At 41.6% G+C, this 576,716-nt stretch overlaps 3 protein-coding genes and 1 long non-coding RNA gene across 7 annotated transcripts; 2 read left to right on the forward strand and 2 right to left on the reverse strand.

The window, feature by feature from the left end:
• Nucleotides 1-7,452: 7,452 nt before the first annotated feature.
• LOC120930320 lies at nucleotides 7,453-19,889 on the reverse strand. Its single transcript, XR_005747702.1, has 2 exons — nucleotides 19,813-19,889; nucleotides 7,453-7,660 (listed from the first exon to the last, which is right to left on the reverse strand). It is a non-coding gene; the product is annotated as an uncharacterized LOC120930320 (long non-coding RNA).
• An 8,490-nt stretch (nucleotides 19,890-28,379) lies between these two features.
• On the forward strand, nucleotides 28,380-284,290 carry TSPAN12 (tetraspanin 12). Of its 3 annotated transcripts, none has more exons than XM_040343747.1 (8): nucleotides 28,380-28,552; nucleotides 54,318-54,458; nucleotides 93,772-93,854; nucleotides 101,907-102,042; nucleotides 151,934-152,008; nucleotides 200,911-201,018; nucleotides 233,693-233,836; nucleotides 283,290-284,290. In XM_040343747.1, the coding sequence occupies exons 2-8, from the start codon at nucleotides 54,393-54,395 to the stop codon at nucleotides 283,590-283,592; spliced, it is 915 nt and encodes a 304-aa protein (XP_040199681.1). In that variant the 5' UTR covers nucleotides 28,380-28,552; nucleotides 54,318-54,392; the 3' UTR covers nucleotides 283,593-284,290. The 3 variants fall into 3 exon arrangements, with proteins under 3 accessions (XP_040199681.1, XP_040199680.1, XP_040199679.1); XM_040343745.1 differs by lacking the exon at nucleotides 28,380-28,552 and adding an exon at nucleotides 45,633-45,731; XM_040343746.1 differs by lacking the exons at nucleotides 28,380-28,552; nucleotides 151,934-152,008 and adding an exon at nucleotides 45,631-45,731.
• A 5,084-nt stretch (nucleotides 284,291-289,374) lies between these two features.
• On the forward strand, nucleotides 289,375-292,167 carry LOC120930392 (putative nuclease HARBI1). The gene is made up of 3 exons (XM_040341583.1): nucleotides 289,375-289,470; nucleotides 289,609-289,833; nucleotides 291,359-292,167. The coding sequence occupies exons 1-3, from the start codon at nucleotides 289,375-289,377 to the stop codon at nucleotides 292,121-292,123; spliced, it is 1,086 nt and encodes a 361-aa protein (XP_040197517.1). The 3' UTR covers nucleotides 292,124-292,167.
• Nucleotides 292,168-344,378: 52,211 nt separating this feature from the next.
• Nucleotides 344,379-425,352, reverse strand: LOC120931856 (potassium voltage-gated channel subfamily D member 2-like). 2 transcript variants are annotated; one of them, XM_040343748.1, is made up of 6 exons: nucleotides 425,171-425,352; nucleotides 416,028-416,114; nucleotides 396,542-396,625; nucleotides 394,599-394,658; nucleotides 351,456-351,706; nucleotides 344,379-345,870 (listed from the first exon to the last, which is right to left on the reverse strand). In XM_040343748.1, exons 1-6 carry the CDS (start codon nucleotides 425,321-425,323, stop codon nucleotides 345,693-345,695), a joined length of 813 nt encoding a protein of 270 aa, XP_040199682.1. In that variant the 5' UTR covers nucleotides 425,324-425,352; the 3' UTR covers nucleotides 344,379-345,692. The 2 variants fall into 2 exon arrangements, with proteins under 2 accessions (XP_040199682.1, XP_040199683.1); XM_040343749.1 differs by lacking the exon at nucleotides 394,599-394,658 and having other exon boundaries at nucleotides 425,171-425,351.
• Nucleotides 425,353-576,716: the final 151,364 nt, after the last annotated feature.

The raw sequence follows: 576,716 nt of genomic DNA on the forward strand, positions 1-576,716 counted from the left end.
GCCTGTCTATCTTCCCTACCATATCCCTAGTTCTTTATGTTTAGTCCATAGACTGTTCCAATGCATTTGCAGGATCTGCTATCCAACTAGACCAAAACTATTTTTTTGATTTCCTCTGTTACAATATGTATTTTTATATAGAGGTAAATTACAATTTACTAGACACTGATACTAATTTAAAAATTGTAAAAAAAAAATCCTGGCCAAAATATACTGACCCTGACCCTTGACACTTATCTGCCCCACATACTGGCACTGACTTAGATCAAACCTTTTCTTTATTTTTCTTATCTTTACTCCACATTCACAGAGAGAAACACAGAGGCTGGCTTCACAGTGACTGATCAGTGGTCGCCAATCAGAGGCTACCACAGCAATCAGGTGACCCGTAATTAAAAGTTCCAGGCATCAATTGTTAGTATGGGACCTTTGGCTGTCAGTGAGACCCAGGAATCTGTGCTTTGAGTGCTCCCAGCGCAAAGACAGATACGCATATAGGCGGCCCCACCACAAAAAGCCCAGTCCATCGAGGCTGCATATATGCGTTATGTCGACCTGAAGGGGTTAAATTGAGAAATACAAGTTGAAGTGGTTTGGGCAACTTATATGGATATAGGGTGAACAAGACACAGATAAAAGACTGATAGACAGGAGGCTACATTGTATTATAGCTTAACGCATAGCCCTCTGTTTAGTGCCATGAAGCCATACAACAAAATAGAGAAACACAGCTAAAATCTAACCCTCAGTCAAAGCTGTCCCCACTAGTAATTCCTTGTCGACATTAGATTTTTCCAACCTTCTGGTTTGAATGGTGACCACCAGTGCCAACACACATGTCCCTGTCATCAGGTCACCTAGGTTCACAGTGCTACTGCACTAAGCAGCACTCATACATGCAATGGTATTGAGTGGCGTTCAATGTATCAGTAGGGGTTCACCCACTTCTGCATCAGGAGAAGAAGACGAAGCCTAGACTGTGTCATTACTAGTGTTGCTCACGCATATTCGCATCGCGAATATTCGACTCGAATATAGCATATTCGAGAAATCGCGCTATATTTCGAATTTCGCGGTGAATATTCGCAATTCCGAATATTCGCATTTTTTCAATTTGATTTTTAAAACAGATTACATCCTATCGACGTCTAAAAGCATTGCTGGTATGATTAGAGACCCTGGGCCGAGTAGCTAAGCTGAGGCGATCCTTTTATGTTGCCAAATTGAAAAAAAAAAAATTGCGATTTTTCGCTATTGCGAATGCGAAAATGATTGCGAATTTTCGATAACTGTGGTAGGAGAACTCTGATTGTCTCTGATGCAAAAGGGGGGGGCTTTGTGTATGTTTCTGTTATGAATATTTGTATGTTTGATATTATTTTTTTTTGTAAGAAGGAAAAAATTGCGCATACCTTAAAAAAAGGGGAGAATACAGCAGCAACTCAAAAATGTTATACAACATAATTTAATACAAGACAGAAAATGGAGTCGCTCTACAAGAATAAAAAATATGTCTAGTGACAAGACATGTGGGCAAATTATAAAATAAGCAAGCGCAAATAACTTGTGAAATACACAGTGAAAAAAATATATAAAGAAATATAGTCCCAATAATAGAAAAATAATCTTTCATAAAAATGTCTTTGATATGTGAAGTGAAAAAAAGTCCAAAGCATGCAGCATGAACGTGTTCAATCTTCAAGGTGTTTGATTGACAAACGGCTGTGACAGATGGATAGAGTAAAGAATCACCACCAATGCAAAACACTTTTTATTTTCTATTGTAAAATATCAAGAATATTCTGAGCCAATCAGAGTGCTCCTTCTGCATTTGCCGAATATTCGCAATTATTTTGTATTGTAAAATATCAAGAATATTCTGAGCCAATCAGAGTGCTCCTTCCGCATTTGCCGAATATTCGCAATTATTTTGTATTGTAAAATATCACGAATATTCTGAGCCAATCAGAGTGCTCCTACAGCATTTGTCGAAATTGCGCAGTAAATATCGCATTCGCATGTTGCGATATTTCGATAAAATATCACGAATATTCTGAGCCAATCAGAGCGCTCCTCCAGCATTTCTCGAAATTGCGCAATAAATATCGCATTCGCATGTTGCGATATTTCGATAAAATATCACGAATATTCTGAGCCAATCAGAGTGCTCCTACCGCAGTTATCAAAAAATCGCAATTATTTTCGCATTCGCAATAGCGAAAAATCGCAATCATTTAATTTCGATAAAATATCACGAATATTCGAATTTAGCGAATATATCTCGAATATTCGAATATATATTCGAGATATATCGCGAAATCGAATATGGCGTATTCTGCTCAACACTAGTCATTACTTGCCAAAAGACCCTTAGAAATAGGAATCTAAAGTTTGTATATTTTTTTCCTGCTTTTTTCTGCTTCTCTCACTTTTTGTTCTGCTGTCAATGGGAAGTAGCAATGTGAAATCTTCTTAATGGGGATTTTCAAAAGGCAATTTGTCTTACACAAATAAAACAATTTTGATTAAGAAGTTGATTTTAACATAAAGGTGTAGCGTAGCCAAACATTCAAAAAAAAAAAACCTTTGTTACATCAAAGCAAGTGCCATACTGTGCCATGACAAACCTTTTTAGTTTTACATGGAGATTCCGAGAGCATTTTTGCTAATTAAAATTTTTCCAAATGTATCAGGAAAAAATTATGTTATTTTGTATTTCTTTGCAGGGGCATTTGTAGGATAATAAAAGCCCTAAGCCACCATTGGGCATTCAAAGGAAAGGAGTTGTGAGCAGAACAGTGGGTGTGACCAAATTTACAGTTAACAGTGGCAGGTGCTTAAAAGAGCATGACTAAATAAAACCCAAGCCTACTCATTGTATGCATGGAACACATACATCACTTTTATTACATATGCTTTTTCTGCACAATTAAAATACGCCGATTGATTTCTGTGCAGAGCTGCACCAGATTTTGCACTCTCCAGTTTTAGTACATCAAGCCCATCATGTTGCAGTGCTAAACACACAGAACACAAGGTCAGGAGTACATGTTAAGCAGAAAAATGGGTGGGAAAACTCTGCCATTGGATTTTTCCAAAGTTCCTGCAATATGTATAGCTAACCTTGAAAGAGTTTTTTTTTTTTTCATAGCAAAAGTGGAGTTACACTTAAAGCCAGTGGATTAATTCAGGACATGCAACAAAGTACAAGACCAAGGTCAATCCAGAAGTCAGATTCATGCTAATTAACACTCAGGAGCTAAAGGAAAAAAGACCCTGTAGGTCAGATCATTTTGGCTGACTAAGCGGCCTTTAAAAGCATAAAAGGTCAGTTCAGTAAAGCAAAATCCAAACAGCATTTTCATTACATTAATTTAATGATCAAAACATTTTTGTCAATTCACCAAAGAGTTTAATAACTGCTTGCCAACCACATCACTTAGATGTACGGCAGCAAAGATGGTCTTCTGTGCCAGATCACCTACCTAGTACGTGATCTGTCACTTCCATAAGGGGGCGCACACGCACCACCCGCTGCGCTGTGCTTAGACACAGCACAAGCCAATCAGTGGGTGTCGACCAGGTAGGGGGCACGCACGCGCCACCCAGCTGTGCTGTGCTTAGACACAGCACAAGCTGATCAGTGAGTGCCGGCCAGTGCCCGCTGGCACCTGCTGATCGGCGAGGACAGAAACAGGACAGAGCTCTGCCAATGTAAACAGGGCAGAGCTCTGTCCTGTAAGTGGGGAAGTGATGGATTTTATTCCCTGAAAAGCAGGGAACAAAATGTATCACTTTCCTTAGTAAAAGCACCACACAGCACACACACATGTTCCAACAAAACCACACGAAGAGTTGAGTTTGCAGTGACATGAACTCTCTAATGGTATTATGCAGCTGGTGTCAGACAGCAAGCACCCAATTCACTTTCAATCCAAATGGGGTTTGAGTGTCAATGCAAAATCAAATATATGAGTTAAAGGGAAGGTTTCACTGGAACAAATCACAAAATTGCATTATGGGTGAAAATGTAAAATAAACAGTATTCAGTGCAGACTGATAAACTGTAGGGGGACTGACTGGGGGAGGTGACCGATCTGTGTCCCTATGTACAAGAGATACAGATCGGTCTCCTCTCTCCCTTTCTTCTCCAAACGTACCTTTGCTCATTCCGGCCAAAAAGTTATATTTTAACCTCATCGGTCCACAGAACTTGTTTCCAAAATGCATCAGGCTTGTCTATATGTTCATTTGCAAAGTTCAAACGCTGATTTTTGTGGTGAGGACGTAAAAGAGGATTTCTTCTGATGACTCTTCCATGAAGACCATATTTGTACAAGTATCTCTTTATAGTGGAATAGCGTACCACAACTCCAGTGTCTGCCAGATCTTTCTGGAGGGATCGTGCAGTCAAATGTGGGTTTTGAATTGCTTTTCTCACAATCCTGCAAGCTGTTCTGTCTGATATTTTTCTTGGTCTTTCAGATCTTGCTTTAAAGCGGAGTTCCGGCCACAATTTCACTTTTTAAATATAAATACCCCTGTAATACACAAGCTTAATGTATTCTAGTAAAGTTAGTCTGTAAACTAAGGTCCGTTTTGTTAGGTTGTTACAGCATTTAGACACTTTATAAAATAGAAATTGACTGGGGCCATCTTAAGTGTGGGCATCATGAAGCCAGACTGTATGACTTCCTGGATTTCAGCCTTGCAGATCTCGCACAAGCAGTGTCAGATCAGGTTTCAGCACCTGTGCTGTCCAAGTCACATGATTCTTTGAGACTGGGGAGTGCACAGACTCCTGGAAAGTTACACCCACTACATTCCCAGGAGTCTGTGCGGTGTAGGTTAGGAAGCATTAAGCACCTAGGTGCAGGAAGTGGGAAGATTACCTATTCTGCCTAGCAACAACACTTTGAAGGCATCTAAAAAAAAATAATAATTTCGTAAAGGACTAATGACATTTTTTTAAAACTACTGATGTAATGTTATATTTATGGGTGGAACTCCACTTTAACTTCCACTGATCCTGATGACTGCCATTTCTTAATTACATTCCGAACAGAAGATATTGACATCTGAAAACGCTTTGCTATCTTCTTATAGCCTTCTCCAGCTTTGAGAGCGTCAACTATTTTCAGTTTCAGTTTTCTAGACAACTGCTTAGAAGAACCCATGGTGCTGATTGTTGGGGCAAGGTCAGATGAGTATGGGTATTTAAAAACTTTGAGATTGACATCACCTGGTCTTCCCAGACGATGATTGAGAACAATCCATGACACTGGCAGGTCTCAGCTTTGCAAAGGGGGAAGAGCATGCTATAAATTCTGCAGGGTGCCCAAACTTTTGCAGACGTCATTTTTTTGTTTTCTGTAATTTTGAAAGTGTAAATGATGGAAATAAAATCTAACTTTTTTTGACATATTATAAGAATGTCTAATCTGTAATTTGATGCCTTTTGGAGATTTTTCCATCTTTCCTTGGCTTCGTTCTGCACATTAATACAAATGTTTACCTGGGGTGCCCAAACTTTCGATCCCCACTGTATCTAGCATGAATGGGCCCTCCTAAATCCTAGAGGTCTTCTGTGCAGATCCACCGTCTGCATAAATGGTACCTACAAACTTCATTTTAAAGGGGTTGTAAAGGTAAATGTTTTTTTCACCTTAATGCATCCTATGCATTAAGGTGAAAAAACATCCGACGGTAGGGCCCCCCCCCCCCCCGAACCCCCGTTTTACTTACCTCACCCCCTGGCCGTTGATTGGCTAGGCTGGACGGATTGATAGCAGCGCAGCCATTGGCTGGCGCTGCTGTCAATCACATCCGATGATGCGGCGCACCGGGGGCGGGTCCGAGTGACACAGTCGGCGGCTATGCCCGCCACTGTATCACAGGAGCGCGCCCGCAAAAGCTTTCCACCATGTGAGCTAGCTCGCATGAAGGTGGAAAGCTCTTGCGAGGGGGAGCCGAGACAGCCGCCGAGGGACCCCAGAAGACAGGGTTCGGGAAACTCTGTGCAAAACGAGCTGCACAGTGGAGGTAAGTATAACATGTTTGTTATTTTACAAAAAAAAAAAAAATTCCTTTAGTGTTCCTTTAAATAACAAAAGAAGTTTAAGGTTTGTACATATTTTAACAAGTATCGGGATGATGATCTGAACACAAATTAAATGTACTTACTGTATGATTAAAAGTACTTCAGGTTGGGTGAAATGTACAATAGCAATTTAAGTGACTACCAACATGTGTCTGTGAAAAATTAATATTGGATACTTAAAAGAGAAGTGCAGATTTTCAAAAAAACAATCACTTAGGTGGCTGCAGCATTGGTCCGATGCTGCATGTGTCCCACTCTGCCTCTAATCAAAGACCACTGATTGCTCAGTTCTCAGGCTTCAGGGAACAGTGAGGCCTCGTACACACGACCGAGGAACTCGACGGGCGAAACACATCGTTTTCCTCGTTGAGTTCCTTGTTAGGCTGTCGAGGAACTCGACAAGGCAAGTTTCTCCATTCCCGTAGAGGAAAAAGAAGACATGCTCTCTTTTTGGCTCGACGGGATCCTCGACAGTTTCCTCGTCGAAAAATGTACACACGACCGGTTTCCTTGGCAAAAAAAAATCCCAGCAAGTTTCTTGCTGGTTTTTGCCGAGAAACTCGGTCGTGTGTACGAGGCCTGACAGTCACCTCCAATGCTTACTGAAGCACTGGGGTGTGGAGGAAGTGGGAGTGGCTGAATCACACCGTCTGGAATCTGGGCGGATTCCAACATTACTGTGATGTCAGCCAACAGCAGACTTTAGCCCTCTGAAGGCTAAATCTGGGTCACAGGAATGCAGAACTAAGTGCACTCCTGTGACCCACAGGAGAAGTATGGCCAAAGAGTTTTGGCCATACTTCTCCTTTAACCTGTTACCTTTATTGAATACAAAGCATTTTTCCAATAATGTATGCCTGCAGCCTCCAGACTTTGAGCATATCCTTCTGAGCTAAAAAAAAAAAAAATCTACTCCTGGGAAATAACCTACTCATTGTGCTTAAAGCCTTGTAGGTCTCCATACTCCCAACAGAACCCTCAAGTGATAGGAATAACCTATTTGTTAGAAGGATGGATGCTAACAATTGTCCAGATAACACTACTGTAAACACAATTTATCTTTAGGAAAGGAAGCCCCTAATGCTGGAATTGTATCATAGGCTACTTGGACAAGTGCAAATGCATGATGTTTAATAAACCATGAAGCCCTCCTTCCTATACCCCACTTGTAAGCATTATTTCTGTTATTTTGTGGGATAGGATAAGAAATTGCTGACATGAATGGACTACAAAATCAGGTTATAGTGTTGTTGTTGGTAAATATGTGTATTGCAGTCATGACCAGAAACATTACTAATTACCTTCTTTTGTATAATCGTTCATATTATCTCCATTAGCTATTAAAAGCTATGTTTTTCAAATTTTGCCAAGGAGGACCAGTTTATTCAGAATCATCGGTCACAGGCACACTTCTATAAAACCTAATAGTTTTCTTTAGGATGTAATGCAATCTGCTTGGCTTTTCCTCAAGAAACTACTGTGCTCTCAAATGTGGCAAACATATATTTGATTCTCATCTTCTCTCTCTGGATGACATATGGCGGGGCAGCTGTAAGAAGACTGGAAGCAATAGTATATAATTAAGCATCATTGAAATACTTGAGCAAATTACTGTTGATATTTTTTCTGCCTAGTGCTACTATTGCACATATCATGTGACACAATTTGACAAGTTGCAGGATAATGCCAACAAGAACATTTCAGAACTCACATTTTATTTTAACAATATATATATATTTTTTAAATCAGGCTGAGTTATGCAGCAGACGTTTCAGATTTGAAGCAATTCATGAAGATTAAGTGCATTTCCTGGTGCAATAAAAATAAAACATTCTTTCTATAATGCCGCGTACACACGATCATTTTTCAGCATGAAAAAAAAAACGTTTTTCAGCATGTCCAAAAATCGAAGTTTTCCCAACTTCATTATTAAAACGACGTTGCCTACACACCAATGTTTTAAAAAAATGATCTAGCAAAGCGCGGTGAAGTACAACATGAACGACGGCACTATAAAGGGGAAGTTCCATTCGCCTTTGGGCTGCTTTAGCTGATTCCGTGTAAGTAAAAGACGATTCGCACTTTTCAGTCTGTTACAGCGTGATGAATGTGCTTACTCCATTATGAACGGTAGTTTTACCAGAACGAGCGCTCCCGTCTCATAACTTGCTTCTGAGAATGCACAGGTTTTTTACGTAATTTTAGCCCACACATGATCATTTTTTAGAACCCGAAAAACTAAATCGTTTAAAACGACATTAAAAAATGCAGCTTGTTTGAATTTTTTTTTTTGTCGTTTTTCAGAACCTGAAAAATGACGTGTAGCCCACACACGATCATTTTAAATGACGTTTTTGAAAAACAACGTTTTTTTCATGCTGAAAAATGATCGTGTGTACGCGGCATAAGGTATTGTGCAAATAATTTTTATCAAGATGTGGAAATAGTAGTCCAGGAGAAAAGAAAAAAAGAGACATCTGATCCTTTTTAAAATGTTTTTTTTTTTTTGGCTTAATGTTTTAGGAGAATTTCAGTTGCAATAAAATAATTTGAATGAACCCTTTGACTGCCAAGAATGTGTCTTCAATGTCATGGCAGTCAAAGGGTTATAACAAGCTCAAGGTTTAAAATTATCTGCAGGCTGTTCACTTTTTTGTAGAAGCCATCTGGGTAACTGTATATCTGCTCAATTACTTCTACAAACTTCCAATGTGTGTCGCCACCCACCCAGGATTCCTGCACCTGTCTCTTCTGGGGTCCCTTGACCAGAGAAATTTATTTTAAGATGGAAATCGGGGGGATGGGGGGGGGGGGGATGTGGGACCTAAGGGGTTAATGTGTGTCGCCACTCACCCAGGATTCCTGCACCTGTCTCTTCTGGGATCCCTTGACCAGAGAAATTTATTTTAGGATGGAAATTGGGGGGATGGGGGGGGGGATGTGGAACCTAAGGGGTTAATATGTGTCGCCACTCACCCAGCATTCCTGCAACTGTCGCTTCTGGGATCCCTTGACCAGAGAAATTTATTTTAGGATGGAAATCGGGGGATGGGGGATGTTCTCCTGATCTCCTCTGTGTACAGTGAACTTTGAAGTGCTCAACTCTGCGCACTTCCAGGTTAGTGGCTAACACATTCGGGCTGGTATTGGCTGGATAAGGAGCTGATCATGGACTTTCTTTCCTTGTCATTGCACAATACTATTACGAGTTTCAAAAATAATAATACAATAAAAAATAATAATAAAAATTAACTGGTACACATACAGTATATGCGCAACGACATTATTTGACATTTACTCTATAGATCCTCTGCTTTGAGAGAGAAACATGAAAAAGATGGTATGGCAGTGAAAAGGTTAAATTTATGTAATGCAAGGTTGTTATTATTGATCATGTTATTGATTTAGGTTGCCCATCACTTTTCATACTGACGGGAGACAATAATAACTTATATATGGCATAAAATGTTTCATTTAGAAACGACCCAGTGTGTTTTGAACATATGTCTTCTTCAGGATTGCCTGTGGTACATTATCTGAAACATAGTACAGTATATACAGCATATACATTTATGAGAACAACAGTAATGTAATACTCAAGACTATAAAATCTCTTTGGTATGGTTACAATACTGATAATGTCGTCTGAGCAAAACTGACAGACCAGAGACCTCTGCTGGTGATATACAGACTTTTACTACAGAACACAGAGCAACAGTGCCCCAGCTGGAAAAGCTTAGAATGTCAGGTTGATTTTACACTATATAGGTAGAGAGTTGTATAAAAGCATGAGGCCAAATGAGTGTAAACCTAGTTATGGCAAATCATTTTAATTTAAAACACATTAAATAACTTTCCTAATAAGTTTATTTTCCGTAACCAATATTTTATTATCCCTTTTCAAACACAGATTCAGTAAAATGTACTAAATGGTGCCATATTTCTTATGAGCGCCCCATGGGTTCTGCTCTTAATTTTTTTTATTCAGATGCTCTGCATCACATAATGAAGTACAGATTGGTAGGGGCATTTGCCTCACTAAAGTTGGGGTTCTGGATAAGCATTGCTAATCCTCTGGCTCCTTGAGGTTACTTGTAGGCAATAATCCTTCTTTAGCTGATGTTAGATGTGTATGCAGTCTGCATTGGTAGGCTCTCTAGTGAAGACTTTTACTACCCATTCTTAAAGTGATAATAAAGCCTAAACATTTTTACCTTAACCTCCCTGGCAGTATGATTATTTCAGATTTTAGGTGCTGAAAGCGGTACAATTATTTTGCAAGGAAATTTGGCGTTTTATACTGTAGGCCTGTAATTCTTAGGAATAACTCACTTAAATCTGACCAAACAAGAGTCTAGTAGGCATCCCAGATATGAAATAAAAAAAAAATATATAAATTATAATATAATAAATAATTTTAACAAATAATAATATAATTATAATAAAAATTATTCAATAATGTAATCAACTCAAAATCAGTGAAATTTGCTCAGTTGCAGAATTGTCGCTGTCATTACTTTTATTTTTTTATGACGAATTTCCCCACAAATCGCTATCGCTCAATTCTGCAAGTGATTATAATTTATTATCGCTGTTTTCTAGCTGTCTAAAATCACTTTTGACATAAAGGGACACTTTTGGTTGCTATGGACAATCTACAGTTTGCAGGCAGAAAGAAAGGTTTTTATTATATAAAAGTACATGTAGGACACTGGACAGACCACTAGGGACAAGGGGGGGTGTGTTTTTTTTACATACAGTACTGTAATCTATAAGATTACAGTATACTGTATGTAATGTGTTTGTTTACTTTTTTGAATTTGGCGCCGTTCTCCTCCCCCCCGTGCGTTGTAACGTCGCAGGGAACGGAGATCAGCGGCACAGGGGGACACTGTGTGAATCGAGCGAGGACGCCGCTCGCTCACACAGCGGAGAGGCATTGCTGGATCCAGGGACAAGGTAAGTAAACCATGCCTGTGGATGCTGCGAGGCGAGCCCGAGTCTGGCTCGGGGTTACCGATCGCAGCACAAAAATTTAACCCAGAGTCAGACTCGGGAACACCGCCAGGAGGGTTAATCAGTGCTGGATTTACATAGGGGCTATTGGAGCTGCAGCTCCAGGCCCCTTACTCAAGATAGGCCCATTTGCCCAATAAAAAAAAAAAAAAGATAGACTTCAAGGGTTGTAGCTTGCAGAATAGCGAACAATTTGGGGTGTTCGCGGAAAATTCGAAAGCCGCGGAACACCCTTTAAAAGTCTATGGGGGAAATCAAAAGTGCTAATTTTAAAGCATGTGCCCGCCGTGTCACGTGGTGCCGATGCGCATGCCTGGCGGCCGCTATGTCCGCCAGGTGCTCGCGATCGGCAGTTACAGAGGCACGACGCGGAGCTCTGTGTGAAAAAACAGAGCTTCACGTCCTGTCAGGGAGAGAGGAGACCGATGCTGTGTCTCTTGTACATAGGGACACAGATCAGTCACCTCCCCCAGTCAGCCCCCTCCCCCCACAGTAAGAATCACTCCCAGGGTACACATTTAACCCCTTGATCGCACCCTAGTGTTAACCCCTTCCCTGCCAGTCACATTTATACAGTAATCAGTGCATATTTATAGCACTGTTCGCTATATAAATGAGAATGGTTCCAAAATAGTGTCAAAAGTGTCCGATATGTCCGCCGCAATATCGCAGGCCTGACAAAAATCGCAGATCGCCGCCATTACTAGTAATTTTTTTTTTTTATAAAAATGTCATAAATCTATCCCCTATTTTGTAGGCGCTATAACTTTTGCACAAACAAATTAATATACGCTTATTGCGATGTTTTTTACCAAAAATATGTAGAAGAATACATATCGTCCTAAACTGAGAATTTTTTTTTTTTTTAATTTGGGATATTATTATAGAAAAAAGTAAAAAAAATATTGGCCCAGATTCTCGTAGATGGGCGTAAAACTCGGGTGTAACGTATCTCATTTACGTTACGCCGCCGCAAGTTTTTTCACAAAGAACTTGCCTGTAAAGGCAAGCATAAATCACCCGGCGCAAGCCCGCCTAATTCAAATTAGCCAGGTAGGGGGCGTGGAGCATTTAAATTAAGCGCGTTCCTGCGCCGGACGTACTGGGCATGCGCCGTCCGAAAAAAAAAAAACCCAGGGTGCATTGCTCCAAATGACGTCGCAAGGACGTCATTGGTTTCGACGTGAACGTAAATGGCGCCCAGCCCCATTCACGGACGACTTACGCAAACAACGTAAATTTACAAATTTCGACGCGGGAACGACGGCCATACTTAACATTGATTGCGCCTCATATACCCAGGGGCAACTTTACGTCGGGACAAGCCTAACGTAAACGTCGTAACTTTACTTCGGCGGCCGCGCGTACGTTCGGGAATTCGCGTATCTAGCTAATTTGCATACTCAACGGGGAAAACGACGGAGGCGACACCTAGCGGCCGAAAAAAAAATTACATTTAAAATCCGACAGCGTAAGAGCCTTACGCCTGTTGGATCTAATGGATATCTATGCGTAACTGATTCTAAGAATCAGTCGCATAGATACGACGGCCCAGATTAGGACTTACGACGGCGTACATGGCGTTGCGCCGTCGTAAGCCCTTTGAGAATCTGGGCCATATTGTTTTTTTCAAAATTTTCTTTATTTTTTCGTTTATAGCGCAAAAAATAAAAACTGCAGAGGTGATCAAATACTACCAAAAGAAAGCTCTATTTGTGGGAAAAAAATGATAAAAATATCATTTAGGTACAGTGTTGTATGACCGTGCAATTGTCATTCAAAGTGCGTCAGCGCTGAAAGCTGAAAATTGGTCTGGGCACGAAGGGGGTTTAAGTGCCCAGTAAGGAAGTGGTTAAATCTATCAAACATAGAAAACATTAAGAAGTGACTCTCTGTCATTTTGTAAAAAATAAATAAAAATATTTAGTAATATTTACAGTTTACAGCAATTATTCCCAAAATGCAGCAACATGGGGCACCCGCATGAGGCACACTTTGGCAGTCTGCAGAAAAGTGGTAAAATGCCTTTAAAAAGCATGTATTCTTTCCTGTTGCCCCCCAACAAGAAATCAGGGGTTGGAGGACAAGGAACCCGAAAAGCATTAACCTCCTGGGCGGTATTCCCGAGTCTGACTCGGGGTGAGATTTTTGGGCTAGGATCGGTAACCCCGAGTCAGACTCAGGCTCGCCTCGCTGGATGTACAGGGAGTTTTACTTACCTTGTCCCTGGATCCAGCGATGCCACCGCGCTGTGTGAGCGAGCGGGACCTCGCTCGATTCACACAGCGTCCTCCTGTGCCGCCGATCTCCGTTCCCTGCGACGTTACGACGCACGGGGACGGAGAACGGCGCCAAATTTAAAAAGGTAAACAAACGCATTACATACAGTATACTGTAATCTTATAGATTACAGTACTGTATGTAAAAAATACACACACCCCTTGTCCCTAGTGGTCTGTCCAGTGCCCTACATGTCATTTTATATAATAAAAACCTTTTTTTCTCCCTGCAAACTGTAGATTGTCCATAGCAACCAAAAGTGTCCCTTTATGTCAAAAATAGTTTTAGATCAGCTAGAAAACAGCGATAATAAATTATAATCACTTGCAGAATTGTGCGATAGCGATTTGTGGGGAAATTTGTCATAAAAAAAAAAAGTAATGACAGCGACAATTCTGCAACTGAGCAAATTTCAGTGATTTTGATTTGATTACATTATTGAATAATTTTTATTATAATTATATTATTATTTGTTATAATTATTTATAGTTATTTATTATATTATAATTTATAATTTTGTTTTTAAAAAAATGTCATACCCGGGATGCCTATTAGAATCTTGTTTGGTCAGATTTAAGTGAGTTATTTCTAAAAATTACAGGCCTACAGTATAAAACGCCAAATTTCCTTGCAAATAATGGTACCGCTTTCAGCATGTTTTTTCTGAAAGAATCATACCGCCAGGGAGGTTAACACATCACATACATTATCACTCATGCTGTGAAGAATAATGGAATCAAAAGAATTCACCAACAGGTACTTCCTGAGACCGAAGGCCCATGATGCCTCATGGCTGGTACAATCCTGTTTATTGTGACACTACAAGCACTAAATCAGAATGTTAGCTCTTGCTCACTAGCCGCAGAGTCCGTACAATATAACTGTCAGCATGTATCGTCTGCACAGGCAGCCTAGGTGTCTAGGTTGACATGAATAGTTGTGCACTGCTGTAAACACAAATAGAGTGTATGGGAGAATGCTAAAAATGGAAAGCTTTCTATTTTTTGCATAGGCCCTTACTCTAGACTTGTGTTTACAATAGCACTGTTGTGTATATGGATACAGCAGCGCACAGTCAATGGGAGGATGTATACTGCACCTGGGCTTGCCTCGGCAGAGGGAAAATGCCAATAATTACATTGAACCTTTGCCAATGAGGGCTCTATACAAATAAAATATAACAATAGATAAACCACCAATAAGGACACCACATCCCATGTATGCATATTATAATAGAAACAATCACCAATTTAACTGTGCTCTTAAAGCGGACCTTCAGTCATTTATTTTCTGCCCGTAAATACCTTATACAGCCTACTTCCTATTTCTTGTCTGGTAAAAAGCCTAGGCATTTGACATCATGCACAGCTCTCTCACTCTAATGAGAGTTTGCCAGGAAGGGAGGGGGGAAGGGAGGGGGGTGAGTTATAAGAGGGCCAATGAGAGCTGCAGAGCTGAAGGTGTGTGTCTGTGCAGGGGCGGACTGACCATTGAGGCTCTCGGGCACTGCCCGAGGGCCCCATGCCACTAGGGGGCCCCACCAGGGTTGCCAGGCTCAGTAAAACCAGGGACAGTATGTAAAAACCTGTGTTTTTTTTTACATCTGTACCTGATATGTACGAATCCGACATGCTTTTGATGTGAAAATCCCGAGATTTTAGCTGCCCCACCACTACACTATCTCCTGGCATGGTGGCCATCTGTAAGCTCAGGGGCCCCATCATTTTCAATTGCCCGGGGGCCCCATGAGTTGTCAGTCCACCCCTGTGTCTGTGTGAATCCAGGAAGTGAACAGGCAGCAGCTTCAGCTGCCCACAGTTAAAATGGTTGCAGCCAGATGCCGTGGAAGGAAATTTCTGCAGCATATTTGGAAAGAATCACAGTATATATAAAAGAATATGCAAAGTTTTTGGAGGGGAGCTTCAGAATAGCAAAGATGTTTTTATTAGAAATGATGTGAGCAGACTGCAGTTCCTTTTTAAAGTAAAGATTTCATTAATCTATTCCTTCTGTTTCCGTAGCCTGTTATCTAATACCTCAGATGTACTGCACTGTAAGATGTTTGCCTTATACCTTCCTGAGAACAGAAATGAGGAGATAAAGAAGGGTGCTGAAGACACAAAGACTGACACAAATAGCTCAGCATTAATACTGTCACTTCAAGGGACATTTCCCTTTTTAAAGTGGTTGTAAACCCTTCCATATAACCAGTGACGTGACTGGCCTCAAGTGATACACAAAGATGAAACAAATCCTCCTACATAAGTTCTACTTGTTTATCTGCAGTTTTTGCTTCTCTCAAAGTGCAGGATTTATAAAACTTGTCTGAGTTGTCAGAAAAAAAAGGGCTGATGAGGCGGCACTGATGGGCACTGATAGGCTGCACTGGTGAGCACTGATAGGCACAGATAAGGCAGCACTGATAGGCACAGATGGGTACAGATGGGGCGGCACTGATAGACACAGATAAGGCAGCACTGATGGGTGGCACTGATATGTGTTACTGATGGGCACAGATAGATGGCACTGATAGGTGGCACTGATGGGCACTGACGGCACTGGTAGGTCACAATGACGACATTGGTAGGTGACAATGATGGGCACTGGTAGGTGACAATGATGGGCAGCACTGTTTGAGATTTTGCACTGATAGGCAGCGCTGGTGCGCACTGGTAGGTGGCACTGATAGGTGGCACACATTGGCACAGGTGAGCTGTCTGCAGCTCTCCCTGATCGGATCCGATGTCCCGCTGTCTTCTGCCGGTGTTCGGCTTTTTTTCATGCTATCTGCATGAGGAGAAAAAAATAGTCAAGTTTTCTAGCTAGTTCAAAGACACATTGCAAGTTAATTAACCGCTTCCCAAACAGCCACCACAGTTATACTGCGGCAGGATGGCTCCCCTGGGCAAAATCCTGTACATATATGGCTTTGCCTAGGAGAGCCACCAGAGGGTGCGCGAGCGCCACTGGAGGCACGTGCCTGCGCCTGCTGCACAGCGGGGGAACCCGATGCGTGTGGCCCAGTGGGCGTGATTGCCGCCAGCCATGCGCGTTCGTGTGCATGAGAGGTAGCACAAGGATGTGTGTGTGTGAACACACACATCCCTGTGCTGTCAGACGAGAGGAGACAGATCGTCGTAGAAACAGTGATATGTCATCTCTCCTAGTTAGTCACATCCCCACACAGTTAGAACACAGTTAACCTTTGATCGACCCCTAGTGTTAACCCCTTCCCTGACAGTGACATTTATACAGTAACAGTGCATATTTATAGCACCGATCGCTTTATAAATGTCAATGGTCTCAAAAATGTGTCAAAAAAGTCCCCGGAGTCGGCTACCCGCGATCATGACAGAGCGAGAATCAGGATCTGTGTGTTTAAACACACAAATCCCGGTTCTGTCAGGGGAGAGGACAGGGGTCAAGTCCTGGGGAAAAAAGTGTGGGAACTCCCACCCAAGATCCACTCCCCCACCAAAAAAAAAAAAAATGATACGCTCATATGCATAATTACTAAACCGTATGTTTTTTTTTTTCCATCCACTGCACCTTAGTAATCCTTTATGTTACTGGCCGCTTCCTGTATATGGATTCATCGGGTAGTGTGCGGTATTCTGTCACTTCCTTGATGCCGCAATGTCTCCTGGGAGCTTTTGTCATTGCTCCCAGGAGACATTGCGGAGGTCTGCCGCGAGTTATCGTGGGATTTAGAAAGAACTTTAGTGACTCGAGCTGTGCATCGCCGCTTAGTGAAGGATTGGCTCGGGCGGCTCGGCTGCTCTTGGCTGCTCTAGTCCTGCAAAGGGAACTGCGTTCCAGCTGTGAAAAAAGTGCAGGGACTCCGTTCCCACGCGTTCCAGCAGGATTTGAGCCCTGGGAGAGGAGACTAAGTAGGAACAACGATCTGTCTCTTCCTCTAGTCAGCCACCCCCCCCCCCCCCACAGTTGAAACACATAGTCCCTCCCCCCTAGTGTTAACCCCTTTTCTGCCAGTGACATTTTTACAGTAATCAGTGGCTATTTTTAGCTGTATAAATGTCAATGGTCCCAAAAAGTATCAAAAGTGTCCGATATGTCCGCCGCAGTTACGATGAAGATCACCGCCATTACTATTAAAAAAATAAAATAATAAAAATGCCATTAATCTATCCCCTATTTTGTAGACGCTATACGTTTTGCGCAAACCAATCATTATACGCTTATTGCATTTTTTTGTACCAAAAATATATAGAAGAATACTAGGGCTGTGGAAATTAACTATTAATTCATCAATTAATCTTACATTTTTTTGATCGATCAAGATTTTTTTGATCAATCAAAATTTTTTTGATCGATCAAAATTTTTTTGATTGCTACTCGCCTCTCCGCCGGCTTTCCGGGCCTTCAGGGAGTTCCGTCGGAGATCCGGTGAAGTCACGGACACCGGCGGGGCTTGCCGTGTCCATCTGAAGGGCTCCTTTGCTGTGCCTTCATATCTGCATGCTGGCGGGACCTTACTATCTGCCACATGCAAGGGCTGTTAGGCCCTGTACACACGATCAGTCCAAACTGAGGAAAACGGACTGAAGTTCAGTTTCATCGGTTCACCAGTGCCTACACACCATCAGTTCAAAAACCGATCGAGTCCAACGCGGTGACCTAAAACACAACGACGTGCTGAAAAAAATGAAGTTCAATGCTTCCAAGCATGCCTCGACTTGATTCTGAGCATGCCCAGGTTTGGACCGATGCTTTTGCGTACTAACCATCGGTTTTGACCTATCGGTCAGGCGTCCATCGGTCCAATTTTAAAGCAAGTTCTGTTTCTGGACTGAAGGACTACAGACTGATGGGACGTACACACGGTCGGTTTGGACCGATGAAACTGAACTTCAGTCCGTTTTCATCGGTTTGGACTGATCGTGTGTACGAGGCCTAACACTTCCCTCTATCAACCTGGGATTCTACAACTATCCACTGGGAGTTGTGATAGTTCCCTTCACGTGACATGCCAACGGACTGAGGTTAACCTCTCCTCATCTGGATTCAGCAGTGGTATCGTTGTACACATTTTTATACCAGTATCATACTTAGCTACATGTTTTTATGACTGCTTTTGCTACCATTTGGTATTACTCGCACCATTTTTACAGTTTATATAGCTACATCGATTTTATCTCCAGTGCAATATTTATTTTGTTACCTACTTAAAGACTATAAAAGTTTTAATGCTATACCCATCGAGTGCTGCCTTTGTGTGTTTTTTGTATCCTGCTATCCATGTTTCCAGTGGTTGGTGGCTGCACTGGGAATCAGCCTGCAAGGAGATCAGCTAAAAGTAGTTGGATCTGTATGTGCATTATAATTAATCGAAATTAGTCGATTAATCGATTAAAAAAAAAATTGATTAATTGAACACAAAAATTTTGATCAGTAACAGCCCTAAAGAATACATATCGGGCTAAACTGAGGAAGAAATTAGTTTTTTTATTTGGGGGATATTTATTATAACAAAAAGTAAAAAATATATTTTTTTTAAAAAAAAATGTATGCTCTTTTTTTGTTTAGAGCAAAAAAAAATTCAATCGTAGGAGGTGATAAAATACCACCAAAAGAAAGCTCTATTTGTTGAAAAAAAGGACGTCAATTTTGTTTTTGTCCATACGCAGTGCCATATTGCAAAAAATGGCATGGTCATTAGGGGCCAAATCTTTTGGAGCTGAAGTGTTCAATGGAAATAAAAAACAATGCAAGCGATCATTAAAAATACTTTTCCATGCTTTACTTGCATTTTTTTTTTTAAATCTGCTTCCAATGCAAAGTACATCTGAGATTAAGCATTTTCATTGTCCTAAAAAGCCATGTAGATGAAGAGCTTACTGGGGTGGATACATGCTCAATTGTTTTGTTACTACACCCAATATATTTTTAACCGAATATCTGATGACTCTGTCAAAATATTGACTTGAGTTTCCTAAAGTCATTCTGCATAAATCTGAAGGAAATGAATTTCGCCGTCTGCAGAAAAATATCCATATTGTGAAAACCTGTTACAGGATGAGGCTATACAGGAAACACAGTTTAATTCCATGTATCACAATGGATATAAATAGAAAATATGTAACCTAAAATGTAGATAAGCAAGAATCTTCATTTCCTAATATGTCCTCTCCAGATACACGGGTTATGCATACAATATAAAAAAAAAATCAATGAAGTATAGAGAACTGATGATTTTTAAATAACCATTTTATTTTCACAGTTATTATTTTTTATGCATATTTTATAGATAGGAATGATAACCAGTAATGTATTATCAAGAAAAAAAATACATATATTGAAAATATTCAGTGCACCTGTCCTATACAATACCCAAAGCACCCAAAACAACACCATTTACAGTGTCCCTATTTTATGAAATACTCATTTATACTTACTATTGATTTTTTGAATGGTGCCAGCAGCAGGGACAGCATTCCATCACTAGAACCTGTAGGCACACAATCCTTGCCCTAAGCAGACAAGATCCTGGATTAGTAAACCATGAAAATCGAGGACAATTGTAAATAAGCGAATTAAAAATGTTTGTTTCTTGCTCATACATCACGGAACACAGAGCCTTAATTACTTAATGGGTTATGTAGTCACCACAGGTGATTGGACACTGATAAACCATATTAAAATTTGATTCCCCCCCTATATAACCCCTGACAAATGGAGAGAGTACCTCAGTTTTTTCGCCAGTGTTTAAGGTGGTTGGTCACGTTCAACATGTGCTAAGAAGAAAGTGCTCTTTTGATGGTCTTTCTGCGGAGCTATAACCAGATTCATACCTCGGGCCGATATCAAAAGCCTAAGATGGGTGGTACCCAGGTCTCATGTAAAGAAGAAATTAGGTTTACCTGTAATGTCTCTCTGCGGAGGTCTGGGCTCTGGGATCCAGACTTTGGTGTACTAATGCAACTGTGGCACGAAAAGTTACTGGCAGAGTCTTCTACAGGTCCAGGTATGAGGTTTCTCTAATGCAGTAATTCTCAACCTTTTTAGTGCCGTAACCCCTAAATAAAGTTTCCCAAGTTGTGGGGACCCCTAAGGCCCCTTTCACACGGCGTGGATCAGTAATGATCCGCCCCATGCACCTCTGCTTGCTCAGCGGGGATCGCTCCGTTGATCCCCGATGAGCCGGCAGATGACAGGGCGGTCCCCGCACACTGTGCAGGGACCGCCCTGTCTTATCTCCGTTCCCCCCAATGGGGGGATCGGATGAACACGGACCGTATGTCCGTGTTCACCCGATTCGATCTGCCAGAAGGATGGAAAAGTAGGGTTTTCCTCCGTCACACTTTGGCGGATCGGATGTCAGCGGGCATGTCACCGCTGACATCCGTGGCTCCATAGAGGAGCACGGAGCGCCCGTACAGGTCCGCAAAAAAAACTGACAGGCGGACCTGTACGGGCGCTCCATGTGAAAGAGCCCTAACACTAAAATTATTTTCTTGGCGTGGGTTGTCAGCACCCAAGGCAAGATAAGTAATTTGCGCCCCGAACCCACGGATATTTAGTGCTCCCTGAGTCCTTCCACTCGTACAGTATTAAAAACCCTTATGGTACATTTTAGGATGTACCACTCTTTCTCTTTGTTCTCCTTTCTCTCTCTATCCTAATTTCTTGTTTTTTTTTTTCCCCATTCCTCTCTCTAACCAGGTTGTAGTGAGGACGTTTAATGGCAACTATAATCACAGGTATTCTTACTCACTGTGTCTGCGACTTTGGGTTGTCTCGTAGCAGTGACCCCTGTGCTGAAATCAGGAGATAGGGTCTCCTCCAGGCCCTCCCACTTCACATTCCTCACCAGTCAGCTAACCTCTAGTCTCTGCCTCCCACCCATGCAGTGAACTGAAGGGGCAGCTGCAAAAAGGCTGAGTGGGCAGCCGCGGGATCCAGGTACAGCTCTGCTGGGCGGCCACAAAAAGGCTGGGAGAGCGGTGCGGGATTCAGGAACAGCCCAGGATTTGGTGACCCCTGACAAATCATCATTTGACCCCCTCGGGGGTCCCAGCCCCCAGGTTGAGAACCACTGCTCTAATGGAACCCTTTATAAACCTGAAGGGGGGTGGGAGCTCTGTGTCCCGTGATGTATTCCCAAGAAAAGGATTTTACAGGTAAGCTGTATAAAAAAATCCTATTTTCTTGCTCATACATCATGGGACACAGAGCCTTAATTACCTAATGGGATGTCCCATAGCAATGCTAAAATTGAGGGGAGGGACACACAGATCAGAATAAGACCGCCATCAGGCCAGAGGATCTATACTGCTGCCTGCAGCACTACGCACTACGAAAAGGAGGGATCTTCTTTTCTAAACCATAGGCCTGAATAATGACTTGGGTCTCTGCTAAATAAAATATTATATATATATATATATATAGTATTAAACAATACTAATTTAAACTTATAAACAAAAAGTTCCAGAAAAGGCCTGGTCAGCAAGTGGTTAAAACAAACCACTTGTAATTTATCTACTCACTGTGTATAATGTACATAAATAAAACTGTACACATTAAAAATATATTTTCATCAAAATATCACCAATACACATACATAAAGTAATCCTCCACCTTGTTTGTGCAAAAAACTGCCAACAAACTAAAAATTGTTCCATCTTGCTGAAAAACCATATATAGTATACAGTTCATATGAAAGTATGAAATCTTCACACACGTAACTTCTTATGATTCCCAGTGATTTACTGCAATCCAACTCAGTGCTCCACCGTGTGATCGCACTCCTGTAGCTGTGCCCTCGCCTGTATAGCTGCCTGTGCCCTCATCTGTATAGCTGTGCCCTTTAAGACACTTCTTCATTTGTACATTAGGGATGTGCCTCGATACAATCAAAGAGTGTGATCGCGCGATGGAACACTGAGTTGGATTGCATTGAATCACTGGGAATTATGGTGTACATTTATTAAGCAGCAGTAATTCACAACTGAAGAGATCACCACCATTCACATAGGAAAAAAGTTATCCTATGAGTGCCAGTTTATAAAACATTGTACATCACTTCTTCTTAGGTTTGTCACCTGTCCAGAATTCACCCGGACAGTCCGTGTTTTGAATCATGTGTCGGGGTTTCACATTATTCAGACTGGGCTGTGGCTCCCCAAGTAACTGAGATAGTCATACACAAATCTGTTGCCGTCCAGGAGCTTGGGGCAGCTGTCTGTGGGCAGGTTTGGTATCACTGAATGATGACGTGATTATGTCAGCAAGAGCAATTTGGCCACAGCCACTGTTTGCCATGGCACCCCACACGCCTGCATGCCTGCTCGCCACATTAATACTCTTTTTGGGGCACCCAAATGTGCCCCAGGTCTTTCATAAACCTACAGTGTTTACTGCAAAAAAAAATACTTTACCCTGTGCCGCAAAATGTTTGGGTTTGGCTTGAAGAAAAAGTGGCTACCCTACTTCTCCTAGTGAGAAGAGAAGCAATCTACAAATGCAGTGAACACAGGAGAATGCAGGCTGTAATCTTGCGAGACATCGGTGCCCCTTTTTTGGAAAATATCTCCTTAATGTGTAGGTTAACCTCCCTGGCAGTATTCCCGAGTGTGGCTCGGGGTTAAATTTCAGTACGATTAGCGGTAACCCCGAGCCACACTCGGGATTGCATTGCAGGATCCTGGTGCAGTATACTCAACTTGTCCCCAGGATCCTGCGATGTCCCCTCACTATGTCTGTGGGCTGTGTCCTCCGCCCGATGCCTATGTGTCAGGCGCCGTTCCCTGCGAGTGTCGTGACGCACAGGGGCGGAGCCTGGTGGCAAATTCAAAAATGACAAAATTCACAATACATACAGTACACTGTAATCTTACAGATTACATTACTGTATGAAATAATTTCATATCCCCTTTGTCTCTAGTGTTTTCTCCAGTGCCCTGCATGCAGTTTTATTTTATATATACTGTTCTTTCTGCCTGGAAACTAGAGATTGTCCATGGCAACCAAAAAGTGTCCCTTTATGTCAAAAGTGGTTTGAGACCAGCTAGAAAACAGCAATAGTAAATAAGAACACATGCAGAATTGAGCGATAGTGAATAGTGGGGAAAATAATTTTATTATAATTATTACATTATTCTTTTTTTTATAATTATTTATAGTTATATTATAATTTATGATTTTGTGTTTCAAACTTTATCATACCCGGGATGTCTACTAGACTCTTGTTTGGACAGACTTAAAAGGGTTGTAAAGGTATTTTTTCCCCCCCCTAAATAGCTTCCTTAGTGCAGTCCTCTTTCACTTACCTCATTCTTTGATTTTGCTTTTAAATGTCCTTATTTCTTCTGAGAAATCCTCACGTCCTGTTCTTCTGTCTGTAACTACACACAGTGATGCAAGGCTTTCTCCCTGATGTGGAGAAAGCCTCTTGAGGGGGCGAGCAGGAGTGTCAGGACGCCCACTAACACACAGCTCCTTTCTCTATCTGCAAAGTAGAGAGTGTCCTGACACTCCTGCTCGCCCCCTCCTCCCTCAAGAGGCTTTCTCCACACCAGGAAGAAAGCCTTGCATTACAGTGTGTAGTTACAGACAGAAGAACAGGAAGTGAGGATTTCTCAGAAGAAATAAGGACAACTGCACTAAGGTAAAGGAAGCTATTTAGGGGGAAAAAAATTACCTTTAAACCCCCTTTAAAGCGGGAGTTCACCCGAAATTTTTTTTTTTAACCTTAGATTGATGCTCATTTTGTCAAGGGGAATCGGGTATTTTTTTAAAAATTTAAGCCGTACTTACCGTTTTAGAGAGCGATCTTCTTCGCCGCTTCCGGGTATGGTCTTCGGGACTGGGCGTTCCTATTTGATTGACAGGCTTCCGACGGTCGCATACATCGTGTCACGACTAGCCGAAAGAAGCCGAACGTCGGTGCAGCTCTATACGGCGCCTGCGCACCGACGTTCGGCTACTTTCGGAAAATCGTGACGCGATAGATGCAACCGTCGGAAGCCTGTTGGAAGCCTGTCAATCAAATAGGAACGCCCAGTCCCGAAGACCATACCCGGAAGCGGCGGAGAAGATCGCTCTCTAAAACGGTAAGTACGGCTTCGATTTTAAAAAAACTACCCGATTCCCCTTGACAAAATGAGCATCAATCTAATGTTAAAAATGTACTTTTCGGGTGAACCTCCACTTTAAGTGAGTTATTCCTAAGAATTACAGGCCTACAATATAAAACGCCAAATTTCTATGCAAAACAATTGTACCGCTTTGAGACCCAAAAATCTGACATAATCATACCGCCAGGGAGGTTAAGGAGATATTTATTGGACCTACAGGTAAGCCTTAATCTAGGCTTACCTGTAGGCTAACCCCCCTGGCGGTATTCCCGAGTCTGGCTCGGGGTGGAATTTCAGTACCATTAGCGATAACCCCCAAGCCAGACTCGGGATCGCATCGTAGTATCCAGGCATAATTACTTACCTTGTCCCCTGGATCCTGCGATGTGTCTCTGCTGTGTGAGCGAGCTGTCTCCTCGCTCGATTCACACAGTGCCCCGAGTGCCTCTGAACTCCGTTCCCTGCGACGTTACGACACACGGGGGGCGGAGATCGGTGCCAAATTCAAAAAAGTAAAAACACTCAATACACATGTAGCACTACCCCCGAAGGAGCTGCTGGTTTGTTTTGAGCGGCATGTTACCTCTATTCCCTCGCTGTCTAGGGTATCAGATAAGAGTTGAGAAAAAGTTCAATGTCCACACTTTAGACTTCTTTTTCTTTGCTTTATTTGTCGAACTTGGTAAAAGATTAAAAGAAGTAGTTGAAGAGGTGAAAGGGTAACAGGTAGTAGGTTCAGGTGCACAACTTCTGTCCGGAAAAACTCCTGTTTCCAGTAACACAGCTTTCATCGCCACTCTAGCCAGATGAGTATTGTGCACCCGGATAGGCCTCTCTCACTAGCCTAGCAGCCGGGATTACAGATTACAGTACTGTATAAAATAAATACACACCCCCTTTGTCCCTAGTGGTCTGCCCAGTGCCCTGCATGCACTTTTTTTTATAATAAAGACTGTTCTTTCTGCCTGGAAACTGGAGATTGTGCAAAGCAACCAAAAAGTGTCCCTTTGTGTCAAAAGTGGTTTGAGACCAGCTAGAAAACAGCGATAGTAAATAAAAACACATGCAGAATTGAGCGATAGTGAATAGTGGGGAAATTTATTTTATTATAATTATTATATTATTATTTGTTACAATTATTTATAGTAATTTATTATATTATAATTTATGATTTTGTGTTTCAAACTTTATCATACCCAGATGTCTACTAGACTCTTGTTTGGTCAGATTTAAGTGAATTATTTCTAAGAATTACAGGCCTACAATATAAAACACCAAATTTCCATGCAAAATAATTGTACCGCTTTCAGCATAAAAAATCTGACATAATCATACCACCAGGGAGGTTAAAGTGGTCTGTAAGGGTTTACAACCACTTTAAACACTCCCTAGCATTTCTGGCTGTGGCCATCTTGAGTACGGACAGATGATTTGTGTAGCATTTACTTCCTGGAATCCATATGCCATCAGGGGGGTACAAGCAGTACACCTGTAAGGGGCCCGGATGGCAACCCCCCTTTTTAAAAAAAAAAATATATTTTTTATTTCTTTTATATTAAAGGTCCCAGAGGTTCCCAGGGCCCCAGATGGAACCCCCCCCCTTTTTTTATAAATATTTTATATATATATATATATATATATATATATATATATATATATATATATATATGTTTTTTGTTATCATTATTAAAAGGCCCAGAGGTCCCCAGGGCCCCGGATGGCTACCCCCCTTTTTTCTTATATATATTAAAAAAATATATATTTCTTTTTTCTTTTTATTAAAGTGCCCAGAGGCTACCCACCCCCCCCCCCCCTTTTTTTATAATTTTTGTAATATTGTTTTTTTATTTTTTTGTAAGGGGCCCCAGGGCAACCCCCCTTTTTTTTGTTAGTCAGCACCCAAACCCCCGCTTTTCAATTCGTGGCACCCCCTTGCTTTTCAATTCACGGCCCCCACCGCTTCTCAATTCGCGGCAGACCCCCCCCCCCCCGGTTCTCTGCTCCAGGGGGGCCCGTACGCACGTTACGTCCGGGGATGTATGACATCATTTGGTTAGGTTGGGAAACCAGAAAGTAACTGAAAAATTGTAAAGAAAAAGTTTAAAACAAGTAAATATGATAAACGCCCCTATCTATTTAGGAATTCTAGCAGCATAAGGATTAAAATAGTCAATGTTAACTGAGAGAGTAAAGTTCTGCTTTAAAGGATATCTAAAGTTTTTTTTTTTTTTTTAATAAACATGTCATACTTACCTCCTCTGTGCAGTTGGCTTTGCACAGAGTGGCCCCGATCCTCCTCTTCTGTGATCCCTCAGCGCGGTGCTCTGGGCTCCTCCTCTTCTCGAGTGCCCCATTGGAGAGCCACTCTCTCTCTGGGCACTTGTGCGGGCGCGCTTCCATGTCCTGCTGCTGCGTCTTTTGACACAGACAGCAGGACTCGGCCCCGCCCTCCGCCCCCACATCATTGTATTTGATTGACAGCAGCGGGAGCCAATGGCTGCACTTTTATAAATCTATCCAATCAGAACCCGAAACACCAGCTTGAGCTGCTGTGCTCATCCCTATCGCTGGAAAGATCGGGTTCAGGTAAGTAAAAAGGGGGCTCTGGGGAGCAGCTTCACCACAGGAGGTTTTATCACCTTGATGTATAGAATGGATTAAGGTGAAAAACCTTGAGGGTTTACAACCCCATAACCCCCTTCCCACTGCCACCCCCTGGCCCTTTAAGAGGTTCTATATGGCCAGAGGCAGAGGCTGGCATTCCGATCATGTGACCAACTGGCAGTCACGGTTGGTCATATGATTGTAACGCTGCGGATCACAATTTTGCATCAGGAGCTTTCTGGTATCTGCCGATATTACTGTAGAGAGTGCATGCCGGGAGCGCACTCTCAGCACGGTAATGCGTTTACATAGGACTGCATAAATGTGGTCTCTCAGCGCTAAAGCCCATTTGCCGAGAGGCTGCATATATGTGTATGCATGGAGTGGGATTAGAACTCCTGCCAGTTTTTTTGCTGTCTGTGCCCCTGTTAGGGATCTTCATTCTCTCTGTTTTTCCAACCGCTATAATAAAAAGTGACAGTGGAAAATCACTCATTTTGGGTTGTCACTGGAACAGGAACAAAGGAGGACATTTCCAATGGGGACACTATTTTTGGTGATACTCATTGAGGGATTTCCTGTGACTTTCTGCTTTGTCTATGGGACATGATAGATTGATAGGGAGGATATTGGGTTCCCAAGGGTCATTATTTACCCCACCCTGCCCCTGTTTGTCAGCACTGGGGTCCCTTTAGGTGAATGAGGGAGAATAGAAATGCTGGAATACTAGTCAGTATGTACGAAGGTGTATGTGCTTTGTAAGAATAAGGCTCCATTCACACTTTCCAATGTGACTTTGATCCGACTTCACATTCTCTGGACCTAAGTCGCATCAAAGTGGTTCAGGCACCTTTTTAAAACCGCTGCGACTTTTAATTGCATTGACGTGAATGGATATCACTGAAATGAATGGGCTGCGACTTGTCGCACAAGTGTGACTGTAAATGACCTGTACTGTTATCTCCTACAATATATGTATAAAGCTATTTGTTTAGTTTTTACATTGTACAATGTGGTGCCTTGGCTAGGAAAGTCGAAGACTCCTTATATTGGGAGTTCCTCTAGTCTATAAGATATAAATACATGTTTGACTTTCCACAACCAATATAGAAATCCGTTGCTGGAAGGCCAGTCTCAGCATTGTCAGGCATGCCATTGAACACAGTGTTGTGTTTGGAGAAGTCCTGGGAGAAGCCGGAATTGTGGGGTGAGTTATTCCTAGCAGTGCGCTCCTGGTTATCAAATATCTTGGAGGAACCAACAATAAGCGGGCAGGCGTAGTGCGCATGCGCCCGGCGGTCCTTTCCCAGCTCGGACTGTCTGGGCAGCTGAGATCTCTGCAAAACACAAGAGGCTCCGCGAGTCCAGGAAGAGCAGTGCGGGGCCCTCCACTCCTCATGTCACCAATGTGGCCCCTCGTACTCCTCCCAGGGGCCACACAACACTGCGACCTCAAGTAAGTGGACTTGTCGGCAAGTTTGTGGAGTTGTGTGGAGCTGTCATAGCGGAGGGAGGAATGCGGAGTGTGTTGTGTGCTGTGCAATGAATGAGTGTTCGGTGACACACAGCTGCATGGACACAAATGGCTGCAGGTCACACAGCCCCACACTCTACACTGACAGCACTGACACTACAACACTGACAACAGAGCACTGAAAGCATAGCACGGAGAGCACAGCATTGAAAGTATAGCACTGAAAGTATAGCACTGAGAGCACAGCATTGAAAGCATAGCACTGAAAGTATAGCACTGAGAGCACAGCATTGAAAGCATAGCACAGAGAGCACAGCATTGAAAGCATAGCACTGAAAGTATAGCACTGAGGGTACAGCATTGAAAGTATAGCACTGAGAGCACAGCATTGAAAGCACATCACTGAAAGTATAGCACTGAGAGCACAGCATTGAAAGCATAGCACTGAAAGTATAGCACTGAGAGCACAGCATTGAAAGCATAGCACTGAAAGTATAGCACTGAGAGCACCGCATTGAAAGCATAGCACAGAGAGCACAGCATTGAAAGCATAGCACTGAAAGTATAGCACTGAGGGTACAGCATTGAAAGTATAGCACAGCATTGAAAGCACATCACTGAAAGTATAGCACTGAGAGCACAGCATTGAAAGCATAGCACTGAAAGTATAGCACTGAGAGCACATCACTGAAAGCATAGCACTGAGAGCACAGCATTGAAAGCATAGCACTGAAAGTATAGCACTGAGAGCACATCACTGAAAGCATAGCACTGAAAGTATAGCACTGAGAGCACATCACTGACAGCAAACAGTAGCACTGAGAGCACATCACTGAAAGTATAGCACTGAGAGCACATCATTGAAAGCTTAGTACTGAGAGCACATCACTGACAGCAAACAGTAGCACTGAGAGTACATAACTGAAAGCATAGCACTGAAAGTATAGCACTGAGAGCACAGCATTGAAAGCATAGCACTGAAAGTATAGCACTGAGAGCACAGCATTGAAAGCATAGCACTGAAAGTATAGTACTGAGAGCACATCACTGAAAGCATAGCACTGGAAGTATAGCACTGAGAGCACAGCATTGAAAGCATGGCACTAAAGTATAGCACTGAGAGCACATCACTGACAGCAAACAGTAGCACTGAAAGTACAGCACTGAAAGCACATCACTGAAAGTATAGCACTGAGAGCACAGCATTGAAAGTATAGCACTGAGAGCACATCATTGAAAGCATAGCACTGAAAGTATAGCACTGAGAGCACATCACTGACAGCAAACAGTAGCACTGAGAGTACAGCACTGAGAGCACATTACTGAAAGTATAGCACTGAGAGCACAGCATTGAAAGCTTAGTACTGAGAGCAAATCACTGACAGCAAACAGTAGCACTTAGAGTACATAATTGAAAGCATAGCACTGAGAGCACATCACTGAAAGTATATCACTGAGAGCACATCACTAAAAGTATATCACTGAGAGCACATCACTAAAAGTATAGCACTAAGAGCACATCACTAAAGGTATAGCACTGAGAGCACAGCACTGAAAGCTTAGCACTGAGAGCACATCACTGAAAGCTTAGCACTGAGAGCACATCACTGAAAATACAGCACTGATAGCACATCACTAAAAGTATAGCACTGAGAGCACAGCACTGAAAGCTTAGCACTGAGAGCACATTACTGAAAGTATAGCATAGCGAGCACAGCACTGAAAGCACGTCCCTGATAGCATATAGTAGCACTGAGAGCACAACACTGAAAGTATAGGACATCACTGGGGGCGCTCACTGTCTGTGGGAACTGCAGTGTGTGTCAGTCCTGCTTCTGCACTTGGTACTCCTATGATTTCTGTCACATTGTATCAGCAGGCTGCCCTGCTATTGGATACATTGTTCCTTATCTAGACAAAACTACATCTAATCTCAGCTGGAACTACTTGCTGTCTGAGGGCAATTTTGAACATTTTCACATACAGTACATGTAAAAGCAGACCTTTTTTTGGCTAGAAAATTACTTAGAACCCCCAAACGCAATCTATTATCTGGCAGGAGCGACCCTGGAGAATAAAATGGTGGCTGCTGCAATTTTTTATGTCACACAATCTTTGCACAGTCATTTATCAAATGCAAATTTTGAGGAAAAAATACCAAAAGCATTTTAGTGCACAACCAACCCAATATAACCGCCACTTCTGTAAACTATAAAAGATGGAGGTCAATTCACTAAGCCTCCATTCACACCTTGGCGTTCCGGAATCGTGTGCGCGATGGCATTATTTTCCTAATGGCGCCCCAAACGCGGGGCGATTTTGCTGCGATTGTCGAGCGGCAAATCGCCCTACAATTGTGGCGAATATCGCATATACGAACTCTTCTGGCTCTGTGCCAAGATTTGGTACATGAGCTTCTTTTGGAGTGTTTTTGGAGTGGAGGGAAGCCCGTTCCAATGAATGGCGCCGCTCCAAAAATGTGTAACATAAAAAAATGAAATAAAAGCTACGAAAAAAAAAAAAAACGTCTGCAGATCGCCCAAGTGTGAAAGGTTACCACATAGTTATTTAACATCAAATTCTTAGTGAATTGCACATTTCAGAATGATTTACTGCATGCGTTATTTTACAGCATTTTTCAGCTGTTATTCCATTATTAGTGAATTGACTCCATGATGTGCCGAGTAAATAGATACCATATTTATCGGGGTATTGCGCGCTCCGGCGTATAGCGTGCACCCCTAAAGTGGACCCGACATTCCTGTAAAAAAACATTTTAGTACTTACAGTTTTGGTGTCTTGTGCGTCTGCGGCTTCGGGTGTCCTCTTCGTCGGGTGCGGTGTCATTCTGCAGGGTCCTCCCCGCTCGATCCCTGCTTTCCCGCGCCGAGTTTGAATACTGCGCCGGCATATACCGAGCGCAGTACACTCGTGTATTGTCGGGGCAGGCTCGGCTACTCTCGCGCTCACGTCCTGTACGTCCAGGACGTTAGCGCGAGAGGAGCCGAGCCTGCCCGACTATACACGAGTGTACTGCGCTCGGTATATGCCGGCGCAGAATTCAAACTCGGCGCGGGAAAGCGGGTATCGGCGTATATCGCGCACCCACGATTTTGCCCTGATTTTCAGGGCAAAAAAAGGCGCGGTATACGCCGATAAATAAAACATGTCCAGATTTGGCGTGAAATGGTGACTAACTACGGTACCTAAATATCTCCATAGACAACGCTTTACAGGGTTAAATGTGAGGTCTGATGCTAGAATTATTATTCTCACTCTGATATTTGCAGTGATACTTCATATGTGTGGCACATTTGCATTTGCACAGGGGGATGGGGGTGCTTTAATGAAAAATAAAATAAAAATAATGTTTTTTCTTTTACACTTTAAAAAAAAAATGTTTATATTAAAAAGAGGAGGGTGGGATTTAAAAAAAAACAAAAAACAAGCATACTTTCTCACCTCTATCGTCGTAGCATCACTGTGAAACAGCAGCGGTTCCTCGCCAGCCCTAAGACAAGGGACTGAGCGATCACATGGCAGCTGATTGTTTAGTTCTCGGTCTGCTCTGAGCAGAGAGTGTCTTCCCCTCCAGCGCTCACTGGAGGACTGGGCTGTGGAGGGATCCGGAGGGGCTGGCTCAGGCTCTCAGCTGAGAGAGCCTTGTGGCTGCATTTTTTTTCCCATCCAGTCCAGATCCGTCCAGTAACACCCTGTCTTAGTTCTCATTCACACCGGTGCAATTTCAGGTGTGACATGCCATTTCCAAATCACACCTGAAATCACACCTAATGTATTTCTATGGCTCTGTCTTAATAGGTGCAACTTGGTGTGTTTTGAAAGTAGTTCATGTAGTAATTTTTTCTGATTTATCTCTTAGGCCCCTTTCACAGTGAGGAGTTTTTCAGGCGGTATAGCGCTAAAAATAGCGCCTAAATACCGCCTGAAAAACCCCTGCCCAGCCTTCTCAATGTGAAAGCCTGAGGGCTTTCACACTGAGGCGATGCACTGGCAGGAGAGAAAAAAATCTGCAAGCAGCATCTTTGGAGCGGTGAGAGGAGCGGTGTGTATACCGCTCCTTTACCGCTCCTTCCCATTTAAAACAATGGTAAACCGCGATATTAACCCTTTATCGGCCGCTAGCGGGGGTTAATACCACACCGCTAGCGCCCGAATCCTGCAGCAATTCCAACGTTATAGCGCCGCTATTTTTAGTGGCGCTATACCGCCACCGGGTCTCCCGCCCCAGTGTGAAAGGGGCCTTATAGATTCTAATGTAAATCGCCCTGAAGTTGCACCTGTGTTCATATCAGCGTGACTTTGATACATTTTTCACTTTTTTTTAACCCTTTTCCTACTGGTAATTTTTTTCACAAAACAAAAGCAACATGTTCCCCGCTGACAGCTGAATGTAAACAAAATTGCAGACAAATTTAAAATTGAGGAAAAAAAAACTGTGTGGGGCCCTTTGGGTCTGGCATTGATTTTAAGGGGACCCCCACACTAACATTTAAAACTGAGGAAAACAATTGTGTGCCCCCCCAAAATCCAAACTAGACCCATAGGCCGCTCACTCACCCCCCCCTTTTCCTGCATGCTCCTCGGGGGGACCCCCACACAGTTTTTATTTTTCTTATTTTTTAATGACCAGCAAATGTGTTAAAAGGGTAACTAATTATGTCACACACTGTACTTTTTGATTGGACATAGCAAAGTTCCAGTACATTGCCAGAAATCGCACTAAAGTTGCATTAAGCACCACTTTGAAGTCACACCCAGTGATGGACTGGCCATTGGGACTACCAGGAGTTTCCCGGTGGGCCGATGGCTCAGTGGGCCAGCTTCAGTGACAGTGGACCGCCGCCCCCCTCTGCTCCTCTCCCTCCCTGCAGCGCTCACCTCCTCTCCCTTCTTGCGGTGCTCACCTGGGGGGAACAGAGAAGCAGGGGGAACCAGAAGGAGCACGGGGGAGGGGGACAGACAGCTGACTCAACAGCTATGGCCTGGGAGTTTCTCACTTCTGCCTAATCTTGTCCCATGGGGGGGGGGGGGGCACTGAACTGATTCTTTGCCCTGGGTGAAAGGATGAGAGGGGGCTTGGGTGGCTGGGGGGGGGGCGGGAGTTGTCCGGCCGCCCTAGGAGAGACCTGTCAAAGTGGGCCAGTCTGGATGAAGTCCAGGGCCAAATTTTTGTCCCAGTCACACCCGGTGTAAACGGGGGCATAAAGTGTCTCTACTCCATGAGGGGAGCAAGGGAGACACCTTTGGACAGCAGCACTATCAATATGAGGAGATGGTAGTGTTAGGATGCATTCGCAGAGGCGGCTACACCAGAGGTGTTCGCTGTCTGTCTGAACAGGCTTGAATAGTTGTGGTCTCCAGCCTGTCATTGCAGTGCACAGGCTCAGCAGTCACAGCTATTCGCTCGCACCTAAAACCTTGCACAAGGAGATCAGTAGATTTCTGCTGCTGGGGTTTACTCCATAGAAATATGGAGCCTTATGGTGGCCATATACACCATTAAATGATCAATGTCTTTTCGATCTCTTCTGATACGAATAAACTATCAGCAGTCAGCAACAATCCATCTATTTGACACGCACAGGGAAGTGGAGTTGGATTGACAGTTGGAAGTTTCAGTCGCCTCTTTTTCCACCATGCAACCACATATCCTGAGTGATTGGAATACCTTCCAGTTTATGATCAAATTATTTCAGTGCTGCTGAGTGATTCAAAACGATTAGGTAATCATTTTTCTGCCCTGGTGGCTTGAATTCGTTTGATTGGATCTAAATAGGCCCAAAGAGATGTTATTTCTAATCGATGTGTTCTAAATCAGTTGTTTTGATCAAATGGCACATCAATCTGATAATAAACTTTAAAGTGGATGTAAACCCAATTATTATTTTTTTTTTTTATGTCACAATGTAGAGTATAAGATTTCCTATCATCTGTGCCCAGTCTTGCCACACAGAGTTAATCCAGCTCTGAGCAATCCTCTTTTATTGTTCAGTGAAAATGAACAGACTTCCAGATAAAGCCCTGTCTATATAAAAAGTCCTTTCCTCTCTCCTTGCTTTGAGTGACAGGTTATTTACATATCTAGCTTGGACATGTTTATCATATGTTATGTTTATCATAATATGAGGTGATTCACAGTTCATTGTATATTACCAGGATGTGTTATGTGGGGGAGGGGTGGATTTCTCACTTTTTATACTGTGGATCACCTCATATTATGATAAACATAACATAACATATGATAAACATGTCCAAGCTAGATATGTAAATAACCTGTCACTCAAAGCAAGGAGAAAGGAAATGACTTTTTATTTAGACAGGGTTTTATCTGGAAGTCTGTTAATTTTCACTGAACAATAAAAGAGGATTGCTCAGAGCTGGATTAACTCTGTGTGGCAAGACTGGGCACAGGTGATAGGAAATCTTATACTCTACATTGTGACATCAAAAAAAAAAAAAAAAAAAAAAATGTTGGGTTTACATCCACTTTAGGTGTACATGGCCACCATTACATTGCCCCCAACAGATTTTATCTGCCCATACACTAGTAGAGTTTTGTTTGAAAACTTTAGTTTTAACAACGATCGTTCAATTTTCTAATGGTTATTGGCTTTTAAATGTTTATTTTCACCAACAGTAACAAGGAGTAGGATGGAAAATATTTCTCGAACAAACAAATTACTAACTCTGAATGTGGTTATCGTTCAGAAAGTCCATTTGTTTCAAAACTGAATGAATATTTTTTGAAGAGTAACTTGGTTTGAGAGCGTTTTGATATACAAGCGATGTCTTGATATACAAATAGCGTCATATCACAACTGCGTAGAAAAAAAGAAGAGAGGTGCCTCTAAGTGTAGCACTATGATTACATTTAATGAAGGTACAACATTTAGCAAAATATTGCTACACTTAGAGGCGTCTCTCTTCTTTTTTATACTCTGTAGCTCCTGCTGGATTTTTCTTCTAATCCTCTTGTGGAGGCTTCCATTTGTGTATGGACGTTTTATGGTAACACAACCTATCACATTGCTATAATCTTTTTATATGAATTATAAACTGAACCTATGATTAAATCAGGGATCGACAAATCCCGGGTGCCAGGTCGCCATGGCGACTAGAAATAGTGTCCTGGCGACTTGGCTTGGAAGGTAGGCAAATAAAAAAAAATTTTTTTTTTTTTTTGTGAGCTGGCGCCATCTGGTGGTGAGCCGTTGATATTACAAGTTATTACCAACAGATGTGAGCTGGCGCCATCTGGTGGTGGCCGTTGGTATTACAAGTTAAGCATTACAAGTTAAACAGCAATTCTAATGTAATTTTTCACTATTTTCACTGCCATCTTCTTCCCTCTAATTAGAACCCCCAAACATTATATATATTTTTTATCCTAACACCCTAGAGAATAAAATGGCGATCGTTGCAATACTTTCTGTCACGCTGTATTTGCGCAGCGGTCTTACAAGCGCACTTTTTGGGGAAAAAATTACACTTTTTTTAATTAAAAAATAAGACAACAGTAAAGTTATCCCCATTTTTTTTAATATTATGAAAGATAATGTTACGCCGAGTAAATTCATACCCAACATGTCACGCTTCAAAATTGCGTCTGCTCGTGGAATGCCGACAAACTTTTACCCTTTAAAATCTTCATAGGCAAAGTTTAAAAAAATCTACAGGTTGCATGTTTTGAGTTACAGAGGAGGTCTAGGGCTAGAATTATTGCTCTCGCTCTACCAATTGCAGCGATATCTCACATGTGTGGTTTGAACACCGTTTATATATGCGGGCGCTGCTCACATATGTGTTCGCTTCTGCGCGCAAGCTCGTCGGGACGGGGTGCGTTTTCTGGCTCCTAACTTTTTTAGCTGGCTCCTAGATTCCAAGCAAATTTGTCGTTGTAGAACGATTAATTTGAGTTTTCATTATTTCTTATGGGAAAATTTGCTTTGATATACAAGTGCTTTGGATTACAAGCATATTTCTGGAACGAATTATACGAATCAAGAATTATACGAATTGGAGCGAATTATACTCGCAATCCAAGGTTTTACTGTACTTTCAAATGTCATTGGTCATGTAATAGAATTCATTGAATTTACATGTTATTGAATTCACTAAAAATTATTTTTGGATGTTTGTTCAAAAATCTGCTAGTGTATGGCCAGCTTTGCATTGGCTTGAAAAACAAATAGAAGCTGAACTCCAGCTAACACTTCAGCAGATCTTCATAGCATCTGAACACCACCAACCAAAAACACTATTTAATTAATTGTTAATATTCAAAGCAAACTCTCTCATCCAGCCATTAGTCTACATTATTTATTTTGCTATGAAATCACTCTGAAAAACACCCTGTAGAGTTCTAGCCGTGGCCATCTTGAGTAAGGGAAGATGATTCATGTGGCATTTACGTCCTGCAATCCATCTGCCCTTAGCTCAGGCATGCAGGCAGGAGGGTGTGACAAATTGAGAAAACCCCTCCTCCTCTCCTGAAGACTCTTGGGGTTTATGACATCATTTGTCTAGACCTGGAAACCAGGAAGTAACTGAAGAAATGAAACAAAAAAGTTCAAAACAAGTAAGTATACAATATTTTCCTATCTATTTACTAATACTGCTAGCATGAGGATTCAAAATAGTCTTTGTTGATTGAGAGAGTGAAGTTCTGCTTTAAAGCGGTGGTTCACCCTAATAAAACATTTTTTTTTAATAGCATTAAATTAGGCATAGTAGCGCGAGCTACAGTATGCCTGTATTGATTTTTTTAGCCCCGTACTCACTGTGCAATGCTATATAGAAGATTCCGACTCCCCGCGGGGAATGGGCGTTCCTATCAGGAGGGAGGATGATTGACGACCGGCTATGGCACGTATGAAGACATACTCTCTTTTTGGCTTGAGGGGATCCTCGACAGTTTCCTCGTCGAAAAATGTACACACGACCGGTTTCCTCGGCAAAAAGAAATCCCAGCAAGTTTCTTGCTGGTTTTTGCCGAGAAACTCGGTCGTGTGTACGAGGCTTTAGGCCTCATTTGCTCTCACTTTGCTCTTTGAAGACCCATACCGCATTGAGATTGTTTCCCAGAGAGCATATGACGGGCAGCAATGAGGTGTTATATCGCCTCGTTACCGCCTGTTTAAACCCTTTAAATGCTGGATACAGAACACTGCAGCCGCGTGCGTTGTGCGTGCTTGCGGAGCAGTTGCAGCGCAGCCCCATGGCTTGAATGGGTTATGTTATGTTCTCCAAGACAGGAGATAAATGAGCTGCTCCACAACCACAGCAGTTAAAAAAGGAGCTGTTGAGGGACGGTAAAACCTTGAGGTTTTAATATCCCCACCACAAGTATAAAGGAGCCCAAAAAAAAGAAAACAATACAGCCACCACATCTAAGAATGGTGACCTGCTATTTAATACATGAATACAGTAGCTCTGAACCCCTGGCTGGGTGACAGTTTACTAAATCACTATGTATTTATGAAGAAGAGAATGCGACGTTTATAAACATTCACTGTCGTTTAAAACAAATGGAGCTGGATGGGTTCTCTAGCACTCAATGTTTGTGAATGTCACATTCTCTGCTTTATAAATAAACTTGTATGTCATAAACAACTGTCAAGCTTTATTGTCATGTGTTATTGTCAATGCTAACTGTCATTTCATTTTTTTGCATCTTAGGCTGTATTTACACCTGGGCATGAGCGTTTCCAGGTGATTTTGGATCATTTTTGCACGTCTAGTTACTAGGAGGAGGAGATGGTTCTTTAGGCTTGAAAAACACTAATTTTCAGCATGTTTCATTCTCATCCAAGGAAGTCTATGGGACCAAAAACATCCCTTTCTGCTTCAAAAGTATCTCATGTACCTTTTTGAGCTTCAGGCATTGATATACAGCAGCCTGAGCTCTCAAATGTGAACAAGCACAATTTAAAAGTGTGGGTTGTTGAATGTGGTGGAGCTTTGAGGTTCAAGGGCTAAGTGATCCTGATTTCCTCTAGCTTGTTTTAGCTACTTTCAATCTAATTGTACTCATTCCAGATTCACCTCTTGGTCTGATCTGGCTTCCTTATAGTAACAATGTTGTAGCTTGCCTGTTTTATTTGTCAGAGGCGTAACTAGAGCCTTCAGGGCCCCGGCGCAAGAAACTATGGAGTGGCCCCCGACTGGGGCCTTTACTCCCATTGTGTTACCCTTATAATATGGTCCCTGCAGTGGGCTACCCTTTTGCCATCTTGGGGTCCCCCAACAGCATTGGAATGCCAGAGCCGAGTCGCAAGTGTGACCTTTGCGACCCTAGTAGTTCCACCACCAGTATTTTATTTTTTTACGATTTTATCCTATATCATTTTTTTTTTATTATTTTTTTTTTGTTTATAATTTTTACATTGTTTTTAAGACCCCCATTGGGGGGCTTTGGTGGAATATAACGGGTCTAAACAGTCTTTTGAGACAGAGAAAGGGATTAAGGCCACTTTCTCTGCAGCCTCAGCTTTACAGAATGAATGAACAGGAAAGAGCTTCCTGTTTATTTACAAAATGAGGCATAGTAAACACAGTTTACTATACCCCACCTATGAATGAATGCTCTCTATCCTGACAGATCACCCGGGGGGGAGGGGGGGGGGGGCGCAGGGAAGCACACAGGGACCCAGGGCAGCAGGACAGGGATAGGGAGGCGACGGGGGCAGCATGTGGATGACCTAGGAAACAAAAATGCTGGATAGCCGCAATCCAAATGTTCACCTTTTATTTCATAAAAACAGAATCCAAATAAATCCCCAGATAAGTACAGACCAATATACACCGATGACGCGTTTCACAATCACAATCACAATGCTTACTCATATGAGAAATGCATTAGCGGTGTATGTTGGTCTGTACTTACCTACTTATCCGGGGATATATTTGGATTCTGTTTTTATGAAATAAAAGGTGAACAGTTGGAGTGTGGCTATCCAGCGTTTTTGTTTCCATGTTCCTGTTGCAACCAGAGCCGTCACCCAGCCCTTTGTGGAGACAGCTGATACTGGGAGAGGTGATTATCTTAGAGCGGTGAACTTTTATCACTTAAATTATGTGGAGGACCTAATACCCTCCATTTCCCTCCAGCAGTCGCTGAATGTCTGCGGGAGAGAGAGGAAGAGAAGCGGGCATTCAGCGGCTACATTGAGGGATGAGTTCCTCTAGATGCTGCGGCCCCCCTATACAGGCAAACAGGGGGGCCACGCGAGCACACGGCCAGGTGGCAATGGCGACCCCTGTATGTAGGCCCCTGTTATGTGTGTCTTCACAGCCGCTTGTAGTCTCCACCAGGAGCTCATGTGACAGGGTGACAACATCAGTAACGTTGGGAGATAGTAGTCAGGAAAAATGCCTAAACGAGGGCTTTCTGGCAGGATTCCCAGGTATTATTTTAGTGAAAGCTTGAAAGCAACTTTTGAGATTACAATAACATGTTAAAATTAGAGGTGCACAATTAATTATTAAAAAAAAATAAGATTTTGATTCCACCCCCCCTCCGGATCCTAATCAGCCATTTCTGCAATGTAAACTGCTCAGAGCCGAGCTGTCAAAAAACAAACAAAAAGAAAAACAACAAATGTTTATCAAAATTCCTTAGTGCTGAGAGATAGAGAAGAGATACAAATGAACTTTTAGTTCATTCAAAGATCAAACGGATTAACTTCTGTCTGTAGATGAGGGCAGTTTAACCACTTAAAGACTAAGGGCCAGATCCTCAAAAGGGATACGCCGGCGTATCTACTGATACGCCGTCGTATCCCTGTTTCTATCTTTGTAACTGATCCACAGAATCAGTTTCCCAAAGATAGGCAGAAGATCCGGCATGTGTAAGGGACTTACACTGCCGGATCTTAGGATGCAGTACCGCATCCGCCGCTGGGGGCATTTTGAGTCGAAATGCCGCTTCGCGTATGTAAATGAGCACTTACGGAGATCCACGAAGCGGTTTAGCTTCGTGAAATCTCCGTAAATACTTACATTGCAATCGTAAAATTAGGGCTGCTTTTACAAAGTGTAAACTGTTTACACCTTGTAAAAGTAGACCCTTCTTTGCAGCGACGCTGATTTTTTTTTTCTTCCCGCCGTATCTTTTTTTTTTTCCTGACGCAACTTTTTTTACCCGGCGCGATTCACAAAACACGGCGTAACGTAATTTCGCGCTATGCCCGTCGGGAAAATGACGTCACGAGCATACGCAGTACGTTCGGCGCGGGAGCGCGCCTAATTTAAACGGGACTCGCCCCATTTGAATTGGGAACGCCTTGCGCCGGCTGGATTTAAGTTACACAGCCGAAAATTTCTAGGTAAGTGCTTTGTGGATCGGGCACTTAGGTAGAAATTTTGCGGCAGTGTAACTTAAATCAGAATAGTTAAGTTACGGCGCCTCTTTGTGGATCTGGCCCTAAACCTTTTTCTGACACTTGTTGCTTACAAGTTAAAATCAGCATTTTTTGCTAAAAAATTACTTAGAACCCCCAAACTTTACTTGTATATAATATATATATATATATATATATATATATATATATATATGTTTTAACAGAGATCGTAGAGAATAAAATGGCGATTGTTGCAATATTTTATGTCACACAGTATTTGCGCAGCAGTCTGTCAAACGCAATTTTTTGGGAAAAATACACTTCAATTAATAAAATATAAACAATAAAGTTAGCCCAATTTTTAGTATAATGTGAAAGATGATGTTACGCCGCAGGAATCGTGATCTTTATTCTAGGCAAAAAAATTGTGATTCTCATTTTATACAGAATCGTGTAGTTAAAACTTATAAGGCCCGATTCACGCTACTGGGAGACAAGACATTGCATGTGATTCGCACCGCATTGCTGTGCAGATCACATGTGTGTGGTGCGATTTCAGCCATACAAACTGTATGGCTGAAATTGCATCGCATTCGCACCAAATTTGTGCAGGACCCTTTTTTTAGTTTGCGCTGGAATCTGATCACCTATGCGATCCAATTTCTGTACTGCGATCTGCAAACCCCAGCAGTTCACAGCTCTCAGTGTGAACTACTGTGCGATTCAGGTGCGATGCAGGAACCTGCAGTGGATTCGCAGGATTCCCACATTGCACCAGTGTGAACCGAGCCTCAAAGATTTTAGTGTTTTGGGTCCAGATTGTATTAAAGAGAAAGTACACCCTGATAGGTTTTACTTCCTCTTTGTTTTCCTGCAAAGGTAAAGCATAATGGGCTACTTTGCATCTCATAGTAGCCCATTATGTGTCACTTACCTGAAATCGAAGCCTGCAATGTCCCCGATTTCCTCATTGGCTGGAGGTGTCCATTCTTCACCCATCTTCCTTCTGAGGCCGCAAACTACAGCTCTGTGTCACGGCATGACCCCAGCTTGAAACGGCACAGCGTGCCCTTTCTAGAGTGCCCATTATGTGTCACTTACCTGAAACAGAAGCCTATGATGTCCCCGATTTTCTTGCTGGCTGGAAGCGTCCATTCTTCACCCATCTTCCTTCCGGGCCGCAAACTTCAGCTCTGTGACTGGCCGGAGTTGCGTGACGCCAATCATGGCATGACCCCCAGCTTGAAACGGCACAGCGTGCCCTTTCTAGAGTGTGCATGCGCCGAATACACCAGCGCATGCGCATTAGACATCACCATACAGGGAATTGTAAATATCTCCTAAACCGTTTAAGTTTAGGAGATATTTCCAGCACCCATTAGGTAATTTAAGCCTTAATGTAGGCTTACCAGTAGATGAAAGTGGTCTGTAAGGGTTTATAACCACTTTAATATATCAACAGTGTAACCAATAGTTTCCGTGAAAGGAATGGTGTATTTTCTGTTACCTGTACTTCATGCATAACTAAATTAACCAAGCTGGATTGCAGAGTAGTTATTGCAAGATCATAAATATTGCAGGATTCTGACAAGCCTATTGACTTGCCTTGATAGTGGTGTTTATCTGGAGTTGTGTTATCTACATGGTTTCCTATTTCCTCTACAATTATTTCATAAGTGAGGACTTGGAGACGTGCCGCCGGGCAGGGATTGTTGTAGCGAGGAATAAAGCTGGCCATACACTAGTAGAATGTTGTTCCAAATGTTTTAAGATCGTTTGTTCAATTTCCAAATTAGTATTAGGATCCAGTCAGCGTTCATTTATGACTGTTGTGAAGGAGAAAAATGAAAAATTTCTAACTCCTCATGCACACTTGATGTTTTACAGCTGCTCCTAGGGGCGTTTGACATTTTTTGTCAACTGCCACTAAATGCCCCTGCATGTTGGCCTGTGTAACCATGCACACATAGGCGTTTAGAGGCAAAAAAAAAAAAAGAGAGAGTTACCGGTACTTAATTTCAATGGGCAGAATAAATTATTATTCTAGCCAATTAAATGAATTAATGCCCAAGCGCTTGACAAGCCTAAACGCATTACACAAGTTTACAGGCATCAAGTGTTTTTTTTTTTGCCAAAACTGCTGCCAGGAGGAAAGGAGTTGCCTAACAGTACATGAGGTTTTTGTTTGTTAACCACTTCGACTATATACGTCGGAACTTTGAAGAGGGGTATCTCGGTTATGGCAGCAGCTGCTGCCAAACCCCGGTATCCATCTCTTCCGGCGGTGGTCCGGTTTACAATAATGGTGGTCTCTGCAGCGAATTTGCCTCAAGATCAGCGTTTTCGGCAGCGGGAGAGGGGCCCCCCTCCTGCACCCTCTGCCGCTTACCGGAGTCGTCGGTAGCGGCGGAGGCGATCTGGTTCTTCTCGTTGCTTGGTATGGATACGAGTGAGGGCAAGATGGCCCCACCTGTCTCCATACCATACCATAGCAGGGCAGAAGCGACGTCAAAACATCACTTCCGCCCATAGCTCCTAAAGGGCAATTTTTTTTGTCTTTTTTTTTTCAAATGACAAAATTCACCTTAATGCATTCTATGCATTAAGGTGAAAAAAACATCTGTGTATTACCGCCGATCGCCACCATTACTAGTAAAAAAAAAAAATTTAATGCTATAAATCTATCCCCTATTTTGTAGCCGCTATAACTTTTGCACAAACCAATCAATATGTACGCTTTTTGCGATTTTTGTCGAAGAATACGTATCGGCTAAAATGGAGGACTTTTTCCATCGGAAATTCCGACCGTGTGTATGCCCCATTGGAGTAATTCGGAGTTTAGATAGAGAGCATGTTCTCTTTTTACTCCGATGTGATTTTGGTCAGACAAAGGTCCGATCGTGTGTACGGGGCTTTAGGTGTGGTATGTAAAAATTTGATACACATTATATACCTGTAAGGTTCAACTGTAACTTGTGTAAAGCATACTGCACAGTCTGTGAACCAGGATGAATAAGAGAGCCTATTGTCTGCTTTTATAGTAATATGCTCGTTTGTCATTTGTTGTCTGTATTTTACATCATTTGGCATATTTCACACCTCACAAACTCTAGTAGCAACTTTTTAAAACTGTTCTGAATTTCCCGAACCTAAAGCCAGACTCGAGAAAAAAATTAAATATAGTACATTGTGCATAAATAACCTTACTTCTAATGCCGCGTACACACGATTGGAAATTCCGACAACAAAACTGTGGATTCTTTTCCGACGGAATGTTGGCTCAAACTTGTCTTGCATACACACGGTCACACAAATGTTGTCTGAAATTCCGAACGTCAAGAACGCGGTGACATACAACACTATGACAAGCCGAGAAAAATTAAGTTCGATGATTCCAAGCATGCGTCAAATTGATTCTGAGCATTTGTAGGATTTTTGTGCATCGGAATTGCATACAGGCGATCGGAATTACAAGAACTTTTGTTGTCGGAAAATTTGAGAACCAGCTCTCATATTCCGACAGCAAATGTCCGATGGAGCCTACACACGGTCGGAATTTCCGACCAAAAGCTCACATGGAACATTTTTTGTCAGACTTTCCGACCGAGTGTAGGTGGCATTAGTCTTGATTCTAATCACCTCTATTTAAGCCATCAAAATCACAGTCTCCACTATGAGCCAAGCTAATATTCTGACCTTGGGTCTAGACATTTTTCCTGCTCTTTATTTTCTTGGGCACTGGTCCTCGTATCACCTCCATAAGTTCTCTTGCCTCTGGAACCTATGAGAGAAGAGTGGGCTCCTGGAAGTGTCACTTCCACCAATAGGAGGTGTCCAAGTCAGGCAAGAAATGTAAACACAGGAAATCCAAAGGATTGGGATAGGTTTCTTTTTTTTCATACCAGCAATCGGGAGTTGGCTACAAAGGGGACCGTTACTTCAGAATACCCCTTTGCCCCATTGTATTATTCCTTTTTCTTCTCTAACACAAACTCTCACTCACTTGTACTACTTAATTTCATCTTCTTCCCCCCTTCCAACAAATTAAATGTTTTTTTTTGTTTTGTTTTTTAGGAGGGGTACCTTTTTTGCAGAAAACAGCTTATGCTTAAACCTTTCTTGTCTAGGCTAGAATGATATTCTCACTGCTCAAAACCTCTTGGGATGCTGACATCACTCACTCCAGGAGGTTCTAGGCCAGTCATGGCAAACCTTGGCACCCTAGATGTTTTGGAACTACATTTCCCATGATACTCAACCTCATTGCCGAGTGCATGAGCATCATGGGAAATTTAGTTCCAAAACATCTGGGGTGCCAAGGTTCACCATCACTGTTCTAGGCTATGGAGAACACCCTGCACATGTGCAGTGGAGCATCATCAGGTGACCCAGAAGAGGCACCTCGCTCTCTGATGATGTCAGAGTGGAAGAACTGGGCATGCAGCAGCTTTTGGTGGATCACAGTAGGACAGTGCTGGATTTGCTGGGCGGGAGAGTATTGTAAATCAACAACTTTTGTCATATTTAATGGTCCAGCCTGCCCATGCCTCCTTTTTCTCCTAAGTCAGCTCGCTCTTGCCGCCTGCAGGGATTCTGCATAAGATATAACAGGTGGCATCAGCGGGGGAATACAGCTCTGAAGGAGGAAAGACCCAGTAACACGTCATTAGGGGTGCTGGCTGCAGAAACCCTTCAGTCACAGCCAGCTTCTGTTGACGTCAGAGAAGAGGAAGGTGGCAGGGCACCTAGTATGCAGCATGCAACGGCAGATCACAACAGATCAACACTGGATTTGCCAGGTGTGTGAGTATATTTATTAAGGATTACCCAGCATAAAAGGTAAAATGGGATTGAATAAAAAAAGAAATGGGGGCAAAGTTCCTTTTTAAAAATAATAACTCATAAGGTCAGAACATGTACAGCATAATTGTAGACAATGTGATAATCAGAGGCTGCTAAGTATGCAATCATTATACTGATTACTTTGGAAATGAGCCTATTAAACATGTACGCTCATTATTTCATATTCTTCAAGCATCTATTACTAGGTAATTTTTTCTAATCCACACTAACATTAGGAGCATATGGTGGATGTGTTATGTTTTAAGCAATTATCTTGGTTTTTTTTTTTATTAATTTTTTAGCTGTCACCTGTTGCGTAAAATGAATCACTAACTAAATACAATCCCATTTTTCTGCTGAGTTGGTGGATACCAGGATTAATGTTATAATATTATATTAGTGTCACTCCGGGTGCAGACGCGTGTTGAATAATTGTCTGCAGGATCCTGGCGCAGAGCAGAGTGGTCTGATATAAGGTGGGCTCTATGCTGTACTCTACAAAAATGTTAAGTGTTTGAATGAAAAACTTCCCGAAATGCTGATATTCCATTGCTGATTACTTGGCAATAGCAGCATGTATAATAACAGTAAAAGCAGTTTCTGCTGCATTCCTGATTCACTTTAAGTGCATTGGCTGAACCACCTGCCGTAGCCTCTTGCATGTATTAGTTTCTAACAGAGCCAACAAAATTCCAAAATTGATATCATCTACCTCATACCAAATTAGGCCGGTGTTAAAGCTAAACTCCTGGATAAACAAATAGGGCTAGATTCACATAGATCAGCGGATCTTTAGATCTGCGTGATCTATGTGATTTAAGATCCGCTGCCGCAAGTTTGAGAGGCAAGTGGGTAATTCACAAACCACTTACCTCCAAACTTGCGGCGGCGGATCGTAAATCCCCCGGCGGAATTCAAATTCCGCGGCTAGGGGGAGTGTACTATTTAAATCAGGCGCGTCCCCGCGCCGATTTAAATGCACATGCGCTGTCCGCGAAATTTCCTAGCCTGCATTGCTCCCACTGACGTCGCTAGGACGTCAGTGGTTTTGGCGTGAGCGTAACTTGCGACGATCGGGTTTGAGAATCGGCGTACGCAAACGACGTAAAAAAAAAAAATCGACGCGGGAACGACGGCTATACTTAACATTGGCTGCGCCTCATAGAAGCAGGGGTAAGTATACGCTGGGAAAACCGCTACGTAAACGTTGTAACAACACTGCGTCGGGCCCGCGTACGTTCGTGAATTGGCGTATCTCGATGATTTACATATTATTCAGCGAGAACGCCCCCCGCGGCCATTTTTAAATTGCAGTTAAGATCCGACGGTGTAACACAGTAACACCTGTCGGATCTTAGGCATATCTATGCGCAACTTCTATGAATCAGGCGCATAGATACGACCGGCCGAACTCAGAGATACGACGGTGTATCAGGAGATACACCGTCGTATCTCTCTGTGAATCTAGCCCATAGTGTCTAAATGCAAGAGGCATACGTATTTCTATGTGAATCTAAGCCTAGGTGCACACTAATGCTGCCGCGTAATCATGTGTTTTTCAGTGCAAATTTTTTACATGCATTTTTTTATTGTTTTTATGCTTCATGCCGTTTTTGAAGGAGGAGGAGATTGGTTGTACAAAATCTTGCCTAAAAAAGCACCAAGAACATGCCTAAACATCATATACATGGATTTTTCTTGTTTTTCCATTGAAGTCTATTGGGCCAAAAATGCTGCACCAGAAAGAAGCACTTACACCTTTATGAAAAGTCACACTGCACCATACAAACAGGCACCATAGAGAATAATACAGTATGTTATGAATTGCAGTGCAAAGGCAGATGCACCAGAACTCACACTATTGTGAACAGGGCTTAAAGTAGAACTATAGGCAACAGGTTTTGGATTGAGAAAGGGTGGGCTATAACCCCTGTCAGATTTTTTGCTATCTTTGACCTATTGGGGAGATTTGCTGTCACTTATTGTCCCTTAGCCAAAAGAGGAAGTGAGAGGAAATCCCTGCAAGTTAAAGCAGCATTAAACCCAAAAGCAAACATTCATTATCTATCTACTACTCCTCTGCCCTCAAAAGCACCTGATCAAACCAAGATTGGTTTGATCAGATGCTTTATAAGCTATTAATGGCTTGTAAACAACAACACAAATTTGAAAGTGATGAAATCGTCTTCTAGCAAGCGGACAGAGTGGTTGCAGCGGTCCTGGGCTCCCCGATAGCACTGGAGAGTGTGAGAATGGTGGCGGGAGAGGCCTCGTTCCGTGCCCTGTCGAAGTGATCGGGCGGCTGGGCCAAGCATGTCTCCAGACCTAAACCCTATTAAGCATCTGTGGGGCATCCTCAAACAGAAGGTGGAGGAGCGCAAGGTCTCTAACATCCACCAGCTCCACAATGTCGTCATCCACGAAAAGTGGAAGAGTGTCAACCTTTGAAGCTCTGCTGAACTCCATGCCCAAGAGGGTTAAGGCAGTGCTGGAAAATAATGGTGGCCACACAACATTTTGACACTTTGGGCCCAATTTGGACATTTTCACTTAGGGGTGTACTCACTTTTGTTGCCAGCGATTTAGACATTAATGGCTGTGTGTTGAGTTATTTTGAGGAGACAGAAAATTTACACTGTTATACAAGCTGTACACTCACTACTTTATATTGTAGCAAAGTGTAATTTCTTCAGTGTTGTCACATGAAAAGACAGTGGCGGCCCGTCCAAGCTTTTGACAAAAAAGCTTTTGACAAAAAATAAAATAAAACATAAAATAAAATAAAAAGTCACTTTAGGAGCGTCTGGGCGCCAGACACACGGCAGTCTATGGGAAGCTTCCCAGCTTGCAATCAGCTGATTGCAAGCTGAGAAGCTGATTTGCCCGTGTTTAGGGCGTGTGCAGGGCGCAAGCTGTGTGCCCGCACACACTCCCACTCGCCACTGATTTGTCCCTGGCTCCTGCCCTGTCTTTTTTATTGCCCGGACCGGAGGGTGATTGGGCGGTGCTTTTTCGGCACTGCCGCGTCACTTTCAGTTTCCCGGCAGGCTCACTGACACTGTGACTTGTGGAGTGCGGACTCGGGAGAGTAACGGCAACTATCCGGGATGGGACCCTTTGATGTAAGGTGAGGAGCTGATCACAGTGGCAGTGGATAGATGGACACAGAGTTGGCAGTGTACGAGAGAGCACCAGGTGAGTGCGGGGATCGGAGAGGATTCCTGACCTTCCCTATTTGCTTTTGGCGACATGGCATGTCTTTCTCTCTCTCTCTCTCAGCACCATCATGCTTCTGGGCAGCTTCCCCCCTCCTCGGTCTCCTCTGCAGAGCAGCAAACCGAGTGTGACTGTTCCACCCAGTGAGCTGAGTACTGTGTCCTGCCGTGATCCCGGCCCCCCTCCCCCACCTCTGATCACTTTTCTCAGCTGCTGCAGAGTTTCATGGAGGGGGGGGGGGGGCTGCTGAGTGTTGTGGTTCGTGGCAGTGACTGGCAACTGTGGGGTTTCTCCACCCTAAACACCCCCCTCCCTGCATCTCCACCCTAAACACCCCCTCCCTGCATCTCAGCCCTAAACACCCCCTCCCTGCATCTCCACCCTAAACACCCCCCCCTGCATCTCCACCCTAAACACCCCCCTGCATCTCCACCCTAAACACCCCCCTCCCTGCATATCCACCCTAAACACCCCCCTCCCTGCATATCCACCCTAAACACCCCCTCCCTGCATCTCCACCCTAAACACCCCCCTCCCTGCATCTCCACCCTAAACACCCCCCTGCATCTCCACCCTAAACACCCCCCCTGCATCTCCAGGGGGGATTGGTTTTGTTTAACATGCCCCTTAAGCCCCTTCCACTGCCAACAGTCTGGCCACACCCACTTTTTGGTGTGACATGCCGCATGTTTACAGTTGGGAGGTATGTACTCTGTCCTGTGATGCTGAGCTGTATACTCTGTCCTGTGATGCTGAGTTGTATACTCTGTCCCGTGATGCTGGGGTTGTATACTCTGTCCCGTGATGCTGGGGTTGTATACTCTGTCCTGTGATGCTGAGTTGTATACTCTGTCCTGTGTTGCTGGGGTTGTATACTCTGTCGCGTGTTGCTGGTGTTGTATACTCTGTCCCGTGATGCTGGTGTTGTATACTCTGTCCCGTGATGCTGGTGTTGATAACTCTGTCCCGTGATGCTGGGGTTGTATACTCTGTCATGTGATGCTGGGGTTGTATACTCTGTCCTGTGATGCTGAGCTGTATACTTTGTCCTGTGATGCTGGGGCTGCATACTTTGTCCTGTGATGCTGGGGCTGTATACTTTGTCCTGTGATGCTGGGGCTGTATACTCTGTCCTGTGATGCTGAGCTGTATACTTTGTCCTGTGATGCTGGCACTGTATACTTTGTCCTGTGATGCTGGGGCTGTATACTTTGTCCTGTGATGCTGAGCTGTATACTCTGTCCTGTGATGCTGAGTTGTATACTCCTGACACTATGGGTGGAAGTTAATGGAATAGAGGGGACGGAGTGGGTGGATTATATAAGGGGTGGGGCTTATGAGAAGTGGGATGGGTCAAAAGGTAGGGGCGGTGTCTGGCACCCCCCCATCCTAAAACTTCACCAGCCGCCACTGTGAAAAGATATAATAAAATCTTTACAAAAATGTGAGGAGTGTACTCACTTTTGTGAGATACTGTATGCATAATTGATTATAAAAAAATAGTGTTCAAAATCAATCAAATATAAAGTGCTAGTGCAAATAACAATAAATACTGTATATATACAATATATATGGAAATATATATAAAAAAGTCCCAATTTATATATCCTTATACTAGTGAATCCTTGCAGTACTCAATGAAAAGTGCTTAGTGTCTATTTTTCTTTAAATCTTCAACTCGTATGACACACAAAATAGAGTGCTCAGTTCTGTATTTTAATTTTTAAACATGCTCTATGCCATGCATACCCTCTTTTCACCTCACTCACCAGAACTAAATGGCCTCTTATTCTTATAAGCAGGTCATAAGCACTTTTGGATGAATTCCCATCCACTCTGGGGACACAATGTTTGCCCCTTTAGGATTTCTCTATGAATGGTTGTTCTTCATATGCGTGCATATACGCGAATAGACGACTCTAATAGTGTAATTCAGTTTTTTTTTTAAAAGTTAAAAGCAGTTAAAAATATACTTTCAAAGTAAATGAATATGCATCGCTTTGTTTAATCTCCTTAATACTCATCTGCATTCCATAGACTGGATACTAAGAGAGCGGAAGTGACTCCAAAACCATTTCCAACGCGTTTCGTCACACTGCCACTCCTGATGATGCCAGGCATCCACTCTTGGATGTTTGCTGTTTTCTTTGGACTGTATGTACATGGATTCTCAACTCTGGGTTCCGCCTCTGTTTCTAAAGGGGTGTCCCTGTTTTTCCCCTGAAATACTTCATCATATATGTTTTGTTGCGTGCTGCTGAACTGGAGCCAGTGTGGTCAGTGATAATTTCAGTGATCCATTGAAAATCTGTATCAAGCACCCAGTTTGATCTAAGGCTACCATGCCCACAGAGTGAGAGCGCTGCTATGCTATTTCACTGCAGAGCGAACAACATTTTCACACTGTTAAAAGCAGCAGAAAATGAACAGATCTACTGGCAGAATCAATGGGTTATCAAACTATGGCGTTGATTTGCAAAGAGTGCAATATCTGGTGCAGCTGTGCATAGTGTCCAATCAGCTCCTGATTTCAGCTTGTTCAACTAATGCTGGCCATACACTCCACGAAAAATCGTCCGAACGAACTTTCGAAAAACGAAAGTTCTTTCGTGAGTGCAAACGATAGTGCCATCATGTAATGGGCGATAAATCGTTCAGTGGACTTAAAAAAAAAATGGTTCGTTTTTTTTACATATACCTAGTGCAGAAAGTTCGGACGGGAAACACGTTAACCTTCCGATTTATCGTTCGTTCGGCAGAAAATTTCCAAAATTGTCCTTCGTTTTTTCGGCTCAAAAACATCCAAACGATTTTCAATTTTGTGCCCATTAAGTGGCCGAAAAACGAAAGATCTTTCTTTACGACCGATTTTCGGCTGAATTTTCGTATAGTGTATGGCCAGCATTAGTTTTGACAATAAAACCTGCAAGCTGATTGATTTCTATGCACAGCTTCACCAGATTTTACACTCTCCAGTTTTTGTAAACCCCCCCCCCCATGTGTTTTAGGGGGCATGTACAAAAACATATGTGTTGTTGGTGGTGAAATACTTCATCATATACAGTCAAACCTTGGATTGCGAGCATAATTCGTTCCAGAAACATGCTTGTAATCCAAAGCACTTGTATATCAAAACAAATTTCCCCATAAGAAATAATGGAAACTCAAAAAATTTGTTCCACAACCATTTATTCATAAGTCCTTTAGTTTATAGTCCATATCAAAATATTATAGAAATGGGATAGGTTGTGCCCATCCACAAATGAGAAAAAAAGAGAAGAGAGGCGCCTCTAAGTGTAGCAACATGTTGCTAAATGTTGTACCTTCATTAAATGTAACTATATTACTTTACATATGCCGTGTACACACGATCGATTTTCCCAAACTGATCGTGTGTGGGACTTTTTTCCATCGGTGTAAAAAAATTAGAGGTCGACCGATATATCGGTCGGCCGATATATCGGCCGATATTTCGCGTTTTTAAAGATATCGGCATCGGCCGATTATTGGGTAAATTTAGGCCGATTGTCTAGGATCTGTGCTGGGTGGAATTCTTCCGCCTGCCTGCCCGCCCGCTCGTCGCCCGCTCGCTGCTATCTGCTGACTTTATATTTTTTTCCGTTTAGGAAGTCTGCAGCCAACCAGCGGGCCGGTAACAGCCAATCGGCGGCCGCCGCTGCAGACTTCCTCCACTGTAAAAAAAATGTCCCCTGACGTGCTGCGCGCCCTGCCTCTGCCTACAAATTCCAGAATGCAGCACGGGCCGGTAACAACCAATCGGCGGCCGCCGCTGCCGTCATTCTCCACTCTGGAAAAAAACGTCCCCTGACGTGCTGCGCGCCCTGCCTCTGCCTACAAATTCCAGAATGCAGCACGGGCCGGTAACTGTCAGCCCGCGCTGCATTCTGGGGCTTGTAGGCAGAGCGTGCAGCACGTCAGGGGACATTTTTTCCAGAGTGGAGAATGACGGCAGCGGCGGCCGCCGATTGCGCTCCGCTGGTGGGCATTGATGAGGTGGCAGTGAATGACATTGGGCTGTACTGGTGGGCACTGATGTGGTGATGCACTGGTGGGCACTGATGTGGTGATGCACTGGTGGGCACTGATGTGGTAATGCACTGGTGGTCACTGATGTGGTGGACACTGGTGATATGCGCTGGTGGGCAATGATGGGGTGCATTGGTGGGCATTGATGAGGTGGCACTGATGGGCTGTACTGGTGGGCACTTTCGTGGAACTTCTGGACACTGATAGGCTCCACTGGTGGGTACTGATGAGGTTGCACTGGTGGGCACTAATGGATACTGATAGGCTGCACTGATGGACTGCACCAGTGGTCACTGACAGGCTGCACCCCACCTCTCCACCCTAAACAATTATCTCCTCCCCACCTCTCCACCCTAGGTTTTTTGAGATGAAGGAAAAAAAAAAGAAAAAAGAAAGAAAAATCGGCCTAAAATATCGGCCTAAAATATCGGCCACACATATCGGCCATCGGCCACCCCGATTTCCAAATATCGGCATCGGCATCGGCCAGAGAAAAACACATATCGGTCGACCTCTAAAAAAAATAGAACATATTTTTCATTTTTGATAGTAAATTCCGATCATCTGTGTGGAACTCCATCTGAGAAAAATCCATGCATGCTCAGAATCAAGCCGACGCATGCTCAGAAGCACTGAACTTCATTTTTTTCGGCACGGTCGGAATTTAGTCTGATTGTCTGTATGCAAGACTGATGAAAGTCAGCTTAATCGGAATTCCGACAAAAAATTCCATCGGATTTTCTTCCATCAGAAAACCGATCGTGTGTAGGCGGCATTAGAGGCGCCTCTCTTCTCTTTTATACTCAGTTGTGACATGACACTACTTGTATATCAAGTCAAAATTGATTAAAACATTTTGCTTGTCTTGCTCTCAAACCGAGTTACTCTCAAACCAAGGCTTCACTTGTATGTTATATTTCATTTTGCCCATAGTTACACTTGAATACTTTGTTTTAAATCCGAGACAAGAACATAATGCATTTTGTGGCACATTTATTATGTCTGTATTTGAAGATTATGTAGTGAATCTTTGAGATGAGCTTTGTTTTGGATAAAACACTTGAATACAATGAATACATTTAAATAAATGTTTTTTAATAATCAGCAATAAAGACATTGAATATGAGACTGAGATGCTGACATAGGTATGGCATATCTCCATCGGAACAAATGCACTTGTCTTTCATGTATTATAAGACCTAGTTGTAGCCTTTACTAGGATTTGCTTTTACTAAAACTATTTGCAAGTTGATCCCTTTCCTCCTCTTTCCCTTTTGAAGTGCTGCAAATCTACAGTAGTCCCTGGAGAGGATGAAGTGGTGAAAGGATGGGGCTTTCTCCTGCAAGATTGCACAATGGCCAGAGAGGACTCTGTGAAGTGCCTACGCTGTCTACTCTACGCCCTCAATTTACTTTTCTGGGTGAGTCAAGAGGGCCAAGCAGTTCCAGTCTGTCAAGCAGGTGGCAATGCCTCGACTCAGGTTACAGCTGGCCCAGAGAGAAAGCACCAAAGGGCACAGCTAAGCATGAATTCATTTACCGGGATTACTATGTATTTTCCAAAGATCTAAGGGTTGTCTTCTATTAGTTCCTTTGATCAACATACACTGCTGCCGCATGTGCCAGTTCTAGTGCCAGCTTTTTTCTCCTTTATCAAAGGGAGAAGGTGATAAATAACTGTCCCGGTATTAAAGAAGCAGTGTGTTTCTTTCATCGTGCTCCTAAATGGACGCGGTCACATGCTTTATAGTCATAGCTAGAATTATTCATTACTTTCTTAAGTGTGAAATGAATATGCAAGCCCTGCCCAGCCTTCTGGGTAGCAGACACTTGAAAGCGATTAACAGTATGTCTAGAAGTATTTCAAAAGGGGAACTTCAAATAGTCAAGGTCGGCATCCACTGCCGGGCAGAAATTGTTGGTGTATGTTTATGTTTTTATTTTCTCTGCATTGCAATAGTCAGATTAACACAATGAAAACAATCCAGGATTTTAGACCAGGAGTACATTAGAACACTTGGATTTAACATAACAATACACTCATACAAGAGTCTCTTTACTCTGCTGGACCTGGCTCAGCTATGACTTTATGTTGAGGCCCATTTTCTCTGCAGTGGTTTGCTTGAACAGCAATGAAAAATATGTGCCATTGTACTTAATGGCACAGTTGCCATCTGTACTTACGTGATGGTTTTTGTTTAGCGAAAGGCATCCTGCAACTTTTTCTGTCCAGTTTATAGAAGATACATGCTTATTGTTTTTAATGGCACAGCATGCAAGCTGGAAGCAAAACCTATGCAGCCTGGAAGCAAAATGCATGTGCAATTTAGACCCCAGTGGCCATTCAACCAAAAAGAAATCCCAAGAAAATGTCTGTTCTAATGTATTCAAATGTAGGCTCCGCATTTATGCATTGACTGCACTTCCCCAAATTACAGCCTCTAGCTTTTTTTCATCCAGTTTCTTTTTTTTCAGACGCATACTCATTGGGGGTGATTTACTAAAGTCAACAAGGCTGTTCACTTTGCATGGGAATTTTCTCTTAGTGAATGAGGTGAAAATGTATTTTGCAGAAAATATGCAATGACATGTGAGGGGAAAAAAAATGGTATTTTTGCACAAGATTGAATGATGGAAGATAGAAAATTCTCTTGCAAAGTGAAAATTCCTTAAAAACTAAAAAGCCTATTTGCCTTTTGGAAATTAACCCCATTGTTTTTAATGGCTCAGTATACAACCTAAAGCTAACTGGAAGAAAAATTCATGCAAACCTAAAGCATTAATAAGATGTGGTGGCTGCATTGGATTTCTTTTTTGGGGGCCTTTCTACCCTTTATTTTCACCTGACGATACTTTCGATAACACACTTCCTGTCCCTGGTTGGCTGCACTCACTAATCCACTTTATCCAATAAGGAGCCAATGGGCTGCTTTTTTTTAATCCCAATTACATGGAGAATTCATGTGACTAGAAATCCACGGCAAGAAAGATAAGGTTCTGTTTGCTTTTGTTTTCTTTTAAGCTGATAGAAAGTAACAAGGGCACTGCATTTTTGATAAGATAAAAAGTTATTTTCTGTACTTCCTGCAAACTTGCATTGCATTGTACTTAATGGCACCAAAAAGAAATCCCAAGAAAATGTCTGTACTAATGTATTCAAATGTAGGCTCCACATTTATGCATTGACTGCACTTCCCCAAATTACAGCCTGTAGCTTTTTTTCATCCAGTTTCTTTTTTTTCAGAGGCATACTCATTGGGTTTGATTTGTCATGTATTTTGAAAGTCATGCCAATCCACATATACAATACAGGTATACCCCACTTTTAAGTACACAATTGGGTTTATTTACTAAACCTGGAAAGTGTAAAATCAGGCTCACTTCTGCATAGAAACCAATGATCTTCCAGGTTTTATTACCAGGCTTAATTGAACAAGCTGGGGTTAGAAGCTCATTGGTTTATATGCAGACGTGAGCCTGATTTTGCACTCTCCAGCTTTAGTAAATACACCCTATTGTGTACTTAAAAGTGGGGTATGCCTGCATAAACAATATAAACAAATGCACCTGCCCTTCAGCCCACCACGGTACACAGGTGTAAATGCACTGTGCATTGCAGTATGCTATGTTGGCCAAAAATAATACACTGTTGTTTTTTGCGTGTTAAGTCCCCTAATTTCCTATTCAGAGTTAATGGTCTGTCTTAATGCAACAGACCATTGCCTGGATAAAGGCAAAGTGACGTACTGGTACAGCGATACCTGTATCCAGAGTGATTGCACACAGTGGGAGTCTGTCAGCAAGTGAATCATTGGCTGGGAGTTGCTGATCGGCTTTGTCCAATCACAGCCCAGAGCCCTGTGTTGACAATTAACACAGGGCTTTGAACAGAGGGAGTGATCCCTCTGTAAAGCAGAGATAAGAAACAAAGAGATCTGTTAGTAAAAGCAGCACATAATACACACATTTCACATTGTTAAGCACACATTTAGCCCCTTGATCGCCCTAGATGTTAACCCATTCCTAGTCAGTGTCATAAGTACAGTGACAGTGTATAGTATTATCACTGATCACTGTATTAGCATCACTAGTGATGTCAGTGGCAGTTAGTTAGTCCCCCTCCCCAACGTCAGTTAGTGTGAGATTGCCCACGCACTTCCATTATAGGTTGTTCATATCCACCATTAGTAGTATATAAAAAAAAACTCCAATACCATAGTTTGTAGATGCTATACCAAAGACGTAGTAGAATAAATTTTGTCCAAAATGTATGAATAAATTCGATTTTTTTTATTGGATATGTTTTATAGTAGACAGTAAAAAATATTGTGTTTTTTTTTTATGTTTGGTATTTTTTCGCTTATATCACAAAAAATAAAAACACTAGTAGCAAATACCACCAAAGAAAGCTCTGTTTGTGGGCAACAATTATATAAATTTTAATTGGGTACAGTGTTGCATGACCACACAATAACTGTTAAAGTAGTGCAGTGCTAAATAGTAAAAAAACGGCCTGGTCGTCAAGGGGGTATAACCTGCCGGAGCTGAGACTGCTAAATAAATGCAAGTTAGCATGCATAGGTGTGAATGGGCCCTGAAACTGCCTCCCATTTATGCATTAACACAGTTGTCACAGTTATGCATTAACACAGTTGTCACAGTAGGCTATGCAGAATTGCCGTTGCAGGGTTGTGATAACTTAAACCTGAACTTTAAAAACAAGAACTTTCATTTAAATGTATTCTTCAGTAGTCACAAAGGATATGAATCCAATTTTTGTGCTACAAATGCCTTTGCAAACCTGCTTGATAATACTTCCTCAGTTCATCTTGAATTCAGCGTGGTGGTCCAGTACAGGTCATATGTTATTATACATATTTAAAGTGGATCTTTTATTAAATTGCACAGATCACAGTAGGTCTTGTTTCAATACTACTACATCACCTTGGTATTTTACACATAAATTCCTTTCCCTTGTCTTGACTAAACACCTTTCGCAAGCTGTGATTTAAAGCCTTGGCAAAAAACAACCCATGGTCTCTGGCTACCTAACCCTTTCGTGACCAGACATTTTTAAAGCTTAGATGTCCAGACTAATGCCGCCTACACGCAATCGGAAATTCCAACTAGAAAACCGTGAATTTTTTTCTGGCGGGATGTTGGCTCAAACTTGTGTTGCATACACACGGTCACAAAAAATTCCGACCACCAAGAATGCGTTGACGTACAACACTACAACGAGCCGAGGAAAATGAAGTTAAATGATTCCGAGCATGCGTCGAGCATGCATCGAATTGATTGCGAGCATGTGTTTTTTTACACGTCGGAATTGCAATTGCATTGGAAAACTTGAGAACCACCTTCTTGTCGGAAATTCCGACCGTGTGTTAGCGGCATAAGTTAAGCAGAATCAGCATATGTCAGTTAACTTGACAACTACTATTTTTTAGTTTGACATCAGGCCTAAAAGCTGGGAACACACACAGGGGCTCATTTACTAAAACTGGAGAGTGCAAAATCTGGTGCAGCTGTGCATAGAAACCAATCAGCTTCAGGTGTTTTTGTCAAAGCTTAACCTCCTTAGCAGGGTGAATTTTTACTACCAAATGCGGTAACCCCGAGCCACACTCTGGATCGCATTGCAGGATCCATGTACAGGTTACTTACCTTGTCCCCTGGATCCTGCGATGTCTCCCTGCTGTGTGTGCGAGCTGTCTCCTTCTCCGCTCGATCACACAGTGCCCAAGTGCCGAGCTCCGTTCCCTGCGAGCGTTGCGATGCATGGGGACGGAGTTCGGAGCCAAATTCAAAGAAATTTAAAACACAGTATACATACAGTACTCTGTAATCTTACAGATTACTGTATAACATTATTTCACATCCCTTTTGTCCCTAGTGGCTTGTCCAGTGCCCTGCATGCAGTTTTATATTATAAATAACGTTTTTTCTGCCTGGAAACGAGATTATCCATAACAACCAAAAAGTGTTCCTTTATGTCAAAAGTGGTTTTAGACCAGCTAGAAAACAGCAATAATAAATTAGAATCACTTGCAGAATTGAGCGATAGCGATTTGTGGGGAAATTCATCATCAAACACTGAAAGTAATGACAGCGACAATTCTGCAACTGAGCAAATTTCAGTGTTTTTGATTTAGTTACATTATTGAATATTTTTTTATTATTATTATATTATTATTTGTTATAATTATTTATAGTTATTTATTATATTACAATTTATGATTTTGTGTTTCAAACTTTATCATACCCGGGATGTCTACTAGACTCTTGTTTGGACAGATTTAAGTGAGTTATTCCTAAGAATTATATATAAAATTTATATATAAAACGCCAAATTTCTATGCAAAACAATTGTACCGCTTTGAGCATCAAAATGCTGAAAGAATCATACCGCCAGGGAGGTTAAAGTGGAAGTCCATGCAAAAATTAAAATCCCTGCATCTATAGCCACCAACATTCTAATGCTGGACATACACTATACGTATGTTATCGGTAATCGGTTGGGATGTTTTTGAGCTGAAAAATGGAGGACAAGTTTGGAAATTTTGTGCTGAACTAACGATAAATTGAAAGGTTAATGTGTTTCCCATCCAAACTGTTTGCACTAGGTATATTTGAAAAAAAGAACATAAACTGATTCATTTATGTCCATTGAACGATTTATCGGTCATTACATGATGGCACTATCATTTGCTCTCACGGACGAATGTTCTTTTTTTTTCGAAAATGGTTTTGAATGATTTTTCATATAGTGTACGGCCAGCATTACACTAACCTATCTAGCCCTGATAAGAAAAAAGGGCTAGAGAGGTTAGTGTTAGAATGTTGGTGGCTATAGATACAGAGATTTTGTTTTTTTTGCATGGACTTCCACTATAACTGAACAAGCTAAAGTTAGAAGCTGATTGGCTACCATGGATTTTGCACTCTCCAGTTTTAATAAATCGGCCATTGCTCTTTCCTAACTCTCTATTATAAGGTTATTCATTTTTTAATAGCGATGGGCATTTTACATTTGGACTTAAAAAGTAATTTTATGGGCATGAAGAGTATAAGCATTTTGCAGCAGGGCACAACCAGGAAGCAGCACTTGTTTACATATGAAAGTGTTAGTACAGGCTAACCATAATTTTTTTTTAAAACGTTCCTTTCCCCTCTTCCTACCTATTCTGCATAGGAAACATAGGAGAAACCAGAAGAGGCCTTCCAGTGACTTTGGACTCCCCCAGTCTTTAGAAGGCAGTGAGGTGTGCATTGTCTACATACATAAACACGCCAAACAAGATTTTATTATTACATTGGGGCTTACTATACAGCGCGGGAGAGTGAACCTGTTGACTTATTCTGCATAGCCTGTGTAAAAAAAAGATCTGCACACCTACCCTTATTGAATTTGATCACCTCCGGTCACACTATATGGCTCTGGCTCCCCTATGTAAAGCTATCCACAAATTAGGTGGATGGAAGGACAGTAAACAGCTGCAGCCACTGGTTAACAAATGTTTTCCAACATACCTGTTTGACAGAAGTTGGTCTAATAGTTGACCTCTGTTGAGCAGGGATGGCCACACATGGACCAAGATTCGGTCAGTTCTCACTGAAATGGCTGAATTTTGCTCCATCTGTGACCAGATTTATCGGCTATGATTTATCTGTATTTTTACACGTATATTAGCGTCAAGATTACAATCTCACCTTCAGCATATCATCCACCCTGATCAGGCCGGATTTGTACCAACAAAGGAGGCAAAGGATAACACTACTAGAACCTTAAATATCATTCACTTAGCTCATCTGCATAAAATACCATTGTGTTTGTTATCCTCCGATGCAGAAAAGGCCTTTGACAGGGTGGATTGGACATTCCTGAAGGAGACGCTAATCCATATCGGGGTGGGGGAGGGGTTTAGTAAATGGATAGAGGCTATCCACTCGGCTCAATCTGCAGATGTTAGAATCAATGAGGTAACCTCCTCATAATTCAATTTGAGGAATGGTACAAGACAAGGGTGTCCGCTATCTCCGTTGATTTTTATATTAACTTTAGAACCATTTCTGCGATACATCCGAGGAAGCACGGATATTCAGGGATTTTCAATAGGCAAGACAGTTCATAAAGCTGCGGCTTTTGCAGATGATATACTGTTTTTTATTGCATCCACAGAAACCACGTTGTCAAGCTTATTAACCACTTGACCACCGCCCCATGTCAAAAAGACGTCCTGTTTTTAAAGTTGAATATCTCGATAACGGCAGCAGCTGCTGCCACAACCGAGATATTCATCTTTTCAGGGGGCGGTGGTGTACACGATAACGGCGGTCTCCGCGGCGGATTCGCCGCAAGATCGCCGTTATCGGTGGCGGGAGAGGGGCCCCCCCCTCCCGCCGCTCTCCCGCGCCCTCCGCTGCTTACCGGAGCCGTCGGTAGCGGCGGAGGGGATCGGATGTGTCCGGCAGCTGAGCGGGGACGGGACTGAAGGAGAAATCTCCTTCACCCGTCCTCATAGCCCTGCTGGGCGGAAGTGACGTCAAAACGTCAGTCCCGCCCAGCCTCTTAAAGAAACATTTTTTTTTTTTGTCATTTTAAAAAATGACATTTTTATTTTTTTTTTATTTTTTTTGCATTTAAGTCTAAATATGAGATCTGAGGTCTTTTTGACCCCAGATCTCATATTTAAGAGGACCTGTCATGCTTTTTCCTATTACAAGGGATGTTTACATTCCTTGTAATAGGAATAAAAGTGATCAATTTTTTTTTTTTATTTCAGTGTAAAAAATTATAAAACTAAATAAAAATAAATAACAAAACAAAAACATTTTTTTTTAAAGCGCCCCATCCCGACGAGCTCGCGCGCAGAAGCAAACGCATACGCGAGTAGCGCCCGCATATGAAAACGGTATTCAAACCACACAAGTGAGGTATCGCCGCGATCGTTAGAGTGAGAGCAATAATTCTAGCCCTAGACCTACTCTGCAACTCAAAAAATGCAACCTGTAGAATTTTTTAAACGTCGCCTATCGAGATTTTTAAGGGTAAAAGTTTGACGCCATGCCACGAGCGGGCGCAATTTTTAAGCGTGACATGTTGGGTATCATTTTACTCGGCGTAACATTATCTTTCACAATATATAAAAAAATTGGGCAAAATGTATTGTTGTCTTATTTTTTAATTCAAAAAAGTGATTTTTATCCAAAAAAAGTGTGCTTGTAAGACCGCTGCGCAAATACGGTGTGACAAAAAGTATTGCAATGACTGCCATTTTATTCCCTAGGATGAAAAAAAAATATATAATGTTTGGGGGTTCTGATTAATTTTCTAGCAAAAAAATTGTGATTTTCACATGAAGGAGAGAAGTGCCAGAATAGGCCTGGTGGTCAAGTGGAAGAGTTTAATCGATACTCTGCCCTGTAAAATTTCAAAATGAATATTCAAAAATCGGAACTGCTCAATATTACGCTGTCTCCTGCGCGTGTTAAAGCTCTTCAAGCTTCATTCTCTTTTCCCTGGGCTTCATCTTTTTTGACATGTCTAGGGGTCAAATTGACTCCCTCAGTAGACAAAATATTCGCAGCTAATTTTACACCGATAATGCGGGATTTGACGGCTGACCTGGAGAGATGGAATAAGGAGTCCTATACATGGATGGGTAGAAATGCGATTCTTCAAATGAACATTTTGCATAGGTTATTGTATCTGTTTCAGACTTTACCGATAGCTATTCCAGGGCCATTTCTGAAATCACTGCGTAGTATTTTTATCAGATTTATCTGGGCAAAAAAGCACCCACGTCTATCCTACAATCTCCTGGCCAGGCCTAAAACCCAGGGTGGTATGGCATTCCCAGACCCAAACCGATACTATCAGGCAGTACACCTTGCCAGGGTTATGGCGTGGTGCAGAGATGGGGGATATAAAACATGGATAGCAATTGAACAATCATGCACAAAGATTCCACTTCAATGTTTGCCTTGGTTAAGGCCAAATGTACTTGACATACTGAGGAACCATCCTTTGATAGGGGCAACTCTGCGAGTAGTACAACAAAGCCATTTTTTCTCCAAGGAAAAAGGAAAATATCTCAGATGTATCCAATATTGGGAAACCCGGCATTTTCCCCTGGATATACAGATGGCCGTTTCAGACAAATGGTGAGACAGGGTAAATTTTGTCTAGGTGATTATCTTGAAGAGTATAGGCTGAAGACTAGGGCAGAAATACAATTGATGTTTAATTCTCAGTTCCTTCTTCGTAAGGAGTGGTCAGATCGTCCAGTGGAAAATTTATGCTTGGTAAAAGCTCCTTCAACATATGGGATATCTGAGATGTATAAACTGTTAGTACAATCGTCAGAGGGTTATGCCCCGGGATTCCTTCAGAAATGGGAAAGAGACATTACATTGTCTGAGGAGCAGCGGAGATATTTTCTACACTTTACTCATCACTCCTCAATGGCTCCTCAATGGCTAGTAAGTACCAAGAGCTGTGTTATAAAATTCTCACACGTTGGTATAGAGTCCCATCACTGCATAAAATTTATCCGGAAAGGACGAATATGTGCTGGCGGTGTGGTGTGGCAGAGGGCAATATGCACCATATTTTTTGGTTGTGTCAGAAACTGCAGGTATTCTGGGCTAAGGTCCGAGATATGATAAGACAGTTGACAGATCAGGACCTGGGTTCTGAACCAGTTAGATACTTGCTCCATCTCTCAGAGCTTTCTAGGCGTAAATATAGTAATTCGATGACCGCTCACCTTCTGAATGCAGCCAAGTCATGTGTATCAGCTCTCTGGAAGCAGGAATCATCTCCCTCCGTCTCGCAGTGGCTTAAAAAATTTGCTGAAATATATACTATGGAAAGAGGTAGTGCTATTATTCGAGGCAGAGAAGAGAAGTTTAATAAAAAATGGTCAAAATGGTAAGCGCATGTCTGCTCTAGAGAATATGGCTGTACACTGGCGGAGGCGGAATAGAGAAGTATTTTTTTTTGTATTGATTTGATTTGTTTTTGGTTTGTTTGTTTCTGTTTTTGTTTTGTTTTTGCTGTGCTGGCTTGATAAATAGGAAGGACGATGAAGATTAACTACACCGTCAGTATATTTAGAACATTTTGGAACTGAAATGTTCTGTAAATTCCTTTATTGTAGAATCGATTTTTGATATGTTATATATGTGATACTTATGTAATTGAAGTATGTTTGTTTGTATAAAATTGATTAAAAAACAAAAAAATCTAGAATAAAAAATAAATAAATACTGTTATCGGCTGTGGTGCCACCCATAGGCTCCCAAAGCCCAGTAGTTGACAGTGCTCTTCTCTCCCCTGCAGCGGCCGTTATTTGACACAGGGAAGGCGGGGATACTGGATCATCTGACCAGATCAGATTAGATCCAAATCTGTTAATATACAGGTCTTGTTTATACAGGGTATGCAGGATAGATAGGAGGTGTGGGTGGGAACGTTTTAAGAATTGTTATGTTAGCCTTAGCTACCACTTTTAGTAAAAATGGCCTAAATCTTGTAAAATTATAATTGCAAACTATGGGCCAGATCCACAAAGAAGTTACGCTAGCGTATCTATTGATACGTCGCGTAACTTCTAGGATGCTCCGGCGTATCTTTTTTCTGTATTCAGAAAACAAGATACGCCAGAATTTTTCTAAGATACGACCAGCGTAAGTCGCCTACACCGTCGGATCTTAACTGCATATTTACGCTGGCCGCTAGGGGCGTGTACGCTGATTTATGCCTAGAATATGTAAATCAGCTAGATGCGCCAATTCACGAACGTACGCCCGGCCGTCGCAGTACAGATACACCGTTTACGTTAGGCTTTTTCCGGCGTAAAGTTACCCCTGCTATATGAGGCGCAGCCAATGTTAAGTATGGACGTCGGGCCAGCGTCAAATTTTCCATCGATTACGTCGTTTGCGTAAGTCGTTCGCGAATAGGGCTGTGCATCATTTCCGTTCACGTCGAAAGCATTGGCTTTTTGCGGGTTAATTTGGAGCATGCGCACTGGGATACTTTCACGGATGGCGCATGCGCCGTTCGTAAAAAGCGTCATTTACGTGGGGTCACAATACATTAACATAAAACACTCCCACATGTTCCATATTTGAATTAGGCGGGCTTACGCCGGCCTATTTACGCTACGCCGCCGCAACTTTGCTTTGAGAATACTGCACTTGCCTGTCAAAGTAGCGGTGGCGTAGCGTAACTACAATACGCTACGCCTGCTTAAAATTACGCCATTCTACGTGGATCTGGCCCTATATATCTAACTGCTGTATGTTAATGTTTTAAAAACCTTGTTTCTGAAATTAGGTTAATAAACCATTAACATTGAGTAATAACGATGCAGTATGCTCATTTCTGTCTCTCGAATAGCTAAAATAAATGAAAAAGACTATAGCTCCCCTTTGATGTATATGTAGCTCAAATTATATGCATGTTCTACTTGCAGATATCAGACTTTCAGTCCTTCCAGATTGTGCATTTTCTCTTATCTCTATTACACTTGTTTAACCCTGAACTTTGAGAAAATGAAACATTGAAAGCAGCAATAATTTACCTTTAGAGATCTAGCAGTATTGTCAGGTTACTAGGTAAGATATTATCATTTCTGCACTATTATTTATGGGCAGTTTGGAATAGCGTATTTATCTGTTTCACAAAATATTGTTATTGCTTTGTAATATTCAGTTCATCTCCTTTTATTTTGACAGCTGTGTGTACATGTGTTATCCCAGCTGAAGGGAGTAAGGGCCGGTACATATGATTATTATGTAAATCTTTATCTCCAGTGGTAGGTTTGTGTTTGGGCAAAGGCAGTATTTAACAGAGAGATAACAGATCTCCGTGGAGAGACATCAATACACAGTGCCTGCAGTACACAGACAGCGGATCACACAATAGGCAGGTAAAAAAGTAAATATATTCCCTGATCTTTAGTGTTAACTGATTTATTTTATCTGGCTTCCAAAAAGGATGGTTATATATTTTTACACTGGACAGTGATTAGGGGCTACATTTGGTTCCAATAAAATTTCACCCAAATACCCCACTTATTACATCAAAATGATCATTTGATACTGCTTGTTTAATACAAATACCAGTATAACCTTAAAGGAGAAGTACAGCCAAAGCTTGTTTGGCTGTACTTCTCCTATGGAGCACAGGAGTGCAGTTTGTTCTGCACTCCTGTGACCTGTTTTCAGCAGACAGCGGGCTGACGTCACAAGAAAGATAGTATGGTTCCGCCCACAACCCTGGAATGACACCTCGCTCAGCCTCTCAACAAGCCGCTGAGAGCTTGAGCAAGCTGCTCTTCCCCCTCCACAGCCCAGTACTCCTGTGAGCTTGGGGGGGGGGGGGGGGCAGAGCGATCGGCTGTGTTTGATCGGTTTTCAACTTTAGAGCCTGTGGGGGACATCCACATAGGTATGTATGATTCTTGCAAAAAAAAAATCTGAATTTCTCTTTTAACTTTAGCTTTACCCCTAACCTAAAGTAGTTGTAAACCCTACCAGAATATAGGGCTAGTTTACTAAAATAATTGTCTATTATTTTTTCCTTTCTTTATGTCCCAGTAAAAAGGTACATAAAGTGGTTGGAGACTCAGACAGCATTAACATTGTATAATGCTTTCCAGTTATCGAAAAATAGTGAAGGATTTTTTTTTGTGTGGGGCTTTACTTTATTTATTACCCTCCTGTATGCCTAACCCTTAAAGTAGTTGTAAAGACAGAAGTTTTTTTTTTTTTTTTTTACTTAAAGGGTTTGTAAAGGTTAGTTTTTTATTTTCTAAATAGGTTCCTTTAAGCTAGTGCATTGTTGGTTCACTTACCTTTTCCTTCTAAATGTTTTTTTTTCTTTGTCTGAATTTCTCACTTCCAGTTTTTCCTCAGTAAACTTGCCACAATCATCCGAGCGGTGGTTAGTCAGCCAGAACAGCTTACTGAACAGCTTACTGAGGAGGAACAGGAAGTGAGAAATTCAGACAAAGAAAACTAAGAAAAAAAAACATTTAGAAGGGAAATCTAAGGAAAAGGTAAGTGAACCAACAATGCACCAGCTCAAAGGAATTTATTTAGAAAATAAAAAACAAACCTTTACAACCCCTTTAATGCATTCTCTGCGTTAAAGGGGTTGTAAAGGTAAAAGTTTTTTCACCTTAATGCATTCTATGCATTAAGGTGAAAAAACATCTGCGGATTAGCAGCCCCCCCCCCCCGTTTACTTACTTGACCCCTTGAAAGTCCCGCGCTGTGAACGCGCTTGCTTCTCGGGCAGGCTTCTTGGCAAATTCATTGGTCGATTAAAAGCAGCGCAGCAATTGGCTCATGCTGCTGTCAATCACATCCAATGACGCGGTGCGCCGGGGGGCGGGGCCAAGTGATACAGTGAGTGGCTATGGCCGCTGGCTGTATCACAGGAGCGTGCTCGCAAGAACTCATCACCATGCTCGCTCGCTCGCATGAAGGTGATGAGTTCTTGCAAGGAAGAGCCGAGACAGCCGCAGAGGGACCTCAGAAGACCAGGTTCGGGGCCACTCTGTGTGAAACGAGCTGCACAGTGCAGGTAAGTATAACATGTTTGTTATTTAAAAAATAAATATAAAATTACCTTTACATACCCAAGACAAGACCTGTAAGTGCTACTGAATTGCAACAGAATAAAATGAGGTCTTCTCTCCTGTCTGACAGGATTGTGCTGTGTGGCAGAACTCTGTAATTATCAGAAATGGATGGACAATAAAAACAAATCCTTTAGCAGGTAAAATAGCTTGCATTCAAGTGTTTTATCTGTGTATTTAGCTGTTTACCTGGAGTTCAGCTGTATGCAGAATTTCTGTGGCTGGCCATACACAGAGGGATACTCTGTAGAATTCCAAGATTTTTCTGTCCTTGAAATAAATTCTGAGCACACGAGCCATTGTGAGAAACAATATTTGTTGGAATTATGTGCTGTATAAATATTGTTCCTCTTTGTTCCAAGATCATGGATTAATGGAAATAAGGCGGCTGTAGATTTTGTGCACATATTGTTTTTTTAGTAACCGAAGAAGTGTGTGTCCAAAAATAAGAATGTGTGATTAGATTATTTTAGAGTTTTGTGACTTTTCAAAACAGTGGAAACATTTTAAAATCATGATTACTTGTTCTATATTTTTTTCCTAAGAAGCTTGTGTAATATAGAAAGTTTATGACTCGATGATGTTTATACTGTCAGTTGGATATCACAGAGGTACAGTGTTTTTATGATGCAGGACATTATTTGTGACATGACACACCTTTTATTGCTAGGAATGTAACACAAGCTAGTGAACTTACAGGAAAAGAGATCCTATACAAATCGGTGTTAATTTACTTCATTCAGGGGCCGCGCTTTAATAACAGATATACAGTATATTATGTTACCGTTTTTTAATTATCCTTACGCTATAGAATAGGCTTTCCTTTGTTAGATCTTAAATGGTGATTAACAATTATAGCAAGAAGAACTAACTGGCACAGATTTTGAAGATTTTTAATGTATGTTTATTTTTACAGATTTTTTGCATTGAAATTACCTTGTCAAATTCAAAGTGGTTTTAAGGCTGAATGTTTTTTTACCTTTATGCATTCTATGCATGAAAGTAAAAACCTTCAGTATACAGCTCCCCCTGCACCCTAATACTTACCTGAGCCCGATCACGATCCAGCGATATGCACAGGAGCAGATGCTTTGTTGCTTTCCCTTGCAAAGTACAACTTTTGTTGCAGAGAGAACAGTCTATTTGCTTTATGTAAATCAACCCCAGTACATCAGCACAGCTTATGTGTAGAGTGCCCTGAAATACGCAAATTTTTACTGTGTTCAGACCTCTGTGCCCATGTCAATAAAACTTTAAACATCTTCACCTGCATGAAACTTCCAAGTCCCTATTGGTTATATTTCATTATTCATTCATTGCAGGAGATGGACTGTGGGTTCTGAAAGATTCCCATAGTTTGGTTTCTGCCTGCAGACACCAGTAACTAACTCTATCTACTAATTCAAATAATAGAGAGAGAGAGAACCCCCCCCCCTCTTCACACAGGAACAGAGCTGAGGCAGGTCTTCTGGAGTTTTTTGGGGATAATTACCTGTGGTCAATCAAGACAATTAATGGGTGGAGCCTGTGATCTTTAGAGCTACTATTTATTTCAAAGTTTCATGTCTGTAATGTTATTATGACTAAGGCCTTATAGGCTGAAACGCGTCAACTGTTCTCATTTGCGTTTGTTTACTGTGGCTTGTCAATAAAAACTAAGATTTTTTAAAGAGCAACGACCGAAGCGTGGATAATTTTTTCCTCATTACTCTACTCGGCCAGCGACTGTGGATCAAGCACCCGGAAACTCTGCTATATATGTGGTGTATGGTTAGTAGTATTGACTTTTCTGTTTATACTTCTTTTTTTAGACAGTGTCATTCACGGTGCTGCACTGCATCACATCCAATTCTTTTTTTCTCTTCTTTCTTTTTCTTCCCTTAACTCAGGGAAACTTATTGAGAAGAAACAAAGTAAAATACATAACATAAAAACGGAACATAGAAAAGGAAAAAATAAAACTTACACAGCAGGGAAAACAAAAAGGGAAAGGTTTCACAGCTCCTATACAGGCCACACCTGTAGACATTCTACGCCATCTGCATTGCAAGAGGAATACAGTGGCAGTACTGCTAATACCTGTCACCACTCATAAAACAAGGAATCAGGTCCGCTGTCACGGAGGAATAGTCATTGCAGAAGCCCACACCACTATAAGTCACGTATACCACAAGAAGGTCACCCACTCCGCTCACCCATTGTTTACTTCACTCACCCACCCTCTACCTCAACAGTCGATCCATCACCAGATCAACCGGAGACAAGCCGGGGGTATCTAGCCAAGGTGCCCACAGTCTGTCAAACTTCCTCGACCGACCCCTATGCTTATATATAAATTTCTCCATTTGGGTAATCCATTCCCTCACCGTTGGTGGCTCAGTAGCCTTCCAATGCCTAAGAATAAGTTTGCGGGCCTGAAACAGGGCCCTAGTTATGGCCTGTTTTGAATTATCGTCCATGGGGATGTCATCCAAAATTCCTAATATGCATGGTTTCGGGTCTGTAGGTATGGTAACACTCCGTTAACTGTGGCTAAAACCCCTGTCCAGTATAGGTGTAGCTTGGGGCACCTCCACAACAGATGGATTAGGTCCCCATGAACTCTCACACATCTGAGACAATTAGAATCCGCTCTGACCCCCATTTTACACAACCTGTCGGGCGTATAATGTACTCTAAGAACAATGTAGAGTTGTGAGAGCCGCTGGGCCACATTTAAGGAACACAGTTGTACCACCTGGATCGCCTCCTCCCACTGCTCATCCTCAAACACTCCTACATCTCTCTCCCGCCTACTTGAGGCCGCAAGGGGGAATCCTTCCAGGTATATATTAAGAATCATGGAATAAGCTCCAGAGGTGAATCCCCGAAACTGGGACACTTCAGCCATATATTTAAATATTGGTGTTTGTGAGATAATCCAAGGGTCCCCCCCTGACTGCTGTTTATACTTCTGAAGGTTCCTCTCACCATTTTTTCCTCTTGGTGTCAGGTAATCGTGTAAGAAGTGATTCATGCAGATAGCAGAGGAACAAAGCAGCAGAGAGAAATTAAATTTTGGCCCCTTTTCCACTGACAGGTCCACCTTTCAGTTTTTTCAGGCGGACCCGATTGTATCATCCATTGCTCTCTATGGAGCGGTGGATGTCATTGGACATGTGTCTGCTTAGCGGTGGATGTCATTGGACATGTGTCTGCTTACACCTGCCGACATCTGATCCTGTCTGTTAAAACCAGACAAATCTTGATCTATTCCCCATTCATCCCGCGGATTGGATAGGATGACAGTCAGCTAGAAATGGACAGGCGGTGTATTTCCATCCAACAGCTCATAGAGAACAGCTAGCTGTGTCTGTGTCTGCTGTGCATCAGCGGAGTGGAAACGGACCTGCTCAGCGGGGATCAGTGTGAAAGGGGCCTTGGTGCTCTTAAGTGAGACAAGTACACACTATACAAAGATGTGCTTTGTTCATATTTCATGTCCGAGGTTTAAAACCACTTTAAATATTTGTGGAATTTTGTACTTGATACATGCTTTAAAAATGTTCAGATGGCAAACATAACTCCTTATTACAGCATACACATTATAGTAGAACCATGTTGGGAATCCATGATGGAGCTCCTCTGACCTCAAATATGTAAAAAAATCAAATAAATAGAAGTCTTTTTCCATTTACCTTTGTCCCTGCTTCTCGTAACAATTGCGACTGATGGCTAAAATGTTTATCTCATTACATAATAGCTTTTTTCAAATTAGGAGGAATATTTTCCTCCTGAGACACTGGAATCTGCTTCTGCCTATGTCTCTCTTAATAGTTGTATACATTTTTCTTCAGGTCTGGCCCTGCTTAGTGTCTCATCCCTGGCATATCACTTTTAAGACTGTTTGCATGTGATTTGTGGTGGTATTACTTCACGTCTGGCTTGTCTCATATGGGAAAGGATATGTCTAGTTTGTCCTACTTACTTCAGTCTATGCAGAGCTTTGTGTACACTGGAGACAATGTACCCAGCCACAGATTAATCCATTTTCTCCAGGATGGTTTCTCTACCTTACAATACAGTGATTCCAAACCGAACAATAGGACAAGAAAACTGTGATTTTATAGACTCACCTTCAATTTGTTTGTCTTTTCATGAAAGGTGTTCATTTCACCTGAATTCAGAGATGTATAGACAGTTATAAGTCTAAAATGTTGTTTTACTTGTAAGGAAAATCTTGTGACTACTGTGTAATCAGCAGGGCAGCAAAAAAAAATTCTAAGCAAAAAATAAATGAGAAATGTAGGCTTATTTTTTTTTTTTTAAATGGGAAAATCAAACTGTTTAAGGAACAATTACATGAATATACATTTGTTGCCAGACTGACTACTTAATAAAAAGCAGACTTTTAAGTTGCTTCAGAGATGTCAAGTTTTTATATACCGGTAATATACAGCGGGTAAAATAAGTATTGAACACATCACGATTTTTCTAGGTAAATATATTTCTAATTTTCACCACATGTTGGTAATAACCCATGCAATCCAAAAAAAAATAAAAAATAAAAGTTATATGTAATAAAATGGAATGACACAGGGAAAAATTATTGAACATGTTAACCCTCCTGGCGGTATCCCCGAGCGTGACTCGGGGTTGATTTTTTCTACCAAAATCGGTAACCCCGAGTCACGCTCGGGGAAAGCTATGCAGAGCCTGCAGCGTGCGCTGGCTTACCTTCTCCTGGATCCATCGATGTCACTACTCTGTGTGAGCGAGCGGGACCTCGCTCGATTCACACAGCGTCCTCCTGTGCCGGGAGCGGAGATCGGCGCCAAATTCAAAAAAGTAAACAAACACTATACATACAGTATACTGTAATCTTATAGATTACGGTACTGTATGTAAAAAAAACACACCCCCCTTGTCCCTAGTGGTCTGCCCAGTGTCCTACATGTCATTTTATATAATAAAAACTTTTCTTTCTGCCTGAAAACTGTAGATTGTCCATAGCAACCAAAAGTGTCTTTTTATGTCAAAAATGGTTTTAGATCAGCTAGAAAACAGCAATAGTAAATTATAATCACTTGCAGAATTGTGCGATAGCGATTTGCGGGGAAATTCGTCATAAAAAAAAAAATAATGACAGCAACAATTCTGCAACTGAGCAAATTTCAGTGATTTTGAGTTGATTACATTATTGAATAATTTTTATTTTAATTATATTATTACTTGCTATAATTATTTATAATTATTTATTATATTATAATTTAAAATTTTGCTTTTAAAAAAATGTCATACCCGGGATGCCTATTAGATTCTTGTTTGGTCAGATTTAAGTGAGTTATTCCTAAAAATTACAGGCCTACAGTATAAAACACCAAATTTCCTTGCAAATAATTGCAAAGAATCATACCGCCAGGGAGGTTAATTTAAATGTATTTAATACTTCGTACAACATCCTTTGTTGGCAGTGACAGCTTCAAGACACCTCCTGTATGGAGAAACTGCATTGCATTGCTCAGGTGTGATTTTGGCCCATTCTTCCACACAGTCTTCAAATCTTGACGGTTCTGCAGGCCTCTTGTATGAACTCTGATCTTTAGTTCTTTCCATAGATTTTCTATTGGATTCAAGTCAGGTGATTGGCTGGGCCATTGTAGCATTTTTATTTTCTTTTTTTGACCCAGTTGAGAGCTTCCTTGGCTTTGTGTTTGGGATCATTGTCTTGCTGAAATCTCCACCCTTATTTCATCTTCATCATCCTGGTAGATGGCAGCAGATTTTTATCAAGATGTTTATCAAAAACTCAATGGTCCCAAGGAGTCTAAGGTGGGAAATTGGTACTTAGAAGGGTGATCCCGAGTTGGAGGAGTGGTATAACTATTTCAATAAGGCAGGAGTTTCATTTTCTCAGTTTAAACTTAAACTTAGCCCTATTTAAAACAAGTGAAGAATATAGGGAGAGATCTCAAAGTCTCCTAAAGATGCTTGAAAAAGAGGATAAGGATAAATAAAAATAAAAAATATAATAGATATCTAAGATTACCAGGGGCAATTTTTTTTGGAGGAGCAGTCCAATCAAAACAACATTGAAATGGATACTTCCTCACAAAGTGTTGGAGGAGCTATTGGTGTTGGGCAGCGTTCCAGCCTTTTTACCTAATTCTTCAAAAAGAGGCTTCCCTAGTGGTAAACCACAGAGAGGTGGAGGGCATAAACTCCACCAATCCCCTCAGAGGACCTATGGAGCCATTTGAGGAGCCCCTTTTCTACATAGACATTAACAGTCCTTTGGTCCCCCCAGACCTAACCAAGTTAAAGGTCATGGGGCTTATTGCTCTGTTCCTCCACCATGGAGTAGAGGTCCTCCCCCTGGCAGCCAATAATCAGGGGCAAGGTCACAATACAGCTTACTCTGACTGGTGGAGACAGGGTTCTAGTGGGGAATTTGGTCAGGAATCTCCCTACTATCAAGGCCCTCAAGGTGAGGGACTAGAGTGGGAATTCAGTGTTCCTGTACATAATAACTTCTTTCCCCTCAGAGTTAAGAGTGGACCTTAGGGCGATTATAACCATGGTGGTCCCCAGTATCATCAGCAAATGGAGGGTGCTAACCCTACCTCATCATACCAACCCTTCAATGGTAATACACCCAACCAAGGATGCCCGGCTCCCAGTGGGCAGGGTAGTTGGGTTTTTTCCAAACCAAACCAGGGCATCAAAAGGCCGATAGAAAAAGGCGAGGAGTTAGAAGGGGGAGGCGCTTACGAACAACAAAATAGATCCAAAATGTAGCAGGTAGGGGGATATTCAATCTTGGCACTAAAGTAGTAACAGACCCTGAAAAAGTTGTTTTGGATAAGGGCCTCAAATTTGTGCCACCCAGGAGTTTGGATAAATTCCAGACCTATATGGATGGGCACAAATTTGTAAGAAATTAAATATTAAAATATATCTGACCAGTAACTCCATTAAAGATAATAGATTTGAGTTTCTTCACTCCGGGTTGTCCAATGCTTCCTTGTTTAACCCTCTTGGTGCTTTGGCAGTATCCATTAAAAGTATTTAGGTATGTTATATTGATTTTATTTGCAACCTTTGGTTCGTAAAATGCCCTCATACATCAAGGATTCACGGCATGTTATTAACTTGCTCTCTGGGGTTACTTTAAAATCAAGTGTATGGTTGGTGACCGCAGATGTCACCTCCTTATACACTGTAATCCCCCATGATTTAGGGTTTGAAGCAGTGAAAGTGTTTTTGGATATGAATCCTTGCCTTTCCGGTGAGATAGGTGTCCTATATAATGGACCTATTAGAATATGCAGCCTCCCACAACTACTTCTGGTTTGGCAACCAGTTTTTTCGTCAAGACAGAGGGGTTGCAATGAGGGCTAAATATGCCAATCAGAGATATATTTTTTGGATCTGAAAATCTCTGTTAAAGGGCATAGATTCTCTATGTCAATTTTCTTTAAGTCCATTGACAGGAACTCTTAGGCCCCGTACTCACGACCAAACATGTCTGCTGAAACTGGTCCGCAGACCAGTTTCAGCAGACATGTTTGGCCGTGTGTAGGCCCGAGCGGACCATTTTCGGGCGGATCGGACAGGTTTCCAGCGGACAACTGTTTCCTGGACTTGCTTTAAAACAGTCCGCTGGAAACCTGTCCCCCTGACATGTACGGTCGTCTCTACAGACCTACCGTACATGTCCGGCCGCCCGCCATCCCTTGCATGCGTCGATTGACTTCGACGCATGCGTGGAAGCATTTTAAAGGCAGGCCGCCCACGTCGCCGCGTCATTGTCGCGGCGACACCGCATCATCGACGCGGCGACACCGCGGACACGCCCCGCGTATTGTTTACGCGCGGACCTCTGTTCGATGGTGTGTACAGCCATCGAACAGAAGTCCCCGGGCAGACATGTCCGATGAAAACGGTCTGCGGACCAGTTTCATCGGACATGTCTACTCGTGAGTACTTGGCCTTATATACCTGTGGATAGGTGCCACTATGGTCCCTGGCTTAAGTCGGTTGCAAAGAGCCAATATATAAGGCTCAAAAGGAACTGCTTGGATCCGGATGAATTTCTTTGCACAGGCTGAGATCTTAACATGTAGGTTTTTGGAAAAGGATTACACCACTGAGTCTCTGACTACTGCATTGGAGTCTGTGAAAGCTATGAATAGGGAAGATTTGCTCCTCTTTTTCCTCAGAGGTTCCTTTTGTGACCACCTATTCTTTGCAACATAGGAGTATTAAGCAAATAATTTCTAAGCATTGGCATATTGTGAACGACTTGCTTCTGAAGCGCGTTCCCATTGGCTCTCACGCCCCTCTATTTTCTCACGGCGAACGGACTGACGGCCCCTCTCTACATTCCCACTGGAGATGCATACTTTGGATGATAAAATGGGGGATGTGGTGGCGCTTGCAACTAAAATCACTAAAATAATGTATAAAATAAATTATATAAGAGATACAACAAAATAGACTCCGCCTCCTGGCAATGATTAAAAGTGTATCACTCTAAACCGGAATACCATCCAACAAAAATATCCATAAAGTGGAGGATATTGAGAGTGAAGAGATAATGAAATAAGTGTGACCAATGTGCCACTGACAGCACAATAGTCTAAATTGAATAGCAAACTTCAATCTGTGCATACAACATTTCCTTCAAATATAATTATGATAGTCTAAACAGTGCTTCATCCACAAATCGTGCAATGTGCAACTATGCAAATAAATAAATAAATAAATATCCAGTGACCGACTGTCCACAAAATATTGCAAATAAATAAATGTGAATTAATCCGATGATAAAAAACAATCCAAAAAGTGCTAAAAGTGAAAAAAATATATATATAAGGTCCACACAGGGATCCCTAGAAACAGTGTAAAAAAAGGTCCCAATAAAACTATAAAATTAGAAATCAATGTCCAGTGCAAAAATCGTGCAAAAGTGAAAAATAAAAATCCAGTGGCTAATAAATATAATGAGTTTCTAAAGTGCATCTGTGCTCAGGTTGCTGTAACATGCAGAGTAATGTGATTGCAGTCAGCCCGATTCTCCACGGTGACCAGGGATATAAGTGCTAGCCCCTTACCTCAGGGAGGCTAATAAATAGCCTATAGGGATAATTCCCAATGATATCTCCCACAATCAACCGATCGATCCACTCCAATGTATTCACAGGCTCAGCGCGATGATTCTCAAAATAAAGCACAGGAATGCCTCCATAGTGTATGATTACAAACAATATTTTAATGAAAAAAGTAGTAACTTACAAGCAGTGCTGTAAGAACAGCATGTACAACGCCGTGTGTGTAATCCTGTGTCTCCCGCTCTGCGGCCGCAAGCGGGTGACGTCACCAACAGCCCTCCAACGTCCTTGGAGGGTCGTTGGAGGGCTGTTGGTGACGTCACCCGCTTGCGGCCGCAGAGCGGGAGACACAGGATTACACACACGCCGTTGTACATGCTGTTCTTACAGCACTGCTTGTAAGTTACTACTTTTTTCATTAAAATATTGTTTGTAATCATACACTATGGAGGCATTCCTGTGCTTTATTTTGAGAATCATCGCGCTGAGCCTGTGAATACATTGGAGTGGATCGATCGGTTGATTGTGGGAGTTATCATTGGGAATTATCCCTATAGGCTATTTATTAGCCTCCCTGAGGTAAGGGGCTAGCACTTATATCCCTGGTCACCGTGGAGAAAAGGGCTGACTGCAATCACATTACTCTGCATGTTACAGCAACCTGAGCACAGATGCACTTTAGAAACTCATTATATTTATTAGCCACTGGATTTTTATTTTTCACTTTTGCACGATTTTTGCACTGGACATTGATTTCTAATTTTATAGTTTTATTGGGACCTTTTTTTACACTGTTTCTAGGGATCCCTGTGTGGACCTTATATATATATTTTTTTCACTTTTAGCACTTTTTGGATTGTTTTTTATCATCGGATTAATTCACATTTATTTATTTGCAATATTTTGTGGACAGTCGGTCACTGGATATTTATTTATTTATTTGCATAGTTGCACATTGCACGATTTGTGGATGAAGCACTGTTTAGACTATCATAATTATATTTGAAGGAAATGTTGTATGCACAGATTGAAGTTTGCTATTCAATTTAGACTATTGTGCTGTCAGTGGCACATTGGTCACACTTATTTCATTATCTCTTCACTCTCAATATCCTCCACTTTATGGATATTTTTGTTGGATGGTATTCCGGTTTAGAGTGATACACTTTTAATCATTGCCAGGAGGCGGAGTCTATTTTGTTGTATCTCTTATATAATTTATTTTATACATTATTTTAGTGATTTTAGTTGCAAGCGCCACCACATCCCCCATTTTATCATTTACTGTCAGTGTGTGAGCACTATTAGTGGTGGCTGCTGCATATTTATTTATTTTATATTTATTCTGTTCTAGATTAGGTTGGTTTGCGCATTAGTTCCCCCCTTATTTCATACTTTGGATGGATATCCGAACACCGCACAAACCATTCCAGCTATACAGGGCAGCTCCCTCTGGACGGATCTAAGACTAATCTCGCTCCCTCTATACAGCTTGCCTTCTTCCTATAACTGATAAAGACCATAGCTCCCGATTCACACTCTGACTTTCTATCCACTGCGAACTGTCATCATCCCCCACCACACCCACTTGTGAGTGTCCTCTGGATTATGACCCCAACAGTGCTTACTGGAACATTCAGAAGTTTAGAAATCCTTCTGTAATCAGTACCATCAGTATGTTTTGCAACAATGAGGTTGTTAAGGTCTTGAGAGACGTCTTTGCTTTTACCCATCATGAGATGTTTCTTGCGTGACACCTTGGTGATGAGAACGGGTCCCATTCAACCCCACCCCCCCCCCCCCCCAGACAACTCAAGCTCGCCCTTAATCATTTTCCACTCACATAATGCGAGCAGGAGAGTGGAAATTTTGAGGGCTGTATATATTATTAATATTATTGTTATACAGGATTTATATAGTGCCGACAGTTTACACAGCGCTTTACAGCTTAAGGGTAGACAGTACAAATACAATACACTTTAAAACAGTAGAAATTAGGGAGCCCTGCTTATTAGAGCTTATATATCATTTTATTTGGGAGCCCAGTGGTTACAAATGTAAGGAACATTCTTATCCATGAACATCACACTAATGTTGCATGAGCTGTAGATATAGTACTTATTAGCAGGTGTTCCCTGAGACCAGAAAGCTATTTCAAGGGTTCTTCCATGTTGAAAAGTTTTAGAAAGGCTGCTCTACAACCTTGAGTATGCTGATAAATGGCCTTATGAAGCTTGTCAATTTACAGTTATCTCACTTGAGGCATGAATACTAAATGTATTCCACCTAAACTAACGAATGGCCATCATGGATGTACTGTTTAAAGTTCAATTTTACATACTGTATACTAGTAAGGATGTTTGTAAAGAGCAAAGTTCAGCATAGAGGTGGCAGAGGACAGAGACAGCAGAGAGGACAGTCATTGAGCAGAGCTGATTGACTGAACAAAGAGGAAGACATATGAGAGTTGGGAATGGGGCTTCCATCATTGTCTTGATTGCACACCCAGGGCCCCCTGCCCTCCATCTCTCTCCTCCCAGTATGTCCAAGATCGGCATCTGACATTCCTGATGGCACATTTGCAGTGTGCACCACGTACTTAGGCATCTTCCTGCAAACAACTTGATGAAGCAAAGAGACATTCATTGAGGCTGAAAGCAGAGAGCTCCAAATATATGAGAGGTGGAAGGTACCATTGAAAAACAGCATACACTTAAAACATGGCTGTATTTGCAGTGTAGGTTGTGTTTCTGTCAGTGTTTCTGATATCTTCTTATTCCTTTTATTCTATCAGGTTAAAATTGTGCACTTGCTTCAAGGTGCAGTGATTCTGGTTTACAGTATAGCATTCTAAACCCCCCCCAGGTAATAGAAGAATCATTTGGAAATCAATCTAAATTGGTTCAAAAAATAGTCATGCATCCCTTCACTACAGCAAAACAATCATTAAAGCATTGAAGGCCCCCACCCTCTGCTTTCAGGAAACCAAATGTAGGATTTATGGCACCTAATTGATTAAAATCTCACAGTGATTCCCCTGGGTAAACATAATTCCTGAATGTGTGGATAACTTGGCTAGATTTTTTATAGTCAAGTGAAGAAAAATGGTGATTTATTCTCTCTTTAAATTGGTCCTGTCATATACTGTATATTAACCACTTAAGACCCGGACCATTATGCAGGTAAAGCGATTCGGCACTGCGTTGCTTTAACCACTTAACCCCCGGACCATATTGCTGCCCAAAGACCAGAGCACTTTTTGCGATTCGGGACTGCGCGCTTTAACTGACAATTGCGTGGTCGTTCGACGTGGCTCACAAACAAAATTGGCGTCCTTTTTTTCCCCACAAATAGAGCTTTCTTTTGGTGGTATTTGATCACCTCTGCGGGACATACATGTACTCCCTTGTGCCCAGCCGTGCCATTTTGTCGACGTATATCGTTGTGCGGCAGGTCCTTTAGTGGTTAAAACTTGCCAAGGCACTTTGTGAATCCCACCCCCAATTTCTCTTTTCCTTTTTCCTGTTTTCCCCCTTCTTACAGATTTTTTTTTTACTTCAGTGCCATTGTATTGCTTTGTCAGCCACCCAGACAGTCCCACCTCCTAATACCACATATTGTACTTGATTTTGGCCAGTGTAATGAGACTAGAGATGGGGCACAGTGACTAGAGAAGGGAGAAATTTCTGGGCGGCTAAGGCAACTTGGGCTGAATTATTCCATCTGTGCAGTACACTCCTACCAGGGGGTAGGTGCTTTCCCAAAAAGTGGGTAGAAAGAGGTGTTAAGGCAACAAGAGAGTGAAACTAGTGGCAATAGGGCAAGAAAAGGGAAACCTAGAGAACTTTAGCTGGAGGGTGAAAGTATCACAGTAAGAATAAGGTGGACCAGCAGGTGACCCCACAATAGGGATAAAACTTTTCAGTGGAAGGGAGTTTAAAACGGAGTTCCACCCAAAAATGGAACTTCCGCAATAAGTGCAGGTGACCCACTGACATGCCACAGTTGGTATGTAATTTTTTGGAAGGGGGGGCAGATACCCTCTTTTTAGAGACATCCAGCGCCCACTTCCTCCCGCGGCTCCGTGGCATTGGACGGAAGTTCACCTCTCCCCCCTCCCTTCCTGCAATCTTCTGGGACACGTCACAGGTCCCAGAAGATTGCCCGACCATTCACAGCACGAATCGCGGCTCGCCCAGCTGTAAAGCCACAGTCAGGCGCCCACAGTAAGAATTCTGGTGCCATGGAGAGGAGCAGAGCTTCGTACGCCCGCATCACTGGACCGTGGGACAGGTGAGTGTCTGATTATTAAAAGTTAGCGGCTACACTTTTTGTTAATTCACATGCAGCCTGTAAAAGAGGATGAATAATATTTTCCTTTTCAGAGCTAGGTAACTCCAGTCTTTTGGGTGTCTCAGATTTTATGTCCCCTGTTGCACATTGTGGTTCAACTTGCCAGGAACAATATTATTACATGACACAATATTGGAGTAACAACCTTTGTGTGAAATTTTTTAAATGGGGCTTAGGGTATTTAAGTTAATTGTGTTTATTTATTCAAATGAGCCATACCCCCACCCCCTTTTTTATTAACCCAGACTACTTTTCACAGGGACACACTATGAGTGCCACTCTCTGGTAAGCCCCTACTTAGGTTGACATCTTTGGAAATGGAAAAGCTTGGTTAAAAAAAAATAATAATAAAATACTGCTGAGGCAGGAATAAAATATGTGAAAAAAAGACTGAAAATAAAAATTTGAATGTCTTAATGAACATACTAAGAAATATTTGGGTATGTGCACAGTGACCTGTTTTTCAAAGGGACATAAAGAAACCCTAGGAAACAAGCTACATGATAAACAGTAATATGTTTACAATGAAAGCTACTGATGGGCAAACCTGGCTGATTAAAATTAGTTTGGGGTTCTGTGAATCCCTTTTAAAATTTGGAGAACCACAACATAGCAGCGAATCACATTAACCCTCCGCATTGGTGACAGTTTACCTAGTGATAACGCCTAGCATTAGTGCCAGTTTCCACAGTAGTAACCCCCACCACACATTGGGGCCAGTTTACAGAATAATAACCCCCAGCTTTGGTACCAGTTTATACAGTAATAACCCACAGCATTCAACTTTCCAAAGTGGTGACCCTATGCATTGGTGCCACTTTACAAAGTAATAACCTCCAGAATTGGTGTCAGTAATCGCAATAATAATAATTCCCAACATTGGTGCCAGTTTACGCAATAATAACCCCCAGCATTGGTTCCAGTGACTGCAGTAATAACAACAACATTGTTGGTCAGTGGTATTATGTTATTTAAACCCCCCTTCACTGTTTTTTTAACCTTTCTGCATTGATGGTCAGTAGAAGTGGTATTGAAAAAATTCCACCCCATTGGCGGTCAGTGGCAGGTTCAATTAACCCCTTCATAGTGCAGGGTGCAATTTACTTGCCACTGGCCATTAACACAACATGAAGGGGTTAATAAACACTGCCACTGGATAAAAAGGCAACTTTATACAGATAAATGGTAAACTCCTTGATGGTTTAACATTTCTACTTGCCAATAATGCAAGGGGTTAAACACTGTTACTGACCACTAATACAGCAGTGGCAGTGTTAGTGAACGACTTGCATTACTGGCCAGTGCCAATGTTAATTAACCCTTTCACTCACCCATAGGGTTAACCATTTGGCTTCAATCACACGGTCATTAGTCCTGCACACAGGATCCTGCTTGCAGAAAAAATTGTATTCATTTAGACGTGTTTAGATGGGTTTCCATCCATCACATTTAAACATGTTTAGACAAGTGTACACATATTTACATGCATCTAAACGTGTATTGAGTCTGTAATGTATGCATCTACTGGACTACACACACTTTTAGATGCATTTACATGCATGAGTGTGTTAAAAATTAAGGATTTTCACAGGTAGGGATGCAACTCCAAACGCAGTAGCCACAAATGCATTGGTCTTAATAGTCATATTAATTTGTATAGTGTTGCATACAGATGCGTGCAGAACAAGCATCTGAATGCTGAGTTTTTAACGGACGTGTGAATGGACTCTTACTCTGTACAGAACTGCATACCAGTAAATGTGCCTGACTGCTTTGAATTAAATGACTATCCTCCACCTGCTCTCAGGTCTGTTTAACTATCTACCTCCACACGACATGGCTCCTGGGAATGATGGCATGTCAGAACAGCAGAACGAGATCACTCCTGAGGCCCCGTACACACGAGAGGATCGATCCGCTGGAATTGATCCGCGGACCGGTTTCAGCGGATAGATCCCCTGGTGTGTACGATCCAGCGGATCTTTTTCCGCAGATTTTTGTCCCCGGGGATGGATTTCCAGTGGATCAAAATTTCTTAACATGCTAAGAAATCGATCCGCTGGAATCCAGTCCAACAGATTGATCCGCTGGTCTGTACAGACTCACCAGATCAATCCGTCCGAATCCATCCCCCACATGCGTCGTAATGATTCGACGCATGCGTGGAAGTCCTTATATCACAGCGTCGCGCACGTCGCCGCGTCATAATCGCGGCGACGGCGCGACACGTCACCGCGGACGGAATTCCGCAGGGATTTTGATCTCATGGTTAGTACAACCATGAGATCAAAATCCGCCAGAGGATTTATCCGCGGAAATGGACCTCCGGACCGTTTCCGCGGATAAATCCTCTCGTGTGTATTAGGCCTGACAGTAGTGCAGTTTCTTCTACTGCCGGGTGCAGGAGCACGGATAGTACTCTGCTGCCACTCTGCAAGGTGGTGCCCTGCTAAATTGTGCCCTGATTATGTATTAGGCTGTAGGGCAGACTTTGGCAGCAGTTTAATATTTGCAACACCACTTTATCACACCGCTCCCTGATGGTCACACTGCGTCCCCTTTCCTCATTCAACTGTGGGACCTGGGGCTCCTACCCTTCTAGCAACACCCTGCATCTTATATGTACGTTTTGAGTTTGCCAATGGCTCCACTTTAAGTTTAACAGTGTTTCCTCATGCATTAAGGTAAATATTAGAAATAAAAATCTTTAAAAAGCTTTGCATAACCACTAAAAATAATAAGACTCGAAAGAAACAGAGTTTGGATCTGTACAGTTGATCCCTTTCACCCTGCAGAGCGGAGACCTTTTAATAAACCACAAAAATCACTATCCCACTGATGAGGACTGTCAAGTCTAGATCCTTAGTAGACACTAAGCTTCAGTAGAGCACAGTTGATCACACTGTTCACAATGTATTATTTCTGAATGTGAACTAATTTGAAAGAAAACACAAGGAAATGGGCCCAATGCACCTAATTATATTATTTCCAGCATGGAAATAAGAAAACCTAATGTCCTATCTCAAGTGTTTTGTTTTAAGGTACTTGGAAATAGTTTGCAAAACATGTTGACAGTGTTTTCTATTTGCTTAAAATCAGTCGACCCAGAAACGTCACTATTTTCTCTGTGCGCTAAATATTCTTTTTGGAATAGAATACTGTTAAAGCTCAAACTAAACATGGGTGAGGCTAGTTAGTATTTTTTGCCACAGGTACTCATAGACATTATATACGGTAATCATTTCCTAAGATAACCAGTATGTGTGTTTACAGCTTTCTTCCAGACATGCAGTGACAGTTCCCCGATTTTTGCCATTTTTAGCGGATTGCCCCTGGTGATCTCATATCTGTAGAATGCAGTTGACCAACCACTGTGGGAGCAGTTAATCATCAACTTAACAAAACGACTGTAATACATATCCCGCCCCCCACCCCTTGCCAAGATAATCATCTCTTTACTGCCATCTCTCCATAGCATGAACACGATGCTTGGCTGAGTTGAGCTCTCATATTTGTGAACCCAGAAGCGAATACTGAAGGCTGCCAGACAAGTATACATGATTCATCTATCCTAACACTGCGCTGATTTCTCAACAAAAGACCTTGAAAGTGTCTTGGCTCTAAGATTGTTTCTAAATGTACTCTACCAATTAATCTGAAATGTCATTTGCCCAATTCTACCAATCAGTGAATTTCTGTTCATGGCAGGCTACCAACCTGTCTGAGGGAACAATTAATCAGACATGGCTGAAAATGTGCCTCAGTCGATATTGTTTCCTCCTTAAGTTATCTTGCGCTGGTTCCATCTCCATTACATCCTTTTTCCTCTCCATTGACTTTAGCAGAACCATTTGGCCAAGCAGCACTCTCTAAGGCCCCATACACACAAGAGGATTTATCCGCGGATACGGTCCAGCGGACCGTATCCGCGGATAAATCCTCTCGAGGATTTGCACGGATTTCCATGCGATGGAGTGTACTCACCATCGAATCGAAATCCGCGCCGAAATCCTTTGGCGATGACGTGTCGCGCCGTCACCGCGATTATGACGCGGCGACGTGCGCGACGCTGTCATATAAGGAATTCCACGCATGCGTAGAATCATTACGACGCATGCGGGGATCCCTTCGGACGGATGGATCCGGTGAGTCTGTACAGACCAGCGGATCCATCCGTTGGGATGGATTCCAGCGGATAGATTTGATAGCATGTCATCAAATATTTATCCGCTGGAAATCCATCCCAGGGGATAAATATCCGCGGAAACAGATCCGCTGGAGTGTACACACCATAGGATCTATCCGCTGAAACCCATTCGCTGGGATTTTTCAGCGGATGGATTCTATCGTGTGTATGGGGCCTTATAGATCTATAGGTGGACTACATACGGCAGACATGATACGATCTTCAGAATCTTTTTATTTTCTCTTCTTGGACTTCTTGGACTGATGTTGACATGTGATGGGAGTATGGGTGCAGCCAGACATATCAAGTTTTGCATTCTTTTAAAACGCCAATATCTTTTTTTTTTTTTTAATCAGAAACAAGTTTATTAAAGAACAAATGTTTTACATACATGTCATGACTTCCAGTTCCACAAAAACATAATGCCCATCACAGCCAATCATCCCCCATCCCGCCTCCCCATGCATGGTAATTGCAACTCAAGGTTATAAAGATCGCTCATACACCCACAGAAATTGCTTCACCCATCCCCTCTAATGGCAAAATCTAGAATTATACCTGGGTCAATAGTCTCAAAGCAGTAACCTATCCAGCACGAGGTCCACTGGGGACAATCCTGGGGTGCTCATCCAGGGTAAAACGACAATATCTAATACAGCTGATTAGTGTGTTTTCTGAGATTGCTTACCCTTGTTTTTTAATTATCAGCTGCCAGAACCTCTACTGCCCATCATTTTGACATTTGTATGAGAGAAAGCCAAGATTAGTGCCAAGCGGGCAGGGCTTTCTAACTTTTTGAAAGTTGCAAAACTATAAGGTATCATGTTCAGTTTAGTCCTAAGACCTAAGATTCCCCATAGGGTCACAATCTGATCTAAAACTTATCTGAAAACTAGGCCCCTTTCACACATACTAGGCCTCTTTTTCATCCATCTGTCGACGGATGAAAAATGGACATCAATCCATGTCCATATGTAAAAACGGTGACAATGGATGATCATCTATTTTCATCCGTTTTCATCAACTTTTGTTTTTTTTTAACAGATGAAAGGCCTATTTTTCATCCGTCAAAAAACTGATAGGATAAAAAACGGATTTAAACTGACAAATGTTCAGTTTTTCAGCTGCTTTTGGATTGGTAGTTAGGGACAGCAGTCACTATGTGTGTGTGAGGGTTTGGGGCAAAGAAAGGCAGGAGAGGTGAAGAATCGTGCAGCTGTAATGTAAACCAAAAATTTGACTCAAGTGGTTAAGTGGATGTAAAAACTGATACAAAACTGATGTTAACTGATCCGTTTTAACCTAGGTCACATTTGCTCTACTTTGGAAACATACTGTATGACATTACATTGAAACATATGTTTCAACTGTAAACATATTCTTATTTACATGCACATTCTTTACTGATTTATTTATTCTCTCTTTTTTTTTTTTTGAGTGGTAGCAAATTTTTTATCCTTTTTCAAGGGTTACAAGTGTTATGTATTTTTTCATATTGTTGAATTTAATTGAAATAATAACTGTTTTACTTGAGCAGTGCGACTGAATTTTTTTAGGGGACTGTGCTGGTTTCATAGTATGTAGCAGATCTGAGATAGCCGAATTGTTTTAAACATTATAGCCTTCATCTGGCTAATGCACAGCTTTCAGCTACCTTGGCCTCTGTTTGAGTCAACCATTTGTGATGCCCTGTTAAGCAGCTGTGCTAATTTCACTGAAGCAGCTGATTAACACTAAAATAGCCTGCTGTTTGGATATCCCTGGCATCCCCTAGGCGTATAAACCTTGCCTCCTAGATTTAGGTTTAATTTTTTTTTAAAGTGGGGACGGTTTAAAACTTCTGTAGGGTTTGTGTTTTCCTGCCCCATTGACACCCTTCCTCCTAAATAAAAATCTGGTATTACCCTAGGTACACACATTTGCATTTGTTTGTGCATTTTGCAGTTTTCAGAAACTCACTACAATCCATTTAACATGGATACACATTCACATCTATGCGTTTTGCAGCCGGGGGAATTTTTGGAAAGAGTCAGGAACTTTTTACCATGTATTTTGCGTGTAATAGACTTCCATGGAATCGCACCAGAAATGCAAGTGTCGTGTTTGTAATGCGAGTTTTGCATTTTGCGTTTTTTATTTTCCGTTTTAACACTATATATAACTGGTTTCTAAGGAGTGGGCCAAGAAGCCGACCGCCACGTCCTTAACAACTGATAAGTCATCAGCTGTCAGCAGGGTTCTCCCTTAGTCATCTAAATGTAGAAAAAAGATTGCCGGGCAAAAACAAAACTTGTGAAAAAAAACCCTCCCCAGGTCCATGATTCGGAGGGAACCCCCCCCCCCCCCCCGACGCCAATTATAATTTTTTTAATGGCATGGGGTCCCCCCAAATCAATACCAGACCCTTATCTGAGCATGCAGCCTAACAGGTCAGGAAAAGGAGGAGACGAGTGAGCCCCCCCCCAAACCATACCAGCCTGCATGCCCTCAACATAGGGAGATGGGTGCTTTGGGGCAGGGGGCTCTGCCTCCGCCCCAAAGCACCTTGTTCCTGTGTTGATGGGACAAGGACCTCTTCCACACAACCCTGGACGGTGGTTGTGGGGGTCTGCAGGCAAAGGAATTATCGAAATCTGCTGTCTTCTCCTTGTGTTGTCTTCTTCCTCGCTGCTGCTTACCCACTAAAAACAGCAAAAACCAATCTTCTAATGCTGTATTCCTCCGTTGTGCTGTTTCCCAATGTCTGGCATTTATTATATAGCCATGCGGTGTGGTCAATTTGATGACGTCACCCGGAGAACCCGCCCATGTGACAATACGCGTCATCAAAAGGGGCGGTTCTCAAGATGATGTCATCAAATGGCCACGCCCCATGGCTATATAAGAAAAGGCACATATGAGACAACACAAACGAGGAACACAGCGCTAGAAGTAAGTGGAGAGGAAGAAGACAGCTCCAGAAGAAGACATCACCGGAGGGAGAAGAAACTACCGGAAGAAGAAGACATCGGTACCGGAGAAAGAAGACACGTTGGAGCTATGACGGTGGACTTGTCAAAAACAGTCTGTTGTTTTTTTTAACACTTCACTGCTTTTTGGGGTGAATGGGTAGGGCTAAAATGTACCCCATACTTATTCACATGGGGGGCAGGATAAGTGATATAGATTTTGAGCGTGGGGCGGTCCCCTTTGAATTCATACTAGATCCAAAGGGCCTGGTATGGACCGAGAGGGACCCTACGCATTTTTTTTCACAATTTTGTTGCCAGCTATTTTTTTTTAACATTCAGCTGTCACCAGGGGACCCCGCTGAAAGCTGATGACTCATCGGTTGTTTAGGATGCCGCGGCCGGCTTCCTGGTCCCCTCCCTAGCAACCAGAAATGTACAGTGTGTTTACAGTGCGTTGAAAGAAAAAAAACGCAAAATGAATGAAAACTGCATGCAAAAACGCATAAAAAACAGAGGTTTAAAAACGCGAAACACTGCAAAACGTGCCTGAAAACCGCATCAAGTGAAGCTGCATAGATGTGAACCTAGACTAACAGAGACAGAAGAGTTGATTTACTATGGGCAAATAGAATGTATACTTTGCAAGGGAATTTTGCCCAGAACTTAGCGAATGAGGTGAAGCTCTGTAAAAAAAAAAAAAAATGCAGTTTTTTAATTATTTAATTCATTTATTCATTTAATAATTTATTTATTTATTTTCCATTGGGTATTCTTTGCAAAGTGAAAGTGGTTGTAAAGGCAAAATGTTTTTATTTTTTTAGGTAAAACAATTTTCTACATGCAGCTTTCCCCGCAGCATTGGGCCCAATCTCCATCCGTATCTCATTGGCTGAGATACAGCAGCTGGAGCCATGGGTGTCAATCAGAGCCAGTGGAGAGGAAGTTGAGGGTGGGGCAGGGCCCCATTCTGTGTATCTAATGGACACACAGAACTGGGCTTGGGAGCTAAAAGGCACAAATGGCTTGCTATGGGGGCACTTAATGGGGGGGGGGTGGAGCCAGAATACCAGCGGAGGACCCCCAGAAGGAGGATCGGGCCTGCTCTGTGTACAACCACTGCACAGAGCAGGTACGTATAACATGTTTGTTATTTTAATTGAAAACAAAATTACAATAGCTTCATGTCACCACATTCACATTCAAATTTTACAAAGTGCAGAGACTATTTGCCTTTACTAAATCAACCCCAAAGTGTACATGTAAATCTCCCATTGAGGTCAACTTAGGCTTTAAAAACTAATTTGTAACAGGGCCATACACAATCAAATGACATAGACATGATAGATAGAAAACTAATATGTAAATCCCTGTTATCTCACTCCATCCTTTTCTTCTACAGTTGGCTGAAGCAGTTTCTCTAAACCTTCACACAACAATGTAAAAGCTAAATTCCTGTTTTATAATAAATCCTATGGCCTTCTTGCTACTAAATCTGCTGAAACTTTGACATGATTCCCCACCTTCATCTATTGCAAACTATTGTGTATTCTCAAGCAAGTCGTAAAGCTGATTTATGGATAATATATTTCAACATTTGTAGGAAAGACGATAGTTTATATGGCATACACTGTCAACAATTTGCAGACTTTCACCAGTCCTAATCTTTAACTGAAAATGTAAATTTGTTTAAAATACTACTTGCCTGTGTATTGAAATATGTGTTCTAATACACCATAATGTTTCAAGGTTTTATTTTGCCATGGCATAACTAAACATAGATTTAAAAAGCAACCTTGTTTAGGGCTATACAAATATTTAATATTTAGTAGTAAAACTTTCCTTCAGATTTGAGGCCATTGTCAACTGCTTTATTTAAAGAGTTTCACTAAAGGAATTTTTTTTTTAGCTGAAATGACTGTTTACAGGGTATAGAGACATAATAGTTAACTGATTCCTTTTAAAAATGATTAAAAATAGATAAAAATCAATCATATAATGTGCCTGCAGATTAGTTTCGTTTTTGCTGTTGTTTCCTGGTTCTCTGATGTACAGAGCCACTAGAGGGCAGTCAGCCAATAGAGGGCAGTGATACTTTGTCTAAAACTCCTCAGCACCAATCCAGTTTCGTTTTACACACAGTAATCACACCTCCTTGATTAGTCACCACAGTGAGAAATCTCCCAGTACTGTGGTGATCAGGAAACAGACAACCAGGAAGTGTCCAGAACAGAGAGGATTTACAGCAACATCAGAGCAAAAACGAACAATGAGGACATGAAACCAGGACTGCAGTAAGGTAAAGGAAGCTATTTAGTTAAAAAAAATAATTCCTTTAGTGACCCTTTAACTAGTTGCCGACCGTGCACTGTCATTATACGGCGGCAGGTCCGCTCTCCTGGGCGAGAGCCCGTAGCTATACGTCGGCTCTCTTTGCACCCCCCGCTCGTCCGTGACTCCCGTGCTGGTGCCCGGCGGGCGCGATCGCCGCCGGGCACCCGCGATTGCTCGTTACAGAGCGGGGACCGGGAGCTGTGTGTGTAAACACACAGCTCCCGATCCTGTCAGGGAGAGAAAAGCTGATCTTCTGTTCATACAATGTATGAACAGAAGATCAGTGTTTCCCCTAGTGAGGCCACCCCCCCCACAGTAAGAACACACCCAGGGACATACTTAACCCCTTCCCCGCCCCCTAGTGTTAACCCCTTCACTGCCAGTGGCATTTTTATAGTAATCCAATGCATTTTTATAGCACTGATCGCTATAAAAATGCCAATGGTCCCAAAAATGTGTCCGAAGTGTCCGCCATAATGTCGCAGTACTAGTAAAAAAAAAATATTAATAACAATGCCACAAAAATACCCCCTATTTTGTAAACGCTATAACTTTTGCGCAAATCAATCAATAAACCCTTATTGCGATTTTTTTTTACGAAAAATATGTAGAAGAATACGTATCGGCCTAAAATCAGGAAAACATTTTTTTTTATATATATTTTTGGGGGATATTTATTATAGCAAAAAGTAAAAAAATATTAATTGTTTTCAAAATTGTCGCTCTATTTTTGTTTATAGCGCAAAAAATAAAAACCGCAGAGGTGATCAAATACCACCAAAAGAAAGCTCTATTTGTGGGAAAAAAAGGATGCCAATTTTGTTTGGGAGCCACGTTGCACGACCGCGCAATTGTCAGTTAAAGCGACGCAGTCCCGAATCCCAAAAAATGGTCTGGTCTTTGGGCAGCAATATGGTTCCGGGGGTTAAGTGGTTAATACCAACCTCATATTTAAAGAGGAACCATCAAGCAACAATTTAAGCAAAGTGCTCATACTCTACAGAAAACCTATAGCTGTCCTGTGGGCTACTATTAATGACCCACCTAAAAATACTGGTTCCCTGATATTCATGCTAATTCTTTGGCTTCCATACTTCTTGAGTCATTAATTTGCAACATGGATAGAGATAAGGAGTTCTGACAGTTTTTGGATTTTCATTTGCTTAACAATTGTATTAAGTCTGTGATTCAGATGTATTAAAGGTTATAACTAGACAGGCTGACTCTTTTGATTTTCAGAAGGAGGTCAGCAATGGCAGCCCATATATAAAGCTGAAGTCGAGGCAAAAGTTATGTATTCAGTCAAAATGATTTATTTGCTACACAATCTTTCTGTCTTAGAAGTACAGAGAGAAATGATTAGGCCTAAGAACACACAAGCTTTCATGTGCTGGGTTCAGATTTAGGCTCCTGCCCGCATTTCAAAATAGTGGCAAATCGCAGGGGGCGCCCGTGCATTCCCTGTCACTTTCAATAGCACCCCAAATGCTGCGCGATTTTGTTATTATTACACATTCGCGGTAAAACTGCGCAAACAGAATTGTGGGACGCCTGTCGCCCAAAAGAAGTTAAAGAGCTTCTTTTGGGCGACAGGCATTCCTTGATTCTGTTTGCACAATTTCACTGCGATTGTCGGCAGATGCGCTAAGATGTGGACGGAGTTTTATGCCTTGTACAGACGATCTGATTTTCCGTTGGGATAAACTCAGACGTATTTTTCCGACGGAATTCTGTTCAAGCTGTCTTGCATTAACACTGTCACACCAAATTCCGACCGTCAAAAAAACAGTGAGTTACAACACTACGACGAGCCTAGAAAAATGAAGTTCAATGCTTCCGAGCATGCGTCGACTTGACTCGGAGCATGCAGTTTTTTTTTTCCGTTCCCTACAGACGAACGGAATTTCATGTTCTCTTTCTAAATTCAGATGGAAAAAAGTCCGGTGGGGCACACACACAGTCGGAATATCCGATGAAAAAATTCCGTCTGACTTTTTCCATCGGAAATACTGATCGTGTGAATAATGCATAAGTGTTTGATAAGTGCAAAAGATACTTCTTGAGCCAGAAATCCAATGAGCGTGGAAAATGTTTCTTGTAATATGTTATCTCTGTCTTTGTTTCATTGAAATACCAAGAAGTTATCAGCCCTGCCTGTTTCTTCACTGTAGACTACATATGTGTGTTATTAAGATTGGGGGGGGGGGGTTCCTATTCAGAAGTGGGGAGCCTGTGTGGTAATACTGCAACTCCTCCAGAGATACAGTACAGCGAGTGAGCATTGCCACCAGGGAGTGTGTTGCTAGTAGGATCACCAGGTAAAAATAAAGATTTTTTTTTGAAATTGTGAATGAAGCTATTATAGCTAATAAACTAATGAGCTGCAATAATTAGAATTTTTGTTATTGGGTTTAGATATGCTTTAGGTAAAGGTGGGTGTGAATAAAGTGAATACACACTGCTCCTTTATTCATAAACCTTGTAATGCTTTATTTAGCTGTATTTAAAAGATATCAGATCTATGTTATTAAATTCTTTATATCATACTCATAGAAACTTTAGAGAGACGTTAGGTAGATCGACAGGAGTCAGAGCAGATGACAAGTGTTTTGTACCATACTTTGTACACAACATTGCAGGTGCTTTGCAGTACATTATGTAGGTACATAAAGGTCATATTCCAAATGAATGGCATTGCAGTGAATTGTATTGTGCTTGATACATTAGTGCATTGAGGTAACATATGTATTGCAACAATGCACTAGTGTGTATAGGCTTCAAGTGAAATTAAATGCAAAATTCTCATGTATAAATAGAGTGTCTTTGCAAACTGAACTCCACACTGATTTTAAACTTGTTGTTGTTGACAGCTTGTCTACCTGAGGCATAAGCGCTAAGAAGATTGAGAATATACGAGCTTCAGTTATTTCTGTTTGCACTGTAATAGAAAAGGCATAGGTTGTAATAGACCCTGTGTAAGCAAAACAGAAGGGTAACCCTAAGCGGCACTGCAAGTAGAATAGTTTGTCATTTGGCACTGTCTACAAATGACAAGTATGTACTTACCCAGTGGGAATATATCCGGTGGAGGAAACTGCTGCTCAGAATTGTTTGTCTTTATACGTCACTATATATGTTAATGATAATTTCTCTGTTTGTTTTAGCTGATGTCAATATGTGTTTTGGGGGTTTCTGCATGGATGAGAGACTACATAAATAACGTACTTACTCTGACAGCGGAAACAAGGTAAGCACTGAAGCATCAAAATAAGAAAAAATAAAATGCCATGATAATCTGTATGCTAAGAGTAGCTTTTGTGTTTTCTTTTATTTAACATATTGAATAGTTTAGTTCAGGCAAATTCTGCTTTAGATTTTTCATGCTTCGCTTAAGCTGGCTTTGTACAGTAGTTAGAAGTTGCACGGAGATGGTCTGCTTCCTTTGATCATCTCCTGTCGTCCGTGTCGCTGAAAATTGTTTTCTGTTTACTTTTCCGACATTTCTAAGGTGCAGACTAATTGACTGTATCTAATTGCCGTTTCTGAGACATATATTTAACCTCAAGTCAATCCATTTACTGGATCAAGAAAAAAACAATTGCGCATAGTAGCTTTGTATTTGCATGTGTAATAAATATGGTTAATAATTAAATGCACACATAAAAATAACTAATTTGTCAAACAAGTAGCATGCTTTGCAGTTTAAAAATATGGAAATTTATTTTGCCTGCTATATTTGCAGCTAAACATTCTTTATACTTTTACTGGTAAAAATACATGGATGCAAAAAAACTGAATTTTCCATCTAGAATTGTGAGAAAAACTTCAGAAATGACCTGGATTTCTACAAGAATTGCCCTTGCAGCATGATCTATATCATAAGGGAGTCGTATTAAAGCCCAACTCCAGGCATGGGTTAAATGCTCATTTGACTAGGAGGGGGAAAGAAATAGGTACAAATACTTTGTCTCAACCCTCACTCCCACAGGTTTCCTCCTCTTCGTGTGACCGTTCCCCCAAAGCTGCTTCACTTCTCTGCCCGTTTTGTCACAGTTCCTCACATACAATGCATGGCCAACAGTCCAGCATTGTATGGGGGGGTGACAAGGACCCATCCACATTTTAACGTGCCAGACAGCAGGAAGTGTGCCGGCTGCCTTGGAGCGAGGAGTAAGGTAAGTATTCATACTTCTTTCTTTCCTATCTAGACAAATCAACATTTACCCCTGCAGTGTGTGGAACAGAACCCTCTAACAAATGTGGGCCTCGGATAATATTTTGAAAAATCTGAATTCGACTTTGACACTGCATCAGGCAGGTGTTTCAGTTTGTACAAAACACGAACAAAAGAGGGCGCACCAGCCTAGTGCACTATTCCACAACATTTGTTGAAAATCAATTGTTGAAAATTATACTCACAAACAAGTGAATTAAAATTGCTCATAAAGCTACTCATTTGTAGCCCTGTACTCCACGACGAAGTTCACTCCAAAGTCCAGGGGGACCTCAGCAGGGTCCTTGGTGGTTTCGAGGGATACACCTTCTTCCTCTGAGCTCCAGAGTGTTTCAGTTAGTTCAGGAGTAGGTTTGAACTTCCCTAGGCTATACATACATTTTAGTTACCCATTCTTCACGACAGAATTCTCCTCAAATGCAATACGGCCCAACCAAGAAATTACAGAGGCTCTTAGAAGGAGAGTAATTTAAGACCTCAATACTAAGATTACAAAACAAATCTTTAAAAGTTGTTGCTTTTATCAGTCTACATTGATGCAAACATTTTCTACTGCTACTCTTCTCAAGAATAAGAAAAATATACTGCGCTCGTTTGAAAATCAAAAGTGGAAAAAAGCTGCAATCAAAAAGTGTTATACTACACCAAACAATTTGTAAACAGAGAAAAAGTCGCGCTAATAAAGCATAATAGGTGCTGTGTGCTGAAAAACAGCTGACCCCAACAATTTAATAGAACAAATGAAGATAACTTATATGTGAATATACTAGTTGGTAATTATATCAAAAATTGATACATTAATACAAAAAATGATATGTGACAATCAGTGAACAGTGGCAAATGAATCGTCATCCAATATAGAGTCCACCATAAAGGAAAGAAAGTCTATAATAAATAGTTTCCCAAGTGAAAAGGTCAACGAAGCATCCCAGGAAAAAGGTGATGAGAAAGGCATTTCCACCAAGATCACACACTGCCTCTTACCAAATTTAAATGATCTCTAAATTATAGGAGATCAGATACAGCATAAAATGATGATATCCTGGAAAGGATTATCCAGCTCGGGATGATCAGAAGATGGATGGTCTCAATCGATAAGCCAACACGGGATGTATATGGAAAGGGAGAGGGGACTCACATAGTGTAAAATCCTCAAGTTTAATATATAGTAAAAGGAATTGCACTTACATCAGGTCAATAAATAAAAGGCATCCAGTAAAATAAGCCGGCCAGCTCTCAAACAAACAGCCCATATCTTCCGGGTCAGATCACAATGCGCGGTGACGTCAGAACGTCGCCTACCTACGTTTCGTCTCGAAGGGGACGTGGTCACGGGATACAGGCGGCATTCTGAATCACCGCATTTATACATAGGTCATGTGGTACAGCCTCGATGTGAGTCACACCCAGCCGCACCTCCGCCATCTTAGCTGATGGAAAACATACTGTATGCAGAGAAATTAGACTATAATTCACCTGCTACAAGTTAGATGGGAAAGAGATAAATCTCCCAGCACTTATATTCATAATCCCACAGCAACATCACACATATTTATGCATGATATCTGCCAAATGTATCATAAAGCAAAGCAGATTATTAAGCAAAGGTGCTGGCAATTACGCCTATATGTGTATCCTAAAACTTAAACAACCAACTAAAAAAATGTATAATACAAATTCTGCCATCCAACATTATAAGCGTCAGCCCCGATCCAGAGGAGCCAACAGCCATAAAGTTAGTCATCACTAAACAATTGTGTAATTGGATGGAGACATAGCACAGGAAACCCCAGATGTCAAATGCAACAAAAGGGCGCCGATGCTCAGCTATACACATCCAAAAAATGCAAACATCATATTGGTTGAGTCATCTTAGTGGTACTCAACCTAACAAAAAGCAAAAATTATTTTTTATAAAGTTATAAAAAATTAACATAAAAAACAGCTGGATGGAACCCACATCGAGTTTGCAACAAATCATACAATTATAACATAAATTCACTTCTCAGCCTATGGGTGGCATCAAAAAACCTGATAAAGGGGAAATCTATGGAAATAACGAATACTCTTGTAAAAAAACTAAAAATAATTAGCATAATATGACATTTAGGAATTTGCAATAAAACAGTTGATGTTGACATCTATATTCAGGCCAAAAGGGGTATAACATTTTAATTTATACACTTGCTTTTTGTTAGGTTGAGTACCTCTAAGATGACTCGGCCAATATGATGTTTGCGTTTTTTGGATGTGTATAGCTGAGCATCGGCACCCTTTTGTTGCATTTGACATCTGGGGTTTCCTTTGCTATAGCTCCATCCAATTACACAATTGTTTAGTGATGACTAACTTTATGGCTGTTGGCTTCGCTGGATCGGGGCTGACGCTTATAATGTTGGATGGCAGAATTTGTATTATACATTTTTTTAGTTGATTGTTTAAGTTTTAGGATACACATATAGGCGTAATTGCCTGCACCTTTGCTTAATAATCTGCTTTGCTTTATGATACATTTGGCAGATATCAAGCATAAATATGTGCGATTTTGCTGTGGGATTATGATTACAAGTGCTGGGAGATTTATCTCTTTCCCATCTAACTTGTAGCAGGTGAATTATAGTCTAATTTCTCTGCATACAGTATGTTTTCCATCAGCTAAGATGGCGGAGGTACGGCTGGGTGTGACTCACATCGAGGCTGTACCACATGACCTATGTATAAATGCGGTGATTCAGAACGCCGCCTGTATCCCGTTACCACGTCCCATTTGAGACGAAACGTTGGGAGGCGACGTTCTGACATCACCGCGCATTGTGATCTGACCCGGAAGATACGAGCTGTTTGTTTGAGATCTGGCCGGCTTATTTTACTGGATGCTTTTTATTCATTGACCTGATGTAAGTGCAATTCCTTTTACTATATATTAAACTTGAGGATTTTACACTATGTGAGTCCCCTCTTTCTTTTCATATACATGCCGTGTTGGCATATCGATTGAGACCATCCATCTTCTGATCATCCCAAGCTGTATGATCCTTTCCAGGATATCATCGTTTTATGCTGTATCCGATCTCCTATAATTTAGAGATAATTTAAATTCGCTAAGAGGCAGTGTGTGATCTTGGTGGAAGTGCCTTTCTCTTCACCTTTTTCCTGGGATGCTTCGTTGACCTTTTCACTTGGGAAACTATTTATTATGGACTTTCTTTCCTTTATGGTGGACTCTATATTGGATGACGATTTATTTGCCACTGTTCACTGATTTTCACATATCATTTTTTGTATTAATGTATCACTTTTTGATATAATTACCACCTAGTATATTCACATATAAGTTATCTTCATTTGTTCTATTTAATTGTTGGGGTTAGCTGTTTTTCAGCACACAGCACCTAATATGCTTTATTAGCACAACTTTTTCTCTGTTTACTTTTCTCAAGAGTTGCGACAGTCCCAAGTCACGGCCATGCCAAATAACTTTCAAACAAGTTGCAAAGAGCCCTAAGGTGATACTTAAAGCAGACCTAAAGCCACCTATACGTGCCTACCATCCAGCAATGCAATGTCTGCAAACAAATTTGCTGGCGCCGGCAAATTCCACAATTCTTCCAGGGTTCGCATCTTCCGACAATTCTAACCACCTTTGGCCAGCACCTGAGTTAAAGTGGTAATAAACCGCTGGGTGAGGTTTTTTTTTCTCTGACCTGAAAGGTAATATCATAATGTGCTAGTATGCATTGCATACTAGTACTGTTTGTGAAACTAAGCCCTCCAGCAAAGTGCTGTCACTACAGGAGGCCGCTTCCATCTTCACCCGTCTTCCTTCCGGGTCCGCGGACTCCAGCTGTGTGACTGGCCGGAACCACCGTTTACAGCACAAGGCTCTGAAGGAACGGCCCGGGTGGCCGTTCCTTCAGAGCGTATGCGCTGATGACGCTATCGCTGCATTAACAGTAAATATCTCCTAAATGGTGTACGTTTAGGAGATATTTACAGTACCTATAGGTAAGGCTTACCTGTGGGTACAAGTCAAACTGAGGTTTGCTGAGAATTTACACTGAATTGCACATGTACAGGTCAGTACATTCTAAAAAAGGTATGCAAGTAGGAAGCCAGGATGACTGCATTGCAGGAAAGATATAGTAAAAGCCTGCTTGCTCACATTTATTTTTTTATTTTTTTCTGTAGTTCAGCAATATTTAACTGTAGGTATCTCTTGTACTTGATAACATCTGTGTTTGTAAACCTACCATACTACAGGAGAGACCCAAAGTACTGACATAAATTAAACAATATGTTACCCAACATTTGTTACAAATGTTTGCCTTTCATTTCTGTTTAAAACTGAATGGGTTGTTTTACAAGGTAAGGGTTCACATATACTGTAACCACCAGTTGACTCATCAGAAGGACTTCCATATACAGGCAGTACCCAGAGTTTTGAGCACAATAAGGACTGTAGGTTTGTTCGCAAGTGGAATTTGTTCGTAAGTCGGAACACTGCATTTGTAAGTGTAACATTTGGTCAGAACATTTGTAAGTTTAACTTCTGCCTGTGCATGGATGTGGGATGTTCCGGGCGCTTGTAATATTATCTGGCTCTTCTGGCCATGCAGTACATATAGTACTGCAGTGTGGGATGTGTCCGCAGGTGCTTGGAGGTATCCAGGATGACCGTGGAGCACAAATGACCGGCATTTGAGGCCGTTCGTAAGTAGGAGTCGTTCGTAACTCGGGTGTTCATAACTCGGGGACTGCCTGTATTATTATGGTCAAGTCATAGTCCTAATGTTAGTCCCATTGAAATTTTCTGGTGTGATCTGAAGCAGGATGTTCCAACAAAGTGGATGATAGCGCAAAAAGCATTGTGGCTAAAAAAAAACACTGCGTGTAAACAAAAAAACACTGTATATATAATGTATATACATAATGGCCCTAGTATGAAAATAAGGGTAAAAAAGCTAAGTCTTCCAAACCATGAAACCTGACAATTTTACATTCAGTTTTTAACTCACAGATCTTACAATATGATTTTATTTGTTACTAAATATAAGGGATCACTTACTTTTCTTTCATTGACTGTAACTGTAGTCATTTTTTGTTCTGTAAAGACATGGCAATGTAAATTGTTTTGTGTGTTTGGGTGTGTTGCTTGTTGAATAAGTTTGCTTTAATTGTTTTAAAGACATCCAAGCACATTTTATTAACCATAACTACAGAGATCCAAAAAAACTCCTACCGACCTTTCACACCAAGGCGATCCGTCTTTGTTTGAATGAGCTACCAATGCATCACAATGGACTAAAAATCAGAACGGCGCCATTTTTGTAACAGCAATCACAATACACTGTTGTATGTTACCACACGTTATGGTGCACCTAATGGAGGGGTGTTCCCTTAGCGCATGTGTGATACGTTACTGCAATGCATAGAAAGTGTCAATAGACACATAAGGGTTTAGAATCGTTTTATTTTTTTAACTTTAGGCAATGTAGCATAATTGTATTCTGAAAGTGAATGAACTTTGTGCAGTATCTGTTTATTACATGTAATCACTTCTTGCTTTAATGTGTGAAATGCCATGTACTTTATGCCTATTTTGACTTAGTGTATAAACTGTACATATGGAGCCATTCAGTACCCTTGAAAGATAGTATCACCAATTTTATTGTAGACACTGAGGAGTTGATTTACTAAAACGGGAGAGTGCAACATCTGGTGCAGCTGTGCATGGTAGCCAATAAGCTTCTAACTTTAGCTTGTCCAGTTAAAGTGAAGCTCCACTCAAAAGTGGAACTTCCACTTATCCGTCTCCCCCCCTCCGGTACCTTTCACCTTTCAGGGGGGAAGTGGGGACGGGCACCTGTTTTTGACAGGTACCCTTCCCCACTTCCGGAGACGGCGTCGCGGCATCGTCTCTTGGAAGTTCAGCCCCCTTCCTCCTTCCATCTGCTGCCCGGCCAATTAGAAAGCACAGTGCGCTTCATGCATGCGCAGTGGGGAACCATCTGTGAAGCCAAAAGGCTTCACTGCCGGGTTCCCTTACCAGGGCTCCCTGGACAGATAAGTCACCATATATTAAAAGTCAGCAGCTACAGTATTTGAAACTGCTGACTTTGAATTATTTTTGTGGGGGGGCTGGACCTCCTCTTTAAGCTTTGACAATAAAATGTAGAAGCTGATTTTGCTCTCTGCAGTTTTAGTTAATCAACCCCATTGCCACAGACCAAATGCCAACGTTTTGGAGCCTTTCAGGGTCCCTTCTTCAAGGCTGGCTGCATCTGCAACTATGTCTGTCTGTAAAAGGCACATGATGGTTTAGCTGGCTGCCAGCTTGTCATGAGATCGAAGTTGATTGGTTCCTAATCCAAAAGCAATCACTGTCAGAAACCACACTGTCACAGCTCTGATATTGGATGTTTATTAATGCAAAGACCATGTGTGCTAGCCATCGCAACCAATCGATTACCCTTTTCATGCATTTTCATATACTGTATAAAGAAGAATTTGCTTGCCACATAACATGTACAAATTATTCATCAGAGGTAGTGGCGAATTCATGTATTTGCTTAGGGTTATTAAAGCAGAACTCCAGGCAAAATCAACAAAAAAATCATGAATAGCCCATTGAATTATAACATAAAAACAGCTTTTGCTGCAATATTATCTTCAATCTAAAGATGTCCTATATAATACTGATAACCAGCCTTATTCAAGTTACTGGCTCTGAGCCCATGTCATCCTGGACTCTTCCTAGCTTGCGACTGGACAGTAAAAGGAGAAGCAGCACAATGATGAGATCATCCATGTCACTCTGTTTGTGCCCCTATCATCATCCTTCTTGCCAGCACATACACTGAATGGCTCCTTGTGCTGCTGCTACCCTCACATTCCAGCCCTGCTTTGTAAGAACTACAGGTCAAATTCAGGTACTTACAGTGCTTACATGTAAACATTGCATCTAATTATGTATTAATGACTACAGAGCTGCAGTAATATGTGTCTTTTATATCTGCCTAGAGTTCAGCTTTAACTAATGCAAAACTGAACCTTGCATGTGTCTAGGGTGGAAGAAGCTGTACACCTCATTTACTTCCCTGTGTTCCATCCAGTGATGGTCGCTGTCTGTTGTTTCCTCATCATTGTGGGCATGCTGGGTTACTGTGGAGCTGTGAAGAGCAACTTGATTCTTCTTGCCTGGGTAAGCTGACATTTGTTCTTTCATCTACATTTTCAAAATGATAGGGTTTCATCTTAGTAATAACCATTCTAACATCAAATGGCATTTCTAAATCAGTGTTTGTATCTGTTTGAATCTATTTGTATCCAGAAATAGAATATGTTTTCTGTGTTTTTAGGCTACACCATTTTTGCACTATTTTATTAAAGCATAAGTTCCCCTTTTAACACAAAATAATAAATACAGTATTTTTTGCAGGTAAAAAGATGTGCATTTATTGTTTTTTGTTTCTGGAGCCTCGAAAATACTGTATTTGCTGGTGTATAAGACTACCTTTTACACTTAAAAAAACTGGCCAAAAATCAGGGGTCGTCTTATACGCCGGGTCAGCTGCTTGGATGCCTGCTGGATGTGCGGTAATACTGTATGTAGCTTCGGCAGCATACAGTATATACCGCTTAGCCTTTCCTGGTGAGCGATGTATTCAAATCAATACAGAGCCTGCTCGGATTGAAATAACAACCTCTGCCAATATACAATATACAGTAGCCTGCTCGGATTGGCTTTGAGAGTCAGAGAGTCATGGGCTGATGATGTTACAGCCTCTGCCAATCCAATTTGTATTCATTAATAGAATACATTGCTTGCCGTGATTGGCTCCAGCTCCAGCAAGAAGGAAGAAGAATAATATGGCTCCAGAAGGAAGAAATATGAAGCGTTGGAAGCCTCGGAAGGGGGGTCATCTTATACGGTGAGTACAGGCAAAAAAATCTTAAAAAAATGTAAAATTAGAGGGTCGTCTTATACGCCCGGTCGCCTTATACACCGGCAAATACGGTAGGTATTTTTCAGATATGTCAGTGTATGTGTGTGCCCGAATATCCTGTATGGGCAAGCAGATACAATCTAAGAGGAAGTGAAAATGAACTACCACAGTACTCCACAGCGTCATGGTAGTTCATTAAAAACTACAAGGCGACTGCTGTAAAGGCTGCCAGGCCTTGTTGTTTCCCATTCACAGAACTTGTTTCTTTTAATTGTGACAGCTAGTGGAGGGGGGGGGGGGGTGTTGCACTAGCTGTTAGATCAGGAAAATAGGGGGGGGGGGGTGGTCTGTTCGTAACATGTTACACCCTGAATATGGGTGTAACATGTAACATGTTATGAAAGGTGAACTTATCCTTTTCCTTTTAATTTTATTGTAAACATTTTGGTGCAATATGAACATTACAGTTCTTTTGCACATTTTCATACATAAGGCTGAAGATCAGAGGTGATGAAGAGCCAATGAAACCAGCAAATCTTGCCACTCTGAAACACTTTGTAAACTTTTTAAATATTTCCAGCTCGAGTCCTACGAATGTAGTAGACTTTCCTCTTCCCTGATCTTTTTACACTTTTCACTCTCACATTCTCAGACCTCCCTTACCTTCAGGTGATGCCCCGTCTAGTAAGCAGGCACAATTTGGGGAGAATTTGGATACTGTGAAATGGAATAAGATGACATAGACAACAGGCTCCGCATTTATATTTTTCAGAGCATTTTTGGAACTTTATTATGAGTTTCAAGCTTTTTGGTTGAAGGTGGTGTGTGGCCTGCGGTGCCTGCTACTGAGGGAGGTCCAGCATTTAAGAACATTATTGTTGACATTTATTACATAAGGATGCAGGGTTCACAAAGAGCTTCTGCTGCAAACACCATATGATTGTCATCACAAACATAATAGAACACGTAATGGACATAATATTAACATTGCAGCATTTGTATACTTATGTTACATGAGTTACAATAAATTGTCTACAGTTGTTTGGAATGTCTGCAGAAAGGCCGTCTGAGAACAGTGCTGCCTGGGTATTTTCTGTGTATTTCTGAGAGATTATCTGGAGTTTGGAGTTGGCAAATGTCATCCTGCAGAACAGAGATTAGGCAGCTGTGTTAAGCTTCCTTCTCTGGGCTTTAGTGACCTTTGCCCAGACTCATCATTACATTAATTTATTGTGTGCAGATAAGAACTAATTTATATTTTGCGTTATCTGGCTTCCTTTTTCCTGAGAAGTAGCAGGCAGCCCTCCTCATTGTTAGGAGTACTGATGTACAGGCCTAAATGTGTTGTACATGTTTATTGATGAACTTGATTCAGTCGAACACAGTTTTTTAATACATGTCTTATAACACTCTATGATGTGATGTACTTTGTAAAATACTGCAGTATGAACTGTATTTTAATATTGAAACACCACTGTACCAGATGTACAATAGTCACTTGGATATGACTCAGAATGTTTACAGCTGTGACCAGCTCAGAGACAAAAGAGTACTATAGTGTGACCTATTGCTGTTAATTATTCCGTTCCTTCACTGTGCCCCCTATCAAAACAGAAACATATAAGAAGCCAGCGCTATAGTTACTTTATGGCTGCTAGCACCTCTAACCATAAAAATATACACTGAAAGTTTTTACTTAGCAATACTTTAAACTGCTATAAATGACTCTTTGGCCGTGGATGCGTGAAGCAATGACTGAAACATTTGTTCCCTGTAAGCTGTTAGTGTGTGAAAATGGAGAGCTTGCTGATATTCAGGGAATAAGAGAATAGTTGTGACTGGATTTATATTTTTCCCCTTCCCCACTTTTCAGGCCAACTGTCCCCCCCAACTTTCTTTTTCCTTTCACTATCTTTATATCTTCTCCAGTTAATGCTTCAAAAAATCCAAGGCGGTTATTTACAAAAGGCAAATTCACTTTGAACTACAAGTGCAAAGTGCAGTTGATATTGCACTGAAAGTGCACTTGGAGGTGCAGTCACTGTAAATCTGAGGGGTAGATCTGAAATGAGGGGAAGCTCTGCTGATTTTATTATCCAATCACGTGCAAGCTAAAATGCTGTTTTTTATTTTCTTTGCATGTCCCCCTCGGATCTACAGCGACTGCACTTCCAAGTGCACTTTCAGTGCAATTTCAAGTGCACTTTGCACTTGTAGTGCAAAGTGGATTTGCCTTTCGTAAATAACCCCCCAAGTGTACCCTAAACACAAGAGAGAATGTGGATGTGCAGACCTCTGATTTTGGTTTTGCGGATTAGAAAGAGATTCTGGATACACTGTTATATACTGTATGTGTTCCACTATCTTTGCTTGTTGGTTCATTAACAAATGATTGGTGATGCCAACAAGGCTGTGTTTCAAGAAAGTTACAAAATTATAATATGCGCTTGTTTATTCATGCATGATACAAATACATAATGACAGTATTAAAGAAAAACAGTGATATTAATTTAAACAATGATAGGTATTACTTATACATATAAGAATTCACATGCATATGGTTGTATTGTATATTGAAAAAAAAAAAAAAAAACAGTTTTCCTTCCATGAAGCGGTCTTTTTTTCTTACCAAATGTAAAGAATCTTGAATGATGTCTATAAAATAAAAACATAAAAAAAAATACATATTGTCTTCTGATGTACATGCTCTACAAGGGTAGTATATTTGTCAGTGTCCTAAAAATGACCAAATACAGAACTCCCAACCGGTCAAAACCTTGCTCTTTTTGGTGAAAGTAAGGAACATTATTTTGTGAACATTTCAGGCCCCGTACACACGACCAGTTTCCTCGGCAGAATTCAGCTTCCGACCGAGTTTCTGGCTGAATTCTGCCGAGAAACCCGGCCGTGTATACAATTTCGCCGAGGAAGCCGACGAGGACCTCGGCGAGGAAATAGAGAAAATGTTCTCTATTTCCTCGTTGTTCTATGGGAGCTCTCGGCCCGCCGAGCTCCTCGGCGGCTTCAGGGCTGAACTGGCCGAGGAACTCGATGTGTTTGGCACGTCGAGTTCCTCGGCCGTGTGTACGGGGCCTTAAAGTTTGCAAACCCTCTTGGATGTACAGATTTGCCAACATGTGTGGTTACACCTTCACTGAAGCTGGTGCTACCTCTGGTGTGTGACCAATCCAACCACATCCCATCAAATTTTTGGGTGCAACCCTGTTGCTATTATGTACAGTGCTCAGCATAAATTATTACACCCACTTTTAAAAGTAATATTTTAATCAATATCTCAACAAATACAAAAACAATTTCCAAAATGTTTACAAAACAGAGTTTTACGGAACATTTGTTTAGCTCATTACATGAAAGTAATGTTAATAATATAACGTAGATTACAAAATCTTCAGCTTTACTAAAATTAGTTGATGCAAACATGAATACACCCCACAACATACATACAGTACTACATCTAGTATTTTGTATGACCTCCATTATTTGTAAGGCGAGCACCAAGTCTTCTAGACATGGAATGAACAAGTTGGCGACATTTAGCAAAATCGATCTTTTTCAATTCTTCAAGAACAGCCTCTTTTAGAGCCTGGATGCTGGATGAAAAGTGATGCTCAACTTGTCTCTTCAGAATTCTCCATAGGTGTATGATTGGGTTCAGATCAGGAGACATATTTGGCCAATGAATCATGTTCACCCTGTTCTTCTTCAACAGATGTGTTTTGGTTCATTGTCATGTTGGAAAAGTGATGGTAGCACCTTCTCATTCAATATAGAGCAGTACATCTGTGAATTCATGATACCATCAATAAAATGCATCTCCCCGACACCAGCAGCATTCATGCAGCCCTAAAGGAGGACACTGCCACCACCATGTTTCACTGTAGGCGCCATGCACTTTTCTTTGTACTTCTCACCTTTGCAATGCCATTCAGTTTTGAAACCATCAGTTCCAAAAACCATTATCTTGGTCTCATCACTCCAGAGTACAGAGTCCCAGTAGTCTTGTTTGTTTTCAGCATGGGCCCCAGCAAATTCTAAGCAGGCTTTTTTGTTCATTAACTTTAGGAGAGGCTTCCTTTATGGACTACACCCATGCATACCTTTCCTCTGAAGTGTACGCTGTATTGTGTCACAGGAAACAATCACCCCAGTTTGGCTTTCTACTGCTAACTGCAGTGAACTTGCATGATGACTTTCTTCACCCCTTCTCATCAAAAGTCGCTCCTGTCGAGGTGTTAACTTCTGTGGACGGCCTGGACGTCTCTGTGAGATGGTTGCAGTTCCAGATTTGTTAATTTTTTGTATCACTTATGCTACAGTATTCTGACTGATAAGTAAAGCTTTGCTCATCTTATTATAGCTGTCACCTTTCTTGTGTAAATAAATTATTTTCTTTGGTCGACCATGACGAGGCCTGTTTTGAGTGGAACCTGTCCTGTTAAATATATGGTCTTGGCCACTGTGCTGCAGCTTAGTTTCAGGGTCTTGGCAATCTTCTTATAGCCTAGACCAGTGGTTCTCAACCTGGGGGTCGGGACCCCCTCGGGGGTCAAATTATGATTTGCCAGGGGTCACTAAATCCTGGGCTGATCCTGAAGCCCGCACTATTCCAGGAAGGGAGATGATAAAAGGGGGAGGAACAAAGAAAAAGGGAGAGAAAGGGAAAAAAAGAGAGAGCAAGAAAGATAGTTAGAGAGAGGGATGGGGGGGGGGGGGAACAAGGGATTAGGATAGAGATGAAAGGGAAAGAAAGGAGAGCCAAGAGAAAGAGTGGTACACCCTAAAATGTACCATAAGGGGTTTTAATACTGTACGAGTGGAAGGCACTCAGGGAGCGCTAAATGTCTGTGGGTTAGAGGAGCAAATTACCTGTCTTGCCTTGGGTGCTTTCAACCCACGCTATGAAAATAATTTTACTGTTGGGGGTCCCCACAACTCGGGAAATTTTATCAAGGGGTCATGGCACTAGAAGGTTGAGAACCACTGGCCTAGACCATCTTAACCACTTCCATACCGGGCACTTACGCCCCTTCCTGCCCAAGCCAATTTTCAGCTTTCAGCACTGTCGCACTTTGAATGACAATTGCGCGGTCGTGCTACACTGTACCCAAACAATTTTTTTATCATTTTGTTCCCACAAATAGAGCTTTCTTTTGGTGGTATTTGATCACCTCTGCGGTTTTTATTTTTTGCGCTATAAACAAAAGAAGAGTGACAATTTAAAAAAAAAAACACTATTTTTTACTTTTTTATTTAATAAATATCACAATTTTTAAAAAAAAAAACGTTTTTTTTCCTCAGTTTAGGCCGATATGTATTCTTCTACATATTTTTGGTAAAAAAAATCGCAATGATCATATATTGATTGGTTTGCGCAAAAGTTATAGCGTTTACAAAATAGCTGATAGATTTATGGCATTTTTATTTTATTAATTTTTTTACTAGTATTGGCGGCGATTTGCGATTTTTTTACTGTCACCGTGACATTGCGGCGAACACATCGGACACTTTTGACACGTTTTTGGCGCCATTCACATTTATACAGCGATTAATGCGATAAATATGCACTAATTACTGTATAAATGTGACTGGCATTCAAGGGGTTAACACTAGGGGGCGAGGGAGGGGTTAATATGTATACCTAAATTGTGTTCTAACTGTGGGGGAAGGGGGGTGACTGGGGGAGGTGACCGATCTATGTCCCTATGTACAAGGGACACAGATCGGTCTCCTCTCTCCCCTGACAGGACGTGGAGCTCTGTGTTTACACACAGAGCTCCACGTCTTGTCCCTATAGCCGCCGATTCCGAGTGCCTGGCGGACATCGCGACCGCCAGGCACGCGCATCGGCATCTCGGGGACGCGCCGGGCGCGCGCGCGCCGCCGCCGGCGCGCTCGCGCGCCCCCCAGTGGCCGCAAGAATACAGGACGTCAATTGACGTCCTGTTGAATTTTCAGAGTCACCGTGGAGCCGTCATTTGACGATGGCCCGGTACTCTAGTGGTTAATGTAGAGCAACAGTCTTTTTTTTCCCATGGGGTGCCATGTTGAACTTCCAGTGAAGAGTGAGAGAGTGAGAGCGATTACATCAAATTTAACACACCTGATCCCCATTCACACCTGGGACCTTGTAACACTAACCAGTCACATGACAGCTGGGAGGAAACATGGCTAATTGGGCCCAAATTTGACATTTCCACTTAGGGGTGTACTCACTTTTGTTGCCAGCGGTTTAGACATTAATGGCTGTGCGTTGAGTTATTTTGAGGAGACAGCAAATTTACACTGTTATACAAGCTGTACACTCACTACTTTACATTGTAACAAAGTGTAATTTCTTCAGTGTTGTAACATGAAAAGATAGAATTCAATATTTACAAAAATGTGAGGGGTGTACTCATTGTTGTGAGATATTGGGGTTCATTTACAAAAGGCAAATCCCCTGTGCACTACAAGTGCAAAGTACAAGTGCAAAGTGCAGTTGAAATTGCACTGAAAGTGCACTTGGAAGTGCAGTCGCTGTAGATCTGAAGGGGACATGCAATGACAATTAAAAAAAACAGCTTATAAAATAAGAACAGCTTCCCCTCATTTTAGATCTACCCCTCAGATTTACAGCGACTGCACTTCCAAGTGCACTTTCAGTGCAATTTCAAGTGCAGTTTGCACTTGTAGTTTGCACTTGTAGTGCAAAGTGGATTTGCCTTTAGTAAATAACCCCCATTGTATTAATACATGGTAAAGTGACTCCTTTTTACAGCATTATTGCATGGAGTGCAGCACTAGCCCTGATGGTCTGCCTACCCTATGCTTATGAGACCTACTCATTTGGCTGTGGTTGAGAATGATGAGCATAATTATGCCTAATGATTTTAGTTTTGCTCAAACATTTGTGTGTTTTACAATTTCGTTGTGTTATTACATCCAATATGATATTATTATTATTATCATGTTCATCTTTCCATTTAGATTTTTTCCATTTCCATACTTACCAACATACCTCCCGAATATAATGTTAATACATATATCAAGTGTTGTTTTGTAATTGTTGATGATTGTATAGTTGACTTTTGGCTTTACTTTATGTTAAATATATTATACAATAGATAGGCATACAAATCAACTTTTGTTTAGTTTACATTTAGTAAGCACAGACTGAGGACACTGTTTTTTACTTAGATTGGATGTGAGAGCCACGGATGTCAGAAGCCACCAACCCCCATTTTCCATAGAATAAAAAAATATGTTTTGGAGCATATCATTCATGGTGCACAGCCTGTAAACCCGAATAAAGATAAACCGGCTTCGCAAGCTTTCCACTGTCCTAATCAGCGTATTATAATAAGCTGTGGATATAATGAAATGAAACCTGTCTCCCTGGGAAATAGGATCTGTATATTGAAGCAAGCACAACACCTGCCTACTTCAAATGTTGTTATCCCAGCCTTCCATTCAAATGAAAGAAAACTAGAAGGGACAAACACAATTGCTTCTGGAAATACAAAATACGCCAGTGATCAAATTTAAATAAGCATCGGTTCATAGAACAATATTGGTCACCAGTATAAAAGAACTAACAACTTCCAGTATTTACAGCTGTGTATTTTATTTTAAGGTTCTGACATGTATTCACCCCATGCTGCTGCTTATTAAGATCGTTTTCCCATGTAGATTACACAATTTTTCAAATTAACTTTGGGCAAAATGTATTTTTCAGCATTGCACTGTAACTTTAATCAGCTGTTCTATCTTATAAAACATATCACCCTAGCAACTCTTCCGAATGCTGCACAGTTTTTCTTTGAAGAGAAAAAATCTTTGTGGTGTACTGTTAGTAAATTCAAAGCCCACCCCTCATTTATGTAAAAGGCAACAGGCTTGTCTAAGGCCACAATTTCATGTGTTATTCCAAGAATACTTTGCTATGTTGAGGCGGTAATACACTATAAAAACAAGGTCATTTGTGTACTGGCTGAAAAACATGTTTTAAATAGTTATTATAGGTGTATTAGCTAAACAAAGATATCAAAAATGTCTTCAAAATTATGGATGGTCCAGGTTTTAAAAGCACATATTCTGTCTTTCCATACACTCCTGGTTAACCTATTTTACCAGAGGGGAGAGCTAGCAAAACTGGTCATGTAGCGCTTCTTCTAGCACTTGTCAAACATAGACCATCAGCACACCGTGGATCTTCAAGATAGTGTCCAAATATGTAATACAGTGATCACATCACAGCACAAAATTGTGATGTGGGGCTATGCAGGACCACTTTACCAGGCATGAGATCCTGCATGGCTCATAAACATCACAATTCACTGCTGTGATGTGATCATTTTTAATACATTTTTTAAAGATATTTTGAAGACCTGTGGTGTGCTGGAGACTGTGCTGGTCCTGCTGGGAGTTGCTCGTGGACCTGTGGGTCCTGCTGGTCGCTGACCTTTGGGTCCTTCTGGCAATGGCCTGTGGGTCCTGCTGGTCACTGGCCTGTAGGTTCTGCTGGCCACTGGCCTGTGGGTCCTGCTGGCCATGGCCATCTCCCAGCAGGATCAAAAGGCCATGGCCAGCTCCCAGCAGGACCCACATTGTTGAGGGCTATTTTGAGGTTACTGGGTGGGGACTGGTCTGGGGCAGGGTAAAAAGGATGTATTGGGGGAGTAGATGGGATGTGAGGTTCAGCTGTGGGTGTCAGGGTCTCTCACCTCAGCAATGGCAGCTGCCCATGCCAGCTCAGCAGGTCCTGGGGGAGTGATGCCCCCGTCCTAGGGCAAGTACACTTGCAGCCCGAGCCAATCATGTGTGTCCTGACTCCCTGGCGCACCCTGCTGCCTCTGCCTGCCTCCAAGATCTGTGAGTTGTAGTTTCCTGGCTGCTCTCATTTCTCCACCCACCAGGAGCTTGAGCGCACATGGACTACAATTCCTAGAATGCCACAGCGTGCGACCACGGCCGTGCCCCTGGCCCGAAGAGAAAATAAAAATTATCAGCAGGCAGCGTGCGGCTGCCGGCCATTTTGCAAATAAGTTGGGATGGCCTGGGGGAAATCTTCACCTTGCCCCCTGGCCCAGCCCACCCCTGGAGATATGCACAACAATTTGGTTTCTTGCACCATAATTATCACGGTATGATATGCTAACATTTGATACCACTACATGTGACTGGCCCATTTTTGCAAAGAAAGTGATATTTTAGCCACTTATCCCAAAAGGTATGGACCTGAGTGAATATTAAAGAGTGATTAAATGTGTCTAACAATACTCACAGGGAGGGGATACAAAAACTGCACTTTTCATGCTAATATTCTGTTGCTTGGATACAGCACATTGGATGCAAAATAGTTTGATTTCAAGCCACTCAGGATTAAACTGGGTGAATGTACACAGAATACTTCATATAATAGTCTATGTAGAGTTGAATATTATGGATGTATGTTGTAAGACGCATTTATAGGGCAGAAAAAAAAACTTCTACACTAAAACAAAATTGAATAGGAAGCATCCATACAGACTGTTTTTTACTTGTAGCATACCATACAACTAGGAATACTATGACTTGTTATATTTAGTAACAGTGTTTACAAAAAGCTTCTGCGTATTCTTGTTTTATCGCTTTTCAACAGGCATACATTGTTGCACAGTGTTTGCTCACACAATTATTGTCTCCTTATTATGGATGAGCTTCGTATTCGAGTCAAACTCACGTTCGACTCGAACATCGTATGTTCGATCGTTGGTCGACTTACGAACGCTTTGGGCCGTTCGCGCCAAATTCCAATGGCGTGTCTCGGCCCATAATTCACTGTGGCATCGCAGTGCATTGCTGGCTGATGATTGGCCAAGCATGCACTATGACCCGCATGCTTGGCCAATCCCAGCGCGCAAAATTATGGCTCAGGGGGTTTAGTACACGCCCCACACTATATAATGCTGCCTGGAAGTCGGCCTTCACAATGCCCACAAGCAAAATGACAACGGTGTGGACATAGTTTTATAAGCTATCTTTCTTGAATAACTATGCGGAGCGGATTGTAAAATAGTACTCGCACAGTATTTGCGCAATCATTTTTCAAACACCTTTTTTGGGGAAAAAAACGGTTTCATGAATTAAAAAATAACAAAACAGTAAAGTTAGCCCAATTTTTTTATATAATGTGAAAGATGATGTTACGCCGAGTAAATAAATACCTAACATGTCACACTTTAAAATTGCGCACACTCATGGAATGGCGCCAAACTTCGGTACTTAAAAATCTCCATAGGTTACTATTTTCGAGTTACAGAGGAGGTCTAGTGCTAGAATTGTTGCACACGCTCTAACGCACGCCACGATACCTCATATGTGGGGTTTGAACAGCGTTTACATATGTGGGGGGGACTTGCATGCGTGTTAGCTTCTGAGCGCGACTTACCGGGACAGGGGCGTTTTAAAAATAAAATACATTTTTTTTTTTTATTTTGATTTTACTTTTTTTTTTTTTTTTTACACTTTCTTTTAACATTTTTTTGTTGATCACTTTTATTCCTATTTTATTCCTATTACAAGGAATGTAAACATCCCTTGTAATAGGAATCACTGTGACAGGTCCTCTTTATGGAGAGATGTGGGGTCAATAAGACCCCTCATCTGTGCTCCAGGCTTGAAAGCATGAGATAGTGAAAAAAAATTCACAGATCTCATGCCGACAGCCGTGATTGTGGCTTTGTTACTCCTGGGTACCCGGACGTGACTTCATAACATCAAGCCCGAGCCTCCGACGGTCATAGAGATGACTGGTGACCATCTGGTCATCTCTATGCTTCCCAGCCTGCGCCGGCCGATTCGTTCTCCGGGCCCCCAATGGCACAGGAGAGCCCGGAGAAGCACCGGATGGTGGCGGGAGGCTTCCCCTCCCGCTGCCTATAAGAACGATCAAGCCAGGAAACTGCCGCTTTGATCATTCTTATTGTGCACAGAGTTGCCGGCTGAAGACCGTGATATCTGAATGATGCCTGTAGCTGCAGGCATCATTCAAATATTACTACACAAATTCGAGAACGTCCTCGGTTGTTAAGTGGTTAAAGGAACTGAAGCAGTTTTGCAAGGAGGAATGGGCAAAAATCCCAGTGGTAAGATGTGGCAAGCTCATAAAGACTTATGCAAAGCAAACTGGAACTGTGATAGCAGCAAAAGGTGGCTCTACATAGTATTGACTTTAGCGGGGTGAATAGCTATGCACATTGACCTTTTCTGTTATTTTGTCCTATTTGTTGTGTGCTTCACAATAAAAAAAACATCTTCAAAGGTGTGGGTACAGTATTTTCTGTAAATTTAATTATGTAAATCAGGGGTGCCCAACCTTTTGAAGAGCAAGGGCCACTTTTAGCGACTTGGTAACCGATCGCGGGCCACAATGAGAGGAACGCGTGAATGATAGCCCACTCGGCTCTATAGAGCCCACTCTATTTTCAGCACATCAAACTCGCAGGTAATAGAAGTCTATGGCTCAGTGCAGGTAACCCGCAGGTGCACTTCTCTGCACCTGTGGATCAGTTTAAAAGCAGCCTTGTAACCACTGCATAACAGATATGCCTATATATACACTGTGATATTAGTAATAAACTTACCTTTAATAACAGTATTCTATTCTGTTTTATTCCATCCCAGGGCAGAGCGGTCACGGGCCACATGAGAGGGCTCCACGGGCCACTGGTTGGGCACCCCTGATGTAAATCCTCAAACGATCAATGTTAATTCCAGGTTCTGAGGCAACAAAACACAAAAAATGCCAAGGGGGGTGAATACATTTGCAAGGCACTGTATATAAATAAACATAGATGCCATTTATGCGAATGGTTTGGTTTGGTACTTTAATCCTGATAAAGAAGGCTCTAAAATGTTGCATCATAAATGAGTGGTTCTTGTGGCATGACAGTACCAGCAAAGGCTGCATATTCATTAAAGGTCTGATGTTTAAAGGTTGGATGTGAGCAAACACTTTATGCTCGTATGGGTTTGCTGTATTTTAACAGCAGAATAATTCAGGAATGTGTAATTAGCAGAATGGATCAAGGAAGAATGTCACTAAATGCTTTGTATATCTTAAATGACAATGTAACCCTTTGACTTTACAGAAACCAGTTGGCATTCAAACATGCATAGATTCAAATTTTCGTCTCCTTCTGAACTATTAACTCCCATTATACATTAGAAATTACCCTATTCTGTTCTAAGCTGTGCCATCAGCCAGTACTATATTGTTAAACAAGGAGTATTAGATGCACAGTTTTAAATAATTTACTATAATATGGCTTGTTTAGTGTTTTCTTTTTTAGACTTTTATATAAAACAAATCAGTAGTCTGCATTTATCCATCTTCACTTTTCATTTGCTGTGTTACAACCTTACCTCTCCATGCAATATCCCTGTAGGTGTGTGTGCCTTTTCCTTTTTCCCTTCAGAAGAGTGCCATGTCTATCTGTATTAAGACCAAACAGGAGCCTAAGCAAGGTTGCAACATTGAATCCACTTATTTTGATCACAGTGTTACAACTCAAATAACATCCTACCCTTGGAAAGAAAGCACTTTGAAAGTACCTTAAAGGGTCACTAAAGGATTTTTTTTTTAGCTAAATAGCTTCCTTTACTTTACTGCAGTCCTGGTTTCATGTCCTCATTGTTCGTTTTTGCTTTGATGTTGCTGTAATTCCTCTCTGTTCTGGACACTTCCTGGTTGTCTGTTTCCTGATCACCACAGTACTGGGAGATTTCTCACTGTGGTCACTAATCAAAGAGGTGTGATTACTGTATGTCAGCACCAATCCAGTTTTGTTTTACAAAGCATCACTGCCCTCTATTGGCTCTTTGTCTCTGTACATCAGAGAACCAGGAAACAACAGCAAAAACTAAACTAAACTGTAGGTACATTATATGATTGTTTTTTATCTATTTGTAATCAGTTTTAAAGGGAATCAGTTAACTATTATGTCTCTATACCCTGTAAACAGTCATTTCAGCTAAAAAAAAAATGTTTCCTTTAGTGACCCTTTAAGAGTGCCTTGGCTGCTGGAGTGCCTTGGAGCCCTGAGACCCAGGTTGTTTAGTAATTAAAATTTCACTTTCAATATAGACTATCAGGCTGCCCAGCTCAGTTGACTGCTAGCAGAATGGGAAGTACTTGGGGAAGAAAGGAGGCAGAGTAGATTGGAGCCGTAAAGGCTGGTTATGCAGAAGAATGAAGGTGCAGGTGGTGGACGAGAGCAGCGTTATGTAGAGCCTTGGGGGAAATGGGAAGATTAGAGAAAAGGTAGTAGGCCAGCTGCAAACAACAAAAGCACTATGGGTAGTGTGCCGGAGCTGGACAAGGAGGGCATTATGGTGAGGAAGCCGTAGGGGGTGTACAAGGGGAGTAGAGCAGAGTGGTTGGAGGAGAAGGGGGAGAATAAAAGGGGAAGGGTCTGGGTAGATATGACAAGAGCATTATGGGAGGGATACTGGAGGTGAACAAAAGTAGCGAGAGAGAGTTTAATACATTTAAAAAAGTATTTGCAATACTAGTAGTTCAATGACATAATAAACCTTACCTTTAATCAACAGACATCAGAACATCAAGTGAAAAGCATGGCCATGTTCAGTTACCACTAGCCTCTCAGGTGTGAACCATGTTGTGCAGCACGCCTGCTGATTTGAGGTCTGCTGATTCGAGATCTGTTGATGAGAATACAATTGCTGGGGCTCCTTGGAGCAGAAGTAAAGTCTGCAAAGACCTGTATTTGAGTCCTTACTTGAGTCCTTTTTGATGTAGGTCTTTCTATCCCTGCTGTTGCTGAAGCTGGTAACATCTTTTCTGTGTCCTGCTGTTGAGCTCACCCCTTCTTTCAACCTCCATAGACTACATCAAAAATCCTGCGCATGCACAGACCAAGAAGAGCCAAGCCTTACTTATTCATAATATACAAATCAATATATCAGGGAATAGGAAAGGAGGTGGCTCATTAGGAAAATCACCTGTCACATTGCTAGATATATGGGGTTTCAGGAAGTAAACAAAATTTCTAGAGTGAGTTCCTAAGTCGGGTGATAGTTAATAGTGATAGTGCATAGGTGTTCTTCACATCTCTTCTCAGCCAGGATGCCGGGAATGTATGATGAACTAACTGGCTAAAAGACAGTATTCAGAGAATAGTGGTTAATTATTTTTACTCTGAATGGTCTAAGGTTATCAGTGGTGTACCCCAAGGTTCAGTGTTGGGACCCTTACTTTTTAATATGTTTATAAATGATATTGGGTCTGGGATCAAAAGTACATTTTCTGTCTTAGCAGATGACACTAAGCTATGCAGTGGAATAACAATTTACAATTTACAAGCCGACCTCAATGCTCTGTCTAATTGGGTGACTATGTGGCAGATGAGGTTTAATGTTGATAAATGTAAAGTTATGCACTTGGGGGCTAAGAATATGCATGCATCATACATACTAGGGGGAGTACAACTGGAGGGATCCGTAATAGAGAAGCATCTGGGGGTTTTGGTAGATCATAAGCTCAATAATGGCATGCAATGCCAAGCTGCGGTTTCCAAAGGGAGCAAAGTCCTTTCTTGTATTAAGAGAGGTATGGACTCCAGAGAGAGAGATATAATTTTTCCCCTGTACAAATAATTAGTAAGACCTCATCTGGAATATGCAGTTCAGTTTTGAGCACCAGTTCTCAAAAAGGATATTGGGGAACTGGAAAAAGTGCAGAGAAACACCAAACTGATAAGAGGCATGGAGGAGCTCAGCTATGAGGAAAGATTAGAAGAACTGAATTTATTCACTCCTGAGAAGAGGAGAATAAGGGGGGATATGATAAACATGTACAAATATATAAGGGGTCCATATAGTGAACTTAGTGTTGAGTTATTCGTTTTATGGTCAACACAGAGGACATGGAAAATCTAGATTTCATCTCCAAATATGGAAAGGTTTCTTCACAGCTCTTAGAGCTGTGAAGAAATTTTTGTGAAAATGTGGAACAGACTCCCTCCAGAGGTGGTTCTGGCCAGCTCAGTAGATTGCTATAAGAAAGGCCTGGATACTTTTCTAAATGTACAGAATATAACTGGGTACTATCCTTTTTAGGTAAAGTTGATCCAGGAAAAATCTGATTGCCTCTCGGGGGATCAGGAAGGAATTTGTTCCCCTGCTGTAGCAAATTAGAGCATGCTCTGCTGGGATTTTGTGCCTTCCTCTTGATCAACTGTGGGTATAGAATTGGGTATATTGGATTGTACGATTTTTTTTTTCTTTTTTTTATGGTTGAACTAGATGGACTTTTTTCAACCTGACTAACTATTTAACTACTTAATATCTCAGCATGGAAAGGCTTGCAGATGTGTATACCAGTGTTTCTCAACTCCAGTCCTCGAGGCGCACCAACAGGTCATGTTTTCAGGATTTCCCTCAGATGAAATGGCTGTGGTAATTACCAAGGCAGTGAAACTGATCAAATCACCTGTGCAAAATAATGGAAAGCCTGAAAACATGACCTGTTGGGGCGCCTTGAGGACTGGAGTTGAGAAACACTGGTGTATACTAACAACAAGAAATACAGTATGTATATTTTGCTATTAGATGAGGGCAGGTTGTAATGTTGACCTATTATATGCATCTTGCTGATACCAGAAGCTGACAATACTTACCCTGTTGATACCACACACTCTCTCAGGAGCTAGAAACTGATAATGCACATCCCACCAGTACCAGAGAGAGAGAGACTTGTAAAGCGCAACACATGCAAACTGAATCGCCTCTGGGCGCTGTATCCATTTCATGGGTAAGGAACCCCTTGACCTCAGAAGAGATGGGTTTTAGTACCAGAGGCGGAAAATACACATACCCCCAAACCAGAGACCGACAATACACATCCTGTTTGGTAACTAATCAGATAAGGTAGGGAGGAGGGATTGCCCACCTATACAGCAAAAGCTTACTAATGTTTTACAAACTGTGTAGTTACTCTGTTAGGCCCCTTTTACACAGGGCAGCGGAAGTGTGGTGGCGGTATAGCGGTGCGATTTTTACCCCTGCTATACCGTCGTATTTACCATGATGTTCGGCCGATATCGGTGCGGTTTTAACCCCCGCTAGCAGCCGAAAAAGGGTTAATACCGCCGGCAATGCGCCTCTGCGGAGGCGCATTGCCAGCGGTCTTACCGCAGTTTCCCATTGATATCAATGGGAAGGAGCGGTATAGGAGCGGTAAACACCCCGCTCCTATACCACTCCAAAGATGCGACTAGCAGGACTTTTTGGAGGGGTCCTGCTAGCGCACTGCTTCAGTGTGAAAGCCTTCGGGCTTTCACATTGAAGACTGCATGGCACGATTTTTTCAGGCAGTATAGCAGCACTATTTTTTTCCGCTAAACCGCCTGAAAAACGTGTCAGTGTGAAAGGGGCCTTAGGGATAGAATATATGCATACTTGCATAGAATACTTGGATAGAATATGTATACTTCTGCCAAAGGTACTGTCTGTGCCTTAGTTGCTGTGTGTGTTTTCTTTGCTGCACAAGCTCACAGGGACGCTTTAGTTTTTTTTTTTTTTATATATTTTTATATTATTAAATTGTGTTTAAAAAAATGTATCACTTTTATTGCTGTCACAATAAATGTAAACATCCTTTGTGACAGTAATAGGTGGTGGCAGGTACTCTTTAACCTCTTGACCACTGGGCACTTAAACCCCCTTCCTGACCAGACCAATTTTCAGCTTTCGGTGCTCTCACAATTTGAATGACAATTACTCCGTCATACAACATTGTACCCATTTGAAATTTTTGTCCTTTTTTTCACACAAATAGAGCTTTCTTTTGGTGGTATTAGATCACCTCTGGGTTTTTTATTTTTTGCGCTATAAAAGAAAAACGACCGAAAATTCTGTAAAAAAAAAACAAACAAACTTGTTTCTGTCATATTCGCAGGTTATTTCTCACACACAGCATATGCATACCACGAATGACACCCCAAAACACATTCTGCTATTCCTCCCGAGTATGGCGATACCCCATGTGTGCAACTTTTACACGGCGTGGCCACATAGAGAGGCCCAACATGCAGGGAGCGCCATCAGGCGTTCTGGAGCACCCAGGCCAATTCTGACATTTCTCTCCTACATGGAAAAATCACAATTTATTTGCTAGAAAACTACATAGAACCCCAAAACATTATATATGCGGAGTATTGGGGTATTGCGGAGTATTTGGGTATTGCAGAGTATTGGGGTATTGGGGGTATTGCAGAGTATTGGGGTATTGCGGAGTATTGCAGAGTATTTGGGTATTGCAGAGTATCGCGCAGGGTATTGCAGAGTATGGGGGTTTTGCAGAGTATGGGGGTATGGCGGAGTATGGGGGTATGGCGGAGTATGGGGGTATGGCGGAGTATGGGGGTATGGCGGAGTATGGGGGTATGGCGGAGTATGGGGGTATGGCGGAGTATGGGGGTATGGCGGGGTATGGCGGGGTATGGGGGTATGGCAGGGTATGGGGGTATGGCGGGGTATGGGGGTATGGCGGGGTATGGGGGTATGGGGGGGGGTATGCAGAGTATGGGGGGGTATGCAGAGTATGGGGGGGTATGGCGGGGTATGGCGGGGGTATGCAGAGTATGGGGGGGTATGGCGGGGTATGGCGGGGGTATGCAGAGTATGGGGGGGTATGGCGGGGGTATGCAGAGTATGGGGGGGTATGGCGGGGTATGGCGGGGGTATGCAGAGTATGGGGGGGTATGGCGGGGTATGGCGGGGGTATGCAGAGTATGGCGGGGTATGGCGGGGGTATGGCAGAGTATGGGGGGGTATGGCGGGGGTATGGCAGAGTATGGGGGGGTATGGCAGAGTATGGGGGGGTATGGCAGAGTATGGGGGGGTATGGCAGAGTATGGGGGGGTATGGCAGAGTATGGGGGGGTATTGCAGAGTATTGCTGAGCTGGGAGGGATGGCTGGATCTGTGACTGCAGTTGTCACAGATCCAGCCACAGCACTGCTGACACCCCGCGCTCCCCCCCCTCCTCCTCTCGCACTGTACCGAACGGTACAGAGAGGAGAGGGAGGAACCGGCGTCATCAAATGACGCCGGTTTGTTTACAAGTGATCGCTCCGTCATTTGACGGAGCGATCACGTGGTAAACAGCCGCGATTCGCGGCAATTTACTGTGATCCGTGATGCGCCGGGTCTTCTAGACCCGGCGAGCACGGACACTTCCGCGAGCGCGCCCCAGGGGACGCGCAAACGCGGAAGTGCACGAGGACGTCCCAGGGACGTCCTGTCACAATAACTCGACCGCGCTGTAGCAGTATTTCTGCTATGGCGCGGTCGGCAAAAGGTTAAGGAGACATCGGGGGTCTAAAAGACCTCCAATCCCTCCTTTGCACTTATATGTGTATGGTCAGCAGGAAGGGGTTAAAGTATTATATAAGCACCCTACTGCAAACGTGAAGGTCAATGAAACTTTATCTTCCCCTTTCGAAATGTTCAATGGAACGAGACAGGGGCATCCCCTACTATTTGTACTATCACTAGAACCCCTTCTGGCAACAATAATGAACAACCCAGACATAGGAGGGAGTAAGATAGGAGAGGAGAAACATAAAATAGCAGCTTATGCTGATGATGTATTATTCTATATGTCGAACCCTAGGATTACAATGCACAACTTAATGAAGACTATGAAACACTACGGAGAACTATCAAATTTGTTTCTTCGTACATTCCGTTTTGTCTGTATTTTCTCCCCGGATTCTCCGCGGGAGTGGGCGTTCCTATTCACAGGGTAAGTGATTGACGTTCTTCCGACCGGTGCATACAGCGCGTCACGACTTGCCGACAGAAGCCGAACGTCGGTGCGCAGGCGCCGTATAGAGCTGACCCGACGTTCGGTTTCTTTCGGTAAGTTGTGACGTGCTGTATGCACCGGGCGGAAGAACGTCAATCACTTACCCTGTGAATAGGAACGCCCACTCCTGCGGGAAATATGGGGAGAAAATACAGAAAAAACGGTATGTACAAAAAAAAAAGACCAGCATGATGTCCGTGTCACAGGTCAGCTCATTGTAATGTTAGAATTTTTTTTAGGGTGAACCCCCGCTTTAAAACAATAATTAAAATTTACAGAATTAAAATATTTAGGAATAAGATTAACTACTTGCCGACCTGCCGCAGTCAGCCCCTAATGGACATAGGGTGATTTAGACATAAGAGATGCATGGGGATCTGCAGCAAGGGTATCCCATACTTTCTAAGGTATTTTGGGTTCCACGGGCCCTCCCGTTACACAATCTTTATTTTTATTTTTACATACTGTCACCAGTCTGTGTTCCTGATCACTGCCACACCAGTTATATGATACTGCACTGGTGACAATATGTAAAAAATAAAATTTCTTAATTTTCCCAATTTTTTTTTGCCAAAAGGCACCTGAAGGACTCTCAGACCATGATGAAACAAAGATTTAACCATTTAGCCAGAATGGCAAGCATCATGTATTGAGGGAAAAAAGCACTGCTCATCACCTGGCCAATACCATCCCTACAGTGAAGCATGGTGGTGGCAACATCATGCTGTAAAATGAATACGGTGCTTATGCGCTACTAGCAATGTTAACGATTAGAGTAGAGAAAATCAAAGTGTAAATAGCTGCTGAACTTCTGAAGTGTCACCAGCACCAATAAATATGTAAGTAGTAAAGTGAAGCAGCACTAAAAAACTATAACCAATGCAAAACAATATAAAGTGCTAAATCCAGATACATGAATAAAGTGCAAATGCAATAAACATATCTTGTACCAATGTGCATAAGTGCAATCATATATCCTAAAAAATTGTCCAATGGCAAAAATAAAAAAAGTGTATTCAATATCACAACAATTGAAAGCCCCTTCAATTGTGCAAAAATAAGTGCAAAACAGGAGGGAGAAAAAAGTGTCCAAGTGCAAATCAGCAGGATAGGATGTGGTGATAGCCCATAGATAACTCTCAACAATCCACACCCAGTGTGTTCTAGCCTCTCACCTCAGGGATAGACTCCAATGGGTCTAGTCATGCGTCAAGATGTTGGATCCTGGTAAGCTGTACTGTCTTCCTCTTCAATGGAAATCTCCCAGCGGGATAAGGAACAACTGCAGCCTCAAATGATGGATGGATATTTTCCCATATATTTTGCATCAAACTCTTCCGATGGTTTTCTCCAGATCCAGGATGTTACATAAAGGATATAAGAACCTCCATAGTGTAGTAGTTTAAAAAAACATCACCCAGCTCTTCCTTAGGAATTTGGGGTTGACATCAGAACAGTGAACGAGGAGAAATCTTCCAATGGGGATCCTAGTTCTGGAGACCCTAGTGACACCCGAGGATTCTCTCACTGTGGGGTTTCCTTTAAATTCCTGTTTTGGCTATAGGGCAAGAAGTGAAAGAAAATCCCCCCTATAGGATACAGATGTCATAAACCTTAGGGGAACCTTCCCCATCCCTATCCAAAATGAAGAAAAAAGTGTTGCCTTTAGTTACACTTTAAGATGGAAGTCATATATGTAGTCTTAGATATATACATAAAAACTTTTTTTTATTTTTATATAATATGTATTTCAGTTGTTTTTACTTAGTGATTTAAAAAAGATTATTTTTTATAGCGTTTGGTTTATATCTTAGGCTACACCATGCATCAATTATTTTTGTTTGACTTTAGATAGTTTTTTTCCTTTTTTGTTTTGAAGGCCTGGTTTCAGTGTTGCTCATTTATTTGACTTTATTATGGAACTCCACAGCCAGATTCATGCACACCTGATATTTCCCTTTACTCATTGGGGCGACCAATTATGCATACCCCCCCCCCCTCCCCGTCCTTTGGATCTTCATGCCCATGATTAAGCTCTGAGAGGCAGAGCGAAAGGAGTTGGGTGCTTGGCCTGGCAGGAGCCCAGGCTGAGGTTGCCATATGCCATCATGGGTGGGCTTGCTTCGATGTGCGGCTTATAGGAAATTTTTGTGAAAATGTGGAACAGACTCCCTCCAGAGGTGGTTCTGGCCAGCTCAGTAGATTGCTATAAGAAAGGCCTGGATACTTTTCTAAATGTACAGAATATAACTGGGTACTATCCTTTTTAGGTAAAGTTGATCCAGGAAAAATCTGATTGCCTCTCGGGGGATCAGGAAGGAATTTGTTCCCCTGCTGTAGCAAATTAGAGCATGCTCTGCTGGGATTTTGTGCCTTCCTCTTGATCAACTGTGGGTATAGAATTGGGTATATTGGATTGTACGATTTTTTTTTTTCTTTTTTTTATGGTTGAACTAGATGGACTTTTTTCAACCTGACTAACTATTTAACTACTTAATATCTCAGCATGGAAAGGCTTGCAGATGTGTATACCAGTGTTTCTCAACTCCAGTCCTCGAGGCGCACCAACAGGTCATGTTTTCAGGATTTCCCTCAGATGAAATGGCTGTGGTAATTACCAAGGCAGTGAAACTGATCAAATCACCTGTGCAAAATAATGGAAAGCCTGAAAACATGACCTGTTGGGGCGCCTTGAGGACTGGAGTTGAGAAACACTGGTGTATACTAACAACAAGAAATACAGTATGTATATTTTGCTATTAGATGAGGGCAGGTTGTAATGTTGACCTATTATATGCATCTTGCTGATACCAGAAGCTGACAATACTTACCCTGTTGATACCACACACTCTCTCAGGAGCTAGAAACTGATAATGCACATCCCACCAGTACCAGAGAGAGAGAGACTTGTAAAGCGCAACACATGCAAACTGAATCGCCTCTGGGCGCTGTATCCATTTCATGGGTAAGGAACCCCTTGACCTCAGAAGAGATGGGTTTTAGTACCAGAGGCGGAAAATACACATACCCCCAAACCAGAGACCGACAATACACATCCTGTTTGGTAACTAATCAGATAAGGTAGGGAGGAGGGATTGCCCACCTATACAGCAAAAGCTTACTAATGTTTTACAAACTGTGTAGTTACTCTGTTAGGCCCCTTTTACACAGGGCAGCGGAAGTGTGGTGGCGGTATAGCGGTGCGATTTTTACCCCTGCTATACCGTCGTATTTACCATGATGTTCGGCCGCTATCGGTGCGGTTTTAACCCCCGCTAGCAGCCGAAAAAGGGTTAATACCGCCGGCAATGCGCCTCTGCGGAGGCGCATTGCCAGCGGTCTTACCGCAGTTTCCCATTGATATCAATGGGAAGGAGCGGTATAGGAGCGGTAAACACCCCGCTCCTATACCACTCCAAAGATGCGACTAGCAGGACTTTTTGGAGGGGTCCTGCTAGCGCACTGCTTCAGTGTGAAAGCCTTCGGGCTTTCACATTGAAGACTGCATGGCACGATTTTTTCAGGCAGTATAGCAGCACTATTTTTTTCCGCTAAACCGCCTGAAAAACGTGTCAGTGTGAAAGGGGCCTTAGGGATAGAATATATGCATACTTGCATAGAATACTTGGATAGAATATGTATACTTCTGCCAAAGGTACTGTCTGTGCCTTAGTTGCTGTGTGTGTTTTCTTTGCTGCACAAGCTCACAGGGACGCTTTAGTTTTTTTTTTTTTTATATATATTTTTATATTATTAAATTGTGTTTAAAAAAATGTATCACTTTTATTGCTGTCACAATAAATGTAAACATCCTTTGTGACAGTAATAGGTGGTGGCAGGTACTCTTTATGGAGACATCGGGGGTCTAAAAGACCTCCAATCCCTCCTTTGCACTTATATGTGTATGGTCAGCAGGAAGGGGTTAAAGTATTATATAAGCACCCTACTGCAAACGTGAAGGTCAATGAAACTTTATCTTCCCCTTTCGAAATGTTCAATGGAACGAGACAGGGGCATCCCCTACTATTTGTACTATCACTAGAACCCCTTCTGGCAACAATAATGAACAACCCAGACATAGGAGGGAGTAAGATAGGAGAGGAGAAACATAAAATAGCAGCTTATGCTGATGATGTATTATTCTATATGTCGAACCCTAGGATTACAATGCACAACTTAATGAAGACTATGAAACACTACGGAGAACTATCAAATTTGTTTCTTCGTACATTCCGTTTTGTCTGTATTTTCTCCCCGGATTCTCCGCGGGAGTGGGCGTTCCTATTCACAGGGTAAGTGATTGACGTTCTTCCGACCGGTGCATACAGCGCGTCACGACTTGCCGACAGAAGCCGAACGTCGGTGCGCAGGCGCCGTATAGAGCTGACCCGACGTTCGGTTTCTTTCGGTAAGTTGTGACGTGCTGTATGCACCGGGCGGAAGAACGTCAATCACTTACCCTGTGAATAGGAACGCCCACTCCTGCGGGAAATATGGGGAGAAAATACAGAAAAAACGGTATGTACAAAAAAAAAAAGACCAGCATGATGTCCGTGTCACAGGTCAGCTCATTGTAATGTTAGAATTTTTTTTAGGGTGAACCCCCGCTTTAAAACAATAATTAAAATTTACAGAATTAAAATATTTAGGAATAAGATTAACTACTTGCCGACCTGCCGCAGTCAGCCCCTAATGGACATAGGGTGATTTAGACATAAGAGATGCATGGGGATCTGCAGCAAGGGTATCCCATACTTTCTAAGCTATTTTGGGTTCCACGGGCCCTCCCGTTACACAATCTTTATTTTTATTTTTACATACTGTCACCAGTCTGTGTTCCTGATCACTGCCACACCAGTTATATGATACTGCACTGGTGACAATATGTAAAAAATAAAATTTCTTAATTTTCCCAATTTTTTTTTGCCAAAAGGCACCTGAAGGACTCTCAGACCATGATGAAACAAAGATTTAACCATTTAGCCAGAATGGCAAGCATCATGTATTGAGGGAAAAAAGCACAGCTCATCACCTGGCCAATACCATCCCTACAGTGAAGCATGGTGGTGGCAACATCATGCTGTAAAATGAATACGGTGCTTATGCGCTACTAGCAATGTTAACGATTAGAGTAGAGAAAATCAAAGTGTAAATAGCTGCTGAACTTCTGAAGTGTCACCAGCACCAATAAATATGTAAGTAGTAAAGTGAGGCAGCACTAAAAAACTATAACCAATGCAAAACAATATAAAGTGCTAAATCCAGATACATGAATAAAGTGCAAATGCAATAAACATATCTTGTACCAATGTGCATAAGTGCAATCATATATCCTAAAAAATTGTCCAATGGCAAAAATAAAAAAAGTGTATTCAATATCACAACAATTGAAAGCCCCTTCAATTGTGCAAAAATAAGTGCAAAACAGGAGGGAGAAAAAAGTGTCCAAGTGCAAATCAGCAGGATAGGATGTGGTGATAGCCCATAGATAACTCTCAACAATCCACACCCAGTGTGTTCTAGCCTCTCACCTCAGGGATAGACTCCAATGGGTCTAGTCATGCGTCAAGATGTTGGATCCTGGTAAGCTGTACTGTCTTCCTCTTCAATGGAAATCTCCCAGCGGGATAAGGAACAACTGCAGCCTCAAATGATGGATGGATATTTTCCCATATATTTTGCATCAAACTCTTCCGATGGTTTTCTCCAGATCCAGGATGTTACATAAAGGATATAAGAACCTCCATAGTGTAGTAGTTTAAAAAAACATCACCCAGCTCTTCCTTAGGAATTTGGGGTTGACATCAGAACAGTGAACGAGGAGAAATCTTCCAATGGGGATCCTAGTTCTGGAGACCCTAGTGACACCCGAGGATTCTCTCACTGTGGGGTTTCCTTTAAATTCCTGTTTTGGCTATAGGGCAAGAAGTGAAAGAAAATCCCCCCTATAGGATACAGATGTCATAAACCTTAGGGGAACCTTCCCCATCCCTATCCAAAATGAAGAAAAAAGTGTTGCCTTTAGTTACACTTTAAGATGGAAGTCATATATGTAGTCTTAGATATATACATAAAAACTTTTTTTTATTTTTATATAATATGTATTTCAGTTGTTTTTACTTAGTGATTTAAAAAAGATTATTTTTTATAGCGTTTGGTTTATATCTTAGGCTACACCATGCATCAATTATTTTTGTTTGACTTTAGATAGTTTTTTTCCTTTTTTGTTTTGAAGGCCTGGTTTCAGTGTTGCTCATTTATTTGACTTTATTATGGAACTCCACAGCCAGATTCATGCACACCTGATATTTCCCTTTACTCATTGGGGCGACCAATTATGCATACCCCCCCCCCCCTCCCCGTCCTTTGGATCTTCATGCCCATGATTAAGCTCTGAGAGGCAGAGCGAAAGGAGTTGGGTGCTTGGCCTGGCAGGAGCCCAGGCTGAGGTTGCCATATGCCATCATGGGTGGGCTTGCTTCGATGTGCGGCTTATAGGAAATTTTTGTGAAAATGTGGAACAGACTCCCTCCAGAGGTGGTTCTGGCCAGCTCAGTAGATTGCTATAAGAAAGGCCTGGATACTTTTCTAAATGTACAGAATATAACTGGGTACTATCCTTTTTAGGTAAAGTTGATCCAGGAAAAATCTGATTGCCTCTCGGGGGATCAGGAAGGAATTTGTTCCCCTGCTGTAGCAAATTAGAGCATGCTCTGCTGGGATTTTGTGCCTTCCTCTTGATCAACTGTGGGTATAGAATTGGGTATATTGGATTGTACGATTTTTTTTTTTCTTTTTTTTATGGTTGAACTAGATGGACTTTTTTCAACCTGACTAACTATTTAACTACTTAATATCTCAGCATGGAAAGGCTTGCAGATGTGTATACCAGTGTTTCTCAACTCCAGTCCTCGAGGCGCACCAACAGGTCATGTTTTCAGGATTTCCCTCAGATGAAATGGCTGTGGTAATTACCAAGGCAGTGAAACTGATCAAATCACCTGTGCAAAATAATGGAAAGCCTGAAAACATGACCTGTTGGGGCGCCTTGAGGACTGGAGTTGAGAAACACTGGTGTATACTAACAACAAGAAATACAGTATGTATATTTTGCTATTAGATGAGGGCAGGTTGTAATGTTGACCTATTATATGCATCTTGCTGATACCAGAAGCTGACAATACTTACCCTGTTGATACCACACACTCTCTCAGGAGCTAGAAACTGATAATGCACATCCCACCAGTACCAGAGAGAGAGAGACTTGTAAAGCGCAACACATGCAAACTGAATCGCCTCTGGGCGCTGTATCCATTTCATGGGTAAGGAACCCCTTGACCTCAGAAGAGATGGGTTTTAGTACCAGAGGCGGAAAATACACATACCCCCAAACCAGAGACCGACAATACACATCCTGTTTGGTAACTAATCAGATAAGGTAGGGAGGAGGGATTGCCCACCTATACAGCAAAAGCTTACTAATGTTTTACAAACTGTGTAGTTACTCTGTTAGGCCCCTTTTACACAGGGCAGCGGAAGTGTGGTGGCGGTATAGCGGTGCGATTTTTACCCCTGCTATACCGTCGTATTTACCATGATGTTCGGCCGCTATCGGTGCGGTTTTAACCCCCGCTAGCAGCCGAAAAAGGGTTAATACCGCCGGCAATGCGCCTCTGCGGAGGCGCATTGCCAGCGGTCTTACCGCAGTTTCCCATTGATATCAATGGGAAGGAGCGGTATAGGAGCGGTAAACACCCCGCTCCTATACCACTCCAAAGATGCGACTAGCAGGACTTTTTGGAGGGGTCCTGCTAGCGCACTGCTTCAGTGTGAAAGCCTTCGGGCTTTCACATTGAAGACTGCATGGCACGATTTTTTCAGGCAGTATAGCAGCACTATTTTTTTCCGCTAAACCGCCTGAAAAACGTGTCAGTGTGAAAGGGGCCTTAGGGATAGAATATATGCATACTTGCATAGAATACTTGGATAGAATATGTATACTTCTGCCAAAGGTACTGTCTGTGCCTTAGTTGCTGTGTGTGTTTTCTTTGCTGCACAAGCTCACAGGGACGCTTTAGTTTTTTTTTTTTTTATATATATTTTTATATTATTAAATTGTGTTTAAAAAAATGTATCACTTTTATTGCTGTCACAATAAATGTAAACATCCTTTGTGACAGTAATAGGTGGTGGCAGGTACTCTTTATGGAGACATCGGGGGTCTAAAAGACCTCCAATCCCTCCTTTGCACTTATATGTGTATGGTCAGCAGGAAGGGGTTAAAGTATTATATAAGCACCCTACTGCAAACGTGAAGGTCAATGAAACTTTATCTTCCCCTTTCGAAATGTTCAATGGAACGAGACAGGGGCATCCCCTACTATTTGTACTATCACTAGAACCCCTTCTGGCAACAATAATGAACAACCCAGACATAGGAGGGAGTAAGATAGGAGAGGAGAAACATAAAATAGCAGCTTATGCTGATGATGTATTATTCTATATGTCGAACCCTAGGATTACAATGCACAACTTAATGAAGACTATGAAACACTACGGAGAACTATCAAATTTGTTTCTTCGTACATTCCGTTTTGTCTGTATTTTCTCCCCGGATTCTCCGCGGGAGTGGGCGTTCCTATTCACAGGGTAAGTGATTGACGTTCTTCCGACCGGTGCATACAGCGCGTCACGACTTGCCGACAGAAGCCGAACGTCGGTGCGCAGGCGCCGTATAGAGCTGACCCGACGTTCGGTTTCTTTCGGTAAGTTGTGACGTGCTGTATGCACCGGGCGGAAGAACGTCAATCACTTACCCTGTGAATAGGAACGCCCACTCCTGCGGGAAATATGGGGAGAAAATACAGAAAAAACGGTATGTACAAAAAAAAAAGACCAGCATGATGTCCGTGTCACAGGTCAGCTCATTGTAATGTTAGAATTTTTTTTAGGGTGAACCCCCGCTTTAAAACAATAATTAAAATTTACAGAATTAAAATATTTAGGAATAAGATTAACTACTTGCCGACCTGCCGCAGTCAGCCCCTAATGGACATAGGGTGATTTAGACATAAGAGATGCATGGGGATCTGCAGCAAGGGTATCCCATACTTTCTAAGCTATTTTGGGTTCCACGGGCCCTCCCGTTACACAATCTTTATTTTTATTTTTACATACTGTCACCAGTCTGTGTTCCTGATCACTGCCACACCAGTTATATGATACTGCACTGGTGACAATATGTAAAAAATAAAATTTCTTAATTTTCCCAATTTTTTTTTGCCAAAAGGCACCTGAAGGACTCTCAGACCATGATGAAACAAAGATTTAACCATTTAGCCAGAATGGCAAGCATCATGTATTGAGGGAAAAAAGCACTGCTCATCACCTGGCCAATACCATCCCTACAGTGAAGCATGGTGGTGGCAACATCATGCTGTAAAATGAATACGGTGCTTATGCGCTACTAGCAATGTTAACGATTAGAGTAGAGAAAATCAAAGTGTAAATAGCTGCTGAACTTCTGAAGTGTCACCAGCACCAATAAATATGTAAGTAGTAAAGTGAGGCAGCACTAAAAAACTATAACCAATGCAAAACAATATAAAGTGCTAAATCCAGATACATGAATAAAGTGCAAATGCAATAAACATATCTTGTACCAATGTGCATAAGTGCAATCATATATCCTAAAAAATTGTCCAATGGCAAAAATAAAAAAAGTGTATTCAATATCACAACAATTGAAAGCCCCTTCAATTGTGCAAAAATAAGTGCAAAACAGGAGGGAGAAAAAAGTGTCCAAGTGCAAATCAGCAGGATAGGATGTGGTGATAGCCCATAGATAACTCTCAACAATCCACACCCAGTGTGTTCTAGCCTCTCACCTCAGGGATAGACTCCAATGGGTCTAGTCATGCGTCAAGATGTTGGATCCTGGTAAGCTGTACTGTCTTCCTCTTCAATGGAAATCTCCCAGCGGGATAAGGAACAACTGCAGCCTCAAATGATGGATGGATATTTTCCCATATATTTTGCATCAAACTCTTCCGATGGTTTTCTCCAGATCCAGGATGTTACATAAAGGATATAAGAACCTCCATAGTGTAGTAGTTTAAAAAAACATCACCCAGCTCTTCCTTAGGAATTTGGGGTTGACATCAGAACAGTGAACGAGGAGAAATCTTCCAATGGGGATCCTAGTTCTGGAGACCCTAGTGACACCCGAGGATTCTCTCACTGTGGGGTTTCCTTTAAATTCCTGTTTTGGCTATAGGGCAAGAAGTGAAAGAAAATCCCCCCTATAGGATACAGATGTCATAAACCTTAGGGGAACCTTCCCCATCCCTATCCAAAATGAAGAAAAAAGTGTTGCCTTTAGTTACACTTTAAGATGGAAGTCATATATGTAGTCTTAGATATATACATAAAAACTTTTTTTTATTTTTATATAATATGTATTTCAGTTGTTTTTACTTAGTGATTTAAAAAAGATTATTTTTTATAGCGTTTGGCTTATATCTTAGGCTACACCATGCATCAATTATTTTTGTTTGACTTTAGATAGTTTTTTTCCTTTTTTGTTTTGAAGGCCTGGTTTCAGTGTTGCTCATTTATTTGACTTTATTATGGAACTCCACAGCCAGATTCATGCACACCTGATATTTCCCTTTACTCATTGGGGCGACCAATTATGTATACCCCCCCCCCCCTCCCCGTCCTTTGGATCTTCATGCCCATGATTAAGCTCTGAGAGGCAGAGCGAAAGGAGTTGGGTGCTTGGCCTGGCAGGAGCCCAGGCTGAGGTTGCCATATGCCATCATGGGTGGGCTTGCTTCGATGTGCGGCTTAAAGGATATTCATAATTCTAATCATAAATGTGTATTATATGTATGTGAGCTAGTAGAATCAAATTGAACTTGAAATTGAATAGCATAATTCATCCAGTTATTATATTCAATGGTACCTTAGACAAACAGCCTAATAAAATAGTGTCATTTATTTGTGGACCAAAACTCTGAGAAGTTAATCACCCACAGATTGCGTGTCCTTACTTTAGCATGGGGAGCTTGAAAAATTGATACCAAAGAAAAATCTGTCTCCTTTGGATTGATCCCTTTTTCTCTAAGGCAGCAATTACAGCTCTGCGGATCTTCAAACTCTGAAATATCATGTTGTGCTGAATGAAGAGAAAAGAGCATACGTAAATCATTTAGTATAGCCTAGCAATTCTAACCAACACTACCCACTGATAACCTTGTCCTATGGAGTCTTCTCTTATTCAGCTTTCCTGCATAAACAGTGATGTGCTTCCACTTGGTAAATGGCATTAGCAAATATGAAACATGCCCTTTGCACTTGTGAAAGCATTAGTTGTCAATGGGAGGGAGCAGTCTGTGTTCAGTATATGTAGTCTTTTAATCCTTTAGCAATCAGCATGTTACAAAATAATGTAGCTTTTGAGCAACAATGACATGCTTAGAACAGAAGTGTAAAGTTTAGCGAAATGTCATCTTAACAAATCTGCACATTTGCCATTCAAATACAGGTGCCATTAAGATGATTCAAAAACATTTTTTCCCCCTATTTGTAAAGGGGCAGGCTCAACTGCTAGTGGCATTGTTAAGCGAGGCAATTAAAAAAAACAGTTTTAGTGCAGGAGGGCTTTTCACAGCAAATCCATAGCTCAAAATAAACAAAACATCTACTCATCTGAGCCAGTAACTCCTGATAGACTTCTGAACACAAACAGATGGTCTTTGTATAGTTAAAGGGGTTGTAAAGGTTTGTTTTTTATTTTCTAAATAGGTTCCTTTAAGCTAGTGCATTGTTGGTTCATTTACATTTCCCTCAATTTCCCTTCTAAATGTTTTTTTTTTTTTGTCTGAATTTCTCACTTCCCGTTCCTCCTCAGTAAGCTGTTCTGGATGACTAACCCCCAGCCAGAACGACTCGGATGATGGGGGCAAGCTTATTGATGAGAAACAGGAAGTGAGAAATTCAGACAAAGAAAAAAAACATTTAAAAGGGAAACCGAAGGAAAAGGTAAGTGAACCAACAATGCACTAGCTTAAAGGAACCTATTTAGAAAATAAAAAACAAACCTTTACAACCCCTTTAAGACCTCTATCAGCAGTCAGCTTTTTTCACCCAGCAGCAGGCTCTCAAAGCAGAAAACAAAGGTAAAGAGCCATGAGCATCAGTTGGCTTATATATAAAATGGCCTCTAGAAGCTGAGAATAATTAATGAGGTTGGAAAAATCTGTATGTGGAACTTACACAGGACCCCTTCCTCACCCCCCCCCCTTTTTTGGCTCTGTCTCTGTTCATTGGCTCAGGCACAGCAGCAGGAGTCAATGGACACACAGAGCGGGCCAAGGGAGTGGGCATGCATAAGTGCCTCTGTAAGCAAAAAACTTTCTCTGGGGGCACTCAGAACGGGGGAGAAGCCAGGAGCGCTGGCGGGGACCCTAGAAAAGGAAGATCAGGGTTGCTCTGTGCAAAATCATTGGTAAGTATGACACATTTGTTATTTTAATAAAAGAAAACAAAATCATAGGTTCACAACAACTTTAATTTGATTTCTGAGGTGTGTAGGTTTATAAATTTACATTTTTAATCATAACGTTTGTAGCATATGTGAAAACTTTATTTAAAAAAAATAAGCATTTGATACAGGGTGCTTTTAGAACATACTGGGCTTTCTACTAAGAAAGTTTAGCACTCTCTGCTCACTTGTTGCATATATATATATATATATATATATATATATATATATATATATATATATATATATATATATATATATATAATTAAAAATCGATGTAGATATGCCCCTGTATCTACTGCTGGGACTATGTACAATATCAGTCTGTATATTTTTAGAAAATTAATAAAAATGCATTGATTAAAAAAAAATTGATACAGGGAAATATGAACTACCAGAGGAAAAGAGTTTTACTCCACTGATTTATTAAACTCTGTTTCTATTGGTAATAGGCCTTAATAGCGAGAAATTTACAGCAGAAATTGCAATTATGAAACAGTCTTACTCAATATTTCATTTTAAATTTACCAGTAGGAAATGAAAGGTAAAAAAGTATTTTCCTGAACATAATAAAATGTATACAGGAGCAAGAAAAAAATCCATAAGTGGTGTTGTAAATATCAGTTAAGTGTAAAAGGCATGCTAACTAAGGAATCACTAGTAATATCTCCAATAATATACTTTTAGTGCATGACTACAAAGCTATTAAATGTGCGAAACATGTGATGGTGTCTGGCAATGGTTTCGAAGCAGAGACAGTTTGCCATCAAGTAAAACAATGTTTTCTACCAGTCTTGCTGGTCCTACTAGCCAGCTTGATTTGACTAGTATCCATAGTTGCACCTGTCATGATGTGAGATGAAAACTTACTTCAAGCTGCACCCTGTCTTTTCAGTGGGGGGCAGCTGATCGCTGGTGACCTATACTGTGAGCTGCCAGGTGCTGTCACTGATGGTGGTGTTCCCAGGGGTGCACTGCTTAGAAGAACTTGCCCTGAAGGATCATGCAGAAATATGTAAATATGTGCACTGCAAGGAGGGTGCTCTGCTAACTTTCTATGTTATTATGGGTAATAAAAATTGTTTTAATCTTTATCTCGTCAACCAGAGAGATTATGAGTTTGGATAGAAGAAAGAATTTAAATGTGTATGCAAACATTTCTTTTTAGTTTGAATAAAACGAGGAATGGTTGGACCCAAAGTTAGAAGGGTAAAGATATGAGCAAAAATCCTTCAGTTTATATACCTGTTCCTATGTCACTTTTCACAGGATAGAAACCATTGGCATTATGGAGAGATGTTCTCTCATTTCCTGTTGCATCTGCAGGACAGAAAACAAAGGGAAATAGGCAGCACAAATTACCCACTAGGTGTTTCAATACTTCTTTACATTATTTAAATTGAAAAGAAAAACATTTTGGCTTTATATACACTTTAATGACCAAAGCAGGCTTGCACTTCACATGCTCAAGGTCATTTTGTCTTTGCTAGAGCTGTCTGGTCCTTAAAGTGGAACTTTACCCATAACAGCTTGATAAAAATAGTGGGCCAGATTCACAAAAGAGATACGACGGCGTATCTCCTGATACGCCGTCGTATCTCTGTTTTAGAGGCTTCCTAACTATGTGACTGATTCATAGATTCAGTTACGCATAGTTAGCCCTAAGATCCGACAGGTGTAATTGAATTACACTGTCGGATCTTAGGATGTAATACCCCGGCCGCCGTTGGGGGGAGTTCGCTTCGTAAACCAGCGTCGGGTATGCAAATTAGTACTTACGGAGATCCACAATGGTTTTTCGCGTTCGCTACGTCGCTGCTAGTCTAGTTTCCCGTCGCAAAGTTAGTCGTCGTTTTAGCTGCCCTAACTTTACACAGCCCATGTTAAAGTATGGCCGTCGTTCCCGCGTCGAAATTCAAAATGTTTTTTCTTGCGTAAGACGTCCGGGAATATGGAAGTACGCTACGCACGTCGCCGTTCAAAAAAATGACGTCACTTCGCGCAAAGCACGGCGGGAATTTCGAAACGGAGCATGCGCAGTAGGTCCGGCGCGGGAGCGCACCTAATTTAAATGGCACACGCCCCTTTGAATTACGAGGGCTTACGCCGGATGAAAATTTGACTTCGATACGTTACGCCGCCGCACTTCTACTTGAATCTGGCCCAGTGTTCTTTAGCAAGGAACATACATTTCACATTAAAAATTATGCTACCAACATTAGAGTGCTTCAAATTGCCTTCAGCATTGTTCCTGTTACTTCTTGCTAAAGGCTGCCATTTTTCTGAAGCCCAGAGCTCCTGAGCAGCAGTTACTCTTTAGGCTGTCAGTAGATCGATCAGACTCTACAAATTTGGCACAATGTCAAAAAAATAGAGAGCAGCTGAGCATGTGCAGAGCAAGGTAAGACAGTGTAGAACGTAATGTGAACAAATTGCCCCTCCCAGGGAGCGAAGGTTCGCCCTCAAAATTAACCTTTTAGCTAACCTATTTCCAGCCTTAATAAAGGCTTGTAGCGTTGTCATTTTTATTTAAATGTGTACACTTACCTGTCTTCAGCCGCACTTCCGGGTCTTCTTTCTTGCGGGGAGTGGGCGTGTTGCTTCTTTTCCCCGACGGGGAGCTCTGCGCAATGTCTCCTGGGAGTGAGTGTTGATCCTCCCAGGAGACGATTGACGTGCGGAAAAATCGCGTCATCGCCTTTCCGAAAATATCCGACGGGGACTCGGCTCTTTACGGCGCTATACGGCGCCTGCCGTGTAAAGTTGACTGTGCAGGCTCCGTAAAGTGCCGAGTCCCCCTCGGATATTTTCGGAAGGCGATGACGCGCTTTACCCGAACGTCAATCATCTAAGCCTCGTCTTAGGAACGCCTACTCCCCGGTGGAGCGAGAACCCGGAAGCCCCGTGAAAAAAAACATAAGACCGTAGTACAGCAGTACAAATAAAAAATCCAGCATACTGTAGATGTCAGCAGTATGCTGGATGTAATGCCGCGTACACACCATCACTTTATGTGATGAAAAAAAACGACACTTTCTGTGAAGTAAAAAATTACGTTTTTGAAACTTAAATTTTCAAAGACGAAGTTGCCTACACACCATTGTTTTCTCACAATGATCTTGCAAAGTGAGGTTACGTTCCACCACGTTTTTCCATTGAAGCTTGCTTCATAAGTAGCTTCTGGGCATGCGTGGATGAAAAAACGTCTTAGAAAACGACGTTTTTTTTGCTACACACGGTCAATTTCTGTGAAGTAAAAAGTGCACTTTTGAAAAACGACACATAAAATTGAAGCATGCTTCAATTTTTTTTGGTCGTTTTTTACAAGACATAAAACGACGTTTTCCCCCACACACAGTCAATTAAAGTGACCTTTTTTAAAAACGTCATTTTTTTTCATCACATAAAGTGATGGTGTGTACGCGGCATAACAGTCTATTGGTGTTTTAGGGTGAACCCCCGCTTTAACTAGGTCATGGCTAGACCATTATTCCTAATCTTTAAGGACAGCTTACTGAATGGAATGGTACCAGCTGATTGGCAAAAAGCTAATGTGGTACCAACCACCAACCAGACAAACCTGTTAGCATATTATGAGGAAGTGAGCTGTAATCTGGATAGAGGAAGATCTGGGGTTGTAGTGCTACCTCCACAGGGAATTGGGGCAATGAACAGTCTGATGCCGAGTACACACGATCATTTTTCGGCATGAAAGAAACATTGTTTTTCAAAAACGTCATTTAAAATGACAGTGTGTGGGCTTCACATCATTTTTCAGGTTCTGAAAAACGTAAAAAAAAAAAATTGAACATGCTGCATTTTTTAACGTTGTTTTAAACAATGTCGTTTTTCGGGTTGTAAAAAATGATCGTGTGTGGGCTAAAATGACGTAAAAAACCCGCGCATGCTCAGAAGCAAGTTATGAGACGGGAACGCTCGTTCTGGTAAAACTACCATTCATAATGGAGTAAGCACATTCATCACGCTGTAACAGACAAAAAAGCGCAAATCGACTTTTACTAACACGGAATCAGCTAAAGCAGCCCAATGGCGAATGGAACTTCCCCTTTATAGTGCCATCGTACGTGTTGTACGTCTCCGCGCTTTGCTAGATAATTTTTTTAAAACGATGGTGTGTAGGCAACATCGTTTTAATGATGAAGTTGGGAAAATGCAGTTTTTTCGACATGCTGAAAAACTATGTTTTTTTTCATGCTGAAAAATGATCGTGTGTACGCGGCATGAGGCTTCACAGCTGTAGACCTTAACCCCCTTAGCGGTAAACCCGAGCGTGACTCGGGGTGGGTTTTCAATGTTAGGATCGGTATCCCCGAGTCACGCTCGGGGTGGACGTGCAGAGTGTGCAGCGGCGCGGCTTACCTTCTCGCTGGATCCACAGGCAAGTTACTTACCTTGTCCCTGGATCCAGCGATGCCACCCCGCTGTGTGAGCGAGCGGGTCCTCCTCGCTCGATTCACAGTCTCCCCGTGTGCCGCCGATCTCCGTTCCCTGCGACGTTACGACGCACGGGGGCAGAGAACGGCGCCAAATTCAAAAAAGTAAACAAACACAATACATACAGTATACTGTAATCTTATAGATTACAGTACTGTATGTAAAAAATACACACCCCCCCTTGTCCCTAGTGGTCTGCCCAGTGCCCTACATGTACTTTTATATAATAAAAACTGTTCTTTCTGCCTGCAAACTGTAGATTGTCCAAAAGTGTCCCTTAATGTCAAAAATGGTTTTAGATCAGCTAGAAAACAGCGATAATAAATTATAATCACTTGCAGAAATGTGCGATAGCGATTTGTGGGGAAATTCGTCATAAAAAAAAAAAAATTATGACAGCGACAATTCTGCAACTGAGCAAATTTCAGTGATTTTGAGTTGATTACATTATTGAATAATTTTTATTATAATTATATTATTATTTGTTATAATTATTTATAATTATTTATTATATTATAATTTATAATTTTGTTTTTTAAAAAAATGTCATACCCGGGATGCCTACAAGATTCTTGTTTGGTCAGATTTAAGGGAGTTATTCCTAAAAATTACAGGCCTACAGTACAAATCACCAAATTTCCTTGCAAAATAATTGTACCGCTTTTGGTACGTAATTCCAGACAGAATCATACCGCCAGGGAGGTTAAAGAAGTTCTCTTTAACAATTGGTTACCTTGCACCCTGACATAACTATATGCAATTTCCAGGGAGATGCATGGTAAAGAGGGAACACTCTAGGCTCACTCTCCAAGATTCTCCTGAGGTGCAAAGGTTTGGCAAGTGCTCTGAGACTCTGTGACCAGGAATCCACTTAGGGTCTTTACTCTCACGTCCCCAGGACATGGTGCAGTGAAAGAGATAATCCTCTTTCAGACAAGATTCCTTGGGGTGAAGTCCTACAACCAGCTTATCTGAAGATTAATCTAGGCCCTCAGCCCTGACAACACTTAGGCCTCAAGAACAGCTACAAAGTCTCAGGGCAGCAGCCCCTCAGGCTTTGGAACCCTCCTGGGGAAAATGATCAATCTCTCCAAGGCTTCGGGTTATTTATTACCTCCCATCCACCTTCTGGTTACTCCTGCCCATGGATTGGCCAGGCCATGGTAATTTTTTTCAGACTGGTCATCTGAATTTTCCTCTCTATGCTCTGGAAGCTTCCTCCAGAGGTGGGGAGAAGCAATCAAATTCCCAGCCTGTGAAACCATGAACACACCAGAACAATCACTGCTTCATTGACTACAGAAGGTGCCAAAAACTACATTTGCCTACCAACCTACAACCTGTGCTAGGAGGTTGCTACATAGTGGGGTTGATTTACTAAAAGCAAATAGACTGTGCACTTTGCAAAGTGCAGTTGCACCAGAGCTTAGCAAATGAGGTACACCTTCACTTTGCAAATAATGCCCAAACGTGCAAGGAAGTTTAAAAAACAAAATTTTTGCCTGCACATGATTGGATGATGGAAATCAGCAACGCTTCTGCTCATTTACCAAGCTCTGGAGCAACTTCTCTTGCAGAGTGTAACTGCACTTTGCAATGTGCATAGATTAATTGCCTTTAGTAAACCAACCCCAGTGTATCTAGATTTCACCAAAGTATTTGATATGGTAACCCATAAATGCTAAATTTACAATTTGAGGTCTGGTGGTATTGATGATAGTGTACAGTGCCTTGAAAAGGTATTCATGCCCGTGGAATTGTCCACACTTTATCATGTTACAGCCAAAAACATGAATGTATTTTATTTGGATTTTGTGTGATAGACCAACAAAACGTGGCACATAATTATGAAGTGGAAGGAAAATGATTAATGGTTTTGTCAGTTCTGTCAGATTGGATGGAGAGCGTCTGTGAACAGCAATTGTCAAGTCTTGCCACAGATTCTCAATTGGATTCATGTCTGGACTTTGACTGGACCATGCTAACACATGAATATTCTTTGATCTAAATCCTTTTATTGTAGCTCTGGTTGTATGTTTAGGGTCATTATCATGCCGGAAGGTGAACCTCTGCCCAACCTCAAGTCTTTTGCAGACTCTAACAGATGTTCTTCTAAGATTGTCAAGTTGGCTGATCATATCATTTCTGTTTTCTTTGGGAATTGTGTATTAATTTTCTACCCTGTCTTTCATTATGTTGTATACTTTCTAAAATGCTGCATATTTCATGCAATGCTTCCTTGGGAAACATGCGTGAACAAACATTTCATGAAGCTCTTCAATACAAAGCATTGGTTTCTTTTGAAACAACAACATCCTAGAGCTATACTGCTGTGATATCAATATTTAATGTAGTCATTGTGGTTGAGTATTAAAGAAAATAAATCCACAAAACATTATTCTACCATCTATACAATGTAGAGCCTTGGACATACATGAAAGAAATAAAATGTCTTGGCATTGGCAATGTTAGTGAGAGGAATAAAAGTCCTGCATCTGTGATATCAGTAAAATGAAGTGGGGAGGTGGAGGGCGAAAAACTTCCGGTTGGGGTGCTAAGGGGTTCTGAGTGGGACAGGAAAAGAGGAAGTGTACCATTCATGCCCCAGCAGGCACCAATGCTTAGATGAGTTCTGTTCTGAGCTGTCAGCCAAGGTAGTAGTGCTGTGCTTCTGGGGAGACATTCCATTGCCTACACCAACACTAAGTTGCCTTTAGAAGAAGATGAGTGGAAAATCCTCCCTCCAGCAGCTTTTTCATTACCTGTTCTGACTGTCAGTTAGCAGGCTGACAGGGATTGGAGTCCTGGTAATCATCCTAAATAGCTTCTTTAGCTATGCTTATTAGTAACTTTAAACAGCTGGACATACAATGTTCAATTTAAGCAGAAGCATAACATTTTAATTTGTTTTAAATAGTAGCATACTTTGTGATAAGTGACATGCAGTATACAGTATAATTCCATAAGTCTCTGAGTCCTTATTAATTTGTGCTTAATAAAGATGTTAGATAAAGGGTTAAAGAGGTAGTAAAGTCTACGTTCTATTTTGTATCTACAGGTAAGCCTATAATAAGGCGTAACTGTAGGTACTGTAACTATCTCCTAAATGTGCACCATTTAGGAGATACTGTATTTACATATAGAGTAGCCGGTAACGTCACCAACGCATGTGCACTGCGCTCTCAGTGGATGGCATGCCTTCCATTGGGAGATGTGTGCCATGACAGTGACTTTCGCGCACATGCACGGGTGTGACATCATCACAGCTCAGCCGTTCAAACCGTCATAACCTGGGAGGAAGACCAGGTGAATATGAATTCCCTGTCAGTAGTAAGTGTACTGCTGGCAGGATCTGTTTTTTAGGTAAGTCTATGGTCATGTGCTAGCACATTATGACATGAGCCTGCGGGGAGGGGGACCATTTTTTTTTATTAGTACAGTTTACTACCACTTTAAGGCACCGTGAAGTTTTGTTTAGAACTAGGGGAATGTTTTTCTCACATTAAAGCAGTTGCTTTTCATGAAGGTGTGGAAGGTCAGTAAGTTAGGTAGGGTCATTCATCTTTTATGTGCCTTAAACTTTACCTACAAATGGGATATGCAGTTTTTATGTTAGTTTTATGCTTTTTTTATTGGATTAGATAAATCTGCCAAACTTTCTGCAGTCCATTGCGTTTCTTTCAGAGCTACGTTACACTGCATATATATTCTGTTATAGTGTTGATGTTTCTTGCTTTAGTTTTGCACAATAGAATTTGTACTTTCCTGTGTGTGTGTGTGTGTGTGTGTGTGTGTGTGCATGTATGTGTACATGCACATTTTTAGAAAACGCATGTCATGTATACAGCATGTTACTAAACAAAAATTTCATTTTTAATTTCAATTACTATTCAGTTTTATGTTTTAGCTGGCCATTTCTTAGAATCTTTGTCAGGCTTAAATAATTGCCTGGCTACCTCCTCCATTGGTCTGAGCAGATCTTGGGGTTAAATGATGGACAGCCTGTTGCATAGGATTTTGCATTGCCTTAGGTTTACTACACTGAAAGTTTAATCTCTGCTAAAATCTTGCATATTTGTGTAAGATTTCTTATAGAAACTCATAAGTAAATGCAGGGTCTCACACTTAGCACCTGTATTAAAATATTTCAGTGAGTACACCAGGCAGGTAAAGATCTGCAGGAAACATTGCTAAAATCCATGCAATGTATATATCGGACTTTTCAATGTATATATTGGGAAATTTGTTTTTCAACAAATCTGGAGTTCTGCTTTACAAGTTGGTAAAGACAAATAACCTTGTCGGCCAAGGCCAAGTATATTATAATTGATATGTGTTTTTGCAAAAGTATTGAATAAACAAGCTGAAAATTTGACCTATATATCACTAATTGGAGCAGACCTGCCTGGTCCATTTCAATGATTTGTTCCTGAAATGTCTTAACTGAATAGTTTTATGTGTTTTGTGTCTATCATGTATTATAAACAACCAACAGCTATAAATTAAATTGTCTGTAGTGTTTTGTTTCTGTCTAAACAGAGTGTCTGGAATTGGCCCCTGCATCTCATATTATACTTTGTTTATTTAAATTAAAGCACTGAAAAGCCATGCACCATAAAGCTATATATTTAAAAAAGGCGGCAACCTCAGACATAATGCAATGGTCCATTTAATGTTTGTTTTCAGCAATGGTTTTCTACTTCCTTATTTATTATACGATTTCTTACTTGTGTGCATACTATGGCATTTTTCTGAATGGTTTCCCCATCAGTTTCTGGTACTTACACTGCTTGCAAATACATTGAATAACATATTGTGGAATAAAGATCTGGAGTAATCTGTGACTTTTATATCTGCCTGGAGTTTAGATTAAGGAATCCGATAAGGAGCATTGATTATTTAAACCCAGTGGCTGGACAACTACAGTAAAACCTTGGTTTGCGAGCATAATTCTTTCCAGAAACATGCTTGTAATCTAAAGCACTTGTATATCAAAGCATTTTTTTACAGGGTATAAAAGAGAAGAGAGGCACCTCTAAGGCCACGTACACACGATCGGTTAAACCAATGAGAACGGTCTGATGGACCGTTTTCATCGGTCCAAACCGATCGTGTGTGGGCCCCATCGGTTATTTATCCATAGGTTAAAAAAAAGAAATCTTGTTTTAAATTTAACCGATGGATTGGTAACCGATAGAAAAAAAACGATCGTTAGTAGGCACGTCCATCGGTTAAAAATCCACGCATGCTCAGAATCAAGTCGACGCATGCTTGGAAGCATTGAACTTCGTTTTTTTCAGCACGTCGTGTTTTACGTCACCGCGTTCTGACACAATCGGTTTTTTAACTGATGGTGTGTAGGCACGACTGACCATCAGTCAGCTTCATCGGTTAACCGATAAAAACGGTCCATCAGACCGTTTTCATCGGATGGACCGATCGTGTGTACAGGGCTTAAGTGTAGCAATAAGTTGCTAAATGTTGTACCTTCATTAAATGTAACCATATTGCTACACTTAGAGGCGCCTCTCCTTTTTTATACACAGTTATCAAGACATCGCTTGTATATCAAGGCAAAATGTATTAAAACATCAAACCAAGTTACTCTCAAACCAAGGTTTTACTGTACATCTTTACATACATTAAAAAAAAATATTATGTTTACTACTGAAATTGATTGTAAATTGGATCTAGGTGATTTACACATTTTAATTCCTGAAAATATTATTTTCCGAAACTATACATTTGTGGTTATACAATAATAATGACAATAAAACACAATGAGCTAGATTCACGTAGCCCGGCGTATATTTTGGCCGGCGTAGCGCATCTCATATGCGATACGGCGACGTTAAATAGGGAGCCCAGACCAGTATTCACAAAGATCTGGCGCGGTACGTTGCGCCGGCGTAGTATAAATAGGCCGGCGTAAGGCCGCCTAATTCAAAATAGGCAGGTAGGGAGCGTGCTCCATGTGAATTAGCCGTGACATCTCCCAATGGAATGTAAATGAATGGCCGTTCGTACGGCGCATGCGCACGCATGCTCAGAGTCAAGTCGCATATACTCCCTAAGATACGTTGGCTCAATGCTTTCGACGTGAACGTAACCTACGCACTGCCCCATTCACGTACCACTTACGTAAACAACGTAAAATTCGATGGCTGTTCTGATGTCCATACCTTAACATTGGCTGCACCTCATATAGCAGGGGTAACGTTACGCCGGACGTAAGCCTTACGTAAACGGCGTAGCGGGCACAAGTACGTTCATGAATCGCCGTATCTAGGTCATTTACATATTCTACGTGTAAATCTACGGAAGCGCCCCTAGCGGCCAGCGTAAATATGCACGCTTGATACCACAGCGTACTAACACTTACGTCGGTCGGAGGAAGCTGTAATTCAAGCTTATCTAGCTCCCAGAATAGCACGCATAGATACAACGGCGCATCTTTCAACTTACGCGGCGTATCTATAGATACGCCGACGTAAAGGGTACCAGAATCTAGCTCTAAATATTTAATGCTTCACAGAACAAGTAGACTGAACGACCAGGGTCTCTAGGGGACACCGGTGTTCTGTCAGATTAGCAAACCTGTCGGATCAGCTAACGGAAGTGACGTTACGTCGGCTAACTTACCAAAAATAACTGCTGCGCATGCGTTCCACTGCTAATGCGTTTCCCCACTTCACTACCAACAATCTACTTGTCAGATTTGTGGGTGCTGCAGTGTTTTCTTTGTTTTGATTGTTGGTAGTGAAGTGGTGAAACGCATGTAGAGCTCATTAGTGGTAGAACACATGCACAGTAAGTATTTTTGGTAAGTCAGCTGATGGAACGTCACTTCCGTTGGTTGATCTGACAGAACACGGACATTAAGGTCCATGTGCCAAAACTCTCTTCAGATCTTCCCATCTGACAAAGCCTTCTTTGCTTTTTTGATTTTTGTTTCATTTCATAATGTAGCATAAGTAGTAAGGGCCATATTCTCAAACAAGTTACGCCGGTGTATCTACTGATACACCGGCGTAAATCGAATTTCCTGCCGGCGTATCATTGTTTTGTATTCACAAGATACGCCGGATTTAGGCTAGGATCCGACTAGTGTAAGTCACTTACACTGTCGGATCCTAAATGTAATTCGCCGCCGGCCGCTAGATGGCGTTTACGTTCAGGTCTCATTTGTTTATGCAAATGAGCCTGATACGCCGATTCCCGAACGAAATTGCATCGCGTAACCGTCGCTTACGTCGTTTGCGTAAGTGTAAGGTTACCCCTGCTATCTGAGGGGTAACCTTACGCCAGTCCCACGTATGCCATGTTAAAGCGGTTGTAAACCGCATAAACTTTTTTTTTTTTCCCCCAAACCTGCAATGCAAAAGGCATAATAGGCTAGTATGCATCGCATACTAGCCTATTATGAAATACTTACCTCGGAACGAGGTGTGTACCACTTACCTGGTCCACGCCGAGCAGGATGTCATCTTGCTCCGGCGTGTCTTCCGGGTATCGCCGCTCCAGCGCTGTGATTGGCTGGAGCGGCGATGACGTCACTCCCGCGCGTGCGCGCGGGAGATTTAAAATCGGCAGGGTCTGGCGATGCCGGTCCTTCAGCCGTGGAGTCCCCCCTGCGCATGCGCCGCCCGCATTGCGGGGGTAATATCTCCTAAACCGTGCAGGTTTAGGAGATATTCTCCTTACCTACAGGTAAGCCTTGTTGTAGGCTTACCTGTAGGTAAAAGTCCAAATAGTGGGTTTACAACCACTTTAAGTATGGCGTCGGGTCCGCATCATCTTTTCCCGTCGGGTACGTCGTTTTACTAAGTCGTTCTTAAATACGACTTTACGTCAATGACGCACACGTCTGCGTCATTGACGTTTTATGTCGAGAACTGGAGCATGCGCACTGGGCTATTTTAAGCCCGGCTCATGCGCAGTTCGAACGGCACGGGGGCGCGCTTAATTTAAATGCAAGCCGCCCCCTTGGAATTACGTGGGGATGCGCCGGGCCAATTACACTACGCCACCCCAAACTACGAAGCAAGTGTTTGGGGAATACAGCACTTGCTCCTGTAAGTTGGGGCGGCGTAGTGTAAATGGCTTACGCGACGCCGCCGCAGAAACTACAAGAATCTGGCCCTAAGACTTCAGCTGCAACAACAGGACTTAATGGTCCAAAGGAATACATCTGGGACCTGGTACTGCTGTGGTTCAAGGAGACTAAAGGCCCCGTACACACGACCAGTTTCCTCGGCAGAATTCAGCTTCCGACCGAGTTTCTGGCTGAATTCTGCCGAGGAAAATGGTCGTGTGTACACTTTCGGCCGAGGAAGCCGACGAGGACCTCGGCGAGGAAATAGAGAACATGTTCTCTATTTCCTCGTTGTTCTATGGGAGTTCTCGGCCCGCCGAGGTCCTCGGCGGCTTCAGGGCTGAACTGGCCGAGGAACTCGATGTGTTTGACATGTCGAGTTCCTCGGCCGTGTGTACGGGGCCTTAGAGTTAATGTAAAAATGATGATTAAACTCACTTCTATCTCTTCCTTAGCTCTGGACAAATCAGAAGTCAGCCTTAAACTGGAACTATGGTTAAAATATAAAGACATACTGTATTTTATGCAGTCCATCACCTGTTTATCCGGACAGAATATCTATTACTAATTGCACTTCAGCTGTTCGGCCTGTGAAATTGTACAGCAGCATTGTCACTCTGTGAACAGGGTGGTTTTAGATGGACATGTACTTTTAAATTAATGTAAGCTTTAATTCAAGCTAAGGCCCTGTACACACGGTCGGTCCATCCGATGAGAACGGTCCGAAGGACCGTTCTCATCGGTTAACCGATGAAGCTGACTGATGGTCTGATGTGCCTACACACCATCAGTTTAAAAACCGATCGAGTCCAAGGCGGTGACGTAAAACATCCCTGGTATGATACATTTTGAAACAAGGGACTGTACAAAGTCTGATGTCACAATCAGGACAATGGAACCTGATTTCTTTTCTGATTTTGTTTCCACTGTCATCTCGCTTTGAGCAAAAAACCACCCACATCCTGGGATGCAGTCCATTAAGTGATGATCAGTCAGGCGTTCCGGGTTGACAACGCCAACAGCACAAGGTCCAGCTTTATTCACAGCCATTGATAGTGTTTGGTGGTTCCCCAAGGTACGTTTGTTTGTTTTTTGCAGAATGTAGGCATTCCACAAGCATTGCTCAAGAAGATGCCTGAAAACCTTCCTGTAGTACTTATTTTTCCTCATTGTTGGGTAGAATGTCATTGCTTGGTTGGCTCTGTCCGCACCTCCCATGTTTTTTTTGTAGTCTATCAATACTTGTGACTTCCTTTCCCACCTTTCGTGCGTCCCATAACAGTGGAGGTATTATGAACTGTACTCATTAGGCACACACCTTTCTTGTCACGCCATTGCAGTGCCATAATTTTGCCTTTCTACCAGGCAACCATTTCTTCAGTCTTCAGCTTCTTATTGACAAACATTGGTGGCATGTCACGCCCGTTATCCCTAGCAGTTCCATGGGTATCTATTTTGTTTAGCAGAACAAACTCCTAAAGTTCAGGAGACGTATAAAAGTTGTCGGTTGTTACGCAATAGTCCTGTTTAACCTCCCTGGCGGTATGATTCTTTCAGAAAAAAGGTGCTGAAAGTGGTACCATAATTTGCAAGGAAATTTGGCGTTTTATACTGTAGGCCTGTAATTCTTAGGAATAACTCATTTAAATCTGTCCAAACCAGAGTCTAATAGGCATCCCGGGTATGAATTTTTTTTAAAAACAAAATTATAAATTATAATCTAATAAATAACTATAAATAATTATAACAAATAATATAATTATAATAAAAATTATTCAATAATGTAATCAACTCAAAATCACTGAAATTTGCTCAGTTGCAGAATTGTCGCTGTCATTTCTTTTATTTTTTTATGACGAATTTCCCCACAAATCGCTATCGCACAATTCTGCAAGTGATTATAATTTATTATCGCTGTTTTCTAGCTGCTCTAAAACCATTTTTGACATAAAGGGACACTTTTGGTTGCTATGGACAATCTACAGTTTGCAGGCAGAAAGAACAGTTTTTATTATATAAAAGTACATGTAGGGCACTGGGCAGACCACTAGGGACAAGGGGGGGTGTGTATTTTTTACATACAGTACTGTAATCTATAAGATTACAGTATACTGTATGTAATGTGTTTGTTTACGTTTTTGAATTTGGTGCCGTTCTCCGCTCCCGTGCGTCGTAACGTCGCAGGGAACGGAGATCGGCGGCACAGGAGGACGCTGTGTGAATTGAGCGAGGTCCCGCTCGCTCACACAGCGTGGTGGCATCGCTGGATCCAGGGACAAGGTAAGTAAACCATGCCTGTGGATCTAGCGAGGCAAGCCCGAGTCTGACTCGGGGTTACCGATCGCAGCATGAAAATCTAACCCCGAGTCAGACTCGGGAACACCGCCAAGAGGGTTAAGCAATGGCTCAATGAGTCACAGAAGATGTTGCCAATCTAAAGTTGTATTTTGGATAAAATTTTGTTCATTTTCCAGCATATATGACTGAATTCCAAATATAGCCAGTTGATGATTCGCATAGCATGTAGGATTTTAGCCAAATCGTGCTCTCTTTGATGCAATGTATTGTACCCAGCTGAGCCTTCCCTTGTAGGCCAATAGACTTTCATCTATGCTGATATCTCTTTCTGGCACATAGCTCCATTGGATATTCTTTAGAATCATTTGAGATACTTCCCAAATTGTCTTTCGTTTTGGTGCAGGATGAGTAGTTTCATCAAATTCTTTATTGTTTTCGAAGTGTAAATATTTCAGGGAAAATCTGTACTCTGACATGACCGTGCCAAAGAATGGAGTGGCAAGTAATTTATTAGTTGTCCAATACCACTTCTGCAGGGGTTTCCCCACCACTCCCTGAAGTATTATTAGGTCCATAAATTTCCAAATGTCATTTTTGGTCACTGGTCCAAACTTTCTGCTTCTTGGAAACTTCCTATCTGTAGTAGCTAATTGTTGCTCTTGGTACCGGTTTGTCTCAGTAAATATTTTTTCAATAACCTCATCGGTCAGAAATAGTTGTAAGCATGCCAAGGGGTTGTCATCTTCAACATCCACTTTCATACTAGTGCTCCAATAAATGGGAATCTTGGGGGCGCTGCGTGATCCGTACCACAGTCAATATAGCACCAAGTTTACACATCAATAAGCTCAGTCGCAGGATCGTCGCTGTCATCACTTTCAGTGTCTGATGACGAATTTCCCCACTAATTACTATCACTCAATTCTGCAAGTGATTCTAATTCACTATCGCTGTTATCTAGCTGGTCATAAACCGCTTTTGACGTATAGGGATGCTTTTTTGATGACATGGATGTTCCTTAAATTTCCAGGCAGAAAGAATGGTAAAAGTGCAGGCAGGGCACTGGACAAAGCACTAGGGACAAAACTGAACTGATTTGATACAGTAATGTAATCCTAGCAGATTAGTATGCATCCCTGTGTGTTATGTTTGTACTTTTAATTTGCGGCTGGTTCCGCTCCTATGTGTCGTGACACTCGCAGGGAAGGGAACCCGGAACGCTGATGCCTCAGGTGGAGGACACAACGGGAGAACATTGCGGGAGTATGGCTTGGGGTTACCACTTTTGGTACTGAAAATGAACCCCAACCCACCTTTGGGATTATGACCAGGGAGGTTAAACTAAGTAATGTGAGGTATGCACCATTCACAGATAACCGTTAAAACCCAGCTGAATTTACTGTGTAACGCTATGTGCCTTATTAATCAAAATATTTTAAACCGCCATCACACTTTTGTGTTGCAGTAATGCGTAAACAAAATATAAAAAACTAAATCTTTTTGAATGGGCTTCCTTCACACAACACATGGTAATGAGCAATGAAACATAATTTAACAGGCACGCGTTAATGCAGTACATCGATATGATTCCGGCCTTAGATTCTGCTTTCATACTTTGTTCTTATTTTCCTGTATGTGCCTATAGAAGATTAATGACTCTGGGGAATTATAGACAGTTCTATCCAAGACACAATGGCAAATACATTTTGCAGTTTTATTAGAGATGCTGTGCTACAACCTTTAGGTTTTATAGGGTTGATTTACTGATGACAAATAGATTGTTCCCTCTGCAAGGGAAGTTGCATTTTGCAAGAGAATTTTCTCCAGAGCTTAGTGAATGAGATGAAGCTTTGCTGTTTTTTTCCCTTCCACATTACTGGATATTCGTTACACATGTAATTTTACAATTTTTGCTATGTGCTGGGGGAAAAATTCCTTTGCCTCGTTTGGCTTTAGTAAATTAACTCTAAGCTGTGATTTCAGATTTTATCTAAAGTGCCACCTGCTGGTAAAATCGGGAAACAAACCAAACCGGGTGATTCCAATGTTGTACTATATGGCAAAAGTAATCCTATCTAGACTAGTACAAGATAGATTCTGATTGGTTTCTATACTGGTACTGTTTTTGTTAGTGCACTTGATAATCACTTAAAACATAAATAAATTCCACTGCTGTGATCTGGGATTTTACCATAATGTGCAAATGTGCATAGCATATTTGCACTATATGGCACTTACTTGCCAAAAGAACCATCATCTTGATTGGCTGACCCAGGATAAGAATTAATCTCGGCACTTGGCAGATGCTGGGATTGAGCACTAAACTACCCATACACGGGTTAATGCACGGGTTAATGTAGGTTTAAAAAAACAAAAACATTTCAGGTAGACAGTTAGATGCAATTTTTGCAGAAGAGAGACACAAATATAGGTAATAAAAGTCTACATGCCTGCAGTGTTTTGTTCCACTTTAAGAACAAATAATCTTTATTGAATAAGCTTTGTGTATCCACAACTGAATTCCCTGTATTTTTGGACTTAAATATATTGCTGTTTGTAATCAAAGGGGTTACCTAATCCCATGTTCCTGGACCTGCTTAGGTAACCCATTAAAAGTGTTATGATTTTTACTATTTATTGAAAGGTCTGACAGGGGAGCACTACAAGCACTACTGTATGTGGGTTGCTCAGAACATCAGATGACAACGACTAGCAGATATGGAAATTTAGAATAATTTTTTATTATGTCACCTTTACTTGTTTTGCACTGTTTTATTCTTGTCTGAGATTTGATTAGGTGTTTGACTAGGTATTACAGAATATAGCTTTCTAGATTACACTGCTGAGTGTTCTTTTTATGCATCTTTTTCTTTTGCAGTATTTTGGAAGCTTGTTGGTAATTTTCTGCATTGAGTTAGCATGTGGAGTCTGGACATATGAGCAGGAAGTCACGGTATGTAGTACAACTAAGAGCACACAAGAATATACCTGTTTACATAACGTGTATATATAGATCTATCTATATATATATATATATATATATATATATATATATATATATATATATATATATATATATATATAAAGATAGATATCTATATATATATATAGATATAGATATATATATATACAGTATATATATCTATATAAAAAATGTAAATGTATTGTTATAAGGTGTTCTAATATGTTAGCCTTTCAAGGAGCAAATAACATATTACATTATCATGCCATCAGCGTTGGAGTTAACCCCCAAAGCAATTTGTGAAGCAAGGCCCAAAACGAATTTAAAGCATTAGGCTGGGTTCACACTACTACACTACTTTCATCCTACTTTGCTCTGCTACATTGGTCCTACATTGATCCTACATTGGTCCTACATCCATCCTACTTTCATGAACAGGATACTACTTTGGTCCGACTTCAATGATATTCAATGGGCCTGAAGTAGGATCAATGTAGGACCAAAAGTAGTACAGGGAGCATTTTCAAAGTCGGACCGACTTGTGTAGGACCAATGTAGGACACTACAAGACGCTCTCATAGGGAAACATTGAACACCGAGCAAAGTAGGATGAAAGTAGTGTAGTAGTGTGAACCCAGCCTACATAATAGATAGTATATCATACACAAATATGTCACACATTATAACAAACTTGTATCTTTTAGGTATGAAAAAGTCATGATAATGCTGCTATCACAGACAGGCTTTATACTTCTCTCAAGCCAAGGCATAAATGATTCTGCGCACTATGTGGAATTTGGCAGCGTTTATACACAAATATAATAATAAATACAAATACTTCCTACAGTTAATACAAATGTCATTTCCCAGGAGATGACAAGTGGGATTCTTCTTAGCGTTATGTGTTACTATATACTTCCCATTCTTGACTTTTGAGACACTGAATACCCTGTGCTATAGATGTAGCCTCTTTCATTGCGCTTTGATGTACTGCTGCACAAACCTCGTGAGAGACATCTGTTGCCCGAAGCAAGGAAAGCTAATCGTGCTGTAGCTGACATTACAGCTCCGGCCAAAGCTTTATTTACAATATAGTGAAACTAGACACACGCTTAATGCAACATGATTTCTTTTTAATTAAAACATTAAAATAGAACTCCAACCTAATTGATAACTTGGAGTAAATTGTGCCAATTTCCCCAATTAGTTTATCTAAAGGACTCACACCAATCACTGTTACTAGTTTTCTTTACAGTTATTGCCATAGCATGTGTATTGACTGCTGCACAAATAGGCTGGATGCATTAGGACAGCATGTGCCAGTGGCTTTCAGTACGCTGTCAAACATGTAAAATGAATGAGTTTTATAGCAACAGTGCCAGCATACTTTACAGGCATTGCACTGGGTTTGCAGGCAACTTTTATTTGGTCTTGACAAAGTACAGTATTAAGCGAAGCATGATATTTGCTAAACATCTATGAATTAGGAATATCAATGAGCATAAAGATTTTACATGGGATTCCTCTTGTAACTCAATTGTAAGCCTAATGTAACTTTTAACCCTTTCACTTCCAGGTCCGTATGGCATACGGACCTACAGCACCACTTAGATCCGGACCTGGCATTCCTCCTTCTGCTAGAAGTTTATAGTCACTTCAGTGACTATGAGCTAAATAGCAGAACTGTTCAGCAGAGCTATTCACCGAAGATGTGCCCCTGCTGCTGCCCACTTCTCCGCCCTGTGTCTCTTGTCTCTCCACCTCCCATTGCTGTTGTTGACATCTGAAATCCCCCCCCCCCCCACACACACTATGGCCCAGATTCTCTAAGGAGATACGACGGCGTATCTCAAGATACGCCGTCGTATCTCTGAGTCTGAGCCGTCGAATCTATGCGCCTGATTCTTAGAATCAGTTACGCATAGATTTGTGTTAGATCCGACCGGCGTAAGTCTCTTACGCTGTCGGATCTAAACTGCATATTTACGCTGGCCGCTAGGGGCGTGTACGCTGATTTACGCCTAGAAATATGTAAATCAGCTAGATACGCAAATTCACGAACGTACGCCCGGCCGACGCAGTACAGAAACGCCGTTTACGTTAGGCTTTCCCCGACGTAAAGTTACTCCTGCTATATGAGGCGTACATGCGGCGTACCAATGTTAAGTATAGACGTCGTTCCCGCGTCAAATTTAGAAAATTTTACGTTGTTTGCGTAAGTCGTCCGTGAATGGGGCTGGACGTAATTTACGTTCACGTCGAAACCAATAAGTCCTTGCGGCGTACTTTGGAGCAATGCACACTGGGATATGTCCACGGACGGCGCATGCGCCGTTCGTAAAAAGCGTCATTTACGTGAGGTCACATATCATTTACATGACACACGCCTACATCTTCCACATTTGAATTAGGCGGGCTTACGCCGGCCTATTTACGCTACGCCGCTGCAACTTATGGAGCAAGTGCTTTGAGAATACTGCACTTGCCCGTCTAAGTTGCGGAGGCGTAACATAAATAGGATACGTTACGCCGGCACAAAGATACGCCGCTGTACGTGAATCTGGGCCTATTTGTCCACTTTCCCTGCCAATTTACCCCCGCAGCATTGATTTTTCCTCCCCCCATCCTACGCAACCAGATCCCCTATAGATATTCTGCAGCTGCCGGCCTCTCCTCATCTGCCCTCTCGCCAGCCACATAACCTTGGCGACTCCCCGCTCCTGCAGTGCTAATTTCTTTCCTGAATGAACACAGTGGTTGATCATTTATCACTGAAGCATAGTAAATTTTGAATGAATAGGAGCCTCCATGCAGAGACCTCTGTTCATTCATCCGCAGTGCAGCTGAGGCTGCAGAGAAAGGGACTGAGGGACTCTGTGTCTTCAGTCTCTTTCTGTGTCTAAAAAAAAAAAGAGATGTCAGCGGTCTGTTTAGAGCCCTGACATCTCACCAAAGCCCCCACCCCACCAAAAGAATGTACAAAATTGTAAAAAGAAAATTATAAAAAAAAAAAAAAAACATAGTAAGGCTTTGTTCACACAGGGCATACAGTACTATACAATGCGCCGCTGCGATGGTGTGTTTGCCCACACAGGGATTCAATGGTGTTGTATGCATCCCTATGCAGGCGTCCAATTGATGTAATTTGGGATGTAGCAACTGCACAAGCACAGCTGTTGCTCCCAATGTGACATCCATGTGGGTTTGGGTGCATGTCCATGAGTTTACACTGTCTGCATTTGGGATAGTGCACCCACACCAATATGGATGTCAGGTTGGGAGCAGCAGCTGTGCTGTGCCTGTGCAGCTGCTGCATCCCAATTGACATGAATAGGAATGCCTGCATGGGGATACACTGAACAGCTGTAAAAATGAAAAAAGCTGCTTTGCTAAATAGCCAGCTGCCCCCCACAGACTCACCCACTTTAAGATCTAGCATTGGGCATCTTCCATGTTGAATGTAAATTCTCTCTACATCATTAAAGTGGTTGTAAAGGTTGAAGATTTTTTACCTTAATGCATTCATTGCATTAAGGTAAAAAACCTTCTATTGTCAGCCCCCCCGCTCCCAGCCCAGCGCTACTTTTTCTCTCTCAACACTGGACTCAGTGAGAGCAGCAGGAGCTATTGGGTCCTGCTGCTGTCAATCAAATCCAGACAACCAGTAACGAGGGAGCAGGGGGCAGGACCAAGTCCCACTGTATGGACACACAGAGCGTGACTGAGGATCGAGCCTGCATGTGTGCCACCATACGAAACAGCTTCCTATGGTGGCGCATAGAGAAGAGGAGGAACCAAGGGCACCACAGGGTTCCAAGAACAGGGCGATCAGGGCTACTCTGTGCAAAACCATTGTACAAAGCAGGTAAGTAAGCCATGTTTGTTATTTAAAAAAAAAGAAAATGTTTTACTTTACAATCACTTGTTGGAGGACAACTCCTGCTGGAGTTAAGTCCGCTGTGCGTCATAGGGCTGATCTGAAAGCAACTAGAGAGAATATAAAAAGAAAAGCAAAACAAAAAACATATGAGGAAGGGGGAGTTGGGCTTGAATGAGAAGAATTCAACATAGATAAACAATCTTCTAACATGCGGACCGTACCATTGATAGTTTGATTTTGGAGGTTTTAGAGGAGATGGCGATTATACAGGACCTTTAGATAAACCAGTTTTATATCTGAGCACCTGTCTCCTTACGCTTAGATGTTGTTGGAGAAGCAAAATTCCAAGATGAATGGTCACTGGCTGTTGTGATTTCAGTGATGCTAAAGTAACTTGAGAGCATTGAAAGCTCAGCTGTAATTTTTGGTTAGGATAGGAAAGGGTTATAACCTTAGTAAGTTTTTTTTTTTATTGCCATTTTTGACACTGCTGGGGATAAGTCTCCCCTTTTTTTATGGTAGCCACAGCTAAAGTGAGGACATCTCCATGACGAGAGACACATACAGCAATAAAAACCAAAGACAGAGGTTCTAACCCATCTGCAGTGTACTGAAATATTTTCTTACTGTCTGAGAAATGTTGCTTGTTTTCTCAGTGACCACACAGGAAGTCATAGAGACAGAGGTTCTCACCCTTTCTGACATTTTCCAGAAGTTAAAATAACTCTGGCCAGGGTTGTGCCTGAAACAATTTCCAGGCATTTGGACAGACATGATATAGTGCAGCAAGCTACAAAATAGACGTATTTGAAAGAAATGGTTTTATTTAATCATACATTTAGGAGTTCTTTATGCTTGATTTGCTTCTACTTTAGTGTTATAAGGTGATTTTTGTAAATCATTCTCACACAGAGACATCTTACAAGATAAATGTATTTTAGATATATTTGACTTGCCATGCTGTATATCTTTTAAAATATACCTATAAACTTTTTCATATCAAAATGACATTTCTAGTAGCTAAGCATTTCCAGGAAGCTGGTCATATGGTGTCCCATAAACCTCACACTTATGACAATTCCTTCACCTTAGCTTTAAACTTTAGTCTGAAGAAATATCAGATTCGCCAAACATTTACAAAGCATTTACAATAAACTTAACAAGTCTGTATGAATAAATTCCTGACATGTCAATTTACAGTGACAGTATACCTGTACATATTTTTTTAAATCTGTACTTTTCATTGTTAAAAAGTTGTCTGAAAAACAGACAAAGTGGCTGACTAGTCCGAGATAGTAGCTTGGCCTTGACTGAAATACTTATCATCAAAAAATAATTCTAACTTCACACTAAAAGTGCATTTAAAAGAGCATATAATGATCATATAAAGTAAACTGACTTAGTGAAGAGACCTGTATGATTCTATGGAGTTGATTTATTAAAACTGGAGCATGCAAAATCTGGTGCTTCGAACATAAAAAGCTTCCAGTTTTTGTCAAAGCTTAAAGGGTTTGTAAAGAAGATTTTATTTTTAAAAAACAAAATAACAAACATGTTATACTTACCTCCACTGTGCAGCTCGTTTTGCACAGAGTGGCCCCGATCCACGTCTTCTGGGGTCCCTCAGCGGCTGTCTCTGGTCCTCCTCGCAAGAACTCCACACATTCATGCGAGCGAGCATGCATAGTGTGGAGTCCTTGCGGGCACGCTCTCGTGATACAGCGAGCGGCTACAGCCGCTCACTGTATCACTCGGCTCCGCCCCCTGGTGCGCCGCGTCATTGGATGTGATTGACAGCAGTGCCAGCCAATGGCTGCTCTGCTTTCAATCCATCCGCTCTAGCCAATCAACAGCCAGGCTGAGCGGCGAAGAGGATGTCATTGACTCATTGGCTCACTGTCTGTCTATGGGGGCACTGGAGGAGGTTCCATTGTCCATTCACACACTGAGCGTGGCTTAGCCCTTTTCCCCACTCTCTCCTCATTGGCTCACTAGCTGTGATTGACAGCAGCAAGAGCCAATGGCTCCTGCTGCTGTGTGAGACAATGAGGAGACAGAGACTCCTGCACATCGTTGGATCGGGATGGGGCCCAGGTAAGTATTAGGGAGGGCTGGGGGGAGTTGCACCCAGAAGATATTTTACCTTAATTGAACGCATTGAATGCATTAAAGGGTCACTAAAGGATTTTTTTTTAGCTAAATAGCTTCCTTTACCTTACTGCAGTACTGGTTTCATGTCCTCATTGTTCGTTTTTGCTTTGAAGTAGCTGTAATTCTGCTGTGATCTCCACACTTCCTGGTTGCCTGTTTCCTTATAACCATGGTACTGGGAGATTTTCACGGTGGTCTAAGCTGTCATTACTGTGTGTCTAAAACTCCTCAGAACCAATCAGATTCATTTTAAAAACAAAACACTGCCCTGGATTTGTTGTTTTTGTTCTGTGAGTCTTCCCGACTCACCCCTCACCCGGAAATTCATGTATCTACCTTTAAAACCGAAAGTGAAACTAGAGGCACATTATATGATAGATTAAATTCAATTTTTAATCATTTTTAAAAGGAATCAGTTAACTTTTATGTCTCTATACCCTGTAAACAGTCATTTCAGCAAAAAAAAATGTTTCCTTTAGTGACCCTTTAAGGTAACAAACCTTCTGCCTTTAGAAACACTGTAAAGCCTCGTACACACGATCCAACTTTATGGCCATAATTGTCTGACGGACGTGTTGTGTCGGATTATCCAACTGTGTGTATGCTCCATCAGACAATTATTGGCCGAATTAACGACAACAAAAGTTGGCTGTTAATGCTCACCATTTGTAGGCAATAAATCTGTTATGTCGGTTTATCTGATCGTGTGTATGCAAGTCCGTCCAACTAAAATCCAAAGTACAAACACGCATGCTCAGAACCAATGCTAAACATTAGACAAAAATAACAGAAGTTGCCCAAAGGGTGACGGTAAAGAGCTGAAAAAACATGTGATTTGGTGAATGTTGGCCGTGTGTATGCAGAACAAGTTCACGGCCAACGCCCGTCGGACTAAAATCCATGGAAAATTTGGATGGAAGTCCAATAGTGTGTACGGGGCTTAAGAGTATTTGCTTTCCTAAATTACTAGTTTCAAACTGTAACTTCTTAATACAGTTTGTAAAAGATGTGATGCCTGGAGCTTTAAACAAGCTTTGAAGAGATATTTAGTATTCCGCAAGTAGTGCTGATAATTTCAAATTCTTCTGGTTTACTAAATAAAGCATGCAATAAAAAATATGGATGTTACCATTGCTGACCTGTTTTTGAAAATGCAAAATGTTTGGATTTCATGCTGAGCCTCAGTAATTTGTGAATCACTGATCCAAAATAAGTATGCCTGCCATGATTACACGTGCATACTTGTTCTAAGATACAACCTTTTATTGTCATATGCACAGGAACAAGGGGCAAAGAAATTATTTCTGCATTCTCACAGGTTAACAAAAATAAGTACACAAATGAATAGAGATACTCAATAATAATTAGTAGCAGCAGTATCCCCAAAACCTTAACCACTTAAGGGCCGAGCCTCTTTTTGAGGTTTGTTTACAAGTTAAAAACTGTTTTTTTTTTTTTGTTGCTAGAAAATTACTTAGAACCACCAAACAATATAATTTTTTTTCCCACCACCCTAGAGAATAAAATGGTGATCATTGCAACACTTTCTGACACACCGTATTTGCGCAGCGGTGCACTTAAAAAAAAATACAAATTGTTTTAATAAAAAAATAATACATCAGTAAAATTAGCCCAATTTTTTGTATAGTGTGATAGATAATGTTGAGCAGAGTAAATTGATACCCAACATGTCATGCTTCAAAATTCCCACTCATGGAATGGCGACAAACTTATAGGCGACGTTTAAAAAAAAAAATTCTACAGGTTGCATGTTTTGAGTTACAGAGGAGGTCTAGGGCTAGGATTATTGCTCTCGCTCTACCAATTGCAGTAATACCTCATATGTGTGGTTTGAACACCGTTTTCATATGCGGGCGCTGCTAACATATGCGGTCGCTTCTGCACGCGAGCTCGATGGGGCGTGTTTAAAAAAATGTTTTCTGATTTATTTTACTTTTTATTTTAGATTTTTACACTGTTCTTTTTTAAAAAAAAAATTGTGTCACATCCCTTGTAATAGAAAACAAGCATGACAGGACCTCTTAAATATAAGATCTGGGGTCAAAAAGACCTCAGATCTCATATTTACACAAAAATGCAAAAAAAATATATATATATATTTTTGTAATTTGAAAAAAAAAATTGCCCTTTAAGAGCTATGGGCAGAAGTGACGTTTTGATGCTGCTTCTGCCCTGCAATGGTATGGAGAGGGGTGGGGGCCATCCTCCCATCACTTGTCTCCATACCACACACGGAAGAGGACCCGATCGCCTCTGCCACTGCTGACGGCTCCGGTAAGCGGCGGAGGACACCGGAGAGCGGCAGGAGGGGGGCCCTCTCCCACCGCCGATAAAAGTGATCTTGCGGTGAATCCACTGCAGGCTCCACTGTTATCGAAAACTGGACCTTCTGCTGAAGAAGAGGATACTGGGGTTATGGCAGCTAGCTGCTGCCATGACAAAGATATTCCTCTTCAAACAGCCGACGTATAACGGCGCGCGGCAGTCCGGAAGTGGTTAAAAGTAATAAGAAAGTAAAAAAAAGTCACTGATCAAAAATCTTATTAATCATAGGATAAAAACTTTGTGTGCACATGATAATAGTTCTGCATGTGAGTCTCCAAAAGTAAAGAGGTCAGAGGGTCTGCATGAGATCCAGGCAAACAGCGTTTTCAGGAGGTGAGTATTGGATTTTTCCATGTTTCTGTGACAGGTTTCCTTCCGAGCTACAGTAAGCATGCTACTAAATCTGTATTCAAAATTCTAGCATTAGAGTGGAAGGGTTTTGTAGTAGCTTCAAGAAAAAGGTTTGGAGCTTATTAAAGTGATAATACGGGCAGATTTTAAATAAATAAATAACATGTTATACTTACCTGCTCTGTACAATGGTTTTACACAGAGCAGCCTCGCTCCTTCTCTTCTCGGGTTTCAGTGGGTGCTCCTGGCCCCTCCCTCCTTCCTAGTGCCCCTGTACTTTTTTGCTATGAGGACACCCAAGCATGCTCACTCTTGAGCCACTGCTCTGTGTGCCCATTCACACTTGGAGCGTGGCTCTGCCCTGCACCTGCTCTTTCCTCATTGGCTCACTGCCTGTAATTGACAATAATGGGAGCCCATGGCTCCCGCTGCTGTCTCAGCCAATGAGGAGGAAGAGACATATGAGAGCCGCTGCTGGGGCTCAAGTAATTATTGGGGGGGGGGCTGCTGCACACAGAAGGTATTTTACCTTCATGCATAGAAAAACCTTAAGCCTTTAACCACTTAAGAACCACCTAACGCCGATATACGTCGGCAGAATGGCATGGCTGGGCACAGGCACGTACATGTACGTTGCCCTTTAAGTGCCCTGCTGTGAGTCGTACACGCGCCGCCGCCGGCGAGCTCGTGACCCAGTCCGAAGCTCCGTGACCGTGCCCGCAGGACCCGCGGACCCGATCGCCGCCGGTGTCCCGCGATCGGGTCACACGAGCTGAAGAACAGGGAGAGGTGAGTGTAAACACACCTTCCCCGTTCTTCTCTGTGGCAATGTCACTGATCGTCTGTTCCCTGTTATAGGGAACGACGATCAGTGACGTCACACATCCAACCACGCCCCCCTACAGTAAGAATCACTCCCTTAGAGCACACTTCACCCCTTAGCACCCCCTATTGGTTAACCCCTTCACTGCCATTGTCATTTTCACAGTAATTAGTGCATTTTTATAGCACTTTTTGCTGTGAAAATGACAGTGGTCCCAAAAATGTGTCAAAAGTGTCCGATGTGTCCGCCATAATGTCGCAGTCATGAAAAATATCGCTGAACGCCGCCATTACTAGTAAAAAAAAATATATTAATAAAAATGCCATAAAACCATCCCTTATTTTGTAAACGCTATAACTTTTGCACAAACCAATCAATAAACCCTTATTGCGATTTTTTTTACCAAAAATAAGTAGAATAATACGTATCGGCCTAAACTGGGGAATTTTTTTTTTATATATTTTTTGGGGATATTTATTATAGCAAAAAGTAAATTTTTTTGCATTTTCTTCAAAATTGTCGCTCTATTTTTGTTTATAGCTCAAAAAATAAAAACCACAGAGGTGATCAAATACGACCAAAAGAAAGCTCTATTTGTGGGGAAAAAGGACGCCAATTTTGTTTGGGAGCCACGTTGCACGACCGCGCAATTGTCAGTTAAAGTGACGCAGTGACGAATCGCAAAAAGGGGCAAGGTCCTTTATCAACAAATTAAAACCACTTTAAATTCTTCCAAAATGTTTGTTAAATCCAATGCTCTTCAGACTAGTGTTCAGAAGCTAAGATTAAACCATGCCATGTGTTTGGGACCATAGTGTGTTTTTTTAAGTTTGTTACTTAGAACGTTGCAAATGCAGTTTGTAGACATTAGAAGACAACTCTTCAGAAAAAGATTATGGGTTTTTAAAGTCACCGTATTCAGCTGAAGATGTCTGTTATATACATTTTCATAAAATATATTCCAGTCAATTTTCTTTTATTGTTTTGGATAAAGTGGGGAAAAGCTTAAATTTCTTTCAGGTTTTAATTTCCTTCTGTGATTCCAATGATTCCTTTTGCTCCATATCCCTGTAGAAGAAATAGGGGGTGGAGGAAACTGGAGAGTGCAAAATCTGGTGCAACTGTGCATGGTAGCCAATCATAGGAACTGCAATCTGCTCACATAATTTGTAATAAAAACATCTTTGCCATTCTGAAGCTTCCCTCCAACCACGTTGCATTATATTTTATATATACTGTGATTCTGTACTTGCCGTATATGCTGCAGAAATATCCCTCCGCCGAGTCTGGCCACAATCATTTTACCTATGGGCAGCTGAAGATGCTGCCTGTTCACTTCCTGGATTTACACAGACACACAGAGGCACACCTTCACCTTCTGCAGCTCTCATTGGCTCTCTTATGACTTATCCCTCCCTTCCTGACAAACTATTACAAAAGTAAAAAAGAGAGGTGTGCATGATGTCATAAGCCTAGGCTTTTTTCCAGACAAGAAACAGGAAGTGGGCTGTATAAGGTAGTTACTGGCAGAAAAAAAAAATTACTATGCAAAGTTCAAAACAACAAGGGCAGAAGATTTAATAGATGGAAAGATGACAAAATTACTGAAGTTCCACTTTCAGCTTGTTCAATTAAACTTTGACAAAAAAATGGAAACTGGTTGATTTCTATGCAGAGCTGCACCAGATTTTGCACTCTCCAGTTTTAGTAAATCAACCCTTGTGTCAAAATTCTGATCCTTTCTCACATTCCCATTTGGAGAATCTCTAGAATAGAGACAGATGACAATGAAAACCCAAGGTTTGTACTTGCCATGTACTTTATCATTAAAAATGATAACTATTTGTTTTAGTTTGGCTTTTGGCTAGAGAAGAGAAGGGATCGCCCTGTTCTCTAGCCAAAAGCAAAACTAAAACAAATAGTTATTATAATTTTTAATGATATATAAAAATTATATTATGTAGGTTAAAATACAATTTTGACATTTGTTTCATTCTAATGCTTTCTCGGCTTTATAATAGAAAATTATTCAAACTTTTTGCTGTTCATATGAAAGCAAATCTCATTTCAAAGTGTATTTTACCTGTATATTATATAAGTGGAAAGGGTCTCCATCATGACTGCTGTTGGTGATGTGCAGCATAAAGCAGAGTTACCATGTAATATCAACCTTATACCTAGACCTAGAACCTTTCTCACAAAAGAATAATAGTTTTTTTTAGTTCTTTTTTTCTTTTGTGTTTTGTGATATATATATATATATATTTTTGCTGCCTATTTGCCACACTTTCAATATATTTAACACATTTTTACTCTATTTTTTTTCTTCTTGTTTTGCATTTAACCACTTAAGTCCCAGACCATATTGCTGGTCAAAGACCAGAGCACTTTTTGCAATTCGGCACTGCGTCGCTTTAACAGACAATTGTGCGGTCGTGCGACTTGACTCTCAAACATAATTGGGGTCCTTTTTTCCCCACAAATAGAGCTTTCTTTTGGTGGTATTTGATCACCTCTGCGATATTTAGTTTTTGTGCTATAAACAAAAATAGAGCGACAATTTTGAAAAAAATGAATATTTTTTACCATAATAAATATCCCCCAAAATATATATAAAAAAACATTTTTTTCCTCAGTTTAGGCCGATACGTATTCTTCTACATATTTTTCGTAAAAAACAAACAAAAAAAAACGCAATAAGCGTTTATTGATTGGTTTGCGGAAAAGTTATAGCGTTTACAAAATAGGGGATAGTTTTATGGCATTTTTATTAATATTTTTTTTTTTACTAGTAATGGCGGCGCTCAGTGTTTTTTTTCCGGTACTGCGACATTATGGCAGACACTTCGGACACTTGACACATTTTTGGGACCATTGGCATTTGTATAGCAATCAGTGCTATAAAAATGCATTGGATTACTATAAAAATGCCACTGGCAGGGAAGGGGTTAACACTAGGGGGCGGGGAAGGGGTTAAGTATGTTCCCTGGGTGTGTTCTAACTGTAGGGGGGGTGGACTCACTAGGGGAAATGACTGATCGCTGTTCATACATTGTATGAACAGACGGTCAGGCATTTCTCCCCTGACAGGACCGGGAGCTGTGTGTTTACACACACAGCTCCCGGTCCTCGCTCTGTAACAGGCGATCGCGGGTGCCCTAGTGGCCGCTTCATGAGGCGACGTGGAGCTACGGGGTCTCGCGCAGGAGAGACAACCTGCCGCCGTAGAACTGCGGCGGCTGGTTGGCAACTAGTTAATGAATTAGAAGGAAAAACAGCAGAAACACGCATCTCATGAGGACTCTTTCAATGCTTATTATTAAAGAAGTGTTAGAACCAAAAGCAAATGTATTATATTGCATCTTACCAATGCTTAGATGTGATGGCTGCATTAGTTTGCAAGGAACATCGGTCCCGAACAGGAAGGAGGTACAGCTGCCTCTATGTGCCAATCTAAACCCCCTGCCAGTGCAACCTCCAGTGTCCACAGTGCCCACCAGTGCCACCTATCAATGCCCACAAGTGCTACCTATCAATGCCCACCACAATTGGTGCCAATCAGGGCCTCATCAGTGCCACCTAGTAGTGCTGCCTATCAGTGCCCATTTTCTGCCACCCATAAGTGCCCATTATTGCCACCCATCAGTGCCCATTATTGCCACCCATCAGTGCACATCACTGCCACCCTTCAGTGCCCATCACTGTCATACATCACTGCCAGCTATCAGTGCCACCTATTAGTGCCACTTCTCAGTGCCCACCAGTGCCACCTATCAATGTCCTTCAATTCCACCCACCAGTGCTGCCTATTAGTGCCCACCAGTGCTGCCTATTAGTGCCCTTCAGTGCTGCCTATCAGTGCCCACCAGTGCCGCCTATCAGTGCCCACTAGTGCCGCCTTATCGGTGCCCACTAGTGCCACCTTATCAGTGCCCATAATTGCAGTCCATCGGTGCCCATCAGTACCCATCAGTGCAGCCTCATCAGCGTACATCAATGAAGGAGAAAAATTACCTGTTTGAAAAATGTTATAACAAAATTAAAAAAAATATTATTCAGTCTTTGATAAAAAAATGTATTTGGGTACAGTGTTGTACGACCGCGCAATTGTCATTCAAAGTGCATCAGCGCTGAAAGCTGAAAATTGGTCTGTGCAGGAGGGGGTTTTAAGTGCCCAGTAAGCAAGTGGTTAATATACTTGCCTGGTTAATACTGGGTAGCTTAAATCTCGTGGGGAGATAATCCTTTACTGTGTTTGAGTGTCATCTCAAAATATTTGGGCTATTCTTCATTCCTTCCTCTCGTTGGGATGGTGAAGTCATCCCCCACAGGCTTTTTTTTTTTACAGATCAATGCAGCATCTTAGAAAAGAGTTGGGGCGCTCACTGCATGGAGTTCAAGGTCAGCTTTAGAGTATTAACAGTTATTTTGTTTTAAAGGTAGTAGATATGCTGCTGCCAAAATATAAATGTATAATGCCCTGTACACACGACTGGGTTTTCCGACGGGAAAACTGCGAGGGGAGCTTTTGGCCGGGAATCCCGGCCATGTGTATGCTCCCTCACAGTTTTTGCGATGGGAAAACTGCCAAACCCGCCGGCAAAAAAAAAAGAGAACCAGCTCTCTTTTTCCCGTCGGGATTCCCGACTGACTTTTTCCCATCAGAAATCCCGAGCGTGTGTACGGGGCATTAGTGTTTGTTTCAGAAATCTTTCAGCTGATTGGGGCTTGTGTTGGCTCATTACTATATTTTTGACAATTTAAAGCTGGAAATGGACCTTTATCCAAAAACTAAAGTTGCACTCATTCTCGTGTCTTCCCCCAGCGTTTGTCGTCGCATCTTATTTTGTTCCTCTTAAAGAGTGAGTATCTGTTTTTAATTTTAATTGCAATCCTCACCTAGACAAGGATGATGTTGCCTTCAGGCCCACACCCTTCCAGCCCCACAGCCTCCTGAAATAACGTCACACATCCCAGGAGGCTACAAGATCAGTCTCCCTGATCATCAATTTTTCACATGCACATTTTTGAGCTGACCGTGAATTTTCAGGATGTCACGGTCTGCTCCCAAATCTAAGATGTTGGGTTTTTGGGAGGAATTCTTTTAGTCCAATTGATTTTTGCACTGATTTTTTTTTCTTTATAAACTCTATTGGGGAGCTTCTGTGACCGATAAATGACGACTAATATAATGTTTTGCGGCTGTTGAAGGAGGAGAGAGTTTCTACCAGTCTAGGGAGGTAATCAAGCTGGAATTTGGAGGAGTGACATCAGGGAGGTAGCCAAGCAGTCGTATCTCTCATTGGTTACCCTCTATACCCCTGGGCAAACAAGGTGAGGTTATCTCACTATTGAGGGTTATTTTACTGATATAGCACCCATTTCTAGACTGTATGGCCCTGATTCTCAGAGGACTTACGACGGCGTAGCGCCATGTACGCCGTCGTAAGTCCGAATCCGAGCCGTCCTATCTATGCGCCTGATTCTTAGAATCAGTTGCGCATAGATTTCTATTACATCCGACTGGCGTAAGTCTCTTACGCCGTCGGAGCCTAACTGCATTTTTACGCTGGCCGCTAGGGGCGTGTAAGCTGATTTACGCGTCGAAATATGTAAATCAGCTAGATACGCGAATCCCTGAATGTACGCGCAGCCGACGCAGTAAAGATACGCCGTTTACGTTAGGCTTTTCCCGGCGTAATGTTGCCCCTGCTATATGAGGCATAACTGCGGCGTACCAATGTTAAGTATGGCCGTCATTCCCGCGTCGAAATTTGAAAAAGTTACATCGTTTGTGTAAGTCGTCCGTGAATAGGGCTGGACGTCATTTAAGTTCACGTCGAAACCAATGACGTCATTGCGGCGTACTTTGGAGCAATGCACACTGGGAAATTCCACGGACGGTGCATGACGTTCGGGAAAAACGTCAATCACGTCGGGTCACAGTACATTTACATAAAACACGCCCCCCTGATCCAAATTTGAATTAGGCGGGCTTACGCCGGCTGATTTACGCCGCCGCAACTTACTGAGCAAGTGCTTTGAGAATACAGTACTTGCCCGTGTAAGTTGCGGAGGCGTAACGTAAATCAGATACGTTACGCCCGCACAAAGTTACGCGGATGTATGAGAATCTGGCCCTATATATTTAAGACCATGTAGATAAGACACAAGTATATATACCTAATGGTAATGCTTTATCATGGTATATCTCTATAAGAATCAATGATGTTTATGGAACACCACTACTCTCTAGAATGAAAAACATGTGTTTACTCTGAAAGGTGGTGACATTCATAAAGGGATGCATGTCAGACCCATTATGCTTGAGATTTACATTTACCTGCAGACTGCCCTAGGTAAACACTACATGTGATGCTGAGCCTTCATGATTGAATGAGCTGAAATCAGATGAATAAAAAGGACAGGCTAGGGACAGTTAGGCTGGGTAGGAAAGGGTTAGATAATGCTGGATATCTTCCAGCCATGACTTTCACAGTTTCTAATGCTCTGAGTAAGGTATTTAAGTGCAGGAGAGGAGCATGTACAACTGTGCAGGACTGACGGGAAGGATGGAGTACAGCTTTAAAGAGGTCGTAAAGGTGGCAGGTTTTTTTTACCTTAAAGGGGTTGTAAAGGTAAATTTTTTTCACCTTTTTGCATCCTATGCATTAAGGTGGAAAAACATATTATGATTACCGGCCCCCCAGCCCCCACGTTTTACGTACCTAAGCCCTGGAAAGTCCCACATAACAAAGCGCTCTTCCTTTGCCCAGATCTTCATTGGATAGATTGATAGCAGCGCAGCCATTGGGTCGCGCTGCTGTGAATCAAATCCAATGACGCCGGGACGGGGCGGAGTCCTGTACTCGGTGGCTATTGATGCCGAATGCAGGACTCGGGAGAACGCCCACAAGGTAACCCCCTTGGGAGAGAGCTTCCCAGAGGGGGTTATCTGAGGTGGGGAGAAGCCGAGAGAGCCGCTGAGGGACCACAGAAAATGGCGTTCGGGGCCACTCTGTGCAAAACAAGCTGCACAGTGGAGGTAAGTATGACATGTTTGTTATTTAAAAAAAAATGCAAACCTTTACAACCAATTTAATGCATTTTCTTCATTAAGGTAAAAAACCTTTCATGTTCATTGGCTCCCTCTGCTGTCAATCAGACCCTATAAGGAGGGATCGGGGGCAGGACCGGGCTGTGCTATGTGTGTCAATGGGCACGCATAGCCTGGCATGGGAGCAAGCATGCATGTGTGACGTCATAGCAAGTGGCTTGCTAAGGGGGCGCGCGGAAGGGCAGAGGTGCCAAGGACACCAATTGGGAACCCCAGAAGAGGAGGTATGGGGCTGCTCTGTGCAAAATGATTGCACAGAGCAGGTAAGCATACCATATTTATTATTTTAATACAAAAATAAAGCTTTACAATCACTGTAAATATGCATTTTCTAAATGCTACTTTAGTTTGTCCCTTTATCCCTACTCTCCCAGTTAAACTCTACCTGTAAGGTTTGCAATAAAAAAGATTGCAGAGCAGTTTAATACATATAAACTACATGCCTCTTTATTTTTGCCTACTTTACAGTAAAATGGTGGTTTATCCTTACAGCTGGGTGTTTTCCTTGTATAGTGTACAAGGCTATGATTTGAGTCAATTGTTCCCTTGCGAGTCCTAAAAAGCACATTGAATTCCTTGTCATAACAGTAATAATCTATATAATTTATGAATGCAAGCTTACTTGTTTGTATTACGAAACTATCGCAAACAGCATGTATAGCGTTTTATCTATCTTGTGCAGACCATAGCTTGTCTTGTAGCATGTAAGTCTTTTCCAGTTTCATTTGCATCAGCTTTTGTGCCAAGTCAAACAGTATTTGCTTACTTTGTTACTCACACATTGCTGATAGGAAAACGTCTGGAAATGGCAACAAAAATATGTTATTGAACAAGGCACACAGAGGACATGACATTGTTTTATCCCTAATAGGAGAAAATGATCTGTAGCATAGCAGCTCATTATGGGGTTGATTTACTAAAACTGGAAAGTGCAAAATCTGGTGCAGCTGTGCATGGTAGCCAATCAACTTCTAACTTTAGCTTGTTCAATTAAGTTTTGACACTCTCCAATTTTAGTAAATCAACCCCAATGTGTATCTGTGCAATACATAATTATACAATGTAAATGTAAAGGGGAACTTAGAGAGGGATATGGTTAGAAACAGTTTGTCAGGTCTGTATTCATTTTGTGTCATTATTTGTCTAATTTCCACACAATTTCTGTGGAGTCACTAGAAGAAGTAAGAGGAAACCTCTTCAGCTATAACACACACCATGGAAATGGCAAAAAAACTACTAAGGTTCTAGTTATCTCAGCAGGGAGATGATCTATAGTAAAACCATACCCTGTTTAACTTTGCTAAAAACTAAATAAAAAGTTTGTTGATTTGATTTTATTATTTGTTAAGCGCCAAATACAGTTCAAGAACTGCGCCTAAGCCTGTTGTGAAACATTATGAGAAATGTAATGTTAGTACAGCATTATTGATTGAAGACATTGCGTTGCCATCTTTGTTTGTATATCATATGATCCAGACTCTGCAGTGTGGCCACTTGCTGAGGGAGTTCAGTAGAGAAGGACTAATTGTTATAAGACAGATGGATAAGAGAAAAAGGTATATTAGTTACTGTCATTTCTGCTGTCTCAAGGATGTCATTGTTAAAAAAAAAGACGCTCATGCCATTTAAAAAAAATATATAACTAATTAGGTTTACTTATTCAGGAGCATAAACGAAGAGCAAAAAAACATGTCCTGCCTTGCTTATAACGGAATTGTTCATAGCTGTGTAATCAAGACATTTTTAAATGTACCATATTTACTCGAGTATAAGCCAAGTTTTTCAGCACATTTTTTGTGTGCTGAAAATGCCCCCCTCGGCTTATGCTCGAGTCACCTTTTTGCGCCTGATCTACCGGAATTTGAGGACCCGGTAACGGCCAGCTGTAGGTCCCCTAAACTTGGCATACATGTAGCCCCACTCTTTATCTACAAGTGTGCAAAGTTTGTTGTCCAGGGGACCTACGACCGGGAAGCAATAATTTTTCAAACCCGGGCACCCCTTCTATAGACTCCCATGTTAAACGGTCATTTCTCCGGTGACTTTGGGGACCCGGTACCAGCTGGTCGTAGGTCCCCTGAACCCGAAACTTGGCTTCCATACACTCCCATGTTAAACGTCAGTCTAGTCATGGGCACACAGTGAGGCATGGGCACAGTGAGGCATGGACACAGTGAGGCATGGACACAGTGAGGCATGGACACAGTGAGAAAAAATTGTCAGATAGCGCAAGATTTGGCAGAGTACAGACAACAATGGCCCATGAATAAAAAGGATGATTCTTGATAAGGAAATAATGTAAGTAATAAATAATTGATAAACGGTAAAAGTCCTTATTCCAGAGAAAAATTATTCAATAAAGTTCATAAATAAAGTCCAAAAAGCTCTTTAGCGGCAGCAATCCCAAAAGCAGAAGCACGCTCTGAAAATGTACACAAAGAGAAAACAAGGATGCACCAATCTAAGTGCAGTATGAAAAGGGATTTTAATAAAATTGGAGAAAACACACAGCCAAATGGCTACTCACAATTAATATGAGATTACAGGCATTTCAGATGACTAAGGTCCGTGGTCACTGGTGTCAGATGAGTCCTGGTCCCCAACGAGGTCTGCAAAAAACGGGGGAGCTGTGGATGGAACAGTATGGTGCCTGAATAAGCATAAGGAGGAACAGCAAGCCGTGCAGGAAGCCGTACAAGACGGCGTGCGTCTCAGGGTGGACCGCAAACAGGGTCGTCGCACCGGAAGTAACGTGGCGTACGGGTGCGGACCAATCAGATGACGCGTTTCACAGCCTCCGCTGTTTCATCAGATGCCATGTTACATTGTCTAGCACCAAAGTTTTTTTTAACCACTTTTCCCCCGGAAGAATTTACCCCCTTCCTGACCAGAGCACTTTTTGTGATTCAGCACTGCGTCGCTTTAACTGACAATTGTACGGTTGTGCAACCCAAACAAAATTTACATCCTTTTTTTCCCACAATTGGAGCTTTCTTTTGTGGTATTTGATCACCTCTGTGGTTTTTATTTTTTTGCGCTATAAACAAAAAAGAGTGACAATTTTGAAAAAAAAGCAATATTATTTACTTTTTGCTACCATAAATATCCCCAACAAATATATAAAAAACACATTTCTTTCTTAGTTTAAACCGATATGTATTCTTCCACATATTTTTGGTAAAAATAATTGCAATAAGCGTATATTGATATGTTTGCGCAATAGTTTTATGGCATTTTTTGTAATAATTGTTTTTATTAGTAATGGCGGCGATCAGCAATTTTTATTGTGACTGCAACATTATGGCGGACACTTTTGACACTATTTTGGGACCATTGTCATCTATACAGCGATCAGTGCTATAAAAACGCACTGATTACTGTGTAAATGACACTGGCAGGGAAGGAGTTAAACACTAGGGGGCAATAAAGGGGTTAAGTGTGTCCTAGGGAGGGATTCTAACTGTGCGGGGGCTGGGCTAAAAGTAACACAACAGTGATCACTGCTCCTGATGACAGGGAGCAGTAGATCCCTGTCCCGTCACTAGGCAGAACAGGGAAATGCCTTGTTTACACAGACATCTCCCCATTCTGCAGCTACGTGACACGGTCGGGGCACCCGGCGGACATCTAGTCCGCGGGTCCCGCGGTCACGGGGGCAAATTCAAAGCAATGTACAGGTACATTGCTTTGCATAGCCGTACCATTCTGCCGACGTATATTGGAATGTGGTTAAAAGTACCTACCTTATTAGATACATAGGGGTTGATTTACTAAAACTGCAGAGTGCAAAATCTGCAGCTGTGCACAGAAACCAATCCGCTTCTAAGTTTTTGTTGTCAAAGCTTTATTAAACAAGCTGAAGTTAGAAGCTGATTGGCTACCATGCACAGCTGCATAATGTCTCTCCTGCCCTCTGCTCTAACCGATTAAGAATGGGGCTGTTCACCTGGCATGTCAGGTGGGATTCTGATCACTCTGAACCCAGGTTTGCTCCTAGCTGTGCGCTTCTGGGTTCCATGAGTGCTAGCCATCTAAACATCATTAGGAAATCCACAAGCTATCCACAGGCCATCCACTGCACCTTCACAGTACTGTAGAAGGCTCACTTTTACTGGAAATCTGGGAGTAGTGATGGATGAACATCCGACGGGATGGTTCGCGAACGCTAACCGCAAACTTTCTCAAATGTCCGCGAACCGCAAGTTCGCAGCGGGCCCCATTGACTTAAATGGCAGGCAAATATTAAAAACATGCAGGTCATATTTGCAGCCACAAAATACTTACTAGCTGTGCACAAATGGTCCCACAACATGGACACTGACCTACCAGAAGTATTAAGTAAAAAAACAGCTACATAAGTAAGTGTTGGCCATTACAGGCCCCAAAAATTAGCCCACAGGCATTCACCTGACAGCAAATAACCTTGTATTGTGTGGCTGGTGGTACATTAGGCATTCACCGAATACAGAAGTAAGTGTCAGCCATTACAGACCCCAAAAATTAGCCCACGGTGACAGCCATTCACCTGACAGCAAACAACCTTGTATTCTGTGGCTGGTGGTACATTAGGCATTGTAACAGCACTGGTGAACGGAGTGAACCACAACTGCGGTTAGCAAGGAATTCAATGCGATTCCCTATGCGACAACTCAGTATTAGGCCCCAGGCGTCACTCCTCGCAACAGGAGTTTGGGGGATCTATACATCATCTCTGTGTCACATAAAGAAAGGCGTTGAGCTACTAAGCATGGACGCATTACAACATGCGACCAAGGCTGAGCGTTTAAAATTAGTTCAAGGTCAATATCCCAATACACCACTACATGCAGGTGATTATCAGTAAGGGACCCCAGGCGTCACTCCTAGCAACAGGAGTTTGGGGGTTCTCTACATTATATCAACCATAGCACGTAGAGATGTATTTAGGCCACTAGGGGAGATGCTAGGAAATAGCATCGACCCCTAGCATAGAAAAGTTAGAGCGAACATGTTCAACAATTAGGACAAGGCCTATAAGTATTTTATACTTCTGTCAAGCACGTAGTAAATTGTATTTGTAGTAACAAGTATTAATTGCATACGAGAGATAGTGTAGCTCAGATACTTTGAGGATACACGTATAATACATAAATTGTACTGGCAACTAATAGAAACGTATAAGAGGCAATATAGCTCTAACTTTAAGAGTACATATAGTATTTGTAGTAACAAGTATTAATTGCATATGAGAGGCAATATAACTCAGGTACTTTGAGAGTACATATAGTATTATGCAATGGAAGGGCTCTCGCGCTATCGATATTCTAAACCTAGGGGGCACTGCTGCAGTTACCTGAAATTGGTCCCAGCCAAAAATGAAAAACAAATGAAATGAGTGATAATAACTGTGCTGTGTGGGTATGGAGGGATAGGGCAACAACCAAAAAACAATAAACAATAAAAAAAAAACGAAACAGTGATCAAATAAGTCCCACCAAATGGGCGGGGTGAACTCTACAAGCAGTGTGCAATCTGAACTGTGAAGGTGGGTGATCTGGAAAAGGTTAACACTATGCAGCAAAATCCTTATAAGGAAATAAAATAAACATGGAAGTACAGTTATCAAAATAAATGTCCAAGATTGGTACTAAAGACCAAAGGTAAGTGATCCCAAAACATAATAAAGGGTAAAAATCCAGTGAAATCAAGTGCAAATACAAATCTCGCATCCAAAAAGCATATATTTAAAGGTGCAGTCCTTGATAGCTGTGAGTAATAAGTGATGAGAAACCAGGAAATCCAATATTTCAGAGAAGAGCAAGCTTCGGTGCGCACACCTCTAGTGGTATGGAATGCTCACCTCAAGGCCATAGCACGGATAGCCTGGATACCACTCAGGGTATACTCAAAGATCCAGCAGGATGAGGGCTAGATGTAGTCTCCACATTAAATGACCATATTGGAAGAAACAAGAAAAAGATATGGCGTAATACTGGAAGCAAGGGTCTAAAAAACGATCAATCACATGCACATGCACTCACATGGAGGCCGTGAGCAGTGGGCCTATCTCCTACGAATGGCAAGTTTGTGCGACCCAGTCTGAGATCTTGATTGTATGCTGATCCTCTCTCTTTGGCCTCCACCTAAACATCCACGGATACTGGCACTAAATGCTCAGCAGGTATAGATGGGCAAAGAGAGAAGAAGGCACATAGTACAGCTCCGCTTCAAAAGGTATTTAATATAAAAACATATAAAAAACTCACATTTAAAATGTCAGAAATATCCAAACAAAACTAGCAGCGAGCTCATATCTCTCTCTTCAGAGTGTGTGAGGTCTGGTACTTCCTGTCCCTACTAGTGGCATCATGTCACATGACTTCATCAGATGAAGTCATGTGACATGACGCCACTAGTAGGGACATTTGGTGGGACTTATTTGATCACTGTTTAGTTTTTTTAGTTTTGTATTGTTTATTGTTTTTTGGTTATTGCCCTATCCCTCCATACCCACACAGCGCAGTTACATATAGTATTAGTTGTAACAAGTATTAATTGCGTATGAGAGGCAATATAGCTCAGGTACTTTGAGAGTACATATAGTATTTGTAGTAACACGTATTAATTGCATATGAGAGGCAATATAGCTCAGGTACTTTGAGAGTACATATAGTATTAGTAGTAACAAGTATTAATTGCGTATAAGACCCCATTCACATCTAGGCGTTTTTACGCCTGTAGCGCTACGCCTCTGCCGCCAGAGGGCTGGAAATACATGTCCCTCTATGGAGATGGTTCACATCTCCACGCCGAACGCCGGACGCCTGTCGCCTGCGGCGTGAAAAAAGGTCCCGGACCTTTTTTTCAGGCGTCTTCGAGCGTTCGGCTAGGAGATGGCAATCATCTCCATAGAGGGGGTCATCTTGGGACACATCTAGGCGGACAATACCCGCGTTTTGTCGCCGCAAATCGCGGTACAAAACGCCGCTATTTTTACCGCGATTTGCGGCGACAAAACGCCGCGATTTCGTCCGTCTAGATGTGAATGCAGCCTAAGAGGCAATATAGCTCAGGTACTTTGAGAGTACATATAGTATTTGTAGTAACAAGTATTAATTGCATATAAGAGGCAATATAGTTCAGGAACTGAGAGTACATACAGGCATACCCCACTTTTAAGTACACAATGGGGTTTATTTACTAAAGCTGGAAAGTGAAAAATCAGGCTCACTTCTGCACAGAAACTAATGTGCTTCCATGTTTTATTACCAAAGCTTAATTGAACAAGCTAGGGTTAGAAGCTCATTGGTTTCTATGCAGAAGTGAGCCTGATTTTGCACTTTCCAGATTTAGTAAATAAACCCCATTGTGTACTTAAAAGTGGGGTATGCCTGTATAGTATTAGTAGTAACAAGTATTTATTGCATATGAGAGGCAATATAGCTCAGGTACTTTGAGAGTACATATAGTATTTGTAGTAACAAGTATTAATTGCGTATGAGAGGCAATATAGCTCAGGTACTTTGAGAGTACATATAGTATTAGCCCACGGCCACAGGCATTCACCTGACAGCAAACAACTTTGTATTCCGTGGCTGGTGGTACAATAGGCATTCACCGGATACAGAAGTAAGTGCCGCCCATTACATACCTCAAAAATTAGCCCACAGGCATTCACCGGACAGCAAACAACTTTGTATTCTGTGGCTGGTGGTGGTGGTACATTAGAAAACAACAAAACCTGGGGAACGCCCAGGGAAAAACCAAGCCTCCTTACCGACCAGCCTGCAGAACAACCAAATTAACCTGTCTAACAGTATGCGTTAAAAACAGGGGTTTTGTCCTCACGCATTTGCAAACGCATGCGTGAGCCACAGAGCCCAGTAAGGGACCCCAGATGTCACTCCTAGCAACAGGAGTTTGGGGGTTCTCTACATCATATCAACCATAGCATGTAGAGATGTATTTAGGCCACTAGGGGAGATGCTAGAAAATAGCATCAACCCCTAGCATAGAAAAGTTAGAGCGAACATGTTCAACAATTAGGACAAGGCCTATAAGTATTTTATACTTCTGTCAAGCACGTAGTAAATTGTATTTGTAGTAACAAGTATTAATTGCATACGAGAGATAGTGTAGCTCAGGTACTTTGAGGATACACGTATAATACACAAGTTGTACTGGCAACTAATAGAAATGTATAGGAGGCAATATAGCTCTAACTTTGAGAGTACATATAGTATTAGTAGTAACAAGTATTAATTGCATATGAGAGGCAATATAGCTCAGGTACTTTTAGGCCTCGTACACACGGACGGACTGTCTGCTGAAATCGGTCCGCCGGACCGTTTTCAGCGGACATGTCCGCCCGGAGATTTCTGTCTGATGGTTGTACACACCATCAGACAGAAATCCGGGCGTACACGATACGCGGTGACGTGGCTGCGCCGTCGCCGCGACGATTACTCGGCGACGTGCGCGGCCCTGGAAGGTCAATGCTTCCACGCATGGGTCGAATCACTTCGACGCATGCGAGGGATGGCAGCCGATCGGACATGTACGGTGAGTCTGTACAGACGACCGAACATGTCCGACGGACAGGCTTCCAGTGGACATGTTTCTTAGCCTGTCACTTTTTAAATGACCCTGTGACAACAAAAGTCTCTAGAGAAGCGCAGTATATGTGGAAGAAGGTATATAACAAAATCTGTCGTTTTGGGGGGCCACTGGTTTATCGCACCAGTTATTCAGGATTTTTTTTAATGTGTGTAGCAGAGGTAACGCAGCGAAAGAGGCAAACCAAATACACCACTAGTCACAATGCTGCACAATACAAATCCACTATAATATGCTTTCTATATTCGAAAGTATATTATAAGTGTATATTACACCTATATACTGCAGAGCAAGTAGCGCACCTATACCAGTGCTTGAAAGGACTTTTGTGGACCTGTTAGATAGCGATTTGAATGAATGAATGAATGAATAAAAGACTTATATAGCGCGACACATGCGAACTGAATCGCCTCTGGGCGCTTGTTGTTTCTATCTCTTGACATCAGAAGAGCAGAGTTTTGATCTGCCTTCTGAAGGCCAGGTGGTTTTCCTCCAACCGAATGCTGGCTGGTAAAGCATTCCATAGTCTAGGACCCTGGAAAGCAAACCTTCTTTATCCTTTGGACTTGTATCTTGCTTTGGGTACCTTGACCAGATTTTGGTCGGTACATCGCAGAACGCTATTGGAATTATGGGGTTCTATCTTGTCGCAAAGATATTGCGGAGCCTTCCCATGGATGCACTTATGCGTCAGACAGAGTGCTTTAAATGCAATTCTGCCCTTTACTGGCAACCAGTGAAGGTTTCTCAACGAAGGTGAGATTGATTCCCATGGTTTTTTCCCAGTCACAAGTCTGGCAGCCGTATTTTGAACGACTTGCAGACGAGAGATTTGGTACTTTGGGATTTGTGTCGCTAAAGTCTGTCCCTGCTGGAAACGCCAACCTCTCCCTACACTGACAAAAAATATATGAATGTACACACTATCATTTACTGCAGAGCAAGTAGCACACCTATACCAGTGCTTGAAAGGACTTTTTTGGACCTGTTAGGTAGCGATTTGTGTCGCTAAAGTCTGTCCCTGCTGGAAACGCCAACCTCTCCCTACACTGACAAAAAATATATGAATTAATGTATTAGACACCTATATGCTGCACAGCAAGTAGCACACCTATACCAGTCCTTAAATTGACTTTTGTGGACCTTTTAGATAGCTATTTGAATGAATACAGCCTGTCCCTGCTCCAAACAGCACCCTCTCCCTACACTGACAAAAAGCAGAGAGTAAGATGGCCGCCAGATCAGGTCTATTTATAAGGTAGGGGGTATGTCCATGTGCTGAAATGTCTCAATTAGCTGTCCTGCACCACCTAATGGATGTGTCATAGGTCAAAGTTCTTACCCATGTAACATTGCGGACCGCCGCAAACATCGCCAGATGTCCGCCGGTCTGGCGGACTGCGAACATGCAAAGTTCACCGCAAAACGACCGCCGGGTGAACCGGCAGGCCATCTCTATCTGGGAGTTGGCTGACAAACCACTTGAATCTCAGGCTATTCATAAATGGCTTGTTGATGGCCCTGGATAGCAAGTGGTTAAGAAACCTTCATGGTGCCATAAAGGATCACTTTTACAGGATAGCTGGGAGCTGGTTGACAAACCACTTGAATTTTAGGCAGTTTCTTTACTTTTAAATACATAAGCTGATGTTTCTTGTGAAAGACATTGGATACAAGTACTACTGACTCTTAGTAGTACTCACCCATACTTACAAGCAGTGCCACACATTTACAACTATTGTGCTGCAATACTGTGTGCATGAGAGACCAAGCGTGTGCATGTCACTAGATTTTGCACTAGGCTAAGAACTGACTGTTGCTCATGTTTGCTGTAAATAGCCTTATAGATTATGTTACCACATTGTTCACATAGTCTCTAAATAATGTCAAACTTGTTTACCAAATATCATATATAAATAAAGTTCCATTATTTTGGATCCTGACAGATGCTTAGTAAGTATCTAAAAATTGAGATTTTCCTAGCTGGTGAAGGAAAATATTAGTTATATGAAGACAGGAGGCGAGTATCTTATGCAATTCTTTCTTTACTAAAGCTCATAGCAGAAAGACATAAAAAACTTTATGGTAATTTACAATAAAAAACTCAAAAGGACTACCAATCCCAGCAGTGAATAATGTGTGAAAAAACTCAATGCGCTACTGTGAGTATACAGTTATGATAATAAAGCGGTGATCATAAATAAAATATATCTGAGGCAGCTATATCTAAGAGTGTTCACATAACACAAAAATCAAAATATAAATAAACAAGTGATAAGCGCTTCAAATAGGTGACCGTGATCACAACAGAGGATAATTCCAATAATGAGTGCACAAATACAATAAATAACTGCACTGTGATAAGTGAAATAATTATCAACTGGGAAAGAACAACCCAAAAATAACACAAGGATGTGAACCTGGAATGGTAAAAATAAATGAATCTCTGTGCAATTGAAAGTGTCCAGAAATAATAAAGTGCAAATGCTGAAGCTTCAAAAAATGAATAAAAAGATCAGATATGACAGACAGTCTTTAAACCAGGTGAGTCTGAAGAGGTAAACTTCTAAATCTCTATTTTCTTCCCTCAAACGATTGGTGGACTATCCTCATAGGTAATGTAATGCCCTTACCTGCAGGGTGCTATATATAAGCATATAGTATGATCTCTACTATCGATGATCTTGCGTCCCCAGCTGTGGATCACTCCTGCTGTTCCGGCTGTTGGATATCTCCAGGCTCCGTGGTCCAGGGTAGGGGTGAGATGAGGGGGAGAGAGAGAAGAAAGAGTGCCTCCGATGGTGTAGTAGGTTTAAGCTTGAGCGCATTTATTGTGGCAAAAATATAAATGAACAGAACAGGGATGGGCGCATGCAGTAGTACTTTTAAATTTCCCGGGGACGCGGCGTTCTACGTACCGCCTGACGTCCGATGGCCTCCGGCTTGTGCGGGTGTGTATCTCGGTCTGACTCCCTACGGCGTTACGTCACGCACCTCGTGACTTCATCAGGGGAACCCTATTGGCTGTCAGGCCGTCAGTTAAATAGTGGCAAACCGGAAGTAAACAAGCTTCCATTTTCTTGTAGTCCATATCTATAGACATGGTAATAAAGGAAGCAAATGTTGTTGGACATCGCTGAACAATGCTAAGTTCTGTGGATATACAATCCAAACTACAAAGTAACAGAACTGCAGTTCATAAGGCAATAAAGAAAATACAAAAATAATTATGAGAGTACTTCTCATTATATATAAAATAAAATAAAATATACTGGCCATGTATATGTTTAAAAAGCGCAGAGCTCAGATGTGTACATTCTGTAAAATGTTAAAATGTGATAGATAGAGATTGATAAAAATAAATTAAAAATAGGAATAAAATAATAAGGTGAAGGCATTTATAGATTGTTAGGTACAGGCCTTGTACTGACAATTGATATGTCTAATGTTTGTGCAAATGCACAGATCAGTGTAAATGTCTTCTAGTTAATAGATCATAATTAGACCACATACTTAATCATTGTGTCAATATAATATTAAAATCATTCAGGTTGACTAAAATAAATATAGAATAGAGCCGACTTGAAAGGAATAGTAATAAAAATATATGTATAAAAATACAAGTGGAAAGGAGAATAGCAGTAGAGTGTAACTTCCTGCATACATGCATATGGTTATGTATCTATAGGGGTATGTACATGTCAAACTCTTATTAAAGTATTATTGAACGTGGTGTGATGGACAATGGGGATTCTCGTGAAAGAGAGTCTCCCACAGTTGAAGGTCCATGCGACAAAGGGCCAGGGTGTCCCGGGAGTTGAAATGTAATAGTACCATGGGTGGGTCCACCGACACCCCCACAAGCCCAAGGCCACCACACACATTATGACATACCCTATCAATGGACACTATACATGGGAAACGTGAATACTCCATATACTAGTGTTAATATTATACTGTATATAAATAGGATAGAGTATAATTAAAAGTTGTTTAAAAAACAATTGAGATCGAAATCCACATTCATACCCCCTGGAGTAAGTGTGTTGAGGGTATGTATCCAGCGGGATTCTTTCTGACTAATAACCCGTATCTTGTGGCTACCTCTCCAAGATGCCTTGTATTTTTCTATACCCCAAAATTGTAGTGTACTAGGGTCTTGGTTGTGTTCTTTCGCAAAGTGTCGTGATACACTGTGTTTGGGATAGCCGTTAGTGATATTTCGTACATGTTCCTCTATTCTCAATTTGAGTTTCCTTTTTGTCCTGCCCACATATTGTAGGTTGCAACTACATTGGAGCACATATATAACACCCTCCGTGTGGCATCCAATGAAATCTCTTATTTGGTGTGTGTGTCCTGTGTTGGTACCAATGAAATCTTGCCGTTTGCCTTGAAATAATTTGGCGTGTCTACAGGCAAAACAGTTCCTGCATGGAAAAAATCCCTTTCCATTAAAGAAAGAAAACATTGGTTTCGGGGGCGAGGCAATCACAGATTTGACTAACATATCTTTAAGGGTTGGAGCTCGTTTGTATATGATCTTAGGCTTAGTGGGCAGTATTGTGTTAAGATCCTTATCATTGAGTAACACATGCCAATGTCGTTGGATGAGTTTGTTTATGTCTCTATATTGGACATTATAGTCCAATATAAGACAAGGTGCCAAATTTGCTTGAGATTTTCTATCGATTGTCTTATTTTCAAGCATAGGTCTTCTGTCCAGTTCCTGTACATTCCGTATTTGTTCATTTATCCAGGATTTATCATAACCCTTTTCTTCAAACCTTTTTCCAATAAATTGGGCCTGTTCCCTAAAGTCCTCTTCCCTCGTGCAGTTTCTTTTTAACCTGACAAGTTGTCCTTTCGGAATGTTATAAAGCCATGGTTTGTGATGGCAACTTTCAACTGACAGGTAACTATTTGTGTCGACCGCTTTGAAATAGGTTTTGGTTATGATTTTATTTCCTTCTAATGTTATGCTCAAATCCAAAAAGTCAACCGTTTTTACATCTATTTTCCAAACCAGTTTGATGTTCTTCTCGTTTTTATTCAGGTTTTCCATATATTTCTCCAGACTATCTTTACTGCCATTCCATAGAATGATAACATCATCTATGTACCTCTTGTACAATAGAAGTTCAGTCGGTGTATGTTCATAGATGGCCGATTCTTCCCATTGGGCCATAAAGGCATTAGCTATACTTGGGGCAAATTTGGCGCCCATAGCTATGCCTATGGCTTGTTTAAAGTAGGTCTGGTTATGCCAAAAATAATTAAATTTCAGGCAAAACTCTAGGCATTTGATTAAATATTTTCGTTGTTTGCATACCATGTTGCTATGTTCACGTAATAGCCACTTGGCTGCGTGGCATGCATCATGGTGGCCTACTATAGTATATAATGACGAAACGTCCGCTGTGGCAAGGATCGTACTTCCTTCTGCCACAGGGACTGTGTCGAGAAGTTGGAGAATATGTTTGGTGTCTTTTAAATACGCTCTCGTATTTTGTACAGCCGGTTGGATGAAAAAATCGATATATTGTCCCATTCTGGAAGTAAGTGACTCGATGCCGTTAACTATCGGTCTTCCAGGGGGGTTATCCTTGGACTTGTGGATTTTGGGCACTGTGTATATTACTGGAATTCTACAGCATTCCGGCACAAGATATTTGGCCTCTTTTTTGTTCAGTATATCTCTCTTCACTCCCAGGTTTACCACCAATTTAAGTTCTTTCTTATACGTATTGGTGGGATTTCCTGGTAATTTGACATATGTCTCTTCATCCGACAGTTGGCGATCTAATTCTCCCAAATATTGAGATTTAGTTTGTATAACAATTGCTCCCCCTTTGTCCGCGGGGCGGATGACTACGTCGTTTCTTTCGGTCAATAACTTGATTCCCTTTTTCATATGTGTCGGGTCATATTTTTTCTTCACTTCCAATGTGTCTAGGTCTGCTAGAACTAATTTCTTGAAGACCTCTATATGTTGATTGTCTGACACTTGTGGATTAAAAGTGGAATTGTTACGTAGCGTGCTATATGTTGATTGGCTGTTTGGAAGTTGCTGTGCAGGATGTGAAAATTTATCACTAATGAAATATTTCTTCATATTGAGTTTTCGGATGTATTTCCGAATCCCAATATAGGTATCGAATTTGCTAAGATTTTTTACTGGTGCATGTTTTAATCCCCTATCTAGGACAGCTAGTTCTTCAGGTGTCAGTTGAATAGAGGTTAGATTCACCACGTTCTCTCCTCGTCTTTTCTTTTTCTTTTGTTGTCCCTTTCCTGCTCTGTTTCCCCTCTTATTTCTGGGCTTGGTTTTGTTGTCGTTTCCTGTGTTCTTCTCCTGGGTGAGCAGTGCGGGTCTGGTATCGATCTTCGTGGGGAATGTTCCCTCCTTTCCCTGTCTAAAAAAGATGACCGAGGTGCTGTATATTGATGTTGGTCATAGCTTGAACGTGAGTCCTCATAATATTGTTCCTGTTGCCCTCTAAGGGGTTCAAATCTATTATGGGTTATGATTGGTGTTCTGTAGTATCCTCCATATTGGTCCTGTGTCTGCGGAGGTCCTCTATTGTAGTTTCCATAATAGTCATAGACTTGTGGGGGTGGAGGTGGTCCTCTGTAGTAGCCACCATACGGGTCCTGTGGCGGAGGAGGGGGGCCTCTGTTGTCTCTTGGATTTCTTTCGTTATGTTGTCCGTTGTTATGTTGTCCATTGTTATACGGTTTCTTGTTTGGTTTCTTAAATGGTTTCTTCCACTGTTTTTTTGGTGTATGATATGTGTATTGACCATTATGATGATGGTCATATTGTGGTCTATTGTTTTCCCTGTATCCTGTTTGATCCTCCCATCTAGGTGGGGGTCGCATCTGAGATGTTGTGGGATCTTGGATCCTCACTTCTTTGATTGGAGTCGATTGCGTAGAGTTTGGTTGGGCCAGTTCTAACTTTTGTTGCCATTTAAACACCCGGTCGGTTTTATAGTCCGCCACGTCTCGTTGGAATTTTTTGATTTTACGTTGTTGTACTTCCTGATCTTTAGCTACCAAATCTTTATTCAATAATGTAGACAACTTCTGGAAGTCACTGGACTCTTTAAAAGGCTCCAGTTTCGATTTAATATCTTCAATTTGTTGTTGTACTGTTCAGAAACAGAAATGTTAATCTAGAAGAGGTTTTTAATACACGCACTATAACGCACAACACGGATGTAGATAGTCTTATCAGGAAATTGGGACATGTCATGGAAAAAAAGGTATCCCTTTGGTGGGATATACACACCTTTGACCAATATATCAAAGACAACATAGCACCCAGACGAGTCAGATGGGACATGCCACCGAACGATGGACTAGACGATAAAGAATCACTAGACGAATGGTTTGAATTTTTTAACAACAGAAGCGTAGAAGGAGTTAAATTTCTTCTGAAGAGAAAACAAAAGAAATTAAGAACAGTACAACAACAAATTGAAGATATTAAATCGAAACTGGAGCCTTTTAAAGAGTCCAGTGACTTCCAGAAGTTGTCTACATTATTGAATAAAGATTTGGTAGCTAAAGATCAGGAAGTACAACAACGTAAAATCAAAAAATTCCAACGAGACGTGGCGGACTATAAAACCGACCGGGTGTTTAAATGGCAACAAAAGTTAGAACTGGCCCAACCAAACTCTACGCAATCGACTCCAATCAAAGAAGTGAGGATCCAAGATCCCACAACATCTCAGATGCGACCCCCACCTAGATGGGAGGATCAAACAGGATACAGGGAAAACAATAGACCACAATATGACCATCATCATAATGGTCAATACACATATCATACACCAAAAAAACAGTGGAAGAAACCATTTAAGAAACCAAACAAGAAACCGTATAACAATGGACAACATAACAACGGACAACATAACGAAAGAAATCCAAGAGACAACAGAGGCCCCCCTCCTCCGCCACAGGACCCGTATGGTGGCTACTACAGAGGACCACCTCCACCCCCACAAGTCTATGACTATTATGGAAACTACAATAGAGGACCTCCGCAGACACAGGACCAATATGGAGGATACTACAGAACACCAATCATAACCCATAATAGATTTGAACCCCTTAGAGGGCAACAGGAACAATATTATGAGGACTCACGTTCAAGCTATGACCAACATCAATATACAGCACCTCGGTCATCTTTTTTAGACAGGGAAAGGAGGGAACATTCCCCACGAAGATCGATACCAGACCCGCACTGCTCACCCAGGAGAAGAACACAGGAAACGACAACAAAACCAAGCCCAGAAATAAGAGGGGAAACAGAGCAGGAAAGGGACAACAAAAGAAAAAGAAAAGACGAGGAGAGAACGTGGTGAATCTAACCTCTATTCAACTGACACCTGAAGAACTAGCTGTCCTAGATAGGGGATTAAAACATGCACCAGTAAAAAATCTTAGCAAATTCGATACCTATATTGGGATTCGGAAATACATCCGAAAACTCAATATGAAGAAATATTTCATTAGTGATAAATTTTCACATCCTGCACAGCAACTTCCAAACAGCCAATCAACATATAGCACGCTACGTAACAATTCCACTTTTAATCCACAAGTGTCAGACAATCAACATATAGAGGTCTTCAAGAAATTAGTTCTAGCAGACCTAGACACATTGGAAGTGAAGAAAAAATATGACCCGACACATATGAAAAAGGGAATCAAGTTATTGACCGAAAGAAACGACGTAGTCATCCGCCCCGCGGACAAAGGGGGAGCAATTGTTATACAAACTAAATCTCAATATTTGGGAGAATTAGATCGCCAACTGTCGGATGAAGAGACATATGTCAAATTACCAGTAAATCCCACCAATACGTATAAGAAAGAACTTAAATTGGTGGTAAACCTGGGAGTGAAGAGAGATATACTGAACAAAAAAGAGGCCAAATATCTTGTGCCGGAATGCTGTAGAATTCCAGTAATATACACAGTGCCCAAAATCCACAAGTCCAAGGATAACCCCCCTGGAAGACCGATAGTTAACGGCATCGAGTCACTTACTTCCAGAATGGGACAATATATCGATTTTTTCATCCAACCGGCTGTACAAAATACGAGAGCGTATTTAAAAGACACCAAACATATTCTCCAACTTCTCGACACAGTCCCTGTGGCAGAAGGAAGTACCATCCTTGCCACAGCGGACGTTTCGTCATTATATACTATAGTAGGCCACCATGATGCATGCCACGCAGCCAAGTGGCTATTACGTGAACATAGCAACATGGTATGCAAACAACGAAAATATTTAATCAAATGCCTAGAGTTTTGCCTGAAATTTAATTATTTTTGGCATAACCAGACCTACTTTAAACAAGCCATAGGCATAGCTATGGGCGCCAAATTTGCCCCAAGTATAGCTAATGCCTTTATGGCCCAATGGGAAGAATCGGCCATCTATGAACATACACCGACTGAACTTCTATTGTACAAGAGGTACATAGATGATGTTATCATTCTATGGAATGGCAGTAAAGATAGTCTGGAGAAATATATGGAAAACCTGAATAAAAACGAGAAGAACATCAAACTGGTTTGGAAAATAGATGTAAAAACGGTTGACTTTTTGGATTTGAGCATAACATTAGAAGGAAATAAAATCATAACCAAAACCTATTTCAAAGCGGTCGACACAAATAGTTACCTGTCAGTTGAAAGTTGCCATCACAAACCATGGCTTTATAACATTCCGAAAGGACAACTTGTCAGGTTAAAAAGAAACTGCACGAGGGAAGAGGACTTTAGGGAACAGGCCCAATTTATTGGAAAAAGGTTTGAAGAAAAGGGTTATGATAAATCCTGGATAAATGAACAAATACGGAATGTACAGGAACTGGACAGAAGACCTATGCTTGAAAATAAGACAATCGATAGAAAATCTCAAGCAAATTTGGCACCTTGTCTTATATTGGACTATAATGTCCAATATAGAGACATAAACAAACTCATCCAACGACATTGGCATGTGTTACTCAATGATAAGGATCTTAACACAATACTGCCCACTAAGCCTAAGATCATATACAAACGAGCTCCAACCCTTAAAGATATGTTAGTCAAATCTGTGATTGCCTCGCCCCCGAAACCAATGTTTTCTTTCTTTAATGGAAAGGGATTTTTTCCATGCAGGAACTGTTTTGCCTGTAGACACGCCAAATTATTTCAAGGCAAACGGCAAGATTTCATTGGTACCAACACAGGACACACACACCAAATAAGAGATTTCATTGGATGCCACACGGAGGGTGTTATATATGTGCTCCAATGTAGTTGCAACCTACAATATGTGGGCAGGACAAAAAGGAAACTCAAATTGAGAATAGAGGAACATGTACGAAATATCACTAACGGCTATCCCAAACACAGTGTATCACGACACTTTGCGAAAGAACACAACCAAGACCCTAGTACACTACAATTTTGGGGTATAGAAAAATACAAGGCATCTTGGAGAGGTAGCCACAAGATACGGGTTATTAGTCAGAAAGAATCCCGCTGGATACATACCCTCAACACACTTACTCCAGGGGGTATGAATGTGGATTTCGATCTCAATTGTTTTTTAAACAACTTTTAATTATACTCTATCCTATTTATATACAGTATAATATTAACACTAGTATATGGAGTATTCACGTTTCCCATGTATAGTGTCCATTGATAGGGTATGTCATAATGTGTGTGGTGGCCTTGGGCTTGTGGGGGTGTCGGTGGACCCACCCATGGTACTATTACATTTCAACTCCCGGGACACCCTGGCCCTTTGTCGCATGGACCTTCAACTGTGGGAGACTCTCTTTCACGAGAATCCCCATTGTCCATCACACCACGTTCAATAATACTTTAATAAGAGTTTGACATGTACATACCCCTATAGATACATAACCATATGCATGTATGCAGGAAGTTACACTCTACTGCTATTCTCCTTTCCACTTGTATTTTTATACATATATTTTTATTACTATTCCTTTCAAGTCGGCTCTATTCTATATTTATTTTAGTCAACCTGAATGATTTTAATATTATATTGACACAATGATTAAGTATGTGGTCTAATTATGATCTATTAACTAGAAGACATTTACACTGATCTGTGCATTTGCACAAACATTAGACATATCAATTGTCAGTACAAGGCCTGTACCTAACAATCTATAAATGCCTTCACCTTATTATTTTATTCCTATTTTTAATTTATTTTTATCAATCTCTATCTATCACATTTTAACATTTTACAGAATGTACACATCTGAGCTCTGCGCTTTTTAAACATATACATGGCCAGTATATTTTATTTTATTTTATATATAATGAGAAGTACTCTCATAATTATTTTTGTATTTTCTTTATTGCCTTATGAACTGCAGTTCTGTTACTTTGTAGTTTGGATTGTATATCCACAGAACTTAGCATTGTTCAGCGATGTCCAACAACATTTGCTTCCTTTATTACCATGTCTATAGATATGGACTACAAGAAAATGGAAGCTTGTTTACTTCCGGTTTGCCACTATTTAACTGACGGCCTGACAGCCAATAGGGTTCCCCTGATGAAGTCACGAGGTGCGTGACGTAACGCCGTAGGGAGTCAGACCGAGATACACACCCGCACAAGCCGGAGGCCATCGGACGTCAGGCGGTACGTAGAACGCCGCGTCCCCGGGAAATTTAAAAGTACTACTGCATGCGCCCATCCCTGTTCTGTTCATTTATATTTTTGCCACAATAAATGCGCTCAAGCTTAAACCTACTACACCATCGGAGGCACTCTTTCTTCTCTCTCTCCCCCTCATCTCACCCCTACCCTGGACCACGGAGCCTGGAGATATCCAACAGCCGGAACAGCAGGAGTGATCCACAGCTGGGGACGCAAGATCATCGATAGTAGAGATCATACTATATGCTTATATATAGCACCCTGCAGGTAAGGGCATTACATTACCTATGAGGATAGTCCACCAATCGTTTGAGGGAAGAAAATAGAGATTTAGAAGTTTACCTCTTCAGACTCACCTGGTTTAAAGACTGTCTGTCATATCTGATCTTTTTATTCATTTTTTGAAGCTTCAGCATTTGCACTTTATTATTTCTGGACACTTTCAATTGCACAGAGATTCATTTATTTTTACCATTCCAGGTTCACATCCTTGTGTTATTTTTGGGTTGTTCTTTCCCAGTTGATAATTATTTCACTTATCACAGTGCAGTTATTTATTGTATTTGTGCACTCATTATTGGAATTATCCTCTGTTGTGATCACGGTCACCTATTTGAAGCGCTTATCACTTGTTTATTTATATTTTCAATCCCAGCAGTCCCTGGGCCAACGTGGCCCCTCCCAGGCCTCAGCCTATATATGGGACTGTCTGAGGTAACCACATCCTCTTTCTTTGTGTAAAAAACCGTGTAATCAGAAATGTAAGTCCGATCCTCTCTCCTTATGATGATCAGGGGCTTCCTCGTTGGAACACGATCTCCGCGTCTGCAGGGAGCGAAAAGGGAAAAACCAACTGGACCGCTTCAACCGAACTGACTTCATCCCAACGGGGATCAAGGGAAACCGAAGCATACTGGGTCGACCGGGCCGTCGCCTTCAGGAGAAAACAGACCAACTGCAATCCAACAGGGATTGTGAGCCACTTAAATCATCCGTATTTCCGGGTCAGGATTGTGAGGTTCAATAGCCTGTAAGGAAAAGAGAGATAATCGTAATAGGGATGGGAAGGGAGGGAAGATACTCGCCTCCTGTCTTCATATAACTAATATTTTCCTTCACCAGCTAGGAAAATCTCAATTTATATATCAGACAGGAGGCTTCGTATCTTATGCAAGTTTAAAGCAAACAAAAACATTAATAATGCACACAAGCATAAACAAACTCATAAAATTGACATGCATACATGGGCCTCCGGTCTGAAGTAGAAGTTACGAAAGGTGGATTCTGATGACCAATCAGCCGCCCTGAGTAGGTCGTGAAGAGAGCCTCCAGAGGAGACGATTTTCGTAGCCATAGCACCCCTAGTAGAATGCGCTCCGAATAAGGAGACGTCTATGCCCGCCATTTCCATGGTGGAACGTACCCACCTTGCCAGTGTGGCGGAAGAGACTGGGTGATGGGGCTTGACGTACGAGACCAAGAGTTGGGACAGATTAGATGGTCGAAGCATCGACGTGTGTGCTTCATAAGTTTGTAAACAGCGAACCACGCAAAGCCGCGGGTGAGTGGGGAAGAAGGGGTAGAAGACAGATTGGATACTCGTTTTTGTCCTACGGACCACAGAAAAATTGACTCCTTGAGGCGAGAATTGCCGCCTGGAGATGTCTAACGCTCTTACGTCGGAGACGCGCTTGATTGAGACCAAACAGAGTAGAACTGTGAGTTTGAAAGATAACAGCCGTAGGGGCAATCTCTCATTGTCCTCCCATGAAGCAAACATGTCCAATAGCTTGGAGACGTCCCAAGTTGACTGATATCTGGGCCTAGGGGGACGTTGGAATCTAATACCCCGCAGTAGTCTACAGACCAATGGATGTTTTCCTACAGCTAACGAATTAACTGGACAGTGGTATGCTGATATGGCCGAACGGTATATATTGATGGAGCTGTAAGATTTGCCAGAATCAAAAGACTCTGCCAAATAATTTACCACTACGGACACAGGGGCGTGTATGGGATCAACCTGTCGTTGATCACACCAACGAACCCAGAGTCGCCAGGCATATCGGTAGGTTGATCTGGTCCCAGGGGCCCAGGCCACAGCGAGGAGGTCCCTAGCTGATCCTGAAAGGTTGAGATCCGATCCTGAGATCCTGAAATTAGCCACGCTAGGAGGTGGAGGTTGCCCTCCATGATTAGTGGATGGGGTTCCCCGGACGGGTTGGTCAACAACATTGGGGACAGGGGAATCAGTCTGGGGTAGTCCACGACCATCCCCAAGAGGAGGGGGAACCAGGGCTGTGTCGGCCACCAGGGTGTTATCAGTACAATTGTCGCATGTTGGTTCGAGGCCTGAAGGAGAACTCTGGGTATCATCTGAAATGGGGGAAACGCATAGTGAGTTCCTTCTGGCCAAATGTGGCGGAACGCGTCCACCGCGGATGCTTCTGGATCGGGCCTCCAGCTGAAGAAGTGGGGCAGCTGGTGGTTGAGGCGAGAAGCGAACAAGTCCATGTTCAACGGGCCCCAAAGACGTTCCAGAAGGAGGAATACCGGGCGATCCAGCTGCCAGTCGCTGGAGTCGGTAAGGTGGCGTGAGAACCAGTCGGCTACCGTGTTGGAGATTCCTGGAATATATTCCGCGATAGGGATAATGTTGCGGGCCAAGCAAAAATGCCAGAACTCCTTCGCCAGATCTGCAAGGACTCTGGATCTGGTGCCACCCAAGCGGTTGACGTACTGAACCGCGGCCACATTGTCCATGCGGAACAGTACACAGCAATTGGAAGCTTGTGGGATGAAGCTCTTGACTGCAAAAAATGCCGCCAACAGTTCCAAGGCATTGATGTGCAATTCCGACTCGGAGGTAGACCAAGTCCCCCCTGTGGAATCCGTCCCGCAGCGAGCGCCCCAGCCGTGGCGACTCGCGTCCGACTCTATGATGATGTCGGGCCCGGAATTGAAAATGGTCTTGCCGTTCCACTCGACCGCGTGGCGGAGCCACCACTGCAATTCTTCTATTGCCTCCGGACAGAGGGGGATCTCGTCCGCATACCTGAGTCCCTGGCGAATATGTAAAATTTTGAGTCTCTGAAGGGCCCTGTAGTGAAGTGGGGCCGGGAAGATGGCCTGGATGGATGCAGCTAAGAGTCCCACTAGGCGGGCCAGAACCCGCAAGGACAAGGAGCCTTTGCGGAGTACTGCCCTGATTTCCTTTCGAATTAGGGCTAATTTTGTTTTTGGGAGGCGGAGGACCGCTTGTTTGGTGTCCACCAGGAAACCCAAGAATTCCATCCCCTGGGCTGGGTCTAGGACCGACTTTTCGCGGTTGATTAGAAAACCCAGTGCCTGTAGGAGAGACACCGTCCAGGACATGTGAAGGGACACTAGGGCCTTTGAGTGGGCCATGATAAGGATATCGTCCAAGTAGATAATTAGACGTACCCCTCTGCTTCGTAGCGATGCTACCACTGGTTTCATTAACTTCGTGAAACACCATGGTGCTGACGATAGCCCGAACGGGAGGCAGGTAAACTGCCACATCTGAGTCTTCCAACGGAATCGTAGTAGGTGTTGTGACTCCGTGTGAATAGGGACAGTGAGATAGACGTCCTTCAGATCTATTTTCCCTAGCCAGTCTCCCGTTTGTAGGAGGTCTCGGAGGCAGTGGATGCCCTCCATCTTGAAGTGTCTGTAGCAGACATGTTGGTTCAGATTTCTTAGATTTATTACGGGACGGAACCCGCCCCCTTTTTTCTTGACAAGGAAAAGATTGCTTATGAATCCCGGGGAACAGTTTTGTACTTTTAAAATTGCTTGTTTGGACCAGAGGTCCTGAATTTCGCTCTCGATGAGCGCAATGCTGTGGCTCGTGAAATTGATGGGGTGAGGGGCCACATTTAACATTGGTGAAGATAGAAGTTCTACTTGGAAACCCATGACCGTCTGCAATATCCACGGGTCTGCCGTAATCGCAGACCAGGCGTGGATAAAATATTTCAGGCGTCCCCCCACTGGTATGTGTGGTTGTGGAGTGTATGGAATACTCACCGAATGGAGGCCGTGATCGTGTGTAACCACGTCCGCCGCGTCCGCGCCATGGTCTGCCTCTGGGTGGAAAAAACGGTGCTGGCTGCGCCACTGGAACGGGGTAGGTGGGAGGAGCCTGCTGGTACTGGTATTGGGGGTTTCTGTTTTGTGGCCTGTAGGTGGAACCGCGGCCGGCAGATCGGCCTCTGCTTCTGCCGGCCCTGTTAAAAACTCTCACGGTTCCTGACTTCCTTAGTGATGTCTGGGCCTTGTCAAGGCCCGAAAATAATCCCACGAATTTATTGATGTCTTTGAGGAGGTTGTCCCCAAAGAGCATACCGCCCGCTGAAGGGCCGGGTTCTGTTTCTGCCAGGTGGGATAGCTGGGGGTCTAGCCGCATTAATATGGAACGGCGTCTCTCGATTGAGCAGGAGGTGTTAGCCGTACCTGCTAGGCAAATGGCTCTCTGGGCCCAGCCGCGGAGTTGCATTAGGTCTACTGGTTGGTCCAAAACGGCTGCTTGTTCTGATAAGTTCAGAATTTTAGTCAGGGGCCCTATTAAATCAAGGATGCGTTCCTGGATAGCTTTAAAGGACCGCTCGATCCCTTTTTTGGGGAGTTTCCCTGATTTCGCTAGATATTTAGCTAGCATGGGGTCCACCTCTGGTGTGGCCACCACCTTGTTGGGGATGGCTGGTCTAGGGCATTCGGCCCTTAGTTTGTTGCGGGCAGGTCTGTCCAGGGATTTCCTGGCCCAATGTTCTACGTATTGAGATACGTGAGGCAGTGGGGACCAATCGCCAGATCGCGGGTGAGCGATGGCATCTGGGTGGAAGAATGGTTCCCCCAGTGCATCCAAAATAACTTCTCCCTGAGTATCAGGGGTGGCATTGGAGTGAAATGCCGTATCCTCAATATCCTGTCTGTCTTCATCAGACCCGTAGTCATCAGACTCGCTTCTCCCTGAAGCACCTGGCGAGTCCTCGTCCGAGGAAACGACGTAGGAGTCAGGTTTGGTCCTTCGCGAGGACCGTTGCCTCTTAGTGTCTAACTCCCTGAGGCCCAGGGGTCGGTCAGGGTCTGTTGGATATTGAGGTTGGCAGGCCGGGGAGGGTACTGCCTGGAACAAATTGTTTACTTCCCCTGTCGGGGAGTCAGGTGCTGCTAGAGTGTGTTTCTGCTTGAAAGAAACCTTGCCTTTCTTATTTGGCGGTTCGCCATTTAGAGGCGGATTAGTCATAGCAGGCTTAGAGGTGTGTGGTCCCTTGGACGGGATGGCCGAGGCCAGAGCCGTCTGGACAGAGATGTTAATCAGATCCTGGATCTGAGCAGCCGTCATAAACTGTGTAGTATCAAGGGTGAAAACCTCCCCTGCAAGGGGGGCAGTAAAATTGTCTTCAGACATGGGTAATATAGCCCGTATGTGTTTAAAAACACTGATCACCTCTTTATGTATGAATAAATTCTTTATATGTATATATCTGCACTTATATATATCTATATCTCAATATATCTACACTGGGAAAACAAGTATTTTCTTTTAAGGATCTTTTCTATCCTGACATTAAAGTGCAGAAGGTATTTTCTCTTTAAGAGTCTTACTATCCTTACAGGCTGCTGTAAGCATAGAGGAATGATAGGGTTAATGGTTGGAGGTAGCAAGTATCTCCGGTGACAGAAGGGGGGAGAACGCTGGGAGCAGCACAGCAGGCTTCCTCACCTATACACCGACGATCTGCACTGGCAGCGGTGTGAGGGAGAAAGCCCGCGTTCTATCGCGCTCTGGGGCGAAGTCTCGCGAGACTACGCTTCCAGAGCGCTGATTGGACGGCGCCGAGTACCGCCCCTCCCTCCGCGCGCGAACGTGAGAGGAGAAGGGGAAAAGATGGCGCCGACTGAGCAGGGATATCGCCTGACAGGCGAAAACAACGGATGGGCGGGCGGGGAGCGAGAAATGAGCCGCGGACGTGTGGAGAGAGCGCGGCTGCACTGTGCGCTCGGCGAGTGTGGGTGGAAACGCAGGGGGAGCCCTGTCACCTCACCTTACCAGAACAAAACAATATGCAGGGAAAAATGCATGAAAGGCATACACATGAATAAAACAATGAATAAAACAATGTAGTGCACAGCTGAGAGAAAAAGGCAGGCGGAGGGGGGGTTACCCCACAGCCCAATACCCAAATATCAGCTGTATTATAAAATCAATAAATATGTCATCTAATACTTATCTGAAAGCTGCGATGAGCAGAAAGAAAGAGGATGTGGTTACCTCAGACAGTCCCATATATAGGCTGAGGCCTGGGAGGGGCCACGTTGGCCCAGGGACTGCTGGGATTGGTAGTCCTTTTGAGTTTTTTATTGTAAATTACCATAAAGTTTTTTATGTCTTTCTGCTATGAGCTTTAGTAAAGAAAGAATTGCATAAGATACGAAGCCTCCTGTCTGATATATAACTGTATTTCATTTAAAAGGAAATCCTAGTGCAATTTAGGTGGACACAAACTTGAAGCTTTTATGATAGTGTTTACATTAATATAAATGTATGTAACATTTCCATTTCAAATGCCTGCTATAGCAAGATTGCAGTACCCCCTTTCTTGCATTATATTCTTCCTCCATTGGCTCTCTGTATCTAACCACAGTTACTTCTTGATCAACAACTGCTGAGATAACGCCACAGCCCCATAGCTAGTGCATTGTTATTAACTGGTCTGACCTGTCTAATAGACTTCCGCAAAGAGAGAAACAAATACTACTAAGAAGAACGTGAAGCCAGCATTTGTCAAGCCTACGATTAATCTCCTAGTGGAATGAATAGAGTAAGTAGAGCAAGTGGATTACCCCTGTACTAGATAACATTAATACATTTAGTAAGTGAGGGAGACTTTTATGACCTCATCCAAAACAGGATAAGAAAGCACATAGGCATAAACTAGAGACTAAACTCTGGTAACCTACAATCACAGACTATACTGGCAACATGGTGGAGACAAGTCTAAGTAAAACAAAAACATAATCTTTTGTAGAAAGATAAAAATACAATAAAGTAGAAGTACCAACCCCAGACTTTGTGATATTATCTATGAATTAAATGTATTTTACAAGTGATCAATACAAACATATATGTACATCCTGATAAATGCAAACACAACAGATGATGTGTGTGATAAACTGCTGTCTGTAAAGTCAACGTTTTGCCAAACATTTGGCTTCCTCAGGATCAAGACAAGAAGAAAGCAGATTGAGTGATTGCCAGTTATCACAGCCAGCCGAACATCTGCCCATTACTTCTCCAGGCGGACATAAGGGTGTAGTGGAGATTTGGCTATACGCTACGTGTAATCCATATCTCCTGCGCTTTAAACTCCTTTCAGTCTAATGGCATAATGCATCTTACTATCACTCTGTTTCCTACATATACCCAAGTAAACAGACATGACCACAGCTTACGTGCTTACATCCCCAGGTCGACCAACTGGGGATAAACCTCGGAGTACTCTATATTTATACAACAATAGAACCTGATGGCTTCAAAAATTGGCCAATCAAGCACAGGCAATCCTTCCAACAGGAGGAGTTATGCAACAACCAATGAACAATGACTGGGGGAGTCTTATGGGCATGTCTGGGTAGGGACAGTGTGTATAATTTCCCACCCCCTGTACCTGGAAGCCATGTTCTTCAACTAGACAAAGGAAGCCGCATGGCTTGGAATCATGGACACTCTCCCTGACCAAAACAATTCAAAGGCTCCCGTTTTTACCATTGGCGTAAATCTTTATTCTGCATTGTTTAAAGAACATTGCATACCCAGATTATACTAACGTTCCTGTGGATGGGAGATTATCTGCAAAGGCACGCTATACCCCCCCCAAAATGTGTTGACCAGGCACACCGGGAAGACACGAGCATACGTACATCCGCTCATAACTGATAATGTCTTTGCAGAGTGAACACATCCGTCTGTACATCGCACAGGGGCCTTTTCGCTGGCAGACATATCCCCACTCTGCAAACACCTCTCTCCAACCTCAGGAAGTTTTCCACTACCAGACGGGACTCAACCAGCGTCAGTGTGCCCCAGTCAGCTCTTTAGAGCGGGCTGCGGGAGTACTAACAATGGGAGACATTGTGACAATACATATTAAATACATCTTCATAAAATTTCCACAACAAGGGTACCACAGGCAATAAACCCCCAAAAAATGCACAGAAGGAGATGGCCAAATTGACAGTTTTAAACATGAAACCTTTAATTGTAGGGTGTTGAGACAGATCCAATGGAATATATTTCTATAAAAGGGGTGAATAGGTGTGATCAATAACCAGTACCTGCATACAACAGAGGTGGAAATTAAGGTTACCTTGTGCCCAGGTATATTCAGATATAAAAACAGAAACCAGGAGAAGGGATCCACCAAAGTATATATTCCCAACATCATTCACCGTAGCACTGGACTAAATAGCCCACAGGGCCCAAGTCTCACAACTAAAGAAACCGTCAGAGCTTGGCCCCCATCCCACAGCCAGAGGCCAACATTAATAAAATCTACTTTGGGCTTTTAGAATGAGAACATCTTCCTTTTGTCTTTGATGTTATGTTTGACAGCGGGTCACGGAGCATCTGAAGCCATCACCCACCAATTTGTGGAGCAGGGCATGGAGAGCCTCGAGCAAAAAGGTTGGGACTGCTTACAATTTGTGGAGAATATTAAAATGTGGCTGCCCCCATGTGCATGCTTGATTTTTTTACATTAAGCTAATCACTTTCATAACAAAAAAACAAAACAAAGCTATACTCTCCTTTAAAACAAAATTCAACTGTTTGAACCCCATCCTCTTCCTCAGTACCCCTGCTCTTTTCCACAGCAGCTTTTCAAAAGTTCACTTGATATATTCCTTTTTCCTAGAGTCTTCTGCCATGTTACCGGGCATCCTCAGGTTTTTTACTTTATCTTTCTGTACTGTAAGCCGAGTTTGTCATTTGTGATGCACTTCCGTTTGGGTTTGCATGGCAGTCTGAGCTCAGAGGAAGTGGGTCAATTTATGCTGGTGGACAAGCTAGAGAAGGGCCAGTAGAGTGGAGTTTTTGCTTACAGGGGTTGTAAACCTTAGTTTTTTTTACCTTAATGCATCCTATGCATTAAGGTAAAAAAACACCTTGCAGTGACTGGCCCCCTAGCCCCCCCGTTTTACTTACCCAAGCCCTGAATTTCCATCAGCGCATCCCCACCGTCCCACTCTCCATAGGTTCCCAGCTCTTGATTGGATAGATTGATAGCGGCGCAACCATTGGCATCCACTGCTGAGTCAGCATTTGTGTCTGTGGACGCAAATGCTAGGGTAACCCCCTGGGGAGAGCCCTTCTCAGAGGGGGTTATCTGATGCGGGGTGGAGCCGCCGGGGGCCCTCGGAAGAGGAGGTTCGGGGCCACTCTCTCTGTGCAAAACGATCTGCACAGTGGAGGTAAGTATGGCATGTTTGTTTAAAAAAAAAAAAAATCCTTTACAACCACTTTAAGACAAGAAATGCAGCGGGAGCTGTTTTTTTTTATTAAACAACGTGCTATTTATTTATTTACTTATTTATTTGACAACTGAAGTTCTACTCCAAAAGCAATAATGTTCTGTCAGAATTTAGCTTTATTATTTAGACTTATTCAAGAGTAATTGCTAAGTGGGGTTGATTTACTAAAACTAGCGTGCAAAATCTGGTGCAACCGTGCATGATAGCCAATCACATGGTAGCCATAGTAAAACTGAAATATCTGAAAGTAAAGCCCCATACACGCAGTCACACTTTTTGCCAACCAACTTCAAAATCTGCAAGTTTTCTAATATATCTGACTGTGTGTACGCTCCATCGGACCTACTTTTTCGGGTTTCATCCGACAAAAAGTTGGGTCTGCAAACGGACCAACTTTTCGGCAACAAAAGTCCGATGGTGCCTTGTCTGACTGTGTGTACAGCAATCCAACCAACTTTTGGACAAAGTGCAAATACGCATGCTCAGAACCAATGTTAAAAGCAACAAACAATAGCAGAAGTTAACCAAAGGGTAGCGGTAAAGAGCAGAAAATAGCAAAAAAAAACACGTGATGTTAGGAAAGTTTTAGAAAAGTTTGCAGAAAAGTCTGACTGTGTGTATGCTATGGGTGTGGCCGGACAAATCAATTAGGAAAAAAATCCAAGGGAAATTTTGTTGGATGTCTGACTGTGTGTTTGAGCCTTAAGACAGAAGTAAATTGACCACATGGTATAATAACATGGGTTTCTGCACGTAGATTAGATATTCTCCCAATGGAATTGACACCTGTAATAAATATCTTTCAATTGCAGGGATACTGCGTTGTGCAGAGCAGGTGTGAACCGCTTTCTATTGTCCTCTTTACTATTTATGGGACATAGAAAAACCTAAATGAGAAGATCACATGTCTTTGCATTAAAACCTGGACCAGTAAGAACAGTTGTTGTTTTACAGTGCAATATCTTTATTTCTTAGTCTAAAATACATTGCCAATATTTAATTTTGTCAGTTTCCAGATGGAAAAAAATCTAGTGCACACATCTCTACAAAGTATTGCATTTTGTACCATGTGCATATATTGTGTAGAGAACACTTGGCTGTTTTGTACGGCGTGAAGGTCATTAGTAGACTGTAAGCTAAATAGTGAAAATCACTGAAAGAAACTGACCTCTGGATCATGTGTCGAGAATTCATTTTAAGTTTTAAGGTTTTTATATAAATGAAAAAATAAACAATGTTGTCATATTTGTGTTGCTGTTTTGTGTACTTTCTTTTGTTTACGGATGGTTACATTCTATGGGAGTGATTCTTCTTTATTAAATTCAACCTTTTATATATGGATTGGTGGTAGGGGAATTTTTTTATGTATGCATGCAGTGATCCCTGCAACAAAATTCATACAAAATAAAGCTGCAAGTGACTTTGAATTTCAGATTGCACATAGACTAAAATACACCCTCAAATACTGTACCTTAAGATCTCACAAATGGTGCTTAGCAAAGATGTTGTTTTACTTTCTGGTGTACAGAAAACTATGTTGCTTATAGTGTGTTAATTCAATTGCATAGAGCCAAAAATGATACCAAGGGATTTTTTTATTCTGATATTTAAAGGGAGCTTAGTTTGACTAAGACTGTAGAAAATAACTCTAAAGCCCTGTACACACGATCGGATTTCTGATGGAATAAAATCCTATGGATTTTTTCGTTGGATATCCGATGAAGCTGACTTTCATCAGTCTTGCATACACACTATCAGATTCAATTCCGACCATGCCAAAACGCGGTAACGTAAAACACTGCGACGAGCCGAAAAAAATGAAGTTCAATGCTTCTGGGCATGCGTTGACTTGATTCTGAGCATGCGTGGATTTTTGAGAATGCGCGGGAGTGACGACATAGCGACTCTGGCCACTCACAGCGCTGGAGCTGCAATACCCAGAAGACACGCCGAGGGAAAATGTCCGCTCCCTCGGCGTGGACCGAGATCACCTGCCGACACCTCATTCTAAGGTAAGTATTTCATAATGAGCTAGTATGCGGTGCATACTAGCTCATTATGCCTTTTGCCTTACAGGTTTAAAAAAAATAAAAAATCTGTGGGTTTACTACTGCTTTAATGAATTAAAGTGAAGTGCTTCTCCTTCATGCTTCCGTAATCACTTTTAAAAAAAATGGTCATCGATAGGCTTCATATTAATTTGTAATCATTTAAAATGTTTGTGTATAGATCTAAAGGTTAATTTAACATTCATACTCCAGACAGGAATACATAATAAACATAATGTCATGTCAATATACATTTCAATGAGATGTAATGTCATTGTTACTATTATTGTTATTTTATTTCAGGCAGTAATTCAGTGGTCTGATATGGTTAGTTTAAAATCCAGGATGCCAAATTATGGCCTACCAAGATACCAGTGGTTGACAAATGCTTGGAATTTTTTTCAAAGAGAGGTAAGTAGAAGAACATTATTAATTGTGTGCCTTTCCCTGTCTTGTTTTTCTTAATGATCACCATTCTCCCGCAGTTTCTCACCTCTGGGAGTATCGATCTCCCATGAAGCCTATGTCTCTGCGCCTGACTATTTGCCAATTAATGGTAGTTGTGTGTATGTTGTGCTTTGTCTGACATGTGTCAAGACATTGTAGCTAGAAAAAAGTACACATCTTGAGTACTTAGCAAAGACCTATATTGCTTGTTAATAAATAAAAAAAAAATTAATATGTGGTCTGATTTATTAGCTTATTTTACTTAATATGATGCAAATTCTAAACTAGATGCAGATGTAAAGCCTCGTACACACGACCGAGTTACTCGTTGGGCGAAACACATCGTTTTCCTCGTCGAGTTCCTTGTTAGGCTTGTCAAGGAACTCGACAAGCTTGCTTTTCGTACACACTGTGAAGACAAAATCTCCTCGTTCTCAAACGCGGTGACGTACAACACATACAACGGTAGGGGAAGTTCGATTCCACTGGCTAAACTCTTGGGGCTGGTTTCGCTAATTTCATGTGTTTGCGTGTTAAGTAAAAGTTTGTTAAGAGACAATTTGCACTTTTCAGTCTGTTACAGCTTGAAAAATGTGTTATCTCCATTACAAATGCTACTTTTATTCCCGTCTCATACTTTATTCTGAGCAAGCGCGGGTTTCTTAGCATACACACGCTCGAGTTTCTCGGAAACCAGCCCGACCAGGAACTCGAAGAGCCAATTTAAGACTCCTGTCGAGGAAATAGAGAACTTGCTCTCTTCTTGGCTCGTCGAGTTTCTCGACAGTTTCCTCAACGAAAATGTACACGCGACCGGTTTCCTCGGCAAAAAAATATCTCCCAGCAAGTTTCTTGCTGGTTTTTGCCGAGAAACTCGGTCGTGTGTACGAGGCCTAAGAGAGAAATGGATACATACTAATCTTAATTTTAAAGAGGAACTCTTGCCTAATGGTAAAGCATGATACTGCTTTAAAATAAAGAGACATTGAAATTTCAGAATATAGCCAATCTGGAATGAGAAAGCATCTAATAGTATTTTCTACCGTGTTTTGCCCTGAATAGGTTTATTCTTTGGTATGCTGAGGAGAGACCCCAATTTTCAAAATGTTTACAACTGCACTGAACTGAAATATAGACTTGCCAAATATAGTTGTCATGAATATGCATCATGTCTGTCTGCCTACCTGATCTCCATGTGTTCATTAGAGGCAGATCCTGTTCTGGTTTCCCTTCTTATCACTTCCTCTTCCTGTATGGCTCCACCCTAGTCCATCCCAGGAAGCCTATATTAACCTTTGCTCTACAGGTCTGCAGTGCTGTTCAACAGTGTTCCAATGCTCAGTTCCTGTCTGCAGTGTTTTGCTAGTTCCTGGTTGCAGAGTGCTACGATCATCTTCCGTGTACCGTTTTGGCTTGTCCCCGACTTCCCTGTCTGCCTGTGCCCCTGACTATTTGCATGTTCCACGGTTATCCTTGTCTGCCTGTTGCCCTGACCTCGGCCTGTCCATCACCACTGTTTGCTGGCTGCTTCCCCCTTCTCCCTGCGGAGTGTGACCTGAGGAATCCCGGGAACGCGACCTGGACCCAGTTGCGGCCAAGACCATCCCTACCACCAAGGGCTCTGGTGAATACAAAACTGGGTCTTAGACTCCGCGCCCTGGGTGATCTTGGGTCACGCTTCCTCCCTGCCAGCAGTAGTCGGCTATAGGGTTCACTTCCCTGCGGTGCATCCCTGACCCCTACAGGGTGCACTTGTCACCTGGCCACAGGTGACCTGACAGTTTGAACAGCCATGAACCCGGCCGACGTGCCGCTTCCTGCAGATGACCCATTACAGGGCGTTGTTCACAGACTCGAGACGCATGAAGCTAATCAGGCTCAGGTGATGCGTTTCCTTCAGGATCTGGCTTCCCGCTTTGATCAGCTTCAGACCTCGTTGGGAGCCCCGAATCTACAACCCCAAGTACAACCAGCGGCAGCGGCTGCGCCCGTCGCACCAGTCGCAGAGTCGCATTCACTGAAGCTACGACCTCCAGTCTGTTTTTCTGGAGACTCCAAGGCCTGCAGGGGGTTTCTTAGCCAGTGCACCATCCATTTTGAACTACAGCCTCAAAACTTCTTGTCTGATCGGGCAAAGGTAGCCTATATTATTTCCCTCCTTTCCGGTGAAGCTTTAGCCTGGGCTGCCCCTATGTGGGAGAGGAATGATCCGGTAGTTTCCAGCCTGTTCAACTTCCTAAAGCTCTTTCGGAACATCTTTGAAGAGCCGGCTCGGGCCTCTTCAGCAGCCAGTGCTCTGCTACGTCTCCGCCAAGAATCTCGTTCAGTGGGTCAATATGCTCTTCAGTTCCGTATACTCTCTGCTGAATTGAGCTGGAACAATGAGGCCCTGGTCGCTACCTTTTTACATGGCCTCTCTGACCGAGTGAAGGCGAATTAGCGGGAAGAACCATCCCCGTCGGTCTGGACGATGTCATCTCCCTGTGCAATCAGATCGATATTCGTTTTCAGGAGAGGTCCATTGAGAAAAGACACCAGCACTCCCTAGGTCGTAGTCAGTCTGTGCTTCCCTCACTTCGTCCCGTAGACCACCCCCTGCCTGCTGAGGAACCTATGCAGTTGGGCCGGACCAGACTAACACCCGAAGAACGTGCTAGACGCAGAACTCTGGGCTTGTGCCTCTATTGTGGAGGCAAGGGCCATCTTCGTGCCTCCTGCCCGCTTCGCCCGGGAAACGCTCAGGTCTAATACATTTAGAAGGTGGAGTATTGGACCCAGAAACATCACCCTCCCGTCTGCTCCTTCCGGTGTCCCTTCATGTAGGCACTTCTCCCCTATCGATCTCTGCATATCTGGATTCCGGGGCTGCCGGCAACTTTATGGACTGGAGAACTGCTTCTTCTATGAAGCTTACCCTTACTACGCCGCTGGTAGTCTCGGCAATTGATGGCACTATTCTCCCAGGGGGTCCTATTCGCTTCCAGACACTACCCATTAGGATGTCGATAGGGATTCTCCACCAGGAGTGGATATCCTTTCTCATCCTACCTAAAGCCTCCACTCCCATTGTATTGGGCCTTCCTTGGCTACAGCTCCACTCTCCCCATGTGGACTGGGCTTCTGGGCAGATTCTGGCTTGGGGTCCTTCATGTTTCTCGTCATGTCTTTCCAAGGTGACTCCTAAGGGGGAACTTCCGGTTGCTACCACATCAGTATCTTCGGATCTTCCCACTGCTTACAGCGATTACCGGGATGTGTTCTGTAAGAAATCAGCCGAGGTGCTTCCTCCCCACAGATCTTTTGACTGTGCCATTGACCTTGTTCCTGGAGCAATTCTGCCCAGGGGTCGCACATACCCTTTGTCCATCCCAGAGACCCAGGCCATGTCTGAGTATGTCGCAGAAAACCTTGACAGAGGTTTCATTCGGAAATCGTCATCGCCTGCAGGAGCAGGGTTCTTTTTTGTTGCCAAGAAGGATGGTACCTTGAGACCCTGTATTGATTATCGAGGATTAAACGCTGTTACTATTAAGAATCGTTACCCCTTACCCTTGATATCTGAATTGTTCGATAGGTTGAGGGGTGCCTCCATTTTCACTAAGTTGGATCTCAGGGGGGCGTACAACCTCATTCGAATACGAGAAGGCGATGAGTGGAAGACTGCGTTTAACACTCGAGACGGCCATTATGAGTATCTGGTCATGCCTTTCGGGTTATGTAATGCCCCAGCCGTGTTTCAAAACTTTGTCAACGAAATCTTCAGGGACCTGCTGTACCAGTTTGTTGTCATCTATCTGGATGACATTCTAATCTTTTCGGAAAATCTGCATGTCCACAGGAACCATGTTCGCACTGTTCTCCAGCGCCTCAGAGAGAATAATCTCTATGCCAAACTGGAGAAATGCTCCTTTGAATGTTCTGAGGTCCTGTTTCTAGGATGCTTTGTTTCAAGCTTGGGCCTTCGTATGGATCCTGGGAAGGTCTTAGCCATTACCAATTGGCCTCTTCCTGCTAGCCTCAAGGCCACACAGCGCTTTCTTGGTTTCACAAATTATTATAGGCAGTTCATCAGGAATTATTCTTCCATTGCCGCGCCTATTATCACTTTGACCAAGAAGGGTGCTAATGCCAAAGACTGGCCTCCCGAAGCTGTCTCTGCGTTTCACGATCTGAAACAGGCCTTCGTCTCTGGACCTCTTTTGAGGAGACCAAACCCTGAGGAGGCATTCTTTATTGAAGTGGACGCTTCTTCTGTGGGAGTGGGAGCGGTGCTTCTTCAACTTTTTGAGAAGAGACGTCAACCATGTGCGTTCTTTTCCAAAAAAATTTCTCAGGCAGAGAGAAATTATGCCATCGGTGACCGGGAACTTCTCGCAATTAAATTGGCGCTAGAAGAGTGGCGTCATCTTTTGGAGGGTTCTCCTCACTCCATAACGATCTTCACCGATCACAAGAATCTACAGTACTTACAGAATGCTAAACGTCTGAATCCCAGACAGGCCAGGTGGAGTCTCTTCTTTTCCCGTTTCAGTTTCACGATTACATACAAACCTGGTTCCTGCAACGGTCGGGCTGATGCGCTTTCTAGATCCTTTGACACCTTGGACGAAGATCTCACTCTTGAACCTGAGCCGATCATTCCAACTTCATGCATTGTTGCCCATTCTACCACCCTGGACTCAAAAATTCCTCCTGGTAAGACCTTTGTCCCCACTGAGCTAAGAGCCAAGATCCTTCGTTGGGGACATGATTTCAAGGTGGCGGGCCATGCTGGTTTCCTCCGGTCCTTCCTACTCATTAGTCGTCACTATTGGTGGCCAAATCTCCGCTCAGAGGTTAAAGACTATGTCAAGGCTTGTCATGTCTGTGCTCAGTTCAAATCCTCCACACAAGCTCCTGCTGGTCTCCTCATGCCCTTGCCCATTCCCAAGGAGCCCTGGGCTCACATTGCCATGGATTTTATCACTGATCTTCCACTGTCTGACGGCAATACGGTCATTTGGGTGGTAGTCGATCGGTTCTCCAAAATGGCACATTTTGTTCCCCTTCCTGGTCTGCCTTCTGCTCCTGCTTTGGTCCCCATTTTTGTTCGAGAGATTTTCCGTCTTCATGGGGTTCCTTCTCATATTGTTTCGGACAGGGGTGTTCAATTCACGTCTCGTTTTTGGAGAGCCTTTTGCAAATCCCTCAATATTGCTTTGGATTTTTCCTCTTCTTACCATCCTCAATCCAATGGGCAGACGGAGAGGGTTAATCAGGAGTTAGAGGTTTTTCTTCGTACCTTAGTCTCCGCTCATCATGACGATTGGTCCTCTCTACTTCCATGGGCGGAATTTTCCCATAACAATCATGTGAATACCAGTTCGCAGAGAACACCCTTTTTCTCAGTTTATGGAAGACATCCTCAACTTCCACTTCCCATGACCTGTTCTCTGGATATCCCAGCTTTGGCTTCAGCTCAAGAGTCATTCAATTCCATCTGGAGCGACGTCCATGATTCCCTCCGGGCAGCTGCCGACAAATTCAAAGGCTTTGCTGACCGCCGCAGGCGTAAACCGCCTTCTCTTCAACCAGGGGACAAAGTCTGGCTCTCCACCAGAAACATCAAGCTCCGAGTTCCTTCTCTGAAGTTTGCTCCAAGATTCATTGGTCCATACACCATAATGGCTAAGCTGAATCCAGTTTGTTTCAAGCTTCAGATTCCCAAAAACCTCAAAATCTCTAACTCCTTCCATGTTTCCCTTCTGAAGCCTTTAGTCCTTAATAGGTTCTCTCGTCCTCTCCCCACCACGGCACCAGTCTCTGAGGAGAATCAGGAATATGAGGTCAGTCAAGTACTGGATTCCCGACTCTGTAGAGGCGCTCTTCAGTACCTTGTTCATTGGAAAGGCTTTGGTCCTGAGGAGAGGTCTTGGGTTCCTGCATCAGAGGTCTTTGCACCTCGTCTATTGAAGAATTTTCATCTGAAGTTTCCCTCTAAACCCGGACCCAGGCAGGGAAGGGGGAGGCCTCGTAAGAGGGAGGGTACTGTCATGAATATGCATCATGTCTGTCTGCCTACCTGATCTCCATGTGTTCATTAGAGGCAGATCCTGTTCTGGTTTCCCTTCTTATCACTTCCTCTTCCTGTATGGCTCCACCCTAGTCCATCCCAGGAAGCCTATATTAACCTTTGCTCTACAGGTCTGCAGTGCTGTTCAACAGTGTTCCAATGCTCAGTTCCTGTCTGCAGTGTTTTGCTAGTTCCTGGTTGCAGAGTGCTACGATCATCTTCCGTGTACCGTTTTGGCTTGTCCCCGACTTCCCTGTCTGCCTGTGCCCCTGACTATTTGCATGTTCCACGGTTATCCTTGTCTGCCTGTTGCCCTGACCTCGGCCTGTCCATCACCACTGTTTGCTGGCTGCTTCCCCCTTCTCCCTGCGGAGTGTGACCTGAGGAATCCCGGGAACGCGACCTGGACCCAGTTGCGGCCAAGACCATCCCTACCACCAAGGGCTCTGGTGAATACAAAACTGGGTCTTAGACTCCGCGCCCTGGGTGATCTTGGGTCACGCTTCCTCCCTGCCAGCAGTAGTCGGCTATAGGGTTCACTTCCCTGCGGTGCATCCCTGACCCCTACAGGGTGCACTTGTCACCTGGCCACAGGTGACCTGACAATAGTATTTGCAAATTAAAATGTTGGTACAAATAGCTAAGCAGAGTGTATTTTTATGTTTCAGATATTTTAGGCATTTATGTATAGGGTTTGCATACCTCCCAAAGTGGAAACGCCCCTCACTTTGAATCCAATCCCTCTGTTCCTCTTTTCACCTTAGCTCTCCACAAACTGGAGGCATTTGAGCGGAGCCATTGTTTACATGTGGCCACCTCTTATCTCGTTTGTTCTTTAAAAAAAAGAGAACTTTTTCTGGGTCACATGCTCATTTTGTCCCGGCAAGGGGAGAGGAGAAAGCCTCATACTCACCTGATCCTCTGCTCCACCTGCAAGCAATCCTCCCCCACGATCCAATTGTGGACTGTTTCTGGAATCCTCATGTGCAGAGCTTGTTGATGTCAGAAACAGTCTACCGCTCAAGACCGCAAGACCACAGGGATGCAGGAGCTGCAAGGACCAGTCTCGTGCAATGAGAATCAGAGGATTAGGTAAGTATAGCTCTGTTCTCCAATCTCCTTGACAAAAACAAGCAATTGTGGAAACTTTTTTTGCCCTGCTTAGTAATCTGGGGGCATGGCAGGGGTGTGTCCATAACTTAAATACATTGTTTTAGAAGGCGTTCCTCTTTCTCATATCATAAAGTTGGGAGCTATAGGTTTGTACTGGGGTCATATTCTATTAAACCAGAAAAAGCTGCAATTTCTTCATTTCCTAGGGACATTAGTTTGCTTTATCCTCTGCCTTATTGAATATGTGTTTTGGAATTATACAGGTATTGCTAGGTATATACTAGGTATTGCATTGTATTATTAGCATTGTATTATAAAAGCTATGAAAAATGGCCAAGAATCACTCATGTACTGCCTAGAGCTTCCCAAAGACAGTGCATTTTACAGTTTACATCTCCACTGTTCTAGGCAAGGAAGTGCACAAGGGAAAGATGTCAAAATGCAAATATATCCCCAAATACCGGAAACGAAAAACTATACTGTGTCTATCATTCTGCTGGCCTTGTCATGGTGTTAAAGAAATCCATTGTTTCACAGATTTCCTGTTAATTTAAGCATTTCCTGCTTCTTCATTGATTTGTCAGCTTTAGTGTAACATGCTGAAATAAATCATAATGTACCTGTTAATAGTTCTTTTTTTTATATAAATCCTTATTGTTAAAAAAAACATGTATTATAATACATTTTATTAACTGTAATTTTATATATATATATATATATATATATATATATATATATATATATATATATATATATATATATATATATATATATTTTTTTATTACTATGCAAATTAGTGTCGTGTGTCATGAGTCCAATATTCTAAACTTGACTGTAGTCTTAAGTTTGCTACTCTTGTACAATACCTGTGGGTCAGTTAAAGTGGTTGTTATCCCAGTTACACCACTTTTACCTACAGGTAAGCCTTATTATATTGGATATATTGTACTGGAAATATCTCCTAAACCGTGCAGATATTTACAATACACGCTTGCGCCAATGTCATCAGCGCATACGCATTTCTAAAGGGCCCGTGCAGTGAACAGCGGGTCCCAGAGTCGGGGTGAAGATGGATGCGGCCACCAGTGGGGATATCACGGGCTTCATTTGCAGGTAAGTGCAACATAATGGGCTAGTATGCGATGCATATTAGTGCATTATGCTTTTACTTTGCAGGGAAAAAAAAGAGGATGTAAAACCCATCAAGGTTTACTTCCTTTTTAAGGACTTATTAATGAGAGTTTTTTTATTAATTACTAGATTCAACCAATTACAACTTTCCCCCCAATATATCTACAAGAAAGCAGCTAACTTTGTTCCTTATATTTAACCTTGTGCTGAGTCTGTTATTGACAGCAAACTTTACACAGATCTATCACAGCATCATTATAGTACATTCTGATTAGAGATAAACATACATTAGCTTAAAAAATAAAGAAGGAAGTGGGGACATCTCCTGTGCACAGCCCTCTTTAGATCACCCCACAAATTTTCAATGGGATTCAGGTATAGGCTCTGGCGAGGCCATTTCAAAACTGTAACCTTCTTCTGGTGAAACCATTCCTTTGTTGATTTGGATGTATGCTTTGGGTCATTGTCATGTTGAAAGATGAAGTTCCTCTTCATGTTAAGCTTTCTAGCAGAAGCCTGAAGGTTTTATGCCAATATTGACTGGTTTTTGGAACTGTTCATAATTCCCTCTACCTTGACTTAGGCCCAGGCCCGGACTGGCCATAGGGCAGACCGGGCATATGCCCGGTGGGCCGACCCGGCCAGGGCCACCCGCGCCGTAGCCTGTTGTTGTTCAGGCTGCACAGCGGTAGGTTAGCGCCGACCGCGGCCTGAACATGGTTAACACAGGCCGCGGCCGCCGCTCGCCGATACCGCTATGCGGCCGTGCCTGTGCCTTCAGCGGAACTTTCGGCTGCATCGGCTGAGCTGTGTGTCTCACTCACACACAGCCCAGCCTCAGAGCCGATACGAACAGTTCCGCTCCTCTGCTCCCAGGGACTGCTCCTCCTCCTCCTACAGCCAAGGTGTCACGGTCTGCACGGTGGGGAAAGGGGGAGAGCTGCAGGCTGCTGGCAGGACGTTTCCCCCGCTCACCCCCTCCCCTTCTCTTGTCGGGACTCGGCAGCACATGTGAGGAGATGTCCCCACAACAGCAGCTAATCAGAAGAAACAGAGGGGCATCATGGGAAATGTAGTCCCAGAGATAGTTGGCCCAATTGTTTTCAGCAGGCAGCTAACTACACTCCTCAGCATGCATTCTGCTGGGGGGGGGGGGGACCAAAACAGGCTAAAGGAGTGCTTATGGCAGCTATTATAGGAAACATGTAAATTGAAAGAGAGGACTGTGCTGGGGGAACTAATAGCCCCAGCACCACCAGAGAGAGCCACCCTGTACTGCACTACCAGGGAGAGACACACTGTACCGCACCAACAAAGAGAGCCACACTGTACCGCACCAACAAAGAGCCACGCTGTACCGCACCAACAAAGAGAGCCACGCTGTACCACACCACCAGGGAGAGCCACGCTGTAACGCACCACCAGAGAGAGCCACGCTGTACCGCACCACCAGGGAGAGCCACGCTGTACCGCACCACCAGGGAGAGCCACGCTGTACCGCACCACCAGAGAGAGCCACGCTGTACCGCACCACCAGGGAGAGCCACGCTGTACCGCACCACCAGAGAGAGCCACGCTGTACCGCACCACCAGGGAGAGCCACGCTGTACTGCACCACCAGGGAGAGCCACGCTGTACCGCACCACCAGAGAGAGCCACGCTGTACCGCACCACCAGGGAGAGCCACGCTGTACCGCACCACTAGGGAGAGCCACTCTGTACCGCACCACCAGGGAGAGCCACGCTGTACCGCACCACCAGAGAGAGCCACGCTGTACCGCATCACCAGGGAGAGCCACGCTGTACCGCACCACCAGAGAGAGCCACGCTGTACCGCACCACCAGGGAGAGCCACGCTGTACCGCACCACCAGAGAGAGCCACGCTGTACCGCACCACCAGAGAGAGCCACGCTGTACCGCACCACCAGAGAGAGCCACGCTGTACCGCACCACCAGGGAGAGCCACGCTGTACCGCACCACCAGAGAGAGCCACGCTGTACCGCACCACCAGAGAGCCACGCTGTGCAGTACCACACCACCAGAGAGAGAGAGCCACACTGTTCCTGCACCACCAGAGAGAGAGCCACACTGTTCCTGCACCACCAGAGAGAGAGAGAGCCACACTGTTCCTGCACCCCCAGAAAGGGAGAGCCACGCTGTACCACACCACCAAAAAGAGAGCAGGTCAGTGTCACTGGGCAGTGTGGGCACAATAGGAGACAGACAGTACTAGCATTGTATGGCCACAATAGGACTGGGACAGTGTAATATAAAGGGGACTGCACTGTAAAGGGGCACTGTAATCATTGCAGTGCCCCTTTACAATGCAGTTCCCGTTATATTACAGTGTTTCCTGTACATTACAGTGTGGAGGGCAGGGCCGACACCAGCCACCCACGAAAATGTCTACCCGCGACGCCCCCCCCCCCCCCCTCGGTCCCTGGAAAAATTGGCTGCTCAGTCTAAAATGCCCGGGCCTATTTTTTGTCCCAGTCCGGGCCTGCTTAGGCCCCTGTTCCAGCTGAAGAAAAACAGCCCAAAACATGATGCTGCCACCACCATGCTTCACCCTGGGTATGGTGTTCTTTTATTGATGTTCATTGTTGTTTTTGGAATTATGGCCAAAAAGTTAAATCTTGGTTTCACCAGACCATAACACATTCCCACATGCTTTTTGGAGACTTCAGATGTGTTTTTGCAAAATTTAGCCGGGCTTGGATGTTTTTCTTTGTAAGAAAAGGCTTCCGTCTTGCCACTCTACCCTATAGCCCAGACATATGAAGAATATGGGAGATTGTTGTCACATGTATCACACAGCCAGTATTTGCCAGATATTCCTGCAGCTCCTTTAATGTTGCTGTAGTCCTTTTGCCAGCCTCCCTGACCAGTTTTCTTCTAGTCCTTTCATCAATTTGGAAGGGACTTCCAGTTCTTGGCAATGTCACTGTTGTGCCATATTTTCTCCACTTGATGACTGCCTTCACTGTTCCATGGTATATCTAATGCCTTGGAAATTCTTTTGTACCCTTCTCCTGACTGATACGTTTTAACAATGAGATTCCTCTGATGCTTTGGAAGCTCTCTGCAGACCATGGCTTTTTCTGTAGGATGCGACTAAGAAAATGTCAGGAAAGACCTACTAGAACAGCTGAACTTTATTTGGGGTTAATCAGAGGCACTTTACATGATGGCAGGTGTGTACTGACTCCTATTTAACATAAGTTTGAATGTGATTGCTTAATTCTAAATACAGCTACATCCCCAGTTATGAGAGGGCATGCACACTTATGCAACCACATTATTGTATTTTTTAATTGAGTTGTCCAGTTTATAGGTCACATTATAGGTCACAGGTGGAACTAGTTTATAAATGATTTATTTGTCTAATTTGTTTAACATCACAGAAACCTGAAATTTTAACAGGGGTGCATAGACTTTTTATAACCATTGTAACTTACAGTCAGCAGGATGTGTCTCTTGTGTTGATTCCTCTTCTGTTAGTTACAATTCTCTGTCCTGCTTCCCCACCCCTGCCTCTGTAATCGTATAGTGCAGCAAGGGTTAATACAACTAACAGGCTCTTACAGGCTCTCATCGAGAGGGCCCCACTATGCCCAGCCTTTCTGCCTGGCTGCTCCATTCATAGAAGCTGCACTACACACTTTTCACATATTTATTTGTAAAAATAAAAACGTTAAATTGATTTATCATTTTCTTTCTACTTCTACTTTTGTAACATGACAAAATGTGGAAAGTTTCAAGTTGTATGAATACTTTTTTAAGGCACTGTAAATCTTGAATAATAAAATAGTTGCGCTACTCTATACTATCCCAATAGTGCAAATCCCAATACAAAGTACATAATCCAAATAGTACTCATACAATGCAAAAATAAGTCCATAATATAAAGTGCAAATATATAAAAAAAAAATTCAGCCTTCCAATGTGCTAATCGAGCTGTAAATGAAGTGCAATACCTAATCCTTGACAGTGACTTGTGCTCTGCCTAGAGGAGTATAGTCCTGTTTCCATTCATGCTTCCACCTGAGACTGAACTCTCTGATGATTATTGATGCCCTTTTTATATGCTGAGGTAGGTCTAATAGTGTTTAACCACTTCCCGCCCGGCCTATGGCCGATTTACGTCCGGGAAGTGGTTTTGAAATCCTGACTGGACGCCCATGGACGTCCTGCAGGATTTCATGCCGCGCGCGCCCGTGAGGGTGCGCAGCGCGGCGATCAGTGATGCGGGGTGTCAGTCTGACACCCTGCATCTCCGATCTCGGGAAAGAGCCTCCGGCGGAGGCTCTTTACCATGTGATCAGCCGTGTCCAATCACGGCTGATCACGATGTAAACAGGAAGAGCCGTTGATGGCTCTTCCTCACTCGTGTCTGACAGACGCGAGTAAAGGAGAGCCGATCGGCGGCTCTCCTGACAGGGGGGGTTCGCGCTGATTGTTTATCAGTGCAGCCCCCCCTCGGATCGTCACACTGGACCACCAGTGTCCATCAGTGTCCATCAGTGCCACCCCACAGTGTCCATCAGTGCCACCCCACAGTGTCCATCAGTGCCACCCCACAGTGCCCATCCATGCCCAGTGCCCATCTATGAGTGCCCAGTGCCACCCATGAGTGCCCATCAGTGCTACCTATGTGTGCCCATCAGTGCGGCCTATGTGTGCCCATCAGTGCTGCCTATGTGTGCCCATCAGTGCTGCCTATGTGTGTCCAACAGTGCCGCATACCAGCGCCGCCAATCAGTGCCACCTCATCTGTGCCCGTCAGTACTACCTCATCGATGTCCATCAGTGCCATCTCATCGGTGCCCATCAGTGCCACCATATCAGTGCCCGTAATTGAAAGAGAAAACTTACTTATTTACAAAAAAATTAACAGAAAAAAATAAAAACGTAATTTTTTTTCAGAATTTTCAGTCTTTTTTTAGTTGTTGCGCAAAAAAAAAATCGCAGAAGTGATCAAATACCACCAAAAGAAAGCTATATTTGTGGGGAAAAAAGGACGCCAATTTTGTTTGGGTACAGTGTAGCATGACCGCGCAATTGCCATTCAAAGTGCGACAGTGCTGAAAGCTGAAAATTGGCTTGGGCGGGAAGGTGCGTAAGTGCCTGGTATGGAAGTGGTTAATGACTCTGGTCATACACAAATCACTTTCCATGGGGTTGTTATGCTCCACATCTTCATCACACATAGCAAAGGAATCATAGCGCAACACTATTTATTAAAAGCATCCCCATAAAAATATATAGTACACCCACAATGAACAGCGCCCCCTTGGCACCTGGAATGGTCTGCTGACAACTAGTATGGGATCACCACTGCTCCGATCCACGATCAGCTCAAAGATTATGTATTGCACGATTAGCCCTTTGGAGGAGTTAAAGTACCTTTGGAAGAATTGTTTGTAAAGAAGCACATTTTATATATATATATATATATATATATATATATATATATATATATATATATATATATATATATATATATATGCACTTATATTATGGACTTATTTTGCATTATATCAGTACTTCTTGGATCATACACTTTGCATTGGGACTTGCACTGTTAGTATAGTATAGGATAGTGCAGCTATTTTTTTATTCAAGATTTATTGGAAAGCAGTTGATGATGCCATAAAAACCCTCCCTGTGTTCACCTTAAAGTAATTGTAAGCAGTTTGGTTACCAGCTTATTCACTGATCTGTTGTTGGCACAAATAACAATGAAACTAGAAAACCTGACATCTGGTTATATCGGTTTAAAAAAGAAGGGATTCTTCAGCGACCCTGTATAGCAGTGTTAGTCAGCTTACTTGATGTAGCAGATTTCAAGTGCAGTTTCTGACATCATCAAAGGGTGCATAAAATGTAGGTATTTAACAGGAGATGTTCTTAGACTATAATCATGCTACAAGAGATGGTCAAATACAGCAAACATACTACTAGAAATGAACAGTCAATGAACATGTTATAGGAGACAGATACTTCATAAGGTAGTTACAGACTCGAGACACATTAGATATTTCTCTCAGCAAAATCCATTTAAAAAATCCAATTAAAAAAATCAGTGGCACTCTTCTATTGGTATCAAACACCAAAGTTACTGCAAACTATCTACTCTGGTAATGACAGTTGCTGGAAATGTAAGAATAGCTTAGGGACGACCCAACACTGATATTGGTACTGCCCTCTTTTTAAACATTATTGAAACGAGGTCCATACTCTTATCCATCGTCTTTTTGACCCTTTGATTCCTTTCAGTATTAAAGCAGTAGTAAAGTCTCTAAAAAAATTACGATTTAAACAATATTCAGATTTAAATATCAATTAAAAAAAAAAAAAAAAAAAAAAAAAAAGGGCACTAAGAGTATGCCCAAAAATCGTTCTTACTGTAATTTTTCCTTTATATTAGAAACGTTTATCCTCAATATAAGCCAGCGCCAAGTAACTGTGGTTTTCCGCATCCGTCTTCCAATTTACTTCCGCCCGCAGTAGCTTTTCCTCTCCTTAATTGTGTGCTTGCGCAGTAATAGCGGTATCCAAGCCTCTTCTTTGTTTCTGGTTACTATGGAAACGAAGTCTAACGAATCCTCTTCTCAATGCAGAGGAAGTATAAGGAAGTATTGTGTGATGTCGGGGCTGACGTCAACACTAGGAAATGACGCATCTTCGGCATTGACCCTGCATTTTTCTGGCAGTATCTCTGCTTGCCGGAAAATAGGACACACAGCGCATGCGCAGGTGATGTCATTAGCCAGAAATATACAAATTACATGCAAGGCAAGCAGGTAAGGAGACATTCATATAGCGCAACTCATTTTAAAACCTCCCCCTTAAAAAAAATCCTTTACCATTCTTCCTTCTACGTATATCTGAATTCAAGTACTGTTGATGACATATTGCTCTTTATACGCAATAGCTAATACCCAAACAATGGTGACATCTACCTGGGTACTTTGTTATGTGCACTGAGATTAATTTTTTACTAAAAAAACTTTCAAACGCAATTATTTTTTTATGTATTCCACCACCCTGTGGAATGTACGATACTGACCCTGATAGTCTCATGTTTGTAATACCTAACAACTCGCGAGCAGGGGCGGCACATCCATTAAGGGCGCATGGGCGGCCTGTCCATTGCTGCCCCCCATCCATGCTTCCGAAATCTTTCAGGACACCGGCACATGGATTCCAATACAGGGGGGCTGTTTTTTTTTAAAACTGATTAGAGCCAGAGGCTCTATCGCGGACGCAAACTTGCGGTAAAATCATGTGACTTTGAAGTCGCACAAGTGTGAAAGGGGCCTACGGGATGTTACAACTTTTTCTTACATCAAAACAACAATTTTACATCTTGGAAAGCGATACATTTATTTCTCCTCTTATTAAACAAAATTTATCAGCACTTTCAATGGCTTTCTCTGATGTTAATGAACTTGCAGTCTGAATAATTTTAATAAAAAAATAGGAAAGAAAGAATGGAGCTTTTGTTTTATGGTAAGCATAATTAAAAATATGAATATAAATTGTTTGTGTACTTTTCTATAATAAGATATGCATATTACCTAGCAAAACGCTGTTATATGAGTGACTGCCTTGTAAATCATAGATCTCTGCCCGTATATTAGTCACCATGCTGGAGCGGTTGTGTTTTATGCACAAGACACGCTTAATAAATGGTGTGCAGAGATCCAATTGTTCCACCAGCCTCTGCCCTGATGTATGTTTGTGGATGAATTTGAATCATAAAACAATGAGATACAGATTTTCAATTATAGCACAACCAGAGTACTAGCAGCAGATTAATCTACTTACTTTCAGAAGGTTTAAGGTTTGGAGGCTTTTCCGGTAATTATAGTAAATTAAACATCAGATTCAGGACATTGACAAATGAAGATGTGTTTTGTAACACTGACTTTGATGAAGATTTATCACACTTGTATGTAAATAAATATCTGCAGTACATAATGATTTAGAGTGTCACCATGGCTCCCTGACACTATTTCTTTCCTGACTACTGCAGACGAAATATTCTGTCACTGCCCACATGTATTATACTGTTCATTCAGTGATCACTTTTAGCTATGCTAATTAAAATTATTGTCACATTTCTGCCCTTTAGGTTTTTGAAAAACTTCTGATTTTTATTGCATTGATTTTTTTTTCTTTTAGAGCACTACATTTTAAAGTGCCAATCAATAAATGTGACTGAAACCACATACAATATTTAGTGCTTTAACATGCCTAGCGGTACATTTTCATATTTAAACTGCCCCTTTTCACTCGACATGAATGGAAAATTGGACTGCTGCATACTGGATGTTTTGAAAAAAAAAACACTGCCACACGTTGCTCTGCTGAGAATTGGTCCCATAGATTTAAATGGTTTTTGAAAGTTCCATGCAGTTTTCTTTTGGTCCAAAAATCATACATGCTGTGATCCCTTGCTACATTTTCTATAATCCCCTTCCTGTCATATTTTGATCATTTTCAAAGACTGTCCTAGCTTTTCTTATTTGGCACGTGCTGCCTCTGTCTTGATAGAATTGTTCAAATTAGACATTAAGTCCCACAGCGCATTACTTTGTTAGCTGTCAAGTGTGACATGCTCAATGACAGTCAATAAGCACATTTTATTCCAGAAACAAAAAGAAAAAAGGAAACGTTGTCATGTTGTTTACAGACCATAATGGAAAAAACAGTTTATGGTTAAAAAAAGAAGTAAAGCCACTGACATTAAACAGTGATGGCGGAGGAAGCTGTTGTGCCGTTATACTGCATTCATCACCAAAACTTACCCCAAAGTTCAGAAATGTATATAGTGATTAAAATGTCTTTGTGTGGATGGCAGACAGCTGCAAACATACCTGTGAAGAGACTGAGAAGAAATCTTCAGATAAGTGCAGAGTCAGAAGTGCTTCCACTTATAGAAACAGCCCCACTTGAAGAAAAAGCCCCAGTTGCAAATGTGCCCCCTGCAAAATATTAACACGTTATTTCTCACCCATGGCATAGATAAACTTGCAACCACCCCAAAATACATTCTGATATTCCTCCTGAGTATGGTAATACCACACGTGTGAGACTTTTTCACAGCTTGGCCACATAGAGAGGCCCAACATGCAGGAAGCACCATCAGGCGTTCTAGGAGCATACATTACACATTTAGTTTCCTGACTATCTTTCACATTTTTGAAGGCCCTGGAGCACCAGGACAACACAAATCCCCAACAGATGACCCAATTTTGGAAAGCAAACACCCCATGTACATTCTAGGAGGCATAATGAGTCTTTTGAACATGTCATTTTTTTCCACAAGTTTTTGGAAAATGTGGAAAGAAATGTATTTTTTTTTTTAAAGTTGTCCATGTATAAGATATTTCTAACACATAGCATGTAACTCTCCCAAAATAAATTCTGCTACTCCTCCTGAGTATGGCGATACCACATGTGTGGGACTTTTACACAGCCTGGCAACATACAGAGGCCCAACATGCAGGGAGCACCATCAGACATTCTAAAGGCATCAATTACACATTTAATTTCCTGAGTACCTATCACATTTTTGAAGACCCTGGAGCATCAGGACAATGGAATTAGATGTGGCAGATGATCACGGACAGATGTGCAGAGATGATCACGGACAGATGTGGCAGATGATCATGAACAGATGTGCGCAGATGATCATGGACAGATGTGGCAGATTATCACAGACAGATGAGGCAGATGTGCCAGATGATTACGGGCAAATGTGCGCAGATGGTCATAGACTGGTGTGCGCCAGATGTTCACCAGATAAATATCAACAGATGTGTGCCAGATAATCACTGGAAGATGGGCGCCAGATGATCAAGGACGGATGTGCACAGATGATTACGGACAGATGTGCCAGATGATCACGGACAGAGGTGCGCCAGATGATCATGGACAGATGTTTAGTGGGACGGATGTGGATAGATGTTCAGTGGGACAGATGTGGAACAGATTGTGTCTTTTTTAAACCTGACTAACTATGTAACTATGTTTAGTGGGACAGATGTTTACTGGGACAGATGTGTGACAGGTGTTCGTGTTTTTCACTGTTTGGGGACACTAGCTGGGTAATCAGTGTGTAAAAAGCAGCTCATACACACAGAGCTCCAGCTTGCAGATCCACTCTCCTCCTCACTGACTCTGTGTGAGGAGAAGCAGAGCCGATCGACTGGCAACGGCTCTATGTTTAGATCCCGCTTCTTGTGAAACCCCCCCAGGCTGTGTTTACATCACATGATGGCTGTGATTGGACACAGCCATCATGTGATCAGGAGGGCAAATCACAGCGCCCTCCTGCCGATCTGAGATGCAGTGTTTCTGGGGCACATGCGTGCATCGGGATCACACGGCTGCGCGATACCACTCCTTCTGAAGGATTTTCACGAACGTCCATAGACGCACTCCTAAACCTTATGGACAGCCTTTTCAGAAGAGTTGAAGCTATTACAACTGCAAAGGGTGGGCCAACTCAATATTGAGCCCTACAGACTAAGACTGGGATGCCATTAATGTGATTGTAAAGTCTTGTTTTTTTTCAATAAAAATAACAAACATGTTATACTTACCTGCCCTGTGCAGTGGTTTTGCACAGAGCAGCAAGGGTCCTCCTCTTCTCTGGTCCCTCTTTGGCACTCCTTGCCCCTCCCTCAGCTTGCTATGGGGGCACCCAAGCTGAGTCCCAGCACTGTGTGTTCATTCAGACACAGAGCCCCGGTTCAGCCCCGCCCCTCTCTCTCCAACTCACTTTGATTGACCGCATTGAGAGCCAATGGTGCCTCAGCCAATCAGGAGGGAGAGTATTGGACGACTGAGGCACTCGTGGACATTGCTGGATAGAGAGGGGGCTCAGGTAAGTGCTGAGAGTGGCTGCTGCACACAGAAGACTTTTTCTCTTAACGCATAGAATACTAATGGATAAAAAACCTGACTTTACAATCACTTTAAAGTTCATGTGCGTGTAAAGGCAGGTGACCCAATACTTTTGGTAATATAGGGGGTTATTTACTAAAGGCAAATCCACTTTGCACTACAAATGCAAACTACAAGTGTAAAGTGCACTTGAAATTGCACTGAAAATGCACTTGGAAGTGCAGTCGCTGTAGATTCGAGGGGGAAATGCAATGAAAATAAAAACCAGCATTTTAGCTTGTACATGATTGGATAATAAAATCAGCAGAGCTTCCCCTCATTTCAGATCTACCCCTCAGGCTGCGTACACACGATCAGTCAAAACCGATGAAAACGGACTGAAGGACCGTTTCATCGGTCCAAACCGATCGTGTGTGGGCCCCATCGGTCAGTTATCCTTCGGTCAAAAAAAAGAGAACTTGCTTTAAAATTGAACTGATGGATGCCTAACCGGTAGGTCGAAACTGATCGTAAGTATGCAAAAGCATCGGTCAAAAGGCCGCGCATGCTCAGAATCAAGTCGATGCATGCTTGGAAGCATTGAACTTCGTTTTTATCAGCACGTCGTGTGTTTTACGCCACCGCGTTCTGACACGATCGTTTTTTTAACCGATGGTGTGTAGGCACATCAGACCATCAGTCAGTTTCATCGGTTATGACCGATCGTGTGTACGCGGCCTCAGTACACCCCTAAGTGAAAATGTCCAAATTGGGCCTAGAGTGTGAATATTTTGTGTGGTCACCATTATTTTCCAGAATTGCCTTAACGCTCTTGGGCATGGAGTCCACCAGAGCTTCACAGGTTGCCACTGGAGTCCACTTACACTCCTCCATGACAACATCACAGAGCTGGTGGATGTTGGAGACTGCGCTCCTACACCTTCCATTTGGGGATGCCCCACAGATGCTCAATAGGGTTTAGGTCTGAAGACATGCCTGACCAGTCTATCACCTTTACTCTCAGTTTCTTTAGCAAGGCAGTGGTCGTCTTGGAGGTGTATTTGGGGTCGTAATCATGTTGCAATACTTCCCTGTGGCCCATTGAACTGTAGCTCCCCAGTGACGGCAGCACTCATGTAGCCCTAGACCATGCCACTCTCACCACCATGCTTGATTGTAGGCAAGACACACATGTCTTTGTACTCCTCACCTGGTTGCCGCCACACACGCTTGACACCATCTGAACCAAATAAGTTTATCTTGGTCTCATCAGACCACAGGACATGGCTCCAGCAATCCATGTCCTTAGTCTGCTTGTCTTCAGCAAACTGTTTGCAGGCTTTCTTGTGCATCATCTTAAAGTGGAGGTTCCCCTAAAAATAAACTTTTAACATTGCATTTCCCACATTAATGACAATTAGAATCGGCTGGTTTTATTAAAAAAAAAAACGTCCGTACGTACCGTTTGCTATATGCGATCTCACCGCCACTTCCGGGTACGATGGTGGGGATGGGCGTTCCTAATTGATGGACAGGCATCCGACCGACCGACGCATACATCGCGTCACGAGATGCCGAAAAAAAGCCGAACGTCGGTGCGGCTCTATACGGCGCATGCGCACCGACGTTCGGCTTCTTTCGGCATCTCGTGACGCGATGTATACGTCGGTCAGATGCCTGTCCATCAATTAGGAACGGCCATCCCCACCATCGTACCCGGAAGTGGCGGTGAGAACGCATATAGCAAACGGTACTTACAGATGTTTTTTTTTTAAATAAAACCATCCCGATTCTAATTGTCATTAATGTGGAAAATGCAATGTTAAAAGTTTATTTTTAGGGGAACCACCCCTTTAAGAAAGGCTTCCTTCTAGGATAAAAGCCATGCAGACCAATTTGATGCAGTGTGTGGCGTATGGTCTGAGCACTGACAGGCTAACCCTCCCCCACCTCTTCAACCTCTGCAGCAATGCTGGCAGCACTCATACATCCATTTTCCAAAGACAACCTTTTGATAAGATGCTGAGCACGTGCACTCAACTACTCTGGTCGACCATGACGAGGCCTGTTCTGAGTCTAACCTGTCCTGTTAAACCACTGTATGACCTTGGCCACCATGCTGCAGCTCAGTTTCAGGGTCTTGGCAATCTTCTTTTAGGCCAATCTTCTTATAGGCCATCTTTATGTAGAGCAACAATTATTTTTTTTCAGATCCTCTGAGTTCTTTGTCATGAGCTGCCATGTTGAACGTCCAGTGACCAGTATGAGAGAGTGAGAGTGATTATATCAAATTTTACACACCTGCTCCCCATTCACACCTGAGACCTTGTAACACGAACGATTTACATGACACTGTGGAGGGAAAAATGGCTAATTGGACCCAATTTGGAAATTTTCACTTAGGTTTACTTACTTTTGTTGCCAGCGGTTTAGAGATTAATGGCTGTGTGTTGAGTTATTTTGAGGGAACATAAAATGTACACTGTTATACAAGTTGTACACCTACTACTTTACATTGTAGCAAAGTTTAATTTCTTCAGTGTAGTCACATAAAATATTTACAATAATGTGAGGGATGTACTTACTTTTGTGAGATACTGTTTATACACACACTCACGGACAGTTTATTAGATAACCCTTGTACGACCAAAGTGAACCAGATGTAACCATCCTTCCAAACAAGATCATTCACATGAGACAAAACCTATGTCCCTAATAGTCGACCTATTCACTAAAGGGCTCCAATAATGAACCTATACCTGCCACAATAAGTCTACCCTCTGACTTGTCTTTGGATTTATGTATTTTTGGAAGCTGGTGGAACAGCGGGTCACAGGGTATTCCACAAAAAAAGTATTCCTTTAGCCTGGTACTAACCATCCCAGTACTCTGTCCATAAATGGAAAGGTCACTAAGGCAGGATTTTAATTCTTATGAACAACAATCTTAAAATGTTGGAGTATTTTTCATCAATCAAAGTAGCACTAACCCCAACCTCCAAACTCATTTCATTAACCATTTCATTACTGGGCACTTTTACCCCCTTCCTGTCTAAGCCAAATTTAAGCTTTCAGCGCTGTCACATTTTGAATAGCAATTGCGGGGTTATGCAATATTGTACCCAAATCCATTTTTTATCAATTCTTTTAGACATAGCTTTATCTTGGTAGTATTTAATCACTACTGTTTTTTTTATTTTATTTTTTAAACTAAAACCTTTTTTTTTTTTAGTTTCTGTTATGACATTTTACAAATAAGTAATGTTCCTTCTTCGCTGATGTGCACTGATGAGGCTGCACTGATCAGTAAATATGACGTGGCACTGATGAGGAGGACCTTCTGAGGCTGCACTGATAGGTGACACTGATGGGCACTGATAGGTGGCATGGATGGTCACTGATAAGAGTCACTGATGGGCACTGAGGAGGAGGCACTGATAGGCGGCACAGATGGACACTAATAAACAGCACTTAGGGAGGAAAGTATGTTTACATGGTAAAGGGCCACTGTGATTGGCTTTACCCTTTACCATGATTTGTGATCAGCTATGTCTAAAGGACACAGCAGTCCAAGGGGGCACGTGGGAACTGGAAGCCCTCGGTGTAGACATCTTTTTGCTATAGTTGGGGCGGGAATTAGTTATTATGACTCCAGGTGTGCAAATTACTGACTCCAATTATCTTTAGTTGAAGTAATTACTCTATGCATTCACTTACTTTTTCCTCCAGCATTGTGAATGTCTAATGGGTGTATTCAAAAAAGACATGAGAAATCAGAATTGTTGTGTGTTATGACCTTAAGCACATTGTGTATGGATCAGATAATGTTTTATGGAAAATTACTGCAGAAAAACTGTTAATTTACAGAGGTTCACATACATTTTCTTGCCACTGTAATATACATAAATGTATCCGAGGCTGGGTAAAAAGAACTGACCTTTCTTTTTTTTTCTTGAGCTATGGAATAAGCTGTTGCATAAAGTGGAGTTTGGCATTTTAGTTTCAACCAATGGAATCCAAGGAATAGCGTTGGAATATTTTTGTCAATCCATGTTTGTAGGGTAAAAAAAATGCTATTTTGCCCCTGTAAAGCAAACTTGGCAACAGTTGCTTAATGATTTTTGTGCACTGTCTGCGTCTGGACCAAAGCTGTCAGTGTTTGTTTTAGTCTGACAGTGATTGGCATTTTTTTTTTTCTTTCAATTTAGTTAGCTATGTAAATAGCTGGCAACTAGTGATTCTCCAGCGCCACCTACTGGAACTCAAAGTGGTTAGCAACATCCTTTTAGATCATTATACAGTAAAACCTTGGTTTGCAAGCATAATCCGTTCCAGAAACATGCTTGTAGTCCAAAGCACTTGTATATCAAAGCATTTTTTTTTTACTGGGTATAAAAGAGAAGAGAGGCACCTCTAAGTGTAGCAATAAGTTTCTAAATGTTGTACCTTAATTAAATGTAACCAAATTGCTACACTTAGAGGCTTTTTATACTCAGTTGTGACATGACGCTACTCTTATATCAAGACATTGCTTGTATATCAAGGCAAAATGTATTAAAACATTTTGCTTGTCTTGCAAAACGCTCTCAAACCAAGTTACTCTCAAACCAAGGGTTTACTGTAGTTTAGTCATCATAGTAAACACAGCTGACTCATCATTCAGATATGCTTGGTTCAAAATGCCAACATACCCTTCCAATTTATTATTTAGTGATAAATTGTACAAAATAGAAATAGAATTTAATGAAAATGTAATTGACATTAGTCTTACTATAGAATGTTAGATAATACAACCTCATTTCCACAAAAAAAAAGCCGAATGCAGTGATTTGCAAATCTCATAAACTTATATTTTATTTACAATAGAAAATATTGTTCAAACTGAGAAAATGTACCATTTTATCAAACAAATAGGACATTTTGAAATTGATGGCAGGAACACATTTCATAAAAGTTGGGACAGGGCAAAATAAGCTGGCGATACCAACAAGGAAGTGCTGGAATAACATTTTGCAAATAATTAGGTTAACCACTTCAGCCCCGGAAGATTTGGCTGCTCAACGACCAGGCCATTTTTTTGCGATATGGCACTGCGTCGATTTAACTGACAATTGCAAGGTCGTGCGATGTTGTACCCAAACAAAATTTACGTCCTTTTCGTCCTTTTCTTCCCACAAATGGAACTTTCTTTTGGTGGTATTTGATCAAGTCTGCGTTTTTATTTTCTGCGCTATAAACAAAAATAGAGCAACAACTTTGAAAAAAAAAAGCAATATTTTTAACTTGCTATAATAAATATCCCCCAAAAATAGATAAAAAAATAGTTTTCCTCAGTTTAAGCCGATGCGTATTCTTCTACATATATTTGGTAAATAAAATCGCAATAAGCGTTTATTGATTGATTTGCGCAAAAGTTATAACGTCTACAAAATAGGGGATAGTTTTATGGCATTTTTATTATTTTGTTTACTAGTAGTGGCACCGAGCAGCGACTTTTATCGTGACTGCAACATTATGGCGGACACATCGGACACTTTTGACGCTATTTATATATTTATACAGTGATCAGTGATATAAAAATGCACTGATTACTGTGAAAATGACACTGGTAGGGAAGGTCTTAACCACCAGGGGGCGAGGAAGGGGTTAAGTGTGTCCTAGGGAGTGATTCTAACTGTGTGGGGGCTGGCCTACATGTGACACGACACTGATCACTGCTCCTGATAACAGGGAACAGAAGATCAGTGCCCTGTCACAAGGCAGAACAGGGAGATGCCTTGTTTACACAGGCATCCCCCCTGTTCTGCAGCTCTGTGACACGATCGCTGGTCCCGTGGGCACAGATCTTGTGTTAGGGGCGCGTGCCCGCGCCTTTGCGCGCGCATTGCCGGCGACACCCAGACGCATGCACGGAGCGAAATTCAAAGCAATGTATATATGCGTTGCTTTGCACAGTCGTGCCAGATGAAGCTATGTGGAGGAGGAGCTTTTTCACCTCCAGTGAAGACTGTTGGCGATTCAAACAGTAAAGTAGAAAAAAGGGGTGGGGGAAGTGGAACAGCTCAGCCTGGGCAAAACGAAAGTTTTAACTTGCTCCAGTCAGTAGAGAGGCAAGGGGTAAGGAAGGAGTGGAGGTAGAAAATGCAATCCAGGTGCTTGAGGTGTTAGTAAAGTTGGTATATCTGTCATGCAATCTAGCCATCAGTTCTTACATTCTCATAATGAGATACAGCTCAGAGCTCCAGTCAGCTATACTAGGAACACATGTGGACCTTTAGTGTCTGGGGATCTGTGTTCTACCAGCAAAGAGGAGAAATCTCCCTTAAGGGCCCCCGGGATAATAGACAGGAGGATAACCTCTTGGGTTTTGGGGCTATTTATTATGTTGACCCTGGTATACAAGTCGAAGATAGACCACCAAAAATTTGGGGTATTTGCAGGTCCACCACATGGTGCCTTCAGCATCTCCACATCTTCAACACTGACTAGGCACTAAAGGAAAGATTTTATGCAATGTGGAGGTGCAGCAGTACCAATTCTTCAACCAACTTATCACTGTCTTCAAATGCCACAGATAGAAGCAGTGCATTGGTAAAACCTTGGGAACTGTATTCAGACTTTCACTTGGGGACAGCTTTTAATGTTGCTTCAGGCACTCGATCCTGCATGGGCGCTCATGTTGGCACCACATGGATTCCACTGCAGGGTGCTATACAGATACAGGGCCACGATTTATCCCTATGAAACCCATTTCCAAGATACCCCTTTGGGGATATGCCCTCTGCTATGGGTGAACCCTGGACACTATGTACTGTCCAGTACATAGTATCTAATTCTCATTCTCATATCTCATTCTTAAACAAACATTCCACTGTACCTATAAGAAGATGTTCCTGCTTTCAAAGAATCTGCAGATAAAAAGTATGAGACTCTATTAAAGGCTCTTTTTGTTTTTGCAATCCTACCCCAGCAACCAGCTCTTACTGCAATTTCAGTATGTAAAACTGCAACAAAGTAGACTAGAACAGAGCAAACTAGACTTTAACAGAGCATTCACAAAAATTACCTTTTGCTCAACTTTTTTGTGTGGATGCCCTAGAACGAGCAAATTTCCAGAATGGATTTAATCTCCATTCACATGCACAGAATCTTGTAGTTAAAAGCCTGGGCAGCTGAATCCACCTGTAAAAGATGCCCATGAAAACTTCTGTTTGGAGAGACACTTGACCAATTCACAAACGATGTCACAGGAGGGAAAGGTTCCACAGCGGAAGATTCCAAAAAAACCTCTCTTTAGCAGCCTTTAACTCTGTAAAACATGGAATAACTAATTGTACAAATTTCCAAGCCTAAGCTCAGTCCTTCCTTTAAGCACAATACTTGGGCAATAAAGCCCAGTAAGACTTCCCCAAAGCACTCCCCCCAGTGAAGGAGCACCCTTGCTACTAAGAATGGAGGGAAGGCCTTTACACTTTGCCTCTCTCTGGGTCACAGATGTCCCAGACCTTTGGGTTCAATTGGTGGTTTCAAAGGGGTTCAAAATAGAGTTCAAAGCTCTACCCCCTCACTGTTTTCCAGTCAGATTTGCACAATGCCCTGAACCATCTCTTGTCCCAGGGAGTAGTAGGGCTAATACTTCCACAAGATAATAATTTTTATTCAAATCTGTTCACAGTACTAAATTTATACAAAGGCATCCATCTTTTTCTGGACTTAAAATATTTCAACAAATACTTTTGCATTCGAAAATTGCACATGGAATCTGCCAAGAGAGCTATTGCCTCCCTGAGACCAGGAGCATACTTAGCAGCTGTAGACATCCAAGATGCCTATCTACATATCCCCATGTATCTTCCCCATCAGTGATTTCTGCACTTTGCAGTGGCAGACAGTCACCTCTAGTTTGCACTGCTTTTTAGCCTATCCTCTGCTCCAAGAGTGTTCACAGAGGTATTTGTACCTCTTCCCTTCTCAGAACTTAGGGCATCCATATTGCGGGTTGTCTGAATGACTTTTTCCTGAAGGACTTATTTCCCACCCAGCTATTTAAAAAATTTAGTTGGCTGGTCAGTTTTCAAAAATCAGCTCTCTACCCTTCTTTACATCTGGAGTACTTGTGTCTGGTCCTAGACATATGCCAAGCAAAGGGTTTCCTTCCAGAAAAGAAAAAGTCTTCCTCTCAGAGCCCACAATCAAGAATTAAGGTGAAATAGACATCCCAGAAAGAGATCCCTCATGAGAATTCTAGGTCACATGGTAGCCTAGCCTCCTTTGAATCTGTACTCTTTCAAAACATGTTGTTCCATTAACAACCTTTTTAACAATACATTTTTTACCAAACTTGAACAAGCATACTCCTTCTCTTGATCTGCATCTGCTCCTATCCAGCCAAGCAAGGAATTCCCTAACTTGCTGGGTCTCCTGCCCAGCCTTGACAATAGGGAAATGCTTCCTTCCCTATCACTGGAAAGATTTCAGTATTTCAGATTAGGGAAGTGTGTCTTCCATGGTATGGTTAATATGGTCACCTACAGAAACCAATCTTTCCATCAACATATTGGAGCTCAGAGCAGATGATGATTCTGCAACACTGAACCCCCTACTGCAGGAACAACCAATCAGGGTACAGTCAGACAATGCCACTGCTTTGACTTACATCCACTACCAATAGTCTTTTAGCCCTGAAGGCAGTAAGCTAGATCTTTTTATGGATGGTGATTCATGGTTCAGTGGTCTCTATGCTTCATATCTCAGGAGCAGGCAACTGAAAGTAACTTTCTCAGCTGCCACTGCCCAGATATGGGTATATGGTCCTTTCACCCTGGAATATTCAACCTGCTATGTCAGAAATGTGGAACCCCCGGATTTAAACATCCTGGCCCCCAGATTCAACCGAAAACGACTTCAGTTTGTGGCCAGAGCCAATGATCCTCTAACCCTGGCCTTAAATGCCCTGATAATCTTCTGGTCTCAGTTCAGGCTAATCTATGCCTTCTGTTTTCTGCAAATTCTACATTGACTTCCCAAGAAGATAGAGCAAGAGAAGAAGACAGTGGTTCTAATTGCACCAAATTGCCCAAGAAGGACCTGGCTTAAACATACTCAGACAGACTGAGATGACTCCTGGTTTCTTCTCAACAGGCCATATCTGTTGTCTCAAGGCCTCCTATTGCATCCTGCTTCTCAGTCTCTGGCTTTAAGGGCATGGTTGTTGAAGGCCATGTTTTAGAGGACAGAGAGGTTTCTAATTCTGTCATTCCTACCTTGCTAAAAGCAAGAAAAGCCACTTCTAGAAAAATCTACCTGGAAATCCTTTTTTGCTCGGTGTGAACACGGGAATCTCAATCACCATTCTGGATTCCTACAATCAGGTCTTGAACAGAGGGTGGCCTTAAGCACTCAGAAATAACAGGTTTTGGCCTTATCCATTCTGTTTCAAAAGCCCCTGGCTTCCCTTTGCCTTGTAAATAACCTTTGCTCAAACTGTATCTCACATCAGGCCCCATCTTAGCACCCTGTACTACCTTGGGATCTCACTTTGGTAATTTCTGCCCTTTAGAAACCACCGTTTGATCCCATCTGTAATATTCCCCCTAGATGACCTTTTCTTACCAATTAGCTTTTTTTGTAGCTATCTTGTATGTCAGACATGTCTCTAAGTTAGTGGATATTTCTTGTAGAGGGATGTTCCTTGATTCTTCACAATGATAAGGAAATCTTACATCCAAGACTATGCTTTCTTCCTTAGGTAATATCATTCTTCCACCTCAGTAAAGACATATAGCTAGATTCAGAAAGCCTGCCGCATCTTTGCGGCGGCGTAGTGTATCATATTTACACTACGCCGCCGTAAGTTAGCAAGGCAAGTACTGTATTCACAAAGTACTTTCCTGCTAAGTTACGATGGCGTACCGTAAATGGAGCTGGCGTAAGCGCACCTAATTCAAATGAGGATGTGGGAGGCGTGTTTTATGTATATGAAGTGTGACCTGACGTGATTGACGTTTTTTAAGAACGGCACATGCGCCGTCCGTGTACATATCCCAGTGTGCATTGCGGCTAAGTATGCCGCACGGACGTATTGGTTTTGACGTGGACGTAAATTACGTCTAGCCCTATTCACGGACGACTTACGCAAACGACATAAAATTTTCACATTTCGACGCGGGAACGACGGCCATACTTAACATTACTAGTCCAGCTATTTGATGGAATAACTATGCGCCTGAAAATGCCTTATGTAAACGGCGTATCTGTACTGCGTCGGCCGAGCGTACGTTCGTGAATCGGCGTATCTAGTGATTTACATATTCTACGCCGACCGCAATGGAAGCGCCACCTAGCGGCCAGCCTAAAAATTTCACTTTAAGATACGACGGTGTAAGACACTTACGCCGCTCGTATATTAGCCTAATTTAAGCGTATCTGGTTACCAGAATACGCTTAAATTTGCGCCGGCGCAGATTCAGACTTAGGCCGGCGTATCTACTGATACGCCGGCCTAAGTCTTTCTGAATCCACCTAGAAGTCTTACCATCCTTATGCCCTTCTTCAAAGCATCAAAAGGTAATCTCTCTTCAATGCTTGGATAAAGTCAGAGCCTACCTCAAAGCAATATCAACAGAGCTTCCATCAGATAAATTGATTCCCTATTTGTGTTCTTCTCAGGGTCTTGCAAAGGATACCCTGCTTAAAAGTTTACCATCACTCAATCGATGGCTTTCACCATAACTTAAACTCAAATCTGCTCCTGCGCTCTTATGTGCTCATTCCACTAGATCAGTGGGAGTTACCTGGTCTTTCTGGTACGAGGCCTCTGTAGTCCAGCTTTGTAAGGTCACCACCTGTTCCTCTGTTTATACCTTTTCAAAGTTTTACAAGGTGGAAGTCCAATCCTCAGCTGATATAGATTTTGGCTGAAAGGTTTTTGCAGCAGCTGTTCTATCGACCCTTGTTGTTGGGCCTGTTCTTTTTGCCTAGTCATTGCCCACCCTTTTCATTCATTGCATGGAGATGACCCAGGGTCTATGAATGCTTTGACTTTGTCCTGTACAGTACAGTGCACACTACCTTTCATTCAATAGTTACTCTTAGGATTATAGGGGAGCTGCCCAGTGGAAGTGAGCTTGAAAGATTTCCAGTGTCTAAACACCCGAAGGTACAAGCCTATAAGTAAGGCTTTATGAATACTTTGCCCGTGTCCTGAAGTGTATTCCAAGATATGAAATTTACAGGTATGTCAAAATGTATTTTCTTTTTTTTTGACTTTGTAATTTTACTGATAAAGGATACATATACATTCCTGCAGTTAACAAGCCAGAGTAACAATTTAAAAAGCCCCAACCCTATCTTATTTTGCCATATAGCTTTATACAATTTGGTGAAACACTTCCCCTGACTTTTCATGCCCTCACTTTTATTATTCAGAGAATTGAAACTATTCTAAGAAATTCAGGACTATTGGAAGGTCTGGAGAGCCCAGTAAGACATCTGGGGCTAATTATAGTGTTCTAATTCAGTTGAAATTCAGCCTGGTAAATAGCCATTATGATCTGTGGCAGTGCCCTGCCATCACCCAGGCACATGCGCCAGCCTCTGTACTCAGAATATCAATCAGGTTGAAGTATAGGCTGCAGAGGCAGCCCAGAATTTATGTTTACCAGAAATTTGGGGCTTAATACAGCTGACTGCAGCAAAATCCTGGGAAGGGGTTATCCTTTAAAAAATGAAGAAATGCCATGTCTTTTGCATTTATGCAAACATCTTTGTTTTAAAAGGTCAATCTTGAATTTTTTTTTTGTTCTTTCCCCACATAAAATAAGAACTATCACCCATCTTATAAAAATTGTCACAGGGATAATTAGGAAACTAATGGCTTAGGAATGGAAATGTTGGCCACTGGAATTCTGCAGGTATGTAAGCAGCTGATGTATGCTTCAATATACCGATGTTTGTTAACCACTTGCCGACCTCCTCATGTACATATACGTCAGCAGAATGGCACGGACAGGCACATGTACGTACCGGTACGTCCTCTGCTTGACGTGGGTCGGGGGTCCGATCGGGACTCCCCCCGGTACATGCAGCGGTCGGGTCCCCTCGCGGAGCGATCTGGGACGACGGCACGGCTATTCGTTTATAGCCGCCCCGTCGCGATCGCTCCCCGGAGCTGAAGAACGGGGAGAGCCGTATGTAAACACGGCTTCCCCGTGCTTCACTATGGCGGCGCATCGATCGAGTGATCCCTTTTATTAGGGAGACTCGATCGATGATGTCAGTCCTACAGCCACACCCCCCTACAGTTGTAAACACACACAAAGTGAACCCTAAATGTTACAGCGCCCCCTGTGTTTAACTCCCAAACTGTAACTGTCATTTTCACAATAAAGAATGCAATTTAAATGCATTTTTTTGCTGTGAAAATGACAATGGTCCCAAAAATGTGTCAAAATTGTCCGAAGTGTCCGCCATAATGTCGCAGTCACGAAAAAAATCGCTGATCGCCGCCATTAGTATTAAAAATAAAATAAAAATAAAAATGCAATAAAACTATCCCCTATTTTGTAAACGCTATAAATTTTGCGCAAACCAACCGATAAACGATTATTGCGTTTTTTTTTACCAAAAATAGGTAAAAGAATACGTATCGGCCTAAACTGAGGAAAAAAAATGTTATATATGTTTTTGGGGGATATTTATTATAGCAAAAAGTAAAAAATATTGCATTTTTTTCAAAATTGTCGCTCTATTTTTGTTTATAGCGCAAAAAATAAAAACCGCAGAGGTGATCAAATACCACCAAAAGAAAGCTCTATTTGTGGGGGAAAAAGGACGCCAATTTTGTTTGGGAGCCACGTCGCACGACCACGCAATTGTCTGTTAAAGCGACGCAGTCCCGAACTGTAAAAACCCCTTGGGTCTTTAGGCAGCATATTGGTCCGGTCCTTAAGTGGTTAAAAATGTCCAGTTCTGGATTGTTTCTTTTCATAAGTATTCAACATTTTGTATTGCATAGATTTTAAATGGGCCCTAATGCACATACACAGTGCATCACAACACATTGTCATTACATCGCATAACACATACCTGTAGATGTGAACAAAATGAATGTCTGGCTGACACAAAGAATGTAAGTGTAAATCTCCCACGTTAGCGCATGTGGATTACACCGCAACAATATTTGAAGGTGTTTCATTCATGTAAAACAAAAGTGTGATCAAAACTTATCAAAATATATTCGGATAGGTTATGAAGAAGCATTTTTTTTTAATTTTCGTACATGGCTATGCTTTTTCTAAGAATTCAATGTTACCTTTATACAGAATGGTTTTGTCAATACATGGCAAGCTTATTCCTCTGGAAAGTGATTGCTTTGAGCCTATTTCTTATGATGTGTTGAACAGTTATGTGAGAGATAAATAGTATTGACTTCATTTTAACAGTTCAGATGCTGCGGAGTGGTGTATTTGACTGACTGGCTGGAGATGACAGAGATGGATTGGCCCCCTGATTCCTGCTGTGTGAAAGAATACCCAGGATGCTCCAAACAAGCACACCATGGAGATCTTAGTGATTTGTATCAGGAGGTAGGCATTTCTTACCACATCTGATAATTTTATCAAATCTTAGATGGCCTGCAGAAAATCTGAATAAAATAACAGGCTGACTGCTTTATATATGTGGAAATACTTGATATCAGCCAGCTAATCTAATGTATAGAGCAATTATACATGAGTGAGAATTATTCATTAAAGGATTTTATTTCATTTGTAATTTAGACCTCTTGCTCGGTGTGAAGTTTACGTCAAAGCCTTTCACATGTACTATTCACAGAAGAATTCTATAAAACAACAACATGATATCATGAACAAAAAAAGAATTCTGAGGCAGCCGCTAACAAGGCCTTAGAAAACAGTACTCATTGGACTTTTGAGTTAATATTAGCTTATGCCACTTTAAATATGCATATTAAACTGAAATGCTGTTTTCCTATAATTAGTGGGCTAGATTCAGGTAGGGGGACGTAAGTTTGTGCGGGCGTAGCGTATGTTATTTACGCTACGCCGCCGCAATTTAGAGAGGCAAGTGCTGTATTCACAAAGCACTTGCCTCCTAAGTTACGGCGGCGTAGCGTAAATGGGCCGGCGTAAGCGCGCCTAATTCAAATGAGGATGAGGGGGCGTGTTTTATGTAAATGTCTAGTGACCCGACGTGATTGACGTTTTTTACGAACTACGCATGCGCCGTCCGTGGACATATCCCAGTGTGCATTGCTCCAAAGTACGCCGTTTTGACGTGAACGTAAATTACGTCAAGCGCGATTCGCGTACGACTTACGCAAACAATGTAAAAAAATAGTCCTGTTCCAAAGTCCATACCTTGCATGGCCTGCGCCACCTAGGGAGCAGCTTTATCTTTACGCCGGCGTATCTCTAACGTAAACGGCGTAACTAATTGCGACGGGCGCATGTACGTTCGTGAATCGGCGTATCTAGTCATTTGCATATTCTACGCCGAACTCAACGGAAGCGCCACCTAGCGGCCAGCGTAAATAAGATACAAGGAGACTTACGCTGCTCGTATCTTAGCCTAATTTAAGCGTATCTGGTTTCCAGAATACGCTTAAATTTACGACAACGTAGATTCAGAGTTACGACGGCGTATCTACTGATACGCCGGCGTAACTGTACCTGAATCTAGCCCAATATATGCAGACCATAGGTTGTCAGTCTTTCATGATCCACAGACCACTTTAAGCCAAGTGTCAGATGAGGTGGACAACTTATGCATATAGATGTCAATGTCTTATCCTTTAAATTCTAACAGCAAATACGACTTGTCTTTTTGCTGTCTTTTTTTCACTTGACATTTGAAGATGACTTTTCTGTGATTCCTCATTATAGTTTGCTGTCTGTATTATCATGATTTATACAATCGGCTCTGTACTGCCTTTCACTGGTGTTTTGCTCTTTTTATTTATTTTCTTCCATTCAAATGCTATGAATTAAATGATTAAAGTCACACTTTAGACTGCTCTGCTTAAAGAGAGTCAGCAAAAAGCACTTCTAAATGGATCTCTCTTTCTTTAAATTTGCCATTTTCTAGATTTTCTAAATCTTTAGGAAATGGCATGTTTGCCAAGATCAGTATCCTAGATTTGAATTGTGCCCTGGATAACTGAAAAGCAACTAAGGCAGTGAACACATTTGTTGTGCCCTCTGACATCATTCATGATTAGTGTTGAGCAGAATATGCCATATTCGATTTCGCGATATATCTCGAATATATATTCGAATATTCGAGATATATTCGCTAAATTCGAATATTCGTGATATTTTATCGAAATTAATTGATTGCGATTTTTCGCTATTGCGAATGCGAAAATAATTGCGATTTTTTTTAATAACTGCGGTAGGAGCGCTCTGATTGGCTTAGAATATTCGTGATATTTTATCGAAATATCGCAACATGCGAATGCGATATTAATTGCGGAATTTCGAGATATGCTGGAGGAGCGCTCTGATTGGCTCAGAATATTCGTGATATTTTATCGAAATATCGCAACATGCGAATGCGATATTTATTGCGGAATTTCGAGATATGCTGGAGGAGCGCTCTGATTGGCTCAGAATATTCGTGATATTTTATCGAAATATCGCAACATGCGAATGCGATATTTATTGCGGAATTTCGAGATATGCTTGAGGAGTTCTCTGATTGGCTCAGAATATTCGTGATATTTTATCGAAATATCGCAACATGCGAATGCGATATTTATTGCGCAATTTCGAGATATGCTGGAGGAGCGCTCTGATTGGCTCAGAATATTCCTGATATTTTATCGAAATATCGCAACATGCGAATGCGAAATTGATTGCAGATATTTCGAAAACTGCTGTAGCAGCACTCTGAAATCGAATATGTATGATATTTTAACCGAAATACATATTGCGATTGCGATTTTTCGATCGCGCATGCGCAATTGCGCGAACAACACGCGACCATTTCCTGGAGCCTTGCCAGTTTCCAACTTATGATCGCAGCGCAATATTACAGCAACATGGTTGGAAGCAATTTCACTAAGTCTGAGGAAAAGTTGCTGATTTGTGTAAGTATTTTGACCACTGTTATTTCATCATCTTCAACTGCATTTAAGTCTAGTTTAAAAGTTAGTATATATGATCAGATATTAGTATTTAACCAAAAATGTGTCTCCTGCTTTTACAAAACTACAAGTCCCAGCCCAGCCCAGCATTTTAGTCTAGTTTAAAAGTTAGTATATATGATCATATATTAGTATTTCACAAAAAATGTGTCTCCTGCTTTTACAAAACTACAAGTCCCAGCATGCCTGGACAGCTGCAGACACCCTGGTTGGCAAATGTGTATTTAGGCACTTTTCCTTGTTATTTAGCATAATGAATTTAAAAATTTTTTGGACATAGGACGTATGCGAACGTCCTGACTTCAGTGTCCTCAAGGCCCAAGGACGTTCGAATACATATTGCCCTTTAGATGTTGCAGAACTACAACTTCCAGCATGCCTGGGAATGCTGGCACTTCTAGTATTGTAAGTTCTGCAGGCCCCCATTTTTCAGGCCTTTATGCACGGGTCTCTAAACTGTGGCACCCTAGATGCAGCAAAAGTAAAATCCTTAGCATGCACTGACAGACGGTGGCTGATGGGAGTAGTAGTTTTGCAACAGCTGGAGGTGGACTGGTCTTGAAACCCAGATTTAGGTAACAAACCCGTAGTGTTTTGCAACCATTCTGCCTCCAGCTGGTTATTTTCTGTTGAAAAGCCTGTGGCGTGCAAAACACAACCCAAAAACTCCACCCGGTGCAAGGAAAAATTTGCACACACCTAAAGAGTGACATCACAAAAAACTGCGACGGTTGCATACGTCAGTGGTCCTCCGAAAAGGTCCCGTCTCTGACCCCCCGGGGCGTTAGGCTCCTGACAGGGAAAAGAGTTACTGTGGTCCATACAGCCGAAGCCATATGGACCCATCTCGGTCCAAGCAGCGCAATCAACACGCGAACAACACGCGACCATTTCCTGGAGCCTTGCCAGTTTCCAACTTATGATCGCAGCGCAATCACACAGCAACATGGTTGGAAGCAATTTCACTAAGTCTGAGGAAAAGTTGCTGATTTGTGTAAGTATTTTGACCACTGTTATTTCATCATCTTCAACTGCATTTAAGTCTAGTTTAAAAGTTAGTATATATGATCAGATATTAGTATTTAACCAAAAATGTGTCTCCTGCTTTTACAAAACTACAAGTCCCAGCCCAGCCCAGCATTTTAGTCTAGTTTAAAAGTTAGTATATATGATCATATATTAGTATTTCACAAAAAATGTGTCTCCTGCTTTTACAAAACTACAAGTCCCAGCATGCCTGGACAGCTGCAGACACCCTGGTTGGCAAATGTGTATTTAGGCACTTTTCCTTGTTATTTAGCATAATGAATTTAAAAATTTTTTGGACATAGGACGTATGCGAACGTCCTGACTTCAGTGTCCTCAAGGCCCAAGGACGTTCGAATACATATTGCCCTTTAGATGTTGCAGAACTACAACTTCCAGCATGCCTGGGAATGCTGGCACTTCTAGTATTGTAAGTTCTGCAGGCCCCCATTTTTCAGGCCTTTATGCACGGGTCTCTAAACTGTGGCACCCTAGATGCAGCAAAAGTAAAATTCTTAGCATGCACTGACAGACCGTGGCTGATGGGAGTAGTAGTTTTGCAACAGCTGGAGGTGGACTGGTCTTGAAACCCAGAGTTAAGTAACAAACACGTAGTGTTTTGCAACCATTCTGCCTCCAGCTGTTTTTTTCCTGTTGAAAAGCCTGTGGCGTGCAAAACACAACCCAAAAACTCCACCCGGATGCAGTGAAAAATGTGCACACACCTAAAGAGTGACATCACAAAAAACTGCGACGGGTACATACGTCAGTGGTCCTCCGAAAAAGGTCCCGTCTCTGACCCCCCGGGGCGTTAGGCTCCTGACAGGGAAAAGAGTTAGCAACGCATATCTCCCCTATACGTGTATCCTGTGTTGTTAATAATATATTCATAATTATGCAAATGATAATGGCTGCTATATTTATGCAAAAAAGGTGGCGACCGAAATGGCAGGATATAAAATCTTTCATGTTACCCCTGTCATTGATTAATAAGGCGAGAATGCTTCCAATTGTTGAATAGCATACATTTACGTCATATATCCATAAGGCTGTCAACAGAAGTATTACAATATACTTTGTTCTTCATCTTGCAGAAGTTCCTGGAAACAGGATACGATAAGCTGCAGAGGCAGCCAGAGAAAAGGGCTGTGGTCAGCGCCCTAATCGCTGACTTTGGCGGCCAACATGACCACAAGGCAATTGTTAAGAAGTGGTCTGACCTGAAGAGGCGCCAAATGGATCAGGTCAGACGTCTTCGGGCTAAATATCATCCAGGTAAGTTATTGTTGACAGTTATGTTTTTTTTTTAAAAAGTGTATTTTGTGCGTGAACTCGAAAGAGAGAGGAGCCGGCCTGCAGGAGTTGGGAGGCCTCCCCCAGAGGCAATCTGCCACCTTTCTCCATGCCCCGGTTGGCAATGGCGGGTGTGAGGGGGTCCTCCCAACCCAACCTCGCATAGCACACCCACCAGGGGCGGGGCTGAGACCACCAAACTCAATTCACAGGTAGCCGAGAGCGGGATCCGAACCCCTAGCTGCAGAGGTGAATCACTTGTCAGTGCAGTGGCAATCGTGTGGAGCCACCGCAGCTCCTTTGGTGACAGTTATGTAAGGTCATATGTAATTCATGTAAGGTCAGATGTTGTTAACCAAGATGCCATGTTGTGCTAACATATATCACCACCAGCCAAGGTATTCATAGTACTGTTGAAAAAAGACATGGGACAGCAGACAGGAACACAGAAGTTATGTGGGAACATAATTTTCCCATTGCTTTGCATGGGACTTTAAAGAAAAACCCCGACCATGGCAAGTGGGGGTGGGTAAGGTTTAAACCACCTATCCTATGTTTGTGGCTGACATATAAGTAACCTGTGTGCCAAGTTTCATATAAATATCTTTAGCCGTTTGTACGTGATGCTGGAACATACATACATACATACATACATACATACATTTATGCACACACACACGTTGAGTTTTATATATATAGATTACCACTAAATTCCTGTGTTAGGAGTGGGGTTGTTATAGTAATCCCGTGTGCTCCATCAGGCCCTTTTTTTAACATGAGATGGTCTGAACAAAACAAAGGAGACAAAAACAGCTCATTTTAACATGGTTGCATCCCAGCTCACGCTCAGTCCCCTGTAGTGCCCACAAGACCCTTTAATATAACATTGTCCCATTGGTTAACTGTCTATATAAATCAATTTGTATTCATATACAATACAGCAGAGTACACAGAATTTGCATACGTCATTAGAAAACATTTTTATAATATATGAACATTGTGTTATTATAGGAGCTCCAATGCCAGTTATCCGCGCCAAGCGCAGAAGGCGCCAGGCCGATGAGGAGGAGGAGGAGGATGCGGCAGAGGAGGATGCGGCAGAGGAGGAGATGGATGAAGAGGAGCAGCCAGGGCCCTCCCACTCCCCAACCCCAGCTCCTGCTGAGGAGCAAGCTGAGGAGCTTCCCCCCCCCACCACCCCAACTTCTCAAGCAGAAGAGCAGGAGGAAGAGAGCGGTCCTGTGAGCCTCGTTCAGGAAGGTAAATATGTGCACAATGATTAATAACATTTCAACAATAAAATGTAGATATAAAAATGGACAACATATAAAGCGCACCTGTCAGATTGTAGAACCATAATATGGTATTGATGCTAGAAGTATACAGGTAGTGCATAATTATCAGGCAAGTTGTATTTTTGAGGATTCATTTTATTATTGAACAACAACCATGTTCTCAATGAACCCCAAAAACTCATTAATATCAAAGCTGAATTTTTTTGGAAGTATTTTTTAGTTTGTTTTTAGTGTTAGTTATTTTCGGGGGATATCTGTGTGTGCAGGTGACTACTATTACTGTGCAGAATTTTTAGGCAACTTAACCAAAAAATAAATATATACCCATTTCAATGATTTATTTTTAAAAGTGAAACCAATATAACATCTCAACATTCACAAATACACATTTCTGACATTTAAAAACAAAACTAAAACAAATCAGTGACCAATATAGCCACCTTTCTTTGCAAGGACACTCGAAAGCCTGACATCCATGGATTCTGTCAGTGTTTTGATCTGTTCACCATCAACATTGCGTGCAGCAGCAACCACAGCCTCCCAGACACTGTTCAGAGAGGTGTACTGTTTTCCCTCCTTGTAAATCCCACATTTGATGATGGACCACAGGTTCTCAATGGGGTTCAGATCAGGTGAACAAGGAGGCCATGTCATTACTTTTTTTTATTTAATACCCTTTCTTGCCAGCCACGCTGTGGAGTACTTTGACACGTGTGATGGAGCATTGTCCTGCATGAAAATCATGTTTTTCTTGAAGGATGGTGACTTTTTCCTGTACCACTGCTTGAAGAAGGTCTCTTCCATAATCTGGCAGTAGGACTGGGAATTGAGCTTGACTCCATCCTCAATCCGAAAAGGCCCCACAAGCTCATCTTTGATGATACCAGCCCAAACCAGTACTCCACCACCACCTTGCTGGCGTCTGAGTCGGACTGGAGCTCCCTGCACTTTACCAATCCAGCCACGGGCTCTTCCATCTGGCCCATCAAGACTCACTCTCATTTCAGCAGTCCATAAAACCTTAGAAAAATCTTTCTTGAGATATTTATTGGCACAGTCTTGACGTTGCAGCTTGTGTGTCTTGTTCAGTGGTCATCGTCTTTCAGCCTTTCTTACCTTGGCCATGTCTCTGGGTATTGCACACCTTGTGCTTTTGGGCACCCCAGTGATGTTGCAGCTCTGAAATATGGCCAATCTTGTGGCAAGTGGCATCTTGGCAGCTGCACGCTTAACTTTTCTCAGTTCATGGGCAGTTATTTTGCACCTTTGTTTTTCCACACGCTTCTTTTGTTTGATGATCACGCTTCAGAAGCTTTGCAACTTTAAGAGTGCTGCATCCCTCTGCTAGATATCTCTCTATTTTGGACTTTTCAGAGTCTGTCAAATCCTTCTTTTGGCCCATTTTGACAAAGAAAAGGAAATTGACTAATAATTATGCACACCTGATATAGAGTGTTGATGTCATTAGACCACACACCTTCTCATTACAGAGTTGTACATTACCTAATATGCCTAATCTGTAGTAGGCTTTCGAGCCTATACAACTTGGAGTAAGACAACATGCATAAAGAGGATGATGTGGTCCAAATACTCATTTGCCTAATAATTCTGCACTCCCGGGATGTGTTAGACACATAACAAGTGTATACACATGATAATGATTGATTAATAAGCAAAAAAAATTTTTTATTTATTTGGTAACGTTATTTTAAATCCAAATTTTTTTTTATTATATCCTAACAGTATCAGGAAAGATGAGGAGGCAGACCGCGCTCATAAAGACAACCCACCAGAGGATCCAGGCAAATCAGCGCCAGATCCGCTACCTTATTCAGCAAAATGTGCTGCTGGAGCAGCAGCAATTAAAAAATATAGAGAAGCTGGAGCGCCTTCAGAAGCTCAATCAGAGTTATATCTGAAATTATGTTTTTATTAATAAATATTATTTTTTGGAAATGTTTCATTTCTTTTTGAGATAGATTTGTAGGTTTTTCAACACATCTAACTTAACATCAAACAAATCAACATCAACACATTTAACTTCATAATAAGCAAAAACATTTTATACTATTATTTTATTTAACAGTAACCTAGGACAAACTAAAGCACACGACACAGACACGACGAACACAAAATAAACAGTTGAAAAATGAACATAACAAAAGCAACAATATATATATATATACAAAGAGAGAGAGAGGGAGAGCAAGAAAGAGAGAGAATGCAGATGAGCTCTTGCAGACAGCCCAATGGTTGCAGTATAAATGCCGCAAAACAGTGTTTAACATAAGGTTCATTGTTATAGTTACACTTGCTGTTTAGATCCGGTCTGGTAGCTTGTAGCGGAGGCTGTTGGTGGATCCGCTGTGCCAGAGAGGTCATGAAGCTTTACTCAGCATGGAGGCAGCAGCAGGAGTATTAAAATATAATATAACTAGACAATGCATTTCCTGAGGAAAATGCGAGTGGGAATGCTGAATAGCTTAATTGGTGAGCCCCTTGCCAAAGACATTCACCATAACCACTACACTATCTTTAGGACACACAGCTTCTTTCTCTATCTGCAAAGTATAGCGTATGCTGACTTCCTGGTCGCCCCTCCCCCCTCAATAGGTTTCCCCTCCCCCCCAGGTCAGTGAGGAGGAATATTGCACTGAGGTCAGGAAAGTGATTTATAGAAAGAAATAACATTACAAACGCTTTTAATTCACAGATCTAATACATGATTTAAGCCTCCAAACAAAGCTTAATAAATCCTCAAACGTACATGCAATTGATACAACGACTACACCGTTTGAAATACACGGCCCTTGTAAACGCATCGATATGAAATTTATGTAGATAAACTTAAAAATGTGGCCATGTCTGCGATTTAGAAAAGAGCGTCTTTGTGAGTTCTGCAGCAACATTTTTTAGATAATTTAACATGAGAGTCTATGAGACATAATTTCTGGCTGTTGCTCCAATAACTAAAACTAAAATACGTATCGCAGACTTGATCACATTGCCATAAACCAGACAAGCATAGCTACGTTTTGATATAAAAATTGTGTATGAAAAGTAGATCTTGTGGGCGTGAGAACAATTTGTTTCCCCTTTTTGTAAAGATATTTTTAATTACAAAGATCTAGAATGTTAAGGTCACATGACAGACTCTAAATCCCCTCCATAGGATTACATTATAACCTATCGCATTTTTGTGAAAAATTCGCAAAACGTAAATTGCGTTTTCACCAAAAAATTGTAAACGATAACGATCTGAAAAGTCATAGCCGGATAGCTAAATATTTTGTGACCGCTTTACAGTTTTTTCAGTGTCTGTAAGTGAAAGTATGAAGTAGCTGAAACTTTTGGCAGGGCATGTGAATTCAAAGGGGAAAAGGATGTTCTCATTGACTTCATTGTTAAAAAAACGGTCTTAAAAGCAAAAAATTTATAAAAGTGTAAAAAGTAGGAAAAAACTTGAACAAGTCCCATCATTTGCTGAAAGAGACGAACATTTTTACAGTTGAATGGTCTCAATAGCTGAAAGTATGCCGAAGTTACGCAGAACCAAAAAACGTAAGGAATAATAAGATTACTAAATTTACGGATATCAATACTGGAAATGTTTATTAAAGCATTCACACTAATTAAGATTAATACATTTACGGGTATCCATACTGGGAATGCTTATTAAAGCATTCCCACTAAGTATCACACAGGCATGATTTACAAGCAGTAGTGGTAATAGTAATACATAGCATAAAAACACTTGGGGAATACTTTACAGCATCAGTAGTGGTCATAGTAGTCAATAGTGTACCAAAAAATTGGGACACAGGTGTCTTGACTGAGCTGTAATAGTAGTAGTAGACATTGACAATACAGTGTCAAATCACTCGGGCAAGAGGTGCCATGATGAACAGCAGTCTTAATAAGAGTATATAGGGTGTGAAATAACTGCTGACATAGGTGTCTTGACTGGGCAGCAGAAGCAGCAGTAGTAGTATTAACAGTAGTAGTTGATACAGAGTCATATCACATGGGCAGGAGGTGCCATGATGAACAGCAGTAGGAATAGGAGTATATAGAGTGTCAAATAACTGCTGACATAGGTGTCTTGACTGGGCAGCAGCAGCAGAAGCAGCAGTAGTATTAACAGTAGTAGTTGATACAGAGTCATATCACATGGGCAGGAGGTGCCATGATGAACAGCAGTAGGAATAGGAGTGAAAAAAGGGAAGAAAGTGCGCTTACCAATAAATTAAATACAATAGTGAACCAGCTGCTAACTCAAAAATGTTATACTAACATAAAATCTTATACAAAAAATGTGGAGTAGCGCTTAGAAAATAATAGTTGAAGGCCTCCGGTTGACAAAAGGCTGATATGAAATGTCAATCAAGATATTAGAGTGTATGTGATCAAAGTCAATTAATCAAATAATCAATAGTCCAAGTGAAAGGAAAAAACAGGAAAAAACAGGAGCGTGACGCCCCGGGCGGTGAATAAGATCTGGCTCCAATATGGATAAAATGCAACTTGCTGACCCTTACCACAAACGAAGGTCCCAACGGACCTAGTCAGGCTGGAATCGCTGAGTGTATTGAAGAAAAGGACTAGTCAGTGTAGGAGGTCCCTCCCGAGGTCATAAATCCATAATAAAGCAACCAGAAAAAAAAGAAAACTCATATAGTGTAAATCTGTGTTAAAAATATACACCTAAGTGTATCACCCTGTGACTGGCAACAGACAGTGTGAACGTATAACCACCACCAGTATACACACTGACCCTTACCAGAGCATAGGATCCATCAGGATCAGTCAAAGCATAGGGAACATACACAGTGAGCAGCAATGGAGTATCTCGGCCGATGTTGGAGCAGAAGATGCAGTAAATCCAAAATATAAGGGGAGGAAAGAGAACTCACATGGCGTGATATCGTACAGATATTTATTGAAAGAAATAGTATCACTTACAGTTGGGTACAGAAATGTCAGCAGAGAGAAAAAGCCGGCCGGCGTAACAAAACAAATCCTCAGTTTGCGGTGACGTCAGCACGTCGCCTCCCTACGTTTCGTCTGCTCTTAGACGTGGTCACGGGAATGAGGAGACGTTCTGCGTCACCGCATAAATACGAAAAAAGGGCGGGGAATCAGTCAGACAACAGTCTCTGAAGATCACCCGTCCGCCATCTTACTTGAGGGCTACAGTCAGGGAAACAGATATTATTGCATATAAGAGAACCTAAGCTGTTATAGGAACGTATCCTAACAACGGAACCCTGGATATTATCTCTTCAAGGGACCGTGAAGGGAATACTAAGTATGCAACACTCAAAAAAAATATATATATAAATAAACAAAAAAGGGGGATGGTTAAAAAACGGTAATGTACATCCTCAGAGACTGATGTCCGTCCGGCCAGCGCCATGACAACATTATTATAAAATGCAGACAGAAGATATATAATCAAAGAGGACATGATAACAGTCCAAACACTGCCAGAAAAAACTGACACATGTCCTCTGACTTTGGTGCTTCATTCAGTAACCTAAATAGCACCATCATTAATAACTACTAATGATATTGTAAATGATATAAGTACAGTGAGACAAGTGTAAACGGACCATTGCTTGCCAACAATGACCCAGTCCAAAAACTGCAAAAAATTGGACTGCCAAAAATTGAAAATATGCAGTATTTCATAAAAAACATATATAAAACGTGTGAAACATATTATATTATTAAAAAGCATATAAAAAAGGTTAAAAAAAGACTAAAAATATTCAGATATGTAAAACCAATGAGGTGGGTGTCCTGCACCTAAGCGTTATCGATGAAACAATTAACGTCCACCTCTATATTCATACCATAAGGTTCATAACATTTTAATTGGTGAATCCACTTCATCTCAGATCTTGAGATACTCCTCACCAAATCACTCCCTCTCCAGTGTGCCTGAAATTTTTCAATACCTAAGAAGATAGTCCCCACAGGATCCTTATTGTGAACCAACAAATAATGTTTGGACACAGAATGATTAGGGAAACCATTGCAGATGTTCGTGAGGTGTTCATTCAAACGTATGTGGAGGGGACGTTTCGTCCTTCCCACATATTGGAGTCCGCAAGGACATTGAAGTAGGTATACCACTCCCACCGTAGAACAGGTGATGAATGTTTCTATTGGGAACCTCTTATTTGAATGTCTGGAGCCAAAGCTGGTTGTTTTCTTAGAGATTTGACGATTGACCGCACAAACATTACATTTGCCACATTTGAAAAAACCCACAAGACCAGATAAAAACATGGAAGGGATCCTGGGTGGATCCAGGACATTAGGGGCCAGCTTATCCTTCAAGGATGCTGAACCCCTAAAGATGACACGGGGTTTGTCTGGTAATATTGCACCCAAAATCTTATCACTCTTGAGCACATGCCAATGTTTACTGATGATATGTTTAACATTGGCATGTTGACAGCAATAATCTGTCACAAAAGGAGTTTTGTAACTACCACTTTGATCATCTCGGGGTTTAATACGGAGTAAATCCTCACGATTAGTTTTGGTCACCAAATCCAAAGTGTCAATCAAGGAACCACGATCATAACCCTTTTCAACAAAGCGTTCAGTAAGGACCTTAGCCTGATCAAGGAAAACGTTATGTTTACTACAGTTCCTTTTCAAACGAAGGAATTGCCCCTTGGGCACAGCTCTAAGCCAAGTGACATGATGACAACTGTCACTTGGTATAAAGGCATTTCTGTCAGTACTCTTAAAGTAGGTGGCAGTGGTGAAAACATCAGTGTCTGCAGAAATGGTAAGATCCAAAAAATTAATCTTTTGCTTACTGGCCTCATATTTAAGTATAATCCCCCTGTTGTTGGTATTGAGGAATGTCATGAAGGTGGACAACTCATTCTCAGACCCTGTCCAAAGGAGGAGGATGTCGTCTATGTACCGTGCCCATAACCGAATATGGGGCCTAGTACCAACACAGACGACATCCTCCTCCCATTTGGCCATAAATAGATTGGCCAGACTAGGGGCATATTTGGCCCCCATCGCCACTCCCTTATCCTGCCTGTAATACTGGCCATCATGCCAAAAAAAGTTGTGAGATGCGGCATATTGCAGTAACTCCATAATGAAAGAGATTTGAGCAGTCGGAAGACCTGAGTCTCTTTCAAGAAAAAATGAGACAGCTTCCAATCCTAGATCGTGTGGGATCACCGTGTACAAGGAAGTGACATCTGCAGTCACCAGCCATAAATCTGGTGTAGGTTGAATATCAGACAACAGATTAATGACCTGTCTGGTGTCCTTTAGATAGGAAGGCATATTTTTCACCAGAGGCTGGAGAAAGAAGTCGATGTATTTGCCCACCCGGGACGTCACGGAATCAATTCCGCTTACTATAGGGCGTCCCGGGGGGCAAACGGGGTCTTTATGTATCTTAGGAAGGTAATACATTATAGGCACCCGAGGAGCCTTAGGAACCAAAAATGCTTTTTCCTTTTTATTCAAAATGTTAAGACGAAAGCCTTTAGTTACAATCTTCACCAAAGCTTTTTTATATCTGTCTCCCGGATTGAGGGGGACGGGTATAAGTATCACCATCATCTAGGATACGTCTCATTTCCAATAAATAGTCGTCTTTGTTTAAGACTACAATACCACCCCCTTTGTCCGCAGGACGGATGACAAGATTCTTGTTGGCGCACAAGGACTTAATACCCTCCTCCAAACTTAATTTGCATCTTACTTTCTTGGTATTCAAACTGTCTAAATCTTTGAGTGTAAGATCTCTAAAGACTTTTAAAGACGCCGGAAGATGACCCGGTGGGTTATAAGTAGACGCATTGGCCAAACCTGAATGGACATAATTGGAAGTCATAGTAGTTGATGGATTAAAAGGGTTTGAGGAGACATAACGCTGAATGTTTAGTTTCCGAATAAATTTATGAACATCCATATATGCTCTAAATTTATTGATGTTTTTTGGAGGGGCATATTTCAAACCCTTATCAAGGACGTATAGTTCTGAACTAGACAAAACGTGGGAACTGAGGTTAAAAATGCCGGCCCCTGTTACGTTTTCGGCCTTTTTGGGCTTAGTGTGTTTGCCCCCTCGGCTCCCTCTTTTAGTTCGGCCATTCTTTTTGTTCCCTGGCCAGCCTTGTGAAAACCCCAATTAGATTGAGTCAAATTAGGATAGCTGGGATACCCCAGTTCAAAAGGGGCTGGGGATACAGTTTGGCTGGTAGAGGGCTCATTAGAAAAATTATGACTCTCAATGTTCTCTAAATTTCCCAATGGAAGAAAGCTGTTGTGGGTAAGCACATTATAATCTGGCTCAAAGGTTCCAGTATAGTGCACTACCTCATTGTCAGTGTATCTCTGTGTTACATTTGGGTGAAGGCCTAAATTATATGTGTTAGAATGTCCCAAATCGTGAGAGATTGGTTGTCCACCAACAAAGTTTGGTGGATAACCTGGGGGCGGAACATTAAAGGTACCCCGACCCCGTGGGTCAACAGTAGTTGGTCTCCCCAAAGTGCCTTGTCCCCATGGCTGACCATAGTACGAAGGTGGTGGGCCAAATGGTCCACGCTGGTTACCCCTCCCTCTCCCCAGATTGGGGGCATAAGGTGCTGTCTGTTTTTTGGGTCTCTGGTATCCTTTAGGGGTGTTGTTAGGATTAGTGCGACCTATACCTCCTCGCCCCTGAGGTACATTGGACCCACTATTAGTATTGCTGTTTGACACAGAATACACAGGGGTAATTTCCATTGCTGGATTCAGAGAAGCAGTGGCCTCAGCCAATAGTTTCTTTTGCCACTCAAAGACAGTATTACTATGGTAATCTCCAAAATCTCTGTTGAATTTCTTCTTTTTTTTGATTTTTTGCTCCCTTTCCTCTTTTTTAAGAATCTTAAGGAGACTTTGTGATTTAGCTGTATATTCCTCACTAGACATGAAATGTGGCAAATGTAATGTTTGTGCGGTCAATCGTCAAATCTCTAAGAAAACAACCAGCTTTGGCTCCAGACATTCAAATAAGAGGTTCCCAATAGAAACATTCATCACCTGTTCTACGGTGGGAGTGGTATACCTACTTCAATGTCCTTGCGGACTCCAATATGTGGGAAGGACGAAACGTCCCCTCCACATACGTTTGAATGAACACCTCACGAACATCTGCAATGGTTTCCCTAATCATTCTGTGTCCAAACATTATTTGTTGGTTCACAATAAGGATCCTGTGGGGACTATCTTCTTAGGTATTGAAAAATTTCAGGCACACTGGAGAGGGAGTGATTTGGTGAGGAGTATCTCAAGATCTGAGATGAAGTGGATTCACCAATTAAAATGTTATGAACCTTATGGTATGAATATAGAGGTGGACGTTAATTGTTTCATCGATAACGCTTAGGTGCAGGACACCCACCTCATTGGTTTTACATATCTGAATATTTTTAGTCTTTTTTTTTAACCTTTTTTATATGCTTTTTAATAATATAATATGTTTCACACGTTTTATATATGTTTTTTATGAAATACTGCATATTTTCAATTTTTGGCAGTCCAATTTTTTGCAGTTTTTGGACTGGGTCATTGTTGGCAAGCAATGGTCCGTTTACACTTGTCTCACTGTACTTATATCATTTACAATATCATTAGTAGTTATTAATGATGGTGCTATTTAGGTTACTGAATGAAGCACCAAAGTCAGAGGACATGTGTCAGTTTTTTCTGGCAGTGTTTGGACTGTTATCATGTCCTCTTTGATTATATATCTTCTGTCTGCATTTTATAATAATGTTGTCATGGCGCTGGCCGGACGGACATCAGTCTCTGAGGATGTACATTACCGTTTTTTAACCATCCCCCTTTTTTGTTTATTTATATATATATTTTTTTTGAGTGTTGCATACTTAGTATTCCCTTCACGGTCCCTTGAAGAGATAATATCCAGGGTTCCGTTGTTAGGATACGTTCCTATAACAGCTTAGGTTCTCTTATATGCAATAATATCTGTTTCCCTGACTGTAGCCCTCAAGTAAGATGGCGGACGGGTGATCTTCAGAGACTGTTGTCTGACTGATTCCCCGCCCTTTTTTCGTATTTATGCGGTGACGCAGAACGTCTCCTCATTCCCGTGACCACGTCTAAGAGCAGACGAAACGTAGGGAGGCGACGTGCTGACGTCACCGCAAACTGAGGATTTGTTTTGTTACGCCGGCCGGCTTTTTCTCTCTGCTGACATTTCTGTACCCAACTGTAAGTGATACTATTTCTTTCAATAAATATCTGTACGATATCACGCCATGTGAGTTCTCTTTCCTCCCCTTATATTTTGGATTTACTGCATCTTCTGCTCCAACATCGGCCGAGATACTCCATTGCTGCTCACTGTGTATGTTCCCTATGCTTTGACTGATCCTGATGGATCCTATGCTCTGGTAAGGGTCAGTGTGTATACTGGTGGTGGTTATACGTTCACACTGTCTGTTGCCAGTCACAGGGTGATACACTTAGGTGTATATTTTTAACACAGATTTACACTATATGAGTTTTCTTTTTTTTTCTGGTTGCTTTATTATGGATTTATGACCTCGGGAGGGACCTCCTACACTGACTAGTCCTTTTCTTCAATACACTCAGCGATTCCAGCCTGACTAGGTCCGTTGGGACCTTCGTTTGTGGTAAGGGTCAGCAAGTTGCATTTTATCCATATTGGAGCCAGATCTTATTCACCGCCCGGGGCGTCACGCTCCTGTTTTTTCCTGTTTTTTCCTTTCACTTGGACTATTGATTATTTGATTAATTGACTTTGATCACATACACTCTAATATCTTGATTGACATTTCACATCAGCCTTTTGTCAACCGGAGGCCTTCAACTATTATTTTCTAAGCGCTACTCCACATTTTTTGTATAAGATTTTATGTTAGTATAACATTTTTGAGTTAGCAGCTGGTTCACTATTGTATTTAATTTATTGGTAAGCGCACTTTCTTCCCTTTTTTCACATTTATTGTCCGTATACACACTTAGTGCAGCTACCTGGTGTTTGCAATTAGCACTATTACTATAGCCCTTATGGATATCTTTACTTTCAGAGCCACTCGTGTGGTCAATTCAGAGGGGGTATTTGAGACCTTTAAAGAGGGCGATAATGATTTGGGTGGCCTCTTCATGAGGCTCAAAAATCTAACCATTGCAGAGCTTCATACCCAGTGGGACGTGGTATTTTTGGATGCCTATATCAAACAGGAAATGGTCCCCAGAAGTTTGAGATGGGAAATTGCCCCCCAAAAAGGTGACACTGACTTGGAGGGGTGGTTTAAGCATTTTAATGATTCTGGTCTGAATTTACTTAAATTCTTAGGAGACCGCAAAACCACTAAACTCAAAAGACTGGATGATGAGATTATTCTTATCAAGGAGAAGTTAACCCCTTTCATGTCTAGTGAGGAATATACAGCTAAATCACAAAGTCTCCTTAAGATTCTTGAAAAAGAGGAAAGGGAGCAAAAAATCAAAAAAAAGAAGAAATTCAACAGAGATTTTGGAGATTACCATAGTAATACTGTCTTTGAGTGGCAAAAGAAACTATTGGCTGAGGCCACTGCTTCTCTGAATCCAGCAATGGAAATTACCCCTGTGTATTCTGTGTCAAACAGCAATACTAATAGTGGGTCCAATGTACCTCAGGGGCGAGGAGGTATAGGTCGCACTAATCCTAACAACACCCCTAAAGGACACCAGAGACCCAAAAAACAGACAGCACCTTATGCCCCCAATCTGGGGAGAGGGAGGGGTAACCAGCGTGGACCATTTGGCCCACCACCTTCGTACTATGGTCAGCCATGGGGACAAGGCACTTTGGGGAGACCAACTACTGTTGACCCACGGGGTCGGGGTACCTTTAATGTTCCGCCCCCAGGTTATCCACCAAACTTTGTTGGTGGACAACCAATCTCTCACGATTTGGGACATTCTAACACATATAATTTAGGCCTTCACCCAAATGTAACACAGAGATACACTGACAATGAGGTAGTGCACTATACTGGAACCTTTGAGCCAGATTATAATGTGCTTACCCACAACAGCTTTCTTCCATTGGGAAATTTAGAGAACATTGAGAGTCATAATTTTTCTAATGAGCCCTCTACCAGCCAAACTGTATCCCCAGCCCCTTTTGAACTGGGGTATCCCAGCTATCCTAATTTGACTCAATCTAATTGGGGTTTTCACAAGGCTGGCCAGGGAACAAAAAGAATGGCCGAACTAAAAGAGGGAGCCGAGGGGGCAAACACACTAAGCCCAAAAAGGCCGAAAACGTAACAGGGGCCGGCATTTTTAACCTCAGTTCCCACGTTTTGTCTAGTTCAGAACTATACGTCCTTGATAAGGGTTTGAAATATGCCCCTCCAAAAAACATCAATAAATTTAGAGCATATATGGATGTTCATAAATTTATTCGGAAACTAAACATTCAGCGTTATGTCTCCTCAAACCCTTTTAATCCATCAACTACTATGACTTCCAATTATGTCCATTCAGGTTTGGCCAATGCGTCTACTTATAACCCACCGGGTCATCTTCCGGCGTCTTTAAAAGTCTTTAGAGATCTTACACTCAAAGATTTAGACAGTTTGAATACCAAGAAAGTAAGATGCAAATTAAGTTTGGAGGAGGGTATTAAGTCCTTGTGCGCCAACAAGAATCTTGTCATCCGTCCTGCGGACAAAGGGGGTGGTATTGTAGTCTTAAACAAAGACGACTATTTATTGGAAATGAGACGTATCCTAGATGATGGTGATACTTATACCCGTCTCCCCCTCAATCCGGGAGACAGATATAAAAAAGCTTTGGTGAAGATTGTAACTAAAGGCTTTCGTCTTAACATTTTGAATAAAAAGGAAAAAGCATTTTTGGTTCCTAAGGCTCCTCGGGTGCCTATAATGTATTACCTTCCTAAGATACATAAAGACCCCGTTTGCCCCCCGGGACGCCCTATAGTAAGCGGAATTGATTCCGTGACGTCCCGGGTGGGCAAATACATCGACTTCTTTCTCCAGCCTCTGGTGAAAAATATGCCTTCCTATCTAAAGGACACCAGACAGGTCATTAATCTGTTGTCTGATATTCAACCTACACCAGATTTATGGCTGGTGACTGCAGATGTCACTTCCTTGTACACGGTGATCCCACACGATCTAGGATTGGAAGCTGTCTCATTTTTTCTTGAAAGAGACTCAGGTCTTCCGACTGCTCAAATCTCTTTCATTATGGAGTTACTGCAATATGCCGCATCTCACAACTTTTTTTGGCATGATGGCCAGTATTACAGGCAGGATAAGGGAGTGGCGATGGGGGCCAAATATGCCCCTAGTCTGGCCAATCTATTTATGGCCAAATGGGAGGAGGATGTCGTCTGTGTTGGTACTAGGCCCCATATTCGGTTATGGGCACGGTACATAGACGACATCCTCCTCCTTTGGACAGGGTCTGAGAATGAGTTGTCCACCTTCATGACATTCCTCAATACCAACAACAGGGGGATTATACTTAAATATGAGGCCAGTAAGCAAAAGATTAATTTTTTGGATCTTACCATTTCTGCAGACACTGATGTTTTCACCACTGCCACCTACTTTAAGAGTACTGACAGAAATGCCTTTATACCAAGTGACAGTTGTCATCATGTCACTTGGCTTAGAGCTGTGCCCAAGGGGCAATTCCTTCGTTTGAAAAGGAACTGTAGTAAACATAACGTTTTCCTTGATCAGGCTAAGGTCCTTACTGAACGCTTTGTTGAAAAGGGTTATGATCGTGGTTCCTTGATTGACACTTTGGATTTGGTGACCAAAACTAATCGTGAGGATTTACTCCGTATTAAACCCCGAGATGATCAAAGTGGTAGTTACAAAACTCCTTTTGTGACAGATTATTGCTGTCAACATGCCAATGTTAAACATATCATCAGTAAACATTGGCATGTGCTCAAGAGTGATAAGATTTTGGGTGCAATATTACCAGACAAACCCCGTGTCATCTTTAGGGGTTCAGCATCCTTGAAGGATAAGCTGGCCCCTAATGTCCTGGATCCACCCAGGATCCCTTCCATGTTTTTATCTGGTCTTGTGGGTTTTTTCAAATGTGGCAAATGTAATGTTTGTGCGGTCAATCGTCAAATCTCTAAGAAAACAACCAGCTTTGGCTCCAGACATTCAAATAAGAGGTTCCCAATAGAAACATTCATCACCTGTTCTACGGTGGGAGTGGTATACCTACTTCAATGTCCTTGCGGACTCCAATATGTGGGAAGGACGAAACGTCCCCTCCACATACGTTTGAATGAACACCTCACGAACATCTGCAATGGTTTCCCTAATCATTCTGTGTCCAAACATTATTTGTTGGTTCACAATAAGGATCCTGTGGGGACTATCTTCTTAGGTATTGAAAAATTTCAGGCACACTGGAGAGGGAGTGATTTGGTGAGGAGTATCTCAAGATCTGAGATGAAGTGGATTCACCAATTAAAATGTTATGAACCTTATGGTATGAATATAGAGGTGGACGTTAATTGTTTCATCGATAACGCTTAGGTGCAGGACACCCACCTCATTGGTTTTACATATCTGAATATTTTTAGTCTTTTTTTTTAACCTTTTTTATATGCTTTTTAATAATATAATATGTTTCACACGTTTTATATATGTTTTTTATGAAATACTGCATATTTTCAATTTTTGGCAGTCCAATTTTTTGCAGTTTTTGGACTGGGTCATTGTTGGCAAGCAATGGTCCGTTTACACTTGTCTCACTGTACTTATATCATTTACAATATCATTAGTAGTTATTAATGATGGTGCTATTTAGGTTACTGAATGAAGCACCAAAGTCAGAGGACATGTGTCAGTTTTTTCTGGCAGTGTTTGGACTGTTATCATGTCCTCTTTGATTATATATCTTCTGTCTGCATTTTATAATAATGTTGTCATGGCGCTGGCCGGACGGACATCAGTCTCTGAGGATGTACATTACCGTTTTTTAACCATCCCCCTTTTTTGTTTATTTATATATATATTTTTTTTGAGTGTTGCATACTTAGTATTCCCTTCACGGTCCCTTGAAGAGATAATATCCAGGGTTCCGTTGTTAGGATACGTTCCTATAACAGCTTAGGTTCTCTTATATGCAATAATATCTGTTTCCCTGACTGTAGCCCTCAAGTAAGATGGCGGACGGGTGATCTTCAGAGACTGTTGTCTGACTGATTCCCCGCCCTTTTTTCGTATTTATGCGGTGACGCAGAACGTCTCCTCATTCCCGTGACCACGTCTAAGAGCAGACGAAACGTAGGGAGGCGACGTGCTGACGTCACCGCAAACTGAGGATTTGTTTTGTTACGCCGGCCGGCTTTTTCTCTCTGCTGACATTTCTGTACCCAACTGTAAGTGATACTATTTCTTTCAATAAATATCTGTACGATATCACGCCATGTGAGTTCTCTTTCCTCCCCTTATATTTTGGATTTACTGCATCTTCTGCTCCAACATCGGCCGAGATACTCCATTGCTGCTCACTGTGTATGTTCCCTATGCTTTGACTGATCCTGATGGATCCTATGCTCTGGTAAGGGTCAGTGTGTATACTGGTGGTGGTTATACGTTCACACTGTCTGTTGCCAGTCACAGGGTGATACACTTAGGTGTATATTTTTAACACAGATTTACACTATATGAGTTTTCTTTTTTTTCTGGTTGCTTTATTATGGATTTATGACCTCGGGAGGGACCTCCTACACTGACTAGTCCTTTTCTTCAATACACTCAGCGATTCCAGCCTGACTAGGTCCGTTGGGACCTTCGTTTGTGGTAAGGGTCAGCAAGTTGCATTTTATCCATATTGGAGCCAGGAATAGGAGTATATAGAGTGTCAAATAACTGCTGACATAGGTGTCTTGACTGGGCAGCAGCAGCAGCAGAAGCAGCAGCAGTAGTATTAACAGTAGTAGTTGATACAGAGTCATATCACATGGGCAGGAGGTGCCATGATGAACAGCAGTAGGAATAGGAGTATATAGAGTGTCAAATAACTGCTGACATAGGTGTCTTGACTGGGCAGCAGCAGCAGCAGAAGCAGCAGCAGTAGTATTAACAGTAGTAGTTGATACAGAGTCATATCACATGGGCAGGAGGTGCCATGATGAACAGCAGTAGGAATAAGAGTATATAGAGTGTTAAACAACTGCTGACATAGGTGTATTGACTGGGCGGCAGCAGCAGCTGAAGCAGCAGTAGTAGTATTAACAGTAGTAGTTGATACAGAGTCATATCACATGGGCAGGAGTTGCCATGAAGTACAGCAGTCTTAATAAGAGTATATAGAGTGTTAAACAACTGCTGACATAGGTGTATTGACTGGGCGGCAGCAGCAGCAGAAGCAGCAGTAGTAGTATTAACAGTAGTAGTTGATACAGAGTCATATCACATGGGCAGGAGTTGCCATGAAGTACAGCAGTCTTAATAAGAGTATATAGAGTGTTAAACAACTGCTGACATAGGTGTATTGACTGGGCGGCAGCAGCAGCTGAAGCAGCAGTAGTAGTATTAACAGTAGTAGTTGATACAGAGTCATATCACATGGGCAGGAGTTGCCATGATGTACAGCAGTCTTAATAAGAGTATATAGAGTGTGAAATAACTGCTGACATAGGTGTATTGACTGGGCGGCAGCAGCAGCAGAAGCAGCAGTAGTAGTATTAACAGTAGTAGTTGATACAGAGTCATATCACATGGGCAGGAGGTGCCATCATGAACAGCAGTAGGAATAGGAGTATATAGAGTGTCAAATAACTGCTGACATAGGTGTCTTGACTGGGCAGCAGCAGCAGAAGCAGCAGTAGTATTAACAGTAGTAGTTGATACAGAGTCATATCACATGGGCAGGAGGTGCCATGATGAACAGCAGTAGGAATAAGAGTATATAGAGTGTTAAACAACTGCTGACATAGGTGTATTGACTGGGCGGCAGCAGCAGCTGAAGCAGCAGTAGTAGTATTAACAGTAGTAGTTGATACAGAGTCATATCACATGGGCAGGAGTTGCCATGAAGTACAGCAGTCTTAATAAGAGTATATAGAGTGTTAAACAACTGCTGACATAGGTGTATTGACTGGGCGGCAGCAGCAGCTGAAGCAGCAGTAGTAGTATTAACAGTAGTAGTTGATACAGAGTCATATCACATGGGCTGGAGTTGCCATGATGTACAGCAGTCTTAATAAGAGTATATAGAGTGTGAAATAACTGCTGACATAGGTGTATTGACTGGGCGGCAGCAGCAGCAGAAGCAGCAGTAGTAGTATTAACAGTAGTAGTTGATACAGAGTCATATCACATGGGCAGGAGTTGCCATGAAGTACAGCAGTCTTAATAAGAGTATATAGAGTGTTAAACAACTGCTGACATAGGTGTATTGACTGGGCGGCAGCAGCAGCTGAAGCAGCAGTAGTAGTATTAACAGTAGTAGTTGATACAGAGTCATATCACATGGGCAGGAGTTGCCATGATGTACAGCAGTCTTAATAAGAGTATATAGAGTGTGAAATAACTGCTGACATAGGTGTATTGACTGGGCGGCAGCAGCAGCAGAAGCAGCAGTAGTAGTATTAACAGTAGTAGTTGATACAGAGTCATATCACATGGGCAGGAGGTGCCATCATGAACAGCAGTAGGAATAGGAGTATATAGAGTGTCAAATAACTGCTGACATAGGTGTCTTGACTGGGCAGCAGCAGCAGAAGCAGCAGTAGTATTAACAGTAGTAGTTGATACAGAGTCATATCACATGGGCAGGAGGTGCCATGATGAACAGCAGTAGGAATAAGAGTATATAGAGTGTTAAACAACTGCTGACATAGGTGTATTGACTGGGCGGCAGCAGCAGCTGAAGCAGCAGTAGTAGTATTAACAGTAGTAGTTGATACAGAGTCATATCACATGGGCAGGAGTTGCCATGAAGTACAGCAGTCTTAATAAGAGTATATAGAGTGTTAAACAACTGCTGACATAGGTGTATTGACTGGGCGGCAGCAGCAGCTGAAGCAGCAGTAGTAGTATTAACAGTAGTAGTTGATACAGAGTCATATCACATGGGCTGGAGTTGCCATGATGTACAGCAGTCTTAATAAGAGTATATAGAGTGTGAAATAACTGCTGACATAGGTGTATTGACTGGGCGGCAGCAGCAGCAGAAGCAGCAGTAGTAGTATTAACAGTAGTAGTTGATACAGAGTCATATCACATGGGCAGGAGTTGCCATGAAGTACAGCAGTCTTAATAAGAGTATATAGAGTGTTAAACAACTGCTGACATAGGTGTATTGACTGGGCGGCAGCAGCAGCTGAAGCAGCAGTAGTAGTATTAACAGTAGTAGTTGATACAGAGTCATATCACATGGGCAGGAGTTGCCATGATGTACAGCAGTCTTAATAAGAGTATATAGAGTGTGAAATAACTGCTGACATAGGTGTATTGACTGGGCGGCAGCAGCAGCAGAAGCAGCAGTAGTAGTATTAACAGTAGTAGTTGATACAGAGTCATATCACATGGGCAGGAGGTGCCATCATGAACAGCAGTAGGAATAGGAGTATATAGAGTGTCAAATAACTGCTGACATAGGTGTCTTGACTGGGCAGCAGCAGCAGAAGCAGCAGTAGTATTAACAGTAGTAGTTGATACAGAGTCATATCACATGGGCAGGAGGTGCCATCATGAACAGCAGTAGGAATAGGAGTATATAGAGTGTCAAATAACTGCTGACATAGGTGTCTTGACTGGGCAGCAGCAGCAGAAGCAGCAGTAGTATTAACAGTAGTAGTTGATACAGAGTCATATCACATGGGCAGGAGGTGCCATCATGAACAGCAGTAGGAATAGGAGTATATAGAGTGTCAAATAACTGCTGACATAGGTGTCTTGACTGGGCGGCAGCAGCAGCAGCAGAAGCAGCAGTAGTAGTAGTATTAACAGTAGTAGTTGATACAGAGTCATATCACATGGGCAGGAGGTGCCATGATGAACAGCAGTAGGAATAAGAGTATATAGAGTGTTAAACAACTGCTGACATAGGTGTATTGACTGGGCGGCAGCAGCAGCTGAAGCAGCAGTAGTAGTATTAACAGTAGTAGTTGATACAGAGTCATATCACATGGGCAGGAGTTGCCATGATGTACAGCAGTCTTAATAAGAGTATATAGAGTGTGAAATAACTGCTGACATAGGTGTATTGACTGGGCGGCAGCAGAAGCAGCAGTAGTAGTATTAACAGTAGTAGTTGATACAGAGTCATATCACATGGGCAGGAGGTGCCATGATGAACAGCAGTAGGAATAAGAGTATATAGAGTGTTAAACAACTGCTGACATAGGTGTATTGACTGGGCGGCAGCAGCAGCTGAAGCAGCAGTAGTAGTATTAACAGTAGTAGTTGATACAGAGTCATATCACATGGGCAGGAGTTGCCATGATGTACAGCAGTCTTAATAAGAGTATATAGAGTGTGAAATAACTGCTGACATAGGTGTATTGACTGGGCGGCAGCAGCAGCAGCAGAAGCAGCAGTAGTAGTAGTATTAACAGTAGTAGTTGATACAGAGTCATATCACATGGGCAGGAGGTGCCATGATGAACAGCAGTAGGAATAAGAGTATATAGAGTGTTAAACAACTGCTGACATATGTGTATTGACTGGGCGGCAGCAGCAGCTGAAGCAGCAGTAGTAGTATTAACAGTAGTAGTTGATACAGAGTCATATCACATGGGCAGGAGTTGCCATGATGTACAGCAGTCTTAATAAGAGTATATAGGGTGTGAAATAACTGCTGACATAATTGTCTTGACTGATCCAAAGGAGTCATGGGAGAAAATCATGTGGTCAGATGAGACTATAATATAATTTTTTGATCATAATTTCACTAACCGTGTTCGGAGGAAGAATAATGATGAGTACCATGCCAAGAACGCCATCCCTAATGTGAAGCATGGGGGTGGTAGCATCATGCTTTGGTGGTGTTTTTCTGCACATGGGACAGGGTGACTGCACTGTATTAAGGAGAGGATGACCGGGGCCATGTATTGCAAGATTTTGGGCAACAACCTCCTTCCCTGAGTTAGAGCTTTGAAGATGGGTCGAGGCTGGGTCTTCCAACATGAGAATGACCCAAAGCACACAGCCAGGATAACCAAGGATTGGCTCTGTAAGGAGCATATCAAGGTTCTGGCGTGGCCTAGCCAGTCTCCAGACCTAAACCCAATAGAGAATCTTTGGAGGGAGCTCAAACTCCGTGTTTCTCAGCGATAGCCCAGAAACATGACTGATGTAGAGAAGATCTGTGTGGAGGAGTGGGCCAAAATCCCTCCTCCAGTGTGTGCAAAGCTGGTGTAAAACTACAAGAAATGTTTGACCGCTGTAATTGCAAAGAAAGCCTACTGTACCAAATATTAACATTGATTTTCTCTGATGTTGAAATAGTTATATTCAGCACTGTAAATACATCAGGTCCGGGGCTTCATCAGGGAATGCATGGCAAGGGACCCTTCAGCGCCCTGAACCGACGACGGGTGCCAGAAAGTCACCGCCGATCCAGGACTCATTCATCTTTATGAATGTGAGTCTGTCCACGGAGTCTGTGGACAGACGGGTCCTCTTGTCCGTGACCACCCCACCTGCCGCGCTGAATGTCCGCTCAGATAGTACGCTGGAGGGGGGGCAAGACAATAACTCCAGCGCATACTGAGCGAGCTCGCGGCAGGTGTCCAATCTGGCAACCCAGTACTCCATGGGGTCGTCGGTGCTCATACTGTCAGAAGCACCGACGGACGCCATGTAGTCTGCCACCATGTGGGCCAGCCGCTGGTGGTGACTGCTGCTGCTGCTGCTGGTGGTGGTACTGGGTCGCTCGGTTTGGAAGAACATCCTCATCTCTTCCATTAGGTCCCCTGCTCGGCTGCAGCTGGGTGCAGCCACCTGCTGGGTGAGATGAGGGGGGACAACTGGAGGCCGGGGAGTTGCCTGCTCCAACCGTCTGACAATGGCTGCCTGCAGTTCCTCCATCCGGTGCTGCCTCCGGCTGGCTGGGATGAACTGCTCCAGTTTCCCCTTGCACCTGGGATCCAAAAGGGTGGCCATCCAGAAATCATCCCTCGTCTTGATGGTCTTAACCCGGGGGTCCCTCCTGAGGCATCTCAGCATGTGGGCAGCCATGGGGAAGAGCACAGCCCGCTGTGACTCCTCAATGCTGGCCAGGTGAATGAGGTGCGACTCTTCATCCCTGAGGCGCTGCTGGTCAAACTCAGACATGCCCAACCCCCGGACTATCGGTGCCCCCAACACCGGCTCTCCCTCCTGACCAGGCCCTGACTCCGGGACGACACCAGCAACCACCTCCTCCTCCTCTTCATCATCATCCTCCTCCTCCTCCTCCTCCTCGTCCTGGCCCTGGTCTCGGTGGAGCATTACTGACTCCTCCTGCTCCACCAAGGCACTCTCCCCAGCCTCGAGCAGGCGATCTAGTGTCCTCTCCAGCATGAACAGTATTGGCAGCACGCTATTGAGGCCAATTTGCTCACTGCTGACCATCTTGGTCGCCTGCTCGAAGGAGGACAACACTTGGCAGACCTGGTTTATCTGCCCCCACTGCGCACAGGCGATGAAAGGGAGTTGTGGTGAAGCCCTCTCAGTGCCTAGTTCCATCAGGTACTCCCTCACCGCCCTTTGCTGCTCCCACAACCTCTTCAGCATGTGGAGGGTGGAGTTCCACCGCGTCACACTGTCCACAATCAGCCTGTGAAGGGGCAGATTGTACTTCCGCTGCAATTTGGACAGGGACGCGGTAGCGGTTGGGGAGCGCCTGAAGTGGCTGGCAATCCTACGCGCCTTTGCCACAATGTCACTCAACCCTGGATAAGTGCGCAGGAACTTCTGCACCACCAGGTTGAGGACATGTGCCAGACAGGGCACGTGCGTCAGACTGCCAGCATGGAGGGCGGCGAGTAGGTTGCTGCCGTTATCGCAGACAACCATACCTGGCTGGAGCCTTCGGGGTGTCAGCCACTTCTGGACCTGAGCTTGAAGTGCTTTCAGCACTTCTTCTCCAGTGTGTCTCCGGTCCCCTAAACTAACAAGCTGGAGCACGGCCTGACAGCGCACGTGCCCCACACTTGAGTAGCTACGGGGGCGCTTGCTGGGAGGCTCAGCAGCTGCGGAGACAGTGGCTTGAGGGAGACCAGCAGTTCTCCCCTGGACACCCCGGGGCGGCACCACAAGATCGGTTGCCGACGATCCCTCACCGACGCCTCGGAGGGAAACCCAATGGGCCGTGAAGCTGATGTAGCGTCCCTGCCCATGCCTGCTGGTCCAGCCATCCATTGTCAGATGAACCCTGTCGCTGACAGCGTGATCCAGCGACAGGGTTACATTCTGCACAATGTGCTGGTGTAGGGCAGGGACACCAGTCCTGGCAAAGAAATGGCGGCTGGGGACACGCCATTGGGGTTGGGCCTGCTCCAACATCTGCCTGAAGGGGTTGCTGTCAACTATGTTGAAGGGCAGCAGATGTTGGGCAATAACCCTTGCCAGGAGCCCATTGAGGGAACGCACACGTCGGTCTCCAGGGGGGAAGGGAGTGGTGCGGTCAAAGGCGTCTGAAATCGACGCCTGGCGCCGGACGGCAGTGCGGGACACAGACGTGGAGGGTGCTGTGGAAGTAGAGGTCTGGCTGCCGGTACCAGTACCTCTACTAGAGGGAGCGGGGGGGCATGACCTGCTGGAAACAGATGAAGATGTGGCAGGGGCTGCTGTACCCTGCTCACTTGTGGTGGTGGCGCTGCTACCACCACCACGCTTCATCTCGTCATACAACGCCCAGTGGTTTATCCTCAGGTGCTGGTTCAGGGCTGTGGTACCCACCCGAGCCAAACACTTCCCTCTCTTCACCCTCACTTTACAAATCCGGCAGATGGCCACGGTAGGGTTGTCTGCCACCAGGGTAAAGAAATTCCAGACAGGTGACTTCAGCACCGCCCTCCTGTCAGATGGGGTGACGCTTACTTGCACCTGCTGGGATTCGGTGCGCACAGGTGGAGCTGCCTGCTGCTGCTGCTGCTGCTGCTGCTCCTCCTCCTGACACCTCCTGCTGCCATCACCAGTGGAGACCCTGACGATGGTCTCCCTGGTGGTGACCTGGCGCACCGTTTCACCAGGGTGCCTACCTTCCCCGTCGTCACTGACGTAGTGAGCCGACGCGTCAGATGGCAACCATGATGGGTCACCCTCTTCGCCCCCAGAGATGTCAGACCAAGGGCTGAGATGTGTTGGTCTGAGGGAACCACGTGACATGGAGCCTCTAGCCTGGCTCCGCTGTCCCCTCACCCACGCCTGGGTCTGACTAGGTGCTGCTGTTTCCTGCACCAAAACAGCAGCACCAGTTTGAAGGGATGTCTCTGGGATACTGCCAGCAGGTATCCCATCCTCCTCATCCATCCCTTCAAAAAGGTCCTGACCATCAGGACAGAGCTGGAGGTCTGCCTGATGCATGGCCTCCCCCAAGAGATCCCTATCACTGTCGCTGTCGAACAGTAAGATGCTGGACTCTTGGGGGCTGGGGGGGGGGTAGTACAGGCAACGGTGTAATGGTGGTACTACTGTGAGTCGGGACCGACGACTCAGTGGCACTGCTGTGCCCCATGTAGTCCACCACTACTTGAGCCTGAGATGGCAATATCGGGCGGCTGCCCGATGGGAAGAACTCCCGGATCAGGCGTACTCCCCTTGCACCCGATCCTCTACCACTAGTAGGGGCACGAGAGGTACCCCGTGCTGGCAGCGATCCAGCACTGGGAGTAACTCCCCTACCCCTGCTGCCACGGCCACGGATGCCGCTCATTATTGCTGATATGTGTGTGGGGGGGGTAAACTTTATTGGGGGGGGAAAATGTGAACAAAATGTGTTTTTGTGTTTTTTTTACAAGACAGGCACGCAGACAAAGACGTACACAGACAGCTACTAAACTATAAGAAAAGTAGTACACCAGACAAGGACTACAAAATTAAAGAAAAAGAAAAAAGCACTAAACAAACACTAACTTTTTTTTTTTTTTTTTTTTTTAAACACAAAACACAGACACTAAACACACACTAAGCTAAGCTAGATGAAATAAATGTACACTAACAGTGTGTACACTTACTACACAAAATTTAACTAAACTGAACACAAAACTTAGCTTTTATAAAAGCTCTTTAGGGAAAACTAAACAAAATTTGAACTGAGATGCCTATCAAATATCACTGAACAGCGAACCTGCAAAAGCTAACAGTAACACAAGATGAACAAAACTTAGCTTTTAGAAAAGCTCTTTTATAAAGCTCAGCAAAATGTGTTCTGAAATCTCTTGCAAATATAACTGAACAGGGAGGATTGCAGGATCAAACAGTAACACAAATGAAAAAAACAGCACAAAACAGCACAAAACGTAGCTTTGAAAAAAGCTCTTGGGTCTATTGCTTTGAAAAAAGCAGTTGATATACTGGAAACGATCCACTGGAATCACTAAATAGCAATGCTGGTGATGATCTAAATCAATCAAGAACAAAGACACAGGAAACCAGGAACACAGAAACAGCCTCCACACTCTATAGCCAGCTTCTGAATCTGCAATGAAATGGTGCTGGGAGTGAGCTTATATAATGTCCATGCAGGCAGGTTCCTATTGGTTGCTAACCTGTGACGAGTGTGGAAGGAGAACTCTGATTGGCTCTGATGCAAAAGGGCGGAGCAAATAATCGCGCAATATTCCTATTGCCGAATATTCGCATTGCGAATATTCGGCAATATAAAATGATCGCTTCAGCTACTCGGCCCAATGGCTCTAATCATACCAGCAATGCTTTCAGACGTCTATGGAGATCACTAGGATGTGATCTGTTTTAAAAATGAAACTGTAAAAATCGCTCTGATGCGGAAGATCGGGGCGAGGAAAATAATCGCGCGATATTGCGTTTGCCGAATAATCGCATTGCGATCTTTCTGGAAAATTCAATGAACGCTTCAGCTACTCGGCCCAGGGTCTCTAATGATACCAGCAATGCTTTTAGACGTCGATGGAGATATCTAGGATGTGATCTGATTAAAAAAAAAAATTGTAAAAAATCGAATATTCGGAATTGCGAATATTCACCGCGAATTTCGAAATATAGCGCGATTTCTCGAATATGCTATATTCGAGTCGAATATTCGCAATGCGAATATTCGTGAGCAACACTATTCATGATGTAATCAGCTTTTTTAAAAGCATAGTAAGGCTCCATCCGTATTCTTGCAATAGGTAATAGTAAATACTTCACCCATCGCTACCAGTGACAACACATTTTAGAGCAAAGCATGAGAAGATATCCAGGGAGACTTTCTACCTGGATTTTATAGCAACATTATATGCAGTATATTTATTGATATTCAGTGAAAGGAGGCTTGCGCTTTTATGTCTGCTTTTGCTACCAATTGTATACCACTTTTTATACTTAAAAAAAAAAATTGCAACTTTTAACCACTTCAGTACTGGGCACTTTTACCCCCTTCCTGCCCAGGCCAATTTTCAGCTTTAATGCTGTCACATTTTAAATGAGATACGCTCGGTCATGCAATACTGTACCCATATGATTTTTTTTTTAAATGGGAATGCGTATGTTAAGTTCTATTGGGTTAGGTGGCTAGGAAACCCATGTAAAATTATTTTCACACTAATAGAGCTTTCTTTCGGTGGTAATGACTGCTGTTTTTTTTTTTTGCAAAGCAAATGAAAAAAGGACAATAATTCAGAAAAAACTAATTTTTCCTTGTTTTTGTTATAAAACGTTGCAAATAAATAATCTTTCTTGATAAATTTAGGCCAAAATGTATACTGCTACGTTTCTTTAATGAAAATAACCTAAATCAGTTTATATTATTGATGCCGCGTACACACGATCTGAGTATGCGATGGTCTAAAATCTGATGGATTTTTTCATCGGAAATGTCGGTCAAGCTGTCTTGCATACACACTGTCAAACTAAATTCCGACAGTCCAAAACGCGGTAACGTAAAACACTACGACGAGCCGAAAAAAAATGAAGTTCAATGCTTCCGAGCATGCGTAGACTTGATTCTGAGCATGCGTGGATTTTTCTCAGACGGAATTCCACACAGACGATCGGAATTTCCCATCGGAAGAAATAAAAACATGTTCTATTTTTTACTGCGACGGAAGAAAGTCCGATGGGACCCACACACGATTGGAATTTCCGATGAAACAAGTCCATCAGACTTTTTTCATCTGAAAATCCGATCGTGTGTATGCAGCATCAGTCTGTAGGAAAGTTTTAGAGTCCACAAACTATGGTATATATCTGAAAATTGATCAGTCCTGATGTACTGATGGCCTATCTCATTTATTGAGGAACGGAAATGCCAGTACAGTACAAATAAATATCCCTCAAATGACCTCTGTTGAACTATGTTTTGTGTTGGCTCTGAAGAATTCCAGTCTAATTTAAAACACTAGCTGACTGGCTGTCATGCTTCTGCCTTGGCTTCAATGTTTTCTTAGTCAAGTATAAAAATAAGAAGTTCAGACTTTTATCCAACATTTATTTGCTCCATACTTATTACTGGATTGTTAGAAGTCAGAAGTATTAAAGTGATTCTAAAGTCAGAAGGTTTCGTATCTTAATGCATTCTATGTATTAAAGGGGTTGTAAACCTTTCTATGCATTAAGGTGAAAAACCTTCCTTAGTGCAGCAGCTCCCCAGAGCTCACTTTTACTTACCTAAACCCGATCGTTCATCGATGGGGAAGAGCACAGCAGCTCCAGCTGCTGTCTCAGGTTCTGATTGGATAGATTCATAGCAGTGCAGCTATAGGCTCTCCCTGCTGTCAATCAAATCCAGTGACATGGGAGACTGGGGCTAAGCCAAGTCCTGCTGTCTGTGTCAATGGATGCAGCAGCAGGACTCGGGAGCGTGCCCGCTCAGGTGTCCCCTTGGAATGAGGGTCTCTGAGGGGGCACTCGATGTGGGGAGGAGCCAGGAGCACCGCTGGGGGACAACAGAAAAGGAGAATCGGGTTTCTCTGTGCAAAACCCTTGCACAGAGGAGGTAAGTATAACATGTTTTTTTTTGTTTGTATTTTTAAAACAAACCTTTACAACCCCTTTAAGATAGAAAACCTCCTCTGTGTAGCAGCCCCCCCTAATACTTACCCAATTTTCCTCCAACGATGTGTGTGTCTCAGCCGTTGGGGAATCTCCCTCCTGATTGGCTGAGAGACAGTAGCAGCAGCGCCATTGGCTCCCGCTGCTGTCAATTAAAGTCAGTTAGCTAATCAGGTCCGAACTGCGGCTCAGTGTCTGTATGGATACACAGAACTGCGGCTTAGGAGCCCCCATAGAAAGCTGCTTGCTTGTGGGGGCACTCGACAGGAGGGAGGGGCCAAGAGAGCCAACGAGGGACCCAAAAAGAAGAGGATCTGGGCTGCTCTGTGCAAATCCACTGCACAGGGCAGATAACATTTTATTATTCTTAAAGAAAATAAGGAGTCTTTACAATCACTTTAAAGCTACACACAGCCAGGCAAATAGCATTTCCTGAAAGATGTCAGAGATTGTAGCTCCAATATGTCTCATAACAGGTGTACATTAAAAATCATGCACATGGTTTTCAAATAAGCAGCTGTTAAACTCTATAGCATAAATTGTTAACATTCTACCTAGTTTCTTGGAATTAGATGTAGATGCTCTTTTAGGTGTGGCAGATGACTTTTGTTCTCTGGTTCCTTCCTCCAGCCCTTACATCACTTCTGTATTTTGTAGTGGCGAAGGGGTCAGCAGAGAAAACCGTAGATCATACCAGGCGTCACCAGCATCAGACACTCATAGAAGTGGTGAATATGGGAGATCTTTGAACAGGCTTCTTTCTTCAACCCAGAGAAGTTTAGGGAAGACAACGGGACTTTGCAGAGAGTACTGCTATTTTCTTTATTTTTTGCAAAGCAAACGAAAAACAAAACTAAAATTCTGAAAAAAAAATACTTGTTTTTCTTTGTTTCTGTTTGCAAATAATTTTTCTTCAGAAATTTAGGCCAAAATGTATACCTTTGATACAATAACCTAAATCAGTGTTTATTATTTATTTCGTAGGAAAATTATAGAGTCCACAAACTATGGTATACAGTAGATATAAAAAGTCTACACCCCCTTAATAAAATGTCAGGTTTCTGTGATGTAAAAAAATGACACAAAGATCAATTATTTCAGAACTTTTTCCACCTTTATTGTGACCTATAAATTGTACAACTCAATTGAAAAACAAACTGAAATCTTTTAAGGGGGGGAGGTAAAAATAAAAAATAATAATAATGTGGTCGCATAAGTGTAGACACCCACTTATATAACTAGGGATGTAGCTGTGTTCAGAATTAAGCAATCACATTTAAATTCATGTTAAATATGAATCAGTACACACCTGCCATCATTTAAAGTATCTCTGATTAACCCCAAATAAAGTTCAGCTGTTCTAGTAGGTCTTTCCTGACATTTTCTTAGTCGCATCCCACAGCAAAAGCCATGGTCCGCAGAGGGGGATCTCATTGTATCAGTCAGGAGAAGCGTACAAAAGAATTTTCAAGCATTAGATATACCATGGAACACAGTGAAGACAGTCATCATCAAGTGGAGAAAATATGGCACAACAGTGACATTACCAAGTACTGGACGTCCCTCCAAAATTGATGAAAAGACAAGAAGTAAACTGGTTAAGAAGGCTGCCAAGAGGCCAACAGCAACATTAAAGGAGCTGCAGGAATATCTGGCAAGTACTGGCTGTGTGGTACATGTGACAACAATCTCTCATATTCTTCATATGTCTGGGCTATAGGGTAGTGTGGCAAGACAGAAGCCTTTTCTTGAGAAGAAAAACATCCAAGCCCGGCTATTTTTTGCAAAAACACATCTGAAGTCTCCGAAAAGCATGTGGGAAAATGTGTTATGGTCTGATGAAACCAAGGTTGAACTATTTGCCCATAATTCTAAAAGATATTTGACACAAAAAACAACACTGCACATCACCAAAAGAACACCATACCTACAGTGAAGCATGGTAGTGGCAGCATCATGCTTTTGGGCTGTTTTTCTTCAGCTGGAACAGGGGCCTTAGTCAAGGTAGAGGGAATTATGATCAGTTCCAAATAACAGTCAATATTGGCACAAAACCTTCAGGCTTTTGCTAGAAAGCTGAACATTAGGAAGAACTTGAACATAATGAATAGTGAGGCCTCCCCCTTTTGTTGGAGAGAGTGTGGGGTGGAGGGAACTTATGCCCACATATGGTGGCAGTGCCCCCTCATACAGGTATATTGGAGGGAGATAGTGGTGTTGGTAAAAAGAATAAGTGGATATGAGATGAGATATGATCCATGGGAATGTTTGTTTCATACTACGAGTCTGTCCAGGAAAAAGTATAGAGGTTCCTTGGTCCCGTTCTTATTGAATGGAGCAAAGGCACTAATACCTAGGAACTGAAGGAAAAAAGAAGTAACCTCGATGGGGGAATGGTTTCTAGAAATTGATAAAATTAAACTGATGGAGGAATTGTGGTCCTCTCATGTAGACTCCAGACCAAGATATGAAGTGATCTGGAGGAGATGGAGTGAATACAGGGCCGGGGGAGGTGATGAGGGGGGGGGATCGGAGGGGAATAGAGGAGATGGGTAGTCTGGCCTCTCTCTTAGGCCTTTTTTTTTTCCCTTTTCCTTTTTTCCTTTTGTTTCTCTTCTCTCTTATTAGATTATACACAATAAGGGGAATTAACCCCCAGTCAAAAAAACATTTTTTGTCTTAGTGTTCACAATATAGGGGAACTGCTTTTTTTTGCTCCCCCTTCTTAATATATAGTAATTCTTTTTTCTTTTTTTTTTGTGTTTTTTGTGTGTTTGCACTTTTATAATATTAATAGTATTCACAATGAGGGAATATTTATCACATATAATAGAACTGGTCTGTCCCCTCACTCCCTGTGTCTTTTTTTTTTTTATATTAGAGGATACACAACAAGGGGAATTATACCCCATATATCAATTTTCTTTTTTGTCTTAGCGTTCACAATACTGCTTCTTCAGTTCCCCCTTCTTAATATTTAGGAATTCTTTTTTTTTTCTTCTCTTCCTTTCCCCCTGTCCTCCTCTCCTTCTCTCTCATCTCCCCCACCTCTCCCTTCCTCCCTCCATTGGGGTATTCGAGCCCGGTCTCCCTTATGGAGAATATAATGGGAATATTAGACTTGGAGGCAAAATAGGAAGGATTATCTCAGAAGTAGTACTGATTGAAGACACCTCCTCTGATATTTTAATTATCTTTATATGTGTAAGGGGTACTATTTGAGACCAAGTATGTTTGTTAATTTGTATGTTAATTTTATGTCGTATTTATTGTACTGTTTGAAAAAAACAATAAAAGAATTTTGAAAAAAAAAAAAAAGGAAAAAGGAAGAACTTCATCTTTTAGCATGGCAACGGCCCAAAGCACACATCCAAAACGACCAAAGGAATGGCTTCACCAGAAGAATATTAAAGTTCTGGAATGATCCAGCCAGAGCCCAGACATGAATCTGATTGAAAATCTGTGGGGTGATCTGAAGAGGGCTGTGCACAGGAGATGCCCTAGCAATCTGACAGATTTTGAGTCTTTTTGCAAAGAAGAGTGGGCAAATATATAGTCAAGATGTGCGATGCTGATAGACTCATACCCAAAAAGACTGAATGCTGTACTAAATCCAAAAGGTGCTTCAACAAAGTATTAGTTTAAGGGTGTGCACACTTATTTTTATTTTTACTTCTCTCCACCTAAAATATTTTTAGTTTGTTGTTCTACTGAGGTCACATTAAAGATGGAAAAAAGTTCTGAAATGATTTATCTTTGTCTCATTTTTTATATCATAGAAATGTGACATTTTGCCAGGGGTGTGTAAACTTTTTATATCCCCAAAAAATCGATCAATCCTGATGTAGTCTCACCTCATCTCATTTCTTGAGGCACGAAAATGTCAGGACAGTACACCTACCCCCTAAATGATCCCATTTTGGAAAGTAGACAGTCCAAGGTATCTAGTAGGAGGCATGGTGAGTTTTTTGAAGTTGTAATTTTTGGCACACTTTTTTGGAAAATTAAGACATGAAAAAAAAAAGGGTTTTTGAAATGTACATACTGTCAGTGCAGTACGTGTCCTCGTATAACTGGTGTGGTGGTGATTAGGGACACTGACTGGTGACAGTATGTGTAAAAAAAAAAAGAACTATAACACTGTACTACTCTAGGCAGGTGATCAGAATTTTTTTTACACTATGGTTGCTTATAACTGAGAATTTTACAGTTATAAGCAACATTTTTTTCTGAATAAAAACTACTCAATCAGTGTTTACTATTGTAATTAGCTGTGATTGGCCACAGTTAATCACATAGTACAGATGGGCTGTGATTTGACCCTATCTGTACCATGTGATGACTGTGACCGATCACAGAGCTCATCACAGTAGTGCACAATGAAAGACACATAACAAAGCCTTTCATGGTGTACAACTGTCATGTGACCTGCTGTAATTGGCCACAGAAGTCACATGGTACCGGCAGCAGGCCAGTACAGTACAGTACATCAGCCGTCCAGTGTTAAAGCTACACACAGACAGGCAACTAGTATCTCCAGAAAGATGTCAGCGATTGTAGATCCAATGGGCCAGATTCACGAAAATTTGCGGCCGTGTAACGTAACAAGTTTACGTTACACGGCCGCAAGTTTTCAGTGTAAGTGCCTGATCCTCAAAGCACTTACCTGGAAACTTGCGGCGGTGTAACGTAAAGTCGTCCGGCGCAAGCCCGCCCAATTCAAATGGGGCGGGTACCATTTAAATTAGGCGCGCTCCCGCGCCGGACGTTCTGCGCATGCTTAGTTCGCAATTTTCCCGACGTGCTTTGCGCGAACTTACAGCGGCCCAACGTGTTTTTTGAATCGCGACGTGCGTAATGTACTTACGCCGGGAAAAAAAATAATTCAAAAGCGACGCGGGAACTAAGGGCATAATTTAACATGGTGGAGTAATTTTACACCATGTTAAAGCACACCTAACTTTGCAACGGGAAAAAAAGACTTGCGCTGACGTAACGACGGGAAAAACCTTTGTGGATCGCCGTAACTGCTAATTTGCATACCCAACGCTGGAATACGACGCAAACTCCCCCCAGCGACGGCCGAAGTATTGCATCCTAAGATCCGACGGTGTAAGTCAATTACACCTGTCGGATCTTAGGGCTATCTATGCGGAACTGATTCTATGAATCAGCCGCATAGATACGACAGGAGATACGACGGTGTATCAGGAGATACGCCGTCGTATCTCCTCTGTGAATCTGGCCCAATATGTCTCATGACAGGTGTACTTTAAGCTACTTTTACACTGGGGGGGGGGGGGGTGTTAGCAGTAAAGCACCACTAATTTTAGCGGCACTTTACCGCTGTAATGGCGGCGTTTTTAACCCCCGCTTGTGGCTGAATAAAGGCCCGCAAAGTGCTGCTGCTGAAGTGCTTTGCAGGCGCTTTGGCAGCAGTGCCTATTGATTCCAATGGCAGGGACGGTGGAGGAGCAGTGTATTCACCGCTCCCGCACCTCCCGAAAGATTCTGCTTGCAGGACTTTTTTTTTTATGTCCTGCAAGCGCACCACTCCAGTGTGAAAGCACTCAGGCTCTCACACTGGGGTTGCAGGGGAGGCGTTTTTCAGGCGCGCTATTTTTAGCCCTTTAGCGCCTGAAAAACTCCTCAGTGTGAAAGTAGCCTTAAGGCTTGTTTCCTTTGTCCATACCATTTGTTATTCTCGTGTTTCTTTGTTATCTTTCACCCATCATTAATACTCTAGTCTTTCATTCTCTTTTTTGGTTTACCATTTCAGTTTGCCCATTATGTACCTATATGCTCAGTCCTCCTATAGAACTATCTATCTGTCAACAGCTAGGCCACATATTCAGTATATTGTACTGGTCACTTTCACAATAAAATGTGGCTTGGTGTGGTACAGGAAGGGGAGGTCACATGCTTACTGCTCTCCCTATCTAGGCTGGATGGAATTTTAGGGGAAGCTCCACATCTTTTTTTCTCTTTCTTTTTTTCAAATGTGTGCGGTTACTTTTTAAAAGGGGCTACATCATGCTATTTTGTAAATACGTGCAGCTTAAAGGCATCCCCCAAGCATGTTGTTTTAGGGCTTTGTGTATTTTCTATGTTGTCTTTTATCCCCCATTCACACATGAAGTCGTGCAGATGTCAGCCAAGTCGCACCTGAAGTTTCACTGACATGCAGCTTTGAAATCGTTTAATCTCAAGTAAAGTCGCACAATTTCAAAGTCAGATTTGGTGTGAATGGGGGCTTAAGCTGCATGATAGGACCTTCCATCTGTTGAATAGTAGTTTTTATTAGTAGTATTATATATTTTTTGCATTGATACATATCCCTTTCTACAATAGTTTGCTTAGTAGCCTTGAAAAGGGTCAGAAAAAATAGCCAGTTTTGCCTCTGGTAGACTTCAGTGGGGTTCAGTGCTAAATTCAGGGTTCACAGACCTCCCATTGGGTTTGCTGAATTTAGCTCTAACTGAACCCAGACGGGTTTGCTTATCTGTAGTTAGATAGAATAGATTGTATCTAACATTTGATGTTACGTAAGAATGTAATCAAGATTCCAGGGCCTCGTATTGGGAAGTGAAACAAAAATAGCAAAACTCCCCAGAGACACAGAACTGCAAAGCAAATAATGGAGACCAATACTAAGCAGGCTCATGATAACTCTCTTAGGATTAGTGTTCAATTCTACTGCAATTCATCAAATTCCCACTGTGTTCGATGGGTAGAAAATGTAGACCAAAATGAGATTTGTATTGCTGAGATGTCTTACTGGAAATTGCTATATCCAAGGTGATTGCTGGAGCCAAATGCACAAAAGGCTAGAATCACATTGTAAAGAAAGTTTCACAGAAAATGCTACTGTTTGTGTAGAAAAATGTATAATAAAAGTTTTGTACCAAAAAAGATCAAGATATATTGCAGGACATGGCTTTTTTTCCCGACTGAACAAGATGTAGTGGAAATTGTACAGGAGTATTTACTCATTTTAATTGCAGCAAATATTTGCCCAATTTTGGAAACAAACTACAAGTAAATAATGATGCACATCTTACTAAATTTTGTAAAGATATACTCACTATTTGGCTTACAAAAATATACCTATTGCAGTACATTGGAAACATAAATATATTATTGAAAAGGTAAGCCAAATGTAACATTCATTTTTACATTTGAGACATATTAAAAATACAGATCTCTTCATCCAAAAATCTCCCATTTTTGTAATTTGCATCTTCTAAGTTTGCATTCACTCATCATATGGTTGATGTGCTAAGCATGCAGGCCACCTACTATGCTGATTCCAGTCCCTATTATTTTTTTTATAACCAAGTGAGTGCTTTAGGAAAACGGCTCTAAAAATACAAAGGGAACTTCACTCACTTGCTTCACTTCATTTTGAAAATAGAAGCTTGTGTTATAGAATGCTATCTCTATATCAAGGGGGCGGGAGAATGCTAAATTTAGTAGGTGCAGGAAGTTTGCTATACTTATGCTTAATTGAAGAGTATTAAAATGGGTTAAAAAATAGGTTAAAAAAAGAACTCTAAGGCCGCGTACACACGACCGGATCGACCTGCTGAAACTGGTCCGCCGGACCAGTTCCAGCGGACAGATCCGGTCGTGTGTAGGCCCGAGCGGACAATTCTCCGGCGGATCGGACAGTTTCCAGCGGATAAAAATTTCTTAGCATGCTAAGAAATCTGTCCGCTGGAAACCTGTCCGTCGGACGTGTTTGGTCGTCTGTACAGACTCACCGGACACGTCTGACCGACCGCCATCCCTCGCATTCATCGTACTGATTCGACGCATGCGTGGAAGCATTGAACTTCCAGGGCCGCGCACGTCGCTGCGTCATCGTCGCGGCGACGCCCCGCGTATTGTTTTACGCGCGGATTTCTGTCTGATGGTGTGTACAACCATCAGACAGAAATCTCCAGGCAGACATGTCCGCTGAAAACGGTCTGGCGGACCGTTTTCAGCGGATTATCCGTCCGTGTGTATTGTTTACGCGGATTTTTGTCTGATGGTGTGTACAACCATCAGACAGAAATCTCCTGGCGGACATGTCCGCTGAAAACGGTCCGGCGGACTGTTTTCAGCGGATTATCCGTCCGTGTGTACGGGGCCTAAGGGTCTTGTGTCTTTTTCATTTTTCTGCAGATCCTCATTAAATAAGCCTGAATAGGATTACATGTCTATGCTGTTTCCTTGGTGTTCAGGCAGGTTAAAGATTGTTAATTGATGCATTCAGCCTGTTAGTTTTAGCATTCCAAACAAACTGCACATCTTCAGATTCTATGATATTTTGAGGTTCTGAAAACATACAACCTCTGGGGATAATTAAGAACACATAAATCTGATGAGTTACAGTACTCCCTTTTTAAAAATGTCTTTCTTTGCTTTAAAGAGTACTAGGGTGCTATGATTTAAAGCTGAACTACAGACAGATAAAAACACCATAATGTATTCATTACTAAGTATATATTAAAATATAAAGTAAATACTTGAATCTGTAGATATTTGTCTAGATATCAGCATCTTGTAATTCTAGTTCTCTGAGGCAATCTGACTATAATTGAGAACAGTGTTGATAGAAGGAACGAAATAACCATATACATTTGCTGCTGCTCCTCGACTGTCCTTTCACAGGCTAGGATAGAGAGGTGTTCACAATGCACTGTAATAAAGCTCCTCTCCAGCCTCCTGCCTGCCACTCATACCCTCCTCCTCCCATCTCTTCTAAATATTAGCTGTCTTTGATAAAAAAATAAGAATCATCAAAATGCTTTTTTTTTACCTAAATCTGTAGTCACGTGACACTCTAGTCCTGAGTTCCCTCTCTTCCTTGTACCTTTGGCAGGTGAAACGGCTCCCATATAAGTGTATATAGTTGGTTTTCATGAGTTAGTTTGAAGCCCTGTACACACGATCAGTCCATCCGATGAGAACGGTCCAAAGGACCGTTCTCATCGGTTAACCGATGAAGCTGACTGATGGTCTGATGTGCCTACACACCATCAGTTAAAAAAATGATCGAGTCCAACGTGGTGACGTAAAACCCAACGACGTGCAGAGAAAACTGAAGTTCAATGCTTCCAAGCATGCGTCGACTTGATTCTGAGCATGCGTGGGTTTTTAACCGATGCTTTTGCCTACTAACCATCGGTTTTGACCGATCGGTTAGGCGTCCATCAGTTGAATTTTAATTTTTGGACCTTAAGGATAACTGACTGATGGGGCCCACACACAGTCGGTTTGGACCGATGAAACGATTCTTCAGTCCGTTTTAATCGGTTTAGACTGATCGTGTGTACGCGGCCTTAGGCTTACAATGCAATCTTCCTTGCTTGCAACTGTTCTGGTACATCTTCTTGCTTGGTAGGCTTGCCCTTAGCCAAAGACCCCTTCTTGAATGGGTATAAATAACAACAAAGATCTTTCCAGGTTAGTTTTATACAGAAACAGAACTATGTAACAGTAGGATGCTGGCAAGCAATACAAATTACAATTTTAAATTAAAACTGTTTTACTTATTAATTTGTATAACACTTTGTTTAACCACCACAGCAAACAAAAAGAGGATGAAGGAGTTTCAGAAAGATCTCTTATTTTTTTGTACCTACCATGCAGTTTCTTATATGATTCAACATATTGGGTATAACACATAATATTACAGCAGTGGTATGCATCCCTGTATGAATTAACCTATTCTTGGCTTTCCACCACTAGTGAAGGAGTATGAGGTTCCACTGTGGCCATAGCCAGCGCATATACACAAGCTGAAAAAGAGGGGTGTACTGCGCTAATTCGATAATGAGTAAAGCGGCAACTGAAAATGTTATACAACACTAATAATAATGGTCAAAGGGAGAGCTGCGCTGTTGTAAGCTAAAATGTGACACTAGTGACAATGAAGTGCTAGATAAATATCAATTAAAATTATGAAACAAATATCTGTAAATAGGTCTGTGAGACTTCAATAAGATAACAAGAAGGGGTTAATTCCTCAATTAGGTAGAAACCTGAAAATTATCAAGTGAATAAATAGCAGTTCGTGTGAACAAACCCAAAAAATTATAGGAATACCATTAACAATAGCATCAAATGTAAAAAAAATTGAATGTATTAAAAAATACTAATGCAGAGTGTCCATATAAACTTAAATATCCCCAGTGTTCAATGAATCCAATAGTCCAGGAAAAAGTGCTGACAGGATAGTGCCTCCACCAAACAATAACACTGCCGCTTACCAGATGGAAGTGAGTACTAAGATTTGTAGGTAAAGTTGATCCAGGGTAAATCCGATTGCCTCTCGGGGGATCAGGAAGGAATTTTTTCCCCTGCTGTAGCAAATTGGATCATGCTCTGCTGGGTTTTTTTGCCTTCCTCTGGATCAACTGTGGGTATGGAGTTGGGTGTATGGGATTGTATTGTGTTTTTTATTTTGTTTGTTTATTTTTTTGTGGTTGAACTGGATGGACTTGTGTCTTTTTTCAACCTGACTAACTATGTAACTATGTAACTATGTAACTATGTGATCTCTAATTATAGGAGATCAATATGTGCATATGCTTGATATCCCAGCCTGGGGTCTCTATTGGTAGCATAAATCCCTCAGTGTAGTTCAATATTGCATAGAAGATGTCTCAAACAACGTAGCAATTCAGGATGCACCACATAAAAAAAGAGGAAGGGACTGGCATAGTGTAAAACCCTTAACATTTGTAATAAGTAACATAAAAATGCACACTTACATCGAAGAAGTGAGATAAGGCATATAAAATACAATCGAGCCGGCCCTTCAATTCAGCAGCCCGTATCTTCCGGGTCTGGCGCACAACGCAGTGTTTGCATCCTGAATTGCTACGTTGTTTGAGACATCTTCTATACAATATTGAACTAAACTGAGGGATTTATGCTACCAATAGAGACCCCAGGCTGGGATATCAACCATATGCGCATATTAATCTCCTATAATTAGAGATCACATCCATCTGGTAAGCAGCAGTGTTATTGTTTGGTGGAGGCACTATCCTGTCGGCACTTTTTCCTGGACTATTGGATTTGTTGAACACTGGGGATATTTAAGTTTATATGGACACTCTGCATTAGTATTTTTTAATATATTCCATTTTTTTTACATTTGACGCTATTGTTAATGGTTTTCCTAAGGCCCCTTTCACACGGGGCGGATCAGTAATGATCCGCCCCGTGAACCTCCGCTTGCTCAGCGGGGATCGCTCTGTTGATCCCCGCTGAGCCGGCGGATGACAGGGCAGTCCCCGCACACTGTGCAGGGACCGCCCTGTCTTTTCTCCGCTCTCTCCCCTATGGGGGGATCGGATGAAAACGGACCGTCTGTCCGTGTTCACCCGATCCGCCAGACGGATGGAAAAGTAGGTTTTTCATCCGTCACACTTTGGCGGATCGGAGCGGGTCGGATGTCAGCGGGCATGTCACCGCTAACATCCGCGGCTCCATAGAGGAGCGCCCGTTCAGGTCCGCAAAAAAAACTGACAGGCGGACCTGAACGGGGGGTGATACACATAAGAAACATTTTTATGAGCCGAGCCACGCTACTGGTGTCTGAGCTAAAATTTTATTTGGATGGTACCATGATTATCATGCTTATGAGTAACAACAGACACCTCCTAGAAAACATGAATGGGCAATAAGGCAATGGATTAATAAAATATGTTCTCAGCTAAAGTAAGACCTAAACATGTCTGTTGTTTGTCACATAAGCATACATTTTCATGTTGGTGTAAAGAATAAAAGAAATATGCACATTTGACGGTTAGGCCTCATGTACACTGCTGCTGGTAAACTGACGTTTAGTTAATTTTTTTCAACTGCTCCTAAAATCTCCTCTATGTTATCTTATCAGACAGGTACACAGGGTCGTTTCTAGGCAGTTGAGTTTAGAGGCTTTTTTTCTAAAGCAAAAAAAAAGGGTCCTGAAGCTGAGTTTAGAGGCATTTCAAGCGTCAAACACTGCTAAACATGGTAACTTGCATGTAGCCGCGTTTCGTTTACAGTCGTTTTCAGTTTTTGGCTGTTTTGAAAAAAAAATACACTTTAAAGGTGGGTTACTATCTGTCAAGTTAAATCGTTCAGGAGAGGTTGTAAAAATGTCCCGTGAACATGAAGCCTTAGATTGTGTTATATACAGTGCCTTACAAAAGTATTCGGCCCCCTTGAACTTTGCGACCTTTTGCCACATTTCAGGCTTCAAACATAAAGATATAAAACTGTAATTTTTTTTGAAGAATCAACAAGTGGGACACAATCATGAAGTGGAACAACATTTATTGGATATTTCAAACTTTTTTAACAAATAAAAAACTGAAAAATTGGGCGTGCAAAATTATTCAGCCCCTTTACTTTCAGTGCAGCAAACTCTCTCCAGAAGTTCAGTGAGGATCTCTGAATGATCCAATGTTGACCTAAATGACTAATAATGATAAATAGAATCCACCTGTGTGTAATCAAGTCTCCGTATAAATGCACCTGCACTGTGATAGTCTCAGAGGTCCGTTTAAAGCGCAGAGAGCATCATGAAGAACAAGGAACACACCAGGCAAGTCAGAGATACTGTTGTGGAGAAGTTTAAAACTGGATTTGGATACAAAAAGATTTCCCAAGCTTTAAACATCCCAAGGAGCAATGTGCAAGCGATAATATTGAAATGGAAGGAGCATCAGACCACTGCAAATCTACGAAGACCTGACCGCCCCTCTAAACTTTCAGCTCATACAAGGAGAAGACTGATCAGAGATGCAGCCAAAAGGCCCATGATCACTCTGGATGAACTGCAGAGATCTACAACTGAGGTGGGAGACTCTGTCCATAGGACAACAATCAGTCGTATACTGCACAAATCTGGCCTTTATGGAAGAGTGGCAAAAAGAAAGCCATTCCTTAAAGATATTCATAAAAAGTGTTGTTTAAAGTTTGCCACAAGCCACCTGGGAGACACACCAAACATGTGGAAGAATGTGCTTTTTGGCAACAATGCAAAACGTTATGTTTGGTGTAAAAGCAACACAGCTCATCACCCTGAACACACCATCCCCACTGTGAAACATGGTGGTGGCAGCATCATGGTTTGGGCCTCGTTTTCTTCAACAGGGACAGGGAAGATGGTTAAAATTGATGGGAAGATGGATGGAGCCAAATACAGGACCACTCTGGAAGAAAACCTGATGGAGTCTGCAAAAGACCTGAGACTGGGACGAAGATTTGTCTTCCAACAAGACAATGATCCAAAACATAAAGCAAAATCTACAATGGAATGGTTCACAAATAAACATATCCAGGTGTTAGAATGACCAAGTCAAAGTCCAGATCTGAATCCAATCGAGAATCTGTGAAAAGAACTGAAAACTGCAGTTCACAAACACTCTCCATCCAACCTCACTGAGCTCGAGCTGTTTTGCAAGGAGGAATGGGCAAAAATTTCAGTCTCTCGATGTGCAAAACTGATAGAGACATACCCCAAGTGACTAACAGCTGTAATCGCAGCAAAAGCTGGCGCTACAAAGTATTAACTTAAGGGGGCTGAATAATTTTGCACGCCCAATTTTTCAGTTTTTTTTTGTTAACCACTTAAGACCCGGACCAAAATGCAGCTAAAGGACCTTGCCCCTTTTTGCGATTCAGCACTGCGTTGCTTTAACTGACAATTGCGCGGTCGTGCGATGTGGCTCCCAAACAAAATTGGCGTCCTTTTTTTCCCACAAATAGAGCTTTCTTTTGGTGGTATTTGATCACCTCTGCGGTTTTTATTTTTTGCGCTATAAGCAAAAATAGAGCGACAATTTTTGCTATAATAAATATCCCCCAAAAATATATAAACATTTTTTTTTGCTCAGTTTAGGCCGATACGTATTCTTTTACCTATTTTTGGTAAAAAAAATCGCAATAAGCAATTATCGGTTGGTTTGCGCAAAATGTATAGCGTTTACAAAATAGGGGATAGTTTTATTGCATTTTTATAATTTTTTTTTTTTACTACTAATGGCGGCGATCAGCAATTTTTTTCGTGACTGTGACATTATGGCGGACACTTCGGACAATTTTGACACATTTTTGCGACCATTGTAATTTTCACAGCAAAAAATGCATTTAAAATGCATTGTTTATTGTGAAAATGACAATTGCAGTTTGGGCGCTGATGGGGTTATGTGTGACCTGAAGTGTGTGGGGGGGTGTGGCTGTAGGTGTGACATCATCAATTGTGTCCCCCTATAAAAGGGATGACACGATCGATGCAGCCGCCACAGTGAAGAATGGGGAAGCCGTGTTTACACATGGCTCTCCCCGTTCTTCAGCTCTGGGGACCGATCGTGGGACTTCAGCGGCGATCAGGTCCGCGGGTCACGAAGCGACCCCACGGCTGGGCTTAAAGGACAACGTACATATACGTTGATGTGCCCAGCCGTGCCATTCTGCCGACGTATATCGACGTGAAGGGGTCCTTAAGTGGTTAAAAAAGTTTGAAATATCCAATAAATTTCGTTCCACTTCATGATTGTGTCCCACTTGTTGATTCTTCAAAAAAAATTACAGTTTTATTTCTTTATGTTTGAAGCCTGAAATGTGGCAAAAGGTCGCAAAGTTCAAGGGGGCCGAATACTTTCGCAAGGCACTGTATCTAACGCATGTAGCTAGCATTTCTTAGTTCTGCTTGCGGCTTCTAGTTTTCTGAAAGGCTGTAGCTGCACTGTTGCACCAAAGCCTTTAACTAATTATCTTTTCAGTTGCATGAACAAGGGTTTCAGATTGCAGCTAATTTCTTCAGCTTTATTAGCAATAGCAGTTACACTTGAGAATGCAAGAAATTATGTTATAGTATACTCCTCTGTGAATGTTGAGATCTAATTATAGATAAGACAACAAAAATCCAAAGCATATTATGATGGCAGAAATGTAATACTTTGAGGCAGTGTAGATTAAAAACACTTGCGTTTTTTATATACTAGATTTTCCCAGCAGAAAACAAATAGGTGACACTTTTAAATTTATAATACAATAAGGTATCTGGATTCTTTGCAGCAGTGACTTTATGGGATAATAGAATAATGGAACTAATATAGAAAATCTATTTCTGGTGTGGAAGCTTAAGTCTTACTGTTCATTCACAAACAAGATTCTTCAGCCTTTTCTGCTTCCCTGTATTATTTGAATTATTCAATTCATATCCCTTATAGCTTCTTACTGCTTAATATACGTACATGGGGACTTTACACTGCCAAATCTTCTTTTCATAATATCAGTACCTTATCTATTTTTGGAATAATGGAAACATTTAGATGTTCTACAGCTTTTTTTTTATTTGGCTAAAATATTTGGAGGTTCTACACAATACCTCTGAAAGTAACTTATATTTAATTGAACATAGGCAATGGGGTCACCTACTTTAGGAATCCCTTAGGCAAGCATGTCAGCGCCACATTATGCTTTATTTTGGGTGGCAGATTTTGTTAACACCAACAATTACATGTATGATCATATCCTGCAGTTTGAGGGACAAAATATATTTCAATATGTAAAATAGAACATATATTTTTAACAAGATTCTTAAAATCCAGCTTCAGAGAACTTTTTTTGTTTTTTAGAGTAGAAGGGTGTTAGAACTTCTGTTCTGTTTCATTGCTGCCTGTGACCCCATTAGGGAAATTTTATGGAGCCCTGGAGAGAAGTAAAAACTTGACTCTATTTCTAATCCTTCCACACTCTGTCCAAAACTAGGAAAATGTTTTAAGCTTGACACACTTTAAGACTATTTCTGTCAAAGTATGTTAAAATTCTTTTTCTATAAAACCTAGAAACCAAGCTAGCCATGTACCTTTTCTATGAAGACCTGTTGCTCACTGTTTTCAGTAGAAACAATTCTGATAATGATGTATTGATGTTAGCTGTCACTTTTTACATGTGTACTGATTGCTATACTCTCTTTTGATTGTATAATTAAAGTTTTGTGTCTCGTTTATTCCAGGGTTGCAGCAGAAAAATGTACAGTTTCCTGAGAGGAACAAAACAGCTACAAGTGTTACGGTTTTTAGGAATCTCTATTGGTGTTACCCAGATTCTAGCAATGATCCTCACTATTACCTTGTTATGGGCTCTGTATTATGATCGGAAAGATCCCAGAACAGATCAAATCATACCTCTGAACCTTGAAAGTACACAGTACCAATGTCATCCAGTGGACACTTTACAACCACACCTGTCAAGGACTTCTGATCAAAGAACTACTGCCAATGGATTTAATACATACCTTGAAATGGATGAACTTTAACTGGTTGCATTTGCTGTGTTAGTGCAAGTGCCAATGGTTTTATTCTGCAGTTGAATTATATTTATGTTAAGTGTGCATCTTTCCTCAAGGAACAGGTAAATAATTGAACCCTGATAAAAAAAAGATAAGTTGGTACAGCAAGATTTGACTGATCTACTGATTTTAGTATTCTTTGACCCATATTAGCATACACACTGGCCAATATGTTACATTGACTCTATATTTTGAATGTTTCATTTATTCTACCTTCTATTGTAATGATCACTGACAGATCAAATGTGGAGAGTTTATCTGAGATCTACACGATCAAAATGCCATTATGGCATAGATAGTATATTAATAATAGAATAATCCTACGTTTACATGTCTTTATTGTCCATGTAGCATTTGTTTTGTCATCTTTTTTAAATTATTTTAAGAGGAACACAGGAATGCCTGTGAACTAATTTGTATTTCTGAAAAGCTAGTCTTTGCCACTGTCTGGGCTCCAAAAGCTAAACATCTTCATTGCACCAAAAGAAGGAAGACTCTGTTATCCCTGTCTGCATTGTCTGCAGTTATCACTATGTATCCTCAGTCTGGCATTCTGAACTATGCCCAAACCTTTGCTGAACTTTGTGTGTTGCATATCCCAATTCTGTTCCTGTGCATAACCTTCAGATTTCAGGTGCAAATATACTGTACACTTTTCTCAGCCACCCCCGTTCTGCCTATTTACTTGTGCTGTGCAAAGGATGATACTTTGTGTAATTTTATGCATCGTACAGTGCAACGTGTAGACTAAGCATTTAAATTTAGTGGACAAATGTGTGAACTAAATGGAAGATTTGACATTTGCCTGGAGCTCTGCTTTAAATGCTGAATATATGTGCGCCATAACCTCACGACTTGACCAGATTCAGATCCCTTTTGGCCCAATTACCTAGTAAATGAGAACACATTTTTAGGTCAGCCCCACTTCAGACATATTATAATGAATCATACATCTTATATGAGTTTAACCCAATTTTGATAGAACATTTGCTGCAAAGCACATTCACTGCAGTATGCTTTGCATATATGTCCCCTCAAGCCTCTCGTCAGTCTAACTGATGTAACTACAGTATAAGCAATTTAGTGTTTGGTTATCTGCCTCTAATTATGATAAAGTCCAGATGACCCAAATTGTTAGCCTTTCGGTAATGTTTCAGACATGAATATATTTACTGATACATGTTTATCTGAGAGACATTTAGATGATTTTTTTATTTCTACACTTTATTAGCCACATCAGAAAAATAATTAGTTATTCTTAGGGCTGTTACTGATTTTTTTTTATAGTTTTTTAATAATTATAACGCACATACAGATCCAACTACTTTTTGCTGATCTCCTCCTTGCAGACTGATTCCCAATGCAGCTACCAACCACTGGAAAAATGTATAGCAGGATACAAAAAACACACAAAGGCAGCGCTCGATGGGAATAGCATTAAAACTTTTATAGTCTCCAAGTAGGTAACAAAATAAATATTGCACTCTAGATAGATGTAGCTACACAAACTGTAAAAATGGTGCAAGTAATACCAAACGGTAACAAAAGCAGTCATAAAAACATGTAGCCAAGTATGATACTGGTATAAAAATGTGTACAACGATGCCACTGCTGAATGCAGATGAGGAGAAGTTAACATCAGTCCGTCGGCATGTAGACGTCCCGTGAAGGGAACTATCACAACTCCCAGTGGATGGCTGTAGATTCCCAGGTTGATAGAGGGAAGTGTAACAGCCCTTGTGTGTGGCAGATAGTAAGGTCCTGCCGACATGCAGATATGAAGGCACAGCAAAGGAGCCCTTCAGATGGACACGGCAAACCCTGCCGGTGGCCGTGACTTCACCGGATCTCCGACGGAACTCCCTGAAGCCGGCGGAGAGGTGAGTACAAATCAAAATAATTTTGATTGATCAAAAAAATTTAAGATCAATCGATTAATTAATAGTTAATTTCCACAGCCCTAGTTATTCTGTTTTAAGGGAAATAACCTTTGTAATCACATATGAAACTTTTTAGAGAAGTAAACCTATAAACAGTCACCTTTAATGCATTTTATTGTACTACAGCCTTTGTTGCTAACACATCATAAAAAGTTTTAATACTTCCTATTTCTATCATATTGCCCACTGTCCTACCTCCTTTACTCCTTGTGATGGACATGGCATCAGACCTCTGCCAACTTTATCAGCTTGCGACAAATGGCTGGTCAACCTTACACCACGCTGCCACTGATATGCGACAATGGTGCTATCAGCCTCACCCTGCACAAAGATTTTCCAGCTCACTGGACTACAATCTAACCAACAGACTGAGGGGGATTGTCACTGGGTTTGGTTAAATACACAATTAACCCTTTACTCTGTCACCAGATATTTTGATCGAAAAATATAAAGCGTTAATAATATTAGCAATAGCAATTATAACTTAAAAATAAACGTCTGTAACACACACTGTCACCACAGACAGGCATATCCAGAGATTTACGATGTCGTAGCACTCTTCAAAGAGAAAGGGATTCTTTAAGTTCTGCGTTAGAGACCATATTAACAATTTTGAAATATTGTTTAAATAAATAAAGGGAAAAGAGACAACAATGCAACAGAAAACCAAAAAAGGTTGAAGAATGAAAAAATACCCATCAAGTCCGGGTTATGCAGAGTTCCATGAACAAGTAAGATGGTAAATTGGCTCTCATAAGTCTTGACAGGTCTATCGACTGTAGGTGCAGCCACTATTTTCTTGTCCATGATGAAGGTGTTGGCAAAAATTATCTAGCTAATTAGGAGGCGGAGGGGTGGCTGATGAGATATCACAGGTTTATGACCATGCAGTTGCATACATACAGATATTGTATTGTATATGTACAGGTTGCATTCTGAGAACTGGTATATTATTGTCCAGCATGGAATTTCCATTCCAGAGATACTAAACATGACATCTCTGAGATAGGTCTGTCACCCAGGAGGTGGAAGACAGCTGTCTTACCTTCTGTATACGATAGTCTAGTCATGTGTGATCTTGATGTGCTCAGTATTTTCTTCCACATTCAAATATATAATTACTCGTAATGTAGCTTGGTCATGTCTAATAATTTAAATTATGTGTGGATTTTGAAACTGTGAGTTGGACAGGGGTCTCTTGCAGGTCAATTCAGGCCTAAATGGCTTTTATGATATCAATTATCCTTGGGTAAGACATTTTATTACATGTCATATACTATTAATGGGTTTAATTATCCTGAGGCTCCAAGCTTGACAAAATTAAAATGTTATATGGTTTTACAATGGCAGATGTTTATTGTTACTATCTCAGGAGTAATGAAATACACTGACGTTTTTGATCCTAAAAGGGAAGATAGACAGCAATGTGTATTTGCTGACCACTCCAGCGAAGTTATTTACGATGTTGGATTAGTGAAGAGGATATCATCTCTACATTTCCAGACGCTCTCTTACAAAACTGCTAACTTATGCCTCCTACCTCCTGTGCCCGCAATTTTCCAAAACTTCTGACCCCTGCATCCTCTTCCAACACTGCTCACCTTTGCATCCCTGCTAACCTCTTCAAACACTGTTGATCTCTGCATTTTCTTCACCCACTTCCAAGGGTGCTCACCTTTGCATCCTATGCTGCCCTCTTCCAGTGCTGCTCACATCTGCATTCCCTGCCACCCTCTTCCAACACTGCTCACCTCTGCATCACTTGCCTTCCTCTTCCAACCCCGCTCACCTCTACATTATCTGCAACCCTCTTCCAATGCTGCTTACCTCTGCATTTCCTGCCACACACTTCAACGATATTCACCCATGCATTCCCTGCCACCTCCTTCCAGTGCTGCTCACCTCTGGATCCCCTGCCAACCTCTTCCGATGCTGCTTACCTCTGCATACATTGCCACACTTTTCCAAACCAGCTTACCTCTGCATTCCCTGCCCTCCTCTTTTTTTTTATGCAGCTCACCTTTACATTCTTTGCAAAGCTCTTTCAATGATGCCCACCTCTGCATCTCCTGCCACCCTCTTCCAGCACTGCTCTCCACATCTGCATCTCTTGCACCCTCTTTCAGCACTGCTCATCGCCTCTGCATCCCCTGCACCCTGTTCCAAAGCTGGTCATCTCTGCAACCCTTTGTCACTGTCTTCAAACACTGCTCACCTCTGGTGAAAGTGTTCACCTACCATGGCCTATGGCCACTGGCCTAATTTTCTCCTTTTTTAAAGAACCTTCGTGACCACAGAGACTTTAATATGCTGTATCTGGCTTAAGGTGAGTCTTTCTCTCTGGTACTTTATGTGTAGGTGGAATCCAGCTGAGCTGCTGGAATCAAACACCATGTATTCTGTTTCAGTACCATCTAGTGGGTGGTAAGTGCATGTGCAGCACAGCAGCCAGGGCAGCAGGACAGACTCTTCAGCCCAGCCCCATCCACTAGAAGTGACTGAATGCCTTGAAAGTGCAGAGGCTTGGACAGAGTGTGGGAGAAGCACATTGCCTGCCAGTGTGTCTGTGCCTGCTGGCTGATTGGGATTCAGTACAGAGGAGCAGGACATGAGCTTCTTGACTGCACTAATTAAGGGGAAGTCTGAGGCAGGCAGGCATAGGTACTAAAATGCACAGCCAACATGCTTCTCTACCAAAACAATGTGCCCCTGATGTAAAATTCTCAGGTTAGATAAAGTGCACCTGCAATCTATACCCAGCAGCTGTTCAAAGATGTCTCCTTAGATAGCTACAGGATGTATATATAGTATGATAAAGAAGAACAGCGCTATTATATGTAAAATAAAGATGCATGTTAAACCAAAAAAACAAACAAAAACTGGTTTCAATATATTCGGCCAAAATATATAAATTAATGTGCAGATATAAATAATGTGCCATATATTGACAATTGTCTTCATCCTGGTTTTAATGAATATGTGGAATCGCTTATGTTTTTTGCACACAACTGGATAATGGTTATATATTAGCACGTCTTATTTAGCACATTGCTAGCTTTCCAGGGAATATTCAACATAGAACATGTTTGTTTTCTGTTAAGGTTGATTTATCACCTATTAAGGTTGCATACATGATTACATTGACAGTTGAGATATTTAAAGGAATTCTACACACATCTGCACTTTGATTACATTTATATACAACATATAAGGCTTAGATATTGAGACCAGTTTTATGTTTGTTTTTTTGATTAACATATAACTTTATTTCACATATAAAAGAGCTGTTCTTGGTATCATATATCATTTATCATATAAAATTCTCAGGCCTCGTACACACAACCGAGAAACTCGACGGGCGAAACACATCGAGTTCCTCGTCGAGTTCCTTGTTGGACTTGTTCCGAGGCTCGACGGGCTTGCTGTGCGTACACACGTAATAGACAACAATTTACTCGTTCTCCAGCGTGGTGACGCTCACCACGTACGACGGCACTATAAATGGGAGGTTTGAATTCTTTAGCGCCACCCTTGGGGCTGCTTTTGCTGATATCGTGTTTCCGCGTGTTAGTAAAAGTTTGGTGAGTGACGATTCGCGTTTTTCATTCGTCGTGCTTTCATATCGTTTTCTGCCGTTCAGTTTGTGCTTGTGGGATCGTAGCTTGTTTATCGGGACGTGCGGTCAGGTCGTATTGTTTTACATTGCGGTTCTGTGCGCTCGTTTTAGATTTTCAGTGCGTTCTTCCTAGCACTTGCTGTTCTTCAGTGCGGTCTGATTGTGCGGTCTGATTACACGGTCGTTTCTAGCCATGTTGCAGGCACCTGATCGTCGTAGGCGACTTCGTGCTATGCAAATGTATGGTTCAGGTCTTGTTGCTTTAGACCTAGACCCAGCCATGAACAGGGTGAGGAGGAGTTCATGGACCAAGAATTGGTTGCTCCGTAGGAACCAATTCTGTCATATGCCTCTGCTGCGGGAGATCCAGGAAAATAATCCTGTAGATTACAGGAATTTTCTGAGGATGTCTGATCCTGTCTTTCAGCAGCTGTTGGCTTTGGTGTCGCCTTATATTACCAGGCAGGACACTGTTATGCGGGAAGCCATCAGCGCTGAACAGAGGCTAGTTGCCACCTTACGGTATCTGGCAACTGGGAGAAGCTTGCAGGACTTAAAGTTCTCGACGGGCATCTCCCCCCAGGCTCTGGGCCTCATAATCCCAGATACCTGTTCTGCCATCATCCAGGTTCTGCAGGATGACTATATGAGGGTAAGTTTTCTCCTTTAAGATCACATGTAATGTTTTTAATGTATGCTAATGTATTGTAATTATTCCCTTCCTCCCTACTTACCATGCTTGTAATGTACTGTGAATGTCCCCTTTGCCCCCATGCATGCTCTAAGCTCTTATTGATGTCCCTTTTTAAGGCCCACATGCCTATTTCCCTTCACTTACCTCCCCAGCATGCTATCCTGGGCCCTAACACACCTAGCCTAGTCACTTTACAATGTATTGTGTTATATCCATTGTAATGTTCCCCCCCCACCTCCAAAATGTGTATTAAAGTGTAGGTTCACCCAGAAAAAGTTGAACAAATATTGGTGAACCTAGACTTTAATAGTCATTTTGGAGAGGGCTAGATGAGTTTGGGAGTTTCATGGGTAAAAAAAAAAAGGAACTCCCAAACTCATCTAGCCCTCTCCAAAATGTGTATTAAAGTGTAGGTTCACCCAGAAAAAGTTGAACAAATATTGGTGAACCTAGACTTTAATAGTCATTTTGGAGAGGGCTAGATGAGTTTGGGAGTTTCATGGGGAAAAAAAAAAAAGGAACTCCCAAACTAATCTAGCCCTCTCCAAAATGTGTATTAAAGTGTAGGTTCACCCAGAAAAAGTTGAACAAATATTGGTGAACCTAGACTTTAATAGTCATTTTGGAGAGGGCTAGATGAGTTTGGGAGTTTCATGGGTAAAAAAAAAAAAGGAACTCCCAAACTCATCTAGCCCTCTCCAAAATGTGTATTAAAGTGTAGGTTCACCCAGAAAAAGTTGAACAAATATTGGTGAACCTAGACTTTAATAGTCATTTTGGAGAGGGCTAGATGAGTTTGGGAGTTTCATGGGTAAAAAAAAAAAAGGAACTCCCAAACTCATCTAGCCCTCTCCAAAATGTGTATTAAAGTGTAGGTTCACCCAGAAAAAGTTGAACAAATATTGGTGAACCTAGACTTTAATAGTCATTTTGGAGAGGGCTAGATGAGTTTGGGAGTTTCATGGAAAAAAAAAAAAGGAACTCCCAAACTCATCTAGCCCTCTCCAAAATGTGTATTAAAGTGTAGGTTCACCCAGAAAAAGTTGAACAAATATTGGTGAACCTACACTTTAATAGTCATTTTGGAGAGGGCTAGATGAGTTTGGGAGTTTCATGGGTAAAAAAAAAAAAGGAACTCCCAAACTCATCTAGCCCTCTCCAAAATGTGTATTAAAGTGTAGGTTCACCCAGAAAAAGTTGAACAAATATTGGTGAACCTAGACTTTAATAGTCATTTTGGAGAGGGCTAGATGAGTTTGGGAGTTTATGAATAATTGTTTTATTTTTTTTAATTTTTTTTATCTCCCAAATTTGATCATTGATCCATCAGAGGGGGTGATGTAAGTGCTAATTGTGCGTTATATTTTAGTTGTAAAAAGCTCATTTAATTTAAAAGTTAGAATAATTATGATGTCTTTGTCTAACGTGCTTGCAATGTTATGTTCCAAATATTTTTAAAATATTTTATTTTTCTATTACACAGCTTCCGTCCACGCCACAGGAATGGCAGACTGTGGCAGCGGAGTTTGAGACGCGTTGGAACTTCCCCAACTGCGGGGGAGCCATCGACGGAAAGCACGTCCGCATCGTGCCTCCACCCCGTTCTGGTTCTGAGTTCTACAATTATAAGGGGTTCAACAGTATTGTGCTGATGGCGGTGGTGTCAGCACAGTACGAATTTCTGTACGTTGATGTGGGCAAGAACGGCCGGATGTCGGATGGGGGAGCTTTCAGGCAGACTGAGTTCGGGGAACGACTCCAAGACGAAGATCTTGCATTGCCACCGGATGCGGACAACGTGGAAGGACTCCCCTTCGTCTTCTTGGCTGATGAAGCTTTTGGCCTGGGACCCCATCTAATGAGGCCATTCCCCCAGCGCACCCTCACCCCAGAGAGGAGTGTTTTTAATTACCGGCTGGCCAGAGCCCGGAGGGTGGTGGAGAATGCCTTCGGGATAATGGCCAGCCGGTTCCGCCTGTTCCTAACCTCGATCCATATGGCGGAGTACAAATGGAACTATATCATATTTGCATGCTGCATTTTACATAATTTTTTGAGACGAAATTCGCCAAACTATATGGCCATGGTTGGGCCTGAGGCTGGACTTAACAATCCCGAGCAAATGTTGCCGGGCCTGGAACCTGCCCGTACTGGCTTGCCCCCCCAAAGTGGCCGTGCAGTCCGTGACCAATATATGGAGTATTTTATGGGTAGGGGGGCCATTCCCTCACAAGCCAATTTGGCTTAGCTTTGTTTTATCACATTATAAATCAGTGTACCCAAAAATTTTAATTTGGTCGCTTGTGTTTTTTGAAGCTGCCTCATCATTTTACATAATGTACTACATGTAGTGTCAAGTGTATTTTCCTTGCCAACTCGCAACCATTTCCCAGGTAACACACAAAGTAAACACATGTAAAGTTACAGGTTCTTTAATCAAAACACCACACACTTTATTTTTTACGATTATTTTATTTATTTTAACAATCTTCTTACCAATTTGTGATTTGTACATTTTTTAAACCAATTTTTGAAGATATCAAAATCTCTTTATATATTTTTTTTGGTTTTTTTGATTCACAACAATCACTTTATATATTTTTTTTTGTTTTTTTTTTTTATTCACAACAAGATAAAAATCACTTTTTTTTTTGTTTTGTTTTTTTTTGATTCATAACAAGATAAAAATCTCTTTATATATTTTTTTTGGTTTTTTTGATTCACAACAATCACTTTATATATTTTTTTTTTTTTTTTTTTTATTCATAACAAGATAAAAATCTCTTTATATATTTTTTTGGTTTTTTTTGATTCACAACAAGATAAAAATCACTTTATTTTATTTTGTTGTTTTTTTTTTGATTCATAACAAGATAAAAATCTCTTTATATATTTTTTTGGTTTTTTTTGATTCACAACAAGATAAAAATCACTTTTTTTTTTTTTTTGTTTTTTTTTGATTCATAACAAGATAAAAATCTCTTTATATATTTTTTTTGGTTTTTTTGATTCACAACAATCACTTTATATATTTTTTTTTGTTTTTTTTTTGATTCACAACAAGATAAAAATCACTTTTTATTTTATTTTTTTGTTTTTTTTTGATTCATAACAAGATAAAAATCTCTTTATATATTTTTTTGGTTTTTTTGATTCACAACAATCACTTTATATATTTTTTTTTGTTTTTTTTTTGATTCACAACAAGATAAAAATCACTTTATTTTTTTTTTTGTTTTTTTTTGATTCATAACAAGATAAAAATCTCTTTATATATTTTTTTGTTTTTTTTTGATTCACAACAAGATAAAAATCACTTTTTTTTTTATTTTTGTTTTTTTTTGATTCATAACAAGATAAAAATCTCTTTATATATTTTTTTTGGTTTTTTTGATTCACAACAATCACTTTATATATTTTTTTTTGTTTTTTTTTTGATTCACAACAAGATAAAAATCACTTTATTTTTTTTTTTGTTTTTTTTTTGATTCATAACAAGATAAAAATCTCTTTATATATTTTTTTGGTTTTTTTTGATTCACAACAAGATAAAAATCACTTTATTTTTTTTTTTGTTTTTTTTTTTATTCATAACAAGATAAAAATCTCTTTATATATTTTTTTGGGTTTTTTTTGATTCACAACAATCACTTTATATATATTTTTTTTTTTCTTTTGGGATTATCAAAAATAACCAAATCACTTTGTACTTTTTTTTGACCATCCTAACTCCAAAAATCATTTACACTCTCCCCAAAATGTCCAACAAATTTTTAAGTTTATTTTCAACCCTCCTGGTCCGATTTTTTATTTCCCGGTTGGCAAGATGGATCTCCTCAACTTCCTCTCTGCATGCCCATATTTCACTGATAACCATCTGTGTCGTCTGCCTGTCCAAGCCACCACCTGCCCGTGAAATGGGGGACAAAACCATTTAGTACAATTACGCAGGCCTACATCTAGCTAACCAAATTTAGATGATACTTTACCAGATGTGGTTGCAGCCTCATCCTGATCCCGCGGGGGTTGTCCTTCATTTGCCTCCTGGCTTGCTGCTTCCTGTCGCCCTACAAGAATGAAGAAAAGGTGTTTCAAACATTATTGAAAAATATTGAAGTCCTGAAAGAGGAATATGAATAATTGTTACAATAAATTATGGGACTATTGTTGGTTTTTAACAACCCTCTAAGCAGGACACAGGATTGTAGGCATTGCCAAAGATTATGCAAAATCTGTGTACCTTTTCTTGTCTTTTTAAACATGGAAGCCAAACAAGTATCCACTGGATGACCTCACCTTTGTGTTCGCCACTAAAAAATTTCTTTTGGATGGCCAACAATTGTGCTACTGACCGCATGTGTCCCCAACTGATGAGCACACTATCCTTTTCCTGTATATTCACTTAATTTGGATTACTAAAAACACATCTAAATTAAATCCTCATTGGATCTCACCAGGGCCGCTGAGCAAAATCATGTGGCCCTGTACAGCCTACCTGACGGGACCCCCTTAAGCTGCCCCCCTGGCCCCGCATTGAAACTGTCTCTGCAGCACGTTACGGGATTGGCGGCATTGGTAGGCACCTGGATCAGAAAAAAGGGGGGGGCTGCCGTCTGAAATCAAAATTACAAAGCGGAGGGGGGCCCTTTACAAATTAATAATAAAAATAAAAAATGAAAAACTTAAAAAAGTAGTTTTCAGAAATAAATAACTAAACATTTATTTAAACATGAAAAAGGGGGGGCTTGGTTTGCCATTCAGGGCCCTGGGGACCTCTGGGCCCTTTAATTTGAATTTTGTAATTGTTTTTTTAATAAAATTAAAATGGGGGTTTGCCACATGGAGACCTCATGAGCCCTTTAATCTCTCTCTCTGTATCTATCTATCTATCTATCTATCTATCTATCTATATATATATATATATATATATATATATATATATATATATATATATATATATATATATCTAAGGACTAAAAACTAAAAAATAAATAAAAATATCTGGAAAAAGTAAAAAAATGTTGATGGGCACAATCTTTGGTCGTACGAGTCGTCGTTCTGTGAATTAACGACGACTTTCACGACAAATATTTGGGCCCACTAACATGAAATACATAATACAGTACAACCTTCAATAAAAATCACATGGCGAGAATTACAAACACAAGACAGGATTACCCCGAAAAATTACTTACTTTTTCTAATTTCTCTCCGGATTTTCTGAAGGGTCTCTTGTTCCCTCAACTTAAGGTCCGACCAGCGCTTTCTCAGCTGCTCCCGAGACCTTCGGATCCCAAATTTCCTGAAGATCCTCCTTTCAACTTTTGACATGATCAGGGCCTTCAGTTTATTAGGGTGGAGATATGGCCCGTGTTTCCCGTCATAATCCTCCTCCCGGAGGATCTGGACCATCTCCACCATCTCCTGGAATGTCATGTTGGTTGCTTTATATCGGCGAGATGTGCCAGTGTCTCTGTGGGCTGGGGCAGGCATGTTGGGGTGCTCGGGTGCTGCTGCCATCTTGTTGATGCGGGGTCAAGGAGAGAGAAGGGGCGGGGAAAAGACTAAAAAGAACGTCAGGGGTGTGGAGACGGGCGGAGCGTCACGCATGCGCGTGTATAAAGGGATACCACGTGAATGAAGGCGGCGTTCACAATCTGTAGAAGGAGACGGAACTATCGACCGTGTCATACGACGGTACGTAACGTTTTATTGAAACTTTGAGTTTGGCGGCTAGCTAGATATGTTGTTAACCGAGCAGAAAGCAAGAAAATAAAGAAATTTCGATGTCAGTCAGCCAAGATCTGACATGGAAATGGCCATTTATAGTGCCGTCGTACGGGCTGTACGTAACCGCGCTTTGCTGTAACATTTCTCAAAATCTGCTGTGTGGGCAATGTCGTTATTTTTGCATGAAAGGTGTATTTTTTTGCATGATGAACCTCGTCGTTTTTAGCATGAACCTAGTCGTTTTTGGCCTGAATCTCGTCGTTTTAGGCATGAATCTCGTCGTTTTAGGCATGAATCTCACAACCTGCTCACATAATTACTTCTTGTCGATTGCGCGACGAAAGCTAAGGGGCGTGATAACATACACACGTGTCGTACGTACGTTGGGGGGTGCGGAGGAAGACGGTTGACCGACGAGAGTGTAGCTATACTTTGATTTTGTGTCGTCATTGGCCTATACTCAGGGCCGCTGATAAGCCAGTACAGCTGGCCCTGTTGTAGGGGGCCCAGGGCCAGCAGGGGCCCGGATGGCAACCCCCTTTAAAGAAATAAATATATCTAATTTTCATATTGTTTTTGAGTTTTAGTGGTCCTGAGATCCCCAGGGCCTGGGATGAAAACACAACATTTTAAAAAATAACACCAAAAAAAAAATGACCATTTTATTTTTATGAACTATATATATATATATATATATATATATATATATATATATATATATATATATATATATTTATTTTTTTCTATTAAAGGTCCCCAGGGCCACGGATGGCAATCCACCTTGTTTTATTTATTTTCTAGAAATTATTATAATTTATTTAGTTTCTTCTTCTTCCATATATACTAAAGGGCTCATGAGGTCTAGATGTGGCAAACCCCCTTTTCTTACATTTTTCAGAAAAATGATTTCTTTGTATTTTAATTAAAGGGCCCAGAGGTCCCCAGGGCCCTGAATGGCAAACCCCCCCCCCCTTTAAAAAAAATAAAAACAATTATTTATTTTATATATTTTAATTTTTTTTTTCGGTTTTAATATTAATTTGTAAAGGGCCCCACTCCGCTACTCAATTTGCGGCAGCCCCCCCCCTCCCCCGGTTGTCTGCTCCAGGTGCCTAACAATGACGCCAATCCCGTAAATACAGTTTCAAGGCAGGGCCAGGGGGGGAGCTGAAGGGGGCCCCGTCAGGTAGGCTGTACGGGGCCCCATGATTTCTATCAGCGGCCCTGCCTATACTGCAAAGACATTTAAAGGCTATATGGGGATAAAGATTACTACAGTTTCTAGACTGATTGTGTGTTTTGCATATTTTTTGTCTTGCAGAAAAATGAATAAGTTCAATGACCCAGATTTTCTTGCCATTTTTATTGACAAATTAAGAGAGCTGCCCGTTCTTTGGGCCACAAAAGACCCAAGGTCAAAAAATAAAGAACGAAGAAAGGCAGCACTCAATAGTCTGCTACCATTTGTACAAAGACAGGTGGGGACCCATGTTACAACTGACATGCTGGATACTCGGATTGGGACCTTGAGAGGCTCATACAGAAAGCAACGGAACATGGTCCTGGCTTCTCAGAGGTCTGGAGCAGGAGCAGAGCAGGTCTATGTCCCATCGCTGTGGTACTACAGCAGACTGTCATTTCTGGATGAGCACCTGGAAGTTAGGGAGTCACTTTCTAGCCTTCCCCCCAGACAGAGAAGATCTAGCTCCAGCCGTCCTCCCAGACGGGGAAGAGCAAGGTCCAGCCTTCCCTCCAGCCTTCCCTGCAGCCAACCTGATCCTCCTGAAGGGGAGCCCTCTCACAATCAAGAGGAGCGTTCCACCCTGGAGGAACAGCCTGATTTGCCTGCCTGGAGCCCGGTATAGTACTTTAAATGTGTTATTTGGTGGTGTTGAATTGCTGACAAAGAGATGTTAAAGCGGATGTTACATTTCTAAAAAGTAAAATTGACAAGTATGAAAATCATAAACACTGTAGCTGATGACTTTCAAATTATCTCTAAAATATTCCAATTGCACACCTTCCGGCAAAATGGCCAAGTAGTAAAAGGGTGCTGAAACGATCACCGGCTGGGAACCGGAAAGCAAATCATATATATATATATCTTCGCCAGCACACCAGGGATCATAACGTCCAAAGATTTAATGCATATCTATTATTTCAAAAAGAGCAACGTTTGGAGGCCACGCAGGACCTCTTCGTCAGGGAAAAAGATGCCTGACGAAGAGGTCCTGCGTGGCCTCGAAACGTTGCTCTTTTTGAAATAATAGATATGCATTAAATCTTTGGACGTTATGATCCCTGGTGTGCTTGCGAATATATATATATATGACTTTAAAATTATGACACGTAACTTTCCGAGTCGCCAGCGATGTCAGCCCCCGCCGAGGCCCATACTCAATCCTAGCAGCTCCAAGCGCAACCATCCATAGTTAAGGGAAACAGGCAGTGATGCCAAACGGATTCACTGCCCGTTTCATAATGCGCATATGCAAACAGCGTGGCGCTTTGTGAATGGGCCGGCTGCTTTTGGGGACACACACAGTTCCCAGAATGCAGCGCGTCCCATTCACAAGTTGACACCCAGTGTAGGAGGAGGAACATAATACACCACGGCGGATGAAGAGGCAGATTTTTTATGTCCACATAGCAACAGCTAGTTAGGGGGAGTAAAACTTCAACATTCTTTTAATGTAATTTTTTGAGTAAAATGTTTTATTTGTAATTTAGGGTTATGGTGGAACCTCCTCTTTAATATGTTAAAAAAAAAAAAATTGGGCGAAATGTGGTTTCCATATCATTAGTCAGTAGTTGCCACAAAAGTATTTGTAAAAATAATGCTAACTCCTGGTGTCAGAATTATTAGCTTTTCAAAATATTGCCTAAAATATATCAATAGTCAGGAGCTGTAAATTGTGTGTGAATTTTAAAAACCACTTTAAAACTGACCCTTTTTGATACACAGGAGGACACCAGCCAGGAGGTTCAGGAAAGTGCCAGGCAGGAGGAGGCCAGGCCTAGTGCCACAGAAGAGGTGGCAAGGCCTAGTGCCACAGAGGAGGTGGCAAGGCCTAGTGCCACAGAGGAGGTGGCAAGGCCTAGTGCCACAGAGGAGGTGGCAGGGCCTAGTGCCACAGAGGAGGTGGCAGGGCCCAGCAGCAGCACAAGGTGCCAGGTGCCTCCCATCCGCATACCTAATCGAAGGGAAAGGAGGGATATGAGGGTCAGTGAAGCAGCACTGGCCCTGATACGTGATGCACAGGCCGCCCTCCAGCAGCCTACCACCACCGAGGAGAGTTATGGCAGCCTGGTCATGTCAAAAATGGGGCAAATGACTGAGGAGCAGCGCCTCCGATTTGAGCCCCTCCTCATAAGCCTGCTCAATCAGGGGGTGAGGGGCCTAATCACTGACGAAACAGTGATTTGGACCCCCGGCCGTAGTCACCCACCATATAATTATCCTCCTCCTCCTGCTCCTGCAAATCTTCAGACTTCTTCTTCTCCTCCTGATACTCTTCTAACTTTTCTAACTCCTTCTCCTCATCCTCCTCCTGCTCATGAAACTCATCACACTTCTTCTTCTCCTCCTGATCCTCTTATAAATTTAACAACTCCTTCTCCTCATCCTCCTCCTGCTCAGGAAACTTCAGAAACTCCTTCTTCTTCTCCTCCTGCTGCTCACGAAACTCTTCTAACTTTTCAAACTCCTTCTCCTCATCCTCCTCCTGCTCACAAAACTTCCGCAAATCAGAATTCTTCTCCTCGTCCTGCTCCAGAAACTTTGCCTCCTACACCTTCTCCTCCTCCTGGCACAAGTACTACTCCACTGGCACCACCTCCAGCCAAGCAGAGAAGGAAGGCTGCAGAGAAGGCTGCAGATCAGGCTGCAGTGAAGGCTGCAAGGAAGAAGGCTGTCCGGAAGACCAAGAAGTGACTCCCTTGCTTCCAGGTGGTGTGACAGAAGGCAGTCTGCTGTGGGATCACTTCCTTGGGACATCTGCCTGACCTGCTCCTGTTCCAGACCTCTGGGAGTCCAAGACCAGATTGTGCTCCTTCCTGGATGAGCCACTCAATGTCCCAATTCGAGGATCCAGCTGCTCATGATGTAACATTGTGCCCCACCTGGCTTTGCACAAATGCCAGCAGGGTATTGAGTGCTGTCTTTCATTTATTATATATATATTTATTTTATTTGTTCTGTTCATGACCGAAATAAATGGTCTTTTTTGGATTTGAAATTCATACTTGTCTATGTGTTTTTCATCAGCAAAAATATGTCCCTTGTGAGAAGGAAGGTTAACTTTACAAATAATGTCAAAAGGTAATATTATTAAGGGACAGATCACATAAGACAAAACAAGAAGGTTACAATGGTGGTTACTTTCCAGAAAAAGAAAAAAAAAATGATTACAATAAACTCATAATATAAATTATCTTAAATGAAAAACTTGTTTGCTAAAAAAAAAAAAAAATAAACAGCAGAGAGAAAAGATTTGTCAATATTCATGATATCAGCATTAAAAAGGTGAAACAAATTTGACAATAATCTGTGTGAAGATAAGCAGCAAAAGAATACATTTAATGTACATTTTTTTACATTCTAAAGATGGTTGAAATGCGCGGCATTTAAACGATGCTATAGAATGTTGGCAGCGTGACGAATGTGCTATCTCCATGACAAACGATACTTTTACTGAAGTTGCGCTCCCGTCTACTACTTTAATCTGAGCATGCGCGGGTTTGTTAGCATACAGACGTCCGAGTTGCTCGTCGTAAACCAGCCCGTCGAGAACCTCGGCGAGCCAAATTTGGACTCCCGACGAGGAAATAGAGAACTTGCTCTCTTTTTGGCTCGACGAGGTTCTCGTCAGTTTCCTCGACGAAAATGTACACACGACCGGTTTCCTCGACCAAAAAATATCTCCCAACAAGGTTCTTGCTGGTTTTTGCCGAGGAAACTGGTCGTGTGTACGAGGCCTCAGGTTAACGCATTTTAAGTTCAGGTAATACCCTTCACACTTTCCTGCACCTACTGTCTGCCATATTGCCCTTCCAACTCCTTACCTGCATATGCTGTCATTCCCTCAGCTCTTCTCTCCTGCACATCTTACCCGCTAAAACACTCCTTCAGCATTATTTGCAATATCCTCAATCAACAGGCACACTGTTGCCAGTATCTCATAAAAAGTAGAATCCAATTTAGCATGAAATAGGATCGGGCTCACCTATTTAAAAAAAAAAGTAAAGAATAGTGATAAGTGACTTTATTAGAAAATCTGTAAATATGAAACTTGTGCATTCATCTTAACATATGCAGATTTACATTTTTTTGGGTAAAAGCGGAAATACAGTAAACTCTCTCAATCAACATAGCCTATTTTTTAATTCTTACGCTGCTAGCATTAGTGAATAGATAGAAAAGTATATCTTATTTAATTGTTGTAAACTGTGTTTCTACATTTCTGCCGTTACCTCCTAGTTTCCATGCCTAGTTAAATTATGTCATACATCCCATGAATCTTCATGGCTTCTGTTTTTTTTTCATCTGGAGGATAGGTTTTCTCAGCTAAGCACGCCCTCCTGCCTGCATGTCTGCCCTATGGGCAGATGGACTAAATGCTACATGAATCATCTGCCCTTACTCAAGATGGCCACGGCCAATAATGCTAGGGGGTGTATTTCAAAGAGATTTCTCATCAAAATAAAGCGGAGACATGGAGGGTGGATGAGTTTGCTTTGAATATAAAAAAATATACTAAATAGTGTTATTAGTTTGTGATGCTCAGATGCAGTTTATTTCCTCATCAATCTGTATACAAATATACATGTTTGTTTCTCCACAGAGAATTGTACAATCCTTGAACCATAATTGTCCATTTTGCTGAACGAAGCAAGTCTCTCCGGGTCAGGCAGATTTGCTTATTTTTAGTCAAATTAGAAATTTGCAAATCACTGATTCTTCTGATTCAATTATCTGCTAGCAAATATCTGGGTCTAGGTTAACAACCAATCACATTCATGCATGCATTTTCCTAATGCAGTTTAATAAAGGAAGCTAATGGCAGCGGGTATTTTTGGCCAAGTTCTGATTAAATAAGCCTAATCATTTCTTTTCTATCTGTCTACACTGACCTTGGCCTTCAATTTTTGTATCCAGGCATTCTGCTAAACTGCACATCAGGCAAACTTCCTACCTCTTGCAATCCTGAACAGCATATTTTCCCATTTGGAGAATGTATTTTTATAGCAAATGTTTCACAAATGAAATTTATTTAAGTATTAGTCCTACCATAGCAGCAACATAAAACAGTACAGTAGTTACACTAGTATTTTTGTTAAAGGCTCATTCACACCATCGTATTCTGGTATATTGTACTTAACACACTATATATATAGCCAGATTCTCAGAGACTTATGTCGGCGTATCAGTAGATATGCCGTCGTATGTCCGAATCTGCGCCATCGTAAATGGAAACCAGATACGCTTAAATTAGGCTAAGATACGAGCGGCGTAAGTCTCCTACGCCGTCGTATCTTAGGGTGCATATTTATGCTGGCCGCTAGGTGGCGCTTCCGTTGAGTTCGGTGTAGAATATGTAAATGACTAGATGCGCCGATTCACGAACGTACGTGCGCCCGTCGCAATTGGTTACGCCGTTTATGTTAGAGATACGCCGGCGTAAAGATAAAGCTGGTCTCTAGGTGGCGCATCCCATGCAAAGTATGGACGTCGGAACAAGCGTATCTTTTTACGTCATTTGCGTAAGTCGTACGCGAATAGGGCTGTGCGTAAATTATGTTCACGTCACAGGCATTGAGCCAACGTATCTTTGGGCGTAAATACGACGTGATACTGAGCATGCGCTGTTCGTTCAGCCATGCATCTACATGGGGTCAAGCCTCATTTAAATACAACATGCCCCCTACAGCCTACTTTGAATTACGCGCGCTTACGCTGGCCCATTTACGCTACGCTGCCGTAACTTAGGAGGCAAGTGCTTTGTGAATACAGCACTTGCCTCTCTAAGTTGCGGCGGCGTAGCGTAAATACGGTACGCTACGCCCACGCAACGTAGATCGGCCGTACCTGAATCTAGGCCATAGTGTGCATTGAGATATATTATAACATCCTGTTTATTTGAAAGGGCGGCCTAATACACCAGATCACATGCCAGTATGCTACCTTGTGTCAAGGTGTGCTGCAATGGTGTGTAGGAAAGGTGCACTGGGGTGCTATGGCACCACAACACACCAACTCGCATTACATGCATTGCTGCATAATACTGCAGCTAAATAGTGTGATTCCAGCCTAAATCTCACCTAATTTCAGCTAGTTTTTATAATGGTAAAACTGAAACATTTCTGCTATAATGTCATAGTTTCATTGATAACTACCTGAAATAGCCATGTATTATGAGCACTCATTTGGTCGCTGTGCAAAATATTTTCACATCCTGTATCTTTGAAATATGGGTTACAACTATTACAGTATTTATACTTCAAAGCTGAACTCTAGATAAATACAAAGGACAGAAATAAATGCAGCTCTGCAATCAATAACACATCCTAAAATGTATTTTTCAAATATAAGCAGTGCTGTGTACCTGTATCCAACCTGGTAGCTTCTTACAGTCTCTGTACAGCTAAACTGTGAGAGAAAAGAAGTAGCACAAGAAGCGAATCAGTTCATGCAATGAAAAGAAGCATTCACTATCTGTTAAAAAAAAAAAGAAGCATGCTGATAGGGAGACAAATCAGAGCAACAGAAAGATATGCTCATCGCTGTGTTGCTTCTCTTTTCACTGTCCACTCATAAGCAGTGGTTGATTCAAGACGACCTGTGTTCAGAGGAAGTGAGTTGAATGATAGTGGATTGAAGGCAAATATTGCAGCTAAAGCTGGTTTTGTTGTTTTCTCTTTTAATGGGCTATTTATGTTTATTTTTGGCTAGAGGTCTGCTTTAAGTGTGTTTCCTAACTGTGCATATGCATCTTCCTATTATTTATAAATTATTAATATTTAAAATTGAATTAAGTAGGGAAAAGTAATGAGGTCACTTAGGGCCAGATTTACGTAGACTAGCGGCGGCGTAACGTATCGTAGATACGTTACACCGCCGCAAGTTTTCATCGCAAGTGCCTGATTCACAAAGCACTTGCAATGGAAACCTACGCTGGCGGCCTCCGGCGTAAGCCCGCGTAATTTAAATGGGCGTGTGCCATTTAAATTAGGCGCGCTCCCGTGCCGGACCTACTGCGCATGCTCCATTTCGAAATTCCCGCTGTGCTTTGCGCGAAGTGACGTCATTTTTTAGAACGGCGACGTGCGTAGCGTACTTCCGTATTCCCAGACGTCTTACGAAAACTACGTGAATTTTTCAATTTTGACGCGGCAACGACGGCCATACTTTATACAGCACATACGTGTGCTGTGTAAAGTTAAGGCACCCAAAACGACGACTAACTTTGCGACTGGAAACTAGACTAGCAGCGACGTAGCGAACGCGAAAAACCGTTGTGGATCGCCGTAACTCCTAATTTGCATACCTGACGCTGGTTTACGACGCAAAATCCCCCCAGCGGCGGCCGCGGTACTGCATCCTAAGATCCGACAGTGTAAAACAATTATACCTGTCGGATTTAGGGCTATCTATGCATAACTGATTCTATGAATCAGTCGCATAGATACTCTGAGAGATACGACGGAGTATCTGAGATACTCCGTCGTATCTCCGCTGTGAATCTGGCCCTTAACCACTTAAGCCCCGGACCAATATGCAGCCTAAAGACCCAAGGTGTTTTTACAGTTCGGGACTGCGTCGCTTTAACAGACAATTGCGCGGTCGTGCGACGTGGCTCCCAAACAAAATTGGCGTCCTTTTTTCCCCACAAATAGAGCTTTCTTTTGGTGGTATTTGATCACATCTGCGGTTTTTAGTTTTTGCGCTATAAACAAAAATAGAGCGACAATTTTGAAAAAAATGCAATATTTTTTACTTTTTGCTGTAATAAATATCCCCCAAAAACATATATAAAAACATTTTTTTTCCTCAGTTTAGGCCGATACGTATTCTTCTACCTATTTTTAGTAAAAAAAATCGCAATAAGCGTTTATCGATTGGTTTGCGCAAAATTTATAGTGTTTACAAAATAGGGGATAGTTTTATTGCATTTTTATTAATTTTTTTTTTTTTACTACTAATGGCGGCGATCAGCAATTTTTTTCGTGACTGCGACATTATGGCGGACACTTCGGACAATTTTGACACATTTTTGGGACCATTGTCATTTTCACAGCAAAAAATGCATTTAAATTGCATTCTTTATTGTGAAAATGACAGTTGCAGTTTTGGAGTTAACCACAGGTGGCGCTGTAGGAGTTAGGGTGCACCTAGTATGTGTTTACAACTGTTTGGGGGTGTGGCTGTAGGAATGACGTCATCGATCGTGTCTTCCCTATAAAGGGAATGACGCGATCGATGCGCCGCCATAGTGAAGGACGGGGAAGCCGTGTTTACACACGGCTCTCCCCGTTCTTCAGCTCCGGGGAGCGATCGCGACGGAGCGGCTATAAACAAATAGCCGCGCCGTGGTCCCGGATCGCTCCCCGAGCGGACCCGACCTCCGCATGTAGCGGGGGGGGTCCCGATCGGACCCCCCACCCGCTAATAGGCGAGGACGTACGTGTACGCCCATGTGCCTGTACGTGCCATATTGTGGACGTATATGTACATGCGGGGGTCGGGAACTGGTTAAAGTTTAACTTTAGTCAGAAAATTAAGTCCTGCTAGATCACTTCAGGTTGGCCCCTTTTGCAGGTATAGCTATGTAAAACGTTAAAAATGAGTGTCTATACTGCTTAAAATCTAGTAATACACTGTCTCACCTTGCTCTGCACATGCTCAGTTGCTCTTCATTTTTAGGCACTGCCTTGTAGAGGCTGATCTGCTTACAGCCTTAAAGTAGAATTAAACCCTCCAGTCCTTTACAGCCAAGGAAGCTGCTTCCGTATGATCTGTGACTGCCATGGTGCTGTACATGTGATCAGTTATGACACAAGAAATGTGTTGGTTCGACAATTTGGTTGAGGACACAAGCAAATGTGACTGTTGGGCGTAATGTACACAGAACGTTTTTACAACCTCTCCTGAACGATTTAACTTGACAGTAACCCACGCTTAAAACGCCCATTTTGCTGCATTTACATGGCATGGTTAGCCACGTTAAGATGCGTTTGGCACTTGAAATGCCTCTAATTTTTTAGCTTTCCCAAAAAAGCTTCTAAACTCAACTGCCTAGAAACGACTGTAAATGACCCTGTGTACATATACTGATAAGATAACATAGAGGAGAGTTCAGAGGCAGTTGAAAAAATGCCCAACTGCTCCTAAAGCTGGCCATACACCTATAGATTATCTGCAGATTTTCTATAGTTAGATGGAAAAAAGTGCAACAGATTTTTCCATGTACGCTAAACTGTGTGGATGGAGGACTCTCCCACTGGGCCAAGCTTCAGTATCTTGCTAGTCGGCCCCACTGGCTCTCAACCTAAACAATGCCTGCACCCAATCAGAATGTTATTGTGAGAGCCAGCGGGGCCGACTAGCAAGATATGGCAGCTTGGGCCAGTGGGAGATTCTTCCATCCACACAGTTCAGCATTTCAACTCCATATGCTTGACAAATAAGGTAGTTTTATCAGTCTGTATTATGTCATGTGATTTACACAGAAAAAAAGAACAGGGGCTATCACCTTCTCATCTCCTTCCTCCCTAGCAGACACCCAACAAAAAATTTCCACACAGCCAACCAGAGCAGTCTCCACTTCCTTGGAAATCACAATTAAGGGCAGTTAAAATGACATCCAGCCCCATTCACGGACGACTTACGCAAACGACGTAACTTTTTCAAATTTCGACGCGGGAACGACGGCCATACTTAACATTGGTACGCCGCACTTACCCCACCATATAGCAGGGGTAACTATACGCCGGGAAAAGCCTAAAGTAAACGGCGTAAATGTACTGCGTCGGCCGGGCGTACGTTCGGGAATTTGCGTATCTAGTTAATTTGCATACTCAACGCGGAATTCTACGGAAGCGCCACCTAGCGGCCAGCGTAAATATGCAGTTACGATACGACGGTGTAACACAGTTACGCCAGTCGGACCTACTGGAAATCTATGCGTAACTGATTCTAAGAATCAGGCGCATGGATACGACCGCGCAACTTAGAGATACAACGGCGTATCTGGAGATACGCCGTCGTATCTCGTTTGAGAATCTGGCCCTTAGTGTTTTTCCTTTATAAAATAATGTTAGGTCAGCAATAAGGCCTCGTACACACGATAGGTTAAACAAAGGACAACGGTCTGATGGACCGTTTTCATCGGTCAAAACCGTTTGTGTGTGGGCCCCATAGGTTATTTAACCAGCGGTTAAAAAAAGCCAACTTGCTTCAAATTTAACCGATGGATTCCTAACCGATGGGAAAAAACAGATCGTTAGTAGGCACAACCATCGGTTAAAAATCCACGCATGCTCAGAATCAAGTCGACGCATGCTTGGAAGCATTGAACTTCGTTTTTTTCAGCACGTCGTTGTGTTTTACGCCACCGTGTTCTGACACGATCGTTTTTTTAACCGATGGTGTGTAGGCACGACGGACCATCAGTCAGCTTCATCGGTTAACCGATGAAAACGGTCCATCGGTCCGTTCTCATCGGATGGACTGATCGTGTGTACGCGGCATAAAGGAGTTTCAATGAGTTTATTATTGAGGAGAGCAGGGAAAGGATCTGTTTGTGGATGCAAGGACATAATACTCATTGAGATAACATAGTGATTTATGAGATAATAAGACCTTCAGAGTTAAATGCCAATTACATACAAAACAATTATTCCACACCTACATTTAGGTTTTGGATGGGATTTTTTTTGGCATACAACAAAATAATGAATGCAGTTAAAATAACTCATCCTGCTAAATGTATTAAGTGTATTCTCTGCAGATTTACAGTCCTTTTCAAGAACACTATAAATATTGATAATCTGCACATAGAAGGACATACAGTACATACTTCTGTACATTTGTGTAGAACTCAAAGGAAACTTCTGATTTCAAGAGACCGGTAAAATGTTTGTTATTTTTATGTTTTGGTTGCAATAATTTTAGTCTGACCTTTTTTTTTATGTAACTGTGAAACTGTACATTAAAATTCATATTAGAATGTGGAAACTTATGCTTTAGTCTGAATTAGTAATGTATTTCATAGTAAAGTTAAATATTTATGAACTTATGTCAGGCAAGTGAATGGTGGTTGGTGCATTTCCCTCCCCATAGTATAACAAGTTTTATACTTTGCAGGGGTATTAATATCAAACATCTTGGAAGTGCCGAATGATTATTAATACTTGATGAGATATTTAACTAAAAACATCTGCTTACATGCACTTACAGGTTTTCTGTACAACAGACTCTGACTGTCTTGGTTATCAGTGTGTGCCAGGAACCCAGTGATCTTTTTCCTTGTAACAGTCCCTTAAAAATCAACATCCAGAAGTCTCTGGTATCTGCCATCTGTCTCTTTTAAGCAGAGGAATATTTATTTTTAAGAAGCCAAACACTAATGTATCACAGAGTGCCATCGATTTTTGGACAGCTTTATTGCTCTCCTCCTTTAAGATACAACTACGGATGCATGCACACTTGAACAGAGCATGTTTGGTTGAATAACAGTTTATTTTAGTCTTTGTACAGGTGTTTTGCAGTTGTTTGAGGCTTTTGTTATGTGCCATTTATTTTTTTGGACGTTTCACAGGTGTTTGCGCATATTTAAGATGTTTACATTGAAGTCTATTGGGGCTAAAATAGCTTGAAGCTTGTAGCTCAACAGAAGCTCATGTACTTTTTTCAGTTACAAGCTTCAAGTGACACTACCCTCAGGCAAAGGCCTAGGCACAAGGCACAATTGAAAACCATAGGATTTTGAATAATGAGCGTTTTTGAGATTTGTGCTTTGAGCTACACAATGCTCAGGTGATGAGGCTTTAAGGCTTCTAAATAACAATCTAAACAAGTCCCCAATGCCGTTTTTACTGAAGCACATGCCTCAAAAGTAAACAGAAAACTTTCTTTAACTTCTCTGATTAAGACAAATCCTCCTTGGGAATGGGAGTGGCAACACTGCTATGAATTAGGGGCAGTGCAGCATTGTTGCCGCCGCGTAACAGGAAGCTGCATTAAGTATCATTCACTGGCAGGATCATCAGGTATTTGTGGTACTGCAGTACTTAAATTAAATACTGCAGCACCTTTTTTTTGCATTCTATATATGTTGAAGGTTTCTGTTTATCAAAAGGTAATATCAGGAATAGAAAAATACAAATTGTACAAAGTACAACTGGCAAAAAAAAATATGCAGTGCATTTTTTTAATGGGAGGTTACAGTTCTTATATAAGTAATGTGACATTTTACCCTTAATTTACTCTCATTGGCCAGTTAGCAATCTAATGCACAATAGCTCACTGTTAGATTCTGAAAGAAAAAGTAGTTGGACTTCATCAGGGCTGGCACAGCACTTACAGCGTACCTTGGACTTGCAAGCTCCTGCACAAATGATATCTCCTATGAGCATTAGGGAAGTCTGCACTGACTTATTGTCATTCAAGAAGTCAATGGACAGAGCTAGGGATTGCCAACCACTGACTGATTGGCTGGGTGCTGGTCTGTCAGCGATGACAATTCTCTCCACAGCGAACAGACATATCTGCAACAGTTTAGCTGACAGGTCATCATGTTTTGTTTTAATATTAAAGTGTAAGTTCACCTTTACAGAAAATCTGTACAGTGAACTTACACTGGACCCCTCCCGCTGTACTTGAGACCGGCGATCTCCCGCACTGACACATCGTAGCATCGCTTTACCGGTCCAGGCATTTGAAATCCCTGCGGCTTTCTCTCCTCTTCTCCAGCGCTGACAGAACAGGCTCCGTGGGTATTGATTGGTTGGCGCCACCCACTATGAGGTACATTTAGAAGATTAAGCCATGGGGGATTTCTGATCCCCGGACCGGTAAAGCGACGATACAATGTGTCAGTGCGGGAGATCGCCGGTTTGAGAGAGGGGGTCCTGTGTAGGTTCACTTTACAGATATTTCTGTAAAGGTGAACTTACCCTTCAGGATGGGTTCACACCGTTGGTAATTGGATGCGGGGTCGCCATATCCAATTCGCAATAGCAGGAGATTTTAACAATATCTTCGCTGCGGCTCTGGGGCAAATTTGCATTTTTCGGTCCGCTTCAGGTCTGAATTCAAAATCGTTGAAATTGGACCTGAAGCGGTGAACCAGGATGCACCGGATTCCTGGTGGGAGCCCCATGCAGCATTGGTGTGAACTCAGCCCTAAAGGTGGCATAGGCAAATACAAACTAGGCAGTGTTAAGCAGCCCTGAAAACGTATTACAATTTATTGAAAAAAAAAATCTTAGGTTCATTTGTGTTTGTTGTTGTTACCTTGCATAAAACAGATTGCCTTTGATGTAGGATAAATGTCTATAAATCACACAAATGATGTTCCCAAACTGCAAAACATTTCAATATATAAATATCCAATGAAGCTAATTTGCGATAGAACAGATGAATTAATTCTTGCAGTCAAAAAGCAAAGCAGTAAATTCACTTCTTTAGAGCAATCAGCACAATCATATCTGTCTAATTGGACTGCAATATGCACATTAGGTTTCGTTTTTTTTTAAATGTATCAAAATATACTATTGTCAATCTTTGTAAAATGTTTTCCTTTTAGCATGCACCAAAATATGTTGTTTTTTTTAAACAATAATTCCATAATCCTTTTATTGTGCTTTTAAAGCTTTTAGTAACCTCAGCTCTGATAACTAATGCCGCGTACACACGATCATTTTTCGGCATGAAAAAAACGTTGTTTAAAAAAAATGTCATTTAAAATGATCGTGTGTGGGCATCACATAATTTTTCGGGTTCTGAAAAACGACACATTTTTTTTTTCGAACATGCTGCATTTTTTAACAACGTTTTAAACAATGTTGTTTTTCGGGTTGTAAAAAATGATCGTGTGTGAGCTAAAACAACGTTAAAAACCCGCGCATGCTCAGAAGCAAGTTATGAGATGGGAGCGCTCGTTCTGGTAAACCTACCGTTCATAATGGAGTAAGCACACTCATCACGCTGTAACAGACAGAAAAGCGCAAATTGTCTTTTACTAACACGGAATCAGCTAAAGCAGCCCCAAGGGTTGCGTCATCTGCATGGAACTTCCCCTTTATAGTGCCGTCGTACATGTTGTACGTCACCACGCTTTTCTAGAGCATTTTTTTAAAAACGATGGTGTGTGGGCAACGTCGTTTTAATGATGAAGTTGGAAAAACTTTGTTTTTTCTACATGCTGAAAAACGTTTTTTTTTAATGCCGAAAAATGATCGTGTGTACGCGGCATAAGAGTTAAATGGTTTTGTATGATCAGAATTATTTTTGCAGCATGCAATTGTAGTCAGTAAATGTCAATGTGTTAAAGCTGAGCAAATTAGGAAAAAAAGATTGATTAGTGATAACAAATCACTACTTTAGTGCAAAGACTATGCATCTGTAAAATGAAATGAGTGAAATATTTATGTGATGCCATTTATTTGGCATCATGGATATATTTTCATAGAGAGCTTAGTCTTTCCCACTCACCATCCTATTGAGGTCTTTAATCTGCCTGTACCAGGAAGAGGGCTCTAGGAGGAACCCTGTATCTGAAGGAAGTGACATAATAAGATCCTTCCTACCATCTATGGTGAATTTCCTGCTCTGATTGGCAGGAAGTGGATGGGTTTTAGCGGTAGCAACACTGATATTCCCTCATCTTCTAGGTAACTCAAGATATCTCTGCACAGAAGGACAAAACAGCAGGTGGATTTGCCTCACTCTGAGCAAGGGTTGTAGACTGACACAATCACTACATATTTAATACATGAATGGAGTTCAGCAAAATATAAGGTGGAAATTTTATTTCATAGTAATGTGTGTTTTATATACTGATTTTCACAAACAAGGTGGTCTTATTTTGTAAGGCAGAGAGCAGGACTCAAAGTACATTAAAGGAGTTGTAAAGGATTTTTTTTTTTTTTTTTTGCTGAAATGACTGTTTACAGGGCATATAGACATACTAGTTAATGATTCCTTTAAAAAATGTTTAAAAATAGATAAAAATCAATCATATAATGTGCCTGCAGTTTCAGTTTCGCTTTTCATCTAGTTTCATGCTTCTGTGAAGGACAGAGACACAGAGCCAATACAGGGCAGTGTTTGTTTTTAAAATGAAACTGATTAGTTCTGAGGGGTTTTAGACACACAGTGGCCTGGATTCAGTAAGAATTGCGCTTTTTTTACGGAGGCGCAGGGCAACGTTAACGTTGAAACCAATGACGTCCTTGCGACGTCATTTAGCGCAATGCACGTCGGAAAATTTTAGGCAAACAGTTGAAGCTGCTGGTGCCTCTGGAGTCCCAAGGACATCGAGGTGTAGAGTCCTCCAGAGTCTTGCAACTGTGCATAAACCTTCCATTCGCCCATCACTAACCAATGCTCACAAGCAGAAACGGCTGCATTGGGCAGAAAAACACATGAAGACTAATTTTCAAAAAGTCCTGTTCACTGATGAGTGCCGTGCAACCCTGGATTAGGCATGTGCAATTTTTTAAGTTACGAATACGTTTTCCGTCAATTTTCGTTATTTTAGTTGATTCGTTAACATAGGAATGAACGAACGGTTTAGCGCAATTAATAACGAATAGCGATATTTTCAAAATAACGAATATGAAAAACAACGAAGATACGAAAGAAGAAAGAAACGAAAACATAGAAACAATGAAAATACCGAACCCAAAAAAAAAAAAAATTACGAAAAACAAAATGAACGAAAATGCAAACTTACTAATATTCGAAGACCGAAAAGAAAACAACCGAAATACCGAACAAAGAATAAAAAACGAAAATCAAAACTAACCAAAAATAAATTACGAATCTTCGGAAAACGGAAATGAAAACAACGAAAATACGAAATAATGTAAATTAGCTTTCGTTAGTACTGAAATATTTCTAGACATTGACCAATAGCTGGGTTAGACTGCAGTGCATCTAATTTCTAGATTTGTATTTGTAATATCTGACATATTTTAGTTTTCTTCTACGTCAGACTTCATTCTAGACAGGGTGTGTGTGCTAACTAAGACAGTCAAGTCAATCACAGTAAAGTACGAATTACAAAATTACGACGAGTAGTGTGTCGAATAAACGTAAAATGTATTCTAACAGAATTCCGAATGCAATAAAATCTACAAAAGTACGTTTTTACAATCAAAGTAAATTAGACACGAAAATACGAATGATCATAAAGCAACGAAAATATATTTCTTACGAAAATACGAACGCGGCATGATGGAAAATATAATGTAAATACGAATAGCAAAACAACGAAAATTAAACTAACGTAAAAACGAAGGAACAAACAAAATCATTTTAAAAATACGAACGCGGCAGAATACAAAATATAACGAAAATACTAATCTCGATTCAACGAAAAATAAACTAACAGAAAAAAAACGGAAACGAAAAAAAGAGTGTTACGAAAATACTAAAGAGTAAGAATACGATAACTTCGTCTTACGAAATTACGACTCGTTACGAATCACGATAAACGAACAGAAACTAAACAGAAATAAACGAACATTTTTGCTGTGCACATGTCTACCCTGGATGGTCCAGATGGATGGAGTAGTGGATGGGCGTTAGATGACCACCCTGTTCCAACAAGGCTGCAACGTCAGCAAGGCAGTGGTGGAGTCATGTTTTGGGCTGGAATCATGGGAAGAGAACTGGTCGGGCTCTTTAGGTTCCCTGAAGGTGTACAGATGACCTCTGCAAAGTATGTGGAGTTCCTGACTGACCACTTCCTTCCCTGGTACAGAAGGAAGAACTATGCTTTCCATAATAAAATCATCTTCATGCATGACAATGCACCATCTCATGCTGCAAAGAACACCTCTGCATCAATGGCTGCTATGGGGATAAAAGGAGAGAAGGTCATGGTGTGGGCTCCATCCTCCCCTGACCTCAATCCTATTGAGAACCTTTGGAGCATCCTCAAGCAGAAGATCTATGAGGGTGGGAGGCAGTTTACATCCAAACAGCAGCTCTGGGAGGATATTCTGACATCTTGTAAACAAATTCAAGCAGAAACTGTCCAAAAACTCACAAGTTCAATGGATTCAAGACTTGTGAAGCTGCTATCAAATAAGGGGTCCTAAGTTAAAATGTAACGTGACCGGTTAAAATGTTTAAAAAGTTAAAACGTTGTTCAAAGTTTGATTGAAATAGCTTTTGATTTCAGTAAAAATGCTACAAACACAACAAATGCCAATTTTCAGTTCTTTACAACCTATAAAGTGTTTTGAAACTTAGGCCCAGGTTCTCAAAGGGCTTACGACGACGCAACGCCATTTGCGCCGTCGTAAGTCCTAATCTGGGCCGTCGTATCTATACGACTGATTCTTAGAATCAGTTACGCATAGATATCCATTCGATCTGACAGGCGTAATGCTTTTACACTGTCCGATCTTAAATGCAATTTTTTTTCCCGCCGCTAGGTGTCACCTTCGTCGTTTTCCCCGTCGTCTATGCAAATTAGCTATTTCCGCGAAATTCCCAAACGTACGCGTGGTCGATGCAGTGAAGTTACGACGTTTCCGTATCTTTTGCGACGCGTAAAGTTGCTCCTGCAATATGAGGGGCAACCAATGTTAAGTATGGCCGTCGTTCCCGCGTCGAAATTTAAAAGTTTGCGTTGTTTGCGTTAGTCGTCCGTGAATGGCGCTGGACGCCATTTACGTTAACGTTGAAACCAATGACGTCCTTGCGACGTCATTTAGCGCAATGCACGTCGGAAAATTTTAGGGACGGCGCATGCGCAGTACGATCGGCGCGGGAACGCGCCTAATTTAAATGATCCACGCCCCCTACCCGGATCATTTGAATTAGGCGGGCTTGCGCCGGAGGATTTACGCTACGCCGCCGCAACTTTACAGGCAAGTGCTTTGTGAATCAAGCACTTGCCCGTAAAACTTGCGACGGCGTAACGTAAATGAGATACGTTACGCCGCCGCTTTATTACGCCCATCTACGAGAATCTGGGCCTTACTGTGCATAATAATTTGGAACGATGCATTGTACGTTTTTTATTTTGAAAAAAATAAATAAAAATGTTATCATTAGGAGGTTTATTCAATAAACTTTGAATTGTACTCTTAATATTTGATGAGAATTATGCTGACTGTTTACATCAATTATTTAGGTAAATGAGAAAAATATCATTGGCATAATAATTTGGAACATGGTGTAAATGCCTGTAAAAACTGTATCTATCCCCAACAAACATAATTTCTTCAGCTCTGACTGTACTAAGCTGGTCAGCTCTGATTGGCAGCTATATTTTGCGCTTGACTGCATTTATTCATTAGCGTTTATCTCTGCACTGTCTTATCACAGCCTGTATGCCATATCCAAGCTGCAAATATTGCATACTGGATGGATAATCTGAGTTTGAAATCTGGGTTGTTTGAAATGTGAAATAAATGTATGTATAGATATATGTATATTCAGGAACTAAACGTAATGTTATATTAAAATTGATTACTGGTATTATATGAAGTAAACTGTTTCATTGTCTATTTAATATATAAATATTACTGTATATGTATTCTAGACTTTAACTTGTAAACAAAATATAAACTTCTAGAATTACTATTCTACTAAGAAAAATATCTTGGTTGTCATTGCTAATCTTCTGAACATGCTAGTTGCCAGGCTATTATTGATTTAAAGTGGTTGTAAACCCTCTCTGATCACCTACAGGCAAGCCTATATTACCTAGTGTTCTGCCCAGTGTCCTACAGTACATGTACTTTTATATAATAAAAACTGTTCTTTCTGCCTGCAAACTGTAGATTGTCCATAGCAACCAAAAAGTGTCCCTTTATGTCCAAAGTGGTTTTAGAGCAGCTAGAAAACAGCGATAATAAATTATAATCACTTGCAGAATTGAGCGATAGCGATTTGTGGGGAAATTCGTCATAAAAAAATAAAAGTAATGACAGCGACAATTCTGCAACTGAGCAAATTTCAGTGATTTTGAGTTGATTACATTATTGAATAATTTTTATTATAATTATATTATTATTTGTTAGAATTATTTATAATTATTTATTATATTAGAATTTATAATTTTGTTTTTTTTTTAAAATTCATACCCGGGATGCCTACTAGACTCTTGTTTGGTCAGATTTAAGTGAGTTATTCCAAAAAATTACAGGCCTACAGTATAAAACGCCAAATTTCCTTGCAAATAATGGTACCGCTTTTAGCACCTAAAATCTGAAATAATCATACCGCTAGGGAGGTTAACTCACAACAGTAAAATCAGTGTGTATATGCAGTAAAGCATGCTTGTTATACTCACTGTGGAACCTAAGGGGTTAATCCTCTGTATTGTGTACACAAGATGTTTCATTCTATCTTCTCTGATCCTCCCCCTTCTTCCACTGTCTCCAATCTATCTCCTGTTTGGAGTCACTCTGCACATGCTCAGTTTGGTGTGTATTACTAGAGAAGTTTTTTCCTTTTTGCTTGGGAGGGTGTATGTGGTCAGCACAGGGCCAATCAGCACTGTCCAGACAGAGGGTCAGGAGTCCTGCAGCCTCATAGAACAATCAAAGTAAAATGAAAACTCCTCCTACAAGCTTTAACCAGACACTGCTAGAAGTCACAAGACTGTGATATACTGCTGATGAGAAAGGGTATTTAGCAGTTCATATTTACTAAAATAATTGCATTTCCATGTTGTGTACTGTGGGAGACCAGATATAGTGAATGCAGGCTCCTGGGTTTAATAATGCTTTAAATCCTTAGCCACTGAGCCAGAACAAGCATTCTGCAAGTTGAAGGGAATCTTCCATAATATATAATAGGACTGCTATTGGTGACCTCTGTCTGAAAATGGTAATTGTCTAGCTCCTATTTTGCACCTCTAGCTTCCATTTTTTGCATCACTGACCTGGAACATAATATTCATGTCAGGAAAGTCAGAGTAAAATCAGAAGTTTGTCTCTACATATAGTTGTTGGTTAACAACTCAAACAATTGAAGCAAATGGGACAGCATGATAGTCATGCAGCTAGAATTTGCAAAAATAAGCAATGACAGCATCCATGTTTCTCTCAGAAAAGCTTCCGCTTAAAGAAAACTTTTTCTTTAGAAAGTTGCTTCTGACCTATCCTGATAATGCTTGTTTTCTGACTTTCATGTGGATTCAATACTTAGAGCCAGTAACCTGAAACACGCATGTAAATCAGGAGTTCTCACTTCATTCTGGCTTTTCTTGTTACATTCTTGTTCTGGGTCAGTGACTCAAAGTACTAAAAACAATGGCAGCCAGGTAAGGTAAGGTGATTTTTAGAATAGGGTCAGTAATGACAACTGCCATGTTTTTGTCCTCACAGGTTCACCCTAAATTACAACCCCAGCATACTAGTTCCAGGTTACCTGGTAATATACAAGGGAAATTCTTATGTGTTTTGATTCCCCTGTACATCAGTGGACTAATGGACTGGAGGATATGTTGGCATTCATGCCCCCAAGAAAAATATGTTGGGATGGCGGCCCTGAGTGTAGATACTTAACTATTCAAACATCAATCAATTTGAGAACTGCAGTCAATGACACATGATGGGTGTTATATACATGGTATCTGCTTCCCATTCAGGCCTGCAGCATCTGGCATAGGGAAGTCTTCCTTCAACTTCTTTTTTGGCCCCAAAATGTTATCAAACGCTGAGAGCTGCAAAGAAAGTTGATGCTGGAAGGTGTAAAAAGACGTGTTGCAATAGGTAATGTCTCTAATGCCCCGTACACACGGACGGACTTTTGACCGGCCAAAATCACATCGGAATTCCGACGGAATTCCATTGGAGTAAAAGACAACATGTTCTCTATCTAAACTCCGACAGAATTCCTCGGAATTTCGGATGAAAAAAGTCAGATGGGGCATACACACAGTTGGAATTTCCGATGAAAAAAGTCAGTCGGACTTTTTCCATCGGAAATTCCGATCGTGTGTACGAGGCATTAGGATCACTCCATCTTCAGTATGCCCACTAATCCATAGGCACCATGACACCATTTGCATGATACAGTACATATTTTCTATCCCACAAAAAACTGTCCCTGCCTTGAAAAGGCTAGTTGGTTGTGTTTCTCCCAGGCCGAAGGTTCTCAGTCCTCCCCTGTTGTATATGATTGGGTAAATTGAACATTTTTACTTGTATATAAACACTAACAAGCTGCTGTTGTCTAAAGAAGAATAGTGACTCCCTATGACTAAGGCTGAGTTCACATATGAGCACACTTCGACTCACATCAGGAGTCCGGTGCGCCCTCATTCACAGTTTCAGGTCCAATTTCAGACCAAATGTTGGGCTGAATTCGGACCTGAAACGGACTGGACCCACTGCGGAGATATGTGAACTGGCTCCATAGAGAGCTGGTCAAAATCTCCTGCTATTGCAAATTGGATGCAGGGATAGTGTGAACCCAGCCTTAGGCCCCGTACACACGATAGAATCCATCCGCAGATAAATCCCAGCAAATGGGTTTCTGCGGATAGATCCTATGGTGTGTACACGCCAGCGGATCTGTTTCCGCGGAGAAATCTCCTCTGGGATGGATTCCAGCAGATCGGATATTTGCTGTGCTGCACAACAAATCCATCTGCTGGAATCCATTCCAACGGATGGATCCGCTCGTCTGTACAGACTTACCGGATCCGTTCGTCCAAAGGGATTCCCCGCACGCATCGTAATGAATTGACGCATGCGTGGAATTCCTTATATGACAGCGTCGCGCCCGTCGCCGCGTCATAATCGCGGCGACGGCGCGACACGTCATCGGTAGAGGATTTCCGCGCGGATTTCAATGCGATGGTGTGTACACTCCATCCCATCGAAATCAGCGGAAATCTTTGAGAGGATTTATCCGTGGAAACGGTATATATATATATATATATATATATATATATATATATGTATGTTTTGTATTGTTATATAAGTCTTCCCCTTGGCACAGCTTATCTTCTCATACACCCATACAGCCAAGTCACATAATACAGATTGAACTGTAGCAAAGCTTTCATTTATTACTCTGCCTAATTATAAAGGAAGAACCCTTATATAAATTTGGCACAGTATTGTTTGACTTCAGCAAAAATAAATGTTAAAGACTGGTCAGACTGTTTGTTCCAGAAGGTTAAAACCCTTGATAAATATTTTCTGCAAATAACATGCATGCAGATGTAATGCATTTCCCCAATTACTTACAATATTCAGTGCAATTTGCAAACATGTACTGTTCTATCATAAAGTCAATGCATTGGCTCAAAATGGTCAAACTCACCAGATCTAAAACACAATCTTGTCTTTGAAGATCCTCTGTGTAATCATTTCTACTCCATATCTGATAACATAGTTGAACTACTGTGATTAAATCATTAAAGTGTTACTAAACCAAGGAGACAGTAAAATGATTCTGTATATGCAGTAAAGCATGCTTGTTATACTCACTGTGGAACCTAAGAGGTTAATAATCTGCATTGTGTAAAACGGCTGTTTGATCCTGTCTTCTATGATCCTCCCCTTCTTCCACAATTCCCAAACCATCTCCTGATATAACAGAGCCTTGGGGACAAGCTACACATGCTGAGTTTGGTGAGTGAGTGAGTGAGTGAAAAACTTATATAGCGCAACACATGCGAACTGAATCGCCTCTGGGCGCTGAATCCATTCTGTGAGTGCAACCCCTTGACCTTAGAAGAGATGGGTTTTAATCTTTCTTCTGAAGGCCAAGTGGTCTGACTCCAATCGGGTGGTGGTAGGCAGAGCATTCCACAGTCGAGGTCCCTGGACGTCAAACCTTCGATCTCCTTTGGACTTGTATCTGGCTTTAGGTGTGGTGTGTATTGCTAGAGTTTTTTTTTCCTTGGTGAGAGTGCATGTGATCAGTACAGGGCCAATCAGCACGGTCAAGACAGAGGGTCAGGGGTCCTTTTGGTAATAGTGTGTGTGTGTATATATATATATATATATATATATATATATATATGTATATATATATATGTATATATATATATATATATATATATATATATATATATATATATATATATATATATATATATATAAATTAAAAATGCTATTTGTACCAGTCATTAAAAAAGTTGATTTCTATGGAAAAGCACGTATCCTCTTTCAGGAGAAAAAAAAGTTTCTGTTTGGGGGAGTCGGAGACCCTACAATGTATTCAGGAAACTAAGGAGGTGATGATAAATATGCAGTAGAGACTGTACATAGAAAAACCTGTAAACATAAATGATTTTATGCTACACATTTTATAATGCTAAAAGTTTTTCTTTCTTGTGTTTGAACTACTTATAAATAATACATTAAACCACATGCCAAAAAAAAAAAAGCTGAACCCGATTTGCTTATCTTCTTATAAACAGAACCGAAAGTTCTCTTCATTTGTAATTCAAAGAGAATGAACTTTTTGTTCTACAAAATCATCATCTTGTTACAGTCTAATCTCTCATACACAAGCACAGTAATTTGGGAATGTGTTCACAAAACCACACCACAACACCGCCTTCCCATTGTTTTTATTTTATTGAAAAAATTATTCTTAGAGTAAAACTTTAATCATAAATTTCTTTTTTGACAATTGAAACATTCAGTGTTTTTTTTTTTTAAATGATACAAATGGTAGGCAATGAATTAGAATGTATCTAGCGCAGAAGCTATTTGTCCATTCTGAACATGCATGTTTTATTTAAATATTCCTCGTAGTCTATTCTTTCAGCATAATGTATGCATTACGCTTGCTTTCCATGTCTGAATTTCAAAGAAAAAAAAAATCACAAAACAATAAGCTCAGTTGCGTTAGATGAAACACAGAAATAATTACATTTAATTTACATTTTAATAACGTATTGTGTACAATCATCTGTCATTCACCACCAAAACAACATTTAAAGCATCTGAAACATACAAAGGAAAATCAGAAATGTCTTGAACTAATGAGATAACCTGCTGAATATTCTAGTGTTATTAGCACTGATGGTTCATCATGTAGTGTTATTACATTGAACTGTGCATATCTTCTTTCTGACACTTCTCTACTTAACATACACTGTGTTGATATTTTACAATAGCGCTTGTATAATTGAGTAATTTACTCCCACCGAGGTGCCCTCTTAGCAAGGGCCAATGCTGGCATCATAATTGTAACAGGTTTTGTTAACACATCGTTTTCACCTTGTCTAAGGCAACAGTTATGGAGTAACACTACAGCTAGAGGCATTATGGGAATACTGGGCCATCAGTTTTAAAGACAAAATGTAATGGTCTTGGGTCCATTTTTATTTCAGTTTTTATATTTATAAGTTTTACAAAATATGTTTATATCTTGATTTCTCTGTTTTTTTTTTTAACTTTATGTATACAATTTGTGTGATAAAAATAAATACTTACTACATAATAAATTATTTTTGGAGCACTATGGGGTAACTAAAAAGACAACATTGCAGAAGCTGCCTGCCTTTTATCTCCCTTTGGATGAAACATCAGACTGAGATTTTGCATAAGGGATAAGGCGCTGAAGAGTCAGTTGATATCTTTTTTTTTTTTCTTTTACTATATGTATACAATATTTATATTAAACATAAACACTCATTACATGCCAAAGTATTTTTGGAGCACTATGGGTTGACTAATAACGTTTATATCCCTTTGAATGAAACATTAGATGGAGATTTTGCATAAGGGATAAACCATTGAAAGGTCATTCACTAGGATGCATAAACTACAGACGCAAAGTAAGAGCCTGGAAATTGAGAAAAGAAGCCTGAAGCTCCACCTGCTGGCTCAAAAACAAAATGGAAAATGTGAATATGCGGTATTTCATATTTACCTGACATTTTTTATGTATTTTTAGCCCTCGTGATAACAAATACTCTATGTACAAATCCACCAAATGTAATACCTATGGTAACCTTGTTTAGCTCACACTGGAAATCAGGTGTATGTTTAAAAATGGAAAATAACACAAAACACAGGGTTACATGATCAAATACCCCATAGCTTGGTGTCTCTTATACAGAGAGATGTGCATCTAAGCTGCACATAAAATAAATGCTTGTTGGCTCATATGTTAACTGAATATGGATTTTGCTCAATTATAGTAACAGGATGAAAACTTAAAAGCCTGCATACAGTTTGGTATTAAATTCTGCACCATTTTGTGGCTGTACAAACAAACTCTGCAGTTACCAATTTATACCATAATTATGAAGAACCAGTAGGCTTCACTATTACCAGAAATGTACAGTACTGTATGTAACAATTTATCACTGGGAAATTGCTTTCAGAAGACAGCAAATCAGAGTTTAATCTAACGATGATAGTAAACATCAGAAAAACTCATAATGCCGTTGGTAACCTGAAGCTGACAAAATTCTATTAAATGAAGATTGTAAAAAAAAAGTCAGAAAGAGAGCCCGGTTAGGTAACTTGACAGAAGTTAAAGCAGAACTAAACCGGTATTTTAACTGTGTAAAGACCGCCCACCACATATATACTGCGGCAGGGTGGCTCTATTGCAGGAAACAACGCACATTGTTTCCTGCAATATATACTCTGGGCGTGTGCAGGATGCCAGAGGCGCGAAGAAGGAGCCGATGTTCGTGTCCAGTGGACTCGATGTCCACCAGTCACCCACAATCGTGGTACAGAGAGGCAGAACGGGGATCTGCCTATTTATACAAGGCATATCCCTGTTCGGACAGGGGATAACATGGAGATCTGTTGTTCATAGTGATCAGGAACAGTGATCTCTGTGTTGTTCCTGTCAACACTTCCCCCACACAGTAAGAAAACACACTGAGGGAATACATTTAACCCTTTGATCACCCCTGATTTTAACCCCTTACCTGCCAGTGTAATTTATACAGTAATCAGTGCATTTTTTAGCACTAATTACTGTATTGGTGTCACTGGTCCCCAAAAAGTGTCTCTTAGGCCCCGTACACACGAGAGGATCGATCCGCTGGAATTGATCCGCGGACCGGTTCCAGCGGATAGATCCCCTGGTGTGTACGATCCAGCGGATCTGTTTCCGCAGATTTTTGTCCCCCGGGAATGGATTTCCAGCGGATCAAAATTTCTTGACATGCTAAGAAATCGATCCGCTGGAATCCAGTCCAATCCGCTGGTCTGTACAGACTCACCGGATCAATCCGTCCGAATCCATCCCCCGCATGCGTCGTAATGATTCGACGCATGCGTGGAATCCCTTATATGACAGCGTCGCGCACGTCGCCGCGTCATCATCGCGGCGACGGCGCGACACGTCACCGCGGACGGAATTCCGCGGGGATTTTGATCTCATGGTTAGTACAACCATGAGATCAAAATCCGCCAGAGGATTTATCCGCGGAAACGGTCCTCTCGTGTGTACTAGGCCTTAGGGTCAGATTTGTCTGCCGCAATGTCGCAGTCCAGCTAAAATTCGCTGATCACCATTATTACTAGTAAAAACCATTAGAAAAATGTAAAAGTCCATAAATCTATCCCATAGTTTGTAGATGCTATAACCTTTGTGCAAACCAATAAATATATGATTATTGGGATGTTTTTTTTACCAAAAATATGTAGAAGCATACTTATTGGCCTAATTTGATTAAGACATTTTTTTGGATATGAATTATAGCAGAAAGTACAAAATATAGTTTTTATTTCAAAATTGTCAGTCTTTTTTTGTCTATAGCACAAAAATGCAGAGGTGATAAAATACCACAAAAAAAAAGCTTTTGTGAGAAAAAAGGACATCAATTTTATTTGGATACAGCGTCGTACAATCGAGCAATTGTCAGTTAAAGTAACAGAGTTCCCATTGCAAAAAATGGCCTAGTCTTTAAGGGGGCAAATCCTTCCAAGGCTGAAAGTGGTTCTAAAGTATTTTTTTAATCAAAATGTCCTACTACTTGTTCTGGCTTTTCCTGCCCCCTCTGAAACACTTACCAGACGCCTCTCATAATCCTGCACTGTCCCCATCGGCAGCCTCACTCTCCTCTCTTTCTGGACTCACATGCTTCACTGCCAGCAGCAGAAGCCATTGGCTCCTGCTGCTGTCAGTCAAAGCCTGTGAGAGAGCGAACTGCTCTGTGTGTCTATGGACGTGTGTCCCCACAGTATATAGCTTGTTCTGGAAGAAGATGTGGACTGCGTCGGCAGGTGATTGGTAAGCATAAACCTCTTTTTTTTTTTTTTTTTTATCAGTAGTTTTTTATTTAGATTTTCATAATAACATACATACAGATTAGAATATATACCAGTTTTTCGTCAAGAATGTGTATGCAATACACAAGAACAGTGAACAAGGTACATAGGTAAAGCAATACAGGCAAGCAAGTTAACGTTGGTATGAGATCGCTGTTACCCCGAGTAGCTCTGTGGCCCCCGAGTTCACAGAAACCTCGATACTCCGGACCACTCTGTCCATGCGCTCCATACCTCTTGAGCTTCCCTGAGGCTCCCTTTGCTAGCGGCCAGTGTCATTTCATAGTTGTAATGCAGATTCACCAGGTCTAAAGTACTTTCTATTGTCGGAGAGTCTGTGGACTTCCACATTCTGGTTAGGCTCAGTCTAGCAGCCAGTAAAATGTTGGTGGATACCAGTCTTAGGTCAGTAGGGATCAAGTCAATGTCTACATTTAGTAGCGCCAGAGCTGGAGATGGTAGTATAGGACTCCCGATAATATCTGACAGTATGTGGAATACGGTGGACCAATATTTGCTAATGATCTGACATGACCACAGTATATGTAAAATATCTCCTTTAACTTTGGCGCACCTCCAGCAGGTATCGGGGGTGTTCCCTCCGAATTTAGCTATTTTAGCTGGCGTGAGGTACCACCGTAGTGAGATTTTAAGGGTGAGTTCCCAAAGCCCCGCATTACGCGTAGCTTTGTGAATGGATCTGAGAGCCGAGTGCCATTGAACCTCAGTGATTTTTTGGCCTGTGTCCGTGTCCCATTGGTCATGTTGTTTGGTTTTGGAAAAAGTCAGTTTTTGGTTGAATATGTTATAGAAAAGGGAGATCCCTTTCTTTTTCGTGATGTGATCAGTCAAGAACGGCCACACTTTGGAAGGTATGGCGTATAGTGGTTTAGGTGTTTGTGATAGACAATGTTTGATTCTGATGTAGGTGTATAGCTCCGATGGGTTAAGTTGATATTTTTCTTGCAATTGGGGGAACGTGAGAAGTGCATCTCCTCTGAATATATCATGGACGTGGTATATGCCCGTGGCCTTCCAGTGTGACAGCTGTAGGTCTGTAGTGCAATGCGTTAGGCTAGCTAAAGGTACAGGAGGGCGGAACGGTCGTGGATGGTTTTCACCGATGTGTACGAGGAATTTCCAGGCCAACGCCGATGCCTTCATCGTGGGTGGGAGAGAGTTAGGGACAATCGTGCCGTGCGGGACCCCCATGATCCAGTCGCGTAGATTGTTGTGTTTGATCAGTGACGATTCCAGCCGACCCCACAGAGTAAGTGGGCGCGGCAGGAACCAATCCCTGAGCTGAGTTAGAATCGATGCCCAGTAGTATTCCCTAAAGTCTATGGACCCAGCTCCCCCTGCGGATCTATGTTTAGTGAGAAGATGTTGCGCACAGCGGGGTTTCTTGCCTCGCCATAAAAACCTGTTCAGGATAGTCTGTAGGGAGTGGAAATATGACGCCGGGAGGGGGATGGGGAGAGTCCGGAATAGGTACAGTAGCTGGGGCAAGTGCATCATTTTGAATGCTGCGAGCCTGCCCGACCACGAGAATTCATGTTTGGCCAAGTTAGTAGTGTCTTTCTGTAGTGTTTCGAGGAAAGGTTTGAAGTTGCTTTTAAATAAGTGTTTGGTGGAGGTCGGTATTTGGACGCCCAAGTAAGATATCTCACGGTCCGCCCAAATGTAGGGGAATTGTGTTTGTAGCAGGTTTCTGGTAGTGGCATCAAGACCTAGGTCTAATATATAGGACTTGTTGGCGTTAATTTTGTAGTAGGACACCTCACTGAACCATTTGAGGGTTTTTTGCGTTTCTGGGAGTGATGTCGTCGGGTCGGTCAGCATAAGGATGACGTCATCCGCGAATAAGCTAATTTTGTGTGAGTCAGGCCCTATCTGGAATCCAGAGATGCGCCGGTTTTGTCTAATGTGTTCTGCGAGGGGTTCTATAAGGAGGTTGAAGATCAGCGGTGAAAGCGGGCAGCCTTGTCTGGTGCCGTTAGTTATGTCAAATGGTTGGGAGAGCATGTCCGCCGAGAACACTCGTGCCGACGGAGATGTGTAGAGAGCGAGTACGGCGTTTAGTATGTTACCTTGGAACCCAAATTTTTGGAGAACACTTCGTAGGTAGCCCCAGTGGATTCTATCGAACGCCTTCTCTGCATCCAGAGCCAGGAGCAGAGAAGGCGTTCCGCTGGTTTCGGCGTAGTGTAGAACATCTATCACTCGACGTGTTGCGTCCGACGCTTGTCGCCCGGTCGTGAACCCCGATTGGTCCTTGTGGATCAGTGTGGGCATGATATTCAGAAGCCTAGTAGCTATCATTTTCGCATATATTTTGAGGTCGAGATTGAGGAGTGATATCGGACGGAAGTTTTGGGGTGTCGTGGGGTCCTTTCCCGGTTTGGGCAGGGTGACAACCAGTGCCTGTAGGGATTCCTTAGGGAATGTGGAAAAGGTCGCAGCATTGTTGAACATTGCGGTGAGTGTGGGTGCGAGTTGAGGGGCAAATTGTTTGAAGTATTCTCCCGTGAGCCCGTCTGGGCCGGGGGATTTACCCATTGGTAGGGAGTGGATGGTTGCAATGATTTCCGGGGTCGTGAACGGTTCATTCAACTTGACCAGTTGGTCAGCAGAGATGGACGGGAGGCGTATGTGGTTGAGAAATTGGTCTATGTCAGTTGGAGACGGTTGATGGGTGTCACGGTCATTGCACAGGTTATATAGATCTCCATAATATGTGCTAAACGCATCCGCGATCGCCTGTGGGTTTTCGAGATGTGCTTTAGTGTGTGGGTGAAAAAGATGTTCTATCCGATCTTTAGCCCTCCTACCTTTGATGCGTTGTGCCATCGCCCTCCCAGCCTTGTTTGAGGTGGAGTATGAAAAGGCTTTCAATTTCCTTTGTGTGTGTTCATAGGAGTGCAGAAGAAGGAGTCTCAATTCTTGTCTCAAGGAGAGTATGTTGGCAGCCCTAGTCGTGTCTGGGTTGGATTTGTTGAGACGCTCGAGAGCGTCTATTTGGGAGGTAAGATTGTCGATTTTTAACGTCCTGTTCTTTTTATGGGCTGAGCTCATCTGTATCAGAATCCCCCTAATAAACGCCTTATGCGCGTTCCACACCACGCCTGGATCGGACACAGAGCCTGTATTGGAATCAAAGTATTCCGTCAAGTGGTCTGAAATTTTCGGTGAGAAAGAAGGGTGTTGTACTATATAGTTGTTTGCTCGCCATACATATGTAGGCCGCATGACATGTGGTTTAGCAAAGGTGATGGTAATGGGGGCATGGTCCGACCAGGTCGTGGTGTGGATTACAGATGCGTTGACAGATTGTAGGAGCCATTTGTCGGTGAGAAACAGGTCGATACGTGAGTAAGTTTTGTGGAGGGGAGAGAAATACGTGTAATCACGTTCCGACCCATGACAGCACCTCCATACGTCAAACAGATCATAAGTATTGATAAATGGTTTCAAAGGGGATTCCCTTCTCTTAGTAGGAGTGGTGGAGTCTAAGTGGACTTCAGGGACTAGATTGAAATCACCACACATAATAAGACTACCTCGTTTCACGGAGTGAGCAAGTTTCATTACTTTTCGGAGGAATCGGATCTGTTTGACGTTGGGGGCGTATACATTGACCAGTGTATAGTCTACATCATTCACTTTACATACTAGTATCAGATAGCGACCTTCCTGGTCTATTTCAGCGTGGTGCAAGACGAACTTGACTGAGTCCCTTATTGCTATGAGCACCCCTCTTGCTTTGGAAACAAAGGGGGCCGAGAAAACATGGGGAAAGTGTCTGTTGGTACAGGCAGGTGCCCCAGCAGAGAGGAAGTGTGTTTCTTGTACACATAGTATGTCACATTTTAAGTCTAATGCAGTTTTCCATAGCGAGTGTCTCTTTGCCGGGTGGTTCAGGCCATTAGCGTTGAGGGACAAGATTGTAGTTGCCATTGAGGCCCGTGTTTGTGTAGAAGGTGGTTGTTAAAGTCACTTACGGTTTCGAGGTACGGTCGCGGCTGTCCACTGTATTGGTACTTAGGTGTCTGCGGAAGTGAAGTCGGGCGAAGATCTGTTTCGTGCAGAGCCCTGCACTGGTGATTGGTTCACTGCAATAGTAAGTCGGGTAATCGTAGTTATACAAGCAAAAAAAACTGGATGCGAACAGTTAGCGCAAACTAACGGCGGAGGTACCGCCAAGGTATTGAACAATGGAGTAGGGGATCTGAGACCCCAACTAAACCACTACCAAGGGGCGACGAATGTCATACAGTAACTGAATTAAGTCAACGGAAAATAATAGGAACAAAAACAAGTAGAGAGTTGAGTGCCGGGGAGAGCCTCTGTCTCATAGATAACTTTACAGGGGTCCTCGCCTTTCAGGTCATCTGGTCCGATCTTCCACTGCGGCTATCTGGGTTGCGCCTTGCAGACCTGGATCCACGCTTTTCTTTCGGAGGCGATGAGTCCTGGGGTGGGTCTGGGACGATTCCCCAGGAATGGAGCAGTTGCATCCCCTTTTGTAGATCCTGTATTACGTGTGAGGTGCCATTTCTCACAATGAGTAAGGTAGCAGGGTAGCGCCATTTATATTGGACCTTGCTGTTAGTAAGGCCCTTAGTAATTGGATTGAGCTGTCTCCTGAGTTGCAGAGTGTATTTTGAGAGATCAGGGAATAGTAGTACTCCTTCAAACGGGGCTTGTAGAGGTGGTCTTCCTCTGACGGTCATCAGCAATTGTTCTTTTACATGAAAAAAGTGCACTCTCATTAAGACGTCCCTAGGGACTGAGGCCGCCAGATGCGAAGGTTTGGCAATGCGGTGGATTCTATCAATTATGAGGTCTCGAGGCGATGCGTCGGGCAGGATCAAGTGCATGAGTTCTTTTGCGTATCTGGGAAGATCCGTGGGTAAAATGGATTCCGGGACCCCCCTGAGTTTTAAGTTATTGCGCCTGGAGCGGTCTTCTAAATCGGCCAGCTTGGCCCTCATCCACTTCTGCTCCTCTTTCATGTCATCATAGGAGTCAACTAGCTCATTTACGGTGGTCGTGCATTCCTCCATACTATCCTCCAAGTGTGTCACCCTGTCATCCATAATATGCAATTCAGTGTTGATTTTGGTAAAAACTGTGGATAAGTCTGTCATCAGGGAGTTCTGGAGGGACAGCAACATATCTTTCAATGTGGTGTCGACCACTGGCTGGCCTGTGGTAGGGAATGAGGCCATTGAGGATTGCAGGGCCTGATTCGCCGGTAGTAGGCCGCAAGCCGGGGCCTCGATTTGTGAGGACGTCCGTGGCGGGCCTCGATCAGTGCGCATCCGTGCTTTGGCCGGGCTCCCCGTGATCGGGTTCTCCCCCGTTTTGAGGACTGGTGGCGAGGCAGCTCTAGCCAGGTCCTGGGTGGCTGGTTCGGCATCCGGGAGCTCTGAGTAGGCTTCGGACCGCGCGTTCTCGGCGGCGCCATCTTGCCTCTGACTGACCTGGGCCGGGTACTGGAAGAAGGCCGTGAGCTTTTGCGGGTGTCGTTCCGGCTTGCGCTTGCTCGACATGGCTCCGGTCCGTGCTCTGGGTCCCTAGAGGCTCTTTGTGCTGGGTGTGGATGGCTGGTTCGGGTCCTGTTCGCTCCGGTGCTCTCCCCTGACAGACGAGCTAAAGGACTAAGCAGCCATCTTCAGCGCCGGCAGACCACGCCCCCCCATAAACCTCTTTTTTATCAAGAGCAAAACAAATTGTCTTTAGAAACACTTTTTTTTGCATTTGAGGCATGATATGTCTCTTATGCAATGAGACACATTTGTCCACCTGCTTGCAATCTCTTCTAGTGAGTGTACATTGAACTTCGCATAAACAGCTTAGTGTGCGTTAATAGCACATAGAAGAGTGACGACAGAAAAAAATGGGCTATTGAGTCTGCCCCATTTAAAAAATGTTGTCCAAATATAAATCTGTGTTTGTCCTAAATTTGTTTGAATTAACTTACTGTTGATTAACTTACTACTTGGACTGGAAGTCTAATCGGAACACTCTGGCTGTGCCAGAATGATGAATCTTGTGCGTTTGTGTGGGGTGTTGTCTCCTCCGTTGGCCAAACAAGAAACCAAAACCTGGCATCCAGAAGTAGCCTCGGGAGAAGAAGACAGCAGCCAGTGAGGGATGTAGCTGAGGTAAGTATTTTGTGGAGTTTAGTTATGCTTAAAAGAGAGATACCTTACCATACTACCATAATATGGCTTGCCTTTTATTAATCTGCAGGCTGCAATATGCAGTATTACTGCAATGTATTATAGAGCACAGCTAGAGATATTCACTCTACATTATAAATGGAACCTTTAGTGTTGCCTTTAGTCAGGTCACTGACACTGAGAGAGAAAAGCACAGCCATTACCAAGCAGCAAGGAGGATATGCATATATAATGATAAATCAGATTGACACATGTACATGTATAATTACATACTAAACATAAACGTGTAATAAAAAAAACACAATTATGCTCACTCAAGAGATTAAAATAAATAAATCACTTTTTGCATATATACCAAGGAAAAATAAAAAAATGCCAACATATATTGTTTGTGGTTAAAAAGATATCACTTAGCTGATCCAAACACCACCTTACCCCTTTGTAGTGATCCAGCATGGTTTCCTCTCTATTATATTTTTTACCCTTCCAAATTCACCAGGACCGAGCCCTGGGATTTTTTTTATATGCAAGTTGATTAAACCTGGAATCTCTCTAAGCACCACAAATTTTCAATAAAATGACTTACCTTTGCTGTGTAATGTCAACAGCAATTGGGTCCTGCCAATGGTTATGAGTGGACTCTAGGAAGTGGGATCCCTTCATATTATTATATAAAAGGATTCCAGATGTCAATCCTTGGGGATGTATAGAATCTTCCTCACATAATGGTTGTGTGTAAAGCAGCCCATAGATTATGCTTGAGTCTACCATCAACACAGTCAGTGTCGATGGGGGAATCCTTCCTACTTTCATGTTCTGACAGCGGGAGAATACAATGATCACTGCAATTGACTTTAGCCGCCAGCAGTGATAAAGTGAAAAAAGCCAGATGGACTAGTTGTACTAAAGTCAATTGATGAATAAACTTCAGTACAACCAGCCTGCCAATACATGTATTGAATTTTGTCCAGTTCCTGCTTCTTTTCATATCACAAGTCTTTGATTGGCCTACTTACTAAAAATAATAATCATCTGGTAAGGCCAACGTTTTATCTCAATAATCGTAAAGAGAATAACAGAAACAAATTAAGCTACAGATCATTAAAATATACCTGTAAACAGTATATGTATAGATAATTTTCATGCAATTTACATACAATGTGACATAAGGTATATTGGTATGAGCCGACTATATCCAGTAATTCCAGGCACACAGAGAGCAATAGGCTTTCATTTGTCAAAGTTAAAATAAACTACCTATATCTTATCAATTTATATGATTTACTGTACTTTATACATGCTGGTTTTCTTGTTATCCAATGTGTAAAAAAAGACCAGTAGATTAACTGTACAGATATTTGCACAATGAAGTGAATGCAGCCTGTAGATGGCAGATACATAGGATAGAGCAGTGATTGCGAACCTTGGCACCCCAGATGTTTTGGAACTATATTTCCCATGATGTTCCACTACACTACAGAGTACATGAGCATCATGGGAAATGTAGTTCCAAAACATCTGTGGTGCCAAGGTTCGCCATCACTGGGATAGAGCAACATGGTTTAAGCCTCAAGTATAGGTATAAAATAGTGACATTGAAAGAAATTAGTTTTAACACCTTTTGGTTTTATCAAATACTCTCTGTTAGTCACAGAATGTGCTATTGTCAACCTACCAATATGGTTAAGCGCCTCACTGCCAACCTGAAAACTGCAAGGATCAAGTTCTTTGTCATAGAAAAGTTCCTTTTAAAAAATAATCATGATATATAAATGTGATGAAGTTAATGTATCTGTAATCAGTGGGATTGATTTACTTAAAGGGGTTGTAAAGGTTATTTTTTTTTTAAATAACAACCATACTTACCAGAGTGGCCCCGATCCTCATCTTCTGGGGTCCCTCGGTGGCTGTCTCGGCTCCTCCCTGCAAGAGATAACCCTCTTCTGGGAAGATCTCTCCCAAGGGGGTTAGTTTGAGGGTACACTTCCGTGTGATACAGTGGCGGCCATAGCCGCCAAGTGTATCACTCGACCCTGCCCCTGGCGCGTCGCATCATTGATTTGATTGACAGCAGCGGGAGCCAATGGCTGCGCTGCTATCAATCATCCAATGATGAGGCCACAAGAGCTTGGGGAAACCATTGTGGGATCAGGGGCTTGGAGGGCCTGTAACGATCAGATGTTTTTTCACCTTAATGAATAGGATGCATTAAGGTGAAAAAAATTGAAAGTTTACAACCCCTTTAAGGCAAACACTTTGCCTTCCAGTATTCGACTAATAGTCCCCTGCAGTAACATTAGGGTTGGTGTCCCTTTGCCGTGACCTGTGGGCATCTTTTCAGGCTCGATCCTTACTCTGTGGGTATGTTGAATTGTATGTGCATATCATTCATCTCTGAGTTCTCCATATTTTGGACCCTCACTTATTTAGGTCATTCTCTGTTCTCCAGATGTTCTCTGATTAAATTATTATGTTTAATTAAATTTATATTTCTTTTTTCTGTAGAATGCATTATATTATATGAATTACACTCCCCTGAAGTAGCCAAAGATTTGGCGAAACATGTCAGGAAACTGTGACATTTATCCTCTAATATATATTCCCTAGCATGTTCTGCTGTCTATCGTGATAGATTGCAATTAATACATTTTTGTCTTCTTTTAATTTTGTCTCCATATTGTTCTGTATCTTGCCTAATCCCCTCAAAAATCCTTCCCCACTTTGCAAGTTCTGTTTAATATTGAAGGTCCATCTTTTTGGGTAATGTCACCCACAGTGGTTGGTAAACTGTTATTTGGTTGGTAAAAGATATTGCTGCTTGAGTCTTATGCCGCGTATACATGACCATTGTTAATTGTCTAGAAAAAACAACATTTTTTTCAACCCGATTATTGTTAAGCCTGCCTTGCCTACACACAATCATGAAAAAAAATTCTCTAGCAAAGCGCTATGATGTACAACATGTACGACGGCACTATAAAGGGGAAGTTCTATTTGGATGGCGCCACCCTTGGGGCTGCTTTTGCTGATTTTGTGTTAGTAAAAGTTTGGTGAGAGACGATTTGCGCTTTTCAGTCTGTTACAGCATGATGAATGTGCTATCTCCATTCTGAACTCTAGTTTTACCGTTAAAGCCTACACACAACCATTTTTTACGACGTTAAAAACGCCAACATTAAAAACGACGTGAAAATTTAGAGCATGTTCTAAATTTTTAATGCCCATTTTTAACGTCGTGAAAAATGCTCTGGAGCCCACACACAATCGTTTTTAAATACATAAAAAAATGTAATTTTTCACATCGTGAAAAACGGTCTTGTGTGGCATTAGTGACTAAGCATGTTGGTCTGTTAATGGTTAACAGCGGTTCTGTTTGGTATTAAAGGTTAAAGTTAAATTCATAATTAAAATTCTCTTAAACCCAATGAAGGGGCCGCAGCCTAAACTTTTCCACAATCCTTGTTGTGTGTTTATTTTATTATTTTGGTATGCTCTTATGGTATGATGGGTGGTAATCAGGTGTACAATCCCATGTCATTCAACTATCAAATCCCAAACCTGTTACTGCATTTGAAAGTTGAATTATGGGGGGAAAGTTGGCACTTAAATGTGTTGGGCTAATATTTGACCCTGAACCTGTATCTAAGGATACTACAGAGGATGTAAGAGGGCTACACAGGGAGAATAAATCAGGTACCTACAGGACCACATTCTTACACTTTAACACTATTATCTTAGAAACTGTTTAGGTCAAGTAATGTTTAAAAAAAAAAAATGCTGTCGATTTATTTAAAATCTGATCAAATACAAGATAGCATCTGCTGTTTTCTGTTTCTAGTTAATGTGGCATGAATTGTAATGCTGGAGAAAAAACAAATACCACAACAGGAATTGGAATAATTCATACTTGTATATGCAGATATTTACTGGCAAAACAAAGCATATTTATGTTCTTTTGCCATCAGAGATTACATTACCTCTCCAAATTCTCTGCTATTGTTTCCTTGTATCAAACTCCCTTCCACTTTATGCTTTATTCAGAGAAAACGTATTATTATAATATGTTCTAATTCTTAAAGTGAACCTGCAATTTGCCATTTGAAGGCTGGGGGCTTTCTCCACTGCCCAATGTGACAGCACTGGGTGCCTACACAATCAATTAGAATGCATCTGCACTGTCACCTGTTAAGAAGGGAGTAGGTCACGTGTTCCCAATACCAGGGCATAATTGATATCTCTCTTTAGAGAGCAGTGGGAAGCAAAGGGAAAGTTAATGTGTCGGGAAGGTAGAAGTTGGTAATATTAGTTTACTCTACATGGGCTTTGGTTAACGTTGGATGCAGTAACACATAGTAACCAAGATCGTTTCTGATTAGTTGTTTTGACCTACTACACATATCAATTAGCACTGAAGAACAAGAGATCTTTATTAAATAAGGTGTTTTTTTTTTATGTTTGCCATGTAAATACTCAATAACTAAAAGGAGAAATGGTTTATATTTATGGATTCTTAGATTACTTGTACATTTTTGATTATTTATATATAAATAAATCTCTGGCAAAACAGTTGAAACTGAATGAACTCTCAGATTTTTTTAGTTGGCCATGGCCTCATCCGAAAAAGGAAATAGTCATGACTAGGTTAAGGCACAAATGAAAACAGTAGGGGCCATGACACCCTATTGATCCTTTGCCTGGTGCCACTCATCAGGAAAAGGATGTCATAATACAAATCTCCTGCTCCTACAGGGTTGCTCCATAGCTGGCCAAGCCAGCGAGACATTATGCTCCCTCTCTGATAAGAAAGATTCTGCAGGGTTATGGTCAGCCGAATTACACTGCCATAAGAACAGGTAAGTGCTATCCTTAGGTCCCTGTTGCGAAAACACTTCCATCAGTGACAAGATCTCAAATGTAATATTATCCTTTGTACCAAGCTATTATAAATCTGCAGCCTTACCTATGATATATTGATATTTAAAATCTTATTTAGTTTTACTTAATGTGCTGGGCTTTAAGGTTAATGTCTTTGGTCATGGCCAAATGTTCTGGAGTATGGCCAAATGATAAGGTAAGGCCACCACTGACTAAGCAGGCCATATAAATCTCCTGTTGACTAGTAATGCTAAATTTGTAGGGTTTCAAATAACACATGTGTACTTGTAAAGGCAGTAAAATGTTTAGTAAACAATCAGAAACCAGCTTTGTACTGATCTACCTACAGTAAGGTGATTAGGGTCGCTTGTCATTGAAGGTATCTTTCACATTATGTTGTGTATGAGATAACACAATCCCTGGAATTCATAAAGACTGGCACAGACAGGTTTTGTGATAGTGTCTCTCCTGCGTTGTTCTAAAAGTGGTGCAGTAGGTGCCAAATTCATATACCTGTCTAGACCTTGTACTTGACTTCGGTGCACATTGCTCCACTTTTAATGTGAGACAATTTCACTAAATCTGTCTGCAGCAGTTTCTCTCTGTATGCCAAAAGCTTCTCTTTCGTAACATATACAAAATAAATAAGCTGTCAATATTTAATTTTATTTTGAATTCCCCCCAATATATGTTAAAGGCTTGGTCAGCTGTTGCTGCATGTAACATGCAAAGCATAACAATGATTGTATGTGCCCGTATAGCATTCTATGAGGACCGCAAATGGCCTGTATGGCTTTTAGTATTTATATTTCTGGAGAACATCGCCTAAGCAGAAGTGCTCTCCAGCTGATAAAGATCAGAATAGTTGAAAGTTGTATTTTCAATTCACTGTTAAAAAGAATCAACATCACTGCTTTATAACCAAAGGCGGCTCCCATGGCACAGTTTTGAGTTTTGCTGTATTAGAAGTGCTTAAACACTGAAGAGATAAGATAATGATGCAAAACTCATTTCAATATCCCTTTCCCTTGGTGTGTAAGCATGTATATTTAATTTAATATATGTAATTTACATCTAGTTAGAGAGGTACAAAATAACTCTTTACAGCAGGGGGTTTCCTAGGTAATAGTAGTTGGATACGATATTGTTATCTGATATATGCAGTTCTGGGCATTACAAGCCAAGTCTACCATTAAACCTATCCACAATTCTTTTTATTTTATACACATGGTTTCTCAGGTATGCCTCTGATATTATTAAAATATTCAGTATGGCGAGGAAAGCTTTTAAATCCCAATGTAAGTTTTACATATTTTTTATGGTCCTTTGTATGTTATGATTGTCAACCGATTTCCATTTGGAATTGTTGCTGTTTTTTGAGTCAGAGCTACATCCCTCAAGCATACATACTTAGGCCTCGTACACACGACCGAGAATTTCGTCGTAAATGAAACATCGTTTTCCTCGACGAGTTTCTTGTCAGGCTTGTCGAGAATCTTGTCAAGCTGTCTTTGCATACACACTGTGAAGACAAAATCTCGTCGTTCTCAAACGCGGTGATGTACAACACGTACGACGGCACTATAAAGGGGAAGTTCCACTGGCGCCACCCTTGGGGCTGCTTTTACTGATCTCATGTTACTGCGTGTTAAGTAAAAGTTTGGTGAGAGACGATTCGCGCTTTTCAGTCTGTTACAGCGTGACGAATGTGCTATCTCCATTACGAACGCTACTTTTACCGAAGGTGCGCTCCCGTCTCATACTTTATTCTGAGCATGCGTGGGTTTCTAAGCATACACACGAACGTGTTTCTCGTCGTAAACCAGCCCAACGAGAAACACGACCAGGAAATTGAGACTCCTGGCGAGAAAAAAGAGAACATGTTCTCTTTTTTTCTCTTCGAGATCCACGACAGTTTTCTCGACGAAAAACATACACACGACAGTTTTTCTCGGCAAAAAAGCTCTGCCAGCATTTTTCTAGATGGATTTTGCAGAGGAAAACGGTCGTGTGTACGAGGCCTGAGACTTGAAGCGCTGAGGAAGTTAGGGATTTTGTAGGACCAGGTCCATTAGATTAGAATTGACTGGACAGCACAGTGAAAATGTGGTTCCTTTTGGACTACAGTGTTGCAATAGGAAAGTGGAGTTAACACTATGAAAATAAAGGGGGTTATCATAATGTCTATCTAACTGAACACCTATTTCTGTGACTTTAATTGCACTTTTAAGTGCCAGGCACCTCAATGTATTCTAATCACCTGGTTGTCAGGGTTTGGAATAAGAAAATTTCAAAAGTCTAAAAATAACTCTGGGGCATTGAACTAATAATCTGAAGTGAAGTGAACTTTTGTTCTCTTCAAATGTCCAATTATGTGCAGGAAAGCTTTTATCCCTTTAATATCTACCTGCACACAGTTGTCTGTTTGAAGTGACAGCGTCAGTCAGCTTACTACACATAACTTTCAAAATAACCCGTATGACCCTAAGCTCTTTTTTTTTACTGAATGTAGAAAGTACATTTAAGAGACCCTGACTCAATTTATAAAAAAAAAATCTGATACAAACACAAAACAATCAAATGCTTACTTCCAACGTTCTGGTGTTTCATTTGGTTCCTCTTACTTCCAATCGGTGTTTCGCTCTGTTCCTCTTACTTCCGATGTTCTTCCTATCCTTCTTAATTATTTAACACACTTGCACTATACTATTAAATTACCGTTGAACTTGCTGGGAAATTTGACTATCACACCCTATCTCTCCTTTCATGTCATAGACCTGGCCTCTTCTGGAAGTGCCTAATTTCTCTCTGTGATGGCAAAGCTCATCTACACCTCCCTACATACGCTTTTCCTGTTTGTAGCTGCTGGGGTATGAATGAAGAGTAATGCTGTAGAGTGTCACTATAGAGTGTCTGCTGGGGCTGCTGACATCACATCCGAAATGGTGGTGCCCAACTTAGGGCTTTTAGAGGTCCACACAAGGTGGACTCTTATAGTTCAATAACGTGCATAAACTGTAAATGCACAAAAAATGTTAATCGCCATATTTTTGTTAAAATTCTGTCTGGTGACAGGGTCTTTTTTTAACATGTTAGATCTAATGTTATCTAATAACAAGCATTCACGGATCCTATAAAAGCTGGCTCAATTGATTCATTAATAGTTAAATTGCCTCAGCAACCCCACTAATGTTCTTGTAATATCTACTTTCCTAGATTCTAAGCTCTAAGGAGCAGAGCCCTCTGATTCCTTGTGTATTTATTTGTAATGTCTGCCCTCATGTTGTAAAGCTCTGCGCAAACTGTTGGTGGTATATAAATCCTTCATATTATGAATAATATTAATCTTCTGGCTAACCAAGAGTTGATCAGAGTAGATATTCAATTTTTAAAAATGCTATGATCCTTGAGTACTGGCAATGTACAAGATAATATTGGTTTTGCAAAAAAGACACTTGATCTTGGGCAATCATAGTGCACTTGGGCCACTGAACTATTTACGTTTTTCTGTTCATATAGAAATGTTATAAAAGCACTTTTGAAATTATCAATGAATGAATACCTATAAAAAAAATTATAATCAAATAAAGGTCACAAAAGAAATAAAGATCAAAGAAAGGTCACAGTTGTGGAAATAGATCAAGTCTACATCTAAACTAATATATCGCTATAAATTTGCACGTTTTTGAAAATAGTAAATGTATGGTTATCAAGTTATACAAGAGCAAAAGGACAATGAATGATAATGTTTAATTTAATTTGGGGTTTAGTAGATAATTAAAGTGAATACCTACATGAGGAATAATTTTTTTTATGCACTTTAGTTCCTAAATCTATTCAGGCACTTTAAAGTGCACCTGTGCCCAGACTATGGACATTAAAGTACATTACAAGTACGTTGAAACAAGCCCTCACTGATCCCTCTAGCTGTATGTACTGTTAGGCCTCGTACAGACGAGAGGATATCCACTGGAAACGGTCCGCCGGACCGTTTCCAGCGGATAAATCCTCTGGCAGATTTGGATCTGATGGCTGTACACACCATCAGATCGAAATCCCAGCGGAATACATCCACAGTGACGTGGCCGCGCCGTCGCCGCGACGATGACGCGGCGACGTGCGCAACCCTGGAAGGTAAATACTTCCACGCATGCGTCGAATCATTACGACGCATGCGAGGGATGGGAGCGGACGGACTGATCCGGTGAGTCTGTACAGACGACCGGATCAGTCCGCAGGACTGGATTCCAGCGGATAGATTTCTTAGCATGCTAAGAAATTTTTAACCGCTGGGAATCCGTCGGCTGGATTTTTATCCGCTGGGAAATGTCCGCTAGGCCGTACACACGACCGGATCTATCTGCTGGAACTGATCCGCGGATCAATCCCAGCGGATAGATCCGGTCGTGTGTACGGGGCCTTAAGAAATCCATCCTCAAAGATCACAATGAGGACTCTGATATCAGATTTCAGTCGCTTAAAAGAGATTTCAGCATCTGATGTTTTTGTATATTATAGTATGAACATACTCGCCAGCACACCGAGGATCATATAAAACGTCCAAAAGTTTAATGCAGTGAAAACATCACAAGGATTGCAACGTTTCGAGGCCGCGCAGGACCTCTTCGTCAGGCAAGTGACGAATGCCTGACGAAGAGGTCCTGCGCGGCCTCGAAACGTTGCAATCCTTGTGATGTTTTCACTGCATAAAACTTTTGGACGTTTTTTACGATCCGCGGTGTGCTGGCGAGTATGTTCGTATAATTGTTGTTCCAGTTCCAAGCTGGTGATTGCTTCAGCACCCATTTCTGCACTTATTGGCCGTTTTAAAATCCAGGAAGGTGTGCGATTGGAATATTAACTAAGTTTGAATATTATAAGACTTGCAGCCTGCCATGTTATTGCTGCCTTATAAAATTAGCTGTAATTTCAGGGCCTCTGTTGTAAAAATTTGAAGCTGAATTTTTCTAAAATGCCTACAAATACAGAGTATGGTGAATGCTAATCTTAAAGTAATTTTACTGCCAGGACTAAAATTAAATTGCAGGAGCCTATAGGCAGAGAATTCTGAGGCACTAAAGTAAATTTTAGGACAAACAAATGTTAAAGTACCCACATTTTAAGTAAAATATAAAGGACAAGGTTGCACCGAGTAAATAGATACTCAACATGTCAAACCTTAAATTTGTGTGCACCTGAGAAATGGCAACATAATCAGTACCCTATATTTCCTATAGGTCATCAGTTTACTTACAAAGGAGGTCTTCTGCTAGAATTATTACTCTTAGGCGTGTGCAGCGATATGTAACGTGTAGATACATGCGTTTATGTTTGTATGTGCGTATATGTGGGGGTCTCAAAAATTTGGGGGGAGAGATTTTATGCCCTTGAGTGTAACTTTATTTTTTTAGTAACTTTTTTTTTCTTCATTACATAGGGGACAAAAAGTCCCCTATATGATGAAGTTTAGGTGACAGGTTCTCCTTAATGAGACATGCAGGTGCTAAAAGTCCCTGCGCGTTGCCTCTGGGCTCTACTGGATGTATTGCAATTCAGATCACATTGCAATACATCCCTTCCTGGCTATGCTATCCGGGGAAAGTGACAGGGTGACCTGGAAGTGATGTCTTACATGCCGCTTTCCAGGTCACCAACAAGAAGGGGAGGAGAGCGGACATGTATGCCGGTACTGGGGTTGTGCGGAAGCAATCAGGTGGCAGCACAGCCACCCAAATGTTTCCACCTGACAGGCAGGAGTCTGCCTGTCATTTTAACACACAATCTCGGGGGCTGAAGTCACCAGATTGTTTGTGAAACCCCTGGCCTGGCAGCGAAAGGATAACAAAAAAATTAGAAAAAAAACTCTCATGCTGATGGGTGCTCCATTAGGAAGGGCACCTGTAGGCACATGCCTAATGTACCTAGTGGAAAATTCAGCCCTGTTTACTGCTTGTTCAGAATACTGTATGTAACTACTTTAGTGTACAGGTGCACTTTAGGCAAGTTTAAAGAATATTTTTGTAAATATTTTATTATATCTTTTCATGTGACAATGTAAAGTAGTGAGTGTACAGATTGTATTACAGTGTACATTTTCTCTCCATTCAAAATAACTTAACACACAGCCATTAATGTCAAAACCTCTGGCAACAAAAGTGAGTACATCCCTAAGTGAAAATGTCCAAAGTGGGCCCAAAGTGTTAATATTTTGTGTGGCCACCATTATTTTTCAGCATTGCCTTTATCCTCTTGGAGTTCATTCGAGCTTCACAGGTTGCCACTGGAGTCCTCTTCCACTCCTCCATGACGACATCACAGAGCTGTTTGATGTTAGAGACCTTGCGCTCCACCTTCCATTTGAGGATGCCCCTCAATAGGGTTTAGGTCTGGAGACATTCTTGGACAGTCCATTGCCTTTACCCTCAGCTTTTTTGCAAGGCAGTGGTTGTCCTGGAGGTGTGTTTGGCTTTCTTGTGCACCATCTTTAGAAGAGGCTTCCTTCTGGGACGACATCCATGCAGACCAATTTGATGTAGTGTGCGGTGTATGGTCTGAGCACTGACAAGCTGACCCCCCACCCGTTCAACCTCTGTAGCAATGTTGGCAGCACGCATACGTCTATTTCCCAAAGAAAACCTCTGGATATGATGCTGGGGAAGTGCACTCAACTTCTTTGGTTGACCATGGCGAGGCCTGTTCTGAGTGGAACCTGTCCTGTTAAACCACTGTATGTTCTTGACTACCGTGCTGCAGCTCAGTTTCAGGGTCGTAGCAATCTTCCTAATGCCTATGCCATCTTTATGTAGAGCAACAATTATTTTTTTCAGATCCTCAGAGAGTGTTTTGCCATGAGGAGCCATGTTGAACTTCCAGTGACCAGTATGAGAGAGTGAGAGCGATAACACCAAATTTAACACACCTGCTCCCCATTTAAATCTGAGACCTTGTAACACTAATGAGTCACATGACACAGAGGAGATAAAATGGCTAATTTGGCATTAATATGGACATTTTGACTTAGGGGTGTACTCACTTTTGTTGCCAGCAGTTTAGATATTAATGGCTGTGTGTTGAGTTATTTTGAGGGGACAGCAAATGTAAAATGGTATACAAGCTGTACACTCACTACTTTACATTGTAGCAAAGTGTAATTTCTTCAGTGTTGTCACATGAAAAGATATAATAAAATATTTTCAAAAATGTAAGGGGTGTACTCACTTTAGCTATATTATAGAAAAACATGAGCATCACTTTAGGTGTGCATGCTCCTGATACATGAAAGTTTACCTAGAAATATTTAGTATACACAATAAACACACCTTAATTGGATGACTAAAGAACCAATGGATCCAGTCACTTTCCTTGCTTCCAGTTATTATACATCTGCTCCAGTAGAAGAAAATTAAGTTGGAAGAGACAGCATGGCTTTATAATGATCAGTAAGTTAGTACTGAGAAAAGGTGCATATTACTTAGCTGATATGTACATTTACACTTTTATAAGTGTACTGATTTGTCATGTGTTTTAACATTACTTATACAGTTTGGCCGCGTACACACGATCGGTTAAACCGATGAGAACGGTCTGATGGACCGTTTTCATCGGTCCAAACCGATCGTGTGTGGGCGCCATCGGTTATTTATCCAACGGTTAAAAACAAGCCAACTTGTTTTAAATTTAACTGATGGATACCTAACCGATAGAAAAAAAATGATCATTTGTAGGCACGTCCATCGGTTAAAAATCCACGCATGCTCAGAATCAAGTCGACGCATGCTTGGAAGCATTGAACTTCTGCAATTTTCTTCAGCACGTCGTTGTGTTTTACGTCACCGCGTTCTGACACGATCGTTTTTTTAACCGATGGTGTGTAGGCACGACTGACCATCAGCTTCATCGGTTAACCGATGAAAACGGTCCATCAGACCGTTCTCATCGGATGAACCGATCATGTGTACAGGGCTTTAGACTTATTTAATCAGGCAGTGCTAAGAGCAATGCTAACATATAAAGTGTAGCGACCAATATCAACCAATGAGATTTATTTCTTTAAAGGTCAGCTCAGTAAAAGATTAATTGGCTTGGTTGGCTGATGGTTTCTAATTCACTCTATGTTATTAAAAGTCTTCCGTGCATATTCTTTCTGCACAACCTATCATGCCTTGACTTTGGCCTGGTTTTGTAATTGCCATGGGATATCACATTAAAATCTAATCTTTGAACTTGGGAGTACTGTGGACTAGATGAACCTAGCTGCATGCTTTTTTGATATTTGAACATTAGGCATAATTATAAAAGATCCTTAACATTGTGAAATAAATCAAAGCAAAGCGATAGACAGATTAAGACGACACTTCTGCATTGTTTAATAAAAAATATGTTTTTAGTGGACACAAGTCTAAAGCTGGCCATAGATGGATCAAAATCAGTTCAGCAGGGATTTCAATCCATCTATGTCTGTTCCATTTTGACAAATGTTGAAATAACGATTGAATGGGAATGTTGGAAATGTTTTGTCAATCAGCAGCTGCAGCCACTGTTCAGTGTATTCTGACAGCAGAAGAGCCCAGCTGTCAGAACACAATAGCACAGCAGGAACATTCCTCTAACCACTTCACCAGTGTGGATGGGGGAAACCGTTTGTTTTTTTATTGATCAAAAAAAAAGAAGAGTAATTTATGGCCAGCCAAACTTCATAGTGTAATGGGACAAATTAAAAAAAATAATAATTCTTGTCCACTTTAAGCAATGATAGGGGAATGAACAAGTTTTTCTTTACAACATACAGTACATGGTGCAGACGTATTCAATATGCAGTTAAAAAACAACAGAGATGTGCATTTTCCAGCAGCTTAAATGATGTAAGATATTTAAAGCTACAGGGAAAAAATAAAAAAATTAATTTAAATAGTGTATTGTGCATCAATTACCTTACTCCTCAGTCTTGATTCTAAACACCTCTTACTAAGCCATCCTGCAGTGTAATGGATCAAAGTCACAGTTTCCTCTAAGAGCCAAGCTAATTTTCTGCCCTGTGGACCAAACATTTTTTCTGCTTTTTATCTTCTTGAGCAGTGGCCTCTTCACCGCCCCCCATGAGTTCTCCTGCCTCTAGAGCCTATGAGAGAGGACTGGAAGTTTTGTCTCCACCAATAGGAGACGTTCACATCAAGAAGGCAGTGATGTGGTACCTGAAGAAGGACCCCAGAAAGGAAACAGAAGAAGAGAGAAGGATCATCATGTGACCATGGCTTCAGTTAAGTATTTTTTTATTTTTATTTTTTATACCAGCAGTCAATTAAATGGGGAAAGGGTGATGTTAGGCTTTAAAAATAAGTAGAAAGATAGATGCAATTCTGAATAGCTTACCGAATAAGCCTAAGCTTTAAAAAACACACATACTCGCATTCTGAAGAGTATCTGTCATATAAATGTTTATGTGTAAGGATGGGGCTTCTTCTCTTACAATGACTTTATCCCAAATATACAGTATTTTTTTACTTGTGTTAAACATCAATATCGACACCACCAGCACTACAAAATAATAAGCGTAACATTGCAAGCATTCAAGACCAATTACAATCAGTTATCATGCAGTTTCCAGACTCAGGGTTCTTTAAAAATCTTTCTGGTAGAAAAAAATACCACTGAGCTAATATAGCTATTACCCTTGCTCAAACGCATGTTTTTTGTTTTCAATAAACACAAAGTAACAGAATGAAATATCAATCTGTATGCACAGATATTATTTCCCAGTGTCAAAACATACTTTCGTCGGCTAAATGTTAAAAATTAGAAAATAAATACAGACTTTTTATGTAGCAAACACACAGTTATTGCAGCTGTTGCAAAACAAGATAAACAAACAATAAAACAACATCATCAAAAAAAAAAAAAAAGAATATTTTTACAACACATAATGCAACTGATTTTATAAATACGGTTCTTTTCCCAAAATGCTTTTTTTTTTTGTCTTTGATTTGTAAATGTAAACATTATTCATCCAGTTGTTGTGAAAGCACTGAAAGGCTCTTTTTCTAAAATAATGTTTGGTCGAAACAGCCTCAATTACCAAAATCCCTGTTCGGAAGAATAGCTGCATGCATTTCAGATGTCATTTAAATAAGTACAAATATTCTTGCTTTGCATGTTCTTTCATACTCATTACTCTATGGAACGTTCAATGTTCCCTCTGGGGAAAACATAATTACAATGTTTCCATTGCCATAATGCTGTTTTTAGTACTCCAAAAGAGTTCCTTTTAGGCTTTTTTTATTTTCATATAAAAAATGTTGCATTTTTGGAAAGGAAAGGAAAAAAAAAGAAAGAGGAAAACTTCAATGGGCAATCTTTCATTGTGCTCATGTATGTAGTCACACGGATATTCAGTTGGAAGATCTGTTATTCAGTCCCATTGCATTATTCAAATGTGTTTGTCTTGTCCTATTAGTATGCAAATAATTTACTGTTTGAAAATCTTGGGAAGCTTTCACTGTTTTCATTTCTTTCTGGGATGACTGCAGCTTTTGTGTTCTTAAAAAAAAAAAAATCCTCTTTGAGCAGGTCTTATAGTGCTGACACCCTTACAATGTTCCTTTGTGAGTAGTACGGTGACTGTGCTCTACCATCTTCCTCTGGGGTTGTCACTGGCGGTGTTGGGATACTTATTACTGCTGTGGTGACATATGGCGGCTCACAGTTTAGTATAATAGCTTCTTCCACTTTGGCATTTAAACTGGAACGACTGTAAAACAGGCGTAAAAGGATCATTTAACCAAATTCAACATTTAACCTATTACAATTAAGACACACATTTCCGGTATCTATTTGCTTACAATTACCATTTTTAGGGCTGCTCGATACTTTATAGCATAGGTGTCAAACACAAGGCCCGCGGGCCAAATTCGGCCCTCCAGGCCATTTCATGTGGCCCTCGCACCTCTCCTACAGTTGCAGGAGAGCTCCAGCCCTCCTCTGGTCCTACTCCAGGCCCTTACTTTCTGCTTTCAAGCAATGCATTCAGCTTCTTCCCAGCAGCAGCACAAGGAAAGGGGGTGCACTGTGATGTAAGGGAGAGTGGGGTACTAAACTTCTGATGGTGGGGTGGCTCTTGACATCTAATGTAAAGGGGAGGGGATGCGCTGGACATCTAATCTTACAGATACAACCGGCCCTTTTGAGGGCAATCACAATGCTGATGTGGCCCACAATAAAATTGAGTTTGACACCCCTGCTTTAAAGCATCCTATATCACCCCAATACACACACACACCCACACATAGGGGTTGATTTAATAAATCAGGAGTGCAAAATGTGGTGCAGCTCTGCACAGAAACCAAGCTTACATATTTTTTTGTCAAAGCTTAAAGTGATTGTACAACCACTTTTACATACAGGTAAGCCTAGATCAGTGTTTCTCAAATCCAGTCCTCAAGGCGAACCAACAGGTCATGTTTTCAGGATCTCCATTATTTTACACAGATGATTTCACTGCCTTCGTAAATACCACAGCTGTTTCATCTGAGCCAAATCCTGAAAACATGACCTGTTGGGGTGCCTTGAGGACTGGAGTTGAGAAACCCTGGCCTAGATTAAGGCTTACCTGTAGGTGCTAGAAATATCTCCTAAACCTACACAGTTTAGGAGATATTTACAATAGAGACTTGCGCCAATGTCTACAACGGGGCAGGCGCACTTTAGAATCTGCGATCGTGCTGTTTCTAAAGGAGGTCATGCCGTGACTGTCGGCTCCTGTGTGCATGCCAGAGTCGCGATACCCGAAAGTAACATGTCGGGGGGCTTCAATCCCAGGTGAGTATTACATAATGAGCTAGTATACTGTGCATACTAGCTCATTATGCCTTTGTCTTGCAGGTGTTAGTTTTTTTTTAAAGTGGGTTTACACCCACTTTAATTGAACAATCTGAAGTTAGAAGCTGATTGGCTACCATGCACAGCTGCACCAGATTTTACACTCTTCAGTTATAGTAAATCAACCCTATAGTGTATGCACAGTATAGAGTGTATTTAGGAGTTCTAATCCTTACTATCTATCACTTCCTTTCTGATTTATAGATCCACCCGAATGGTTAATTCTCTTTTTATAACAATTTTGTATGAATATCATCCATGCACTTGATTAGCAATTCCATTATTGCTGTGGGAGTTTGCACATGTATTACAAATAATCCTAATGTGGCATTGATCCCACTCCCTCTTTACGAATCCCATCTAAAACTGCACATATTTGCACTTAATTTGAGTTGATTGTGTAAACATTTATGTACGTTGTGGATGATGACCTTGGAAGATCACTGACAATTTGATATTTAAATTTAGTACAAGACATGGTGCACAAACACACCTAAGGGTCTCAAAAAATATAGGTATAACCAGGATAAGGAGCTTCAATTCCCTTTTGACCCTTCTTAGCTCTGTTGTACTCTGCATGACTCTGCAGGCTGAGGGCTCCATTGGCAAAAATAAAAACTTCCTTGATGGGAATGGAGAAAATTGGCTTGTCGAGTTCCTCGACAGCCTAACAAGGAACTCGACAAAAAAAAACGATGTGTTTCGCCCGTCGAGTTCCTCGGTCGTGTGTATGAAGCTATAGAGATAGTGGTAATTTAACCAATGCATGCTGATGCTGGAAAATCTAGCCTGGACATCTACGTGACAATGATTCTGGTCACAAAATGTTTAAAGAACAGCTATCACAAAATGTGGGGTATCAGCTTTCTCAGTTTTAAGCTTATATTATTTCAAATGGACAATGTTAGAGTGTTAGTTTTTATTTTACTTTAGGGCTCCATGCATACTAGGAGTGTAAAAAAAACAACAAAAAAACGCTGGACTAAAAACTTTCATAACTAGCATTTTTGTGTCAGCGTTTAGCAGTTTTTGTGCCAGCGTTAAGCAGCGAATAGTGGGTTGTTAAGGAGTGGGCAGCCGCCGCATCCTTAACAACCAATGACATATCAGCTGTCATTGGAATTCCCAGCCGGCATAAAAAAAACTGCATGGGGGTTCCCCCCAATCCACACCAGGCCCTTCAGGTCTGGAACAGATTTTAAGGGGAACCTCATGCTAAAATAAAAAAAAAAACAGTGTTGCGTCCCCCTATAATACCTAACCAGACCCTTATCTGAGCATGCAGCCCGGTAAGCCAGGAAAGGTGGGGATGAGCAAGTGACCCCTCCCCTCTTAAACCATATCAGGCCACATGCCCTCAATATGGTGGGTTATTTGGGGTAGGGGGGCTCCCACCGTATCACCTTGTCCCCATATTAATGAGGACAAAGGCCTCTTCCCCATAAACCTGGCTCAGTGGTTGTTGGGGTGCGAGGGTTACTTATCTGAAATCTGGAATGGCTCTTTAACAAGGGGGCTCACCGTCCTGCATGTGAATGAGCATGGGGCACATAGTACCTCTACTCATTCACAAAAAAGATGAGGAGCAAGATAGGAGTTTTATTTAAGAAAATCCCCCAAAGTGGATTTAATGTCAATTACGATGAATGCCGGCCATCGACCTGAACAAAAAAAAGGGGATCCGCACCCGACACTGGCATCTGACAACTGACAGCTCCACTCTTTGTAGCTGCTGCTAAATAAACAAAGGGGGGGGGGACATCGCCGGGTGACCCTGCCTCTTATGACATCATCAACCCAGCGTTGACCTGGTAAGGCATTTGACCTGGTATAGTTCAGGGGGGCATCGCTCGTCCCCCCTCTTTCCTGGCGTTCCCTGCTGCATGCTTGGATAAGGGTCTGGTATGGATTTGGGGGGGAAAAACACTCCATTTTTTTTTACATTTTGGCATGGAGTTCCCCTCAAAATTCATAGGATCTGGTATGTATTTTGGGGGGACTAAATGCTCCTCGCAACAGCGTTTTTTTAAGCTTGTATGCATGGAGCTTAAATGCAGTTTATCAGTCCTATTATGATTCAAAAGCTTCTAGAAGTGATATAATGTGGCTCTGACTGATCCTTTCTAATAAACATGTTAACCTTCCTAAAGCCTATTTTCTATTTTGAGGATGTATGGGGGGCATTTTTTAGCCACTGAGATTTCAGCTGACACAATCTTTATACCTAATGCTGGCCATACACTATACAAAAATTCGGCCGACATTCGGTCGTTAAGAAAGATCTTTCGTTTTTCGGCCAGTTAATGGGCACAAAATCGATAATCGTTTGGAAGTTTTTGAGCCAAAAAAACGAAGGACAAGTTTGGAAATTTTCTGCCGAACGAACGATAAATCGGAAGGTTAATGTGTTTCCCGTCCGAACTTTCTGCACTAGGTATATGTAAAAAAAAAAAAAAACATTTTTTTTTTTATGTCCACTGAACGATTTATTGGTCATTACATGATGGCACTATCGTTTGCGCTCACGAACGAACTTTCGTTTTTCGAAAGTTCGTTCGGACGATTTTTCGTGGAGTGTATGGCCAGCATTATTCTCAAGCTTCCTTGAAGGACCAAAATAAATGTTAGATGCTTCAGATGGGCAGCCCTGCTTGGCCTGTACAGTGATAAACATGCAAAGCACACATATGTGCAGAACCATTTTGAACAGCACTGCCTGCTTGTATGCCTGTTGCATCTAGTAACCCCCTTGAGTTTTGCTACAGTAGTTGGAAATAACGTCTCTTTTTTTCCATAATTATACCATTTCATATTGATATAAAAGGGCCCAATATTTTTATTGAAATGGATTTAAAGTGGTATTAAATGCAAAACCAAAAATGTATTATATTGCAGCTTACCAATCATTAGATGTAATGGCTGCATCAGTTTTCTTTGCGTTGGCTCTTTTTCCCTCTGTTTATACCTGGTGATCTGGTCAGTAACACACCTCCTGTATTAGTGAGACACAACTCTGGGTGAATGGGAACAGGAGGCACAGCAGACAGCAGCATTGTCAGTCTGGGGGGGAGGGGCAGGGGGGGCAGTGTTAAATGTATTAGCAGATTTAGACTAACCAGTTGAAGCCAAACTTCCCCTCACACTTTATAATTCTTTACAGGAATAAATAAAAGCTGATCATTGTAGTCACCCCTGCCAGTGTTAAGTAGTTTGTCTCTTTCATGTAAACTGATACATTCTGCTGGAGAGCTTGTTCCTTTGAAAAACAACATACTTACTGGTTGGATCACCAGATGAAAATAGAGGAAAGAAAGCATAAAAATGGAAACGAATACAGCCATCACATCTAAGAATTGGTAAGCTGCAATATAATACATTTTTCTTTTGGGTTTAATACTGCTTTGATGCTCTATCAAAATCACTGCTAACTCCCATACTAATGCTATGGGAGTTGTTGTATTGGATCATGATAGTGATTATACATTTCAGAAAACTTTCCATCACTCTGATCATAATTGCTTAGTGATATGCCCACACTTGCTCAGATTACCACACCACCGATGAGCACCATGAAACTTCTGCCCAACTCATCCAAAGTTCTGTTCAGGCAAAAATGGGAGAAAAGGTATATAAATCCCTGTTTCAAAACACATTTATTTTACTGGCAATTATTAGGTCAAGTATAGTCACTCCATTTTGCTAAGTCCAGCTGTATGTGCAAGTATAAAAGTTATTGACTAAAATGGTAAAATATGGGAATTTAAAAATAGTATTTATGGTCAATGGGTAAGTTGTTCCGTTCATGCATTAGCAGATTGGTTGTCCAGTAAACATTCAACAGACTGACATAAAACATGTTTGGTCACCATCTGTAAAGTCAGTATGAACCTTGTGGATGGAGTGCTATGCTTCACCATTTGTACTTTATGTTAAGCATTGCTACCAGTTGTGTATAATACAAGAAATTATGTAAAAATTATTAATAATAATAATAATAATAATATTAATAAAAAGTATGACTGAGACTATAAAGTGGTTCTAAAGGGTTGTGTGCAGCAACCCCCCTAATACTTAACTGAGCCCATTTCGATCCAGCGATGTTGCACGAGAGCCTCGGCTCCCTCCTGATTGGCTGAGACACAGCCATTGGCTGCCGCTGCTGTCAATCAAAGTCAGTGAGCCAATGAAGAGAAAGAGGGGGCAGGGCCGAGTCTCGGCTCCATGTCTGAATGGACACACAGAGCAGTGGCTCGGTTTGGGTGCCCCTATAGCAAGCTGCTTGCATTTGGGGCACTCGGCAGGGGGAAGGGGACAGGAGCACCAGCGAGGGACCCAATAAGAGAAGGATCAGGTCTGCTCTGTGCAAAACCACTGCACAGAGCAGGTAAGTATAACACGTTTGTTATTTTTAAACAAAAACTTTAACATTACTTTAAGTTGTAGACCGTGAAGTATTACCTGTTGGACAAGGGAGTTCTTTCCATATTCTGGATCTGGATAGCACTAAGCTCTTGAAGGTTTCCATGGTGGCTGTATGTTGTAATATTAGCATTTGGAACGTGCAGATTCTTTTTATTCCTTCTAGTACAACAAAGGCTACGTCTGTCATGTTTTGAAGACAAAGAGGGACTGTGGTTTCTTGGTTTATTTATAGTAGACACTTCCATGCAGTTTTCTTCATACGTTTGCTCATCCACAAATTCATGATTCTAGGTCATAAAAAGAAATATGCATACATTATTCATAATTCGGACAGTATGGGACCTTATTGTACTGCTTTACATAACGCAACCTAATAAAAAATGTTTAAACAGCATTAAAGTGGTACTAAAGGTTTGATTTCTTTTTTTTAAAACATGTCATACTTACCTCCACTGTGAAGCTCGTTTTGCACAGAGTGGCCCCAAATGCCATCTCCTGGGGTCCATCAGCGGCTCTCAATGGCTGCGCTGCTATCAATCTATCCAATGAAGAGCCGAGAAGCCCAGGCTGAGATCCAGCGCGTTCTCGACGCGGGACTTTCGAGGGCTCAGGTAAGTAAAACAGGGGGGGGGGGGGGGGCTGGGGGCCATTAATTATCAGATGTTTTTTCACCTTAATGCATAGGATGCATTAGGGTGAAAAAAAAGGTAGGTTTACAACCCCTTTAATAAAGCCTTGGTGCTTAAACTTTTTTTTTTTTTTTACTATAGTGATGCTATGGGAGTTGCTGTACTGTTGCCCTTAAATTTAAACTGACAGCATTCTGCAACTCACACATACAGTATGCTTCTCAAAGAGCATATAGAATACAAAGTAAATGTGGTTCCTAAAAGCAAGTCCTTTGAGTTTATATGCCATTCCAATCTTTACATTTGCACCTATGTTGTTCAGTATGTAAGGCAATATATTTTCTTCAAATACTGCTCAGCAAACTATCTTCATTCAATTAAAAATTAATTACCATTCTGAAATACTTTCAACATTTAAATCAAGTAGAAATGCTTTTTAGGTTAAAACATCAAACCTTTCCAGTGGGAACCTGAACTTGAAATATATATATTTTTTTAATTACAAACATATTTTATTTTTACAAGCACATTACGGTTTATAAAAAGTATATAGATGTTACAAGCTAAGCTACAAGTTATGTTACAGGCCTCAAATGTTCCATTCTTCCAATATAATTCTGTTGGAAAATTGCCCATTGTTTGTAAAGGAAAGTTAGAAAAATGAAAGTACAGTATTAAAGATTAAAAAATGAATAAAATAATACATTCTGTGGTATTTCTTAGTAAAATCAGTAGCTACTACACATGTGATTGCATAGTTGTATACAGGGGCGGACTGACAACTCATGGGGCCCCTGGGCAATAGAAGATTATGGGGCCCCCGGGCTTACAGATGGCCACCAAGCCAGAAGGCAGTACAGAGGCGGGGCAGCTAAAATCTCAGGATTTTCACATCAAAAGCATGTCGGTTTTGGACATATCAGGGACAGATGTAAAAAAAAAACACAGATTTTTACATACTGTCCCTGGTTTTAATGAGCCTGGAAACCCTGATGGGGCCCCCCGTGGTATGGGGCCCTCGGGCAGTGCCCGAGTGTCTCAATGGTCAGTCCCTGGTTGTATATGTGAGTGCACCAGTCCATTTTTCACATTTGCCCAGCATATTCATTCTACAGTTAGTAAGAAAACAAAACATTAACTCAAGTAGTAGGTAAGCAATCTGCTCCTGGTGAACTGATTTGACCCCCAATAAATATTACACAAATATGTTCTTCTTGTAGTGTTTTTTTTTTAATCAAGACAGCTACTTCACTGTTCTGAAAAATTCAATAAATAGAGACACATCAAGCAATATGTTTTTCATGTAATATTTTTACCTGCACTTATTTATTTGAATACAGAAATTTAGGACTACCACTTTATCGAAGGTCTACAATAAAAAATTCCTTTAGAAAATACAGATTTTTATTAAAACATGTTTTTATAAAACATGTGTCAATTGTTATAATAAAAAAAATCAAATTTTTACCTTCCAGGTCCCGTACACACCAGAGGATATCCGCTGGAAACGGTTTCCAGTGGATACATCCTCTGGCGGATTTGGATCTGATGGCTGTACACACCATCAGATCGGAATACATCCGCGGTGACGTGTCGCGCCGTCGCCGTGACGATGACGCGGCGACGTGCGCAACGCTGGAAGGTAACTACTTCCACGCATGCGTCGAACCATTACGACGCATGCGACGGATGGGAGCGGACGGATTGATCCGGTGAGTCTGTTCAGACGACCGGATCAATCCGCTGGACACGATTCAAGCGGATAGATTTCTTAGCATGCTAAGAAATTTCTATCCGCTTGAAATCGATCGGCTGGACGAATCTCCCCGGAAAAATATCCGCTAGGCCGTACAGACGACCGGATTTGTCCACTGGAACTGATCCGCGGATCAATCCCAGCGGATAGATCCGGTCGTCTGTACGAGGCCTAAAATTAAATATGTATGTTTACAAAAAGGTGTATTAATATGCTGAGAGCTTTGCAAGGTTGCTTCCTTGTGTTCTTTCTTTCTCCGCCACCCCAAGGCAGCAAGCATTCTCTAATATTTTATGTTTGGATTTTTAACACTAAGTATGTCGACTCATTATATTATCACTATCCCGGTATTGTTTACATAAAATTACAAATCACATACTTACTTATTTCATTTTGCTAATGTGGTTGCATATTTATTACATTCAGCTTCACATATTATAATTAGCTATCATTACCTTCATTTAAATCCAGGTAAATATAGCAAGGTAATTATTTGTAAGTTGAAGTAATTAGCTGAAAATGAAAACGCACTAAGATGTTTGAGAAATGTTAAGAACATGTCTAAGCTCAACACACTCTGATCACATGCATGTAATATGTTATTTCACACATGCACAAACAGGGGCGGGCTGGGCTGGGGGGAGGGGTAGAGATTTCCCCCCAGGCTGGCTACCTTATTTTCAAAATGGCTGCGCTGCCTGTTTGATATTTTTTTCCTGTAAGGTAATATTCGGCCGTGGCGGCCACTGATTGGCTGGCTGCTGCAATGCTTTCTGGGAGTTGTCTATCTCCCCCAAGTCTGCTGTATGTTTGACCTGTGCCCTCATTTACTTAGATCCTCCCCCTATCTCCAGTGCCATCTGCCCAGAGAACCTGAAGACGGGGCACTGCTACTGCCAGATGCTGCTGACACTGTGCAGGGAGGGGGGTGAGCTGCAGAGCTGATGTTCTAAGGCCACGTACACACGATCGGTTAAACCCAATGAGAACGGTCTGATGGACCGTTTTCATCGGTCCAAACCGATCGTGTGTGGGCGCCATTGGTTATTTATCCAACGGTTAAAAAAAAGCCAACTTGTTTTAGATTTAACCGATGGATTCCTAACCAATAGAAAAAAAACGATCGTTAGGCATGACCATCGGTTAAAAATCCATGCATGCTCAGAATCAAGTCGACGCATGCTTGGAAGCATTGAACTTCGTTTTTTTTCCAGCACATCGTCGTGTTTTACGTCACCGCGTTCTGACACGATCGTTTTTTTAACTGATGGTGTGTAGGTACGACTGACCATCAGTCAGCTTCATCGGTTAACCGCCTAATGTGAATATGCAGCAGGTGTTTCTAAGCTATTAGAAAGACTGAAACTGGACAAAGGCATCTTTTTGTGATCTTTGAAAATGGATTACTTCACATTAAAAGCAGCTAGAGGGGTCAGGGATGACTTATTTTAAAGCTCATTTGCTGTATGTTAAGTATATGCATTTTTTAATTCCCATAATCCTGAGCATAATCTAAAGGACCATTGTCTTAGGTTAACCGATGAAGCTGACTGATGGTCCATCACGCCTACACACCATAGGTTAAATAACCGATCGTGTCAGAACGCGGTGACGTAAAACACAACGACGTGCTGAAAAAAACAAAGTTCAATGCTTCCAAGCATGCGTCGACTTGATTCTGAGCATGCACAGGTTTTTAAGCGATGCTTTTGCATACTAACGATCGGTTTTGACCTATCGGTTAGGCGTCCATCGGTTAAATTTTAAAGCAAGTCCCAATTTTTTAACCGAAGGTTAAATAACCTATGGTGCCCACACACAATTGGTTTGGACCGATGAAAACGGTCCTTCAGACCGTTGTCCTCTGGCTATCCTATCTTGTGTACGAGGCCTAACTGTATTTAAACAGATAAGTGTTTTTTAACAAATGACTGTAAAACTACAAGTTCTGCAAGATAGGACCAATCATTTTTATCATTTGCCAATACAATAATAAACCTTTGCTTACAATTTCGAGCAATGCTGTGCTTAGATATTGCAAAACCTTGTGAACGTTTGTGATAATCCAACAACATGCTCAATTGAAAGAAAGGTAGCAGCTCACAATAAATCCAAGGTGAAAAGTATTGTATAATATAAACACATCTATTAATAGACACAACGCAAAAGTCACCCATCTGACTTCAAACTATAGAGTGAAAATAAGTCTTAAAGTGTATATAAGCTCCAACAATAAATTTAGCAGACCTTTTGGTCTGCTGAAATACACAAATGAAAGTGTTTTATTATATCTGTTCCAAGAGTACAAAAAATAAAAATAAATATCTGTTCATCCAGCCAGAAATCTTGTGATCTAGTAACTTTTGGTGCTCTCGGACTCTGGACTGTTATGAACTATGTAAAGTTCGTGGGGAAACCAGCTAGATCGCAGGACACAGGCTGTTAAATCAAAATTGGGGTTTATTAAACTTAAATGGCTTCATAGCAGCAAAAACAAAAGAAATAATCAGTCTCACTGACTTGTAGAGCTCATAACTGCTATCGCAGTTAAACAGTCCTTGCAGGTAAGTTCCCCAGCTAACAGGCTTCCAGGCAGGACACTGCCAAGTGCTTCCACAGCTTTCCACAGCTTTCACAGCTTTCCACAGCTTTCACAGCTTTTCACAGCTTTTCCTTATCCACCATTCACCATGTACAGTCTTCACTATACTCCTCCACTCTCACCTACAACTTCCTGTCTTGCTTTAAACCACTTCCTTGGACAGGTGCGTTAACCCCTTCTGTTCCCTTAAAGGGACCACAGTCCAGGGGGGGAAATATAGCATCCTTCCAGGACCCAGCCACGGCGTCCTGTACAACTAATTAAAACAAATAAAAACGTATGTGGTATCGGGTTTATTTAGCTTCTGTGTAGAGCATACCTGTAAGCAGAGTCCAAGGCAGTTGTGCCTTTTAAGGGCTTGTTGGCCCACTTTTATTAAAGAAAGAAAACGTCCATCCAGAATTCCCATGCAGGGGGTTTCAAGTTGCTACACCAGAAAAGTAATAATCAACGGAAGATACCAAGCCACCTGGCTCTCTTCAGCAATACTGCCGTTTAGGCTTTACTCTTCAGCCCTTTTGGCCATATACCAAAGCTCCTGTACAACCACTGTACCTCTTCTCAGCTTTCATGCTGCTTAGCCCACAGATTTGGGCCCTCTGACTATAGCATGCAGACATGCATGCTTCTCCCTTGCAAACCTGCACTCTTGCTTCTCCCTTGCATGCCTGGACTCCTCGGGAAGGTGGGGCCCAGAACCCTAGTCCTGACTCTCCTATAAGCCCAGGACCCATCTGCTCAATCAACAGACTCCTGGCTGTTTCCAAACCCTGGTCCCAGGATTGGAGTTTCCATCCCACCCATATCGCTATGGAATCTCCGGGCTCCAGGTCCCCAACTGGATTTTATAAACTTTGGAGGAAACTGATCAAACAGATTCCTCCACATTAAATAACCCTGGAGCCCCTCAACCTGACTATTTGAGAACCCAGGGCATCAATTACCAGGACAGGGAACTGTACTGTCACACTTACTAAACAATAAAGATGTAAAATTAGGTCTTTCCCATCAATGACATTACTGTAGCCATCATAACTGCAAGAATGTGTTTTTTAAAAACTTGAACGATACATAGCAGAATAAAGAAATCAGTAGGATAAGAGAAGCCTAACATAACATTGAAGGATATTATAACAAAAAAATAATAGTAATTCCAAGATAAATGGACCAGGACATATGATATAGCAAGTAACACATAATAGTGAACAGAAAAAAATGGTGCTCATATTCCGGAGGGAAACAAATAAGAAAGAGTGTGTTGAAGAATTAAGACCAGACCAGAACAAAAAGGTGGTAGTAGGCCCCATACCTCCAATGGCATACATGACCACCCCCAGAGTAAAAAAAAAAAGAGGGTATGGAGGAGGGGTTAAAGCGGGAGTTCACCCATTTCTAAAAAAATTTTTTTTCTTCCCCTAGATTCCTGCTCGTTCGGTCTAGGGGAATCGGCTATTTGTATTAAAATAGGTGCAGTACTTACCCGTTTTCGAGCTGCATCTTCTTCCGTCGCTTCCGGTTATGGTCTTCGGGAGCGGGCGTTCCTTCTTGATTGACAGTCTTCCGAGAGGCTTCCGACGGTCGCATCCATCGCGTCACTCGTAGCCGAAAGAAGCCGAACGTCGGTGCGGCTCTATACTGCGCCTGCGCACCGACGTTCGGCTTCTTTCGGAAAATCGTGACGCGATGGATGCGACCGTCGGAAGCCTCTCGGAAACCTGTCAATCAAGAAGGAACGCCCATTCCCGAAGCCCATACCCGGAAGCGACGGAGAGGATGCGTCTCGTAAACGGGTAAGTACTGCACCTATTTTTAAATAAATAGCCGATTCCCCTAGTAATAACGAGCAGGAATCTAAGGGGGAAAAGTGCCCTCTAAGGGTGAACCCCCGCTTTAAGGTCAGGAAAGAAGAAGGGAGGGGGAAGAGGACGAATAGATAGACCATAGATTTTCTTTAACCACTTAAAGCGGGGGTTCACCCAAAAAACAAATTTTTAACATTAGATTGAGGCTAATTGTGGGAAGCACAATCGGGTGTTTTTTTTTTTAAATCAATGCAGTACATACCGTTTTAGAGATAGATGTTCTCCGCGGCTTGGACTGCGGGACTGGGCGTTCCTCCTTGATTGACAGGCTTTGACAGTAGACGAACGTCGGTGCGCAGGCGCCGTATAGAGCCGCACCGACGTTTGGCTTCTTTCGGCAACTCGTGACGCGCTGTATTCGACGGTCAGAAGCCTGTCAATCAAATAGGAACGCCCAGTCCCGAAGATCATAAACGATACGGCAGCGGCGGAGGCCATCGGGTCCTTCCTCCTGCTCGGCTGGGATACGAGTGAGAGCAAGATGGCCCCCACCCGTCTCCATAGCATAGCAGGGTGAAAGAGACGTCAAAACGTCACTTCCGTTGATGCTTCTTAAAGGGACATTTTCTTATTGTCATTTTTTCAAATGACAATTTATTTAAATTTTTTTGCTTTTTAGTCTAAATATGGTATCTGAGGTATTTTTAACCCCAGATCTCATATTTAGGAGGACCTGTCATGCTTTTTTCTATTACAAGGGATGTTTACATTCCTTGTAATAGGGATAAAAGTGAACCATCTTTTTTTTTTTTTTGTGTAAAAATTTATAATAAAAAAAAAAATAAGAAAACAAATTATTTTTTTTTTAACGCGCCCCATCCCGACGAGCTCAAAACAAAAATGTTTTAATCTTGTAAACACCAAATCTGAAAAACAGGCAAGTGTGTTTGACACCCCAACTATGAAATCATTTCTTTGCATCTTCCCAGCTTCATATTATTCTCTCCCTCATCCCAATTTCCCCCCAGCAGTATATACTCTTTAAATGTGTCTGATTGCAAGGTGCCCCCATCTCTAGTTTAATATCTGAAAAACGTGTTATAGTTCAATACTTGTAGTGCGCCATCAACGTCCTAACCAGTTGTCAAACAATTTTTTAGTATTTATTCATCTCTATTGCACTTCCACTAGCAAGCTATATATTCTTCCCTACACACACATTGGAAATATATAACCTTTACACCCTAGCAATCCCCCAAAAATCCTGTGCCTCTTCTCTTCCTGGTCATAGAGTTGTATACAGTTGATTACTGATTGGTGGATTCCTCAGAATGTGGGATTATACAACACAAGAAATATTCACTGCTTTAGTGGACCCATGGCTGATGCACAGCTTACCTCTCCTGAGGAAATCTATCAGTGTCCTGCTAGAAACATAATGAGGTTGATTTACTAAGGCAAATACGCTGTTCAATTTACAAGGGGATTTTGCCTTAGCTTAGTGAATGGGGTGAAAATTTACTTTGCAAAGAATAGCCAACCACATGCAAAGAAAAAAAATGGATTAGTGCAGACAGCAGCGCTTTAGCTCATGCACTAAAATATAAGAAAATGTGCATGCAAACAGCAGCTTGTTTGGCTTCAGCAAACCCTCTGACTCGCTAATTGGGAATAAATATGTAAATAAGGAGACTTGTTTACTAAAGGCCTTGGACATTTGTAAGAGCTTACTAAATGTGGTAAAAATCTCGTGCAAATAATACCCAATTACGTGTAAGAAAAATAATGAAAACAACTTTTTTTCTTGCACATGATTGGACGATGGAAGTCAGCATTGGCTCATTCACTGTTCTCAAGCCTCTTACACACGACCGAGGAACTCGTCGTAAATGAAACATCGTTTTCCTCGACGAGTACCTTGTTAGGCTTGTCAAGAATCTTAACAAGCTTTCTTTGTGTACACACTGTCAAGACCAAATCTCGTTGTTCTCAAACGCGGTGACGTAAAACATGTACGACGGCACTATAAAGGGGAAGTTTGATTCCACTGGCACCACCCTTCTGAGCATGTGCGGGTTTCTAAGCATACACACAAACGTGTTTCTCGTCGAAAACCAGTCCGACGAGGAACACGACGAGGAAATTGAGACTCCCGACGAGGAAAAAGAGAACTTGTTCTCTTTTTTTCTCATCGAGTTCCACAACAGTTTTCTTGATGAAAAACATACACACGACCGTTTTGCTCGGTAAAAAAGCTCTGCCACCAACATGGGCGTCCGCTGACATTTTTCCAGGGGGGGCATCATTTTAAGGTCATCCATGCTCGGTCCCTTTTTGACAGTGTCATGAAGGGGAGGGGCTCAGTCATATCTGCGTTTTTTTGGGCTGGTAAAAAAGCAGTCTGCTTTAATAAAATTAAAAAATAAAAAGTAGGTGAAATAATTGTGCCCAATTTATCATGGCGCCCTGTGCATGTACCTTGTTAGCCTGTATGGCAAATGTAAGTGTTTTTTCTTTACCTTTCTTGACCCTAATGAACCTTTTTGTTAAGTTGAGTATTTTTATTTTTTTTGCGTTGTTTGTCATGCAGTCCTATCTCCATATCGTCGGTACAAATGAGCAGAGGGGGGGCCCTATTGCTGCATTTTAAACAAATAAAGGAAATTTAACTAGTTGTAAGAAACAGAGAGGAGGAAGGAAACAGGCCGGCTTCCCAGTATATCTCTTTGACATTGCATAAGGTCAATTGCAGAACAGTCTATACCTGTAGTTTCCCAGGGCAGTCACTGGCCAGGCAGCATCTCGACCACTGCATGCCACTTACGTGACCCGTGGAAGGAGCGTCACAACGGCCAGATTGGTATAGGCACAAGTTCATTTACACAGGCAGTCAATCACGGAACAAGTGATGTTAAGCAGAGGCCCGAGCGGCAGTCAGCAGAGCCAATCCGATGCTTGGGTCAGGGGAGGAGGGAGGGAGGGACGGATTGGATGTGTCTTCTTTACTCTGACTTCAACACTTACTGTAGTCTCTTACAATTCCAGGAGGGGGCAATTGACCCCCCTTGCCCTATGGAGCGGACGCCCATGGCCACAAAGTTTCTTGATGGATTCTGTTGAGGAAAACGATTGTGTGTACTAGGCCTAAGAGAAATTTCCCCTGGAATGTGAAAATTCCTTTGCAAAATGAACAGCCTGATGTAGTTGCTTTTAGTAAACCAACCTCAATGTGTGATAGCCATAGCTGAAATATAATCAAGGCTGTCATCTTTTTTTCTGTCTTTACCAGTATCATAACATCATTTTTTTTATATATAAAAAGGATATCAAAGTTGATCCAACCCAGCTTGTAGTTTGCCAGTGTTTACATAGAGCTCATGCTCTGCTCTGCTCAGCTCAGATTAGACTTGTGATTTAAAAAGACAAATCATTTGGGAGAGATGCTTCAAATAAATACTGCAGGATGCTGACATAAAATCGTTTCCCCTAGTAATCAGTGTTCACTTGCATTAAACATTCCTGATTTCAAGCTGCAGAAGTACAAACACATTACAAATGCAATTTTTAATTTATAACTGGCTTAAAATAAAAAAAAAGAATGATTCTGAATGTATGCCTAATTAAATTCACTTAACGTCTTAGCACACAAGACTTATTAATGGGGGGGCTGCGCATTTTGTACATTAGATGCCAATGCACTGCTAACCTGAACTTGAAAGGCACTGTATACACAAAAAGTACACAACAGCTGTGAATAGATTGCCATCAACAATGACAAACACCATTAGGAATAATTGCAGAAGGGTGGCAACAAAAAGGCAAAGCATATCTTTGAATTGAAAACAGTTTGAACACACAATGATACAGCTGGGTCTTTATTATAATGCTGTTATTGAAAAATGAACACTAAGTTTTGTAGACTTCTTTTAGAGTAATTACACAGATGCTGTTTTTATGCCTAGGAATTGTGTTATTAGATTAAAAACAATTTTTCCTTGAAAAGACGTTTGTGCACAATCAAATAATTGAATGTTTTTCCTTCTGAGGGAAGATACAACTACTGCTCGGCAGAATGGTATTTTTTCTATAAAACGTGATAATGTGAGTATATGAAAGTCTGATACGGGTAATATTTCAACGATGGTCATGCTATTTGATTGCAGTTATTCATATATTTTAATATCAGTCTTTATGTGAAATGTGTTTTTTATGATTTGTCTTCTCACAGGCTGATGAATATCCTTTGTTCTAAGCAACCTTGCCTGCCAAAAATTTGTATAGTGAAGGACGACACAGATTCATTCAGTTAAATGATAAAGCGAGTTCTGTATGCTCCTGACTGCTGATTTAGTAGGCTTTCAAATACAAAGCAAGTGTACTGGCAGCTGGCTTGGCCTCAGGATGAGTAGGCTACTTTGTCTGGCTTTTGATGCCTGTCAGTGTGAACGTGGCAGGAAATAATGTATGTTGATTCATGTAACATTGCAGCTAAACGAACAGGTTAATTTATAATGAAATTTGCTGTAATGCTTTAGTAATTAGCATAATTGGCGCTCTCATTTACTGTATTTATTTTACCCATAGCACTTACATTTATTCTGCAGAGCTTTACTGAGAACATTCACATTACTTTCTGCCCCTGGAGAAGCTTACAATCTAATTTTAAACATTTTCTTTGACATTATTTGATCCTAGTCCTCTACCAGTCTAGTCATACTCACACCAGTCATATAGTGCTGAGATGGTTGTTCTTCTGGAAGGTTCTCCTCTCTCCACAGAGAAACACTGGAGCTTTGTCATGTGTGACCATCGGGTTATTGGTCACCTCCCTGGCTAAGACTCTTCTCCTCCGATCACAATGACAATGGTCCCAAAAATGGGAAACATCAATCCTGCTCTCAGTAGTACAGTAGTAGTAGATACAGTTCATCGCCACTCTAGCCAGAGTGGGTGAAGTGCCCCCGGACAGACTCCTGCCACGAGCATGGCAGCCGAAGTGTCACTTTAGGTTGCTGGGAGGAACAGGCCTCTGCCACAGACCTGGCTCTAGGGACCTCTGCCACAGACCTAGTACTTTTTGGATGAGCTAAATTGGATTGAGCGAATCCTCCCAGTAGATTAAGTTGGGTCACCGGGTGACAGTTGAAGTGTACCTGTCAATGTCCCGGTCACCAGATCCCCGATGGTTCGTTGAATCCCTCTTGGACAACCTGCTTCCGGGTTCTCCTCAAGCCTATCCCCCACCGAACGGCATACAGCCTGGGATCTCCTCAGTAGAAGGGGGACCCAGTAAGTCACTGGGGCCCCTTTACAGCATCAGTCACTCCAGGCCAGGGGGGCCCAGAGTCTGGATTTGTGGGAAAAAAAGACGTCAATTTTGTTTGGGAGTCACGTCGTAGTTAAAGCGACACAGTGCCGAATCGGAAAAAGTGGCCTGGTCTTTGGCCAGCAAAATGAGCCGTGGTTAACATTATTTTACCAAACACGTAGAAATTTGTGTACCTTGGTGTTTTCTCAGTCTTAATTATCATGTTACTACATTAATAGCTATTCATTTTTCAACTAGCCATGTTGCTGATCTTTCATTTTCTAATTGGAGTTGCTAATATTGAACCTGTCAGGTTTAAAGCAAATGACAATGTGCTAAAAGGCAGTTACCCATAGTAACTAATGACATTTCAGGGGGCTGAAGCCACACACATGAATATAATTTCTTGTTGGTTAAAGATTGCGGCTTATTTCACATTACTCTTGCCTTAGTGAAAGTGCCCAATGGAGTGGAACTGTTGTAAATTGATGGTGTTTATCCTGCAATGTAGTCCATAATTTTACAGCCTGTACATCTCATGGCAAACCAGGCTTGCATGTATTAATGTGAGGCCTGTACAATTAGCAGGTCTCGAAGAGCATTGCTATGATCTTGGTTTCACAAGACTTTTAAAATGCCCAGACATACACTCCCTCTCCATGATAAGTGTTTTCCACTTTCTCATGTGCCGATGAAGCTTTTAATGGTATGTGGTATGCACACTGGACAAACAGCATTAGGATGCAAGTCTGGTGCCTATCAGAGACAGGTGTCAGCTCTAAGGAACTATCAGAAGTGCACCTCTTGAAGCTAAATTCTCACATTGCCTTGAGATAGGAATAAAAGCCATTGTTTAAGACACAAGGTTGGGTTCACACCTATGCAAATTTCCCTGCATCCAATTTGCATGGCAGGAGATTATGACCGGCTCTCTATGGAGCTGGTTCACATATGTCCGCTGCGGCGGTGCAAATTTGCACAGGGGTCCTGTGCGTCTTTTGGTTCATATCAGGTCCAAGATTCGGGCTGAAATTGGACCTGAAACGATGAACAGGGACAAACCGGGCCCCTGCTGTGAGCCGCATGTGGCAATAGTGTCAACCCTGCCTTAATTTAGTTTGTTGCACTAAAAAAAATATTTTAAAAAAGGCGCTATCTTTAGGAGTCATTTGTGTGCAATGAGCTTTAAAAAACTCCTCAGAATTAAGGGCCAGATTCACAAAGGAGATACGACGGAGTATCTCAGATACTCCGTCGTATCTCTCAGAGTATCTATGCGACTGATTCATAGAATCAGTTACGCATAGATAGCCCTAAGATCCGACAGGTGTAATTGTTTTACACTGTCAGATCTTAGGATGCAGTACCGCGGCCGCCGCTGGGGGGAGCGTCGGGTATGCAAATTAGGAGTTACGGCGATCCACAACGGTTTTTCGCGTTCGCTACGTCGCTGCTAGTCTAGTTTCCCATCGCAAATTTAGTCGTCGTTTTGGGTGCCCTAACTTTACACAGCACACGTATGTGCTGTATAAAGTATGGCCGTCGTTCCCGCGTCGAAATTTAAAAATTCACGTCGTTTGCGTAAGACGTCCGGGAATACGGAAGTACGCTACGCACGTTTCGCCGTTAGAAAAAATGACGTCAGTTCGCACAAAGCACGGCGGGAATTTCAGAACGGAGCGGGACCGCGCCTAATTTAAATGGCACACGCCCCTTTAAATTACGCGGGCTTATGCCGGAGGCCGCCAGCGTAGGTTTTCATTGCAAGTGCTTTGTGAATCAGGCACTTGCGATGAAAACTTGCGGCGGTGTAACGTATCTACGATACGTTACACTGCCACACTTCTACGTGAATCTGGCCCTAAGAAACTAAGGAAGCTCCTGTCAACTATCTTGTTCTTGTGCATCCCATTTTTACAAAAAGAGTAAAAACAAAAAAAAGTGAAAGTACAAGGCTAGTTATCAAATACACAAGAAAAAAAAAACACAACTACAAAGAACACTACATGAAATGATCTAAACTACCCAAAATAATCTAAACTACCCTAAGTACACACAAAACACTGGATACACTGTGGAATGACTTGAATTAAGGCCAAAAATAAATACATAAATAATCAAATTCTTAAAAAAGTAGATTACATTGTGCAGATATACACTATATTGTCAAAATTATTGGGACACCTGCTGTTATAGCTGCAAAGGGTGAGCCAACTCAATATTGAACCCTACAGACTAAATCCCTGTACACACGGCCCAGATTCTCGTCAGGAAAAAAAACGTTGTTTTTCCTAACGAGATTCTTGGCAAGAATCTCTTGCCGGCTGAGTGTACAGAAACTCCATTCAAAAGAACCGCCGTCATCGACTACGACGAGCATGCGCTCGATACATTCCGTCGCCGCCATCTTGCTACACCCTACCTATGCTACCACGCATGCGTCAACGTCATTTCGAGCATGTGCGGGCTTCCACGCGACAGGTAAGTATACAGACGCTCAGGTTTCTGGGCAGGAAATCACTGCCAATAATCACGACGAGAAAATTGAGAGCAGGTTCTCTATTTTTCTCGTCGAGATTCTGGGCAGTTTTCTTGATGAGAAACCTGAAAGCGTCATACACACGCTTGGTTAACCAAGAAAACCGAGCGCGTGTACGAGGCTTCAGACTGAGATGCCATGTGCGTGTAAAGGCAGGCATCCCAATACTTTTGACAATATAGTATGTGTGTGTGTATACAGTTGTGCTCATAAGTTTACATACCCTGGCAGAATTTATGATTTCTTGGCCATTTTTCAGAGAATATGAATGATAACACAAAAACATTTCTTTCACTCATGGTTAGTGTTTTTCTGAAGCCATTTATTATCAATCAACTGTGTTTACTCGTTTTAATCTTGGTATAAATACAGCTGTTCTTTGAAGCCCTCTGGGGTTTGTTAGAGAACCTTAGTGAACATCTTACAGAGCACTGTTCAATCCATCAATTGAAAATGAAAAGAGTATGGCACAACTGTAAACATACCAAGATATGTCCGTCCACCTAAGCTGACCGGCCAGGCAAGGAAAGCATTAATCAGAGAAGCAGCCAAGAGGCCCATGGTAACTCTGGAGGAGCTGCTGAGATCCACAGCTCAGGTGGGAGAATCTCTCCATAGGAAAACAATTATTCATGCAATCCACAAATCTTGCCTTTATGGAAGAGTGGCACGAAGAAAGCCATTGTTGAAAGAAAGCCATAAGAATTCCAGTTTGCAGTTTGCAAGAAGCCATGCAGGGGACACAGCAAACATATAAAATATATATATAAAGTATCTCACAAAAGTGAGTACACCCCTCACATTTTTGTAAATATTTTATTATATCTTTTTATGTGACAACACTGAAGAAATTACACTTTGCTACAATGTAAAGTAATGAGTGTACAGCTTGTATAACAGTGTAAATTTGCTGTCTCCTCAAAATAACTCAACACACGGCCATTAATGTCTAAACCGCTTGCAACAAAAGTTAGTACACCCCTAAGTGAAAATTTCCAAATTGGGTGCAATTAGCCATTTTCCCTCCCCTGTGTCATGTGACTCGTTAGTGTTACAAGGTCTCAGGTGTGAATGGGAAGCAGGTGTATTACATTTTGTGTTATCGCTCTCACTCTCACTGGAAGTTCAACATGGCACCTCATGGCAAAGAACTCTCTGAGGATCTAAAAAAATATAATTGTTTGTTGCTCTACATAAAGATGGCCTAGACTATAAGAATATTGGCAAGACCCTGAAACTAAGCTGCAGCATCGTGGCCAATTGCATACAGCGGTTTAACAGGACAGGTTCCACTCAGAACAGGCCTCGCCATGGTCGACCAATGAAGTGTAGTGCACATGCTCAGCATCATATGCAGAGGTTGTCTTTGGGAAATAAATGCATGAGTGCTGCCAGCATTTCTGCATAGGTTGAAGGGGTGGGGGGTCAGCCTGTCAGTGCTCAGACCATATGCCGCACACTGCATCAAATTGGTCTGCATGGCTGTTGTCCCAGAAGGAAGCCTCCTCTAAAGATGATGCACAAGAAAGCCTGCAAATAGTTTGCTGACTAAGGACATGGAATACTGGAACCATGTCCTGTAGTCTGATGAGACCAAGATAAACTTATTTGGTTCAGATGGTGTTAAGCGTGTGTGAGGAGTACAACGACAAGTGTGTCTTGCCTACAGTCAAGCATGGTGGTGAGAGTGTCATGGTCTGGGGCTGCATGAGTACTGCTGGCACTGGGGAGCTACAGTTCATTGAGGGAACCATGAATGCCAACATGTACTGTGACATACTGAAGCAGAGCATGATCCCCTCCCTTCGGAGACTGGGCCACAGGGCAGTATTCCAACATGAACCCCAAGCACACCTCCAAGATGAACACTGCCTTGCTACAGAAGCTGATGGTAAATGTGATGGACTGGCAAAGCATGTTCACAGACCTAAACCCTATTGAGCATCTGTGGGGCATCCTCAAATGGAAGGTGGAGGAGCGCAAGGTCTCTAACATCCACCAGCTCTGTGATGTTGTCATGGAGGAGTGGTAGAGGACTCCAGTGGCAACCTGTGAAGCTATTTGAACTCCATGCCCAAGAGGGTTAAGGCAGTGCTGGAAAATAATGGTGGCCACATAAAATATTGACACTTTGGGCCCAATTTGGAAATTTTCACTTAGGGGTGTACAGAGTTTTGTTGCCAGCGGTTTATACACGAATGGCTGTTTGTTGAGTTATTTTAAGGGGACAGCAAATGTACACTGTTATACTCACTACTTTACATTGTAGCGAAGTGTAATTTCTTCAATGTTGCCACATGAAAATATATAATAAAAGATTTACAAAGTTATATGCTGTAAAGATACTGTATACAGTATCTATACCTTACAGATACTGTATGTATATATATATATATATATATATATATATATATATATATATATATATATATATATATATATATATATATATAGACTGGAGACAGAAGTAAATCTGTCACCTTGTTATCTTGCATGCACATTACCAGACAATAGTGCAGTCACTGTAGATCTGAGGGGGACATTCAAGGGAAATAAAAAACAGCATTTTTTCTTGCATATGATTGGATGATAGAAATTAGCAGAGCTTCCCCTCAGACCTACAGCGACTGCACTTCAAGCTGCACTTCCATACACTTGCAGTGGACAGTGGATTTGCTTTTAGTAAATCAACCCCAATGTGTGTATTTAGTGGTCACCTTGCTGTATGATAGTAGGTGAACCTGTTTATTGCAAAGGATGTTTATTTTCAGCTCCTATTATTTAAAACGAAGTCCAGCAATGTGGGGGAACGAAACCCTGCGCCTCTCCCCAGAGGCGGCTCTCTAATTAGGCAGATTAGGCGGCCTCCTAAGGCCTCGCACTGCCAGGGGCCTCGGGCCGCCTAATCTGCCTTACACATGTGTAGCAGCGTCAGGGAATGTCCCCCGTAGGTGTTTGCAGAATCCCAGAGCCGTCCTTAATGCGGGACCCATGGATAGTTTTCTCTGGCCAGGGCGGGCTGAGCGGCTGAGCACTGCCTGGGTCATTGGGTGGCTAGGAGGTACTCCCTTCCTCCGGCTCCTCCTCTTCTGCCGTGCTCTGCGGATCTCTTCCATGTGCAGAGCACAGATAATGTCCGCAAGTTTATTGGCCATGCAGCTCCCTAATCTGCTCTCCAGGATGGATCTGTAACCTGCCAGCGCTGGCGCCGCAATCATCGAGGAGCCAGTCGGCCAGTCTGCCTGGATAGGAGAAGCTCCAGTGGATGGATGCCCTCCTGGAGCCTGCTGCTGCCTAGCCGACTGCCCAGAGAGAAGGTGAGTGCCTGGCCGTGCTGCCCTCCTGTGTGCTAGGTCAGGATAGGAGGAGTGGCGGGGACAGCTGCATATGGAGGAATTGATCTTTCCATATTCTTTCTGCAGCCAATAAACGCGCGCAGAAGAAGCAGTCATTCAGCGGCTGCAGGAGGAATATGGAAAGATCAATTCCTCCATGTGCAGCTGTCCCCGCCACTCCTCCTATCCTGTCCTAGCACACAGGAGGGCGGCACGGTCGGGATCACCTTTTCTCTGGGCAGTCAGCCAGGCAGCAGCAGGTGTCGGGAGGGGATCCATCCACCGGAGCTCCTCCTATCCAATTCTTTTACTGCCAACGTGCTTCCTGGTTCCTCCCAGCTCTCCCTGCATACCTGCTCTGCTCCCTGGCTCCTCCCCAGTGCTCTCTGGTCCCCCACTGTGCTGTCCAGTCCCCCACACCCCCCTGTGCTCCCCCACAGTGCTCTCTGATCCTCTCTGTGCACCTCCCCCACTGTGCTGTCTACTTCCCCCCCACTGTTTCTCAGCCCCCCTTAATGCTCTCTGGTCCCATCTGTTCTCCCTGGCTCCCCCCCAGTGCTCTCTGGTCTCCTATGTTCCCTGGGTCCCCCATGCTCTCCCCCACTGTGCTGTCCAGTCATCATCCCCCCATAGCTCTTCAACTCCCCCCAGTGCTCCGTGCTCCCTGGCTCTCCCACACTGATATCCCCCCACAGTGCTCTCTGGTCCTCCCTGTCTCCCCCCCCAGTGCTCTCTGACCCCCATACTCCCTGGCTCCCCCAACAGTGCTCTCTAGCCCCCCAGAGCTCTCTAATCCCCCCGTGCTCCCTAACCCCTCCCATTTCTACCTGCACCCCCAGTGCTCTCTGCCCCCTATGCTGTCCAGTTCCCCCCCAGGCGTTCTCTGCTCCCTGGCTCCCTCTGTGCTTCCCCGTGCTCTCCAGCTCCCCCTTGCAGTGCTCTCCTGCTCCATCCCTTGTGCTTTCCAGCCCCCACTTTTCTCCCTGGCTCCCCCCCATGGTCTCCACCCCACTATGCTATCCAGCTCCCCCCTATTGCTTTCCAACTCCCCCCACCCCCCTGTGCTCCCTGGCGCCCCTCATGATCTCCAACCCACTATGCTATCCAGCTCCCCCCAGTGCTTTCCAACGCCCCCCCCCCCATGCTCTCCACCACACTGTGCTATCAAGCTCCCCTGGTGCTCTCCACCCCCACCCTCCCTATGCACTTCTGCCCCTCCCCCAGTACTCTCTGGCCCCTATGCTCTCCATGACCCCCCCATTCTCTCTGCCCCGACAGGCTCTCTACTTCCGCCAGTGCACCCCCTAGTGCTCTCCAGTTCCCCCAGTGCTTTCCACCCACCTGCTGTCCACTTCCCCAGTGCTCTTGCTCCCACACTCTCGCCCCCCTCTGCTGCTCTCAGCCTTACTCCTGTGCTCTCCGCCACCCCTGTTTTCTATTCTGACCCCCTCACCCCCGGGCAGTTCTTCTAGGTTCCCCCCTCTTTTCCCTCCAGCTTCTGCGGGGGTCTCTCAGGCTGGGGAGCAGGGAGGGACCGCTATCATGGGCTGCTCAGTCTATTTTTTGTCCCAGTCCGGGTCTGGTGGGCAAATGTAGCAGCGGGGCTTGCAAGGATCGATAGTTCTGGAGGGAGAAGAGCTCTAAAGACCTCTCAGGACTGGAGGACAGGCTGACTGGGGCCGGAAAACAAGGAAGGGTGGAAGGTAAAGGTGACCAGGGACTACGCCATCTCACAGAAAACAGATCCTCTGGAAGGAGCAGGACGTTGTCCCCACCCAGAATGAGAACGGACCCTGCCTGCTACTGGACATCATGAACATCCTGCTGGCATGAAAGGTACCGTACCAAGCATCACACACAGCTTCTCACAGGAGGGGCTGCAGACAGGGATGGGGCTAGAGATCTCTCTCTCCCTCCCTCTCTCCGCCTCCCTCCCTCCGTCTCCCTCCCTCTCTCCATCTCCCTCCCTCTCTCTGCCCCCTCCTCCCTCTCTCCTCTCCCTCTCTTCTTCTCCCTCTTCCTCTCCCCCTCCCTCTCTTCCTCTCTCTCTCTTCCTCTCTCTCTCTCGCTCTCACTCTCTCTTCCTCTCACTCTCCCTCCCTCACACACTCTCTCTCCCTCCCTCTCCCCTATCTCTCTCTCTGCACTGGGATCCCCCCACTTTCCTTCCTCTGTGGATGTGGAATGATTCAGTGACACCCCCTTCCCATTCTCCCAAGGCACAGGGGAAAATCCTAGAGGGGTTGTCACCTTGCTGGGTCCCAGATGTTGTATTGGCTGCATATATCTGATGGGTGAAGAGGGTGCCCTGGAAGTGGTGCTGATCGCCTGTGTGCTAGATTCACACATCTTTATGTAGCCATTTTTACTTTATCCATTATGGGCGTGAGTGGGGCCTTGTGTCTAAATTTTGCCTAAGGCCTCACAAAGCCTAGAGTCGCCTCTGCCTCTCCCCTTCCTCTCTACGGCACCGGCATTGTTACTGTGGATGCCAGGGCTGTGTCAAGAGGGAGAGAGAGAGGTGAACTTCCTTCCGGCACAGTGGGGCCTCAGGAAGAAATGGGAGCTGGAACCCTCTTAAAAGAGGGTTTCTGCCCCCCCAAAATATGACATGCCAAATGTGGCATGTCAGGGGGTCCCCTTGCCTTAAAGTGGAAGTTCCATTTTTGGGTGGAACTCCGCTTTAAGTTAACCCTGTCCCTTCTGGTGGGGATTCTATAGTTAGCTTTAGCTCAGTGCACAATAACCAGCATAGGCTATAGTCAGGTTAGGCATCCAACAGCCACTTGGTAGTTAGAGGTCCAGTTGCATGACAGAATATAATCTACTAGGGCCTAAGGTGAAGAGTAGATAGGCAGACTCTAAGGCCTGGTTCACACCTATGCATTTTTTTAGTGCATTTTTAGTCTTACAGAAACACATTCCTGTCCATTTAACATGGTTTCCTATGGGTCATGTTCACATCTGTGCATTTTATGGAAAGGGGCAGGGACTTTTTTCTGGTTTTTGGTTCCATAGACTTCAATGAATCAAAAGTGTGTATTGAAAAACGCAAAATGCACCTGGAATATGCAAACTGAAACCTGCATAGGTGTGAACCTGTTCCAGTTCCACATCCTGGTTTCTGCTGGTGAAAAACTGCGTTCCAGGCTGGTTGGAGAATGGCTGGAGGATCTCTGTATCATCGCAGATTTTGTCTTCAGGACACTGGGGACACTACATTGTAAACAGCCTCATGGGCCCCTGAAACGAAACTTTGTTGCAACATTCATTTGAAGTTATGTTTATTAATAACTGTATACAATAGGGTACATGTGCACAAGTCCACCAGGACTTTTGTTGGACCCTTTGCTTGTAATACCTTTTTTTTATAAAGCTGGTATTAATTCCATAATGGTGTGCGCTATACTTATGGTTAAGGTTATATGCCAGTTATAGTAGTTCCTTTGCTCCCAATTATGTTGATTAGATTACTGGTTAATTTGCCAGGGAGGAACGCCTCCTGAATATAGGAACTACTGACTTTATTATCAAACCCACTCTTCAAGTTAGCAAAGGTTCTGATTCTCTTATTTACCTACATGTTTAGTGCAATATACTTTTTGGGGAGGGCCATTTCTCATAACCCCTCCAAAGAAGGCTACACTAGTCAATTACATCTTTGGATGTTTAGAAATATCTGTCTGATTTTCTATCTTACATCTGCCTATTTATCTATTGGGATAAAGGAGAGCCACATGTGTACTGTATACAGAAACCAGGTGTACAGGTAAATAGACAGGTTCCTGTAATTTTGGAATGAATTCATGTAAATAATCTTAAAGCATTATATGGATGGCAAAGCCACTATTTAAAGGAGATATATTTTACAAGTAAAATGGGCTGTGAGTTTAGCTAATCGATCAACGTACAATACAGCTTTTATTTACTGTGTTTTTGTATGGATATTAAATCTGGTGAATTATGATACTATTTCTAAACTAATTTCCTCAATTATCAAGTAGATCTGGAAACTGTAGTTAAACGAATTTGAAATTAGTTTATAAACCCATTTCCAGCTAATGCCAGGGAACGTGAGGAGGGTACTAAAAAAAGACAGCACACTGAAAAGGCTAACATTAAATTGTACATACATTACTGACTATACAGCATTTAACTATAGCTTGATAAGCGATGCATCTGGCCAATAATAAGCTTTTAATATTCATCTGTTAAGCATTGTTTAATTTTAGTTTGTAAAAACACTAATGTAAACAGCATTAAATTCAACATACATCTGCAAAGCATTCAGCTAGACTTGTCTTTTAAGTGTATCTAAATCCAGCAACAAAATGTAATATATTGCTCACAATCCTTACATGTGTTGGCTACATTATTATTATTAATAATAATTCTAATTTAGAATATTATTATTATTATTTGCTTAACCGCTCTGGAAGGTTATAGGAAGGTTATATGACCGCTCTGGAAGGTTATAGCCCCTTATATGACCTGGCCATTTTTTGCTATTCATCACTGTATTACGTTAACTGCAACACTGTAAACCTAATGAAATTTATATAATTTTTTTCACACAGTTCTATTTTGGTGATATTTGATCACCACTGGGTTTTTCATTTTTTAATATATAAATTAAAAAGAACAATGAAACTTTTGAAAAAAACAAAACATATTTTTTACTTTCTGTTATAATATGTATTCAGAAAAAAAAAGAAATAAAATCGAATTTCTTCATAAATTTAGACCGAAATGTATTCTACTACTTCTACTAATAAGTGTATATTAATTGGTTCGTGTGAAAGTTATAGCATCTACAAACTATGGTATGTACAGTATATGTGAAAATTATTCAATGTACTGACAGCCAATCTCATTTATTGAGGTCCTTAAAATGACAGAACTGCACAAACCCCCCAGTTTTACCCCTTTTTGGAAAATAGACAATGTGAGGTATTTAGTAAGAGGCATGGTAATTTTTTTAAAGTTGTAATTTTTTGTCAATTTTTTGAGAAATGAACAAATTAATCAAATTTTTTTCACAGCTTTGTTGACATTGTGATTAAACAGCCAAGTGCTGGGTGTCACAGTCAAGGGAGTGGCACACAGCTTATCCCAGGCTGGATGACATACATGTACGCTATCCAGCCTGCCCGTGCCGCCGACCTGCAGAAAATGTACCGTGGGTAGTTGTCAAGTGGTTAAGGCCTATTTCCCTTTATTTTCACCTGGTAATCCTGTCAATAACACACTTTTCCACTGTATCTATGGAGAGAGCCACACTTTAATTGTGTCTACCTTTGTTCTTCTTCATTATAGGGGAAAGGATAGATTGGTAGTTAATAGAAGTGGACACATATTTTTGTTTTGGTATTCATTATAGCTTACAGTCTGAATTTCCACTGGACCCATCATATGCTTCAGCGTTGGGTAATTTACCATATATACTGCATGTACAGTGCCTTGAAAAAGTATTCATATCCCTTGACATTTCCACATTTTGTCATGTTACAACCAAAACTGTAAATCTATTTTATTTGGATTTTATGTGATAGACCAACACAAAGTGGCACATAATTGTGAAGTGGAAAGAAAATAATAAAGCTTCAGCTCTGGCTGTATGTTTAGGGTTATTGTCCTGCTGGAAGGTGAACCTCTGCCTCAGTCTCAAGTCTTTTGCAGACTCTAATGCCCTGTACACACGATTGGTTCGTCTGATGAAAACGGACCGATGGACCGTTTTCATCGGACGAACCGATCGTGTGTGGGCCCCATTAGTTTTTTCCCATCGGTGAAAAAAAATTTAACCTGTTTTAAAATTATCTGATGGTTAAAAAAACGATAGAATAAAACGATCGTCTGTGGTGAAATCCATCGGTCAAAAAATCCACGCATGCTCAGAATCAAGTCGACGCATGCTTGGAAGCATTGAACTTAATTTTTCTCTGCACGTCGTCGTGTTTTACGTCACCGCCGTGGACACAATCTGATTTCTTACCGATGGTGTGTAGGCAAGACTGTTGAAAGTCAGCTTCATCAGATCATCAGACGAACCGATCGTGTGTACAGGGCATAGCAGGTTTTCTTCTGTATTTGGCTCCATCCATCTTCCCATCAACTGTGACAAACTTCCCTGTTCCTGCTGAAGAAAAGCATCCCCACAACATGATGCTGCCACCACCATGTTTCACGGTGGGGATGGTGTGTTCAGGGTGATGTACATTGCTAGTTTTCTGCCACACATAACGTTTTGCTTCTAGGCCAAAAAGTAAAATTTTGGTCTCATCTGACCAGAGCACCTTCTTCCACATGTTTGCTGTGTGCTTCACATGACTTCTCGAAAACATGACTTCTTATGGCTTTCCTTTAACAATAGTTTTTTTCTTGCCGCTCTTCCATAAAGGGCAGATTTGGGGAGTGCACAACTAATAGTTGTCCTATGGACAGATTCTCCCACCTGAGTTATGAATCTCTGCACCTCCTCCAGAGTTACCATGGGCCTCTTGGCTGCTTCTTTGATCAGCGCTCTCCTTGCCCAGCCCGTCAGTTTAGGTGGACAGCCATGTCTTGGTAGGTTCGTAGTTGGATGATGGATTGAATAGTGCTCCATGAGATGTTCAAAGCTTGGGATATTTTTTTATAACCTATTCCTGCTTTAAAATTCTCCACAAGTTTATCCCTGGCCTGTCTGGTGTGTTTCTTCATGATGATGTTTATTCAATAAGATTCTCTAACAAACTTCTGAGGGTTTTACAGAACAGCTGTATTTATACTAAGATTAAATTACACCAAGGTGGACTCTATTTACTAATTAGGTGACTTCTGAAGACAATTGATTCCACTAGATTTTTGTTAGGGGTATCAGAGTAAAGGGGGCTGAATACAAATGCACGCCACATTTTTTAGATATTTATTTGCAATACAATTTAAAAGCCATTTATCATTTTGCTTCCACTTCACAACTATGTGCCACTTTGTGTTGGTCTATCACATAAAATCCCAATAAAATATGTTTTGGGTTGTAACATGACAAAATGTGGAACATTTTAAGGGGTATGAATACTTTTTCAAGGCACTGTACTGTACATCCAACAACAAAGTTGGCACTTAAAATCCAAGTTATCCTGTGCAGAAAATATCCAAAAGATTGACTATATCCCAGCCAGTGCAAGTGAAATAATTCATTTTTGTACATCTATCAGCAATATTCCACTGGAATCCCTGTAATAATAATCAGCATAAGGCAGAATAACACAAACATTTTCATGTACGTTGCAGTAAACTGAAATAACAATTCTGTAGACTGTATGCGATTGCACCCATAATAACAGAAAAAAATAAATAAAGTACAACCTAGTTGATCAAACTAGATGTGTTTCTGTGTCACACAATGTTCCATATATACAGCACATTTAACTGGAACATCAGGTGTGCAGACTAAATGCGATGGCATCCGCAATGTCATGGTGGGTCAATCAGCTTTTTACAATAGTTTTATAGCTGGTTGGCCTAAAGTTTATATTATATACTGCATGTTTTTCCATTTGCAATGTTGCACCAAGTAAATCTTAAAAAGACGGGTCTGTAGTTTAGTGCTTATATAAAAAGCTATATTGGTATAAGTTAATTTTTTCCAACTCACAGTGGCCCACAATATTCAAGCGAGACAAATGGATATTGCTTCTGTTAACACGAGAGAGAGATGCATGAAATACTATACCTATGCATTGTCTATAGAATGCAGCAAGAGGACAAATAATTAAGCAGCTGTTGAGACACCCTACAATCCTTTAACAGACACTTCAAAGCATATAATCCAGCTGGTAACTCATCGTGAGATCCGATAAATGAAGTGTCCCATAATGATGATTCAAACCCCATGAATACAAAACTGTGCTACAGAGAAACTCAGAAAGTAAATGAGATAGCAGGCACCCTCAGTCTACTACCTAAGAAAGGAACTGTAAGCCAACTGGCAGTAATCAATTCCAGCCATTAACAGCGTGATGCCGTTAATGATATTGCTAATCAAAGACCACAACTCTCCATGTACAATCACTAGTCACGGTATATAATCATTTGTATCCTCTCATATGACAATCAAAATCCGTATCAAGAGCCATGGTCTGTGAATGGTGTAAACTCACAAATCCTTTCAACTACTTATCTCAGAAATGTATTTAAACAATATCTGTGTGCTGAGTCCATGTATAATGTGGTTCCCACAGGTATAGCAGCAGGAATAGCTAAAGCCCCTAACTGGCTTTATTAGGGGTAAATATGCTTTTGTTGCTCTTTACAACAGTAATGGGGCCTTTTGTGTCCCCTTCTTTATGCACTTGACATTTGCACATTTGCTTGTGATGTTACTGTGCATGTGTTTATTGCATGAATGCCAACATGTACTGTGACATACTGAAGCCGAGCATGAGCCCCTCTCTTCGAGGACTGGGCTACAGGGCAGTATTCCAACATGAAAACGAACCCAAACACAACTCCAAGATGACCACTGCCTTGCCAAAGAAGCTGAGAGTAAAGGTGATGGACTGGTCAAGCATGTCTCCAGATCTTAACCCTATGGAGCATCGGTGGGGCATCCTCAAATGGAAGGTGAAGGAGCACAAAGTCTCTTACATCCACCATCTCTGTGATGTCATCATGGAGGAGTGGAAGAGGACTCCAGTGGAAACCTGTGAAGCTCTGGTGAACTCCATGCTCAAGAGGGTTAAGGCAGAGCTGGAAAATAATGGTGGCCACACAAAATTTTGACACTTTGGGCCCTATTTGGCCATTTCTTCAGTGTTGTCACATGAAAAGATATAATAAAAAATGTACAAAATGTGAGGGTGTACTCACTTTTGTGAGATACTGTATATACTATCTTACATGTTAGCTATTCAACTATATCTGCTTTTTAAAAAAAAAAAAATGCTTTCAACCCTCACTCTTGACAAACCATTAACTGGGATAGATGTTTTAATTAAAAACAACGATTTACTAAAGTATTAATTTTCTTGGACTTTTTCACGTTTTAGTGTTACAACTCAGAATTAAAACTAATTTAATTGGGAATTTACAAACTGATCTAAGAAAAAAAAAATTTGACGTGATTTTTTTTTATATAAACTGGTACGCATTCCATTTTAAGAAAAAAATCAGTCATTGCAAACAAAATATTAATAAATGAAAAACAAATATAGCTGAAGTTACATTTATCCATGTGAACAAAAAGCTATCCACGTGACAACAATAAAGCCCTAAATCAATATTAAAATGTATTTTGTTCATGTGACCAAATTCATCCACAGGACTCAAATTTGTACATGTGACAAATGTGATTAAAAAAAAGAAAAGAGAAAAATGTACATAATTTTCCACATAATCTAAAAAATAACATGCTGAATATCTCAAATACATACGTACTTGAGATGAGTGAATTGGTTTAAACTATTCAGAACCTGAAGTGGATATAGCCTCTTCAAAACTAATGTTCCCTAGTAAGCAGTGATTCACTTGCCAGTGGACTTTCTTCATTCAAGTGAACTGGTAAAGTTAAAAGAGACGTGCAGGAATCAATTTTTTCTCCAGATATCCGATGAAGCTGACTTTCATCAGTCTTGCCTACACACCATCAGTTAAAAATCCGTTCATGTCAGAACGCGGTGACGTAAAACACTACGACGTGCTGAGAAAAATGAAGTTCAATGCTTCCGAGCATGCGTCGACTTGATTCTGAGCATGTGTGGATTTTTAACCGATGGACTTGCCCACAGACGATTGTTTTTTTCTATCGGTTTTTTAACTATCAGATAATTTTAAAACAGGTTCTAAGTTTTTTCACAGATGGGAATAAAACCGATGGGGCCCACACACGATCGGTTCGTCCGATGAAAACGGTCCATCGGACCGTTTTCATTAGACAAACCGATCATGTGTACGTGGCAAAACTGACACTTTTAAAACACTTTTTGGGGACCAGTGACACTAATAAAGTGATCAGTGTTAAAAATATGCACTATCACTGTACTAATGACACTGGTTGGTAAGGGGTTAACATCAGGAGTGATCAAAGTGTTAACTGTGTGCCTAACCAATGTTTTACTATACTGTGTGAGGTGCTTTTACTTAGGGGCGAGATTAAATGTATTCCCCGCAGGGACACAAATTCCATCCCTTCCCCCCTGTCAGAACTGAGATCGCCTGGTTTACATAGGCAGATCTCAGTTCTGTCACTCTGCCAGACGATTAGTGACATTGAGTACCCAGCACCCACCAATCGGCTTCTGCTGTGTGTAATCACAGCTCAAGCGAGACGACGGCGGCGCGCACGTGCACCCTCTACCCAGAAATGTTGGATCACTTATATATATATATATATATATATATATATGTAGCGGCCTACTCCTGTTGGGCGAGCGCTGCTTTAAATTTAGAGGGGTCTAAGTTGTTAATTAATTAAGACAGATGTAATTATGGGCAATTTAGCCTCTGTTTCAGCCATGGCTGTGCTGGGAGTAACCACCATTGTTCGCCTGGGGGTGTTATTACCATCCCAGGCCAAGGGTGGCAGCAGCAGAGTCAGGGTGCATTGGGTGTCCGCCTCGGCAGCCAATCAGTGGGGGTGATTATCCCGCTGTGCATGCTGGGGAGGGGTATTTAGGGACAGGCGCCACTGGACCGGGGTCATCGGTCTGTCGTCCCACCACCTCATGGCCCACCTGGCCGGGGGTGTGTGCTCCTGAATCCTGGCTCCGGGACCACGTTGGTTCGGGGTTGTGGTTTATCTAAGACTGGGGCCTGTGCTTTCAAGGTGATCCTGTCTGTCCTGCGGGAGGAAGCCACTTGATGAGGGAAGCCAGGGGAGGACCTATCCTGGAGAGGACCATGCAAGAGGCTGGTATCTTGGGAGAAGGCCTGGAAACTTCATTGAAGGATGCACCATATACTGAGAGGCTTGATGGTGATCGCCTGTCAGATCTGAGTCTTACAGAAGCTAGTTTGGAGAGTCCCAGGTGCTGAATCCTATGTTAGGGAATTCTGGACTGAAAGTGTCTCCTCCTAAGGGAAGGTCTTTGGCAGAGACTGTACTTTATTCCGTGCGCCATTCCGGCTGCTAGGCCAGTGAGAGGGACCTATCCGGGTGAGCAATACCCACTCTGGCTAGAGTGGCGACGAGAACTGTTTGCTGGAAGCAAGAGTGTTTCCTAATTGAGATTATGCACCTGAACCTATTTACCTATTTACCCTTCCTCCCCTTCAACCACTTCTTATTTTCTTACCAAGTTCTGCAAATAAATCTTAGAAAAGGAAGTGTAAAGTGTGGACATTGAACTTTTTCAACTCTCTTCTACTACCCTGGACGGCGAGAAAATAGAGGTAATGTAACATGCCGCACAAAATACTCAGCAGCTCCTGCAGGGATAGTGCTACATATATATATATATATATATATATATATATATATATATATATATATATATATATATATATATATATATATATATATATATATATATATATATATATGTGTGATTTGGTGCAAAGTTGCCACCCTGTAGCAGTAAAACTGCCATAGGGTGGACAGCAACTGGTTAAACATGTAGGCTTACATTTTTGTTCAGCATTGTTTTGTCAAATAAGCTGAAATCGGCTGTATTTTATGCATTTTAGCAAATATTCTTTCTCTTGGATTAGATATAAATGACATTTATAAATAAGGCTAATGTTTTCAAAATCAATACTAAAAGGGTTAGAGCCATAAACCTTATGAACTGATAACACTAGGCTGAATTTGTTGGGTTGAGCATGTTTTTTGAGATCCATGGCATTGTTGCAGGCATACTAGGGGACAGCTGCCTTCTTTGTTTGATACAACAAAACTATTTTAATTCAGGATGTGCTCTGATTTCATAATCCAAAACCAACATGCAATATATTGCAGCTTATCAATCCTTAGATGTAGTAGTTACACTAGAGCCCACTCGATTTTACTCTCAGAGCCCACAGTTGCAACCACTGTTGCTTACTTGATCTAAAGCTAAAAGCATTTTATATGTATTATGTCATTTGATAAACCTAGTAATTCTACCAAGGAAGTGACATGGGCGGTCTTCTAATGTCTGGGCATTGACTGTCTGGCTTCTAAGACAGTATGATATATGGTTAGAAAAGCCAGTTTAGAAAAGTGTGTTACATTTTCAAGATAGGCAGTGTTGTAGACATTAATAATACATCTATAGTTCCAAGGTTTCACAATTTGACACCCAGAATATTTTTATAACAGAATGAAATTGTCATTTCTTAGATATAAAACTTATATAGATCATGTGTACAATTCTCTAAGGAGGTCTAATAATGTAGTAATGTATCTTATTAGCCTTATGGACTTGATCATATAGGTGTGTTTGGTGTCTACCTGATTGGTTTACTTTTATATATTAGTAATCACTTTTTATGTAACTCCATTACAGCAAAAACTATGGATTATGTGTAAAATATGACTGATTTTACAATGTATATTGCTTCAAGCTGCTCTGCTAGAATATTTACAACAAACCATTTATGACAGGCCTCATTAGATCCCTTTCACACTGACAGTGCTAAAAGACACAAAAACACAAAAAAAAACACACAATTTCATCAAGTTCAACCAATAACATATAACAATGTTGTAATCAAATGTTTTCTAGTACTTTTCTGTGTTCAGCTCTGTTTCCATGTTAAGTAACATTAACATATGACATTTATGTTAGAGATTTACTAAAACTGTAAACTATTTTGTTGCAGACTGAGGGGTCCTAAAACAACAACTTCTACAGTTGTGTATTTCTAAATGTTGCCAGCAAATAATCCAAGAAAGCATGCCAGTGTGTTGCATTGGAAGAAATCTATATTTTCTTGCAAGACATAAGTGGTGACCATGCTTGGTGTCAGAAATTGGATTTTTAGTGTTAATAATGAACTGTATCTTATAGCCTAATGGTAGGATGCAACTATCCTAAGTTTGCTAATGTGTTACAAACCCAAGAATGTGTCCTTGAGTGAAATGTCCACTCCCTTCCTGTCTCAGGCATACAGACAGCACTAAGAACTCTACTCTATTCAAAGTTTTAGCTTTAGACAAGTTTTAAGTCTAAGGCCCCTTTCACACGTGGCGGATCAGTAATGATCCGCCCCGTGAACCTCCGCTTGCTCAGTGGGGATCGCTCCGTTGATCCCTGCTGAGCCGGCGGATGACAGGGTGGTCCCCGCACACTGTGCAGGGACCGCCCTGTCTTTTCTCCGCTCTCCCCTATGGGTCTATCCGTGTTCACCCGATCCGATCCGCCAGACGGATGGAAAAGTAGGTTTTTCCTCCGTCACACTTTGGCGGATCGGAGCGGGTCGGATGTCAGCGGGCATGTCACGCTGACATCCGTGGCTCCATAGAGAAGCACGGAGCGCCCGTTCAGGTCCACCGAAAAAACTGTCAGGCGGATCTGAACGGTCCGCCCGTGTGAAAGAGCCCTAAATATGAAATATGTTTTGATGTCATAAGCTGCAGAGTGTGTTACTGAATTTTTCCATCTTATTTTGTAACATATTAGCCACCCATTAATGCATAAGCTTTCTGAAATAGTTGGGGTAAGTTAAAGGATAAGTTCACCTTTAGTAACATGTCACATGTTACACCCATGTTAACATGTTTCATTTGCTGCAGCCCCCGCGCTATACTGACCGTTCATTGTGACAGTGAGCAGGGGACCTTCTCTCCCCATTTGATGTCACAATTTAAAATAGACGTGGCCGACCCAGCTGCATCATTCCTGCGTCATTCATTTACAGAGTTCAGGTACTGACAGCCTTTGCGGCTGTTGGCTTGTAGTTCTCAATGATCCACGATAGCACTGTTGAGCACTTTAGGTAGTTCATTGATGCTTCCTGTCAGTATGTAACTGCCTATTGGTATGAGGTATGAGCAGACAGCCTACACAGACAGTCTGCAAGAACCCTGCATTGCACCCACAATTTTCAGATTGAGGGTGAAATGTTTTACAGGTTCCTAGTAGAAAAAAAATGCACCTTTTTTTACCTGCAAAAAGATGTGCATTTATATTTTTTTTACAAAGGAGAACTTATACTAATTATGTTTTTCTCCTGACATGTTGTTACCGTTGTTTCTAATATCTAATGAAAATATAAATCAGGACTCAAATTACAAAGGAGGACGTAAAATATGTTGCTGATTAAGAACTATGGATAGGATAATGAACAACCCATGTTTAGATAATGCTTTCAGACATTTTTTTGTTTGAATAGTTTTTCCATGTAAGGTAGATTTAAAGATCTAAACAGACCTTTCCTTCTTTGCTAGCAGAGCTTTCTTAAAACATAAGACATTGGGAGTTATTTACAAAAGGAAAATCCACTTTGCACTACAAGTGCACTGAAAGTGTGCTTGGAAGTGCAGTCGCTGTAGATCTGAGGGGAAGATCTGAAATGAGAAGAAGCTCTGCTGATTTTATCATCCAATCATTAGCACGCTAAAATGCTGTTTCTTATTTTCCTTGCATGTCCCCCTCAAATCTACAGTGACTGCACTTCCAAGTGCACTTTCAGTGCAAAGTGGATTTGCCTTTTCGTAAATAACCCCCATTATGTCACCACATCCCAGTAGTTTGATTCATGGGCGTCCGCTCCATAGGGCAAGGGGGGTCAATTGCCCCCCCCCCTCCTGGAAGTCAGAGTGGACTGCACTTTTCAGGCTCCACATGGATGCATTCCACACACACACCATATCTTAACAAAAATTATTATTTTTAATAATGTGGAATACTTTCTATGTAGAACCTGAAAAGTCCCAGTATATTCCTGACATTGTCATAAGACATACAGAATACAGCCCACCTCCAGGAAAGGGAAAAGTCCACCCTTGCACTGCTGGGGGGAAATTACCACTTTTACTTCTATGTTTCCATGTTCCAGCCAGCCGCACTGCTCTCCTCCTCAACCCAAAGCCTCAGCATCATTTCATACCATACAGGAACAATTACCCTGTATGGTACGAGTGCTATCACAGCCTGTCACACCTTTACAGAAGATGCAGGGGACCAGTCACAGAGATTGAGGGAATCAGGAAAAGTTTGGTACACAGAGAGTATATTTGTTCCAATTTACTATGTTTATTATGCCTCAGAGAAAGGAACTGGAGAATTCACACTCAGTCCCATTCTATTTTTCAAAAGTGAGCTATCAGGGGTCTGTTTAGTCCCCTGATATTTCACCAAAGCCCCCCAACAAGACTGGTAAAAAATGTAAAAATAAATAAATTTGTAAAAAAAAAAACGACTGACACTGTTCACTGCCCTACTGACACCATCCATCCGATTCGGCTGCTGGGGGGAGGGGGGTGTTTAAACCCCAACTAGTGGTCGAAGACAGGGTTAAATGTGACTGTGTATTGCCGCTGCAGAAGCACCCCCCCTAAAAAAAATTCAGCGGACGCCCATGGTTTGATTCCTGTTGAGAGTGTCACTTATTCTAGAATGTTAGCTTCCTCACCTTACGAATTCACTTGTTTCTATTCCTATAAACAATACACCATTTGAATAGAATGAACTTGACGGGGCCATTGAGGAAAAGTTTATGTTTCAACTCTTGCTGCTCTCAGTACCATGTCTATCTGCCTAGGCTCAGTTGAAAGACTCAATAAAAAAGCCAATATTCTTTATCAATTGTGGTGTTCAGACTGTATAGGGGTCAAGCAATAAGCACCTTTAGTGGAGGGAAGAAATGTTTATTGCACCAAATATTCCAACATAACAGAAAATAGATTCTTGAGTGACAGTTGATTGTTTTTTTATTGATGAATAAGGCTTTACTGTGCAAACATTTCTGCAATGCATTTATCTCTTGGCTGAATTGAGAAGAGGACAGGGTTCATCCCAGATCTGTATGAATCATTTGAGAATGTGTAAATGTCTTATTGCCTATTCGCTATTTGACATCTGCCTTCTTGTGAACCCCCTCAATGGGAATTGGGGCAGTCGATACACACTTTTTATCAATCAATTTAGCCTGTCAAATGTATCTCATTTTCGCTCTGCAAGGAGGAGAGGGACACAGAATGCTGCAGGAAGAGAGGGATCATTAGTAAAGAAACATTGCATTTAATCACATGATACCATCAGAGCTGGTTATGTGATCATTCAGGGTCAGCTCTTAACTTTCTTTCAACAACCTGAGGCTACAAGCATCAGCCCAGCGTTGGAACTGAGCAAACTTAAACAGCGCACAGCCTGCAAGCATAGCATAGCATTCTTGTTTCAAAGTAGTCATCCTGATTAGCTAATCATGGTGATAGCATTAAATACAAATAGGCTAGTATTCTCCCAGCATGGGGAAATTGCAAGAATATGTTGATCTTCAGACTACAGGCACCAAGAGGCTAAAGTCCTGGGTAAAACCTTCAAAAATAGACAAATATCAATATCTATAAGGCTAAACATAAATACAAAAATAAATAAAAATCCAAGGTAATACAAGTTGTTCTTATTACAGCTGTCTCCAGAGTCCACAGTGATGTGGCAAGAGTCGCTTCGGTATCTTATTACTTTGGATATGAGTCCTGCAAGCATTGGTAGAAAAAGCAATGTCTTAAAGTAGGACGGGATCAAAGTTAGGAAAGCACTTAGGAGGTCAGTTGATTGAAAATCAAGCAAGCGGCTGTGTATAATCCTGCTTGCAGCTATATCTATTGACCTGACATAGGAGGCTTTGAGAAGTTGTAGGTGTGCTACACAAAAAGATGAAAATCTATTCTGCAATGTTTTATGGGTTTATTGTAGCCAGCTAGTGTGCTAGATAGAAAAAAAATATTGGAATCTCCTGATAGACATGAAATGTCTTATGTTTTTGAGTTAAAGAGCCAGTACGATATTTTTGTCTTCAGAAATTATGGTTTATGAAATATAGTCAACCTGGTGCAAAAAATATTAATATGTAAAGAAAATGAAAGACAGCAGAAACATTTTAGGCAGATTAATAAATATACATTAAAGACTAATATCATTCAAAAATAAAAGTATAGTTTTCTTGGGGATGTAAAGTCTTAAAAGGTTACTATAGGAAAAAAAAAATCTTTAAAATAACAAACATGTTATACTTACCTCCACTGTGCAGTTTGTTTTGAACAGAGTGGCCCCGATCCACATCTTCTGGGGTCCCTCGGCAGCTGTCTCTGGTCCTCCCTGCAAGAACTCACCACAGTCAAGCGAAAGAGCTCGCATGCGGGCGCGCTCCCGTGATACAGCGTGCGGCCATAGCCGCTCACTGTATCACTCGGCCCCACCCCTTGGATGTGAGCCAAAGGCTGCGCTGCTCTCAATCCATCCGCTCTAGACAATCAGCGGCCAGGCTGAGTGGCGAAGAGGATCTTGGGACCGAGCGGGGGACTTTCGAGGGTTCAGGTAAGTAAAACGGGGGCTCGGGGGGGCGGCATCATCAGATGTTTTTTCACCTTAACCTCCCTTGTGGTATGATTATGTCTGGAATTTTGTACCAAAAGCGGTACAATATTTTGCATGGAAATTTGGCGTTTTATTTTGTAGGCCTGCAATTCTTAGGAATAACTCACTTAAATCTGTCCAAACAAGAGTCTAGTAGACACCTCGGGTATGATAAAGTTTGAAAAACAAAATCATAAATTATAATATAATAAATAACTATAAATAATTATAACAAATAATAACATAATAATAATACAAATTATTCAATAATGTATTCAAATCAAAAACTAAATTGTCGCTGTCATTATTTTTATCGCTCAATTCTGCAAGTGATTCTAATTTATTATTGCTGTTTTCTAGCTGCTCTAAAAGCACTTTTGATGTAAAGGGACACTTTTTGGTTGCTATGGACAATCTCCAGTTTGAAGGCAGAAATAACAGATTTTATTATATAAAAGTACATGCAGGACACTGGACAGACCACTAGGGACAAGGGGGGGGTGTATTTATTTCATACATTACTGTAATCTATAAGATTACAGTATACTGTATGTGTATTGTGTTTTTCATTTTTTGAATTTGGCGCCGAACTCCGTCCCTGTGCGTTGTAACGTCGCAGGGAACGGAGCTTGGCGGCACTATGAATCGAGCGAGGAGACACAGCGGAGGAGCTTGCACACACAGCAGGGACACATCGCAGGATCCAGGGACAAGGTAAGTAACTTCCCCCTGTATCCTGCAATACGATCCTGAGTCTGGCTCGGGGATACCGCTTTTGGTATAAAAAATTCACCCCGTGCCAGACTTGGGATTACCGCTAAGGAGGTTAATGCATAGATTGCATTAAGGTGAAAAAAAAATTCTTTACAACTCCTATAAGCAACTCTCTTAAATTAAAGTTTCTATTCTAAGAACAATTCATCAAACCATCAGCTAGATTTTAGTAGACTTGCTATGAAGCAGCAAGAGCTAAGTGACACCCAGGATATGTTTTGGTATTTATTTTTCTTGGAACAGCTAAGATTATTGTTAAAGTTAGCGATTATCTGCTAAGTAGCACCACGCAACCGCTGCATTTTGTTATCTGAGACACTATGCAGTGTATGGGATTACAGCTGCTATAGATGCTACAAGTCTGTGGTGACTAAGATGATGGTGTGAATTTTTTTGGTTGCAGAAAATACATTTGCACAATTCCCCCATCAACACAGACAGTGGGAATCCATCCTGCTGAGCAATTGTCTGCTCCAGGCGAGGCGGGTGGGGAAGCTGTCCCCTTGAGAGAAGATAGTTATTATTGCTAGCAGCTATAGCAGCCACAAGTGAATCCGGCAAGCTGGTTGTAACCAAGTTAATCGATCTATGAACTTGGTACATTCAGCCTGCCCATACACAGTTTGATTGGAACCGTCTATGGCCAGCATCAACTTGTTAATTATATCTAGGGAAGGGGGAGGAAAATACTAAACTAACAGCAGGATCAGAGGGCGCTAACATAGCATTTCTCTTCAAATTGTTCCTGCAGTGCACCCCTGATCTCCACTTCTGCGAGTGAAGAACATGTATCCTCCAACACCTTTGCCACAATGCAATTCTTCAGGCCAAACAACCTATTTTGCAGGCCCATTATTGTCACTTGTTGGGGGGGAGGGATGCATATGCGCAAAGGAAATCTAGGAAAAATATGAAGGTTGCCATTATTAACTACCTTCTGAAATATTACTGTAGCTGCTAGGCCACCAATGAATTCAGCACGTTCTGAATAATTAAACTTGGACAATAATGCAACATATAAAATCAGAACTTCTGGCATGCATGCTTGTTCCAGATTGAACTTAAAATGGAATTCCAGGCTAAACCTAACTAATCTAAAAAATGCTTCCTCCCCCTCTTTGTATGAATGCTGACTAACCTATGTGAGAAAGATGTATATACCTACCTAATTTCAGGCTGTTTTAGTATGGTCGCATTATCTGGCTCCCCTGTGTCAGCCAGGGGCAGCTGCAAAGGGAGTGTGGCTGGGCAATAGTAGCCTTTGGGTGATATCAACGATCCAAAGCATTCCAGCCATGTCAAGTGCTCTCCCCTGCAGCTGCCAGTGACACTGACTAACACAATAGGGATCATGTGATCGGACTGAAGTAGCTGAAAGAATGGTAACTACCGGTATATACATCTTTTTTAAACAGGTTAGTCAGCATAAGCGTTAGGAGAGGAGAGGGAGCATGTATAAGATTACTTAGGTTTAGTCTGGAATTATACTTTAAAGTTATTAGATTAGCACAACATCCAAGCAATTAGGATTTTCAGGAGCAGTAAGCAATGGCAGCCTCCACATTCGCATAAAAAGGGGGGAAGGTCGGGGAAGGGGGTGAACGCAAATTGTCCACTGCTATTTATAGAGGATAGTATATATTCCCTATACTGATCAAACACCCAAATGGGTCGTGTGGCTGTAATCAAAACTGTTATCACAAAAAATAAGGTAGGAAAAGGTAAGGGAAAGGGAAGATGGGGAGGTTATAGAAAAGGAGGAAATCAGCCAGTCTGGCTTAAAGGGATTACTGTTAGCAACACTATAGTGATCAATTGGTAGAGGCAGAGATACGTTTAAATTTAATTTATTGGTATCAAAAATATTTATAAAAAGGCATTAAATAGTACAAGTTATATGAAAAAATGTGGCGGTGGCCAAAAGGTTAATGTGGCTACCTTAAGTGGAAAATATACAAAAACTTACGCAAAATAAAGACAGGACATAGACAAACATTTAACAATGAACGTGATCCGGACACGTTGTGTTCAGGCCGATCATGTATTGACACTCTATGGAGAAAAATGATAAATTTGGATGCAATGGTCTAAATTAGAAAGGGTACGGACAGTATATAATGATGGGGCTGAGCACTGGCTTGGTGGGGGACAGGAGGTGGAGGGATGGACAATCCGGGATGGATGTTTAGTGGGCCATGCATGAATTGTTGGTCGACTTAAGCGCTTGATGGTTGTTAATCCTGAGATAGTTCAATAATCAAAATAAAGATTATAAGGGTTAAAGTGAGTATATAACTTAATATTGATCTATTGTCAAGTGACATTCAGGAGAACACAGATGGCTTGCTTTAGTATTTGTGAGTATATCACAGGTACTGTGGAACAACTAGTGACTAAGCAAAAGTTATTATGTACACCATCAAGGATACCGGGAGCAGTTATGCATAGAGGACTGTCCTACCAACATTAGTTCAATGAACGGAACGCACGTCCCTAAATAGCAGCTGGTATAGGTAGTATTATGTAACAGTCCATCCCTGGAATGGGAGGTCAATACTTTACCAGACCATAGTAGGTGGGGTACGTGGAGCGGATCCGTCTGTGTGGTACAGTTGTTGTGTAGACTGCACAGAGAAGAGGATTCGTTGCTGGTTTACTAGTTGTTTAGTTAGCGGAAGTCCTGAGCATTGGACTTATCGTGTGGCTGCCTCACCATACTGTAGCCCGTAGGGTACAGAGGTCCGTTGGTTTGTTGGGAGGTATGTGTAGCCCTGTCCGCTTGGTGTCTTATCTCTGCTGTAGCCGGCTCCCGTTCTCAAATGCCGCCAGTGTGGCGGTCAGCGCAGTCAGCGCGATTCATCCATGACAGGTGTCTCCAAGCCTCCATCCTCCGAGACCAAGCTTCCGCGGTCACGTGATCACGTTACTAGGTGACGTCAACGCGTTTCGCCAGGCGCATTGGCGTAGCTTCGTCTGTACATTCGCTCTGTACAGATATCCTTTAACATCCTTTCAGTCACTTAAAGTGAAACTTTTGCAGCATCATACAAGGTTTAAACAATTGTTCACCAGCCTGTAATAGCTTGTTAGCGGGCCCTTTTCAGTTTTTAAACCTATAACAGGTCGACTGACAATTACACCATTCTGCAACACTGTACCTAAATTAATTCTATATCTTTCTTGAGACAGATGGAACTTACTTATGTGGTATTAACCATTTTTTTATTTATTACTATATAAAAGAAAGACCAAAAACTAAAAAAAAAACAGCTTCTCTTAAAATTTAAATGGCAGAACAGTACAAAGTCCCCCAAAATTACTCTACTTGAAAAGTAGACAGCCCAATGGAATCCAATTTTTTGTACAATTTTTTTTTTGCAGAAACATGCTTGAGGAGGTGGTAATGGTGCAGTAGATACAGCGCAGAGAGGTCATACACAGAGGAAGGAAGAGATGAAAAGGTAATATCAATAGTAGTTTTAGAGGATGTTGGTTGATGTGCAGATGTGAAGGATAAGTAAGATGAAGGGTTTAAAATACTGGTCACATTGAGAGGCAAACTGGAGATCATATATATAGGAGAGAAGGGGGTGAAAGATTAATTAATTTAGTACATATTTGCTCTATTTTTTTTAATAAACTGTGGTATTATTTCTAATCATGGTTTTTAGAAAGATGATTTTTTTTGTGAATTTATGTGTTTAATACATTGCTTTGTGTTGTTGAGGAGAATTTTCACACTTATGTACTTTGTATATTAGGATTATATTACATGCAATATATAATTTTGGGTATAATAATTTAAACTCATGTACTTTTTATTTATGGTGTCGCTCCTTTGCTGATGGCAACTCTTTCAGCAGCAGGATTGCAAGTGTCATATGGGCTTTTGGAGTTAGCAAGAGCTAATCAACATTATTGATGTTCACTGTCTGTTAATCAGTACAGGTAAATTCAAATTAGTATTTTTTTTTTATATATAAAACAGCAGAGCTAAGCTCTAAACTATATTTTCATTTGTATGTGTCAGCATCTTAGAAGAAATATTGTCTGCAAACTGAATTTTTTTTTTCTGCTCTTAAAAAATATAAAAGAACTATGTTTTTTTTGTACTTATTTCTTTACACATTTGAGCTAACATTGAGATATATCCTGCAGATCCTTTACATGTTTATGATAGATCCAAAATGGAAATATACAAGTATAAATGGATAAACAGTCTGTCTAAGGCCTCATTCACACAGGCGGACTCCGTCGCTACGGAGTCCGCCTGCTCCCGTCAGCTCAGCGGGAGATCTGTCCGCAGATCTCCGCTGAGCCGACAGATGACAAGCTCCTCTCTGCTCACTGAGTGGGGAGGGGCTTGTTGGGCACCGCTGTCCTCCTATGGAGCGATCTGATGAAAACGGACAGCATGTCCGTTTTCATCAGATCTTACCCAATCCGATCCGCATGGACGGATGGGGACGTGGCCCCCATACGTCTGTTTTTAGCAGATCGGGTCGGATGTCAGCGGACATGTCTCCGCTGACATCCAACGCTCCATAGCGATGCATGAACGCCCCGTAGTGTGAATGAGGCCTTAATTGCACTTGCCATGGGCAGTCCATACACTCAACCCAGTGCTGTAAAAATACAAAACACTACAGAATTTTCCTGCCACCCCATAGAAAGGAACGTGCATGGTAGACTTTTCTCCCACCAACAAAGGTTTGGGACATTGCTACCCCAGTCAGCACTTTCTTTAAGATACATTAGGACACTGAAATTTAGCAGGGCCACTCTTCTATTAAATTAGAATAGACACATAATATTTTGTTCTCTACAAAGAGTTAACTGTGTGGCTAGCAAGTGTTTATGTGTTTACTGTGTGGTGCTTTTACTCAAAGATGTGACAGTCTTGACAATAGGTAGACCAGGGGTGTCAAACTCAATTTCATTGAGGGCCGTATCAGCATTATGATTTCCCTCAAAAGGGCTGGTTGTATCTGTAAGATTAGATGTCCAGTGCATCCCCTCCCCTTACATTAGATGTTAAGAGCCAACCCACCATCAGAAGTTGAGTCCCCCGTGTTCCCTTACATCACAGTGCATCCCCCTTTCCTTATGATGCTTCTGGGATGAAGCTGGATGCATTGCTTAAAAGCAGAAAGTAAGGGTCTTGAGTAGGACCAGAGGAGGACCAGAGGAGGGTGAGGGCTACATGAAATGGCCTGGAGGGCTGGATTCAGCCCACGAGCCTTGTGTTCGACACCTGTGAGGTAGACAATAACCACCACATCCCTGCTTTCAGGAAAGAGAGCTGTGTCATTTACATACATAGATCTCTCTCTTGGCTTCCGCTCGGCCGATGAGCGGGTTTCGGCCAGGAATCTTTGGCCGTAACTCTGTGATCGGCATGTTAGAGAGCCAATGACCATGCAGCCAGATGGACGGATGTGCATGCGCCCGCCCCCTACCCGGAAAAGCAGAATTACGTATATATACGTGATTCTGTGCAGCCGGCCTGCACTGTAGCAGTTAAGCCGCAGTGCACGGTCAGCAAGCGGTCAACGTCCTCATTCTTAACTCCTCTACACTTTCTATCTTTTTATCTTGCTTTTGGGGTGATTCTATAAAATTAAATGAATCGCTGTGCAGTGAATTTATGTTTGATTCAGACTTCAGTCATATGCAAATGTTTCTGTTTTTTGCTATTGTCACCCACAGTACTCTTCACTAAAGCACTCTCATCTTTTCACACTTCCTATATTTTAGGATGGAAAAAAATAACAACACTTTCCTTGAGAATAAGGTTGTAGGTGCTAATAAAACTAAACAAAAAGTATTCTTCATTTGCGCCAAGATCTTCTGCTGTAAGGTACAAATTCATGTTTACAAAAAAAAAAATCACCCCAGCCCCCTTCCCTAGCATTGTCAATACAATCAGTAGGTGTAATACATACTGAATAAGTTAAGATAATATTTACATATGGTCATATTTAACATGATTGGCACATCTGACTAAGATGTTTGTAATGACTTATATTCTAATGGCCAATTTACAAAGTGGTTTAGAACTCTACCCACCAAAACCAATCATTCAATGGAGCAATGTGTCACTGCAAATATATTCAATGCTGACATGAAACACATGGATCTGGAATTTTAATATTTCGTGCATGTTCAGTTTAGGTAAAAATTAAGTTTTAACCAAATGCTGCTGTAAGTTATATTTTAACTAATAACAAGACTACTGGCTTACCTGTTAAAAAAAAAAAAAAAAGACTCTTGTCAAAATACAGAGACAATCACTAAATGGTTTACAACATCAAAAACATAGTTTGGAGCACAGTATGTCAAATGATCTCTTTTATTGGTGGTATGAAAGTGTAACTGGAAAATATGATGTAATGGGGATCCATTTGGTATGTTTAAAACAGACTTAATTTTCTCACACAGTGTGACCACATTCAAACATAAAAACAAAATGGCTGATTGTTTCAGATAGAGGGCACTTTTTTAATGCTTCCATTATATGTTGCTCTAAACACTGATGCAATAATATCTGCAAGTGAATTCAAATGATATTTCAGCTTTAGGCAGATGCAAGAGGACTGTATCACCCACTATTTTATTAATACTCAAGGGGTCTCCAACACCAACCTGCCATACTATCCGGAAGGTCTGCAGTCTCACTGTTCATTATTATTTAATTATTATTATATTTAACATTACAAGGGAATGCAGACAGAGGAGTGAAGCATTATGTGGCTAAATAAGGCCCACAGTGTGGGGGTAGAGGCAGATATTTGGTGAGGTTCTTTAATCCCTAGGCAAGGGATACAAGGAGTAAGTGGGTAATTCACCCTGTAGACGTCCACCAAAAACTGAATTTTTTTTGGATGAACTTACCCATTAGATAAAGTGCACCTCAATCTTCCACAATCTTAAGAAACATTGAAATGGTACCTGAATGTTGGGTGAAGGACTTAGTGGTAAGATGGGCTCATCCACAACATGAGATAACCCCTACATATAATGTGATAACAGAAAATAAAGGAAATTGAGATTATTCAGATGACAGAGACAGGTTTAAAACAGAGAGAAGGCATGTTTTCCAATATAATATTTCCTAGAAGCAATGACACCGAGAAGGAAGTAATGAAAGCCACTTGTCCGTGGAGACACCATATCTTCTCCAGAAAATCAATTTACTGATTACCTGCATATCCCAATTATACTGAAAGATTTTCATAACAGCCTGCTTGGTAATGTATGTTCAACCAGGCTGTAACGTAATTCATGTTTACACATGTTTTATTGATTTAAGTAATCTTACCTTTTCAATGCAGTGAAGATGAAATTATTGTTTTTGCTAAGTCCATTGTTCCACCAAAACAGGCTGGTGACTAACCATAGCAAATAAGTCGGTTCATTGAGAGGAAAGCCCCCATAATATATTAGTTTCTCATATGAAAAGGGCAGACCTTACATTACAGAGATGTAGAACTCATATATCCTGATACGATCAGCAAAGCAGGACTTCAGCTTCATTTGCTTTACCTATACAGGACTGAATCTATTTAGGCAACTGCTCTGTGGATGTATCTTTGTTAAGTGTTTACAGTTAGCAACCACCACAACTGTTATGAACTGGGGAGGTCTGCCTTACATTAGCCATGTATGTTGTGTGAACTACTTTGAAAGGTTCTGGACAGTTAAAATGTATGTTCAGCCCGTACATTTTCTTTTTAGTTTTCAAAAATATGGGGAAAGATCAAGCTTTTTTTTCTGCTATCTGGAGCCCTGTTAGAGAGATTTTCATGTATCACTCCGAAGACAATGGTTTCACCAGATAGGAAGTGCAGTAACACAGACACAAATTAAAATTATTTATAGTGTAGGGTAATGGGAGGCTAGAACACCTGTTAGCTGTTTATTGAGTCCCTGTTGCAGACTTTCCCTCATTTCCTGTCCGTTGAAAAAGTTGCTGTAGGACAATAACTAAGGTGGAAACCTCATTAACAGAGCCCTAAAGAGCAGTAAAAGCCCACAGGGGTCCTAACAGATGAAAATAGAACCTATACTATTTTCTAATAGGAATAGGATTCTAATAGGAACTTTGTGCTAGTTTCCAAGAAAGGCCCATCCACAACAATATGTAACCTGTAATCTGTTTCAATTCTATTTTGAGACATGAATGTAGATTTTAAAACAATATCAACTTTTTCATAGACTAGACTGAATTTATGAATGAATTTTCATTTCTAAATCAGAAACAGATTACTAGGTCTTAACATTAGTGCATATTTCATGGCAGCCTTCATGCATCAGTAGTATATAAGAATGACTTAGATTTGAACTGTATAGACCATAAGGGTATCAAAGATGTAAGTAAGTATGCGTGTTTCAATATTAGGTATAGTTCAAAGCACATAAATTGGAGTCTATACTGTGGATGTATTGCGTGATTCCCATAATATCTGTACCTGCAATCACGTGTTAGGATTTTGGAGGGCTATGAAAGATGGTCTTATTGACTTTATAGCCCAAATACAATCAATTTTATTTTCAGGTGGTGGTGACCTGGGCTTTATAAAATTATTTTTAAAGTTTGCAGTTCATGGAAATCTGTTTTTTGAAAACTCAACTGTCTTTGTCCCTTATTCTCATTTCCTGTTGCACGTGTTAGATGGTGACTATACACTATCAGTTATCAGATTATTTTCAAGTCAAGGTGGGAAAAAGCATGTGATACAGGCCAGCTAATAAAAAAGGCCAATGATCCTATACAAAAGGAAAATTAAATTAAGTAACTAAGAAGAATTTCCACAGTTTTCTTTCTGCAGTGAAGCAACGCAAATTATTGTATTCTCACTTTGCACAATAGAAAAATGTTTCAATTTCCCTACCGTGGTCTTCTCCAGACAATGTAGCAGGTGGTGATGTTGTGTTGCAAATGTAGACCCAGTCTTTTTTTGCTCGTCACGTGAGCCCTGTAAATTAAAATAATGCATTAAAATGTTGAAATGTTCTTATTTTAACCACTTGACCACTGGGCACGAAAACCCCCTTAATCACCAGACCAATTTTCAGCTTTCGGTGCTCTCACAATTTGAATGACAATTACTCAGTCATACAACATTGTACCCATCTGAAATTTTTGTCCTTTTTTTCCCACAAATAGAGCTTTCTTTTGGTGGTATTTGATCACCTCTGCGGTTTTTATTTTTTGCGCTATAAAAGAAAAAAGACTGAAAATTCTGTAAAAAAAAAAAAAAAATCTAGTTTCTGTCATATTAGCGGGTTATTTCTCACACACAGCATATGCATACTACAAATTACACCCCAAAACACATTCTGCTATTCCTCCCGAGTATAGCGATACCACATGTTTGCGACTTTTACACAGCGTGGCCACATAGAGAGGCCCAACATGCAGGGAGCACCATCAGGCGTTCTGGAGCACCCAGGCCAATTCTGACATTTCTCTCCTACATGTAAAAATCATCATTTATTTGCTAAAAAAATTACATAGAAACCCAAAACATTATATATGCTTTTTTTTCAAAGACCCTAGAGAATACAATGGCGGTTGTTGCAACTTTTTATCTTGCACGGTATTTTCGCAGCAATTTTTTGAACGCGTGTTTTTAAAAAAAAAACAGTTTTGTGCTTAAAAAAAAAAAAAAACAGTAAAGTTAGCCCAATGTTTTTGCATAATATGAAAGATGAAGTTACGCCGAGTAAATAGATACCCAACATGTCACCCTTCAAAATTGCACACGCTCGTGAAATTGCGCCAAACGTTGCTACTTAAAAATCCCCATAGGCGACGTATTGCAAGGTATTGGAGTATTGAGGGTATTGCGGAGTATGGGGGGGGGTATTGCAGAGTATGGGGGGGTATTGCAGAGTATGGGGGGGGGTATTGCAGAGTATGGGGGGGGTATTGCAGAGTATGGGGGGGGGTATTGCAGAGTATGGGGGGGGGGTATTGCAGAGTATGGGGGGGGGTATTGCAGAGTATGGGGGGGGTATTGCAGAGTATGGGTGGGTGGGTATTGCAGAGTATGGGTGGGTGGGTATTGCAGAGTATGGGGGGGGGGGTATTGCAGAGTAAAATAAAAAAAATGATGAGTGCAATACTCTGCAATACCCCACCCCATACTCTGCAATACCCCACCCCATACTCTGCAATACCCACCCCCCCATACTCTGCAATACCCCACCCCCCCAGGGTGGGTATTGCAGAGTATGGGGTGGGGTATTGCAGAGTATGGGGTGGGGTATTGCAGAGTATGGGGTGGGGTATTGCAGAGTATTGCACTCATCATTCTTTTTTTTTTACTGCAGAGTATTGCGCAGGGATGGCTGGATCTGTGACTGCAATTGTCACAGATCCAGCCCACAGTGCGGCGGCTGCTGCTGCCGCCCGATCCCCCCCCCCCTCCCTCTCCTCTCACACTGTACCGAACGGTACAGAGAGGAGAGGGAGGAACCGGCGTCATTACATGACGCCGGTTTGTTTACAAGTGATCGCGCCGTCATTGGACGGCGCGATCACGTGGTAAGGAGCCGCTTCCATTGGCTCCTTACCGCGAGTGCTGTTGCTGCGGGTCCCGTAGACCCGGCGAGCACCGGCGATCGCGTGTGCGCGCCCGCTCGGGCGCGCACAACGCAGTCTCTGGGAGGACGTACATTGACGCCCTCCTAGAGTACAGGAACCGCTCTGTAGCCGTATTTTGGCTATAGGGCGGTTACCAACTGGTTAACATCCTTTTAAAGATGTATATATATTTATATATATTCAGCATATAATACTTTAAATACAAATCCTATTGATTTACCCAGTGTGGAATAAAAAATATTTCTCCACACTAAATGTGCACCCTTTATTCTTAATAAAATCCTTTTCTTTAATAATTTTCCCTACCTTGAATAATATATGAAAAAAATAAATTTATTTGCCTCCTGATTCTGCAGTTGTACTAAGATTTCTTGTCTGAAATATAACACCATTTAGAAACCATCTAGAGGTAGCAAATCACATTTTGTGGCCTTTGCAGACTTACACATTATTTCACATTCAGTTTCTATAAATATTTTAATATTTGGATGGAACACAATTATGATACTATATATTCTGATTTTGCTATAACATGTTCGATGTTTTAAGCCATTTCATTCATTGGCATGCTTGAGAAAGGAGAAAGGAGCCACAGTTGTTCAGAATCTTGTACCGTAAATATTTTTTTCTTAGTAAGCCAATAAAGGTGTCACTCTGTCCGTACTTTTAAATCTATGCAATATCATAGGTATAACAAATATAGGGTTTGTGCTAGTGAAGACCAAATAGGTGTCAGTGAATACCAGATATAGTGATGTCACAGAGAATTTCAGTGCAACGCCTCCTCTGAGTTTCTTAACACAGCAAAATGTTCCACCGACAGGAATCCATTCACCAAAGAAGTGTAGAAGGGTTATAGTTATGTCCCAGACACTCCTCCTCAGGCCTTGTACACACAAGGAGACATGTCCGATAAAAAAAGGTCTGCGGACCGTTTTCATCAGACATGTCTGCTGGGAGCTTTTGGTCTGATGTGTGTACACACCATCAGACCAAAATCCCCGCGGACAGAGAACGCGGTGACGTAGAAGACACCAACGTTCTCTAACACGGAAGTTCAATGCTTCCACGCATGCGTCAAATCAATTCGACGCATGCGCAGGATTTCGGGCCGCTGGTTATACGTCATAACCAGCGGACATGTCCGATGAGTCGTACTAATCATCGGACATGTCCGACGGACAGGTTTCCAGCGGACTAGTTTCTAAGCATGCTAAGAAACTTTTGTTCGCTGGAAACCTGTCCGCTAGGCCAGGAAACCTGTCCGCTAGGCCGTACACACGGTCAGACATGTCCGCGGAAACTGGTCCGCAGACCAGTTTCAGCGGACATGTTCGGTTGTGTGTACGGGGCCTCAGAGTTTCCTGCAAACTGTTATTTGGACAGTTCAATTTTCACCGAACAGCACGTGAAAGGGGGGGCCTTTGTTTCCCAATAAGGACCCCAACTAGGATGCAGATTTAATTTCAGTTTCCTAATCCCTAACCTCTCATTAGGCAGGTTTTATCTTACTCTATTTTACTCCCTTTTTCCTACAGCTTTAACATACTGACACTAGGGCTGCTCTGTGTTCTCCCTTCCTTTTACAGTGAGGAACTATGTTATCCAAAAGCCCCCTTATTGTCTAGGCTAAGCCTGTTAGCTAAGATTCAATAGCCATGCAGTGCAATATGGTGTAAAAAATGTGCCTGCCAATCTCAAATGTACAGGGTTCATTGCAAACCAGTGGCAAATACAAACCTTGTCCCTAATTAGGACTAAGTGACATCTCAGCAGTAATATCACCTATGCTTTTTCTTATTTCTTTACCACAAGACAGTTAAAAGTATAGTACATATGGACCTCAAAGAATATGCAATCAATGCCTACTAACAGATCAGAAACTTTCAAAGTCGTATCTTAATAAAAACATTTCAACCTACTTTTACTATTACTCTTTTTCCATGGTTCATTTAATAATCAAGTTTTTGTTCAGTCTGGATATTTCACTAATTCCCTTATTATAGATAACATTTCTTGGTTTAGTCTCATTTTCCCTTATTAGATAAACTACATGAAATAATGTTAGAATAATGTTACACTGGAGGGTTTTTAATGATTGATATTGCTTAAAAAATATATATATATTTGAAAGAAAGTGATTTAGTGGCATAACCCAATTAAGTCTTACACATCTGCCCTGTTATTTCAGCTTAGTCTCATACCACTATATGCGCTTTACACATCTAACAACATTAAATAATATTTTTTTCCCTTACTCGTTAAATCAAACCAGCTATCTACATATCCACAGGGTAGACCAGGGGTAGGCAACCTTTTGAGCACAGTGCGCTGAAAAATGTTTTCAAAGAAATTGAGCGTGCCGATTTTATAACAAAAAAATGTTCACTCTCCCTCACGAAAATACGTTTTTATGAAGTAAATGCTGTAAACTACTTGAGCATTAGTAAGAAATTAACATCCTGGGCACTCAGCCCCAATTCCTGCAACTCCACACTTAACTTTAACCCCCTGTACATCTGCCCCACCACTGTAAGCCCCTGAACATCTGCCCCACCACTGTAACTCCCTGTACATCTTCCCCGCCACTGTACCACCCTGCTCTTTTGTCCTACCACAGTAACCCCCTGCTCATTTGCCCCACAATTGTACCACCCTGCTCTTTTGTCCCACCACAGTAACCCCCTGCTCATCTGCCCCACCACTGTACCCCCTGCTCATCTGCCCCATCAATGTTTTCCCTTTTCATCTGCCCCACCACTGTACCTCCCTGCAAATCTGCTTCGCCTTCTCATCTGTCCTAACACTGAACCCATCTGCTCATCTGCCCCATGACTGTAACCCACTTTCTCATCTGCCTCACCAATGTACCTCCGGCACATCTGTCTCACCTCTGTACCTCCCTGCTCTCCTGCCCCCACTCATCGGTCCCACCAATACACCTATTTTTACATCTGCCCCACTGCTCTACCCCCAGCTTTTCTGTGCCACCACTGAACCCCCTTCTCATCTGCCCCAACACTGAACCCCCCTGCTCACCTGTCAAACTACTGTAACCACCAATAAAAAATTCCAAAAGGAAAACACTGCGCTTGATATAAATGTGAATGATAGTAAAAAACATAGATTAAATAATGCATGAAATAGCTGCCTGTATCCAAAAATTTGTGATACAAAAATTAATAAAACATGTGGGATATAGGGTACAGTGCTCATAAGATTTTAAAATAGATTATGATAATGAACATATCAATATTAAAAACCGTGATAACTAGTAAATATTGAAAATACATTATCACCAAAATTGAAGTTCTAAATGAAACAATCTGTATGTGACACTGAAACCATCAATAGTGAACAAAAAAAATCAAAATAGAAAAATTAATGGAAAAGGAAAGGATTCACACAATATGTGATGAGTGAAAAAACGTGTGGAACCAATACACTTGGAAAAAAAGTCCCAAAAAAGTTAATCCAAATAATCATCCATAAGATGGGTAAAGGGATAGAGTAAACTTCATCCACCAGAGAAGACACCCGGGAGTAGTGTTTTAGTCTCCTTACTCTGTTTAGATGACCACTATGACAGTGGTCTCAGCATACATGGGGATTTTAGGTCTCCCTTTGGACCCTCTGTGGTGTATCTGAAGTGCTGTCTGCCTGTCTCAAACAATCAAAGAAAGAAAAAAGACCATAGCATAATACCAAAGGCGTAATTTAATTAAGCCAAAAAGTTGTGCACTTACAAGATCGAAGATATCAGAAAGCGGTGTATATAAATCCAAATGTGATAAAGGGGCAGCGGCGGCTTCACCTCCTTCTCTTGCTCGTATGCGCTCCATGCTTTCTCGTTAGGAACGGCGTGATGACGCCAAGTATGCAAGCCATACCTTCGATCTTCGATCTTGTAAGTGCACAACTTTTTGGCTTAATTAAATTACGCCTTTGATATTATGCTATGGTCTTTTTTCTTTCTTTGATCGTTTGAGACAAGCAGACAGCACTTAAGATACACCACAGAGGGTTCTGAGGGAGACCTAAAATCCCCATGTATGCTGAGACCACTGTCATAGTGGTCATCTAAACAGGGTAAGGAGACTACAACACTACTCCCGGGTGTCTTCTCTGGTGGATGAAGTTTACTCTATCCCTTTACCCATCTTATGGATGATTATTTGGATTAACTTTTTTGGGATTGGTTCCACACGTTTTTTCACTCATCACATATAGTGTGAATCCTTTCCTTTTCCATAAATTTTTCTATTTTGATTTTTTTGTTCACTATTGATGGTTTCAGTGTCACATACAGATTGTTTAATTTACAACTTCAATTTTGGTGATATTGTATTTTCAATATTTACTAGTTATCACGGTTTTTAATATTGATCTGTTCATTATCAGAATCTATATTCAAATTTTATCAGCGCTGTACCCTACATTCCACAAACTACTGTAACCCCCTTATCATCTGGCCCAACACTGTACCCCCCTACTCATCTGCTCCACCGCTATATCCTCTTCTCATCTATGATATGCAGAGTGGTGAAAGGAAGCAGAGATGACACATCTACCTGTCCTTTCACACTCATTCTGTTGATCCACCTCTCGCATCCTGCCCACGTGCTTGTATGTGATGTCACATACAAGCATCTGGAATGGATGAGCAATGATGAGCTCAGGTCAGGGACATTTTCTGAAAGCAGTGGGCCTGTGTGCAGGATCATAAGTTGGGACCCTGTAGCTGAGAAAAAGTGTGGTGCTCCACGCCGCAGCAAAAGTTGGGTGGTACTTTTCATTGCACTGAATACTGGCTGGGGCTTAAAGAGACACAGAGTGCAGGGGTTCAGTAGTAAGTGATGCAAAGGTTCAGGAATAATTTCAACAAAGGTCCCAGAAGCTCAACAGAAATTCCACAAACTGTCACCTGATTTCAATCACAGTGATATCCCTTCTTTCTGAGATTGGTGGTGGAAACCAACCCCGTTATCTTCCTCCAGATGGTGGACAGGGCTAGCAGGACTGTCATTGGCTTTAGTAGTGGCCAATCACAGTCCTCCTCCTTCAGGAAACAGGAACCGCACCTCAGCAGAACCGCACCAATCGCTCCCCCATAACAATAGCTGGTTATTACAGCTACAGCAAAGTTAGAGAACCAAACAATGTTTCTCATCTTTTACAATGTGTGGGGGCACAGTACCTCCCTCTGGGGAAATCTGAAATTGGAATGCTTATCTACATTTCCCTACACTGCTCTGCTGATGAGGAGGGAGCTGAGTGCTGGCAAAAGAGGCTTTGTGTGCCGCTTGCAGCACCCATGCCGGGGGTTGCCTACCGCTGGGGTAGACGGTATTGAATTGGATCATGTTTAAATAAGGGTGAAGGAAAACTTAAGCCATATATAATATTTGGCAAACAAAGAGATACAGGAGGCAAAGTCAATCTGCAGTGAGACTATCATTTTCATCCTACCACAGAGGCTGTTCACTAAAGGCTAGTTTATACTTGCTTCAAAACATGGCTTCAGACACGCTTTGTTAAGGCTCTCTGAATGCCAGTCAAAGCTCCTGTCACAAAATAAAATGGTAAGCTTGCAGTCCTGTTTACACCTGCTTTTGCTTAGTGCTTTGATGAGGCTTTGATGAGGCTTTGATGATGCTTCGATGGGGCTTTGGTGGAGCTTCAATGGGGCTTCGGTGAGGCTTCATGAGATTTTGTGGGGCTTCGATGAGGCTTTGGTGGGGCTTCAGTGAGGCTTCAAGTGAGCTTTGTCTTAACCTTCTATGGAGGCTTTGAAGATGCTTTGAAGCACCACTAAAGCTACAATTTTTGAAGCAAAGCCAAAGCAGGACTGTAAGCTAACCATTTTATTTAGTGACAAGAGCTTTGACTATCGTTCATAGAGCTTTAGCAAAGCCTTTTCTCTGTCTACAAATAACTGGGTGTCCTGGAACTCCCTATTCTTGCTCAAAATTCAAAAGTTGCCACCATCACACATTTTAAATCATATTAACATTGTACATTTTGTGTGTGCACCTGAACTGCCATATTCTAAATCGACATGCCCTAATCTTTTAGAAATAAATAATGTAAACCCTTTATCTCAGTGGTCATGAACACTGTCCTCAGGGCCCACTAACAGGTCAGGTTTGCAAGATAACGGAAATACATCAGAGGTGATATCATTTGCTGCTCAGTGATTGGAGTATTCTAGTCTGCATCTCCCCAAGGTAATACTTAAAATCTGGCCTGTTAGTGGGCCCTGAGGACAGGGTTGATGATAACTGCTTTATCTGGCCCTGTAGTTATCTCCTGAATGCAGGGTAGATAGAGAACATAGAATGACAAATCTGCAGTCTTATGCCGCGTACACACCATCACTTTATGTAATGAAAAAAACAGACGTTTTAAATCATGAAATAAAACAAAGTTTTTGAAACTTCATTTTCAAAAACGACGTTGCCTACACACCATCGTTTTTTCAAAATGCTCTAGCAAAGCGAGGTTACGTTCAGCACTCTTTTCCATTAAAGCTATCTTCATAACTTGCTTCTGAGCATGCGCGGGTTTAAAAACGTTGTTTTAAACGTCGTTTTGCCCACACACTATCGTTTTAAATGACACAAAAAACTACGTTTTTCAGAAGACATAAAACAACGTTTTCCCCACACACGGTCATTTTAAATTACGTTTTTAAAAAATACGTTTTTTTTTTCATCACAAAAAACAACCGTCTGTACGCGGCATTAGCTGCATACTGTATGAAAGTCTTGGTAAACATCATAAATTGGAAAAAAATTAAGGGCCAGATTCACATAGAAGAGCGGCGGCGTAACGTATCGTAGATACGTTACACCGCCGCAATTTTTCATCGCAAGTGCCTGATTCACCAAGCACTTGCGATGAAAACCTACGCCGGCGGCCTCCGGCTCAAGGCGGGCCAATTTAAATGGGCGTGTGCCATTTAAATTAGGCGCGCTCCCACGCCGGACCTACCGCGCATGCTCCGTTTCCGAACTCCCGTTGTGCATTGCGCGCCGTGACGTCATTTTTCCGAACGGCGACGCGCGTAGCGTAATTCCGTATTCCCGGACGGCTTACGCAAACGACGTTGATTTTTTAATTTCGACGCGGGAACGACGGCCATACTTTAGACAGCAATACGCTTGCTGACTAAAGTTAGGGCACCTAAAATGACGACTAACTTTGCGAAGGGAAACTAGACTAGCGGCGACGTAGCGAACGCGAAAATCCGTCGTGAATCGCTGTAACTCCTAATTTGCATACCCAACGCTGGTTTACGACGCAAACTCCCCCCAGCGGCAGCCGCGGTATTGCATCCTAAGATCCGACAGTGTAAAACAATTACACCTGTCGGATCTTCTGGCTATCTATGGGTAACTGATTCTATGAATCAGTCGCATAGATAGAAACAGAGATACGACGGCGTATCAGCAGATATGCCGTCGTATCTCCACTATCTCCACTAATTTAGATTAGGGCAAATTTCATGGCACTGACAATTTTAGCAAATTTTAAGTATTTTTCTATATAGGAAATGATGCTACTTATTTATCGATGTTGCTCAATAAGATCATGTTATGCAGGTAATTCTATAGTTTTGCCATTTCCAAGTATAGATAAAATCAAGGCAGGAAAAAATGATGTATTTAAGTTAATTATTTACCTATTTACCTTTAGGTTTTTGAACTGTTTAATTTGCCATTTGAAATAAGCACATGCAGGCGAAACACATTTATTACAAAACAAATTTTAAAACATGTCACATGTTGTCACTAAGAGAATTATACTTTATTTACTGCGATATCCTACGATACTGTAGTGATGATTTATTTCCAGTGCAAACTTGTTTATTCAGGCGATAGATTACAAACACTTTTTTGAAGAACACTCGTTTCAGCAAGAATTTATACAAATTTACAGCAATCTCTGAGCAGCTTTCTTTACACTTTTAAATCACCTACATTTCAAGTCTGGGTCTGTGAAATACAGATATTTTTTGGAGTGCTAGTTGTATCTCTTATGGGAAATGAGAGCATGTGCAGTACATATGGAATTTAGCTTGTACAAGAAGAGTGTTTGTCAAGTTTTTACAAAGCACTTGCAAAGCTTTTTTTCCAGCTTCAAGTAACTTCTTAACTGGTTGCCGACCAGCCGCCGTCGTTTTACGGCGGCAGGTCGGCTCCCCTGCGCGAGAGCCCGTAGCTATATGTCGGCTCTCGCGCAGGCCACTAGGGGCGCATGCTCGCCGCCGGAGGCGCGCACGTGCACCCTTTGCTCACCCCCGACTCCCGTGCGCGTGCCCGGTGGGCACGATCGCCACCAGGCACACGCGATCGCTCGTTACAGAGCGGGGACCTGGAGCTGTGTATGTAAACACACAGCTCCCGGGTCTGTCAGGAAGAGAAATGCTTATCCTCTGTTCATCGAACGTATGAACAGAGGATCAGTGTTTCCCCTAGTGAGGCCACCCCCCCTACAGTTAGAACACACCCAGGGAACATACTTAACCCCTTCCCCGCCCCCTAGTGTTAACCCCTTCACTGCCAGTGACATTTTTATAGTAATCCAATGCATTTTTATAGCACTGATCGCTATAAAAATGCCAATGGTCCCACAAATGTGTCAAAAGTGTCCTGAAGTGTCCGCCATAATGTTGCAGTGCCAAAAAAAATCGCTGATCGCCGCCATTACTAGTAAAAAAAAATATTAATAAAAATGCCATAAAAATACCCCCTATTTTGTTAACGCTATAACTTTTGCGCAAACCAATCAATAAACGCTTATTGTGATTTTTTTTACAAAAAATAGGTAGAAGAATACGTATCGGCCTAAACTGAGGAAAAAAACATGTTTTTTTATATATTTTTGGGGGAAATTTATTATAGCAAAAAGTAAAAAATATTCACTTTTTTCAAAATTGTCGCTCTATTTTTGTTTATAGCGCAAAAACGAAAAACCGCAGAGGTGATCAAATACCACCAAAAGAAAGCTCTATTTGTGGGAAAAAAAGGACGCCAATTTTGTTTGGAAGCCACGTCGCACGACCGCGCAATTGTCAGTTAAAACGACGCAGTGCCGAATCGCAAAAAGTGCTTTGGTCTTTGACCAGCAATATGGTCCGGGGGTTAAGTGGTTAACTTACTAAACTAACTTTACTTACTGACATTTTAAACAAGCTGCTAGCAGACTTCACTACCTGAAACTTGGTAAAAGTTTACTGAAGCCTGCAAGCAGCATGTTTAAAGTGACAGTTAACATTTTCATTGTCTGTGCTTAAAATCCCCAAACTAAAGATAAAGGTTTCTTTCCAACAAATCTGCTTGAATACTTCTAAAAGCTTGCTGTACACCCACAACTAAAAATGGAATATATTGCAGCTTACCAATCATAAGATGTGGTGGCTGCATTTGTTTTATTTTCCTTAAGTTTTATTTCACCTGGTGATCTGGCCAGTAACACACCTCCTGTATTAAAGTGTCTACGCTGTGGATGAAGGGGCAACAGAGGCACCTTTGAACTGCAGCATTGTTAATCTGGGAGGAGGGAAGTGTTGGTTGCACTAGTAGATTTAGATACACTAACAAATTGAAGCCACACTCCAGTTAACACTTTAAAAGCAGTTACAGCAACAGTTTTCTTCCTTTTGGGATAAAAGGTTTTATACAAATGGACAACATTTTAATAATTGTAAGCACTTCTGTCAATGGTGAATTGTTTGAGTTGACACTCTAATGCCCTGTACACACAATTGGTTCGTCTGATGAAAACGGACTGATGGATTTTTTCATCGGATATCCGATGAAGCTGACTTTCATCAGTCTTGCCTACACACCATCAGTTAAAAATGTCACCAACACGATGACGTAAAACACGACGACGTGCTGAGAAAAACGAAGTTCAATGCTTCTGAGCATGCGTCGGCTTGATTCTGAGAATGCATGGATTTTTGACCGATAGATTTCCCCACAAATGATCGTTTTTTTCTATCGTTTTTTTAACCATACGAAAATTTTAAAACAGGTTCTAGTTTTTTTCACCGATGGGAAAAAACTGACAGGGCCCACACACGATCGGTTCGTCTGATGAAAACGGTCCATCGGTCTGTTTTCATCAGACGAACCGATCGTGTGTACTGAGTCTAAAAAACAAAACAAATGCAGTCATCGCATCTAATGCCACGTACACACGACCGTTTTTAATGTCATGGAAAAAACAATGTTTTTCTCGACGTGATTCTTGTGAAGCCTGCCTTGCATACACACGATCGTGAAAAAAAATGTTCGAGCAAAGCGCGGTGACGTATAACACGTACGACGGCACTATAAAGGGGAAGTTCCATTCCAATGGCGCCACCCTTTGGGCTTGATTATGCAAATTTCTCTTCTCATAACTTGCTTCTGAGCATGCACGTTTTTTCCCCCTAAACACGTCAATTTTTCACGACACGAAAAACGTTGAAAAAAATAGAGCATGTTCTAAATTTTTAATGCGCATTTTTCACATCGAGAAAAATGCTCTGGAGCCTAGACACAATCGTTTTTAATGACCGATTTAAAAACTGGCATTTTTCTCGTCATGAAAAACGGTCGTGTGTACGCGGCATAAGAATTAGTAAGCTGCAACATAATAAATGATTGCTTTTGGGTTTAATACTGCTTTAAGCACCTCAATACCGGGCACATTCACCCCCTTCTTGTCCAGGACAAATTTCAGCTTTGAGCGCTGTCACACTTTGAATGACAATTCATGCAACACTGTATGACATTTTTTAGATTTTTTTTAAACAGATAGAGCTTTCTTTTGGTGGTATTTAATCACAAATGTGGTTTTTATTTTTTGCTAACAAAAAAAAAAGTGAAAAGAAAAAATACATACAATTTTGAAAAAAATAAAACAGTTTCTGTTATAAAATGTTTGCAAATTAGTAATTTTTCTTCTTCACTGATGTGTGTTGATGAGGCTGCACTGATGGGCAGTGATGAAGCTGCACTCGCTGTGCACTGATTGGCACTGATGAGGCTGCACAGATGGTCACTGATGATACTGTACTGATGAATTGGCACTGCTTTCAGATTGATGAGGCGGTACTGATGGGCACTGATAAACTGCAATGATGGGCACTAATAAGCTGCACTGATGGGGCTGCACTCATAATCAGGGCACTGATTACTGTATTAGTATAAGTATTGTACTTGCTGTGCCTTGACACACTGTCTCTGTGTGAGGACAGGTTTGTTTAAATCTGTGTGAGCTGTGATTGGGCTGCGATTGGCCCAAAGTGTCAATATTTTGTGTGGCCACCATTATTTTCCAGCACTGCCTTAACCCTATTGGGCATGGAGTTCACCAGAGCTTCACAGGTTGCCACTGAAGTCCTCTTCCACTCCTCCATGATGACATCATGGAGTTGGTGGATATTAGAGACCTTGCGCTCCTCCACCTTCCATTTGATGATGCCCCACAGATGCTCAATAGGGTTTAGGTCTGGAGACATGCTTGGGAAAAGGGAATAGCCTCTCCAGGTGGGAACGCAGATGAATATCCTCCGCTGCAGATAACTCAGGTGCAGGCAATGCACTTAGCATAGCAGGAACAAGAATTGGCATTCATGAATCCTTCAATGAACTGTAACTCCCCAGTGCCAGCAGCACTCATGCAGCCCCAGACCATGACACTCCCACCGCCATGCTTGACTGTAGGCAAGACACACTTGTCTTTATACTCCTCACCTGGTTGCCGCCACACACGCTTTACACCATCTAAACCAAATACGTTTATCTTGATCTCATCAGACCACAGCACATGGTTCCAGTAATCCATGTCCTTAGTCTGCTTGTCTTCAGCAAACTGTTTGCAGGCTTTCTTGTGCATCATCTTTAGATGAAGCTTTTTTCTGGGACAGCCATGCAGACCAATTCGATGCAGTGTGCAGCGTATGGTCTGAGCACTCACAGGCTGACCCCCACCCCTTCAACCTCTGCAGCAATGCTGGCAGCACTCATATGTCCCAAAGACAACCTCTGGATATGACGCTGAGCATGTGCACTTAACTTCTTTGGTTGACCATGGCAAGGCCTGTTCTGAGTGAAACGTGTCCTGTTAAACAGCTGTATTGTCTTGGCCATCCTGCTGCAGCTCAGTTTCAGGGTCTTGGAAATTTTCTTATAGTCTAGGCCATCTTTATATAGAGCAACAATTATTTTTTTCAGATCCTCGGAGAGTTCTTTGCCATGAGGTGCCATGTTAAACTTCCAGTGACCAGTATGAGAGAGTGAGAGCGATAAAACCAAATTTAACACACCTGCTCCCCTTTTACAAAGGAGACCTTGGTAACACTAACGAGTCACATGACACACCGGGAGGGAAAATGTCCAAATGTGCCCAATTTGGACATTTTCACTTAGGGGTGTGCTCACATTAATGGCTGTGTGTTGAGTTATTTTGAGGGGACAACACATTTACACTGTTATAAAAGCTGTACACTCACTACGTTACATTGTAGCAAAGTGCCATTTCTTTAGTGTTGTCACATGAAAAGATATAATAAAATATTTACAAAAATGTGAGGGGTGTACTCACTTCTGTGAGATACTGTATGTATTCATAGCACCCAGTCTGACACAAAAAAATGCTTTCAGGGCAGCTTAATAAAAAGCTGCTCAGAGCTTAGTAGAAGCTTTGTAAATGCTTGCTGTTCATGATGCTCTGCAAATTAACATTTTCAAGCTAAATCCTTTGTGAACGTAGAGAAGCCACATAAGTAGATTGTATCTGCAAAATCTTCACCTTCCTTAAAAAAAAAATGTTCCGCTTTTTTTTAAAATGAGGAGCAAGCTAAAAATGTTAATAAGAAACAATACTGTGCTTCAGCTATATGCTATTATCATTACGGTTGTTATTATATGCTATTATCGTTATAATTAGTTTTGTTAGCATATATCTGTGCCTAATAAATGAGAAAACATGTATTCTAGTCATTATTTGTTGAATACTGTGTAGAATATTACACTCATGCTGCATATAAGATGAAACTAGTAGGATTATATGTTTTTGGCAATTCTACAACCCATCTCTAAGCTTTGAATACCCGTAGGCATAATCAAACATATGAATATTTAACATACACACACACTGATACCACCACTGATAGAAAATCAGCATTAGCCAAAGCAATATTCTTGAAAGAAGTCATCCAACATCTGTTTTTTTAAGGTGAATTGAATTCCCCTGAAGATTTTGCACAGGACTTGATGATTGCAAATTGGAGCACAGTGAGAAGTAAAAGGACAACAATCTGTCTTTATGCTCTTACTTGTAAAGAACTGATTTATCTATTTAATGGTAAAACACAGGGGAATGCATTTTAAAATCTAGGCAAAAAACAGATACATATATTATGAATTCAAATGTCTTGTACACAATATACTGAGACTTAAAAAATGATTCCACCCGTGATTTTTTTTTTAAAAGTCAGCAGCTACAATCACTGCAGCTGCTGACTTTTAATAAGGACACTTACCTGTCCTAGGCACCCCACGATGTCGCCCCCCCCCCCCCCCCCGAGGCCAGTTGCTCGATCCAAGCAGCTCCCGGCCCGTTTCCTACTGCGAATGCTCGAGTTTCGCGGTGCTTTTGTGAATAGGCGGCAGCTTTCTGGGATACACACAGTTCCCAGAAGGCAGTGTGCACCATTCCCCAGAAGACACCGTGAGGAGGACGAGGAAGAAAACCTGCCACGGTAGATGAAGAGGCAGATTAGTAACTTCTGCATAGTAACCGCTATTTCTATATTTTTTTTGATCTTTTGTAAAAAAAAAAAAAATCTGGGTGGAACTCCACTTGAAATATACTGGAACTCAGAAGGGACTGGACAAATTTCGATCCATGTGTCAAATTTTGCTCCTGTTTAACAGAGGTAGATCTATCAACTTCTGCCAAATGGGAGCGTTGGAAAACTTTTCTCAATCAGCCAGCTGCAGCCCATTGGTTCAGTGTATTATGACAGTGGAGGAGTCAGAATACAATGTCATAGCAGGGAAGATTCTTCCATGCACGCTGTGTGGATGAGGGAGTCTATTCACTTTTTTTTTTCTTTTGATTAGCCAAACGATCTATCTATGGCTAGCATTAAAGGTAAAAAAAATAATAATACTTGACTAACACATAAAATGCCTCATTGTAAGACAATAAGGTGAATTATTCTCTGCGTACACCTGCTAGTAAAGACTTGACCTCTGTTAAAGCAGAGTTCCACCCATTTAAAAGTCAACAGCTACAACAAGTGTAGCTGCTGACTTTTAATAATCAGACACTCACCTGTCCCACGGTCCAGCGATGCGGTCGCATGAAGTCTCGCCCCTCTCCCCTTCTCTCCACGGTGCCGGCATTTTAACTGTGATCAAGCCACACCTGGGCACGCAATGCGCCCGGCGCAAGCCGCGATGCGCGCTGTAAATGGCCGGACAATCTTCTGGGACCTGTGACACATCCCAGAAGATTGGAGGGGGGAGAGGTGAACGTATATATATATATATATATATATATATTGTGACAGGAAGTCAGGTAAATCTGGGGGTGTTGTCACAGACGGGAGATACATTTCTGCCTTGTTTAGAAAATTCACCAATTACTATCGGGTGTCGGCTGCAGAAGTAGCCAGAAAGGTTTAAGGACGTTGGATAGCTTCAGCTGTTCAGAATGAGGAAATTAAGGCCTCTATAAGTTGTCCAGAGGATTACTACTCAATGCTGCATCCTGAGGCTTGTTGAGTTAAGGAGAGCAGTGAGCTGAGGAAGACTTCTGAAGGTGAAGTGGTAGTTGATATCTTTGCTGTGTGATAAGAAAATCAAAAAGACTATTGTTTTCTGCTGAAGACCAGCAGTGTCTGGCCAGCAGTAGGCTGTGCCAGACTCCATAGGTAGGTTCCTGTGTTGTGAAGGTAGACGGCCCAAGTGGCCAGGGTTTATTTTTTGTTTTATTTTGTTTATGCTGTTTTGATGCCTGCACTTGTTTCCAGCAATATGGAGGAATAAACCATAAGGCCCCATACACACGAGAGGATTTATCCGTGGATACGGTCCAGCGGACCGTTTCCACGGATAAATCCTCTCGAGGATTTGCGCGGATTTCCATGCGATGGAGTGTACTCACCATCGAATCGAAATCCGCGCCGAAATCCTCTGGCGATGACGTGTCGCGCCGTCGCCGCGATTATGACGCGGCGACGTGCGCGACGCTGTCATATAAGGAATTCCACGCATGCGTCGAATCATTACGACGCATGCGGGGGATCCCTTCGGACGGATGGATCCGGTGAGTCTGTACAGACCAGCGGATCCATCCGTTGGGATGGATTCCAGCGGATAGATTTGATAGCATGTCATCAAATATTTATTCGCTGGAAATCCATCCCAGGGGATAAATATCCGCGGAAACAGATCCGCTGGAGTGTACACACCATAGGATCTATCCGCTGAAACCCATTCGCTGGGATTTTTCAGCGGATGGATTCTATCGTGTGTATGGGGCCTAACCCTTGTTTTTCAACCACCCACGCACGGCTGCCTCTCTGTATAATTCAGTGTGTAGTGAACCCACTCAGGAGGTCACACACCCCGCTACCGAGCTAACCCCTTACAATATATATATATATATATATATATATATATAAAATAAAAAAGGCCTGCTTACAGATCACAATAGGTAAAATAGGTAAAACCAAGAATGTAACCACACCAAATATAGGCTAACCCCAATTTTACGTACGCAATGGGGTTTATTTACTAAAGCTGGTTAAATCAGGCTCACTTCTGCACAGAGACCAATGAGCTTCCAGGTTTTAATACCAAGATTAATCGAATAAGCTAGTGTTAGAAGCTGATTGGTTTCTATGCAGAAGGGAGCCTGATTTTGCACTTTCCAGCGTTAGTAAATAAACCGCATTATGTACTTAAAAGTGGGGTATACCTGTAATGTGTCATAGCACTGACTGCTGCACCAGTGTTTATTTTAGAGACAGAGTATATACAAGATTATGGAGGTTTGAGGCACTGTGGAATTTTATGGTACCTCCACAAACATAACACAAGGTATGTTGTTTAAAACTAGAGATAGCGACAGCGTATTTGATTCACTAAGGCAATACGGTTGTTCAGCCCCAAAGCTGTGGTTAAGTTTCAGTTTGCAAAGAATACTTAATTGGGTGCAAGTAAAATAAACACAACAGCATCTTTGATTGCAGGATCCGACGATTGAAATTGGCACAGCTTCGCCCAATTTACTAAGTTATTGGGCAAATTCTCTTGCAAAGTGCAACTTTCCCTGCAAAATGAACAGACTATTTGCCTATAGTAAACCAACCCCACAGCGTCTGAAAATAAGCCATTTTTTTATTTTTCTCTAGACACTCCATGGTGCTGTGGGCATCCCATGTCATTGCCTTACCCTGTATTAAATGCCCTAAAACTGTATAATCTTCCTTGAAATTCATGATCATCCATGATCATCCATGAATCCCTAATAGCCATTAATGGGATCTTATTACCTCAGTAGCTACATCACTTGGACACGCAGAACTTTAATAACTATGAGGTGAGATTCGTTTTTACTATCAGAATGGACATTTTAATATACTAGCCAAATTACTGGGACAATTATATTACTTTCATATGTAAATCTGTGCAAATCAGATAGCCTAGGGTGGAAAACAAGGGAAAAATAATTGATGAAGAGAAGATTTATATAGCAAAGGTCACCAATCAGCACATTTGGAATAATGGTGGCTAAATCAATAGTTGGGCATTTGATAATATTAATCATAAATATAGAGCAAAGCAATACCGATCTATCAGCTATTGATTATGACTTATGCCGTGTACACACGATCGAAATTTCAGATGGAAAAAGTCCAACTGACTTTTTCCATAGGAAATTACGGCCGTGTGTGTGCCCCATCGGAGAAATTTCACTGGAACATGTTCTATTTTACTCCGATGGAATTCATCGGAATTCCGATGAGCTTTTGGTCGGGCAAAAACCTGATCATGTGTACGCGGCATTACAGTTGATATGGTAATTTCTTGACCACTTCTATTAAATTACTATACTAATAGTGTTGATACCCAACTTGGACCATAGCCCAGTATAGTATCATCTGGTCTGACATTTGCTATGATCTAGTGCATTGACCTCCCATATAGTCTATATATACTATATTGCCAAAAGTATTGGGACACCTGCCTTTACACACACAAGGACTTTAATGGCATCCACGTCTTAATCTGTAGGGTTTAATATAAAGTTGTCCCACCATTTGCAGCGCATTTGTGAGGTCAGACACTGGACGAGAAGGCATGGCTCCCAGTCTCCACTCTAATTCATTCTAAAGGTTTTAATTTCCTATTATCATTTCAAAGCTGAGGTCAACAAGCAAATCCCACTTATATGTAGGTACAGGTTTGCTTATTTCTTAAAACTGCTAGATGTAATGGTCTCAATTATCAGAAATGCAATTTACTCATGACACACACTATATATGACAATTCTAAGCTAAAATACTGCCTTCAGTAATCAATTATAGATGTTTACTACTCTTGTAGTTACTTCTGCATTCAATTATTCCATTGTATTCAGGATTTAGACTGCAGTATGCTTCAGGCAGAGAACATTTGATGTTGATGTTTCAGAAAGCCTTTTGTGCACATTCACATGGTGTAAATAGTAGAAAATAAGATAAAGCTGAACCTTACCTCATTTAATATACCATTACGTTTGCTTTGTAAATAAGCATTAGCACTTCCACTCTTTGCCACCCGAATCCTTGCAAGTCTTGATTTCTGTGAAGTAAAAAACATATGGCTACCATTAATATGTACTCATTAATATTTTATATATACGGTATATATACATACACACATATACATATACAAACGCAGTGCCATTAATATTATTTCCTTAAAATATTAATAAGAAAACTGGAGACAAGTGTATTTCTACTCCAGCAGTATTTCACTCTTACAATTATTTTGTGCAGGGCGTAAATCAACAGCATGAAAAAACAGTTTACCCAAAGATACCAGCCTGGCACACCAGCATTTAGGCAAAATACTGTAAGATCTGACTGCAAGGTTGTGATTCCCTGCTATGATGATATCTGTATGGCTTTTGACCTTCAGCATTGGGCAGATACTTCAAGAGGACTTTCCAAGATTGGTACTTCTGCAACCAAAAGATTCATATACAGCTTTATAAAAACGTTTTTTCAACCCTTTGGCTAAACCCCCTTTTTGATGGGGTTCTAATTAGTAAAAAGATAGTGAAAAAAAAGTGAAACCTAATTAGTCAATTTCGACTTATTTGACCTTGGTGGGGACAGGAAATCCCCTATCTCCTGGCAAGGTCATACACCTCTTCTGTTATTCTTATTAGAGTCAGAGGGAGTAGTTCCCCTACAGGACCATTTCTGAATCCAGGAAACTCATAGAAAATGGACTGTGAGATTCAACAAGAGGTGCATGCTCGAGTTCCTATTCTCCGACAGGATAATTAATTAATATATAGGAAAAAATTGTAACAGGGTCACTAAAACATTTCACTGCTCTACTTGGTAAATCTCTCACATTTAAGTCTACAATTGTACACACCTGTTAATTGGAAAACATAGTTATGGGGTCAGGTCTTATGTATGTATGTATGTGTATACATATATATATATATTCTTTACATAATAGACATTAGACAGATCTTGAAACTTGTAACACTAAAATCCACACTGCTTTGAAATTTATTTAAGACATATGAAACAAATACAATTTGTTTATTTAAAATATTGCAAACATACAGCTTGTTATTAACAATGTATTTGGATATATACACAAAATTGAGAAACACGATTATATACATGAAGGACATGAAAGGATAGAAAGAAAAGTTGCACACCAAAAGACTAACAGACAGCAGCTACAGGGACCCAACATTCTTCCACACTTTTGTTCAGGCCTCCCACCGCCACCTGTCCTTCTCAAGACCCCAAATCTACCCAACCTCACTCAAAATGTTGTGCACCACAACGTCGACAGGAAGGACTTTTTGGAAACCTGATATCGTGCATTCCATGTGGAGTAACAGACTGCTAAGCGAACAAGAAAAAGTGTCTCGAAATCAAGATCTTAGTGAGTTTGAAAGGCCCTGTATGATCACTCTGCACAACTGAAGCCAGAAAGGAAAGGGATACTCAGAGTCCGCCAACTCGCTTATAGACTTCTTTATTGAAGAGTCACTGAATTAAGAAATGGGCCATCATCTCCTCCACCACACCACAACCACAGTTCTCCAAAGAGAAATGCTTCAGGTTGCCTTTCACACAGTCTGCTTTGAAACAAGCACCAGGCCAAATCCCAAAACATTAAAGGGATTCTCTCTAGATTCAGCAAATGCAGACCCTCCCTCATAACAGGGCCCATGCAATCCCTCAAGGCTAGTGGCTCGCTAAAGGCAGATTCAACAACCCTCCTCTCTAGGGCCTTCCTGGGAAGAGACTTAATTTCCTCTGACGTTACTCTCTGCTGCCAAAGCATTTTCAGGCACAGGGCAACATAAGCAGGGCGCTCACCATATCGAACCCTTAGGATTTTCTCTGGCCCACCATTCTCCCAGCTCTGCAGAAAAACCCTAAACCAGAACTGAAAAATACCAACCCACCCAGGTGGTTCCACTGCCAGAATATTATCAAAATTATGTTTCAAAAACATCAGAGAAAAGAAAACTACCAGGTTGAACATGCCTAGGCCACCCATCCACCTGGGAAGGTAGGTTACAGACCTCTTAACAGGGCTCAGTCTGTTCCCCCAAAAGAGCTGGAAAAAACAGCTATATATTGTCGCATAGAGAAAGACTAGCGAAACACAGACACAGCTAACATACAGAAATACTGGGATCAGGTACGTTTTAATCAGGGCAATCCTTTCTCTGTAAGAGAGTTTCCAGTCCTTCCAGCTGGCAACCTTGGCATCGGCATCTTGTAGTCTGCTTACCCAATTTGTAAGACCATAACTGCTGGGACCAAAATTCATGCCTAAAACTAAAATTTTCTGCCGGGGGTCTTAGAAGTCATCTGCAGTAGCTGAAAGTCTTCGTCCTTCTCTCCCATCCAGAAAACCCTTACTATTATCCTGATTGATCTTTGAGCCAGATGCCTCAGCATACTGTCTCATCACTGAGACCCCCTCCTCTGCCCCAGAGATGAAAACCAGCACGTCATCGTCATCAGACCATGACCCTCAGAGGAGGCTCACCAGGAATGCCCAAAGGCACTCCACACAATGCCTACAAGAGACCAGAAAGAGGGGCCAATCCTCCACTACGCCAAACTAGACAGCCTGGTCACTTGCAACAAGAAAATATCAGCATCAAACATGCTAAATAAAAATAAGTCCATGTTATGAGCACTTACTGTTTTTTGCTGGCAACATTAATGGTCACCACCTTCAAAGGAGTGGGAACTGCCATCAGGATAATTGAGGAGACCCTGCACGCTTCAATATTCCTTGTGATTCCTCTTCCATAGAAATCACTCATCACCCGAAGAACCCTTACCCTCCATCTCAGAAAACACCTCAAATGAATTTGACACCTCGACCCTCATTGGGTCAGGAGCTCCGTTTTCCTTTTAATCTCCAACCATTCCATATCATCACTTGACAATCTTGATGGAAGAACCCCCTCCCCCCACCCCCCAGGACATCTTCAGCCAAAACCTTTCATTTGCCCCTCTCTCCACATCATTCACCCTATCTTTCACATCATTCACCCAATCTCATTCACCCAAACCTCCCCCCACCATCAACTAATTCATCACCCACTCCACCCTTCAGAATCTGCTGACCTCCAGCTGCACCTCTGCCACACTGAGGAACAGTGGTCGGCGCAATCATATGCTCTGGTTCTGCACCCTTTACTACTCTACGAGAAACAGCAGGTGCAGACACAGACTTGACAACCACACTTTACTGATATTGACTGGGGAACCACAGCTTGGGGGGATACTGATGCCTCAGATGACCTCACAGACACAGATTCTGAAAGGACAGAGACACTAGGATATCCTGGTACAAACTCAGCCAACCCAGACTGTTCCCTATCCAGACAGAGGAATTCCTCCACTAACTCTTGCTTATTGTGCATAGCCTCGGGGGACTGGCTTTAAGGGTGACCAATCTCATCACATAAATTAAACCTAATGATCTTAAAGTCTCTCACCAGGTGCCCCAATTCATGACACAAAGAGCACTTCTGCTTTATACAGGAAGAGGAGAAATGTCCCTTGATTCCATATTTATGACACATCTTAGGTTGGCCATGGTAGAAGACAGTAATCCTATCTCTACCAATTAAGGCAGAAGAGGGCAAATGCTATGCCTCCGTTCCCTGTTGATGCCCAATAGGGAGAAACGCAGCGTCGGGTGGAGCATCAGCAGCTGACGTCACCACGCTCCCAGCTGATCGGCCTGAGCCAAAGCTGGGTGAACTTTTTTGCTCTAGTTTCTTAAACTTGTATACCAAGAACCCAAATAACGACAAATACTGTGTTGTTATTACTATATGTCTATTTAGTATCTTCTTGTTTTACTATGGTGTTTTATTATATTAAATTGTAATTTCTCTGCATTACTGAGTGTGCCGTGCGCCGTCCATTATGTCCTTGTGCTGTGATGTGCAGAAAGATTATGGCTTTTAGTTAGTGCGGATGTTTGCGTGTCCCTATGGAGAGGGCAACCTTCCTTTTGTTCTGCCCTCACTTCCTGTCTCTATTTCATGGAGACATTGTGTGCGCGTGCGATGCGCTTCGCGCATGGCGCGTTGTCCGTTTCGCGCATATGCGTGCGCCCTGCATTCTGTGCTAGGGACGCACAAACCGGAAGTGATGTCAGGGGTCAATTGACCTTTCACTTCCGGTGAGAATGTTCCCTCATATGGCGGCGCTGACAGAACCCATGTCAGACGCTGTCCTGGGAGTGGAAGGAATCAGACCCTTACAAAGCCATCTGTGAACACTCTTCTTGCGCTGCATTGGACACCCCCTATTTCCGTGGGATATGAACATTACTATTATTACCTACAGGTATTTAAAGCTTTCAGCATACTGGTCCTTATAACTAAGTGTATATCCTTGGGTCTGGCTTCAGGTAACCTTAGTATTATATTACTAGGTTATATTATTTTGAGGAGATGCAAACTTTATTTACCCTCTTCCTGGAGGGAGAGGGGAGAGAGAGAGGGTTGGTTGTTTGTTTTTTTGGCCCAATATGTCAGGGATCCATTTATTAATTTATAACTAATTTACCTTGGTCTAGTTAGATTTACTTTTACCTGAACCCTTTAACCCTTTCCCTTTTTGGAATTTACCTATAGCTATAACTATATATTGATATGTGGGTGTTACAATTGTGGGAATCCACTATACCAGCTCAGTCTGGCTTAAGCATAATTTGCTAGGCCTGTGGCGATCCACATGCTGTATTCGTATTAGGGTGGCTTAGCTGTTCTTCATTACTGGTGTACTAATGGTTATGATGTATTTTTTCTTACTATTTATTATATCCTTTAATAACTTACAGATTTGTGTTCTGTTGATGGGGTCTCCGAACGTTCTAACATCCGCACATTTTTGACCTAGTGGGTCTGACTACCACTGGTCATTGCCGTGGCCGACTGCTCCTTCCAGATACTGGGACTTTTGGTCTGCGTTCTCGGTACATATAATTCAGTTACCAGCAGAGTTGGTGAGCACACAGTAATTTTTTCTGTTACTTTATTTATTTGTTATAATTATGTAACTTGATGTATTATATTACAGAATGTGTATTAATGATGTATGTTTATGTCCTACACAGACTACACAATTCAAAAGAAAAGTTGCAAGGCCCTGACCAAGCACTTCTGTGCGAAACTTGTTGGCCAGTCACATATTACTTATTCTGCTTTTGTAACTATTGTGGTCCATACTAATACTTGAATTACTGTTTTTAAATGTTTATTGTTAAATTTTGTTATACTTTTTTGAAAAATTTGTGTCCAGTGTGCCTACCTTTATACAGGATTGACATTTCTCACTCTAAAAATCCCTCATTTTGGGAGAACGATTGTTTCTCTCAATTGTTTCCTTTCTTTTACTTAACCAGACCCATAAATCCTCGGGGTATAGACTCATTCCTAGTCAGGATAGTTACATTTTTTATCAAGGGCTATCATGAGATAACCTTGGAGACAAGCCCCTTCCAGTCCAGCCGGCACCTACACATACTGTTCCCAAAACAGATCCAGTGACACTGAATGTACAAATGATAAATCGTATTCAGAGGACTGATTAGAGCATAAATGTATCTCTGCGCTAAATCCCATGGATATGATACTACCCACAACCACCCTCCTGATAGGTGGAATACCTCCTCCTTCCCGCCTGAGCTGTACCACATTTTAACATTCAATGGTAGAAGGTGCGTTAATTGAAAGTCCCACAAATGTCTCCATTCCAGCAGCAGCATGACTTTGTTCCGACACAGCCCTATCATAGCTTTTACCCTGGATAGCTGATGGAGACACATAATTTCTGCATTCAGGCCCATTTACTGCATATGAACCTCTGAAATCAGGTTTGCATTAGCCACCCAGTACCCTGTACCCAATACCTGATCCTCCCTCCTCCCCTCTAGCACAACAGTCCCACTCACCATACTCCCATAAGTACCACAATTACCAGCAGTCCTGGTATCAGGTAAAATCTTCTGTTTAGAAAAAACACCAGCAGTCTTAGTGTTCATGTGGCACTCCTGCTCTGCAGTTTTAGTGTCTATGCGGCGCTCCTGTTCCATAGTCTTAGTGTCCATGTCGCACTCCTGCTTTGCAGTTTTAGTGTCAATGTGGGACTCCTGCTCCTTGTTCTCACAGCCAACAGAAACGTCTTTGTCTAGATCCCCGCCATCTCCTGCATTCCTTACTGATTGCAAGGATCTGTCAACAGACGCAGCCTCTTTCTCTGTAGCAGCAACCATAGGAATCTCCTCCACATACTGAGATAGAGTCTCCATAGGAACTCCCTCACCAGCATTTTCTTTCACTGAAACAGTTCCAGTATGTCTTCCATCAGCAGAAACTGTAGCACTGCCGCCATCTTAATCAGACTTTACAAATGAAAACATTTTCTTGACTATTCTTCCTTACAGGCTGAGGGACGACATTCTCCTTCTCATCTTCATATGACCATTCAGTGGAAAATCTAAACTTCCTGCCACTCAAGGGAGATTCCATTTCCGCAATGGTCTGCAGCAATCCGCCATTTTTCTCAACCTCCTCCTGAGATGCTGGGGGGGTGGGCAGGTGCGACCGATCCTGAGACAGGGGTAGTAATGGGGCCACCATATGAAACTGCTTCCTTACCCCTCATCCATACTGTCGCTGTTGCTCTGGCATTCACTCTCTGGCTGGTACTTGCACAGACACTTTCCTTTTCTCCTCCTGATTTTGTTCTTTAAACACACTGCTGCTCTTCTCCAGAGAGGTGACCAAATTCTCTTGCTTCTTCAATGCATTCTCCAGAGATTTCAGCTTGTAGTCTTGCCATGCAGAGATAATTTTTTCCTGAAATCTGCTTTCAGGACAGCAGGCTTCTGTTCCTCCTAAGTTATACGGCATAGTCTATTCACCACTCTGTCTTGGAAAGCAGGTAAGGACTCCCCTTAAATAGGGACAAGTCCAGAATCCATGGCAGCTTGAGCATGTGGTGTAGGCCTCAGTCCCTCTGGAAAGTCCCCACTTTCATCCTCCACAGGCTGCTACATCATGGCTGGGGAAGGGGCTGTAGGAAAGCCCAATTTTTTTTTTCTCCCAGCTGAGACCAATCAGGGTGAGCCAGCAACACCTTGCAGAACAGCACCACCTGGTGGACAGACTAATGTGACTGGCTCAGTGTTCTCTGTAATCTTTACATAATAGGGATTAGATTTGGAAACTTGTAACACTAAAATTTGAGCTGCTTTGAAATTAATTTGAGTCATATGAAAAAATGTAGTTACTCTACATGCCATCAACTCATACCCAGGAACAATCGGGCCATAAAACAACTTTATACAATTACTTTTTTTATATTAGCTATCAGTTTTGCTCCTATCTCATTTTACCAATTTTCTATTGGGGACTTGTCGCTTCATAAAAAACTGAACTATTTGCCCTCACCAATTACAAAATATATTTCATATGCCACACTCAGCAACAACACACTGATAATTAAGTATTACAGGTAATAGAGACATCTACATTAATTAAAGACTGCATCTGAAGATATGTGGTGTATCAGTCCTCAGACTTCATTCCCATAGTGAAATAAATTGATATAGCAAAATTAATTAGAAGTATATTCTCTTGAAATGTCAGGCAATTTCTTTTTTTTCCATGGAGTTCAATTTCTTCTCTATTTCTTATATGCCTTTCACTTAAAACTGAGAATGAACTGCTAGCACTTTGACATCTGGTTTTTCTGAAAGGCAAATTGATCTGTTCATAAATTACTCCCCAGTCGCTCATATGGCTGATGTATTAGCTCAGTACTGGAGCTCCTAGTTAAAAGTGAGAAAGTAATTGTTCAATTTATTCCTGTAATACAGTGTATCTCTGCTTTACCATTGTGGTGAGATGTTCATTGACTAAAACTAAAGTCAGATAGCAGCACTGAAATGAAATCAATACCAGTGTTGCCCAACTTGTATTTAGGATAGGCTTATTTTTAAAGATCTGTATGATTGTGATCAAGAGTGTTATACTATTTCAAAAGAAAGTCTATATTCTTAAAGCAAGCATTGCATATTATTAATTAATATAGTAATAAAATATAAACCCATAGACAGTAGAAAGATAATGTAATTAGAAAGAGTTTTTATACACAGTAAATAACTACCAAGGAAACCAGATGATAAAGAGGACAGTTTGGTTTTACAAAAAATCAGCATTATCTTAATATAATGTTTCTTGCCCTATTTAAAATACCATCAGCACATGTTTGGCCAAAGCCTAGAACCCCTGTCAGGTTCATATTGTTGTTTGTGTCCTTGCTAGGGAAATCTAATTCATGATATTCCACCCCTTCCACATCTACTAAAAATCTTTTTGCTTTTTACTTATATCTGTGTTCCTCTTGGAGAGAATTGTCCTCACATTCTTTACTGGTGATACATTGGTGTTTTTTAAGTGTTAATTTGTATTTCATCTCAATACTCCAAATGAGTTTACTAATTTTTGTTATCCACATTCACTTATGTTTTAAAATAACTTAAGGTGTAATTCCACTTTTGCAGTCATATTTGAGAAACTCCACTTTATACCTATTTGCCCTTAGTAAATCTACGCCACTGGATTTCCCCTCATTAACATACAATGGAGAATCCCTACATCTAGCTATGTAACCCATTTTTTAGGACAGTCAGGGTTCAAGTCTAGTTTAACTGAAAATGAGCACAGTACAGGCAGTCTTAATTACGGGGAAATCTAACTCCCAAGCCTTGAACTCTAACTCCCAAGCCCTTTCTGCACAGCAGAGGAAAACTTCAGTTTTCAGAAAAGAACAAGTATTGTTTTTTTTTATACCAAGTGAATACCAATAAATATAAAGTAGGTGTTATCCCAATTTGTCCGAAATGTGGAAATACACTTTTAGAAACTTAGATTAGTTCTATCTCTAATTCAATATTTGGTAAAGCATTTAAATGGTATTTTAAATACAACAACCAGAATTAACCTTATATTATACAGTATCGTTATTCACTTACTTCTGACAATCAAGTTTTGGTTTGCATTGTACAATTTGCACAATATATGTCTTGTTATGGTCATTTTATCACATTACCTTTTGCGCTCTGCGTTTATCTGCTCGTTGATTCTGATGATATATCCGACTGAAGTTGGACACTATTACAGGAACTGGTAACGCAATGACTAAAACACCACTTAAAGAGCATATGGAGCCAAAAATCTTCCCAGCTATTGTCTTTGGGACCATATCACCATACCTAAAAAAAACATATGCAGTTCATATATAGTTTTGACAGCTTTCCTTACTATATTATTATATATATATTACTATATACAAAAGGACATAACAAGTATTAAAAGTAACAATTACCAATAGAATAATTAGCAAATGTCTAGTATAGACATTTATTAGTTTTCAGCTTGATTAGTAAGACAGAACCTAACTCAAAGGATACTCTGGCAAGTATCACAAGGTTCAGCTTTTTTAGACAAGTACAATCATAAACAAACTTCTAATAAATATAGGTCTATAATAAATATATTGTTCACTCTAGGAGAATAGTTGCTTAACAAAAACATAAAAAAAACAAGATTTCAATAGAGACAGATTTATAAAAAAAAAAGCAAGATTTAATTAACACTGAGGTATATGAACAGTATGTGGCAAAAGTAAAATAACAGCCTTCTAAAGGGGTTCATATCCTGGGGTCCATGGCACCCTACATTCACTATACAGCCCTCATTTCATTTTTGCAATGAGTGGCCATTACTTTTTGTATGAAAAAGAGTGAATTTTGCACTTGCGTTTAAGCGCAAGTGCAATGGTATTACATGCGAATGGTATTTAGAAGCGTTTGCACCTTACCTCATTCTATTGGCTGGAATATTCATGCATTCTAGCCAATGGAATAAATGTATTTGCATGAGCATGCATTTATGTACATTTGCATGGAAAAACAATAAAACCAATTCTCCAGGAACAGTGCCTGGGCTATTTATTTTTGTCCCTGAATGCAGAACAACATACTAAAATGTCTGCATGTGCTAACATGCAAGTTCATTCAGAGGGAAAAAACGAAAGAACATAAAAGCAGCGTTTTTTGTGTCCGTGTGCATGAGGCCTTAAGATTGTTGATTCATACTGTGTATGTCATATATCTATGAGACAAGTCCATTTCAATAAAATGAAGTACATACAAACCATCTCTATGCCGATGACACCCAAATCTATATCTCTACTCTTCATCTCACTCCTTCAGTTTCCTCTCGCATTACTAACTGACATACAAGCATGGATGTCGCATCACTTCCTTTAACAAATCTAAAACCAAGCTGATGAAAAGCCCCCCTTTCCTCGCTTGGGCTCCCCTCCATGACTTTTCCATCAAAATTAATAATGCAACCATCAATCCCTCCCCTCACACCAGGGTACTAGGTGGAATCCGAGACTCTATCCTGTCTTTTCAGACCCAAATCCAATCGTTGTCAAAAGTTTGTAGACTTCACCTCCGTAACATCTCTAAAATTCGCCCCCTTTTAACAAATGAAACCACCAAGCTACTCACTTGTTATCTCTCGATCTGACTAATGCAACTCCCTTCTCGTAGGCTTAGCTCTCCATAGGCCCTTCCCTTTCAGTCTATCATGAATGCTGCTGCCAGACTTATCCACCTTACCAACTGCACAGTGTCTGTCACCCCTCTCCACCAATCCCTACACTGGCTTCTGATCTCCCAGCAAATTAAATTCAAAATACTAACTACAACAAACAAAGCCATTCACAACTCTGCCACGAGCTATATCGCCAATCTTTTCTTCAAATATACCCCAAACTGTCCTCTCCGATCCTCTCAAGACCTCCTTCTCCTTAGCACCCTTGTCTCATCCTCCTAGGCTTCTACTCTACTGCCTTTAGGCGATCCCTGAAAACGAATCTCTTTAGGGAAGTCTATCACGCCTCCAACTAATCTTTTATCACTTCCATCAGCTCATCCCCCACAGTTATAACCTTTTGTACCACTTGCCCAACCCTCTTAGTTTGTAAGCTCTTATGAGCAGGGCCCTCTTAACCCTCTTGTATTTTATTTTATAGTAACTGTACTGTCTCCCTTTTATATTGTAAAGCGCTGTGTAAACGATTGGCGCTATATAAATCCTGTATGATCATAATGTATTACTCGCATGTAAAGTTGTGTTTAATGCGGAAATTTCTGGGAAGGGGGTCCATAGCTTTCATCGGATTCTTAAAGTGGTCAGCTATTCAAAAAAGGTTACGAAACACTGTTCTAAATAGATCAGTATTATAAATAACAATGTACTTTTAATAATATGCGTCTATTTTTCAAGGGCTAAAAACGCTTGGTCATTTATGCTGTCTGAAAAAAGAACTGTCTGTGCTGCCACATAACAATTTTGGTTCTCATTCTACCATTGCAAGGTACAAGATTAAAGCCAGGATCTGTACTGATAACATCAATGCAATATTATAGACAAATGATTTTGTCCTATGCTGTATATACATTGTCAAATACTACCTAATTGAAGAAATATAATTGGAATTAATTGAGAAATATGCTGCAGAACTGTTACGGCCAGTGACCTCATGTAGACCCTGCCTGCTGCAAAATATTTTATAGTTAAAATGTTCATCAATTTGCATTATAAATGGAAGTAGTTTGCCAGAATGTAAAAACGTCCACCAGATGGCATAATGTACCATTACAAGCACATTATATTTCTGCAGCAGAATATACGCAGATTGCTAATTACGACTACTCTAAAACTGCTTATGTTGTTACACCTTTATTTAAATGCAAGGCTTAAAAATCACATTTTTTAAGTATTTTCATTATAGGATTCATTACCTTTTGTCATCCATATTTGTTGCAAGAAATTTGGATTGTCTACATTATATATTAGAAATGGGATCATCTTCATTTTAAAACCCTAATAAAATCTTGTGGCCTGACAGAAAATCACATTTCAGATTACTCTTTTATGTATGTAGGAAGAAAAAAATACTAATATGACAGGGAATCTGCACCCAGCACCTGATATACACATGTCTGTTCCATAAGACTCAACACGTAGTCAAGAAAATAGAAAACCGCAAGCCTGGAACTCAGCAATCACAGCTTCCATATTTTACTATTTTCGAGTTGTTTTAAAAAAATTTTTTTTACAATGTCATTACATTATTTATGGGAGAGCTAATATCATTAACCTCCCTGGCGGTATGATTCTGTCTGGAATTACGTACCAAAAGCGGTACAATGATTTTGCAAGGAAATTTGGCGTTTTAAACTGTAGGCCTGCAATTCATAGGAATAACTCATTTAAATCTGACCAAAGAGTGTAGTAGGCATCCCGGGTATGATTTTTTTTTTAAAACAAAATTATAAATTATAATATAATAAATAATTATAAATAATTATAACAAATAATAATATAATTATAATAAAAATTATTCAATAATGTAATCAACTCAACATCACTGAAATTTGCCCAGTTGCAGAATTGTCGCTATCATTTACTTATTTATTTTTTTATGACGAATTTCCCCACAAATCGCTATCGCACAATTCTGCAAATGATTATAATTTATTATCGCTGTTTTCTAGCTGCTCTAAAACCATTTTTGACATAAAGGGACACTTTTGGTTGCTATGGACAATCTCCAGTTTGCAGGCAGAAAGAACAGTTTTTATTATATAAAAGAACATGTAGGGCACTGGGCAGACCACTAGGGACAAGGGGGGTGTGTATTTTTTACATACAGTACTGTAATCTATAAGATTACAGTATACTGTATGTAATGTGTTTGTTTACTTTTTTTAATTTGGCGCCGTTCTCCGCTCCCGTGTGTCGTAACGTCACAGGGAATGGAGATCGGCGGCACACGGGGACACTGTGAATCGAGCGAGGACCCGCTCGCTCACACAGCGGGGATGCATCGCAGGATCCAGGGACAAGGTGAGTAACTTGTCTGTGGATGCTGCGAGCAGGTAAGCCGTGCCGCTGCACACTCTGCACAGCTACCCCGAGTGTGACTCGGGGATACCGATCCTAGCATCGGGGATACCGCCAGGGAGGTTAAAGTGTTCATAAACTTTTTTTTTTTATAACAAACATGGTATACATACCTGCTTTGTGCAATGGTTTTGATCTTCCTCTTCTTCTGCCCCTGTCAGCGCTCCTGGCTCTTCTCAGTGTGCCACCATAGGAAGTCCTATGGTGGCATACTAGTGGTTTTGATCTGGAGCCACACTGCCTCAGTCTTTAGACACAGACAGTGCGGCTCGCCCCCCTCCCCCCCCCAAAAAAAACATTTACAAATGGAAAAAGAAAATATGGACAGCTGCACTCCAAAAAACCTTGATGGTTGTCTTTATTTAAAAAAGGAAAAATGCACTACAAGTCACAGCACACAACATGGGACTTGTGACTTGTAGTGCATTTTTCCTTTTTTAAATAAAGACAACCATCAAGGTTTTTTGGAGTGCGGCTGTCCATATTTTCTTTTTCCATTTGTTGCCTTGTGCATTGCCAGCACCCTTGATCTTCTGAGACCATACTGATCTTTCTTAAAAAAACATTTACCTTTACAACCACTTTACAGGAAAGCAATTCATGAAAAGAGGTCATACTCTAAAAAAACTGTCATCAAGGACATATGTCTCAAAACTTTCTAAACAAAGGGCCAGTTTACTGCCCCTAAGACTTTAAGAGGGCCGGACTGTGGCCAGTGAGGCTAGAAAATGCCCCATCATCACTGGGACTAGACAATGAGTGAGTGAGAAACTTATATAGCGCAAACAAATGCGAACTTAATCGCCTCAAGGCGCTGGCATCCAGAGTTGTACAGGTCTTTCAGAAGAGGTGGGTCTTCAGTTTTTTCCTAAAAACCCGATGGTTTTCTTCCAAGCGGATGATCGTGGGTAGAGCATTCCAGAGCCGTGGTCCTTGGACCGAGAATCTACGTTCTCCCTTCGATTTGTATCGGGATTTAGGGATTTGGAGAAGGTTTTGGTTGGTTGATCGGAGCACGCGCTGGGTGACGTAGGGTTTTATTTTCTCGCTTAAGTATTGAGGAGCTTTACCCTGTATACATTTGTGGGTGAGGCAGAGAGTCTTGAATGTCACCCAGGCCTGTATGGGCAGCCAGTGGAGGGACCTCAAGGCCTCAGGCTTGGTGAGTGGTGGGCATTAAAAAAAAATACATAATGCCTGTGGTCAGTAGGAGGAGGAATAGTAACCCATCATTGGTATTAGTTGGAGCAATAGTGCTCCATCAGTGATGTCAGTGAAAAGAACAGTGCCCAATCGTTTTTTATCAGAGGGAGAAATTATGCCCCATTGTTAATGTCTGGAAAATAATAGTGGCCCATAGTTGTTGGCAGTGGAAGAAAAAAAAAATGCCCTATTGTTGGTGTCAGTAGGAGGAAAATTTCCCAGGTGTTAGTGTCAGTGGAAAGAATGGTGCATCATTGTTGGTGTCAGTGGGAAGAAAAATGCCTCTCAACAGTGCCTCATATCCGGGGAAGGAATTTTTTCCAAGGGCCAGAAAAAGACAAGCAAAGGGCCACAGTTTGGGGACCACTGATCAAGAAGAATAGCCAGTAAGGCGTGTGAACAGTGGCATCCAAATTATGCTCCTCTAGAACTAGATGCTCTTTTTCCCAATGATTTACTAGAGATATGCAAGATGAAAATAATCATAATTTTTTTCATTGAGAAAAATGAAAACTGGCCAGAGTTACACAGTTTTTTTTTTGTCTGAAAACAGCTTCTATTACTATTATCTTGCATGACTTTTTTTTCATTGCATCGTCTATAAGCCTTCCTGAGTGCATGATAAGCACATAAAGGTCAAGCACATCTTGGGGATACATTTATGTTAGTAATAACTGGTGTAAAAAAGATAATGAATACATGGGTAAGGTAATGAGCTCTTCATGTAAGCGCTGTACAAAAATAAAGTGACAGATTGTCTGCCTTTCACAAAACAATGAGGCCAGTACTACATGGTGACTTGGCAATCACGATATTTCAGATATACATGGTCATGGCCATTTGTTGCTTGATTTCAAGTGCCTTTTCCTATGTCATTGGTAAATAGTTTCCTTGCTTTAGATTAAGCAGGCAAATAAGGTGCATTGATTTTCCTGGACATGACTGACTTTGAGCATTGTCCTACTGTCTGTTCCAAAGATAAAGGTCACTAGCACAGCTTCTCTTTCTCTATTAGAGATTTTAATGAAAAAGTCATCAGACAACAGAGAGGAAAAGAAAATGTGCTGGTGACACATGTCATGTACATGTCACAAAGATGGGCCCTCCATGATGTCAATTTAGTACGCAATACATCAATAAGGTTATTTTACTGTAAAATGCACCCTCAGGATATATCATTGCTTTCTGTAGTCACTAAACCAGTGTTTCCCAACTGCAGTCCTCAAGGCACACCAACAGGTCATGTTTTCAGGCTTTCCATTATTTTGCACAGGTGATTTGATCAGTTTCACTGCCTTAGTAATTACCACAGCCGTTTCATCTGAGGGAAATCCTGAAAACATGACCTGTTGGTGTGCCTTGAGGACTGGAGTTGGGAAACACTGCACTAAACTTACATTTCCTCACATACTTTCTTAGTTTTTCTAAATATTATGCAAATACAACAAATTAATGCAACCCTAGTTATGTGAAGACTATGAAATATTAAACTCTACGGGCCAGATTCACAGATAGCGGCGTATGTTTGAGCGGGCGTAGCGCATCTCATATGCGATACGCCGACGTAACATAGAGAGGCAAGATCAGTATTCACAAAGCACTTGCTCCCTAAGTTACGGCGGCGTAGCGTAAATGGGCCGGCGTAAGCCTGCCTAATTCAAATTAGGAAGGTAGTGGGCATGTTGTATTAAAATTAACCGTGACCCCATGTAAATGAAGGGCCGAACGAACAGCGCATGCGCGCGCATGCTCAGAATCACGTTGCATATACTCCCTAAGATACGACGGCTCAATGCGTATGACGTGAACGTAACCTACGCCCATCCCCATTCACGTACGACTTACGTAAACAACGTAAAATACGACGGCTGTTCTGACGTCCATACCCTAACATGACTTACCCCTGCTTTAGGTGGGATAACGTTACGCCAAACATACGCCTCACGTAAACGGCGTAGCTTACTGCGACGGGCGCAAGTACGTTTGTGAATCGGTGTATCTAGGTCATTTACATATTCGACATGTAAATCAATGGAAGCGCCCCTAGCGGCCAGCGTAAATATGCACCCAAGGTACGATGGCGTAGGAGACTTATGTCGGTCGGATGGAGCCAGAATTCAAGCGTATCTGGTTTCAAGAATACGGCGCATAGATACGACGGCGCATCTGTGGACTTACATGGCGTAATAAGAAAATACGTCGGCGTAAGTCCTACCTGAATCTGGCCCTACATGTCCACAAATGCATGTTTTATTTTTTAGTAGAATTTCTTGCAAAATTTGGCGTATTGGCTGATTGGCAGCTGACTAACATAGGTCTGGTGAGCAGTTTTATTGAGTGACTCCCTAGGTGTTCAAACCCTGAATAATCAGTGTTAGGGTATCAGCATACACCTTGGGGTGACCACAGGTTTCAGAGTAATACTAAAATAAAGTACGAACATTTTCGGGAACCAGTGGAGGCATTGAGAGCCTACAACATTACTTATAGCTGAGTATATTGTAGCAAAATGGATAAACTGTCATAAAAAAATATAAATAAATATATATATAAATATAAATAAATATATAGAGGCTCTGCAGAGTGCGACTTCTCTTGCAAAATGAACAGTCTATTTGTCTTTGCTGAATGAATCCCAATGCATGTTGCATATTGGCTGATATCTGAGCACATGGTTGCACATGAGGTGTGTAAAAGTGATCTACAGGTAGGTGGATGCAGAGTATGAGAAAGGCAGATTTTAAATGAGAATGTTAAAATGTTACAAATTGAAAATTGAAACCAGAACCAGAGTGACAGCTTTTGAAATAATGGACACTGAAAGGTACATTAGGTTTTTACATTTGTAAGTTGTTCAGTACAGTTACAACAGATCTTTGTAAATGACTAAAGTAATAAAGCCCCACATGTAGCAAATCATAATTCGTACATCATTGTTTGCAACATTTTCAACCAAAGAAACAAAACACTGCTAAGGTTCACAGTTCTAGGAAACAGACTATGTTCTGCTGAGCTGAGTTGACATGAAGAGAAAAGAAACACAAATAAAAGCCTCAATAAGTACATCAAGCTGAGAAACATAAAAAAAGTCTGTGTAGTTACAGTTGTTTTGACCCCTTTTGCACAGTGGATGTATACATTAAAGTGGAGCAATGCATGCCCCACTGACTTTGGCTGCCTCGTACTGTATGTACTGCAATTAAAAGCACATCATTGGGGAGGTGTAACAAAAAAAAACGATGGTGGCCTGTATCCGCTGACAAACAGATTTTCACTTTTTATGTTGAACAAGTACTGTATACTTTGCAGTATAAGAAGCTTGTCATTCCTTTACAATATGTAATCTCAGTGTCCAGAGTCTGTGAAAGATATAACATGTTTTAGGCTCTTTAACTTTAGAACATATTCCAAAATTAAAATTTCAGCACAAGGTGAAGTGACCTTTTAACTATGAATGCAACTGATTTCACCTTTGTAGCAATAAAGTAAACCTAGTCTTGGCCCATTAAACTGGCTTACTTTAATCCCTCTGTCCTTAGCAGGACCTTTCATTTACTCCCCCACTCTAATCAGCTGCTGGGAGCAGTATAAACTACTAATTCACTGTAAGCTATGCTCATGGTATAGCTGACACACATCTATGGATTCTCTCCATTCTGCAATGTCACAGTGCTGGCACTTAGTGACTGGTCCAGCATTGTTGCATGGTATGAGTAATATGTTCTTCCATATCCAGAAGTTCTCAATTTCCCCACTCCATGTACCTAAACTGCAGGGAGTGATGGAAAGTTGAGAATTTGTGTCAGGAAGTCACTAGCACTAGAAGAGCTGAAGCCTCTAGACGTCCACAGGTGCATAAGCGCAGATGTGCAGGTGCCAATTTGCCTGTGCATACCCACGCACACCTGCCGCAAATGTTAGCACCAATGACACTATTTAAACTGCAGCAGTGCTATCAGCCAGTGTTGTGTGATCTCTAGCTATTACCTGTGTCCCTGCATCCATTCCTGTGTTGACTCCTGTTATTGACGTGGCTTGCCTTAACCTTGCTTGAACTGCACTGACCTTAACCATTTCGCTGGCCAATGACCAGAGCACTTTTTGCAATTCGGCACTGTGTCACTCTAACTGACAATTGCGTGGTCATGCGACGTGGCTCCCAAACAAAATCACCTCTGCAGTTTTTATTTTTTGCGCTATAAACAAAAATAGAGCAAACATTTTGAAAAAAATGCAATATTTTTTACTATAATAAATACCCCCAAAAAAATCTCTAAAAAAACAAGATTTTTCCAAAGTTTAGGCCGATGCGTATTCTTCTACATAGTTTTGGTAAAATAAATCACAATAAGAGTATATTGATTGGTTTGCGCAATAGTTATAGCATCTACAAAATAGGGGTAGTTTTATGGCATTTTTATTATAATTTTTTTTTTACTAGTTATGGCAGCGATCTGCAATTTTTATCATGACTGCGAGTTTATGGCAGACACATCGGACACTTTTGACACATTTTTGGGACCATTGTCATTTTTACAGCGATCAGTGCTATAAAAATGCACTGATTAATGTAGTAATGACACTGGCAGTGAAGGGGTTAACCTCTAGGTGGCGCTGAAGGGGTCAAGTGTGTTCTATGGAGTGACTCTAACTGTTAGGGGGCGTGGCTACGAGTGACATGTCACTGATCACTGCTCCCGATGAGAGGGAGCAGACGATCAGTGACAGTGTCGCTAGGCAGAATGGGGAGATGCTTGTTTCCATTTGCCTCTCCCCATTCTACAGCTCTGTGATCTGATCGCGGGACACCAGCGGGCATCGAGTTCGCCGGTCCCACGAGCACTGTCACGGAGCACAGTCACGGAGCTATATATTACTTTGCCCAGCCTTGCCATTCTGCCAACGTAAATGTACAGGAGCTGGTCCTCAACCGGTCCCTGGAATTCTACTTTGCCGACCCCTGCTTGTACCCTGGCCATTCTCTGCCTACCACCTATGCCTGTATCTGACTGTTGCAGACCTGGCTTGTCTGACCTTGTATCCAGTTTTTTTCCAGCTCTACTCAACAACTACCTGGTCCCTGCTGGTTCTTCACCTGCTGGGTGTTACCAATCCTGCCGCACCAGCCATCTGCTAGCTACCCATCAAGAATTTGCTGCATGCTGTCTGCCCTGGCCTGGGTGGATATGGATCACCATAACTTATGACACAATTTAATAAATCAGAACCTTTAATTTAAATTCCCAGTATAGAATTAATTGCAAAGTTGAATTGGTTCAGCTTGGACCAATGTAAGTATGCATATTCCATACCTGTGGAATCCCTGTGGAAGTTGGAAATCAATGGAAAAGTCACTGGTAATACAATACAGGCATACCCCACTTTTAAGTACACAATGGGGTTTATTTACTAAAGCTGGAAAGTGCAAAATCAGGCTCACTTCTGCATAGAAACCAATGAGCTTCCAGCTTTTATTACCAGGCTTAATTGAACAAGCTGGGGTTAGAAGCTCATTGGTTTCTATGCAGAAGTGAGTCTGATTTTTCACTTTCCAGCTTTAGTAAATAAACACTATTGTGTACTTAAAAGTAGGGTATGCCTGTAATTATTACCACTGTCTTTCTGATTCTGTGCTGAGTGGTTGACTTGCTGCATAGTAACCATAAGAGGTCCCCCACTCAGCATAGGTGCCACTCACAAAACACCTTGCATTTTCTTAATGAACGCAAGGTGTTCTTAAACTGTACAATGCAGAGATTATGACATTACTGCCCCACCAGATCAAACAGGGCTAAGATGCAAGCTTTCTTGGCTGTAAAGGCTAGGAGGGTTTAGTCCCACTTTAACCTCCCTGGCGGTATGATTCTTTCCGAAAAAACATGCTGAAAGCGGTACCATTATTTGCAAGGAAATTTGGCGTTTTATATTGTAGGTCTGTAATTTTTAGAAATAACTCACTTAAATCTGACCAAACAAGATTCTAATAGGCATCCCGGGTATGAAATTCTTTTAAAAACAAAATTATAAATTATAATATAATAAATAATTATAAATAATTATAACAAATAATAATATAATTATAATAAAAATTATTCAATAATGTAATCAAATTAAAATCACTGAAATTTGCTCAGTTGCAGAATTGTTGCTGTCATTATTTTTTTTTTTTTATGACGAATTTCCCCACAAATCGCTATCGCACAATTCTGCAAGTGATTATAATTTATTATCGCTGTTTTTTAGCTGATCTAAAACCATTTTTGACATAAAGGGACACTTTTGGTTGCTATGGACAATCTACAGTTTACAGGGAGAAAGAAACGTTTTTATTATATAAAATGACATGCATGACACAGGACAGACCACTAGGGACAGGGGGGGGTGTGTTTTTTTTACATACAGTACTGTAATCTATAAGATTACAGTATACTGTATGTAAGGTGTTTGTTTACGTTTTTGAATTTGGCGCCGTTCTCCGTCCCCGTGCGTCGTAACATCGCAGGGAACGGAGATCGGCGTCACACGGAGGCACTATGTGAATCGAGCGAGGTCCCGCTCGCTCACACAGCGCGGTGGCATCGCTGGATCCAGGGACAAGGTAAGTAAAAAGTGCCTGTGGATCTAGCGAGGCAAGCCCGAGACTGACTCGGGGTTACCGATCGTAGCAGGAAAATCTAACCCCGAGTCAGTCTCGGGAACACCGCCAGGAAGGTTAAAGTGGAACTAAACCCTCCTATCATTCACAACCAAGTTGACTGCATTCTTAGCATCTGTTCGATCTGCAGTTGCCATGTTGCTGCACATGTGATCAGTTATGACACCAGCCATTTGATGCCTTGACAGTTTGGTTTAGAGCCAACATAAGCACAATAGTAGCTATAACAGATATCATTCAAGGCATGCCTTGGTATTAACTGTCTTGGGAGACAGGTAAATCACTGGATTTATTTCCACGTTAAAATTGACTTGAGTACTATTGACAAAAGGCTGCAACAGGTGCTGATTCTGGTCACAAAGGTGTAGCTGCACCTACACAATTGACGCCAAGGCAGATAATAATGCCAGGTTCTGGTATGTGCTTAATCTACTTGCTGCTTGAGTTTCTCAACAGTAGGTCGCTTTGCCATCTTTTTATTGTTTGAAATAAGCTGAAATACATAACTTTGCAAAAAAGTAAAGGGGTTCAATACCACAATGCTGTGAAAGATATGTTTTCTGTCATGGGCTATCTATGGTTAGCTTATGTGCCTGGAACAAAAAGTGAATCCGCACATTCAATTTAATTAAGACAGCCTGAATGAGCACAAATGTTTTTGTCTTGCAGCCAGTAGAATGAAAGAAGTAGCTTTAACTTTTAATTTAGATCTTAGCCAAACCTCTGTTACTGCATGCACAATCACCCCTTGATAACATCACTATTACTACTATTAATTCAGCTGTAGAGAATGCACAAATGTTTACGTTGTATTCTGTTACCTTTGCATATTTTTCTATAATATTATTAACAAATTAACATTGCTAAGCATGAGGCCTCGTACACACGACCGAGGAACTCGTCGTGAATGAAACATCGTTTTCCTCGACGAGTTCCTTGTTAGGCTTGTCGAGAATCTTGACAAGCTTTCTTTGCGTACACACTGTCAAGACCAAATCTTGTCGTTCTCAAACGCGGTGACGTTCAACACGTACGACGGCACTATAAAGGATAAGTTAGATTCCAGTGGTGCCAACCTTTTGGAACTACTTTTGCTAATCTCGTGTTGCCGCGTGTTAGTAAAAGTTTGGTGAGTGACGATTCGCGCTTTTCTGTCTTCGTGCTTTCAGATCGTTTTCTGCCGTTCAGTTTGTGCTTGTGGGTTCGTATCTTGTCTTTCAGGGCGTGTGGTCAGGTCGTATTTATTTGTTTTACAATGCGTTCCTGTCCGCTCGTTTCTGGTTTTCAGGTCGTTCTTCATAGGACTTGATGTTCTTCAGTGCGTTCGTTCTGATTAGTCGTTCGTTTCTAGCCATGTTGCAGGCACCTGCTCATCATCGAGTTCGTGTTATGCAGTCAGTGTGTGTTGGTCTTCTTGTTTTAGACCTAGACGAGTCCATGAACAGGGTGAGGAGGTGTTCATGGACCAAGAATTGGTTGCTCCGTAGGAACCAATTCTCTCATATGCCTCTGCTGCGGGAGATCCAGGAAAATAATCCTGATGACTACAGGAATTTTCTGAGGATGTCTGACCCCGTATTTCAGCACCTGTTGGCTTTGGTGTCGCCATATATCACCAGGCAGGACACCGTAATGCGGGAAGCCATCAGCGCTGAGCAGAGGCTAGTTGCCACGTTACGCTATCTGGCAACTGGGAGAAGCCTGCAGGACTTGAAGTTCACGACGGGCATCTCCCCCCAGGCTCTGGGCCTCATAATTCCGGATACCTGTTCTGCTATAATACAGGTTCTGCAGGACGACTATATGAGGGTAAGTTTTCTCCTTTAATATCACATTCAATGTATTTAATGTATGCTAATGTATTGTATTTATTTCCTCCTTCCCTAATTACCATGATTGTAATATGTTGTGAATGTCCCCTTTGCCCCCATGCATGCTGTAAGCTTTCAATGCCCCTTTTTTGGCCTACATGCATATTTCCCTTCACTTACCTCCCCAGCATTCTAACCTGGACCCAAACACACCTAGCCTAGTCCCTTCCCAATGTTTTTTGTAAGATCCATTGTAGTGCTTTATCCCCCCCCCCCCGCAATGTGTTTTATAGTATAGCATCACTTTTTTTTCTTTTTTTTGAGGTCCCAAACTCATCTAGCTCCCCCCCCCCTAAAAAATTTACAATGGTCCATCAGAGGGGGCGAGGAATGTGATAATTGGGCCTTATATTTTTGGGGTTAAATGCTCCTTAAAATAAATGTTATAATGATATTGGCCAATAATGTTTTTGTATAACCTGCTTGCAATGTTATGTGCAAAAGTAAAAAAAAAATTGGTTTGATTCCACAGCTTCCGTCCACGCCATAGTATTGGCAGACTGTGGCATCAGAGTTTGCTACGTGGTGGAACTTCCCCAAATGCGGTGGAGCCATTGACGGGAAGCATGTCCGCATCGTGCCACCACCCCGTTCTGGTTCCCAATTCTACAATTAGAAGGGGTTTAATAGCATTGTGCTGATGGCGGTGGTGTCAGCACAATATGAATTCCTCTATGTGGATGTGGGGAAGAACGGCCGGATGTCGGATGGAAGAGCCTTCAGGCAGACAGAGTTTGCGCTTCGTCTCCAGAGCGATGACCTTGCAATGCCAACGGATGCCGAGAATGTTGAAGGACTCCCCTTTGTATTTCTGGCTGATGAAGCCTTTGGCCTGGGACCGCATCTCATGAGGCCATTACCTGAAAGCACCCTCACTCCAGAAAGTGTTCAACTACCGGCTGGCCAGAGCCCGAAGAGTTGTGGAGAACGCCTTCGGGATAATGGCCAGCTGGTTCCGCCTGTTTTTAACCGCAATGCATATGGCGGAGTATAAATGGAACTATATTATTTTTTGTTGCTGCATATTGCAAAATTTTTTAAGGAGACAGTCTCCTACCTATATGGTCACAGTGGGGCCCGAGGCCGGACTTACCTCAGGTGAAATCACCTTGCCGGACCTAGAACCTGCCAGTACTGACTCCCCCCCCCCCCCAAAGTGCCCGTGCAGTCCGGGATTTTTTTTATTATTTGCCATAAACTGGCATTTTTTTTTTTTTACGAAAAATAAAAACAGAATATTACATAGCACAAAATATAACAATGTAAACCTCTAGGCAATAACGCAGACATTGTACATTTTTTTTAAATTGTCTACCTGCCCATTGTAAGATGGGTGTTGGCACCCCTGGACAAGCCAAAATTTGAAGATGCACTTTTTAGGGTTAAAAATTATCCCTATTGTCAACATGTGCTAGCTGCCATCATGGGTGATCAATGGACGTGTTTTATGGATGCAACCCCTTCTTCCTTTCACCTACTTGATTTGCGAAGAAGGGGTTGCACCCACAAAACATGGACATAGATATCCCGAGATGGCAGATAGCACATGTTGACCCACTGTGTGCATCTTCAAATTTTGGCTTGTTAGAAAAAGTACAACAATTTTGGGGTAAAACTGGGAACAAAAATTGTTTTTTTTAGTTTCCCCCCAAGTCCTCAATTATGTCCTTCAAGCTTTTCTCAATAAAGGCCATTTTTTGCTTGATTACATACATCTCCCTACGGCACGTATTTGGAGGAGTAGATTTTGGGTCTTGGAATGGCAGGATCAAGGCCTTTCTTCTGCCACATAATCATCCCCTAAAAACAAAACAAAAAAAGGTATTAAACATCTGCAGGCCTACATCTCGTATTACCTGAAGCTGTGATGACAGATACTGACCTGTTGTGGTAATTTCAACCACTTCTCCTTCCTCCATATCCTGAGGTCTGGGTGGGCGCTGAGGTGTGGGCTCCTGGCGAGGTGGGCGCTGAGGTATGGGCTTCTGGCGAGGTGGGCACTGAGGTGTGGGCTCCTGGCGAGGTGAGCGCTGAGTTGTGGGCTCCTGGCGAGGTCTGTGTTTTCCTGGCTCAGAGGAGTGATGTCCTCCCAGTCTTCTGTCCAGAGAATGAAACAACAAATACACTTAGCACACACATATTTGAGGGCAAAACTAGGAATATTAAACATTGCTTGGAAGTGGGGTACAAGTGTCTGCTTGGGCAGTTACAAGCAGAAGACATGTTTTTTGGCAAACACTATTCTTGACTAATCACCTTTTTGGGACACGTTTTACACATGTAGACACCCCAAAAATGCACAGGAGCACCGGAGGTCACCCTAAAAATGTTGTTCTGGTGGCCCACACTAGTGCTCTTGAGTGCAGATGGGTAAACAGCTGCTGAGTGCCCTCTCCTTTTAGACTGATGTAATTTGGATTTGAATTCTAGTTACAAACACATCAGCTAGACACCTATTTAAACATATTTCTGGAATATAATCAAGCCTATAAAAATTTAGTTAACTCTGTATCTTCAGAAAACATCGTATGTAGTGGACAAACGAATGTGTCTGAAACGACCGTTATTTTAGAAGGTCCTATGTGCAAAAGCATCAACATGCACCAACATGCAAATTCTGAAAAACAATAAAAATAGGGACACAGGAGAAGTACTTACTTTTTTCAAGCATTCTCTTAATGCTCCTTAACTGTTCCGGCTACCTGAGTTTGAAGTCTGACCACCTCTTTCTGAGCTTCTCCTTCGATCGTTTCACCCCAAAATGATGATCCAGACTTCTTTGCACTTTATCCATAATTTTGACCTTCCTTAAATTAGGGTGGGTATAGGGCCCATGCTTGCCATCGTAATCAGACTTTTGTAAGATGTCCACCATTTCGGCCATTTCCGCGTAGGATGACTAATATTACAGCGGTAAGGTAAGGGGACACCTATACCCTAAGTTGCACAGAGAACCAGCAACCACCTATCAGTAGCACTTCATACCAGAGATTGACTACTAGCACCAGCACCTTCACCCTGATCACTGTGCACACACAGCTATCCATCCAGCTTGCACCTTATGGACATTATCTGCACTGTGTTTTTTTTCTTTGAAATTCATTAACATTTTTAATTTTTATGGAATTTAAGTGTGAATTTATCTATTTATGGTAGCATATGTCACATGATGATGCAATTTTAAGGATTTTATGAGTTTTATTCTCACATCTGTTTTGTGGTACACTTTTCACAGTATTTGGACATTTTATTAGTCCATTGTTTATACCGTCGCAGCTGAATATTTATATTTTATTGTTGCTATTTTGACCATTCACTTATTGCCTTTCAAGTGTACCTGTCACGTTAGCGCATTTGCACTTTATCACTTATTTATGCACAGCGCAGCACTACTTCTACATTTATATTGTTGGATGATTATATATCTGTAAATGCCAGTTGATATAATTTGAGATTTTCCTAGCTTGTGACGGAAAATATTGATTATATGATGACAGGAGGCGAGTATCTTGTGCATTAATCTTCCTTTATTAATGCTCACAGCAGAAAACATTTCTAATAACTTTAATGTAAAAACTTTTTTAAAACAGACTACCCCTACAGTAGTCCATACAATCCTTAACCACGCCCCTGTTAGTGACCCCATAAAAGGGGCTGTCTGTGAATGTTCCTCCTCTTTCTTGATGCGATAATCTTCATATAAAATGGTACCAGAAAGAAGGATCGGAGCGTGTCCTTGGAGCGACGACCGGCCGGTCGACCTCTGAATGGCTTCCAACGGGGAGTGCACCATCAACAATGACCCAACAGGGGTTTCCGGAGCAATAAATCCACAACGAGGATTGTCTAGTGAGCTGTCTTCCAACGGGAAAGCAGAATACGATCAACCTCCAAACCGGATTATCCATCCGCCATTACCAGCTCGGCCCTCAGTAACCTGCGAAAAATGAGAAAACAATCGTAACAGGGAGGGTCGGGAGGGAAGATACTCGCCTCCTGTCATCATATAATCAATATTTTCCGTCACAAGCTAGGAAAATCTCAAATTATATATCAGACAGGAGGCTCATATCTTGTGCAAGTTCAAAGCTCAAATACATAAACAGATATGATAAAAAACACAAGTCATAACTCTAAGGGAGAATCGCTAAAGATACATGGTCTTGAGGTCTGAAATAGAATTGACGGAACGTGGACTCGGAAGACCAATCCGCCGCTCTCAAGAGATCGGAGAGAGAGCCTCCTGAAGTGACTACTTTGGTAGCCATGGCGCCCCTGGTGGAGTGAGCTCCGAACAGGGTGACGTCGATCCCCGCCATTTCCATGGCGGTTCTCACCCATCGTGCCAGGGAGGCAGATGAGACAGGTAGATGTGGTTTGACATAGGATATAAGGAGTTGAGAAGAATCTGTAGGGCGTAAATTAGCCGTGAGGGATTCGTATGTCTGAAGACACCGAACGACACAGAGGAGGGGATGTGTAGGAAAAGAAGGGTAGAAAACCGAGTGAATCGCAGTCTTGGTCCTGCGCACAATGGAGAATTCAACGCCGTGTGGCGAAAATTGCCTTCTGGAGACGTCAAGAGCTCTAACATCTGAGACCCTCTTGATGGAAATTAAACAAAGAAGGACCGTCAGTTTTATAGATAAAAGTCTCAGGGACAGGTCCGAATTGTCCCCCCAACTGGCGAACATATCAAGTACCTTTGAAACATCCCAGGTCACTTGATATCTAGGCCTAGGGGGACGTTGAAATTTTATGCCTCGTAACAGCCGGCATACTAAAGGATGTTTGCCCACCGGCAAAGAATCCACGGGGCAATGATAGGCTGAAATAGCCGATCGATAGATATTAATAGAACTGTATGCCTTGCCGGATTCGAAAGACTCTGCCAAATAATTAGCCACTAGTGAAACAGGGGCCTGTATGGGATCAACCTGTCGTTGATTACACCAACGAACCCAGAGTCCCCAGGCTGATCGATATGCCGATCTAGTCCCGGGGGCCCAGGCCAGGGAGAGGAGATTCCGAGCCGAGACTGAAAGGTCTCTATCTGCGATCGGGATCCCGAGACTAACCACGCTAGAAGTGGCAGGTTGTTCTCCAGAACCATGGGATGAGGATCCCCGGTCGGGTTGGTGAGGAGGTGAGGAGAGAAGGGGATCAGTCTGGGGTAATCTACAGCCATTCCCAGAAGCAGCGGAAACCATGGTTGGGTCGGCCACCATGGGGTAACTAAGACCACTGTCGCTCCCAGGTGGGTTATCCGTGGGAGAAGTCTGGGGATCATTTGAAAGGGGGGAAACGCGTAGTGCGTCCCCTCTGGCCAGGGCTGGCGGAGAGCGTCCACCGCATGTGCCTCCGGATCTGGCCTCCAGCTGAAGAAGCGAGGTAGCTGACGGTTGAGGCGTGAGGCAAAGAGATCGAAAGATAGCGGACCCCAAAGTTGCTGCAAACGAAGAAAAATTGATCGATCCAATGTCCAATCGCTGGAATCTCGGAGATACCGAGAGTTCCAGTCGGCTACCGAGTTGGATACCCCCGGGATGTATTCCGCTATAGGGGTGATGTTGTGAGATAGGCAGAAATGCCAGAAGTCCCTCGCGATATATGCCAGCGTCTTGGATTTGGTGCCACCCAGTCGATTGACATATTGCACCGCTGCCACGTTGTCCATGCGAAATAGAATACAGCAAGTGGACGTGTGAGGCATGAAACTCTTGACGGCGAACAGGGCCGCCAAAAGTTCCAGTGCATTGATATGCAGGGAGGTTTCCGTAGCGGACCACGTCCCTCCTGTGGAGGACGTCCCGCACCGGGCACCCCAACCCCTGCGACTGGCGTCTGATTCTATCACGACGTCCGGAGAGGGGTTGAAGATGGTTTTGCCGTTCCATTCCACGGCATGATGAAGCCACCATCTCAGTTCCTCGGTGGTCCCTTGGCATAAGGGAATTTCGTCTGAGTACCTGAGGCCTTGCCTCAGGTGCATAATTTTGAGCCGTTGGAGGGCTCTGTAATGTAGGGGAGCTGGGAAGATGGCCTGGATGGAGGCCGCGAGTAGGCCCACCAACCGTGCTAGAGTGCGGAGGGATAAAGAACCTCTGTTCAGTGCTGCCCGAATCTCTTTGCGGATGAGCGCAAGTTTCGTCTTGGGTAGACTGAGGGTTGACTGGATGGTGTCTACCGTAAAGCCCAGGAATTCTATTTGTTGGGCTGGAGTTAGGCTGGACTTCTCGTAATTGATTACGAATCCCAGTTCTTGGAGTAGGGAAAGTGTCCAAGACATGTGAAGCAGGGCCTGATCTCTGGAATAAGCCATGATGAGGATGTCGTCGAGATAGATAATCAGACGAACACCTCTGTTCCTTAGGGCTGCCACCACTGGTTTCATCAGTTTGGTAAAACACCATGGGGCAGACGAGAGGCCGAACGGAAGGCAAGTGAATTGCCACATTCTGCCTTTCCACGGGAAACGAAGTAGGTGTTGTGAATTGGGATGAATGGGAACCGTAAGATATGCATCTTTCAGGTCCACCTTCACCAGCCAATCGCTGGGGTGGAGGAGGTCTCGGAGAAAGTGGATGCCTTCCATTTTGAAATGTCGGTATTCGACATATTGGTTCAAGCCCTTCAGGTTTATCACTGGGCGGAAGCCTCCCCCTTTCTTGCTTACTAGAAACAGGTTGCTTATGAAACCTGGGGAAGAAGGATCTACTTCTATAATGGCCTGTTTCATGACCAGATCTAGAATCTCTTTGTCTATGAGGTGTTCTTTTTGTTTTGCAAACCGAATGGGTGGGGGGATAATGTTGAGAGTCGGAGGGGATAGTAGTTCTATGATAAACCCCGTAACGGAGTGTAGGATCCATGCGTCTGCCGTAATCGCAGACCAATGTTGGAAAAAATACCTCAGGCGTCCCCCCACAGGAGTGTAATCGAGTGTGGTGTAAGGTATGCTCACCGGTATGAGGTCGGGATCGTGGGTAACCTCGTCCACCACGTCCGCGCCAGGATCTGCCTCGAGGAGGGAAGAACGGTGCGGGTTGTGCCATAGGAGTGGTGTAGGACGGAGCCTGGTACTGATATTGGGCAGTGGGTCTGCCCTGTGGCCTGAAGAAGGAAGAGCGGCCGGCAGAACGGCCTCTATTTCTGCCGGCCCTGTTAAAAACCTTGTTTGTGCCCGTTTTTCTTAGGGAGTTCTGAGCCTTATCCAGACTGGAGAACAGTCCAACAAATTTATTAATATCCTTGATGACCATGTCACCAAAGAGCATGCCTTCGGCTGCCGGGCCAGGTTCGGATTCCGCCAGGTGGGATAACTGGGGGTCTAAGCGCATCAGGATTGACCTGCGCCTTTCTATTGAGCATGCTGTGTTTGCGGTGCCAGCTAGGCACAGGGCTCTCTGTGCCCAACCTCTCAGCTGCGGTAAGTCAACTGGTTGTTCAGAAGCTGCCGCCTGTTCTGAGAGGTTGAGTATTTTGGTTAACGGGCCTATCAGATCCAGGACGCGGTCCTGTATGGCTCGGAAAGACCGTTCAATGCCCTTCTTTTGAAATTTTCCTGTTTTTAGCAGGTATTTCATTAACACCGGATCAACCTCCGGGGTTGCTACCACTTTCTTGGGAATGGAGGGCCTGGGGCATTCGGCCCTCAATTTATTGCGGCTACCCTTGTCTAAAGACTTCCTTGCCCATAGTTCCACGTATTGCGAAACATGTGGTAAAGGGGTCCACTCTCCAGAGCGCGGGTGTGTTATGGCGTCTGGGTGAAAGAAGGGTTCGCCGAGGGCGTCCAAAAGGACTTCGTCCTGCGTGGCAGGAGTGGCTGCTGTGTTAAGAGCCGTAGCCCCAGCATCTTCATTATCCGAATCAGAAACGGATCCTTCCGATCCCTCTAAAGGGTCGGCAGAGTCCTCCTCAGAGGAGTCCACGTAAGAGTCAGGTTTTGCTCTTCTGGTGGTATTAGGTCCCTTTTCCTGGGTCTCCCTGAGATTCAGGGGTCGAGTTGTGTTTAAATGATGCTGGGGTTGGTAGACTGAGGTGGGTGCTACCTGTAGCATATTAGTTACTTCCCCTGCCGGGGAGTCATGGACCGCAAGGGCGTGCTTCCTTTTTTGTAAGGATTTTCCCTTTTTATTAGGCGGTTCACCGCACTGAAGCGGGGTCGGTGTCATATCCGTGGGTTGTAGTGCCCAGGGGGATGGGGTGGTGACGGCCAGGGCGGCCTGAATAGACATCTGTATGATGTCCTGGAGTTGGGTGGCACTCAGGGTGTGTGAGGTGCCTGTAGATTGCATTTCCCCACTGGGGTTCAGTGGATTGTTATCAGTCATCCTGTGAGTGACTTAAGGCAGTATGCCAGTAAAGGGTGTTATCTAGGTAGGCTCCGTTTAGATATGAATATATCTTTATATTATTTATTTATTTATTTATTTATTTCCCACTGGTCTATATAATTGGTATTATGCGATCAGCACAGGGTCTAAAGTGACTGAGGAGTAATCAGCGCTGGGGCTAGCTAAGGATATGGAATATACTTAGCTAAGTGCTGTGCTGGCAGGCTCCTGTCCTATCCTCTCCTCCGTAGGCTCCGAGTGGCTACAGAGAAGAGGGGAGCCTCAGAAAGTGCAGCGGCCCGGGAACGAAATCTCGCGAGATTTCGTCCGGTGCGCGCTGATTGGCTGATCGTCGCACGTGGGCGGGGACGCCCCCTAAGAGCGCGCGAGTGTCGTGAGGAAGAAGAGGACACTAATGGCGCCGTGCCAGGTAAAACAGCTGTGCAGGATGTCGGGAGGAGAAACGCTCCCGACACCCTGTAGATTGGTGTCGCGCTGTGTAGAAAAAGACACCTTGCGATATGAAGCAGAAGAGCTAAAGGTAAAGGTACAATAAAAAGGTCCTGGAACACAGGAAAAATTTTGAGACAGCTAAGAGCTATAACATAGGAGAGATTATAAGTAATAAGGGAGAAAATCCATAAATATATATATGTAAGTCGCAAATATGTGAAAAATAGGAGACATTCTCTAGAAATCCTATAAAAATAAACGATACACTATAAATGAGTACTTATCTGATCTGTGAGCAGAAAGAAAGAGGAGGAACATTCACAGACAGCCCCTTTTATGGGGTCACTAACAGGGGCGTGGTTAAGGATTGTATGGACTACTGTAGGGGTAGTCTGTTTTAAAAAAGTTTTTACATTAAAGTTATTAGAAATGTTTTCTGCTGTGAGCATTAATAAAGGAAGATTAATGCACAAGATATGAGCCTCCTGTCTGATATATAATTACTTTTTACATATACATATGGGACAGCAGGCAGCAACAAGAAAGGAAAACACCAAGCACCTTTATTGTTGGATAAAGTTGTCCGCTGCCTTTATTATTATTGGCTTTAACAATAAATGAATAAATAAAGAGCTGTAAAATTTATTTTAAACACCTGCCATCAGCTCAGACACAACAACTGGAATGCATAAAATTGGGGGTGAAATTACCCATAATATAAAAACATTCTTCAACCAGAAATCACTCAGATAATATAAACTTTGAGAGACCTAGTCAGTAAAAAACCTAGGCTCAAAAACTGTCCCCCTTAACAAAGGTGGCACTGCCACATAATAATTAGCCATGACAGATAGGGAGAGAGGGAGGAAACACCACAGCTTGTGCTTACTGGGGCTACTAATCCCCAGGGGCTCAAAACCCCCTTTTTATTTTAAATTCTTCCTGCTCTTTTTCCAAACTGCCTGGATACTAGATCATCTGACCTACCTAGGAAAAAGTTAAATTGCAGTGGGTGACAGCGCTAAGGATGTCTGCATAGAAAATCATGGGAAAAAAATATATATATGAGAGAGCTACAAGCACAACATTATGTGTATAGTGAAAAACAATCCAAAAGACAATTAGTCCATTGACAAGTATTCTAGTCCATGAAAGGTACTATATAATTGATGTGAATGGCTCTTCAAGGCCAATAAGGATAAATAGCAGATGCTCAGGGCAGCTCTTCTCAGGAGCGAAGCCAGCTCAGGATATGCATAGAGAAAAAACAAACAAGCAAAAAGCGCCTCTGAGTAATCTGTTTTAATAGAGTAACAAATTGGTATGTCCAACACTTACATAGTAGTAAATGAAGCGATGCTCGGGACGGGACAATGGTGTAGTCCTAGCTGGTATAAGGTCCAGAGACGGAGGGTATATCCAGAGGTGTCCTCAGATCAAGGCTGTGGTGGCCGCTCGGAGCCGGGAGAACCGACTATGTCCGTAGATGGAGGTGGCGGCTCAACTGGAGTCTCGTGGACTGGCGTGTGACATTAGCTGGACAGGAAACAAACGGGGAACCACAACACGTTTCAGAGCATGTGCAGGTCGAGAACAGAACCTCTCATAGATAAAGCCCACATGACCTTTCACCCTACACCGTGAGCGCTGCAAGAGGATCTCCTAGGAAAAAGTGACCAATAGAGCACCTTCCCGCTCTTTTCTCAAACTGCCTGGATACTAGGTGACCTGACCTATATAGGGGAAGGTGACCAATAGCACACCTTCTAGAACTTTTTAAGTTAAGGGAATACTCTGTTGCCACAATCCCATGAGAGAAGGGGGGGGGGGTTAGAAACTGTTTTCCTCCCTTTTCCCTTCATGGGACAACAGACAGCAGAATTTAAACAATAAAGGAAAAGACCAAACACCTTTATTGCTGGATAAAGTTGGCCGCGGCATTTATTATTATTATTATTGACTTTAACAATAAATGAATAAATAAATAGCTGTAAAATTAATTTTAAACTCCTACCATCAGCTCAGCCACTATGGCTCGAGCTGTAATACATACAATTGGGGGTAAAATTACTCATAACATCAAAACATTCTTCAACCAGAAATCACTCAGATAATATACAATTTAAGAGACCTAGTCAGTAAAAAACCTAGGCTCAAAAACTGTCCCCCTTAACAAAGGTGACACTGCCACATAATAATTAGCCGTGACGGATAGGGAGGGAGGGAAGACCTCAGCTTGTGCTTACTGGGGCCACTGAACCTCAGGGGCTCGGAACCCCCTTTTTATTTCAAATTCTTCCCGTTCCTTTTTCCAGTCGCTGTAGATCCGAGGGGGACATGCAAGGAAAATAAAAAACAGCATTTTAGCTTGCACACGATTGGATGATAAAGTCAGCAGAGCTTCCCCTCATTTCAGATCTACCCCTCAGATTTACAGCAATTTTAAGTGCACTTTGTACTTGTAGTTTGCACTTGTAGTGCAAAGTGGATTTTCCCTTTGTAAATAACCCCCTAGATGTACTGACAGACTATCTCATTCCTTGAGGCCCTGAAATGTCAGAACAGTACAAATACCTCACAGTCCAATGTATTTAGTAAGAGGCATGGTGAGTTGTTTGAAGTTGTAATCTTTTCCCACAATTCTTGTGAAAATTAAGAATTTTTTTTTACACTAAATTGTCATAATAACAAGTTATTTCTCACACAGAGCACACGCATACTTATACTTCTTCTACTCCTCCTGCATATGGTGATACCACATGTGTGAGACTTTTTCACAGCCTGGCCACAAAGAGAGGCAGGGAGAGCTATCAGGCATTCTAGGAGCATAAATGACATATGTAATTTCATTCCTACCTATCACTCTCTTGAAGGTCCTGGAGCACCAGGACAGTGGAATTAATCGCAAAATTACCCCATTTTGGAAAGAAAACTATATGAGGCATGGTCTGCAGATAGGTACTCGGGTACTCCGATGGGCTGCAGATAGGTACTTGGGTAGTCTACTGGGCTGGAAACAGATACTCGGGTACTCTGATGGGCTGCAGGAGTGAGGGAGAGTTCCTGCTGGCGTCATTTTACAATGCATCGGTAGGGAAGTGGTTGAAATACATACCAGACCCAAAGGGTCCCCCCACGCCATTTTTTCCCCAGTTTCTTTTAACTTACATTCTTTTTTTTTCAATTCAGTTCTCAGAGGGAAAGCCTTAACAACCTATTGACTATGCAGTATAGCTCAGCAGGCAAACATCCAGCTAAGTGCCCAAAAAGTTTGGGGGTTAGGGGTGTACCTGAATGGGCGATGTTCAGGCCAAACTTATGCTCATCCCAAACCGTTCGGCCATCCCTAGTGGTGCCTAAACACTGTAACCCCTCACAGTTACTCTTGCTGAGCGGAGGAATGGGCCCTGCTGTTAAAAATAAAAATAAAAATGAATTAATGGTGACACAGAAGTGTTGTACACACCAACACTTCAGTATCACCTCAACACTGTGTTATTAACACTACACTGGGGCTTATTTACTAAAGACAAATGCACTTGGCACTTTGAAATGCATGTCGCTGTAGATCTGAGGGGGACATGCAAAGAAAATAAAAAAAACGCATTTTTGCTTGTACATGATGGGATGATAAAATCAGCAGAGCTTCCCCTCATTTCAGATCTTCCCCTCAGATCTACAGTGACTGCACTTCCAAGTGCACTTGTAGTGCAAAGTGGATTTGCCTTTAGTAAATAAACCCACTGTGTAATACACACTGCACTACACTGTATTATACACACTGCACGACACTGCGATATTCACACTGCACTACACTATATTATACACACTGCACTAAACTGTATTATACACACTGCTAGACACTGTGTTATCACACTACACTGACTGCACTAAACTGACTGAACTCACAATACACTAACTAACCTGCCTAATCTCCACTAATACACACTACACACAGCTGCTGTGTAGGCAGCCTTATACAGTGTGGGGCATGGACCCCGAGCCATGATTGGCTAAAGGCACCCTGCCTTTGGCCAATCTTGGCTCTCACAGTACATTGCGCTATGATTGACCAAAGCATACAAATCAGATGCATGCTTTGACCAATCAGCAGCAATCAATGCACTGCAAGATTGAATGGAATTATGGGACGCTTAGCGGTGTGCAAACTTCCTGCCAAGCGTTCCATTTGTTTCACTGAACACACGAACAGCTCGTGTTTGAGTCGAACTTAGGTTTGAGTTGAATATCCAGCCTATCACTAGTGCAGTGTGTTAAAAGGATGAGATTTCAGATGAGAGGTAGACATTTAGGGTGCGTGAGCCAAGGATCCCAGTTTCTATAGAATTTGGGATTTTGAAGGTGGGCCTTGGCGTGCATAAATTCTATAAGATAATGGGTATTAAGGATATAGATCACTTCTGCAATAGCAGGCAGATTAGGAGATTTCCAATTTCTGGCTATTGCTAGGCGTATGGCAATAAAGACATGGGATAGGATGGTGTAAGTGGTCAGAGGGCATTCAATATTTAGGCCAGTCAACATCTAAACCCAAACGGAGCATCTGTTGAGAGAGAGAAACAGGGACTGAGAAAATGGAGGATAGAAACATGGAAAGGAGAGGCCAGACAGAGGTAATTTCAGAGCAAGTCCACTAGATATATAAGGAGGTTCCAGGGTGTCCACAGGTACCTTGCAAGAAGTAGCTCTTGGTCTTGGATAGATTCCTAATAGAGTATACGTCTGGATATTTTTAGAGGCATTTTAAGGGCTTGATAACAATGTTGAGGTGAGTGGATGCCGTTCAGGAGTTGTTCCCAATGCAGCATTGCGGATGTCTAAGATTTGAGCTGAGTGTCAGTAAGAAGTTTGTAGATATAGGAAATACCTTTATGTTTAGGGGTTTCTGAGTCATAGAATTTGATAAGGTGCCAGAAAAAAGCATTAGGCCCCTTTCACACTAGGCGGCTCCGTCTCAGCGGAGTCTGCCAGCTCCCGCCAGCTTAGTGGGAGATCTCTCCGCAGATCTCGGCTGAGCCGGTGGATGACAAGTCCCTCTCTGCTCACTGAGCGGGGAGGGGCTTGTGCAGCGCCGCTGTCTCCTATGGAGAGATCTGATGAAAACGGACAGCATGTAAATATAAATTTGGAATTTTATATGATATATTTCTGTTTTGTTGGTTTTGCATGTATGCCCTTTTACAGTCCCTTTGTTACAACACACATTCTGATTTATATTTTTATATGATATATTTTATATGATATATTTCTGTTTTGTTGGTTTTGCTCACTACATGTATGCCCTTTTACAGTCCCTTTGTTACAACACACATTCTGATTTATATTTTTATATGATATATTTTATATGATATATTTCTGTTTTGTTGGTTTTGCTCACTACATGTATGCCCTTTTACAGTCCCTTTGTTACAACACACATTCTGATTTATATTTTTACAGGTAAATCTGAAATATATGAAGAAGATATTTAACATTTATCAATTGCAGCTAGCAAGTGGGAAACAACACCATGGGAGAGAATATAGCTAGCTAACAGCTGTAAAGCATATCAAATTACAAGACAACCTTAATTAGGTAGTGCTTGAAGAAGGACCTGTTTGTGTTGTCCCTTTAGCTAACCCATAGTGCTCTGGGAATCCCTTTTCATGTGTTAAATGTTTATTTGTAAAACAAAGAATATCAACACATACTAAGAAGCTAATATAGTATAAAACATGAATTTAAAGATGTTTAAAAAAACAAAATAACATCGCTACAAAACTATAGTTTCTCTGTAAGTAGTATTAAACAGGCTTCTATAAAAATAATATAACATGTGAATCAGGCTCGATTGACCCCTGCTGAGATTCACAAACTTTACCACATAAATGCAGGTTAATCCAAATATTAAAGGTATATATTATTGCAAGTTTGCAAATAAAATTGTAAGTGCATTTCTGCAGAATCCATAGATACTAGTTATGTATTTTACACAATAAAATCTAAAACTGAAGTTGGGGGTGATAAGACCAGGAAAATGTCACATATCACATGTCAAATGGGCAGACTCGATGGACCACTTCTTGGTCTAATTGCTGCCGTCACTTTTCTATGTTTCTATGCCACATGTCAGCTAATCAAATGTGTTGATTTTTTGTGGTAGTAATATAGCCAATATAAAACTCTTATTTAGTTCTAGAAAAAGGTAAAAGTGCATACTATAGGCAGTAATATTTTCAATTAGCAAAGCAATTACTATTGTTACAGAACAATAGACACTATATTACTGAAATATGTTTTTCTCTTCTCTTCACAATGTTCCTAAATCAAACTGAACAACCTTGTGTATCTGTGTGATCTTTTACTTTTTGCATCAATCGTTGCTGATTATTTTCTCAGTTTGTTGCACAGAGATTAAACCTTTTTTACATGTATTTTAATTCCTTCTAATAAAAAATTGCAGTTTTTTGAAAAGTTTCATAGCACAACTTTTTATATTTTTTCAAATATACCAATTTATATTGGTATAAACATTGTTTGGATGATAACTAAGTGTGATGAATCATAGTCCATATGTGTATATATCTGTCCTAGGTCCTTTAACCCCTTGCCGAACGGTGCACAACTATTTACGTCAGCAGAATGGCACGGCTGCGCATATGGACGTATCCGACCTGCCGCAAGCCCCGTGAGTGTGACCGTGGGTCCCGCGGACTCAATGTCCGCCGGGTGCCCACGATTGTGTAACGGAGCTGCAGAACAGGGGGATGCCTGTGTAAACAAGGCATTTCCCTATTCTGCCGTTTTACAGGACCTTGATCTACTGCTCCCTGTCATCGGGAGCAGTGATCAGTGTTGTGTCACATATAACCCAGCCCCCCACAGTTAGAATCACTCCCTAGGACACACTTAACCCCTTCCTCGCCCCCAAGTGGTTAACCTCTTCCCTGCCAGTGTCATTTACACAGTAATTAGTGCATTTTTATAGCACTGATCGCTGTATAAATGACAATGGTCCCAAAATGGCGTCAAAAGTGTCTGATGTGTCCGCCATAATGTTGTAGTCACGATAAAAATCGCAGATCGCCACCATTACTAGTAAAAAGAATTATAAAAATATATGCTATAATTTTACCCCCTATTTTGTAGACGCTCTAACTTTTGCACAAACCAATCAATATACGCTTATTACGATTTATAAAAAAAAAAAAATATGTAGAAGACTATGTACCGGCCTAAACTGAGGAAAAATAATGTTTTTTTTATATATATTTTTGGTGGATATTTATTATAGCAAAAAGTAAAAAAACATAGCTTTTTTTTCAAAACTGACAATCTTGTTTTGTTAACAGCGCAAAAAATAAAAACCGCAGAGGTGATCAAATACCACCAAAAGAAAGCTCTATTTGTAGGAAAAAAAGGACGTCAATTTTGTTTGTGTGCAACGTTGCACGACTGCGCAATTGTCAGTTAAAGCGACACAGTGCCGAATCGCAAAAAATGGGCCGGTCAGTGGGCAGCCAAATCCTCTGGAGCTGAAGTGGTTTAATACACAGATATGCTTTAAGGTAACTTATGTTGGCTTTGCTCTTTAAAATTAGTCCTTTGGCTTGCTCATTAGAAATTGTGATTAGTATGAATAGTATGAATGTTATGAATGTTATATATTTATTTAAAGTGGAACTGTACTGCTCCATGGTTCTAAAGTTCCTTGTTTATCTTTAACTTTGGTGGGGAAGAGTTTAAATTTTCTGACAAATTTTTACTGTTTCCCAGCCCCTGATTAGGGTTTTCACTTCCTTTCTGGCCACTAGGGTAGAAAACAAATCAACATCTTCACAACAGCGACGCAGACAGTAGTAAGAACCTAAGGGGATGCCTCACCATTTCCACACTTTCCAAAGCTGAAAAAAAAAATGTGGCTGAAGTTTTACTTTAATCGTGGAATCAAGAAAGTGTGTGCAGCTTCCTTTTATGGCTTTAACAATTATATTGTAATAGAGGTGCACCACACCCTTGTGCAAATTCAAGAAAATATTGGGGTTGATTTACGAAATACAAAAAGACACTCTGCAAGTGAAGTTGCTCCAGAGCTTAGTAAATGAGGCAAAGTTGCACTTTGCAAAGAATATCCAATCACATGCAAAGGAAATAATAAAAAAAAACAGCATTTTTTCTTGCACATGATTGGATGATAGAAGTCGGCAGGGCTTCTGCACATTTACTAAGCTCTGAAGCAACTGTTTGTGCAGAGTGCAACTGCACTTTGCAAAGTACACAGTCTATTTACCTTTAGTAAATCAGCCCCATGACAGAGCAATAACTCTCCTGAGTGGCAACCTTTGAACTGGACAGGTGTAGTCATCTTCTAATATTCAGCAGAATTTATTATTATTCAAGTGGGGCACCTGTTCTCACTTCGGTTTGGCTGCATTCACACCTGAGCGTATCGTTTTCCGTGATTTTTGTGGCGTTTTGTACCGCGTTTTGCCGCGATTTTTGCGGAGGTTTTTACAGCGTTTTTTACCACATTTGCCGCGATTTTGGACATGTCCTAGGGTCACCAATGTTAAAAGCAGAAAAACGCCAAAATCTGCCTAAAAATCTGCCTAAAAACTTGTTTGAGCTTGAGGCGTTTTGGAATGAAGATGTGAACCATCTCCATAGAGAATAATAGATTTTTTCCCCTCCAGCGTTTTGTAGCTTCAGGCTTCAAGCTACAAAACGCTCAGGTGTGAATGGGGTCTTAGAGTAAAACCACACCAGCCAGTTAAGTCAACGACTTATAGAAGCATACAAAAGTAAGAGGAAAAAAGGAGTATGCATGACCGAAAATTTCAAATTAAAATTTATAAATGCCTGTGCAGACAAGTATAATTAATTATGAGCATCCCTGTGCAAACTTTTAGACACTTGTAAAGATATGAATCTAAATTGAGGACGATTTAAAAATAATACAATAGATAGTTTTTTTTAATCAATGAATAACCTACAAAGTGCATAAATAAGAAAAAAACTAAATCAAATCAATGCTTGGTGTGCCCATGCTTTGACTTCAAAACAACATAAATTTGTCTAGGTACACTTACACACAGTTTTTTTTAAGAAACTAGGCAGATGGGTTGTTTCAAACATCTGCAAGAAATAACTACTATTTATTTTGTGGATTTAGGCTGCTTCAATTTCTCATGTAGTCACAGACAGACTCAATGAGATCAGGGCTCATAGAGGCCATACCATCTTTTCCAGGACTTGGTGTTTATGACTTTGGCTGTATGCTCTTGGTCATTTTCCTGTTGCTGAATACATTTGGGACCAATCATACTCCTCCCCAATGGTGTTGCATAATAGATAAGTATCTGCCTAAAATGTTTAAGGTCCAAACCCCAATCCCCAACTCTGTGCCAACCCAACTATTTGCAAAATACAACCCCAAACCTGCAAGGAACCTCCACAATGTTTCACTGATCTCTGTAGACACTCATTTAAAATGTATCTCCAGGACATTAGCAAACAAACCTTAGTGCCTTTGTTGCACTAAATATTTCAAAATTGGACTCATTAGTCCAGAGCACCTGCTTACATTTTGTTTTGCATACCAGTTCTTTTGTTTTTATGCATAGGTGAGTCCTGTTTCCACATTGGAGTCTTGAATTTTAGCCACAAGTTTTCCATAAAGTTGTTAGTAGAACATGGTTTTTCCTCAACCAGTTTCTATCATCCAAAACAGTTGCCCCTGCCTGAATTAATGATAGTATTTCACCTACAGTACATATCATCTTATTGATCATTGTTAGTTTGGTTGAATTGTTCAATCATAAACAGGACTATATGCCTGCGAAATCTTTACCTGTTTACCTGGAAGAATTGATTTAATCATTTTTAAAGAATCGCCACAGCAAAAATCACAAATGCCTAAAACTTTTGCAAGGTGCTGTAACATTGTACTGGTTTTCTTGGAGTCGTTTTCACTGTTTGCAAAGATATGCAGCATCCATCCTGAAATACCTGGCTGATATTCTTGGTTCTGCCCTCCCCCTGTAAACTGACCATGGTTTATCATGGCTACTGAGCCCTGACACCATGGTCAGTTTACATGACTCTGTCATCCGCTCTATCCTCTGTCCTCCTCTGTTCACTCCTCCATCCTCTCTCCCTCCCTCCCTGCCTGTCCATTCCCCCGATCCTCCCCTCCTGCTGTAAAAATAACTGTGTTTACTTTCTATTATATTATATTATAATAATATATATTATAATATATTATATTTTCTTCCCTCTGTTTGATAACATGATGCACCCCAGTGTATGTGGTTAGATAAAAATATGCAGCTTAATTCTTATTTCTGAGCGCCGCTCTGCATTCACGTGGCTGCCGGTTGGTCTCCTCCTCGCCTCATTCTGGCTGACGTCAGTGGGGGATACTCAGCCCCTCCCCGTGCAGCTGTCAGATCGGCAGAGGAGACAACCGGGCAGTCACGTGAGCACCGAGTGGCGCTCGGAAATAGGGTATTAGGCCGCATATTTATATAAACCAAATACACTGGGGAGCATCATGTTATCTAACAGAGAGAACTTTAAAAATAAAAAAGTGGCTTTACAAACACTTTAAGAGACTGCCATTAGAATGACTGCTCTGAAACAGAGCCTGTTATGTGGAAAAACACTCCTGAAAAGACTGGCCCTGAATGCATGTTATGTGGAGTTTCAATGGTCTGGAAAGCGTATCATGTGAGGAGACACAGCCCTGGATTGATCAGCCAAGAAAGTCTATCAGTAAAACTGTTGTGGATAGCCTATCTTATGGCGAGACACTGCCCTTGATAGACAAGTTTAGAAAGACTATCATGTGGAGAGACATTGCCCAGGAAAGCCTATCATCTGGTGAGACATTTCTCTTGAAAGGCTATCATGTAGAACAGTGTTTCTCAACTTCAGTCCTCAAGGCGCCCCAACAGGTCATATTTTTAGGCTCTCCATTATTTTTCACAGGTGATTTGATCAGTTTCACTGCCTTAGTAATTACCACAGCCGTTTCATCTGAGGGAAATCCTGAAAACATGACCTATTGGGGCGCCTTGAGGAATGGAGTTAAAAAACACTGATGTAGAAAGATTCTTCCCTGGATAGATCAGCCTAGAAAGCCTATAATGTAGGGAAACACTGTCCTGGATAGACCAGCCTAAAAAGCCTATCTTGTGGAAAGACACTGCCCTGGATAGACAAGCCTAGAAAAAAGTATTATGTTGAGAGACACTGCTTTGGAAAACCTATCATATGGTGAGACATTAGCCTCGAAAGTCTATCATATGGTGAGATATTGCCCTGTAAATAGTTTCATGTGGAGAGGTCTGCCCTGCATAGACTGGCCTGGAAATTCTATCATGGAAAAACTCTGCCCTGGATGTACCTTTCTTGAAAGCCTATCGTGTGGACAATCGTTATCCTGAAATCCTTATATGTAGAGAGACATTACCCTGGAGAGTCTGCCTGCAAAGTAACCTGTGAAAGAGACTGTCCTCAAGATCTTATGACAAGTAGAGACATGCTTAACATTAAATAAGTTAAAGCGGATGTCCGTCATTTTTTTTTAAAGTCAGCAGCTGCTGACTTTTAAAATAAGGACACTTACCTGTCCAGGGCACCCGCGATATCGGCACCCGAAGCCGATTGATCCCTCGGCTCTCGGATGCTGCCACCGCTATCTTCGTTAAGGGAATCAGAAAGTGAAGCCTCGCGGCTTCACTTCCTGGTTCACTACTGTGCATGTGCCACTCGCGCTGCGCAATGCCACTGGTCCCTGCTGTCTTCTATGACCTGTGTGTCTCCCAGAAAACAGAGGAGGGGGGGAATGGAAGTGGCGTAGATACTTGCGGGTGGCTCGGGTATCTATGCCCAGAAGTGGGAGCAAAATACCTGTATTACACAGGTATCTGCTCCCCCCTGAAAGGTGTCAAATGTGACACCGGAGGAGGGGAGGGTTCCGAAATGCAGAAGTTCAATTTCAGGTTTTAGTTATAAAAATACAGTATGGTGCCAAGATCTGTATAACATATCTAGCTGCAAACCTTTTATTAAAGTAAAAATTAGCAATTAAACTTGCATAATAATAATATGCTATTTAAAATATTATTCATTTTTAACTTTTCCTGCCCACTCATGTTTCCAACAGTGAAAAATACAGCAGTGGTGTTTTAACAGATATAACACAATTAGCGACTTAGAAAGATTTGGCTGATACAGGGCTGAAGTTGTATAAGCTATGCTTTAAACGTTTCCTGCAGTGATACACATATTGAAATATCATGATGTCTGCTATGTAAGAGCACCCTTTTTACCAAAGGCTAGACTGATCTACAAAAAAGGAAAATGTAAACGTTAGGCTGTTTTCACACGTTTGCATTTTGCTGTGCATTTCTAATGCATTTACATGTGTTTTACATGTGGTACAATTAATTAATATGGAAAATGCTATTGCTGGAATTCACAACAATAAAGAAGCAAGCAGAGCACACCACACTAAAACCTACATGTAACTAATGGTTTTACCACCATGTGCTCCCAAGCATACTGCCTCCTATCCCAGTCGATGCCTGTTGAGGAGAAACGCAGCGTCGGGTGGAGCAACTACTACTAGACGTCACCACGCCCCAGCTAACCGGCACAGCCGCTGCTGGAAGGATTTTTTTATTCTCTTTTTTTTATTCTGTTTTTAAAAAAGACTGTTCCATTTAAAATCAGCTTTTAAAACTTTGATGTCAGTAAACCTGCTTTGTAATAAAGTTTTTTTTTTGTGATTACCCAAATCATACTGCACTATGAAGTTTTTTTATTCTTTCTCTAAATACACCTGATTACCACGCCATTCCCTTGAGAGCTGAGACTGCCTAAAGACCGTGTTGATTACAGCCAAAAGGAACTCAGAAGGAAGACTGATACCCCTCACACCATTGCTCAAGCAACGAGGATCCCTTTGAGTGACCCCTGATTCCTATGAGCCCGTATGACCTCTTTAACAGAGGTCCACCGGATCTGGTAAGCGGTTAATCTGCCTGTTTGTATATCAATGCCTGAAAAGTTTTGGATTTCATTGTCAGATGAAAAATATTTTTTTTGTGTGATTACACCTAATCAACACCATTATTAGTGGACACTCTCTTTTTTGTATGTATCACTTACACTGGACACCTGTGGGATGTATCAATTGTCTAAATGTTGCATTTGTTTGTAAATACTTCTCATCACAGGATATATCTTTTTTTCATTTTTTATTTTTTGCTTTTTGGTTGCGCATTTCTTTACCCATTGTTGACATGTATATATTGTATGAACACTGTTTGCGCTGGCCAGTAAATAGGCATATAATATGCTTGGGTACTAGGGGGTCTGTTTATAAAGGATTTAATGGTTGGGGCATAATTCACTGTGTTTTTAAATCATAACTGCCATCAAATTTCACCTGAATATTCAGCCCCTTAAAATACTTTATTTTTTCATATAAATGTGAATCTGGCCCATTTTGCCAAAGATATAAAAAGGCATAGCAATCTATTTCTAAAGGAACATTCTGCTTTTTAACATTTTGTAAGCACTTGGGAATAAGAGAGAGAAGATTTTTTTAAGATTTGGCTGGGTGAAGAATTATATTATCAGTTTCTATTAGTATCCAGAACAATTAAAGCAGCATATCAAGTTTAAATAGTTGGCTTGCATTTTCTCTTCATAGAAAATCAAAATGCTGTAGAACTGATTTTTTAATCCCCTTTTCTCAGCAGCATCAGCTATAACACCATAATAAAGCTTTATGTGTATACAGATGCACCAGTGCACACACTGATATCCTTAGATGAATAAAATGCTGAAGGAAAAGATTGGAGGTAGAATGTGAATTTGCATAAAGTGTTGTTATATTTACTCAACTGAGAAATGGATCACAATGCCAAATTATCCCCCAAGAACAATGTTTTATTGCCATCCTATGCTGTGCCAGCTTGCCGTAACACTGAGAAAGTTGTATGTCAGAAGGCCTTAGGCTCCAAAATAGTACATTGCACAATGTCTAGATTACTAAATACTGTGTACACAGAGCTGGATATTGAGTTCAGCGAGCTATTAAAATCATAGCACTAAAATTACTTGCCTGTTACAGACCTATCTGAAATGAATAACCAGTGGGTAGTTTATAAACTTAAACTGAAATAAATTTATTTAGTCCTCAGAGACAGCTATTGCTTTCTAACAGATTCATTTCAACACATACAATTGTTTGTCTGTTAGATCTATGTTCAATTTTTAAGAATTTCAACTGTGAATTAAGCTGTTTGACTGGAGTTAACATTAAATCTTGGAACTTTAAATATTTTAACAGTAACTGAGGCATAGATGAGCATAACAATTTACTTTCCATACTCATGGATTTCACAGATTTTACTGCAAAAATGTAATACCAACTAATACCAGGTTGACAATTTTATAGATTTGTGGATGTATTTCGTAGTTTAATAATACAATGTTGATGCCTAGACCTTGGCAATTGTCATTCTATTTTTCTAAGGCCAAAACCCCCAAGTTTGGGCATCGATTTGGGATAGCAAACTACTCCTTGCCCTATTTTTTCAGGTCTAAAAAAAATAAAAAAATAACTGTAGTTATAAAGGGCATGACTCTATGGGCCAGATTCACAAAAGAGATACGACGGCGTATCTCCTGATACAACGTCGTATCTCTGTGATCCGCCCGTCGTAACTATGCGCCTGATTCATAGAATCAGGTTACGCATAGTTCTCACTAAGATCCGACAGGTGTAATTGACTTACACCGTCGGATCTTAGGCTGCAATTCTAGGCCGGCCGCTAGGTGGCGATTCCATTGCTGTCGGCGTAGAATATGCAAATGACTAGTTACAGCGATTCACGAACGTACGCTTTACCCGTCGCTCTAAATTTCCGTCGTTTCCGCCGAGATACGCCGCGTAAAACTAAGGTTGCCCTCTAGGTGGTCTAGCCAATGTTAAGTATGGCCGTCGTTCCCGCGCCGAAATTTGAAAATTCACGTCGTTTGCGTAAGTCGTCCGTGAATGGCGCTGGACGCCATTTACGTTAACGTCAAAACCAATGACGTCCTTGCGTCATCATTTAGCGCAATGCACGTCGGGTAATTTTTACGGACAGGGAACGCGCCTAATTTAAATGGTGCCCGCCCCATTTGAATTAGGTGGGCTTGCGCCGAGCGGATTTACGCTACGCCGCCGCAAGTTTACAGGTAAGTGCTTTGTGAATCAGGCACTTACGCTGTAAACTTGCCGTGGTGTAACGTAAATGGGATACGTTACGCCGCCACAGCGTAATGTATTTGTATGTGAATCTGGCCCTATAGGTATAGGTTATAGGTGCAACAGCCTCAAAAATGGCTGTTTTGACAGGCAAAGCCCTGGCACGATATGACAAAGGTTACCCTCAGCCTACTTCATATTCCTAATGGCCAGAACGACCACCCAGCATAGAGACAGGGCTTAGTGGAAAGTTCAGACACAACTCAAAAGTGTTCTTTGCCTATCACAATGTAGTTGACTTACTAACGGTAAATAGGTGGTTCATGTTGCTACACTTTGCATAGGAGTTTTCCCCAGAGATTAGCAAATGTGGTAACATTTCACTTTGCAAAGAATATCCCTTAATGTGTAAGGAAGAAAAAAATAAATGTATGCTTCAACATGATTGGATGTTAAAAAACCAGCTGAACTTCATCTCAATCCCTAAGGTCAGGGGAACATTCCCTTGCAAAGTAAACAGCCTATTTGCCTTTAGTAAGGCTGGGTTCCGTCGGAGGTGTGAACCCAGCACACAGCAGGGATTCGGTTCTTCGCTGTCCCCCATTTTAGGGACGAATCAGGGTCAAATTGTTGCCTGAATTCAGCCCTGAAAGTGAGCCAAAGCCACTCCGCAGCCCCAATGGAGATATGTGAACCGTCTCCATAGAGAGGCGGTCACAATCTCCTGTTATGTGAATTGGACGCGGGAAAACTGCATCCAATTTGCATAGGTGTGAACCCAGCCTAAATAAACCATTGAGTCCCTTTAAAATGCAATGTGCAGTGTTTAATAAAAGCTGATGCACTTATAATTAAATTTTCTTCTGTCTCCTTCAGGAATATCAATTCTGTGAAAAAGATGTATTGTATTTAGATCACAGTGCCAAGCAAGGAGACATTAAAACTTGCATTAGATTTTTAAGTCCTGGAGTGATGCATTGCTAAGCAATACAATTAGAATGAGATTGTTATCATAGCAACAGTTTCCATAAATTTGCCAGGATTTAGATTTATATTGCACTCAATCAACACTTTAGAATTAGGTTGCTTTTTTTATTATCAAGAACTAATATTAAAACCACTATTATCAGGACACATCCAAATGAATATTAGCATATAATAAAAGGTTAATATTAGAACAGCATAAATAATTGTTTTAAAATTACCTTTAAAGCGGATCTCCCACGCCAAAAACATTTTTTTGTTAATGCCTAGTTAAACGGTTAATGCCCCTAATTTGCTGAACTCACGTTTTCTGGCTCCCGCTCCACTGCCATCCTGTGTTAAATATAAACTTATATTCCTCCTTCCGTTTTGGTTCCATTTTAACTGTGGGCATAAGCCCACAGGCCTGCACTCCCTTCTTCCGGTGGATGCTGATGTCCCAGCATCCACTGCTCGATTTGAGAACACGGTTGCGCAGAGCGCACTGCATCTAACAGGAAGTGATGCAATGCCCGGAAAACTCCCGCATACATGCAGACCGGAAGGTACAGTAATGTACAGGTACTGTACACATTTAGCTAAAAAAAAAAAAAAAATTTTAGCATAACAGATAGCGCCAATGTTATTAAGAAAATGATGTAATTAGGGTGGACATCCGCTTTAACTTTTACATTTCAACTGCCACTGAAGATATACTAGCACTGTTGCATGTTATTTTAACCAGCTGTGGACATTAACCACACTACTAGACCAGAAAAATTATACTGGTGTACACAGGGCATGTGCAGTATGCCCTTTCCTTCTTACCCACTCCCACTTTCCGCCCTGCATTTGCGGCAAGCTGTTGTTGTACCAACAACAGCTACTACAGCAGCTTCTTAACCACTTAAGGACCCCTTCACGCCGATATACGTTGGCAGAATGGCACGGCTGGGCACAATCACGTACCTGTACATGACTCTTTAAGCCCAGCCGTGGGTTCGCGAGTGCTGCCGGCAGCGCGCTCACGACTCGGTCCTAAGCTCTGTGACCGCGTCCCCGGGAACCGCTGACCCGATCGCCGCCGGTGTCCCACGATCGGTCACCGGAGCTGAAGAACGGGGGAAGGGGTGTGTGTAAACACACCTTCCCTGTTCTTCACTGTAGCAGTGTCATTGATCGTCTGTTCTCTGATATAGGGAAAGACGATCAATGATGTCACACGTCCAGCCCCACCCCCCTACAGTTAGAAACACATATGAGGTCACACTTAATCCCTACAGTGCCCCCTAGTGGTTAACTCCTAAAGTGCAATTGTCATTTTCACAGTAAACAGTGCATTTTTATAGCACTTTTTGCTGTGAAAAAGACAATGGTCCCAAAAATGTGTCAAAATTGTCCGATGTGTCCGCCATAATGTTGCAGTCACAAAAAAAATCGCTGATCGCTGCCATTAGTAGTAAAAAAAAAATATTAATAGAAATGCAATAAAATTATCCCCTATTTTGTAAACGCTATAAATTTGGCGCAAACCAATCGATTAACGCTTATTGACATTTTTTTTTTACAAAAATATGTAGAAGAATACGTATCGTCCTAAACTGAGGGAAAAAACGTTTTTTTTATATATTTTTGGGGGATATTTATTATAGCTAAAAGTAAAAAATATTGAATTTTTTTCAAAATTGTCGCTCTATTTTTGTTAATAGCGCAAAAAATTAAAACCGCAGAAGTGATCAAATACCACCAAAAGATAGCTCTATTTGTGGGAAAAAAAGGACACCAATTTTGTTTGGGAGCCATGTCGCACGACCGTGCAATAGTCAGTTAAAGCGACGCAGTGCCGAATCGCAAAAAGGGGCAAGGTCCTTAACCTGCATAATGGTCCGGGTCTTAAGTGGTTAAAAAAAGACCTTATTATGCAATGTTTATAAAAAACGTTCAGATGAAATTCATTGAACAAGTGTCATTGTTACAGTATGTACTCATTCATCAGCAGATCAAAGTAATGAGTTGTTCTTTTACTTATTATTGCTATGTTTTAACTGTTTTAACTTTTTAATTTTTGTATTTTAGTTACCCCTAAAATGTAAAAATATAACAGATACAGATGGGTATTCAAACCCTTTTTATAGGGTATACTGGGGTGGGGGAGGGGGGGTTACTAAAACTGGAGCGTGCAAAATCTGGTGCAGCTCTGCATAGAAACCAATCTGCTTTTATTGTTAAAGCTTATTCGAACAAGCTGAAGTTAGAAGCTGATTGGCTACAATGAACAAATGCACCAGATTCTGAGTTCTCCAGTTTTAGTAAATCTCCCCTAGCCCACCCTTTTTTAAAAACCAATTAGAGCCTCAGGGTCTAATCATGTGCTTAAAACAAAGAAGCGTATTGAAATTCATGTGTCCAGTGCCCTGCATGGATCAGTGCTGCCAATTAGTGTCCATCAGTGCTGCCAACTAGTGCCCATTGGTGCCTCCTCATTAGTGCCACCTATCAGTGCTGCCTATCAGTGCTCATCAGTGCCACCCGTCAGTGTCCATCAGTGCTGCCTATCAGTGCTGCCTGTCAGTCCCACTTATTTGTGCCCTTCAGTGCCACCTATCAGTGCCCATCAGTGCCACCTACCAGTACCCATCAGTGACCCCTATGTGCAGTCTCATCAGTGCCTCCTCATCAGTGCCCACCAGTGCGGCCTCATCAATGCCCATTAGTGCCACCTATCAGTGAGAGAGAGAGAGAGAGACTTGTAAAGCGCAACACATGCGAACTGAATCGCCTCTGGGCGCTGTATCCATTTCATGGGTAAGGAACCCCTTGACCTCAGAAGAGATGGGTTTTAATCTTTCTCCTGAAGGCCAAGTGGTCGGACTCCAGTCGGATGGTGGTTGGTAGTGCATTCCACAGCCAAGGTCCCTGGACTGCAAATCTCCTTTGGACTTGTATCTGGCCTTGGGTATCTGGAGGAGGTTTTGATTGGTGGATCGCAGAATGCGATTGGGGTTATGGGCTTTTATTTTTTCGCATAGATATTGGGGGGTGTTGCCTTGAATACACTTATGTATTAGACTCCTCAGTGCTCATCAGTGCCCATCAGTGCCACCTCATCAGCGCACATCAGTGAAGGAGGAAAATCACCTGTTTGCAAAACAAACTATGAGAAACGTTGTTGTTTTTTCAAAATGTTCAGTCTTTTTTTTATTTTTTTATCAAAAAAGCAAACAAAAAAAAACCCCAGTGGCCTTTAAATACCACCAAAATAAAGCTCTCCTTGTGTGAACAAAAAACTATAAAAATGTTATATGGGTACAGTGTTGCATGACCGCGCAATTGTCATTCAAAGTGTGACAGTGCTGAAAAATAAAAATTGGCTTGGTCAGGAAGGGGGTAAAAGTCCCCAGTAGGCAAGTGGTTAATAAAAAATCCCCAAAACATGTGTTTTTAAATACAACCAATATGAGTATCTGAACATGTGTCAATAGTTTGGTGTATTCCACTGCATAGCTGCATGCACATGGGCTGATGGAGAACATCCTGATTGAAGAATGGAAAGCAGAAATATGACTCAATAACTTTCTGCTGTTACCTCATTGTTCAATCAGCTGTCTAGCAGAGTTTTTTAGATGTCAAAGTTGCCTAAAAAAATAGAAATCTTTGGCAGTTCCCAATTATGAATTTAAATGATATATTTAGCAGCTTGCCTGGAGTTTGGCTTCAAGATGCTGCTCAGAGATGTTTCCCTATAGCCAGCTGAATAGGAGTATATGACTATAGCATAATATAGCTTGGTATATTGAGCTTGCGTGAATTTGTGCAATGTATTTGCATCTTTTCCTGGAGCTGTTTTTAGGATTTTTTTCTATTGAAACATGTTGAAAAATATAACACAGGATCTAATATATACATATAATTTGTCTCTACCCCCTCCAACTCAAATCCTCAAATATTTTTAGATTTACACAAAGTTACAAGTGAAAAGTGACAATTTTTCATGCACAGTTGACAATTTAAATTACATTATTCTTGCTTTAGTATCCGTAATCTAGTCTATTTTATTGGAGCAGATCTGTGCTTTGTGACAAACAGAAGATTGATGGACAAGACAAATATGTGATTGATAAAATTGTGTTTTAAAAATTGTGGTAGTATTTTCAGTTTAACATTGAATAAATGTTATCATTCTTAAAAAATTATTACCCATTACTCATTATATGATGTTAATGAAATAAGTACGGTACATGGAAGACTGTGGATGGCAAACCCCCTTTTTTTTTATTTTATGCACCACAAAGATAATAGGGCCAGATTCACGTAGAGCGGGCGCAATTTTACGTAACCGGTTTACATTACATCGCCACAAATTTTTCCGATTTAGTGCCCGATCCACAAAGCACTTACCTGGAAATTTGCGGCGGTGTATCGTAAACAGGTCCGGCGCAAGGTGGCCCAATTCAAATGGGGCGGGTACCATTTAAATTAGGCGCGCTCCCGCGCCGGACGTACTGCGCATGCTCCCGTTGCAAATTTTCCAAAGTGCTTTGCGCGAAATTAGGACGCGCCGACGTTTTGTGAATCGCGATGTGAAAAAAGAGTTACGCCGGGAAAATTAAATTTTTTTAAAATAATTCAAAAGCGACGCAGGAAAGACAGGCATACTTTAACATGGTGGAGTACTTTTACACCATGTTAAAGGTGCACTATCTTTGCGACGGAAATCTAACACTCGCGACGACGTAACGACGGGAAAAAGCTTCGTGGATCGCCGTAACTCATAATTTGCATACCCGATGCTGGTTTACGACGCAAACTCCCCCCAGCGGCGGCCGCGGTACTGCATCCTAAGATCCGACAGTGTAAGTCCATTACACCTGTCGGATCTTCTGCCTATCTATGCGTAACTGATTCTATGAATCAGTCACATAGTTAGAAACAGAGATACGACGGAGTATCAGGAGATACGCCGTCATATCTCTTTTGTGAATCTGGCCCATAGCTTTTAGAAACTAAAGCCTGAAATGTGTGCTTAGGTACAAATATGCTATTATGTTTGCAAAGATGGCCCTTTTTTCATCTTTGATAATGTCCAACTCTCAAGTGCTTATTGCTGTATACACAATTTGGCCTATAAAATGTGATGACAGTATTAGGAAGAGATGATTAGAAGATGCATATCATTGGAATTTATCATTTTCTTTTAATGTGAAAAAATGTTTACACTTAAATAGTGGAAACTGAATATTAGGTCTTGCTGAAAAATATAACTCTAATGCCGCGTACACACGATCATTTTTCGGCATGAAAAAAATGTTTTTCAAAAACATCATTTAAAATGATCGTGTGTGGGCTACACATAATTTTTCAGGTTCTGAAAAACTGCAATTTTTTTTCACACAGGCTGCATTTTTAAACGTTGTTTTAAACTATGTCGTTTTTTGGGTTGTAACAAAATGATTGTGTGTGGGCTAAAACGACGTAAAAAACCTGCGCATGCTCAGAAGCAAGTTATAAGACGGTAGCGTTCGTTCTGGTAAAACTACCGTTCATAATGGAGTAAGCACATTCATCACGCTGTAACAGACAGAAAAGTGCGAATCGTCTTTTACTAACACGGAATCAGCTAAAGCAGCCCAAAGGCGAATGGAACTTCCCCTTTATAGTGCCGTCGTACGTGTTGTACTTCACCGTGCGCTAGATCATTTTTTAAAAACGTTGGTGTGTAGGCAACGTCGTTTTAATGATGAAGTTGAGGAAACGTCGTTTTTTGGACATGCTGAAAAACAACGTTTTTTTTCATGCTGAAACATGATCGTGTGTACGCGGCATTAGCAAAGGGGTGACAATGTAGCAAATTTTGTCCATGATAAAAGCCATGTGCTCCAGTTATTTTGCACATAATTGAAAGCATAAGGCTGCATATTATGTATGCTTTGTCCATATATGTTACATGGGCACAACAAAATCTGCTACTCTATTTTATTAGATAGTTATGAACTTAAATTAAAATGTATATATTATTTCTCAATTAATCTAAATGCAGTGATTTGGCTAGCAGCTAAATGTCAGCTTCAGCTATTGAGCTCTGTAAATGACAGACTTTTCCAGAAAAGTAGATAAGAATAGAGAGATAAGCACCCAAAGGAACTGAAGTATAAGTATAGCAGTTTACACCTCTCTAGCACCACATACAATATACATGAATGTGTGTATATACCGTACATTACACTTGTGCACACTGAAATATTTTGTTTCGGAATTTCGGTTTTGTCCGAAAAATACATTTATTAAGGAACTCTGAAAATTTGTATTTATTTATTTTGTTTCGTTAAAAAATGCATTCGTCTGAAAATCAGAATTAATTTGGTTGAATTTGTCAATTGAAGGCTTATGGTGTCTGTCGAATGTTCTAAGAAGATTAGACAAAGCAGCTAAACTGTTCGACGATGTGATCGTACATTTCCGGTCGAATGCTTTGCCCACAAGCTATAGTAGAATTCTAATGTTGTTTGAATAGTAATAATTATTAATTAGTATTACTAGTCAAACAACATTCAAATTCTTCTATAGCCCATGGGAGGAGAATTTGACTGTAAATGTCCACTCGCGCGATCGTATGTTTTTAGCAGATTCATCGAATGTTCATGTCTCTATAGTGTCAAATAATCTTGGACTAATAGAGTTAGGTTAGGCACATTCAACCACAGGTTCGATAGACACAGATCGCTATTGTCTCCGTCATGTAGAATCTTCTATCTATCTATATTGAACTGTTGTCGCCACAATACGAAAATATAATGGATAAGAAAATAAAGCATTTTTTTTATTTCGGATCTTTCAGATTTTGGATTCTGTGTGTTTGTTATTGTTTGTTAAAATGAACAGGAAAACCCCTGAAATTCGGACAAAAATGTATTTGGACGAAAACGAATGCACATGTCTAATATAGGAAAAAAGGAAAATTGCGCTAATCGAATATAAATTAAGTGAATAAATGGGAAGGCTGCAATAGCGTGAACTAACACAAAACAAATATAAAAAGAAAGAAAAATTGCGCCAACCAGTAGTACAATAATATAAACAGTGAAGTCCTTTGTGTCTTCTACACGTGAAACACAGAAAAAATGTGCACCATATAAGTGCATAAATCGTGAACAAATTGTTAAAAAGATCCAATAACAAAGTCCATAAACGAAATTTTCAACCCAGGCAGCACCCAGTGTGAAGATAATTGACAGTCGTGACCCGCCACCATATGGACTGAGGCTTACCACAAGGTAATTTGATAACAGCGTTATTCAAATAACTGTAGGATACTTCTAAACATCGGATAATAGCCAGGAATACACCAGGTCACGGTCCCTTTAAGAAGTCCACGATGGGGTGCAGCAGCGTATAATAGCGATTTACGTCCTCATAGCATGTCACAGCCCAGTCAGTGTCAACATGAAAGGAAGGAGACCGCACATAGGGTAGTATGCACTGTTTTTCTTCTTTGAGTATACATTACTCTGCCTGGATATTAATATGCATCGTGAGCCATCAACTTCCTACAGCACACATGTGTACACAGCGGATGTACACATGTGTGCTGTAGGAAGTTGATGGCTCACGATGCATATTAATATCCAGGCAGAGTAATGTATACTCAAAGAAGAAAAACAGTGCATACTACCCTATGTGCGGTCTCCTTCCTTTCATGTTGACACTGACTGGGCTGTGACATGCTATGAGGACGTAAATCGCTATTATACGCTGCTGCACCCCATCGTGGACTTCTTAAAGGGACCGTGACCTGGTGTATTCCTGGCTATTATCCGATGTTTAGAAGTATCCTACAGTTATTTGAATAACGCTGTTATCAAATTACCTTGTGGTAAGCCTCAGTCCATATGGTGGCGGGTCACGACTGTCAATTATCTTCACACTGGGTGCTGCCTGGGTTGAAAATTTCGTTTATGGACTTTGTTATTGGATCTTTTTAACAATTTGTTCACGATTTATGCACTTATATGGTGCACATTTTTTCTGTGTTTCACGTGTAGAAGACACAAAGGACTTCACTGTTTATATTATTGTACTACTGGTTGGCGCAATTTTTCTTTCTTTTTATACATGTCTAATATACATTATATAGTATATAAAATATATACTGTAAATAATGCAGGTCAGTGCCTATTACCCTTTACTGACCCTATATGTCTATTAAAATATGCTATGAAAATGTACGCATTTAGTACTTTGCAAAGTAGAATAGGGACTAACCTCAGGGGCATCACTTTAATGCAGCTGGCCAGCTTGAACACGTATTGCAAAATATATTCTGTACAGGATGCCATGGAGGGATCCTGAATTGTAGATATTTGTCACCATTATTTGGGTTGTGGTCCCATTAACCTCCCTGGCGGTATGATTCTTTCAGAAAAAAGGTGCTGAAAGCGGTACCATTATTTGCAAGGAAATTTGGTGATTTGTACTGTAGGCCTGTAATTCTTAGGAATAACTCCCCTAAATCTGACCAAACAAGAGTCTTGTAGGAATCCCGGGTATGACATTTTTTTTAAAAACAAAATTATAAATGATAATATAATAAATAATTATAAATAATTATAACAAATAATAATATAATTATAATAAAAATTATTCAATAATGTAATCAACTCAAAATCACTGAAATTTGCTCAGTTGCAGAATTGTCGCTGTCATTACTTTTATTTTTTTATGACGAATTTCCCCACAAATCACTATCGCACAATTCTGCAAGTGATTATAATTTATTATCGCTGTTTTCTAGCTGCTCTAAAACCATTTTTGACATAAAAAGACACTTTTGGTTGCTATGGACAATCTACAGTTTGCAGGGAGAAAGAACCGTTTTTATTATATAAAAGTACATGTAGGACACTGGGCAGACCACTAGGGATAAGGGGTGTGTATTTTTTACATACAGTACTGTAATCTATAAGATTACAGTATACTGTGTGTATTGTGTTTGTTTACGTTTTTGAATTTGGCGGCGTTCTCCGCTCCCGTGCTTCGTAACGTGGCAGGGAACGGAGACCGGCGGCACAGGAGGACGCTGTGTGAATCGAGCGAGGTCCTGCTCGCTCACACAGTGCGGTGGCATCGCTGGATCCAGGGAAAAGGTAAGTAAACACTGCCTGTGGATCCAGCGAGGCGAGCCCGAGTCTGACTCGGGGTTACCGATCCTAGTACAAAAATCGAACCCCGAGTCAGACTCGGGAATACCGCCAGGGGGGTTAAGGTGGACAGCAAAAATACAGATTAGAGTATTCAGGAATTCTCACGATAAGTGGTTTTGGGTTATACTATTAAAAAGGGAACACTGATTTTCAGTTTTCCCAAGATTATTAAGTACTTATATTGGTCCTGGAATCCAGAGAGTCAGAGAGATTTTGGGTGGGAGAAAGCCTACAGTACAACCCTGACTATGGGTACCTTGGACCTGAAATGGTTTACCCACCTATGGAAGATGTCTGGGGAAGGTATAATTAGCCTGCACATGTCCACAATAAGTGTGTTAAACAGGACATAATGTAGTGTGAAGGAGCTGTGGGCTGTTGAGACATGGCTGAGCTATTATAATTATTTACAGACAGAATTCTCACCGCTCCAGGTGAGCCTCGTGATGATCAGGGGTTGACTAAGCACTGACGCCAGTGCGAAACGTTGGCCATACTGATTTTTGTGGGCTTGCAGTGACTGTATGCACAGTTGAAAATAAAGACATCTCTTTTAAAGAAAATTTTGGAGTGCGGCTGTCCAGCTTTTGTTCTTTTGTTTTTTGCTATTATAATTATTTCTGGACCCCTGGTGCAGGCAGGGACTTTAAACCCTGTTGTGAGACAAGTTTTCATTGGCAGTGAGCCAAAGTTTTGTTTTGTACCAGAGTTAACAAACTGTTTTGTTTGTGTATTTATGGAAATAAAAATGGTATGTTTTACAAAGACATGGCTGGCTAGTGATCCAAACCCCCATAATATCACAATGTGACCCAAAAATACCTGTTTTTGTGCAAACGTTTGCTAAACATATGTAAGGGTGCATAGCAATGTGTGTGTGTGTGTGTGTGTATGTGTTTGTGTGTGTTTGTGTCTGTTTGGGAGGGGGGTTTAATTGAGAATTTTGAGCGTAAAGATCTGAACAGGAGCCTAAAGTTTCAGTTGTTGGCTAGATATAGGGGGACAAAATATTCATAAGCAATGTTTCATATTTCCCTGAAAATATGTTTAACATTATTTTTCAGTCCTGGCCCTAAAAGCAAAACAAATATACTATATATAAAATCCCTATACGTTTCTTTTTGCATTACCTGCTCTACCAGCCATTTACAAGTCTAGATTGATTCCAAACATCTGACTGTCCTATAATAGCAAGAGCCATCTATACAAGACTAGATATTTGTAGTCAGGCCATGTAGAGTTTAACTGCTAAGTTATAATAGATTGAGGGTGTTAAATGCACTTGTTCTTATGACCTTCCAACTTGTTAGAAAATCTTTTTGATCACTTTGACCTTGCTTCCCTTTCTCCAAAGAAAATGGGACAGTCTCATCATTGTGCATTCTCAGCATAAATTGGCTGAGTCATATAAAAAATGGTCAAGTCATTGAACTGGATTCAAGAAAACATAGGGAGATCTTTTGTCAGAGAATTGCTTGTGCTTGGAAGTCTACAAAAACTGTGCAATTGTAAAATGTAAGAAGGTTGGTGTTCTGCTAAATAGAAAGCTAGGGGATACTTGACAATAAAACCTTATGTTTTTCTATAAAAAAAAAGATACCATGGTGATCAAAAATGGCCTCCAGCAAACTGAAATCTCTGGCTTGGATTTATCTTTAGGTGAGAAGAGAAAATGAAATAGAGGCTGAAAAGAAGATTTAAATGTGCTCTGCCTAACAAAAGGGAATATATTTTAAATCATAAACTGCTTCATTCATTGAATTCATTCCAATCCCGTGTTGCCATAGAAACATTATGAGCCTTTTTTTTTTATAAAACAGACAACATAAAACAAGCTTTTAATGTATTGCTTCTTGAAAATTATTAATTTTTCACCAGGCAGATGCATCTTTATTATAGATCTAGTGTATATAATGTGAAGAAAGTTATTTAAACAAATATCTGGAGATCCCTGTATTACCTAAAGAGCAAACAGTAATGATCATGGGTTATGTCCCACAAATATGTTTTAACTTGTATAATGTTGTTATTGAAATCTGTCATTAAAAATCTATTTATAGGTCAGACCCTACTTATATCACATGCTAAAAGTTTAGCTTATTCCTTATGGAAGAATCCAGCACTCTATTTATACCTTGCCTTCGGAGATTTTATGGATTCTTACTCTGCAACTTTAGTTTGCTGTGTCTGACATTTAACGTTAAAATAAACTATAGTGTTTTTAGGAATGTTAATAGCACTAAAAATGCAGCTTTACCACTTATGGGTCTATTGATCCCAACATGTCAAAGTTTGGGGTGCTTTAGGACTTTAAATGAAGGACATCATATGCTGTGTATGTCTGCCATACATGTGTAGACAATGGAGCTTTGTGAAGCACTTGCTTCCTAGTACATCCTAAACTACATTCACTTGCCAACCACTTGGTCACACCATGGAGATGGCAACCTGTGTTCTGGGGATAATACTTGTGCGGTCTGCTCTGCGCTGGACTGCAAACCACCTCAGGTCCCGGACGGACAGCCTTTCTGGTCCAGCCCCTATGCATACCATTGTTTGCTTAATTTTATACCCTATAGCATCCGCCCCTGAGGAAGTGTTTTCACACGAAACGTGTCAGGAATTTAGGATGTAGCTATATGCCTCAATAGGATTCTATTCAGATATATTATCTCATTACTCATATAATTTTATATCTATTCACAAACATAAAATAGGGGGGGAATCAATGCGCACACCAACCTAACAAGGGCAAATATAACTAAACAAATAAAACTATCAAGCAGCAGCCACAGCTAATTAGTGCTCACACACTGGTAATGATATGAAATATGGGGGGTGCGATGGCGCTTGCAATAAAAAATAAAATATAATATAAAAACTATATAAAAACACTTCCTGTAGATAGACCAAAATTACAATCAGAAAAATCACCACTTCCTGTATTTCTAAAGGTGTTCCACTCCAAGTAGTTTTAAACAACCATCCAACATCAATGGGATAATGTGGAGGGTGATAAGAGTGAAAAAATTATACGAGTATCCTTATTTGAATATACACACATGCCTATATGAGCACAATGTATATATAATGAATGTAATCAATCTCAGACTCCGGGACAAGAAAAGCACCCAGACCTTAATCAATAATGTGAGGCGCAGTAAAGGTGAGGTTTCCTAATACTGAGCAAACGTGCCAATATTAATAAATAATAAAAGTAGATAAACAATCAAATACAAATACCATAAATAAATAATAATATGTGAAAAATATCCAATAAAGTGCTTGATTCAAAAAAAGTGCATATGTGCAATCAAAACTATAATCCCATATGGGTCTTTGAAATAAACGTCCTTATATGTGGAAAAAATAACATGCATGGGAAAAAAAAAAACAAATCTATAAATAGAAAAAAGTGAAAAATGTCCCATAAACTTCAGAAATCGTGAGAAAAACACAAAAAAACGTGTCATAAAAAATATGTTGATATAAATATATATAAAAAAATATATATAATATAAAAATATTTTTAAAAATATCAAAAAAGTGTCCAGTGCACAAACGTGCAGAAACCAATAATCCAATAATGTGTCCAGTGCACAAACGTGCAGAAAGTTTATTTGTATGAATGCTTCAATCATAAACTTGAAAGGTGCATAAGTGCTCCACCAACCACCAGGCTTTCCACAGTGTAGATGTATGAATCCGCGTTCATGAAAGCCCCTTATCTCACAGAGGCTATATTAAAGCCTGTAATGCTGCCAGAGAGGGTGTAACTCAGCCAACCTGCTGCTTCACTCACATACGAACCGGCTCACAGGATCCCAGCAATGGTGCTCAAATATAAAAACAGGGATGCTTCCATAGCGTAAAAACGTACAAAATTTATTTGAGTTAAAAGGCAAGATAGCACTTACAAACAGCGCTGAATCATCAGCATGTAAGACAGACAGATTCGTCCCCGCTCTGCGGCCGCGAGCGGGTGACGTCACCAGCGAAACCTCCTACTTCCTCCTCACGCGTATCGTGACACCACGTCACTTAATCATAGGATCAATCCTATGTTTTAATGTTGGTTACTCCATGTGCGGATGTACATGCTACCTATATACATGCAATATACTATTATTGTGCACCTATGCAAATGCAATTTGTTTACTTTTTACCTTACCCCAATCAGTCAGCTGCTTCATTTAAAGTCCCAAATTTCCCATTCTTTATTGATTCCAACATGGCCTTCTTTATAGGTTTTATTTGCATTTGTAGTTTCATGAGAGCTGATGTCTGAGTAAATTGAGAGATCCTGTGCTGATATAAATATGTGAACTGCTATGTTGATTTGGAGCTATCATGTTTTTACTTACCTTATTAAGGCTCTGTTCATACTAGCCTGCCTCCAAAGTCCCATGACTTTCAGTGAAACTTCTGAGTCTGACTTTGATGTGACATTTTACACTCTGTGGCATTGAAGTCATATCAAAGTTGGACCAAAGTAGTGCAGAAACCTTTTCTAAAGTCGGACAGATTTGTGTAGTTAAGACGGCTCTCATAGGGAAACATTGAATTTAACGTCATCTGTCTTGGGGTCTCACAAGACGGATCCTATGTCGCATCAGTGTGAACCGAGCTTAACTTGTGATTCAATGACTTTGGACATGCTTATGTATGAGGTGCCTCCCACATTATTCCACATCAGTGACTCCCTACATAGCAAACCAAAATCGACAATTGCTCCAACAATTACATATGTAAAACTAAGACAAAAGGAACCTATATGAATAAAAATAAAGAATATAGATTGACCTTTTTATCTGCTGGAACCAGAGAAAACATTACTGCAGCAAAATAGCAAGTGGTTGTAAACTCAAATGCCCAAAACTGATTTATCCTCCATGCTTTTGCTCATTTAACAGTGCAAGTTGTGTGTTTTTTTTCTAATTGTAAATACCCTTTTCTGTGTTCTGATTTGCGATCACATGTCCTCCCTCTGCTCTTCATCCCGACCAAAGGGAACCAAGTAGGAGGGGCTAAGATTCCCTTCTCTCCCACGATAATATTCTTTAAGGCATTGCGGCTTCAGGGAGAGGAGCAACTTCAGAGAAACAGTACAGTCAACGAAGGCTGGAGGAGAGGGGAGGGGCAGAGAGAAGAGAAGAGGAGAGGAGGGGGTGGGGAGGAGAAGAGAGGGGAGGGGTGGGGAGGAGAAGAGAGGGGAGGGATGGGGAGGAGAAGATATGGGAGGGGTGGGGAGGAGAAGAGAGGGAAGGGGTGGGGAGGAGAAGAGAGGGAAGAGGTGGGGAGGAGAGGAGAGGGAACGGGTGGGGAGAAGAGGAGAGAGGTGGGGAGGAGAAGAGAGGGAAGGGGAGGAGAAGAGAGGGAAGAGGTGGGGAGGAGAGGAGAGGGAACGGGTGGGGAGGAGAGGAGAGGAGTGGGGAGGAGAGGAGATTGTATTCTCAGTAAACACTATGGAGCTGACAAGGAGAGAGGGAGATGCAGAACACAGAGGGGAGAGCTGCAATGATGGAGGCACATGAGCTGACCATGATCTCATGGCTCAGCAACCATGATACATGGTTTCTCACACATGGTCGGCTCACAACATGGTCAGCTCACAGGGGGAAGTCAGCACCAGGCAGGATCAACCAGGTACTGGAGAGGATAGAAATGGACAATTAACAAGGCAAATATGCTATAGCTTGTGGCTTAAATCCATAGGTACATGATTTTTTTTGGAGGGGTGGGGGGGGTTACGGCTACTTTAAACACAGTAACTTGGCTGCAAGAAAGGCTAACAGTTTTAAAGCAGCCCCTTATTATTAATGAAAATATTATTGTCTACCAAAAAGGTTTTAAAGTAGGTCTAAATCCTAACATGATAATATCTAGGTTGCTAAAGCATGGTTTACAATAAAAAGCCATCATTTATTCATGTTTTTGTTTACTGAAAATAAAAATGTAAATACTGTTTTCACTCTTTTTTTCAGTTTCTTTGCATCTCAGTTCTGCTGGTATTTTCATCCTTTTCTGGTCTGCCTATATCATCATGCTGGACTTGTTTACATGTAGTGATAACAGTGGACTCTGGCTGTTTTGTGTTAGCGACTTTAAGTCTCCACCATGGGTGCATTTGACAGGTTGACAATGCAGGAGCACAACTAATAGACAGTTGTCAGGAAGTTCCTAAACTATGATCTTCTAGGCAGGATAACCATGCAGTCTTCTAATAAAAGCTGCATATTTAAATGAGACTGAAAACATGACCGACAAGGCACTGTCCAGCAACTAAGATTGAGAAGATTGAGAAGATTTATTGCCAGACACAGCTAAGGTCCCAGGTTAGAGTCCAGGTCCTGACATACTACTATGTTTTGATTTAGTTCTGGCCATTGTTGATAGCTCCTATAAACATCTCTACTGTCACTATTGAAAGACTTTTGAAATCCTTGTCTTCTTTTGGGTGCGTATTGTGCATATGTTTGGAGCTGTTTGACCTTTATATTAACAAAATGCCTTTTTAGACAGGACTGAATATGCCCCTCTTTTTAGTGCTCCGATACCCACCAGGGAGACGTGAGCCTGCAGTGGTCCCCTAGTTGTGTACCCTCTAGGTTTGTGGTAAGCATTATGTCTCTTCAGACTGGGTCCTGATGTTATCTGTTTTTCTAAATATATGCTATATTATTACAATCTTCATTGATTTTCTATAGATACATGTGCTCTCTAAAGCATTACTCCTGAAGATGCAAAGAAAAAAAAACGTGAAGCATGTTGAGAAGAGATGGAAAAGGTTCATGTGATAGACTGTACCATTTAGCAAAAGCATTTTTAGTGTCTGTTAGATGGCATTATTCTATATTTGAAGGTTTGATTTTTTTTTAATAAAATTATGTTTTTAGGAAATTTGTGTTGTTATCCATGGAAGTACATTTAAAGTCCACACAGACTTGCATATAGACTTTAGGACATAGGTACTTGGAATGCTTCCATATCTGTGGGCACGATAAATATCTAAAACCACAAAAAAGCGGGTTTGAGAGGTGGAAATTGTCTTTTATGACCTTATGGAATGACAAACAGAAAATCTGCCACTTAAGGAAGCAGTGACTGAAAGATAAACTCTGATGGCCTTCATCATTTAGCAATAGAGCTATATCACTATTGGGAGAACGCCTGCTGGACATGGAGAAAGTAACACAGTATCATCATTAAAGTGAAAGGCTTTAACAACTAACAATACTAAAAGTAAACCCACAATAGGAATGGAGGCCTAATAAGGGGATAATTGGGTATAACCCTTTGTAAAAGACCAAATCAAGAAATGATTAAAAAGAAGTAGGGCTAATTAGGTTTTATCCCCAGCAGGAAAAAGGCTCACCAAAATGGGCATGGAGGGAAACCTCCTACTCACAGCTTTGAATATATACTGTTTATTTTATATATATAAGTATTTTGCCTGGTAAACCCTGTAGGAAGTAAAAGTATAAGCTTTAAGCACAGTCATGAATACTGAATGTGAAAAGCCCCTGTGTATCAGAACCTGACTTTCAACAACCAGGCCATCAAAGCCAGGGAATGGAAAGTAGATTGGAAGTTTTGCTAACTGGATAGGCTTTTAGAATTTTCAAGGAGGCAGGGCGTTAGTTTCCATGTACCTACTGTCCACTTCCCTTGTAGGTGGCAGTAGAAATCTAGAGGCTAGATTCAGCAATGATTTACGCCGGAGTATCTATAGATACGCCACGTAAATTCAAGCTGCGCTGACGTATCTTCTTTTAGTATTCAGAAAGCAAGATACGCCGAAATTAGGCTAAGATCCGACTGGCGTGAGTCTCTTACGCCGTTGTATCTTAGGGTGCATATTTACGCTGGCCGCTAGGTGGCACTTCCGTAGTTTCAGGGTAGAATATGCAAATGACCTAGATACGCCGATTCACAAACGTACGTTCGCCTGGCGGAATTTTTTACGTCGTTTGCGTAAGGCTTTTCCAGCGTAACGTTGCTCCTGCTTCTATGAGGCGTACGCAATGTTAAGTATGGACGTAGTTCCCACGTCGAATTTTGCATTTTTTACATTGTTTGCGTTAGTCGTTCGCGAATAGGGCTGGACGTAATTTACGTTCACGCCGAAAGCAATGACGATTTGCGGCAGAATTTCGAGCATGCGCACTGGGATTCTTTCACGAACGGCGCATACGGCGTTCGTAAAAAACGTAAAATACGTGAGGTCAACAATAATTTAAATAAAACACGCCCACATCATCCCCATTTGAATTAGGCGGGCTTACGCCGGCCCACATACGTTACGCCGCCGTAACTTAGGGCGCAAGTTCTTTATGAATACGAAACTTGCGCCCTAATTTACGGCGGCGTAACGTATCGGAGATACGTTACGCCCGCACTAAATTACGCAGGGCTACCTGAATCTAGCCCTAGGTTGCTTTATCATCATCATTATTTGTTCTTTAACGTATGAGAGAGAAACACATTTTTTAATTATATTAGCACGATAAGCTTTCTAACTGGGTGTCAATCTATTTTAGCTGTATTTTTGACTTGACTAGAATAATTCAGCTGTAATCAAAGCTAATGTCAAGCTCTTCAAAATAAAAGGCCCAATAACCAGTCTTTCTAAGGCATAAAGGCTTTAGAGGTATTTCCTTCTGAAACAAATGTTTTTTTTATAACATAGCAGCAGTAACAATGTTAAAGTACTGTAAATGCACTAAAAGCTTGGGTTCATGCACCTGGCTGCTCAGTGAGAGATCCCCATCAGAAAAAATTCAAGAGCAATAATAAACAAATTTATCACAATAAAAAAAAAAAAAAAAAAACATTATTAAGGTCTCTTTTATGCTGCTTGAGACAAAACTGATTGTGGTAAGACTGCAAAGTGCACAGGATAGCACTGGATTTCTTGCGGGATCAATGGGTATTTTTTGTACTTAACAAAACACTTTCAATAGTAAATTTAACAGACCAAAAGTGGGCAAAGAAGATCATTGTTGGGGGTACATACACTTTAATAGATGCACCTAAAAGTAGTCTTTAATGTGTTACATAAATTTACTTATTGGCAGCAATATTTCTTTCTTTATAATCTTTCCTAGTTTTCCATAATCTAAAATGACTTAAAAAGCTTGTCACATTGATAGTAGTGTGTAGATTTAAATATATATCAGCTATAGCATGGAAATTCTGACAAAGCATTAACTGCTCATGTTTCACATTTTGGTGCACTTGATAAACAAGCCCAAATGACTTTACTGTCAGTGAAAACTGCTGACAAAAAGAATGACAATTTACAAGCAATTAAGCAGTAAGTATTCATTTCTCTGCTTAACTTAGAATGAACAAATTCTTTATCAACTTAAATGCTGATGTCAACACTACATTGGGAAGAGTTATATATCTGTTTACATATTGCACTGTGCTTTAGGGAAAATGGCTGCGTGGTCTATTGCGCATTTGAAGAACTCCAGTCTAAACTAAAAAATGTTCCTTTAGTTTACAGTGGCAGAGCTGGTAAATCTCTAGCTTAGTATTTGTTTGTTTATTTTCTCTTTATAGATGTAGCTGACAGTGGACTACCGTTACCTTGTTCTGATGACCCCTGTTACTTTCCATCTATTCCTGTGTCCCTCTAGTGCTGGGCTCCGGTAACTGACATCATATCTCTAAGCCAAACAAGGGGGTTTGTGGGACTGGTAGACTCTTGAGCATCCGGTCTGATGTTGTGAAACTACCCCTGGACTACACATCCCAGAGTCCCCTCTGCAACTCGAACACACCTCTGTAGAGGAACTATTAAAGGTAGCAGCAGATACGCTCCACACTCTCTTCTTCCTGGGCCTCACAGAGTGAACACCTCTCTGCTGCTAAGTGAGAGGGCTGCGGCCTACCACACAGCAATCCAGTCACTTCAGCCCGGACCCCAGAGGGCCCAACTATGCTTGTCGTTTGTGAGACATCACCACAGAACCACTTCATCATATGGACTCAACGATCGCCCGTGTCCATCAGCCGATCGGCTATCACCGCTTGCTTACCAGAGGGACATCTAATCCAGGATCGCTGTTTGGGAGGTTCTTAGCCAGTCCTGCAGTTAGTGAGAGGGCAGTCGCCAATTGTTCACAATCCCTACCTGGTCATCTTGTTTGGACACTTTATTGCATTACATAAGACATTGCATATAGACATCCATATCCTGAGCTACTCTGAAGCCCTGTACACACAGCCCAGAATCTCGTCAGGAAAAAACATTGTTTTTCCTGACGAGATTCTTGGCAAGATTCTCTTGCCGGCCGAGTGTACACACGGGCCATTCAAAAGAACCGTCGTTCTTTTGAATGGCACGAACGCGGTGACGCCATAGACTACGACGAGCATGCGCTCGTCACATTCGATGCCGTCACTGCCATCTTGCTTCACCCTACATCTGCCTTGGAAGCTACCGCGCATGCGTCAAAGTCATTTTGAGCATGCGCGTGTTTTCTATGGAGAGGTAATTATACACACGTTCGGGTATCTCAGCAGGAAAACACTGCAGAGAATCTCACGACGAGAAAATAGAGAACAGTCTCTCTATTTTTCTTGTCTAGATTCTGGGCAGTTTTCTTGACGAGAAACCTGAAAGCCTCGTACATACGCACGGTTTACTCGGCAAGAAAGCTCTGCCAGCAGTTTTCTTGCTGGTTTTTGCTAAGAAAACCGTGCGTGTACACAGGGCTTAAGGATTATCACTAGCCAGATTTAGTTGCTTAATCATCACATCACTGTGCCATATCTTAGATATAATCAAATAAGCTCCAACTGCCGGTAAAGATCACTGCAGTCCTGCACCCTGGACACTGCTGTTGCTGTTGCTTAAAGGGCCCCTATCTTATTCCTATTCTATCTGGTCCCTCATTAGGATGTAAAGGTTTAATAGGCCGGCCTGGTATTCCTATTTAGCGTGGTAAGATATTGCAGTAACTAGTGGAATCTTTTCAAACAACTGTTTATTCTCTAGCTGGTATTCACTGTATACTGTATACGTATATCCTGCATTTGTACTATTGAACTGTAATTAAGCTGGTTCTTGGGGGTTCCTCATCTGAGTTTGGCTGTTATTCAGAACTCAGTTGATCCATGAACCCTCCGCTTGTACACATATCTTTACTTCAGTAAAACTTAAGAGAATATCTATTTGAATTGTGTTGGAGTGTCATTTAAAGGTGCTTGCAAGAAGATGTTTGAACCCAGAGTGTCAGGTGGGTTGGAGTGTTCACAGGGTGGTGCAGATGAACAGGTACATCAAAGCAGCCCTCGATGAGGCAGTGCTACATAGAGGAAAGGGGATGAAATGGTCTTCGAGTTTACAGAATACCAATAGCCATAAAGCACTACCCCCATGTAAGCCATTATTTACCATATATATCATATATATAAAGGGTCCACAACTGCAGAAAAGTAAAAAATAAGTTGACATGCCGCTAAATGGAGATTTTGTCAAAGAAAAATTTGATAACCTTCAGTCAATGATGTTTTGTCTTGGATACATAATTTATTTTTTCATTCTGATCAATCCTAGATAATTACTATTAGATTGATCATTAAGGTTTGGTTTATATCATTGTGTGTCTTAGCCACACTAAAAATTGCAGGGTCAGGGATTTCTTTCCCTGCGTTTTTTTTACAAGTAGGGCAGCCCACTGAAATGAATGGGCTGCCCTACATGTGATGCACATGTTGCAGCAATTTGAACCAAGCCTAAAGCATATTGTATGTAAACAAGAACAAGAAAGTAATATTCCCAACAATAAATTAAAGCTTACCAGTTCTTAGATGTTGTGGTTCTATAAATTTGATTTGTTAAGCTTTATTTTTTCATCTGGTGATCTTGCCAGTAACACACTTTTTGTCTTGGGTTGACAATACTCACAACTGTATTGTATCTATGTAGCAGTGTTGTCACCATAAAACAGGATTAGCATTGTTCCCAATGTAGAGATGGAGAGCACAGAAAGTAACAAGCTCATTAGATTTCCAACAGGAGCAACAGGTATTTTCTAACCCAGTGTTTCTCAACTCCAGTCCTCGGGGTTCACCAACAGGTCATGTTTTCAGGCTTTCCATTATTGTGCACAGGTGATTTTATCAGTTTCACTGCCTTAGTAATTACCACAGCAGTTTGATCTGAGGGAAATCCTGAAAACATGACCTGTTGGTGCGCCCCGAGGACTGGAGTTGAGAAACACTGTTCTAACCTATCTAACAGATATAGCAAACACTTGATCAATTACATGTTTTTACAGCTGAGTAGCTAAACCAAGTTGACTCTCCTTGTAAAAGCTTTACATAGAAACATCCACTTGTAAATATTCACAAGCATGTTAGGAATAGGAGGTACACAGAAAATAGGATACACATTGCACCACTCACTACGCAGATCATTTGATTAGGTCGCATTCCTCTTACTGTGCCACCTTATTTTTGAAAAATTTCCAATAAAAAAAAAAAAAAAAAAACTATTTACACACAGCGCAGGGGGTGGGAGTGGGGTGTTGTGCAGAATGCTATTTTGTCAATGCCCAATATATTATAAGCAATATTTTAAAAAAATTCTTTAGACGCACACTCCTGGTAATGGCCCATTCAGGTTGGTGCATTAGAGTTATTTTGAATGGCAATTTTGAATGGCACACCAATGCACTGATACCATAGTGGGCAATAAACTTGCACTGCAACGCAACGCAGTGCACTTACCATGTGTTATGGTATGTTATATCAGCTACAGCTTTCTGTGACAACCCATTTAGAATAAAGTGACTGCTTTAAAGAACCTTAATGCACAGAGATATGCTGTAATAATTCAGGTGCATTAAAGCGACACATACAGTAATTTAAAGAGGGTTCAAAAGAATTCAAATGTATGAGTATTTTTCACTTAAATCAGCTTTCAGAGATTTGACTTTGGTAATATCTTTTGCAATGGAAATGCAATTAGATGTATAAATATACGTGTGCTACTTATTCTTTGACTGATTTGAACAACAAACTAAACTGAATGGCTTTCTGTAAATAATTCATCCTATTACTGTTTTATCCTGTAATGGAAATATGTGTTTGAGTTGCATTAAGAAAATGTTAAAGCACAATTATTTATTTTTTACTTACATTGATAGAATCTCACCACATATGGGATGTTGTATTTATGTATATCCATATGGTTTTCAAAGGGTTTTGAGAATTTAAATTATATATTGGTGAAAAATTCTACAAATTAGAGATAATGGTACAAGAAGTGTGACCTGGGCTCTTGTGTGCCTATTCTAATATATGGGGACTTCGGCAAAAAATCCATGAGCTTAGTCCATAAATGAACACAATAAGGGCCAAATTCTCAAAAAGTCTGCGTAACTTAAATTTCAGCAGTTAAGTTACACTGACTTAAAATTTCTACCTAAGTGCCCGATCGTCAAAGCACTTACGTAGAAATTTCAGGCCGTGTAACTTAAGTGCCGCCGTCGTAAGGCGGTCCTCCTCTCCTGGGGGCGTTTAAAATTTAAATGAGGCGCGCTCCCGCGCCGGCCGTACTGCGCATGCGTGTGACGTCATTTTCCCGACGTGCAGCGCGCGAACGTAATTAACGCCGGGCGGGTTTGAGAATTTCGACGGGACACTAAAGTTGCGACGGGTGAAAAAAAAAAGACGCGCCGGGAAAACAAATAATTATAAAAAAAAATGACAGCGTCGCTCAGCATGCATTCCTGAGGGAGAACTCCATGCCAATTTTCAAAGAAAAAAACGGCATGGGTTCCCCCCCCAGGAGCATACCAGGCCCTTAGGTCTGGTATGGGTTGTAAGGAGACCCCCCCATGCCGAAAAATTGACGTAGGGGGTCCCCCTACAATCCATACCAGACCCGTATCCAAAGCACGCTACCCGGCCGGTCAGGAAGGGAGTGGGGACGAGCGAGCGCCCCCCCCCCCTCCTGAGCCGTGCCAGGCCGCATGCCCTCAACATGGGGGGGTTGGGTGCTCTGGGGCAGGGGGGCGCACTGCGGGCCCCCCCACCCCAGAGCACCCTGTCCCCATGTTGATGAGGACAGGACCTCTTCCCGACAACCCTTGCCGTTGGTTGTCGGGGTCTGCGGGCGGGGGCTTATCGGAATCTGGGAGTCCCCTTTAATAAGGGGGCCCCCAGATACCGGCCCCCCACCCTAAGTGAATGGATATGGGGTACATCGTACCCCTATCCATTCACCTGGAGGCAAAAAGTAAAAGTTAGTAAACACACAACACAAGGCTTTTTAAAATAATTTATTATTCTGCTCCGGATGCCCCCCCTGTCTTCGTTATTAGCTCAATTACCAGGGGGGGCTTCTTCTTCCACTCTCCGGGGGTCTTCTCCGCTCTCCGGGGGGGGGTTTCTTCTTCCGCTCTCCGGGGGGGGGCTTCTCCGGACTCCGGGGGGCTTCTTCCATCTTCTCCCCTCTTCCGCTGTTGACTCGGCGAACCCCGGTTCTTCTCCAGCTGTCCGGTGCCTTCTTCTTCAGCGCTGGCTGCCTGCTATCTTCGTGTGTTAGCTCAATTAGTAACAGGCAGCCGGCGCGGTCTTCTGTGACGTCAGGGTCTTCTGTTCTTCTCCCCTCTTCCGATGTTGCCTCGTCGCCTGTTTTCGCTGTAATGATGGAAGCGCGCCTTGCATCCCATTTATATAGGCATCACCGTCCCATCATGCTCCGGTAGGTACCCACGTGGTGGGTGCCTACCCACGTGCACCCACCACGTGGGTACCTGCCGGAGCATGATGGGACGGTGATGCCTATATAAATGGGATGCAAGGCGCGCTTCCATCATTACAGCGACAACAGGCGACGAGGCAACATCGGAAGAGGGGAGAAGAACAGAAGAGAAGACCCTGACGTCACAGAAGACCGCGCCGGCTGCCTGTTACTAATTGAGCTAACACACAAACATAGCAGGCAGCCAGCGCTGAAGAAGAAGGCACCGGACAGCTGGAGAAGAACCGGGGTTCGCCGAGTCAACAGCGGAAGAGGGGAGAAGATGGAAGAAGCCCCCCGGAGTCCGGAGAAGCCCCCCCCGGAGAGCGGAAGAAGAAACCCCCCCCGGAGAGCGGAGAAGACCCCCGGAGAGTGGAAGAAGAAGCCCCCCCTGGTAATTGAGCTAATAACGAAGACAGGGGGGGCATCCGGAGCAGAATAATAAATTATTTTAAAAAGCCTTGTGTTGTGTGTTTACTAACTTTTACTTTTTGCCTCCAGGTGAATGGATAGGGGTACGATGTACCCCATATCCATTCACTTAGGGTGGGGGGCCGGTATCTGGGGGCCCCCTTATTAAAGGGGACTCCCAGATTCCGATAAGCCCCCGCCCGCATACCCCGACAACCAACGGCAAGGGTTGTCGGGAAGAGGTCCTGTCCTCATCAACATGGGGACAGGGTGCTCTGGGGTGGGGGGGCCCGCAGTGCGCCCCCCTGCCCCAGAGCACCCAACCCCCCCATGTTGAGGGCATGCGGCCTGGCACGGCTCAGGAGGGGGGGGGGGGTCGCTCGCTCGTCCCCACTCCCTTCCTGACCGGCCGGGTCTGGTATGGATTGTAGGGGGACCCCCTACGTCGATTTTTCGGCGTGGGGGGGGTCTCCTTACAACCCATACTAGACCTAAGGGCCTGGTATGCTCCTGGGGGGGGAACCCATGCCGGTTTTGAATTTTAAAATTGCCGTGGAGTTCTCCCTCGGGAATGCATACCAAATACCGTCGCTGGAATGGGCCTTTACAATGTGTGACTAACTTTCCACATTATAAAACCAGCCCTAGTTTTGCGCAGGCAAATTCGGAACTTACGCAGAAATCACAGTGATGAAATGCTTTGAAAATCTGCTTAAGTCCTCATTTGCATACGCAAAGCTGCATTTCAATGAGAAATGCCCCCAGTGGCGGATGCGGTACTGCATCCTAAAATCTGACCGTGTAAGTGTCTTACACATGTCAGATTTTCTGCCTAACTTTGGAAAAAGCCTTTTGAGAATCGTTTCCAAAGTTAGGCACAGGGATACGCAGGCTGAACAGCAGTTAAGTCTGCGTATCTCTTTTGAGAATCAGGCCCTAAGTCCTTTTAAAAGTAAGGGTAGATTTTTGCTGACTCCAAGAACACCTTGATGCAGCAGCTCCAGGAGACCAAAGACATCTCTATAATGGCAAATAAAAACAGCAGAGTGTGTGATCTAGTTTGACATTGTAAATTTATAATGGAAAATTACTAAGGGCAACTCACATGACAACAGTTAAAGCGTAACTCCACGTATGTTGAGAAAAAAACATTCCCCGCTGGATGATCTATGTACACTGCAAGGATTATAACAACCTTTGTTGCAGATTCCTACCTTTTGTTATTTTGAAGAAATTCATGTGTGCTTGTCTGTGCCTCTTTGCTCAGTGGGTTTAATGGGAGGGGTTTCATAATTATCAGTCAGTTGTGGCACCTGCAGAGCACTAATAAGGAAAGCTGCTGGGCCTGCATCCTTTTAGATGTGTTCCTACTGGAAATATCTCACCAAAAATTAAATTTTTGTTGCAGGGGATGCCTGAAATCTGACTTGTATCTTAGACAGACGTCTGGGAAAATTGGCGAGCCAATTTACGACGATTCCCGAACGTACGCGCCAACGACGCAGAGAATTTACGACGTTTACGTAAGTGTAAAACTTGCCAATGCTAATATGAGGGGCAAGTTTATGTAGGTCCCTCGTATGCCATGTTGAGTATGGCATCGGGTCAGCGTCGGCTTGTTCCGCCGGTTACGTTGTTTTCCTAAGTCATCCGCGAATACGACTTTACGTCAATGACGCCCACGTCGGCGTCATTGACGTTTTCCGTCGAGAACTGGAGCATGCGCACTGGGCTATTTTAAGCCCGGCGCATGCGCAGTTCGATCAGCGCGGGGGTGTGCTTAATTTAAATACAAGCCGCCCCCTTTGAATTACGCGGCCTTACGTCGGGCCAATTACACTACGCCGACGCAAATTACGGAGCAAGTGCTTGGAGAATACGGCACTTGCTCCAGTAAGTTGCCGTGGCGTAGTGTAAATGACTTACGCGACGTCGCCGCAGATTCTACAAGAATCTGGCCCTCTGTGTACAGAACAACTCCAGGTAGCCATATTGTATTGCATTTATATAAAATTACAGAGGCTGCAGATTAAAAAGGAAAGGTAATTTTTAATAACATTCAATTACAATATGACTTGTATTGCAATTGTGCACACTATATTATTTTTTCTTTACTTGCTATTTTTTTCTCCATGAAAATGGAGTTATCCTTTAACCAAGGCAAAGCACCAGCTGTCCAGCTGTGGATGACGGAGAGCTCCCTCAAACTTAATGGATCCAAAACAGAACTTCTCTTTCTCCATGCAAACCCGAAAGAAAAACTCTAGGACAACAGGCACACCACCCACCATCCTTGGACAAACCATCACCCCAAGCACAAAAATCAAAAGCCTCGGAGTCATCTTTGACTCAGACATGACTATGGACGCACAAATAGGATCAGCAGTCAGCGGATCTCACCATCTTCTCTGCCTGCTATGTAGACTCATCCCCTTCATCACGGAAGAGGACACAGCAGTAGTAATTAGGAACAATCATTAATTCCCGACTCGACTACACAAACTCCCTCTACCTCAGACTACCCCCCAAATACCAGATTTCGCAAGTCGTCCAGAGCACATCAGCCAGACTGGTAACGGGAAAAAAACCTTGGGAATCTATCACCCCGTCCCTGAGGTCCCTACATTGGCTAGCTGTAAAGAATCAGATTACATTCAAGACCCTCTGCCTCACTCACAAATGCGCACAAGGAAACGCTCCTCAATACCTATATGAGAAAATAAAATACTACAACCCGAGTCGCACCCTCTGGTCAACTAACCAAAACCTCCTCCACATCCCCAAGACCCGCTACAAATCTAAAGGAGAACAATGATTTGCAGTCCAAGGACCACGCCCATGGAATGCTCTACCCACGGACATCCGCATGGAAGAAAATCACCAGGCCTTCCGGAAAAACTTAAGACCTACCTCTTCTGAAGGATCAGGATGACACTGGATGCAAGCGCCTTGAGGCGATTTAGTTCGCATTTGTACCGCTATATAAGTTACTCGCTCACTCACTCACTCACTCACTCACTCACTCACTCACTCTGTCCAAGTCTGGAACAAACGAAACAGCCTGGGAGCACAACCTAAGTGCAGCATTGTATGTAATATGAAAAATATGAAAAGCAAATGAAAAAAATTACATGAAAAAAAGTAAGTGCATGTCATAGGTGATAGCATCTGGTAGCATCTGCGTGAGGAGATCGAAATCACTGCAGCGGGCCAGGCAACAGGCCAAAGATCAGGAAGAAAAAAGCGGGTGCTACTATAAAGCAGACATGCTATCACCTGTGACATGCGTGATAAGCATATTTTGACTGTTGTCATGTGAATAATAAATGTACCTTGTCCACTACACTTAAATCATGCAATCTGCTGCTTTTATTAGAAAAAAACAAACTTAAAGCGGAGGTCCACCCTAAAAAAAAAAAAAAATTACATAAAAAGGCTCCTAAAAATATGAATTCCTTTTTTTATTTTTATTTTTAAACTTACCAGAAATGGCTGTAGCTAGGCAATTCGTCCTAATCTGCCAGTTCCTATTCCGCGTCAGTCTTCGTTTTTCTCCTCCTCGCATTGTCTTCTGGGGAATCTTTTGGGACCTGTGTGTTTCCCAGAAGACAGCCGGCCATTCACAAAGAGTCGCGCGTCTCGCAAATGCACAGTAGGAAACAGGCAGTGAAGCCACAAGGCTCCACTGTTTCCCGAATGGCGGCGCCGGCACCCGATCCGATGAATGGATCAGCCTCGGGGGGCCGACATCGCAGGGCACCCTGGACAGGTAAGTGTGCTTATTAACCGCATAACGACCGCCGCATGTACACATATGTCGGCAAAATGGCACGGACAGGCAGAACGACGTGCCCGCACGTCGCTGCCTTTCCGCGGGTCGGGGGTCCGATCAGGACCCCCCCCGGTACATATGGCGGTCGGTAAGCCTCAGGGAGCGATCCGGGATGAGGGCGCAGCTATTCGTTTCTAGCCGCCCCCTCGCGATCGCTCCCTGGAGCTGAAGAACGGGGAGAGCCGTATGTAAACACGGCTTCCCCGTGCTTCACTGTGGCGGCTGCATCGATCGTGTGATCCCTTTTATAGGGAGACACGATCGATGACATCAGACCTACAGCCACACCCCCCTACAGTTGTAAACACACACTAGGTGAAACATAACTCCTTCAGCGCCCCCTGTGGTTAACTCCCAAACTGCAACTGTCATTTTCACAATAAACAATGCAATTTAAATGCATTTTTTACTGTGAAAATTACAATGGTCCCAAAAATGTGTCAAAATTGTCCGAAGTGTCCGCCATAATGTCGCAGTCATAAAAAAAATCGCTGATCGCCACCATTAGTAGAAAAAAAAAAAAAAAATGCAATAAAACTATCCCCTATTTTGTAAACGCTATAAATTTTGCGCAAACCAATCGATAAACGCTTATTGCGATTTTTTTTACCAAAAATAGATAGAAGAATACGTATCGGCCTAAACTGAGGGAAAAAATGTATATATGTTTTTGGGGGATATTTATTATAGCAAAAAGTAAAAAATATTGCATTTTTTTCAAAATTGTCGCTCTATTTTTGTTTATAGCGCAAAAAATAAAAACCACAGAGGTGATCAAATACCACCAAAAGAAAGCTCTATTTGTGGGGAAAAAGGACGCCAATTTTGTTTGGGAGCCACGTCGCACGACCGCGCAATTGTCTGTTAAAGCGACACAGTGCCGAATCGCAAAACCTGGCCTGGGCATTTAGCTGCCTAAAGGTACGGGGCTTAAGTCGTTAAAAGTCAGCAGCTACAGTATTTGTAGCTGCTGACTTAAAAATAAAAATAAAAATTTCCGCTGAATCCCCCTTTCTTTTCAGATTCTCTATTTATCATATGCAGGCAAGGCACATCTACAATTGAAATTTACAATGTACATATCTGTTTCTACACAGACACAGGTTCTGCTATTGGGACCATCTCTGTTCACTGGAATTACTGCTTAGATAGTTCATCATTACATAGCTGCATTGGCTCCAACATTCTTTTTGCCTTGTAGGATGTCCAGATAAGACTTAATATAGTCCTCAATGTTTTAGTACCATCATTCCTCACACAATGTATTTGTAGACATCCTGTTTTTTTTTCACGGACATGCTGGGATAAATCATCTTTATTAAGAGCTCTATAAATGGGAAGGACTTACAATGGAACGCAATTTGTGAATTAAATATTTACTATCAGACGGGGTGCTGATTTCAATCACATTATTAGATTTTTTTCAGTCAGCTTGTAAAACTTTTTTTATATGTATAAATAAAGTTGAATATATCTTAAAATACATTCTTATTTATTTTAGGAATTCAGTATCTATATACGTGCTCTCTCTAAACATGGAATCTGGATTCAGTATGTTAGAATGAGCTAAGACTTAGGCCCCATACTCACGACCAAACATGTTTGCTGAAACTGGCCCGCGGACCAGTTTCAGCATACATGTTTGGTCGTGTGTAGTTACGAGCGTACAGAATTTCACCGTACATTTGCCCGCCGGGCCGTTTTTCAGCAGACATTTATTTCCAAACTTGTTTTAAAACCGTCCGCTCAAATCCTGTCCGAACGTACATGTTTGGTGGTGAGTACACAAAACCAACGTACAAAAACCCCGCGCATGCTCAGACTAAATGAGGCCACGGGAGCGCTCGTTCAGGTAAAACTCACGTTTCTTTGGGATATGGCACATTCGTCAATAGAAAGATTAATTCTAGCAATAGAACACTGAAGCAAAACACACAATAACCAATGCTTGATGCCGTCGTTTTCTTCATTCTTCTCTTGCTATAACTAATCAGTTATTTAGCTCATGTTATTTCAACTGAGTTGTTCCATACTCCAAAGTGACATTTGTTAGCTGTGATGTAGTAAGATTTTAGCAAACTTTTATTGGCCCGACGTATCATATTTTTAGTGGTCCTCCACATTTCAAATTTTTTGCTTTTAATGTTTAATGGTTATCTTTCCCACTTTCTTTAGGTGTTTATAGTTATGTCACCATTTAGAATATTTTAATAGGAAATAGTTTTGATTTAGCTTTTGTTTGTATATTTAACAGGATTTTGTTGAAGGTTGTTTAAATTGTCTACCATGTTGGCACACCAAATGACCCCCCCCCCCCACATGAGTTAGTGAATATTTTAGATTAATCATTTTATTTGTTTGTAATGTTTGATGCCTAAAATAATACCCACAGTATTACAAACAATAGGCACGTTTTTCAAATCAACAAAAAGGCTTTTATTTGAGCAAATTATAAAAAGGATCAAAAACAGAATGGCAGCACTTGAACAGCTAGCAACATACATGCAAACTTGCATTTGAAACATGGTGAAGGATAAACTAGCCAACCTCAGGAAGCACACTAAATAAAATCTGAAGCAGCAGCACATAACCAAAGGAACCCAAGCTGTGGTAGTCCAAACAAGATGCCATTTGTGGGGGATCAAATGGAAGGCAGGGCATCAACGTCTCCTCTTCCTTGCAACCTTCCTTCCAGGCTGCCTTCCAGCGGGTCTTCCCTGGGCCCTTGCAGGTGGGGATGATGTGGCAGCAGGAGAATGGTGTTCAGCAAGCCGGGCCGGGTCACATAGCCCAGTGTCTGGGGTCAGCAGCTCCCTCTGCATCCACCAAAGGGCCTGGTTGATCACGCCCTTTGCCAGTTGCCTCTGCTCCTCCGTGCCTTGATTCAGGTCATGTGCCACGGAGGCACTGTAGGCCTCAGTGGGGTTGAGGGGGGCCCTCATGATGGCACTCGCCTCCTGAATCATTTTCAGGCTGGCTTCCTCCACTGCCCCCAATTTCTTCTTACGGCCTGGTGGCCTAATATAAAGGGGAGGAGCCTGGCTGGTGGTGCTTGTCCTGGGGAGCTGCTGAACGCCACTGGGCCCGGCCTCCTCCTGGCTGCCACTGACCCCTTCGGCCTGGCTGTCAGTGAGGAGAGGATCTGCCACCTCCTGGCTGGTCTCTTCTTCCTGTGTAAAAAAAAGGGACATGTTGTAATATATTTAGGAATATACTCACTCACATTTTCATGCTTGAATCTTATTTTTTGCCTTGAATTTAAACTTGAAAACAGACTCACCCTCTGACCCCTGCAGTTGTCATCCCTGACACCTATTTGTTTGCCCACGATTTTAGATTTTTACTTCCCAGCTTGTATTTTATTAACCAATATCAAGTCAAGAATCAAACAATAATTAATATTATTACATAAATAGTTATGAAACTACTATACCTCATCATCGTAGAGGCGCAGATCTGCCTCTCTGTCAGCCAGGCCCTCTTCATCCGACTCTGCAGGGCTGTGGTGATCTGGGGAAGTCCCGCTGGGAGGTAGCGTGGAGGAAAGGTTGGGATTCAGACTCGACATTGATGGCCTGCCTTTCATTTGATCCCGCAAAAATGACATCTGGTTGTAATACCACAGCTTGGGTTCCTTTGGTGGTCTTGCTGCTGCTCCAGATCTTAGCTGCTTTTGGTGAGCTTTGTACGCTCTCCTATATGTGCCCCTGAGGTTGGCAAGTTTATCCTTCACCATGTTGGCACTGCATTCTGGCACCCATGTCCTCATGTATGCTGCTAGCTGTTCAAGTGCTGCCGCTCGTACGTCCTTATTGTGGTAATGGTCCTGCTTTGAATCCCACAGGATGGGCATTTCCCGAAATTTATCCAGCAAATGCTGGATAATGTCTTGGCTCTGCAGGAGATCCATTGTGAATTTATGTTTTTTTTTTTTTATTCTAGATTGAAAAAATGAAAAGAAACCAAAAACACAATTAAAAAAAGCCTCAGCATTTACATTGATAGAATATGTTGTAAAAAAAGTAGTACCTATATAGAAATACAAACACAGTGTCTCTTGTTTAGAAAATGCTGGCCAGCTCTGCCCCATTGGTTGGTTTTAGCTAACTTTTTTTTTAACATGCCGCCCCTTTGGTTACATTGCAGGAAATAATATAAATCTACAACCATACACAATTATTACAAATGACAGCATTCATCAAGGCACTATTGCATGTGTAGATATCCTGCCCCTCAGCATTGATTACATGAAAGAAACTTCCTAATGACCTCTGTCCAACCAACACAGAACAATACTTGGCCTGATCTGAATACACCCTACATAATTACTAATGAGTCACAGCATTTTTGATCTCTCTATTTTGTGATGTCTACAAAAGCATTTGGGTACGAAAATCACATTCTGGTATCCAAGAGACATAATAGCTTAATAAAACTGTGCAACCAACAGACCAAACCCCCATCCCATTGCTCTACATTTTAGAGCCCGCTGCTGATCCCATGTTTAAATTTCTTACCTGCCTCTCTCACAATCCTCGTTTCTTCCGCTCGCTGAATTAACACGTAACCTACGTAATCACGTCAAGCGCCTTTTATCCACTCCGCGTATGTATGAAACGCCGCCCTCGTCACCTTTGCCATGCCCCTAATCAATTGAAAAAGTAAATATGGCGTTAACTGTGTAGGTTCTGGAATCGCGCGAATATTCTCCGCGTAACCTACGTCAATACGTTGTTGCCATTCGCGACACTCCGCATATGCAATAATCCCCGCCCTCATCTCCGCCCCTGACGGGACATTTCCTCGTTTCCACGCCCCTAATCTCTGTGGGAAGGAAAGATGGCGATGTCACACGAGCGGGCACGGAGCTCTCATGGCGCAAGTGAAGGGACAGAGGCTGGACCGTCCCGATCCAGGCCTAAAAGATATAAAGCCACTAATATGGCGTTCGAAGAAATGGTGGAGTTGGTTTACATCATGAGGAGGAAGGATTATGATGGTGAATGTGGGCCCTACAAAACACCGAACTGTAGGAAGTCACACATAATGGACAAGGTGGCAAGGAGAATGAGGAGAATGTTTGGTGTCACCAGGTCAAAGGAGCAACTACGTAAGCGTTGGTCCGATTTAAAATTGAGGGAGCCACATCACATGAAGAAGATACTCAAAATTCTGCGTAAAAGTAAGTCCATATTATTTAAGGGGGGGGGGGGGGAAATGTCTGCAATAATGTGTTGACATGTATTTTTTCACATCTGCCTCCTTGGCCTGCTTGTACTTTTGAACACGTGTAGATACTGTATTGTGTTTATGTCAAATAAAAACCTTAAACAAATTAGGTGAAATAGTAAACACGCGTAATATGACATTGTTTAGCAAAAATGTGACGTTACTCCAGGAACAACACACCTGGACATGGCTGACTGGCCCCAAACTTGGTTTTCCAACATTGTTGAATAGCAAAATCACAGAAATTAAATTGAGTGAATGTGACAGGCAAACAAGATTCATTCTCCAAAATGCAAATAAAGCTGATGTTTTAACATCTTGAAATGCAAAGCACCTGTGTCTCAAAAATCTAAGTATATTTATTTGGAGGGTCGACGAGAATTAATGTTTTGGGGGGACATCCATTTGTGTCACTTCTTTGCAAAAAAGGGGCAGGATCAGAGCTTGGCCTAGAACTACGCCAAAAATGGAGGATTGCTGAAAGAATAAACAACCAAAAATCATCATAAATGTATCGTCTATGCAATGTGTGCGATTTATGATATCCAATATCTGTGTGCTGATGAGTATACCTTTTGTTTTTTATTATTTCTTATAGGGGAAAGAAGACGCCAGCAATTGGAGGAGGCAGAGAGGGCCAGACACCCGGAAAATCAAACACCTCCACATGTTGAGGAGGAGGAGGCTGTGGAAGGAAGAGAGGAGGATGTGGAAGGAGAAGAGGATGTGGAAGGAGAAGAGGATGTGGAAGGAGAAGAGGAAGGAAGAAAGGAGGAAGGAAGAGAGGAGGAAGAAGTTATTTTGGACTTAGAATTTATATCAGATGAAGGGCAAGTGGCGGAAGAACAATTTGGCGAATTGCAAGAAGGTGGATTGATGGATGAAGGAGGAGTCGAAGATGATGGGGAGGTGGTGGAAGAAGGAGGAGTGATAGAAGATGATGGGGAGGTGGTGGAAGAAGGAGGAGTGATAGAAGATGAAGAAATTGGGGATGTGGAAATTATCAGGCCATCAGGTCAGTGTCACCCCTATATTAATAGGGCCAAACATATGCAGATAGGCTGGAAATTATTTACATATTTTGAATGCCAATTTGTTTATTTTTAGGGGATGAAGATGGAGTAGCACATTTTTCACGTGCAAGTGCTTCTATCATTATACAGCAACTAATGGAGTGCAGCACGGAAATGGACATTATGCAGGAAAGGATGCTAGTCATGGAGCAGAATGTGCGAAATGTCATTTCAGAGTGTAGCACGGAAATGGAGAACATGCGACAAAGGATGCTAGTCATCAACCAAAATTACAAAAATATCATGGACATGATGGGCCGTGTCAAAGACTGAACCACAGAAGCCCATCCCCCGCCCATCCCCCGCCCACAAAACCCTTTTTAATTTTTGTACTTTATAATACGCCAAAATTTCTAAATGCACACACAGTGTGCCAATATGTGCTATCTGCCATCACAGACTATCTATTGTCTGTGCTTTGTGGGTACAAACCCCTCCTCGATCCTCAAGTAGTTGAGAGGAAGGGTTTGCTCCCACAAAACACAGACATTGATCACCCATGATGTCAGATAGCACATGTGGCCATTTGTCTGTTTAACCAATGACATTTGGCGAGTTTGCACTGAATGTGTGCATTTAGAAATTTTGGCGTGTTCCAGTGTGAAAGCACACCATCCATATGACTGACTGCTGTTCTTATTTTAAATTTTTGTTTGGTGTTGATCTTTTTTGGTTTGTAAATGTTTTCAGTTTCAGATCACAAAACGAACAAGAAATCTCACCTAAAGAAAGAAGTTAACTAATTTTTTAAAAAAAAAAAAAAATTTTTGTGTTGTGTTAAAATCTTGTTTCAAAAATTAGACACAAACAAATGACAAGCCCAAAAATTATTGCGTATAGTTTCAGTGAAATTATTCTTACATTGTGTTTCGATCATTATTATTGATAATCACTGTCAATAAAGACAAAAAAAAAAAAAATTAAAAGCCAATATTTTGTCTCAAGAATTTGCAGGAAATGTTTTCTGCCTAAAAATACACATTTCTTGCTAAAAAATGACTAAAATAAAAAAAAAACAATGAGACATCAAAAGCAGAAAAAAGAGTGGCTTCTTATTTCTAGACTGAATACCCAGTTAGTAGATGAGTGAATAATGTGCAAATGTGGTTAGTTAATACATCTGAGTAAGTAAATCTGGCACTAGAAGTGCACTATTTTTGGAGATAACCTGGAAGACAGAAAAATAGAGAAAAAGCAGTAATGACAAACAACTGTATAAAGTCCAATGGTCTAATTATTTATTAGTTGTGAGAATATTCCTTTCTTTTGGGGGCCGAATTAGAAAGAAATATGATCTGGCATAGCAATGGCCCCCCGACCCATGAAGTACTCAACATATTTGTCGCGTACCTCACGAGCAGATTGGGGGGCCAAGCCAGCGCGACCAGTGTCCAGGCCAGGAATGTTCTCTGAGGGTAGTCCTGCCTCAGAGCCCATGGGGGCTAGGTACGTCTGGGAGTGCCTGCGTAGAAAATTGTGCAAAATGCAGCAGGCAAATATAACGGTGTTCAATTTATATTCCGCCAAATGTATCGATGTCAGGAACAGGCGGAACCGGTTGGTGAGGATCCCAAAGGCATTCTCGACTACCCTCCGAGCCCTGGACAACCGAAAATTGAACACACTCCTCTCTGAGGTGAGGGTCCTCTGGGGAAAAGGCCGCATTAGGTGAGGTCCAAGGCCGAAAGCCTCGTCCGCTAGGAACACAAACGGAAGTCCTTCCACATTATCTTCATCTGGTGGCAATGCCAGACCACCAGTTTGGAGACGATCATAGAAATCAGTCCGTGCGAACACTCCCCCATCTGACATCCGGCCGTTCTTCCCCACGTCCACATATAGAAACTCATACTGTGCCGACACCACCGCCATCAACACGATACTATGATAACCCTTGTAATTATAATAGTAGGACCCCGAGTGGGGTGGGGGCACAATGCGGACGTGTTTCCCATCTATTGCTCCACCGCAGTTAGGAAAATCCCACCGCTCAGCAAATTGGGAAGCCACAGACTGCCATTCCTGTGGTGTGGAGGGTAGCTGTGGGGACAAACAAAAAAAGAGATTTAGTACTTTGGCACATAAACATTGCAAACATAATCATACAAGCATCCTTGTGCAACTTGACATTTTTAAAATAGCATTTGCAAATTATGAAGGGAGAATTTCGGGGCACAAATATATAGGGCCACTTAATTAATAAGAGACTCCACAGCCCTCTGATGGGGACAAAAACACTTTGAAGGGGGGGTGGGGGGTGTTTAAACTGTTTTTAGAAAACCAAAAAAATAAAAATAAAGTGGCATGGTGGGGGTTGGCCCGAAGATAGCATGCTGGACAGGTTAATATTGGGTAAGATCAAAATATGCAGGTAGGCCAACATAAAAAGAACATGTAAAAGCTGATATCAACATGCATAGTGAGAAAAGGGAACGTTAGTTAAACACACAGCATATCTGGGAAATAAAATAAAAAGTTAGTTTGCCACATTATTAAAGACACATTGTGAGGTTAAAATGAGGAAACTTACCTTCATATACTCCTCGTGCATAACTTTAATGATGGCAGCACACGTGTCCGGTATGATGACCCCAAGCGCCTGCGGAGAGATGCCTGTCGAGAACTTGAGGTCCTGCAGGCTCCTCCCAGTCGCCAGGTACCGCAACGTGGCAATAAGCCTCTGCTCGGCCGTGATGGCTTGGCGCATCACAGTGTCCTGCCTCGTGATATAGGGGGACAGAAGTTCCAGCAGACTGTTGAATACGGGGTCCGTCATGCGGAGAAAATTCCTATAGTCATTAGGATTATTCTCCTGGATTTCCCTAAGCAGAGGCATATGTGAGAACTGGTCACGCTGGCGCAACCAATTCTTGGTCCAGAAACGCCTCCGCCCCCTGTTTCTGGCCAAAGTACTGGAATAATGAACATATCCAGCAGCCATCCCATAAACAGCACCAACTCGCGAAAATTGACGCTGCTGCTCCATCATGGCTTCAAACCGGCCGGCTGGTCAGTCAAGAACACACTCCAACAGAAAGCACAATCAAATCCAGTGGTACCTGCAAAGAACGCACGACACACAGATACGAACGCACAGTACGAATCTGCTAAGCAGAACGAACTGCACGCCTGTACCCGAATGCCAACTACGTACCCACAAGCACACGCACTGAACGAGAAAATACTACCTGCTAAAGCCTGGAGACCGAGAAGCGCGAATCAGCTCTAACCAAACCTTCACTAACACGAGCAAAGCCGTAACTAGCAAAAGCGGAACAGAGGGCGTCGCCATTGACTTTGGCCTTTCCCTTTATAGTGACGTAAAACGTGGATTACGTGCACGCGTTCAGGTCCGCAGGGAAATATCGTCCGCTGGTGTGTACAAGCCAGCGGGCCAAATGAAAAAACAGCCTTGTACGCCGGAAACAGCCCGTCGGACATTTCGAACGGACATGTTTGCTCGTGAGTACTCGGCCTAAGGTAAACTGAGTGGAATATCTGTTTAAAGTGTATCTAAAACCAAGAACAAAACTTTAACCACTTCAGCTGCAAAAAATGGCCTCGTCATGAAGGGGGTAAAACTACTTCAACCACTTCAGCTGCAAAAAATGGCCTCGTCATGAAGGGGGTACCCCTTTATGACAAGGCAATTTTTTGTGATACTGCACTGCATTGCTTTAACTGACTATTGCACGATCGTGCAACTCTGAACACAAATAAAATTGATGTCCTTTTTTCCCCACAAATAGATAATTTTTTTAGTGGTATTTGATCACCTCTGCGGTTTTTATTTTTTTGCGCTATAAACAAAAAAAACTGAGAATTTTGAAAATAAAACTATATTTTTTTACTTTCTGCTATAAAACACTTTTTGGGGACCAGTGATACCAATACAGTGATCAGTGCTAAAAAAATGCACTGTCACTGTATACATGAAACTGTCAGGGAAGGGGTTAACCTCATGGGCAATCAAAGGGTTAACTGTGTTCCCTGAAAGTGTTTTCTAATTGTGTGGGGGATGGCTTAACTGGAGAAAAAGAGAAATCCATGTTTCTGCTTATCTAGCTTTCTCACTAGCAGAATGGCGATCTTCCTTGTTTACATAGGCAGACCACCGGTCTGGGTCTCCAGCGGAGTGCATGCGACCCTGATCCAGAAGAAGGGATCACGTACAGGTATGTGATTTTGTGCTTAAGGGCCACCCTGCCCAGTAAATGTACGTGGGGCGGTCCTTAAGCAGTTATTATTTGTCAGCTTACCAGTCCTTAGATGTGGTGACTGCATTTCTTTACATTTTCAGACTCATTCTTCTTTTATTTTTAACCTAATGATTTTGCCAATAAAACATGCCCTGTACCAGGGTGACAACACACACTAACTGCAATGTCTCTCTGGAGTAACAGCATTGTCACCATAGGCTGCTTATCTGATTTGGACTATAAACACTTCCTCCTTTCATCTCCATTTCATAGAGAGACATTGCTTTGTAATCCAGAGACAGTAGGCTGCCACATCTAAAGCCGCGTACACACGATCAGTCCATCTGATGAGAACGCTCTGATTGACCGGTGTCATCGGTTAACCGATGAAGCTGACTTATGGTCCGTCGCGCCTACACACCATCGGTTAAAAAACCGATCGTGTCAGAACGCGGTGATGTAAAACACAACGACGTGCTAAAAAAAACAAAGTTCAATGCTTCCAAGCATGAGTTGACTTGATTCTGAGCATTCGTGGATTTTTAACCGATGGTCGTGCCTACTAACGATCGGTTTTGTCCTATCGGTCAGGAATCCATCGGTTAAAATTTAAAGCAAGTTGGCTTTTTTTTAACCGATGGTTAAATAACCTATGGGGCCCACACACGATCAGTTTTGACCGATGAAAATGGTCCATCAGACCGTTGTCCTCTGTTTAACCTATCGTGTGTACGAGGCCTAAGAAGTTGTATGCTGAAATATTAACCAATTTAAGACCAGCCGCCGCAGTTGTACTGCGGCAGGTTGGCTCTCCTGGGCGAATCGCTGTCATTGTACATTGGTGCTTGTGCTGTATAATTTGGCCCCTTGTAACACCTGTAATACCTGTCTGATCCTGAAAGTTTCTACCCTCCCCCTGTATGCTGACTCCCATATATCAGGGCTGCTGAGCTCTGAAACCAGAGTCAGTACGTGCCTCTGTCATACGCAGCCCTGCTCTCTGTCTCCTGCGTCCTCTCCCCCTTCTCTTTCTGAGTGTCTACTCGTGTCAGCGCCCCCCGGCTTCTGCTGCTCTCAAAGTTAACATTAAAAGCCCCCATGCCCTCTGTATTAGAACAAGAAGTTCCCTGAGTCTGTGAGAAAAATAAAATAAATAGGCTTATCTGTACTGATAACACACTGTCTTCCTGCGATAATGTGACTCCTCAGCTCTCTCTCTCCTCTCCTCCCTGGCATCAGCTGCAGTGTTCGGCCCTGCCCACTTGAACTGTCAGCCGGGAAGAGGAGAGGAGAGAGGAGGCACCTGATCACAGGAGGACGCTGTGTTATCAGTACAGATGAGCATATTTATGATATCACATAGACACAGGGGAACTTATGGTTCTAATACAGATGGGATGGGAGCATTTTATAGAAGTGGCTTAACAACAACTTTAACAATTTTTGCTCTTGGGTTGAAAAAGAAATCGAAGCACAGTAACAATGTTTTCTGGAAAACATTATCAGTTCACTAATTGTTTTTATTAATTGCCCGAAATTGCTCTTGAAATTACTAATTTAGCACTCTATACACACATTTTTTAATGGTAAAAAAAAAATTGAGCCAGACCTCCTATGGCTAGTAAACCTATATCAACCTATATTAATCGGTAGCTTTACACATTCTGTATTCCCCCCCCCAATGTGAAACTCTTATTTTATGCGCTACTTATGTTTTACTTATATTTTTAGAGGACCCTTTGTCAGCCTGTAGATTTGTTCACATAATAGAAGTTTGCAATGTACAAATAAAGATGTTCAGCAAAGAATCCTCTATCAGTAACCTGTTTTTCAGCCCCTGCTATTTCTTGAGCTTGTCTTATGACAGAACTAATGTTTTGTGCCTGTGTATTTCATTTCTGTCCCCTGCAGGCAATTTTGTTATAAGCAAAAGGCAAACAGTGATTCAGAGTTCTCCACGGAACAACAGAATGCTGGTACTTCAGCCTTAACAAAAAAAATACATTATGTGACTTAGGAACCAAAAGATATCAAGAAAGCTGCAACCTCTTTCAACTAGAAGTGAAATTCAATCCATGGTATTTATGTTTGTGACACTGCTCCCAAATGTTGCCCTATACACCTACATTGTTTGGGAACACATTTGAATTTCTAAAAGATGTATTGAAATAGCAATACCCGCTGAAGAAATTTCCTGAAAGAGAAGAATTTTGCTGAACAAACATTTATATGCCCAACATTATGCAAAGAGCTATATGCTCCCATGAGAACACAAAAGTACCAGTTTTGCTTTTTTCATATACCTATAACCATAAAATCCAGTTGCACTTATTTCAGTAACATTGCTAAGGAAATTCACGACAAGGAATAATCCTCACATTTACACCCAACAGGGTGGCCTGTTAAACTGCATGTTTATACCATGCATAATCACCTAAACCACAATGTTCAGCAGTAGGATGTTCAGAAAAGACCAATGTTCCCGATATAAAGTATGCTTCCAGACACACTTAGCATAAGCTTTGCAAGAATAATTCTGTTTAAGGACAAAACAGGTACTTGATATTTTCTAGGAGAGAGATCCATGTAATTCATTATAACTGTATTAATCTTATTACTTAGCAATACATTTAAATTAAGTTCAATACATGGCACTTTCCTCCCTTCCTGCTCAAGACAATTTTCAGCTGTCACAGTTTGAATGACAACTGCACGGTCATGCAACACTGTACTTAAAGCGGGGGTTCACCCTATCGACGAAAAAAAAAAAAAAAAATTTATTCTACCATAAAATCAGGCATTGTAGCGCGAGCTACAGTATGCCTGTCCCGAATTTTTTACCCCCGTACTCACCTTGTTCTCGTAGATTGAAGATACCGGGGAATGGGCGTGCCTATGGAGACGGAGGATGATTGACGGCCGGCTCTGGCGCGTCACGCTTCTCCGGAAATAGCCGAAATAGGCTTGGTCTTCACGACGCGTGCGCATAGCCTGTGCGCAGGCGCCGTGAAGAGCCGAGACCTACTCCGGCTGTCTTCGGGGAGAGTGACGTGCCAGGGCCGGCCGTCAATCATCCTCCCTCTCCATAGGCACGCCCATTCCCCGCGGGAGCCGAAAAATACGATCTCCGAGTACAAGGTGAGTCCGGGGTTAAAAAAATCGGGACAGGCATACTGTAGCTCGCGCTACAATGCCTGTCTCGATGGTAAAATGTGTCGGGGGGGGGGGGGTGAACTACCACTTTAAACAACATTTTTATAATTTTCTTCCCACAAACAGGGCTTTCTTTTGGTGGTATTTGATCACCACTGGGGTTTTTATGTTTACAAAATGTTTAATTTCTGATAAAAAAAAATCTCCTTTACTGATGGGCACTGATGAGACTGCACTGATGGGCACTGATAAGAGGGCACTGATGAGTTGGCACTGATAAGGTTGTACTGATGGACACTGATGAGGAGGCACTAATATGCAGCACTGATGGGCAATGATAGGCAGCACTGATAGGTGGCACTGATGGTCACTGATAGGCAGTACAGATGGGCACTAATAGGCAGCACTAATGGGCACTGACAGGCAGCACTGATGGACACTTACAGACGGCACTAATGAGCACTAATAGATGGCACTGATGGCCAGCACTGATATTGAGGTACTGACAGTCATTACTGATGTGCATTGATTGGCATCTGTGAAGGACACTGACATGGCATTACTGATGGGTACTGATTGGCACTTTGATGGGCACTGACTGGCAGCTGACCGGCAGTGATTGGCAGATGTGGTGGGCACCTCTGATGGGGGCTGAGCTGATAATCAATGCGCTGATTATCAGTGCAGACTACCCCTGACAGGAGAGCTGCCAATAGTGTCAGCGCGAACTGAGGCAAAAACATTTACCGGCTTTACATGCTGTGATTGGTCACAGCTGATCACGTGGTAAAGAGCCTATGTCATGAGAAAGAAGGGGGAAAAGGTAATTGGGACTTGAGACGCAAGGGGCGTTTGTGCCTCCATCCCTGTGCTGAAAGCAACATATAAAGGAGGGAAGGTTTTGGGACTTTAATAATGGTTGCTATTCACTTTAATGAAATCTAGAATTCAGCAAATCTGTAATTGTGTACAGAAATAATTAAAAAATATGAGAACATTATCTGTAAGAGTCAACTAATACACTAATGCCGTGTACACACGATCGGTTTGTCTGATGAAAATGGTCTGATGGACCGTTTTCAACAGACTAACCGATCGTGTGTGGGCCCCATCGGTTTTTTAACCATCGGTTAAAAAACTAGGAACTTGTTTTAAAATTATCTGATGGTTAACTAACCGATAGAAAAAAAAAACGATCATCTGTAGGCACGTCTATCGGTTAAAAGTCCACGCATGCTCAGACTAAATTAGGGGACAGAAGCGCTCGTTCTGGTAAAACAGGCGTTCGTTATGGAGCTAGCACATTCATCACGCTGTAACAGACAGAAAAGCGCGAATCGTCCTTTACTAACACAAAATCAGCTAAAGCAGCCCCAAGGGTGGCACCATTGGATTTGAACTTCCCCTTTATAGTGCCGCCGTACATGGTTTACGTGACCGCGTTCTGACACGATTGTTTTTTTAACCGATGGTGTGTAGGTACAACTGATCATCAGTCAGCTTCATCGGATAACTGATGAAAAAATCCATTAGTCCATTTTCATCGGATGGACCGATCGTGTGTACAGGGCATAAGAATCTGTGGCTATGTAAAAGAAAAATGTTGGGGGCGGAGCTAGCCAGAGACTGCGATGGATGCTAAAACGGAGCTCCGGTACCAGTGGGACGACCACGGCTCACATTGCCTACCATGACCACTACCTATGATCCAAACCCGGCGATCTTTCTCCACAACACTCGGGGAATGAACCACCATCATGCCCAGGCATAAGGAGGAGGGGAATCGCATGCAGAAACTCACAGAGTTCTTTACCCTCGGGCCTAAACAAAATGGCGCCGGCTCCTCATCCACTCTGGCATCTGACTTTCATAAAAACCCAACACAGAAGGGGAAAACGCAAAAAAGGAGCAGCCCTCCTAAAAGCCCACAATCTTCACCAACTACACAATCCTCTGGGAGTCCAGAAAAGGCGAGATTCCAGATGGATGCTGCAGATGCAGACCATGAGGTGAGCTCTCTCCATGATTCTGGGGATGACACCATGGAACTGCCAGATTCCATGGATATATTCCCCACTAATATTCAGCCTGTTATAGACACTGTTCTGAAGGAGATGTTAGTTTCGCTGAGAAGTTCGCTCCATTCAGATACGATCTCTTGTGTACACAAGTTCAGCTCAAAGCTGTCTCAGATAGAGTATTACACATGGAGAACAAGAAGGGAGAGTATGCAACCACAATTAATGACCTGGTTGATGCTAATAAAAGCAATGAAGATGACTTGGAAATTATCAAAGCCAAAATGGCAGATATAAAAGACAGGTCCAGAAGGAATAATGTGAAGATATGTGGGATACCAGAATTTGTACTGCATCAGGACCTGCGCAATTATGTCTTCCAGCTAATCAACACAACAATGCCTGATATGTCGGCCTTAGATCTCACAGTGGATAGAATACACCACCTCCCCAAACCCACTTATTTATCTGACAACATACCTAGGAATGTCATACTGAGACTTCATTTTTACCATGCTAAAGAAAGGTTAATGGCAGCATCAAGACAGAGAGACCAGATACGTGCCCTATACTCCAACCTGCAATTCTATGCAGACTTGTCTCAGTACACACCGCAAAAATGCAAAAAATCTGAATAATATTACAAAAGCGCTTAGGAATCACAAGCTAAGTGATAAATGGGGATTCCCAATGAAGCCGATTGTTACCAAATATGGCACAGAACATGTGATGGATTCAGTTGCCAAAGGCATATCCTTGCTGAATACATGGAGGATTGTCCCTGATCCTCAAGCACATCCACGTCAGAATGGTAACTACACCAGCTCTAATCCTGAATGGCATACAGTAACTCACAAGAACGCCCTTACTCATACCTAACCTGGATAAGGGTAATGCTTATTAATACTATTACCCACTTGGGTGCATTTCCCTCTGATCCGAACTGTACTTTTCTTTTTGATTCCTTTTTTCCCTCTAATGCACCTTTGAGTGACTATGAGTCACACTGAAACCACTTGTTTTTGCTGCTTGGCTGTTTGGCAAAGTTTTGTTAATTTATTGTTCGTGTAAACCTCACCTTTATATTTCAACAGTCAGAAGTGTTCTTCCATCTTTAAGGATACCAATCCATCATGCTGGAAACATGAAAACTACCCATTCCTCTAATAGGGTTAGAGATATCACCAACAGTAAGTGACTCATTTATACTATGCAACATCAGACACTACCACACCCTTCTCCTATGGCAGTAAATTTCCTGACCATTAACTCTAAGGGACTTAACCATTCAGCCACCCGAAGGACTCTATGGAAGGAAGCCATCCAACAAAATGTTGACATCTTATGTGTCCAAGAGACACACTTTCATAAACTGTCGCCTCCCAAATGCACATACCCCAAGTTTCCATTCATATACACTGCCAATGTGGAAACTAAAAAGAAAGCAGTGATAATAGCAGTGTGAGACACAATGGCCTTCCGGCTTCACAAGGTCATCACAGACCCACATGGTCGTTTTATACTTCTAGTATGTGACATCATCTCCAATACCTACACTGTGGCTAATATCTACGCTTCAAATACGAGACAGATCAGGTTCTTTCACAGGATCATTTAGAAAATTTGCTAAATACAGAGGGGTATGTTTCTACTATGTGGGGACTTCAACATTACTCCTGATCCATCCCTTGACTCCACCCCAACACCAAAATGCTCTCCACCATCACTAAAATAGGTTCTCAGAACCTAAGAACTATATGACATCTGGAGATGCCATAATGCTAACAAGAGAGACTACTCATTCTTCTCTAACAACCATAGGTCTTATAGTAGAATTGACTTCTTGGTAGACAAATGGTTGCTGTTTAAATGTAAATCTGCCAAAATCAATATCACTTGGTCGAATCATGCCTCAGTGAAACTGGTGGCAGGGGACTCTACCACTCACAACCTTATATGGAGATCTAATCCCAGACTTTTCCAGAATGCTCTGACCAAGTCGAAAATTGGTCAACAGATTAACACATTTTTTAAGAATAATCGAGAATCAGTCTCTGACCCATTTACAGTATGGAATGCTCACAAAGCATTTGTAGGAGGTATTCTGATACAGCAGGGGGCGAGAATTAAGAGTATGAGGTGGCAGCACCGGTCCTTCAGAAGAGGTGGGTCTTTAGTTTTTTCCTAAAGGCCTGATGGTTTTCTTCCAAGCGGATTGTAGAGGGTAGAGCATTCCAGAGCCGTGATCCTTGGACCGAAAATCTATGTTCTCCCTTCGATTTGTAGCGGGATTTAGGAATTTGGAGAAGGTTTTGGTCGGTTGACCGGAGAACGCGCTTGGTGACGTAGGGTTTTATTTTCTCGCTTAAGTATTGGGGAGCGTTACCCTGTATACATTTGTGGGTGAGGCAGAGTGTCTTGAATGTCACCCGGTCCAGTACGGGCAGCCAGTGGAGGGATCTCAAGGCCGGGGAGACTGATTCCCACGGCTTTTTACCTGTTACCAGTCTGGCTGCCGTGTTCTGGACGACTTGTAGACGTGAGATCTGGTATTTTAGTAGTCCTAAATAGAGGGAATTTGCGTAGTCGAGTCGTGAGTTGATGATCGTTCCCACAACTACTGCCGTGTCCTTTTCTGGGATGAAGGGGATGAGTCTACGTAGCATTCGGAGCAGATGATGAGAACCGCTGACAACTGCGTAAAGAACTGCTCTTCATGGAGGAATTTGATAAAGCCTCCAGGAGACTCAAATTATCCTACACAAGTGGCAACAGAGCAGGGAAACTTCTTGCTAACAGGCTTAGAGGACACAGGTATAAAACACAAATACCATATATAATACGGTATAATATATATAATATAACTCAAACAAAACAGTACCATCCCCAAGACATTGCAGATGCCTTCAGTCATTACTATGGATCACTATACAATCTTAACTGCTTGCCGACCAGCCGCCGCAGTTATACGTCGGCAGGTCGGCACGGCTGCGCGAGATCACGTAGCTATACGTCATCTCGCGAATCAGCCAATAGGGTGCCCCCGCTCACCCCTGGTCCCGACACGCGTGCCCGGCAGGCGCGATCACCGCCGGGCACCCGCGATTGCTGGTTACAGAGCAAGAACTGGGAGCTGTGTGTGTAAAGACACAGCTCCCGGTCCTGTCAGGGGGAGAAATGCCTGATCGTCTGTTCATACAATGTATGAACAGCGATCAGTCATTTCTCCAAGTCAGTCCCACCCCCCTTCAGTTAGAACACACACAGGGAACATAATTAACCCCTTCCTCACCCCCTAGTGTTAACCCCTTCCCTGCCAGTGGCATTTTTATAGTAATCAATGCATTTGTATAGCACTGATCGCTATAAAAATGCCAATGGTCCCAAAAATGTGTCAAACGTGTCCGAAGTGTCCGCCATAAGGTCGCAGTACCGATAAAAATCGCTGATCGCTGCCATTACTAGTAAAAAAAAATATTAATAAAAATCCCATAAAACTATGCACTATTTTGTAGACGCTATAACTTTTGCGCAAACCAATCAATAAATGCTTATTGCGTTTTTTTTAATGAAAAATATGTAGAAGAATACGTATCGGCCTAAACTGAGGAAAATATTTTTTTTTATATATATTTTTGGGGATATTTATTACAGCAAAAAGTAAAAAATATTTTTTTTTTTAAAATTGTGACTTTATTTTTGTTTATAGCACAAAAAATAAAAACTGCAGAGGTGATCAAATACCACCAAAATAAAGCTCTATTTGTGTGGAAAAAAGGATGTCAATTTTGTTTGGGAGCCACGTCGCATGACCGCGCAATTGTCAGTTAAAGCGACGCAGTGCCGAATTGCAAAAAGTGGCCCGGTCATTGACCAGCAATATGGTCCAGGGCTGAAGTGGTTAATAATGACCCTACCATAGCACAACTGACACCATCATAGCCTTAATCATCTCTGGGGGAATGAGGAAAATATTAGGCCTATATCGTTGCTCAATATTGATCTAAAAATCTATTTGAAACTATTGTCTATTTGACTGGTGGACATCCTACCATCTCTCATAGATGTGGGCCAGTCTGGATTCACTAAAAGGCGTCAGACAGCAGACGCAACTAGACGTCTAAAATGTGATTCATATGACCAATAAACACAAAACGCCTTCTCTACTCCTAGCATTGGATGCAGAGAAGGCGTTTGACAGGATACACTGGCAGTTTTTAGCACAGGTGCCGACTAGGTTTGGGTTTAGGGGCTCCTTCTACTCAGCCATAATGGCACTTTACACTCATCCGTTGGCACAAGTTTACATCTCAGGGGCACTGTCTACACCATTTAAATATCCAATGGGACTAGACAGGACTGTCCTCTCTCTCCGCTGATTTTCAATTTATTAATCGAGCCCTTGGCTTTTTACTTAAAGCGGGAGTTCACCCAATTCGTTTTTTTTTTCTATATTCCCCTTAGCTTCATGCTCGTTTTGTCTAGGGGAATCGGCTATTTGTTTTAAAATATGATCCGTACTTACCCGTTTTCGAGATGCATCCTCTCCGTCGCTTCCGGGTATGGGTCTTCGGGAGCGGGCGTTCCTTCTTGATTGACAGTCTTCCGAGAGGCTTCCGACGGTCGCATCCATCGCGTCACTCGTAGCCGAAAGAAGCCGAACGTCGGTGCGGCTCTATACTGCGCCTGCGCACCGACGTTCGGCTTCTTTCGGAAAATCGTGACGCGATGGATGCGACCGTCAGAAGCCTCTCGGAAGACTGTCAATCAAGAAGGAACGCCCAGTCCCGCAGCCCATACCCGGAAGCGGCGGAGAAGATGCATCTCGTAAACGGGTAAGTACGGATCATATTTTAAAACAAATAGCCGATTCCCCTAGACAAAACGAGCATGAAGCTAAGGGGAAAATGTGTTCGCTATGGGTGAACCTCCGCTTTAAGCTCACACCCCCAAATAACAGGGATACAGATGGGCAGCAGACACCACACCATCAGCCTATTCGCTGATGACATCATACTGATGCTTACCAATATGGAAACCTCCTTGACCTCAGTTCACCTAGCATTGCAAATGTTTAATGGGGTATAATACTACAACGTGAATGAGATCAGATCCTATATATTAAACTTAGGTGCTACAGAAGTGACCAAACAGAATCTAGAGCAAAAAATCCCATACATATGGAAACAGGAGGGCATTACTTGGGCATCACACTAACTCCTAAACCTGAAGATCTTATATCAGCCAATTACACACCCTTCCTGAATACATTTGGAGACAAACTGAACAAACTTTCTCAAACTGAATTATCATGGATGGGCAGACTCGCAGCTTTTAAGATGCACATATTGCCACAATTATTATATATTTTTAGGACTCTACCAATCCCTCTACCTGAATCTTACTTTAACTCTCTACAACCAATATTGAATAAATACCTCTGGCAGTGCAGAAAGGCTAGATGCTCATTTGACAAGCTAATTAAACACAAAAAGGTGGGGGGAATGGTCACATGCACTTGCAAGACTATTACAAGGCACTTTCGATTGAACTAGAGCAAACTCAGATCCCAAAGGGGAACTTACATGACTTTTTACTTACTGCTCCTCACATAACCTCTCTGGACAGTAAACTAGCACCACCTATTTTGGCAGCAATCAGGGTATGGTCCACCTTCATTAATATCAACAGTGGAGCGGCAAAGTCACGCCTTTGATACTCCCTATTTCTGCACTTGCCCAAATAATACCAGATATCAACCTTACCCAATGGAAAGGAAAAGGAATTATCTATCTAGAAGAGATCTTCACTTAAACATTTTAGCAACTTACAACTAGAATACAAGCTACCTTCCACAGAGCAGTATAAATACACATAGCTCACCTATTGAGAAGAACTCCCAACTACTCACAGAATAACCCAATTCTATCAACAACAACCAACCATATCCAAAGGCATATCAATTATCTGCTCAAGCCTAAAATAGAAAGATATTTAAATTAAATCAAAATCAATGTAAGCTTGGGAACAGGAAATAGAGTCAGAATATACAACTCAACATTGGGAAATTATTTTACATCTTATCTATACTTCCACTAAAAGTACAAACCTCTGGGAAATGCATCAATAAAGAATGCTTCGCTGGTACCTCATCCCATATCGTATTTTGGAGATCTACCCTAGTGCCTACCCAGAGTGTTGGAGGCACTGGTACACTAATTCACGTTCTGTGGTCTTGCCCATCCCTACGCTTACTATGGTCTCAGGTCAAAAAATGTATGTCTACAACAAAAGGTAGAAAACATTCATTATCCCCAGGTATGGCAATATTGTCCCTTGAGCTGAATTCTATCCCTGTGCCATATAGCACTGTAGTAGCCCATATATTAATGGCTACTCGCCTAACCATACTCAGGCATTGGAAAGAAGCAACAGCCCTAAAGATAGCTGAAGTAAAAAGCACAACCCACAGCACTTATGAGGTTCTACATTCCTAAACCACAGGGAACTATGAAAAGGTGTCACAACATTGGACTCCTTGGATTAATTGGTATTCAGAGGGAGCCATTTTCTGAAAAATTGATGTTACAGCTACGAGGATTAGCAGTGATACACTAGGGAGAACAAGCATCACTCTGACTGAACTGTTTAGATTAAATTATGTTTGTTTTATGTTTACATTATGATATAACTATGGTCCTTATACTTCAAATGATGACTACACTATTGGAACACTACTAGAAGGGAGTAAATTAAGGTTCATTCACTGTGACGCACAAACAGAGATCGCATGTGGATTATCCGAAAGCTAAATTCCTATAGCAAGATGTTCATTTACTATTCCTGCCAATATTAGGCTACATACCTAAATCCACAAGACAATGTTATAGAGTGACCGCAAAATAAGTTAAAATGCATTATATTGTGTTTTTTCTTGTGTGTAAACCTTTAAATTCAATAAAAAATTATTGAAACTAAAAGAAAAACTTTCTTGTCCTGCAGCAACATGCTGCTCAACCACACTGTGTTAAAGATCCAACCTTGCTGAAATACATTCAGCATTTTGACACATCGGGGACAGTCAGATGCTAGCATCTGCCGCAGCATACTGTGGATTTCCTTGTTGGACCATTAAATAACTGCAGGATGTAGTATTGATGTAAAACTGATTCGTAAAAAACACAGAATGCATTGGAGGACTAAACATTCAATACACCCAGAAGTAAGACAAACGCTAAAGACTTTTCTGCAAGTTTGGCTCATCAGTGCAGAAAAGTTTAATGGTACAGACACTTTTTTTTGCAGGGATGCCTTCTTTTTGCTATTTTGCCACGCAAAATGGAAAATGTCATTATTTGTTCTCTGACAATTTGTAACTATATTATTCCCAATATATCGCAACATGGATGTTGTTTTTGCTTAGATCCTTTATTTGTGCAGGTAAATTAATGTTGATACACTTCTCTTCCAGTTTAGAAAAACTGGTGGTTTGCTGTATTCCAGTAAACACTGTTGCCAGTAATTTTATGGGTCCCTTCCTCTTACATTATCTAGTACATGCTTAGATCAATTCTCATCATCTAATTTCCTGCATATGATTAGCACTCACCTGAGCAGTTACAAACAAGCCTCTCTAAAGCAGTGGTTTTTACCTCCTGTCCTCGGGACCCACTAACAGGCCAGATTTTAAGTATTACCTTTGGGAGATGCAGACTAGAATAATGCAATCACTGACCAGCAAATTAGTGTTAGTAGGTCTTGAGCACAGGCATTAAGAACCACTGTTCTAAAGTTTTCAAAGCTCTATAATCATTAGAAAGTGTGCGTTGGATCACAGGGAGCAGGAATTGACATTGTTGGCTGCAAGGAAATTGTATAGTATTCTTATATTCAAATTATGTGCAAGTAGAAGGCCATTTTTATTTATTTTACCCATTCCCCTTGCGCAAAAACATATATGTGTATCGTTTTGTCGATTTTTTGGGGACCTCATCAGATAACTTTTGAAAAAGCGCTGGTTTCTGGGGATCTACGTATATTAACCCTGTCACAGAATATACTAGGTTAAATATACAAATCCAAAATATAGTGACCACAGGGCACTGCCACCAAACATGAAACATTGTACCCATTTGGCCACAACGTCTGAAGCAGGTGGGTGACGCAGACGGGTGCACCTTTGCGACTCTGGTCGGGACCAGATACCAACATAGAAGTGTTTTATAATTTGCTTCAATTATTGTTGTATTGATATATATTTTGGATAAAGCAAAGGCAATATCTTGCCAATCCGATAATTCCAACGTGGTATTCAAGTCCCGTTCCCATTAATTTAAGTAAGGGAGCTTAGCATTCGGGTCAGTAAGGATTATGTATATTGTACATATCCTTCCCCGTAAAAGGCCCTTCGTATGGCAAGGTAATTCAAAATTTGTAAGTACAAGGGGTCCATTCAACCGATTAAGTGTAGATCGTACAAAATAAATAATCTGATTATATCTTAATAGTTCACTGGAGGGCATCTGAAATGTGTCTTTAAGATGTTGCAACGAGTGAAGTTAATCCCCATTAAGGTAGTCTCCTATCCTAAGAAGCCCTTTGTTTATCCACCACAGGAATAGCATTCCGGGAGAGAATTCAGGGTTAAAGAATATGGGGGCTAGTGGAGCATGTGGGGAGGACAGAGGCTTACAATGTCATACTCTGTCCCAGACCGCTAGTGAATGAGACAAGGTAGGACACAAGATAGGAGGGTGAAGACGGCTAGGGAGCCACATTAGAGAACCTATGGTGAAAGGGTGGCACGAGAGGGCCTCAATAGAGACCCAGAGGGGTGTAGATCCTTTGGCTGTTGTGTAAGAAAGCTGGGTTATTTGAGCCGCTTGATAATAAGCTTGTAGATTAGGGAGGCCAAGCCCACCAGACTGTTTAGAGATGTACAGTGACAATTTATTCATTCAAGGTTTCTTATTGTTCCAAATAAAACAGAGGACGTCCGTTTGTAGTCGCTGTATATCTCGCCTCAGAACCGTAATCTGTAAAGTCCTAAAATAACAAAGTAACCTAGGTAGAAAAGTCATTTTAATAGAATCGATTTGACCAAACCAGGGCAAGGGATAGTCTGCCCATCATTGAAGATCCTCCCGGAGTTGACAGAAAAGTGGGGGTAATTGCCTGATAGAGAGTATCGATCGAGGGTGTCAGTTGGATGTCTAAATATGGGAGGAAGTTTTGTGCCCATTGGAAATTATAGGTGTTTCGTAAGGTCGAGACCATCGAGGGGGGGGGGGGGGGAAAGAGATATTAAGGGCTGTCGTCTTTTGAGTATTTAAAGAGAGTCCTGAGATCTGGGAAAATTGGTGGAACAGGGTCAAAAGATTAGGTAAGGTGAATTGAGGATTTGTGACATACATGAGGATGTCGTCGAAACTGGAGACTTTAAAATTAATTCTTATTTGAAATCATCACTATAATTTCAAACTCTAATGCCAAACCTCTACCCATACATTGCCTGCCTTAAATTCAAACCTAACCCTCTGTTCGAAGCCTCTGCACTAACCACAGCTATGCCACTTATGGGCATTGGAAAAACTGCAGTGAAACGGCATGTGATCTGCTCAGATCCCAATTACATTCGAAGTCACCTCGTAAATTCAAAACCATGACTGCAAATGTGGTCATGCAGCCATACTTTTATTGTTATCCATAAGATGTTCATACTGTAATCTGTACAGAACTAGCTGTAAAACCTTTATCATTAAAAGAAACATTAATGCTTGAAATGAAAGCCTTCAGTAAATTACATCTAAAATCAAAGCAGCATGCACATAAAAGGATATTTTTATTTAAAACTAATGATGATAGACCCTTCAAAATGTTCCTATATAAACATACTACTCGCTAACACTTGCAAATGTCTTCACGTGAGATGACAGGAACAGGTCAAGGCTGTGAGTATTACAGAATGAAAAGAAAGCAGGCGATCCACGCCATCATCTGTTACTAGCAAACATGCAGAATAGAGCTACAGTATGTCTTACTGTATGAAGTGTGCACACAAGAGTTTTCTCTAGTTATGATTCATTGCCTTAGGCACTATGAAGAAAAACAGCAATGCCAGGTCTCTGGATACTCAACCTCCAAAGTAGAAAGACTTTATATTTTGATTTATGCAGTTTTAATTAATAATGTAATCAAAATGTATCTTCAGATCTCAGTGGACTTTATGATCCAAAATACTGATCTAGTTTAAAGTAAAATATTACTTGAGATTAGGAAAGCTAAATCATATTGACTTTATAACCTAAAGGGAATTAGCCTGTACGGCCTGGAATTATAAAAATAATAATATAGATGTGAAATACAAGTATATTTTCTTTCTGCAATTGTAGAATGAAGCTATGAAATATTCTTGAGTGCTTTTACTGTGTCAAGGTCTTAAGGAAGAGTGTAAGAAAATTGCATAATTGCATAATAACATTTTAAACAAGAAGGATCTAGGTTTTCCCAAGTGGCACAATGGTACATAAAGGTAATGGGCAGTTTTATACAAAGAAACAGTGGAGCTCTGTGATAATATATAAGTGGAAATGAAGGTTATTTTACATTTTTCATATGTATTGAAATGCAGTTGTACATTGTTTTAATTTGCTTTTCAATCTACTCCTTGTTGGACAACTTCCCCATGTGTAATAAGTCGCTGCTGTGAAGCAGAAGTTTATGACAGACATAATAGGTTTGTAAAGGCTCATTATGTTACAAACTAGATTGCAAAAATCTATCTCTAACCAATTAATATTGAACCATTAAACTTTTTTTTTTTACTTTAATCAAGGCCTGTATAGAGTAAATCGGACCCGAGTGATTCTAGAACAGTACGCACCTAATCCCAAAGGCAATTGGTGATCACATGTGGAGCTCTGCATGGAATGTGTGTTAACCTGTCCAGATCACGGTCGAGTGGGGGAGAAAGCCGTGTCCAGTCTGGTCTTTTATGTATCCCCTGTGACTGGACACCACTTTCTCACCACTTGACCTTGATATCTGGATAGGTTAACACACATTCCATGCAGGGCTCCACATGTGATCTCCCTCTGTCTTGGCTGGGTGAAGGTGAGTTTCTTGGTGGTCTCCTCTGTGTGGGGTGTGGTAGAACAGCACACATCAATGTGATAATGCAATCCTATGTCTTTGATTTGTTCTTTAATGTACTTATATTTTGTCTTTATATCTCTATGTCAGAGCTGATTTGTGGATCGGTGGTCCCAGTTTAATCCCCTGAGGAAGCCTTAATGGCAAAACATGTAGGGATGGGACAATGTTCTGTGACCACTACCTCATACAATTTGGGAATAACAGCGATCCATAAACTCAAATGTCTGCTTCAATACTTGGTTTTATTGAACCCCTTGTCTGTACAATCTATAAGTGTAAGTTATTTTAATAAAAATGTATATAATAACTATTTACTGTTCACTTTATTGTCTTAGCACCGCTACAATCCCACTCTCCTCCTCTACTTTTCCTTAATCAAGACATCTGGACAAATGAAAAAGCAGTACATTGTTTTAAAATGAAGTGAAAAAGTGGCTAAATTCTTGGACTAAGTACTAAAAAAAGTATCTGCCAATTCCTTTCGCTATATCATAATGGATTAAGATAAAAAAAAACTTCTGTGTATAGCAGCCCCCCTCAACCCCCCTAATACTTACTTGAGCCCCCTCTCGATCCAGCGATGTCCAAAAATGCCTCAGTCCTCTGGGACTCTCCCTCTTGATTGGCTGAGACACAGCAGTGGCACCATTGGCTTGTGCTGCTGTCAATAAAACTCAGTTAGTCAAGGAGGAGAGAGAGGGGGCAGGGCCTAGGCACGGCTCTGTGTCTGAATGGATACATGGACCCGCGGCTTGGCTTGGGTGCCCCCATAGCAAGCCGCTTGCTGTGGGGGCACTAAACAGGAGGGAGGGGTCAGGAGTTCCAGCCAGGGATCCAAGAAGAGGAGGAACCAGCCTGCCCTGTGCAAAACCACTGCACAGAGCAGGTAAGTATAACATGTTTGTTATTATAATAGAAAAAAATTTGACTTCACAATCACTTTAAATATGGTAAGAATGTGATAGAGCACAGTGCTTCCATTCCTTCCCAGTTGCAACTTGCCAACCAGTGTAGCAACAGATTATCCTTTCTCACACAGCTATACTTTCCCCTGGTATGTAATCACTTGCACTGGCCCCATGTCAGTTGTAAATCACCAAAAGGTTGGATCATAGTTGGTCTTAGCTTGCTTGGGCTTTCTTTTATCACTGGCCTTTTGATGCTTAAGTTATAGGCCCACTGGAATTGGTTGGAGAGAACCCTCAAGAAATTTGAAGTGCCCAGCACAGGGAAGTATCAGAATGAAAGTAAGCATTTTTTTTAATTTATTTATGAGGTTTTTTTTTTTTTTAATAAGCTTTATTTTTTTCAATGGCTTTTTAAGACTACTTGCACTTGGGAGGTGGGGGCTGTGAGAAAAGGGGACCTTTCATTTTCATGGAAGGTCAAATTCAAAGCACATTGTGATTGACTGTGAAGGGTTCTGAGACAACACAGCCTTTAAGGTTACCTTGAAATAGTAAGCTGTATTCTGAGACTGGCTGTGAGTCATTTATAAGCAAAGTAAATGCACTTCTTTTCTAAGCATGCTATTTATACAGTAGACATTGACTAGATGAGTAGTTTTTACTGACTATAAAAAATAATTTGCTTCAAAATTTGACCTAAATGCAAGCTTTTTTAAATCTGTCCAGGTGATGATTCCTAATGCAGAAATATTAAAAGTGTATGCACAAAGTAGTTGACAAATGATCCCTAAGTAGTACTTAGTGAGCTTTTTCTAACAGATAAGTGTGTACAATCAAGTATCAATACCACACAAACAAATACTATACTTAGAGAGTTTATTATTTTTTCACTTTCACCATCACCATCATGCATGAATATGCAAGGAGTGCAGTGTATATTTACAATATTTATCAAAAAAGTTGGTGTGCAATGGGATGTACCCTTCAGCATCTAAATGTGCACCTGCAAAGTTGCGGTGTTCCTACAATAAAACGTTTTTTTCTCTACTCTTTTTGAGTCTACTCTTTTTCTTGAGTAAAATGCGTGGGGATGGGTACTTGTTATTTTTGCATTCATGAATCTTTGTGTGCATGAAAAAGTGACGTTGACAGTCACGATACACGTGAGGACAGAGAGCCGTGGTGACATCTCTTCTGGGTGCGGCTGAACCCGGAAGTCTTCCTGCACACAGTACTGTCAGTATATGCTTAATTACCTCTGTTTAAATGTGAGTGTTTGACCATTAATATTGTAGTTAAATACTACACTATGGAGTATCCTCTCTTTCCTGTATGTGTCTGTCTGGGGGAAACGTTTGGCACGTAGCACTGGATGAAAGCACCTGCACTTTATTGGATATCACTGCAATTCAGAGACAATTGTTTTGCATCTGCACTTTTTGGATTTATTTGCACATTGCTGTGGAGTGTGGCTTAGGCCTCATGCACACTGGACAGTAAAATAACGCTATAAAAACGCCAGTAGCTTGGCAGTGAGTTTTTCAACTTTTTTCAGCTTTTTCCACGTTTTTTCAATAGCGGTTTTTAGCGTTTATTCACGTTTTTAGCGTTTTTCCACGTTAGCGTTTTTTTTTTTGAAGAAATGTTTTATTTTTTTCAATGGATCAAAAACGTTAAAAAACGCTGGTGATTGATGTTTTTGAGTGTTTATCTGCGTTTATCGACGTTTATCAGCATTAGATCATTTTTACAGCTGAAAAACGTCTCTCAGAACCCACTAGTTTTGTTTTGTTTTTTTTTACTGCTCAAAAACGCCACGGCCCAAAACTGCTGATAACAGCCTATGTGTGCATGGACACATAGGATAACATGAATGAGAGTTTATTGACTGTAGAAAAAAAATTCTACTGCCAAAAACAGCTGCTGTAAAAACGTCCAAAAATGTCCAGTGTGCATGAGGCCTAAGAGATTTTTCAGCACAAGGACTTGCATTATTTTGAATGTTTTTTTGAATAGTTTTTTCTGCACTAAAAACATTTTTTTCTAGTGTATGTATTTTGCATACTTCTGCACTTTTTGGATTTATTTGCATACTGCTGTGGAGTGTGGCTTAGAGATTTTCCAGCACAAGGACTTGCATTATTTTGCAGGTTTCTTTTGGAACAGTTTTTTTTCTGCACTAAAGACTGTTTATTGCACAATTTTATACAGTTTTTTTCTAGTGTATGTATTTTGCATACACGGATTTTATATGTAATTTTTTTACACAGGTCATTTCTGCACTGGATTGTTGCACTTTTTAATACATTTTTCACAGTGTTATTCTATTATTTTCACCTTTATGAAGAGTCATTTATGGATATGTTTGGCAATTATCACTCTTGAATTATTTGGTGTTTTATGCACGCTATTTCATATAGTTTAAAATGTTTTTATAGTAAGCGCCCCTCACCCCCCTTGTATTGTTATACCTTTCAGTGTGTGAACACTTTTTAGGTGGCTGCTACTTTTTTTAGTTTTTAGTATATTTTATTCCTTGTTGGTTTGCGCATTAGTTTCCCCATTTTTCATTAGAGGCATAGAGTAATTTCATATCCCTCTTAGCTTAATGCACTTTTGATTGCTTAGTGAGTTGGTCATTTTTTTTATTCCAGGTCATTTTTCTAAACAGATTGCAGGAGGCATAAGAGGAACATGATATTAGGACTACATTGTATGTAACCCAGATAGCAAGCAATTGTGCTGTAATTTTGAAAATTACTTGCTAAGCTATTGCTAGACTTGCCACGCTTCACAAGTTTGTTGCACAATTGAAGTCCGCATTGCATGACTCCAGATGAACTTTTTTTGCAAACATTCTGCAAGTCTGCTGCAAGTTTTGGTTCAGTTATGTTGTACAATAGTCAGCCCACCACAGGGGTCACTGTGACTAAATTTTCATGCTGTAGACTTGCAGAGCTCTTGCTGTAGACTCGCCACTGCAACTTTTCTCTTGCTAGAGACTTGCCATGCAAATTTTCTACAAATTGTAAAAGTGTCAACTACAACTTGTGTTTCAAGTGTTCTGCAAGTATAAAACTTGCCAGTTAAAATGTGCAGCAAGTTAACAGACTTACAATTCCAGCGGACCAGGTTTTTCATTATTTGCTAATCTTTAGCTATGAGTTAGTGCACTTTTCTACTAAATAGGGTTGTTTGTGATCATTTTCTTTCTGTTAATTTACACATCCAACTTGTTGGGTAGTATAAACAAACATATAGCACATATAGAGTTAAGACAGAATTATTATGTTTCTTTTTTTTAGCATTAAAAGACTGAAAATCGCCCATAATTAAAGGAAAAATAAAAAAAATGTATACCAGCTATGCTGTACAGACAGGATTTCATTGCAAAGCTGTATTTAGTATCTTACATCCTGTTATTAGCTTTCTTTAAAAAGCCAAAATGTGCTAGGAAACTGTAAGCCTTACAATAAAACTATTATGCCTGGGATAACAGCTTTCAGAATACTTTGAATTTAACTTTTAATAAGTCTGCATATTTTACAAGGCAGATTATTATTTCAAGGAAAAGTTTAGTCATCTGTGCAAGCCACTGTCATCTCATTTTTCATGTAGGTAACCCACACTTCAAGGATCCACAATCCACTGGTGTACATTAGACCTTTACGCTTCTCAGGAAAAACTAGGGAACTGTCAGATTAATAATTAGAAATTTGATGTTTTAATTTTTGTTGCATGATTACTTGATTGATTTGCCCATCTGGCACATAATTTCAAGATTATCAGTCAAAGCAAAAGCCACCTAGAGGAAGTCTACTGTAATGGCTAATGGTTCAAGTAAAGGACAGATTTTAATGCACAAGACAATTATCTTGAAATGGTGGTGACGGAACCTATTTCAGTTTGCTAATAGATGGTATACTATATTTATTATGCAGATCTGGTAATCTTTTAGTAACATTTGGATTGTTTGGGGTAATGTGATCGCAGCACTGAGAAGATTTGGTGCTGGAGTGATATCTTCCATTGCCAATGCTTCAATCGCTTAAAGGGTAAGTAAACCCCCCTATCGTTTTCAGCCGAGGAAGTGCCATCTTTAAACTACAACTGCTATGATGCTGCACATGTGATCAGTTATGGCACAAGCCATTGGATGGTTTGACAGTTTGGTTGAGAGCATGTGGTATGTGTTGTAATTTAATGTGGTACATTAGAATAATGGTTATTGTAAAGGCCCGTACACACGATAAGAAAATCAGAAGTAAAATTTCGTCCAACAATTAGACGATTTTCAGATCGCTAGTACGGTGCTTTTGACAGCTGATTCCGTTTTTTCATCAGACAAAGGCTGGATGTGCAGATTATACATTTTTTGTTGTACGCAAACTCAACGTCCGATTTTCACTTAATTAGACTACGCATGCTCAGAAAGGAAAGAATACATACAAAACTAGCCAACATATAACATCACTTCTGAAGTTGTATTCTGTCGTACGAGAATTTTCATATGGTGAGTAACTTCTCTACTTACTTTCGACATGAGACTAGCATGCAACAAAAAATGGACGTTTGTTCGTCCGAAAATCTGATCATGTTTACGAGGCTTTAGGATGTAGAATACAGGTTAATGTTAGAAAATAGGCAATTAATAGGTGAAGAATACGTTTTAGGGTCCAGGTCAGGTAAACCTGGGAGGACAGAAATAGGGTACAGGCTCTAGGGTTAGCATCCTGTTCCTGGCTAGTGTGGTATAACGTCAAATAGTTTTTTTTTTTTTTTTTTTTGCTTTTGGATTAAAATTTTTACATAAATAAATAAAAGCTGATCATTGTAAGCACCTCTGTCAGTAGTAAATGGTTTGTCTCAACCCTATAACAGCTATATCTGTAGAACAACTTGTTCTGTTAAAAAACTTACTGGCAGGACCACCAGGTGAAAATAAAAGAAAGAAAGCCTACAAAATGTAATGAATGCAACCATCACATCTACAGTAAGGCCCCGTACACACGACCGGATCTGTCCGCTGGGATTTATCCGCGGATCAGTTCCAGCAGACAAATCCGGTCGTGTGTACGGCCTAGCGGACATTTTTCGGCGGACATTTGTCCAGCCGACCGTTTTCCAGCGGATAAAAATTTCTTAGCATGCTAAGAAATCTATTTGCTGGAAACCTGTCCGTCGGACTTATCCGGTCGTCTGTACAGACTCACCGGATTAGTCCGACCGATCCTCATCCCTCGCATGCGTCAAAGTGATTCGACGCATGCGTGGAAGTATTTACCTTCCAGGGGCGCGGCCACGCCACCGCGGATGTTTTCCGCTTGGATTTTGATCTGATGGTGTGTACAGCCATCAGATCAAAATCCGGGGCAGAAATGTCCTAATGGAAACGGTCCGGCGGACCGTTTTCATCGGATATCCGCTTGTGTGTACGAGGCCTAAGAATTGGTAAGCTGCAATATAATAAAATGTTTGTTTTTTGGGTTTAATACAATCCTAAATCTGAAACACAGATTGATAACAGTACACCTGTTACATAAATACAGTAAGTTGAAGTTACCTGTGTTAAAATAAGAATCAACGGGTGCTTGTGCCTACCTCTGTTAGCTTGATATTCCTTCATTCTGCACCCCAACACAACCAAATTCTGGGTTTACAGTTGTACCTTAAACATGACCCTGCAGACGCCTATTATTGGCTCTCAATTTGCAGTGTGGCATGCAGAAAGGATATAAAAAAATGAAACCCTCTAAGGCCTTGTACACACAATCGGAATTTCCAATGGAAAAAGTCAGATGGACATTTTGCATCCGAAATTCTGTCCGTGCTTATGCCTCATTGGAGAAATTCCATCGGAAATTCAGATGAATTCCATTGGAGATTACATAGAGAACATGTTCTCTTTTCCTCCGATGGAATTCCGTCGGAATTGGGATGTGAGTTTGGTCAGGCTAAAGCCCGATCGTGTGTACAGGGCATACCAAGTCAAAACTTGCACACAGATTCAGGGGCGCAGAACGGGGAAACTTCAAGCTAACAGAGGTATATACATGGACCTGCTGGCCTTCATTTAACAAAAGGGGCCTACTTTTACTTGTTGGATTATTTGACAAGTGTATGTTATTTTTCCAAAAGTCTTACAGTACACTAAACACTAAACAAAGATCATTTCATAACAAAGCCCTTCTAAAAGATACATTAGGTAATACAAAGCTGAAACCATGAACACATTCATCTATCCTTACAAAACAGTTGACAGCAGCAGATTATATGGTGAAGACATATAACCAATGCTCTCCTTTCACTATGCTTCGCCATATACAAGAAAAGATGCACTTATACCTAAACAAAATTAAGACGGATAAGGTACTCAGCCCAGATGGCATCCTTCCCTGTGTGCTGAAGCAATTAAAGTAAATCTGTCTCATGGAAAACTGTTCAAGCTGACTAAAAGCAAGCAATGAGAGATGTCTCTACATAACTTTCTTATTTGTCCGAGCATCCCAAGAGCTTCAGAATGGCATCAACTTTACTTCATAAGCAGCTATGGGGAGATTAATGAAAATGTTCTAAAAACTAGGGGCCAGATCCTCGTAGCGCAGCGCATTACTACGTCCGGCGTAGCGTATCTCTGATACACTACGCCGCCGTAACTTACAGCGCATTTTCCTTATCCTCAAAGAATTTTCGCCGTAAGTTACGGCGGCGTAGTGTAACTTTGGCGGCGTAAGGGCGCACAATTCAAAAGTATGTGATGGGGGCGTGTTTTATATTAATACGTCGTGACCCGACGTAAATGACGTTTTTTTTTAACGGCGCATGCGCTGTCCGTGGGGGTATCCCAGTGCGCATGCTCGAAAATAAACTGGAACAAGCCAATGTTTACGATGATGACGTCATTCTACACAAATCCCTATTCGCAAACGACGTAAAAAAATTAAAAATTCGATTCGGGAACGACGGCCATACTTAACATAGGATACGCCTCATATAGCAGGGGTAACTATACGCTGAGAAAAGCCTTACAGAAATGACGTAAAAAAATGTGCCGGCCAGACGTACGTTCGTGGATCGCCGTATCTAGCTAATTTGCATACTCGGCGTGGAATTCGACGGAAACGCCACCTAGCGGCCGGCGGAAATATGCACCTACGATCCGACGGCGTACTAAGACGATCACCAGTCGGATCAAGCCCAGATGCAGTCGTATCTTGTTTTGTAGATACAAAACAAAGATACGACGCAGGAACTTTGAAATTACGCGGCGTATCAATAGATACGCCGGCGTAATTCTTCTGTGGATCTGGCCCTAGATTTGCATGTTATTTAAGGGGAGGATGATCTCTCCACATCTGTATTATCAGATTCCTCCATCTCCATCTATCTATGATGTTATATACTTTCTCTTCCCCTTCTTAGGGCCCGTTCACACCAATATGTTTTAGGGTGTTAGATTCACGCTCAAACGTTCATGTGCACCCCATTATTTATGAATGGGCTGCCAAAACAGTGGAAAATAAAAGGTATCTGCAGTGTTTTTTTTTCTGATGCAGATTACCACAACGTATGCTATTGCATTATCACATGTTGTGTGCCTAACTGGATGTGTTTTGATATGAATGAATGTTTTGATATGAACCAATGTACATATTGTGCATGTTAGGGCCTGTGTCAATGGGGTTGGGCTTGTAATAATGACATCAATTTGAGACCCTTTTAAGATCATTCACAATTCACTATAAAATACAGCTGACCTGCAGTTGACCATCTGCTTTCATGCTTTAATCAGGTTTTGCAGTCCCATATAGCCAGATTCTTAAAGACTTACAACGGCGTATCAGTAGATACACCGTCGTAAGTCCGAATGCGCGCCGTTGTATCTTTAAGCGTATTCTCAAACTGAGATACGCTTCTCTGTTGCTAAGATACGACCGGCGTAAGTCTCCTACGCCGTCGTATCTTAGCTGCATATTTATGCTGGCCGCTAGGGGTGTGTACATTGATTTACGCCTAGAATATGTAAATGAGCAAGATACGCCTATTCACAAACGTACTTGCGCCCGATACGCTGTTTACGTAAGGCGTTTTTCTGGCGTAAAGATAAACCACCAAGAAGATGGCGCAGCCCATGCAAGGTATGGACATCGGAACAGCCGTCGTATTTGCGTAAGCGTACCTGAATGGGGCTGGGCGTAGGTTACGTTCATGTCAAAAGCAATGCGTATTTGCGACGTGATTCTGAGCATGCGCGCGCATGCGCCATACGATCGGCGCTTCATTTACATGGGGTCACGATTCATTACCATACAACATGCCCCCTACCTGCCTATTTTGAATTAGGCGGGGTTACGCTGGGCCATTTGCGCTAGGCCGACGTAACTTAGGAGGCAAGTGCTTTGTGAATACAGTACTTACCTCACTATGTTACGTCGGCATAGTGCAAATGGGATGCGCTACGCCGACATCAAGATACGTGCCTCTACGTGAATCTGGCCAATAGACTTTAATGGGAATGCAAAAATCATCAGAAGTGAAAGAGCATCGACACAGGTAAGATAGCAATGCAATAGTGTGTGTGGCCTCCTAAATATCTCATTGACTCTAATAATAATTCACTGGTTTCTTCATCTGAGGCCCAGCTTGTCCTAAAATTACCTGAATGACTCCCAGAACTATAGTAATTATGGACGATATATTAAGTGTTACTAAACCCACAACAGTAAAATCAGTCTGTATATGCAGTAAAGCGTGCTTGTTATACTCACTGTGGAACCTAGGGGGTTAATCCTCTGCATTGTGTAAAAAGGCTGTTTAAAACTGTATGCACAGATCCTCCTGTTTTTCCACTGACTCCAAAACAGGCTCGAATAAGACAGAGTTAGTGGAGTCAGGCTGCAGTTTGGTGTATATTGCTAGAGAGTTTTTTTTTCTTTAGAGAGTGCATGTGGTCAGCACAGGTCCAATCAGCACTGTTCAGACAGAGGGTCAGGGGTCTTGCATCCTGATAGGACAGCCAGTGCAGTATGGAAACTCCTCCTACAAGCTTTAACCAGGCACTGATAGAAGTCACACGACTGCTATATACTGCTGATGAGAAAAGGTATTTAGCAGTTTACATTTACAAAAATAATTGCATTTCCATGTTCTGTGTACTGTTGGAGATCAGATATAGTGAATGCAGGCTCTTGGGTTTAGTAAGACTTTAAAGTATAGTTAAAGTCAAATCTTTTTTTTAGTTTGGGATAGAGCAGGAAAAGGTTAAAACCATGACAGTTTTTTATTTTATTTTTTGCATGTATCCAATTGAGGAGATTACCCTTTGCCTCTTGAAATCTATCAAAACAAACTAAATCCTCTTTTATACAGTTGTCACCACAAAAAGTATCCCCATTGGGAAACTTTCTTTCTGTTTCTGTAGAAGAAGAAAACCTGAAAGGAGGTCTAACCCTTCCCTACTCTAGGCAAAACTATAAAAAGTTTGGCTTTTAGATTCATTTTAACAATTTCACAATTGTAATGAAATATTTTTCTAATGTGACAGCTAGTAAAGTATTCTTTAACCACTTAAGGACCAGCTGTCGTAATTATATTGCAGCAGGTTGGCTCTCCTGGGCAAGTCGCCGTAGGTGTATGTAGACCGATGTAAGAGCGATAGGGGTTGGCGATGTCGGAGCCGGTGTGTGTGGGTGGTGGGTGCAATGTCCGCTTGCCATTCACGATTGCTCCACAGAGAGCCAGAACCGGGATCTGTCAATATAAACAGACAAATTAAGTATAGGATAGGATTAAGTATATAGATAAGAAAAGGGACTTTGGTCCCCCTTCCCCCCTTTTCCTTTCTTCTTTTTGTTTTATATTTTTGTTTTGTCTCCCTCTTTTCTCCCCTACCTCTTGTAGATGGGGGGTTGATTTGGGGGGAACGAGGAGGGGGGAGAGGGGGAGGGAAGAGAGGGAAGGGGAAGTAAGAGAAACAATCAGAGGGTGCTCTTGAGAAGGGGGGTAATTTATGTATTTTCAAGTATGTATGGGGTTGGACTTTTTTTTTATTATTATTATTATTATTTTTCTTTTTGTCCTTACTGTTCCTGTTTTTTTTGTATGTGCTGTAATTTGTTATAATAAAGAAAAGAAGCAATTATAAAAAAAACAGACAAATCCCTGTTCCGACAGGGGAGGAGGGACAGATCTGCTGTTCTGAGTGATTATGTACAGCGATCTCTCTCCTCTTCTAGTCAGTCCCATCCCCCACAGTTAGAAACACCTCCCAGGGAACACATTTAACCCCTTGATCACACCCTAGAGTTAACCCATTCCCTGCCGGTGACATTTACACAGTAATCAGTGCATTTTTAAAGCACTAATTACTGTATAAATGTCAATGGTCCCAAAAATGTGTCAAGCGTGTCCGATCTGTCTCCTGCAGTCTCACTAAAAATCACAAAACGCAGCCATTACTAGTAAAAGAAAATACAATTCCTTAAATCTATCCCCTATTTTGTAGACGCTATAACTTTTGTGCAAACCAATCAATATACACTTATTGTGTTTTTTTACCAAAAATTTGTAGAATACATATTGGCCTAAACAGATTTTTTGAATATTTATTATTGCAAAAAGTAAAACAATTGTTTTTTTTCATAATTGTTGGTCTTTTTGGTTTATAACACAAAAAATAAAAACCACAGAGTTGATCAAATACCAACAAAAGAAAGCTTCATTTGTGGGGGGAAAGAGGACATACATTTAGTTTGGGTAAAACGTTGCATGACCGCGCAATTGTCAGTTAAAGTGTCGCAGTGCTGCATCGCAAAAAATGGCCTGGTCAGGAGTGGGTAAAATCCTTACGGTCTTTAAGTGGTTAAAGACAGCCCTGATTCCTACATTGTTCCACTTATTTTTGAGTAACTGGTTGTCAGAAGAAAAAGAATAAAGTTAACAAAAAGCACAAGTTGCTAACAAGTTGCTTAGTAAAGAAAATACAATAAACAGTAATTTTCAAGTGCAAGTGTTATCATTTATGTACAATGAAGCAAACAATGAATCCTGAATAGAATGGCATTTTTGTATAGCATTTTCTGTGTTTTTAGAATGCTCATTCAAGCATGAAAAGGAGAGAACCCTGGGAACAGTGACAAATTTCAGCTAAATGGATTCAGCTGCCTACTAACAAGTAAAGTATCATAGAATCCTATTACTAGATGCTGCACATTTTGTCAATGCAATGCCCTAGGGTGTTAAGGCAGGCCAGGTCTTAAGTGCATCTCTGTGAGACACCAATTTGCATACACTCAAATCTAATTATGTTTAAAGTAAAGTAATTTGATTTGGTCATCCTAAAAAAAACTGGCCTGTAGGGAGGCCTTGAGGATAAGAGTTTAAAGATGCTTCTCTAAATTAAAAGGGAAGCTAACGATTACAGAAACTTGATTTAAAAGATCATTTAAGAAGTTTAAAGTGTTGACCTCTAACTACGGCATTAAAGGATTAGTCAGGTATCTTGGTAAAACAAGATATCTGGAATTTTTTTATACTTGCTATCTGCATAGAACAATTGTATAAACATCAGTAATATTATCATCACAGAGAAATTTCAGGCAAGTAGTAATGGGTTCAGTGAGCTACTGATGAGACCCAGCAAACATTGTATTAAAATCAGAACGTTCACTCAATTTGCCTTATTCTGAGATTTATTTCACAGCAGGTAGGTCTAATGCAGCACAGCAAAGCATCACTGATCATGTTCAGCTCTCAAAGTCTGTACTGTATAACTTCCTCTATTTCTTTTTTCTATATCACCAGTCAAATTCAGACTTTCACCCCCTTCCTGCCCAGACCAATTTTCAGCTTTTAGCACTGTCACACTTGAATGACAATTGCAGGGTCATGCAACACTATACCACTATACATTTTATATCATTTTTTCACACCAGTAGAACTTTCTTTTGGTGATAATTAATCACCACTGGGTTTTTATATAAACAAAAAGAGACAGAAAACAATAATTTCTGTTATAAATTTTGCAAATAAAATTTTCTTTCTTCAAAAATATAGGCCAAAATGTCTTCTGCCAGATTCAGGTCAGGTCGGTCGGTGCACTTACCCCATCCATGGCAGGCAATCATGCCTCCTCCTCCGCAGGCATCACAAGCAGCTTCTCCTTCCCCTGCTCAGTGGCTTTCGTCTCTTCCCTCCTCCTCCTCGGTGACCAATCAGAATGCTTCTCCTTTTAGCCAATTGGGAAACGGGTCTCGATTTCTAATTGGCGGAGAGGGGATTTAGTGTAAGAATAAGGAATACTCATTCGATATTCTGACACACCTGGGTGGGCTCCAAAGCGTTTTCTCAGCGCCCAAAGCCCACCCTATTTCAAAGCCTTTTAGAGCCTATTCTTTCCAGAAGGTCAGCAACATGACATGTGACCAGAGCAGATTAAAAATAGGTAAGTACATAGATTTGTATGAATATTTCGATTTAGCCTGTATTACCACTTTAAATACAGTTTTCCAAAATATACTAAAACCTTCATCATTGGAAGAGCTGTTTATCGTTCTAGTAAACTCTACCAAATATTTTATTTACTTTTTATTTATGTGTGCTTTAAAATGTAAAACTTTACACATTCCTGAGATTTCTTGTATTTGAATTACTTTTCTGCTCCTTCTGATCTTGTCATAGAGAATATATGAAGGATTTCTAAAGCATTCTTTAGCTCTCATTCATTCAAAGTTTCCTTGGTGAAAATAACCTTCCAAAATAACATCATACAGATTTTGAAACTATTCAAGAAAAAAAAAAAACTTTTTAGTGTCTCATATAAGAACTGTCTGTATTAACCTTCAAATCTGGACAGGAAAATGACAGTTTGAATCTGGTCCGTGACTAGGAACAATAAAGACCTCTTTTTTGAAACATACTGATTAACAAAACCAACAATTCTCCCAACACTTTTTGGAATTGTCTTTTTTCAATACATATTGGTATTTTTAAAGGGTAATTTCATGTTGTTTCAAACAAAAAATAAAGCTGTAAAATCCAATTGTTACTAATTTGAAATGGTCCACTCTGTCTTGGCTATAAACTCACCTAAAAGTCACTCAAATGATCAGCAAAAAGTTTAGGCACTGCATGGGGATTTCAATTTTGTGAAGATATACTATTAACATCTAACTAATTATAAAAATGTTTAGAAGAATATTGTATATCTAGTAGAAATCAGCTTTACTGCAGCTGCAATAATAATAATTTATCTTCTGTGACTATGTGGCAACTGAGGTTTATTGTTGATAAATATAAAGTTATGCAATTGGGGGATAAGAATATTCATGCATCATACATACAAGGGGAGTACAACTGGGGGAATCAATGGTGGAGAAGGATCTGGGTGTTTTGGTAGATCATATGCTTAATAATGGCATCCAATACCAAGCTGCTGTCTCCAAAGTGAGCAAAACCATTTCTTGTATTAAACGAGGTATGGACTGCAGAGAGAGAGAGAGAGAGGGAGAGAGAGAGAGAGAGAGAGAGAGAGAGAGAGAGAAAGAGAGAGGGATATATGCCCCTGTACAAATCATTATTAAGACCTCATCTGGAATATACAGTTCAGTTTTGGGTACCAGTTCACAAAAAATATATTGGTATATTGGGGAACTGAAGAAAGTGTAGAGGAAGGTAACCAAACTGATAAGAGCCATGGAGGAGTCCAGCTATGAGGAAAGATCATCCAAACTAAAATGATTGTCTCTTGAGAGGAGGAGATTAAAGGGGTTGTGAACCCTCAAGGTTTTTCACCTTAATGCATTCTATGCATTAAGGTGAAAAACCTTCTGTGGTGCTCCAGCCCTCCCCCTTAGTTACTTTGGCCGGGAACAAGCATACTAGCTCTAGCTGGCGTCTCATGTCCTGATTGGATAGATTGATAGCAGCGCAGCCATTGGCTCCTGCTGCTGGCAATCAAATCTAACGACATGGCGCCAGGGGGTGGGGCCGAGTCCTGCATTCTGTGTGAATGGACACAGATGCAGGACTCGGAAGCGTGTCCGCACGGGTGTCCAGTGTCCACCAAGGAGCGTGCTTCTCCAACATTGACACTTGATGTGGGGAGGAGCCAGGAGCACCACTGGGGGACCCCAGAAGTGGTAGATTGGGGCTACACTGTGCAAAACTAACTGCACAGTGGAAGTAATTATGACATGTTTGTTATTTATTTTATTTAAGGGGGGACTATGATCAAAATATATAAATACATGGTCCATATAGTGAAATTGGTGTAGAGTTATTCACTTTCAGGTCATCACAGAGGACAGGGGGCTACTATTTGCATTTGAAGAAAATTAGGTTTAACTTCCAAATATGAAAAGGCATAGACTCCCTCAAGAGCTGGTTCTGGTCAGCTCAGTAAATTGTTTAAAAAAAAAAGTCCTGGATTCTTTGCTAAATGCACAAATTATAACTGGATACTAATATTTATTGGTAAAGTTGATCCAGGGAATATCTGATTGGCTCTTGGGGGTCAGAAAGATTTTTTTTCCCCCTGTGGAGCAAATTGGATCATGCTTTATTGTTTTGTTTTTTTTTTTTGCTTTCCTATGGATCAACTTTGGGTATAGGATTGTGTATATGGAGGTTTTCAATTTTTGTGAGTTTTTTCTCTGTGGGTTAACTGTATGAACTGGATGGACATGTGTAATTTTTTCAGCCAGATTAATTATGTAACTATGTAAAAATACATAGAAGAAAACAAGATTTCCCTTTTTTTTTTTTAGCAAAAGGGTTCTGTGTTATGGTTACCCTTTCCATAGCAAACTCATCTTTAGGGTTCATACAATGTAATTTAGAGACCACTGAAGACCTATTGACAAATAAGATGACATAGTAAGGGCTTCACGCATTACTAATACACACAGATTTGTTGTTGACTCAGCATCAAAAACAGTTGTTTATGGCAAAAAAATGTTTTTCAGAAAAAGTCAATTGGCTTGTAGTCAATCAGAATGAAGGTACATAGTGATGAATAAAAATAGGGCAATGGTACTTGGTACCCAGTAAATTAATATAGAGAGAATGATTTAGTCATATGTTTTGGTATGTTTATGGTGATAGACATCTCCTGGGCCACTGTGATTCCTTCTTTTTAACACTGAAAACCTGGAATACTTTAAAGCCGGACTCCAGGCAAAGAATGGAAATGAGCTCTATAAAGAAATGTATCGTTGCTTTTAGGAATTAAGGGCCAGATTCACATACATTTCCGCTACGCAGCGACGGCGTAACATAATCCATTTATGTTACACCGCCGCAAGTTTGCAGCGTAAGTGCCTGATTCACAAAGCACTTACATGTAAACTTGCGGCGGTGTAACGTAAATGTGCTCGGCGCAAGCCCGCCCAATTCAAATGGGGCGGGCACCATTTAAATTAGGCACGTTCCCACGCCGAGCATACTGCGCATGCTCCGTCGGGTAAATTACCCGATGTGCATTGCGCTAAATGATGTCGCAAGGACGTCATTGGTTTCGGCGTTAACATAAATGGCATCCAGCACCATTCACGGACGACTTACGCAAACGACGTGATGTTTTAAATTTCGACGCGGGTACAACGACCATACTTAACATGGCTTAGAACACCTAGGGCTCAGCCCTAATCTTACGACGCGTACCTCTACGGAAACTACGTAAAGTTAGAGCGACGGGTAACGCGGACGTTCGGGGATCGCCGTAACTAGTCATTTACATATTCTACGCCGACCGAAATGGCCTCGCCACCTAGCGGCCGGCATAGAATTGCATCCTAAGATCCGACAGTGTAAGTCAATTATACCTGTCGGATCTTAGGGCTAGCTATGCGTAACTGATTCTATGAATTAGCCGCATAGTTAGGACGGGCGGATCACAGAGATACGACGGCGTATCAGGAGATACGCCGTCGTATCTCTTTTGTGAATCTGGCCCTAAGTGTCTAAGATCAAGTGTCTATATGGCAAAAGTCAATATTTCAGCCTTAGAATTGTCTGCTTCCTTTTATACAGACTGGTCACTGAGGGAAGAGTCCAGGTTGAACATAAATTCAACGCAAACCCTGCTTGTTGACAGTCAAGCAAACAGTTTGTTTACATCCAGAAGGCAGCTAGGCATCTGTCATTTGCAACTGGAGTAGCGGTGGGTGAACATCATCGCCACTAGTTCAACATGTCAACAGGAAAACATTGATGACGTGGAACTACAGTATATTGCTGTATGACATGATTGACATTGGATTTATATCAGAGGACATTGTTTATTATCTACTGTGTATTTTTATTGACATCTTATTTTTTGTGAATAATATCTCAGATACCAGAGGGCTCCCTTTATTCTAAAGACTAACCCCCCCCCCCCAAAAAAAAAACACACATCCTCCCACACAGGACATAGGAATGAGAACATTGTACCTTCAAGATGGGGAACAAGGTGAATTGTGAATACCCAGGCCACTTTCCAGGATAAGGGTGTTTAATGGATCTTGAGGGGGATAATTTTTTTTTAAATGAAGGCATGGTATCACCTTTGTATTAAAAATTACACTGGTGTAGGTAGCTAGGAAAGATGGCCTGAAACATGGCATATGACCTGAAACATATTAGGCCATATGCCTTCAACATTGAAAGGGTACCCTGTAGGCGGGTGGGGGGACGGTAATGCCTTCGCCTTTGTATGACACCATTCTTGAGTGGACAACATCCACACATCCAGTCCCCACCCCAAAACAAGTGGGGATCTTCTGCTGCTAACTGACAGATCTCTTGCGTACTGTCTGTAAACAAACTATTTAGTACATAGCACTGCTCTTCAACTTCACATGCAGGTTTGAGGCACCCCAATAGCAGTAGGATTTATATATTTTTAGTCATGCTCTTTAAGCTGCACTTAAAGAACCCGCTGACCAGTATTTTTTTATTGTTTTTTGCATTGGTACATCATTTCCATGGCAGTATCCAGTTACCTGTGACTTTTTGTTTACAAAAACATCCAAATTAGCAAGGCCAGAAAAAAAAAGAAAAAAAAAAAGGATTTGGCTTTCATCGACTTCAACAGGATTCGATGCTATCCCACTGGGTTTGTCAAACGTTTATCTAACCAGATGTTGCCTAGTTTTCTCATCAATACAGGTGAAACTCGAAAAATTTGAATATTGTGCAAAAGTTCATTTATTTCACTAATGCAATATAAAAGTTAAAACTAATATATTAGATAGACTCATTACATGCAAAGCAAGATAGTTCAAGCTGTGATTTGTCATCATTGTGATGATTATGGATTACAGCTCATAAAACAAGGATTGTACATAGACCAATATCCGACTTTTGAAAAGTATAATCATGCATATATACTCAGTAATTGGTTTGGGCCCCTTTTGCAGCAATTACTGCCTCAATGCGGCATGGCATGAACGCTATCAGCCTATGGCACTGCTGAGGTGTTATGAAGCTGTTTATCAGCTTTGTACTGCCCTAAAGTAAGGACAGGGATACAAGCATCGTGCAGTGTGTGCCTCTCCATTCCTCCTCCATACTCTGGCTCCTTGGTTTCCAAATGAGATGCAAACATTTTTCTCATCAGAAAAGAGGACTTTGGACCACTGAGCAACAGAGCGGGTCTGTTTTTCTTTAGCCCAGGTAAGACGCTTCTGACGTTGTTTGTTGTTCAGGAGTGGCTTGACAAGAGGAATACGACATTTGATGCCCATGTCCAGGATCCATCTGTATGTGGTGACTCTTGATGCACTGACTCCAGCCTCAGCCCACTCCTTGTGAAAGTCCCCAACACTTTTGAATGGCCTTTTCCTGACAATCCTCTCCAGGCTGCGGTCATCCCTGCTGCTTGTGCACCTTTTTCTTCCACACTTTTCCCTTCCACAGAACTTTCTATTAATGTGCTTTGATACAGCACTTTGGGAACATCCAACTTCTTTTTAAATTACCATTTGAGGCTTTCCCTCCTTACGGAGGGTGTCAATGATGGTTTTCTGCACAACTTGTGATTCCTACTGAACCAGACTAAGAGACCATTTAAAGGCTCAGGAACCTTTTGCAGTTGTTATGGCTTAATTAGCTGATTAGAGTCGGACGCTTTGAGCCTAAAATATTGCACCTTTTCACAATATTCTAATTTTCTGAGATTGTGGATTGCTGTAAGCCATAATCATCACAATTATGACAAATCACAACTTGAACTATCTTGCTTTGCATGTAATGAGTCTATCTCAAGTATTAATTTCACCTTTTAAGTTGCGTTAGTAAAATAAATAAACTTTTGCACAATATTCTAATTTTTCGAGTTTCACCTGTACTGGTCACCATTTCAACTTGCATAAGAGCTAGGTGATTGGTCTGATACCTGCCACAGTTCAGGGCTTTCTACATTGAGCACTGACGTCAGTACACCAGCACTGTCTTTTGTAGAAGTTCCCTGCAACAAAGCACAAGAGTGTTTTCCCCTTTACTGTTTACTGGTATCTGTGTTTAGGAAGAATTGCCCTTCTTATCACTTAAACTATTCCCACATATACTACAATGCAGTAAATATCCAAAAGGGCTTCTATTGGCACCAGAGAATTTATAGGTAAATTAAATAAATCAAAAAAGGACTCCATTTTAATACTATTTTCAAAATTGCATTCCTATGCATACTCATTTAGGGGCATCAGGCAGTATATTTATTTTATTGCCAGAGTACATCTTTAATGTATTGTTAAAAATAAAAGCTTTTACAATGATATTATAGATGCATTTATGCCCTATCACTATCAGCAGGAAAATATTGCTTTGATAAGATTATAGTGCTAAATTGTCTTCCACTGACAGGGAAAAGGTAAACATTTTATGGCTCTTTTATTATGTTACCTCTTGTACAATTTATGACCATTTGTATGCTTCTGTAATTAAATAAGTGTATGCCATTTGCTCCCAACTGAGGAACAAATTATAATGAAACTTTCTGATTCAACAGAGATAAACATTTAAAATGGAAAAGTTCAAAACTGTAGTTCAACATGTATAAGTACTAAAATATCCACCAGCATTTTACTTGTTGATTTTACCGTTGCACACTATTGCAGTGATTTGCTATTGTGGAAAGAATTCTGTTCAATGTCATAAAATGAAATGATGTGGTTTAATGGCACACATGTACAAGTAATGATGCTCTCCCTGTCCTTTCTTTAGGGCAGTACAAAGCTGATACACAGCTCCATCTTTCTACAGTGTAAAATGATTGTTTGCAAAGGTATTTTTTATTGGTTTTGGCTCTGACTGCTGCAAATGCCTTTATATCTATATTGCAATTAATAGAACTTAATATTACACATTGCAGCAAAATGCAAATGTAATAATGGAATTATGCAAATTTAAACAGTTACTGTAACAAGAAATCAGGTTACTTTGGAATAATGTGTCTGCTAAAAAAAGTTATATTGGAAATATATAAAGTGTTTTTATAGTATTAAGACAGGATTTTACAGACTTACATTCAATTTGTTTTAAAAAAGATTACAATGAAATTATGAAATTCGCAATGTAGTCAGACAAACGTTGCAGAAATATGGATTAATCAGAGGCAGAGAGAGTTTGTGACGCTCCATCATCCCTCATATTCTTTCACTCGGCAAAGAGATTTTCTGCTCTCTGCAGCAACCAGTCAGCATGGGGCAGTGTATAGATACCCTGCTCATATAAACACTCTAATCACATTAGTCACTGGAGTTATACTTTTCAGTTTGACAAGAAACTATCACCGGGGGAAAGTTTGCTAAAACTGAAGCATGCAAAATCTGGTGCAGCTCTGCAAAGAAACCAATTAGCTTTCAGGATTTAATGTCTAAGCTTATTTGAACAAGCTGAAGTTAGAAGCTGATTGGCTACCATGCACAGCTGCACCAGGTTCTGAGTGCTTCAGTTTTAGTAAATCTCCCCCACTGTTTCAAAAGGGATTGCTGTGCTGCAAGCACAAAGTCGATTGATGCATTTATTACAGAACAGCAAGTAACAAACTTATGTGTACAAAAAAAACAAAAAAAAACGGTATGCTATCTTTGTATGTACAACTGCAACTAGTCTATGTAACTAATGCCGCATACACACGTTTGGTTCGTCTGATGAAAACAGTCCGATGGACCGATCTCATCGGACGAACCGATCGTGTGTGGGCCCCATCGTTTTTTTTTCCCATCGGTGAAAAAACTTAAAACCTGTTTTAATATTATCTGATGGTTAAAAAACCGATAGAAAAAAACGATCGTCTGTGGGCATATCCATCGGGTAAATATCCATGCATGCTCAGAATCAAGTCGACGCATGCTCGGAAGCATTGAACTTCATTTTTCTCAGCACGTCGTAATGTTTTACGTCACCATTTTCTGACACAAATGGATTTTTAACTGATGGTGTTTAGGCAAGACTGATGAAAGTCAGCTTCAACGGATATCTGATGAAAAAATCAATTTTCATCGGATGAACCGATCGTGTGTACGTGGCATTAGTATGTCTTGATAGTGATTCCCTGCATAGCAATACTCAGACTGGGCAATGAGAAACACTTCCCAAACTGTACATACATTTCAAATAATCTTGAGCTGCTCACATGAGGTATAGTTTCAAATGGTTTTATAGAACTTACTATATACCAGTACCTTACGCATACACATGCCATTTCAAGCTCCTTAACCACTTCCATACCAGGCACTTACGCACCTTCCTGCCCAAGCCAATTTTCAGCTTTCAGCGCTGTCGCAATTTAAATGACAATTGCGCGGTCATGCTACACTGTACCCAAAAATGTTTTTATCATTTTGTTCCCACAAATAGAGCTTTCTTTTGGTGGTATTTGATCACCTTTGTGATTTAGATTTTTTGCAAAAACAACTAAAAAAAGACCGAAATTAACAAAAAAAAAAAAAAATGATGACGTCAGCACGCCGCTATCCCTACGCCGCGGAATATTTGTGGAAAATCCCTTCGCAGAGACGCAAAGACCCAGGGCTGGGAAATAAGCCACAAAGCTTGTGTGATCTCTTTTAATCAAGGGATCATACAGTCCGGTAAGCGGCCATTACCTGATGGTGGAGGATTCTTTTACCTTTTCACTCTTTCCTGGGTGTTATTCATATGTCACCGTGGATTTTGGTTAAAGGAATCTACTTCTTTGGGAGATCCCCTCCTTTCTGGAATTACTTATTTTTGGAGTTTCTCCTTTGTTGTAGAAATTGTTTGTGTCTTTACAGTGTTTAGGGGCAATTGGCCCGCAATTTTTGATCACATACACATTAAATGACTGTTTAGTGAACATAAGGTCACATTTAGCTGTGTGTGATTTTATATTTAAGTTTAGTGGAGGGGACAGGAGACAGTTTCCTCTACTTATATATATTTCTGAATTTGTATGTATATACACATATACACAATTTTATTTAGATTATTTGCGCAGCTTTTTATTTATTTTATCAGGATATTGCCAAGACCCTGAAACTGAGCTACAGCATGGTGGCTAAGACCATACAGTGGCTTAACAGCACAGGTTCCACTCAGAACAGGCCTCGCCATGGTCAACAAAAGAAGTTGAGTGCACATGCTCAGCTTCATATTCAGAGGTTGTCTTTGGGAAATAGACGTATGAGTGCTGCCAGCATTGCTGCAGAGGTTGACTGGGGTGGGGGGTCAGCCTGTTAGTGCTCAAACCATACGCCACACACTGCATCAAATTGGTCTGTGGACCTCTTATAGTGTGTGCAGATCCACATTGCTGCTTACATGTAGAGCAGGGACCAAATTTGAGGGCAAAATACATGTAGCAAATTAATTAACTACTAGCAGTTATGTGATGAGAGGACAGGGTGTGGGCATTGATACATCAAATTTCTAAGTCAGGTGACCTTAGACGATAAACATACATCCCTTTCTTAATGTCTGATTCTTTACCCCAGTAACAAGATCACTAAATGTGGACCATTCCCCGAAATAGATTCCAGAGTCACAATGCCACCAACATCACCACCTGTAGTGGCTCTGTTATTTAACAATTTCCACCCTATCATCTCTCTGCAAGACACAACACTCAATTAACTGTGCAGAAAAAGATCCATATTCATTTTTCGATAACAGCAATACTCTTACTGGGTCTATCAACCATCACTGTAACATATGTTTGTACTTCAGTCCTCCTATTCATATTAAACACACCTTCAATTCAATGAGGTTCTACATTTCAATTTCCACTATGAGAAGATTGCTAATGCAACAAAACAGAAAAAAAAATCCGTTGGTGATCCTCCTTGGTAATATTAAACTTTTACTTTGGTTTTCTTTTATGCTCCATATTATATCTGTGCTCCAGCAAAAAAAAAGGGCATCCTTTTTAACTCCAGCAACACCCTGAACACTCTACCCCACTCAGTTCAGAGCCCTCAAAAACTTTAAATTGGGCAAAAATATAAAAATAAAAAGAACTCAGGAGAAAAAAAGGCGCCAAAGTCATTTCATTTTGTAAGAGGGGTTGAAAAACCAAGAAGAATGATATGCAAAGGTTCACAAAACGAATGAAGGTTACAAATTCCAATTATGTGTCGTAATTGTAGACGTATAACCTTTCCTGTCGTATGCTATAATGACATGCAAATTCTATGGAAATCAATACGGATGCCTTTTAATGAAATGTTCTCCTATTAGGCTATAACAGGACCACACTGCCAAATGTTTCTATATTGATCTATTTGTTGTTTCACCTTGTTATTTTTTATGTTTGTAATCATTATACCACAAATCAACCAATGTATTTCTGCCACCTGTAGCTCTTCATGGCATCTGTATTTTATTAATTAATGCCACTCCTGAAATGTTGCTTGATAAACACATCTTTGCAATGGATAACTCTTGCATAATTGTCATTCTTCATTCTTGTTAAATTAACCTATTAGAAGCAGATACATTGTGCGAAGCAAAGGCCCTATTAGAAGCAGGTACAAAGTGCATACATGCTTGTAATATACCTGGAACTAGCAGCCCAGTCAGTAATTATGCCAGCCAGTTCTCTCTCTGATCTTTAGCCTCTCCCTACCCAGAAATGTGTGAAGTGTGATCTTCAACTGACAGTACCTCTCTTGGACAATAAAAATATTTCTATAGCACTTTTCTCTCTGGGGACTCAAAGCACCTATGAAATCAGTGTCGGGATCTTTGAAGAGAAGGGATTGTCAGGTGTTAGCATAAATAAAGGAACCAACCTACTGCTCCTGTTACAAAAAATCTCCCAGCTGCAATTCATATACAGTATACCCTCACCCAAAACTGATAATACAAAGAAATCAGTGAGGTAAGGAAATTGATAAAGATCACCTTAAATATTTACATGGCTTTGTGCTTTATTGAAAGATAGCCCAGACTTCTTTAAGTCTATATATTATTTTTCAGTTAATATTAGGCAATATAGGAAAGAGGAACTATAAGCTTTGACAGTCTAACTACAATGTTGACGATGTGCCTGTAACATGATTATGCAATATGTTCTTTACTGAAAATTATGTTATGTTCCTAGCATGTGATAAATACATGTTGGAAGGTTTATGTCCATAATTGGAGAATGTGTTTAGGGGTACATAGACCACACTCCATGTAAGAGAGCCTGCCCTTCTATGGTGATATGTCATTGCTGGACAGTCCAGGTCATATCTTTTTTGTATACTGTATTTAATAACATGCCTTACCAGGAAATAAACGAGTGGTATATCAGTCTATGTCTATGTGTGACTTATCATACGTCGCTCCCGCAGGCCTGTGTGTCTGGGTGGGGTGAACAGAGAAGTGCCGGCATAAAAGGTCAGTATTGTATAAATTGGTAAAAGTGTTTACTAGTGTTAAGCCTCGTACACACGATCGAATTTCGGATGGGATAAAATCCAATGGATTTTTTCATTGGATATCCGATGAAGCTGACTTTAATCAGTCTTCCATACACACTATCAGACTAAAGGTGATGTAAAACACTACGACGAGCCGGAAAAAATTAAGTTCACTGCTTCCAAGCATGTGTCGACTTGATTCTGAGCATGCATGGATTTTTCTCTGATGGAGTTCCACGCAGACAATCAGAATTCCCTATCGTTTTTTATCCATAGGAAAAATTTAAAACATGTTCTATTTTTTTACACCGATGGAAAAAAGACAGATGGGGCCCACACGATTGGTTTGTCCGATGAAAACAGTAAATCGGACTGTTTTCATCGGATAAACCGATCATGTGTACACAACATTAGAGGTACAATAAGATAGTGGCATTATTATTTGATTTAAAAAAAAAAGATAGTGGTATTACAAGTGGCACTGGTTAAGCAAACTCACACAACAGAACAGATAATTAATTCAGCAATCCAAAAAGTATAATAATATATCTTCCATCTACAACTGATAATGCAATAAAGTAGTGCTTGTTGAACTCACATAAAAGCACAGTTAACTAAAGTGGTTAACATGACAAATTAATAAAGCATATCCTTCTATAGAGTGAATTTGCCTCAATCCAAAGCAACAAATGCCATTTCTCTTCCCTCTGCTATCTGCATGACTTGCTCCTAATAGGCTAAGCCAACTTCACAGCATTCTGGGTGACAGCCTGTCCTCTTCCAGCACACAGCATGAGTCTCACTGCCTAAGCTAAGTCTGGTTACAGGGGGAATGTGTCCCTTTCCCCCACACAGCTCTCACATTACATGAAGCTCTGTGCTCTAGCTGTGCAGTGTGTGTCATTTCCAATCCCTGCCCTCTGCCTTCTGCTGCTGAGAAAAAAATCCTTTGATCTGTGTACTGTACTCATGTACTGATTTAGAGGAGAGATGGCTGCATAGAAATGGGTACAACATAATTGGAAGGATTTGCCATAATTTGCCATAATTGCTAGTCAGTTTATGTGTAAGGTTCTACCGACACTTTAATTCAGCATAGTACTACATTACGCTAGCCCCTGAAGACAGCTGTTTGGCTGAAATGCATTGGACAGAATCGGGAATGATGTCAGAAGTTGTTGTATTCTGGTGGAGCTATACCTGAGCTGGAGGATTACGTTTTAAGAGGTGATGTTTTACTGTATTGTTACTAATAAAAGTTGTAATAATCTTCAGAACTGTAGTGTAGATTTTTGTGTTCTCTCTTGGATGTGATAAACTGAGTGTGGCTTTGCCTTGAGACTGAAGCTTGTGGAAAGTAGGCTGGATCATAGTGGGTGACTGCAGGGGAGATACTACTGAGTTTTCCTGCTGATTGTAAAAGCAATCCCCCTTTAGAGAAAGCCGTTATGTAATGTCTGGTCTTCTGCTCTTGGTTCTGATGAACGTATACATCTAGTGGCCATGAAGAGAAGCACAGTTAGTTCACATTTAGGGCTGATTCATAACACTTACCATGCGTGAAATGCACACAGAAACACTGCCCTCTGAAGACATGCAGGGGTTCTTATTGGCACCCCCTACATCTAGCAATCTTTATAGGAATCAGACCCACCAGCAAGGTAATGAAGGATGCTGAGTGTTGTAAACTATGGATGCTCAGTAGTGTGACATGAAGTGGCCCTGTCATAACAGTTTAAACTCTTTATGAATAGCATACCTATAAAGAAGAAACATAATACCTTTTCTGCTGCCTGTACTACAGACTGCTCCACAGCTGTAGAGAAACTCCTAGATCCCTTTCCTCTGTGGTGATGTGGCAGTTGGGGGAGGAATCAGTGAGCACTATGGACAATGCAGAAAATTACAAACTTGAAGTGTCAGTAGAAAACTATGCCAGGATTTTCCCTTCAGCTAAGCGGAATATGACAGTGCAGGTGGTAAGAGTGGTAAGTATTCTCTTTCTTCTTTCCAGATACAGTGATGGAAAAAGTATTTAAAGTGGAGTTCCACCCATAAATATAACATTACATCAGTAGTTTTAAAAAAATGTCATTAGTCCTTTAAGAATTTTTTTTTTTTTTTAGATGCCTTCAAAGTGTTGTTGCTAGGCAGAATAGTTAATCTTCCCACTTCCTGCACCTAGGTGCTTAAGCTTCCTAACCTACACCGCACAGACTCCTGGGAATGTAGTGGGTGTAACTTTCCAGGAGTCTGTGCACTCCCCAGTCTCAAAGAATCATGTGACTTGGACAGCACAGGTGCTGAAACCTGATCTGACACTGCTTGTGCAGCACTGAGCATGTTCGAGATCTGCAAGGCTGAAATCCAGGAAGTCATACAGTCTGGCTTCATGATGCCCACACTTAAGATGGCCCCAGTCAATTTCTATTTTATAAAGTGTCTAAATGCTGTAACAACCTAACAAAACAAACCTTAGTTTACAGACTAACTTTACTAGAATACATTAAGCTTGTGTATTACAGGGGTATTTATATATAAAAAGTGAAATTGTGGCTGGAACTCCGCTTTAATCTCCTACTGATTTTGTAGGTTTGCCCACTGACAAAGAAATGATCAGTCTATATTTTAATGGTAGGTTTATTTTAACAGTGAGAGACAACAACAATTGACAGAAAAATGCATTTAAAAAAAAGTTAGAAATTGATTTGCATTTTAATGAGTGAAACAAGTATTTGACCCCTTCGCAAAACATGACTTAGTACTTGGTGACAAAAACCCTTGTTGGTAATCAGAGAGGTCAGCCATTTCTTGTAGTTGGCCACCAAGTTTGCACACATCTCATGAGGGATTTTGTCCCACTCCTCTTTGCAGATCCTCACCAAGTCATTAAGGTTTCCTGGCTGACATTTGGTAACTCGAAACTTTAGCTCCCTCCACATATTTTCTATGGGATTAAGGTCTGGAGACTGGCTAGGCCACTCCAGGACCCTAATGTGCTGTGTTTTTTGGGCTATTGTCATTCTGGAATACTCATCCATGACCCGTTTTCAATGCCCTGGCTAAGGGAAGGAGGCTCTCACCCAAGATCTGACGGTACATGGCCCTGTCCATTGTCCCTTTGATGCGGTTAAGTTGTCCTGTCCCTTTAGCAGAAATAAAATGCCCCAAAGAATAATGTTTGCACCTCCATGTTTGACGGTGGGGATGGTGTTCTTGGGGTCATAGGCAGCATTCCTCCTCCTCAAACACGGCGAGTTGAGTTGATGCCAAAGAGCTTAATTTTGGTCTCATCTAACCACAACACTTTTATACAGTTCTCCTCTGAATCATTTAGATGTTCATTAGAAAACTTCAGATGGGCCTGAACCTGTGCTTTCTTGAGCAAGGGAACCTTGCGGGCGCTGCAGGATTTCAGTCCTTCACGCCGTTGTGTGTTACCAATTGTTTTCTTGATCCCAGCTTGGTCCCAGATCATTGACAAGATTCTCTCGTGTAGTTCTGGGCTGATTCCTTACCATTCTCATGATCATTGAAATTCCACATTAGGGTCTATGGAGCCCCAGACTGAGGGAGATTGACAGTGTTTCTTCCATTTGCAAATAATCGCACCAACTTTTGTCACCCTCTTGTCAAACTGCTTGGCAATGGTTTTGTAGACCATTCCAGCTCCAGCCTTGTGTAGGTCTACAGTCTTGTCCCTAACATCCTTGGACAGCTCTTTGCTCTTGGCCATGATGGAGAGATTGGAATCTGATGGATTGATTGCTTCTGTGGACAGATGTCTTTTATACAGGTAACAGGCTGAGATTGGGAGAACTCCATTTAAGAGAGTGCTCCTAATCTCAGTTTATTACCTGTATAGAAGACACCTGGGAGCCAGAAATCTTGTTGATTGATAGGGGATCTAATACTTATTTCACTCAATAAAATAAAAACTAAGTTATAACTTTTTTGAAATGTCTTTTCTGTATATTTTTGTTGTTATTCTGTCTCTCACTGATAAAAAAAAAAAAACTACCATTAAAATTATAGACTGATCATTTCTTTGTCAGTGGGCAAACATACAAAATCAGCAGAGGATTGAATACTTTTTTCCCTCACTGTATGTTGTTTACTAGGAGTTTTCCTGTATGTGACAGGGTCGCTTTAAGAGAGTTTAACATTGCAGTAGGAATTTGTTAAAGAGACAGTTTAGAAATAAATTATGCATCTTTTAGCTTTTATTTAATCTAGGAAATGATTTTGGCCTTGCATGCAGGGTTTACTTCATGAAATATTCATATATTCTGAGATTTAGTCCTTAGCATGGGAACAGCTGTAACTTCTGTAGTTTGAGCAAAAAAGGGAATAAACCTAGAATAAATTATATTAAGAAGATATTTTATATAAGTATATTTTTAAAGTGTATGTCCAGCTATAAAGTTTTTTATTTCTTTTTTAGCTTTGGAGTAGCATAGGGATAGAACATCTTTCAGGTTTTTACTCTTATCTGGGGCATTTTACAAAACAGAAAAATAATGGAAACTCTTCAAAAGCAAATGAGACAGGAATAAAAGTGTGTTTCTTTAAAGTACAGCAAGGTTACAACCCTTGTCATGTTTTTATTTTTGTATGTATTGCTGTTGAAGATTTCCCCTGCTTCTCCTGTGAAACTATTATCAGAGGGACAAGGGGTTACAGTAAAGTCTCTAATGGAACCATGCTTGGATAGCATAAAAACCCCAAAGAAATGCTCTTGGCTTTAAACAAAACAAAATCTCAAACCCATTTATTATGTTGTTTTAGATATCATTACTTTCATGGGTTAACCATGCCGTTAAGCTCATTATCACTTGCCTATACTGTAATATATGTATATACAATCACACTATAAAAAAAGTATTTTCTTAGGTTTAAACACTGCAATGGTTAGAATTCATTGGTATTTACTGCAACTATAAATGTATAGAAAAAGCAGACCAGTGGCAAAGAGGTTAGCATGCTTGTCTTACCACATTTGGTAAATATGGGTTAACCTCTTACCAAAGACACTTTCTGTGAATGTATTTATTTTTTAATTTTTACTATGGTTTTCTCCAGTTTTCCTACAGGGGCTCCAGTTTCCAAGCATATTAGTAGGTTAATTGGTATGTATTCAAATGGCCCTAAAATGTGTTTGTATGACTGTAGTAGATACATTGGATTGTAGGTTCCTTAACTGCAGGGACTGGTAGGTATGATTGTAAAAGTCCTGTTAATCAATGAACGATATGTTAGTGCTACAGAATTTAACATAAATATAGAATAGGATCTAAAGTGGCATGCCAGTTGTTAAGAAAGTTGAATCAGGGTTAGGACTAAAATGGTTATCTATCTGGTCAGAGATAGCACCAGAGATTGAGATAGGATAGGAATGCAGTCAGAAAGTTTAGCCAGAGCATGTTACCATTGGTAAACAAAGCTAATTGTATAATTTGAGAGGAAGGCAAACAAGTAGATAGGAAGCTTTCTTTTGGTGGTATTTGATCATCTCTGCATTTATTTATTTTTGCGCTATAAACAAAAAAAGAGTGATGATTTTGAAAAAACAAACAATATTTTTTACATTTTGCTATAATAAATATCCCCCCCAACAAAAAACACATTTCTTCCTCAGTTTAGGCCAATATGTATTCATTTACATATTTTTGTAAAAAAAAAAAAATAAGGGATAGATTTATTGCAATGTTATTATTATTATTTTTTTACTAGTAATGGCGGCGATCTGTGATTTTTATCAGGACTGCGACATTGCAGCGGACAGATCTACAGTTTTTTTGGAACCAGTGACATTTATACAGCGATCAGTGCTATAGAAATGCACTGATTACTGTATAAATGTCACTGGCAGTGAAAGGGTTAACACCAGGGGCGATCAAAAGGTTAAATGTGTTCCCTGGCAGGTGTTTATAACTGTATGGGGCTGGGCTGACTGGAGGAGGAAAGAGATCGCTGTTCCTAATCACTAGGAACAGGCGATCACTCTCAACGTGGATTTGCTTTGTTTAAACTGGCAGATCCCCATTCTGCCTCTGTGTGGAGCGATCGTGGGAGGCCGGCGGACTTCACGCCCACTGCCCACACGCAAGGGCTCCGGGGCGTGCACGTCTGCTATATCTATTGCACAAAGCGACACAACAATGACAGCAATTCACAGAATATAGCCAACCTTCTGCTGTACAACTGTGGCGGCAGGTCTTTAAGTGGTTAAAGAAGATGACTCTCTGATGTTCTTTGGAAGTGAATTCCAGAGTTCTGGAGCAAAGCAAGAGAAGGCTATGTCACCCATCGAGTGTAGGCGAGTAGAGGGGACAGAAAAAAGTGTGATCACAATAAACGTGCCCCAATGACTCACACCGCTGCGCTCAGGACTGAATATAATAGTAGAGGGGACACACCAAAGACCAGAATTTGAGGAGCAGAGGTTATGAGAGGGGGAGTAAGTTGATAAAAGTTCAGAGAGATAATGAAGTGCCAAGCCATTAATAGCCTTATAGGTGGTCAAGAGGATCTTAAAGTCTATAAGAAACCTGAAGGGTAGCCAGTGCAAGGACTCTAGGATAGGGGTAATATGATCACTTGTACTGGACCTAGTCAGGATTCTGGCTGCAGAATTTTGAACATAATGACGTTGATTAATAGTGGATTTAGGTACATCAGCGAGTAGAACATTGCAGTAGTCAAGTCAGCTAAAGTGTATGATAGAATAGGACACAGCTGAGCAATGTTTCTCAAGTGGAAAAAAGATGTTCTGACAACATTTTTGCATGTGGATCAAAGGTTAAACTAGCATCGAATATCAACCCTAGATTTTTCAAATGTGGCTGAAGCTCAAGTACAGCACCATCTATAGATATGCGATAACACATGAAGTAAGTTATTTACACATAACTAAATGTTGTGTTTACCATAACAAAACATAATAATAAAAAAAAAACAGTAAATGTATAATCCTTTAAATGATCTCTATTTTCATGGTCAGACACATTCATTAAAAGCTGTTATCTATGTTAGGACGTTAGTCATAAAAATGATCATAGATTAATCTATTAAATAATTGTAGGATTTGTGAGCTGGTCCAAAATTCATGCTGATTTACTAATCACTTCAGATAATAAAGACCAAAGTTTCTTATATCATCCAGTCACAAAAGCAGTGTCTTCTATCAGAACATGTACCTAAACATGAGAAGTTTTTGTAACAGAATTTTTGTAACAGAATGATTCATAAAGTGCTGCTAAGGTGGCTGCCTCTAATATATGATACTTCACTTTGCTACTGAACCAAAAACATTCTTTGGCTTCTTAGCTTTCTTAGAATGTTCAATTTTGTGGTTTTCTGAGCCAGGCTGACGTGGCGGATAGGGCTTGAGAAATAACTGAAGTGTTTACTTGTCCATCATGTTCTCTGTCATGGAGCTTTGTAGCAGCTTGCCATTAGCTAGGAGATTTTTCTCTATCTTGCAAAGTTAGAGTGACAGGTTTATCTTATTCTGCAGAACTGTCTTTTTTCCAATCTATAGCATTTTTGCAAATGTACATGTCTAACAGAGTTTTAAAAGGTAAAAAAAAAAGTTATTTGTAAGTTCAGAAAAGATGGAAAATAAAAGGGCAGATTCAGGGAGCCAATTTTAAATTGTCAAGCCTATTTTCACTTCCAATGAAGGCTAACAGTCTTATAGAATTCAACAGCAACACTGATTCTGTAGATTAAAAAAGTAAGTCTGCTTTATATAGATTAGTCATCTTACCCTTTAACCCCCTTGGGTCCTGGTGTAATCAAAACCTTCATGATCAGAGCAAGTATTGCTGTATGTGGTCGTTTACTCAACAGTAACATTTTACCCACTTTGTGTACCAAAAGAATTTCACATTGTTTTTTTTATCACATACAGTATGAGTTATTTATATATATATATATAAAATATATATATAATACCTTGAATGCATTTTTATATTTTTTCAGTTAGTAAGTAGTAAATCATTAAATATAGTTTTAGTTGATGAGTAATGCCGCGTACACACGATCGGATTTTCCGATGAAAAAAGTCTGAAGGACTTGTTTCATCTGAAATTACGATCGTGTGTGGGCCCCATCGGACTTTTATCCATCGAAGTAAAAAAAAAAAAAAAAAAAATTAAATTCTTCCGATGGGAAATTCCGATCGTCTGTATGGAAAATCCATGCATGCTCAGAATAAAGTCAACGCATGCTCGGAAGCATTGAACTTAATTGTTCTCGGCTCGTAATAGTGTTTTACGTCACCGCATTTTGGACGATCGGAATTTAGTCTGACAGTGTGTATGCAAGACAGCTTGAACAGAATTCCAATGAAAAAATCCATTGGGTTTTAGACCATCGGAGAATCCGATCGTGTGTACGCGGCATAACCCATCTTACATAACTATCACTAAGGCTATTTTCACACTGGGGCATCGCAGGCTTTGGTGGTAAAGCGCCGATGTGTCGAGCACCGCAGCGGTGGCTTCTATCCTAGGTGAGTATTACATGAGCTAGTATGTTTTTTCAAAGTGGGTTTACAACCACTTTAACTTGTGACACTTTCAGGAGTTTTGAATGCCTACGTTCACTAATGTGCACCTGTGGTTCCATCTACTAACTCAAATTACACTACAGAACACAATAGTGATGGGATGAAAAATTCAGAGCAGCAAGGGACCAGACATTTGACACATCTGGAAGTGTGTCTGATGTGTAGATTGTGCTGGAGGCTGCAGAACTTGAAGACTATGAAGCAAGGAGTCACAAAACAGGCAAACATTCAGAGGTTTCTTTTGATGGCACTTTTTGTTGGAGCATGGAGCTGCATATAAAAAAAATTACCTAATTAACATCCCCCTGCCAGGGGAACCTGAAGTAGAACTAAAGGCATTTTTTAATTTTGAATGAAGTATGTGAGGGTTGTAACTTTTTCAGGATTTTTTGCGATCTGTTTATCATTGGGGTGATTTCCCTTCCTGTCCCATAGCCTCAATCAGAAGTGAGAGGAAATCCCTCCAAAATTAGGAAATCCCTGATTGTCACCAGGGTCAACAGAATTATTTGGAAGATTTCCCCTCTATTCTCAGTGAATTCACCTAATGGGACACAGACCACAATAAAAAAAAAAATCTGGCAGGTGTTCTACTTGCTCTCCACTCTATATAAAAAAAAAGTTTTGTCTTTAGTTATACTTTAATTTACAATTGGGTCATCATGAATGTTTAGTTCCCAGTGCCTGTGGTGGCTTTTCATTATTTGAAATGTTATAACACCATGATTTATTTCTGCAGCTCTGTACAAATTAATAAAACATACAAAAAAACATATACTGTACATAATTTTTAAAGGGATCAAAAGAACTAAGCAGTCTAGAAGCCTAAAAGCAAAAAAGTTCATGAGTTTTGTCAGTTGTGTTTCTATCGTGTAAATTAATATAGTGATGAGAGAAATAATATTAGGAGATGTTAAAAATTAGTATTAAAATTAGTATTATTTTCTTAAATAATGGTGTCTGACACAATTTTTAAAGACTTGGAGGTTTGGTGAAAGCCTAATAGCATATAGATAAGAGTTCTAGTAACCCAACATAAATCTTGGAGTATGGATAAAACACCTGAGTTGAAATGAAAACAGAGAAGTAAAAAAGGCCTCAGAGATAATCATGGTCTTTTCCTCTGAACCAGAATTTTTGATTGTGGACAAAAAAGAGGCACATTTTTAAGTACAACCCAACTCCAGGAATGACAAAAACTTGTTATGCCCCCCCCCCTCATTGCATGGGTTAAATGCTTTATATTTATGGGGGATGTACCTAGAGTTAGTGTAAAAGCAGGAGGTTTGGGGCACTGCAAGGGCAGTTTGTTTCCCCCCAGATTTGAATTTTAATAGGTTGGAATAAAAAAAAAATGCTTTTTGTTACTGATCTTTCCCTTTTTGTTGAATCCCCCATGACTTAAGGCAAACAACTGTCACCTAGACAATGCTTGCTTTACCTCTTGTTTCTGACACTTACCCCTCTAGATTATAAGCTTATACAGTGGGGCAAAAAAGTATTTAGTCAGCCACCAATTGTGGAAGTTCTCCCACTTAAAAAGATGAGAGAGGCCTGTAATTGTCATCATAGGTATACCTCAACTATGAGAGACAAAATGTGGAAACAAATCCAGACAATCACATTGTCTGATTTGGAAATAATTTATTTGCAAATTATGGTGGAAAATAAGTATTTGGTCAATATCAAAAGTTCATCTCAATACTTTGTTATATATCCTTTGTTGGCAATGACAGAGGTCAACGTTTTCTGTAAGTCTTCACAAGGTTGTCACACACTGTTGCTGGTATGTTGGCCCTTTCCTCCATGCAGATCTCCTCTAGAGCAGTGATGTTTTGGGGCTGTCGCTGCCGCTGGGCAACACAGACTTTCAACTCCCTCCAAAGGTTTTCTATTGGGTTGAGATCTGGAGACTGGCTAGGCCACTCCAGGACCTTAAAATGCTTCTTACAAAGCCACTCCTTCGTTGCCCGGGCAGTGTGTTTGGGATCATTGTCATGCTGAAAGACCCAGCCACGTTTCATCTTCAATGCCCTTGCTAATGGGAGGAGGTTTGCACTCAAAATCTCACGATACATGGCCCAATTCATTTTTTCATGTACATGGATTAGTCATCCTGTTCCCTTTGCAGAGAAACATCCCCAAATCATGATGTTGCCACCCCCATGCTTCACAGTAGGTATGGTGTTCTTGGTTGCAACTCAGCATTCTCTCTCCTCCAAACACGACGAGTTGTGTTTCTAACAAACAGTTCTACTTTGGTTTCATCTGACCATATGACATTCTCCCAATACTCTTCTGAATCATCCAAATGCTCTTTAGCAAACCTCAGATGGGCCCGGACATGTACTGGCTTAAGCAGGGGGACACGTCTGGCACTGCAGGATCTGAGTCCCTGGCGGCGTAGTGTGTTACTGATGGTAGCCTTTGTTACGTTTGTCCTAGCTCTCTACAGGTCATCCACTAGGTCCCCCCGTGTGGTTCTGGGATTTTTGCTCACCGTTCTTGTGATCATTTTGACCCTGCGGGGTGAGATCTTGCATGAAACCCCAGATCGAGGGAGATTATCAGTGGTCTTGTATGTCTTCTATTTTCTAATTATTGCTCCCAAAGTATATTTTTTCACACCAAGCTGCTTGCCTATTGCAGATTCAGTCTTCCCAGCCTGGTGCAGGTCTACAATTTTGTTTCTGGTGTCCTTCGACAGCTCTTTGGTCTTCACCATAGTGAAGTTTGGAGTGTGACTGTTTAAGGTTGTGGACAGGTGTCTTTTATACTGATAAGTTCAAACAGGTGCCATTAATACAGGTAATGAGTGGAGGACAGAGGAGCCTCTTAAATAATAAGATACAGGTCTGTGAGAGCCAGGAATCTTGCTTGTTTGTAGGTGACCGAATACTTAACTTCCACCATAATTTTCAAATTAATTCTTTCCAAATCAGTCAATGTGATTGTCTGGATTTGTTTCCACGTTTTGGCTTTCATACTTGAGGTATACCTATGATGACAATTACAGGCCTCTCTCATCTTTTTAAGTGGGAGAACTTGCACAATTGGTGGCTGACTAAATACCTTTTTGCCCCACTGTACAGTATATGCCAAATATTTCATGTTGTGTGTATATATATATATATATATATATATATATATATATATATATATATAAAAACATATATATATATTGTTTAATTGTAAAATACATATACAAACAGCTACACAAGGTATGTAATATTGAAACATATATTTAGGTATACTAAACAATTAAATATTTGTCTTGTCTGGTTACTGTCTTGTAACTTCACTATATGCTTTGGTATGTATTTGCAAAATCTGCTATAGCTCTTGTTTGTAACAATTACATTGTACAATGCCATAGGGAATAATGGTGCTATAAAAAATGATGAACAGTGTCACTTCAACGTCCGCTTTCCTATATCTTTTTAACAGTCTCTTTATTTAATGACAATTTTCTTCTGATTACTGGAAGTCATGTTTGAAATTATAATTGCATTATGTACCCACTGGTTGGACAAAAATATTTTACTCATCTATGGGCTGCTTAAGGCACTCAAAATGCTGTACGCTGAATGTTTATCAATGCATTGCTTCAGGTGTGAACAGACTCAATTAAAAATAATGAAAAATTCTCATGTTCATAAATTTTGTCTGTGCTTAAAAATGCAGCAAAATGGTCCATGTTCTCTATTAGCAGTCTTTTTCCAGAAAAAAAAAACTTGTTTTACTGTTTTGTCTTTCTAGGTGGTTTTGCAAAAAAAAAAAAAAAAAAAAAAAAGAATGCAAACCCTTCAAGAAGATTTAAGTACAATTTCCTGGTTAACACAATGCTGACTTGATACCCTTTCCATTTCACCATAAAGGATCAATCCTCACTGTCAACTTGATATATTATTGCTTGAAGCAAAAATTACACCAGATTGCATGACACCAATGTACATGAAATAAATAAAGTATAAAGCATTTGTACGTACAGAATTGATCGGGATATGTGCTTTGTGGGTTTTAAAAGTAGTAAGAAAGTGTAATGGAGAACCAAGCTTTATATCTTGCTTTTGATACAAGATAAAGTTGGCTTTAGCAATAAAACATGGATGTTGTATAGGATTTAAATCACCATGAACAAAGCAATAAAGGTGATTGAAGTATACACACACCAAATGGTAGACACAAAACAAAAGCAACCAAAGGCATCAATAATGTACAAAGCCAAACAAAAATATCTTGGGCACCGATCAAATCTTGCGGGAATATGTCCACAGGTTGTTCTTTAACTATTCTGTTTTACCAGTATATATGTTTTTTCACATTATAATCACAAAGGACTCAAGGAACAGCTCCCTTCATCTAAATTGTACAATTACTTTATCCACATTGCAATTTCAGAGGAATAAATTATACTGTCGGTGAGAAAATGTGTATCTTTTTCTGCATAGCTAATTCTGAGTATTGTAGTGTATTAAAGTCTAAATGTCATTAGTTATATGGCTTACATAGCATTTTAGAACACTTCAGTGTAAAGGTTTCTAGCAGGAAATAGAAGAATTGTATATATCACGCTAATGCCACATACACACGACCGTTATTCATGTCATGAAAAAAACAACGTTTTTCTCAACGTGATTCCTCTCAAGCCTGCCTTGCATACACACGATCGTGATAAAAAATGCTCGAGCAAAGCGCGGTGACGTACAACACGTATGATGGCACTATAAAGGGGAAGTTCCATTCTAATGGCGCCACCCTTTGGGCTGATTATGCAAATTTTCCTTCTCATAACTTGCTTCTGCGCATGCATTTTTTTCCCCGTCATTAAAGCCTACACACGTCCGTTTTTCACAATGAGAAAAACGACGATGTGAAAAACTACAAGAAAAAATAGAGCAGATTCTAAATTTTGAATGCCCATTTTTCACGACCAATTTAAAAAATTGCATTTTTCTCGTCATGAAAAACAGGCGTGTGTACGCGGCATTACACACAAAGATCTATCTGGTAGCAGCCAGCACCACACTAAACAAGTGCAAACCTAAGATAAAGATAAAATTATGTTCAGTGCTTAAACATTTGTACTGCTACAAATTTGTGTGTAAAAAAAAACAATATGTATGATGTGAATGACCACAAAAAAAAAAAAAAAAAATGTCAAAACAGTGAAAATTGATGTGAATATCACAAAGCTCAAATACTCTATATGTCCATATACTGTCTTATAGAAGTTGGAAAAACGTGAATTGAAAAGTCCATGAAGAAATATTGAGGAAAAATAAACTTCTAAGACAAGAAAAGGTATCCCACGTGCCGTCAGTGTTGAATGGAAAAACAACAATAAAACCACCACTGGTTGTGTAAAGGCTTACCGGAGTGAATGGACTCAAATGAGCATATGCTCAATGAGTCAACAAGGCTTGTGGTGTAAACACCAATGCATGGGACCACTATGTCCAAAAAATAACTCAGAACAACAATCCACAGAAATGGCCAGCATGAAGGACTGGGTCTTCTCATGCAGTCAAACCGTGTAACCATAAAATAAAATACCCCACATAGTGTGAACCCGTAAAAATATTGTAAGTTTAATAAAATTGGGAAAACTCATATTTAGGCCCCTTTCACACTGGGGTGGTTGGGGCGTCGACGGTAATGCGCCGCTAATTTTAGTGGTGCTTTATCGTCGTTTTTGCAGCGCTATTTGGCCGCTAGTGGGGCACTTTTAAACTTTAGAAAGGGTTATAACCCCCAGCAAAGGGCCGCTGCAGAGGCACTTTGCCGGCGGTGCTGCCCATTGATTTCAATGGGCAGGGGCGCTTTAGGAGCGGTGTATTCACCACTCTTACAGCGCCTTCAAGATGCTGCTAGCAGGACTTTTTTTACCATCCTGCTATTGCTCCAGTGTGAAAGCCCTCTGGACTTACGATCGCGGTGATGTCAGCACACAGTATACACTTCAAGGTGGAAGGAGATGTTATGGACTAAGAATATGTATCACTATATTATCTGTGAACTTTATTGGATCACTTTACATTTGGTATATTTATTCAAACCGTGTTAGCGCAACACTCTTAAGCCCTGTACACACAACCGGTTTTCCTGCCAGGAAAACTGTCAAGAGAGCTTTTGGCCAGGAAAACTGGACATGTGTATGCTTCCCTGCAGTTTTCCCGACAGGAAAACAGCCGGGAATAATGTTGGGAAAATAGAGAACCTTCCTCCAGATCTACTATGGGAAACACTGCGAGGTAGCGCCGATGGAACATACACACGGCCAGGATTCCCGGCCAAAGCTCCATGGCAGTTTTCCTGCCGGGTTCTTGATTTTCCCCTCGTTTTTTTTGGCGGACTTTATACCGCAGAGAAAACTGAGCGTGTGCACAGGGCTTTAAAGTTAATTATTTCTGTACTGTGTTTATATCTCACAGGAGAGTTGCTGCTCATACTATGTACTTTAATTTTGGTCATTAGCGCAGTTTTTTCTCTCTTTTAGTTACCCACATATGTTGCTGGGTCTGTGTATTAAAAGCTATTGTATGTATTAAGCCTCGTACACACGGCCGAGGAACTCGACGTGCCAAACACATCGAGTTCCTCGGCCAGTTCAGCACTGAAGCCGCCGAGGAGCTCGGCGGGGCGAGAGCTCCCATAGAACAACGAGGAAATAGAGAACATGTTCTCTATTTCCTCGCCGAGCTCCTCGTCGGCTTCCTCGGCCGAAAGTGTACACACGGCCGGGTTTCTCGGCAGAATTCAGCCAGAAACTCGGTCGGAAGCTGAATTCTGCCGAGGAAACTGGTCGTGTGTACGGGGCCTTAGAACTACTTGGCTGCCACTGTCCCGCCAGGGCCATCGAGATGGGTCTGTATTGCTGCTGTCCCTACAAAGTTTCAAGATTTTTATTGGTGAAGAAAGATAAGTGTTAATATTTCTATTGCTTCTAGGCCTGTACACCAAGCACTGAACTGCTACCAAAATGGGATAACAGTTTACCCTACTCTCCTCAGGTGTACTGAGGTAGAGTGGACGCACTATCTCTTGTATTCTTTCTACCTCCATTCCCCCTTGTTTCTGTGTTGTGTGTCTCTTGCCCTCTCCCAAGTCCCTATGTCATGTGTCTCGTGTATCCCCTCTTCTCCCCATCTCCAATGTATGTCACTTGCATTCCTGCTCCTCTTAGATTCAATGCTGCATGGCTATGACTTCTGATCTGAGCTGGGGTGCAAGTAGTATAAATCTGGCATTAAAGTGTTACTAAACCCAGGACCCTGCATTCACTAAATCTGGTCTCCAACAATATACAAAACATGGAAATGCAATTATTTTAGTAAATATAAACTGCTAAATACCTTTTTTCATCAGCGGTATATAGCAGTCTTGTGACTTCTATCAGTGTCCAGCCGAGCACTGGTTAAAGCTTGTAAGAGTTTTCATTCTCCTATGAGACTGCATGACCCCTGACCCTCTGTGTCTGGACAGTGCTGATTGGCCCTGTGCTGATCACATGGTTTATAAAATATCGCACTTACATGACAGAAACGAATCAATGGCATATACAGATGAGAGCAAACATCCAGTCAACAAGATGGCCACATCCAGTCAACCAAGATGGTCTGTGCCGATACATGATGACATCACACGCCATGACTCCACCCCCAGATATGTTCCTGCATGTGCTCATCTTGTTGGTGGACAATACTGTGAGTATTTTAATACACAGTAATTTGTGGTTTAATAATTCTAGCTTCAGGGTTTCTTGAGATAGAATCATGGGGTCTGTTTTTACATTTAAATAGAGTGGCACATTTGATTTTTGCTTATTATACTTTTGTAGAAAATGTGACCACTAAGTGAGGTACAGGGGGTAAATCATGAATTATAGCCTCAAGGCTGAGCCACCATAACAAACTATTTAATGTGGCGTGCTCTATTTTAACTGAAAAAAAAATATATATTTCAGGCTTATAATATAATGGCATTTGTACGCAGCCTCTGTCAATATAAAAAAGGTTGCTCTATATTTAATTTGTTTTTCTAGCATTTCTTTGTGACTTATGTGAACAAAATGTCACTTTTAAGTAGCAGATAGAGGTTATAATTTTCTAAAACATTAATGCAGCCATAAAAACTCTAACTTCGTATTCCGTCATATATTATAAGGACTAGGCTTATGGCAAGAACATTTTGCATGTTAGCATACCACAAGATTAAAATATCATTTAAAAGCTGCGATGTTGAATTTCAATTGAGTTAAGTTTTTTTTTTTATCATCTCAAGTTGTTCTGAAGTCATCATAACTCCCGCTGAACGTTTTTTAGCTTTAATGAAACAATTTTCAACCAGACGCGGAAAAAAATGCCATTTTATACTGAGACAGGGAATAGTCCCTGCATGAGCCATTAAAATGAAATGATTCACAATAGTAATGTTCCTACCCTACTCTTGTTCTCAGTAATAAATTTATCAATCAGTCTTCATATCAACATTTAAGCGATCACACCCCTGCTTTAACATCACTGCTGTGAGCCCCATCTTATTAAAGTATATATAAACCTTAACACTGAACTCTTACTTTATTCCTTTTGGTCTGTTAACTATACAGTACTATTAAAAGCATCTCGGTATTTCTGTTTAAAAATGCAGAAACTACCCGTTAATCTTGCCAGAAATCCAAAACTGTAGCATTGCACTATGCAGTCTTATTTCAAACAAACAATGTTATCAGGGAGTTTGTTAGGACTGCAAAACACTGTCCCACTGTGTTATAAAGGAAAGGATAGGGGAAGGTATACTGTAGTCCCAACAAATGTCCTGCCCTACAGTGACAATGCTGCTCCTGCATAAATACTGTACAGTGAATGAATCTTGTCACTGTAAGACAGGAAGTGTGTTAAGCCTCGTACACACGACCGAGTTTCTCGGCAAAAACCAACAAGAAACTTGCTGGGTTTTTTTTTGCCGAGGAAACCGGTCGTGTGTACACTTTTCGACGAGGAAACTGTCGAGGATCTCGTCGAGCCAAAAAGAGAGCATGTTCTCTTTTTCCTCGACGGGAATGGAGAAAATTGGCTCGCCGAGATCCTCGACAGCCTAACAAAGGAACTCGACGAGCAAAACGATGTGTTTTGCCCGTCGAGTTCCTCGGTCGTGTGTACGAGGCTTGAGTGGGTGGACCATATGATGATAAAGGCAAAAAACACCTGAAAAAAGAAAACAAATGTATTCACCACATCTAAGGACTGGCATGCTGCAGTGTTTAAAAAATGTATTTTTGGTTTATAATACACTTTAAAGCTGGACCAGCATTAGAAAAATCTAAATGGGGAATTATCCCAGTACCATGGCTTTACAGGAGCCAAAAACTCTCTATACTATAATGAACCCATGATCCATCTTTGACATTAGGATTGTTCACCCTTACAAATAAAAATTATAAATGCACATTATTTTTGCTGGTAAAAATATTTGTAATGGACCTGTAAAGCAGTTTTCCCGTCGGGGAAACAGCTTTTGCCCCGGGAAAACTGGCCGTGTGTATGCTCCATGCCAGTTTTCCCGACGGGAAAAATGAGAACACGTTCTCTTTTTTCCTGCCGCGATTCCCGGAGGTCTTTTCCCCGGCAGTTTTCCTATGGGAAACATTGCGGTGGAGCATACACATGTCCAGGTTTTCTGGTCAAAGCTCTCATGGCAGTTTGCCTGACAGAAAAACCGGCCGTGTGTAGGGGAAAAAGCTGCCGAGCAGGTTCTCGGCTTTCCCTCCCGGGTTTCCCGGTGGACTTTTTTACTGCCGGGAAAACCGATCGTGTGTTTAAGGCATAACACTGATAAACATCGATAAACGCTCAAAAACTTCGCTCACCAGCGTTTCTTAACGTGTTTGATCCATTGAAAAAAAAAATTCTTAAAAAAAATTAAAATGCTACTAAACTTTAACCACTTCCATACAGGGCACGTATACACCTTCCCGCCCAAGCCAATTTTCAGCTTTCAGCACTGTCGCACTTTGAATGGCAATTGCGCGGTCATGCTACACTGTACCCAAACAAAATTGGCATCCTTTTTTTCCCACAAATAGAGCTTTCCTTTTGGTGGTATTTGATCACCTCTGCGATTTTTTTTTTGAGCAACAACTAAAAAAAGACTGAAAATTTAGAAAAAAAATACGTTTTTATTTTTTTCTGTTAAATTTTTTGAAAATAAGTAAGTTTTCTCTTTCAATTACGGGCACTGATATGGCGGCACTGATGGGCACCGATGAGATGGCACTGATGGACATCAATGAGGTAGTACTGACGGGCACAGATGAGGTGGCACTGATTGGCGGCGCTTGTATGCGGCACTGATGGGCACACATAGGCGGCACTGATGGGCACACATAGGCGGCACTGATGGGCACACATAGGCGGCACTGATGGGCACACATAGGCGGCACTGATGGGCACACACAGGCGGCACTGGGCACTCATAGGCGGCACAGATGGGCACTCATGGGCGGCACTTATGGGTGGCACTGATGGCTACTTATGGGTGGCACAGATGGGCACTGATAGGTGGGCACTGGGCATGGATGGGCACTGTGGGGTGGCACTGATGGACACTGTAGGGTGGCACTGATTGGCATCATTTTTTTTTTAATGCTTTTTTTTTTACAGCTTTTTTTTTTTTTTTAGCCTTTTTTTTTTTGATCTGCCCTTTTTTTTTTTTTACAGCCTTTTCTTTTTTTTCCCTGGTGGTCCAGGGTGGGCTTCCCTGGTGGTCCATGTGGCGATCCGAGGGGGGGCTGCGCAACCCCCCTGTCAGGAGAGCAGCCGTTCGGCTCTCCTCTACTCGCGTCTGTCAGACGCGAGTGAGGAAGAGCCGTCAACGGCTCTTCCTGTTTACATCGTGATCAGCCGTGATTTGATACGGCTGATCACGTGGTAAAGAGTCTCCGTGAGAGACTCTTTACCGAGATCGGTGTTGCGGGGTGTCAGACTGACACCCCGCAACAACGATCGCCGCGATGCGCGCCCCCGGGGGCGCGCAGCGGCTCAGAATCCTGAGGACGTCATATGATGTCCGGTCAGGATTCTACAACCACTTTGCCGCCGTCAATCTGACATTGGCGGGCGGCAAGTGGTTAAAAAACACTATTGCAAAAACTTTGAAAAAGTTGAAAAACTCACTGCAAAGCTACTGGCGTTTTTATAACATTATTTTAACGTCCAGTGTGCATGAGGCCTTAGTATGAATCTGCATATGAGATTACAATACTGTAAGCATTTTGCAAATTTATTTTTACTTCACTAGATATAAGAGCAGACATTTAGATTTCAGACCTATTTTACAAAAAAAAAAAGATAAAAATATACTCTGAAGTCAATCAACTAGATATTTACTGAATGACAGGGGTCTATAACCATAACGTGCATCCAGCTTTAGTTCTTTGGTTAAAATATAGTCAGGTATATGAGGCACTAAAAGAACACATTAAGCTATGACCACCTGCAGAAAATACTTCTCTGTAGGAGCATGGATATATGTTTGGCTACTATGGCGTTACTGACAAGTGTATCAAGCAGCTGAATTGATCATTATTGCTTGTGAAACCTGTTCTCTTTGCATCACTCTGTGTTCCTTCAATACCATTACACTATTGCCACATATTTGGCAGTCTAATTTTATACTTATTGCATGGTTCATTGTTTCTATTTATTTACCACTGTAAATTAATTGCATCAAAAATAAAAAATGTAAGTAACAAAAGGAAAATTGTACTTGGCAGCCCATCTGTTCCACAGACAAAGCAAACGCTCAAATTAGATAAAATGTTCACATTAAACTTGTTAAAAAGTGAAAATAGATTTACATGTCCTGTGACTTTTTTGTATGATGTTTCAAGCAGATCTGGAGCCTTTGCTATAATTTTGGATGAAGTAGTAATTTTTTTGGCCTGTGGGTCTCAGTGGTAAACATTCATCTTTACTTCCCTTACCTGTAGTTACAAAAGCAATTGTGACAACAGCTCTCCAAAGTGAGGGAAATGCTCTCCTCAACAGTTTTTTTATTTTGCCAAAAGAATATGTAAAGATAAGGTTCAAGTTCACCACTACCATGGCTTTGTGGCAAATCTCCAAGGGTTTTCTAGGTTTGTGTATTGCATAAGCACATAGAATTTGCCCCGGTCAGCCGTTGTTGTTGGGGAGAGTTCACAGTTCTGTATAGAGAGAGATACTCTGATGTACTGTGCTTTCAATTTTGGAATTGGTACACATCCCCTATGTCCAGATTGTTTTTTGTTTGACAGGACACGCGGTCCCCTACTTACAAACATCCGACTTACAAACGACTCTTACTTACAAACGGAGGGAGACAACAAGAAGTGAGAGGAAATCTACCCCTAGAAAGGGAAATTAATTTCTGTAAGGCCTCGTACAGATGACCCAACATGTCCGATGAAAACGGTCCGCGGACCGTTTTCATCGGACATGTCCGCTGGGATCATTTGGTCTGATGGCTGTACACACCATCAGACCAAATTCCGCACGGACAGAATACGCGGTGATGACGCGGTGACGGCACGGCGACGTGACGGCGACGATGACGCGGCGACGTGCGCGAACCCGGAAGTTCAATGCTTCCACGCATGCGTCAAATCACTTCGAAGTGATGCGCGGGTTCTCGGGCCAGCGGACATGTCCGATGAGTCGTACTGACCATCGGACATGTCCGGCGGACAGGCTTCCAGCGGACATGTTTCTTAGCATGCTAAGAAACAGTTGTCCGGTGGAAACCTGTCCGGTCAGCCGGAAAATTGTCTGGTCGACCCTACACACGACCGAACATCTCTGCTTAAACTGGTCCGATGGTCTGGACATGTTCGGTCGTGTGTACGAGGCCTAAGAGTTGTTATGGGGAAAAGGTGTCTCCACTTTATCACCAGCCCAGGTTTCCATAATAACCCCAAATGTTCATTGGGACAGGAAGTGAGGTGAAATCTTCTGCACAGGGGTACAGACAGCAAAAAAAAACCACTACAGTGGTGATAACCCTTCCCTATGCTATCCAAAAAGCTTAAAAATCGTTTTTTTGGCTGGAGCTACACTTAAAAATGTACAAGTTCTGACTTACAAACAGTTTCAACTTAAGAACAAACCTACAGTCCCTATCTTGTTTGTAACCCAGGGACTGCCTGTAGCTTTCTTATTAACCCTACAAATGACCACAATTGATTAACCACATTGTTTCCATAGAGTTTAAAAAGGTTTGCCGCAAAGTTTTCAAACTTTCAAATTCGCAAACCTGTTCACAAATCAAACCCAACCAGATTCTTTTATCCCTAATAAAATATACACATACACATGTAACTATGGTATTAGCATTTGACTATTACTTGACTAATAGCAAAAGCAGCTCTCGGGTGACTGAGGGTTAGAGATCTATAACTTTAAGTGGTTCTAAAGGCTCTAAAGTTTTTTTTAACTTTGTGTATTGTATGCATGAAGGTAAAACACCTCCTTTGTGGAGCAGCCCCCCCCACCAATACTTACCTGAGCCCCATCTCGATCCAGTGATGTGCACAAGAGACTTGGCTGCTGTCAATCACAGCCAGTGAGCCAATGAGAAGAGATAGGGGGTGAGGCCAAGCCGTGACTCTGTGTGTGAATGGACACGCAGGGCCGTGACTCAGGAATGAGCCTGTTAGGGTGGCCCCATTGCAAGCTGCTTGCTCTGGGGGAAGTCGGCAGGAGGAGTTGCCAAGAGTCCTGGTTAGGGACTCGAGAAGAAGAGAATTGGGGCTGCTTTGTGAGAAACCACTGCACAGAACAGGTCAGTATGAATGTAAAATGTTTTGTCTTTAACAGTCGGGAGGTGTTTGTCTAATCTCATAGAAGAATTGCCTAAGCCACTTCCATGGCCTATTATAAGCATACGTATATGAAAGGCCCTTGTTCTGCAAGCTCACAACTACTATTTTCTGCAGAAAAAAATGACAATATTAATGTGTATGGTTATGTTGGATATTACTTCCTCTTGGACTGAGTCACTTATGAACTTTTGCAGTAGGAATTTGTATTGCAGCTCTGCATGCTATATATAAAACTACCAAAACAGCAGTATGGTTTCATGGGTAAAGGTTTTTGACAGCACAACTTGAGACATAAATACATTTTTGGGCCTTTCTTTATCTAGCAACAAAGTTGACACTTGTCTGTGTTCCCAATAGAAAATCTCCCCCCATAATTCTCTTTGTGCCAGTTCACACAGAGGCTATTTGTCAGGCGACTTAGCAACAAGACGCACTCCATTCTGTCCAATGGAACTGTTCTAATAGGAGCGACTCAAGAAAAAGCTCCTGTACTACTTTGGTACGGCTTTAGAGCAACTTGCATTGACTTCTATACAAAAGGAATTTTTCAAGCCGCCGCTGAAGTCGTGTGCAGTTCGCCTTGCATAGTGGCGCTGTGTGAACCGGCACTTACTGTCTCAGTAATAAAAAGTGAAGGGAAATCTCTAAGCAACAAAAACAACCTAATACTGCGTACACACGATCGGATTTTCTGACAAGAATAGACGGATGTGAGCTTTTGGTCCGAAATTCAGATCGTGTGTAGGCTTTATCTGACTTTTCCTGTCGGAATTTCCGCCAACAAAAATGTTTGAGCTGGAAAATCGGAAATTCCGATCGTCTGTAGAAATTGCGATGTGCAAAATTCCGACGCATGCTCGGAAACATTTCGATGCATGCTCGGATGCATTGAACTTCATTTTCTCGGCTTGTTGTAGTGTTGTACGTCACCGCGTTCTTGATGGTCGAAAGTTCAGAGAACTTTTGTGTGACCGTGTGTATGCAAGCCAAGCTTGAGCGGAATTCCATTGGAAAAACCATCCAAGGTTTTTCCGATGGAAAATCCGATCATGTGTACGCGGCATTAGAGAGCTTCTACCTTTCATATTCCAAGATGAAAAAAATAACTTTTTTGAATTTCAAACTTCAATCAATTCAAACAATAGGTTCATAGTAACTCTACATAATTCACTTGACTCATTCAGTAAGGTACGGTGCTGCATTGCTCTTCCTGATTTCTTCCAAACTGGTTACTTGGATTGGCCTGATTTATTGTTTGGGACTTTTGCACTCTCTTCAAATTGTGGATCTATTGGGTAGATTCACGTACCCTGGCCTAAAATTAGGACGGCCTAGCCTAGTCTTTTTAGGCTACACCGCCGTAAATTATTTAGGCTATTAGTGATTCTCAAACCACTCACCTGTTAATTTTCGGCGGTGTAGCCTAAAACGAGCGGGCGTATGCGCGCCTAATTCAAATGACTAGGAGGGGAGCGCGTTGTATGGAAATGAGGCTTGACCTCGCATTTTTTATGTTTTTGTGTACTGCGCATGCGCCGGGCGACTACATTTCCCAGTGCACATTGCGGCTAAGTACGCCGTACGGGCCTATTGATTTTGACGTGGACGTAAACGACGTAAATCCCGATTCGTGGACGACTTACGCAAACGACGCGGCGGGAACATACTTAACATTGTTATTCCACCTCATAGGTGGAATAACTTTAGGCGGCGTAACCCTTAAGGAAACGACGTAATCCGACGGTGTATGCCCGGCGTACGCTCGTGAATCTTTGTGAATCGCTGTATCCCCTCATTTACATAATCTAGGCCGGCCGCAATGTAAGCGCTACCTAGCGGTAAGCCAAAACGTTGCAATCTAAGATAGGACGGCGCAAGCCGTCCTATCTTAGATATGTTTAAGTGTATCTCTGTTAGAGAATACACTTAAACATAGGTCGGCTTAGATTCAGAGTTAGGTCGGCTTATTTGTAGATAAGCCGGCCTAACTCTTTGTGAATCTACCTATATGTGTTTGGGTCTATGGACTTGTATAATACATTGTTTTAACAACCCCCCCCCCCCCCACACACACACACAGTTACTATTCTTGCCCCTTATTACTTTGTGATGCTTGCTGTGATTTATTTTCTTTTGTTATGCCTTACTGTAACTATATTGAAATTTTGTTTAGTACATGCACATAATTAGTGATGGGTACAGAAATACTTGTAAATCAAACGTATCAAATGTGACACAAATTGATCTGTAAACCACACGTGACAAGTTTGGTAGACTATATTTTTCTTTATAAAAATAAAAAATATGCTCGTATGACCTATTTTGTATTTATTTTAACCTCTTAACTGAACCTTTAATTTTTTTACACTAGTACCATTATTAATGAGCAAAATCATTAATACATTTGCACACAGCTTTTTTTTTATTTATAATATATTCCATTTAAATGTAGATTAATTACTCATGAGAACCTGAATACTAATAACCCTGTCCATGGCTCCTACTTCTTGTAATTTAATTTGGAGTTTTATCTGTAACAGTATGAGTTGCTTGAACAACATTACAGCATTAAATGATCAACTTTATATGAAGCCAAAACTAATTATTTTAACAACGTTTTAGTAAATTATGTGACCACATTTACCTGCATTAATACACTGTTTGACAGGTAATTAAGAAGATTAGAATTGAGGTAGGAGAAAGAGTACAAGGAGGCCACATGTCATGGGAAATTATTATGCAAAATTGTGTAATCTGTAATACCATATCAAATATTCTAGTTAAAACATTAATAATTAGATGTATTTAAAAAAAAAATACCTTTTGCGTTCAAGTGTACACACTTCCTAACCTTTAACACATTTAAAAACCACATGATTTTTTCCTGCTGTACAGATATGAAATATGTCCAGTCATGTTTGATTTTATTTTCAACAAAATGTTTTATATCAGTCTAAATGCACCATTTAGGCATTGCATTTATAACTAGACAAATGTGTCCAAATCTAAAATAAACCCATGTTCAGGTTATAGACATTTTATTGTTAATGTATTCCTAAACAGTAAATGAGCATTAAGAAAAGCCTTCACTGACAGCTGCACCTTTGCTAGTGATCTTTGAGGATAAATTGCTCCAAAGTACCTGCAACCACAGGGGTTAGTGAGGGCTTGCTTTATAATTGATGTACTTCTTGTTAAGAATATAAAAGCATACAGTATTTATTATTGTAATAAATGTGCCCCCTCATGTTTTAAAAAAAATAAATAAAGAATAGCCCTGCGTTCTTTAAACCCTTAGTTTAGTGAGAAATACAAAAATCAGCACAAAGGATATTACTTGCAGTCAGTCAGATATGTCCTTGCCCAGCTGTCTCCTCTATTAGCTAAAATCCTCCTCTATTGATCCCCCTCCTACCCCCCCAATCAATATCTCTCGGTGCTTCAGGGGTTAATAGAGCTAATGGAGCTGTGAAAGGCACTCATCAAGTGTTCCTGCCTATGCCCACCCTTTCCATCAAACTCCCCCATTTATAGAAGCCATACTACTGTTTCTTTTAATGAAACAGCATCTATGAATAGGGGGACGAACCTTTTAATCATCTGGTCATCATTTATTCATAGATCCTGTTTCATTTATAGAAGCTATAGTATAGCTTCTATGAATGGATGAGCTAGGCGGAAAGGGCATGCATTATCAGGCACTCTTGAAGAGTGCCTGTCATAGCTCTGTCAGCTCTATTAACTCCCACTGCACTGGAAGATCATGGTTGCGAGGGTGGGGGGATCAATGGAGGAGGATTTCAGCTAATAGAGGCGAAAGCAGCCCAAGAGAAGCACCCTATTGACTGTAAGCAATGTCCCTTGTGCTAATTTTTGTTTTTTGATTCCTGACTAAAGGCTTTAAAATAATTGGCCTTACACTCTTAAGTATATTAAGACATTAGGGCCCGGATTCACAAAGGACTTACGACGGCGTATCTCCACGTACGCTGTCGTAATTTCGAATGTGCGCCGTCGTATCTTTGCGCCTGATTCATAGAATCAGATACGCCTCACGGTTGCCAAGATACGAGCGGCGTAAGTCTCCTACGCCGTCTTATCTTGGGGTGCATATTTACGCTGGCCACTAGGGGCGCTTCCGTATATTTCCGCGTTGAATATGCAAATGAGCTAGATACGCCCATTCACGAACGTACTTGCGCCCAGCGTATTAAAATACGCTGTTTACGTAAGGCGTACGACCGGCGTAACTTTACCCCTCATAAAGCAGGGGTAAGTCATGTTAGGTATGGATGTCGGAACAGCATCGTATTTTACGTTGTTTGCGTAAGTCGTACGTGAATGGGGATGGGCGTAGGTTAAGTACACGTCGACTAAGCATTGAGCCAGCATAATTTACAGAGAAAATTTGACGTGATACTGAGCATGCCCCGTTCGGTAGGTGTGTCATTTACGTGGGGTCACGATTCATTACCATACAACACGCCCCCTACCAGCCTAGTTTGAGTTAGGCGGGCTTACGCCGGCCCATTTACGCTACGCCGCCGTAACTTAGGGCGCAAGTTCTTTGTGAATACGGTACTCGCCTCTCTTAGTTACAGCGGCGTAGCGTATATGAGATACGCTACGCCCACCTAAACTTAAGCCAATCTTTCTGAATCTGGCCCTATATATATTTTTTTTCTAACACACTAGAGAATAAAATTGTGGTCATTGCAATACTTTTTGTCACACCATAATTGCGCAGCGGTCTTACAAGCGCACTTTTTTTGAAAAAAAAATCACTTTTTTTAATAAAAAAATAAGACAACAGTAAAGTTAGCCCAAATTTTTTCATATTGTGAAAGATAATATTACACCGAGAAAAATAATACCCAACATGTCATGCTTCAAAATTGCGCCCGCTCGTGGAATGGCGTCAAACTTTTTCCCTTAAAAATCTCCATAGGCGACGTTTAAAAAATTCTATAGGTTGCATCTTTTGAGTTACAGAGGAGATCTAGGGCTAGAATTATTGCTCTCGCTCTAACGATCGCGGTGATACCTCACTTGTTTGGTTTGAACACCGTTTTCATATGCGGGCGCTACTCACGTATGCGTTCGCTTCTGCGCGCAAGTTCGTCGGGACGGGGTGCTTTAAAAAATGTTTTTTTTGTTTTCTTATTTATTTGTATTTATTTTATAAGTTTTTACACAAAAAAAAATGGGTCACTTTTATTCCTATTACAAGGAATGTAAACATCCCTTGTAATAGAAAAAAGCATTACAGATCCTCTTAAATATGAGATCTGGGGTCAAAAAGACCTCAGATCTTATATTTAGACTAAAATGGAAATAAAAAAATTAATTGTAATTTGAAAAAATGACAACAAGAAAATATATCTTTAAGAGGCATGGGCGGAAGTGACGTTTTGACGTCACTTCTGCCCTGCTATACTATGGAGACGGGTGGGGGCCATCTTGCCCTCACTCCTATCCCAGCCGAGCAGGACACAGGACGCGATCGCCTCTGCCACTGCCGACGGCTCCGATAAGCGGCGGAGGGTGCAAGAGAGCGGCAGGAGGGGGACACTCTCTCCCGCCGCCGATAACGGTGATCTCGTGGCGAATCCACTGCGGAGACCACCATTATCGTTAACAGGACCGCTCACAGGAAAGATGGATATCCCGGTTGTGGCAGCGGCTGCTGCCGTTACCGAGATATCCATCTTTAAAGTAACGACGTATATGTACATGAGCGGGTCCTTAAGTGGTTAATATAACAGTCTTTATGTGCTACACTCCTAATTATTTATAACAAACTCAACATCTAAGGCACCAGCGCCAAATCCCTCTGAAACTATTTTATGAGAATCACAGAAAAGTACTTCTTTCAACAGCAAGCTTTATATTACAAAACCTCTTATTAGAACTTGCAAAATTAAATTATAAGATGCATTTCTGTCACCAAGCAAGGCACAAATTACAGTCTTTTTGTAAGTGGTAAAAAGCCTTCCAATTTCAAGGCTTGTGTTTCATGGCTGAAAATAAAATGTAGAGAATCGTATTTTGTGTTATGGTCTTCCAATGAGCCATCCAACCTCAACTAAAGTTGCATTTTGAAAAGTACTTATTTGCGTGTTCAGTACAATAAATAACAGTGATTATAAAAACGGAATCTTTGCAAAATTCAGCAGAGGATGATTACAATAAATCCTACATCATTGCTCCAAAGTTAAAGAGTACTCTTTCACTAAAATCAACCGCTAATGCTATAAAAATGTATGATGTACACGAGGTCAGCAGACAGAGTTGTTAAGGTTCCCCTATCTTGTTGAATCTATAATTGAGGCCATCTGTTGTCAGCAACATTGATCAATGGCTGCAGCTTCCAGCACTTCAAGATAGTAGCTAGATCTTAACCACTTCAGAGAGAGACAGAAAAATGTTGACAGAAAGAAAATGTATAAGTTATATGCTGTTGTATTCCTAGAGAAAGGTACACATAAATATGTTTAAATCTTCTGGGACCTCTTGCATGTAGCTCTTGAAAAATGTAGAAGACATCTGAGAAAGCATGTACTGTATAATATTGCCTTAACTACTGCAACTCCCTTCTCATTCGCTTACCTCTGAATAGTCTATCCCCCCTTCAATCCATCATGAATGCTACTGCCAGACTCATCCACCTTACCAACCGCTCAGTGTCTTGTCCTCCTCTCTGTCAATCCCTCCACTGGCTTCCGCTCACCCAACTAATTAAATACTAACAACTACTTACAAAGCCATCCACAATGCTACATCACTGACCTAGTCTCAAAATGCCAACCTATTCATTCTCTTTGTTCTTCTCAAGAACTCCTGCTCTCTAGCTCCCTCCAGGACTTTTCCAGAGCCTCTCCAATCCTATGGAACTCAATCTGTCCGATTATCTCCTACTCTATTAGCTTTTAGACGATCCCTAAAAACACTCCTCTTCAAAGAAGCCTAACCTACCCACACCTAACAACTATGGGGCAGATCCACGTAGAACGGCGCATTAATCCGCCGGGCGTAGCGTATCTAAGATACACTACGCCGCCGTAACTTATTTCTTTTTTCTAATCCTCAAAGAATTTGCACCGTAAGTTACGGCGGCATAGTGTATCTTTGGCGGCGTAAGGGCGTGGAATTCAAATGGGTGTGATGGGGGCGTGTTTTATGTAAATACGTCGTGACCCGACGTAAACAACGTTTTTTTTTTAACGGCGCATGCGCCGTCCGTGGGGGTATCCCAGTGCGCATGCTCGAAAATAAACCGGAACAAGCCAATGCTTCAGACATTGACGTCATTCTATGCAAATCCCTATTCGCGAACGATTTACGCAAATGGCGTAAAAAATGCAAAATTCGACGCAGGAACGACGGCCATACTTAACATTGAGTACGCCTCATAATAGCAGGGGTAACTATACGCCGGAAAATTCGAACGCAAATGACGTAAAAAATGCGCCGGCCGGACGTACGTTCGTGGAACGCCGTAACTAGCTAATTAGCATACTCGACGCGGAATTCGACACCTAGCGGCCGGCGGAAAAAATGCATCTACGATCCGACGGCATACTAAGACGTACAAAACAAAGATACGACGCGGGAAATTAAAAATTACGCGGCGTATCAATAGATACGCCGGCGTAATTCTTTTGTGGATCTGCCCGTTTATTTTCATTTTTGTCCATCTGATTATCCCCCACAGCTATTACCTTTTGTTTCACTTAAACTCAATATAGAACACAGATAACGACATTCAATAAAATATTCAGCTTGTGGGAGTAAATCATTTAAAACGAAGGTTCACCCTAAAAATCATCTATAAACCATTACATCCAGCATACTGCTGACATCTACAGTATGCTGGTATTTTTTTTTTCGCTGTACTTACCGTCTTATAGTTCTTTTCACCCGGCTCTGAGTTCTCACTCCCGCGGGGAGTAGGCATTCCTATGAAGAGGCGTAGATGATTGACGTGCGGGTAAGGTGCATCACGCGTTCCGAAAATAGACGAACTAGGACTTGACTCTATACGGCGCTATACGGCACCTGCGCCTGCCGTGTAGAGCTGACTGCGCAGGCGCCGTATAAAGCCGAGTCACAGTTTGTCTATTTTCGGAACGCGTGACGCGCCTTACCTGCACGTCAATCATCTATGCATCTTCATAGGAATGCCTACTCCCCGGGGCAGTGAGAACCCGGAAGCCGGGTGAAAAGAACTAAAGGAAGATATGTACAGCGGAAAAAAAAATACCAGCATACTGTAGATGTCAGCAGTATGCTGGATGTAACGGTATTTAATTGTTTTAGGGTGAACCTCCACTTTAAAGGGAATGCAATAAAAAAGACATCCCACTCAAGGGTGGAATGTTGAAGATGGTAGTATTTTGACACATATATCCACAAAGACACAAGATCAGAAGCAGAGTTAACAGAATAAATGTAAAGTCTTGGCTTATAGCATAGTGGTCCCCTGCTTCCAAGTGCTTTCTGAGTAATAGACTTGGAAGAAGAATGCAGAAAGCGATGCCTGCACTCATGATCAGCATATCTTTTCTGGGTCAGTAACTTAGTATTGAAGCCTGACAATAAATATTTCTGTCCATGGCAAATGCCCTTTAAAAATCTTCTATGGGTTCTTGTGTGGTTTAAAACATACCTGTGCCAAGACTATGGACATTAACCACTTAAGGACCCCTTCACGCCGATATACGTCGGCAGAATGGCACGGCTGGGCACATCAACGTATATGTACGTTGTCCTTTAAGCCCAGCCATGGGGTCGCGGGCACGCGCCCGCGGCGCGCGCCTGTGACCCGGTCCGAAGCTCCGTGAGCGTGACCGCGGGACTCGCTGGAGTCCCTCGATCGGTCCCCGGAGCTGAAGAACGGGGAGAGCCGTGTGTAAACACGACTTCCCCGTTCTTCACTGTGGCAGCATCATCGATCGTGTCATCCCTTTTATAGGGGGACACAATCGATGATGTCACACCTACAGCCACACCCCCCTACAGTAAACACACTTGAGGTCACACATAACCCCATCAGCACCCCCTGTGGTTAACTCCCAAACTGCAATTGTCATTTTCACAATAAACAATGCATTTTAAATGCATTTTTTGCTATGAAAATTCCAATGGTCCCAAAAATGTGTCAAAATTGTCCGAAGTGTCAGCCATAATGTCGCAGTCACAAAAAAATCGCTGATCGCCGCCATTAGAAAAATGCAATTAAAGTATCCCCTATTTTGTAAACGCTATAAATTTTGCGCAAACCAACCGATAAACGCGTATTACAGTTTTTTTTACCAAATATAGGTAGAAGAATACGTATTGGCCTAAACTGGGGGATATTTATTAGAGCAAAAAGTAAAAAATATTGCATTTTTTTCAAAATTGTCGCTCTATTTTTGTTTATAGCGCAAAAAATAAAAACCGCAGAGGTGATCAAATACCACCAAAAGAAAGCTATATTTGTGGGAAAAAAAGGACACCAATTTTGTTTGGGAGCCACGTCGCACGACCGCACAATTGTCAGTTAAAGCGACGCAGTGCCGAATCGCAAAAAGGGGCAAGGTCCTTTAGCTGCATTTTGGTCCGGGTCTAAAGTGGTTAAATAGATTACATATTCCTAACAGGAAAAACAAGTCATTCCTAAACCCAGGAATAAGTGAATACTTCTATTCAGGAAACCTTGTTTGTTAGCAATATATAATATGCAAAAGTAGCCATATTTTTAGGCACTGTCTGTTTTCAAAATCATGAGCATTATTGAAAGAAAACAAGTCATTCCTGGCCTCTTAAAACGGAGCTCCACCCAAAAATGGAGCTTCCGCTTTTCAGAACCCTCCCCCCTCCGGTGTCACATGTGGCACCTTTCAGGGGGGAGGGGGTGCAGATACCTATCTAAGACAGGTATTTTCAACCACTTTCAGGAATACGGAACTGCGGCAGCCAAGCCCCTACCCGTAGCCCCCACTGTCTTCTGGGAAACACACTGTTCCCGGGAGAGAGCGAGGACCAGTGACGGCGCGGCACGCTACTCGCGCAGTAGGGAACCGGGCAGTGAAGCCGTTAACGCTTCACTTCCTGATTCCATAACCGAGGATGGTGGCGGGTACAGCCAAGGGACGAGCGATTGCTTGTCCTCGGCTGACGACATTGCAGGCGCGCTGGACAGGTAAGTGTCCATTTTTTTAAAGTAGCTGCAGTATTTGTAGCTGCTGGCTTTAAAAAAAAAAATATGGCGGAACCTCCGCTTTAAGCTACATTTAATGTGAGGTTATAACTTCTTAAAGTTATTCCTTCTCACAAAGGCTCTAGAGTCAAATGTTACTAAGTTTATAACAACTAAGATAGAAAATAACTGCTGTGTATATACATTTGAAGACTGACATGCTTCAGCTTCCAATTTATGTTCTCATAAAAAACATTGGGCCAGATCCACAAAAGGGTTACGACGGCGTATCTGCTGATATGCCGTCGTATCCCTGTTTCTATCTATGCGGCTGATTCATAGAATCAGTTACGCATAGATATCCCTAAGATCCGACATGTGTAATTGTTTTACACTGTCGGATCTTAGGATGCAGTACCGCAGCTGCCGCTGGGGGCA

The sequence above is a fragment of the Rana temporaria genome, chromosome 3 (assembly GCF_905171775.1).
Source record: "Rana temporaria chromosome 3, aRanTem1.1, whole genome shotgun sequence".
NCBI classification, from domain to species: Eukaryota; Metazoa; Chordata; class Amphibia; order Anura; family Ranidae; genus Rana; species Rana temporaria.

Bases quoted from the DNA above. Each gene is read 5' to 3' on its own strand.
- TSPAN12 (XM_040343745.1), top strand. From the start codon at position 45,690: ATGCAACGGCAGATCACAACAGATCAACACTGGATTTGCCAG. The intron at 93,855-101,906 runs GTAAGCACTGAA...GCATGTGTCTAG, and splicing joins ACTCTGACAGCGGAAACAAG to GGTGGAAGAAGCTGTACACC. The intron at 102,043-151,933 runs GTAAGCTGACAT...TTTCTTTTGCAG, and splicing joins ACTTGATTCTTCTTGCCTGG to TATTTTGGAAGCTTGTTGGT.
- LOC120930392 (XM_040341583.1), top strand. From the start codon at position 289,375: ATGTTGCAGGCACCTGATCGTCGTAGGCGACTTCGTGCTATGCAAATG. The intron at 289,471-289,608 runs GTGAGGAGGAGT...CCTGTCTTTCAG, and splicing joins TAGACCCAGCCATGAACAGG to CAGCTGTTGGCTTTGGTGTC. The intron at 289,834-291,358 runs GTAAGTTTTCTC...TCTATTACACAG, and splicing joins TGCAGGATGACTATATGAGG to CTTCCGTCCACGCCACAGGA.
- LOC120931856 (XM_040343748.1), bottom strand. From the start codon at position 425,323: ATGGTCCCAAAGACAATAGCTGGGAAGATTTTTGGCTCCATATGCTCT. The intron at 416,115-425,170 runs GTAATGTGATAA...TTTACTTCACAG, and splicing joins ATAAACGCAGAGCGCAAAAG to AAATCAAGACTTGCAAGGAT. The intron at 394,659-396,541 runs GTAGGGAAATTG...CATTATATGTAG, and splicing joins ATTGTCTGGAGAAGACCACG to GGGTTATCTCATGTTGTGGA.